Raw genomic sequence first — 478,065 nt, 5'->3', positions numbered from 1 at the left:
TAAACAAAAGGCACTTAGACTAAAACTGACATAGCTACATTTATCCTACCATAAAACAATAAGAGAAGGTACGCCCTCTCCCATGCTCCCAGGATGTGTGTGTGAATGTCAGAACACTCTGGAATGCACACAAAGCCTTTGCAGACTATTAAGGATCACACATCCTATCACTACACAATCGATTATACACCTCTAAGCATATATGGTTAAATATTTCTAAGCATAAATGAACATAAACAATACAAATCTAACATTTAGTCATTTTATATTTCTTCTATTTTAGAATAATCATATTGACAGTTGTCACCTTGTCCCTGACTTCCTTTGACAGCCCTTTGGTCTTGCCTACGGTGGTGAAGAGGTTGGAATGGAAGAAATTGATTCTGTGGATGGGTGCGCTTTATTCACATAACAAACTGAGATCATGAGTATCTGATATTGATTGACTGACTGATTGTTTAATTGGCTGTAAGCTGTTTGCCCCATGAGCAAACCGCCAGTCTGTGGGAGCCAGAATTCTGGCCGGGTTGTCGGTGATCAAATAAAACACCTTTGGGATGTGGTGGAGTAGAAGATTCACATTATGGATGTGCAATTGACAAATCCACTGCATCTGTTAGTACATTCCCTGTATAAGACAGTGCAGACAGTTCACTGTTGTGCAGTCATGGCTGCTGCCCCCTAAAAACCTCCGTTGCAGCTGCCACTGCCACATGCTGCCACTGCTGCTGTTCACATAACATTTCCTAAACCTCACCTTTACCACAGTCTTATTCTCTTTTCTGCTGGCTAGTTGGAGCTTAATAGCGATGAAATAGTATAGTCATAAAGTTAATAGAATTGTTATCTGCGTCCTGTTGTGTCTGCTTTGTGTATATTGTGCATTCATGAAACAATCCATTGCATGTGATTTGGCTGGGAGAACTGTGCGATAAGGTTTTGTGTGGTTTTTTTTTTTTTCAATTAAATTGAATAAATAAATGAGGATATTGTTAAAAGCCTAAATGAATTAAATTAAATCAAGTAAAAAATGCAATTACACTTAGATTTTAATGCATATAATTGTAAACAGTGGTGTGGTGGTTATCACCGTTTACGGAAAGAAGGTCCTTGATTTGAATAGAGTCTGGGACCTTTCTGTGTTGATTTTGCATGTTTTTCCTGTCTCTGCAAATCAAATCAAATCACTTTTATTGTCACATCACATGTGCAGGTACACTGGTACAGTACATGCGAGTGAAATTCTTGTGTGCGAGCTTCACAAGCAACAGAGTTGTGCAAAAATACAATAACATAAAACAAGCAAAATATAAGAATGGCTAAATCTGAGACTAATAAATATATGTACAATATATAATAGTATATGCATCACTGGATGTGTATACTAAATATGTTTTTCTACGTGTGTGTGTGTATACATATTTTACAAATTAAATAGAGTAAGCAATAAAATAAAATATATAAAAATATACAGAGGTTTGTAGTTGGATATTGTGCAAAACAGTGGCATTAATGTACAGTCTGGAGTGCATAACGTTGAAGTTCCAGTAGTGGAGGTGAGGTGTCTATGACGTGTTCAGCAGTTGATGGCGTGGTGGAAAAAGCTGTCTCTCAGTCTGCTGGTTCGGGACCGGATGCTGCAGAACCTCCTTCCTGATGGAAGTAGTCTGAACAGTTTATGGCTGGGGTGACTGGAGTCCTTGATGATCCTCCCCGCTTTCCTCAGGCACCGCTTCCTGTAGATGCATATGCCATCGTTGAGTGCCAGGCCTCCCATCTACAGTCCAAAGACATGCATGGGGTTAGAATAATTAGTGATTTTAAATTGACAGTAGGTGGGAGTGTGAGCATGAATGGTTGTTTGTCTCTGTGTATTAGCCCTGCAGCAGACTGGCATCCTGTCACGAGTGTGCCCTGTCTCTTACCCGTTGACAGCTGGTAAATGCTCCAGCACCCCCTCGTGCCCCTGAATTGGATAAGTGGAATAAAATGGCTGAGTGGATGGAAGCTGCTTTTTTCATTACTCCCAGATTTCACCACAGTTATCACATTCACTGATGTTCTTCATTGATAACCTTTTATATGTCCATTTATCAATCCTAATGCAATGCAAGCTGCTCACCAGCAGGAGGTGCTGTTATAAAAGCAGCAAAACGAACTCAGCCTCCTCTTTAAATTGAAATCATTCCCAGTTGGGTTTGATTATAATGCGAGCAGCATCTAAACAGTTATTTCATCCAGCAAAATCCTGCACCAAACTCGTTGAAATTAAATCATTCGCAATTATGCGGTAAATTGAAGTCTCTCGTTAGGCCATGAATTATTCATCACATTGAGTTTTAGTCTAGTGGCTCAGTAGGAGTCTACAACGAGTAGTGGTTTTAGACCCACGGGGGCCTTCTACTTTATCTTAGTGCAGCACAGCTGAAGAAAATCTGTTGACTGAGATGTATTTCACAGTTTTTAGGTAAACATTTTAGATTGACTACTCCTGCGCAATAATATACCCTGCTGTATCAAATCAGATGTAACAAATTATCCCAAGAACCCCTGGCTGATTCTCCTTAAACTGTAGCACCAGCTGTTGACATTCAACAAGCTCAGTCTCACTGCCTGTGACTTTAAAAATAATAAAAACTTCACTACATTGTGTCGAGGTGATCCAGTGTATGGCAAAGACAGCGTATGACACTGCTGAAAACAGATTAGGTTTCATTAGATGTGTGAGAAATCATGCTTCATCTCCTGGCGTTTAATGTCCTCAGTTTGCCTGCAGCGATATATACACTCCAAACTTTCCCAGACTCCAAGCAGCTTCTTCTTGTCCTTGCTATTGAATTTCTTGTCTTTGCCTCCATCATGCGCCGTCACTTTCAAAGCGCTCCGGTGAGTGTGTAAATTGAGTCACTGCTGGGCCCCACAGTGGAATAAAAAGACACCAGTTTGTCATGTTAGCTTCCCCTTTCTCACCACAGCATCATTTGCCAACATACAGTTATTGCACAGGGCGTTGGGACCGGGGGGTGTCTGTTGTGGGTGATATCTGTCTCAGGCTGCTCCAGTAATGGAGAGGAATCTAATCACCTCACTACAGCCTCCTCTTCCTCCTCCAGCCTGTGTTTAGAAATAGAACTGTGGCAGAGAAAATAAGGCCACATCAATCATAAAAGGATTCTCCAGGGAGCCACTTGATGCTCAGAACTCTGGCAGAACAACATCCAGCTTACTGGTGTTACCTCGTTTTACCTCTGATGCACGCAGTCTAATTTATAGTTTTCCTTTGCTCTTTTGTCCTTCGCTTTCTTTCGGCACGACTCGAACATTCTCGCTCCTCTTTCCCTTTCTTCTCACAATCAAGTTGCATCGTTCTCATCCTTACATCTCTCCTTCCTTCCCAGCTCCCAGCGCTCCCTCTCCTTTCTTCCCCTTGCTTCCAAATTTGCTTCACACACACCTTCTGCCTAAGACTGATAACATCCCTGATGGAGTTCCTTTATTAGCCACCCACAGGCAGATTAACCAGAGCAATAATACACCAATCAACAGCAATTACGCACTGATAAGCCCAGGGAGATCTCTGCTGGGTGTGGGAAAGGATGTGGCATTTGTAGAGTGATCGCATGTGTTTTAGTGCAGGATTAAAGGTTGTGTGTCTGTGCATACATTTACACGTGTTTTACAAGTATATTTAATTGAGCGCGCTTTGTTTTTTGCCTGCGGTTTTAATCCCTTCATAGGGCATATTATTATGATCAGATGTGAAATCAGTCCTAGTCTCAAGGTTCTTCTCAGGTGCTAATTGAAGCCATGACTAGGCAAGCTGTATTCTCATCTGTGCAGTTGCAAAGTTATTAATGAAAGCACGAGTGCAGCAAACCAGGGGCTTAGAATCAATACGGTATATCATTTATTCTCCAAGTATACCATTATGATTGAAGACATCCTTTCTCCCATCATTACACATTAAAACACTTCATTTGCAACGTTGGCACTTGTTAGTTTTTGGACATCACAGCTTAAACAGCAGGCTGGCATTGTTATAGAGCACCTAAATGATGATGAAAACGAGTGGAAGCATAGATATGAGTTTTCCCCCTGCAGGCATTCACACACCAGCCAAGTCTGACTTCAACAACAGCTGCATGAATTTAACCTGCCCCCCTTGCAGTCTGTTTTTCTGTGCATGTGCAAAGACGCTTTCACGTGCATGCATGTACACACCTGCATGTGCACAAACTCACGCGTTTGCGAGCACGGTCTTCCTTTTAATGCCAAACCAGAGACCTTGGAATCTGTTTACTGCTGTGCTGCTGGAAAGCCCACCAATCTTTCAGTTCCAGATTTGCTATAAGTGAACTTGGCGAACTGTGTGTGGATACAGCAGATTAGTCCTCCTTCAGAAACAGTGATCCAGCGGACCTCTGGTTAATTTTTTTTTTTAAATTTGCTGTTTTATTCGGTCAGAGGGCAGCAGATATTGATTAACTATGGTGTTTCGTGTCTGAATGTTTGCCATGTTGGTCTTCTGTAACTGTGAGGCAGCTCCGGCTTGTGACCTCAGAAAGTTATTCCGAGAACACAAAATAAAAGACATTCAATTTAGATTTCAAGCCTGAAACTGAATACATTTCCCGTCGCTCTCCAATCTCTAATTATTTCGTAGGACTTACGACTGTGCCGCCGTTTAAAGACAGCGTGCGCGCATGCATGGTAGACCGCAGCAGGTAGCCTCACATTCTTTTATATGTCACTGGAGATGCTATGTGAAGCTTCTGCCTCCCAGTCCGGTGACCTTAACACCTGTGATTGATATTGGAGGGGAGATGTATGTGTGCAGGCACGGTCTAGGTGGTGTGTGTGCAAGTGTGCGCGCTTGCGTGCATGAATGGTTAAGGTTAATTGAAGTTGTTAGAGTGAAAATGATTCCCTCAGGGGGGACGTAGCAGGTGGAGGCAATGGGTGGGTGCAGCAGCCGGTGACGGAGAGAGGGGTGAGATGGAGGAATAAAGAGAAGGGGGGGTGGGGTGGGGTCAAAGGGATTGCTCGTCCCCTCCAGTGCTAAGAGGCAGTGATACATGAGGACGGAGAGATGATGTGATTCATCTAAAGGTCAAGTTTGTCTGTCCGTCCCTCCATCTGACCCCTCCACCCATCACTGTTTCTTGCCTCAGAGCTCCTTGTGTTTCTCCTTACTTATCTTGAGTAAACCGGGTCCAAGTGAGTCTTTTTCACATAGTCATTCACACCAGAGCATCTGCTAAAGCACCCTCATCCTGTCTCACGCATCCTTCTATATCTCTTGCTCTGTCTGTCTGTCCCCCCCTGTGGCCTTTCCCCTCTCCTCCCATACTAGCCTTCATTTCACAGATGACAGGTTGGCTGACTGTAATCCAACAGATGCTGGGGCGGGAAGGCCTGACCAACTGTTTTAACTCCAATCAGCTTTTATTGCTCTCCAGAGGAGCCCCACACAACCCCCTGCCAGCATGACATTTTAGAGAGCAGGAGAGTAAAGGCGAAAGTAGGAGAGAGCAGTAGCTATACTCTGCGTATCTGCATGCACATGTGTGACTATGCGTGTGTGATGATAAAGGTAGGGGGCTGATGGAGAAAAAGGGTGACAGTCATTACCCTCTGTGCCTGGTGTGGAGCCAAACTGCTGGCCTCAATCAACTTAGACACATGTGTTTGTGTGTGCGCGAGACAGCGAGAGTCCAGCGTCAGCAGGGATGGAGATGTCGCTGGTAATACATCTGCCACCGTTGCCCGCTCCCGACAGCCCGAGCCACCCCTGCATCGCCCACGTCTGTCGCCTCCTTCCCGCTCTCCATCCATCTCTGCAGCCCACCTCCGTTCCACAGCCTCTCAGCCACAGCCTCCCACAAAGACAAAGGAAGCGGCAACTTACAGTAGTGTGACTTTGACGCTATAGTTGCTTGTGTCATACGTATAATCTATGATCCAAAGCCATGTATTTGAAGGCGTACTAAATGTTACTGTATGCACAGTTACTATCAAAGGTGCTGCAGGTTTAGCAGTCTTCCTGAAGTAGCAACAGTATGTTTTTGTGTTTTTGTATTAGTAAAACAATAATAGTCTTTCAGATATTATGCAGGCAATTTTATGTTATCGACATATAAATCCAGTGAAAATTAAAAAACAATTACTTGGTGATGGCGTAAGTGTAGAACAAAGCATCGAGGCTAAGCAGCTTAGCTTTGACTGGTGATTAATGCACTGATTTACCCTCTGGTAATTTAAACTAGTTATGCTAACTGCAAATGGGGTACCTCAATGTTTGTGACGTTGTGACGGAGTACCTACAGTGACAAAAATTCGGCACTATATACCCACTTCAGCAGCTCAGTTATTTATGCATTCTATGATATTTTCGCATTTTTCATATTGTATGACAGTTTGGACCCAAGCAGCACCATCTACAATTCAGCCTGTGGTGTCCTTATGTAATCAAACCTTAAAAATAATGGATAAAAAATCGGTTCGGTGGCATCATTGTCACATTTTACAGAAGTATAACTTACTTAGTTTTAAGAGTTTTAATCATTGGTGTTATCTTAAATTAGTTTTTAAATGTATAAATAGGATGGCCCCAGAGTGTCTCAATAGATACATTCAGAGACAAGACAGTAATCGTGTTACTAGGAGTAAGGTGAACGGCAACTGCAAGATATTATATCGCAGATCTACATTCGGTCAGTCAGCTTTTTCTATAAAAACTTGCCATCTGTGGAACACACTTCCAACCGATATCAAACTGATCACAGACATTAGATCCTTTACATTGAAGGTTAAAGTGTGGTTAAAGGGAAACCATAGTTGTAGACATTTTATCTGATGATTTTAATTTTATTTTAAATTATTGTCTATCAATTGTAATTGTATTTATGATATAATTTGGTTTTATGAAAATGTATGTTTTATTGTAATATGTATTTATTTAGATTGTAAGCCCAACAAGGGACAATTGTTGAAAATTAGCAGTAGCTATAAACCTATGTGCGGTACGTCAGTCTCATGTCTTGCACCTGAACTATGTTTAACTGCACTGTCCCTTTTAAATAAAAAAAAAAAATTCAAATTCAAAAAATAATAGAAAAAAAGAGTGTTTTACTGAAGCACAAACATTTAAATGGCACATCTACAAATTCTCACTGGGTTCTGCGAAGTAGCACAATAGCAGACACCAAGAAGCAATTGAGTATTTGATATAACAGCACCTCTGTTTATCAGATGATTAGTAGGGTTTTACTGCTCTCTGTAGAAGCGTGGGCCACTTGAACTCTGCAGCCTGACCTGCAGGCAATTAAAAGCAGTGAAAGCTGGAGAAAGATTTATTGGGGTGCAGGAGAAGCTTAGCTCTTCTAATCACTTTTACTGGCGCTGCCACAAAGAGGTCATGTGACCTTGCCCAGGAAGGTGTTGTTCAACAGGACATTATGCTGTCACACCTCCACCGAGACACACGTGCCTACTGTACATTCTTTGAAGCACGGTCCTGTTCATGTTCCTCTGAATACTTCTTCACATGAACATGTACTGTACGTTCTAGCTGTCATTTTCGGATTAACTTCTCTGCCCTTTTTATCATAGACATAATGATGGTAGTAGAAGTGGTTATACACGTGACAATTCCTATTACTTTCTTTGTAAAACTACTTAGTATTGGACATGTTTATAGAGAGCTTGCTAGTTTTGGATAAGCTGACTATTATTTTTAGAGTCAACCATTCAAGATGTGCTTAAAGTGCACATTTTTCCTCTTAAATTCAAGGGATTTAACTAAAGTATTTCATTAGTCCAGATTTTCTGAGCTTCCAAAGTAATTAGACAAACTAATATAATGTTAAATATACTGTAAGTATTACTGCAGAACGCATGGACCACCATCACCTGCATTTCCTCCCTGCCTGCTCTGCTAGACCTGTATCTTAGTTTCCTTTATCGGCTGCTTGTTTGTGGGTCTCTGCCTTCATTTTTGTCTTCAGTAATGGAAAAACATGCTCTATTGGGTGAGATCAGGTGACTGACTTGGCCCTTGAAGATTATCCAATTTCTTTGCCTCGATAAAGTCTTGGGTTGTTTTTGCAGTATGTGTTGGGTCATTAGCCATTTGCCCTGTGAAATGCCATGTGATCAGTTTTGCTACATTAGGCTGAATCTGAGCAGAGAATATAGCTCTGTACACTTCAGAATTCCCCCTACTTCCTCCAGCAGCAGTCACATCATCAATAAACACTAGTGACCCATTTCCACTGGCCCTGCCGTAACATTGCCTCAACAATGTTTGACAGATGATGTGCTATGCTTTGGATTATGAATTGCATCTCTCCTTCTCCATATTTTTCTATTTCCATTATTCTGGTAAGAGTTAATCTTGGTTGCATCTGTTCAAAGTTGTTTTTCAGAGCTGTGCACAGGCGTTTAGATGTTTTCTGGCAAAATCTAATCTGGTGTTCATGTTCTTGAGTATAAACAAGGACCAGCCTTCCACTTCAGTTGTCCACCATGATCTTTCAGACATTTGTTGTTGAACTGGCTAGAGCTTTCCCTTTTTTGAGAATGCACTGTTGTTGATTTTTCATACCCAAAGATATATTTAAATTTGTTTTATTTTATTATTTAAGTCTAATGATGCCTTCTCCACTTGCAACATTGTCTTTTGGAATATGGAGAGTGCCCGGTATAATCTACTAAATTCAAGTTCAATCAACTCCAGGTCTTTTGTATTCTTAACATGTCATTGAATAACAAGGGGACCGGCCTTGCTTGGTCAAAGTGTTCAGTGTTTTGACCCTCGGAAAATAAGGGAATATGTATGAAAAGGCCTTATTCTTAAACAGTTAATACAGTCAGTGTTGGGGAGTAACGGAATACATGTACCGCCGTTACGTATTTAAAATACAAAATATGAGTAACTGTATTCCGTTACAGTTACCGTTTAAAAAGGTGGTATTTAGAATACAGTTACTTTGTTGAAATAAATGGATTACATGGCGGTACTTCCCTGTTTCATATTGTGGCGGGTCAGGACTGTTTGGGTTTTGTTTGACAGCTACGTTCTGTTGTTCCAGGCGGCAGCGTTACGATTGCCATGGTTACAGGGTAACGCTCTCTCTCTGCGTGTTTTCTGGGTGAGAGAGCGCCTGTTGTTGTTGTGCTAAGCTAATAGGCAGAATGCTACAGGTATAGCTCTAAAGAATGTAGCATCATAGGCAGTGTAGTCCGTGCTGCAGGGAGAATGGACTGCCATACCCGTTATGTGTCTGTGAGCGAGGGAGGGAGAAAAAGGAAAAGTACGAGCTGTCATCGAGCAAAAACGGGAGCTGGAAGCATGTAAATATAATAATAACCACTGCAGCCAAGAAGAGTGCCTGACGAGCCCAGTTGTAAGTAAGCTATTAAGACTCGACTGTACGCCGTGTTCGTGTTTTCCTCCAAAAACAATAAGTTCAGTTGGAGCAGCCTTTCAACGCCTCTCTCTGTCTCTCGCAAGCAAAGTTGACCCAGACAACAAAGTAAAGCTATTTTTCGGCTACAAGCCCAACACGGAACCCGACGTATTAGCCAGAGGTCCCTTTACTACGGAGTCGCGGACCTTCAGTAACAGTAATAAATCACAGCAATAGTACATTCACGTAGTTGTAAACAGCATGATAATATATTACGTAATCCAAAGTATTCGTTACTCTCATTGAGTAACATAACGGAATACGTTACAGAATACATTTTGGGGCATGTATTCTGTATTCTGTAATGGAGTACATTTTAAAAGTAACCTTCCCAACACTGAATACAGTATATTTTCCAAACCTCTTGAATTAAAGCTAAAAGGCTTCACTCCAATCACATGTTTAAAATCCACCCTGGTGGTGCACAGAGACAAAATTGCATAAACTTTTGGTCTTACTGTAGTTGCCTTGGTCCAAATACATGAATATGTGATGTTCGTAGGGATAAAATTGTATCACCACTGCCAGCGCAGCGATCTGTTAGATATAACTACCAGATGAAGCTGCCTTCACAGACACGGCATCTTGAATTAAATCTGCCACTGTTGGAAAAAGAGGTACAAAAAAGCCTCATCTCTCTGTAAGTTTTTGCCTATATTATTCTTTCAATAATTCTACGACAGGCAACATGTTAACATAAGATGATTCCTTAAATGTCTCCTCCTAAAATTTGTTTGGAGGAGACACGTCACCGTTTAATGCTCCACTCTGTTCGATGTACCACAAGAATAGGACACAAAATTGTGTCGTATTGAGTGCAATCGAGTTGACTGTGAAAAGATCAGTAGTCAGGCTCAAGGAGTGATGAATAATGAGGCTGTATTCAATGTACATGATACATGAGGTTACAGTTTGTTTTTATTTTAAGTAAGACCATTAGATCATGTAACTGGCACACGTAGCCAGGTTCACAAGGCTAGCGAGAATGACATTGCCAGAAGCAGATTTCAAATTGGCTAGAGAGTGAAGCTTGCTTCAGTACGTGTGTGTGAGTCATTTTCAAGGTTACACAGCTAACAGAGAAAGGTCACCCGTGTTGCCAGCTCCACATGCGGCTGCTTTAAGTCCAGACTAAATAATATTGGCACATGTTCAAGAATTTAAAAGTGTCTGTTTTCCTTTTTTTTGATAAGAACTTTATAAAAAGGTGAAACAGCATGTAAGAGGACTTTCTAAAGGGTTAAGTAACTATCTGCACTTCATACGGACACTCTAACATCTCCAACACAGGCACTGAAAACTGTGGAGAAACAGTGTTAACTTGTAACCATTGCTTCCAATATCTTAATTGCTGATGAAAACATTCCTGTACTTATATGTGTTTGTACTTTAAACTCAAACTGACAGTGTGGAAGAGAGTTTGTGCACGCTAAATCAATGATCAGTAAATTTATTACGGCTAGATGTAGTTGTTTTAGTCCTTCACCCCACGCTTCCATTAAATGTCCCTGTGATTAGCGAGGCACACACAGCCAACCTAATTATCCAACGGCACAGCCAAACCCTCTACATGATTACTAACAGTTTGCATCTAATACTGCAATTACGTTCTTCGTAATGGCAGAAAGCTATGATTAAAGAGGAAATGCCTGCTTTGTGTCTGAGCATGTTTGTAAAGGCACAAGTAGCTAGCTGCATGCAGTTGTGTGCTTAAAACGAAGGTATTTCTCCATGCCTTCATAGATAACCCCATTGGTCGCAGCCCCAGCTTAAATTTTCTTAAGCTTAAAAAATAGGGCTTGATTGAAGGTTTCTTTTCTGTTTGATATTGAAAATGTAATCATCTCTCTCATGAGTCACAATAGGAAAGAGCAGCACACCTTAATTCTAGCATATTTCTCTGTTAACTGAAGTGTTGAGGGCTTAAAGGCTGCAGCACCACAGAGCAGAAACAGAAGCAAACTGGGTCAGATGAGTGTGGTTGTGATTTCATGATGTCAGTAAAGAAAGATGAGATGTGTGAGACTGTGTGAGAGCCGAGAAAATCTGAGACAGAGCGTCACTTTATTCTGCCAAGATTTTGTCTGGAAATGTTTAAAAAATTGTATAAATGTGTCTATTGTCATAACTAAAACGGGGCGATCAGCATTTCCTTATCCTATTATTAGAACATTGTGAAGATGGATGTTAAAGAGGTGCTGCTAGTGGTAGAATGTAAATTATTGTTATTATTTTTAACCAGCAGGGGGCAGTGGAGCTGCAGAGGTGTGACAGTGAAACGCAGAGACAGAGAGGCTTATTCCCTGTGGAGAATATTCCCTCCACGGCTCCACTCCCGGGCATGTCAGTGTACAACTAACATACTGTGGTGACATTTGAAATGAACACCAGCTGACCACTGATCATGGTACATGAACATGCTGGATGGTGGAGCATATGTCTGTGTGTGTCTTGTGTATGGGTGCGTTTTTCAATCAATGTGTGTGATACCAGTCATTTGCATATATATATATATATATATATATATAAGTGGCTCATGTGTCCCACATTTTAAAGTCCTCTTACACCCTCTGAGATGTGGACAAATCTCCTCTAGCCTCTTGATAATTATGATATTTTATCCCCAGATATGTACATGTGACCGTGCAATGTGATCCTGCTGCGAACATGTAACCAGCCTTTTTGTGTTATTCTCAAAGCTATCAGCCTTTCTTGAGTATATAGTTACGCTGCTTCTGTTAACTTTTATCCTTTTATTCACCTTTTTTTGTGTGAACCTCAGCAGACAAAAGCACGTATATACCCACAAACCTGCACGCAAGGTGTGGAAATGAAAACCCGACTATAGAAGTCCTTGGGTGGAGATCTGCTTCAGACGTGGAGAGAGTATTCTGTATTATTTCCCCTTTGGGTGCTTGGTTTACGGTTCACCTTCACTGCCCTTTCATTAATCTCTCTTCTCCCCAGTTTTGTAATGTTTGCAGATGATCGCTAATAGTCTCTGTATGTGGATGACACTCTAATTAATCAAGCACTCTATGCTGGCCAGTCCAGTAGCAACCAACAGCTTCTGACATGCAGCTAGCTGGCAATAACCAGTTTGTACAACCCTGAAGGGCTGCAAGTTCACACGTATGTGTTTGTGCGTGTGTGGCAGTTGTTCCTGGCTGGAAATGCTACACTACAACAAGAGAGTGAATTTGTGTGTTGGCGAGGGATTTCCTATGTGCACACATTCGGTATGAGTTAATGTGTTTATGGCCCCCTCTTGATTTGGTCAGACTCTCCTATAAAGCTATTCATTACATGGTAGTATGGTGAAGTAATTATGCAGTCTGGGCTTCCTGTCACGTCCAGAGGTTATTGGACTCTTGCCGCACATCAAATATGTTGCACTTTTTAGTAAACCTCTCTCTCTATATCCATCTCTCTCCCTCCCTCTGTGTTTTACTCTCTGGCACACCTCGTCTTTCATCACATTTCTGCAAAGCAGACAGAGAGAGAGAGAGAGAGAGATGTATCAAACATCAAACCTGATCATTTCTGTTAAAGAGATCTTACACCTTTATTGGGCATTTTTATATCTTAATTTCAAAATTGTTTACTTGTTTGGCAACACACTATTAGTATGCTCATGCTGTGGAGTGTCGGAGGCTCCAGTTGCAGCCGATTGCTTTTTGGCCGTCGGTAAATTTGTGTTATCTAACACAACTCTTTGATAATTCTTGCTCCACTGAATATTCAGCAAACATCCAGAAGACAAGAAGCTCTTTCTGAATTGTGTTTATCCTTCTGATTGGATTTTGCAGCTTGGTGGCTCTGTGTGTGTGTTAACGCATGTAAATAATGCACATAAACACATTCGCACACGAACTAAGAAGGCTCCTCGTTAATTTGTGTGCAGAAAAAGGGGGTTGGGCGTGGGGGTGTGGGCTGCGAAGGAGTGGAGATGGATTGATAGGAAGCAGGGAGGTACAGGCAAGGTGATTAAAAACTCAGGCTACAGATGTTTCTGGAACACTTCAAAGTGTTGCGCACTGCCAGTGCTGGGCATGATGCATTATTGAAACGGAGCCCACCTGGCGCTGACATCACATAGCCTGTCCACCTGGTGCCGCGCGGTCACGTGGGTGACACTCTGGGTCACACCTCCTCACACAAACCTAGCTCCCAGTGCGTTGAAGGGCATCAGGGGATACAGCACACATTCTCAACATAGACCTCAAAGGCACTAAACTGGGGCATGTGCAGACTGTAAACTTGGCCTCATGAATTGAAAGTGAGGAGGAATAATTTGCCAGTTGCAAAACTTTATATGTGGAATTGATAACATGAAAAATATTATTTCCTTATTTGGCTTGTACCTGCTTTTAAAGTTTTTTTTACTACTAAAGTAGCTTTGCATGATTTACAGTTTAAAATAATGCTTGTTTGTCTTGCACTGGGTTTCGGTGCAGTTGCAACCTTTCCCCTCCATTTAAGTCAACTTTTCTCTGACTGGCTCGTCCTTCCAAACAGAGAGTCTGAACAGCAGCGGAGGGGTTCCTGAGCTGTGTACCTAACGTGACCATATTAAGGATGCAACCTACAACTGACATAATGCAAAACAAGAAAAAAATAACTGAAACTGAGTGGTTGCAGCAGTCCGAGGCCTGAGCTTTTTACTCAGAGAGTTACTTGCAGATCTGCTGACCTCACTGTTTGAAATTTTGCCTATGTTTAATACAAGCATCCATCTGGTAAGAGGATATAAAAATACAGCATAAAAGGTCTGTTTTATGGTCAAATTCATGCAAACATGCACAAAGATGCAGCAGCGTAACAGTTTAATTTCTTATGGAGTCAATAATTGAAATGCAGTGACCATGATTCAGTAGAGTGTGCATTATTGAGCATATTCAGAGGAAAGCCTGTGAATCTTTCTGGAATATCCTCATCTTTGAAGTAACCTCAAGTGTGGTGTTGATGCAATTCTCGCTGCTTAATATTTCAGCAGCCTCCTCAACCTTGTTTTGTTCGGAAAAAAAAAAAAAAAGGAAAAGGAGAAAAAAAAGTAACTAGAGGTCACGGTTGTGTTTGTGCGTGTGCACGTGCATGAATATATGTGCGTGTGTTTCCCCTGCATGTGTCCCCTGACACCTGTACTCTCTCAGGGTGTGAGGAACAGACAGAGGCCAGAGCCACAGTCACAGGTCTCAGACCAGTGGGGTGTGAAATGAATCACAGGGCCAACACACTCTCCCACTGCTGCACACACTCGACTCGCTGTGTGGGTGTGTGTTGCGTGGCGTGTACGCGCGCTTGCGAGAGACAGAGGAGCATAAAAGGAGAGAAAGGACACTGAAAGAAAGGGAAGAAGGGGAGGTGGAGACAAGAAACTCCTACACTGTGGTTTTAGCTGCATTAATAGGTCCTCGGTTAATAAAGTCAGTATAAATATTTATCAGCGCTGTAACGCTTTCTCATGAGAGATGCCGTTCGGACTAATTGCGGTGTAGCTTTGGCATTTCATTTTCCTTCAGTCTTTATTGTCGACAAGACTGGGAAAGGCAAATGTGTAACAGTCTCAGGACTTCAGACCCTGCAAGAACCAGAGTCACTGCGTGACAACTGCTTTTGTTATTTTTGATTAATTTCAGTGTCATTAGGAAATTAGAACCTCATAAGTCAGCCCTAAAATCTTGTTTTATAGATTTTTTCCCCCACATTATGCTCACATGGTGCACATTCATAAATAAATTTGTGTTTGAATGACCCCAAATGAATTTAAGTCTAGCTTTAATATAACACCGGTGTACTGCTTGCACGGGTTTGCCTGTGAGAAACCATAAAACACAACAGACGTAGAAATCAGGGTACAATTCTTTCACTTAATTTTTATTTCACTTGGATATTTCAGCTTCGTTTTGTAGATAGCAAAAATGATCTCATTCATCTGCCTAAGGTGAAAAGCTCCTCAGTGCTTACCATAAATCTGAATTTAAGATGTGAGGGTGCAAGTGACCTTTTGTGACCTGTAAGGAGAAAACTTGAAAGCAGTTTTTTAAGCTTTTCTTTTCAGCATATTTTCATACTTGAGTGGAGTATTTGAATGAAAGTGAGACATGTTTGAATAATCATGGATAAAGGGTTTTTATTGCACGACAGAGAGTAAACATACAAATATTTGTAGAATTTCAAATGAATTTGATCAGAGGAGCTCCTTAACAGTAGATGTAAATCTTGGGCTTAAGTTGAAGATTTACATTATATTTCTTATTTTTTTAAAAAGGCTTCAGTTGATGGGCACATTCACGGGAGCATTTAAATTTTGCGGCTTATGCTTTAAATGTTATTAGGCACTTACCTTGCTTTTAATGAACTGTTCATTCGGGATTAAACTCTTTAAGATCACAACCTGCAGCTCTTCTGGAAAAAGCAAAAATGCTCCAGCAACAAGAAACGGGGCGGCAGAGGAGGGGATCCGGTGCTCTGGTTGGTTGCATCGGCTGTCAATCATCCACGAGTACTCGGCAGCACCTCCCACAGACGCACAGCGGCAGCGCAGCTTTCACCCACAATGATATTCAAGGCACTTGCGGCTCGTCTGCAGCGATAGGAGAAAAGAGGACAGAAAAGAGAGCCTCACCTCCTCTAACAGCGAGTGAGGTAGGGAAAAGAGTCAGAGAGCGAGAGGAAGACGAGAGGCTGTGGAGTTAAAAGAAAGACAACGGCGGCTTGGACCTCCTGCCAGGACTCTTTAATTGTCTGCGCTTTATTATAAAGTGTCTAATTTTCACACAGATTCGACATGTCATCATCCGGTAAAGACAACAGCGGTGCCCAACACGCCAATTACGTGGGACCTTACCGTTTGGAGAAGACGCTCGGAAAAGGACAGACAGGTTAGTTGGGACAGCTTGCTCGCGGCATCCTCTCTAATTGCACAATTTATTTTCGGAGCGCTCCGCAGCGAGTTGAAATTTGGCCGGCTGGGTGTCTGCAGGTGATAAATAACTAACCGCTTAGTTACAAACACCTGCCCAGCCTTGTGGGGAATTTGGAGGGTTGTTCTCATCGGTCTGACATAATCATTGTTCACACAGGATGTTGCTTTACATTGTTTTATTGGCTGTGCGTTGGCGTTGGACTGTGTGTGTGTGTGAATTAAGGAGCAGCAGCGTGGAAGCCGTTCAGCAGCAGAAATGATGACAGTGTGATGGGCAATGAAAATGAACTTTTTGTGTTTTGGCTCCCCTGTTTGTGTGTGTGTGTGTGTGTGCTCTGTGATTGGAGCACAACGCCCGTTAATCCCGATTTGCCTGATACATTGATCTATTCTTAGTCCGCAGGCACGCAAGGGGGAGGCAGGCGTTTCTCCTATAGGCTCTGGCTGCAATACGTGGGTTTCCTCCGTTACAGAGTAACATGTCCCACCTTGACAGATGAGCTGTTCACAGAGCTGGGAAATAAGAGCCACGCTGATGTATATTCATACACCCCCAGCCAGGAGATGCGGCTGGGCTTCCTATAAGAGTCACATGCTTTATCTGAACCTAGACAGCAATGACACTGCAGTTTCTAAAGTTGCATGGCACATGCTCTCTCCAATCAGCAGGTCTCGATTCCATAATATTTCACGCTAGGTGATGAGTAGCCCACAAGGCAGCAGCACATCACTGTCCAGTACGTCCCCCTGAACGGTGAGAATCCTCTGCGATCAAGTACATGCAGCCAGTGGAGCCATGTGAAAGGAGAGGCAGGCACAGCCCTGTGTAGGCAGAAATAGCAGGAGTGATGCAGCATGCTCTGTAAGCTCAGCAGCACTTAGAATGAGAGAAGGAGTGGGACTTTTTCTTCTGCTCTTTTACTATCTCTCTGTAGATTTTTCTTCCCATCTGTTGTCTAAAATGGCTACAACAGGCGTCAGTTCCCCTAGTCCGTCCAGCTGGTCATGCTGAGCAACCCTGTGTGTATGTGCAAATGTTTGTGCGCGCTCTCAGACAGTATGCTTTCTTAAAATGACCACTTAGTCACCTGATCAGCGCTCACTGTTCATTAGTGGGTCTGAGGGGGGAGGGAGCACGTCTTCGTAATCCCTCTTTAACTGCAGAAGATATTTGAACGAGTCATGTTTCGCACCCTGACGCCCACAGGTGGATTCAATAAAAGTTTGCTAACCAGCACAGTGCGATGCATAATGATTTCCATGTGATCTATTAGTCGGAGTTAAAGTTTATGCAGCAGTTGATTTTTAAAACAACCGAATAATAAACGCAGTATTCACATCTTCCTGACACCTATGTATTTTATCATTTGTGTTTACAGGAACCCCTCACTCACTTTTAAATAGCTCTCAGGAGTCCCTAATGTGTGTTTATGATGGTACAGAGCTGGTTCCATGGCTGGATATTTAATCATATGTTGTCTCTGTAATCCTCTATGGCACAGTGTGTATTTATGTGAATGCTGGGGCAGATTTCGATGAACGTTTCGTACTCTCCTCTGAAGTCTAGTATGGAGTACGCAAGCTACAGGTCAGCTTGCAGAATAGTAACTTTTATCAAACTTATTTGGGCTGAATTTATCAAAAGGTTTTTACTTTTTAAAACATTTTTTCAGTCTTTTTCTAATTGAATAACAGTCATTTAGTTCGAATGCTTTTGCTCTGGTTTTTCAATTACATCTCGGGGCTCATATGCACTGAAATAACCAGGCCCAGCGTTATGTGTTTGTCCATGTTCTCTGTTAGAAAATTCATTTGGTTATTGGCATCTGTGGTGCTGGTCCACGCCAAACCTATTCAGATTAATGACACTGCCTAATATCCCATTCTCCCATTTACCATTTGTTAATCTGTCAGATCTTTTTCCCAGGCCCCACGGAAAGGGTTGGCCTGGCAACCGAGTGCACCCAATGGGCTGGTCTTAACTGCAAGTGGCAGCTGAGACTGTCCAATGAGCAAAGTCCTCTGTGAGCTTTCCCAGGCTATGGTTGGCTGGTATTATTGGAGGGGAGAAAGCGGAAGCCCTCTGGTAGATCTGGCGATCCTGCTCAGAGGAGTTGTGCTTTTCCATGTTCATTAAGTGATTAGGCCCTGTCCTGACATATACACATAAACACACACACATGGCCACCCCAGTAATTCTGGTTGGCTTTCTGATCTAATCCTCTACACAGCCAAAGCCCCGTCAGCTCTTACTCACACGTTCACGTGGCCCAAAGGTAGCATTCTAACTCCTGTCCCACTCTGGCTTTCAAACTCCACCTTCACGTTACTGTGCAGCTTGCATACAACAAGTCACATATACTCTTTTGCAGTGACGCAGTACAAATAGTGGAATGCATATTCTATATATTCCCTTGTCACAGAAGAGCAAGCGTGTTTACTCAGCACTTGTAGACCACGTGCATGACAATTTCTTTGTCAGGTGTAAGATGGGGCCTGAAGCAGTCTTGAAGTATTGAGTGTTCTTATCGGGGCTGAAGCATCAAAAGTATGGAATCCAGGTTGTGGCCCAACCTGCCCAGTGCACAGTGTCTACGGTTCTATGCAATCAATGATCATAATTTGTTTTGATTTCACCATGATTTGATCATGACAGACAGACAAACCCCGTTATCCTGATGCAACTCTAGTTCACGCTTTACATGAAGAATATTTAAACACCACAGTGCTCACCGGATTAACATCCTTAACACCTCCACATGGCTAATTAGCATGAACAACATGGACACATGGCTAATGATTGGACACATGGCTGGAAAAACTTATCCACGCTTTTGTGACCTCCAGGTTAGATTATTGTAATTCTCTCTACTGTGGTCTTCAAGCCTTCTCTCTTCGAAGGCTGCAACTCGCGGCTCGCCTTCTTACTGGCACTAGAAAATTTGGCCCTATTACTCCGGCTCTTGTTGATCTACACTGGTTACCAATCAAATATCGCATTGAGTTTAAAATCTTGCTACTCACTTTTAAAATCCCGAATAACATTGCGCCCAGCTACCTCACTGACCTCCTTAATTTGTACACTCCTTGTCGTGCATTAAGATCATCAGGTCAATTACTCCTGGCCCAACCTAAGTTTAGACTGAAGACCAGAGGCGATCGTGCCTTTGCTTCAGCTGCACCCGACCTTTGGAATAGCCTCCCTGCTTCTATTCGAGCCTTGGACTCTATCCAGTCCTTTAAATCAAGATTAAAAGCATATCTATTTGACTTGGCTTTCCCGACCAGTTAATACCCTTTTAAATCTTTTAATTTTTAAACTTTTAAATCTTTTATTAGATTTTATTAAATTAATTATTTTTTTATTAATTTTACTGCTGTTTTTGTCTTCTGCGCCTCTATCCTGTCTGTGCTTGTGCCCGATTTGTACCCTGTTATTGACTTATGTTGACTCTCCATATTACTGTGAAGCACTTTGGCGTGCCTTCGGGTTTTTAAATGTGCTATATAAATAAAATTGTATTGTATTGTAATGATTGTATCATTATGCATGATATAAACCTGACTGAAGCTACTTCTCAGTTGGACTTTCTCAGCCTTGTGTGTTGTTTACCTCAACACAAAACGTGCTCTTAATGGCTAAAAGTTTTGGCTAACACGGTGGTGTATGCAGTTAGCTACAGGGCTGAACCGGTCTCATTTTAGCGTCTATGGAGGATCTGAGAAGCTGTGTTTCACAACTTTCACTAGATTTCTTCCCTAAAACATCCTATGAACAGCTCTGGTAGCCGTGGGATGACAGGATGAGGGCAAGCATACAATAGATGCAGAAGGTGGAACATTTGCATTGTGGATTCTGGATTTGTATTTGGTGTATGTGTGCATTTACTCTCTCAGAATTCCCATTCAGCTTTACTTTCTGTCAAACACTGAGTTGAACTCCATGCACTGTTAGGCTGCATTATATCCTATATTAGCTTCACGAGCCTCTAATCTGTGTCACGATGGCCTAGAGACTGAGGTAACACTTATTAAAACCCTTATTAAAATGTAGAACTTGAATGTCTCCATCACGCTGGGATTTGCAGTCGCAGCCTTCTTGCATTTCAAAATCGTGTAGCTTTGTTTGACAAAGCTGAATATGTTTAATTTGTGTTTTTGCCAGTGCACTGACTTAACACAGGCTGAATCACCGCTCTGTTCCCCTAATGCTTTGGAAAACACTGCCTTGCTTTGCCTTTACTTTGTTCCTGAAGGCTGTTGATTAGTGAAATAGAGGCCTATTGTCTGGAAAACACTGCATGCTAATCCAGCGTAAATCCCAGTTTTGTTTTGTTTTTTATGCTAGACTTGGATATTGACAGGCTAAGCGATGAAGGTTGATGTGTAGGCTCCTTGATTCTTTGGTTGACGTTTAGAGAGTGAAATCATTTGTGCTTCAGTGACTTTCATATTGACTGCTCAGCTGACAAAAAGCTCTGCGTGATGTTGTGTCTTGCGTTCTCTTTCTCTAGCTCTCTCTGCTTTTATCTATCTGCTGGAGAGTTCTTGTTTTGGGTTCCCTGTGCTTACCAGGCATTGGAGCCAGCATCTAGCTGGTTTCGCTGTTTTAGAGTCAGCGAAGGGCCGGCTGGTTTCTAACTCCAACTGCCGATTTCACTATTTGCAGTATTGGGTTGTGTTTGTGCATCTTTGTGTATGAACGATGGAGGAGAATCCATCCATGTATACATTACCCAGATTGTTCTTGGAGCCCGGTGCAATTGTGATGCACGACCGTTAATTCTGCATTGATTGATAGCTAGTAAGCCGGTGATTTAGTTCATCGGCCGCTCCCAAAGATTTCCTGTCAGGTGGAATAGATCCATACTGTTTCGCAACACATGATATTCCTGATGATGACAAGTGACTAGGACATGTTCGTTCAATGCTGTCAATGAAAAGCCACTTGGCAAATCCACAAAAGTGAAATGCATTTGGGTGCTTACACGTGTGCGTCTTGTGAATCGAACAGGTGATCGTACTACAGGTGATCTATAGCCTCCTTGCCATTTAAAAAAATAAGGAGAAGAAATGAAACACAAAAAGCTCTCTTGCTCTCCCGTGTTCACAAGATTACCCAGAAAAAGTTGCCAGATTTGACCTAAAATTGGTGAGTGAGGGGAAATAAATGAAAGGCTGCGATGATAGGCCCATGTTTCAAGGGGCCTGTTCAAAGATTCAGGTCAGAGAAGCCCTGACCCAAAAGCTGTACTCTGTTGCTCCCAGCTGGATAGCACCTCATGTTAGGAGGCTGGATCAGAGCTGTAGAGCAGGAAGGCAAGCTTCCTCGGTCTCAGCCGTTTGGCTGTCTGGCTAAAGCTGAAGCCCTGATCCCTCTGTATTGAAATGTATCTGAAATAATGGGAGATGTGTGCGTGTCTCACCTAGGTTGTTATATTTTGGATAAAAATATATATTTAATGTGTGTTTAGGCTGTTGCTTCAATGTTCTGGTCATTTTTATGGGTTCTTTAAGTAACTCAAACCAAGAATGTAGTCTTTTCACAGTCTGCGTCGTTGGCTGAGGTTATATAATGATGATGGTCTCTGTCATTTAATGTCCCTCTCTTCTCATCTCCCTCGCTCCATCTCGTTCCCTCTCTGTCCCTCTTCCCCATGGCCAGTCAAGATTCATACAGGGATTCAGCCATGTGGTAAATCAGACAAGACCTCAGTGGAATTGCATCGATTGGGAGGAATGTATGTAGCCAACGATTTTCAGAGATTAATGACGAGGAAAGAGGTGGAGAACTGGTGCAGGGGGGGCAAAGGGAAGGAGGAACCTTGAACCGAGAGAGCATGAAGCTGTGGTGAATGTTCTGACTGAAGTGGAGGTTATTAATTAAGGCAAAGTATCGATCATTCTCTTCATTATTCTCCCCTCCTCCCTGATTTTCATCTCTCTATTGCTGACCTCCAGGCCAGGAAAGGGTCCAGTCTTTAAATGGGAGGACAGTGAATAAAGAGCGGGAGTGCTGGAATAGTCTCTGTGGCTGATCATGAATGAGGGTGTTTATTTATCATGTGTATTTTTTGGACAGGCCCCATCACATCCTATTTGGTTTTCAACCTAACTCAGTGCAAGTGCTGTCGCTACATCTCTGTTACGTTACATAGCATGGAGAATCAGGTTAGGGCGACGTGATGCTACGGTCTGTTTTCCCCGAGTTACAGCGGGCCACATACACACCCACGCAAACGATATCTGTTCACTCTGTCCATATCTCTCTCTCTCTCTATCACCGAGGTCCCCACTTCTGCTCAGCTTCTGTGTTTCGTGTAATGTGTTATCGTCTCGCACTATTTAAAATTTCACACTGCTAGTTTTGCAACGCAGCACTGAGAATGCGAGCAGAAACGTACCGTTTTTTCTTTTCACGGTGCGAAAAATTGTTACATTTATACTTGATTTTGTTTGCACTGTTCAAACAAAGTCACTGTTCAGTAAAACATGCCTCTTGTTCGGCTTTTAAACATCCTTGCACCAGCCGCAGTCTCTGTGAATGTTTGATGCTGCCAGTCAGCTTTTCAGTCAGTCAAGTCAGCTGCCACATCTTTTGTTCTGTGTTAACTTGGAGCATTTAGGAGACACTATAATGTATTAAACGTCTGTGCGCACAGCAGTTGGCTTAATCAGCCAGCCTCTCTTTCTTTCGCGCTCTCTCTCTCTCCTCTCCCAGTTCAGATTAACCCTTGCTGAGCTGCCTGTCTGGCTCTGACTGTGAGAACACCGGGTTGGTTGCCAAGGTTGGCTGTCTGGTTGTCATGGTTTCCCTGCTTCTTGCTGGTTCCCAGTCTTCCCTGATGAAGAAATAAAGGGAATACTCTCTCTCTAACTCTCTCCTCTTACTGTCTCTCATGCTGTCTCTGTTGCTCTCATTCCTCTCGCTTTCTAGCTCTGTAAGTGGCTGCAATCTGAAGTTAGCATCGTAACAGTCACGCTTGCAAAGTCCTCCGCTGCTTTTCGCAAGCTTGTCTTTGTTTCTGTTTCCCTGCCTCGCTGCTACATGCCTCTGGAAAAAGAGTCTGTGAACGACTGTTTTGAAGAAATGCCGCGTGTGTGTGTTGGCCGTGTGCTCGCGCGTGCGCTCAGACATACGGTCATGGATCAGACCGGCTTGCCCTGCTCTGTGCTCTGCGCTGTGTGCTGTGTTCCCATTTAAATCTGGGAGATTAGCACATGTGGGGAGCCTCGGCTTTAGTTGCTGTCAGCTCAGTTAGCCTTGGCACGCTGTCCTCAGATCAGGGGGGAATCTCTGCGCTCATCCCCCCTCCAATGCTGTCTGTCGCGCTGTACCTTATCCATTAAAAAGTAGAGGAGTGGGCCACTGACCTTGACTTTTGCAGCGTTTTTAAAAACACACACATCACATTAATGCAGGATGTGAATTTAAAGATTTTTTTTTATTAAATTTTATAAGATTCCAAATGTTAAGTAGCGTTATTTAAAATGCTTAAACTGTGGCAAGCTTTAAGTGGTATATTTAATTTTGTGAATCTTCCTGTTTCTTTTTAACTAACTAACAAATATCAGCAGATGCACACTAAAAGCCTTTGTGTACTAAACGAATACATTGGAAATCAAGTGTGCAGATAAATGAAAGAGTCGTGCTTGTCATTTTAGGATTCTTTTTAGCCAAGTTGGCTAATTCACCTGGGGTGCTTTGCCATTAAGAAAGTCAGCTAGCCTGGAAAGTTTTGCTTATTGAAGTATAATTGAATTTCCAGTATGAATACACTGAATGAATGACTATTAAATTGCACGAACTGGTGCCTTTGCTTTTGCAGACCTGCTGGCAACTCCCTTTGGACTGCATTCCAAGAAAAAAAAAAAAATACATGAATGAAAATGTGCGCTCATTTGGTGACTGAAGCGCATCCCAGATGGCAGGGACAGGGTAATTGTGATGCATTCAGAGTTTCCACTGCCACGCGCTCTGTTGTCAGCTCTTTAGGATATGGAGCACAATGTCATCCACGAAACACCTGAGACGTGGCTCGGCATGTGAAGTGAAGCAGACAGGCCTCAATAAGATTAGGTTAGATGAGCATGACTGGTCACAAACCGGGAACCTGCACTGGCTTCTTGTCTCTTTGACACTGACTTCTAACACTTGGCCGGACTTAAGAGACTTATCACAATGTTTGCGAGCTCAACTCATTTTATCCCAGCGTGAAAGATGAAGGTGACTGTTATTTATCGAGAGAGGGAAGAGGACAGCTTTGGTTTGATAATGGGCCTGGATCACAGGTGTACCACAGTTGTCCGGCCAAAACAAACCGTTTCTTTTGTGTTGCCACTCGATCAGAGACGGGGTCAGCGCTTTGAGCCTGCTGCCAGGTCACATCCTCTGTCGTGACTACAAATTAGGATGAAAACTGATCTGAGATGACAGTGAGTCTAGTACAGTGTAACTAATTATTGGGAAAATTCAGAAACTGTATTATTCTCATACATTTTAGGTATAAAAAAAAAAAAAAAAATACCAATCTGCTTTCAGGATTTCAGAGTTCAGCTTTTTCACTTGTCTTAAGCACAAATTTCAGTTTCTTTACCTCATTTCACAACAAAGTAGTTCTTCCTCTTCACCTCTTTTCTGCTAATTTAAGCTTCTGCTCCACAGTGCACATTTTTCCTCTTATCATATCTTTGTTTGTGACCAGAACTCATTTGGCTCAGAGGGTTGAGCAGCTGCCGTGAGACCCGGTGGCAGAGGTTCGAATCCTACCTGTGACAGTTGCCGCACATGTTCCCTGCTTGCATGCGCTCTGCTTTCTGGACACTCTTCAATGTACTCTTACACATACAGCCATCTTCAGCAAGCACTTTTGCTTCTACACCTCTTTTCAGCAGATAATTCTGCTTTTTCAGTTGTTTTCAGCAGATTCCAATACGAGGCATTCACACTGCATTTTCGCAGGAAATGCAACTATTTCTAGTTCTCATACATTTTAGGTAAAAAAAATACCAATCTGCTTCATATTTTTGCACAATCTTTGCTTTGCCTTGCTCAAAGATTCGGTTAAATTATTACTTTAGAAGTATAGGGTTGTTTATTTCAGTTATTTTGTGTGTAGGCTTTGATTGTTGTTTGTTGTGTTTTCCGGTGTTCAGGTGGAAATGTAGATTACAGTAGCTATGCTGTGAAATAACAGTTCAGTGACAGCTAAATGTCAGTACTTTACTACTGTAGTTAATGTGTGTTTTGAATGTGTTTTTTCCCTCTTTTGGCCTAAATTGTTGGTTCATCCAGTGCTACTTTCCTCAGTACTGTGCTAGTTTGTAAAAGTATTTCAGCATAAATCTTTTAATACCACCAAAAAGCTTTCCTATTTGGACATTGCGCCAACCAGAATTTAGCTTTCTCCCTGTAATATTATTATTTAACACCAATTAATAGGGGACAGCAGACTAAAGATTAGGTGCTATTTATTATGCATCATTACCACTGCACAGCTTGTTCCTTTGTTAACGTTCTCATATGAACTGACTGGAAATATTAAATTAATTCTCATATAATTAGATTATTAACTCTAAAACTCACATTTATGTTGCAGTTGAAAATGAATAGCTGTATTTTTCTTTCAACAGGCTTGAAATCTGAGTCAGACGAAGTAAATAGAAGCCCTATAGAATCTATTCAATACTGATGAAAAAAGATCTTCAAAGGAGCCCGACTTTTGTTGGTGTCAGCTCTTTATCTTTTTTTAAAGTTTTGCAATTTTGCTTTCTTACCTTACTTCTCACTTCCCTTTTCACACTTTTTTTTTTTTAAAACAAATTAGACAGTTTGTGGGGTAATTGTTAAAATAAAAAAGCAATGAAGTCAGTGGTTGTTTCATCTTTCGATCCCAGCTAGTTGGCTTTGTTTATTCATTGCTGAGAGCGGCTTACTTCTGCGGTGGCTGTTGCTGTGTGTTATGCCACCGTGTGCGTATGTGAGAGTGTGTAGACTGGTCTGACTGCTGGAGCTTTAGTGTGCACCGCGTGTTCCCATTTCACAAGCTCTCTGTCGATACATAACAGCATCTGAGAGCTGTAACTCATGGGACAGGGGTGAACATGAGAGAGGCAGAGAGGAAGGGGGGTACAGCCTTGCCAAAGGAGAGAGTTTCTGAGTGAGGAAAAAGAGTCGCAGCAGTAAAGCGTCTCTCAGGGTCAGTGCCTCTATTATCATTCAAATCCAGCATGCACACCAACCACGTCGATGCACAGTTGCACATGGTGCACAAACACGAGCACACACACAGAGACTGGAATGTGCTGTGTGGCAGTACTGTGGTGGATTTTTTTTTTTAGTTTTACAGGAGTGGCTGCAGCAGAGCTTCTACGGCATCAGCGGTGGAAATGCATCCACAGCAGGAAGGATTGCTCTCGGTACAGAGCCTGAAGACGCACAAACATGTACACACACTTCTTCATGCCCGTAGGATATTTAGGAGGCTTGTTCCTCTACTCGTCAATCCCATCCTCCGTTTCACCTCACATGAACTTAACTGTCAGCGAAGACGCGTTGGAAAGTCTTTCATACGGTCTGTATATTTGTAAGTTGCACATGTATCTTCTCACTGCTATGATGTGATGAGTCAGTAGCCATAGCAACACAGACGCACACTCTTCATGTGTAATTTCACATGCCGGGGGTACGATTGTGGCCAAGCCCAAATAAGTTGTTTTGATTGGTCAGCTGTGTTTTCTATCCTCGGTGCTGTTTTGATGCATTATAGGGTGTGGAATGAGAGCACGATTGTGAGTCAACAGTGTGTTCGTGTCCATTTGGCTCTGCAGACACTGCTGCGTGTTGTAGAGAAGCTGCAGGTTGGCGTGTGGCACCGCATGACTCACGGGTACATTATTATAATCATTATGACAGTTACTGTCCGTATATGATACTCTTTCAACCCGTCTGCTGTGGCGCAGACAGTACAAGTTTACCTTGAGTTTATATAATATCGCTTTTGGGAAACATTTAAATGACAGTACTTGGACCAAACCACTGAAGGAAAGGCTTTGGTGAAGCTTTCATTTAAAATATTTAAAATGACTACCGAGGATTTCAACGGATAAATAATAAAGCTGAACTCATCCTTCTTACACTTGTAATCTCCAAATTCATTTCACCTGTAACCTCAGAATTCACTCCCGTTCTCTTGTATTTCTGTGTCCATTCCACTCTGTCCGTACATGTCTCGCCACAGTCTCCCTTTCTGACCCTTCCTCTTCCTCCTCCCTCGTTTCCTCGCTTTGTGCCTAATGGAGGTATTCCCCTGCAGCCTTCAGACCTCGCACTGCCATTCTGCTCAGGTAGGGCTCATTTCATGCAGCATGATTAGATCTCACTGGCTGCAATTCAGGGCTGGATAAGCCAGAGTGCTGTGGGCCTGCATAGTAGCAGAAGGAATTCAATTAAATCTTTACATATACTCCCCTTGCAGTATATACCTGCCAATCTGCACATAATATGCACATAAATTTTAACCCACACAAGCAAGCATGAATGTAAAAATTCTCATACATTACATCAGGCTTTCTTTTTTGCACACTATAGTGGCCGTGACTTAATATACAATGAAATTTGATCTATGTATATATGATTAACCTTGCATAATGCATTAACTCTTATACGATTACCACCTCTCCTTCTTTTCCAGCTCAGTTTCCACATCTTTCTCACTGTAACACACCAAAGACCCCATTTGTAACATTAAAAATAGTAAATCACACACACACACAGCCATTCATGGGTGTGTGCGTAAATGGGTTAATTTGATGTGAACCGAGGCTATCACAGTGCATCTAATGAAAGACGCATACCCTGTGTTGGCTTTATGGGCCAGTGCTGGTAATTGCTTGTAAAGACTGATCTGAGCTGAACGTATCCTCATACTTCATGTAACAAACCACAAGGGAAGACACTAATAGTAATTGGACAATGATATAAGACTAAAGTGTGTGCGTGTAATTTTAATGTGGCCTCTTCTCACATTTTATTATCTGTCATTAAAGTTTTTTTTTTATGTATCTGAGATTTTGTAATGCGTGGCGTTTCATATGTTTGTCAGCATAAAACAGAAGTGAGAACTGCACTGCATTATTACTTGATGTTGTTCACTCACGCTTCTGATGCCCTAAAGCTTGTGACTGTGTCTGTACAACTTGAGCTGATTAGCCTTGCAAGGGACCTGAATTTATTACTCTGTCTTCACCAGTGTCATTATACCTCAGCCTCTTATATTCACTCCGTAATGAGACTTTATGAAATATTCTAACCTTTACCTGGAGGTGCTCATTGTATGTGTGTTTCTGTGTATCGGCGCTGACGGATACAGCGAAACGAGAGACAGACAGACTCGTGAATACATTTCCACGCACCTGCACGCGGACATAATTCGAGCCCGTGTAATGATTTGTTATTCCGGAGTTTATCGTAGCAGCCGATGAAGGGGTCCAGGCTAGATCAGGCTCATTAAACCCGAGCGAGAGATGTGCCTGTTGGCTGGGTGTGTGTGTTTGCTTTGCTCTGCGTCTCCTCTCTTCTTACACTTCATCCCCGATCACCCTCTCCTTCTCTTTCTATCGCTGTCTCTAACGGAGTACAACACTAAATCAGCCTGGCCTTTTAATTAAAAGTCACATTTTCTGTGCTCTAAGCGCACTATAAACAGGCCGAGCTGCACATGGACGCCTCTAAAACATGTACAGTAGACTGTACGTCAGACCAGCGTCGTGAGAGGAATGTTGATCTTTAAGAAAAACCTCTTCATTCGTCATGTACTTAATTTTCTCGCTCGTCTAAAAGAAGTAGTTAATTTACCCCCCCTCTGTCTTGTTTGACTTTAGGAGTAGACCCTCTCTGCTGCCCTTGCCCCATTTGAAGATCGCTTTAATGAAGTGCTCTTGCTCCCTGTGAATTATACTGCAGCAGTTTTTATGTCACGTATGAGAAGTCCCATGTATGAGGGCACGGAGGTGAGAGATGAGTACAGAGAGCTCACCGAGGCCCTCTCCCAGGGCCCGAAGTTATGTGTCCGGACTACGGAGCGATTCATTAACCGATTCCCAACATCAGGCCTTTTCGGGTTCACACAGGCTCTCAGCCTGATGTTGATCTTGCCTTTACATGCCCCTCACACACAAGGCAGCCTCTGAAGTCTTATGGAGAGGCTAAGCATGGTTGCTGGAGATTGGGGATGAGGGTCCTCCATCTAGTTGGTGTTATGTACACACAGAGTGATTAGTGGTCTCCCTGTGGGTGTCGTCTTGGTTTAATGGCTAGAGCCTCATGTCAAACACGGCTACTATTCAGTTTTAAGTGGATTTTATCCATTTCTGTTTATGTGGACGCATGTGTAAAATTTCATTTCTGCAACACCAAATCGCATGCAGGGAGCGTTCATCATGTATGAACCGCATTGTTACTCTGAGAGCAAGCATATGCATAGATATAACAGCGATAGCTTGTATGTGATTAATCTCTGAGGCCCTGAGGTGATGGGGTCAGAGTGGAGTTGCCTGTGGTGCTAATGACAGTGATTAAAGTGGGGGTCGTTGGGGCTTAACCTTCATCAGATTCTTCTCCTCAATATGCTGTCCCCATGGGACATGGCTAACCTTATTACTGCTGAGGAGACCCAGTTTTACTCTTCATAGTCAGCGTGATGAGTAAATTGATGTTTTTCTTTCTTCTTTCACTTTATTATTTTTTACACAATGCCACATCATAACCTTAAACTTTTCGCTTTAGAAATTACATTCAGTAGATGTACAATTGTTAGCATTGTAAAGCACTCTACCAAGGCTAGCCCTTATTCTTTCTATCATCTAGTTATTCAAGCAGTTACATATTTGGCAAATTATTCAGTGATATATTACCTCATTTAGCTGTGGAGTGTATTGCAGGGAAAGTTTAAAGCCTCTATTAGCTGTTCACCCTGTAATCTGAAACAACCCCATTTGATTTCGTCAATTTATCATATAATATATAAGCCTTTATCACATTGCAGTCCATTTGGCATATTAAATCTTGTAACCCACATTATCCCTTGTGGCACAACCCAACATCCACAATGGCAAAGCAGAAGCTGATGACAAGACAATATTTAACTTCAAAAGTTCTTTGAATGTTAATAATCTGGATGAGTGATTAGCCCAATTATAATAATACAAATAATGGCCTACATTTATATTGGTTCAGCCAGTTAGCAAAACAAGTTAATTAAGCCACGCCACATTAGTCTATGATTATTTTATTTGGACATGTAATAGCTTCAGAATGCCTCAGTGCTCACATGTTTCCAACCAAACATTGCAAATGATCCCCATCATATTAAAACCACTGGCCGCTTTGCCTCAATAGGGGTTTCCCATATTCCCCAAGCTTGCAGAAATATCTGAGTTGGATCCACATTCTCAGCCCAGCACACTGGCGAGACTGAACTAAGAGCTGAAGTCTTTTTAATGGGTTTGATCAACCATTTTCAAAGGTGCTTTTTCCTGCACCACTTGCTTTGGTTTTTTCCATCAACTTCTTCCTCGCTCTCTCCACCCCCTCCCTCATTTCCATCCGCTTCTCCAATTCCTCCTTCCTGTCCTCAAACTCCCTCACCATTTTCTCTGCAGCTCTCAGCGTCACCCTGCTGTTTCTCTCCTCCTCCATCTCTCTGTATTACCCCTTTTCAGCCTAATGGGATCATCGGTTAACATGTCTCCCTCTCTAGCCCAGGTCTCTACTATATCCTCGCTTATCGCTGTGAAGTTAATGAAATGGAGTTCAAGAATGACCCCTTCCCTCCATCACTCCCTCCCCACTTTCTCACCTATAGTATCTTCATCCCCTCATAGCAGCCTCCTTCTCTAAGTATCTTTATTCTTATAACCTTATTATTTCTTTCCTCTGCCTTTAAATCTAAAGTCCAAAGTGAGCAACCCTCAGTTTTTTTCCCTTACTCGCCTCTCTCCTATCTTTAATTCCTAATCCTAGTCTTTGCACACAATCGATGAGGCTGTAAATGAATTTCTTCCCTTCCATCAGTATTATTATCTCCCCCAAATCCTTTTTAAATGTCTGTATTCTGTAGCTCTGCCTAATGCTGAAATAGAAAGGCCTGGTTGCACATAATGTTGTGTGCTCAGTAAGTACAAACACCACCTGCCTACTCCCTTGGCCTCCTTTAAAGCTTTCTTTCCTCTAACTGCCAATGTTGCGCTTCCATCAGTGACCCTGAGTCTTTTTGTATAAGTTGTAAAGCAGAGAGGAGGAGGAATTCTGCATGTGTTGGTGTATATGTCTTGTGCATGCACGAGTGCTGTCATCTCAAGCCTCCCTAACTGTCAGAAGTGTCACATAAGGGTTGCCCACACAGATGGCATTGTTGGTGGGCTGTGTACGTATAATGCTGTCACCGTGTGCGTGCGTGCGTGTGTGTGTTAGAGAGAGAGAGTCTGGCTGGCCTGTCAGACTAATGCACAAATATACTGCCTGTAGCTTGGCTCATGGGTTAGTCAATGAGGAAAATGCATATGTGGATGAATGCAAAGGATTATCTGTCACAGAGTCCCTGAATATAATCACGCACGCACACGCACACGCATCCACACACACACACAAAGCAGCAAACCGAGCAGGGAGCGTGTGCCGGCACACCTGGTGAGTTCAGACAGCATGTCAGCATCTCACAGCAAGAGGTTCCAATCAAGTCAGCGATGCTGACGTCCCCACCAGCCCCACCCCCACCTGGCTTGTATTCAGTCACCCTCCTTTTACCCCACCTACCCATCCATGCATGCATTCCCCCACGCATGAACACTGATATATCTTTACACCACACTTGAGTGCAAAAAGATGCAGCTTTTTTTTTTTGTTTGAGTTGCTTTATTCAGAAGTACACGCGGGTGAGTGAGTGGGAGTGCCGGTTATTTTTATACTGTGCGTGCGCCTGTTTGTGTGTTAGTGTGCGCGCATGTGTGCATACTGTTTTCTTCTATACCTGGTTACCCTCATTGCTGGACATCATTATAGTCATATGGTCACCATGGTAACTAGCATAGTTTGTGTGTGTGTGTGTGTGTGTGTGTGTGTGTGAGAGAGAGAAGGAGAGTGAGTGTTGTTGCTGGCTTTGATGACGCACCTCATTCATTCATTCATTCATTCATTCTTATAACTGTTACTGGTGCTTTGAAACTCCAGGCCACATTACACTTGGGGGTTAGCTATAATTGATAGGACGGTTATGTCATCAAAGGCCCATCTGATCTCTGAGATGTCACAGAAATTGTCAGCAATCGCAGTTTATTGCTGATATGTTTTTAAAATTTTGCTGTCACTCTGCTGTCGCCTCATTATTAACAGCTACCTCATTGGTAAGGCACTCATAAACTCTCTTATGCTAGTTGTTCTTTATGCAACGACAATAAATTAATATTTTAAATTCTCAATAAACATATCAGTAACTGATTTGATTAAGTTATAAATAGTTTGGTATGTAGCCCCCAACACCCAAAAACCTTTGCCAAAAATACAACACTTAAATGTCTTGGTCCAAGGGTCTGTCTTCACATTACTTCCTTAGACAACCTTAGATTTTTGTCCTTCCACAAAAATCCCCAAATAAACTAGATCTAAACCAGAGAAAAGAAGCTATTTCTTACATTTGACATGTTGACAATACAAATATTCAGAGAAAACCACTCTAATATATGAAGAAAACAGACCATTAATGGGGATTCAGATCAGTGCAGAATAAGAACAGAATATCATCATGGATATAACACTTAGGAAAAGTGAAAGGTAAACTATTTGGAGGAAAAAGAAGAAAACCATCTTTACAAGAAAGAAAATAGATGGATAAGGCCTGAGAGAAAAGGAGATGGTGGCTAGCTGCAAGGATTAAATCTCACTCAGGCCCAGCCCTGTGGGATTACCAGCTATCCACTCGAGTGCTATGAAAACACCGGCAGATTAGGCGTACACACATGCACATGCAGGCACACCCACACGCGCACCCTTATGCATGCACGTAAATACACAAACAATGTAGTGGATTAGGTCCCGTTGCTAACCCAGGGGCCAGGGTGAAGCAGATGGCTGCCCTTTGTATTGTTATGCAACCTTACTGAGAAGCACTCCACATTCATGACTCCACAATTCATTTTCCTGACGCATAGCACCCATAAAAGTATAATTACGTTATATTATTTTATGCATACTTTGTGCAAACAGTTTGTAATCTTCTCTCACTAATCAGACCTCTATTAAAAGCTGTGAAAAGATGAATTGAGTAACAGAAGAAATAGAGGAAGAAGACAGGCGGCCCAGGTAGAGCGAGGGTAGTTGTGGCACAGCGCCACAAGGTTTGGAAAAGTGCCAGATAAGCATCCTCGCGCACACACACACACACATACGCATTAAACACTCGCAAAACACTCCCGGTAGGGTGCTCGGGTGAGCCAAGGTGACCTGACTTGGTGATGGAAGGGTCACCATGCCAACAGGCTGACTGATGTCACCATGGCAGCCTATGTCTGAAGGAAAGGGGGGAATTGAGTGCAGAGGTCTGTGTGTGTGTGTGTGTGTGTATGCCTTGTGGTGGCAGGCCCTGTGTGTGTCAGGAGTCAGATGGAGTCAGGCCCTCAGAGTATTCACTGACAAGCTGACATTGAGAAAGTCTGTGTGGTACAATATGGAATGGTTGTAGGGCAAGGAACCGATTAACTGTGTAAGTGTGTTCAGCTTGCTCTGAACACACTTACAGCATATACATTCACTGGCCACTTTATTAGGTATTCTTTGCTATTATCTGTTTTGTTTTGTTTTTTTACCCCTTTTTGCCTTCACAGGTGCCTTAATTTTTGTGGCACAGGTTAAACAAGGTGCTAGAAGCACCGCTCAGAGGCTTTGCATTGCCTTCCATGTTGACATGATAGGGTGACGTGTTAGGCCATTTGATGTGTTATCGTGCTAGAAACAGCCATCAGATGATGGGTACACTGTGGTCATAAAGTGACGGGCACGGTCAGCAACAGTACTCAGGCAGGCTGTGGTGTTTAAATGATGTCGCAGCAGAAATTGAGACCGATCAGACCAGGCAACATTTTTCCAATCTTCGGTGTGAATTTTAGCCTCGGGCACTAAGCTGACAGGAGTGGCTGCAAGTGTGGTGTTCTGCTGCTGTAGCCCATCTACTTCACTATTCGAAGTGCTTTGCATTCAGAGATGCTCTTCTGCATGCCTTGGTTGTAATGAGTGGTTATTTGGTTTACTCGCCATCCTGTCATTGCGAAGCAGTCTGGCCATTTTCCTCTGGCCTCTGGCATCAACAAGATATTTTTACCTAGAGAACTGTCACTTACTGGATATTTTCAGACCATTCTCTCTAAACCCTAGAGGTAGGTTTGTGGGGAAAATCCCAGTAGATCAGCAGTTTCTGAAATACTCAGACCAGCCCTGGCCACTCTAACACCCACAATAATGCCACATATAAAGTCACTTAAATCACCCTTCTTTCCCATCCTGTTGCTCGGTTTGAACTTCATCCATTTCTGTTGACTATATCTACATACCTATGATTAGCTCATTAGAGACTTGTGTTTGCAGGCAGTTGAACGTGTGTACCTAATAAAGCGGACAGTGCTGTTTAAGTGTGTAAATATATATTATTTGCTGTTACCCTGCTGTCGACTCATAATAACAGCTACCTCATTGGTAAGGCGCTCATAAACTCGCCTCTTTCTTCTCTTTCTGTTCCCTCAGTGATGAGTCTTTAGATGAACACAGGACACTAACTCCCCGCAGTGATTCACTGGTTTCAATTACAGATTATAGAAACACAGACGGCTGGGCGATCTGACCGAGCTCTCTGTGTCTGCGATGCCTCGCTTTTTATATATTCTCACCAACGCACGTAACACAAAGGAACTAAAATATCTGTGACTAAGATGATCATTGCCTATTTCCAGTCATTTCACACAAAATAGTCACTTGCTGCTCATTTCTCAAAGCCTGTGGTCTGTCATAGCAACACAGCATATTATGCCACGTTTGAAGGATAATAAGAAATGATAAAATACAGTATGTCCTTTACTCTTTTTTTTTTTTTTACATTTGTTGTACTCGAGTACCAATTTCACATTGGGACACATATTTCTAAGTGCAGTATTTTAATCTGCCGTGAGGTATGATAGGAAATTTCAATCATGCTGGGACACAGTGAATGGTGTCTAGGGGGGGGGGAAAGAAAGATATGTGGCGATAAAGAAGGTTTAAATAGCATTACTGTCAGAATAAACCATGAAGTAGTGTTTGAATAAAACCCAGAAGTTAGAAGCTTTCTATTGATTTTTAACTAACCACTAGAAGGCCTTTAATAGCTCTTTGGGGAATAGACTATTTATGTGGGGTGTTTATTTGAACACACCGAGTAGAACTTTTACATGTCATAATGTTACATTGTTTGTTGCCCGGCATTATTCTTTAACAGCTGAAGTGTTTAAGTATATGGACTAAACCCAGTGTTTTATAGTACTGAGAGCTGGCTGGCCTTACTCTGTTGATGCCAGAGTTTACTCAAAGGTCAGGTCAAAATCACGAGCATGTCTCTGTGTTTCAGTGATTCTCTTGGGAAACGAGTATTCAGCTACTTTTCTCTACCACCGTTTCGCTCACTCTGCTTCTCGCTCTTTAGTCTCTGGTTTTACATCATCTTTTATTTATGCCTACATATCTACAAATGCATATTCAGGCTGTTTCCGAGCCTGCCATTGCTTACTACGAGGAGAGAGGCTGGATTTATACCTTGGTCTGAGTCTGAAAATTGGGTGTCAGTGTCACGGTCACATGCGTTGCTCATATGTGCATGCACGTGTGCACGTTAAAACTCTGTTGGTGCAGGCACAGCAATAATAATAGTCTGGCATCCATTAATTTTTTTGGGTTAGAACAGTCATTACTGTCATCACTGTTCCTCTCTGAATCACTTACTGTCAGAAGATGTGCACACACAAAGACACTCTCACTCACTTTGAATGTTGCCTATACCCTTTCAACCTCTGCTTCTGTATTTCTGTTTTTCTCCCACCCCCCTCAGAGCTGGTGAATCCCCAGGATGACAACCCCCCCCTCCCATAGCTGCCTGTCAGCCAGGAAACAATAGGGACTGGGGCACATTTGCCTTTAAAAAGAGGCAACACTGACTTACCCTTCCTTCCTGCCGCACTGGGTGTCTTTCTCCCTAGCTTCTTCTTGACTCTGTCTTCCACCTCGCTTTCTATCAACTGTGATAACTCATTAATGTCACAGACCTGTGTGTATGTGCTACAGTTGGCCTGTTGGTGCAAGAGAGCCAGTGAACTATGTGATCAGGTTAAACACAATGAAATGGAAAGAGGTAAAGGCCAACCATGCCCTATCATATGAACAGGTTCATTGCAGTGTACATGTCAGACAACAAAGAAAGGTTAGCAAAATGCAACGTGAGCACTAACACATTTGATTTGTTTATTTATTTAGGATAAATAAAAAATGTGTATGGTATGTTGAAGTAGACTGATGGAAAAAAAATGAATTAAATTAATGATTTAACCTGTAAAAACAACATTTTTGAGTGGCACCTGTTTATCAATTGTTTTATCATCAGTATAACTTAAAGTAAATTGTTTACTATGAGGAAGGGCATGCTATTAATTACGCTAAATCTGTTTTGTTTTTTTTTGCTTTTGTAACTGTAAGAATACAAGAAGAGATAATAAAGGTTAAAACATACAAAGACGGAGACGGATCGAGCTCTTCTAGCACCATCACCCCTGCCCCCCCCCTCCCAAAGGAAGACAGATTTATGTTTAAAACATCACTCTGACTGAGCCAGGTTCAGCTAGAGTTAAATGCTTTGATCAGCATGCTGATTATGCTATGTTCCGGACACCCCTGTGTGTGTTAACCTGTCCCTTTTTTTTTTCCAAAGATGGATGCTGCTTAGCATGGGGACTCTGTAGTCCTACAAACCAAGCTGTGCTGCACTTTAGGCTGGAGTGTATGTGTTTTTGCGTGTGTGTGCCCCGGGCGCTTCTTCCTGAGTGGTCCCTTGGTGCTCCTCAAACTGACATAACAATCATGCACAGACACACACTCAAGCAGTTAGACAAGCACACCTAGGGCCTGGCATATGAATGCCCATGCCACACACATACAGATATATATATATATATATCCGTAAGGTAGAGACACACACGCGCAAACTAACAGACAGTCATGCACAGTATAGCCGCAGGCTATATGGATCAGTGAGGTGCTTAGGAAGGCTAAGATAAGGGTGAAGACAGGGTGAATACAACTAAGTACTGCAGAGTATCGTTTCAGGTCATGGCTCCAAATACTGTAAACTCACCACAGTGAATTGCAGGTCTACACTTAGCATCAGATGAGCTAAGCAACCATGAGAATCCTGCACATTCGCCAATATGTAAGATTTTTAGACTTCTTCTAACACCAGGCTGATTTTAAAATGTTCTTTTTTGTTGTTATTGTTGTTCCTCATCGCCATTGATTGACAAGCCAGCCTATCAATGCACTTGAAGGATCGCTATTTTCACGATTATACCGCAGCCTAATGGAGGTGAATCATCTGGTTGCAGATTGTTTTCTGTCAGCGCTGTGGGGAGGTGGTGGGAGTTGGTAGTGGCAGCTGCGTATGTGTGTGTGTTGCTGAACTGTAGAGCCCTGTAGTTGATTCCTGTCAAGCCCATAGCACCACACTCAGATAGAGCTTGACCAAGCGTTTAAACGCTGCTCCAGGATTTCCCGCTGGTATGGGCTGAGTGGAAGTGTCAGTCACTGAGAGGTGTGTTTGCGTAGAACTGGCAGCACTGAGGGATGCTGGCAGTTTAGAGAGGTCGAGAAGGTTCAGGAGGCTTGCTTTTGGCATTAAATATGAAAAGCAAGAGAAAAGATGGGTTTGATTAAAATACAGAGGGCGATTTTAGGAGCATGGAGTGTGAATGACCATGTATGAGAAAGTGGGTCATTGAATACCTCAGGCTTGGGAAAATCTCATAGCAGATACCGAAAGGGGAAGTACTCTGTGTGTGTGTGTGTGTGTGTGTGGTATACACACAAACCCTTGTTTATATGCCCTTAAAAGTGCATAGGCATCAAACTTTTACAATGCTTTATAATGTAATTTTGTTTATTAGAACCACGGGTAATGTTGAGCCTTCAAAGATGCTTTAATAGTTGAGTAACTTTACTTTTTTACCAGCATAACCTTGGTAAGCTCAGTTTATATTAACAAGAAGTATCTATGACCCTGGCAAACAGATATTAGTGACAAGGAGCAGCACTATATTAATATATATATATTTTTTAATGAACCAAGAAAAGTCTGTCAGTCTTTAAACTGAAAGCACTCATTGATAGCCAAATTCTGCCATAGCACTTCCCTTCAATCCTAAATGAGAGTTGTTGAGAGTTATTATGAAGTGCTTTGCAGACACTTGAAACTTACAAAGTTTTCTAAGGAGTCAATCCAAGCAAACGCAGTTACATTCCAGCCCCCATTTGTAAGTGATTCATGTTGCTGTTTTTACATTGATGGTGCACTTTAACCATCTGTTGGTAGTAAAACAGAATTAAAATCAATGCCAGGGAATGTAAATAATGTCGATCATCTTAGGGCTGGGCGATATGACCCAAAATTCATCTCGATATTTTTTACCTGGACGGCGATATAAGATATATATCTCGATTTTTGACATAAAGTAAGAACAAAAAGAGAGTTCTTAGTCAAAGCTGTGTCCCAGATGTCACACAGGCACTTTTATTAACATAGAGCATAGATGTACATAAAATTTACTCAAAAATAAATTGAGCATTTATTAAATAATAATGCTCCATAAATAAAAGAAAACAATGTTGTTTTTGTGCATAACAAAAAGCTCACAATTGTGCAGTCAAAATGTAAACTAAAAGACGCAGAGCATAGTAACAATGACAGATTTCTTCTTCTACTCAACTTCTACTGCGTGACTGACAGCATTGAGTTTGAAATCCTCTTCATAACCACGTCTCGTAACAGGTGCCATTTATGGTCCTTATACACAGTAGGGTAATATTACGTTGAAGCACGGTACGTATCACTCCGCGAGGCTCCTCGGTAGCCGTAATGCTCTGACAATCCATCAACCGGTGCAGCACCGTAGCTTACCAAAGTCGTACTAAAACATTTTTTGACAGATTGCTGAGCGCTGTGTACCACATAAAATCGGTTCGCGGCCATCAAGCACAACCAGAATTCATACATAAGGCGCGCTGTCAACTTTTGAGAAAATGAAAGGATTTTAGGCTGTGCAGCGTCTCTGGGCTGCATGGCGTTAGCGTGGTTAGCTCGTTAGCGTGGTTAGCTAGCTAACACGTTGACGGCAGTGTTGCCAACTCCTCAGTAAGGAAAATCGCTATTGGTTGTCCTAAAAGTCGCTAGAAGTCGCTAAATGACGTCATCACCTAATTTGCATAATTGGTCATGCTAATGTAATTGTAACCTACGCTGCTGGAGAGAGAAATAACATCGTGGACGAGACATAAAGTGAGCAAAAAACGTCCTAAATGCATTTAGAATTTATTTAGAACTACGAATTAAATTTCTTTTAGCAATTATTGTTTTTTGTAATGTCACAATTCCAACCCTGCTCCTTAATCCGGGCTTGGACCGGCAAAGTGACCCGAAATAGGCACTCTGGTGGAGTTATTTTGTGTGTGTGTGTGTTTATAAGTAGTTTTAAACCTGATCCACAAAACAGCATAAGAGTAAAAGAAGAACTGACTGCGTTACAGCACCCGCTGCTTGTTGAGAGTAAAAGCGATATGCGCATTCACGTCTTTTTTTTTAGCGACTTTTCTTGGAAAAAAGTCGCTAGGGGGTCTGAAAACTCGCTAAATATAGCGACAAAGTCGCTAAGTTGGCAACACTGGTTGACGGCGTCCAGCCCCACGCACGGGGCAATGCGCAGTAACTCGTTAACGGAGATTTGCCGTGTCCATCTTGTCGCTTCCTGCAGGTGAAGCGATGGGGGAGGAGGGGGAGTTGTGTTCAGTGAAGGAGGGGCGAGGCCGAGTAACGTTGCTTAAAGACAAAAGTGGACGAAAGAGAGACAAACTTGCGGCTCCACAAGTATAGTTATAACGTAACATAGACTATATCGATATAAAGGATATTGTCACATCTTATATCTCGTATAAAAATATATCGATATTTTTTAAAAACTCGATATATCGCCCAGCTCTAGATCATCTTATTGACTATGTGCACGTTAGCATATGCTACTTCCGGTGCGGAAACTCCTGTGGGGACCTTGTTTCCGGTGTCCTATTCACGCCCTGTTTACGGTCCAAAACAAGTTAAGCAAATGAATGAATCAAGCGGCGATTTACATTTCTATAGATGTCTCGGGCATTTACCCAATATATCTGTAAATGATGTTCATCGACTTGTTGATATTTTTTCCCCGCGCCTCAGAGCAAAAGAGAAAATGGATTCAAATGTTATATTTCTCAGCTGTCCCTCGTTTATCGCAGGTGTTATGTTCTAAAAATAACCAGTGATAGGTGAAATCAAGTAGCCAATTTTATTTTTTGACGGTGCAAAATGTTTCGTGGACATACAGCACTGCACTTCAGAGTCACACTGCTAGCGATAGATGCAGCGATTCTGTGCTGTACAGGAGAGACGTCACGGAGGAGATCGTTTGCAGCGATGAGGACGCAGGACACAATGTGATGTAAAAAAAAAAAAAGCATGCAAACTTGCACTAAAAAATCTGCGAAACAGCGAGGTGAAAGGTGAACCGCGTTATTAGCGAGGGACCACTGTAATTTTGAAGGTAAGTCACAACATACCCTTCGTAAATACTAATGTATAGAAACCCTTACCAGCAATCGTTCATTTTTTGTGTGGCTTTTTTTCACGGTTTGTTAACATGCTGTGTAGGTGTGTACTTGACTAGCTGATCTCGACATAATGGGGGAAACATCTGGTTTGACTATTCTTCACCTGTAGTTTGAATGCTGAACATTTGCCTGTTTAAATCATAAGACCAGTCACTATACAGAGATGTGCTTCTGAATGTGGACGATGTGTCTTCTGCTGCAGTTCTACTTGTGTTGAGTGATGTAAACAACTGATCATCTAAACTCTTTAAACGTCAAAATTGATCATTAGATTTTTTATGACACAACAGTGGTGAGTGTTCCCACCTTCTGCTCTTTGTAACTTAACGCGATCTTTCCGTTTTCGAGTTTTGGACACGATTTTGGAGTATATCTTCGCAGTAGCGATTGACCGCAAAGTAAAGCTACCGGAAATGTACAACCCTACATCCGGTCTCAAACCAGGAAGTTAGCATTTTCTCGTGCACAGGGTCAATTACAAAGACACCGAAAAAATGATGGCATCTATTAGGCTGCAGGAAGGACACAGATAAAAGTAGCTGACTGCTGTAGCAGGTGCTTTGACAAACACTGTGACTGTAACATCAGTTAGGCGCCACTTGGAAAGACATGCTGGTCTACTATTTGGTCTTATTTCAGTTAATTGCTGAAAAGAGAGACTGCTGCTGAGATGGTAGGAAAGAAAGCCCCTAGTGTGTGGATGCTCTGACATTTGTTTGGACCTCGTACCAAAACACTGTTGAAAACAGCTTTATGATGTCTGATGTCTTTGGCCATTTTCAGATGGTTAGGCACAATGCCACACTGCCGATTTCTTCATGAATTGTTGAAGATTATGAGAACAAGAGTTCAAGTTATTGATCTCCAATTTCCTAACATCTCAGATGATCGAGCAGCTGTGGTTGATAGAAGCCACACGTCTGCAGACTGAAAAGATCTGCAGCTAAGAACTCTGTGCCTGACACCACAGAACACCTTGGTAGATTAAAATCCTTATTTTGCTGGGAAATACTTGGAGCCACCACCTGTGGCTCTATTTTACATGCTATATAGGTAGATGTAATGCCGCCATCTCTAGTTGAGGTGATGCTTCTGTCCACAACAAACCAGAGATGACCTGAAACCAGAGAGAAGGAATGACTAGGGCAGCCAAAGAGTGTGTTTTGAAGGTTAGCCCGACCTCTCTGACTGGGCTGGTGTGGCTTAGAGATTTGAAGGCATCGTATGTATGTGTGAGCCTTTTGTGCCCCTGCGGCATTAAAGTCGCTTTAAAGCAGGAGGTGGGCGGTGGTTGGAGTTCTCACTTCAGAGAGGCAGCTGTGATGCGGCGGTGGTGAACGGGGGGGGACTGACTCTGTGAATTGGCCTTGAGGGAGCCGAAAGCTTGGGAGCGTCAGTCATCCACTGCAACAAAGGAGACTTTCTACGTGTTCATGTATACGTGTGTGAAAAAGTTAAGAGCCTGAGCAATTCTTTTTTAAATTAATTGTTTGTTTGTTTTTGTAAATGTGACTCTGTGTTAATGGGAATAAAAAAAAAAGTGCTGCCACTGCAAGATTTAAATCATAATGAATCTACTGACCCTGAGAAATGCTGCATTTGCGAGTGTTCGGTACGGTGACTGTGTTGGCGTGGGGTGGGGGCAGCTAATGAAAGCGCAGCTTTTATTTGTGAGGGTTTCTACGGTGACCTGCTTTGTCCTTTATACATTTTAAAAGCACTGAATCAGGAGGTGGTGGCGCTATTATTGTGGATGTGTTTTATTGGGTGAAATGTGTTTTCCTGTTTTGATTGTGTGAGGGCTTAAGAAGGTGCCACGAGAGGCACTCACACTCACTTGGCTTTTATTGGAGCAGACAAAGCACACAGTCAAACAGCTGGCAGCCCGACGGCCACGATAACATTAACGAAACATCTATCCAAATATATTAGTAAGCATTTTAAAATAGTGTGTTTGACGGTGTCCTTGTGTGCGTTTCTGCTGCTGTCGAGATGTATGTCTGTTTGTGGAAGCGCAGAATCTTAAAGTCCAAGGTCAAAGTGTTTTTTTACAGTCTTTCTAGCAATCTGCCAATTTCTCTGGTACAAGTACCCTCTCCCTCTCATCCCTTCTCTCATTTGTCCTCTCACTTTTTCCATTTCTTTTCCTATTGTCGCTTTATCTCCTCTTTCATCCGGCTTTTCCCGAGTTTGGCTTTCCGCGTGCTTCTGGCTAGAGGACAGCCATTTCTGCGTGTGTTTCTTTACCCTCTAATTCATCCACTTCCTTTTATTATCACTGTATTCATCCTTCTGTGTCCTACTCTTTGTTTCTCCCCCTCTCCTGTTTTTTTTTCTCTTCCTGTCACTCCTCTCTATTGTCCCGCTTAATCTGGCCTGCTCTCCGGCTGTGCCTTGTGTGTCCAAATGATGCATTAATCCAGGTTACCCTGACCGATTGTTCATGCTGAATATGCCACACAACACCCACAAAGGCTCCCCACATCATGCAGACCTAACGCATGTTGCTTGGAACATAGCTGAATGTAATCTGTGATCCTTAAACAAAAGGTATCACTGACAATAAATGAAGCCATCATTTCAGCTGAAATCACCCTGATAAATACATGAACTGGTCGCCTGTGATGTATCACCCTGGACTATTTGAGTTGCAAGTTAAGTGCTTCTCAGCGCATACATCTGACTGTTATCACATTGAAATACTCATTGTCTCCAAGTAGCTTTGATTCTATTAATTGTGCATGCTTCGTGTGGGCTGTATCAAATTGTAGTTTCTTGTTTTCTTCTTTAATTATTTATTTTATTACAAACATAAATGTGATATAGATCAGAAACTCTGGGCTTTTCTGTTTGATCAGTCATAAACTCCCCTTTCCCTAATATTAATTTAGTCCTTGTGGCATTTAGAAATGTATTTAACTTATATTATTTCCAGCTGTGATTAATTTCCCTATGAGGTAGATCTGAGATGGTGAATGCTGTGTGTGAAAAGTGTGTATGTGTGTAAAAGACGTGGTGTCCTTGAACGGGCTTATTGCTGCAGCTGGAACACACTCTCTCGCTCTCTCTCTCACACACACACACTTACAAACCAACACTGCATGCCTACCACCTACCGGAGCTGTTCTCCCTCTTTTTCTCCCCATTTGTCCCAGCTCGACTGAAGATGTGAAAGTTGTGAGATGGAGGAGATGGTAACAGAGGGTCATTAAAGTGGCTGGCGTTTTTACAGGGCAACATAAATCAGAGAAGCACAGCAGAAGTTTTTGGTCAATGATTTTCTCTTTCGCACTGAAGGGATAAAGAGGCAGATAGCGAGAGCGATTAAGCTTTGAAGAGACTACCCGAATCTCATAGGGGGAACTGATCCTGCCTATTTAAGCCAACACGATTTTGCAATAGGTCCAAAACCAAACCAAGTGCTTTAGTTCGTTTTAGCAGAACACAAACTAGGGTTATATTTTTTTTAAATGTCAGCTGTTACAAACGGATATTTCTCAAAAAACTAAGCTGAAGGCACAAAAGCACAAAACTAGTGTTAATCAATACATACAGAGTTCAGACTTTATTGGATGTCCTCATACGCACAGGGAAAGAAGCCCGAGGCTGCAGGAACTCTTCCTCTCGATCACGTACGTGCACACAAACACACACACTCACACACACTTCCTTCAGGCCTCTTTGCATTTTAGCTGCAGGTCAATCCTTATGAAATGCTCTGAAATAATTTCTCAGCTTCATCCTCTTTTACCATTAGAGCACAGATTTATAATGCAAATGAGTGTGACCTAAGAGCTTAAGCAAGTTTTAGTAAATGGGGCAACTTTTTTAGCCTTGGTGTAGTCATCCCAGGGCGCCCCGCCACCCCCACCGCTTTCTGTATTTGAAGCTGTCATGAACGCGTCTCTAAATGCGATTGGTCTCAAAAACATATTTTTAACACGAGCGTTTACACCGACTCCCTGGCCCCACAGATCTGCGCTTGTACCTTCAGCCTCCGTGTCCAATGGTGTGATTTCACTGTGTTCAAATATTTGGTGCATGCTCAGGTTTTCTTTCTTTTCTTTTTTCTGCAAGCGCAGTATGTTCCCATGATTCCATTTTGCAAACAGATCATTTCATGGGTGTCAGTACAAGTTGTGTTTTCTGCTTGAGTAACGATATTGAAACCTCTTCCACTACACCCATTTGTGGATTATTGTCCAATCTGTTTGATGTCAGTCTCTATTCCAGTCTCTCTCTAGCACCTCTCCTTCCTGTCTTGCTCTCTTCCTCGCTCCCTGATGCCTTTGCTTTACTTCTGTGCTCGTGATTTCCACTCTGCATACCTTAACAATTCCCTCACTTCATTAGCTGGTGACAGAGAGGAAAATATCCCCCCTTCCTTTTTTTTCCCCTTTAAATTCACACCTCACGGTGGCACAAACCAAGTGATATAAGGAAAGGAAAAGAATTCAAGCTCTGGTAAGCACATAAGGACTTCTAATAATTTTATATCTATCCTCAGCAGTTTCCCCAGAGGCACTGTCCTTGGTCTGGCGTGGCAATGGCTTGGATGGACTGACAGTATTAGCAGGAATTCTTGGTAGAGCCCTGGTTTAACTTTGGCTTTGATAGCACGGTAGCTTACCTTGAGTCTTTTAGCTTGATGGGTTTTACAGTCGCTTACCATTCTTTTACTTTGCGAAAGGACTGTCGTATAGCAGCAAGTGAAACATTTTTAAGTAAGAGTAAGACATTGCTATTTCTGCTTTGTCCAGGCCTAAAAAAATCAATAAAAATCTTACAGAAAAAGCTGCAGTGTGTCCCCGAGTAGCTGCTAAACCTCTGTACCCAAATGCAGTCTTATCTGCTTCTCCCAGCTGGGCTTCTGTTTGTGGAGTGTTATAAAGCATGTGTGCATGTGCTGTGTATGTGTGCACAGGTATGTGTTTTTATGAAGCATTCTTGTTTTAAATAGTGTGTGTGTGTGTGTGTTTTCACTGTATTTGTGTGGTCATAAACACGTCAGTGGCACTCAGAAATTGAAGGTGTGATGCTCTCTGTTAGATGCTGGTAAGGCAGCTGTCAGAGTCACACACACCCTGCATCTGGACCATGATGCATCAGTTCTGAAGCGTGTAGTCTTTGACAGTTCATAAGTAGGGATGGAGAAGGACAATTTGTCACAGAGAAATACCAGATATTCAATAACCTAGTGGCTTTTGCAATACAGGAGGCCATTCTTTCTCTCACTCTCACAGTCTGTCTTGGTCTCTGTCTGCTTCTGAAATGAAATGCTTGTCGCTATCGCAGATTTTTCTCAAAGAGAATTGTCACAAATGAAAAAATCAACCTGGATTATTGTCATACACCTGGAAATATTCACATTACAGACACAGTTTCCTGCCTAGTGTCTGACTAAACAGGCCTTCGAGTGGGAAATGACTTGTTTCAATAGAGGTCCCAGAAACAGCACAGCAGGTCTTTGTGAGGATGAAGCACTTCTTTGATCATTACTTAAGAGGTAAAAAAGACCTTCTCTCTGTTTTTAATTTCTTCCCAGCTTACCTGGGACCGGAGGCTAGAGCACAGACAGCAGAAGAAAAGCACGCTCACTTTGAAGTTATTGAAACAAGAGGAGGGAGGAGTGGGAAATACCAGGGAAGGGTAGAAAGTTGTTGGGCTGCTGGAGAGGTCGACCCGAACTGTCAGCTTCAGCTTTCTCTCTTTGGAGTTGAAAGTGAGAGCATTTGATAGAGGTTAGCTTTGTGTCTCGCGTCGAGTCGAGCTGAGGTGGTACTTGTGGGAAAAATAGTAAATATTTTGGACCTTTTTCCCCACAATGCATCAAGTCACATATCTGCACTGGATGAAAAACCACCAGTTGCTGTCTGCATTGTCTGTAATGAGAGATGCCTCCGCGTGCTTGGCTGTTTGCACTCAGTGTGGTGCTGTTTAGTCAACATGGCGAGAAGCCAGTGAGATTCCATTGATTCCATGGACAACAAATCCCACAAAAACCCTTCATCTTGAAAAGCATTTTTCACGGCTCTTAACCCTTTAGAAAACGCTTGTTTCTGACAGGGTCAGTGTGATGTCATTTGAAAGCGATGAGGACCTGACACCAGTGACAGGCGTAGAGAAACCTCTGAATGGAGCCATATGCATTACTGGCGTTAAGCCTGTCAGGCCGTGGCAGAGCGTAGAATGTTCTGGAACAGCGTCTTCAAAGAAACGAGAAGACAAGTTTCTTTATTTGAATACGACATCGGGGTTGGCGTGAGTCAATCATAACTGAAGTCTGGGGATGCATAAAGAACACGAGAGGAGGAAAATACATCATGACTAACCTCCATCTGTCCAGCAGATAAGAATATTCTTAAGAGTCAATTTTTTTTTTTCCCATTTCTGTTGCATTTTTATTGCGAATTTAAATTGAGCTTGAGATGAACATATCATTGCAGGTATGCATAGTAGCGTGGTGCACAGGTGGCATAGACGCCGGGCTTATTTTTGTGTGGGCAGATGGACCTCATACTATTTTGTGCAGGTAACATGAATGATCCAATTACCATGTTCCAGGCTGCAAGACAAAACCTGCCTCTGCCTTAACACAGAAAACCGCAGCTTATGATTCCAAGAGAGCTGATTTTTGTGATCGTAGGTAACTTTCTCCTTTCCGCCACGACTGAAAGCAAAGTGGACTAAATGCCTTCGAAACTTCAAATTGAATAAAAGATGTCATTTTTTTGCGCATTACACGTGGGAAGAAATGTAATCCTTCTCTCTGTCTGCCTTCAGGGACACAAACAATTTGTTTACTCAAATTCAGCAGATTTGTGACATTCAAAAACACACACGCAGATGCGACTAAGACTTGACTTTTTAATTCTCTATAAATTAGAGTGTAGATGTTTGTGCACCTCACCCAGATTGCTTCACGGCTTAATGCGAGCCTCAGATCTGATAAGTGCTCTCCAATTTCTCCACTAGTCCCTCCTTAATAATAATTTTGTGTGTGTAATGTGTTTATAGTAGCCATGAATAACGCACCATGCAGAGAACGATTTTTTTTTTTTTTTGATAATCATAATGAGGCAAAATAGCAGCTTTGATGCATGCAGCTTTCAGATAAATTGTTGCGATCTAACCATTCTACTACAAATATTGGCTCTATCCAACAAAATGAACTGCTAACATATTTTTAACCCTTTCCCTGTATTTTTCTAAGCTGTGCTGACAGATGTGAGTGGCATCAGCAATGTACTATGGGCTGGACTTGCAGAACTAAAGAGTGCTGTTTGCTGAATGATACATGTACGTGGTTATTATGCTGTTGACAGTGTTGGGGAGTAACGGAATACATGTACCGCCGTTACATATTTAAAATACAAAATATGAGTAACTGTATTCCGTTACAGTTACCGTTTAAAAAGGTGGTATTTAGAATACAGTTACTTTGTTGAAATAAATGGATTACACGCGGTACTTTCCTGTTTCATATTGTGGCGGGTCAGGACTGTTTGGGTTTTGTTTGACAGCTACGTTCTGTTGTTCCAGGCGGCAGCGTTACGGTTGCCATGGTTACAGGGTGACGCTCTCTCTCTGCGTGTTTCCTGGGTGAGAGAGCGCCTTTTTGTTGTTGTTGTGCTAAGCTAATAGGCAGAATGCTACAGGTATAGCTCTAAAGAATGTAGCATCATAGGCAGCGCAGTCCGTGCTGCAGGGAGAATGGACTGCCATACACGTTATGTGTCTGTGAGCGAGGGAGGGAGAAAAAGGAAAAGTACGAGGAAAAGAAAAAAACGGGAGCTGGAAGCATGTAAATATAATAATAACCACTGCAGCCAAGAAGAGAGCCTGACGAGCCCAGTTGTAAGTAAGCTATTAAGACTCGACTGTACACCGTGTTCGTGTTTTCCTCCAAAAACAATAAGTTCCGTTGGAGCAGCCTTTCAACTCCTCTCTCTGTCTCTCGCTAGCAAAGTTGACCCAGACAACAAAGTAAAGCTAGTTTTCCGCTACGAGCCCGACACGGAACCCACCGTATTAGCCAGAGGTCCCTTTACTACGGTTCGGAGCCGCGGACCTTCAGTAACAGTAATAAATCACAGCAATAGTACATTCATGTAGTTGTAAACAGCATGATAATATATTAAGTAATCCAAAGTATTCAGAATACGTTACTCTCATTGAGTAACGTAACGGAATACGTTACAGAATACATTTTGGGACATGTATTCTGTATTCTGTAATGGAATACATTTTAAAAGTAACCTTCCCAACACTGGCTGTTGAAAGCTGCACACGGCATCTGTGATCATGCATGAATCTGCGCGTGCCTGTAAAAGTTGTATTGCGTTGGCATTGATGTTAATTAGTCCTGATGTGTTTCCCGTTTCATCCACAGCAAGAGCGTTCCCTGTTCACAAACCTCGAACAACTCTCATTCTTTTGAGCCCATTACTCCCCCATCCGCCGCCCATCTTTCTCTCTCACCCTCTCCGACTGCCTCTGTCTGCGTCAGCTTGTAGATAAGTTGGCCATTAACCCTGCTAATTTACACTGCAATAGGGAGAGAGGGAAATGAGCGAAGGGAGGTGAGTAGAACACAGTGCCCCGGTGCTGTTCTTCCTAATAACCAAATGTTTTCTCGAGCTTTTTCATGTGACACCAGCTTGGAAGGCCTTCACTGACAAAGAGGTTTTAGGATGAAAAATAGCCAATTAAGTATTTAAATTTGCCTTCTTGAGGAAAATGTAGACGTTGATGATGACAGATGATGGGTAGATGGGGGAGCCTACCACCACATTTTCTGGCAAAATTGATCAAAGTTAAAGAGCCCAGGTGTGCACTGACTATGACTTATTCAGCTATGCTGACAATTGCTGGTTGGAAATCTGTCTATTCAGACTTTATTCCCATCACGATTTTTTTTTTTTTTTTTTTTTTTTTAACAGGCCTTTCTGCTGTCAGTTGTTTTCTGTGTGTTTGTGTGTCACGCTGATATTATTATAATGCATAATATTAAAGACGGTCACGCTTTCTGCTGGTGCGGCAGACAAATTGAAAGTCTGCACACTGGTGCAATGGTTAGCAATGTTGCCCCACAGCAATAAGGTGCTGGGTTCAAATGCACCAGCTGTGATTTGAACCGAGCGCAGTTGCATGCTCTCGTTGTGCCTCTGTGGGTTCTCTCCAGGTACTCTGGCTTCCTTCCACAATCCGAAGAAAGCATGTTAGTTAAACCGGTGATTCTAATGGGTGTAAATATGAGTGAGTTTGTCTGCCTCCGTGACAGGCTGGCAGCCATCGCGTACCCCATCTCTCGCCACATGATGAAATAATGAAACAACGAAAATTTGGCAAGTTAGAAAAGTCTTTAAGAAAAGGATGAATGAATTTTAACAGGAAAATAAGATTTTTTTTTAGATCTTCCATATGTGGAGACCTGTGTGCATTGTAATGCATCATGCTGTTTTGACCTTAGACCTTGTAAATCATTCAGTTATTATTCACCAACAGAAAGTAGGCCATGATCCTATACCGTAGATGTAGGACCACACTGTGCTACACATGCACACGTTGCTGTTACAGCCGTTCTCAAGGTCACGGTCCTCCCATCCTCCTCTGCGTTTGTCCCCATTTATCCCATGTATAATGGGAATTGCTGACTGGTTTAGGACATGCATTTTCCACCCCCGTACTTGCTCCCTATACAGGCTTTCGTAGATGCACGACAACTACATTGACACATGCAGGCTTTTGTGTTCAAAGGTTTGCTTCTATGTAATAGTTGTTTGTCAATTATAATCAGTCCCACTCTGCATAAACGTAATGACATCAGTATCACAGTACCTTGTGCTGTAATGCTCCACTGTGTTAAAATACCTCCCGGTTAGACATCCGTGCTTTGATTTAAAGCCTTCAAAACATAGATGTCAACAGTAGCGACTAGTATACCTCTTCCTTCTCTGTGTTCTCCCCTTTCTTATTAACCGTGCACATTTTTATTAGGACACTCACAGTGAAGAAAGAAATTAAAAAACGGGTCGGGGCAGAGCCTGACACATTGTTTTATTGTGCCTTTCTGGACTGAAATGCTCTTGCTCTTGCTCTGGGTGTGTGCTGGGGGGAAGGGGTGTGTTGGAGGGTAATATAGGGTTAACGACTCCCAATGCCTGAGGTCTAGCTGCTGTAACCTTGTCAGTTAGTGAGGCCAGGTAATTACCTTAGAATGACAGGTCTGGAGGGCAGTGTGTGCGTGTGCGCGTAGACAAGGTATACAATCGGTGTACACAGATATGTGTACACATGGAGGTTTGCGCGTGTATGTGTGTGTTATTTGGGAGGTTGGAAGAGATAGGAGATGGATGGTAGGAGGCAGCATTTCTTATCCTATTCAATTAGGCAAGATAAATTGACATGTGCCGAGGAGCTCCTCATTGTATATGCAAAACACTCAGCAAATGGTTTCACTTGAGAGCTACATCCAAATGCAAACCTCACCTAAGATAAATTAATGTTATTGTGTAGACATTTTGCTCTAACAGGCCTTTCGTTTCCTTTCCTTTCCTTTCCTTTCCTTTCCTTTCCTTTCCTTTCCTTTCCTCTCCTCTGTCTGGTTGCTAGTACCTGAAAGACATCTATGTGTTTATCCCAGATTTTTCCATAATAACAGCTGCAGTTACAGACATAAAGCGACTTGGAGGAAGTTTTGATACCATGTCTGTGCTAGTGATCACAGACATTTTTTAACAACCTTTCCACTTATCTCTCCCCAAGCTGTTAGTTTCTCCCCTGATGCTACACACTCATTTCATTTCTCGCCTCCTCGTGTGTATCAGTACAGGTAGGGGTACGCCTAGGCTTGTTGATCATTCGGGTTTGTGTCCCTGGTGATTTAAGCTACTCAGCTCCCGTCATGGTCCCTACAATGCGGTAGGATTTATCCAAGGATGTGTTTAAAATGACGCCTCCAGCACAGTATGTTAGAACACCTTAATCCATAGTGGGTATACAGGAGGAGGAGAGAAAAGGAGAGAGATTGCGGTCAAACAGGACAAGAATAAAGGCAAAGAGTACAAGGAAAAGGAAAACAAGGAGAAAGAGCGCAGAGAGAATGACTTTGAAAGTGAAAATGGATTACATGCTGCGTGTAAATGTTGTCATCAAATACTCTATTAATACACGCTTGTGGCATTATTGCAGCACTGCTGCTCCAGAGGAGGAAGTTTCTGTAAACTGTAAATGTGAAGGGTTTAAAGTAGATATTTATGGCACAGAAAATGAGTGATTATTAACAGGGATGCAACACTGAATTTTTTCCCAGTGCCACTACCAATGTGGAAAACTCTGCTTTCCTGATACTGAATACTAATCTGAAACCATTTTTAAATTATAACCTGTATTCCTGTGATAATTTCTCTTGCGTTCAAGGCTATACCAGGCTTGACTTAAACATTGATTTCTCTACTTTTTAAAGGGAATTGCAAGAAATTCACATTAAAAAATGTACCAAGTGTTATTTTTTTATACATAACATTAGAGCGTCTCTCTGCCGTTTGCTTTCACACTCTTCTTGTTGCTTACACTGTGTGCAGGTGTCTAGCCCTTCAGAGGAAGGTGTAGTGAAACTAATATTACTGTATTTGATGACAACTTATTACATTACTACAACCTTTCAAATTAGTTTTTGTTTTAAAACAGAAATAAAGGAATGAAAAATGTAATGAATGAACAGGGAAAAGTCTCACCGGCAATCACAGTAGGTTTGGTGTTAAATCAAATTATACTAAACTCGTGTAAGCAAATAAACGTAACTCCTTGGAGTAATGGTCATTGTCACAGGTAACTAATGCAGTCTCAGTATCAGCAGTGAATTGATGCATCTCTAATTATTAGGCTAAAGATAAGCAGCGTCCTCCAGGGTTTAAAAATTAAGCCACACAGACTGAATCAAAAAATGGTTTTGCCCTCTATAGCTTGTTTACCCCTCCATGACTACATTATGATGGATGTTTTATTTATTTATTTGTTTAGACAACTAACTCCTTTACACTTTATTGAGATTTAAAGGTGCTTGGAGTGATGAGGTGGAGGTAGCCAGTAGCTATCTGCTTGCCCACACCACAAGTGTGTTTATGCTGCTGGTAGGGCTGCCACGATTAGTCGACTAGTCACGATTACGTCGACTATCAAAATCGTCGACGACTGATTTAATAGTCGACGCGTCGTTTGAAGCTTTGTAAGATCCCAAAAGACGCAGGAATAAGTAGTAGGATTTAAGAGTGTAATAACGGACTGAAACAGAAGATGGCAGCACTGCATGTACAAGGATGCCAGCTGCCGTTAAACCCCGAAGAAGCTGTGTCCCAGAATTCATAGGGCAGCCCAGCTTAGTTTCCAACAATGGCGGCAGCTAGTTAGTTTTAATAATACACTTATTATTCTTTCTGGGTCACAAAATAAACGTTTAACATATTTTCAGGCGACAATGTAGCTGTGTAAACCTCAAATATCTGCTCAGTTTATCAAGACACCACATATTTTCAAAAGCACTCCCACGTTTTCGGAGATGTCTGTTACCCACTAGCTCGATAGCTAGCCGGGGGCTAGGCTCACTAGAGCTCGTGAGAACACCGGACTCCCGGCAAATCGTTTTCAAACCCACCGCCGTCTTTTGCTACTCAGTTTAAATATATATAACTCACTTAGATAACTTAAAACTGTTATTGTTTGGATTTTTGTAGTATTTTATTTGTTCCTGAGTAAATCGGTTTGGCTGAGATTAAAGTTATAGTTTTTACACAGCTGAATAAACATCAAGCAGACAGCTGATTATCAGAAGTGTGAGATGCTCTAGAATATACTCCGGCGTCCCGTTATATTTTAGACAGCAAGGAGTTTATTAAACTTCACCGAAACAATCTGCAAATTTCATTAGAATTTAATAAACTATCATCTTGTCTTTATTTTTAGTTAGCACATACCTTAAACACTTAAAGCTGTAAGCTAATGATAGTTATATAAGATCAGGTGCATGCTGGTGCAGTAAGCTGTACGTTTTAAGTCCAATGGATGATGATCTGATTAGTGACTAGTCGACTATCAAAATAATCGTTTGTGGCAGCCCTAGCTGCTGGCACCTTTTGGTTCATTTTAAACTTGGTCCTGCAGTTTTGCCACACTGGCAAAATTTGGTTTGGTTCAGTAAATCTGAGATTAGTGTCAATGATATTTTTAACATTTAGATCCACTGGTTATTTAGTACTTTTAAATGATCAGAACCAAATCTGCGCGTGCCAGTGGATGTAAAATTGTGTTGCACAGTTCAGAAAATGACTCCAGAGTGATGCTAGAATTTCTCCTCTCAATCCTACTCTCACCTCCTGCTGCCCTCTCCCCCAGCCTCTCCCCACTTCATCCAGCCTCTTTTCTGCCTGTTGAGTTCTTAAGGAAAATATCTCTCCTGACCACACATCACGCTTTAATCTCATTTGTGCTCCTTTTTTCACAGCAACTCCAGAGTTGGCAGTGACTGGTTCAGAGTATTTGCACTACTTTCGCAATTCCCCGTGGGGTCCAACTTTTTTTTGAACACTAATTCTGTGTTTGTGGACCGCCTTTAGTCCCATGATCACAATAAGGAAACTAATTTAAAAAGCTTCCAAGTGTAATCTTTTAAGCTACACCTCTCATCCATAATACCTCTCCTGTGACTGCCTGTAAAGGGCTATTTAAGATGCTTGTTTCTGAGACTTAGACATTTCTTGATCACTCTGATCTTATTTAGAGGGGCTAAGCTGTCTTTCATTCAGCAAGATCTTAGCAGGGTGATTAATATATACAGTTAGGTCCTGAAGTGTTTGGACAATGACACAATTTTGTAGTTTTGCTTTTGCACACCAACACAGAGGAGTTTAGATCAACCAAGATATGAGTGAAGACTTTCAGCTTTATTTCCAGAGGTTTAATAAAAGCACTGCATGCATTAAGTCTTTAGGAGCTACAGCAATTGTTATTCATAGTTGCCCATTGTCAGAAGCCTAAATATAATTGAACCAGCGACTGACAGTCTGTTTTGTGGCCAGGTGAGGCTTGTCCCCTTATTATTTCACAACAGTTTAAGCAGAGAAAAGATCTGGACTTGATTTCAAACAATAAATTTACATTTTTTTTATAGCTTTTCATTAGAACTGGAGCCCAAAGAGATGTTGCTGCAAGTGAAGCAGGTTGTTATTAGAGGAAAACATCTAAATAAATGTATCAGAGAGATTGCAAAAATGGACAAATCCATAATTCGGTAGATTCTTAAAGAAAGAATGCGCTGGGCAGCTTTGCTGTGGACAGGTGGACTAATATCCTCTTTCTGCTTCACCTAAGAAGGACAAAAATGGGAAACAGATGGCTGGAAATGTTTTTGATTCTGTTGGTCCTCAAAATATTAAAGGTTAGTGCTGAACCTGTTATATTCTGGAATCCATTTCATGTAATTGCCACCAGTACTGCACATTAGATCATAAAATAAAATATTATTCATAGACTGAATGTGGTAACTGTGGAATTGTTCGATTTTTGCCATCTTTTTGTTCTTAGCTACTAAAAGCGCAAGCATACATGTAACCCCTATGGAAATACGGGGCATGTTTAAGCTAACCACTTTCGATTCGGGAAATTACTCCCAGCAAAATGAGTCGCATTCTGTCCTGTGGAAAATGTAGGACCGAAGCGAGGCAAAGAGAGAAAACGAGAAAGGAAGGGAGTGTTATTTTGGGAGAAAAGAGAGGGGATCTAATCCACAGCTATTCTCCCTCTTCTCAGTCATTGCTGCCTCCCCAGACAGATTACTGGGCTTTGAAGGCACCCTCCAAAGAGGCAGATTTTTAAAATGGGGGCCATTGGTGAAATAGAGAGGAGGGCTGGGGGTGGAGAGGGGATAGGATATATCTCAGAGAGGAAGATTAGTATTGCTCCCCAGTATTGTGTGTCTGTGTGTGTGTGTGTGTTTGTGTGTAGGGAGGGGCTGTTGTCAGACAGAGAGTGACAGAATGAGTCTTTATCAGTGTATGTTTGTGCACTTCTTGTTTCATGTGCAGGTACTTATTCCAAGTGTTATATGTTTGAAAGGTCTGACAGCCTCTCCAATCCATCCATTTCTTCCTACTTTCCGTCTTTACCCTCCTGCTTCTTCTTTCCTTCCTTCCTTCCTTCTTTCCTCCCCTCCGTCCTCCCACACCATTCCCCTGTGACGTGGTATAGTTATAATCCACTCAGACATGTTCTGATGTTTTTTTTTTTCTTTTTCTGCTTTCTGTTGAGTGTTGGTACTCACCCACACACTCTCTTTCACTCCATCTCTCTAAATCCCTCACTCCGTCTATTTCGACTTTCCCTAGAGAGAGAAAGCGAGCAAAAGACAGAGCGAGAGAGAGAGAGCGCTACTGTATGGTCTGGTATTTTTGTGGCAGCCATTATGTGAATCTGCTGTTTGTTTGTCTTTGTTTGTTCACTGTGTAGCCAGTAAAGATGTCACGATAATGTGTCTGTGTGCTTTGCTTGTGTGCACATTCATCTGCAGTACAGTGCATCTATTTTGTCAGATGAAGAGTAAATATTGTATCTCTATGTATCTTTGAATGTAACAATTTGTACGCGTGGGTGTGTGTCGCTGTGTGTCCGCTGGCCGCTGTGTGGTCCACAGTGGGTGTTCCTTGTGCAGTGCAGGCCAGGTGTTTCTCTTCTCTCCTTCTTTGCCTCCTAGTGCTCGGCAGACTGTTTGATCTCAGGACAAGCTGTGAGCCTGTTTATTCTGATGGGTGGTGGGTTTTTTGTTGGTTTTTTTGCCTGCCCAATAAATGGAAAGGTCAGTTTAATATGTTTAATTGATACAGCTTTCTATATATCGCATAATTTCTTTGCAAAGTAATAACATAAATGTGCGGTTTTAGCTGCAGACATCACCTCCTGACAGTGATGTGATCACTTGCTAACAGAAGATTATGTGAATCAAAGTCTGTCCATGAAAACAGTTGTCATGCATGACATAATTTAAGTTTATGGTCTCAGTTATTAAATTCTACTCATCAATATAGCATAAAAATTTAGAGGAAAGCAGACAATAGTAGTATTAATACTCCTAATACTGAGAACTAACTGCTTTGCTGGTTTTCAAGCAGATCCACTCTCATGTGCCACCTGTGGCTCCAGAAACTCAAGATGGCAACAGGGGACAGAGGAATTGATCTTCTCATCTGTCTTTTGTCAGGTTAATTTCCCCCAGTGTCTGACGAATATGAATATGTGCTTGCTGGTGGTGCATATTCTCTGTTTTCATGTTTCCTGTTATTTAAGCCTCTGTGCACATTTTTTGGCTGCATGTCTTTCGCTTTGGATGCTAAATTAGATTCAGCCTGGAGTCGCACAAAAGATTAGACACATGGTGTGGGCACTGACGCCATGCATCTCTCCTATTGCAAATGTTTTTCATTTATTGTGGCGTGATCTATGACTACCAATGAATGGATGAGAGATTCAGGTCACACTCACATGTCTGTCGTTTTCTGCTTCGTTCTTGTTGGTTATCTATTCGTTGTTGCAGAGTAAAACCTTAGTGAGTGAGCCATAGTTTTCTGCTCGAGGATACCCACAATGCAACAGTCTCCATGGTTAATCCTATTGGCTACTGACGAATCATCAACATTCTGCAGTATGCGTCACTGCTGAGCAGAGTGCCAGAACAAGGCGAGACCAAATGCCTAACTACACCTTAAGCTTGTCATATATGAATGAGCTGGAGAATGTAGAATAGAGCTGGGCCTTAATGTCTGGCTTTTTGTTAGTTTGCATGCATGGTTTTCTTTGCAGAAGAGTATGTATGTCTACATTAAGTTATCAGAGACTGCGTGGGTGATGTTTTAGGGGGTGAACCTCCCCTCTCTTCCAGTGAAGTTGAATTAGCAGAGCTTATGGAACGATTTCATGTTAATGCTGCCAAATACAGTTCCTTAATCTGCCACGATTCCCTGTGCAGCACGGTCTTACTGCTTAAGAATACCCTGATTACTCTTCTATCGCATACATTAACTTTTACTTCTCCCTGAGTTAAAAGCAAAAGTGGCGAAATGTTTTGGAGAGCTGGAAGACCCAAAGGGAAGATAAGGTACTGGAGATGCTGTATGACAAAAAAGATGAGAAAGGTGTATTAGAAAACAAAAGGAATAGAAGGAAAACACAAAGACTGCTTTTGTCAAAATGACCTTGACATTACAGGTTGTTCATATTTTTTCAGTCATGGGAGTGGTGTAGAAACCTGGAGAGCAAAACGAGTTTCAACAAGCCAACAAGAAACACTGTAAAGCTGAAGCACAGGCCAATTTCAATTTGAAAAAACAAAGCTATATAAAATGTGAACGCATTCCCATCACCAAAACAGGCCCTGCCTTAATATCACTTTGGCAACATCCATGTAGATCTCATCCTGTATCCCTCCCATTACACTATTGCCCTAATAAAAGCATGCAAAAATTACATTTATAGTTATCTGCCGATCATAGTGCTGCTGTTTTGTGGGTGAAGGACAAGAAATGCTTCAATCAGACCAGGGTGGCTTCTGGTTAGCTAGCGTTAGCTAGCGTTAGCTAGCGTTAGCTAGCGTTAGCTAGCGTTAGCTAGCGTTAGCTAGCGTTAGCTAGCGTTAGCTAGCTACCTGGGTTTTTAGTTTTGTCAGGATTCTTGTGATGAGGGTGTTCTAACCAATAAATGTTTAGATTTGGTTTAAGTCCGTGCAATATTATATGATATAAATGTAATCAAAACTAATACAAAATGTCAGTTTGCAATAACTCATCACTGATAGTGTGGTTGGAGTGCCCTAATAAAAGCATGCAAAAATTACATTTATAGTTATTTGCCGATCATAGTGCTGCTGTTTTGTGGGGGAAGGCAGGGCTGGACTGGGACAAAAAATCGGCCCGGGCATTTTGACTAGAGACCGGCCCACCAAAAATGTGACGTCATTCAGGGGTAAAAAGGATTCTGGGAACTTGTGGCAAGCGGTACTAGCGCATGCAGGCTTTCAATTGAACTCAGTTACACAGCGATAAAAAGAAACACAAAAAAAGGCAAGAAACTGTTGTATTATTAACTGCAATAGCCGGGTGTTGTGCCAAAAAGTGATTGTCTGCCAAAAACTGATTTTCGGTATTTGCCAAAAACTGATTGCTCGTATTTAAATTGCTATAAGTAACTTGTTGGGCTATAATATGTGAAACATATGTCAAATGCATCCCTCATGGATGACATAAAGTCATATTGAGCTACAAACAACATTAGTGTAACAAGGTAGAAGCCGCAATCAGTCTTTGGCAGTGACTTTTATATAACCTTTATTTATGCCGTTAAAAAAAAGTCAAATTAACATTAAAAATGTATTTTGTAAGAAGTAGTTGGACAGCAGAAATGGCTCAAATGTTACAATAGTTCTGTAAAAATATTTAAAGTGGGGATAAAGGACCGGATTGGTTATAATGTAAGTACAATAACACAGAGTTGTAAAGATACTTGAAAAAACTGATAATTTTTTAATTCCATATATAGCCCCTTTGTAAACGCTGTTCACCGAAGTCTATTTACCAACATAGATATTACACATAAAAAATACACGCAAACATTGGAAATCAGTTTTTGGCAGGCAATCACTTTTTGGCACAACACCTGTTGCATGACAGCCACGGGAAGCCGACGGGTAAAGAGATCGGTTGTTATCGGATTACGTCGTGGAAATTGTTTAAGCCATGTTTCTGAAGTAACAAAGAGCCGATGGATGGTCTATAAGATTGCTAAACAAGGGGGAGGGTGCGTCCGACCTCCTCGGCTGTAATTGGTCCAGCCCAGAGTCGATCATGACCAATTGGCCAATCCAACACCTTTCATTATTTATACCCTTCCAAAAAAAAATAAAAAAATCGATCGGCCCATAAAAACAAAAAATCGCCAGCGGCTCACCGGGCAAATGCCTGGTATGCCCAATGGCCAGTCCAGCTATGGGGGAAGGACAAGAAATGCTTCAATCAGACCAGTGTGGCTTCTGATTAGCTAGCGTTAGCTAGCTAGCTACCTGGGTTTTTAGTTTTGTCAGGATTCTTGTGATGACCGTGTTCTAACCAATAAATGTTTAGATTTGGTTTAAGTCCGTGCAATATTATATGATATAAATGTAATCAAAACTAATACAAAATGTCAGTTTGCAATAACTCATCACTGATAGTGTGGTTGGAGTGCAGAAGGAGAAAGATGTGCACATTAATAGACATAACCTACCCTACACTTGACTAGCAGCTGTGAACAAAATGAGCAGCAAATAAACCTGTCAAAAACAGCTGAAAAGAGCCCTTTTTGCACTCCAGGTGTGCGTTCCCGTGAGTATGTGACATCGGGGAAAAACCCTGAGTCGGCTGCATTTCCACAATGATAAGCACTTCTGATTAGCTGTTTATTTCAAACTACAGAACCATCAGAAAGCAGCTATGCATTATGATTTCTAATTAGTAACAAACACAGCAACAATGCCACACACACAACATAAGCATAATTTACCGTCGCTGACTTGGTTACATGGATAGGCAAGAGGGGGGTAAGGAACAGAAAAGGGGCAGAGGCAACAGAGGGGGTTCAGGGCTCAGGATTTAATTTCCGCTTTGCACTGTGAGATAAGTCAAGCTTAATGAGCTGACAGAGAGAGATGGGGGGGATCGGAGGAGCTATGAGAGCTCGGGCCTCAGAGAACAAGGGAGTGAAGAGGAAGAGCGAGGAAGGCCAAGAATAGAGGAGGAGGGTAAATGATTGTGGAACTTGGGGGTATCTTGCCAATTCTTTCAGGCCTGATATGTGATGAGAAGAAGTGATGAAGAAGACAGAGGTAGAAATCTTTTCTCTTTGTGCCCTTGTGTGTATATGTACTTGTATTACTCGACAGTATGGAGACAAAATAGCAACTCTAAATATCATAAATTTGAAAATTTTAGTGCTAATACTGGGTTCGGGTAAAGGCTAAGCTTAGGAAAGTAGGGGCAGGTTTTAAGATATTTCTCCAGATAATGAACGTGTCAGTGTAATGTCCCCCGAAGTGACGGAAGCCCAAATAAGTGAGCTCATGCAGGTGAGCGTAGAAAGCCGTGTTTTTAAGGAGGTATTGAATGATTTAAACGTTTGGTATTCTCCTGTGTATGTGTGAGTGCCCGTCTGTGTCTGTGTGTGTGTGTTTGTGTGTCCATAGAGACTCTGAGATGAACACTACTGATTCATCTTGTGCTGACAGTAGCTTCAGGACTTTTTGCTGAAAGCAGCTTATTTTACTGACTCTGTGTGTGTGTGTGTGTTTTCCTTTTTGTGAATATGTTTACTTGTGTTTTAGAGGTTCTAGAGTTATTTTATTGTAGATAATTCGATTTGTACTATCAATTGAACTTCATATACTAATTTTACACCGGAGAGAATGCTATAGAGAAATGCTCGATGTGAAGTAAGTGAATTAAAACCAAACGCAACAACTAACTTGGGACGCTTTGTTTTTCCTGTTTTCTTAATGAATGTGTCTGTTTGTGTGGCTGTTTCCACTCAGCTGCCTGTTCCAAGCAATCCTGGCCTGGGGCTAAATTAGTTGTTCCTTCTCTGCAATTACAACTTTCCTGCATTTTATTAAAAAACGACTGACTGCGGTGCTGGTTGGAAATCATAGCGATGTGAATTTAACAGGTCTTTAGGCGAGAGGTTGACAGCTGCATGGAATAATAGAATAGTGTTGCCTTGAAAGCGGCTGAAAGCACTCTTAGGCTCGAAAAAGCTGTCCCAGTGCCGTTTGTGTGCGCTGACACTAGGAGCTCTCCTTGGTACTGAAGGCGCCGTGCGCTCCATTTGCTTCCACTCGCAGCCCTTTTCTTTTTTTAAGACAACTCCTGAGCCGTATTGACATCGCCTCACATTATTGCAAGGTGCCAATAAATCCTCCCTTTATTAGACCTCGTGTATTGATCCATGTTTTTTCCTCTTTTTCAGATCTCTAACTCTCTCTGCCCATTTCGGTTTAATCCTTGCAATTTTTTTCCCCCCTGCTTTTGCCTTCTTCATCATTTGGAGCGAAATGTCAAGCTCTATATCTGTCGCAACTCTGGGAGCTGCGTAGAAGGAGAAGGGGCTGTCCGATGGAGGAGGGGGAGGGGAGACATGCCATGACCTGCTTTTCTGGGGCTTAACGTGAGAGATTTGCTTAAATGCCAGCAAGGCTTTGATGCTGGTATATATGGGACGGAGGCAAAGGGAATGATTTTTACGTTTTTATCAAAGTCCGAAAAATATTCACATAATTATTGCTGAGCATGCATCGACAGTACTTTGAACCCCTTTGAAAGCATATGCATGAGAGTTGATGCTTTCCTTTGTGTTGCTTGATGCTGATATGCTGTTGCATGCACACATGGGCACATATCTAAAACTGCTAAAACAGGTGGGAGATAAGCTTGAATGATTTGCTGTGTGGCTCTGTGAATATGTGTGTGTGTGTGTGTGTGTGTGTGTGTGTGTGTGTGTGTATGATGCACCTGTTCCCTCGAGATGTGGCTCATGGATGTATGATGTGTATGTGCATCTGTGTGAGACTGCGAGTGTGATGTTAATCAGACTGTGACAGTAAGACAGAGTCCTGCAGGGAAAAGCTTGTTGTGTCTGGAGTTCTCCACAGGACACCCCTTCACAAACCTAAAGCGCACGCAGACACAAAGACTTGCGCACACACACGTGCATAACACACAGTGTTTTTGTCTTTGTTTTCCCATTTTCTCCTCAAGCCTGTGTACTTAACTGATGAAAAACTTTGGCGTCTTATAGCAATTCAAACTCACATCACTTAAACTGACAAACAGAAAGTGTCTGCTAAGTCTTAACGCATATGCATCTTTTCCCTCTTTCCACTGCTTCTTTTTCTTCTTGTTCGCTTTAGGGGGGAATCAGTGAATCATCGCCTTCCCTCTCACACTATCCCCTGCATCCTCTTCTGCCGTAAAAACCTGCATGTCCTCTTTCACCGCGTCCATGAATCTTCTAGCGGTCTTCCGCTTTTCTTCTTGCCAAACGGCTCCATACTCAGCATCCTTTGTCCAGCATATCCACGATCCCTCTTGGCTCCTATGTCTTTCGCTTCTTCTTTTTCCTCTTTCCACTGCTTCTCCTCGTTGTTGTTCGCTTTAGGGATCAACAGTGAATCATATGCCTCCCTCTCACACCATCCCAAGCATCCTCTTCTGCCACAAAAACCTGGATGTCCTCCTTCACTGCATCCATGAATCTTCAAGCGGTCTTCCTCTTTTCTTCATTCCAAACAACGCCAATATTCAACTTCCGTCGTATATCCACGATCCCTTTGTGTACATATCCAAACCATCTCAGCCTTGGCTCTCTATATTTGTCTCCATACCACTATTGAGCTATCCCTCTGATATACTCGTTTCTAATTATGTCCATTCTGGTCACTTCAACAAACTCCTGTGTACGTAAATTAAAGTGGGAAAGCAGAGGAGTAAGCGGGATGCAGCACAGCATGTTATAGGAGAGCAGCATCATTCGCCACCTTTCCTCACATGAACCACAGCTGTCTGTGGTTTCACACAGTTATACACACTCACACACCCTCACAAAGCCCAGAAGGGCTTTTGTCAAATCGTCACCTCGACTTACACATGTTCTAACTGGTAAAGTCACTCGCACACTAACGCCCGATTCTAACACTTGCACATCATACATTTTTCTTCACGCTCACACAAGCATGAATGCATTGACAATACTCCAGCTGTACAAATACAGATGAACACACACACTTTGGCCTCTGGGCTGTAATTTGTCTTCCGTTATCCATTAGAGCAGTTGGATGGAGCAGTGGGGAGAGACTGGAAAATGGCAAACAACCGTGAGGAAGTTGTAAAGAGATATAGTTTCTTGCGGCATGGAAAATGTGGCACATAAAGAAAATATCAGTGGGATATCTGTGTGAAGGATATTTACGATCTTCAGCATAACTTTAAAAAACAAAACAAAACTGTGTAATCCTCTGTGTAAACGCGAGTGGTAACAGACAGCATATCCTAAGGCTGCAAAGGCCAGTGAACTCTTGGCATTTGCATTATTAGATGTCTGCTTGTATCTTCTTTGCAGCTGTCGGGTCATGGCTATAGAGGTTACTGACATTTCTGGCTGTCCAGTTAGCCTCGACCTCGCATGCTTTTTATTTTTTTTCCCTTTTCTCTCTCTTTCTTTTTCCACATAAGCACACACGCATGGTAGGGGATGATTTTGTATTCCAGATAAGATATCTGTTTAATGGAGATAATCCGCTTTTGAACTGCTGGACATCTCTTTGATTTCCGTCTTTAACACAAATGTTACGCACGTGATGCACGTTACCGGATCAATTACCAAAGCGAGCACATATACAGTTGCTTTTAAGGAGTCAAAGTACCAGGCATACTCACATCATCAACAGCTGACATCGTTGTCATCAAAGCCACTACCAGCATGGATTCTCACTCTGGAGAGCAGTGCATGGCGGGATAAGGTCACCGTGTTCTGAGAACTGGCTGCTTCATTTCCCAGAGTGCTGCTTGAGTGACTGCTTCAATGGTTGTGTGTGTGTGTGCGTGTGTGTCTGTGTGTGTTAGAAGTAGAGTGAGTGATGTCAGGGCCCTGAGCGGACAGCCTTTTTTCAGCTGCTGTTAATCACACTCATCTCTGACAGAAGCCCAGTGTTCAGGCCTTTACTCTGCTCTCTGTCTTCTTCATATACTTCTTCATGTCCTCTTTCTCGATTCCAGAACGTAAAGAGTTTCTCTTCTAAATGTAAAAAGATACTGTGCTGCTTCTTCCTAAGGAACTACTACTTGTTGACTTGACAGACTCATAGAGCATCTGCCCAAACAACATGTGGCACTGGAACAAAGACGAACAGCTACAGTTATCACATATGTTAAAGGAGACTCTGTAACAGTGAGCACGAGCAAAAATATAACGTTTCATAGGCTCACTGTAGCACAGCGATTCTCTCACAGCAATGGGCAGCGGCACAAGTAAAGCTGATAAAATGCGATGGCTGACCTTCTCAATAGTTAGTGCATTTTAGACACACATTCATCCACAGGCAGTTAATACGCCCACAGTCTCCAAATAGCTACATGCCTAAATTTAATTTCTCTTGCGCACTCATTCCTGAGAGGGAAATGAACATCGTCTACTTCTGATAGAATGGAAAGGTCACAGTAGCATCTGGTCTCCAAATAGTTTTCAGATATTTTGTCCCTTTCCTAACAAAGTTGTCCAGATTACTTTGGGGGCTAACAAAACACTTTCTGTAAACTTCACCATCACCCCTCCTGCCTCCTTATTCAGCTCCAGCCTCCAGCCTCTCTTCTGTGCCAGATGGTATAGACCATCACTGTTAACAGGCAGAGATGGGAAGAAGAGAAGAATAGTGAGAAGGGGGATAGCCTGCCGGGCTATCCATTTATTATTAATTTTGAGTAATAGAGGCTTGTATGGCTGCATACATTATTGAGGCCGGGTCCTTCTGAGGGCAGTTAAACTGAAGTGATGCTCGGCTTAATGGATTGGGACGCAGTCAGGCTGAAAGCACATTTACAAAGTAGCTGATGTAAAGTTAACACCTGTTTACACTTGGCTGCAGATGAGGAGAATTTAAAAACTTTTCAATTACTTTGCAGTGGTAGAGTTCAAAGACATGATGAAACAAGCTGGCTGTTTAGGGTTTGATACTGTTCACTTACTAAAGCTGTGGAGGGATTAAACGATGACGCGAGGTAACTTTAAGTAAATTCTCTTTTCAAGGTTCGTCAACATTATTACTTATGTCAGGCTTATACCTTTTGGTAGTTGTGATGAGAATGTGCATGAGTCAGAGTGATGTCAATTTCTTTTTTTTTTTTAAAGCTATGCAAACGTCTGGCTGGTCACTATATCGCAATAGTGCTAGCTGTAAAATTCAAATTCAAATTTTATTTGTCACATACACAGTCATACACAGTACGATATGCAGTGAAATGCTTAGACAACTGCTCGTGACCTAAAGAAAAAAGAAAAGGCTATGAATAAGATAGGAAATAAATATGAAAATTAAAAAGGGTAAATTTAACCAGGAAGGAATAAAATAAAATATAAAAATTTAGTTAAGAATGAGATAACTGTACAACACAAATTAGAATGAAGGGTAAATTTAACTGGGGAAGAATAAGATAAAATATATAAATTAAAGTTGAAAATAAAATAACTGTACAACAAAATACACAATACACAGTATAGAAATATATAAGAATGTATGAGGAAATATAAATATATATATATATATACACAATAACAGCAGCTGTACAAGTATTAACTGGAAATGAGGAATATATGAATATCTGTATAGACTTCCTTCATGCAAACTCCAACCAGATATGTGTGCATTGGGTGCTTCTGCAAGAGTGGACAATCCCTGCCCCTGACATTGAATTAAATATTTCTTGGACTGCACTGAAAAGGATCCATGTTTGGCAATCGGCACTTAACTTTAACCACTCAAACTCCTACTCCAGCATAACATATGAAGTACTTATTTCTGCGAGTGCATTCTAAACCTTTCTTGTACACGAGGCTATAAGAAATATCTGCCGTACTTACAGTGTGATAAAATCTGTCTACTGCTTATATTGTGTGGTCTTAATATTGCTGCAGATATCTGCCTACCTTTCACCGAGGGATCTAATCTGATATTAGTATTGTTTTCTGGCCTGCATTAGCATGCACTGTCGGCTTCCCCTGTGCTTGTTGTGTAGGTGTGTAAAAACATGACACTGATAAAGAGAATCTGATATGAAGGATGTCGAGAATCTTAAATGTGTTTGCTGTTGCATAAGTAATCTCAGATTTCATCTGTATTGGCTGACTTCTCATGGGCACGCACATTTACAGTGCATACATGCACAGCTGTTGTAGAGTGGAGAAGCCTGGATGTGGGTTTGAGTGGGAGGAGAGTCGGGTGATCCTCTCAGCTCTGTGGCAGGTCCTGTCATTGGAAAGAACAGTATCATTCTGCATTTACATTGATCCTTATTAGGCCTGGAGATTAAACTCTCAGCAAGTGTGAACTAGCTCGGGCTGCAGCGCCTTGAAGTTTTCACTGTACCACTCTTACATAGACCTCAGCTCCCACACACACGCACACGCACTTTCTCAGTCACTCAACACTCTTGCTGTCATGCTTTGGCGTTAATCTGGGACACAGTCACCAGGAGATGTTTCTCTATAAATTTTCTAATAAAATTTTCTAATTCACGCTCCTTGTGATAAATGTGGCAGACAGGAGTTGTTTCTCTTTAATTCAGTTTTTAAAAATAATTAGTTTTTAATCAGCAGAGGTTGCCTTTAGAAAATTATTTTTTTGTGTTACGCACACATTTTTTTTTTCAGTTAAAGCCAGAATTGCTACTGTTACGATTCATTTCATCGTTACTTATATCCTACAGCACCGCAGCCTCCAATCAAAAGTCTTTGTTTCAGAGGGGAGGCGGGTAGATCTGAGTATGGTGAGATAGAAGGAGGTCTCCCGGGTAACAGGACAGGTCATGCCATGTTGTCATGTTGTACAGTTTCCAATTAGATTATGGGCTGTTTGTTTGCCAATCCTGAGTTGCTGGTGTCACCCTGGCAACTAGCCAGTGATGCAAAGCGCAGGACCGCAACATCCAAGGCACCTGTTTGTGTGTGTGACATGTGTTTCTGTGAGAGTCACAAGAAGACTAACATGAAAGCAAAACACAGTGAAGGTGGAGAAAGGATACAATCACATATAACCTTAGCCTCAGTAGAAACTACATCTTTTCTTGACCTTTCAAAAATATCTTTGGCAGGGATTGACTTTCCCCCCCACTTGGAGTAATCCAAACCTTCATATCAGCATACATATCTTTTTACATATGAGCTCATATCATATTGAATGTAACCTTTTCCAGCATATGAATTGACCTGTGCTGTGTAAGCACAGAGACACATTCACACATGTGCCTTTAATGTTTGTGTGTTTATTATAATGTCTTATCTGTTCCTGTCTCTCAGAAAGCCTCTTCTGTACCAGTGATGTGGGCTTTATATATTTTCCTCCCCAGGGGGGACAAGAAACTGCGATCGCACGGTAGACGTATACGCACGTCGACTTACATCACATGAAGAGGCATAAAGAGAAGGGGGAAAAAAGGATAAAGAGAGATATCGAATATCCTTTTCTGGGCGTCTCATGTTGTGTATTCTTCAGAGAGCAGAGATAGGTATCAGGGTGTGTTTCTCCTCTGACATGGACGAAGAGCCGCAGAGCACAGACCAGAGCATAGATAGGAAGGAAGGACTTAGAGAGGGAGGGAGAATTATGAGGGCAGGGAAGGAGGGTAGGAAAAGAGGGAGCAAGGCGAGGGAGAGTGTTCAGGAGATACAGATCAGGACCTGGAAGCAGTTCTCCTGTGTCCTGTCATAGATGAAACGCGAGGTGATAAGAAGAAAAAGGACAGAGGACAGAGAGACGAGGGCATGAAAATGGAGGGGTGAGGAAAGGGCAACACAAGGCATTTTACTACTTGTTCTCAAATGGAGCAGCAGGTGAAGAGATCAGTTCAGGAGAAAAATGTCAGAGAGTCACTGCAGTATATTATGCAGAACAAGAAAGTTCAGCAGGAACTCAAATGGTTCAAATGTTCTCTTTCTGCATCATGAAACTCCCAAGTGCTCTGTAGCTCTACATTTTAGAGCAACTTATATGTGAACGCAATGTGAAAGCACAAGTGCCTCATTTAGTACAACATTAGCGCATGCAGGGTATATACAGTATACAATTAACTTTGTTAGGTATACCAGTTTCACTGCCTGTTAATGCAAATATCTAATCAGCCAATCATATGGAAGCAACTCAGTGCATTTAGGCCTCTAGTAGGGCTGGGCAATATGGCCTAAAATTCATATCGCGATATAATTTGAAGCATGTTTGGTAACGATATATATCACAATATATTCTTTTCTTCTGTATAATGTATTTTCTACACTATAAGGCGCACTTAAAATCCTTTAATTTTCTCAAAAATCGAGAGCGTGCCTTATGTATGAATTCTGGTTGTGCTTACTGACCTCCAACCGATTTCTGCGTGCAGAAATCTGTTAAAAATGTTTTAGTACAACTTTGGTAAGCTGCACTGCTTGATGGATTGTCAGAGCATTACGGCTGCCGTGGTGAGGAGCTTCACAGAGTAATCTGGGTCCAAAACTCCGTCAACTTCAGGTCCCAAAGTCAAACGAACACTAAGAGTTAAAAACGGTCTAAATTCTTTCATCTTTAATTAAATCATCAGCGTTGCTGCTTTACCAGGTGTAACAATTAAGTTTAACATCCAGGCATCCATGAAAACAGAAGTTATTAAATTTAACAGAGTTAGAAGTTAACAGGAAGTTAGCTCGCTAGTTTCCACCTAAACATGACATACCATGTTCTGACTGAGAGATTTTTGAAACTAATTAAAACGTACAGCTCTGCTACCACTTCCAACATAAATAAAGACAGAAAACTAAACAGCAGTGGCGTTTGAGGGGTTACTGAAGTTGGACTACCTGGTATATAATGTTGTGCTACGTGATTGCCAGCGACACAGCTATGTTAGCATAACATTAGCACAGTGAAGCTGGAGGATGAACACCAACTTTTTTTCCACTCGATAAAAGTTAACGTGAGGGATTCTGGTGGTCAGGGACAAATGCAATCGCATAGCAGGATGCTATACACGGGGCAAACTTCAGTCAGGAGAACAACTGAGATTATTCATCCACAATACGAGGTTAGTTATTAATATACTGCAACAACATGGGAATAGAGAGAGAATTCAACATTAATGAATCAATGTTACGGAAGTGGAGGAAGCGCAGTTTTTGGCTTTCCCCATATTTCAACAGTGCTTCATCTCTTTGCTATGTCTGTCGCCCGCCATAATTTGCAGATGATAATGGTTTTAGCCGCTGTGATGCTTTCGACCAAAACAGGGGCAGCTTGATGACATCATCAACATGCGCTATCGCGATAGAGCGATATAGTCAAAATCTCTATCATTGGCCAAATTTATATCGTTTCTATCGTATATCGTTTATATCGCCCACCCCTAGCCTCTAGATAGGAGATGATGTTCAAACCAAGCACCAGAATGAGGAAGAATGGTGATTTACATTGCTTTGAATGTGACATGTCTGGCCTGAGTATTTCAGAAAATGCTGATCTGCTGAAATTCTTTCACACGAGCATTTCTGGGGTTTACAGAGGCTGATCCGAAAAAGAGAAAATATTCTTTGTCACATATGCTTCCATGTGACAAAGTGAGAAAAATAATTAAGACAGTTCTGAAACTTAACACTACCAAGGTATACAAGTGGGTTTGGGTTTATTTACACTTACCTGAAACATTGGACATTTGGGATTCCACCTTTCCATGCATCCGATTCTGTTACGGCAGTAGCGTTAGGTAAGTGTATGAGTAGAAACAACTTCTGAATTAAAAATGTTAGTGGCAGTAGAATTTAGACAAAAGAGGTTTAAATATAATCAAGTCAATGTAAAATCACTAAACCCTGACAAATACTTTCTAAGTCCTTGTAAGGTTCTTATAGAAATATTACACCCAGCTTTAAATGATACTCTAAATGAACACCGTGCAGTGGATTCTTTTCTTTTACCGTTTCAGTAATGGCATTTCCACCCAGCATGTTGCTTGTCTTTAACACGTAGTCAGCCAAAAACCTTTCAAGTTTACTCAAGTGTATCCTGTTTATTTTGTTGATGCAAAAACCTCTTTATAACCTTGATGGATAAATCAAGTAGCTTTAATAGCTTGTTTCTGTTGTTTGGCAATTTGTCTGTTGAGTTTATTGGGCTCTAAAATTAAATTTGTGCTGTTTTTGTAACACACAGTCTATAACAACATTTGCCCTTAATTATCACTTCTCATACAAAGGACAATGTGATTAGTTCTTTTCGGGACACACTGCACTTTAACACTGAGGTAATTTGCAGAGTGCAGAAGAGACACACAATTCCTGAAGTCCCCTTTGGTTTCCATGCTGATAACAGGCATTTTGGAGTTTGCAGCTTTCAGTCAAAAAATAGTCCGGCACAAAACACATCGTAAAACAAATGTTTTCACCATACTTTAGGATTTTGTATCATTTTTAGGTGATCGCTTTGTGTAGAGTTGGGCTACCTGTCTGCTTGTTCCCTGTGCATTCATAGGAAGAGTATTAATCAAAGAATGGGAATAGTTGCTCCCAAAACGATTCTGCTTTTCCTTTATTCCATTGTCCGGGTGAGGATTTCTTTCCTGAAGTGGTTTAATCCTTTGTGTCCAGAGGCCAATATGTCTCTTTGTTAACTGAAACTTTACCTTTCTGAAAAGAGCTAAACGTGAAATGTATTGCAGAGCAGTATACTGCTTTACTGGCTTTGGCTTTCAAAGCACTTTAATTTAATAGTGGCCACAGACTATCCCAGCATTACAAAGAGTCTATATTTGGTGAGCTTTGAGCTCCTTAAATGTGTTACTGTGTCAGTTTCCCTTCACACAGAATGCGGATGTATATTCAACTCCTATTATTAGAAGAGGACATTCTCAGCTGGCTGTATTTACAATAGAGGTGTTGAATATTGAATTTCACTTTAAACAAGGAGCTTGAAAATACTGCTTCACCCTGCATGGAAACACATGCTCACACGAAGAATCAGCAATGCTGGGTATCACCCTGACTTCTCATTGCTGTTATTCCCATCCTGTTGCCCAGGAGACCAGTGGCATGTAGCTGCAGGTGGGTGTCGATGCCTTCCTGCCTCCCACTGGAGTTCAAGGTCTGCAGATCACATGCTGACATCAAACAAAGGATTTGTTCTTAAGACCGTGCGTCTTTCTTGGCTAATCTCTACATTAATCTTTAACATGAAGTCTTTTTTTTACAGTATGACATTGTTTGTCTCTCTCACCTTTTTTCTCTGTCTTCCCCTCCGTCGCTCCCCTCTGTGAGTACCATTATGTTACTAAGCAAAAGTCTCGTATCAGTATGTTCATTGGCGGAGCTCCTCTTTGGCTGGTATTACATAACTGCTCTCATCTCAGTGCAGATCGTAAGATAAATAGCAGTTAAGCAGAAGCAGAAAACTTTTCACTGAGTTCACCACTCTTATTTGCTTACATCTCCTCTAGCACATCGGTATGCTGCTTGAAAAGGGCAGTAGATAAAGAAGCAGCAGGGAAAAAAAATACATCTAAATTCACTCACTGCTCTAAGCAGATCTTTTTTTAAATGGAGCTCAGATATGTCAAAGGGATTTGCTTAGTGAATGCATAAGCTTCTACTTCCTTTTAATGCCCTTTATTCCTAATGTTGGATAATTATGCATTTTACATAGTGGACTAGATAGAGATAAAGTTCAGAAGGGGGGGTGGTGAAAACATTCTTGGACCGCAATGGTTGTCAAGGTACTTTAGTTTGCAGGAACTTCCCTCGTCTACCTATGGAGGGAACAGTTGCTGTTGCATGCACTGTGACACTGCTGATTCATAGGTTTTTTGTTGTTGCCAGGATGTAGAGGATGTCCCATCTGTCAGATTGTGATCTGTCTCTGGTTTTGCTCACATAGAGAGGGACAGAGAGGGTACAGAAAAGCAGTAAAAACGAGTAAGGAGACAATTTAAAAAAAAAAAAAAATAATAAAAAAAAATATATATATATATATATATAAATATATATATAAATATAAATATATATATATATATATATATATATATATATAAATATATATATATAAATATAAATAATATGGACACACCTTCTCATTTAATAGTTTTTCTTTTTTTCATGGCTATTTACACTCCTGGCATTCTCTCAATGAGCTTTGCAAGGTAGTCACCTGAAGTTTTTTTTCAACAGTCTTGAAGAAATTCCCAGAGATGCTGAGCACTTGTTGGTCCTTTTGCCTTCAATCTGCAGCCCATCTCATCCCAAACCATCTCGATTGGGTTTAGGTCAGGTGACTGTGGAGGCCAGGCCGTCTGGCGCAGCACTCCATCACTCTCCTTCTTGGTCAAATAGGCCTTACACAGCCTGGAGGTGTGTTTTGGGTCCTTGCACTGTTGAAAAATAAATTATAGTCCAACTAAACGCAAACCAGATGGGATGGCATGTCGCTGTAGGATGCTGTGGTAGTCATCTTGGTTCAGTGTACCAACAGTGTCACCAGCAAAGCACCCCCACACCATCACACCACCTCCTCCATGCTTCGTGGTGGAAACCATGCATATAAAGACTATCCGTTCACCTTTAGAGGCGGATAGAACGAAAGATCTTAAATTTGGACAAAGCACGAATTTCCACTGGTCTAATGTCCATTCTTTGTGTTTCTTGGCCCAAACAAATCTCTTCTGCTTGTTTCTTTTCCTTAGCAGTGGTTTCTTAGCAGCTATTTGACCAACTGATGGTCCCAACCCCATTAAGAAGGCAAGAAATTCCACAAATGAACCCTGACAAGGCACAACGCAGTCAACAAAGCAAAGGTTGGCTACTTTTAGGAATCTAAAATTAAAGACACATTTAGTATTTTATACATTTTTTTCTTTGCTACATAATGGGGCAGGGATAGCTCAGTAGGTAGAGTGGTGGCCCCATGATCGGAAAGGTCGGGGGTTTAATTCCCCTGAACCGCTACCCTGAGGTAACCCTGAGCAAGGTACCGTCCCTACACACTGTTCAGCGGGCGCCCAATGGCTGCCCACTGCTTCACTGAGTAAATGGGTTAAATGCAGAGAGGAATTTCTCTTTCTTTCTTTCTTCTTTATTCCAGATATCTTGCTTTGTATATTTGATTTCTTCAGTATGTATCTACAATGTAAAAAGTAGTAAAAATAAAGAAAACCCATTAAATGAGAAGGTGTGTCCAAATTTTGACTGTTTATATCTATCTATCTATCTAGATATATAGAAATAGATATACATACATACATACATACATACATACATTTTAGTGTTCTGATTTTAGGTTGTTTGATCTGCTGTGTGCAGCAAGCTTTTGTCTGGTAGCTGCTTCTTACCTGTAAAACCATAATTTTGCTAATCTGTTGTGTCTTTCCCTGTGCTGCAGAACATGCATACATTCGCACCCTCCTCCATCCTTCTTTCCCCCTCCTTTTCCCGTCCTTGCAGGAGCCTTTGAAAAGTAATGGGTGTACACAGAGTGCACTATTGATTTAGTCTTGCTGTGCTCAGGGAAAAAGTGAGCTTTATTTTCTCCAAAATACAAACCAAAGAGGAAAACATTGGCCATGTTATAGAGGGCTTTTCACATTCAATTTCTGTCTGTTTTCTTTTTCTTCCCCTTTTGCTGTTTTGTCCTTCTCTTTGTTCCGCCTGTCTTTCTTGTCAGTCTTCCTTTTGTTTATGAATTTTCTTTCTCAATTCACGCCTCTCTCTCGCTGAGCTTCAGCTGTCTATTTACTGCGCGTTTTGTATGTTAGACACCAGGTAGTGCCCAACACTGACCTAACACACCCACATACTGCATGCTACTCCTGCATCTGTAGCTGCCTTTGTGACCTGAGTGAAACACACGTCTGCACAGAATGGAAACACAGGCACATACACTACACATGTAGCAGGGCTGCGTTGTGGTGTGGTGTGGTGTGCGCCTTGGGCAGTCCTTCAAGCTACTGATAGAGGTTTAAGACAAGTGGCTGCTCTTTCATGTTACAGAGACAGTGTGCAACCACCCATACTAAACGTTTGGATACAGAAGGGGTGGATGCATGGTCAGGTTGAAATCGAATGGATAAACCGATCAATAAATTGATCTGCAGGCATACACAGGCTTGAACACAAAAAGAAAGCCTTACCAACTTTATAAATAAATCACTTGTTGCTGTGGGACTAAACACAAAACCACGGTGATCAAATAAACAACATTATTTCAAATTAATGGATCTGATCTGAAGAGATACTGAGACCGGTTTTTACATATCTTGGTGTCATCTGTTATGTGGTCTTTCTCTTTACTCCAGGGACGGGATGATGATGAAGTGTGCCGCTCTTAGAATTGAACTCGCTTTCACTACAACGTGTCATCAATAAATTGTTTGTGAATAAATAAATGAATAAATATAAACCACAATATGTTGTGCAAGAGGTATTCTTTGTTAAGAATTTCCTCCTCCTTTATCAGCAGCCACCAGCGTCATCACCCTGATTAAGTTGCGTAAGAGAAAAGAGAAAATTCGGCCTCATTTACATCCCCTGGGAAAGAACAAGTGCGGAGAGGGAGCTGAGGGAGGGAACGAGGAGAGAGCGAGGGAGCGATGTAGAAAACAAGGTGTCCTTGCGATCACATTGCAGTTTTTCTTTAAGTGTTTGTCATTTGATTGCTCAGCGGTAGAAAGGATGGAGCATATGAGGAGCAAATTAAGAAAAAGGGAAGAAGCTGGAGAACTAGAGCTCTATAAATAGTGTTTGTGTTTGCGTGTGTTATCCCTGCAGCCTCATTGCAGCAATATCGAGTTTGAACCTCAGATTATGCAAAAGGGATTTAACCTGTAACATCAGCCCAGGGTGCAGCTTATACATAAGGTGGTAGTCCACACGGCTGGTGTTTTTGCATATTTGTTATTTTTACCTTGGTTATGTGTCAATTTTAAAAAGTAAGAGTTTGCATTCTTTTGGGATGTGCAAAAAAATACAGAGTTGTGTATTATTTGAAATGTATTCTTATCCCTTTAGGAGGTATGACTTGTCACCCTCTCCATTGGTGTTGTTTACTCCCCCCTACTTGGCTATATGGAGGAGAAGTGTTGCCCTGTCACTGTGTCCCTGCAGACACCAGCAGCTTAGCTGTCATGGAAGTTTCTTAGCTACTTGAAGCTGTGGACCCATTCACACAAATGGGGAACAAGCCAAAGAAGAAACTTGAATTGAATATAAGAAATATTTCTTGAATATGAAATAAGGACACCGTGTTAGAGTTTATATTTACGCATATGCACCTTTCATGTTAATCCTTTAATTACTTAACACTGCTCAGAACTCGTTCTGCCTTTTAGTTTTGTAGCTGTGACTGCTCATGTTAACACAATACCCTGTGTTCTTGTTGCAATAAGTGTAAAGTGTATAACTTTATTGTGTCAGTGGATTGTAAAGGGTGTGCTGAGGCTACTCCAGCAATAACAACATTCTTATGTTTACTGTCTAAGAGAATAAGCCAGATAAAATCAACAGGGGTATCTCAATATCTGCTTGAAAGCTTGAAATTTAGCACAAAATAACCCCCCAACCGCCCCATCCCACAATCTGGTACATGAAGTCAGAGAGTGTTAACTATTAACCAGGCAGGGGAATGAAGGCTACGGTTGACTTTCATTAAAGGGAAATGTAGGATTCAGCATTTTTGGATCTCCACCAGTGCTCGGTAGCAACACAGTGTTATATTTTCCACATACGTGAGTATGCAAGGGCCTATATGCAAGTCTACCTAAACAAAGGTGAATGCAGACGTCTGCATTTTGTCCAGTGTGTTGTTGTAACACTGCATTATAAGTCACAAACTCTCCATGTTTTCTCCATGTAGACTCAAAATGGACTATAAAATATTATAAGAAGAACTGCTCATCTGTTGTGTCTGCAGCTGTCAGAATAACTAAGCCTGTACCTTTTTTTTTTAATGTTCACCAACATCCCGGGATTCTAGTTACAGTGAGTGATGCTGTGTTTTCTCGGTATTTAGGGATATCTGACAGTCACATTCCAGACCAGTATCTAAAATGACAACACTAAACTATATCAAATAAATTAAACAGGATAAGAATGAAGAATCGGTTTCGGAGAGAATTCCCTAAAGGCATGTAAGTTGAAGCAGAACAAGCCAATTGCCTTAAGTTACATTTAATATTCACTAAATCTATTTAATATCCCCATATTGTGCAGCTTGCACTTGTGTTGCGTTTATTGGTTATATAGTTTCTTGAGCAAATAAAGATGAAATGTAGTACATTCGACTATAACCCACCCCACTACATTTATGGAATGACGCTATCTAAGTTGATGGGAGAGAGTTAGTCTGGCTGCATTAGGTATGAGTGCATTAATGTCATGGAAATACTTAAACACACTAAAATATAAACACTAAACATGTGCTTATATTTTATACCCATGCAGAAATACTAAAGAGTCAGGATGCATTTCTTTCCTTTACATGTATGGACATGTCCACAGCTTAAAGACTGCTGCAGCCAAGTGTAATTTTCTAATCACCTCATTGTCTAATGAGATGCTGATGGAAGCGGGCATGCTGAGTATATTAAGAGACCGTAAGAATTCCAAGCTGCAGTTAACGTCAGAGGGTGCAAGTGTGTTGGCTTATGCTGGCTTGACTTGCAGTACCACACTATTTTATGCTACTGCTTTGATTAACAATGGATGACTCTGCTTTGTTCTTTTCTATCTCTCGCTGTCACTCTATCGCTCATCCTTCTTGTTTTTGAGTAAACTCAGTGTAGATATGCGAGAGGAAGAAAGATGGGAGCTGAGACTGAAAATATAGAAATATCGAGAGGGAAAGATGATGAGGAGAAGGAGAAAGTTGGGTGGCAGAGTAACAGGTGAGTGACAGGAATGATGGGGACAGGAAATGGGGTGGTGGGGGGGACAGGTGGATAAAAGAATTCGGTCCATTTCTTGCTTGTATAAATGTTTGAATTTCAAAGGTGCTACTGCTGATGTGGTGAACACTACACCCCCACCCCTGCTCCTTCTCTTAGCCAATCATCGCACCACACTGCTGTATTTGGGTCATGGCAACGTGTTGCTACTGTCTCCACTGGCAGATACAATGTGCTGTAATCTCCAAAAAATAGGTTGGGAGAAGAGTGAGGAAACTGGAAGAAGAGAAGAGCCTTCTTAAAAAATTGAACCTCCTCTCCTATGATTTTCTTGTAAACACAGTATCATTTTTTGCTGTTATTCCCCTTTTCTTTCTTTATCTGAGAAAATAAAGTTTTCCCAGTTTGCCACAGGATTCCCATTCTCCCATCCCATCTCTGGCCTTTGCTCACTTTTATTCACAAGATGTGAATAAAGTGTCATCAATGAAATCTTCACAAAAACCACATGTTTAAAATGAATCTAAAAATCGCTGGTGTTTAACGGAGACTGAGCCATTGATTTTTCCTGCTGCTCAAAAACCCTGCTGATATTTAATGGATGGTCCATCGGGAGAAAGAATTAGAGATGGAGGCAGTGAGAAAGATCAAGTAGAGGGGAAAAAGGCAGACGAGAAAGAAAGACAGAGTTCACAACACACCTAGATAGAATTTCATGTCCCTGTGTGACTAAATTGATTGTTGCTGCTCGTACATCCTTAAATTAATCAAGATTGTTGTAGTTTGGTGACGGTGGCCACTGTGCTCCTTCATCTGCACCTTCCCTTGTAATTATTTTGGTCCTAGGAATGCTTGCACTTCTGAGCTGACCCCAAAACACATTAGTGTACCCTGTATGATTTATTTGTGTTTATTCATCTTGTCCTTTAAATTACTACCTACTGTATGGTTGGTGTTTTAGGGCTCTTCTTCCTGTGGATGTCAGTTGATAGGGTAGATGGTGTTCATGTAGTTAATGCAAGCTTGCAAATCTGTAGCAGAAAAGCAAACAGCTATGTAGCCACACAAGAGCTAAATGTAAAGACTGACTGAGCAGTCATAACCAGAGATGGGCAGTAACGCAAGTAACGCGTTACTGTAATCCGATTACTTTTTTCAAGTAACGAGTAAAGTAAGGGATTACTATTGCAAAAACAGTAATTAGATTACCGTTACTTTCCTGTGGGAACGCTGCGTTACTGCGTTACTAAAACCGTGATTTTTTTGCGAGAGTGTCTCATGACAGTGACGTAAGCGAGTGCGACATTAGTGACAACAGCTGTGTGCAGATCAACAATGGATAATATATCGAGTGCGGGAGAGAGTATGAGCGTGCAGCGTTTAAAGCGTGGAAGTACTGACCTTACTTTGAGTTTGATTCCATAAAAAGTGACAAAAACATTAGTGTCCGTTGTGCGTGGGAAGAAAACTTCTTTTACAGCGAAAAAACCCCCCTAAACTTACGAGCAAGCACCGAGTAGCTACGACGTAATGGGAAACTCACAGAGAAACTCGCGGATTCTTCCACTGACCACTGCGGCACACCTGCACCAGGGTAAACCTCCGCCTACCCCACTCCTGCTTTACAGGTAAAAATAGAGCAAAAGGACCGCTGAGTCTTTGACTTTATTTATTTTCTGCTGTGTTTTACTTGCATCTATTTAAAAGAGTGAGTGTAAACACACAAAAAAATATTTTATTTTATGTGCTGGAATGTGCAGAAAATAGGTTTAAATATTAAACAAATTTCTTCCAGTCAGAGAATGTTGCACATAATTAAATTTTTGCTTGATGCATAAAGTTAAAAGATTAAAACTAATAAAACAAGTTTTTAAAAGAGACTTTTCCATTTGATTACATTTTGTATGATGCATTATGTAGAAAAAATAGAATTGAGCTGAAAGATCTATCGCTTTATCACCTATTCAGGTTGTAAATCGTGTTTTTAAAAAGTAACTAAGTAACTAAGTAATTAATTACTTTTGAAAAATAAGTAATCAGTAAAGTAACGTGATTACTTTTTTGGGGAAGTAATCAGTAATTAGTTACTGATTACTTTTTTCAAGTAACTTGACCAACACTGGTCATAACTAACACAGTAGAAGTGATCATGTGTTTGTTAAACAAATGCACATAGACACAGTCTGCATAATTGTGTTTCTGAGACTAAAACGAACGCTGTATTTTCAAAATAAAAGTACAGAGCAAAACTTCCAAGATTCATGCATAGAGACATGAATTTTATTTTATTTTGAGTTCTGAAACTTGATTATGTAACAAAGGTTTTTATTCTTTTCGTATCAATAAAATGCTGGTGTGGTTTGTGTGGTTTAAGCTAACAAGATAAAATCAGTTATTTTGGGTTTGTTTTCACAGCCGCTGTGAGTGGTATGCATTTTTGCCAAATCTTAAGGGAGCAAATTCACAATTCATTTCTGCATGTTAACTGGCAGTGCCACATTTTGCAACCTTTTGCAACACAAAAATCATGAATCAACCAGATTGACACAATGTAAAACTCCACCAAACTTTTCGTTATCTGTGCACACTGGTGTTTAGATACTCATAAATATGAATAAGGTTATGAGTCACACGGAGTTCAGACTTGTACACGTGTGTGTGCGCGTGCGTGCGTGTGTGTGCACGTGTGTGTGTGTGTTCTTCCTGGGGATGTTGTGTGTTGAGGTAGAAAATAATGTTTCCCTAAAGGCTCCTTCATGCAGTTTATTACACATCAGTCCCATAACAACTATAATCTCTCTTCCTCTCTCTCTGTCTGTCTGTCAGTCCGTCTATCCTTCTCCCTTCCCTCTTCACTACATCTCCTTCTGTTCACTAGTTCTTGTTGCCTCCTTACTCTCAGCACTCACAATCCCTCTCCTCTCTGTATGTTGATTTTCTCTGAGCATCCTCCCTCACCACCCGTCTTGCTCTCTCTCTGGTAGCGGATGTGGGATGTTGGGACCGCTCCACAATTTTCCCTGCATCATTGCTATCTGGTGGCAGCGATAATGATGGCTGGAGCGAGGGATGGAGGGGTAGAGAGAGGGAAGAGGTGAGATGGAGTGCTCATCCACAACAGCTGCCAGTGACTGCATTAAGCAGCCCATGTATGTTGCAAAGGGTCTGAGGAGGGACATTGTCATCTACCCTCTGTTGCTTTGCTCTTCCCTACACACATCGAGTATAGATGAGAGTTTGCGAATGTGTTTTTACACGCTTGTGTAGAAAAGTACCCTGGACTCAATGCTGCACACAAGAATGTGTAAAGGTGTCGTCATTCAAATGGAGGTTTTGTGCAATGAAAAATGCTAATATGAAAACCGTCAAGCTAAATTTATCTAAGGCTCCAACCAAGAGGCTGAAAAGGACTGAAAAATAAAGCCAGTGTGGGAAGCGGCAAAAAAGAGCAGGTCTTTGAATGGCCACTTTAGACTGGCTCTAAGAATGAGTCAGTCTCCATAGACTCCCATGATAAAATGCAAATATACAGCAAAAATAAAGATGTTCACAGCCTGGCACCGACAATAGATTTCAGCTAAATTCCCCATTCTTTATAACTGTGTAGTGGTAAGTTGTTTTATAGCTCAACTATTTTAATTCTTATGCCTTAAGGTTATCATTATTGGGGTTGTGGCTGTTTTGATTGACAAGTAAAAGCCAAGGAGGCTTCTGTAACCAATAGCGATCTGCTATGCCTCATCTCACCTAATCTGACTCACTGAATCACTTGTGGTGTTGCTGCTTTTTCAAGCGTCTCTAATGGAATTATTGAGCAAATTATTTTGATTGCTGTGCAACGAGTGTACTAACAGCCAAACCAAGGTGATTGTGCTTATATTTGGGTGAGTGAATTTCTAGTAATTTTTATATTCTTGGCACTAATTAGTAGGTAAGCCTGTAGGTATGCAGCTTGGTAACACAGTGAGGTACCTGATAGTAGGGCTGCTCGATTATGGCAAAAATGATAATCACGATTATTTTCACTGAAATTGAGATCTCGATTATTCGACGATATTTATTTAACAATAACAATATTGAATAATGACTTTAAAGATTGTCAAAAAATAATATAAAATAGTGTGCAAATACTGATAACAGTGCAAATGTTTGCAATATAAAAAATAAATGAAAAATGTAAACATCTATGTTTAGTGAACTTTGCAGTGTTGCTCTGTGGTGCAGCTACGACACCGTAGCAAAGTTTACACACTATGTCTACTTGATCCACGTCTGACTCCACGAACCCATAATGTTTCCACACCACTGAAGTTTTTTTTACCTCTCTTTTCAACCAACGGCAGTCACTCTCCTCTCCAAATAACTTCTGCTTAGCTTTCCGAGCTTCCCTCGGGTCCTTTAATTGTTGTGACACGTGTGGAAATGCAGAGAGGTGCGCTCGATTTGCCACACGGAGCAGCGCGAGAGTAAAGCACGAGGGAGGGGCTAATAATCGGCTCAGTCATTTTTAATGATCGTTGAAAGCCCGGATCGTAATCGAGATTAAAATTCGATTAATTGAGCAGCCCTACCTGATAGCTGTATTTTCTTGTCCAAATATGGCTTCTTCTGAATTCAAAACAGCAACACAACTTCACAAATAAATTGAAGAGGCCAACATATACTAAGAGTGGATAATTATTCTCAAGATTACATCAAGTTTTCAGATTATTTCAGTATCTCAAGAAAATTTGCTATAAAATGGGGGTTATGTTACATCCTTATGTGAGCACAAAATTAACCTTCATAGTATTCACCATTGAAATATTAAGTAAAAGCATAACATAATTGCTTAACACAACAACAACTAAAGTAACCTAACCCTTTAACTTGACAACAGTACGTTATTGTCACGTAATCAAACTGAAAAATATTTTCTACCTGGGATTTTGTATTTCGCTTAAAGCCCTCCTTTTTCCATTATATAACCTCATTAGTAATTTTCATCCACCGATTGCATTTCCTGTTATATGGATTCTAACGAGCCAGTGTTCCAGTGATGCTCGGTTGACTCATTTATTTACATTTGGGTCGCACATCACATCTGCTAGTATCTCCTCCTTGCTTGCCTTCCTAGCCTGGTTGTACTCAGTGGTGTATTTTTGCCTCAAGTGGTGACACAAGTTTGTTATTTCCACCTTCAGCAGGAACAGATTTCTTGCATATTTTGCAAAGTACTGTGGTTTGCTGGAGGTTGCTGAAGTAGCTCCCTTTTTCGGTACTAAATCATACTTCGGTACTTGGAAGCGTATCTGTAACCGGAAGGTCGCCGGTTCGATTCCCGGACTCTCTGTCCTGGTCGTTGTGTCCTTGGGCAAGACACTTTACTCTACCGCCTACTGGTGTTGGCCAGAGGGGCCGATGGTGCGATATGGCAGCCTCGCTTCTGTCAGTCTGCCCCAGGGCAGCTGTAGCTACAACTGTAGCTTGCCTCCACCAGTGTGTGAATGCGAGAGTGAATGAATAGTGGTATTGTAAAGCGCTTTGGGTGCCTTGAAAAGCGCTATATAAATATATATAAATCCAATCCATTATTATTATTATCATCGGAGTCTGGCACGTCACTCCCAGACATGTTTGGGTTTGTGTCATTGTTGTGCGCTCTAGGAAACATTAACACATGGTGCTTTTTACATGACCAGTTTTGGTCATGTAAAAAGGTATTCCTGTATTACTGGTGGATGGTTTGATATGACACAGCGCTAACGTTTATAACTTTTAATGTACAGTTCAAGCCTCCAACCTTTAATTTTAACAGAAGCTCTCCTATTAATGTCACTGGCATTTGTAATAATGTATCAACAAATATGGAAACAAAATCAGGGCATTGCGCAGGTTCGGCTTTATTGCAAACTGAATCGTGAAATTGTTGCCACACCATTGCAGTGTTTACTCCTCTTTATCCTTTGTGGTGCTCTCTGAATGGATTTGTTTTCTATCTAGCCAGCCTGAAATGTTACAGAGGTATTGTGAAGGTAGATGATCGACTGCAATCTCCTCCCCCTCTTCCCTTTTACGAGTTGGACCCCATGGAGTGATGTAGGTTAGAGTTATTTGTCTCCCTGTACAGAAGTGTGTTATAATTTTAGCAGAGGGTTCAGTCTTTAAAGGTTGTCAATAACCTCCTTTTCATGTGGAGGTATCATTGTAGAGTGTGATTTTTTTTTTTTTATTACATTTTTAAAAACTCTAATGTTTGCTCCCAATCTTTTTTCCATCCCCTCCATCTTTCTTACCTCTGCAGTGGCAAGCGAGGTGTTACAGCTGCTTGGAAATGTTAACAAGTCAATTCAATTCAATTTTATTTATATAGCGCCAAATCACAACAAAAGGCGCTTCAAGGCGCTTCATGGATACAGAGAAAAAACCAACAATCATATGACCCCCTATGAGCAAGCACTTTGGCGACAGTGGGAAGGAAAAACTCCCTTTTAACAGGAAGAAACCTCCGGCAGAACCAGGCTCAGGGAGGGGCGGGGCCATCTGCTGCGACCGGTTGGGGTGAGAGAAGGAAGACAGGATAAAAGACATGCTGTGGAAGAGAGACAGAGAAGGATCAAATTCTGCATCCCAGTAGTATGCTTGGATGTGGTTGTGCTTCCTTTTTCTGATTTGTAGGAAAGCACGAGCAGCACAAAAAGAAAATAAAAGTGTCACCTTAAGTCGGGTGACAGCGTCCTGGGTTTAATGTTTATTGTCACAGATTGACTAAAGCCACTTGTGAATCAGTTTGCTTGTTGTTTATGTTTTGTCTTTGGGGCATTATATCATATTATAACATCAACATTACACTAACTAAAGAAGAGGAAAAAACAAGATGTATGTAATTAATGAAGTCCACTGTGGTCTATGATTTTTATCTGCATTACTTATTATTCCTTCAAGCATTTAATAATTGATGGAAAAAAATGTTCCCCATCCTTTAAATGTTCTTTCTCTGCTTTCTTGCTCGCTCTCTCTCTGGGTCTCTTGATACCCCATTAGTTAAGTTTTTTGCTTCCTCTTCTCTTACGCCTCTTAGGCCCATAGCATAAGTACATCCATCCACACGTGGCATATGTACTTTACATCAAGTTAAACCGACCTCTAAATCTCTTTCAGTTTCCACATTTTCCAATTCTCTTTGAAGGATATGTTGCTTTTGGTGCAGTGCCATGCTGTTTGCTTATGGCATAAATATCTTCTCTTTTCTGACTCCTCTCCTCTTCTTGTCATTTGAAATTCTCAGATACTCACTTTTCCTCTCTAACCTCCTGCTAGGTAAACCCATTGACCTCAGCTTCCACCGTCTGCATCCTACTTGGAGAGCCGGTCCTCTTACTGGCTGACCTGGCTTTTGCTTTCACAGTGTTGTTGCATTTATGGAGCTGAGAGTTTGTTGCATAGCTCTGGTCTGTTGCTTGACCTAACTTTACAGGATCCGGTCTGTGTGTGTGGCTATGTGTGTGTCTGTATAGTCATGCATGTCTTCTCCTTCATCTATTTATGTGTTAGTGTGACAGTTCTGTTTCCCAGCACACTTTCTTTGCCCGTTGCCTTTCCATTCGAGTCAGAATAGAGAGCATCCTTCTCCTCCATGAGATGCAGGCCACAACTGGCCAGAATGTTTCGAGCCTGGGCAAGAGGACTAGTAAAGGTCCAGTCTCTAGTCAGAGCCCCCAGAAGGCTTTTTGAAGTGTGTTCAACAGCCGAACAGGGAAATAAACCATCATTTTCAAAAGTGAATTGGGTTATGGACCCAACAGCTCTCTTTCATACTCTCTTATTCTCATTATGTTCCCTCTTTCCTCGCTGTAGTTTCTATCTCTCTCCTTCTATAATATTCCCACCCTTCCAGCCTTTCTGCTCACATCCCCTGACTGCGGGAGCTGAATGGTGCTCATTACTGAGCCCTTTAGACCAGTACTGGTGGCTCTCTGCAAGCTGTGAACCAGCTAGCTGTCTTGTTCTGACTGGCTCTTTGTGTTGCTGCCTTGGAAGCAGGGAACACTCCTCTGCCTCTGCCCTCCAAGGAGGGTAAAGCTCAGACGTAGCCACTTTAAATCGGGTACAGGGAGCATGGTTCATTGAATGATGGCCGCTGAAAGAGAATAGAGGGGGTGAGGAAAAACATGGGAATAGTAAACAAAGATGACTGCACTGCAAGTTTTTCAAGAGGAGAGATTTTGCAGTGCTCTGCCTTAGAAGAGACACCGAAACAGCCACACACAGTCACTAATTCACACACTAGCTAAAACACACAGGTGCGCACACACCACAGATCATCAGTGTCACCAGTATGCGCTGTTTTAATCAATAATTTGGTTGCAAAACATACAAAAACACAAGATGAGTAATTAATTGTAGTAAGGGAATTGTCAAGTTCATTGGTTAACATTAACAGACACTATATGGATCACATCTGCCAGATGTTTTTGCAAAAATAAGGATGCAGTGAGTTCTATCAGTGTAGTGCTGTCGTAGAGTATAATACATTACTGCATAGATACGGTTTTGTTTGTACAGGGCAACACATTTATTAGGCCACCTGTCATGAAAACATAAATATTTTCAGAATCTGTCAAAAATATGTTTAAAACCATCAATTATGTCATTTATTAGGAAAATAACAAACTGATTTAACGTTTTTAAACCCAAATTTGAGCTGACACGTTGTATTTCTCTGGGAAGTTAGAAATTAATCAAGCTTAACATTCAACCACTAAAACTAATGTTTCGTATTTCAAGTAAATAACTGTAATTCTGCATCTTAATCAAAAAAATGATAATGTGCATTACTATTTTTTTCTTTTTCTATGTAAATCAGTAAATTTGAAAGTTTGCAGATGACAGCAGTAATTATATTTTAACGTTCAAAATATCATTTTAATTTCAAGAGCTTGGACATATTAAACTTTATAGAAATATAAAAATGATTTTGGTAGCAGTACTGTGAATTTCAGGGCAGCTGCAGTGTAAACCTTACACTGGGTGGTGGTATAATAAATTTGTGCAAAAGCACCCAAGTATTGCCTCTCTGCTGCACAACAGCAATTTTTTAACCTTCTGAGACTTTTCCTTAATGCATTGTTTGACTCTTTAAGTGTTATTATTTCATTTATTTCATCACATTGCTGGTGGGGCTACAACTGCTGTTTTATTATGGACTGGAAAGAATCGTTTGTTTTTATTGTTAGCCAACAACTTCAGTGGCTCAGGTTTCTTAACTTCAAAAATCATTAAATGAAAATAGTGAAAGATAAACGGTACAGCATAAAAACATTAAAAATGATGATCTGCACATTTTATGATCCACTATTGGCTATAAAACACCAGGCAATCTGATTATTAGTTAATATTTCATATGGAATGATTGTAATTCACCCACCCCCACCCCGACCCCCACCCATCCCCTCAGACATACAAAACTCTGAACCTCCACTTTCACTGATTCCCCCACCCAACTCGCACATGAACTCTTGCCCACAAACACTCAGATTGTGTTGGGCACTGTTGTTTTTATACGATTGTACTGTCTTTGTAACTTTATGCTGTTCTAGTGTAACTCTGAGGGCCGTTGGAGCACTGCAATTTCAAATTCCTGTGCATGATCTGTGCATATTGTTTTTGACAGTAAAGCTGACTTTGAGTCGCTACACAACTTTATATTTTGTTAATGTCAGCCATAGTGTTTTTCATCACATTCCTCAGATTTCTTCTTTTAATGCTCTATGTGGACATGATATCTCCTCTTTGTGTTTGTGTGGGCAATATGTCTGTGAGTGTTTACTCTAAGAGCAATCCACCAAGCTGTGTGGTAATGCCCGCAAAGAGAGGTCTACAACTCTTTAGCAGGGGGCAGGACTCCCTTTGGAGACACCAGTTATGTTGTGTGTTTGTGTACTTGCAAAAATGTGTGTCAATGCCGATATGTTTGTGGGGCATTAATGTTGTTGGTGGCAATCTACAAAGGATTTGTGGTTTGTGTGAGCTTGTGTGTAAGCACGTATGTTTGACAGCCTCACAAGTGGCCCACTCTTAATGAATTCCTGCAGGTTGGTTTTGCTCTGTGTAGAGCAGTGTTGGATTACATCCCAATGATTCCCACTTTACTACAATCTTCTTCACTGGAAAGCAGCCACAACATCACCAGCAGCCCTTTCGACTGAGAGCTGCCCAGAGCCAAATTAATACGCTGGCTGACCACTTCCTTAAAGATATGGAGGGAGACAATGAGACAGCTCAATTTAGCCTGAACTCCTCACAGTTTGGGGGGGGGGGGGAAAGAGAGAGAGAGAAAACACTGGAATCAGGCTGGTTGAATAGTGTTGTTTCTTACTCATTTATGTCTGTGAAGGTTCTCAGTCATCCAGGTCATCGTAGTCAAAGGAGCTTGCAAAGAAAAGCGTCTGGACTTCTTTAAGTTACTTGAAGACGTTTCACCTCTCATCCGAGAAGCTTCTTCAGTTCTAAGGGACAAAAGGACCCTTGGCCCACACCTTGGCTCAGGCGATTAGAGGATCATCAGGGGGTCCTTTTGTCCCTCTGTGGGGGGATACTCCCACTAGGTTTATATCTAGGACTCTCCACCATTTGACCTTAGAACTGAAGAAGCTTCTCGGATGAGAGGTGAAACGTCTTCACGTAACTTAAAGAAGTCCAGATGCTTTTCTTTGCAAGCTCCTTTGACTCTTACTAATTTACACTTTCTGTCCCACAGCTTGAATATTAAACGATGTCTGTATGTTATATTTTGTTATCTGGACTAGTTTATTTCACATCTTTGAGCAGCTATGTGGCATGCAAGATGCAGTATACAGGTTATGACTTGGTACCATAGAAGTGACTAAAGTTTTGAAAATCATATTAGTATCTAAAACTTCTTTCATCTGCTTCCTTTTGGAAGCTACAGCACGTCGTGTAGGTCATCCTGTAGCATCTGTCACACCGACTCTCTGCATGTTCTCCTTCACCGGGTACATGAATCTGCTCTGTGGTCTTCCTTTATCCAACATATTCACTGTCCCTCCACCGCGCATGTTCAGACCATCTCAGCCTTGCCTCTTTAAACTTGTCTCCAAACTGCTCAACCTGAGCTGTTCCGCTGATCTACTCATTTCTGATCTTGTCCGTCCTGGTCAGGGTGGGAATCATATTTGCAACACACTCTCACCTGTATCCACAAGCCTTAAAGCATTCTGCCGAGAGAAAGAAAATGACACAATATTTGGTTTTCTAGTTATTCGCTTAAACTAGTAAAAATGCAATTATAATGCTTATTCATGTTTCACTTCTGCTGCTGCTCCCCTACATGTTATGAGGGGGGTGACAAGAGAACAAGATTATGCACTACATTAATAATTTATGTAGGGATATTATTGTATTCTCTATGTTATTAGATTGTACTGATGCAAAGTACACACTATTTAATAGAGGATTTGTTGGGATACGGATTTGGTTTGCATCGTGTTTGCATGACTTAGAGTGTGTATGTTTTCGTTCTTTGTCAGTGTATACAGTCATTTGCATTGGACTCTCTTCTCATGTCTCTCCTTCCTCTGTGTATACATAATTTCCCTCATTGATTTCTGGCTGGACTATTTGTCACCCACTTACTCAAGTCAAATTAGTGAGCACCGTTCGTCGTATCCACAGTTCAATCTATTACCAGGGGTGGGATATGGGGGGCATTCCCACACTAAGCATAATAACATCATGCTTACTGGGGGAAAAAAGCCTTTGTGCATAGTGTATTTGGGTGGAATTAATGGGAAATTTCCAGCTTGACAAAGCATGAGTTATCCAGCATGTGCATGGATGGAATGAAACTGTGGCACAGAGCTGGTAGGTGTAATTTACATTAGTGCAAGTCACTGCTTCGGTGACCCTTCGCCACACACAAGCCCGGAAGGAACGCTTAGCTTCCCAGATGTGTATTACATTAAATACAAAACCAGTTCATTTGAAAGTAATGCATTAAATATACGGTATCGTCATCTCTTACATTTACTTCCTTGCCTCACTGCATAGAACCAGCTAGCTTTGTATAGCACAACAGCCAAGATATAATAGATTCCCATCATTAATAAAAGAAAATCAAAATTTTGTTATTGGGGAAAAAAAGGCTCACATACACTTACACATATACACACCTTTGTTTCTATGGGACAGTGAGAGAGTGAAAACTATTGTTAACCAGTCTGTTTTAAGTGGAGTGGTATTTGGAGAAACTGCCAAACACGAGTCCCATAGATCCCCACACCATTCCCCTCCCCCAGCACAAGAACCCATTACAGCCAATTAGCCCAGGTCCCAATGAACTGTGAATGAACTATCACTCCGTCTCTTTCTGTCTCTCTCGCACACAAACACACCTGTACGCATATAGAGTCGAATTCACGGGCCATTACTGTATGATTAGAAAAATAGCACCCTATTTTTCGTTTGAGAGCTGAAAAGCTGTGACTCAAGCACATGCACTGTGCTGCTGTGATTAAAATCCAGATTAGAGCACGCATGTTTTTGGTAGTGGATGAAGTGGCTGGCGAAACCTCAAGCAAAACCTGTCTGTGGTGCCTCTTTTCATGCTGCTCAGTTTTTATTTGAGCATGTTTGAAGTCATTTATCTGATAAAATCTTCACGATAAATGCTTGGATGCAAACATATATGTTCCAGCATTACTCTGAAAACAGAACAAACTGAGAAAATTTTCCACTTTTATATATAAGCACTGATGTGTTGTTTGTTTCTGCAAAGTCAAAAAAATCTTCACTTGCTTAGTGATGCGAGCGTGTCTGATCAAGCCACTTCATACTGAATCAGTGGAATGCCATAGCTATAGTTGAAGTTAAATAGAGAGTGGCATTTTCTGCTTGTGTCAAAAGCAAGATTTATTTTCAAAGGTTTGTCTGCCTCTGTGTTAGTTCTTCTAATCATATTTGAGGGGAAAAACTCGTCTCGGCTCACAGAAAACAAAAGAAACGCATCTATGAGAAGAAAGCGCGTAGCGTAAAGTCACAGAATAATAAGTGAAGATAATGTTGGTGGAACAACTCAGCTCACTATTAGGGCCATCAAACAATGACCCTGAATCCTGGCAGGGAGCATGATATGGTGTCTGAATTTGACGAGTGTGGCGTGTTTACAAATTTGGGTATCACGTTATCTGTGAAAAACGATTGTGCACACTTCCTTGGTTCAGTATGCCATGAAAGAAAACTTAAATGAGAGGTAGGCAGAGATAGCAGAAATAGGAGGAAAAGTAAGGATGAAGAGATACAGGAAAGGAGCAGAAAAGATAAGCTGGAAAAGGTCAATAAACTGGAGCTCAAGGAAATGAATCAAATCAGAGAAGAAAGGGGCGAAGAGTGAAAAAGTCTATTGTCTCACACGGTGGGACTGGTGCATAAGATAATAGAAATATTATTACACAGAAAGAATCGTTACGGATTCTAATGTGTGTGTTTTGGTGCAGTCTGGACTCAGAGCTGTGAATTGTCTCCATATGACCTTGACTATTTTGTAGGCAAGAATCAGTTGATAATAGCTTAAAAAGTGTGAGCAGAAAATGGTGAGAAAGGCGAAATTTAAGTTGAACAGCTGAAAGAAATGTGTTTGTTCTCCTCAAGTGATTTTTTTTTTTTGCCCTAACTGGCATTTAATTGTGGTAGCTTTTGCAGGTTGTCCAGTATGAGGTCTAAGTATGAGCTATTAGGAGCTGCAACTGATGATCATTGTCGTTAATATCCAGCCAATCAGAGTTCCTAGTCGCTTGCTTTGTCCCTTCAGCAGTCCAAAACCCAATTCAATTCCATTTCCAATCAAGCTTTGCTTGAGAAATTACTTTAATGATGGAAGTATTTAATTTGCTGCTGATTTTCAGTCAATCTCTTAATATATTAATCAACTTATCATTTCAGCACTTGAGCTGTTTTTCACTAAATAGATGGAGAAATGGAAATGTAGCGTTGTTCTCGGCTGCCCGTCTGGATTTGCACGCTTCCAAGGGGTACAGCTGGAGAAGGTACACAAGCTGGGTGCAGTTTTTGCAGGTGTATAGTTTGCCTGGGATTGATTTATACATAGCCCCCAAATGGTTTGCCTTCAGAATTTAAGTCACTTTCGTGTATGACTCTGTGTGTGTGTGTTCGTTTCTCTGTGTGGATGTGCGTGTATGCCTCTGTATGCGTCTGTTTGGCGGAGCAGGGAATCCCGGATCCCTGCAGTATTGTCCTCAGTTCAATGCGATGCACCTGAGCCCCACTCTCTCAAACCAATCGGGCGCTTGTGATTCGGATCAGGGGCTTCGCGTCAGGTGTCACAGCGGTAGACCTGGACACACACATGCAATCGGAAACATACACACACTCAAGCACCTGTTATTTGTTTTAGCGTCGGGTGCGCACAATGTCGTTCTTAAAATGCAATTTCTAATTTGGTTAAAAAAAATGTCAATGTTGACATTGTCTTTGTGTGCACTGACATAATAATAACACAAGCTAGGATGCAATGAAAATAAAAATGTATGCCACGGATTTTCAGTGAAAAAGAGGCTTCGGACCAGTCTTATTAATTTCAAAGAAAGTGATTTTATAATGTCGCCATGCACAATTAAAATGGGCTACCTAATTTTGCTGCATTTTTTAACATGACCGTGAATGTATCTGTTGATATGGCCGACTGAAGGACATTTCAGAGCTCTAGAGTGGTTCAGACAGCTGTTCTTTCCTCTGTAGTGTTTCTGTGGTATTATATACTCTTGTGATTCTACACCATGTGTTGTGTACATGTAAGAACGTCTGTTCGGGTCAGTGCAAACAGCATGTCTGATTGTATGTACTGGACATGTGCCAGCCGCTGACCTCCCGTCATGACAACAGACCACAGCATGCAACGTGGTTCAGAGGCAACGGGGCGATCAGATGGTCGAGGGAAGGAAGGGGGTTAGGTGATTGAAGTTAATTGGAGGAGAGAGGACAAGAGGAAGAGCCAGGTAGGAGAAAGTGGATACAGGAAAGGGGGACCTGAAGGGTGGAAAAACTAGCCTGATTGAGAAAGATGCAGTGAGCCTTTCAGAGTCAAAGCACCCAACAGTTTGGATTTCTTTGCATGAAGAAGCCTCATTATTTTCTCATGGGTGGTCGGACATGATTTCACCGAGAGAGAAAGATAAAAAAATGTAGAGAGGAAACGGAGAATTAGAGCTGCTTTTCCCCTTTGTGATTTCATCAATTTCTGTTACGGTTCCACATAATCAGCCAGTAACCATAGCTGAAAGGAGCCTTTCACTGCTTTGCACACGTACACTTCCATTTATTAACAAAGTAAAATTGGGATATTATTAATAAAAAGTTTGCATTTCTACCTTTATGTAACTAGCTTTATTCTACATTTGTTTAAAAATAAGTACATAGTGATTTAATCACTTAAAGATGTATTTAAAAGTTGTTATATTATCAAATATGATGTCTGAAGTCTTCAGTCACTAAATTAACTGAATAATCTGTTCAGTAAAGTTGCAGAAGCTTTGCATTTATGCACATTTTTCCCATATGCGTTTCCTCACAACACTGAGCAGAGACTATACGGCAAAAATAAACCGTTTTTCTGCCCACAAAAACGGTTACACTATGTGGGTGTGTCAGAAGTTCTAGGATTAACGTGGCATAGTTTGCAGGTGTTTGCTAAAATGTAATCTACGGGTTGTCGTAATGACTTGTTTTATGTTACTTTATATTAGTAATGTGGGTTTTTTTTTTTCATTTTAAAAGCTTTCCGGTGTTTTACCAACCTTCAGTTATATTTTGTAGAATTGTGAAAATTGTTAAACCATGAGTGCGGTGGATTGCTGGTTTGGTAATGACACCTGTGTTACCACTGACAGGTGTGTGCAGAGCGACGTTTTACTGTTTGTTTAAAGAGCTGTGAAATCAAAACATTTTTTTTTTTTACTAATGTCTTTGAATATTAAGTCAGTTTCCAGTTAAATTTCATGCATAAATTTCCTTACAGTGTCATTTGCATTTCAGTAATCACAATATTAAATTCTAAACTACTTATTACTGCAAGTTACACTTAATGCCACCTAAAGCTAGCATCATTCTGCTAACACTACATGTCAAGTAATATAAGTAATAAAATTTGCGTGCCGTTTATTAAGTGTTTTTTTTTTTTTTTTTTTTAAACGTTTCATATACACACCAAACCATTAACTATTATGATTGACTTTGATTCCATAGCTTCTTTCGTCTCCTTTGTTTGCAAAGGATCACCACAGTAGTCAGATCCAAATATTTGAATTAGCACAGGTTTTTGCAGCACATACTGATGCAACCCTCCCAGGATTTGTGTTCTCAAATATTTGAACCAGGGACCTTTCATGTGTCAGGTGAATGTGTTAACCATTACCATAGAACTGATTAAGGCTTATTGTCCATGAATTTCATTATTATCAATAAAAAAAAAGTTAGCGGTTTAATTTTTGCAGTCAGAAACTTGTTGTAGATGGGGTTGGATTATCTATAAAGATACTAGAGTCATTTAAAGCACTCATGGACACGTACATACTCCCCATATACCCTCACAGTACTTAGACATTGTTAACATGAGCTCACTGCCTCACAGTGACTCACATTTCAGTCATTCCTTCCACCCTTTTCCTGCCTTTTCTATTTTCTTTGCTTAAATTTTGTGTTTTCCTTCTGTTCAGTTGGGAAAAGCTTTACTTCTTTTAATTAGTAGTGGTGTTGTTCTCCTCTTCCTCCTCTGGTCTGGACCACTAATACTGCAATTAGCTCCTGTAGGAACATTTCAACCACAGCCTTTGTTCTTGTGCTGTACCATGGCACATTTTACTCCATAAAATGTTGTGTGTCTGATGCAGAGCTCCATTTTAATAGTGTAGAGAGGCATAATCAAAGCTGGCCTCATTTTACTCTGTCAGAATCACAGCACACAGAGCTCTTGTCGGGTTGGGTGGGGGGGCGTTGTAGGACTTTTTCTTTCTTGGCTGGAAAGGTTTCTTTTTATTCTCTTTGTCTTTTTTCCCCTCTGCTTCTTCCTCACATTTCTCAATCTCACCTTCCTCCACTTGCTGCATCTCTTACTCATCTTTTTTTGTTTCTTGTCGGATCTCTCGCAGCATTCTTTCAGTCTGTCCTTGGGGACAGATTGAGAAGGTCATAAAAAGCAATAGAATTTAATGGTGTGACACAGCACTGTTAACCTATGTGTGGCTCAACTTCCACACTACATTCCAAAGCACGACAGCTCGAGAGGCTGATGGTTGTTTAGGTCGTAAACTTCCTGACCCAGTCTCTCTTACTACCCTGCAGTCTGGCTTTTAAAGGCAAAGCTTCACGAGTGGAATGAATTTTATAAGAGAGAAGTACATATAATATAAAGTTGTTTGAGGTGGAGACAGGCGACCTACCTCTACCTTATACTCTTTAGCATGCATACAGTTCACTTTTAGTTCAGCTGCATCCTTTTGCTATCTTAGATAGGCTGTTTTTTCCATTAAATTAAGGATATTTTTATAAGTGCAGTTGGAAAAAAAAAACATTAATTACTTCAAGTAGTATTGTCAAATTTGCTATGGACCAAAAATTAAGTCAAGTCAAGTGGCTTTATTGTCATGCCAACCATGTCCAGTACACAGTGGAACGAAACAAGACCACGGTGCTACATATAGCATATAACAGACAATCAACACAGTACTACATGAAGTGCAAGTGTGCAAAAATTGCAAAAAAAAAAAAAAAACAATGATAGTGCAACACCAGACAGAACAGAACAATACAGTCACAAGACAATGCAGACACAATAATGCATTAGAAAAGTGCAACAATGACAGTGGGTTGTGCAAAGACTGAGTATTGTGCAAAAAGTAACCTGATGCGTGTGTCATGATTAAAATCACAACTGAATCACAAAGCTTTTTTTTTTTTTTTTTTTTTTTTAATTCCAAGCTGTCTCCATCTTTGGTAAAACTACCAACAGTTCAGGTGAAAGCTTGATTGTGAATTGCAAGCAGAAACTAATGAAGTCTTCAGCTGCTAAGGCTTAAGCGGAGATGAAGAGCATCCTTAGAAGATTGCTTCTTTGTAGAGCTCTTTTTTCAGTTTCTCTCTACATTCTGTTATTTATATATTGAAGTAAGCCTGTGGTAGAAAATGATCATTTACTAAATGACGTGTGGGGCAACTTTGGTTCAGTGTAGAAAACCTTAGATTGTGCTGTGAAAATGGGAATACGTGCAGCAATTGACTAAAACATATAGTCACATAACAAGTGGATGAAATACAGTTAATTAAAGCAAAACAGTGTTTAACAAGCTTGAAAGTCAGTATTTGGTGTCACCACCTTTATTTCTCAATGAAGCCTGAACTCGCTCAGGCAAGCTTTCTGGTAACGTCCTTAAGTAGCCCTCGGGAATAGTGTTCCGAGATCTTGAAGGATGTTCCAGAGCCCTTTTGGATGTTGGCTGATTTTTGCTATGATCTCTGTCTACATGATCCCACACTGCTTCAGTAATGTCTGCATGCGTAATTGCATCAAGATTGGCTGAAATACAGCTCCAAACCACCACAGAGCCTCTACCGTGTTTTACAAATGGCTTTAGATGCTCACCGTTGTGCATCTTTTCTGGCCTCCACCTTAGATACTGATAATCAAATTGGGATTTTCGTCTTCCATAAGACCTGTTGCACTGATTTTCCAACCAGTTATTGTGTAATTTGGCATACCTCACCCTTTTCTCCCCGTTTCCCTTCTTTAAGAATGGCTTCTTCACAGCAATCCTTCTGCTAAGATCCTTTCTGATGAGCTGTGAATAGGACATAGATCTACAAACACCCCCCCCCCCCCCCCCCGTGTCTTAACAACAGGACTTTCAGCGTCTGTTTATCTGCTGTGATCATTTTTTTACGCTTTCAGCAGCTTCTTTTGTCGTTCATGTGTTTAGATTTCCTCAATTTTTTAAGGACACATTCTACACCATGGTGAGATTGAAAGTTAATAGCTCTAATAGCTAATGGCTCTTTGTGACTCACCTTGTTGGTGTGAAAATACTGTTTTATGCTCGATAAACAGTGGTGTTACCTTTGCTTTTTTTTGTAGATTCAACAACTTGTTTTTTGCAGCAAGCTAATAGCATGGAAGCGCTTTTATTTTTAAAGCACTTCCAGGAACTCTGCAAGTGGTATGAGCTTGAATAATGCTATCTTCATGTGATTCCGCTCCTTGACTCCACAGATTGGTATTATGAAAGTGATACTTGTCTCTGAAGGATGTATTTTTTTTACCTGCCATAATACAGCAGTGGACTCCCTAAACATCTGTTAGCGTTAGCGTTCTCACTAAACATCTGACTTTCAGATTTAACCTCTGATCCCTTTTCTCTCCCTACTGCTGAGACTAACCCAGTAACTTTTTAAAACATGCTTCACTTCTGGATAAAACTTTCACCCTGTGATCATGGAGGAAAAGATGGAGGGACGGGGAAGGTTGACGGAAACTGAAAGAGTGTCACACTGTGCTGAGCAAGGTGGTGAAAAAAGCAAGGGAAAGCTCTCTTGCATGAAATAAAAATAATAAAAAAAAGGAAGACAGCAACATCTGTGCGGGAACTTCAAACACCCTTTGAAAGGCAAAAATGGGATTCCATTCGGGATTCTCAGGCTTGGTAAACAGCCGGGTTTTATTTTGGAAGTGAGTTAGAGTGTGTGTGCTTGTATGTTTGTTTGTGGTTAGAAGAGGAGTGCTTTGCAGGAGATGAGAAACTGTCAGAGATAGTGTCCGTGAGAGAGGGGAACACATTAAAAGAGGATGAGGACTTTTTTTTGAAAGATGAGTACAGTAATTGACATATATATGTAATCACTTTGTCGTCAATGGTGATTCCATTGGATCTGCTTAGTTGTAAATTTCAGGAAGTAGAAATGTATAAATTTTTCTGGTTTTGTCTGTATCGTGTTACTAACCTTGTTTCTCTCTCTCGCTCTCCTCCCCCCTCTCCCCCCCTCTTCTTGCCTCTCCGGGGTGTTTGGAACTACAACAATTTACCATGATGTACTTTCACTCACCTTCCAGGTAAGGCCAAGCCAACTGTTAAAAAAGTTGCTACTTATTCCTGAGCCAAACATGAGATCTGGAGAAGCCTTTACCACCTTTACCAGTGGAGTGCACTGAAAACTCTTCTTTTTCTTTTCTTTTGTTCAAAATGTATCTTTTTGAAACCCCACACTGTTGCCACGAGTACAGTTCAGCAGCAGTAGACAGCATCTCCATTTTCATGGTTTAGCGTTGAAGTGTGTGGTAGGACTCGACTTATGCGGTCAAAGAAGTGCAGGAGACTGATGCTGTCCAGTGTAGCAAGTGATTTATTCACCATTTTGTGACCCAAACAATATTTACAAAGAAACAAACAAGAAACTCAACTCTATAATTAACTCAGTTCAAATAAACATAACTGAACTTAAATCAACGGAAATTAAGGTCAAACTGCACACAGCTACACTGACCCGAACCTTTCCTTTGAAACACCTGAGTTTTTCTGCTTAAATAGTCCACTTAATCAAACAATTTCTCCTCTGGACTATTCCATTCAGTAGGTAGATACGATGAACATGATTATATTCAAACCTCTACTACTCCGCTTTACTGGCAACATGAACTCTGTGGTGTTATCAATACATATTATAACAATAAATCTACTTCTTCATAAACCCTCTAAAATCAACTTTATTAAATTATAAGAGTTCTTCCCCTTCTGCACTTGGTCTCTTCCTGTGACCTCAAATGAACCCAGAAGCTATAAAGCAGGAAGTAAAACTACATTTCCTCCTTTTGTTTCTGGAAGACGGGTAGGTAAGGTAAGTTCTAAACAATACAAATTAACAGTTGAAATAAAGAACATGTTAACTTAACAAACTTGTAGGGATTGATTTAAACCAAGATGTTATATTATATAATCTGTAAAAGTACAAAACATAAACAAACCCAGGATAGTAGATGTTTGCCTATTGCAGATTACCTGTGAAATATAGTTAAACCAAAACAAGAATGTTAACTAAGAATATGGACAAATGGTCTTCTCACCCACTTTGTCACAAAGTGTCTTTTCAAAAGACAGAAGCTAAAAGTTCTGGTCACAAAAGCTAATTCCTGCAGTATTTGAGAAAGAGAGGGTACAATTATAACACCTTTTTCTATAAAAGAAGAAATATTTTTGCAAAAAATGGTTAAGGCTGACACTACATCCTGTTTAGATAATATTACTTTTGCTTCTTCTACTGATAACTGTAGAGACACAAGGAAACAAGAAATATCAAATCTAATGAGTGATTTAATGGATGTTTTAAAAAGCCACCTCTGTAACACGACTTGCCAGGTGAGAGACAGTCTATTCTAGCGTAAAAGACTGGTGTGAAATAGTGACACAATGAATTAATAACGAGTTCTGCTAACTTTCAATACAGGCAATTTTTCACTTATCACTTTATTAAAAGACTCCGAAAGGGGAATTGGGTGCAATAAAATATCTTGAACTGATTGTCTAAGAGGTCTTTCATGCATTAGCAAGGCTTCTGTAATGATGAGGTGCTGTTCATCAAGTGATACGGGCTTCCTGGAGGACTAAGATGATCTATAAATAGAGACAGAGCTGAAATAGGGAAAACATCAATATGGGCTCGTAGGCTTGTCACTACTACATTGTTATAGGATATGTATTTTACTTTTCTTATATTTCTCCTTTGGATGCCATTAACTTGTAAATTTCTCACTGTGGGTTTGAACCATTCTTTTTCCCAGCAACTACTTGTAACTGTTGGGGAATATTAATTTTTCCCTCTTGACTTCTGGTTGTCAGATGATTGCAGACCTTTCTGTAGGCCTTAGTGATGGGATGCACGGTTCTTATCATGATTGTCACATGTCCAAAATGTCATAAAAATGAATGTCTTCTGGTTAGTGGCTACGTGTCTGCAAAACCTCAGTGTAGGTGTTCAGTGCGTGCGTACATAGGTGTCTGTGATACAGCGGAGTGGAGCGCTGAAGTACGGTGATATGCATAAGTGGAGTAGTGTAAGTCGTGGCATTCCCACTACACTGCTGTCCTTTAATAGACAGGGGGCACCAACTATATATCACATCCTTTCTAAGTAACATTTTCCTCTATCTCTCTGTTGAGCTGTGTAACAATTTGCTTTTCACTTCAGTCAATTTGTCTCCCTCTACTTCTGCTCTTCACACCTCACACCACTCCTGGTCGTATCACTGCTGTCTTCTCATGGGGTCCCTGTGACTCTGTGAACTGGCCGGTTACACTGTGTGTTTCACTGTTTCTGCTGTGGTTTATACACTGAAGAAACCAAACAACCTCTGGCTAAGCGGATGGCACAATACAGAAAAGTTAACTTCTCAGGCCAGTCTGTTGCACCTACAGGCCTGTGGATACACTTTCAATGATGAGGATGTGCACATCCTGGACAGGGAGGAACGCTGGTTTGAGCGCGGAGTCAAAGAGCCCGCTTATGTGAAAAGGAAAAGACCATGTCTAAATTGAGGAGGGGGCCTAAGGGTATATCTTTCACCCTCTTACAATGCTGTCATTCCCCAACTATTTGTGAATGGTACTCATGGCCATTGATAAATGGTCATGACAATTTGCATATTAATGATCCAGAAACTGACCTCACAGTCCATTGTTAGTCAGTGGTACTGGTTTCAGTCTTTATGCAAATGTACTGTTTACAAGGTTGGGAAAACCTTCAGTCAGCTGAGAAGAAGTCACTTGGATGAGTCACAAAACTGAAAACGCTACGTCCAGATTAACAGAATCAACTTTTTGGAAAAGGTAGAAAGACAGAATGGGGTGAGATTGAAAGTAATTGGGGAAACAAGGGCAGGTAGAAAACTTCCAGAAGACCATGAAAATACAAGAAGTTGAAAGCCATCAAATGCAAAGAAAGTTGCAAAGAACCCTGTGGCAGAAATGGGAAGAGAGTGTGATTAAAAACTGGCAAGAAAAACAGGAGTGCAAGATACATGTGAGGAAAAAGTGCATGCAAAAGGGAGCCCCCATCTGGCTGGAGCTAGTACTGATGCCTCTCACCCCATGTCACCCCCACACACTCCTTTACTACCATCTTCCTCTTTCCTCTTCACTCGCTTAGTCCAACCCATCCGTGTGACACTAAGAAACTAATCACTTTATTGGGTTACAGATGATATGCTCATACAGATTAGCGGTAATCACTTTCCCTGATGAACGTGGCCACCGTGTGTGTGTGTGTGTGTGTGTGTGTGTGTGTGTGTGTGTGTTGGTTATGCTTAAATGAAAGTTTGCATTCCACTTATAGAAGCAACTAAAACTCTTCTGTTCCTGCATCTCCTCTTTCATTCTACACCCTTCTTTTCCTCCTGTCCCTCCCTATTTACACTTGAGCGCTGCACCAAGACAGAGCTATAAGGCTATTTGCGTCATCAGCTTCAGGCAGAGCGTGTCTCGTGTGTGTGTGTGTGTATTTGACCTGAGCTCTCCACACACAGCGTTTGGGCTCTGGCGACATGCCCTGCTGCTCCAGAGAAGCACAAACAAGGGAGATAGAAGTGACTGAGTACTGTGTAATGTTTGCATGTATGCAAATTCTGTAATTTATTTTCAGGTCTGCGCCTCACATCAGTATCCTCAGTAACCACCTCTGCCTTCGTCTTGTCTCTATAAAAGCGCTGTAGCAACCCCCCTCTGACCCAGCTAGATACAAGCAAAGCCCTTGACATGAACTCACCTCTCTCAAACCTCTCCATCTGTCATGAGTGCCTGAGAGGATTCTTGATCAGTCGTTCTGACGCCTTGATTGGCAGTTGCTGCACGACATGTAAAGTGAAATAGTGTTCTTTATTTTAATAAATGCTTTTTCCACCCAATTTGAAAATAGATGGCACAGCGTAACAACAGACAATCAACTTGATGCAAAAAAACTCACCTGGTGTAACTTTTCACAACTAATTAGACAAATTGGTAACAAGTCATCAGCTTAATTAGGTGTAAAAAGAGCATCCCAGAGATGACTGAGTCTTTTAGAAGGATGCCATATGCCCATGTAGGCTCTCATTCACTGTTTCTCAATTTAAATTTGCAAAGAATTTCATCATCTATGATACATAATATTACTAAAAGATTAATAGAGTCCAAAAAAAGCAACGGGGCCCTCGTGCAGCTCTGCATTTTAAAACATTATTCTGCGGTTGAAATCACTGCAGGGCAGAATAATAAGAATTCAGTGTTTTTTATTTTGTTTTTATTTTTAATTTTCTTTAATATTAATAAATTCGTTTTGTTCTCAGTTGACTTTCGTTTCCAGGCTATGTTTACTCATTTCAGTTGATTTTTTTTCTTGTGTGAAAATATTGAAATTCGGTTTAATTTTTATTAGCTTCATTATTATTTTTAGTATATTTATATTTTTATTATCGGCAATTATTTGTCAAGGGGGAAATTTATAAAGTCCTGAGTAAATATTACAACATGAACACAACACTTAAAATTAATTTGAGTTAAACATATGACTAAAACATTGCCTGTTCATTTTTTTTTGTAGCGCACAACAGTGTTTGGTTGTTTTTGCTTTTTTATGTTTGGTTTTTCAGTTAACTAAAATGTTTTGGGGTTTTTGACTTTGCTATGGTGGCGTAGTAAAGTTAAGAATAGGAAAACCTTTCTATATGGACTCTATATGGACCACTGTTAGGACAGACAGTTTGTTGGCAAAGTTAGAAATGCAAAGAAAGAAATATACATAAAAAAGTAAAGTAAAAATCTCGTGACCCATCCCTCATTCCTTTGTTTCGCTTCCAAGGGGCCAGATTTACTTGTAATTTTTAAAACAGTCTTGAGTAAAGTTCTTCTGACTTTCTAAAGGGCCTTCTAAGTTTTTCTTTGGACATTGGCTGCTTTTAAACACCTTTTCAGTTCAGTCCTTGTACAGACCATTTTCCAAGGAAATGTTTTATGTCTTTTTTTAAGTTACTTACTCAAGGGATAGACCAGTGTTGTGTCTATACATAATAGACAAAATGTCAAAAATACAAGTTGCCAGGCATTAAAGTGTATTTTTGGGCCAACAAGATGATTCCCAAAGAGTTATTATCTCAGCACAGTGTGCAGTGCATCCTTCAAAAATCGCAGGAAACCAGACAAGTCGAGGACAAAAGACTTGACAGGCCTGAAAATTATCTACAGCAGATGAACGGTATCTGAAAGTCATGCCCTTAAAAATAGGAACAAAAAATCCAGTAAAAACCTGACAGAGAACCTGAGAGATGCATCTGGTTCTTCAGTTGCTGCTGCTCACTGAAGCATCATAAATGGTCTCAGTGGAAGAGTGGCTGTCAAGAAGCCATTCTCGAGGAAGGGAAACGGTGAGAAAAGGCTGAGGTATTTGTCAACTTGCACAAGAACTGGACTGAAAATCAGCAATAACGGGTCTTATGGAGTAATAATCCACGTTTGAAAGTGTCAAAATGTGTCTGCAGCCACCTGTAAAACATGGTGGAGGCTCTGTCATGGTTTGGAGAGAGATTTCAGCAAGTGGTGTTGGGGATCTTGTTAAAATTGATGGAATTACGAATGCAGAAAAGTACTGTCTGATTTTGATCCATCATGCAACAGCTCAATTTTTCAGTATGACAATGATCCCAAACACACTGCCAATGCCCAGAGTCCAGACCTCAGCATCACTGAAACATTGTAGGGTCATCTTGAGAGACAGCACAACAAAAGGCAGGCAACATTCAAAGAAGAGCTTTCAATGTCTTTCAAGACACCCAGAGAACTATTCTTGAAGACTACTACTATTTCCCATTTCCCCTGCAAAATATCAAGAAATGCAGGGTAGCTATAGACTTTTGCACAGTACTGTAAACGGTATCCAGAGACATTTACAACTCGTGTTTGAGGCCTAACCTGGCAAGCCTACAGCCCAACCCTGTCATCTATTAATAAATTAGCATTAGCATCCCAGAGAGGATGAAAAATGTGCACAACAGGGGGCTTCAATCTGTTGAGCAGCTAAAATATTGTCTAAAGCAAGAAATGGAAAAGGTTTTTCTTTCAGAATTCTTACAGCAATTAGTCTCCATAGTTTGCAAAAGCTTACAGAGTGTTGTTGAAAGAAAAGGTGATGCAACACAGTGGTAAACATGCCTCTGTCCCAGCTTTTTTTAAACATGTTGCTAGAATTAAATTCAAAATGAAAAGATTTTTTTTTCTAAACCACGATAGAATTCAACTGACCTTAAGTTTCCCTTTTTTGAATTTTTTTTTCAGTCAAATAGATTTGATTCTTGAATGATGAAATGACACCATGTCCCCACCTGAGTCATGAGTGTGACACTGGTGAAAGGAATCCTTTTCCGATAAAGAATGACTGGGTAGCGGTTTGAATGGTCACATTTTTGTCTTTGACCATCAAATGATGTTGTATGCCCAGACTGGCCTATAAATATCCATCATGCTTTGGTGACAGGTTCATTTATTGCAGGACACACACTTTCAGTAACAGTTTTTTGCACAGCAAACATGACTCTTATTTTGAAACCATCCATACAGTGATTTGATCATTTCATTGTACAAATTAACAGTGAGTTCTTGTATTAACCACACATAAAAATTGATTACCGTATTTCCCGGACTACAAAGCGCACCTGAATATTAGCCGCACAAGCTAAAATCAGGGGAAAATCCTGTTTTGTACATACATTAGCTGCACCTGACTAAAAGCCGCAGGTGTTTCAATGTTGACTTATCATATGTAAGAGAATATGCACAAAGCGAATTGTCAGGAAAGAGATGGCTGTTTGGAGACACACCCCTTTTATTAATATTTTGAAAAACAAGTTATGGGTACATATTTGCATAACTTTTTAGGTATATGTACAAGTAGCGGTAATTACAAGTATGAAACATGTACTGTGCTTCATAAATGAGTAACAAATGTAGTACATAACAATAACCTACAGCACACCAGAAAAATAGATTCGGACTACCTTTTAGGCTCAGGTGCAGTGACACGGCTTTAACAAGAAGAAAAGTCAGTCATTCACCACCATCTTTCTCTTCTTCCTGCGCACTAAAACCACCAAAGTCCTCTTCTCCAGTGTCGGATACGAACAGGCTCAGGATGGCTTCGTCATCCACTCTCCGCTTCTCTCCTTCGTCAGTGTCAGAGTCGAACACCCTCTGAAGGGCAGTGGCGGTGTCCTCCTCTCCATCATGCAGCAGTCCAGCCCTTCGAAATCCGTTGGTGATCATGGATGTTTCCACACTTTTCCACGCTGTCAGATTCCACCGGTGGAGTTGAGCATAACTTGCTTTTTGCAAGTTTATCGCCGCTCATCATCCACGCCTCCCGCTGAACGCGTGGCGCTACTTTGAAGTTTGTTTTTTGCTCTACTTGTACGGCGCTATGTTGCCTGGCGGATGGACATGTGACCAACATACCACTCTTGAACCCCGATACTGTGTGTCTGATCACATGCCCTTCCGCCAGGCAACGTAGTGCCGTACAACAGCGGAACAAACAAAACAAATCGTCTTACGATATGACAAAAATCATGGACAATCCATAGAAAAGCCGCACCTGACTAAAAGCCGCAGGGTTCAAAGCTTGTGCAAAAAGTAGCGGCTTATAGCCCGACAATTACGGTGTATATAAATACAGGACAAGGTTGGAACCCCTTTTGCCTTCAGAACAACCTTAATTCTTCGTTTCATTTATGACATGAAGAATTAAGGTGCTGGAAACCTTCCTCAGAGGTTCTGGTTCATATTGTCACACAGTTCATTCCTAGCCCTCTCAACCCAACACATTGTACATACACGCCAAAAAAAAAAAATTCTCAAGGCAGGATGGACCTGTGCTTTCATATTAATTATGCCAAATTCTGACCCCAACCATCTGAATATCAGAACAGAAGTTGATGCTCAGCAGACAAGGCAATGTTTTTCTAAACTTCTGATGTTCAATTTTGGTCACCCTATTCAAATCTCTAGCCTTAGTTTCCTGTTCTTAGCTGACAGGATGGCACTGTGTGGTCTTCTGCTGTTGTGGCCCATCTGCTTCAACGTTTGACATGTTTTCCATTCACAGAGATGTTCTTCTGCATACCTGAGTTATAAAACAGGTTATTTATATTGCCGTTATTGACCTCGAGCATTAGGAGATAATTATGTGGGAAAACCCTACCAACAATCATGCCACATTCAGTTAAACTGCTTTTCTTTCCCGTTTTGATGCTTAACTTTTTCAGGTCATGTTGACTGAAATTGGCTGATTAAATATTTGTGTGCAATTAATGAGCACTTAAACAGTTATACCCAAGAAAGTGCCTTTTAAATTTGTATAGGCGGTTAAACAGCCATGTAGTAACCATCCTCATTATATGGGTCTGTTATCAGTGTGAAGCACCACAGATAGGGGAGGTCTAATCAATACATCATCAGTCTCTCTGACTGTACCATTATAGTTTTAATGACTGCAGTATTTTCCCTACTGATGGCTTTCTAGGGGAAAACAGTTATCAGAGATCTCTAAAAGTTCACCGCTGCCATAGTGAGCGAAATGAGCCAGAGGCTCCAGTCAAGTGTCACGTAGGCGGTGGTGACATTTTGAAAAGAGAACGCAACTAATGAAAATAATACAAAGATCATCGATTAATGTTAGTTTAATAAAAGGCTGATTTTTATCTTGTTTGTGAATTCTTTCCTGTCCAAGTGCTTCTTAAATATAATCTTTTTTTTAACTATGCATTACATATTTTTACTGTGATAATTAATGAGCTACCTGTGGGTGAAGTCCAGATTTGTAGCCACACTGAATGAATAGTGGCATTGTAAAGTGCTTTGAGTGCCTTGAAAAGCGCTATGTAAATCCAATCCATTATTATTATTATTATTATTATTATTAATAATGTTAATCTTGCTTAGCTGCAGCAGCGAACCAGACTCTCACATTCACACACCGGTGGAGGCAAGCTACAGTTGTAGCCACAGCTGCCCTGGGGCAGACTGACAGAGGCGAGGCTGCCATATCGCGCCATCGGCCCCTATGGCCAACACCAGTAGGCGGTAGGTGAAGTGTCTTGCCCAAGGACACAACGACCAGGACAGAGAACCCGGGAATCGAACCGGCGACCTTCCGGTTACAGATGCGCTTCCCAACCCCCCATTTGTTTATTGATTAAACATGTTGATTTTAAGATTACAGAAAATGTGAGAACCGTCCAAAAACATATGTATTTGTATTGTTATAAAAAGGAAAGTAAAGCTCACAGGTATATTATCTGAAGCTGGCTACGTCTTATCATGTTTGCTTTATCAATTACATAACATTTAATTACTTATCAGAAGCACTGCTGATTAGTTTTCTGTTTCAAATGCACTCTGGGAAATTAGTATACGAAGTGATAACCCCATCCACCCACACCCTGCAAAAAACAAAAACCCTTATTAAAAGCACTTATCGCTCGCTCACTAGTTTTAGGAAGTTTTCAAAAACTTGCATAAAATTTGTGAGAGGTTTTGAGGATAAAGCACCGTGATGCTTTACTTTCTTTAGGATTTGGTTTCACTGGGTTTAGCTGTGATTTCATCCATAGCTGTGTGAGAGAGAGAGAGGGAGATGGAAATGAAGGGAGACAGTGCTTGCTATAGATCGTGCACCTGTGTGTGTGGCTCATGTTCTTCAGGCTCTCAGCATGCATCTACTCCTGCGGTCCTGTATGTAGTGACAGGCTGACATCAGAGTAAAAGCCCCCTGAAGTTGTGTTGAACAGATGTCTCTCTCTGCTCTCTGTTTCCCCGATGGTGGTACCTGGCATGCTAACTTCTCTCTCTCTCTTCATATGTCTGTCCTTCTGTCTCTTCCGATAAACTTCTGGTAAAGTTTGCTGCTCAAACTGGACATACTTTTCAAACTTTCTCCTTTTTTTTAAAAAACGATCTCTTTTTGATATTCAGGCAGAGGTTTCTTACAGCTCTGTTAAACATCTCACTCCCTTTGTTCAATAAAAAGGCCAGGTGAAATGGAGTCTTGGTGAAGTGCCCCTGGTGTTCCACTTTGTGTACTTTAATTTGTGTGAGTGTGTGTGTGTTTCTGGCCTGAGTGTATCTATACTTTTTGTACAAGGCAGCGTTCCAAGTTCTGTGACGCGAGCGCAGACTCTGAGCAAGCAGGCAATCTGGGAGTTGGATTGTCTCCAGAATCACTTTCATTTTCATTCACAGGAGAACATGTGTGCTCTTGTGCGCGCGCACACAAACACACACGCACACAAACAAACACAGAGTGATAATTACAGAGAAGCCGGAGAGTGTTCAAGCAGGGTCAGTGCCCAGCTTTCTTTGTCTCAGTAATATTTTATCTTTTTGTCTATTGTCTTTTGGAGTTGGTTATTTTTTTGCTTTGTTTTTTCCTGTTTGCTCATATACACAGACACGAATGCACAGAAACCACCGGAACACATGATGCAGCAGAGCAGAGCCATCCCTCTTTACAATGTGTCTCTTAAGAAAATGAGAGATGAGAGACAATATCTACTGATCAAAAAAGGAGAGTAAGGTGAGGACGAGGGGACTGATAGACGGGGTAAAGGGAATATGCGAAGCAGTGACAATGAGACACTCAATCTACAGGGGTCAAAGACCAACGCAGAGACAAAGAGTTTCAGCTCGATGGTTGTTAGAAATTCCCTTGTCGCTCTGTTGAGATACAAAGGTTGCTCGGGCATTGAGTTTGCGGCTGCTGATGCATTGATTTAGTGAGAAGAGTTGCTTAATTTATCCCGCTTCTTGACAGAGATGTCAACAGCTTCACCAATGGCTGCTGGCTACCATTACTTCCTCCCACCATGAAATCTCCCATAACTCATTATGTATTCTGTTCTTCTACACGGTGATCTCCAACTCTGTCTTCATCTTCAGTATGTCCCCCTTGAATGTGGAAAACAGCCAGCACATTAAATGTTAGGAGTACATGATTTAGACCAAAATGATAATCACAATTAATTTGATCAGTATTGAGATCACAATTATTTCCCATGGTTATTCATTGATTTAAATAAGGAAAAATATTTTTATTACACTTTCATGCAAACAGAATACTGCTCTTAGATCTTTATAAATCTTTGCATTGAGATCAAATATAAGTAAAATCATTGTGTGAAAACATAACAGAAAATTAAACTGACAGTTAACTGCTTTCACCTTTACATTGTGCTACATTGCAATGTTATAATTAACAGTACCTCACCTAAATGCACCTTCTAAAGCAAAATATGAATACTTTCACTCCATTGTATGCATAATACAATACCTACACGATGGATGTGACTAAAGTTGGCAGGCAGCTGTGAGATCCTGCTCTACTTCCCCTGTAATGTTTTGTGTACGACACAGATATTGCCATCTTGGAAAAGATGTAAGAGGATAATGTAACTTTTTCCCATTAAGTTGACCGTTTCCTGAAGGCTTCTTTACTCACTGACTTTACTGGACAAATAGAATGGGATTGGTGAGATATTTAACTGTGTCTCTGTTAGCTGGATGGATACTCTGATGCTTTTAAAGATGTCTGAGCTGATGCTGGACGATTCTTATCAACAACTGTTGCTCTCCATGGATGTCATGGATGGATGCATGGATGTCATGCTTTCTCCAAGCATGACATCCCGGTGCATTTCAGACCCAGCAACACGCTCAGACAAAAACTGGTTCACCCGAAAGACAAAACGCCAAAACACAAACTTAACAATGTGGTGTATGCTGTACAGTCCAGCGAGGAATGCCCAGACCTCTACATTGGAGAGACCAAACAGCCACTTCACAAGCGCATGGCACAACACAGAAGAGCCACCTCCACAGGACAAGACTCAGCTGTCCATCTGCATCTTAAGGTCAAAGGTCACTCTTTCGAGGATGCCAATGTTCACATTTTGGACAGAGAGGACAGATGGTTTGAAAGAGGAGTGAAAGAAGCCATCTATGTCCACTGTGAGCGACCATCTTTGAACAGAGGCGGTGGTTTACGACACCAACTCTCTGCCATCTATAATCCAGTTTTGAGTTCCCTCCCCAGACGCCTTAACACCCACTCACATCCTGGGCCATCTGACCTCAGGAATTCGCATGATAAGGTGGGGCCAGGTTTCACAATGAACTCACCTGAAACTCTGGCTGATTGGGACCCACACCCAGTTTCACACCTTGGCTCAGGCGATTAGAGGATCATCAGGGGGTCCTTTTGTCCCTCTGTGGGGGGACACTCCCACTAGGTTTATATCTGGGACTCTCCACCATTTGACCTTAGAACTGAAGAAGCTTCTTGGATGAGAGGTGAAACATCTTCAAGTAACTTAAAGAAGTCCAGACGCTTTTCTTTGCAAGCTCCTTTGACAACTGTTGCTCTGATTTTCTTGGCATTCATTGTACTGTTGTGGTGTGTTTTGAGGTGGTTGAATAAGTTCTGTTGCTTTGTGGTGTAGAAAACTCCACAACACTGTTTGCAAATGATTTCTCCTTGATTAACATCACTGGCCCAAATATTTCAATATTATTGGATATCTGACTTTTAATGTAGCATGACCTACCTACACTAGTGTGATGAGATGGTCATTTAGTGACAAATTGTGATCAAGATTAAGATTTGATTAATTGTGCAGCCATATTAGGCGTTATGTAAGAAAGGATTGCTGTGAAAGCATACGGCTTAATGAGGTTTTAGTGAAAGCAATGATATACAACCGTGGATCATGGAACAGCAGCTGAAATGAAAAAGGAGAAGTAAAGTGAGAGGAAAATGAAAGTATAATTGGGTGAGAAATGGCAAAAGGAGAAGCTGTAAAACGGCAAAAAAAGTTCCTTTAAGATACAGTAATATGCAAATGACCCCGTGTGACTATGTGTGATTGTGTTCTGGATGGATGGATTATTCATAGATGCAAAAATAGAGAAAACAGGGAAATGTTCCAGATCAGATGAGTCATGTTTACTCATCCCAGTGCTTGCGCTGGTGGTAAAAATACGTGTTTGTAAACGTGTAGTTATGCGAGACATTTTGTTACCTATTGAATGTCGCGACTCCTATTAACTTGAGATATGATGTCATAACTGTTTTACTTGCGTATCACTGTAGAGCAGGTATATTTAAAATGTCAAATTAAAGTACAGGTGCAACCATTTTCAACCTCGAAAGCATGTAAAGAATTAAGATGATTGAAAATCACATGATTCATAGTGAATAAATGAAATGATTCAAATGATTAAAAGCTTAATTAAAGCCTTTTTTTAAAAAAAAATATGAGCAAAAATGTAACAGAGCTGAGAAGCCGCTTGTACTCTATATGTGTGTCTGTGTGTGATAGCCTGTGTCACTCTACTTATATAGTTTTTACTCCCAGCATGGATATTTTCAGGATTCTGTATATTGTTGTCATTACAGTAATATAGTTGCTTAGTTGCTTTTTGCATGTGTTTGTGAGACAGTTCTTACACAAAGGCACACACACACACACACACACACACACACACACACACACACACATAAATCCTGTCCTGCCCTTGTTTCCATGCCTTGAGGTGTTTCTGATTGGGTCTTGCACTAATGGTGGCTTTGACACTTTGACCTTTTCTCTTGGGCAGCGCTAGTTGAAAACAAAGGCACTACAAAGATGTCAGAAGCATTAAGAAAAAGCTATGAGAGGATTCCTCTTCCCAGTATTGGTTTTTTTTTGCACCTGCTGACTTTTTATCAGGAAAAGTGTGTCTGTGTGTATCAAAGTCGCACACCAGGGGGTAGCCCGCTACCTCAAGTGCACACACTGAAGCTCTATAGATCGTTCTGTCCACACACTGGTATGTAATGTGTAATAACAACACGTTGGCCATAATAGTGGGGTGTATACTCACCTTGAACAGGCTATCCTGCTGTTACTTTCTTATTCCGCTGCTTGTTTATGAAAAGACTGCATGTCAGAAAGTCATACTTTTAAATTTCACAAACAAGGTAAACATTTGTCTGCTAGCCATCTTTGTATGACCAGTTTTACTTCAGTTGTGCGAAACAGAGTTTGCAGTTTGTGTGGGTGCCGTCGACCCCCTGCAAGCCCCAAAGTGAGAACGCAGTACCCTCATTGCCAATTAAACTCCAATCACCAAGCGAAGATGTACTGAGACATCAAATTACATCCAATATCCTCTTCCATACTCAAGCCTGTCTTTGCCAGCCACAAATTAGCTTACAAATTAAGACTCTGAAGATGGGAGAATTCGAGTTGCCAGATAACAACCGAATAACATCCTGCCGTTTTCTTGATGCGTCGTTCCAACTTGGATCCAACTTCCTCCTTTCTCTTTGTGTGTGCAGACAATCTAGTTGTGTTTTTCCTGTTTGAGCTTCGACCATCCATTTCAGTTTTAATTGAGACGAAAGGTAGTTAATATGACGGGCTGACGAGAACTCATTCTCGGCGAAGTCTATTCCGGTTTGACCCATGTTTAATAATGAAGATGTTGCAGGGAAAACCCAAACACTTTTAATTAATGAAATAACTCAAGCTGAATTGTGGTGGCGGAAGGTTTGATTTATTGCTTCTTCTCTTTTTTTCTTTCGAGCCCACACAATTGGCCTGGCTGCATGGCTTGTTTGCCAGCAATGTTTTTTCCCATGTTTCTTTGCATTCAGTGTGCATGTGAGTGGAAAAATACAGAAAACCACACTTGTGCTGCCAGGATGTTTTCTATGGTTACAGTGAGGTTTCGTAATATTATCCAGTCAGATATTTAATAATTCATGCTTTCATATTGGGGTTATCTAACAAACGACAGTCACACAGCGTGCAGCTCTTTGAGTAGTGTCTAGAGGCTGTGAAGCCTATCAGAAAGTCATAATCAAGGCATCAACTGACACTCTCCAGGGGTTAAAGGATGAGCTAACACACAAATGTTCCAAACATGGCACATGTGGTGAGATTTTTTTTTTTTTTTGATTGGGCACCTCATTATTATATGCAGTTATGTATTTACTAGCCTGATGTCAGGCACTCGTTAGACCTAGTCTCCATCTTCAATCTGCCATTGCTTTGATTGGTTGGCTGCCATCCATCCATCCATTGCTTTCATTCTAACTAGGTTCTGGGGTGATGACATCATTCACTGATGTCATCACTGGTGCATACTCAGGCCTACATCTTGACTTTGCTCTTGACTTTTAAGACAGGGTTTTAAGAATAGAGTGAATTCCCCAGCACTGACGAGCAGCTTGACAACAGCTTGACATCAGGGAGGGTCCCCCCATAACACTGATTGGCTAGTAGTTGATCCTCCTGTAGTTTCCCTTGTTTCGACTGGTTTTTTTTATTCGAGAAAGTGCTGTTTCATGATGAATCAGTCGACGCATGGGGTGGACGTAACCAAAGGTCTGGACCCAAACACTGTAACACTGCAGATGAGTGTGTGTGGGTGTACATGTGTATGTACATGTGCACATGTTTGTCCTGTCTGCTGCGGTTGCTGCATTTAGGTCTGGTGTGGCTAATTAAAAGAATCCTGCTTGCATTATTCATGAGGCTGTAATTATACATTCCTTTTGCTGATCCCCAGTCAGACATTAAAAATAGATCTGAGTCTCTCTGCACCGCCCTCCTAGGCCCCACTTTCTCTGTGTTTTGACTGTCTCTCCACGCATCTCTCGATTTAGCTATCCTTATCAGTATTTCTCAGTCTCCCTGTCACTGTCCTCATTGTCACAGCCTTTTTTTGTATTTGTTCTTTCTATTTATCCTCTCATCTCCTCTGCAGTGTCTTCATTCATGCTTGCGCTGATGTCCCTGTTCAGGATTCAGGCAGAACATTCCTCTGACATTGTCACTCTCGCTTGGCTCTGTGGCCTGACCTCCAGTCACATCAGTCCAGAATTCTGACTCAAATATTTTGAATCTGCAATGACATGTCCACAGCGAGATTCGAAAGAAATAAGATATCACTGCCTGTGATCAGCTTAATGGGGAGACAGCCTCCTGAACAATGGACAAAATCACTGCCAAAAAGTTGGGCCTGACTTTTTATTGTATATATTTGATCTAAAAAAAAACAGCTGTAGCAGAATTCAGTGTTTCATATGGAAGTGTAATACGAACCCTTTACAAATACCATAGCAAAGGGCTGAGCAATTAGTTTTCCAAAGGAGTCACATGAGAAACTGGGACTGTTGTGGAGGGCCGAAACAACAAGCTGAACTCATTTCTGCTTAATATTCAATCTATCTCATTATGTGGTCCTGCACAACATTCCCAGTTTCTTTTGTGGCTCTTTGGGAAAATTCTTTACCCACCTTAGTTTGTGAAAATGTGGGGAAATGTGTAAAATGCACAACATGTCTAAGCTATAAACCAGGAACCCCTTTTCTGGAGTCAAATATTCATAAGACAGAATGCACCTACCTCAATGACAATGAAGCTTATTTGCCTTGTAGGCAAATAAGAAGCAACGGTGTGAAGTGATGAGCTTTTCCATTCCTATATTTACATTCTGATAAGGCTAATGTGTAAAGAGTGGGGATTTTGCAAGATATGCCAATCAGAAAGACTGTTACCAACTAAATGGATTGCACTGTTCTTACTGCCCTTGGGCGACGCTCACAATTGTTCTCTTACTTGTATCAGAATGTGTAAAATAGATTACCACCTTGAAGCCATCTACAACTTCCATCACCTCGCTACATTTCATTCTGTGATTGTTGGGGCAATGTTATGCAAATCACAGTTGTATACATGAAATTGGGTTTTCACAGCTTTAGTACCTCCCTCGCTCTACAAACAAACATGCTTGCTCTCTGAAATACTCGGCCTACACCTGTGAACACATAGAGAAGAATAGAAAGTGTGACTTTTTGTGTGTGTGTGCATGTAATTTGTGTTTAATATTGTAATTTTAGTTGTATGAAAATGTTTCAAAGTATCAAAGGTAAACTCAGACCACTTTGTCTGGAGGCTATTAGTATGGAGTATTAATAAAATACTAAGTTGGGAGTTAACTTATATTGGCGCTGCTGAGCAAACGTCTTATTTTACACAGGCCAAATAAACAGTTTCTGTATTCATGCGTCAGTGTGCCTCCCTTCTCGCTCCATCACTCCAGGGCTAAACTGCTCTTCCTGCTTTTGAAGCTGTTCTGTTGGTCTGGGCCGCTGGTGTTACTGATGTTGTTGCTGTTGCTTTGGTTGGTAGGGCTTAGAGGGTTGCAGGGGAATTCAGGCTGGGTAGACTAACGTCACGGCTGACTGAAAATGCAAAAGGAGTGAAGGAAGAGGCGGAGGAATGGAGAAGATACAGATTTAGTGAATGGGGAGAGGCGAGAAATGATGTGTGCGAGAAGCAGAGAGAGGGAGAGAAACTGAATTGAGTAGCGAAGTGAAAATTGTTTGATCGTCAACAATCCTCCTCCCGCACAATATGACTCAACAGCTTTGTGCTGGTGTATACTTTTTCCTTTTCTGTCTTTCTTTTTGTACATAGGTAAGATGATGAATAGAAATGTGGAGATAAATAAGTCAGAAAACAATGAGAGGTGAAGAAGAAATGAGGGGGAAATGGCAGGGAAAAAACAAAGCAAAGAAAAGGATGTGGAGTAACTGTATAAGCAGAGAGAAAAAGCAGAAACTTATTGGAATAGAAAGCTGGGCCAGGCCAAAAGGTAAATCTTTAAACCAGGTTGGGTGTTTTCTTCTCTGCAAATATGACTTTTCACAAATAGCGTTGCAAACATGATGAGTAGGGATGGGTATCGTTTAGGTTTTATCCGATACCGGTGCCAGGACTCTACTCTTCGGGTTTTTGGGGGATGTTGCTAACTCCGGATCCGATAACAGGCACCACACCCGCAGTAGATGTGCACGGTGTGAGGTCTCGCAGCAAGCGATCAAATACGGCGCATTTCTCGGCTTTAAAAAAAACGCTATGCGTCGCCAGGTGTTTCATCGGATTTGAGGTGTTACCTCCTTTGACAGTATCACAGTATCAGCTTAAAGCACTTGTTGCAGGCTGCTGAGTTTGCATATTTTGCTGTGAAGTACAGCCAGACTTTTGACCGCTTCGCCTTGGGTGTTTTTAATCTGTAGCTCTGCTCTAAAAGAACGTACATACCTGGGCCCGCCTACTATCCCTGGAAACGTAAAATGATTGGCTAGAATCTAAAGTGTATCATTCCATACCAGTTGGTGGCGGTAATGCACCTTTCAGTTGTTTGCCAACCGCCAATACAAATGTAAGGAAGAAGAAAGTGTACGACATCTCAGGAAAAAAAGCACCGAAATAAAGCACCGAAATGTGCGCTGCTTTTCGATCTGGTTACTACCGTTTATGTCAAAACCGGTGCCATCATGGCACCGGATACCGGTACCCATCCCTAATGATGAGTATAGATACATAGTTGGCACATAGTAATATTCTGTGGGAGGGATTCACTGCCTTTCCTTTCTATAAATGCAAGCAAACAATACGGTGACATTATTTTAATAATAATAATAATGATGATAATATTTCTGTATCTGTCACTTTGTCACACCCAAGAATATACAGTGAAAATGTGTGCTTCTGTTGAAGCCACCATCGACTGATGTTTGACATTGCAGACGTTCAATGTAGAGATATTTATTCAGCAAACAAGACTGAAGACAGCATAATTTAGTCAGTTTCTATCCTTGTGCTGGAAAGTCAAAAAATGGTACAAAGGTGTGAAGATGTGGGCGTGAAAGTGTCTTCTACCCTTTGCCCTCGTGGAGGGAATTCCCACGCCCTGCTGCAAGGGCTTTCCACATGGTCAGAAAAGGCTCTCGGAAGCCCTAGTACCACATTGTTTCCTTTCAAACACTGATCCTAGGGCAGGGCTGTGGCCCTGATGTAGAGCAGTCAGGGTTAGAGAGCAGAAGTGGAAAGAGGCTCACAGATCTGTGCCTAAGGGCAATGAGCTTCTCACAGCCAGCGCCTCAGGGAGAGAAAGCTAAGCCAGCATAAGCTACTACCATCTGCCTGCATTGCTTTAGCACTTCTGAAAGATCAAGATTTAAAAGTGAGAGAGGTGTGCTAGTGGGAACATCTCTTTTTCATCTTTTGCTCTCCTTGCCTTGTAGTTGCTTCCAGATGGAAATTAATCCAGTAATGATCTTTAACTGCTTGGTTGCCAGGGCTGTGAGGAGGATAAAGCAGAAAACACTGACTCCGTGTGTGGCTCTTGTACCTGTGTGCAGTTAGCAGGTGGAGATCATAAAGCTCTTCTTCTTCTAGGCTCAGGAGAGTACAGGGTGCTCATGTACGCTCTCTCCCTCCTTTGTTTCCTTCTTTTGTCGTTGATTGATAGCATTGGAAATCAGCTTCACAGTCAGGGTCCCACTCCTCTCCTATCTGCTCTTCCCCAGATACCCACTTATAAATCAGCCACTGATCAGACTACTTTGAAAGCTGGAGCGCTCTCAAGTTAACACCGAAGAAGCGAGTTTCTCTCCTCGTGTGTTGGGGGTTTCCCGTCTTTGCCAGGTTAAACAACTTGAAGGGAAGGGAGAAAAAGGCGAACATAAACATGCCAACAAGGACCTATTGGGAAAACCTGAGGGTAAAAAAAAATAATAATAATGGGGGTGGGGTCAGATAAACTGACACCTCTGCAAAATCTTTCTCCTTCTCATGTCTTTCAGCTTGATTCTGGTACATATTCAGTTAAGGCTGGACCCTAAGCCAAGTTTTGACTCCCCATGTTGTTTATATACCACTATAGCAGCGGTCCCCAACCCCCGGGCCTCGGACCCGGGGGTTGGGGACCGGGTCCGAGGGTCCGAGGTTTAGTACCGGGCCGCGAGAGTTGAGGCTCAGGTGTGAAATTTATGGTTTTCACGGTTTCTATCGGTTTTCAGCATTACTTTGTTATCGTTTTTTATCGTTAACTCGGTTTTCCTGGGTCTTTTCACGTGTGTTATGAATAAATCTTATTTTTTTCGGTACCGGTACTAGTTTTATTTTGTTGTATTTATCCGCGACACCTTAAAGGCCGGTCCGTGAAAATATTGTCGGGCATAAACGGGTCCGTGGCGCAAAAAAGGTTGGGGACCGCTGCACTACAGCATGTCATTAACATTTTTTGTTTTTTCCTTTCCTTTAGTTTGTATTTTGTCTGGTCTTGCTATGCTATGCTATGCTATGCTATGCTCAGGGCACCTCCCTGAGCCTGGTTCTGCTGGAGGTTTCTTCCTGTTAACAGGGGGTTTTTTCCTTCCCACTGTTGCAAACTGCTTGCTCATAGGGGGCAGTTTGATTGTTGGGGTTTTCTCCAGAATCCTATGGAGTCTTTAGCTTCCAGTGTAAAGTGTCTATAGGCAACTGCTGTTGTGATTTAGTGCTTTATAAAAACCAGAATTGAACTGTTCTGAAATCATTAACAATAACTAACAGCATCAAATAGAGACGAGCTAAAGTTTGTCAGGGAAATGTGTTGCACACATAAATTGTTGCGTGGGCTGAATGTATGTGTCAAATTGGTAAAAACATTTTTTCTTCAGGCCAGCGGTCTCATGTCAATTAGACCTTTTCCAGAAAAGTTGCTTAATTCAAAATGTTCCAACTACATGCTGTCATAATGAATACACTCTAGGACCCATTAGAGAGATTTCTTGGGACAGCAAGTTCAGCAGCAATATCTTGAAACAGTGACTTATGAAGTTAGACCAGAGGTTCATTACCAAATCAGAGCTGATACATGGCTCAGTGATATAGAGAAGCAGATGCACTGCCAGATTTTTATTTTTTTTTAGTTTTTGAAAAGTAGCTGATTAGAGGGATTTTTACAACTGTGCACATTCTGCAGTTAATTAAGTTGTCCCATTGGCGATAAAGAGGCACTGTACAGCGGATGCTCTATGTGCATGTTCTTTGCTTTTTGCGACCTATTGCTTGCTTCGTGCTTTCTTATTTAAACCTTTTCTTTCAACCCTTGTTTACACCTTTTGTCTTGCTCACTCGGCACAGTTTGCTCAGCTTTTATTTTAAAACTAAAATTTCTCAGCCGAGATTTGTGACATCCAGCAAGCTTCCAGCACAGTGCACTTAAACAATGCTCAACTCACGATGCTCACCGAGCAGTCGGCCAAAGTTCTCACTCTGCGTCTTCCTCCGGCAGTCCCTCCACATTAGGCCATTAATCACAAGGGTGCATGAAAAATAAAGATTGTGTAGCTGGGGTACAGGCTAGAGTGGGGGGAGGGGGGTCAGTCAAGTGGTCTCTTCTGCCCATGAGTCCCCGGTCAGTGCCATTATTCTTCTACTGTTGTGAAGGCGAGAGTTTTGATGCTATTGATTTGGGAGGAGGGCAAAGAAGAGGAGACATCAATATACTTGCTGATGCAGTAGCATCGCAACCTTCACTGCACAGCCTGCTTTTGTCCGTATATTGCATGCGTCAGTGAAAAGCACGTGCGTGTCTTGTTTGGTTCATAAACCACTCATATGTGATACTAAATCACAATACGGTTCTTCTGTAGTGAGAATCTAAAGAATGCTACACACCAGCTTCAAGCTCGCACAGATACTGGCTTCACATTCGCACACAGAGCCGTGCGCTGGCAAATGCAGCCCTCATGTGGACCAAGCCTTTGTGCTTTCAGTTGAAGCCTTACATTTGAACCTATGTTCAAAGACAGCCTACCTACTCAGCACAGCATGAGCCAGACAAAATCCTGGTGTCTTCCTCTTCCCTCGCTTGCCACTCCAGCTTTCATTTTTTTTCTGTTTGTCCAAGGGTGCTGTTATAGACAGGTGAAAGGGGCACTGGCAGTAGGTGAGCTCTTAAATTACGGCACACTCGAGAGCAGAGGAGGGGAGTTTATTTTGGGTCACGGAGAAACTGAAGTTAGCTATCGCAGCAAATAAGTGAATCATAGTGCAGTTAATTTGAGGGGTTATTCTTAAATCTGTTTGATGTTGGGAGAAGGATGTTGGGGTCGTGTATGGGACGTACCGTAATATCATCAGCTTTGTCATAGATGTAAGAGCCAGGGAATTTATTTTGAAGGTACAAAATTGCAGAGAGATCTCAACCACATGCCACCAGTCTACAGCTTGTCCTGTGAACAAAAGCCAATTCACTGACAGAAATCCAAAAGAAAAGAACAGAAATGCTTTACTTATTGCATTTGTTGTCTGGTGTGTTGTGGTAGGATTGACAACTTTTTCAGGGTTTCTTACTTTGCTCTGTGTTGTAGTTTGGCAAATACGACTTTGAGTTTATAGGGCACACTTTGACATTATGTCCAAATGTTTTTTACTTGACAAATGTTTTTTTGGTTTTTTTTTTTGGAATGTCTGAAAGTAAGACCCACACATAATGACATGCTTTAGCTTGTTTTAAGCTCTCTGTGCCTCATTTTCATATAAAATACAAGCCGTGCTACCAGCCTAGCTTCAGGGATAGCAGTGATTTACATCATTTTGATTCTGACACATTTCAACAACCTTTTATGCAGACATGGACAAGTTGACATTTCTGGCCTTTAGAAATATCCTGACAACGACTGGATGGATTGCTGTAAAGTTTAGTACAACAATTCATGTTCAGCTGAGTATTTAATTGACACGTTTGGCATTGTTCAGAAAGGACAATCTGACTTTCGTCTGTTGTTGGCTTCAGCTAGTAATTTGAACGTGTTTTTCCACGAGCATTAGTTTTATTCGCTTCTTGTTGCGAGTCATAATTTTGAGATATTTTGCATAAGAGGGGCTAATGCCTTGTGTCTTATGTACCGAACTTCCTTGTAACAGTTCATTTCAATCCATAAGCAAAGTGGTTGTAAAATCCTAATGCGTTGTCTTCTCGGTGCACATTTTCTCTTGCTAATGTGCCCCCTGCTCAAGAAAACAAAGGCATTGGAGGAAGATGGATAGTGAGGCGAATAATCCAGTTAGATTTTCATGTGTTTGCGGGCAGATATTTTCTCTTTAATGTGTTTATCATGACTTATGAGCTTCTCTATAGCAGTCATTAACATATGATTACCATCACAAGTCTAATGGGTTTGTCTGTTGTTCCCCCTTCTGCTCAACTGCCTCATCCCCTTTCCAAAATGTTTTCTTTCTAAATCTTTTATCTTCCTCTTTTTAACATTTGCTTCCTATCTCTCACACTTCCTTTCCACGTGTTTCCACTTTCGGCCCCTGCGGCCTCTCAACTTCCCAAGATAGAGGCTCACACCCACACACTCCCCATTATTGCGTAATTATCTGTGGCCTGTCATTTGAATAATGTTGTGTCCTTTACTTTCAATCTATTTAAACTTTTTGGTTTCATCTTTCACTTGATCTTTATTCACTTTTTCACTCCTCCTTCGCTATATCCCACAATTGGCCCTCCCCCCACCTTCATCTCTGTTGCGTTTCTGTGGCGTCGGAATACTTCTGCTTCCCTGTTTTTCAACACCTCCTCAAAGCTCATTGACTCTCCTCTTCTACTGGGTTATACAGAAATAAATCTATGAGAAAGACATAGCTGAGGATCCTAAAAGCCCACATTGGTCTGCTTCACACCAGCAAACTCTTTCTGTAGGATATTCTTTAATCTTTCATTGACTGATCACACCTCATATTAAAATATAGGGTGTGATAAAAAAAATTATGACTCCATCCATTAAAAAAACAAACAAAAACACCTGTACTTGATTGTATTTTGGCCATTATTAACTTCAAGGATGTTTTACTGTACACCTCCGGACCACTGTCATTATTCTTGCTATTTTTAGATTGCTCCCTGGAAGTTCCATTCACACCACTTGCACTCGTGCAGCTGCAGCAGCAGGCTTAATCTTCTGCTCTGTGTCAAATCAGCAATCCTTTCACTTGAATTTCAGTTTGAAGAAGAAGATGCAGTCACAGGAAGCTGACACTTGCAAGTAGGGCAAGGAATCTGTCACTGTAGAGCTCCCATGCTGACTGTGATCCTGGGGAATTAATTTATAGTGCACAATGTTGGGGAAAAAAGGCAAGCATGCTCCTTACTGTACTTCTCACCTGATGTGATGTGAGCCACATTTGGGCTCAGGAGAGATTCTTCCACTGAATACTGCTGTCTTCTGTAATGATTATTAATGTGAATGTCGAGTCAGTTTGACACAGACATTTATGTTTGCTGTCTGTGCAAGTCCGAAGTTCTCTGGTGAAACTGAGTTTTCATCAGGAAGGTGTTTCTAGGGAAAATTCTAAATGTGTGTGGAGGCACCGAAAGACGTCCTCAAAGTTTAAAGAGGCTAAATTAAATCAGGTTCACTTTTGCTTTTCAGCTGTTAAATTGCTGAAGTCTTTTTTTTTTCTAGATATAGTTTGCAGTTTATATCTGCCAAATCATGAGAAATTCCCATGAAAGAGAACCAAAATTTGTTTTTCTTGTAGTTTACAGTGCTGGTCCTGTTGGATCTCAGCTCTGCTTTTGACACTGTAGATCACAGTATCATGATAAACAGACTCGAGAACTTGTTTGGGATTACTGGTGTTGTTTTAAAATGGTTTATATCATATCTGTCTGAGAGATCTTTTACTGTTTGCATGAATCATGTCACATCAGAATCAACAGTTTTGCCGTGTGGGGTACCTCAAGGATCTGTCCTGGGTCCAATTCTCTTTTTACTTTATGTATTTCCCCTAGGCCAAATTATTAAGCGCTATAAATATATCTCCTATCATCTCTATGCTGACGACATCCAACTATACTTTTCCTTCAAAAAGTCTGAGTTTTATAAATTGTCTAATTTAAGTAATTGCCTGACAGAAATCAACAAATGGTTATATGACAATTTTCTCCAACTAAACTCTGCTAAAACAGAAACTCTAATTATTGCTCCAGACCACATGGTCCCAGAAATTAGACAGCATATCAGCTTCTTAGACCCTTATGTAAAATCATGCCTTAGAAATCTCGGTGTCATATTTGACAGCTCGATGTCGCTCGAGCAACATTCTAAGCAGCTGGTCTGAAACTGTTTTTATCATTTACGGAATATCTCTAAACTCAGACTAATGGTATCAAAGCTTGAACTTGAGATGATTATTCATGCTTTTATTTCTTCTCGTTTAGACTATTGTAATGGCCTTTTTACTTGTTTTAACAAATCAGCCTTAAATCGTCTTCAGACTGTGCAGAATGCTGCAGCACGTCTCTTAACAGGCACCAAGAGAAGATCACATATCACTCCAGTCTTGGCCTCCCTTCACTGGTTGCCTGTAAATTTTAGGTTTCATTTTAAAATTTTACTTCTAACCTTTAGGGCCCTACATGGTCAGGCTCCTCAATATTTATCTGACCTGCTGAAACCACATACATCTTCTCGGGCTTTAAGGTCATTAGATCAGAGACTGCTGGTGGTACCGCGCACTCGTTTTAAAACTCGTGGTGATCGGGCCTTTCAGACTGTGGCACCACGGTTGTGGAATTCTCTCCCACTGTCTCTTCGCTGCACGAACTCCATTGATTCTTTTAAGAAACAGCTGAAGACATTTTTATTTAGAAAAGCATTTGATTAATTTCTTCTTATGCTGTTTTATAGTTTTATTGTTTTACATTGTTTTATTTACTGTTATATTGTTTTTATATTCCCATTTCCTGTGTTGTAAAGCACTTTGTGATTTTTATCTGTGAAAAGCGCTATATAAATAAATTTTACTTACTTACTTACTTACTTACTTACCCCTAACAAACAAACATCTTTCTAATAAAAATGCAGCTCAAATGAAAATGTATTGGTGCTGTTGTCATGGCTTCCCTGTATCAAATGCACTCATCACTTTGTTCCACTGTAACATCTTTGTTGTTGTATCCCTGTCGGTTTTCTACACTTAAGTGAGGACACCTGGGGACATTTAGTAAGGCAAAGCAGAAGATGCTTTTTGGGTTGTGTGAGAAATCACAGGAATTATATGAGTTTTGACAGAGTCTTCGTGTGGGAGTCCCTATACAACTGACTGGCGCACTCAGATTTCTACCCATGAATCAGTGTGTTTGTCTTGTGAAGAAAATGGTAATGTTTTCTGCTGTGTTTTTGAAATATGCCACTCTACTTTGTGTTTCTCACTAAAGCTCTGTGCAGTTTTTCTTCGTTCATGTCATTTTGGATGCTGGTTGATAATTAGTTTTTTTATCCTGCAATTTTTTTTTTTATAATCCTATTGTTTGTTGCCATTTTAGATGAATTAACATTACTGCATTACAGTGGTTTAATACATTATCGGAATCAATAGAGCAAATGGCCTGCTCACTTACTGCCTTTATGACTCAAATAAACCCCACAGGGCAGTTAATTTAAGGCTCTGTGTACACTTCACAAGTCATTACATGCATTAGCAACATTTGGTCCTTAGCTGCTTTATATTATTCTTGTCAATGCACTTGACAATAGATTTTTTTTAAGTGTTTTTTAAGAATCACAGCCCATTTTAGGACTTTTCCTAATGTGTTCAGTGGAAATTCATATTCAGCAGAGTGTCTGACCTAATGAAATGTGTATTTCCTTTTTTTTCAGGGTTGGTCAAACTTGGAGTCCACTGTGTAACATGCCAGAAAGTCGCCATTAAGATTGTGAACCGTGAGAAACTCAGCGAGTCAGTACTAATGAAGGTATGTTTGCGGCTCTTAGTCTTCGGACTTTCTGATGAGGATGGTTAGTGCAAATGAAAAAATAATTTAGTTTTCTGTATTGTTTTTGCCTTACTATCTTACCATAAACTTTATTATTTGTCATGTTCCCACAGTTGATGGATGGATAGTATTCTAAGCTAGTGGACTTCCTCAGCAGAACCAAGGTTTCAAATAAATCAACAGCTGATCTTGCAAAAATTCTTAAATATTAGCAGTTTATATCACAGAGTGGAATCATATGCTGAGGTAGGCAGTGTTGGGGAGTAACGGAATACATGTACCGCCGTTACGTATTTAAAATACAAAATATGAGTAACTGTATTCCGTTACAGTTACCGTTTAAAAAGGTGGTATTTAGAATACAGTTACTTTGTGGAAATAAATGGATTACACGGCGGTACTTCCCTGTTTCATATTGTGGCGGGTCAGGACTGTTTGGGTTTTGTTTGACAGCTACGTTCTGTTGTTCCAGGCGGCAGCGTTACGGTTGCCATGGTTACAGGGTGACGCTCTCTCTCTGCGTGTTTCCTGGGTGAGAGAGGCCTTTTTGTTGTTGTTGTGCTAAGCTAATAGGCAGAATGCTACAGGTATAGCTCTAAAGAATGTAGCATCATGGGCAGTGTAGTCCGTGCTGCAGGGAGAATGGACTGCCATACACGTTATGTGTCTGTGAGCGAGGGAGGGAGAAAAAGGAAAAGTACGAGCTGTCATCGAGCAAAAACGGGAGCTGGAAGCATGTAAATATAATAATAACCACTGCAGCCAAGAAGAGTGCCTGACGAGCCCAGTTGTAAGTAGCTATTAAGACTCGACTGTACGCCGTGTTCGTGTTTTCCTCCAAAAACAATAAGTTCCGTTGGAGCAGCCTTTCAACGCCTCTCTCTGTCTGTCGCAAGCAAAGTTGACCCAGACAACAAAGTAAAGCTAGTTTTCGGCTACAAGCCTGACACAGAACCCACCGTATTAGCCAGAGGTCCCTTTACTACGGTTCGGAGCCGCGGACCTTCAGTAACAGTAATAAATCACAGCAATAGTACATTCATGTAGTTGTAAACAGCATGATAATATATTAAGTAATCCAAAGTATTCAGAATACGTTACTCTCATTGAGTAACGTAACGGAATACGTTACAGAATACATTTTGGGGCATGTATTCTGTATTCTGTAATGGAATACATTTTAAAAGTAACCTTCCCAACACTGGAGGTAGTGACGCATTGCAGACTCAAAGAGTTGCTTAGCTCCCCCATCAAGCAAGAGTCAGAGCTTCTAATGCACAACAGCAAAGCGGCTTTCTGTGACTATAATTAGTATGCTTTTACTAGTAAGTCTGCATTGTTTCTTTTTAAGGCATACAGTAGGATATAATTTTTTTTTTCCCGTTTTTTTGTCATTACATCATAGGACTCCTGCTGGGAAGTTCCATTCAGTGCAACATTGTCTCTTGTTTTGATGGAATAGTTGTAAAGAAACTAAAGAGAAGAAGAGCGAGGGCAACTCAGAGACGCTACAACCTGAAAATGGTAGTTATAGGATACACGCAGAGACAAGTGCTTGCTGTAATTGTTAGCTTATGAGCTGGAAAGCAGGAGGAGAATGGGTCTGCTCACAGTAAAGGTTATCTGAAAATGGAAAATCCCTCAGTTTTGGATCGCTTCACGTGGCATCATTATTCAACCACAGATGAAAAATTCAGTCCTTGGATATTGTTATTTGATAAACGATCTGTATTTATTAGCTTCTTGCTGTGTCAGAGTCTGTTTTGCTCTTTGCTTGCTGCTGATTTGCTCTTGAAGTCTCTCTCTGGTCTGCCTCTTATCCCATTCAACATGCAGTCTTAATGTTCTCATGAGAGACAGGCAGGTCATTTCTGTGAGAGCTTCAGCTCTGACAGACGTATTGTAGCAGAAGTAGTTGGAGGAACTATTGTAACACATGTCGGTGAGCTAGGTGACATCTTGCTGTCCTGCGAAGGAAAATGAGGGTAACAGATGCCAAATACTGACAGGTTTCCAACAGGACCGAGTCTTTTGCTGAAGCTGCAATTCAGAGCCAATTACTGACCTCAGCCATTGTCAGTCTTGTCTCAGCAGTGTAGACTGTTGGGTGTGTGTGTGGGTGTGTGTGTAACAGCAGGTGTGGTGTATGTGCCAGTGAGAACTGAATTACATCGGGGAGAATATGTATCTACAAAAATTCAAATTTATCAGCATTATTCTACATGTATAAAAAGAGATTCTAGGTTTTTTCCACTCATGCTGCAAGTCAGTATTTTTGGATCACATGCTAAAATGTCAGTGTGTTTGTGTCTACCTGTGCCTGTTGTTGCTAACCTGTAACACTGTTTACATGGAAATGGTGTGTGAGATTGTGTGCTTTGTCAGAGCCATCCCATATGGAAAAGAAATAGTAAAAACTTATATGATTTACTCATGAAAGTGGCCACTTTCTCATTACTTTCATATATTGTTTTAGTAAGTATCCAAAACATACAAGTTTAATTTATAGAATTTTTCAAGGGATCTTATATCTGTTTTCACTCTTGTATGCTTTTCATACAAGTTTCACACAAGACAGATACAAACTTTATAAGATTTATATCTTTTCCATATGTAACTCAAGTACAACTCTCGTTCTCACAGTCTGGAAATCTAATGGCATGACTCATTACCAAACTTACATGTTACATGTAAATTTCCTGCTAGTTTTGGAACACATTATGCTTATTTTAATGCCTGAGCAGGTATAGTTGAAGGCAGTCTGGTAGCAGTTATGGACTGCTCGTCGACCTGGAGAGAGTGTTTGTTGTCTGATGGCGGCGGTGTCAAAAAAACGTGGTACAACCAGTGCGTGAGCTACTCTCGCTTGTGCTGTTGTTGGTCCATCAGCCTGCTGTGGAGGAGAGCAAAGTTAGAACTTACAAAGAGCTGAAGTGAAACCAAGTGTTAAAAACAATGAAAAGCATCCACTGCGGTCAGTGTCTGTACTTTCCACATTGTATTCTTAATCTTTGATGATTTTTTTTTTTTGCCTCTTTTTTTCCTGGTGAATTCCACGATCGCTCAAGTGACCTTTTTCAGGTCACTTATCATCCAATCAGCATTTGATCAGCACATAAGTAATCACCATAGGTGGGATATTGGATGACTACACAGCAGCACACTCGCTGTGGGTGAAAACCTCTCTCTGTTTGCTATCCAAATAGTAATGCATACACAGATGGACACATTTGCGGGACCACAAATTACACCTAACACTGATCTCACAAATTAGATTACAAATTCATTGTCATGTTTTGGGGCTTCCTACTATGACTGGACAGGTGTTTTCCAGCTCAAATCTAGTCGAGGTTTTCCCATATTCCCATTGTGTCGCAACCCATACTCTCATGTGTCTGCTCTTCGGACTGCATATTTGGCTGTCAGACTGTCAGAATGATCGGGATGTAGCTTCCTGCATAGCTCAGGCTGTGAAATGTCACCTTTTAATATGCTAATGTCTTGGGTCCCCGTGGTGCCATTAGGGGAGAGTCTGACTCGCCCAGACAGGTGTGTTTGTGTGTGCGTCTGTGTGTGTATGTGTGTGTGCATGTGTGTTTGCAACACTCCTGATGACAGATATACTTTGTATGCATGCATACACTCATAGACAAATATAGGCCACACGCAAATGTGCAGACGAATGTGTGCACATGTGCCATAGCAACATCTGCACGTTCTTTAGTATGAGCGTGTGCACATCCTCCACGACCTATGTCATCCCTCTCCGTCTGTCCTTCTTATGACTGGCCTTGGGAGTCAGGGGTCTGTGGAGATGAGGAGATGGGTTGAATTAATTGTCTCGGAGTATCTGGCAGAGAGGTCTTTTCTACACTCTCAGTGTGTTGAACTTTATATAACTAATGCTGAACTCTTTATTCCATAACCCTACAGACTGTGACACTAAGGACCAGAAAGACATTGAATTGTCTTGGTTAATGCATGCGTCTATGAACTTTATGTCAGTTTGCAACCAGGGAATGAGCCTTGACTACTTCAAAGAGCAAGTGCGGCCCAATGTTTTTTCACTTCTAAGCAGAAAAGCTAACAATGGAGTTACTTGAATAATAATAAGAGTCTCCGTCAGCGGGAAGAGAGAAAAAGACAGAGAGAGAATACACAGTACGTGCACATATGACAGTATGTCAGCAGTCTTTCGCACTGAGGCCAAACTGAATGAAGTAAGGCAAACCGATACTAAGAGAGAACCAACATTTTGTGCATGAATCTGAGTGCTTGTGGGTATCTCAAGGGAATAGTTGATGTTTCTGAATCTCAGTCAGTTCTCTCGCTACCTCCCTCTACTTTGGACATGTCTCTATGAGATCAGGCCACGAGGTTGAGAGAAAGCAAAAGGGAACTGTAGTAAGAAGAGAGATGGACATGTTGGGAGAAACCCTGCTGGGAAAATATAACACAGATGTCTTTGTCGGGACACCACATCTCTGTGCATTTCCTGTCAGAAGTTCCTGTTTTCTTCTTGATCTATTAACTGTGACATTCCCACATATGGCATGGTCCTTTGTGTTCACTTCCAGCGTAAGCTTCCATTTCAACCATATCCCTACCGCACACACGCACGCACACGCACACACACACTCCCTGCCCTTAAAACTGCCTTAATTCTGTATGGCATAGATTCAACATGATCCATATTGACATGATGTGTTGGGTGCATATCCATGATGGGAATTACCCCTTCCACCACAAGATGCTGCACTGGTTTGACTTTTGAGGTCATTTCAGACCACTGAACCCATTGTCATGTTCAAGAAATCATTTTGAGATGAGCTTTGTGACACGGTGGGTAATCCTTCTGGGAGTAAATAGGTGCACTGTTGTCATGAAGGGATTGACATGGTCAGTAACGATACTGAGATAAGCTGTGGTGTTTGAATGTTCAAATTGGCCTAAATGTGGTAAGAATTACAGCATTATACCACCAGCAGCATCCTGAGCTGTTGATACAAGGAAAGTTGGATCTTTCCTTGTGTCATGGTGTTTTTATGCTATTTGGTGGTTGGGTTGGAATTTGTTGTAAACAGCACGGAAGCATAGATCTAGGGCTGCCACAAACGATTATTTTGATAGTCGACTAGTCACCGATTATTTTTGCGATTAGTTGACTAATCAGATCATCATCCATTGGATGTAAAACATACAGCTTATTGCACCAGCATGCATCTGCTCTTATATAACTATCATTAGCTTACAGCTTTAAGTGTTTAAGGTATGTGTTAACTAAAAATAAAGACAAGATGATAGTTTATTAAATTTTAATGAAATTTGCAGATTGTTTCAATGGAGTTTAATAAACTCCTTGCTATCTAAAATATAACAGGACACCGGAGTAAATTCTCCAGCATCTCACACTTCTGATAATCAGTTGTCTGCTTGACGTTTATTCAGCTGTGTAAAAACTATAACTTTAATCTCAGCCAAACCGATTTACTCAGGAACAAATAAAATACAAAAAAAAAAGCCAAACAATAACATTTTTAAGTTATCTAAGTGACTTATATATGTTTAACCTCAGTAGCGAAAGACGGCGGTGGGTTTTAAAAGATTTGCCAGGAGTCCGGTGTTCTCATGGGCTCTAGTGAGCCTAGCCCCCGGCTAGCTATCGAGCTAGTGGGTAACAGACGTCTCTGAAAACGTCGGAGCGCTTTTGAAAATATGTGGTGTCTTGATAAACTGAGCAGATATTTGAGGTTTACACAGCTACATTCTCGCCTGAAAACATGTTAAAAGTTTATTTTGTGACCCAGAAAGAATAATAAGAGTAATATTAAAACTAACTAGCTGCCGCTATTGTTGGAAACTAAGCTGGGCCACGCTATGAATTCTGGGACACAGCTTCTTCTTCTTCTTCGGGTTTAACGGCAGCTGGCATCCTTGTACATGCAGTGCTGCCATCTTCTGTTTCAGTCCGTTATTACACTCTTAAATCCTACTACTTATTCCTGCGTCTTTTGTGATCTTACAAAGCTTCAAACGACGCGTCGACTATTAAATCAGTCGTCGACGATTCTGATAGTCGACATAATCGTGACTAGTTGACTAATTGTGGCAGCCCTACATAGATCTAAGTCTTGCAGTAGATTCATCAGTGCAGACAGTGTTTTTTCCAGACAAATAGAGGACAGAAGTGTCAGGCATAAAAAAGAGCCAGAAAAAAACTGTCTAGGCAACAAAGAAGTGGTTAAAGAAGAAGCACATTAAGGTCATTGAATGGCCTAGCTAGTCTCCAGACCTCAACTCTACAGGAAATCTGTGCAGGGAGCTAAAGCTTCAAGTTGCCAAGGGGCCGCTAAGAAACCTAAAGTATTTAGAGAGTTTCTGTAAAGAGGAGTGGGCCAACATCCCTCCTGAGATGTGTGCAAATCTAGTGACCAATTAGTCTTGGTTGTGTTTTGCTTGGGGATCAAATACTATATTTCAATGACACGTAAATTAATTTATAGCTTTTGCATAAAGTGTCTTTTTTCTGGATTTTAGTTGATTAAAATGAAAACTACCATAACATTAGAGACATTATGTGATTTCATGTAATCACATAAAGATTTTGAAGTTTTCCCTGAAAAAAGAGGATTCACTGTAACACATTTCTACCACACTGCCTGTCATTATACTGTGTATGAAAAAAGCAACTCCGATAAATCTGCAGTTCAGTCTTAGGGTGAGTATTATTGTTACTAGCCGTTAGCAGAGGGATCAGGGTATCTTTAACATGCAGCAGTTGGTAGTTGCTGTTGATGCCTGCTCTGTTTTCTTCCTCTGAGCCAGCGAGCTGGTGGCTGCTGCTGCTGTTGGGATAAGGACAACTAATTAGCCAGAGTGACTCCCTCTCTCCTCCTGAAGCAGCACAACTTCAAAGTCACTCTACTGTCCCCAAGCTCAGAGAGCGAAAGGAAGAGAGGGAGAGGAGGGATGAAGTGCAGGATGAAGGAAGATAGGGAGGGAAGAGTGCGAGTGGGTTAGAGAGGGTGGTGAATATGAAGTTGGAACACTTTAGATGGATGTCTTATGATGTAGACATTGCTACATAGCCATGCTGATTTTGATGGCTTTTAAAGACCATGAGGTCAGTAAGGTGGTTTTCTAACTCCGTCCTTGATGTAAGTCAGCTCCGTTTAAATGTGAAATGTGCACCCGAGAAATTGAAAAGTAGTTTGGAGATGCAGCAGTGTGCACTATAATTGCCCCCTTAAGCAAATATTTGAAACACTGCGCTGAGGACTATAAGCCGGGAACAGCACGACAATGCCACAGCATTGGTGCGAGTAAAGGCAGAAATATTTCGAGTTAATTAACAAGATCAGGGCTGTTTGATTATGTGGATTTTCACAAATGAACATATTTCATCAGAAAATCTAGTATAATTTGTGAAGTCTACATGTCTTAGTACATAATACAGATGCCCTGAAATGAAAGAAAAACTCCTTTTAGACTGTCTATATGACACTATAGCATCTGAGTTTTAAAGGCGCAGAATGTAAAATAATAATTTCAAATAAAACAGTTGCAGAAAGACAAGGAATAAAGGTTCAGCACACCAACCGACAGAGATTGTGGTGGGCGGGTGAGGAGCAGAATGCCATGGCCACAGATGAATCACACAAGTTCTAATCTTGTTATCCCGACACCTCTGTGACAGCACTGTAGCTTTCTTTCTCTGCCATCTCTTCTTTTCCCTCCTAATGATTATAGATTGTCCCTTCTCTCCCATCTCTGTATTGCCGCAAGTGAGTTGGATATAGAAATGCCTCCAACGTACACACATCCTCTTTAACTTAATGTGTGTTTATCTGTTCGTGTGCATGGCCGTGCCTGTGAGTGTGCACAGACACCCTTTAAAATAAATGGGTTTCATATATTGTGCCTTGCCGTGTTGATCCATCAGCTTTGTCTGGTGCTGAGCCAGAAACTAGGACTTAACTTGGTTTGATTTTAACAGGTTGACTGCACAGAAAGACCGTAGAATTACCAACTTTGTTTCTCAGCTGTGCTTCCGCTCAATTCTGCTGTTGATGTAGAGTATGCTTAGGCTGGGTGCTTGCATGACATGCATATGCATGCTACTGGACACGCTGTAAATGTTGGAAAGAAAAATTCTTCTGAATTGGACTGCAACAGTGAAGATTTCGTACAACTGGGAGTACTTTTACCAACACGGAGCAACACAAAGTGGCGCTGTCCAAAATAGAAAGAAAAGTGGGGGATCCTGTGGCCCTATCGAGCATGGAGTATACGAGCATCAGTGTCTGTGTTTGAAAAATAGATGCCTCGCAGGTCCTCAGCTTGCAGTATTGAAGAAGCCACTAAGCAGAGTTTCAAAGAAAAGCCGCATCTAGGGCTGTCCAAAGTTAAAAACAACAAAGACTTTGGACAGAAACTCTCACAGACACAGGTAGGGATGGGTATCGTTTAGGTTTTATCCGATACCGGTGCCGGTGCTTAAACGGTGCTCAAACCGGTGCTTAAAGAATGGAGAACACAAAATTGGTCCAAAAACTTCTCATGTTCAGCTGTTTTTTTTTGTAAAAAGATAACAATGTTAGCCTTTTCTGCAGCTATGGGGCATATATGGTATCACTCTTGGCTGGAAGCAGTGCTTAAACAATGGAAAAAACACAAACTTTGTCCAAAAACCTCTCGTTTAGCTGTTTCCCACTTTTTCTTTGGTCATTTTAGCCTTTTTGGCCAGGGAGAAGGGAGTATCTGCCATCAAACAAGAAGACAGCCGCATGTAGCTATGATGATGTTTGCTAGTTCACCTTACATGCATTAATGTAATAACGTGGTTAGCCTACTCAACGTAAATTACACACGAACAACATTAAGCTACTCACGCAGAGAAGAACGGCTGCTGCTGCCATCATCATCATCATCATTTCTGCTACACTGGCAGGGCTAGGGGCCAGGACTCTCCTCTTGGGGTTTTTGGGGGATGTTGCTAACTCCGGGTCCCATAACAGGCACCACACCCGCAGTAGTTGTGCTCGGTGTGAGGTCTCGTAGCAAGCTATCAAATACGGCGCATTTTTCGGCTTTAAAAAAAACGCTATGCGACGCCAGGTGTTTCATCGGATTTGAGGTGTTACCTCCTTTGACAGTATCACAGTATCAGCTTGAAGCACTTGTTGCAGGTTGCTGAGTTTGCATATTTTGCTGTGAAGTACAGCCAGACTTTTGACCGCTTCGCCTTGGGCATTTTTAATCTGTAGCTCTGCTCTAAAAGAACGTACGTACCTGGACCCGCCTACTATCCTCGGAAACGTAAAATGATTGGCTAGAATCTAAAGTGTATCACAGCTTAGGAAAATAAAGCACCGAAATGTGCGCTGCGTTTCGGTCTGGTTACTACCGCTTATGTCAGAACCGGTGCCATCATGGCACTGGATACCGGTACCCATCCCTAGACACAGGTTTGAGATCTTTGCATTAAATATTTTTGAGACATAAAGCAAATAAACGATTTTATAGGAGTGCATGACATCTGTGAAGCATGTGGAAGAAATATGATGGTACTGATAAATTGGAGGATTTTACAGGATAAAAGATTGCTCCATTTTGCTACATGCCATACTCTATGGGCACAGCTTGACTGGAGACATTTTTCTCTATCAACAGGGCAGTGACCCAAAGCTCCAAACTGTGCAAGAAATATAAGAGAAGAAGCGGTCAGCTGGCTTTCTGCTATTAATGAAGCAGTCACCAGATCTCAACCTGGCCGAGCTGTTGTGAGAACAGCTTGATTCTAAAGTTCTTATCAAAAATATGAGAAAAGTGCCCCGTTTCTTTTTTGTCTCCCAGTTTCCTCACAGCATCCTGTAGGGACCTAAAAAAGAGCATTTTTTCTCTTGTTCTTTGTCCGCTATCAGTCACGATGAAGGACACTCCATATTTTACATTGTAAATTGCTTTCTAATCATCCAAATCAGTTTTTTCACAGTCTGTACTGAGTGGCAAAGACGCTCTGGTGAAACGGAGAATAGATTTTACCTCCAGTGCCCGAAGACTGGTTTTGAAGTTGAAAGAAAGTTTTAGCCTTGCTTGTGCGACTGTATAACTCATGGGTCAATATCACTGACTGAAGACACCAGACACTGAGGTTTACACACTTCTGACTGGTACTTGGAATATTAAGCATCCGGCACGTAAAACTGTGCGGCTCTCGACTGCTGCTCTGCTGCTGCTCACTGTGGCGACAAAGCTCATCAAACACATGCAGTGTTGTTTGAGTGATTTTACCTTTCATATGCCTTATCCTGATAAAACAGAGATGGAGTGCAGACTCGAAATAATGAAATGCAGGATAGCAGAACAGAAGATATAGCAGGAGCCCCCATTGAGCTCGACAGGAGACAGACAGACAGACGTCTGAATCGATGGCATTTGTTTCCCCTCTTCAAAGGCGACAGCTGCTGTGTTGTCAGATAGATGAGAAAGCTTTATTTGCGTTTTTGTTTGTTGTTGCTTTTTCTTTTTCTTTTTTTCTTTTACTTTGTGAGCAAAGGGCATATTCTTTCCCCCTTAAGTAGGGAGATGATTTCATTGAAGAGATCAGCTGAGTTCCCCTCCACAGTACAGATAGCTTTTCATGGCTATTTATTTATGCTTTTCTACCTGTCGAGCGTGAATTTGTCTTCCTTTTCAACCACTGAATGTTGGTAGAATCCTTTATCCACCTGTTTAAGTAGGTACATCGTGTTCCTTTTAGAGGAAAATACTCCAACCTCTATCTTTACTTTCATCTTTTACGTCCAATGTGCTGCATAGAATTCTCAATGTGTTCCCTATATAAATATGCTTTCGGCCGATGGCCCAATGGCCTGTGATTGGGCTTACTGCAAGATATCAACCTCCAACACGATGCAGTTGTCTTCATTATTGTGAATAAATTCACTACTATTTGTACAGCGTGGTGGAAATTTAGAAAAGAGCAAACATTAGCATGATTCCCATTTAGTGTTGTTTATATAATTCAGCGTGTGTGTGTGTGTTTGTTTTTTGACCACTGAAGTGAGGACATCAATTGGTAAAGTATCTTCCGGGCTAATTTGCATATATTTACTCGCTTTTATTCACGTTTAGCTGTTGCAAATAAACACGTTCATTTGCTCCAAATATGTTAATGACTGGTCAGTGTGTCGAACATCAAAAGCAGAACACTTTTAACTTCATCAGCTCCTGCATCTACATTTCTGAGGGGGATTGTTAGCTAATGACCCCGTTGTGCTAACACTTTCTCAAGGACGTTCTTTCCTCCATCCTTTTCTCAGTCACATACTATACATGACTACAAGGCATAAGTGCAGGCGTGTACTGTAAATTAGTTTTGACACTATATATTATTGCATATGCCATTTATATAATAAAGTGGTAATAATGTGCAGTACTAACAGAGAACTTGCGCCTGTTGTGTTTCTTTATATATGTCTAATCCTAACTGTATCGCCTAATTAACAAGTGTGAATGCTAAAACAACTCCCTAATTACAATGTGAGATTCATTCTGAACTTATTTGCAAAGTTTTGAGCTAATTTAAGTTGTTTCAGCTGACCACTCTTGCTTATTGACTTCTTCTGTATACAGTATTGACTTCTCTGTCTGTCTGCAGTTTATGTGTCAGTAAATAAGTCACGTATTCATACGTGAAGTTAATTAGTTGGTAAGTAAATCACGTCAGCTCATCACCTGTCTGCTTGAATTACCGCACCGAATTATCCCTGTCAATTTTTCATTATCTACTTTCTGTAAGTTGTTGTTTTTGCACATCACTTTACAAACCAGTGCAAACCAGAATGACCACTAGCTTACTGTGACAAAACTAAACATTAACGTTTGTGTGTGCAGCTTTTTCTTCTAAGAATTTAATGTAAATAAGGCATTTAATGCAAATCTGTCAGAATAGTTAGATAATCCACTTTCCTGAACAGCAGCAGCAACTATTTTATTAGCCTCAAATATAGACAACTGTAAGTTATTAGCTTTACTCTAGTGTAAGTGATACTGTACAGGCGACCTTCAGATCTAATCATTACATTCTGTTCTGAGCTCTACCCTCAGTGTCTATGAAAGCCACTTCTTTAAACATTTCACATCTCTCCACAATCCAAGGTCACCGTACCGGTCCCGTCTTGTGAAATGAGTGAGTGACATAAACGAATGAATTGACAATAACCAAAAAAACCCCAAAACAAAAAAACTTTGCTGCCAAAGCGAACCACTGCCTGCCTGTCACTGTTAAATTGTTCGTTCTGCAGGTGGCTTTTGCAGAAAAAACATGCATAGTCATTAGGGCTGCCACAAACGATTATTTTGATAGTCGACTAGTCACCGATTATTTGACTAATCAGATCATCATCCATTGAACGTAAAACTTACAGCTTATTGCACCAGCAGCATCTGCTCTTATATAACTATCATTAGCTTACAGCTTTAAGTGTTTAAGGTATGCGCTAACTAAAAATAAAGACAAGATGATAGTTTATTAAATTTTGCAGATTGTTTAGGTGGAGTTTAATAAACTCAGCCATCTGCTCCTTGCTATCTAAAATATAACAGGACACCGGAGTATATTCTCGAGCATTTCACACTTCTGATAATCAGCTGTCTGCTTGACATTTATTCAGCTGTGTAAAAATAATAACTTTAATCTCAGCCAAACCGATTTACTCAGGAACAAATAAAATATTGAAAAAAGCCAAACAATAACATTTTTAAGTTATCTAAATGACTTGTATATCATGTTTAACCTGAGTAGCAAAAGACGGCGGTGGGTTTGAAATCGATTTGCCAGGAGTCCGGTGTTCTCACGGCTCTAGTGAGCCTTGCCCCCGGCTAACTATCGAGCTAGTGGGTAACAGACGTCTCCGAAAACGTCGGAGAGCTTTTGAAAATATGTCTTGATAAACTGAGCAGATATTTGAAGTTTACACAGCTACATTCTCGTCTGAAAATATGTTAAACGTTTATTTTGTGACTCAGAAAGAATAATAAGAGTATTATTAAAACTAACTAGCTGCCGCCATTGTTGAAAACTAAGCAGGGCCGCGCTATGAATTCTGGGACACAGCTGCTTCTTCTTCTTCGGGGTTTAACAGCAGCTGGCATCCTTGTACATGCAGTGCTGCCATCTCCTGTTTCAGTCCGTTATTACACTCTTAAATCCTACTACTTATTCCTGCGTCTTTTGGGATCTTAGAAAGCTTCAAACGACGCGTCGACTATTAAATCAGTCGTCGACAATTTTAATAGTCGACGTAATCGTGACTAGTAGACTAATCGTGGCAGCCCTAATAGTCATTCACTATGCATAAGCAATCACTCGTCGTCTCTGTGACTCTTTAGCATGTGTCCTTCTAGCGCATCCATAAGCCCATGCAGTGGATTTGAAGAGGTTTTCATGATTAGACCCAGTGTCCACAGGGTCTAAAGGACCTCTGCTATTAGGCATTATTAGGACCAAGGTTATCCAGGGACATGTCTGTTAGGGTGAAATGATATGGCCTGCCACTGGTCTAAGTGCCAGGCTGATGAATCTGTCAACAGCACAGGAACACATCACAGATATGATTAGAGAGATAAAATGAGAGAAACTGAGAATAAATGAGGGCCAGCAGAAGAAGATGAAGAGGAGTAATACCAGAATTGGTCTTGGGTGGGAAGGGGTAATGAGCACAATTTCAAAGGTTGGAAGATGGATAAAGGATAAGGACTAGCCAGCTAGCAGAGACTATGTCCAGATCGATTTACATGTCTCTGGCATTGATCAAACTCCCCCGTGTAGGGAATTTACCTCCGCTTCACAAAGGATGACTGATAAAGTGATTATCAGAGAAAAACCTGCTGCACTGACTGACTGCGTACGTATCAGTGTATTTTACATTCGTGTATTTGTGTGGTCCACAAGGACGGAGAAGCGATAAACAGAAAAAAGATGAAAGTAGAGAGAGATTACATTTTTCAGTTCAAAAACTTTCACTGAAACGGGATCATACAAATAAATGATTTTATTTTGTGTTTGTTTTGCTCCCAGTGCGACCAGCTCAGCTGTGAGAGATAACGCAGCTACCTAACGCGCACACGCCTCACCTCAACAAACACTGTTAAATCCACTGCCCCGAGCCTGTCTTTGTAAATTTCCAAACCAATTTTGGATAAGCAGGTTCCCCCGGAAGCACACGTTAATATCATCTCAAAGTTAGTGATTATGCCCTGCACAAGAAGTCGATTTGGGACATATTACAGACTGATTCCCTCTGCGATGTTGTAACGACTAGATAGACTGTGTTTGTCCTTGAAACAGATGTCCTTATATGCTGGTTACCAAGACTGACATGCAGCAGTCTTCAGCGAATCAACTCCTTCCAACTAACATGCATGTGCAAGAACACACACACACACACACACATGCTTGCATGCACACCAGCTTGGCTACCTCCTGTCCCTTATTCTGCCCTACTGGCTCACTGACCGACATATGGATGGATGGAGGTGGCTCTTGGCTTGCCATGATCAGTGGAGTGTATGCGTACAGTGTGTGTGCAGCATAGAGTAAAGTATCCACATGTCACAAGTATGAATGCTGACAAGCTGACTGGTTTTGTCTGTGAGCCAGTAGCCAAGCTGTGTTGTCTCCTCCCCTTCTGCTCCCTAACAGTTAGACCAGGTCTCCTTCTCTACAGCCGTTACCCCATCCAGATCTTACGCCTCTTTTCCCCATATGTTAACTGTTCATTCTATCATTACCCTAAAATAGTAACTATATATATAAATATCATAATATAGTGTGAAACATGATATCTACTTGTATAATGTTGAAGACTGGTAGATTAAGAGTAAAAACTGCTTTGTTTAAAAAAAAAGTAATCTTTGAATTATAAAGCTGAGCTGTATGAAAATACATATTCGGGGGAAAAAAGACGTTATGCTGTAAAGATAACGATCTCTGGCACAAAGCTGTTAGAAAACAATATAATAGATTAATGTTAAACAGTGACTCATGCCATCATAATCCTGTATTTTACACATCTTTCAAAACGCTGAGAAATATGGAAACGTAAAAAAAATCGTCGTTGTCAGTTAATGTTGATATTTGGTTTGTTCCGCAAAGTAAAGCTATTAAAGCGGAGAGGTCTCTCGCGTCTTTTGATGCTTGTAACTCGTTACGTTGCTGCCTTGTGTTATCATTCACACTCTGCTTGGTGCATGGCGATGTTAAACAGGTTGTCCTTTCCCCGTGTTGTGTTAATTAACAATAAAAGACCCAGGAGATGGGGTGGTGATGTGCAGGGAGGATGGCTCAAGCTGCCACCACTGCTCCTCCCCCCATTTCATAACACTTTTCTTTTGCCGTTCTCCGTTGGAGAGAATTACGTGGCTTTTCCTTTATCCCTTCCACATCCACACACCCTCCCCTGTCTCTCCTTTGTTTTTTCTTTTAATCCACCCAGCAGCTTTTGCACGCACTACGGCCTCACTGTTAGCATAGCCACCCTTTTTTTTATCTGACACACATGGCTGCCCTGCTGACTTTGATCCTTAGATCTCAGTATCAAGGGGCCATTCACTCACTTGCCTGGGGAGGTGACAGAAATGTCTGTGTTTTCCTTCTGTGGGGTGAGAGAGGCCGGCTGGGAAAAATGGTGTGAGGTGCAATAAGTGGAGAGCGAGAGATGACAGAGCCTGTGATCCAGCATTTCACCCTTTGAGATTTTGGGCTGGCTTCTGTGTTTGGTCATTCTGTCACATGCGACATGAATCTAATTTCTTTGCGTCTTTGTTGTCGTCTGCATGCCTGTAATCCCCTGGCCTCTATCACTGGCCGTGGCGATAAAACTATTGATGTTGCCACTCATTTGTTTGCTCATCCATTCGGTCATTTAGATCCAGAGCTGTAATTTAACAAATCAATAGCGAGCTGATGGAACTATGCTAAACTGGCTGTCATCCTCTGAATTTGGAGTGACACCACTTACTCCTTTTGTCTTATTTTTCCAAGTAGCTACAGCCTCCTCAGCCTTTCTCCCTCACATATGCGTATTATTCTATTGCATCTACACTTTGCGTGCAAATTGAAGTAAAGGTAATAAATCATATAAGCTGTACTTTTAGACCAAACAGCATCAAGACCATTAGGACCATGAGACTTTTTCTTTCAGCATACAGCTTGCTTTTTTATTACAGCTTAACTGTAGTTGCAGTTGTTGTCTTAGTTAACATCTTTAAAAAAAAAAAATCACTGTTGCTGTTCCTTCCTATTGATTCATCTATTGTGGCAGGATGTGACACTGATGGGAAAGCCTGTGGGTCGAAGTGTGCCAATCAGCTCTTTCACTAACAAGCTCCTGTTCTGATGTCTTCTGCTAATGATGTCCACTTCACAACAATAACCACACTGCTTTACATTCGACCCCTTTTTTCTGGCGAGGCGTCATTTTTCCTGCCTCGCAGACGCGTTTTGTTATCGAGAAATTGACCAGAAATTGCTGTAATTTGAACTGCCAAACAAAAAAAAGAACACAAGACAAGATAAAAAGAGTGTCTTCATCTAACCTCTGTTTAGGTGCATGTGTGTGCATCTTGGTGAACATGTCCAAGTGCCTGCTAATAAAGGCCTAATGAAGTCCTGTGGAGAAATGGCAACTGGAGAGAAGTGTCCACACTCACAGATGTGAAATTTAATGAGAGACTGTGGCATGCACAGGAGCCAGGCCAAGATGGGGAATGGCCACCTGGTATTGTTTATTACTAGCATGAAGTTACAGAGTGTGTGTATTTGAGTGAGTGGGCAGTTAGTGGCTGTGTGGATAAATGCAGAAACCGTTGGTGTTCCTCCTTTGTGTGCCTTTCATGCATTAGGTATGCATGAATCCACTGCATGAACAGAACACATACTGTGTGACCCCTTTTCCAGAAGAAAGCAAATGAGGAATAACCGTATTTTTCCAGTCACCTTTTGATAACTGTAGGATACTTAAAGAAAAAAGGCATTACTAGAAAGAGCAAAGGTTGCTTCACAGATTTCTAATAGTATGTTAATCAACACCAAATCTTGCAATAAGCAGACTGTTGTTCAGTTAAGTCTTCACATTAAGCCTCATTTCTCTCTTTTTTTTCAATTAACTAAAAGGAGGTGTTAAAAGAAGCTTAGGATGTCGGCCCTGTAGGATTTCGACAGCTCATCTCGAGTCCTGGTTAGCATTAGTCTCCTTGCAGGGAGCCTACTGCCAGCTAGCGAGCTAGCCACCACGGGCTCATTCTTAACAACGCACCTTAGCCTCAGGTGAGAAAGTGGCATAGTGCAGTGCTGCTGATAGCACTCATTAGTGTCTGGATTAACCCTGATTAGCCTAGCTTTTTCTCATGCTGCTTCTTCATGCCAGTGGTAATTATCCCTTTATACCCTTTTCAGACTCAGACGTGTGCCTAGTTTTTCTAATATATTTTACATAGCTTTTTATTCTCTTGTGGGGTTTTTTGTTTTTGTTAGGCCCAGCTTGAATAATAAAACGCTGCACCGCATTTTCTTTGGAGAGACTGAATGTATTTAAGCAGTTTTTTAATTGTGTTTTTGCCAGATACAAAATTATTTGCCCGAAAAATATTAATTGTGTGTAAAGGTATACCACAATCACAGACTGAGCAGAGACCACTAACAAAACCTGTCTTGAAATTAAAGCATTGTGAGTATATGAGTCAATAAGAGCATATCACTTATTGAACAAACAGCTTTGGAGTATTTAATGAGAACATAGTTAGCTGGCAGATCACAGTTTTGACTTCAGTCCACACGAGTGTTCATAAAGCCAAGCCACGCTGAGTATGACATTAAAGCGACGCGAAGGCTGTCACAGTCAAATGACATAGTGAAATTGATTTTGATGAGATTGAGAGAGGAGCCTTTAACTCGCGCTGTTCTTTCATCTTCATCCTTGTCAGTCAAAGTTAGATGCTGAAGGTGGAAGGGAAGATGGGCAAGAACTGTGGAAGGGTGAGCTGATGGCCGAGAGGAGACCAGGAGGACAGGGTGCTGAAGAGCAGTGGTGGAGTCTGTCGAAGCGGGTTGCATGCTGATTTTCAGTGGCAGCTGTACATGCTGACAAAGACCTCTGGAGATGGTGATACAAATCCAGAGTGATCAGCTGGATTTTGGTGAAATTTTGCTTTGTACAGTGTACATGTCACCTAGTAGCTCTGTACACAAAATAAAACAAAACGTAGGGACTTTAGTTGTCTCAGCTGTCTGTTTCTTCTGGACACAGTAGTGTTTATATTTACAGTACAGTCAATAACTTCAGTGTAAAGAAGCCTCTTGTGGGCAATGTTCATGTACCTGAGTGCACATTTTGACCCATATTGACCTATGCTTTGTGTTGTTAACTGTGGGTAAGAGTCAGTCCGTGGACAGTGTTCAAATGTGGAATTCTTCCTCACATTTCTTATCGAAACAAACCGACTTGTGTTCACGTCAGGAAAACCAACGGATTATGAAATGTTACAGTATTTTCAAGGCTTGTTTTGGGAGAGAATGTGTAAGATAAGGCGAATGCAACCTGTTTTCCATCTGTTTTTGAAGCAAACATGAGATAGCAGTTATTACTGGCTGGGAAGCTAACCAGCTCAGAGTCTGATCAAAGCTTATCTTTGTCCGTTCTCTCACTAGAAAGTAACAGCCAGGTCCTTTCCTTAGTTTACTTATTCCAAAAAGTTAGTACGCTGTGTAAAATGGAAAAGAATGTAATGATTTACAAATCGCATAAACCCATTTTTATTCACAATATAAAAAACATATCAGATGTTTCAAGAACCAGCGGAAAGAACCAATACTGAAAATCACTATTGGATGTTTGTGATCTTTGGGCACTCAAATGACACTGCATTAAAAGCAGATGTGATTCTGTCATGGAAATCACTAAATTGGCTCTGGAACACTTAGAGACGAAGCTTAAAACAGACTGAAGCAAAGTGGAAGGAAGTTCTGTGGTCAACAAGCAATATTTCAAAACTATTTTTGGAAAAAAATGGACTCTGACAATTCGGTTGCCTATGGAATTGTTGGCTTACACATCTGGAAAAGCACCATCAGTGCTCAAATGCTGAAAAGACTATGCCAAAAGATGTATTTGCATCTATTACAGCAGCTTGACTTCATAGTAGAAGACTCCAGGTGCTAAACTGTTTTGCCTGCAGTTGGTTTGTACAACTGTTACAGACTGGTGGAAACCCTTTCAGCAGTGCCTCATCAGGGGATGCTTTTGGGGTTATTAAGTGCTTTGCACCTAAACCAAAGTACTACACTACTTTGGTACTAAGGTTTAAAAAAGACAAAGAAGGGAATATTTATTTTTTAATAGGCCTGATTATATTCTTGGTGTGGAGTCTTTTTAGGAATGTAGCGACATTGATGATGCAGTAATCAAAACTCTTTTTACTAATTTCTTCTTCCTTCTTTTTCTTTCTTACAGGTGGAGCGAGAAATAGCTATTCTGAAGCTCATAGAACACCCACATGTTTTAAAGCTACACGATGTCTACGAAAATAAAAAATACTTGTAAGTATCACCAGCTGATTTTGCTCCACTTTTGATGTGTGACTATGAGATATTCTTACAGTCAGCTGCTGTTTTGGACACCAGAACAGTCGTTAAAATGCCACAAATCATTGTGGTGGTCTGCAGAGCAGTTGTGATTGGTGTGTTATGATTGCAGGCCAACAACTACAGCCTTAGAGGGATAGATGCTCCATTAGTATTGGCATGAAGCATTTAATTTAGTTGTGCACGCTAGGGGACTGCTAATAGGGCGAGGAAGCCTTCGTAATGTAAACACCATGACGTGCTTATCAGAGGCAACACCATGGCATTAAGAAACATTAGCCATGAAGAGCCTGCTGCAGCAGCTGCACATACACACACAAACACATACACGCACACTCATGCAGACACTCATACATTTATCAGCTTGCTTTAGCAGTGGTGAGTGACAGCCCCATCAGTTGTTCATAGTAGACCTCTTGATCTATAGTGGACTGTTTGCCAACTAAATTCAATTAGTTTTCATTTTTAGCTTACAAAGCAAATAGGATTGGACATGCAGTGCTGTACATGTCATCTTTTAAGATGATAGGAACTGCAAAATATTATGATTCATCCCATAATTGGATTATTAAAATCACATTTTGTGCACATTGCTTCATGACTTCTGACAGACGGTCACTTGTAGTGTCGCAAAAGACAAATTGATTTACATTTGCACCACGAGTGACTTGAATACACTCTGAGCTTTGCACAAGTGATGTAATTTTTCTCTTAATATGTTTCTGATTCGTAGTGCGATATCTCCACCTGAAAGCCAGTAATTGATAGACATGCAGCATGTTTGCAGCTTGCAGGCCCAGAGCTTGAAATACTTATTATTCTGCTGGCACAATCTGTTTAAACTGGTGTTTACAAGAGGTGATAGAGAATTTAAAGGAGCCTGAGAGGAATTTTGGTAAAAGAAACAAACTATATCGGAGAAATTCTTCAAGTAGCCTCAACTAGGAAATGCAAAATTTCTTACAAATCAGATAGTGTATGATTTATTTTTTTTTAGCCTAAGATGTATTGATCTTATTAAGTTTGTTGTTGTGAATCCTTAAGCAATAAATCAAGGAGTGCAAGATCTACTGTTGTTGTAAGAAATTTACATACACTTATCATGGGCATGAATGTCATGGTAATATCATTTTCAGTGATTTCTTTGAGCTGTTGTGGAATGATTGCACAGCATAGATTTTTAATGACTTTAAAAAAACAAGAATTTGGTCCACAAGTTAGAAAATATTTATTCTCTCCACACAGGGACAAAATTATAAATACAGGTCAAATATTTGCATACACCCCCACTAAGGTTTGGTTAAAAGGCCCTTAGCAAATTGCACCTTAATCAGATGTTTTTGGTAGTCATCAACAAGCTTGTAGCATAATTCTGGCTGGATATTTGACCACTCTTCTAGATAGAACTGGTAGAGTTCATTTAAAGTGCTTGGTTTCCTGGCACAGACCTGCCTTTTAAGAACAGTCCATAAATTTTCGATGAAGTTGAAGTCTGGGCTTTGAGAAAGCTATTCCAGAAGCTTGCTAGCTTGCTTTATTTATTCCAAAACCAGTTTTGATGTGTCTTTGAGTTTCCACCATCTAGCTCTCAAACTCCAATTTATTTATAAGGTAAAAACAAAAAAAACCTAACTTATATTGACCAAAGTGCTGTACCACAGATTTGATAGAAGTAAATAGGCAAAGAGAACAGAAATAAGTAAACGTATGCTAGCAGGTGCTAAACATATACAGTCATGGCTGGAAAAAAGTATAGGCGACACAATGAGTAAATCAGACAAACTCAAATTCCAATGAATAATAATAAGTTTTTGGTTTAGTTTTAAAATACTCAGTGGAAGGAGCAGACATCACTGTGAGGGAAATGCTGTTCTACGTTGCTAAGACTCTGATTTAAAATCCAGAGTAGCAGACAGTCAGAAGCATGCGATCAGCTGACTGGAGGAAACAAGAAGTCAAGTAGCTGTGTAAGAAGTTGGACATGTAAAAAGGAGGCAGGTCAAGAAGAGCTTTACAGACAACTTTACAGAGCAAGATCAGAGGATCTTGAAATCACTTCTAAACTTCACTGGCAATAAGTGGAGAATAGCTTAAACAGATTAATATGATTTCTTTTTGAGGTGCCTTTGAGCAGCCGAGCAGCAGTATTTTGGGCTGAGCTGAATCAGAGAAGGAAAAACCTATTTTTAACCATTGAGTTAATTTGCTTATCTTAAAGCCAGATTCAAATATCACACCAAGATTTCTGACCAAAGAAGAAGTTGTAAGAACAGGTTAGGACCTAAGACGGAACCCTGAGGTACCCCACAATAAAGTGTAGCTGTGGAAGAAGAATTGTTTCCAAAGCTGACACAGAATGGTCTATTTTTGAACCAGTGTAGTGCCAGCACAGAAGTGCAGGCATTGTAGGGGATGTTGTAAGCAATGGCATCGCTGAGATTAAAAATTGTTCTATCAATTTTGAGCAATCTACAAGTATCACTCATAGCAAAACAGCCCCATAACATGATGATACCACTACCATGCTTGACAGCTGATATAGTTTTGTTAGGTTTGAAGGCCCCACCTTTACTCCTCTAAACATACTGCTTGTCATTGTGGTCAAACAGCTCGTTTTTTTTGTTTTGTTTGACAATAAAATTTAGATTTAGAACTTTTATATAGTTCTAGAAATTTAGAACTTTAGAATTGGAGAAGCTTCTTGGATAAGAGCTAAAACATCTTCAAGAAACTTCAAGAAAAAGTTCAGTCGCTTTCTTTCCAAGCTCCTTAGACTTACACAGCCATATCTGATAATAAATCTTTTTTCTTGAAGACATTTTGCTTATATGGGCAGCACGGTGGCACGGTGGTTAGCACTGTTGCCGCACAGCAAGAAGGTCCTGAGTTCAATTCCACCATCAGGCCGGGGTCTTTCTGTGTGGAGTTTGCATGTTCTCCCCGTGTTTGCGTGGGTTCCCTCCGGGTACTCCGGCTTCCTCCCACCGTCCAAAGACATGCAACTTGTGGGGATAGGTTAATTGGATAATCCAAATTGCCACTAGGTGTGAATGTGCGAGTGAATGAGAGTGCGAATGGTTGTCTGTCCCTGTGTGTTGGCCCTGCGACAGACTGGCGACCTGTCCAGGATGTACCCCGCCTCTCGCCCTATGACAGCTGAGATAGGCTCCAGCGCCCCCCGCGACCCTGAAAAGGATAAGCGGAAGCGAATGGATAGATGGATGGACATTTTGCTTATACATGTGGGCAGCTGCTAATATTGGTCGAGCCCAGAGGTGTGGATTTTGGGACATCTTGGTTAGCACCCTCACAGTCTATGGCTATGTAAAACTCTGTTCACCGTGTGACACTGTTGTTTCCAGTTCTTGGCAGGCTTGAGCCTTGGGGGTTCCTCGGCTGTTTCTGAACATCCTAACCAGTTTCCTCTCATCTGAGGTTGACAGTTTAGGGCTTCCAGACAAGCACAAGTTATTCAGTTGTGACACTTCTGAATAACTTGTACTTGCATACAATTGTTTGAACTGTTGATCTTGGAATCTACAGTTGTTTCCAAATAGCTCCAAGAGACCTTCCAAAGAGGTCTTCGCTGAAAGCTTCTGACTACAACTGTATGTCTATAAGAGTTAATAGTAGTAGTAGAATTTTCCTAAACCTTGAATACTTTAGCTTAGATATAATATTAAATCTGAAAGGGAAATCCTGATTCTTGCATCATAATAAAGCTATTTTTTCAGAGACAAATACAAATTTAAAACAGAATAATCGGAGGAATTACAGCAGTAACAAAAATGTATCTTTTTTTAGGGTAAACTCAGTGAAGTATCCTGCCTAAACGCCAGTATTTTAAGTCACAGACCAGAAAACTTACCTCACAGGGAAATTATATTTGTAGCCATCCTTATTCTGCATGCAAAATGTATGTGTTTTTGTAATTTGTGTTCACTCACTTGTGTTTGGACTGGTTGTTATTTTTGCCAAAGCTGCCGAGGCTTTTCCAACAAAGGTTTTGCCTTTGGACTGAGGGCTGTTTGATTAGCACGTGCGCTGTCACTAGTTACAGTTTGAGACGCCATATGTTAATAAAATGAAAGAGACCCATGTGCACCCTAATATCCAGAAGGGGAGAGACAGAATATTTTACTACCAGTCTGGATTTCACTTTGTCCTAGTGAAGATGGAGTGAGTTTGAGTACAGGATATATGAGCAGTTGAGATCGGAGCAGGGCCGGGGCGCTCCTTGCTTTCAATCCACAGACGCAGCTGCAGGCATGGGTCAGTGAAGATTCATCTCCTCCCTCTCCCCTTGGGAGCTGCAGAGCATGGCCACACAGTCAGGATGACAGAATGCTTGGCCACACAGACTCAAAGGCCACCTGACGAAGGGCTGCATGAAATGATGAAGTGATGGCAAGGAGGTTTTGTGTGTGTGTGTGTGTGCGTGTGTGTTTGTGTGCTATAAAACTAAGTAGATGGACAATAGATCGCCAAAGAATTATAAAAAAGATTAATCAGCATGATATATTTTTTCAAAGATATAGATTTGAAAGCTTGTTAGTCTTTAATCTATGTGCTTCGAGGGAACTATCATCCTGCCATTGCTCCATTTCTCAGAAACCTTAGAGGTCCAAGGTTTTTCTTTTCTTTAGGGCTTTGTAGAGAGGGCAGGTATTTGTTCTGGCAGGTATTTCTTTTCTTTCTGGGTGCTTGTATGAGAGTTTTTCCTCATGTACTCTCTTGATTTCGTTCTTATTTCTTTGTCTCCTCTCTGTTTCTCAGGTACCTCGTGCTAGAACACGTGTCTGGTGGTGAACTGTTCGACTACTTGGTGAAGAAAGGCAGGTTAACACCTAAAGAGGCCAGGAAATTTTTCAGACAAATCATGTCTGCCTTGGATTTTTGCCACAGTCATTCCATATGGTAAGTGACATCCTCATGAAAAACATCCTGTCATAGCTGCTGCTACTGTGGAGGGTGTAAAGAGTTGGATTGCACTTATGGAAAAGGAGCTAATAAAGATACTGAGTGAAACAGTCCAATCTTTTTTTTCATTGATGCTCATCAGTGTTTTTGACATTTGGAAAACAGATATAGTTTTGATAGTATAGAAAACTCATATTCTCAAATATACATTGATAAAATAAATGCTTCAATATTTGAGATGTAAGAAAAAATATTGAATTTAAAATTGTAATAAGACTAGCTGTCCTCTGCATACATACAAATAGGACTGTAATACAAGAACTTTGTGAAAACCACAGACTAGATGTAATATTTGAGATACTTGGAGTTAAAACCATAAGACGCACATTCATTATGTGTAATCCATAAAAAACATCAGTTACATTTAAAAAATGTCTAAAACTATCATACCCAGGAGGCGTAACAAAGTCAATTTGGTTATCATACAACATTGAACAAATAATGAGTTCCCCAGTAATGACTTCTGGAAAGATGCAGACTTTTCCTAAAGTGAATCTATAATGTTTATTCAGATCTTTGGAGTGCTGTTTAGTTTTCATACCAATCATTCATTATGGAGATTACAGAATGGAAAAAAACCCTTAATATTGCTTATTCTGCAACATGTTCATGAGTATCGCTGACATGTAGCAAAGAGAATCTCAGACACATATCTGAATCTATATGCATTCTTTTCAAACAAAATCAAAAGGAAATACCATACCATACCACCTTTATTTATAAAGCACTTTAACATAAAACCAGAGTTCACAAAGTGCTGTACATGCTAATTGCATAAGTAAAAAAAAAATTAAGATAAAATAAATAACTAAAACACTAAAATAAATTGAAACATGTTAAAACAAATTGAGTCAACCCCTCTAATCAATGCCAAAGGCTTCAGCAAATAAATATGTTTTAAGAAGACTTTTAAATTCAGAAAGAGAAGAGGCCTGCCTAACATGCAAGGGTAGATCATTCCACAACTTTGGAGCAACTACAGCAAAAGCACGATCACCTTTAAATTTATACTTAGTTTTCGGTACCTTAAGGAGCTGCTGATTGGCGGACCTAAGGGAACGGGCAGGTGTATATGGTTGTAGTAGCTCCGAGAGGTAGGGGGGGGCCAGGCCATTAAGAGATTTAAAAGCAAATAAGAGAATTTTAAAAACAATCCTAAAATGTACAGGTAGCCAGTGGAGTGAAATTAAAATTGGGGTAATGTGCTCAGACTTTTTTGTTCCAGTTAAAAGACGTGCTGCAGCATTTTGTACAACCTGCAGGCGCCTAATGGACGCATCACTAACCCCAAAATAAAGTGCGTTACAATAATCCAGCCTAGAAGTAACAAAGGCATGGATTACTGTCTCAAAATGCTGTTTCGAAATATGAGTTTGTTTATCGTGAAGCAGATAAGCCATGACAAATCAGTGAAAAAGATGTGGTGATAACTTGAAAAGTTGAAAATACGATTCAGTGAGAAGCAGAAGGGATATTTTTTCTCAGTAACATGATAAATTAGGCCTGTGCAAAGGTCTCAGATCACTTTTCAGGTGTCTCTATTTATTTCTGCAAACCTGCGAGGTTAGGCAGAGTGAAGGCAAGAGTAGAAATCCTCTTATCAGGAAGGAGGACAAACAGAGTAGTAGTAGTAGAATAGTAAAAGCAAACATCAGAAGTGGACGACCGTACCTGCTGTAGTGTGTGTGCTCATTTCTCTTCTTCTTGATATGAAATGTTTTCATAGTGAACCCATCTATATTTTATATTCTGTGTCTTTTGGAAGATTATTTTTGCACCACTGTAAACCTGATCTAAACATAATTCCCATAACATGCTCCAACGTGACACATTTTGTTTGATTTCGGGGGGTAATTTAACTGTTTACCAGCTCATAGGCTAGAGGCAATCATATAGACCTCAGAAGTCAAACATGTCAGCAGGAGACTGATTTAGGAACCTCGTTTGTTTGTATGTGTTTGTTTCTTGCTTTCTATGTGTGTGTGTATAGGGTGTGTCATGTGGAGATTATACTTAGTGAACATTTGTTTTTCTAAACAAGGCAGTGTGTTTGTTTCTGTGTTTCAAAGTGTATTCTTTTATTCTGTGTCTTATCAGCGTCTTCTTACATGGCAGAGCACCAGGACCATCGAGCTGAATAATATCAAATTCATTTATTTTTACCTTCTTGAGGAATAAAAACTGGAAATCTTCAGCTACTTGCCAAAAGCTGCAAAAGGAAATTGCAAGATTCAACATATAGACAAAATATAGTCCAACATTCAGCTACTTGAAATTTATAAATACTTTGTGTATTATTTCCTAAATCAAATAACAGCTGGGTTTGTTAATGTAAAGCAAAAATTAACAGGATGAGTTTAATTACATAATCTAGTAACATAACACACATAACAGTAAATTCAAGTGAAAAATGTTACAAATTCTTAATGACAGGTGAATTTGGTGAGACGTGGAGAATTGGAGAAGGAACCCAAATGCAGGACGTCCGAGGCAGACAGATTACACAGAAAGGGAGCAGCTTATTTAGGCTTAACTAAAAGTCCAAAAAACACAAAAGTCTACAAGGAAAAATCAAACGCTATCCATATACTGGCAGGGAACACACAGGGGATATAACCAGAGCTCCACAAAGAACCAAAGAAAGGCAGGTGAAGAACAGAGTTTATGCACAGAGAAGGTTGATTAGGGAGGAGACACAGGAAGGTAACAATTAGGAAATCGAGGGAAGACAGACAGGAAGTAAAACTGACATACGACTTGTCAGAAAACAAGTCTTCTTATACCTAAATACTAAAAACTTCAGTGCAATTATGAGACAGGGAAATACAAAGGGATTAGAGGAGACAGAGGGAGGACTAAGACAACAATCTGTGCCAGAAAACCTATAAAATTAACTTGTCCCTAGAAAAACAAATTCAACACACAGTAGAATAAGAAGGAATTAAAATGAAAAAATGAAATAAATAAAATGAATGAATTAAAATCTAAACTCCAAGTACTAGCACAGAAAACCTAAGCAAGAAGTCAGACTTGAACATGTTCAATCAAAGTTTGAAACAAAAATAAAGAAAAAGAGCGCTTCACACTGAATAAAGATGAAGATAGAAAGTCTAACCAGTCAGCTAGAAAGTCAAAAAAGAGAGAATGGAAAAGGAGAAAAAGAGAATAGCCACACCATAAACCACAATGCAAAACTCAGAGAGCAGACTAAAACACAATACAAAAGGACAAATGGGAAGGAAAATAGTGCAAAAATACAAGGGAGCAAATCCCTCTATTCAGTCTTTAAGTGAGTAGAATTCAAAAGTTATGAGAACAAAACTCAAAACAAAACTGTGGCAAAAGACCATCACATTCATATTATTAAATTATTGATGCACCGTGTACCTGAGGCCAATCATGAAGTACAGTAGACAAACCTGCTGCTACACAACAGAACTAAAAAATAATAGAACTGGAGTCATATTTGTCAAAGGAGCTTGCAAAGAAAAGCGTCTGGACTTCTTTAAGTTGCTTGAAGACGTTTCACCTCTCATCCAAGAAGCTTCTTCAGTTCTAAGGTCAAATGGTGGAGAGTCCCAGATTTAAACCTAGTGGGAGTTTCCCCCCACAGAGGGACAAAAGGACCCCCTGATGATCCTCTAATCGCCTGAGCCAAGGTGTGAAACTGGGTGTGGGTCCCAATCAGCCATAGTTTCGGGTGAGTTCATTGTGAAACCTGGCCCCACCTTATCATGCGAATTCCTGAGGTCAGATGGCCCAGGGTGTGAGTGGGCGTTAAGGCGTCTGGGAAGGGAACTCAAAACTGGATTATAGATGGCAGACAGTTGGTGTCGTAAACCACCGCCTCTGTTCAAAGATGGTCGCTCACAGTGGACATAGATGGCTTCTTTCACTCCTCTTTCAAACCATCTGTCCTCTCTGTCCAAAATGTGAACATCCAGACGCTTTTCTTTGCAAGCTCCTTTGACTACGATGACCTGGATGACTGAGAACCTTCACAGACATGGAGTCATGTTTGTTTTAGTAAATGTGCTGATTGTTAAAAATTCCTGCATATTTCTCTACCTGCATATTTGCCAAAGTATGCATATAAAAGTTGTTTGTAACCAAAACTATTCACTCTGCTTTTGTTGTTTGTGTCAACTGAGTCAACATGGCGAGTCAGATTTCACTTCAGCAAAATGATTGTTTGAATAAACAGTCAAGCGTAGCTAAGGTGCTGTACACAACGTAGGGCAAAGACTAAACCAGGGTCCGTGTTTACTTGCAGAAGTAACAATCAAAATGTGCTCATTATCCAGCACATTATGATTTTGTTTCCTTGCTGATCACACTGTGATAGTCATCACTGGCAGAGGCTTGAGATTTAAACTAGGAGATCATCATAAAACCCTAGCGCAGCCATGGCCAGGCCATGGCCATTGCATTTTTCATTGGCACTATAACCGTTTCCAGTTATAGCCAGTCAACTCATGATGATAATGTATGCCCATCATAACTTTTGTGCCAAGGCTATGTGGCTGAAAGTGCTACAAAGAGACGCAGAGGCTTTTCTATTTCTCCGTGCACAGTAGAGTATTATACTGATGAAAGAGACGACTCTAAGCCAGTGAAAAACAGCATTCAATGCTCCTTTTAACCTGGAGCGTAGTTGTGAATGGCTCCAATGTAGATTAGTATAATGTTGCACAGTTAATTAAGAGGAAAAATTAAGGTAATTTGTCATGGAATTATACAGTGCAATTCTTATGATCAGATATTATTTGTATTTTACTGCATAGTTTATAAACGACCCTCTTCCAGTATGGTTGTTGTTATTTACTTATTTGTTTGTTTTTTTAAAATGAGAGCTGAACTATCTTTAGATGATGCAGTCACCTTTATTTTATTGTCTGAACCATCAAATGATGCTGGTGCATTTAAACTGCAACACTTGGAGGGGTGAACCCTCCCCCCACAATATAATTGTTGCACAAGCAAAAATAGAACAAAACTGTTCCACATTAGGAAGGAATAAAAATTAGAAGTCTCTTATCATTCCATGTAAATACATTTCTGATAATGGCTGTGAGAACAGATTAGATCAATTAGGAGGAAGCATCTGGAGCTGATGTTAAGTGCATGCACATAGATGGATTATCAGAGCTCCTTTGGGCAGTTATACCTCTCCTTCCCTATTTTACTTTGTTGCTGTCTCACTGTCTTAGCTCCTCAAATCCCCTCACTAACACTCTCAGAAAATGATGCCTTGTAAATCTGTCATGAGGAGGATTATTTGGGAGTGTTGCTACACCGACTCGCCCTCCTCCCAACCTCAATTAGGGCCAAACAGACAGGCAGACGCAGCCCTTCTCATCTCCCCTCCATTCTCACTAGTGAGATCCCAGCATCCCCTCAATAAAAAAGCGTTTCTGCAATCATTCCTTCCATTTTGACTTGTCTGCACAGGAGACCTACGCAGGCCATTAGAAGTACCCCTTTTTTCTCTGTGACTCACTGTGCAGAGTGGGGGTAAACACATGCTCCTCAACCTTTCTTTTCTCCCCTTTTTACTTCTTCACATTTCCTCATGCTTCCGTTTCCCGCCCACGTCTTATCCCCAAATAAGATCTCTTCAGCTTGATGGATGTAAGGCTTGAAATAAATGAAATAATGTAGGGGGAAACGAGGGTTTTATGACTCAGTGTTTTCTCTCCCTGATTCAGATTAGTCTCTGATTCAGAGTAGTCTTTTTTTTTTTAGGGAGAGAAGGGGACAAAGTGAAGCACACGGGGATAGCTGCCAAGGGAGATGAGGCAAAGATAGGTACAGCTGGGGTAAAAACCGATGTGCGAAAATAATCTTCATTGGAAGAAATGCATAATAGATGCTGCAGCAGTGAGAGAAAAGCATAAATATAGATCTAGTGTCAAACTAGCTGCCTATCCCCCCCTTTCCTTCTCATTAAGACGTGCCTTGTATTTGTTATTGTTATTTTGAAGTCTTCCGATGTGAGATGTGCAAACCTGTGACTCACACAGAGACGGACTGACTGGCAGACTGGTTAGAGCACAGATCAGAGCACAGCGCGCCTATGATAATATGACATTTTACTGATCTTTGTAAAAAAAATGTGTCTTTCACTTCCTCCTGTAGGGACATTAGAGGTCAACTAGAGAGCAGCACTTCTAGAGTTGCAGTTTGTTGCTCAAGGTCACAGCAACAGTGTAACAATGTTTCAAAGATGTCATAAAATCTTTCAGAAATGTACTTACGAGTCACAGTAACATGATTTTGTCAGTCTTCAACAAAACGCACAGTATAATCTATTTGTTTTTTCTACGGTTTTTATACAAACACATATTAATGCATTTAATTGTAGTGTCATAATTGGATGCACTTTTTAAAATTACAGTTTAGCTTTCTATGATGAACCCAGTTCACAATGTCTCTATTCTTATATTCGCAGCTTTATCTGCATGGACACATTCAAAGCTGTCTACAGATGAGAATAAAAGACTATTTCACCCTAACCAATAGAGGTGGGAATCACCATACATCCCACGATACGATATTATCACAATACTTAACGCACGATATGATATTATTGCAATTTTTTAAAATATTTTGCGATATTCAGATTCTGTACATGAAGGTAAACTTTATCAATATTCATTTTATCTAATATCAAAGTCTCACACTCAGTCTTTCTCTCATTTCAGTTTTATTGTTGACAAAAATGGTTTGTATTACAGTCTAGTCCAACTTAACTGAATGCAACCATCTGGTACAATTATAGCTATTCTGAACTATGCAGTTTATGAAAACTATGCAGCCCCTTCAGCAACTGAAGAATTTGAAAGTAAATTAAAACAAAATATAATTTTACATTAAATAAAAAAGTTTAAACTTAATTAAAATAAAACATGTCTCAAATTAAAATAAACTGTCATGTTTATTGCTGCCAAAAAAAAAGTTAAACACAATTGGACAGTGTCAGGCTTCTTGCTCAGAAAAAGGATCAACATGCTCTGAAGTCAGAGCATGTTCCAGTCCACAAAAACTTTTTTTGTAACAAAATATCGATTTCTGCTGTCTCTGTATCGATACATTATTAGCAAACGAAATATCACAATACTACACAGTATCGATTTTTTCCCCCACCCCTACTAACCAAAGTAGTCTTTCCACCTGTGGGAACTCTAACCATTTCACCAAGGAAGCTTCCGTTTATGTGCTCACACATATTACCGCAGTCTTTCCTTTTCCTATTCCTGATAATATGATGTGCACATTATCGCTGCCACCTACATGACAAACAAATGCTTGGTCCAGAAGTCACATTAAACCCACGCTGTAGCATAATCCCGCATATCATCCACATCCACCTTTTCCCCTCACTTTGTCTCTCCCACACTTTGTCATTAGCCACACTTTACATATCTCCCTTCCGGAGGGAGAACCAACCACATGCATGAATGGAGATGTATTTGGAGCGCATATCTCAAGCCCCGCTGATAACATAGTGGAAAAACAGTGGTAGATATATGGACTGTTAATTATTGCTCCAATTCATTTGTGAAGTATAGAATGGGTCATTCTGAAAGTGCATCCATGCCCAATGCCCTTTTGCAGTAAAACAAATGCATCTGTTCCACAATTCAGAAGACTGATTCCTTTAACAGTGTTCCACTGCTTCACCAAGTTTCTTGAAACATGTCTTGGTAGTTTTTGCAGACTCAGTGTGAAGACAAACAAAGGCAAAAATGATCACATACCTCTATAAGCTCTCATCAGTGCACAAACGTGCATGGCTCATGCATGATTTTACACCATTTGAAGCCTGGCTAGCTTTTACTTATGTTAATTAATTATGTTCAACAAGTAGGGCCATCAATATCTCAATTTCTTTGCTGTTTGTGGGTTTGCCAATATTTGTTGGAGAGTTGTCCATGATGATAGTCTGGCTGCCTGCTTACCTGCCTGTAGAAAGCCTGTGCCATATAGCCTATCATTGCAGCTGATGGCTCCTACAAACACAGACCTTTTTTTTCCCTCTTTCTCTTCTTGTCTTTGTATTTGTCTGATATGTTCTTCTCCTGCAGTGCCACTTACTGTTGAAGTGTAACTTTGTGAGAGGAGAGAAATTGATGTTGAGAGGAGGTGGAATGGAAAAATGGAAATGGGATGGGTGAAATGGTTATGGAAAATCAAGCAGGAAGAAGGAAAATGAAAGTAGTGGGTTGGTTTATGGTCCTCGATTTAGGGGGAATGGGCTAGTGGTAGTGAGGGGATGATTGATCAAAGAAAGGTAAAATAAATTAGGCTGTGAAATGGGAAAACAAAATAAGATCAAGTGCAGGAAAACAAAAACAACAGTTCAAAGACATGACATGCTGTTAGATGACCAGATAAGAGATGATGTTGAAGCCTCCCGAGCAGTCGAATTTCGTACAAGGCATGGATAAACACTTTAAAGGAATTTTACACTTGCATGGCACCATGGATTAGATGGCTGGTGTTACTCTAGGTTTTTAAATATCTATGCCACTCTTTCACTCCACTGCTTTTCTGGCAGCTTGTCTGTTTATTCTGCCTTGAAGGTCCGTTGCTCATCCTATCATCCCTAGTCAAACTCCTCTGGATTAAGAGCAAACGCTGAGTTGCACACACAGATTTGGCACAACAAGCAAACAGTTTGTTTATTGCTGTTCTGGCTGTCATTGTAATCCCACTTTTAGTAACTAGATTATATGCAACAATGCATTAATGCCCCTTTGTTGCTCAAACCCCCCATAGGACTAAGTAGAACTGGAGGAGATGACACAAGGGGTGCACTGGGGGACGTTCACAGGCAGGTCTTGCTTCTTGATACTGATCCAGTTTAAATGCAAGTCTTGTGACGGGTAATTACTTAAATGTGTACGTCATCTGTGTAAAGATTTTGGCAGCTGCACTAGTGAACTTTTTAATGTCACTCAAATAGAAGATCAAATGAGTCTTAAAGCAATGTGTGGGCTTCAAATCTGGCACTTAAATGTATGTATCATGTGGACTTTTACTTTAAAATTATGTCAACATTACTTCAGTCCTTATATTTCTGTCCTGATTGAGTTTTGAAAGCATGTGAAAATGGTTCATGACAAAAAAATATATTTTCAAACAGTATTCAAATCATATGAAATGAATTGTGTTCAGCTGAGAAATGTGGACAACACTGTAATATATATGCAGTGGGGGGGGGAATAACTATTTGATCCCCTGCAGAATTTGGAAGTTTGCTCACTTACAAAGAAATGACCACGCTCTCATTTATATTGTAGTTTAATTTTAATGGAGAGAGAGAACGTCAGCCAAAAATCCAGAAAAACAAATTTGATGTAAATTGATTTACCTTGAGTGAAATAAGCATTTGATCCCCAATCGTAACATGCCTTAGTTCGTTAGACGTTTCTTGTTTGCCAGATTTTTACCCACTCCTCTTTACAGAATCCTTTAGGTTTCTTGGCTGTGCATACTTAGCAACTTAAAAGTTCAGCTCCCTCAACAGAGTTTCTGTAGGACTGAGGTCAACAAAGTTTTTTGCAGCTGTTTACCTAAAAATGCAGCCAAGGTGTTTTTTTTAAAACAAACATTTCAAACTATTTACAGAACAATCAGCTGTTCTGCATCAAATTTGATGCCCCACAAAGTATTTGTGCCACTCCAAAAATAATTTCTGTCCACTATGAGATGAAGGAGAACAACAGCCTGATACCTCTTGAGGGCGATTGTGGCTCAAGAGTTGGGAGTTCGCCTTGTAATCGGAAGGTTGCTGATTCGACCCCGGCTCGGACAGTCTCGGTCGTTGTGTCCTTGGGCAAGACACTTCATCCGTTGCCTACTGGTCTTGGTCAGAGGGGCCGGTGGCACCAGTCCTTAGGGACTCCAAAGCGACTGCTGAATGTTACAGCGACTGCTGTAACATTCAGCAGTCGCCTCATTATTCAGACACACACAACAAAACTATTGACTACACTACACACTAACTACACAAGATTTGCGCTAAACTTTGCAAATCTCTCACATCTTAAAACACCGCTGTCACTCCTAAAACCTCCCCCTTTCCTAAACAACTAAATGCCATGTTGCCATATCATTTTTTGATTGGTCGACATGGTAAATTTTTCAACCAATAGGAAAGGGTGGGTTTTTTTTGGGGGGGGGTTGCTCACAGGCGGAGAGCGTTTTCCTTATAAAACGCCGTTTTTACCGTTTCTTCCCGCAGTAAATATAAACGACGATAGTATTCAGGAAGAAAACCAAACATTGCAGATATTTTTATCATAACTCTGGCTTTACGTGGCCGATCAACACAATTTAAAAACTGGTATAAAGTCCACACTTTTTCCGTCAATTGCTCCGTCTGTCCTGCTCACATCTTCAATGGTTGTTCACGTTGTCATTAACGTGTCTTCACTCCACATCAGCCACGCTGCTTTGCTCGCTAAAACACCGGTGTCTGCACATAAGGACGCTGTCATAGTCTGTCAACGACGTTGATTGGCTGCATATATACGAATGTGAATCGCATTATTGGCTGAACTATGGGATAAGGTGGCATCGTTCTAATCCCGTAGGGGAGCAGCCAGTCACTGACTAACACTGCAAAACAGAATTGTTGAAGATTTAATTTTAATTTCAATTCAGGTTAGATTTTATGTGCGCACAGACCGTGCCAGCAGTGCGCAATTGCGCACGCGCGCAGCTTAGAGGGAACATTGCTCAGCGGTATGTTTTGGGTCCTTGTCATGCTGAAAGACCCATCCACAACCTAGCTTCAGTGTTCTGGCTCGATATAAGTAACATAAAGATTAGAGACTGTTCATTTATTTGTAGGTGCTCAATATCACAAATTCAGCAGGGGATCAAATAATTAATTCCCCCGTCTACTGTCATTCACTGGACAGATAGCGCATTTTGCTATAAAAGCATCACCTCTTTTTTATCTTTATCAAATAAATTTTAAAATATTTAAATACTTTGACTTTGATGAAGGCTCTAAATGAATTCTTGTGCTATTAAGCAGTGTGTAGCTGATGCAAACGTAACTATTTTTTCACTTGTTTAAACTGCAACGCAACTACATTACTGAAAGAAATTTAAAAATGCATTTTTATCTTTCTCATCCCTCATTGCTCTGAATACATAATTAACTCCACTGGCTAATGAAGGATTTTGCTTAGCACATTCAAGTCAGCAGTCAGAGTTGTCCTCTTTTTCTAATTCCATACAATATTAGCCTAAAGCTTTCTCTAAGTGAATGTGCGTGGTCTCTCTCTAATTGGGTCACCAGAAACCAGAAAAGAAAACAGAAAGGTAGAAAGAGAAGAACGACACCAGGGTGCGCCGAAGGCTGAATGGGCGCATTTTGATTCTCAACAGTGGTTTTAAACCCCACTCTGTGCACTGTATTGCACCAGGATAACTGTAGTACCTCATGAAAATTCAAAAACAGGTGAGTCATTTTCCTGGCATGTTAATAGGTCAAAAAGATGCATTTGATCCATTAGTGTTAGTTGTAAGTGTTCTCGTGGCTCCAATTAGAGCCACATTTCTTGGTGTGAGCAGACCTAATGAAAAGCGACATTAAAACATGGTATATGTCAAATGTGTCAGCATGAGAAAAGTATATTTTCATTGAGCTCCAAACTAGTCATAAAACTGCTCATCACCATAAACGTGTCTGAGAAATTATAGTGATGTGAGCCCCAAGAGGACAGAGCCATTACAACCTCTTGTAAAACACAACATATCAGCAAAATATGTGCAAATGATCACAGGCAATTAGGCGTACGCTGTTTGGTTACAAGAATCATGTCCAACAGCTCCTTGGGGTAAAATCCTCGCTCGGATAACACGTAGAATCTGTAGACAAACACATATCACCTTTGAATTACAAGGAATCGTCATCAGAGCATAGTGCATAGTGAACTGACAGGCTTGTGTTAAAGACAAAGGCAAGACTGCATGGAAATGATGGATGACAGTACTAAACTTTAAATTATGCACCCCCCCTTTGGCATTTTCATTTTTCTATTCTGTTCTTTTCAAATGATCCATTTAAAGCAAGCATAGCAGCATTTAGACAATTCTCATAGACCTTTGCAAAAACTATATGCATCAATGGCATCTAGTGTATTATTTCTTTCTGTCTTTGATTCCTCAAGCAAGCCAGTGGTATGCAACTCTTATTCTTTTTAAGAAAAACTACTCAATGCCATTGCAATTGTTGAATTTGTTTAACAGCCTCCACCCTTGCTTGACATACACAATATCCCTACTGGTGTGCTGTGCGAGCAGGATTACAGTAGCAAAGTGCAGTCTAATGTGACAGAGAGGCAGTTTAATGTCCCATTATAGATACCAGGGTCTTGACAACCAATAAAGCATTTAGATGCAATTTGGTCCTCTGGTGCGTTCACTGCATAAATGTGCTGTTGCCTTTTTTTGTGGAACAACCTCTTGAGTGTCGACTGTTTGTTTTACGTGTGACGGGCCTGTGACAACGCACTTTCTTTATGCCGTGTTTAGTGCTCTTTAAGAGACAAACTTAATTTTTGTTGTTGCATCCGATGAAGACGGTTCAGGGAGGGAATACTTGCTTTGGTCAGGATTTCTGTTACAGTGATGAGTGATTTAACGGTCATAAAAGGCGTAAAGTTCAAGATTAAACATAATTTCTTAAGCAAGATTTGTCTTTTTTTTTTTAACTTATTATCAGTGTTGGGAAGGTTACTTTTAAAATGTATTCCATTACAGATTACAGAATACATGCCCCAAAATGTATTCTGTAACGTATTCCGTTACGTTACTCAATGAGAGTAACGTATTCTGAATACTTTGGATTACTTAATATATTATCATGCTGTTTACAACTACATCAATGTACTATTGCTGTGATTTATTACTGTTACTGAAGGTCCGCGGCTCCGAACCGTAGTAAAGGGACCTCTGGCCAATACGTCGGGTTCGTGTCGGCTCGTAGCTGAAAACTAGCTTTACTTTGTTGTCTGGGTCAACTTTGCTTGCTAGAGACAGAGAGAGGCGTTGAAAGGCTGCTCCAACAGAACTTATTGTTTTTGGAGGAAAACACGAACACGGTGTACAGTCGAGTCTTAATAGCTTACTTACAACTGGGCTCGTCAGGCACTCTTCTTGGCTGCAGTGGTTATTATTATATTTACATGCTTCCAGCTCCCGTTTTTGCTCGATGACAGCTCGTACTTTTCCTTTTTCTCCCTCCCTCGCTCACAGACACATAACGTGTATTGCAGTCCATTCTCCCTGCAGCACGGACTACACTGCCTATGATGCTACATTCTTTAGAGCTATACCTGTAGCATTCTGCCTATTAGCTTAGCACAACAACAAAAAGGCCTCTCTTACCCAGGAAACACGCAGAGAGAGAGCATCACCCTGTAACCATGGCAACCGTAACGCTGCCGCCTGGAACAACAGAACGTAGCTGTCAAACAAAACCCAAACAGTCCTGACCCGCCACAATATGAAACAGGGAAGTACCGCCGTGTAATCCATTTATTTCAACAAAGTAACTGTATTCTAAATACCACCTTTTTAAACGGTACCTGTAACGGAATACAGTTACTCATATTTTGTATTTTAAATACGTAACGGCGGTACATGTATTCCGTTACTCCCCAACACTGCTTATTATATCAAAATAACAAAAAAGTTAAGGGCCAGAAGCAAAAATGAAAGCACCCTGCATAGTCTGTGCTTACACCTTTTGAAAAGTATCACAGCTTATAAAGACTTTTTTGGAGCCGCTTCACATGCTATCCGTTTTTATTTGTTAGGTGTGTAGGTGTGGCTCTTTGATGTTCCTGGGTTGTTTTGCATGCACTGGTCTTTTTAATGTGCATCCAAAGATTTTCAGTGATTTTAGGGAATGTGTGGGCTGTAGCTGAAACTTGAGCTTGCACCTCTAGGGGCTGTGGATTTTGGGGTGTATTTAGGATCACCATGCTGTCTTACAAGTCATTCACTTTTCATCTTTAGTGTTTTTCATGATTGTGTGATGTTAGGTTTCAGAACTGGTATTCCTTTTGCTCTCGGCTCTCGGCTCTACCATTCTCGTGCTTTGTGAGCTGGTAGGTGGGTAAAGGAACCCTCGATGGATGATTTTTTGGGAAATATGCGATGAGTTTTTGTAAACTCAGCCTTAGCACCCACAGGCTACTTAAGGTCTGAGATCTGATACCTTACTTTTAAAAAATGTATAAGCTAATTAATTAATAATCTGACAGCTGAAATCTTTGGTGCACAAATCTTTTAGGCTTCTCCTTTTTTTTGTTCCACTCAAAAATAATAATACAAAAACAACTAATATGACATTAATCTCCCTTAAAATTTACAGTGTTTCCTCCTGGTCTTTTAGCTAGGAGACCTTATCCATTATTTCAATATTAATGACTCTTTTAACACATTCATAAATATCACTCTGATCATTTTAACAATCAACAGCCACTCTGAACACTTTACAATAATGATCTGACCTGTTGGGACAGATGCATGCACCTTGGAGATGCACTGTTCAGACACTCTCATATCGGTGCCCCTGGAGCAGTTTTGTAAATGTTTGTTCCTTCCCCGTGACAGTGCTAGTTAAAACTCTCAGGCTACTTGCATCACAGTCAAATGATGGTTGTGTGAATTGATGAAAGATTTAGCCTGGGGAGAACTGTTTTAGATGCTATCTATGTTTTATTTCAATTATAGCTGAGATCACAGAGACTGCCAGGATGATGATAACAAGCCAGCTGACAGTTAATCCCTCAGGACAGGAAACGAGTTTTACAGCAACTGATGTCATCTAAGGTTAAATGTCCATTGTGATGAGGCACTCTTCAAAGGCAGCCAGACATCCAGCTATTGTTCTATCTCCCCTTTCTATCATTAGAGTAGCAGGAAGATGAAAGTCCAGATAACTCTGGGGCTCTCCAATACCCAAGACCTCCTATTAAAGCAAAATGGAAACTAAGGAAGTTCATAAAGATTGTAGAAAAGATAGCCAAGTAAGTGTCAGCGAATACACATACATATACATATACATGTCTGTGCTACCCTCTTCAGCATTGGCAGACATCACAAGAACTGTACAGGATGATGCAATAGAACCCTCAACCCGGGAAGAGATGTTAAACATCCAATAAAACGCTAACGCCACTCCTCTTTGAAGAGCCACTCATCAAAATTGAGGTCTTAACCTCCGAGTCAGCATCAGAAAGTTATTTCTCTCAACGGGTCCTTTTAAGTAGGGAGATTATGTCTGCTGGATATTATCCCCCTTGCTGTGTTTAGTGGTACTGAATGGCATCTAATGAACACCACCTCTGCGGTTGCCTCCCCTTGATGCCCTTTGCTCAGCCAGTTTGCTGGTGGCTGTCTGGGAGATGAGAGGAAGGAGCTGAGGGACAAAGAGAAGGAAACAGAAGGAGAAAAGGACACAGCAGGGGGCTCTCACACCTTTTACCAGTGCAGTCACAAGGTGGGAGCCCTTAGTTTTAGCTTGGACAGATCAAAGGAGAGAGGTGTTGCCAAGAGCACGACGGTAGCAGCAATAGCTGGTTACTGTTATGTCTTGTTCATGCATGGATCCAAGTGTGGTGCACAGGTGTTCAGGGCCCCTTTTGTTTCTCCTCAGTATCACTTGCTTTTATTAAATATGATGAGCTTTTTCACGTCTCATTAACTGCTGCATGTTTCTATCTCATTTTCTTTCAGTCACAGGGATCTAAAGCCAGAGAACCTCTTGCTAGATGAAAAGAACAACATCAGGATAGCAGACTTTGGCATGGCTTCCCTTCAGGTTGGCGATAGTTTGTTGGAAACCAGCTGTGGGTGAGTAGAATCACAAATGTAATGTCTGTATGTACTGAATGATGTTAGATATCAGATGTCCCGAGGGAGTAATTAAAAGGTCATAGTGGAGGTGGAAATGCTGCAATGGAAGAGGAAAACGGGGAGAAGTCAGAGAGACTAAGTGGAGTGAGTGGAGGCTCTCAGCTAGGTGCAGCGTTGTCAAAGTGCCCATAAACGTGCTGTGCTGATATCTTCAGGAGACACTTTCAGTGTCTATCACCGACTGTGGTATCTGGCGATGAGCGTGGCCAGGGCCATGGCCACACATTACTGCTCCCGTCTTCTAATATTTCACACTGGGTTTATGATCGAATAGTCACAACCGCACCAGGCACATCAATCCCATGACATTAATGAATTTGCTTGCAGGAAGAGTCACTTTTAAAGTGGGACTGCACTCGAAAAAGGACCGAGGTCTCTTTTATTGTGGGAGTGATTTTCTTCAACCCTAAGGTGTTGGCGGTCATTGTGCAGGGTCATATTTATCAATAAAAGGCAACACACTTTATGGTGACTTTTAAGCGCTGGGTTCATAAACACCATGGATTAACAGAAACACTTCACTGCTGCACTGTAGTCCTCTAAAGAAAAAATTTCACTCTTCCATTAAATTCAAAAAGATTTGAATATTTAAGCACAGCCCAATATGATAGAAGTGCATTGTTATTTTTACTCTCTTTATCACTAGCTGGGCCCACGTCCTCATTTAAGTTTGACAGCGTTTTAGTAGGTAAAGGTGAATGGCTTTGACGTGAATTGAGCTGCGGTTTGGCGAAGGCCTCGAAGGGAACTGGCAGATCCCCATGTACTAAACAGAAGTGAAGAAGTTGAAGAATGGAGAAGAAGGAGGGAGGGAGGGTGGGGCACGTAAACGAGAATGATCAGCTTGCAGAACTGGGGGAACCTATATAGGTGACAGCCGGAAGGAGCGTGTTTGGAGGCGTGGTCCTGCTCCTGAAATTCCGATACATAATCTCCAATTATTTTCCCAAGATAATGAAGTCTTATTGTCTAGTGATGGAGTAAAATAACATAGTTTTGATAAGTAGGTATAGTTCTCCTATTAAAACATATATAGAACACAAGCAGGCACTCGATAGGGAAGTAATGATGAGTCCATGTTTTGATGTCACAGAGCTGGCTCAATTCAATTCAATTCAATTTTATTTATATAGCGCCAAATCACAACAAAAGTCGCCTCAAGGCGCTTCATAGATACAGAGAAAAACCCAACAATCATATGACCCCCTATGAGCAAGCACTTTGGCGACAGTGGGAAGGAAAAACTCCCTTTTAACAGGAAGAAACCTCCGGCAGAACCAGGCTCAGGGAGGGGCGGGGCCATCTGCTGCGACTGGTTGGGGTGAGAGAAGGAAGACAGGATAAAGACATGCTGTGGAAGAGAGACAGAGGTTAATAACAGATATGATTCAATGCAGAGAGGTCTGTTAATACATAGTGAGTGAGAAAGGTGACTGGAAAGGAAAAACTCAATGCATCATGGGAATCCCCCGGCAGCCTACGTCTATTGCAGCATAACTAAGGGAGGATTCAGGGTCACCTGGTCCAGCCCTAACTATATGCTTTAGCAAAAAGGAAAGTTTTAAGCCTAATCTTAAAAGTAGAGATAGTCTTGCACACACTTGTGACAGACATCCATAATACTCTAGAAATGGTTCCACAATTTTGCTCAAACTGAGTGGTCTAAGTTGTTATCTTGCTCATAAAGTGGATGTCTTGGGAAAATATTTCCTCTGCATTTGCACATGACACTCTGTGCACGGCTGGATATATGCTCTGTGACAGCTGTCCCCAGCTCAGATTGATTCTGTCCAGATTAAGCCTCCAAATCAGCTGAAACTGAAGTTACACACACTTTACACATGCAATACAGCGACACACATGCGCACACAGCGCAGCACAGGCTTAGTTCATCCCTCACCTCTAAGTCCCTATGTCCTCTGCTTGTTTGGGTGCCTCTCTGTCTCTGACTCCCTCCCTTTATATAACACACACGCGCGTTCATTGTGCATGTGCATGCAAACACATGCATCCGGTTGAAACTGTTGCATAATTTTTTTTTCCAGCAGTCGCACAATGCCTAAGCTCTCATGACTCATCGGTAGAGATCAGGCCAACTCAAAGCAGTGCGCATAGCAATCTGCAAGTCAGATGTGTCCACCGTTTAGTCATTGTTCAGCTTTGACGACCACATTAAAGTTTTCTATTTTCCTAGAAAGCCTATGTGCAGCAGCTCTTACTCAGCAGTATCTTTTGACCAACTTGATCTATATTTGATTGCATTCTGCTGCCACTCACTCGGAGCAAGCCTTAATTTGATAGAGGTGGAATGAATATTCTTTGCCCTTTTAAATTTATAAAGTACTAAAAGTACCCCGTTGGAAGCATGAACACAGAGCTGTCCATGAAACAAATGCATGCACGCAGTTTGGATGGGGCCCACATCTGTTCACGATTTTTTGTTTTTACAGATTAACACTTGATTGCGCTCCTAATAACATAAGTCGTCATCAAGTCATTTGACATTGCGTGCCCTGCATCTGTCTCTCCTCCACTCTGACTCCACATCTGTGAGGAGGGAATATATTGGAGAGAAGAGTGAAGATAAAAGCAACCCCTTACATTAAATTGTTTCCCTGACACAAACACAGAACCTACCACCTTCAGGAAATGAGAAGACAATTGAGAGAAATACTGTTTTCTTTCCAATCAATAAATGTAGCCACTTCCCATCTGCATATTAATTTCAAAGTTTGCACATGTGTCCATGTTTGTGTGTGGATATGTATTGACATGCTTTTGTATTGTGTATGCATATGGCTTCCCATGTGTGTTGGAGTTGCAAATGATGGCTTGCAAATTAAATTAGTTCTACATTATTACTAACGATAATAATTTGATACAGTAACGAGAAAACAAGCAAATAGCATCTTGATTGGCAATCACTTTGAGCATTGTCATTTACAGAGAGATCAGGTCTGGACAACCCTACGGCAGCAAAAACACGAGCCCTACAGTCTTGATTAGATCTTGTCTGTTTGCATGTACGTCTCCTAGCAGAATGTTGGCGCCATTAACGTTTTCGCGTCTTCGTGCCGTTTCCTAATATGTGTGTATGTGTGTTGTTATTGATTATTCATGCCCCTCTGACTGTCCCGTCTCTAAGTGTAGATATGACACTTTTTAATTAAACACATTTATCTGGCCCCTTCTCATCATGCAGCAGTCTGACACAAATGTATTCCATTTGCTGTGGGTAATGGAGCTGAGTGAAGATGAAACTTGCCCCAGGTAGAGTAGTGGGAGCCTCGGAGCACATACATAAATACGTGCAGACATGCAGATGTATAGCAGATGCATTGGCGAGCATATTCAAATATGGATTCTGGGATGCAAATACAACCTCTTCCTCTCTCTGTACAAACCCAGCTGGGAGTTCATCACTGCTTACTGTTTATTTACTATAATTCCATGGCACAGATTGATGAAAGGAAATTATCTTATATGCAATGAGGAAGTGCACGGATTTAGTCCAAAATGATGAATTTTCATGAAGATCAGCTTTATGTCTCAGTGTCTCAGCGCTTCTTTCAATGCTTCTGTGGTAATTCACATCTCTTAAGATCACGATACATCCCTTCATACATATGTGTCCAGTATACTGTGTATTGTAGAAGTCCAGAAATCCCTCTCTAGACAGTTACGACTGATGAGCTCTATACATGAGATAAAGCCAACTTTTTATGCATCAATTTTGTGCTATTTGTTGCCCTCTGAAAATAGAAGACAGGTGTTAGTTTGAGAAAGACAGAGAAAAGACTGATGTAATGCCAAACCCACGTTGAACTGTTTTTCTAAAAACTACATTTTTCTGGTCAGTGGGAAGTGGCTCTCACGGTTTTCTATTTATCTTTAGTGTCCCACCATATAACCTGGACCTGGTATGAGCAGCATGGACGTTTCTGCAATATCACCCATACTTGATCCGCAATCAAATGTGAAAGGAACTTTGCAGCATTGACCCCGTTAACTGGCTTGTTCACTGAAGCGTACTCGGATGGATTTTATCGTGTCATTGAATGGTTGTTAACTTAATGAAACACTGTATACCTGGTGTAGTTAGTAAGTAATTTGCTGGCAGCAAATTACTCACTAAATAGAGCTGTGATAGTGGGAAACTGCAGCTGAACTAGGTTAGCCTTTCAAAAGTCAGATATCAGTTATCATAATAGCAGAAGAGGCTTTCTAAACATAAAATAATGAGTGGACTGAGTGTTTCAAAGTGAGCACTACAAAGCTCATCCTAGACCCGGTGTTCCTAAGGCATACCAAAAGTGGCCGCACCTTTAGAGGATGAATACATTAAACGTTTTCGTTAGATGAAAGAGTAATACTTTTATTTTAAAAATTTTTGATCAAAAAATCCTAATAACATGAAGCATTTTACTGACTTACCTCTTTTTTTCTTTATAAAAGAACTACATGGATCCTTTTTTGTAGCAACCACCAGTGGAACTGCACTTTAAAGTACTGATGCATTGGCTTCAGTTTTTTGACCTATTGGCTACTTCCACCTCTTATATGTGGGTCAGTTTATCTGAACCCATCTGAATTCATGAAATGTAACACAAAAGAAACAGTACAGAAAACAAACAAAAAACTCCCACCTCACTCTCACAAATTTACCTGAAGAAATGCTAAAATTTCACGTTTCTGTTGGTTTGGTTTTTTTGATTTAAGTGTCCCAATGGATGAAGGTTAGGTATGTTTTTACACATGAAGTTCCATATTTTTTTTCTGTGTCAATATCTGCTACTATGGCTCTGTGAATATAGGCTGTCAAGAGTGTGGCATGAATGGTGGATGCTTGAAGAAAGAAAATATTATTGCATTGCATTCCCAGTCTTTGACAGTAGATTTGAAGTCCCGTCAAAACCAAAACTGTAGGGGAACGTGTGGCATTTGATGAACTGACAAGGAATGACCTAAATAGGACAAAGCTATAGGTTTTGCATGTCTTGTGGCCTTCATGAAGTAAAATGAGTGCAGAGCTGATGGTTTTTTTTCTTTGAAGAAAAGTCATCAAGTACTTATTTGCACAGGCACTTGGAGATCCCGAGTTGGCACGGTAGCCGTGTTTGTTTTTGGCCAGTATTTTGACAGTCTGAATAAGCTGGGCTGTCAGAGCTGGTATTCTTGAGTGCACAAGAAAACAGCCAATCTAAAGGCTGTTTACAAACTACGTAGTCCCTCAGTCGACCCAAATGCTATGCCATTAAACAGAGTGATTTGTTTTGAGGAGCAAAGAAATTAAGTTTTTTTTATCTGATTTCCAGAGAATCCCTTAAAAATATAGGAATGTCAAACAGTGAGAAGAATTAATATATAGAGTAACAAGTCACCCATATACTGCACTCATCCATAGACCTGGGCTTATGGAGGGGTCTTTGCAAGGTAGCTCCATAAATCTTCATATGATATTGATATGTCAATCTAGTCATTGGCTTTACTGTCAGTCTATCCAGGGGCTGTAAAGATTAGTGGGTCTGTTCACCGTCTGCTGTGAGAGGATGCCCTTGACTGAGCAAGGCAGAGGACATCCAAACACTCTCAGGACCCCTAAACTCCTAAAACACATCTTGATCTACGTTCGCCGGAGACTTTTACTGTCTGCATAAATTGTTGTCTTCATATTTTCAGACAGTGACTTATGCTTGTTTGTTTTCTCTGTTGTGAACTTTTATTTACTCTGCAGCACAACTGGAAAAAAAGTCCTTAGATAACCTGAACCTTCTGTATCTGTTTGCTCCTTTTCCAACAGATCTCCACACTACGCATGTCCAGAGGTCATCAGGGTAAGTGACTTCTCACAGAATCGCAATATTCATTCCTCCTGTGCTAACTTATTTTTAGTCATCCTCCGTCTTGTTTCAGTTGGCCTTAACGTTCAGTCTAAACTTGTCTAACACAATGTTTTGCCCTTAGGGAGAGAAGTATGACGGGAGGAAAGCAGACGTCTGGAGCTGCGGGGTCATTCTTTTTGCTCTGTTGGTGGTGAGTGTCAGCTTGTTCTTCAGTAAACTGATGTTAATATTATACTGACACCCAGTTTAACATCTCTAGAGGCATATTGCGTAATACAATTTTGCCATGAAGTGTTGCTTTTGTGTCATATCCAGCAGTAAGTCTAGCCTTTGCATCGTGGTGAATAAATAAAGAACGGAAGTGAAGCTTGAGAAATAAAAAGAGAGTGCTAGCCTAAACTCACCACGGAGCCTCTGACATAAACTCAGGTGTTAAGGAGTTAAATTCAAATTCTGTCGTTTAAATGAAAGAAAAAAAACCTCTAAATGTTGCAGAAACACCCTCTAGCTGATATAGATGTGCTACAGAAGATCAGAGAAAAGAAGCATCTTTTTATTCATTATCCTGTACCCACAGACGACGCTGTATCCATAATCAGGTCTATTCTCTAGCTGCATTATGTCTGTGGTTCCCCAGCCATGCAGCCCCGAAGCTTTGTTTCATCAACAGCTGTACTGTAGTTCCTACACACTCCAGCTCATGAATAATTCATACAGCCAAACTGAAAGACAAGAGCCTAAAATAAATACCAATGCTGACAGGGCAGCTTTTGGCCACAGGCCCTGTGTATCTGTCTGTTTTTGCCGCTCTCTCCCTCCACTCTGTCTGTCTTATATGTGTGTGTGCACTTGTTTTAATGATAGTATACTTAGTACTGTTGTGTTGCATAAAACTGATGTTGCTTACCATTATCTCCATCATGACCACGCTTTTCTCGCTCCAAACAAAACTTTTTTTTTTCCGCCTCTGCTGCTCGACTGCAGAAAAAATGCTGTCTCTCTTCAGTTTCGTCCTGCTGACTAGCCGCGAGATAACCATTTGTCTGATTGTGGGAGACGCGCATACTCCGCAGGAGTTAGGCTGCACTCAGATCATTCGTTACACAAGTCTACCTTCCTTTTTCCTGCCTCTTTATTTCTCGGCAGCTCTTTCTGTATTTTCCTCGCCCTTTCCATCTTTCTCCACCCCTCCATCTTCACTTGTGATTGAGGTTGCCATTCATCAAATTGCTACATCTGTGAGGTGTCAGCACCCTCTGATAAATGACTCTTATGAAAGAATTCTAAATGAATGAGGTAAATGAGAAATCTGGGTAATTATTAGCGAAGCCCTGTTTTCAGCTCACTGCTGTTTATTATTTATTTAGCGTTGCTGTTTAGGGCAAAACGCTCCAACTGGAGAGTTGAATGAGTTGCGAAAGCAAGCTGAATTTTTAAGTCGTGCAGGATTAAGATTCGAAATGTGTTTTTGTTTCTTCTAGCGAGTCTTGTTAGTCATTAATAATCTTTTTTTTTCTTTTGTGACTTCAGTCAGTTAAAATCATTTTCTCTGTCATAACGCTGCTGTTGTATTAACCGCAAATTCTTTCTTCTCCACTTAGTTCCCTGCTCCTACTTGTCACGTCTGCCAACTATCATTTCAGTCTCGTTTCTTTTCTCTTCTCTCTGCCTTTATGTTTCTTCAGGGCGCCCTACCGTTTGATGATGACAACTTAAGGAATCTTTTGGAGAAGGTGAAGCTGGGTGTGTTTCACATGCCACACTTCATCCCTCCAGATTGTCAGAACCTTCTCCGTGGCATGATTGAAGTGGATGCCTCCAAAAGATTAACGGTCAGTTCAGTAAAGAGACTCAGTGTTAACTCAGAATTGTGTGTGTTTGTGCATATCTTTTATGCACATAAAAGTACTCGGTACGCTTTGCAACCTTACCTCTTTATGCATAGGGAATAAAAGGGATATGAAATCTAATATGGTGCAGAGGTTTTAGAGGCATTTTAGAAGTTAAGATTGTTAGCATTGCAGCAAGCCCAGACATACAGACAGAATCATAAAGAGCAATCTTCAATAAGAAGAGGGACTTCTGCAACAGATAACATGGCCTTGCAGAGTCCTCAGCATCAACATAATGTCCTATTATCACGTCAACATCACCGAGTCTGCCAAGGACTACATTAAAAGACAGATGCAAATGAGACACCATATTTCCACTGAACAGCTTTTGAAAGTTCTCCAAGATGGGTGCAATAACCTGCCTCACAAATGGAGTGAAGAAGGTTCTACTTTTATCTAGTTTATTTCAGTATTCGTATAGTACCTAGAACTTAAACAGTATAGTCTATCAGCAAAAAATATTTCGTAGTTCATATTTACTACCAACAGTGTTAACTAATTACATTTTAGAAGCCACAAATTAATTTTATACGTAATTCAAGAAACTATTCCTGGAAAATATTGGGACAGATGTGGAGTAAGAGTAGGGATGGGTATCGTTTAGGTTTTATCCGATACCGGTGCCAAACCGGTACTTTTGAAACGGTGCCGGTGCTTAAACGGTGCTCAAACCGGTGCTTAAAGAATGGAGAACACAAAATTGGTCCAAAAACCTCTCATGTTCAGTTGGGTTTTTTTTGTAAAAAGATAACAATGTTAGCCTTTTCTGCAGCTATAGGGCATATATGGTATCACTCTTGGCTGGAAGCAGTGCTTAAACAATGGAAAAAACACAAACTTTGTCCAAAAACCTCTCGTTTAGCTGTTTCCCACTTTTTCTTTGGTCATTTTAGCATTTTTAGCCAGGGAGAAGGGAGTATCTGCTATCAAACAAGAAGACAGCCACATGTAACTATGATGGTGTTTGCTAGTTCACCTTACATGCATTAATGTAATAACGTGGTTAGCCTACTCAACGTAAATTACACACGAACAACATTAAGCTACCGATGTTGCTAACTCCAGGTCCGATAACAGGCACCACACCCGCAGTAGATGTGCACGGTGTGAGGTCTCGCAGCAAGCTATCAAATACGGCGCATTTCTCGGCTTTAAAAAAAAACCCGCTATGCGTCGCCAGGTGTTTCATCTGATTCGAGGTGTTACCTCCTTTGCACAGTATCACAGTATCAGCTTAAAGCACTTGTTGCAGGCTGCTGAGTTTGCATCTTTTGCTGTGAAGTACAGCCAGACTTTTGACCGCTTCGCCTTGGGCATTTTTAATCTGTAGCTCTGCTCTAAAAGAACGTACGTACCTGGACCCGCCTACTATCCTCGGAAACTAAAATTATTGGCTGGAATCCAAAGCGTATCATTCCATATCAGTTGGTGGCGGTAATGCACCTTTCAGTTGTTTGCCAACCGCCAATACAAATGTAAGGAAGAAGAAAGTGTATCACAGCTTTTATTTCGCAAAAAAAAGCACCGAAATGTGCGCTGCTTTTCGGTCTGGTTACTACGGTTTATGTCAGAACCGGTGCCATCATGGCACCGGATACTGGTACCCATCCCTAAGTAAGAGTAAGATCAGCTAACTTAAACTAAAATATATAGTATCAGTTTGGTGCTGTTGTTCTTTCTTGATACAAATGTTTGTTTGTATCATTCCCAGTTCTGTGTAAGTTCAAGTACATTGTGTGGATTCAGGAGAGGAGCGTTGCTCGTGTACCACACACTTCACGGTGACAATAACTGATCACCTTGGCAAGGTAACCGGATTAGCGAGCAAGAACAGAGATATAAAGGACGGAGTGTCGGGTTGAGAGAGATGGACAAAGGCGAATGTAAGAGACAGTGGAGCCCGTCTTTGTTATCCTGCATTTCGCATTCAGAGCAGTGCACAAAGCTACACCCAGTCTGCAAGTTACTGTATTTGATCACGTCCTCATTTTTACTGTATGCACGCGGCTTCTCCAGGTATCTCTGTGAATCAGTGCATCAAACAAAACTATTTTCATGCACTTGCCTGTAAGCAAATGTGATGACGCCACCCTTGGCGAATGTTGCTGCTCCATTTCTTTATGCCTGAAATCATCTCAAACCGTGTCAGAATGAGTAAGAGTAAAGTAACAGGAATGTGAAAAACAGCGGCAGGAGTAGCAGCAGAAAAAGTTTAGAAACCGACATGAAAAGAGATGTTCATATGCAGGATGCTCATTTGTATTGAAACAAGAAACAGAAAGATCAAACCTTTTTATTATGCACTATGCACACTATATTATTTATTTTTCTGGTCCCTCTGTCTGATGAGGACAGGTCACCCTGAGATTCCCTAGATATGTCCACCAGCCTCCAGCAATGTCCTAGTCAAAGGGTTACATGCAGACCATGCTGCTGGGAGAGAATATGCTACCTGTCTGCTCCTCTTTTGCATCAGGACTCCACACAGAGCTCAGGGGATGTGTTGTAACCTCGAGGAATGTCAAATATCCTCGTTAGATCGAGCATTTGTGGAGTTTATAGTGACCGCTAGTCAGACTGAGGGGCAAAAATGACATCATAATGGAATATGACATTCACTTATGTGGGATTATTTCCATAATAATGTTTGCTGAATCAAATCAACGGGGTAATCAGACTCTAAATACAGGCTGTGTTTCAGTAGGTCTATTGTCACCTTCTGTTAATTAGGTTTGTAAGTAGACGCACACAAGTAAACACACAAAGTCGAGGCTTCCTCAGAGTTTGAGTGGGAGGGCACGTACCTGGGATTAAGGGGTTTAGGCCAATAAAAGCCTTTCTCTCCATTTCCTGTCTGTGCAGTCAGGGCCCCAGAGGCAACTAAGCCAACCACCTCAGCGCAATCATCTCATCTTCAGTATTCAAATGATAAAAGACACCGTGGAAAGATCGGCCTCCTCATGGGCCCTGAGTAATAAAGAGGATTGACTAGATTACTATATTAAAGAGCAGTTCATCACAGACAGATAATACCTTCATGGGCATGGTGTCGATCAAATACCAAAGTTGCTAGATGGAAATAAAGAAGGTGTTTTGTTTTTTGTAAGAGACACCAGAACCTTTTTAGAAGTGGACTGAAACACTTTGTTTTGATGATGACAATTGTTTTTAGGCCAATGTAATCTTTTAAAGACTTGCCAAAATTGGCAAGTGTTATCTCGGAATCTGAAATACTTACGGATCCTTCTGTTACTGCTCTCTCAGCAATTACAAAGACTGCAACGACTACAGTAAGAGTAAAGCTGAAGAAAATGTGGAGGAAAAGAGCATCTCTTCTTCTTAAGCCTAATGTCCAGCTGCTTTTTAATATGAACAGCTATGTTAAGAGATATATTCTAAAACACTTCTTCAGCAGAGAATCAGAGAGGAGAAACACAGATTTTCTTACTAGCAAGGGCAGCCTCCTGAGCTCACACACCAAGAGTGAGGCTCCAAGATTCGCAAATGAGAGACTGCCCTGGTCTTTATTTATACTTCAGTGTGTGTGTGTGTGTGTGTCAGAGTGTGACCCCATAAATGACTTCCCTAAACTTGCTGGACCAGCAGTTCATCTAAACAAAAGCACTTAGACTAAAACAGATATAACTACGTTAATCCTACCGTAAAACAATAAAACAAGGTACGACCTTTTCCCATGCTCCTAGGATGTGGGGGTGAACGCCAGAACACCCTGGAATGTTACAGACTTCTTAGGATGAGACATTCCTTCATTATGCCACCAACTATATACTTCTAAACACAAGTGATTACATGCAGTATTCTACCATATGCAAACTTATATCATTAAAAGATTATACTGACTACTAAGTACAATTTTCCATTGACAAGCTACTTAGCCAATCACATGACAGCAGAAATGGTCAAGACAACCTGCTAAAGTAGGGGGGAAAAAAGGCATCAGAATGGGAAGAAAGGTGATTTCACACACTGTTGAAATGCTGGGATAACCACTTGTTAAAACCACAACACGTCAGATCTTTGCAACAGCAGCTGAAGAACAGACCAGGGACTGCTCCTGTCAGCTAAGAACAGAGAAACCAAGGCTACAATTAGCATTAGCTCACCAAAATTGGAAAATTAAATATTTTTATAATATATTAGTCTCCATTTCTAATGCAATATTTGGATGAAAAACATGAAAGCATAAATAGACCCCCTACTTTGTATCAACAGTTCATGCAGTTGGCGCACTTCGGACTGTTTAGCACCAAGTGAGCTTATCTAAAACGGCGCAGCCTACCTGAATATTGATGTTGACCATATCTGTCCCTTCATGACCAGGATAATGTGCCTCGTCAGAGAGCTAATCATCGTCTAAAATCATCTCAAACTGGTTACTTGAACATGGCATAATTCTTTCTTTTTACATTCATCAGGTCCCAGTCGCCCCAAATAGCAAAGAGAAATTAAAAATGCACGCCATGAAAGAGTTTGGGTCTTAGGAGGTTAATTCAATGTTTGTTCATTGTGTAAAAGCTGTTCTTAACTGTATATTTAATTGAATAAAGTCTGCAAGTATTTAAGCAGTGACACAACCTTGGTAATTTTGTTGCTAAAAACATTCAGCTGGAATTCTTTGATTCATGGCCGTAACACGACTGCTTATCATTAAATTATGCAATTAGTTTGGAGCCTGTGAAACTAGGAGGATTAAATTTTTTGTTAAATCCCTTGAATCACAGCTGAAAGTTTTAACTTCGAGCACATCTTTCAGTCACACACTTTCCAAATATCTTTATGTGTTTCTGTATATTATGACTTGAAACAACAGAGTAAGTCTCTACTGTAAACACGGATTGTGGTCCTTCCTCCACTGAACAGCCATGTGACTGTTCTCTTTCTGCTTACAGACCTACAAACACAAGTAAGCTGAGAATTACATATGCAGCACCTTGATAAATATACACCTGGATGTGGACAGAACATTCTCAGCCAGTATTATACAGCATCTCTTCTGCCTGAAAGCAGCTGGAATCAGTAGTGACACATTTAGAAACTGATTGATGTGATTCTACGTTTCAAACCACATCACTTTCAACCCTGTGTGCGATACCAGACTCTTGCCTCCAGGCCTTCAATAAAAGTCGGACAGAGTAGGTCACCCACTACTCTCTATCTGACTGGCAGGGTGTCCTTGTCAATATCACGACCTCTGTGGTAGACTCACCTATAGTCAGTAACCACAGTCTTCTCGGCTCTGTGATTGCACTAACATCTCAGGAAGGCATGCATCGGTGCCGAAGCACAGAGGTAAATTCTCTAGGGAAGTGGTAACATCAAGACATTGATGGAGACACTGACACGAGAACTATGCGTCTGAATAAGTGACAATAATTAGAGCTGTCATGTGTATCTCCTGTGGTTCCACAACAACAGCTTGAGCAAATTAAAAAGTCCCAGCAGTGACATTGATCCGCTTTCCTTCTGTGGGCAGTTGAAACACCGTGGAGTCATTCTAGCAGACATCTTCCTTTGTTGCTATTTTGCCCGCTGTTCCTCTCTTTCTGCTTTTCCTTTTTTGACAAAAGACTACGTTGACAGGGTTGGTGACAAAGTGGCCACTCTAGACGTGCGATGACAAGGGTAGTATTAAAAAAAAGGGAGTGTGTGAGTCAGTGAAATGGGAAGAGGATGAGAATAGGAGATTCCCTTCAGACCAGAGGGCTTGGCAGGGTCAGCTGCATGTGTGAGGGAGATAATATTCTCTGTGTTTAGCTCAGTTGTATCACCTTCCTCTTTTTGCCTTTGCTGAACCTTTCTCTCCTTTTCCTCAATATGTTTTTTTTCCATTGGCAGTATTAACATTTGAAGGTCTCATTTTTTACTTCCACACCTTAACCTGCCTGTATTGTCTCTATTTTATTTCCTTGAAACTTCATAAGCTCAATACTTACTGGCGTTGTAATGTACCAACAATTTTTATAGCTTCGTTGATCTTTTTATTCTCCTGTCAACAACATGATGCTATTTTCCAGTGAATTGCATTTTGTGAACTGATCTTCATTTTTTCTTTTCTCATTACTTCTCCAGTTAGAACAGATCCAGAAGCACACATGGTACATGTAAGTAGTCCTCTGTTTTTTTTTCCTTTATGTTTACACTCCTGTCCTCCCTTTCAGCTATTCTGCAGGGCTCGTAAACCTGAAGGGAGCTGGCACATGAAAAATGACTTTGAGTTCCAGCTCTGTACACAAGAGTACATTTAAGCAGGGCACGACTCCACTCTCGAGGCTGTGGGGGTAAATTGGTAGTGCGTGAAAGAGGATGTGAGGCATATGGTCAGCTGAACAGAGAGCAGGGCAGCAGGAACCGAGATGATGAAGACTAGACTGAACCCAGCTAACCTCAGTGTACCCAGCGTTTGACACGTCGAAAGGGGTGTACCCACCTTTTTAGGCTAACAAATCTTTTAAGATAATTTATAGTACACTTGTAAATAAACAGGTTTATTAACTGGGAAAACAAATTAATAAATGCTAGAGATATGAATACACAAATAGAGTATGCATGAGAGTATGCTCCAGTTGGGTCTCTATCTTATAGCTTTCCATCCAGAGCACATTATTCAAAAAGGGGTCTAGTCGTTACCGGTTTGGCCATTATCGATCCATAGATTTGCTATGATTTGACAACATTGGCTTTTCCTGGAACATCATTCAAACAACTGTCTCTGTTTCACTGTAGTTCCACAAATTTTGGGTTCTAGATGCCTTTTTTTGTGTGCGCTCAGTCTTTTTTGAAAATTACACTGTTTTTAAATTTACACTACTTGATTAAATATGTCTGTGAAGGTTCTCAGTCATCCATCGTAGTCAAAGGAGCTTGCAAAGAAAAGCGTCTGGACTTCTTTAAGTTACTTGAAGACGTTTCACCTCTCATCCGAGAAGCTTCTTCAGTTCTAAGGTCAAATGGTGGAGAGTCCCAGATTTAAACCTAGTGGGAGTGTCCCCCCACAGAGGGACAAAAGGACCCCCTGATGATCCTCTAATCGCCTGAGCCAAGGTGTGAAACTGGGTGTGGGTCCCAATCAGCCAGAGTTTCGGGTGAGTTCATTGTGAAATCTGGCCCCACCTTATCATGCGAATTCCTGAGGTCAGATGGCCCAGGATGTGAGTGGGCGTTAAGGCGTCTGGGAAGGGATCTCAAAACTGGATTATAGATGGCAGAGAGTTGGTGTCGTAAACCACCGCCTCTGTTCAAAGATGGTCGCTCACAGTGGACATAGATGGCTTCTTTCACTCCTCTTTCAAACCATCTGTCCTCTCTGTCCAAAATGTGAACATTGGCATCCTCGAAAGAGTGACCTTTGACCTTAAGATGCAGATGGACAGCTGAGTCTTGTCCTGTGGAGGTGGCTCTTCTGTGTTGTGTTGTTCTGTCACAAGCGCATGGCACAACACAAAAGAGCCACCTCACCACACCCAGTTTCACACCTTGGCTCAGGCGATTAGAGGATGATCAGGGGGTCCTTTTGTCCCTCTGTGGGGGGGATACTCCCACTAGGTTTATATCTGGGACTCTCCACCATTTGACCTTAGAACTGAAGAAGCTTCTCGGATGAGAGGTGAAACGTCTTCAAGTAACTTAAAGAAGTCCAGACGCTTTTCTTTGCAAGCTCCTTTGACTACTTGATTAAAGTGAAAAGTGATCAAGTGGAAGAATTTACTTAACCTCCTTGTCATCCACGATCTTAATTCGTGAAGGTGTATAAAGCCCTGTAGGTCTCGACTGAATAACAACACCATTCAATAGAAGAGAAAATCAGTTTTTAAGGGGGTGTCTTTGAGCATCCTACTTATCTGTTTCCACAATTTAAAGTGTTTACGTCTTCAAATATGCTCGCCATTATCATGAGATTTATTTGTTTTTCTCACAACAGTGTCCTTATAATAGATTTTAATAATTTACAAGTGTTTTGTTAAGTATTAAAAACATTTACCAGTAGGTTTGAGGATTGCTTTTGGCAATGCAATACCAACGATGAATCATCAGAGGAGAGTCTGCATCTTGGAAGGGGCTGAGTTATGGTTTCTGTCCTGTACTGAAAGATCATGTAAACACGGGAAGACTGATATAAGAAACAGGAGGAGACAAGAGCTAGGCAAGAAGACTAATGTAGTATGAGTTTTGTCAGTGAGGAAGTTGCCATGCTATCTGTCTCTGCACGGCAGGCTGGCTTGTCAAGTGACTGGCTGAATGAATGAACGTATAAATGAATGAATGAGAGGTGACATTTGTCTGACAAATGTGGTCATTTCCCACAGGCAACTCATCTGTGATGTAAAAACATAATAAAATAAAATAAAAAAACAACAAAAAGAAAAACCTTTGACACAAAATTGAATAAAGCCATCAACCCTGTATTTTTAGATGCTGATTGTTCCAACAATCTTTCAGCACACTCGCCTGGAGCTGTGACGATGAAGAACGCAGTGCCAGGCCAAACAGATAGTTTATTTAACTTTCTGAAACTAAGTGTCCCACAAAAACAGTAAGTCCTATATAAGCAAGGCTGTAAAACTGATTGTTTATATAAATGGTTGCAGAAACATTCGTATAATTCAACCTCGGCAAACTACAGCCACAAAAAATTGCCATGAAGTAGAAACTGTGAAAAGCTGGCAAAGTCAAAAATCATCTTATTCTCTCTGATATTAAGAATTTTTCACTTTTTTCAATTTCTTATTGAAAACATATTCCTGTTTACTGAACCAAAGGTTAGTGTCCTTAAGATCTTTATTGAATCAGTCACTCTTTTAGCAATAAATGAAACAATTTTCACCTAAATAAATACGATTTGCTGTTCTCTTATATTCAAACACTGACTCACTGAAACATATTCTAACTGTAATGACATTTGACTGTGATGCACCGTGTTCTTGTTCAAAGAATGAAAATTAGGCAAGACAGACAAAATGTGAAAGCCGGTGATCATGCATGTAGCTCATGTATGGTTTCATGGCTGAATGCATGTGCTTCTTATGTTCCAACTCATATTGTTGACATTATCCTTGATAGAAATGCACTGAAATGCAGAAAAACAGAATTGGAGACAATGCCAACTTTGATAGAATCAACAATTCCAACCTTTCCGCCACTGACCACGGCCCCAAACTCTGCCGAGTAAGCATACACAGTACCATTTCAGAAGGAATCTAAGGTCATGTCAGAGCCTGTGTGCTGGGTACAGACAGGCAAATGAGGCTAATGAGAAGGAACCTCAGAATCACACATGAAGGTAGGAGGCATTAAGATGCTGGCGAGGGTGATGGTGCACAGTGAGCAAATGGCTGGTAGAGATTTGCCCGCGACAACCTGGATGAGGTAAAGATATGGTGGAGGGGGAGGACTGCATGACATACACAGTACTTGCAGTATGCAGTAGCAACACTGAAGGTTGCGTGGCGGTGCAGTGGTTAGCATTGCTGTCTCACAGCATGAAGATTTCAGATTTTTCTAGGATAATTGGTGCGCTTGTGAAAGTGTGCGATTGTCTGTGTTAGCCCAGTGAAGGACTGGTCACTTGTTCATGGTGTACTCTCTTTGAACCCAAATTGGACAAGCAGTTAAAATGGAAAAAGGGTAAATGGACTATTTAAATCACGTTCCTTAGTTGTGGATGATTTGTTTTTTCTGGAGCCATATGCTATGACCAGTGTTGGTCAAGTTACTTGAAAAAAGTAATCAGTAACTAATTACTGATTACTTCCCCAAAAAAGTAATCCCATTACTTTACTTATTACTTATTTTCAAAAGTAATTAATTACTTAGTTACTTAGTTACTTAGTTACCTTTTAAAAACACCATTTACAACCTGAATAGGTGATAAAGTGATAGATCTTTCAGCCCAATTCTACTTTTTCTACATAATCCATCATACAAAATGTAATCAAATGGAAAAGTCCCTTTTTAAAACTTGTTTTATTAGTTTTAATCTTTTAACTTTATGCATCAAGCAAAAATTTAATTATATGCAACATTCTCTGACTGGAAGAAATTAGTTTAATATTTAAACCTATTTTCTGCACATTCCAGCACATAAAATAAAATATTTTTTGTGTTTACACTCAGTCTTTCAAATAGATGCAAGTAAAACACAGCAGAAAATAAATAACATCAAAGACTAGCGGTCCTTTTGCTCTATTTTCACCTGTTTGCAATAGTAATCCCTTACTTTACTCGTTACTTGAAAAAAGTAATCGTCTCTGGCTATGACCACGGTTTTTCATGTTTTGACGCCTGTCTAAAGTATGCTTAGCGGCGCTTTCATTTTACTAACTGTGGGGTGTTAAAAAGAAAGAAATGTTTGGTTTTTGAGCACAGATAAACCTGTTTTGAGTGTTTATTTTGCCAGAAGAGTCAGCCAGCTGGTGATAATAAAACATTGAACAGCAGGGAGAATGTGGCGAATTATGACCTCACCGGCTTTCCATATAAATCAAAACCTAAGTAACAGTTTCACCCGTGGGTCGACATTCTAAGTCCTCATGAAGACTTGATTTATTGAAGTTGGACTGTTATATATTTAGATTTCTTTTTCATTACCCTTACCACCCGGATTTATATGCACATACTGAAACAGGAGTGTTGGTGGTTATGTGGGGTGAACAATCAATGTAGGCCTGGTTCACAAGTTCACAGCATATAGAAAAGTGGAGGTCTGTGTCATTTCAATAGCTGCCAGTGAGGTTTATGCTTCACCGGGTTCACTGAAGGAAAAATAATAGATTCAGGGATAGAGGTAAAAAGGGGAAGTGTGTGAGTTCAAATCTGTCTCTGTAATAACTTCTATGCATTGACGCATTTGCAGAAGTAGTAAATTTGTGTGTGAAAGAAACATCTAGAATATTATAGAAATCTTTGTGAAAATGGACTGTGCAGTATAACCTTTTGTTTCAGTCCTAAAGAATATAAATGTGTGTGTGCATGTAAAAAAAAAAACAGCAGAAAAAGGTGACATAAATTAATCTAATAATAATAATGATGAAGAAACTACATTTAGAAATCACGCCAGAGTAGAAGAGGCAGGTTGCTGAATATAACAGCATGACTAAGTCATCTGCCTGAATCCTGCTGACACAATCACCCTCTGGAACATGCGAAAGTGCCTACACCTGAGGAAAACCTGTGACTTTAAAAGTCTCTTAATATAAACTAAAGTCATACTGACACAAAAGGTCATATTAAAGTTTGTACATCTACGATTTTACACAATTGTGTTCCAAATGCAAGTTTCTATATGAAAAAACCAAATTAAATTACTGAAAATTAGCAGTAGTAGCAACCAAACCCACTAATTTTGTCCTTATTTGTGTTTGAATGTCTTTTATTAACAGAGGAGGCAAAAATGAACCAGAGCCAGAGCAGCCAGTTCCCAGGAAGGTGACCATCCGCAGCCTGCCCTCTGCAGAAGATATCGACCCCGACGTACTGGACAGCATGCACTCTTTGGGCTGCTTCAGAGACAAAAACAAATTACTGAAAGACCTGCTCTCAGATGAGTGAGTAAATGGCTGTACAGCAAACAGTAGTGCGAAGGAGAAAAAAGAGAATGGGGATCGGTGGTTGTTTTGATAAAAGCAGAGAGCACTGCAATGAAAGGATAGGCGTGTTGTGTCTGTGTGCTCACTCAGCCTTGGTTTTCCCCAGCTCCTGTAAAATCCTGCGAGGCTGTCGCTTTAGATGTCAGAAGCCATAGATCACTTAATTGTTATCACACAGCGCTTACACCGTTTGCCACCAGATACATTCCCTTTAAACTGATCCTGGTTTCCACTGTGAACATGCTCATGGGTCAAATTGTTGTTGTTCTGCTTTTAATATTTGTGTCTCAGTTGCAGCTTCTAATATTTTTCTCTACTGTGTGTGTGCGTCTAAATGCCGTCCTTGACTTTCACACAGTTGTTTGTTATCAATGCAGATGTTGCAGTTTTTCTTTGTTTCCTTTTCCTCCTTTACCACTATTTTACATTTGCCTATCCTCTCCACTTTAATGCTAAGCAAGCATTACTCCATCACCGTGCCCTCTACCCATCCCTTCCATTTTCTTCCTTTCTCCTGGGAGGATCTCGTAATAGTGCTGGTCTGGAGGAAAATCTGTGGTCTCTATCTCCCTTCCCCTGTTTCATTTTAGCTGAAGTTGCAGGTCCTTGTCTCTTTGCCTCCTACTGCTTTCCAATCTGTCTCTATTATAGAGGGCCAGTCCCTGGGAATTTTGCATAGAGAATATTGGCCTAGAGGCTAAAGATATTAGGCTTCCTGATTTACTGAGAAAGAAAAGGTTGAACTCGTAATGTTTTGAGACTTTCATAAACTTATCAGTCGACTCTGCACATAGAGATGTGCCGCGTCTTAAAAAATGCATGCATATTATTACACGACGGCTTAATGATCTGTAAAACTAAACTTTTGTTTTAATGATGTGGGATATTTATTGGTGCTTCACGAAGAATCTCAAAAGATTATAGAACATTAATCATAGTGAGGGATTTTACAGTTTGATATGGTATGAGTACTTTTTTTCCCCTACACACCCTAGGTATCTAATTATACGCATGGCTGTGTGGGAATTAATTAAGTATTTTTACTTTTCCTGACATTTCAGTAGTCTTTTTACTGCCACCTTTTTTTGCAGTGACAACCAAGAGAAGATGATCTACTTCTTGCTATTGGATCGAAAGGAGAGGTACCCTAGTCAGGAGGACCAGAATCTTCCCCCTCGCAATGAGATTGGTGAGCCCTGGAACAACGAGACAATTGTTCATAAAGAGTGTAACATTAGAAAACGATATTCTTTTAAAAAAGACACACACACAGTGACACACAGTACGTACGAACTGCACCACCATGTAAGAATCGTGCCTGTTTTTTAATGATTTTTTTAAACTAGTCATGGATTTGACTACTGTTTACACAAACAAAACCATCCAATTTGCACAATCCTAAGCACTACAAAAAGGTAACTCATGAATGCTCCCAGTTTCTGAACGATCCTGCAGTGTTTTCCTCTGTTAAGAAGAAATTGGATCGGCTCCAGTAGCGGTGGATTGGCTCTGCAGTAGAAAAAGCATTCTGCTTATTGAAAATAAATAAGCTTTTCAATGAAATGTAGTAGCAGAAATAGACGGTGTCAATAGGGCAGAGAAGTTTTTTTTTTATTTTTTAAAAAACTGTCACCCCCTCAACTGCTTTGGCTCAGATATTAACTCTTCAAAAAAGAGAAAAGATATTCTATCAGCCGTACACCGCAACCAAGCACAGATTTCCACCCACAGAAGTCTGAGTAGAGACGGAGATGCTCTGCTTAGACGTCTGCCAGGGTTATTTTCTGACAAGAACACTGAAATAGGAGTTTTACGTGCAAATGTGTGTGTGTGAGTAACTGCTCTGAGATACCGACATCTTGATGAATAGACTCCCTCTTCAGTGAATGTGATACAGTCAATACAGTGGCCATTAGTTCAAGGTCTGGGAGGAAACCATTACTTATTCACTATTAGTTAAAATGTCATTGTGATCAGCCCTAAGCATCACTCAAACCCTCACATATACACAAAACTGAGCAGCACATAGATATACTCGCAGTAACATGGCGAGTGTCTGGTGCTTTGCATTTATTCCAAATCACCATGTCTTTTTCTGTCACACACAGATCCTCCGAGGAAGAGAGTGGACTCTCCCATGTTGAATCGTCACGGCAAGAGGAGACCAGAGAGGAAGTCCATGGAGGTCCTCAGTGTCACGGACGGAGGCTCACCTGTCCCAGCCAGGAGGGCTATCGATATGACACAGCATGGACAAAGGTACGCGCAGAAGTGAGGAGAAAAACTCTTTCTTTTTTCTTTTAAATCAATACCTTTTTAAATGAACCAGTAAAGACAGACCTTGTCCTGCGTTTGTGTGTGAGGAGGATCTAGCAGCCCTGTGGTGTTTTTACAGCTCTGACAGCGAGTCTGGATCCAGTGTCAGCAGGCTGCGTTGTAGACAAACATAAACAGAGACTGACTCTCTGCTCACTTTATCTCCTGTCTCACTGTAGTAAATCAGTTTACAGTAAAAGCTTGGATATTCCTGACGCCAGTACAAAATGCAGCAAAGAAGAAAGGTACTCATTTGCCACTCACCTCTCACGCTTTTACCTCTCCCCTCTCTGTCTCACTTATTCAGGCAAAAGAAAGATGCAGCACGGCTTTTTCTACTGAGTCAAATCTTTGTTTTTAAATGATTCAATTCAATTCAATTTTATTTATATAGCGCCAAATCACAAGAAAGGTCGCCTCAAGGCGCTTCATAGATACAGAGAAAAACCCAACAATCATATGACCCCCTATGAGCAAGCACTTTGGCGACAGTGGGAAGGAAAAACTCCCTTTTAACAGGAAGAAACCTCCGGCAGAACCAGGCTCAGGGAGGGGCGGGGCCATCTGCTGCGACCGGTTGGGGTGAGAGAAGGAAGACAGGATAAAAGACATGCTGTGGAAGAGAGACAGAGGTTAATAACAGATATGATTCAATGCAGAGAGGTCTGTTAATACATAGTGAGTGAGAAAGGTGACTGGAAAGGAAAAACTCAATGCATCATGGGAATCCCCCGGCAGCCTACGTCTGTTGCAGCATAACTAAGGGAGGATTCAGGGTCACCTGGTCCAGCCCTAACTATATGCTTTAGCAAAAAGGAAAGTTTTAAGCCTAATCTTAAAAGTAGAGATAGTGTCTGTCTCCTGAATCCAAACTGGAAGCTGGTTCCACAGAAGAGGGGCCTGAAAACTGAAGGCTCTCCCTGCCATTCTACTTTTAAATACTCTAGGAACAACAAGTAGTTCTGCAGAGCGAGAGCGAAGTGCATATGTTGCTTGTTGTGGTTGCTTCACATGTCTTGTAGTTTAGTAGCAGTTTAGATAGTTATTTAATCCACAGTATGCATGGCTCCTTGCACATAGGTGCAAAAACAGAGGCAGTTACGAGATATGAGACTGAAAGCATAGGCTGCGTTTAGCCTGTTTACAGCAGCCTAAATAGCACACCCTGTATGAGATTTGCTAATTGCATGTGTAGGTAGGCGAGCTGAGCTATCAGCTGATGTCAACTGGTATTGAGCCCAGCTGAACCGTAATCGTCTGAGCTTGACTCTATAGACGCTTTTCTTCTGAAGTTTAACTTAACTCTTTTAATTAAGTTTCATCTCAAACCAGGGAAATCTTCATTTGCAATTCAGAGGCTAAATATTTCTACCCCCACCCCTTCATTCTGCCGTTAGCTCAATTATCTCTTCGTTCGGTAATCTGAATGCACTGATAATCACTTCTCCTATACTGTGTCCCACTTTCTCTAGTTGCGGAACAATTTTCCATTTCTCTATTTTAGAAATGCTCAAGTCAAGCCGGAACCACACCCCCACAAGGCACAGCGGCCTGATTTAAAATCCTTCTCTTCATCTTATTTGAACAACCAATATATCGCCACACCGCACATTTGTGCTCAGAGGCAGTGACATTTGTGACAGCGGGGAAGATTGAATCTGAGGGGATGATAACCTGATCTGCCTAATGATAGTCAGATTGGCAGAGTGCTGGAAAAAGCTTTCAGAGATACAGAGCATAAATGGAGAGGTGGGGAGTGCATTTATTATATAGAATAAAAAATGCAGTCCTAAAGTTAAGTTCTTCAAATGTCAGGTGCATTAATAACTTTTCTCCATAATGCTTTGCCGACAACAAAATATCGAGAATGTGATTCGTACCATTTCACCGAGGGAAGCCACTTTAGACGTTTTGAATCCGTTTCAAGAGCTCCCACCTCTAAACATGCGTGCTTTTGTTCCTTCTGTCTGCTGGTGCCTTCAAATTCTAGTTTAAGATTCATCCTCTTTTGTTTCTTCACTTCTGCTGTGCCTCTTCATCCCTTCAGGCGGTCCATGTCTTATCTCTTCTTTATTTAAAGGTTGTCTTAGTTTAGTAGCTGCCTTTTTCTGCCCTTCACTCTGACTCATCTCATTTCAAGTCATAACTAGAATCCCAAAAAAGGCCAGTTTGCACTGACTGGATAAACCATTAATAATAGCCTGCTAGCATTAATTCAATTGATGATGACACACATCTTAGAAAGGGGCTCTAAAAGTCGATTTTATGAGGACAACGTTTGCGTCTCAAACTTGCATATCAGCAGCTCCAGTCAACAAAAACAGCTCTGCTGCATCTTTCTTCAATATAGCTTCAGATCAGTTTGTTTGCTCTTTTCCCTATACCCAAATTTCTTCCAGGGCACCGCGCCACTCTTGTATATCGCCACTGTCTCTATCTTTCCTGTGGGTCCCTTGTGTGCTGCTGACCTTCAATCCCAAACACCCCCCTCTGTTAGTATGGAATTGCTATGCTAATGAGGACATGCTGCTAGTTTTTCTCTGTCTGCCTTCCTATCGGCTGTGGTAGATTGTAGGTATGCCACAGGCCCTCTGCCTCCAAATCAAATCAAATCTTGCTCTCCTGCTATACATGTCTTTCCCCCCTATTGCAATCCATAACTATCCATCTGATCAGTAGGGGGAAAAGAAGTTAGTAACAAAGTCTGTGTGAATCTTGATTTTGGTGTGTGCGCTTGTGTGTGTTTTTCAAACTTTTCTGGCTTTTATCGCGTCCTTGTGCACACTGTGTTTGATCATGTGCTTGCTTGCATGTGCGTGGTTAGACGATGGCGCTGGGGAAGCGCGTACGTAGCAGAATAACGTCCAAAGATTTAAGTGACTTTGTCTGAACCTAACCTTATCTTTCCTCAACAGCAAACTTTTGTCGACAGCGCAGAAGATTCATAGAACTTCAGATCAGAGAGCCTCAGAGAGCGGACTGACTTTGAAACATGTGTTTTGACAGGATACGTTTCCACCAGCGTAAATAGTGAAAGAGAGGGGGAAACGGCTTGATCTGAAATTGCATAACAAAAATGTCTGAATTCCCGTCCTTTATCAGGCATTTTGCCTGCAGAGTATCAGCCCTCACTTTATTTTCATACAAATGATTGTTAATTCGACTGCTCATATGAAGTACGGATGAATAGAGCTGGAATAAAGGTGCGGTAGCTATGTTGTGCAGTAATGCACATGGAGACGTTCTCATGTGAATGTCCGTTTCAATCTTTCTATGCAAAAATGTCACTTAAAAAGACATTTAAAGCTTAACTCAAAGCATAAGAAATCCACTGATTTAATTTTAAATCTTAACAACACGCCAGGAGAAATGAAGGGAGGTTAATGATATGTAAATGAAATATGGAAAAGTGCTGCAGCGAGGAGGAGAGAATATCAATTGATTTTTTTTCTTTATTAGAGATTTGCTCTAGTTGCTTCACGCAGTTTGAATGTGGAGTAGTCAGAGCAGTCGTAAGAAGTCAGCTCGCCTGCTAATTACTGACATTAATTTATTTAAGAGACTACAATAAGCACAAATAAAACACCTTAAACTGTGATCTTTACTACAGAAACTGCAGAGGTCTTGCTATATTTAGACATTTAAGGAACTGAGCTGTAAATATTAATGCACTGAGTCTGCGGGGACTTGTTGAGGTTCAAAGAAGCAAATGATTTTAAACAGTTTGTGGATTTATATGAATGCTTACTATGTGTAAAAAGAGGCCCATTGGTAAGAAGCAGCCAATATAGAGGTGCTAGAAAGGGAATATGGATCTCAGTCGTATTGTGCTTTGGCTTTGGCAGTGTTGTTCATTTTCTGTTTGGCTCTTGGCACCATCCATTTTATTTTTCTTGCATTTTGTTTTATTTCAGTCCATGCCTTCAACCCAGAATCTGTTATACTTGTTCCACCCCCCCGCAGCCACACGTTAGTTCCCCAGGCGCTTTGGATGGGTTTCTGACAACTGGCGGTCACATACTGAGGACATGGGTCCTGTTTGAAAATAGACTTATGGGAATTAATGACTACTAGATAAGAGAACTACCATAATAGGTATCAAAATTGTATCAACAACAATCAAAAAAGAAAGAAAAACATAGTTCAGTACATGCGCCGTATTATTGTCCACAAATAGCAATGGGTATTTCCAGAGACCATGGCTGTATCCCAATTCAGGGTCTGCAGCCTTAAAGTACGCAGCCTCAACGATCCTCAAGGGCCGCGTACTTAAAGACCGCTAAGGCCGGAAGTGCGAGGCTTGTGAAATGGGACGGTCTAGCCTCCGTTGCGCTGCCCAGGTTGCCTAGCAACCATGATACTAACAGCTGGAAACGTTTCATACAGCTTTGTTTGACAGAAATGAAGGAGAAACTCTTTTGTTCATTTGTTTGTTTGTTTCTACATGAGCTTTGATCATTCTCTGTCAGATTAAGCTCAGCTATTGAACGGCGTATATTTTAAAGTAAAGGCTGTAAAACCAAGTTAGTACAAACGTCACTATTGTCACATAACTTTGCCGACATGTGGCCAACAGTAATGTTTTAATGTTCTTCGTTATTAAACATTCGCACATAAATAAGTGACATAATATTCAGTACTTACTTAAAGTTTACTCTTCCGGCGCTCCTCATCCACATTTTTTTTTTTCGGCAAAATTATCCACACCCACCGCCGCGCTATGCATTCTGGGATATGTTGGGCCACGAAGTCTACACCGCCACGTCCTTATAATTCAGGGAAATTAAGGACGCATTTGAGGGCCACATTTCGAACAGCCTTCGAATTGGGACAGCCTTCGTCGCGTCACTGTGACGTAATCGGCCTTAAAATGCGGCCTTTAAGGATGCAGACCCTGAATTGGGATACAGCCCATGTCTCTGTTAAACACTGCATGCACCAATATTCTTACACAGACATAAAAGTCTGGGTATTAAGTCTTCACATTCCGCATTTATCAAGTTTGTATCTGAGCAGAAAAGAGTAACATCAGTTATGACTCTAACTCTTGATGTACGGGTCCATTGATAGTCATGACAGTGAACGTGCACTTTACTGGGAACGATGCCATCAGCTTTCTGTACTCAAGACAAAGTCAGAGATCCATAGTTGTAGTTACAACTTCTGATTGCAGACACAGCGGGAAGCTTAGTTGGTTGTTGTCAGCATTGGAAAGATGACTCTCTTCTCTCGCCTTGTCACCCAGCAGCTAAGAACAGAATGGCAGAATATAAGAGAGGCCAAGCTCACCCAGTAAATCTAGAGAATTTACTGTGCTACTGGATATATTGCTGAAAAGGAACCCCTTTATCAGTGATCTTGGCCCTGGAATATTTAGCGGTAAGATTTCTTAGAATTGGTACGTTCAGCATCAGGCTGGTCAGTATTCCTCCCTTGATAAGAAGGTAACCTGTCAGGGGAGGAGTCCTTTGAGTCAGTGTTGCCAACTTAGCGACTTTGTCGCTATATTTAGCAAGTTTTCAGACCCCCTAGACCCTAAAAAGACGTGAAAGACATTACAAAAAACAATAATTGCTAAAAGAAATTTAATTTGTAGTTCTAAATAAATTCTAAATGCATTTAGGACGTTTTTTGCTCACTTTATGTCTCGTCCACGATGTTATTTCTCTCTCCAGCAGCATAGGTTACAATTCCATTAGCATGACCAATTATGCAAATTATGTGATGACGTCATTTAGCGACTTCTAGCGACTTTTAGGACAACCAATAGCGATTTTCCTTACTGAGGAGTTGGCAACACTGCTTTGAGTGACTTGGCAATGATGAGGCTCATGTAGTATCAGGATAAATTTGCCATGTTCACAGCTACAGTAAAGCAAGCTAAGCTAAATGAAATTCACGTGATAACACCCACAGTATACATGTTATAGCAAAGAGGGGAAACCAATCAGTAGCTAGCTTACTGCAAATGATGTCCAAGGGCAACGCAAAAAGCGCTAAAAATGATTTAAAAGAATAATTATAATAACAGTCAATTGGGAGGGTTCAAGATTTGTTGCAGCATGGCCTTTACACGTGCGCTACATAGCCAGAATATTCCAAAAATAAATCCAGGACACTGTATGTGCATGTAAACATAGTGAGCACACAAGCACAGAGTAGCTCGAGAGTAGCTAGCTTGCTACGATGTTGTCTCCAGTGCAGGTTTAATAATGTGGGCTTGTGGTTTCTGTGATACATGATAAATGACTCTCTCCTTGTGTATGCTGTTCCCTATAAATAAAGCACTGAACAACATTTTATCCTCTCTCTGAAGCAAGGGTGAGCCTCTGACAGCCTATTACTGTACAGCATAACCATCTGCAACATTAGCTTTATAAGCCTGCTGGTCCAACACTAACAGATGCAGAGTGCTCCTAACAATATGCTCATAATGGCCGGAGGACGTCGTGTTTTGGCCATGTTTAAATGAAGTTCAGTTGGCTACATGGTCACAAGCGCTGCAGTGAGCAACTGTGGCCATGTCTCAGTGGATTGTAGGACTTAAATGTAAATGATACCAACTGTCTGGTCAGTTGTTCCATGAAACAGGAAATCCTTGCCAGCATGGTCTCGGCATGCCTACTCGTGTGTAAAAGGATGTGTGCACTAAAAAAATTTGTAGAAGGGGAGCGGTAAACTTATAAAAATAGCTCGCCAGTGGGTGTTTCTAAATTTCCCTCACTTTCTTGGTAGCTTTTAATGTTCCTTATTCTGCTTTGTTTACTCTCAGGAGTATGATTATGGCTGTAGCAGTTGTTATAACAGTATTATCATTTTTTTAGGCTGATAGCCATAATCATTTTTAGTTTTTGCCTCCTCGAATGCCGTGTGGTCTTGTGGGAATACTTCCAGCATTAGAAGTGAGCATATGTCCCTGTTACTCCACACACTCTTTATTTTCCCATCCATCCTTCCTTTTTACTTTTAAACGATCTCCGTCTCTTAAGTTTGTTCATTAGATCTTCTTCAACCAGGTAGTTTAAAAAGAAAAAGTAGTCACTGCTTTTTTATCTCTTCCTTTATTCAAGCAGAGACAAAAGATCTATAGCTACAGACATACATTAATAAATGCACCCATGCTGACATAAAAAGAGAAAGTGGGGGGGGGGGAGAAGGAAGAGGGGTATGATTAGATTGAATGACAAAAAAGAACAGTGTTGTGACAGTGAGCAGCTGGTGTTTCCAAGTGTTGACAGGCGTTGTTTTTGGGTGTGCGCGTGTGTCTGTGTGCGTACATGTGTGCGCGCGTGCTTGATGAAGACAGATTGTGCTGTGATTGTTCATTTCTGAACAGGACTCCGCTCATAGGGGTTATTGACGGCATCTGCGAGGGAAAAGACAAACATGACAAATGGCGCTCAACCAAATGTCTCTCTTCATTCTCCCTCTCGAGATAGTTTCGTGGCCTAAAGGCTTAAGAAGTCAGAATGATTGGTTTATTATCAAACTTTAAATGTGGCTTAAAGCTAGATGGAGTCCCGGTGTGTGGGAAGTTTAGATTTGTCAAATCAATATCTGTTAAACTGACTTTTGAGTGAGATTAATTGCTGGTAGTAGTTTTTACCTCAGTGCTCTTACTGTGTTGTGATACGTGTACCCTATTTGTGTGGTAGGTGTTGGTGTTTGCAGGGGGCTTGATAGTAACCCGTGTGCTTAAACGTGTAACAAGTAACCAAGCGTTCATTCAAACACATAGCAGGTCATGTGTTGATACCACAAATTACTGTTCTCCTGTGTGTTTGTACCACAGGTCGCGGTCTATTAGTGGAGCCTCCTCTGGTCTCTCCACCAGCCCGCTCAGCAGCCCACGGGTGAGTCGTAATCCTCAGTTCACATCCAAACACGCGCGCACATAAAACACACACCTCTTGACCCAGTTCTTAAACAACTAGTTGTTAACCTTCTGGGATAATGGCCAACCAACTACTGCTGATCACATTTTATTGATGTCGTATTATGTCAGCAATAGAAAATAAAGCAATACTCTTTTTTCTGACCATGAAAGAAACACACACACATACACAGAAAACAATATTTCTCTGCACAGCAATATTTTTCCACCAATCTGTTTTACCGTTATATAAACATTTATCAGCCTTGAAGGATCTACCTTTGTGTTTTGTGAAAGTATAGGTCCATTTTGATTACCTTTTCATATCCTGTATCATATCAGGGCTTCCTGTGTGTCCATATAGCTTAGATGTTTCTGTTAATGCCAAGTAAAACCCACTGCTGAATGCACACAGGAGGCATGACAGCACAGAAAACTTTCTCCACCCCACAAAGCCTCTCCTCTCTCTCCATCCTCTGCACTTATTATCCTTCTCTCTGTTTTCTATGGCCTGAGCTCTTTGGAAATCCAGCTCAGGGAATGCTTCAGAAAATCCCACTTTCCTTTGCTCAAAGCTGGGGAGCTTGTAGTAAACTTTTCCAGCTGACTAACCTGAGAAGGCTCCAGATTAGCCAGGATCCTAAGACGAGCTCCTCACCACACAGGTTCTTGCAGGCTTATCTGAAAGGGAAATTGATTTCTCAAACCCACCCAAAGCCTGGATTGTGTTCTCAGCAAGAAGCTCTGTGTGGGGTTATTTTCTCAGACTTAGCTTCTGGAAGACAGGAATGTGTTGAAGGCAAATATTGAACCGGTGCGAGTGCAAATGAACCATGCAAAATCAGTACATCAATAAATAATCAGGAAATTTGACTGCAGAGTTGCCACCTTCCACTTGTTTTTGAGACCAATCGGCCTTTTGTCTCTCTCGTGTGTTTGTGTTTGCTTGCTTGTCTCTGCTGGGAATGCCTTGTATGTTTTATGCAAATAAAGTCTCTTTTTTTGTGTTTTGTTTGGATTTTTTTAAAGTGTGCACATTGTTTGCTGGTATTGTTATTCCCATTTCATTTTTGTTTTGTTTTGCTTTGACATGAGTCACTGAATGGTCTTTATCATGTTTTCTTTCTCTCTTGTTTGTTGTTGCAATTCCTCCATCTTTCCTATGTGTGTGCACCTCCAAAATTCTTTGGCTACTTCTTCCTTTCCCTGTGTGGTGGTTTGCCCTTCCTTTCCTTTCCTTTGCTTTGTGTGTTTGTGTACTTGCATGCATTTGTTTTACACCTCTTCTTCCTCTTGGCTGTGTTATTCTTTTAATCTAGCCTGTCAGAAAGTTCGGTGTACCACCTCAGTCCCCAGACTTGTCCCAGTCCCCTAACACCAGTCCCTGTCCGTCCCCTGAGCCCGTTCCAAATCGCGCAGGCCAGCGTATCTCCACCCCCAATTCGCTCGCTCCAAACAGCGAGCCCCTGGCAGAAGCACTCAACAAGACACAGACGCTCCCTGCCAAGTCCAAAAGTGTCCCAAAGCCCCTCCAAGCCACACGATCAAACCCACTCCCTGAAACCACCCTTGATCCAGAACCTGCAGCCAAATCAGAATCCTCCACTCCCTGCCAGCTTCCATCACAGCCACCCTCTGCCTCTGTGCCTCCCACCCCCACTTCTCCATCTTCCCCATCCTCCCCGTTTTCCTCATCCTCCATCGCCAGTGCTACCATCTTAAACAGCCCCCAAGTACGACGAGCTCATTATGCTGCCAACCCCCAACTCTCTGTGCCCTTTAGCCCCGTGTTGCCCCTGTCACCAATCAGGCTGCACCATTTTCACCCTGTAGCACCAGCCCCTTCTCCATTTACTGACCACCCACCCAAATCTATCCCCCTCATACAGGTTACCCCTCACCCTTCCCCTCGAGGCAGCCCCCTCCCCACCCCAAAGGGCACCCCAGTGCACACTCCCAAGGACAGCCCAGCTGGGACACCTACTCCAACACCGCCCCCAAGCCCCTCTATTGGAGGCATGCCTTGGAGGACGCGCCTCAACTCCATCAAGAACAGCTTCCTGGGCTCACCACGTTTCCATCGCAGGAAACTCCAAGGTAGATTTCAGCCAATTTACATGAAAAATTGCTGATTAATGCTACAATCTTGGTTTTTCCCCAAAAGTTTTACTGTACATTGTACCGTAATATACTTTTTGACAGTTTTAAGTCTTTCTCAATCGTCTGGGATCTAACTCTGCTTCCACAGTTCCCACACAAGAGGAGATGTCCAGCCTCACACCAGAGTCTTCCCCAGAGTAAGCAGACGCTGTCCATTTTGAAAGCACCACTGCTATCATAACTATGCATAACCTCTCAGCCCCTTAGCCACTGGCTCAAACAGGCTCACTCTCGATAGGATGATGTTTTGGAAAGTGTAACATCTATGAATGTTTGATTTTCGCCTGCTGAGCTGCCTTGTAATGACCTCCGGTCTGGTCTGAGTTGGAAAGAGGACAGTAGCAGGAGGTAGTGAGTGGGTTATGAGGGAGGGAGGACGAGCCTGCGTGATGCTTTTGAGTTCCCATGGGCCTGATAACTCAAGGTTGGCCTAGATATGCCTGTTTGGTTGGCTGGTTGCTGTCTGGGTTGGTCATTTCCACCTGGCTAGATAGGAATTTCCCAACTGAAAGAAGTTGGAAAATTGATAAGAGAGAGACCCTGTTTTAGCTCGGCCAGAAGTATACAGTCACGTGAGCTGCAGTCAGGCTCTTACTGCAGAACAGTGCATCTCTTTAGGTTAATCTACATTTGTTTCCATATTTTACTAGGTATTTATATTGATTTAAATGTAATGCTAAATATTATAAATTGTATATCTAATATTAATGCCAGAAAACAGGAGTCCATATGGCTTACTAGTGGTTGGAAGTGCACCTGGGCTGAGGCCAATAGTAAATTCATCTACCTCTGCTCCTTCTGTTCACAGAGACACTCAGTTATCTCACCCCACCCCCTTCAAATCCATTCATACACAATGCACTGGAATATCCTCTGCTCCTTTGAATCCCTACAGAACTGTGGGGAGTTTCTCAGAATCAATAGACTGATAGGGAACTAAAACAAGGTTGCAAAAATGGTCAGCTGAATAAAGATGTATGTGTACAACATTGGGCTTATATTCTGCTAAATGACTTTGTCTTTTCTTTCCTCGCAGACTTGCCAAAAAATCCTGGTTTGGTAACTTCATCAACCTGGAAAAAGAGGAGCAGATCTTCATCGTCATCAAAGACAAACCTCTCAGCTCGATCAAGGCAGACATCGTTCAAGCCTTTCTCTCGGTAGACACACCACGCTTTTGCTAATTTCTTCCTTCGTCCCTTCTGCTGAACCCCTGACCCTTTTCCCATCTGCTGCGTGCCCCACCTCTCTCTGACACTGTATCTGTTTGTGCACGAATGCAGCCGTATCACCTGGGTATTTGCTCTCTAATGCGGGATGTTGGCTCTGCTACGAGGCAGGCACGCTCTGAGTGTTTGCTAACATGGTGCTGATTTATGTAGCAATCCAGTAAACTGCTTGTATTCACCGCTTCTATTTTCTCTTTGACTGTGGACCCACTTGAGGTCAATAGAAAATCAACACTGAGCTTTGGTCATTAGCATATAGATGCCCTCAATACAGTGCTCTGAGCATGTGTGTTTGTATATTTAGATGTGCAGGGTGAGAAAAAGCGTAGATTGCGTGTCTGTGTTGTGTTTTATGATTGCGTGGTTCTACAAATACATGCAGAAATCAGCACCAAGAAACAGTAAGCAGTGGTCGTTGATATTCAGAGTACATAATTGAACAGAACCCATCCTCACCCCAGTTAGATTTAACAAAGTCTAAGTGTACAAACTCTGCCGGTGCGGGTCAATGTCAAATCTGTTTCCTCATCCCTGGAGGAAACATTTTCCTTTGGGTTATGCTAGCTGGTATTCCAGACAGGAGATTGGCACCTGCATCAGTGGAATTATAGCACTCTCAGCACTCTGGCATTAATGGAATGTCAAACCCTCTCTAGCACTATGGCAAAACGTGACAATTTCAGGGCTCACCTGTTCATTGGGCATACAAATTCATTTTAGGCGGGAGAGTGCAATGTTGTTGGATGACTCAAGATTACATTAGCTTAAGTCTCTCTGGCATGCATGGCTACTCCCCGAGGCATTAATCTCCTTAGAGTTTCAAATGTGGCTCGTACTATGTGGAGGGTATTTTAATGAGGGTTTATTCACCTTGTCATTTGCAAGGTGTGGGAGAAAAATTTAACATCAGTGCTTCCTATGCATAATCCCATTACTCGTGTCTTTGTGCTACCTATTTTTATTCCTGTTTTTTTTTCCCTCTTTCTGACATTTTCTTTTCATGATTCCTTTTTTGCCCCCACAGATTCCCAGCCTGAGCCACAGTGTCATCTCTCAGACCTCTTTTCGAGCAGAGTACAAGTCAACAGCCGGCCCCACAGTCTTCCAGAAGCCGGTGAAATTTCAGGTGGATATCACCTACACAGAGAGCACAGCTGCCACTAAGGAGAATGGCATCTACTCTGTAACCTTCACCCTGCTCTCAGGTTAGGATTTTTCAGCAATCATCAAAACATCTCAACATTTTCACCTGCTTCTACGCTTTTTTTTTTTTATAAAGGCTGTCCCTGTTCAGGAAATTACAGTCGTGGCCTTTAGAATCAAAAGCAGAATGTTCACCAGCGCTATATTTGGTGGTACGGCTCTGGTATCCACACTTCTGTGGAAAAGCAGAAGCAGGAAAAGCATCCGTGACAACAGATATGATGCTGATTAAGTCGGGTACCGGATTAAAAATGAGAAGATCTTGAGTGGGGTTGCAGATGTGTATCAACTGTAGGCAGGCTAAAGCAACTTAAATAATCAGCCTTGTTTGAGATTTGCAAGCAAAATACACGAATGACTGTCATGTGAACAATCAGCCGACGGTGGGCTGGAACTGATACGAGCTGACCTGTCAGAATTGCAGACGAGGTTTAACTTTGCGGCTCGTGTGAACTAACACTTGTCTCGGTTTACATCATCTGTGGGCACTTGAAGTTTGGCCTACATGTGTCTTCACTGTTTGAGATTCGAGTAGATGCAAACGGTGTAACAGTGGAACTGAAAATCAATGGAGAAGGTGTTGTAACAGTATTGAAAGACACTGTGTTGCATACAAGGGAGGAATTAGTTCTCTAAAAATTCAATACACCAAGTCTTCCTTCTGTACTTGAAGCTGGAATCCAAGAAAGAAAGAAAGAAAGGGTCAAGTTCAAACCAAGGATCTCAACCGATCACAGAGGACAGACATGCATGTATTATTATGGCATTTGAGCAGCTGGCTCTCCATCTCATTAGACTTAAATTCAAGCTCACAAATGACAAGTGAAACACTTTGAATGTCACACTTTAAACTAATGGAGTCATGTATATTCAACAAACAAACAAGCCTGAAGTCATTTTCCCCCCGAAAGCATGTTGGTGTGTTAAACTTAATGAAAAAAATATTTTTTTAAAATCCTGAATTCTTGATAAGATTTAGCAAACTGAAGTCAAGCTATGCACAATTCCACATATTCTGCACAAACACCTGCATACTCTCTTTTACTCTCCTCTTTCTGTTTCACATAAATGGGGGCACGGCTGAGCTGAATGGGGTGTAATAGAAGCCAGTTCTTCATGTCACTGACCGTATACTGTACACAACAGGTAGACAGCAGGAGCTCTCAGCAGCACTCATCTCTAGCCCCCATTTATAATCTCAGGCTTTCTGCAGTTTTCCACCTCACATTTTGCACCACGTCCATATCCCTGTTTGCTTTGCCTTCAAAAACCAGTACCTTTAAATCTATTTGGTTATTGCAATATATTTGTACAAGTTCTGCTGTGTGCCTTCATGCTGCTGATACTCTACTATACTAGACTTTTTAGGGGTTTTTCAGTATAATAACATGCCCCCTCCCTCCATCATGTGTCTTAGGTCTTCTCAGTAAGTATGCACAAGACACATGCAGTATGGGACACATGCAAGTATCATCAGTTGCATTTGATGTGTTTGTGTATATATCACACCAAAAATGAATATTAATCCTTTCCAGAAACTTCCTTGTTTCTTGTCTCATTGTGGTGCATGTAAGGGGCGATGATTTTCAAGTCACTGGAGGAGAGTTGGAGGCAAGGAAGCAAAAGTTAGCATCGTGAAAAGCACCCCATGACTTGTCACAGAAGAGAATAGATCTATTGATGGCAGCATTGAACTCGTAGAAGTGCCGCTTTCGTGCATTCTGGTTTGCTGTCATGGTTTGCTCACACACTTAATGGAATAGAGACGTCATTTATGCTACTTTTGCTTTACCTACCAAGACAACTGTAAGTGTTTTCCATGACAACTATGTCAGCATTCGTGTGTTTATCTATGTCTCTGTGAAGGACCCAGCCGACGCTTTAAACGAGTAGTGGAGACGATTCAGAGCCAGTTGTTAAGCACACACGATCAGCCTGGGGTCCAACAGCTTTCCGGTGAGTAAGAATTCCTTATCAAAAAAATATTTAAAAAAAAGAAATTCCAAACCTTTACCAAAACCTCTTCACCCATTCCCCTACCGCCTCATCTGCCCATCCCGCCCCTTGATGAGCTACACTCGCCGCTATAGCTAAGCTAAATCCAACCCGTCTTCTCAGTATGCTTGAAATCCTCAAGCCACTCTCTGCTTCTCCAATCGGCTTCCTTTGCATGCCCGTGCCTCACTGCTATGAAAGGGTGGGAGCTGCTCTCAAGCACCGACTGCGGGTCAAATGTTGTCTCTCTGCCCACTGGCAGCGAAGATTAGAGTAGAGGTAGGGTGAGCCGATTCGCATTCTGTTACTCCTACTTTCAAGACTGATCACTGGAGCCTGTCACCATGGCAACACCTCTGCCCCTTAACGCACTCCCACATTGCACTGCGCCAAATAGCGACACCACACCTGATAAGTGCGCTCTCAAGGCATCCCGTGCGCTTTCACTCTCTGTATGTTCACCAGTCCACCGCTAAAAGCACGGTACAAACACCTCTGAGGTCAACAATCATCATCACCCAGCCATTCACACGTGAACTTGATGATATTAGTCTCTCTTTCTTCTCTCATCTTTTCAGTAGTTTCAGAGGTGACAGTTTCAGCAGATGTAAGCACGTTTTTTGTGCCGTTGTGGCTCGACACTGTTTCATAAAAGTGAAGTCAGGATGATGAAGAGTCATAGGGCTCCAACTCACCCCTTTCTGCTCTTAATATGTTGACTCTTTTGAATCATTGTGAGCTGTATGCATCTCACTTGCCATCCAAGAGCTCCATCTGCTGGCCAGACAAGGAAACAACATCAGGAGGAAACGTTACCAGTTGTGAACCGTGTCTGCGTCTTTCTCTCTCCTCTTAAACTCATTTCCAGTTCCATGCCAGGTCTTGGTAGCATGTCCCACTACAGTTTTTTTAAGTGTGAGCTGTGTCTTTGCTCTGTGTCTTTTACGCAAAATTACTCTCAGTGGCACTCAGAAATGAACAGCAGTCATGACAGCTGTTATGATATTTAACAGTCTGTTATCATTGCTGTGCCTCAGTAAGTTTACCAATTATTTTTGATCTTTTTATATCGCGCAGCTCATTACCGGGCTGAGGTGTGGGAAGGGTAAAATTACAATAAGTTATATTAGATTAGGTTTTAATGGTGGTGGGGGTTTTGACGTAGTGGGCCGTCTCTGTAGGAGAGATGACATTGTTGGAGTATAATATGAGAACCGCTTAAAGCAATAGATGGATAGATACTGAAAAGTACCCTACTTTTAGTTTGTGTTGTCCGAGCTGATACAGTTAGTATTAAAAGTCAGAGTAAGTTATTTTTGACAAAGGCGAGTTGAATGAATTAATGTCTTTACGGCATCACGCTGAGAATCGGCATGAAAACAATCCTATTGTCCTCCTCTCTATTTACTTTGACCCACTTAAACACCTCTAGTAGTACCTGAACAAAAGGGATTTAAAAATAAAAGTCAGTGACTGTAATTAAGAATAGAAATTGATTTGCATAACAGTGTGTCAAAGGGCTTTGTCAAACCTGGTCCATTAATGCCCCGAATCACTAGTGATGACAGCATTTCTGAGACCTGTACTTATGAAGATTTAAGTATGGAGGAATGCAGGAAGTATATTCATTCAGATAAAGATGCTTTTGAGAAAAGGCAATATTATGTGGTCTGTTGTAGTCTTTTCAAAACACGGATTCCTAATCCGGATTGGGAAAGAGTTAATTGACTAATGTGGAATTAGAAGTATAAACATGGGGAAGAAGTTAGCTACAGCCACATTCCTGCAGGATAATGGATCAGTAGAAACTACTACTGGCCTTCTCACATGTGCGCTTGCATGCAATTGCTCATTAATTAATATGACAAATTTTCTAATTTACGCAATACTGCAGGCAGTCGTCATACTGGAAGTACATACAGACTGATAACAGAACGTTTTACCTGAAGAAAAGAAATTCTATTTTATAATCTACATTTTGCTGATGGGTAGACGCAGCATGTTTGTGCGCTTTATTGTCCGTGTAGCTCCTCAGTTTGTTTTTGGTTTTTTTACTGATGCTGTAACTGTTTGCTTGGACTCTGCAAAGAAGTCAGAAACAGTCTTGTTTTTGACGCTTATGCGGACCATTAACAAAAGGATCATCACCTCTTTTTTTTTTTTTGCTTCATTTCTTATGTTTGGTGTACTTAATGCTTATCTGCAATGGGATAATTGTATAATTTGCATGTGTACTGTTGTCCATACGTACACACACTGCACGCGTTTCCTCTTTCTGAGGTCCATTCAGGTCTCTTACTGTGTTATGTACATCAGCAGTCCCCAACCCCCGGGCCTCGGACCGGTACCGGTCCGTGAGTCGTTTGGTACCGGGCCGCGAGAGTTGAGGCTCAGGTGTGAAATGTATAGTTTTCAGGGTTTTTATCGGTTTTCAGCGTTATTTTATTATCGTTTTTATCGTTAACTTTTCCTGGGTCTTTTCACGTGTGTTATGAATTAATTTTTTTTTTGGTACCGGTACTACTTTTATTTTGTTGTATTTATCTGCGACACCTTAAAGGCCGGTCCGTGAAAATAATATCGGGCATAAACCGGTCCGTGATGCAAAAAAGGTTGGAGACCGCTGATGTACATCACTATGAACAATTACCACAAGGTAGACAGCCTCACTAATGAGTCTATGTGCTATGGTTATGATATCAAAACACAGTAAAATTGTGTATTAGAGAATGCAGCATAAATAGTTCACAATGAAGTAAAATTTGAGGAGTGATTTAAAAGTAGACACTTCCAAATCTAATTTTCTCTGGTAAGGAGTTCCATGGATACAGAACTCTATATAATTCGGGAGGCTCTTTCATGAGGAGTGGGAAGGATCATAAGGTGTGTGTATGTCTGTAATGGAGAAGGGACTGAGGTTGTGTAAGTATTTAAAAATAAAATGAATGAAATTTAAGTTTAAGGCCAATTCTGTGTATAACAGGTGGCTTGTGTGGTGTAGCATGGATAGAAGTAACTTCTCTGAATCTGTTAGAAATCTGCCAGCTAAGTTGAAACAATCAGAGATGTTTTTTTGGATGTGGTCCCTGTAGAGGGAATTACAGTAGTCGAGAAGTGATGCTGTTTCCTTGAGGTTGAAGGAAAAATAAAAAGCGTGCCAGCTTCTAGCTGGCAAAAACACGACTCATGATTAGTATGTCAAACCCGACGTCTGACACACCTACATTGAGGATGTGTCAGAGGTTTGATGCTGGAGGACAGGTTTCCAAGACTTTTTATGTTTCAGGTGGAGCAGTAATGCTTCTTTGACAGGAAGCGTTTTCTTGAATTTCCACGCTTTCTCATTTTTCGCTTCTATCATCTTGTCTGTCCTGCTTCTGGCCAGCCAAACTCGTTCAGACACGCTGGACACTATATCGACTTAATGGGCACTTGTGTTTTTTTCCGTGGATTGCGCTGAAACGTATGCATGATTCGCCGGGGCTAATGCATTATGTGGTCTAAACACAGCTGCTTCGGCAGTTCTCATCCCTTGCACGATGTACGTGGGTCTCCTCACCTCCTCACCTCTGCTCGCTCTGCCTTACATGTAGCCATCTCTCTATCCTGTGAACCCCATTGTTCATTAGTTTGTTTCTTCTGTCTTCTCTCTTTCCCCCCTTTTTTGTCCTCTTTTTCTTCCCATCTGTGTACCTAGGCAGCCCATTGAGTAACTTCTTTGACGTAATTAAACAACTTTTTTCAGACGAGAAGAATGGACAGGTGCCCTACCCCCATGGCACGCCCTCCAAGCACTGCCCCTCACCCATGCACGTCCGGAGGCATGACCCAGAAAATAATGACACCAAATTCCCCGCTGCAGGCCGAGACAGAGCCCACTTGTCGGTGGCATCTGTGGGGACACCAGAGGAATCTTAGACCGTGGCGCTTTGTAGCCATCCCAGTATCACTTTAAGCCAGAGACACAGAGAGAATATGCTATCTGTACATAGCTAGATATATATACAAATCATTTATGGACATCTTTTCTATAAAACGACTTTATATAGATAGAAATATATTAAAAGAATCAAAGTGATATTTTGCAAACAACATGTTGCACCGACACAACAGACACACACCCTTGCCATTCCACTCCCCTTTCCATTACCCCTCAGCGTCCACCATCATTACCACCCCTGTACCCTAACCATCTAATCACCTGTGGGCCTCAGTTGTTTGCTCCCATGCTGCTGCTAACCTGTGTGATGACCTGACTTGTTTCTGATACCAGGAATTATCCAGAAAACCTATTAAAGTCCATCCTCCTGCTCCCTGCTCCATTCGCCCTCCCTCGACCACCCCTCCACACCCCTCCAGCGTGCCAAGAGAGACGGACAATTGTTGACGGAGGACTCTTCTTATAGCGGTGTGCTGGGGGAGGGGTTACCATGGAAACAGACCCTTCATGCAGACTTCTACCTTCATCTTCCTCTGCACCCCGACTCCACCCCTGGCAGCCATCAGTAGAAGTAGACAAAAAAAAAAAATCCCGTAGTGTTCTCGTTCTTAGAAACACACAAGCACACACGTCCCAATAAAAACGAGACCACTCGCCTCCCCTCACCAGCTATCCCCGTTCTCTGACCTCAAGGAGCATTTGCTAATTGGAAAACGAGCATTATTCAAAAACACTACAGACGCCACATACACGCGCATACACGCACAGATCCAGTATGCACAAAAACTCTGGGATGTATCAACAATGATGAACAACATTTAAAAAAAAGAAGACAACATGCAGAAACACGAGGAGGAGAGAAGGGAGAGGAGTTTTGTGGAAAGCCCAAACAGCCGACACGGATGCTTGCTGGATTGTATTTGTTTGCTTTTTATTATAATGTACTTTCTTTGTGAAGAACTGGGTTTGAAATACTAACTGACTTTATTAGACTTAATACTATTGCTGCAAAACAGACTGGAATTGTGTTTTCAGAGAGGAGTTGGGTGCGAGCAGAACAGGGCAGCGGGAGATATTAAATGATAGTATAGGGTTGGGGGAGGGAAGTGGGTGGATATTCGGGTATTTAAAATGAATGATCTATTCTGTTGTACAGACTGATATCATTTCTTATGTAAAAAAAAAAAAGAAAGAAAAAGAAATGTCTAGTTGTGACACTGTTTAGATACCATAGGAACAGGTTGGTAAACCTGAGCCTGCCACTTACTGTCATTTTAAATTCTGTGTATTTTTGTTACACGATCATGTACGTCTTTGTTTGATTGACCCAATAATGATCCAAACATTCCTGTTTCCTATTATCTGCAGCGTTTTTTCCTTTGGTTTTCATTTATACCTCTCTCTAGTCTCACTTACCAGCAGTAGGAGTAGAGAAACAAACGAGAAAAAAAAATGACGTGATAAATGCAACTGTGGATATTTTTGTATTGTTGTCCTTATTTATTCATGTTTGTTCATCTCACTGTTTGATTTCCTAATTTATTATATCTTGGCTATTTATATGAACAAAGCTGTTAGGTCAGTTGAATGTTATTTATTACCCTCTTGTGTGTTCGTAAATGGGACATTTAAAGAAAAGAGAAAAAAAAGAACTTTTATTTCCTTTGCTTTGGTCTGACTTTAACTGAATTATGTGAACTTTGACAAGTCATAAATTCTCTTTTCCGTGCTCTCTCTGCAGAGGGAAAGAGAACTTGTGGGAACTCTTGGAAAAAAAAATGATTTACCAGTAATTTAAGAATGTAGACTTAGCCTCTTTTTGGAGAGGGAATATGCTCTTCTATTGATATTTGTCAGTTTCATATTATTGTGCGTGTAGGCCAGGCTGGAGGAGAAGAACACCACAGATCCTGATCTGCTTCTTCTCTTTGTAAATAGACAGACAAGCCAAGTGGGGGTTGATTGTCTTCTCAACAATGCTGGGGATTCCTGCTCTGTGCTTTTAGCTTGTATTGCTGTGTGCATGTCAAAACATGAGCTTTTCTTTGCATGGCTTTGGTGTTAATGTTCCATGCCAAACTCACTCCTTCTCTCAGCCTTCATCACTTCTCTTTCCACAAAACTACCTTTTAAAATTTCAATTCCCCTTCTGTCCCTTACTTTCCCGCCCTTTCTGCTTTTATTTCTGGCTCTTTTTTTTTCTTTTAAATTGTTCCCTTGGTCCTGCTGATCTTTCCCTTCGTCCTCCTCCTCCTCCTTATCTTGTGCACAAAGTTTTTGAAGGATGCTTCCTCAACTCTGTACCTCTCTCTGGAAGGCTCTGAGGTCTGGGCTCTCTCTACCCGTTAGTAGTTGAGGCACAGGGAGGGGATACCAGTACTACAAACACAAAGCAATACCCTGATATGCGCCCTCCTTTCTGTTTTCTACAATGGGAAGCTAGCAGCACTAAGGATATCCAACGATTCAGAGGCCTACATGGGTCTTTTGACAGAGCAGGAGCAAAACTGACTGTAATCCCCATAAAACATAACTGTGAGCATCTTCAGTGCTGAAACAAATAAACTCATTCAGTTATGGTGTGTTTGTTATCCTTATTTCTACCGGTGCAAGCAAGGGTAAGTGTAGCGCAGAGAGGGAAAAGGTTTCATAAACAAAGTTAAGATCGATGCAGTAGATTTTTTCCCCCCCCCTCATTATGTCACATGTGATTTGTGGTAAGACTGTATTTCATATGTAATTATTTCCATTTTGTAGGCTTCCTCATTTGTAAATCTGCCGTTTTCCCCGATTCCAGGTGAGTCCAAAACAATCCACACATGAAATGATTTGTTTACCAGGTTTAATAATGTATCCAGCACAAAAACAGACTCTTGTCGTCCAAATCCCACGTTAGCCTCCGCAGCTGTACCTGTGTCGAAGCATTAAACCTCAGCATACACAAGCTTAATAAACTGTTAGAGCGTACCTGGTAAAACAGCAGAAGCATTTTTTTTCCATACTAATAATCTGCTTTGATTAAAATAAAAATAAAAAATGGGGACACCCCGTTAAATACTCTCACATCTTTTTCCTCATTAAATAGAAAATGTCCATCCCACTCTTCTGAAATGTTTCATTACTCTCATCGTACTTAAAAAAAAAACAAACAGAAAATAAAAGCTTTTACATTAAAAAAGTAGATTTGTTAATCCGAAGCTTACATTGATGCAGGGAGTTTAAGGCTGCAGCCTTGCTCCCACTATGCAGTACTATAGAACAGAAAGTTTAAAGTCCAGCATCAAAAGGCCACCTCACTCAATTCTTCAATAAAGGCTTCAGTCTGTAATCACTTTACATTGCTTCAGTCAAAACTGTGAGGCTGCCACTGATCCCAATCCTCCAGGGCAATTATTTATGTTGCAAGCTTTGTCCATTAGAGGGCAGCGTTGTCTTATTATTCAGACTTTCAACTTGTTGCTCGTCCAGTAAAGCCTCGTGAGCCCTGGAGAAAAGGCATCATATTTTCTTCTTCGGAAGGCCGTACGTCACAAAAAACATTTTCATGGAGTGCTCGGCCCAAAGTATGAAATGCCGAGTTGCCCACAGAGTAAATCACTGCCAGGCATCTCACCAATCTGTGCCCGTGTCAAAATATTGCTCCTTAACACACAAAAATCAGATTTTACCAAGAAAACTTCTGTATTTGAAACACTTCAGATCTGATTCTGTATCAGTGAAAAGGTGAGACTTCTTAATTGCCACATTTATCCACTTATTTCTGTCCTCTCTCAACAGCATCTGCCATGTTGTCTTCAGACACGGGAAGTGACGTAGAGAGAGCGAAGTCGTTGAGCCAGGGTGGTCTCCAGCTCCTCCGCAAGCGAGTCACCCCGGCTGTGCGTCAGCGTCGAAGTGGAGTTGTTTCCTTGTCGGGCCCCCGGGGGTCCCAACAGCAGGCTCCTAAAACTCTCTCTTTCCAGCAGGGCAGGCATCTGCTGCAAGAAGTAACCTTCACACAACGAGCTCAGCTCCACCGAACCATTAACCTGACAGAAGAAAGGACAGTGAAATGACCAAATTTTATAAACCTAATTTATGTAAACCTAAATGATCAAAACAACTTTTATATCAACGTCACATTTTCATGCCTGAAATAGCACTGATGTATACATATGTACTGCACTCACAGTGGTGCAATCCAAGTGTATCAGTAATTGTTACCTTAGCAGTTTTGTAGATGCTGACTGCATTATCTAGGCTGATATGTTGAGAGCAGATGAGTTCACAATGTCTCTGTAGCGCCCCCAACTGGAACAAACTAGCAGCTGACAACAGCTGCAGGAGAAAACATGAACATTTTAATGGAGGAAAAATAATGTCATGCATCCTTTCGTTCTGTTTGCATACAAGCAATATTTAACTTTGTGTAACATTAGTGGTGTAACATGTATTTGGAATTTTCTTTTGTTTTCAGTTCAAGAAGCTACGAATTGTCGATAAAAACTAATGAAAAAACAAAGAGAAAACGATTTTTAAATTGATAAATGCACAAAAACACAGGACATATTTGAAAGCCCAGCTGGTGCACTTGTGATAAGGGAACTATATTTCAAAATCAAAGTAACAGCTTCATGCTTAGAAAGGATTGGCCAGACGGGACGATTGAGCTCAATTGTTGCTATGAACACAAACTTATGTCAAGCTTGTAGCTAAACTTAAATTAAAAAAACAAAAAAAGAACAATCTCCACTGTCAGCAAGAATGAGTAATTCATGCGAAGATGTAGAACTAAAGCTGGGATTTCTAAGATACCGCCCCGGGGACAGATTAATGCGATTAACAATTCTTACCTCTAGTAAGTCAGACACCTTCTTTTTCAGTGACTCAGTTCCTCCACAATACAGGTATGACATCATCATCTGTACAGAGGTTAGAGGTTTCTTTATGAGCAATTTCATCTAAATAATGTCTGTTTTGTCATATGCAACACATCTAAACAGGGAATGTGTTTCTTACCTGAAATATGTTGTACTTGACGTCGTTGATCTCAATCTCCTTATCGGAGCTTCCATCTGATCCACATGATGCCAGCAAAGACTTGAATCTAGAGCAAAATAAAACCCTTTAAGTAAGGTCTTATCCAAAAGCATTAAAATGCACTCTTGTACCTTTCTGCACTCACCGGTCAGAGGCAGTAACCAGAAGCACTCTGTGTGCGTAGAATGGTTTTCCCTCAACCACAAATGTCACATCTGACATCTCTTGGTTATTCAAAAAGTGTGGGTCTGTAGAAAAACATCAGCACGTGCATAAAACCCATAATGTTCTAGTAACAGCAGAGTCCTTCTGTACACATTGCTGCTGATAAGATTACCAAAACAAAAATATCAGACTAGGGATGGGTACCGGCACCGGTTCGGACATAAACGGTAGTAACCAGACCGAAAAGCAGCGCACATTTCGGTGCTTTATTTCGGTGCTTTTTTTTTTCCTGAGCTGTGATACACTTTAGATTCTAGCCAATCATTTTACGTTTCCGAGGATAGTAGGCGGGTCCAGGTACGTACGTTCTTTTAGAGCAGAGCTACAGATTGAAAATGCCCAAGGCGAAGCGGTCAAAAGTCTGGCTGTACTTCACAGCAAAATATGCAAACTCAGCAGCCTGCAACAAGTGCTTTAAGCTGATACTGTGATACTGTCAAAGGAGGTAACACCTCAAATCCGATGAAACACCTGGCGACGCATAGCGGTTTTGTTTAGCCGAGAAATGCGCCGTATTTGATAGCTTGCTGCGAGACCTCACACCGTGCACATCTACTGCGGGTGTGGTGGCTGTTATCGGACCCGGAGCCCTGCTAGTGTAGCAGAAATGATGACGGATGATGATGGCAGCAGCAGCCGTTCTTCTCTGCGTGAGTAGCTTCATGTTGTTCGTGTGTAATTTACGTTGAGTAGGCTAACCACGTTATTACATTAATGCATGTAAGGTGAACTAGCAAACAGCATCATAGCTACATGTGGCTGTCTTCTTGTTTGATGGCAGATACTCCCTTCACTCTGGCCAAAAAGGCTAAAATGACCAAAGATAAAGTGGAAAACAGTTCAACATGAGAGGTTTTTGGACAAAGTTTGTGTTTTTTCCATTGTTTAAGCACTGCTTCCAGCCAAGAGTGATACCATATGTGCCCCATAGCTGCAGAAAAGGCTAACATTGTTATCTTTTTACAAAAAAACAGCTGAACATGAGAGGTTTTTGGACCAATTTTGTGTTCTCCATTCTTTAAGCACCGGTTTAAGCACCGGCACCGTTTCAAAAGTACCGGTTTGGCACCGGTTTCGGATAAAACCTAAACGATACCCATCCCTATATCAGACACTCTTTTACTAATATTCATGAAAAAAAAATCGAATTTACAGCCCAAGTGTTACATTTGTGTTGTTTTAGGGTTTGTATCACTGTATAAGGAATCTGTTGACGGTGACTTTAGGCTTAAGAAAACTGTATTTAAGCATTTGCTGGTGTTTTAGATGTCAAAATGACTAATTATCACGAGCCAATACTGAAATCGGTGCCAGTAAAAGGCTAGCCTCTTGGAGCTCTGAGCATGTATATCCATATACTCTAAAGGATCATAGTTTCCTTACCCAACTGTGCTGAAAGAGTTGCCTTCATCTCAGGGATGGCTGGGAGGGGTGCTGGGCCAAAACAGTGACTAAAAATAGCTGCCAACTGCTGTGTAATGGCGTCACTCTGAAGGAAAGTAATAGAACGAGAAGAAGAGAAATGTATAATTAAATCTGTTTAACACTGAAAAAGTGTGAAAATCATACTCATTATCGCTTTTGACTGTACCTTTGTGGTGCGCAAAATATTGAACATAAGGGGCAGGCCTGTGGTGACCAGTTCCTCACAGTAGTCCTCCTCTTTGATTGTGGTAAAGTCTTTGAGGAGGGAGAGGGTGACCCCTGTCCTGGACTGCTGCTGGGCGCAGCGAAGAGATTCCAGCCACACGTGTAGTTTCCATGGCACGCCTGGTTAAATAGAAAGGATTTATTATTCGTTTCTATAAACTGGAAAAGTAGGCACATCCTCTTCTTGCCATTTGAAAAGTACCCATAGCATGCAGCTCCATGGTGACGTCCAGGTAGCCATGCTCGGCGCTGTAGTAGCTGGCCTCTTGGAGAGCCTTCATCCTGGCTTTGCAGAGCCTTGGTATGCCCACTTCTGGCATCGGCAGGGGACCGTTGGAAGAGTTGGGAAGAGGGGAAAGATGGACGAAAGGGCAGATCCCGGCCGTCTCATCTTCAACCCCCTCAGCCAGGATCTCCTCCAGAGACAGGACGTCCTCTTTGACTTGCTGCGGCTGAGTCAGTAGCTTTCTCAGCACGTTCCTGACAAGATAAATAGGAAGTAGAACGAGGGCAGAAAGAGGGCACGCGAGGAAGGAAACAAGAAAAGAAAGTTAGAAGGTGGAGGATCATTAATATCTGCCAAAATGGCAACGTGTACTTCCAATTCTGCAACCCTGGAGTCTCCTCTCTCATTACGTAATCTATCACCCTCACTGAGCAATGTGAAGTGTTGAGTCTACATCGTGTTCACACAGACAGAGTGAACAGGTGGAGAGGTTTACACCACCAGCTGGTCTTCAGAAACAAATTGACTCTGAATAGAACGACACCTTAAACTTTCCTTTCACACTACAAAACTTTCAAGCTCTTCCTGAATCACACGATAAAACGTTTGAATCTATCCTCACAGCACAAACTCCAACTCTAGTCATGTGTAATAAAAAGCTGACAGATGCATTATTTCTGTGCTACGTGTGCAAATGTTTACAGTTGGTCTTCCAGTACTAGTTTTCAGCATATGTTCAGACTGGGGGCTGCATACCTGTGTCCATGTGCAGCAGCATGACTGAAGCAGTTCATGTCCTCATAGAGGGATGATGTAAGGGCGTTTCCACCATGGTTCTTTGATAAGGGGTCAGCGCCTCGTGCCAGTAGCAAACTCACCATCTCATAGTTGCCTGGGATGCACAAATAGATAAATATTTCCACTTTGTTCATAAACTTACAGATAATTTATTATCCCTGTGCTTATTTTCCCCACTTGTCCAGTGTACTTGATTTTCCACCATCATTCATCATTCCCAAAATTTCAACATTTTTGTTTGTTACTCGTTTATAGGTCCATTTTAAACGTTTATACACCACAAGCATAAATGAAAATTTATCACATTTCATTTGGCATATTTAAACAGCCAACGCATTCATTGCAGGCACTGTTTACACACTGTCACTGCTGCTATGAAGAGCGTGTGTTTTCTTTACTCGAGCTACATGTTGCTTTCAGATGATCCCACAGAGGAATGCAGGCCACAGACTACTAAACAACCACAAGCGGCACACTGCTGCTGTCACTGCCCCTTCATTTACTCTCTCATTTCCTCATTCCTCCTGCTGAGTCACAAGTTAATCCAAATGTTACTCTAGGTGGTCTTTGGACCTAACACTGTTAGTTACAAATAACCAATAAAGTTATTATTACTGCTTTTAACAAAGGTGCTAGACAAGCTAACCTTCAAACCTTCCTACTGACTTTTCGCCTCTATAATTATACATAAGTGGTAATTTAGTGGCCATAACAGACCCACTGTGAGATGGACACCACTCTAACATCAGCTGTTCCTTGTGTGTTTGCCCACCTGCTGCTGAAGCCAGCTGCAGTGGAGTGTCTGCTGTACTCTCCTGTCCATTGCGGACTGCGGCCCCCTCCACATTGGCTCCTGCATCCAAAAGAAGCTGCAAAGGCACATTATTTCTGTTATATTAAACAATATTTGACATCTTGTAAGGGTCATTGTGACATAAACAAGCAACATGTAGCTTGTTTACGCATGCGTTTCGGACCTGCACCACAGAAATGTGTCCATGCAACACTGCAAAGGTGAGGGCTGCCCAGTGTCGACTATCAGGATGCACAGAGGGGTGCTTGGGGGAGCAGGGTGGTACCTGGCAACACAGATTAAATCAGTATTACGCACCAAGATCGCAAACACACGCACGCAGAGAAAACATAACGTTCATAAGAGCCTCTTACATGCTTTAATAATGGAAACCTTTCCTGTTTATAGATGTAAAGGGATACAAAATGTGCTTAAATTAAGACAGATTTGACCACATTGGAAATATTTAAGCATATTTACCGCCACGTCAAGGTTGGCCCCAGCATCAATCAGCATCTGGACGAGGGCTTCGTCTCCAGCTGCGCAGGCGTACATCAGAGGGGTCATACCCTGTAATGAAAACAAGAGTAGAAGCAAATGCATGAAGCTTTGAACAAGTTATAACACAAAGCTATGTTTCCATCACTTCTAAGGATATTTCATGGACTTACAGCAATTTGCTTGAGATTTATCGTATTGTATAAGGGGCCTGCTTTGTGTCCCCAAATGAGAGGTGGTTTGCTCGAGCTAACGGCTTACATTTATATCTCCACAACATCAATTAAGTAAAATTTAAATACCTGGTCATCCATACTGTTCACCCCATCTGGTCCCAGTAGATCAATTGCTTGGCCAATAAGATCTGTGCGACCGCAGTTGAGCATCCGAAAACCCAAATCAAGGTGGAACTTATCAGAGGCAGCTTTGGAGTCGAGACGCTTGAAGGAGCTGAAGCAACACTCGGGCCTGAAAAAAAATTAAAAGTGAATAAAAAACCAGTTACCAATTAATTTCTGAGAGCTCTCTGGCTGATTGCTAATTAGGATCTACTCGGTCGCTTTTCTAAGATGCTTGTTTTATGCACCTTGTGGCTTACATATGTTAATGATGCTTTCTATAGAAAGAAGTAAAGTTAATGAGCCACACAATAGTTAACAAACATTAATTTACCGCATGCAATCATTTGCTAAATACAAATGATTAAACGACAGACGACAGTTCAAATAAAACATCAGTCTTAGTTTTTCTTTTCCTGAAATTATTAGTAAGGTTCGCATTTATATTTTAAGCACTTTCATCCCAGCAGAGCGAGCGAGGTGAATGAGTGTTCTCACTTACTTCAGTTGTCTCGGCTCACAGTCCAATCCTGGAAGGAGAAGCCTCGCCGTCTGTCTGACATCATCGCTGTCCACTAATAAACTCCTGCGATGCTCGGCATGAACTATGGCCACCCTCATCCACTCCATTAAAGGTGGCAGCAACAGAAAAGGCCTATGAGCAAAAACAGAGAAATCACTCACCTTCTGTTTGCTTTGGTCCAATTATTACTGGTTATGATCATGAGTACCGCTCACTGCTAGATAACAGACATTAGTATTTCCCTGTATGTACACAGAAAGTGATCTTGTAAACCTGTAAATTCAAATCTTTATTGAACTGAGCCAGTAAAAGATGAGGCTCTGTGAAAGACTAGATCACTTTAGTGGGGAGTGTAAACTTAAACACTCATAATTCAGTCACTTTGGGAATTAACTCATAGACTGTCTTCAGCCAGATGACTTACAACATCACCAACCCACATTCATTTCACAGCACGAGTCATCTTTCCTAATCTCAGCTGGTATTCCCGCTGATGTCATCCCTCTAAGGCTCAAGAAACAGATGTTTCTATATGACTAGATTGCCAGAGTTGGGAGTTCGCCTTGTAATCTGAAGGTTGCCGGTTCGAGCCCCGGCTTGGACAGTCTCGGTCGTTGTGTCCTTGGGTAAGACACTTCACCCGTTGCCTACTGGTGGTGGTCAGAGGGCCCGGTGGCGCCAGTGTCCGGCAGCCTCGCCTCTGTCAGTGCGCCCCAGGGTGGCTGTGGCTACAATGTAGCTGCCATCACCAGTGTGTGAATGGGTGGATGACTGGCTGCGTAAAGCGCCTTGGGGTCCTTAGGGACTAGTAAAGCGCTATATAAATACAGGCCATTTACCATTTAATCTATATTAGAAATATCCTGTCTCAGAGTGACGCTGAAAAACTAGTTCATGCATTTATTACTTCCAGGCTGGACGACTGCAATTCATTATTATCAGGATGTCCAAAAAACTCACTGAAAAGCCTTCAGCTAATCCAAAATGCTGCAGCAAGAGTCCTGACAGGGACTAGAAAGAGAGAGCATATTTCTCCTGTTTTGGCTTCCCTTCATTGGCTTCCTGTTAAATCCAGAATTGAATTCAAAATCCTGCTCCTCACATACAAGGTCTTAAATAATCAGGCCCCATCTTATCTTAATGACCTTGTAGTACCATATCACCCTATTAGAGCACTTCGCTCCCGCTCTGCAGGCTTACTTGTTGTTCCTAGAGTATTTAAAAGTAGAATGGGAGGGAGAGCCTTCAGTTTTCAGGCCCCTCTTCTGTGGAACCAGCTTCCAGTTTGGATTCGGGAGACAGACACTATCTCTACTTTCAAGATTAGGCTTAAAACTTTCCTTTTTGCTAAAGCATATAGTTAGGGCTGGACCAGGTGACCCTGAATCCTCCCTTAGTTATGCTGCAATAGATGTAGGCTGCCGGGGGATTCCCATGATGCACTGAGTTTTTCCTTTCCAGTCACCTTTTTCACTCACTATGTATTAACAGACCTCTCTGTATTGAATCATATCTGTTATTAATCTCTGTCTCTCTTCCACAGCATGTCTTTTATCCTGTCTTCCTTCTCTCACCCCAACCGGTCACAGCAGATGGCCCCGCCCCTCCCTGAGCCTGGTTCTGCCGGAGGTTTCTTCCTGTTAAAAGGGAGTTTTTCCTTCCCACTGTCGCCAAAGTGCTTGCTCATAGGGGGTCATATGATTGTTGGGTTTTTCTCTGTATCTATGAAGCGCCTTGAGGCGACTTTTGTTGTGATTTGGCGCTATATAAATAAAATTGAATTGAATTGAAATTGAATATTCACACATTTCATGTCTTTGCGGTCATGTAAAAATACAAGGTAACGGCTACTTATGTTTAACCAAGATCTTCAACAAAAACAAAGAATCACCTGAAATTAAAAATTGTGACCTAAAGCTGAAGTAACAGGGCAAGTGTTGTTATTCCTGAAGAAGTATATGTGGGGGAAAAAAACCACGAGGACACAACATTTGGTCTGCTGTCATGTTTGCGAACGCGGCACGTTGAAAGTCATTGTTTGATTGCCGTCTTTGCATTTGTCCTTTTATAGTCTAGCTTGTTATCTGTTATCAGTCGCTTCTCGTCTGCGCCTCTCTCCCACCATATGTGAATAGAATGTGTTTGTGAACAATGACAAATTAGCATGAATGTGACTGCTGTTTGCTTTTGATCATATGAAGCCTCATTTAAGAGCCGTTAATGATTGTTTGAACAACGTCTCTGTGTTATTAGACTGCCTTTCTCAGGCTGAGACATTGTTTCTTATCAGTGGCCATTCCTTTGTTCTTGGAAAAGGAAAGACTTACATAATGAATATCCATGGTGGCAAAAGCATGGGCAGTATACAAAAACACAGCAATGTATTTTGGGATTATAGTTACTGTCAGTAGCGCTGCTGTGCCATTTACTCTCCTTACTGTGCTTACTTTAAAAAGCAGTAGGAGGCTTCCTATAGCAAAGAACCTTCTGCACAAGAGCACTCATTCATCACGGGTTTGTTAATAATGCATATTGCAAAATGGCTCTCCTCCTCACAATTGATGTGGAGCTTTTAAAACATGAACCTGATATAACATAAATTGAACAAACAGCTGCATCCCAACTTACATAAATAATAAAGCTTTTCTTAGCTAGACTGTATGAAATTAGTAGTTAATAATGAAGCCATGCTTGTTTGATAATTAACACTGTTCTGCAGAGTCTAATCTTTAATAACTTTTTTTTTTGCTGACATTTGAGGCCTTAACTGAATTTTGGGTATCTGCAGCTCCTCTGCTGTCAGCTCTTCAAGTCTTTTTCTCGAGCTATTCTCTCAGATGTTGCCTCAGTACTTTATCAGTAGCTAGTCAGTCGAAGGGAGGAGCTTCTGCTGTCACCCAGGCGTGACAGTTAACAAGCAGACAAGGGGATCAAGGGGAGGAGGGATGATTAAGTGTGACTGGTAGGTGCATATAATGAAGGTTTTAAGTGTTTGGGAGATAGCAGGTGGGGTATGTCGAAATGAAGACGGGGGCTGGGCGGTAGTCTGTGGGTAGTTCAGAGGGTGCGGAGTGATAAGAATGTCACGTTTCTGAGGATGGGCTCAATGGGCTTGGGAATCAATGTTTATTTCTCCCTTAATGGCCTCCACTCAACACAAATTGGGCTGTGTGAGTGTGTCTGTTCATTTGTGTGTGGCTTCCTGAATGTCATAGGTATCCACCCTACTACTTGACTGCACGCCTGCAATCAGACACTAACTAGAGCCAACTTTGCTACAGTTATTATCCATATTTATCCAGATTTTCCCCCTTTTGTCAATCAGCCAACAATAAAGGTAGAGTTTTTCTATTAATAATGGACAATAGTCAGCTGCAATCAAGATTTATGCTCCCCTCTGCTCATTTATTTAGATACTTACAAATTAGGAATTTTGTTAAACACTCTTTTACCCATCTGGATAAGCCCCCTGCTCATAGTGACATCTATGATTATTTGATTAAAAATCCCACTTCCAAACACCTAATCAGCCAATTTACTACACTTTTTACACTTATACCACCTACTAACCACATCAAGGATGCTTGGGTTAAGGACTTGGAAGTAGACATATCGGATGCTTTGTGGGCCAATGGGTTGAAGAAGATTAAAGAATGCTCTGTTAATGCCAGACTGCAACTTATACAGTTCAAGGTCCTTCATCGTTTGCATTTTTCTAAAACAAAGCTAGGCACCATTTTTCCGTCTATTTTGTCTTTGTGTGACAGATGCAAAGCAATGGATGGAACCCTTGGTCACCTTTTCTGGTCTTGCCCCACACTCAGGAGTTTCTGGGCAGAGATATTTAATATATATAACCGGATTTATGACTTAAAATTAGAGCCAGATGGTGTACTTGCAGTGCTAGGCTGCTCCCTAACCTCATTGGCACTCAGACGTCCTCTTCAGAAAGCCTTAATGTTTGGCCTGATTGTAGCTAAAAGACTTATTCTTAGAGCCTGGAAATCACCATCTCCTCCACTGTTCAGGGTTTGGCTACGTGAGATGATTGCTTGTTTGTATATTGAAGAGGTTCGTTATCATTTGGCTGACACCCATTTTAAGTTTGTCGGAATCTGGGGCCCTTTTCTCAATCATATTAATGGGAATTTAACATAAACTTTAACCCATTTGACTGCACTTTGTGTTTGTGTGAAACTGCACCTCTGCCGGACCCTGATTCCTTCCTGGACATGTTTCCCACATCTTCTGGTCTTGGTGAACTCTCTGTTACCCTGTCTAAACTCACACAGAAGATCATCTTCTTTGGACAGTGGTGTTTCTTTTGAACTTTTGATTTGTACTGGCTAACTGGTGTATTTTTATTTATTTATTTATTTTATTTTTTTCCTTTTCTTTCCTGTTTGTTTTTTTTTTTTTGTTGTTGTGTGTTTGGTTTCTGTTTTTTCTTTTTTTTTCTGTGCTTAAATGTTATTGTTTTTGAATCTTATGTCCTTTGTCTGGTGTGACGTTATGTAATTTTGAACTTAAAATCTTATAAATAAACATAACAAAAAATAAATAAATAAATAATGGACAATAGTGTTTGACAAGATATTTAGCTGCATTCTTATACCAATTAGCCAGACATGTACTGCTGACAGATGCACACTTATAATGTCCCATCCTATCTCTCCTATAGGACCAATCTCCTTTTTTTAACATACGCCTTCCTTTTGACCCTCGTATGTGTCCGGGTTATGCCCCTCAGCCTGAAACGCAAACTTTAGCTTCATCAGTGTCTCTGCAACATCAAAAGCCACAGAGCCTGTTAAGACCGAAACCAGATAGTGCCTCTGGCTAGCTTACTGACCTCACATACTAAGGCTTCATACAGAGAACAGCAGGATATAGAAGCACCGACATACACAAACTCTCCAACACGTGAGCATGTAAACGTTAGCTTTGATTCATGGTGCGTCGCTTACCACCATCTGGTAGGTCATAAAGACCGTGAGCTCAAATCATGGTCAGGTGTGTTCGAACGCTGACCTGTCCAAAATGAAAAGCAAAGGCTTTTCTACCTAGGATGCAAAAATCACACATGCTACACTGACCCCATAAAACCTATAACCAGAAAGGAACTTAAATCAACTTTTAAAGCGGACCTCATCACAATTTGCCAAAGGGTCATGGTTAACCACTGATCTTGTTTCAGATTGCAATCGTAAAGGCTCAGATATGAATGGAGACATAACCATATCTGATGTAAATGCAGTTAGAAGTAAGCTCCAGTGTTAAAAACATCTCTTTTCCTTTAGGAGGCAGAGGAGCAGGGGGTCTGTTTAGAAGTAAAGATAGTAAAAAACAAAAAAAGTTAATAGTTTTTGATCAACTTTTCTCTGTATGTTTAAATAGTGGAGTGTGAAAATAAGACAATAATATCTGCCGTCCCACGCTTTAAGCGCCCTCTTACTCCAAAACAAGATTATTACTCACAACTAAGCACCAGCTTTAAAAGGATCAAAACAAAGAGGGTTTCTCTTGTACTCTCAAGGATTCGGCAATAAGGCTCTCACCAGGCTCCCTCTAATGTCTGACGATGTGGCCCACACAGATCTGGTGGTTTTGGGTTTCCACCAAAGGTTTTACACAGCTCTTAATAGAGGCTGAGCCAGATAGAGGGAGAGGCCCACTGGAGGAGAGAAGCCTGTATCATTGCCAGGCACTCGTATTGTAATCACTACCAGGTTTTCACACCACCTGAGTGTGTTCTCTAACATTCACAGACACGCAGTCACAAAGAGATAGGAATATGAACATGCAGAAAGGCAAACCTGTGTGCAGCAGCTGTCAAGAAAGAAAAAAAAAAGCATCAAGTATAAATATACATCCAGCATTAAAAAACATCTGAGGATTTATAACAACAGCCAGGTGAAAGAAAAGGGTGTATATTTGCTGTTGTGTTCACTTTGCAGCTAACGGGGACTTTGTCTCACATGCACTTTGTCTGCTTTTTATTAAATGCACTGGAGGCAGCTGGGTTTATTTCCATACAAACGTGTAATAAAGGGAAGACAAGGTGGATATTTTTGGTGATTTCACCGTGAAAACATTCATGTAACTATGATCACCTGACAGATGCTATGCCTTCATCATAAACCTAACATGTGTTTTTCATTATCAGCATTAAAGGGCAAAATCTTGTCAACAACATTAACTGATTTACTGCTACTCACACCTTAGTGGGAGCGCCAGCACGTTTATATATGCGTATGTTACCTTTAGACATGCCTGTATAAATCAGTACAAACAAATGTAATTAAGCTGCGAACACCTATTGCTGCCAGTTTTTACATTTCTGGCACGAAAACATAATTGAAGACTTCTTTCTGAGAGCAGACCTCATGTGTGTTGGCAGGCACAACTACTTTTGTCATGTTACCTTAACCGAAGGCACATAATCCATCACATTTATCTGAAGTGCTGAATATCACAGTATCAGAACTGCAAACCACTGTGAACAACAGTGATTAGAGATGCAACGATACCAATTTTTTCAAACCGATACGATACCGATACTTGGATCTGAGTACTTGCCGATACAGAGTACAAAAACGATACTTCTACCACACACACACACAAATACAATTAATTGGAAGACAGGTTTTATTTTATTCCCTGCCGATAAAAAATAAAATCTTAATAAAAATGACCACAAAAAAATTTCAAATGAAAAATAAGCACTTCTGTTAAATTATTGCAGAGTCTCCACATTGTAATTTAACAAAATATCACTGAACTATTGGCACTGTCTCGAGCTTTCAGAATAATAAATAAACACTTCTGTTTGGAATAAAATAAATACAAATTAGGTTTGCGAATAAAATAAACTTTTAAATTATTGCAGTTATTGCGGTCCACACTGCTGACATTTTGTTTAGCCTAGCTACAGCAGCCTCCAGTTTCTCTTTTTTATCTGGAGTCGCCAGTCTCACTCGCCTAACCCTGTGCCTGTTTAGCACGGGATGTCCCCCTAGTGGCCAATCTTAAAAACTACAACAGAAATGACAAGCCACCCTCTGATTAATGAAATAAGTTGGTATCGGTTCATGGTATCGGTTAACTTTTACGAGTATGAGTACACACACATTTTACAGTATCGGCCCCGATACCCGATACCAGTATCGGTATCGATACCAGTATCGGTATCGGTGCATACCCGATACCAGTATCGTATCGGTGCAACCCTAACAGTGATGTAATGCAATGTTTTTGAATGTTTTATCACATTTTTTGAGAATAGAGACGTGACTCGGTTGAGTGTTACTCAACAGTTACTTCTGTAGAAAGCAAAAAAAAAGCAAGAAACGTAATTTCCCAGAGACACCTCCAAGCATACGGAAGGGGTTGGTATGGAAGGTTTGTAGATAAAGCCACAACTTTTAAATAAAAACGAGTGGAATGTGCTGCAAACATTTTCATTCCAAGAAACAACAGGAAATAAAGGGAACACAAAAACTGCCAGACTTTCTCAATGCAACTAAGGAAGATTGAGCAGATCCTAACAAAATTACAGACCGTTTCCACCTCTTAAAATTCTTTTAATCACCAGTCTTCAGCTTAATTTACACTCTAAAGGTGCAAGTCACCCTTCTATCGCACTACTGCTGACACCTAGAAGCCTTTTCTTGCTTGTAATTCAACAACAGAAAGTTAACACTTAAATGAACAAAGGCTAACGGGATTAGGAAAAGGATGAAAGTGAAGTGTTGCCTGCAAAAAGCTTTTCACTTCATCGAGAACCCATTTGTTCATTTTTGAAGTCAAAGGTTTCAATTTGGGTTTGTTTATTTGCAGTGGCTGCACTTCTGGTATTGCCCGTATTTTGGTCAGCTTCATGAATCAAACCAAATCATTTGAAATTACAAATGCATTTAGGGAGATAAGCATCAAATGTATGAAAGGGAAAATCAGGAGTACCACTAATTTTCTGTGAAAGGGGAGGGGGGTTTGAACACAAAATAGAACAAGGTCAATGATTAAGATTAAGATCTGCAATTTCACTGCCTATTTTGCACTCAGAGAGGGAGCATCTAAACTGCTTGTGTCCAGTCATGCATAATTCCCACCTCTCTTTGCTAAGTGCCATGCGTGGGGGATCCAGATTGGGATTCTCCATGGACTCCATTTGTGGGCAACGCAGGAAGTAGTAAAGGGTGTGGAGGGCGTCAGGCGACCAGGACACAGGCTGTTGAGGACGGGCGTGGCGGGCAGGGCTCAGCCCTGGACGTACTGAGCTCAGGCGCTGCATGTGGTGCATTGCACGGGACACCAAGTCACCTGGAACCACAGAAACGTTGACAGTTAACAAGTCATATGCAATTTAAAAAACTGAAGGTTAAAAAGGATTTTCCTGATTCTGTAGTATGAAAAATCAGTTTATGGACATAAGTGAGTGGCATATTAAAAGCTGTTTACATTAAAAGCCCCATGGGCTCTCAGTCAAACTGGATTCCCCCCTCCAACCATGTCTCTAGTGGTATTTGTCATTAGCAAAGCCAGACGACCAGTCGAAATAGCCATTCACCCATGATCAAGGCTCTACTGAACTGTTTATGTAGTAGCAGAGTAGTTATAAACCCTCTACCTCGAAAGTTATGTGTCAGTCACATGATAATAGCAAAACTAACATTAAGTCTTTTCAGAAAGTAGAATATAGCGATTTGACAATGAACACTTAAATGAAAGCTGTTTGTATAATGGTGCTCATCAGATGATTCATCAGTTTATACTCTAGCATATACTCTAAAGTATGTTCAGTTCAAGAAAAGAGAGAGAGAGAGAGCCAGACCGACAGGAAAAGAGATCTTAGGCATTAAAGAAAGTGTAAAGTGGACAGTCGTCACAGGGAAATGGAGGAGGGGCAGGGAGAGGCGGTGTGAACGAGGGAGCCCAGGATGAACTTGGGATCTTGTAACACTCATTTAGCATAATTACCCCCGGGTAAAAAAAAAAGACAGCACATCAGCTAAGGGTGAAGAATTCAACAGTGCGAGTGTGTTTGTGTGTCAGCATTAAGAGGTTTGGGGTACTTCTAGGGGATTAGGCTGGGTAACCCTCCCAAAACAGACCCCACTTAAAGCTGAAGGGCCCCCTTTGTGATAACCACCACCAGCAGTTGCTCCAGGAGGTCTCGTAGGAATTATTGGCCATGATGGAGAGCCTCTCCTTTCCAGAATATATTGTGCCTTGAAGCAAAACTGAGCTCCGGGGGTCAGATGCCTATGAATAACCCCACTCTTAGATTACAGATATATTGGAGTCTTTGTGAAAGCTGCATTTTCCCATAGCCAGTGTGTTTATTATGCTGCTTCCCCTACAATTTTGGCCATATAGTTGAAATGCGCTGTAGCCTACTATCAGTTATCCACCATGTTTGGGTATGGTGTGTGTTTGTGTGTCTGGCCAAGTCCAGTTGAGTGATCAAGTAAAGCCGGGCAGCTCGGTACAGATGCTCCTGTGTCTGCCTGGTGTCTTGGGCTAGGATCAGAGTGCCAAACCCACCGTGTTTTTGCTGCGTGTATGCGAATTAGCGAACACAAGCCTGTGTGTGTTTCTAGGTGTGAACTGGTCTGGATATCAGCCCTGCCCAGAACAGCACAAATTCACCCCACCAGCGAGATGTTGCACAAAGAGACTACTGAGAGAAAGAGTGTGTCTTTGTCTGAGTGCATGTGTGTACTTTTTTAATGCCTCACTAACTTCAGCGGTGTATGAACCGTGGCCTTGTGCTTTAGGAACAAACAGCAAAGTGTTAGCTCATTTAGAGAAGGAAATGTATCCCTGCTCCGTCCCACTCTAATATCCACGTTTCCTCTGTGCATGCCCCAAAACTCTCAATCTTCACCTCTCTACCTCTCCATCATTTCCTCCTGACTCTCCACACCTCTAAACCCACTCGCTCCTTAAATTGAATCCTCTGCCTTACAAACTTCCATCTCTCAAACTAACTCTATTCCTGTTTTTTATCTTACTTGTTATTCCTACCCCTCATTGCCGCCAACTCCCTCGCAGCCTGCAGTTTGAACAGACCACACGTACTGTAGAGTACAGTAAAGCTGTGTGCCTGCATGACTCTGTGTTTACCATCCACGATGCGTATGAATGTCTAGAGCTGTCTATGTTTAAACAAAGAATCCGTCCAATCATTCAAGGTCTAATACCTAATGGACAAATAAGTACCAGGCTTTTCAGCGGCTTTATACTTTCTATTACTACATCAATCCAGAGGAAAACATCAGAAGAAAAGACGGATGCAATTGTATTCAGACTGACAGCAGGCTGTAATAAAGTCAATAAAGTCTGAGGCATGCTGACACAGTCCAAGTGTTGCATTGTGGACCAACTTCACTAAAAAAAAGACTGTGTACTGCTTTGCAAATAAATTACAGATGACAAATGTACAATCTGAGGCACTGTGATTTTATTCTCCAGAGCTCCATGTGTAGATAAACTGATCCGCTGTTTATTTTTAGAAGAGCCGGCATTAGATGACTTGCAGATTCAGGCACACAATGAGACTCGGGACAGAAAGTGATAATTATGTTATCTTTGCTTTCTACTTTGCTGTCTGAACTATTATTTTCTGTTGAATTAAAAAATAAAAGGTGATGTGTTTAAGAGAAGAGCAAGAAAAAAAGCATTTGTGGTCAAGCACCAACATTTTTTTAAAGTCAGGACATTTTATTATTTCTGGGAACTGGTACTTGTCTTTTCTGGCAAGGATACTGTGTAGCTTCACAGCTCAGAGGTGTTTAATCAATTAAAACATAATGTGAAAAAATGCTTCTAATCAGGACCACACACACTATTTACATTAAGTATACTCACTGAGTTCAGAGATGCTGCCTACACAGGTAGCCAGCAGTGACTGTTCCAGTGTCCTCAGCTCCAGCTGGGCATAAGCATCCTCCCTGCTGTCCACAGACGACTGTTGGTTCTCTGTGTAGGGACTGAAATGGGCTGGGAGGGACAAAACACCTACAGGCACAAAAGCAAAAAGGAACAGATATTTAGATATGATATGAATCATTTAAATCAACGTCCATAACTTCTGAAATATCCATCAGGACTGCTGTTGTAGAAATCCCTACACGACTGGTATTTGCTCACTGCAGCCGTCGTAATCCTTATAACATGTAATCCACACCACTGAGGGCAACCAAACACACAAGGGAATCTGAGCCTTGCTCTCAGCACATTCAGGAAAGTAAACAGAGCACGTAGTGACATGAGGCTAATGCAAACAAAACTGTATTAGATACATGTTGAGTAAAACCAAAACAAAGTTTTGTGTTATTCCAAATACTTGCCTTTAACATTACTAACATGTGACTATTTTACAACACAGAAAAGACACATGTTGTATGTCTGCAAAAGAATAAGGGTTGCAAAGTTAGTAGATGCATGATGTTGAGGCTGATTTGACTGATGTATGAAGGAACAGTAAGTGAGACAGAGGTATACTGGTAGATAAGGATAAAAAATGATGGTAGCACAGACAGCAACCTTCATTATAACCCAGGGGTAGGCAACTCCAGGCCTCGAGTGCTGGTGTCCTGCAGGTTTTAGATCGCACCCTGGGTTAACACACCTGAATCAAATGATTAGTTCATTACCAGGCCTCTGGAGAACTTCACAAATGCTGAGGAGTCATTTAGCCTTTTAAATCAGCTGTGATGGATCATGGACACATCTAAAACCTGCAGGACATCGGCACTCGAGGCCTGGAGTTGCCTACCCCTGTACACAGCGGACGTGCTTAGCAGCACTTGTTAAATACGTCCTTTATAGTTTTAGATTTTATCATGCAAAAAGAGGAAGTGAAAAAAACACAACTAATCGGGAAACATCTTAATTGAAATACATAAGCAAACATTACAACATGGTTGTTTCCAGCACATTAAAATAATACAATTTCACGAGTTGTGAGACAAAATTCCTAATTGTACTAAATTATGAGGCACAGCTACTGATGAAACTATGGCCAATCATGAACACATTTGGCATTTCCTCTTTGAATAAACACCCAGTTAGTCCAACCCAACCATCTCCAACAGTTTGAATATGTAATGTTACAAAAAAAAACCTGGTTGTCAGATGAGCAGGCAAGGAGATACAATCATTTCTTGCATAACAACATAATGTCCTGTTCTTTCACTGCTCTAATTGCTGTGTTCCAACTAAAATGGACAACAGTAGCGACCAGTCAAAGTAAGAACACAGAGTGGCCTTTTCTGTCTTTCAGAAAACATCTCCTGGGTAAAGCTCCCAGCTTAATTAGTTTTGCCTGGTTTGTTTTTAGTTTTTTTGGTTGAAAGCCGAAGTAGCTACTGTGCATCTAATTGATCTGAATACAGTTAGCTGCCCGAAAGTTAACCTTTATTTTGGCTTCTGAATATGAAGCGAGCTTTCTGCCAAGCCAGAGGAAATAAGGGGGGATGGCCGAGGATGAAAAAGAGAAATGGAAAAGAGGAAAGACGATCAGAGCAGGTTTGTGATTTATTTATGAAGCCAGAGGAAAAAAAGCTGCATCATCTTAAACTCTCCCTTCTCTCCCAAAAGGGAAAACATGGGCTACCGTCCCTAAAATGACATTCCCATGTGCTTCCGGCAAGTTCTGTGTTCTCACTGGAATCAGAGGGGGGATGTTGAAAAAAAAATCCCATCATTTTACACTACAGCCTCTTCCTTTTAGTGATACAAGCCAGCAAGAGATAACGATACTTTTACTGCTGACAGAATCAAGGAAGACAAAGGAGGAATGTTGAAAGAACAACGAGGGAAACCACACACACATTTTTGGATATATACTTTTGTTTTAAAGCCTTCAGATACACCAAAATGTCTGGATATAATATATTCAGTATATTTCATATTTTCGAAATGATGTAAACACATATGAAAAATATGGCTTCATACTTACAATCTTGTTTCTGGTCTTTCATATAAGTATAGACAAGAGGCAACAGAGGCCTTTGAAAGTGACACAACTACCACAAGCCATTTTCGGAGGTAAACTGTTAGAAGAATAAGATAGGGGCATTGTCTCAAGATGTCCTTTCTCTCATATAGCACCTAACTGAAGATAATCCACTTCAAAGGGCTTCGCACTACAGGAAACACTTTGTTTGGTTTAAGTGATGGTTCTGCCTGGATGGAGCGTGCAAGAGAAACAAGAAACGCTCTCTGTGAATTCACTGGACAATTACTTGTGTCTCACATATCAACACAATTAAAGATTACAGGGTGTTCAGTGTCTGATCTGACTGCATCTGACTTTTGCTTTTCCATCAACTAATGTCTAGAAATGTTGAAGGGGTGCAGTGAATGTAGGTGTCAGCACCAATGGGTGGAGTTCATCAAAGACTAAATAACTTTGACATGTGATCATGACTGATTCGAAATATGCTGCCTCATTGAAATAAATCTGTGCCAGAGTCACAGTGTGTTTCAGTAAGTACTGTATTGCACTGAGTCTCTGCCCGAACAGGTTAGCAGGATTTGTTCTTATTATGCTGCATGATTTATGACTGAGACGAGTCCCCCGCCCAGACAGTAGCAGTCACCTCAGTGCAATTTGTAATCAGGGGAACCTGACAGCTTGAATATCTAAAGGTGTTAGCACTGGATTACTCAACACAGGCTACATGATACACTGACTTCTGCCAAAGGGGAAATCTAGTCTCTCTCTCTCGTACTTTCTCTGCACCATCTGACTCGTATTATATGTGCTGACTCCCCATTCCAACACAATAGAAACGGCTGGCTGTGGCAGACTACTACTGCTACATGCCACACAAACAAATTATACACAAGCTTCAATTCATTCCTAATCCCGGATGAGCACAAACACACCAATACACTGTCATCTGTCCAGATAAAAGAGTGCAAATGTGCATTATGTGCAACTTCAGCTGTAATTTTATATAGAAAGGCCTCATGGGATTTTGGGGGGGTTTCTACAGTATTCTACAAAGGCCTTTGGCAATCTTTCCAAGGAAAGTTGAGGGAAGTTTGTTAAAACACATGCTGCATACATGTGAGACAGGAGTCTGATGATTGCAGTTTCTCTTCCTCTGTAGATGGAAAACAGCTCAGGTGCTTTACTGTGTGTACACAGTCATGCTTTGTGGACACTATAGCCACAGTGGCCTCAGTGTCAGAGTAGTATGCTGTTTGTCATGTGCAATCAGAAGAACTCATTAAAATATAGCTTAGTTCAAGCTGTAAAAGCAATTTTGAAAGATCTGCCTTGTTACTGTGGGTGATTAAAAATATGAATATGAAGGTGCAAGACTTGTCTTTAGAAATGAGCAGTGCTATAAAAGTTAAGTTATTTTGACTCCCTGTAGTTGGATTTATTAACAAAAAAGTCAAATTGATGTTATTTCTTTCCTCAAAATCTTAACTTAAAAAGAGAAACCCATTACTAACATCGACCTCGTTTCAGTTGTGAAGCGTACCAGCCTCAAACTGAAAAACCGAAGCTCTTTAAACACGATGCTTGTTGACCTTTCAAGAATATTAAGCCTATATTAGCATGTTGCAAGAAGATCTGAAGCAGAATCTTTAAAAACGTTAACACAGCTTCAATTTATTCTGTAATATTTCAAAGCTGTGGCAAATGGTTAAAACCACTTAGTGTTTCTCACAGTCCCACCCCGTTGCTTGCCTCACCCTGAACCCGAGCCTGCGTCATTTGGGCCTGATGTAGGTCTGAAAGCCAACCAGGGCCTGTCTCCACCACCACTAAATAATATGAGTACCAGCAGCTCCAGTACTATGTGAATTATTTTTCTCTGGGAGAAGCAGAGGATAAGATGACAGGATGAGGGGAGGGACTTGGGTCGCAGAGCTTTATAGGAAGACAAATGAGTCATGCAGAAAAAAAAAAGAATATAACTGAAGAGGAACTGGGGGGAAAGGCAGGAATATCTGAGACTATGAAGAGAGTGAGGCACGGGAAGAGAAGTGACACAAGGGATTCATTCTTTTGTGGTCATTATGGTTCCATTTCTGAGGCTGACCTTGCAAATGTCATGTGGGGAATCTCGGCAACAAATCAAAGCTGAAACTTACCACAAAGCCTATGGCAGTTCCCAGCCCATCTCAACCATCTCTCAGGAGCGTTACTGCTGCTCCTAGCTTAGCCAAGCTATCACTCACGACTATGTTTGACATGCTGTCGAAAGAAGGTCAGAACAATCCAACAACGAACTCTTTGGTGTGCAGAAAGTTTTTTGAATGTAGTCCAAGGAGCCTGTCACTCCATGTGTCTTTATAAGTGGTGTTACATGGTTTCAGTTTCAAAATTGACAAACTAAAGTATAAACTGCAATCTGCAAGGACAATATGCCAAAAACTCTGATGGAAGAGCTGCTGCATCCTCGCCTTCCTTCTTGTGCCTTGACCCTCACTCTGTTACTCTTGTGTTATCTCTCAGTGCAACAGTTTGTTCTACTTGAATAACTTGTTTTCAGCAGAAATCCTTTGTAGCAATATTAATAGGTTGGATATCTAAACTCTGGAGGACATTACTGCTTCTCATATCACCGTCCTTGGGAACTTACCTATTCAGAGCATGTTAGGCATGCCAGGCTTTCGCAAGACTGCATTTTAAACTCTCAGAAAATAACTGTCATACATAACAAAGCAAGAACATCTGTGTGATTTTTAGATTTTTGGTTTAACTTCTTCTTCCCACTGGCAAAAAATACATTCTTTGACCATAATTGGTCTGTGTGTGTTAATCTGTTTTGTCTACTGTAAAGAGAGCGTGTGAAAGACACAATAAATTGCTGTATATTCTCACTGAGCTGATAGAAAACTTGAGACTTCTCTCTCACACACACACACACGTAAACACCTGCCTCTCCTCCTTTAACAGCCTCTTCATTCATTACAGGGTGGATGGATCAGAGAGTCAAGGAAAGGGGGCTTCAAAGACACTTCCCCTGGCAAAGAAGGAGCTCTGACTCTGGTTTAGGAGGCTATAGACTTGTCCCTTTGTGGAGACTGGAATGTGGACAATCACACAATAGTACAGTGTTTGAAAGAGCTGTCTTTGGGCGTATATCACTCCCACCGTCTCTTGCCTTTGACACCACAAACGACCACACTCGTGCTTCATTCCTCTCCAGTGGAATCCATATGCCAGATGTGATCCTTCACTCATAGACCTGACCTCTTGTTTTCCACATGTAAAGGCTCCAAAACACCTGTTTTTCACACTTCCAACGTCACCCGCACAGCCCCATTCTTTTGTTTCAAGGCATTCTGTCTTTAACACGGCATTGACCGGGATTTGAGAGAGAGAATAACTGTAAAACTGATGACACAATTTTATTACTGTATATATTAGGGATGCACCGATACCGATACTGGTATCGGGTATCGGGGCCGATACTGTAAAATGTGTGTACTCATACTCGTAAAAGTTAACCGATACCATGAACCGATACCAACTTATTTCATTAATCAGAGGGTGGCTTGTCATTTCTGTTGTAGTTTTTTAGATTGGTCACTAGGGGGACATCCCACGCTAAACAGGCACAGGGTTTAGGCGAGTGAGACTGGCGGCTCCAGATAAAAAAGAGAAACTGGAGGCTGCTGTAGGTAGGCTAAGCAAAATGTCAGCAGTGTGGACCGGAACAGCCAACTTTAACTCAGGTTTTGGAAAAGCGAAGAAAAATGTCAAAAGAAAATCCACAGGCAGTTAAAATAACAGAGGCTCTGACTCATTTTATCGCTCTGGAAAACATAGGATTGCACAGTCTTCTCAGCATACTCGTGCTGCGATATGAAATATAATAAATAAACAGAAGTGTTTATTTATTATTATTCTGAAAGCTCGAGACAGTGCCAGTAGTTCAGTGATATTTTGTTGTTAAATTACAATGTGGGGACTCCGCAATAATTTAACAGAAGTGCTTATTTTTCACTTGAAATTTTTTTGTGGTCATTTTTATTAAGATATTATTTATTATCAGCAGAGAATAAAATAAAATCTGTCTTCCAATTCATTGCATTTGTGTGTGTGGGTGTGGTAGAAGTATAGGTTTTTGTACTCTGTATCAGCAAGTACTCAGATCCAAGTATCGGTATCGTATCGGTTTGAAAAAATTGGTATCGTTGCATCCCTAGTGTATATATATATATATATATATATATATATATATATATATATATATATATATATATATATATATATCTGTTGAATCACCACGATTAGTTGTGGTCAGCTCCACTGACTACAGTACACAGTGTTAAAAATATACATGGATTTTCTAGCCCTGGCAAACCCTCCTAATGATCTTATCTAAACAGATTTTTTTTGTAGGACAGAGAAGCATTCAGAAACTTGAAGTAGGTATTAATATTTGGGCTTAAAATAATCTAGCATTTGACAAGTTAGCATACAAGTTCATGCTACCTATGTGGAGCATGGACAGAGAAGCATTCATAAGCCGAAGCTGCTGACAGTTAAAATCTCAGTATTGACTAAAGTGGCCATACACTGCAGCATTTGTGTTCAAATCGTTATGGTTCTGAATTAAAAGGCAACAGAAGCTAAGCCTCTCTTTCATAAGCAGTCATGCACACACCCAGTCACACACCTTTCAAAGCCTGAAAAATCACAGACCTTGGTAGACAAGTGAAGTGAGGTCTGGCCAACATCCCTCTGACACCTTTGGCAACCCCTGGCTTTAGGGGGGCACAGGTCAGAGGTGGTCTTCAGCTGGGGCTATAAAGGGAAGTAACCTTATCAGCTGTGTAAATGTAGCGTCCTGAAGTCGCTGACTGAGAACAATTACAGAACACACTAAGATACAAAGTTACGTGAGAAACTATTTTCTTTACTAGAAAGATATGTAGATATGTAGGGTAATAATGCGCTACTCCTGTCCTCCAACTGCTCCCTTAGAACTGGCTTAAAAGTAAGTGAGTAAAACAAGCATTTAAAAGTGTGACATGTAATTGCAATGCCTGTGCTGAAAGTCTCATTTCTGCATTGTTCCACTGTCAGAAGTCAAGCCAAAAACCCAGAATGGAAAGCCACAAAGATTAGATCTGAACCTCCGTGTAAGGACGACTAATGTGAACAGAATGTCTGAACTTAAGGTTTTAGGTCTTACTATTTGAACATCAAGTGTTACTTCAACCATGAACTGTGCTGCTCATTTGTAAACTCCAACAAGATGGATAAAAGATCTAACATCTAGACATGCTCGAAGCCATGCTGACAAGCCCAATGAAGTGGTTCCATCAGAGCAACAATATGACCATTGAGCTGTAAATATGCTCTGCGGTAGCATACCTACAACCACCCCCAACACACTTTCACTCATATTAGGAGTGGCAGGATTCAGCAGGGCTGGCTTCGGTTTCCCACAGACTTGAAAATATCACATTAAGCTCCACACAACCAGCCCTAATCCTAAACATGACTTCAGCTTTCTCCCTTTATCCTCTGCCTTCCTCTGCTCTCTCTCTAATCATGTTTTATATTTTACACTCCAGGCTGACTGTGGTGCCTGGGGTGAGCTCGTTTTATTCAGAACTCCCCTTTTCCATATGCTTCATATAGTGTGCAGGAAAGGGACACTATAGCTCTATTATTGGATGACTTGTTTTATAGGGTTTGCTGGCTTATTGTACAGTACTCAGGCTGTAACTGAGCACAGGGAAGCTGGTCTTGTTTCTCTAATGACACAGGATGATTGTCATTACGCACACATATAAACATAACCTCAAATCCACCCTCTTGTAATCAATGCCCACAAGGTGAAGCCCTTAAACAAAAATACAAAAACAAAACAGGAAAAATAGAGGAGTGCAAGTATAATAGGAGCAGTGTAACTGTGCTTAGGTTTATAGACAAGTTCTCATTATTGTCCTTTTTAAACATCAGATCCATCCGCTGAGTGTTTATCTTATGGTCTTAATAAGAGTGGACATTATTGCCTGTAACAGATCAAGGGCTGGCCTTTTAAAAAGAGAAACAGTTAACCTCCTCATGGGCTGTAGGCTGGGCAAACGCGTACAAATTGTGTACGTGTTTGCATGTGAGTGTGTGTTTGCGCTAATTGCTCCCTTTCTGTCTCTGTGATCAGCTCATTTTCTCTCAGCTGGAACTTGAGAGTAGGAACAAAGAGCCAGTCAGTTTGGATGGCAGACAACATGATGATTGAGCAACGGTCTGAACCTGAACTCGACACTGACTCAACTCTCAGGAGCACATGCTAACAAAAATGAAACAATATTACAACAATCACAATCCTCAAGAGAGTGTGTGTGTGTGTGTGTGCGACCAGTGGATGATCTGATATCCTCGTGTTGGTGTTGTTCCCAGATCATCATGAAAATGTTCCAGGATCAACATTGCAAGTGACCAATCAGAATGTTGTGACGTTATTCTTTTGCGCACCAACCCATTCGTGCATTTATGAAATTCCAATGTTGCAAGGACAATATCAGTTCTGCTTAGCGTTTATTAAAGGGTTAGGGTCCGTTGATCGGCGGACAAAGGCGGTTTCTCGCAGCTTAAGTACAGTTTTTTGTTTTACGCCAGTTTTTCCCGAAGTCGCAAAAGTATGACATCACAACATTCTGATTGGTCACTTGCAATGTTGATCCTGGAACAACCTTTAGTATGATGATCTGGGAACAACACCAACACGAGGATATCAGATCGTGCGCGACGAGTGATGGATGCTTAAAGCCAGAACTTTGAAGGTTAAACGCGATTTTTAGCTGGCAGGACCAATTCACAGCTTCACTGATGATGTGCATGAATCCACTACCTTAGTTTGAATTTGATTGACATAAACGCAGTACTTCTGCCACCATTAAATTATCACACTACCCCCAAAATAAACATGAAGATGACGACAGAAATAACCCCCAGCAGCACGAGGCGGTTCGATGCACATGGAACTGTTTAATTATCACTTCAATCCCTCTCTATGTCTAACGCCTTTAAAAAACATTTTGTGACTCACCATTTATTAGACTGAGCTTCTAATTTCTCTCAGCTCCCTGATTTATTGTTTCTTTAAAACACACTAAATTTAGCATTCACAAATTAGTCTGGGCAATAATTAACACAATTTCAAGAGTGGCGTCCACAGACAGTCACACTTTCAAAAGCTTGAGGAGATAAGTTCACACACCGTATCCCTCTGAATGTCTGTGTTCAGATAGAAACTTTTTTCTACTGCAGCATGGTTCTCATAATCCAAGTAGTGGTTTTGATAGTTAGGCTTTGGAGTCTGATGTTTTCAAAGAATCGGATCCAAATTCCCCCTTGTAAATCTAAAGCAGTTTTCTGCTGATTAACATTCCGGGTTTGCCCAGGCAGCGAGCAAAATCATGATGCAGTGAGTCAAACTGGGGGCTGGAAACAAGGCTGGTGGGGTGGTGGGTAGATTACGATAAGTACTGTAGGTCCTCTCACTCTTTCAATCACTGCTTTGCTTCCTTATCTTTGTCACTTCTAAGCTAAATCTGTTTCCCCCTCACTGAAACAAACTGATACAGAGGGCGGCAATCAATCAGATCCTGTTTTAAGCAACACAACATCCAAAAATAGTGAACAAAAAATCAAGATAAGTGAAACAGTAGAAACAAACCTTTTGTCATTCAGCATTATCAAGAAGAGCTCCACGTTTTGCATACTGCTCGTATATTCTAGTTGTATACAACTGCATCATAAAATATTCTGTGATTACAACAACATAGTCTGTGTAACGTGTAGCACCCAAACAAAGTAAAGTAACTCGAGCAAAGACACTTTTAGTTTAAGTGATTAAAAACTCCGGAGTCAGCGCAATGAATGTGGAAGGCTATGATGTCTCTTAAAGACAATAAAGGATTTGTAGAGTAGTGCTGCATTAACCCTCTTCCTACTACACATTCCAATTAAACCTGCATTAAGAAAGGACGACCCACAGACATCCCATTATAGCCTGCCATTGGTGAGATAAATACAGAGGATGAATGTGCATCATTTCATGGACATTACAACTCATCAGCATTTCTCAGCAGCAGTGAGTGAACAAGGCTGAGCTTTGCTCAAAAGGCCAGCGGTTCTTTGTGTGGCGTAATTAGCAGGGCCGCGTCCATTTACATCTGTCTGCCTTTACAGGCCACTGATGACAACAACAACTGTCCTCAGTACAAAAAGACAGGAGATAGTTCGATACTGGGAGGGGATGCACAGTTGTAACGTTGTACTTTGAAAGTGGACAGAGCACCTCATGCAATTAGTCAGGAAATCGATGTCAGTGATGGAACATCTGCAATATTGTAAATCAATGGGCCACCCCAACCTCAGGCACAAATGATGACATTGTGATAAATGTGCTTGCTCCAGTCTGGCCACACACATAAACACAGAAATTGTATGCACCAATCACTGACATGTCATAAAGAGCACAAATGATGGGGTCATGTGTCAGTCTCGCAGATGATCAGAGCACTAAATGTCCTCCGTCTGTGCGACCTGGGTGCGTTAGGGACCGGCAGGGTGTGTCAAGATGTCGACCTCTTTAGCAAGACGTAGTAAAATAGCTTTAACCGGACCAGTCGCTTTATTCAATATGCTCTATGACCCATCTGACGCCCACTGAGGTTTACAGCTCACCTATGACCCCAGCACACCCCTTATCCGCCCCTTCACACACACGGAACATAGAGGGAGTGTCCACACTTCCAAAACAAAGCCGACTAAAAGACCATTCTTGTATTCAGTTATGTAATCTCTTGACCCCAAACTCTTCACATACATAAAGCCACAACTGGACACACAAAGACACACATCCACCCTCTTTTGTGTTCATGAGGTAGCAAGTGTCCACGTGGTGGTCAGCAATACAGGAGACACGTAAAAGCTAAACAAAGCGTCATTGTGTCTTTACTCGACTTACAAACATGCCGATGGCATAGTGGTGGTGGTGGGCACGGAGTTTGGGAGTTCTTGTGTTATCTACTCTGTTTTCCTTAAATATGCTCAAAATGAGAAACTGAGAAAAGAACTTACTAACTTTGTGGTAATCTGCATATATGTGAAACCACAATGCCCTTCTGTACTAAAACTGAAAATACAGATACAGTGTCCACTCCAGCGTTTCTCCGCTTCCTGTAGAAACGATGACTGTGCTTCTCTGCATTTCTGAACTTGAGTTCCCATTTTGTGTCATGAGCAGTGTTGGTCAAGTTACTTGAAAAAAGTAATCAGTAACTAATTACTGATTACTTCCCCAAAAAAGTAATCATGTTACTTTACTGATTACTTATTTTCAAAAGTAATTAATTACTTAGTTACTTTTTAAAAACACGATTTACAACCTGAATAGGTGATAAAGCGATAGATCTTTCAGCCCAATTCTACTTTTTCTACATAATCCATCATACAAAATGTAATCAGATGGAAAAGTCTCTTTTTAAAACTTGTTTTATTAGTTTTAATCTTTTAACTTTATGCATCAAGCAAAAATAAAATTATATGCAACATTCTCTGACTGGAAGAAATTTGTTCAACATTTAAACCTATTTTCTGCACATTCCAGCACATGAAATAATTTTTTTGTGTGTGTGTGTGTGTTTACACTCACTCTTTCAAATAGATGCAAGTAAAACACAGCAGAAAATAAATAAAGTCAAAGACTCAGCGGTCCTTTTGCTCTATTTTCACCTGTAAAGCAGGAGTAGGGTGGGCGAAGGTTTACCCTGGTGCAGGTGTGCTGCAGCGGTCAGTGGAAGAATCCGCGAGTTTCTCTGTGAATTTCCCATTACGTCGTAGCGCACTTGGCGTTTGCTCGGAAGTTTAGGGGGTTTTTTTCGCTGTAAAAAGAAGTTTTCTTCCCACACACAGCGGACACTAATGTTTTTGCGACTTTTTATGGAATCAAACTCAAAGTAAGGTCAGTACTTCCACGCTTTAAACGCTGCACGCTCATACTCTCTCCGCACTCGATATATTATCCATTGTTGCTCTGCACACAGCTGTTTTCACAAACGTCGCACTTGCGTATGTCACTGTCATGAGACATTCTCGCAAAAAAATCAAGGTTTTAGTAACGCAGTAACGCAGTAACGCAGCGTTCCTACGGGAAAGTAACGGTAATCTAATTACCATTTTTGCAATAGTAATCCCTTACTTTACTCGTTACTTGAAAAAAGTAATCGGATTACAGTAACGCTTTACAAGTAACGCGTTACTGCCCATCTCTGGTCATGAGTGTGAGAAAAAGAAAGAATGAATAGAAAGAAATAGAAATAACGAACAAAGAAAGAAAATTAAAGCACCGGGCTGTGTGAATCTGGTCACTCGGTTTATTTTTGTGCACCTCAAGATATAACAAGACATGAAAAAGCATAAATCTCTGTCTGGTGTTCCCCATTTATTTCTTATTTCTGTACTTCTGACTAACTGCAAGCCGGCCAAATATCACAAAAAGCAGTCAGTGTTAATATTTCTGGTTAAATAAGAAAATGACTCCACTAAGAAACACAAATACTGCAGCAATTATGTTAAGTCAGCATTATTTTGTAGCACAGAGTAACCAAACAGTGATGTGTGTCCAGCACAAATATTTCAGAAGTCTATGATGAGTTTGTGTTGCTTCTTCTCTATAGGGGGCACCTGCTCACACATTCCACAGCGGCAATCACGGGAGCTACACAAATAAAGTTGTGGGAGGTGAGCATGTGTGTATACAGGGGGTTATGTTTGTTACTGCGTTCCCAGCTGTTGCTTCTGCAAGTGCTATAGACAAGCTTCGCTCATTCAGTCTCCTTTAAATGTTACTAGGAGTTCATTTTAGCAACTTAACGTGAGATTTACCTCTGAGGTATGTTTTGTGGGGCTTTCCGCTATTGTAGCTCTGTGAGTATGAATGTGTGTGTCAATACGTAGGTCAAGATGAGTCTCTTCCACGGGTCTCTGTGGACCACCCACTGAAGCCCCGTGCTCTAAGCAGCAGATGGGGAAAAAGGCAAGCATCCCAGACAAGATATCACAAGAGACTGTTGCCTTTCTCAATCTCTGCTTCTTACAACTGCAAAACCAGAATACTTTAACAAACGGAGGATTGTAAGAAGTACAAAGCATGCAATGGATGAAGCCAATTTGCCTTTAAAGAGATTAATAGCTTTGGCAACTAGTGTGTGTGTGTGTGTGTGTATACACATTTCTTCCTGAGCATAGCAGAAGACCCGGTCACTTTACTTCAGCTGACTTTCCCACACTGCTACCCAAAGCCACAATGGCTAAATAATAACTGACAGTCTGTTAGCCCTTCCTAACACAAACACGCAAAAACTCACGCCCTGGCACACATGTGAATTTTAAATTACCGACTGTATCCTTTACAGAAATTAATATAACCTGGCAGGAAACAAATGATAAATCATCGTGACTGACACTGCTTGAAACATATTCGCAATCTTAACAAAATCAGAGGGTATAGCGAGCGGAGAAAAGTTTCCAAATTGCTGTACAGTAAACCCACTCAGACCTGTAATATGTGCTGAGTGTTGGGCTCAAACCACCATGGGTATTGTTAGTAAATCATGACTATTGAGAGGTGCTAGCCACATCCTGACCACACACAATAAAACACACACACACACCCCTCTACCCTTCCCAGAGAGAAATAACTGCCCAACAGCCAGAGACGCTTTAAACAGGGTGGTGTGCGCGTGGGTGTGTGAGTCTTGTAGAGGAATGTTTATGTGTAACAAATTTGGGGAGAGGACTGTTATTGCGTGCACACATGCACACATCCAATACGAATGAACAACCTATTTTCAGTCTCCCGTTCTATATGCTGCTATAGTCTGACTGCGTGTGATGATGACAGCTGAGCATATGCACGGGTCTCGCCATCTTTATTCACAACCCCTGCGATTCTTTCTTGACAGGCGTTCACTGGGCAAAATCTCTACTTTCTGCCCCATAATTCAACAGTTTTTAAAACTCTCTCTAACTTTTAGTTCTTGCACTTCCTGTCCCATTCCAAGACAAACAATAATGCTTGCTTTGCCCACACGGGAAACCCCATAACCACATATGGCTAGACAGACAGAAGGAAAGGTTCATGGGATATTTCATTCAACTGCTTGCCAAGTGTTCAGAGTTGGGTCTTGGAATACCTAACCTCATAGGTTTAACACACACGCACGGGCACACACGCACACACACACAGTGTTTCCTTACCCTTGAACAATTCCCAGGCTCCAATTTCAGCCCCCATGCAATCTCAGAAGGGTGTTCAGAAACAGCAGAGTGATAACAAGCAACATTTTTACCTTCAACCACTTGAATGAAACATGAAGAAAACAGAACATAAGATAATAATGATGAGATCTAGTGTACAGAAGGAATTCTACATAAAGACAGTGATATATATTTGTATATATTTATATATATATAAAAAAAGAAAGATTTTTCTGGTCCACTGCTGAAAGCCAGGGTTAACCTAGCAGTCAAGATCTATACAATATGATACCCAGAGATCGCTAAATATATTTAAAATAAGACCTCTTGGGTGTGTTTTCATGTGAACATAATTATGCTTTCCCCAGTCATCCTCTCTGGGTAGCAGGAGTCTGCAGGAGTGTGCGATACAGATTTGCGTGGGAAGTCTCTGGCTGACCTTTGGCCAGGGGTACTTGGCAAGACAGAACTAGAGATGAGAAAAGAAAGAAAAAGAAGGCAAAACGGGGAGGAAAAGGGTTTGGAAGGTAGAAGACGAGGAGGAGTGATTCCTTGATTTTGGTTTTACACTGTGGTGACACACAAACCATCTTGCAGAAATGCAAATGAACTCATACATAACAAAGGCAACCACAGAAAAAAAGCCAGAGAGTGTTAAACGGAAAGTTGCATGCAGTGTATGAGCCCGGGCATGAATAGCACTTGACCTGTCAGCTAACTGCTGACCTCACGACTCTGTAGCTACTAACACAAGTTGGCCAGAGGGTAATTATGGGCTACAGAGCAGCAGTCCACAAGAGCCAAGAACCACTAGGCAGGTTCAGCTGGGTTTTTGTCCCTCAGGCCTGCTTTTCTCACTGTGCAATTCACTACTTTTGAGTAAGTCCATAATTTATTCCTCAGTATGGACACGTTAAATTATTTTAAAACACACATTCATAACCATCTCTCTTCCTGTCTGCTGGCAAATTGTCCCGAAATCAAAGCTCAATACAAATCTATCATTCAATCACTGTCTCACACATACAAAACACTATGTCACTGGTTTCCTTGTAATTAGATGATGAAGACTCTCGCAGTAACGCAGAGTAGCAAGCGTGACTGATAGATGGAGCCTTTGGGAAGCTTGCAGGGGTCAGGGCGAGCAGAAGCTTAAATCAAGTTGTTCTTTCCCAGCATGGCGCTGGAGATTACAGCTATCCATTCAGATATGATGGATGTAAAGAATGTGTGTTTTCTTTTCCACTTTCCTTTCCTGAAAAGCAACAGATATCACATAGAGATCCCCAATGAGGTTAAGAGGTACTTGCTATCACAGCTCCATTCAGAAAACAAATAAACCCGCTCCATGCTGATAGTGTCGATTCCTTTCTATCTGTGTCTGCCCATTTGCTACTTATCAGACTGTGCTTATATCTCTGGTGTTTTTGATTTGTTTTGTCTTAGCGTGCAAGTGTGTTCTGTTTGAGTTATCTTTGTATTTTCAGACAGCAAGATAGAGCCACAATGTTATCAGAGTCAGAGAAGCACCAAGACTTCTCCTTCCTCAGTCTCCACATTTCTTCTCAGGCCTCTGTCGTATGTACATTCTCCCTCGTTCCCCTGACATCAGGCTGGCTGGACTGTGGAGCCTGCCTGCAGACCTCATGTCAAAACAAAGCCTTTCAGCAAAGCAAATTAAGGCAGTTATGTTGAAATGTTTGCATGGCACCACCTGAAAGAGTAAAAGCTGTTCTTTTTGGCTGGGGCTCGGCTAACTGGCTGGGTGTTGGCGTTGCAATATTTATGACTTGCTAACCCTCGGGCTGACTCCCTCCCCACTGCAAGCCTTAAACTCGCAACACATACGCCCCCTGCATCTCCATCACGCAGACAGACACACCCTTTCTTAGCACCTGACTGGAGTACTGAAAGGCTCCTTCTGTGGTCGAGGCATTTCCTGCCAGGCTATAGACAAGTATGTAATTGCTCGGGCATTTGTCTAATGGAAAGTCATGTTGACCACCTCCACAACCTTATTTTTTCACCTCTGTTAACTGGGTAGGTTTTAGATTTTAATTTATTTGAATGAGCTTTTGAGAATTCCTTTATAAGACTTATTAACCGAAGCGCCACAAGGCTATATGCGGTGCGTGGTCTAATATCTAATGCAAAGCGTGTGGAAATAAGAATGGGCTATAATTAGTCACACTTGTATTTACAGGCCACGCTGGTGGAAGAAATGTCTAATCCTAACACGTTTAAAAATCCCATTGGGCTCGTGGAGAGTTAAACCAAATTAGGTTTGATGAGCTGATGAATGTGTTGGCATTGAGGCTGTTTTCTGAGGCTGTAATTTGCTCCTAGAAGTCTAAAAGAGGGGAAAATATTGAGTATTTGAGTTTAACTCGTGCTCTGTTTAACTCCTGTCTGACTCACTTCCTCTACAGCCGCTCCATGCATAGACAAAAGCAATACAAACTCACTTCAGATCACTGAAGATACTAATAGACCAATTCACATTCAGAGAGAATGCAAGCTAGACTGCAGAATTAATCAATGCCAATAAATAAATGAAAAAAACAATAAAACTGGATCACTGTCCACCCTTTTTCTTAAGCCCTTAACTATTAGATTTTTTTTTAAAGGTTACATTTCTCTGAACACGTTCAACAAAGCATCCTTTCACTGGTATAAAATTCCTACCACATAACACGCTTTCCCCTCCGCAGCTCAGATTATATCGGTCCTGGAGAGGAAATAGTGCTGGTGTCCAGCACTGTCTGTGACCCAGCAGTGACACACAGATGGCCAACACAACACAGAAACAGAGAGAGCAGATGTGGCTAAAAACACAGAGGCCATCAATTCGCAGACCACATGCAGTCAAACACACACTTCCATGGACATGGGCCCACATATGTACACAGTTAAATACAGATGTAGCCCAAATAAGCGGGATCGTGCCCAAGGAACAAATCCAGTGCAGACACATTGTAACAGAGTGTTAGGTCAGAATTTTCTTAACAGCAATAGCATTTAAGTCCTACAAACACAACAGAGACAAAACCTATGTATAATGGCTTTCAAAGGAAATGCATGGTGATTATGTATAACTAGGAGTCTTTAAAGTCTGGAACTTGATGATGATGTCCCCACAAACTAATCTAACCGTTCATGTCCAAAAACATACCTCTTAAATCAAATTGTATGTCAGATATTCTTAAAGTCATACTTTTATTTCATCAAATGCATTTCATTGTCGGCTCTTCCTAATAGTCAACATCCTCTTTTGGTTACCTGTGAGATTTGATCTGTTTATTTCAGTTTCAGGAAGGAGTACACATGTGGTGGATGTGCTGTACAGATCTTATCGACAGAAAGAGGCTTAAGTCTGGAGCAGAGGGTGTCCTGTCTTGACAGAGTCTGCTTTCCCGTGCCCACATGTGTACTCCATATGGCTCCTTCCCTGCACTAACCACAAGGGAATTCCAGGAAACCTAACTGTACATGGTTTTGGTCTAAATATGCTGTGTGCTGCGGTGGCTCTTTTAATCACCACATATCCATGTGGATGACCGTGACCCAACAGGTGATGTTTTTAGAAGATGGCACTGCTTGTTAGAAGGTTTCAGATGCAAAAAAAAAAAAGAAAGAGAGAAGATATACAGCAGTAGGATTGGATAGAGAAAAATAACATAAATGTGCCAGAAAAGACTGGAATATGACTACCTGATATGCTGTTACAGAGGTAAGTAAGTAAGTAGGTAAGTAAATAAATAAACAGAGATGGGCAGCGTTACTGTAACGCAGTAACGCACGCGTTACTGTAATCCGATTACTCTTTCAAGTAACGAGTAAAGTAAGGGATTACTATTGCAAAAACGGTAATTAGATTACCGTTACTTTCCCGTAGGAACGCTGCGTTACTGCGTTACTAAAACCGTGATTTTCTTGCGAGAATGTCTCATGACAGTGACGTGAGCGAGTGCGACGTTGGTGACAACAGCTGTGTGCAGATCAACAATGGATCATATATCGAGTGCGGGAGAGAGTATGAGCGTGCAGCGTTTAAAGCGTGGAAGTACTGACCTTACTTTGAGTTTGATTCCGTAAAAAGTGACAAAAACATTAGTGTCCGTTGTGCGTGGGAAGAAAACTTCTTTTTACAGCGAAAAAAAACCCCTAAACTTCCAAGCAAGCACCGAGTAGCTACGACGTAATGAGAAACTCACAGAGAAACTGCCGTATCCTTCCACTGACCGCTGCGGCACACCTGCACCAGGATAAACCTCCGCCTACTCTACTCCTGCTTTACAGGTGAAAATAGAGCAAAAGGACCGCTAGTCTTTGACTTTATTTATTTTCTGCTGTGTTTTACTTGCATCTGAAAGAGTGAGTGTAAACACAAATATATATACAAATATATATATATATATATATATATATATATATATATATATATATATATATATATATATATATTTATTATGTGCTGGAATGTGCAGAAAATAGGTTTAAATGTTAAACTAATTTCTTCCAGTCAGAGAATGGTGCATATAATTAAAATTTTGCTTCATGCATAAAGTTAAAAGATTAAAACTAACAAAACAAGTTTAAAAAAGAGACTTTTCCATTTGATTACATTTTGTATGATGGATTATGTAGAAAAAGTAGAATTGGGCTGAAAGATCTATCGCTTTATCACCTATTCAGGTTGTAAATCATGTTTTTAAAAAGTAACTAAGTAACTAAGTAATTAATTACTTTTGAAAATAAGTAATCAGTAAAGTAATGGGATTACTTTTTTGGGGAAGTAATCAGTAATTAATTACTGATTACTTTTTTCAAGTAACTTGACCAACACTGTAAATAAATAACCAGATTTGATAGGCCATACCAAGAGAAACATTTCAGATGAAGCCAAAGAAGTCTGCAAATCAGCACAACTTGGGAAAGGCTTGATATATCCTGTGATGTGGGCAAAATCTGCTGAGCCTCAGAGTTTATATACGTGTTGTTGTTGATGAAGCTGCAGGCTCGACATGCAAACAAACACATTCCAGTGTCTGGTGAAGAAAGATTAGACAGTTCAGGGAAGGGAAGACTAAACAAGTAGTACCCTTACTCACGATGGCAATGATAACCAACAGCCATACTCTGCATCCATTTCTGTCACATCTTCTTGAATTCGGTGAAACAGAAGTAGACAGTCTCCACTCATCACTGTGTTTTAATGCCTTTGTTAGCTGTCACTCTGTCAGCCCTTAATCAACCATGTTGACAGATAAGGACTGCACACAGTCCTAGTATGCACACTGCAGTCCCTCTTAAAAGCACAGATACCATCAGAATCGGACTAGAGGCAGAAATGGATGAGAGTGCACGACATCAAAGCAGAGACAAGCGCAAGAAATTTCAAAGGCTGCAATGACCTACTTCTGGCATGTATGCACACAACTCCTTTAACCTGTCAAAATGGGCACTGTGCTCACTGAGCCTGACACACTTACCAAAAAGCTTGTCATAAATGCTGTTCTTGCAGTGTGCTTGCTTTTTATTTTCCATTGCTTCCATCCTATTCTCTCTATCCAACTTCTCCCTCTGGAAAATTGGCTCGTTGTTCAGGGAGTTAGAGAAACTACTCCCATCGTTAATGCAAACTATGAACCAACCTGCGAGTGATGTACTGCGAGTTGGGCCTTGGTTTGTCCCTGTGAGGAAGAAGCTGGTATGTAGAGTATAACAGCTTGTTCTAGCCATGCAATGGCAACTATTAAGCTAGCGTACTTGTGCAATTTTGTTCATCTTTTTTGTACTGTCAACTACACTGATGGGAATAGTGATACAAAGACAACAAACTACAATAAATAGTGTATTTGGATCCCGAAGGACTAAGGTGAAATACTCTACTTGTGTAAATTTGCAAATACTCGTGTGCACAGTAGTGTATGTGCATATGTAAATGAATATCAGTATGAACTCAAGTGTGACTATCTCGAGGGGATAAATCTGTGTGCACAACGGTGAGGCTGTGTTTGCTTTTCCAGTGCAATATATCTGAGATCTGCAGTCTCCACACACTGCTTCTCTGACTCTGGTGGACAAAGAGGTCACTGACAGAGTCACAAAAAGCTCCCTCTTTCAGCTTGTTTACAAAAACAACAGTTTAGACTTTAAAGGAAAGAAGAAGAAAAAAAATACTTTCCAAGCTCGGCTGAAGAACATCCAAAAGAAGCTGTGCCCTCATTCAGCACAGGCTGGAGTGATCACAGCCTTTACTTTGGCTCCCAGGCTGCATGTACACACTGGAGCAAGCCTGCACACAGACTCTAACTCTTCCTCAGCTGCAGACATTTGGCTTGGATCTACCTGGCTATATCAAGTCGACTCCAACAGATTTCACCAGAGAATGCAGCACGGAGTAATTAAATCCAATCCCTGCTCACAAAAATGTGTTTCCTCTTAAACTGCACACTTCCCGACCCTTCTCCATGCAGTCCTCCCATCTGATCTATTTGTGTGTAATTAAAACATTACAACCCAATCACCCACAAAATGGTTCTATATTGACTACAATGGCTGGCTTTAGTTTTGCTGGGGGATACAAGCTGCCGAAAGGGTGCATTCCAGCTAATGCCTATTAGCAATTACAACCATGATGCCTGGCACTGATTTTTTCAGAGTAAGAAGCAGGAAAGCTGATTATTTTAGTAGGGGTTTGTGGTTTGACGCAGACTTAGGGAGTTATTCAGAGTTTACTCTTTGGGATATCTGTGAATGGAACGAATGTTTAAAGGCAAGGCGGAACTGATCTGCACTGGCCCAGAAACAACCAAATAAAGGATTGAATGAAATATGAATAAAGAGTTTGTGTGCATCTGTGTATAGAGATATTTTTTTCTCTTGTACTTCAGCTAGAATGAATTGGTTGTGTTATTATCTTAGGTTAGGTCCTTTATAGCCACTTGATTGGGCAGATCTGACAAAAAAAAAAGTAAAAGAAACATAAGCACAGAAAGGCTACTGTAGTATAACCTCCTTAAAGGTTTCAGAAATTGGTGACCTTCTGGCTCACACCCAATCATAAATGTACATCAACAGTGGCTTTCTGATGACATGCAAATCTACACTGAACACAAAACAAACAAACATAAAAGAGGTAAAGTGCATTCTCCTGCTGAAATAGACCACTAGTATCAGGAAATACCATTGTGTTGTCGATGATCTCTAAAGATATCAAGTTAGGTGGTGCTTTGTGTCAATGTAACATCCATGTGAACATGATTTCTAAGCTGAGCTCTGCCTACAGTGTCGCACTCTCGGGTTAGGCAAATAAGTCACACTGTTTTAACTGTGGCTCCTACCTCAAAGCACACTGTGCTGTCGATCTTACGTGCTGCACAATAATGTTTAATATTTAGTATTTACTGTCATATTCATATATATCATTGTGATGTTGTTTATTCTATTACTCTCGTTTTCTTCTGCTTGTTTTCTTTTTTCTTTCTCAACAGGTGATCCAGGTGATCGATATATGTATTTTTTTTTCTGCTTATTCTGTTGGTTTTTGTTTTTTGCCCTTCTCCCCCGTCCCTCTTCTCAGCTGTTTTTTTTTCCCTTTTTCTTTCTCCCTTTTCTTTCCCCCAGTCAAGTCTGTCCCGTATTCAGCAAGTGAAAATAAAATAAACAATAAAAGGTGAATCAAATGGACCATTACGGCAAAGCTGGGATGGTCAATTTGGTAAAGTAAATCCGTTGGGCATCTTTCTTCGCCTTTAGACAATAATTCTGATGGCAAAAGAGCCAAACGGGACAGGCAAAACAAAAACAAAAAAAACAAAACACTGTTTTAACTGTTTACCATTCAGTGATGAAGCGTTTACACTTAAACACCAAAGTATAAATGGTCTCACGCAAGCGCTAAACTGCAGAGACGCGGGCAGGAGTATAAATAAAGCTGTGTCAGCCCTTACACTGAGATGATGCAATGCACTGTTGCTCCTCTTAGATATTGCTGACATTCAGGCAATGCTCCAAGATGCCTGGTTAAAGATTGCAACCATTTGCCAGCCTGTCATCCTGCTTCCCTCATTAGCTTCCCGAGCTGTAATCCCAGCCCTATGGACAGAGGAATGTGACTCTCCCATTGCACATTTTTCAGTGTAAACTAGGGGTGGGGGAAAAAAATCGATACTGTGTAGTATCGTGATATTTTGTTTGCTAATAATGTATCGATACAGGGACAGCAGAATTCGATAGTTTGTTACAAAAAAGGTTTTTGTGCTCTGACTTCAGAGCATGTTGATCCTTTGTCTGAGCAAGAATCCTGACATTCCTTCACTGTCCAAATGTGACAGTTTACTTATTTTAATTTAAGACACGTTTTATTTTAATTAAGTTTAAAACTTTTTTATTTAATGTAAAATTATATTTTGTTTTAATTTACTTTCAAATTCTTCAGTTGCTGAAGGGGCTGCATAGTTTTCATAAACTGCATAGTTCAGAATAGCTATAATTGTACCAGATGGTTGCGTTCAGTTAAGTTGGACTAGACTGTAATACAAACCGTTCAGTTTGTCAACAATAAAACTGAAATGAGAGAAAGACTGAGTGTGAGACTTTGATATTAGATAAAATGAATATTGATAAAGTTTACCTTTATGTACAGAATCTGAATATCGCAAAATATTTTTAAAAAATTGCAATAATATTGTATCGTGCATTAAGTATTGTGATAATATCGTATCGTGGGATGTATTGTGATTCCCACCTCTAGTGTAAACAGGTCAAAGAATTTTTATAAACATAACTTCCCCAGTTTGCTGACAGAATAATGGCTCATTTACCGATTTCCAATATTGAGATTAGAACTCTGAATCTAGACACAAAGGAACAGCTGCTTTCAACTTTGCAATCACTATTTGTATGTCACTTGACCTCTTTCCCATGAATATCTGCCATGCCCATCTCTTTGGTTCCACTCCCTTCAGCGATTTACTGTAAACAGTGTTAAGAAAAAACGTGACTCATGCTGCTGTAATATGATAGGAGGTACATTGCCAGAAGGCAAAATAATGTTAATACAGTTTTATTAAAAGAGAGAGGAGTTATACCTGAGGTGGTTCACAATATGAACTCCAAGATTATTGTTTGACTTTATTTTCATTAATTTAACAGACACAATCACCTGCATGAGAGGATAGGAAGTCAGTGATAGTGTCCTGGTTCAGTGCTATTGGCTTTTTACTAGTCAGACAAACCATTCGTGCCGTCATATCTGTGAAAGCATCACTCATGGTTTGCCAACAAGGGTCAGTATCCGCAAAGCCAAGTATAAGAAACCACATTTAAGTACAGTGAAACACAGCACTCTAAAGGGTTACTGTTTTTACAGCTGGGACAACACAAGCAACCACTGCAATCAGTGACACTGACCATTAGTGTGAATGCAGCCTGGTACACGCAATCACAAATAAAGCTTTAACACTAAAGCACGAGAGTCTAGTGAAGCATTAACCCCATCTACTAAAGCTGTAACACTTAGTTTTGTTGGCCCTTCAAACAAATGTCTGCCGGCAGTTTTCAAACAGGTCACCTAAATGAATCCGTGTGGATATTTAGGAAAACGGGTTTGTTGTTAATGCTTGTCTCCAACATACCCAACACTCTTGCGAGCCCTTAATATTATTAAAATTTTTAGGTTTTTTCTCCCAAAACTCAGTTTGATCCTCACCAGATTTGTGCAACAGGGGAGTGTATTTTCAGAGTGCTGGTTTCTCCATCTGTGTGACCACAGCACTGGGCTCCTCTCCCTGCATCTCTCTGCCCACTGTTCCCACGCCTCTTTATGGGCTAAATACATATTTAGGGAAACACTGAGTAGCAAATCATATGCTCTGACAGTACACCCCAAACCCAATACTAGCAGTCTTTTTACTATCTTCATGGATTTAAAGAAAGAAGAGAGAAGAAAAAAATGTTAGTACTGGACTAAGTTTATCTATCCATGTATGATAGTTTGAGCATGAAAGCTCTCTTTCACTGAGCCCCTGCTTCAGACTATACAAGTATTCACATTCAAGTTTTAGAACAGCAACCCAAATATCAAACTACTGCCCAGTGCAAAGCGTGAATGGGGCTGGTGATTGAATTTAAAGTCATGGCCCAAAATAAATGACCCTCTAGTCAACTGTTTGCAAATCTAACTACTGGACTGCTGTTACAAGCCCCTTGAGAAAACAACCATAAAGTCAGAGAAAAGCGGGAAAAAAGTCCTCCAAACACTTGAATGGTGCTCACTTGGAAATTGTCCTATTAGCCAGACCAAAGCTTAACACACATCTGTGCGCTAGACATAACGATCAATGATTTCATAGCCACTTCTACTGTCCATTAGTAAAGCTACCACTCTGCACTTTAACATGCTCCACTGTACTGTCAATACAAATTATACCAGGAAGTGCTCGCTCACGCCATTTCCTTGTGAGGAGAAATAAATGACAAATGGATTCTTCTGTATAGTCACATTGTGTATAGCGTTCAACCAGTGCTGCAGATCCATTTATATGCAAGCAAAGAAGACTAAATTGGTTTCAGGGTCTGTGTGCATGGGTGAGTCTGCAAGTGTAATGAATAAGATCCTGGCACATCACAACTGGGTTTCTCTAATGCACTCCCTGTAGACCAGAAGAAATAAACAGATAAAGATGAAGTGGATGTGTATGTGAACGCAATGGCAAAAAAAAAGGGGAGAAAGAGGGAGAGAGAGAGCCAAAAGTTAGACTAAGCATGAGAGGGCAAGAGGAAAGGAGGGAGGGAGGGAGTTTTCAGTTTTGTTATTGGAGCCGTACAAGTCATTTCTAACTTAAAGAGTTCCAGATGTGGGTCGGCCTCTGAGAAAGAGGCAGAAAGATGAAGTGAGATCAAGTGAGAGGGAGGAGTTTTAATAGAATGTGCCATGCATTCTATGTGATCAATAATCTACCCTCCCATACTGGTTTGTAAGAAGGAAATGGATATTTGTTTTTTGTTTGGGTGGTAGGCAAAAGAGGGGATGTTGCTCAGCAGTAGGGTTGCCGTTTAGGGTGTAGGGTGTCAGGTGGAAAGATGGTAGAGGGGTATGTGGCTTCCATATCCCAGATTTAGCCCTATAAAAAGCTACGGTGGTCAGAATAATAGTCTGTTGTTATTATATGCACACACACACATCACACGATGGTCTTTCTCAAGACCAGTGACTAAACTCACCAAAATAGGCCAAACCTAAGCGAAAGACATCTGGTGAAGTAATGTGACAAAAGCTGCTTTTTAACTTTTTTATGAAATAGCACCCCAGTTCAAATGTAAAACCAAACAACAGGCCTGTCTAGTGTACAGCAATGTACTGTTTATAGCACTTGCAGGCTTAAATGGAGCAGATAAATAATGATGAAGCCACTGGAAGCTGTACAGACTTTGAAATGGAAGGTAGCAGTTAATATGTGAGTGCATGCGTGTGGGAAAGTACTATCTATTACAAGCACATTGATCTCAGATCAAAAGTTGGCTGTGTTACATTAGCGTCTTCTCCACATGCACGGCACACTTGCACATAATTGTGCAAGTGTGCCTCATAATTGTATTTAATATTGACTATCTATAGTTATTTTTTCTTTCTCTCTCCCTCTGAGTTGTGTATATTGTTCCTTGGTGCGTGCATGCATCCTCAGCATTTGCTTTGACTCCCTCTGTGTTTGACTAAGCTGCACGATCACACAACAAAAGGCCATTGTGCTGCAGTAAAATAGCTCTGCTCCAGGGAGCTGGTAGTGGGCCACAAACAAAGGCTGGTTACACTGTCCCAACACAAGCTCATGCATCAACTCAACACTGGGCTGCCAAAACAGTCATGGAAAGAGCACTGTGAGTGTACTAGGGCTTAACAGAGAAGGCGGAGAAAGGGACTCGATTCAGAAGGGATGTGAGGGTGGAGGAAACAAATGGGCAGGGAGCAGGATGCACAGCTGTAGCTGGAGGAGAGAGGAGGGAGAGATGTAAGATACAGTATGCGGGGATGGTGGTGGGTGAAAGAGATCTGTCTACCAGGAGCACAGGATGAGGAAATGGAAGAAAGGGAGGATTTTAAAGGAGTGTGGCCAACACAGCGAGAGGCTGAGAGGTGAAGTCAGCGCAAACAGAGAGCTATGTCAACAGACAAGCCTCCTGCCTAGACTCTGAAGGCTCTCTGCACTCCAAACCACAACAGTAGAACACCAGAGTGACATGTGAGGACTCAATCTGGCTGGTTGAGGTTTTTTTCTCAGCAATTTGTTGTTTTGTGACTTTGGTTGAACAGAAAATGCCTTCTTTGCCCACATTAGAGGCAATTTTCTTACTCTGACAAGTCAAATAGGCAACAAATACATCAAATTCTCACGCACTAAAAGCTGCTGTTGTAATCAGCACCAGGCCACAATTAACCTTTTTCCACACATGGACTCGGAGGAAGTGGAAAGTTGTGATCAACACTCAGCAAGACCAATATGTGATACAAAAAAATAGTATGCAACAAAACATTCACTGAAGGTCCTCGCTCTATGCTATGCACTGTTAACTTAAATGCACTTTTATATACATCATTTATATTTACCATTAGCGTTCTTCCCGCAGATGAGGTGCTCATAGTGTTGCAGGACTCCCCACAGCTCCGCGTCATTGTTGACCACCCCCTCCATGGCCTCTGCACTCACCGTGGTGCACCCTGACCCCAAATCAGGCCCTGAATGACCCCTCTCGGCCATCAGCACCCGGGCACCTATCTCCTCCACCAAGGCTTCCATGCATGCAGTTAGGCATATGGCCGCATACTCGTGGATGCGCACGGAGATGCGGGTGTCCACCATCCAGCGGAAGAAGCGTCCCACAGAGAAGGAGAGGCCGCAGCGGGCGGACTTGCCTTTCCTCAATAGTTCACCGGCACTCATGCTGTACAAGGAGATGGCCTTAACTGTAGCAGAGACGCAGTAGTCGGCGAGGGCCCAGCTGAGCACCAACTTCATGGCACTCTGCACTTCGAAGCGTGTGCAACGGCAGTGCATGACGCTGAGACGTTGAGCCTCTCTGGAAATGCGGATCAGAGCCCTGCGGAGAAGGGTGGACAGCCGCCTCACAGCCTCCGGTGAGAACACAGGTGTAGTCCCCCATTTCATGCTCCCACTTTCGGCCACTTTACGCAGTATTTTGGCCACCTCCTCCTCAGTCCATGGAAACTCTTCCAGTTCAGGTAAGCGTGGACACTTGGAGAAGATGTCCTCTGGGTCTTCTGGAAGGACAGTGTTGACCGTGTCCCAGCTGTTGTTTCTGCTATTCATGGAGCCGGAGTAGTACCACCAGTTCCCCCGGTGAGGGGCCGTCATGAATGCCTGGGAGTTTGACTTTGAGGAGGACAGGCTGAGGGATTTGCAAGAGTCCCCCGCCCCGTAGCCCGAGTCCAGAGTTAGGTCCTCCAGGGTTTTCATGTGGGCATTGCTCAAGCCAGCCATTGTCGTCCAACGGCCTTCACAGAGACCTTCTGGAAGAGAGGCGAACCTCCTCAGCGGCTTACCTGCAAAGTCAGAGAAGCAGCTGACGAAACTCCTCGGCGAGCTGGACGAACCGGTTACACAGCGCAACACTTGTCAGACATGCTGTGGAGTTCAGCGTGGGACGGCGAAATACGACAACTCCTTCAGCAGACAAAGTCCTGATTGTTAGAAAGAGCAGACTGAATCAAAACTCTATTTCATTTACAAAAAGGACGGCCAGGATGATTCAAGTCGCACCCGGCTCACCTTCCCCCTGATCTCACCGGGATTTAAACTTTCCTCCGGTAACCTGTCTTTTAAGAGATGAAAACAGTCCTTCCGCGATTTCAATACAGCCAGAGTCGAGTTTACTTATAAAATAGCTCCATGTAGCCGCTCAACAGACGGAAAGTCTTTGTTTTTTTGCGTAGATAATTGTGGAAAAGTTTGAATATATATCTCTGCTCTCCTCTCACAGCTCGTCGTCACGTACAGTGAACCGGAGAGACTCGGCTGCAGATGTGCGCGAGGAGGGACTGCTGCTGAATGACAACGCGGAAGCAGCTCAAACACCAATCAGAAGACGCCCGACTCTCACCTCAGCCAATCAGAGCACACTTAAAAGCTCTCCTAAGTTGGAAAAACAAAAGTAAACTTAATTTCCCCTGAAAGAGGGATACCGTAACACTGACGTGTATGACCTACTACTGCATTTGCCCATTATCCAAGTATCACACAATGTTTCAGATATTTTGTGAGAACATTATTTTATAAATATATTATTTTGTCAAATCGAGAGCTCAAAAATACTATTAAATATGATTAAATTATTAAATACTATTCATTGTAACAGTAACAGATACATGGCACATCATCCGGTCCCTAGTTGGTTCCTCACGTTCACTCAGAAGTACACGGCTTGTTCACTGCATATTAGTCAACTGCACTGTAAGTGAAACAGATACTCTGAGCGCCTAGTAATGGTGTAAGACTTACACCATATGAGGTGAAGTTTACTTTTGACTGTACAAGGTTTAGGGTTTTCACCGAAAACTGCATTTTAAGCTTATTTAGAACAGGAAGGAAGACAGAAATACTGCAACAGCTCGAATAATGAGAGATTTTGTAGTGGTTAAGTAGTAGTGCACTGTAAATTGTGCTCATTCAGCACCAGTTCAGCAGAACTAATAAAAATAGGCTTGTTACTACCTGCTTCTCATTAGTCTGCGCTTACATAGGCAGGGTGTGTCTCGATTACTTAAGGGGTTTAAAGCACAAGACTCACTCTACGTACCTGCTGGACCGCAACAGTGGCTGCAATAAATGTTATCTTGTATATACAGACTCACATGTTACAGGACATATCGTCCGTGTGCTTGAAGTGGAAAAACCCAGTCCTGATATGTACACGCACTCGTATCATGCTGTATTAGTCAGTCATAGAAACTGAAAAAAGTAAAGTACATGTAAACTCCCCGAATTTCTTGCTGTTAGTCAGAGCTAACAGAAGACACACGGGACACGGGAGAGGAGATCACAAGGGGTCAACGCTTGCCTCATCTAGACCTTGTTTAGCTGTGGTGTGGACAGCGCTTACCTCATGGTCTAGAGAGGAAAGCCACAACCGTGTCAATGATTAAATGTCACTTCTGCTGGGAAGTTTTTTTTTTTTTTTATGTTAGCGTCATGACGTTTTACTTCTCACATATCACTCATGTGTGATCAATACACAATAAGTTCTCTGGATGTATTAGAAACCATTTTTCCTCGGAGGAAGCGTCATTACCTGTCTGACGTCATCGAATGTAGTGTTTCCCAGAACAAATTCATGTGTAATACTCTGGCTGTTTTGTTCATGTAGCTTTCCCGAAAACAAATGTGTAGCATATAAATAATAACAAAAAGCTATAATTTGCAAATTCTTCGAACGCTATAGTTTACAGAAAATATAGCAACGGGAAAATGTTATTTATCCTTTATATTGACAAATAGATGTTCATTTAAAAAAAATGAAAACTGGAAAAGTCAGCTGTAGTAAGCTTTATTTCTCTGGCAATGAGTCACCCTACCTCTGCTCAAAATATGTTGAGCAATGTTATTTCCATGTCTCCATTTTACCACGTCACGGCCCGTGTGGGACGAGCACCACCGTGTGGTCAGAAAAACAAATAACATTTTTATTTGACTTTTGTGTCACTTTTTCTGTATTGAAACCAGGGTTCCAAAAACATAAATAAACGCACAACAAAAAAAAAACTAAAATATTATCCAGATGTAAGGATAAAAGTTTATTTGCAAAAACAAAAAACAAACAAACAAACAACAAATGAAAATAAAAGTACAATACATTCTTAAAACCTTTTCTCTACAAAACAATTTCACAGAAATTACCTCGGAATGTATACTTATTTTTCATTTTGTAAATGTTTCATATATATATATATCTATATATATATATATATTCTTATATTAATGTGTTTCCTTTATTTTAAATAGTCCCATGTGAATGCAAAATGATGTACAGTGTAGACCTTTTTTTTCTGTAGAGGCAAAAAAGGTCTAGAGGGCATTTTGACAATCATATAGTCAATAACAGATCGTTAGTGTTCATCCATATACATGTCCAGCCAAGAGCCCTCCAGCCACTCTTCCTCAATATAAGTGCCATGTTGCATAAACAGAAGGCATTAGGAGCCCGGCCTCCAGCCAAAATAATGGGAGCAGGTGGGGTCCTACTGGACTGCAGCTGCCAGTGACTCTTTATCACACCCTCTGTTCCCACTCAGTAGTCATTCTTAACGATTCTCCTTCTATCTCACCAGTGAACACTTCGTATCACTAAAACCTCAATCAAACCTGTCCTTTCTTTTGAGATAATACAATAAACGGTGACACTTCTATGATCCTTTAAAGAGAACATTAATTTCCTCTTTTTACAGTATATCTGAATTTACACTGACATTACAGCCCGCTGATAAATACCGTCGTATTTCCGTTTGTCCCGGCCCTCGTCAGTCATTAAAGTAGCTTAAAAACTGCCTGCAGCCAAACCCTGATAAAGGCACACATTTGTGAAACAGCCATGCCTTGCACCACCGTGTCCCACACATGAACTGGTCTCCCTTCTGTTAGCGCTTAAAACAAACTCAAACAGAAGAGTATCTGTATTTTCGACAGCCAAGCATTCCCCGTCTCCGTGGGATTTTAATACGAGAAATGAAGTTTACAAACAAAAAAAAAATCCTGTCAGTAGATCTGAAATGCTCACAAATTCAGTGTTATTGAACAGGAATAGCATGCCAAATGTAAGCACATGCTTAGTCCAGATAAATAAAAGTCCCTTGTTAAAAAAAAATAAGAAAAAGCCCCTCATCACTTAAAACAACCAATAGCTTGCATTATTACAAATGCTCTATTTTAAAATTGACATTATAAAATAATATTACAAACAGATACAAACACACAAATTAGCATGACAAGCAAAAGGATAAAGAAAGGAATAAAATAAAGGTGATACAGAGGGAGAAAGAGGGGCAGAAAGGGAGGTATCTGTTTGAGAAAGGGCTTTTTCTGAACGGAAAACTTTCTGTGGTTTATAATATCAGATACAAAGAGGAGTTCAGCACCTCAGTCGTTCTAGTCAATGATATTTAACAGGTAGAAGTTGATGTACTGCTTTATCAAACAAAGTGTTCCCCTACTTGAGCTACAACCCTGCGTCTGAATCGTCCGATGAACACGTTGACACACATTCTATTAGGCTCCCGCGTGAGAGCGTGTTAGCAAAAAGATCTTAGGTTGTCTTCACATCTCCGTGTTAGAAAAAAAAAAAGGGTGCTTTCCGTCATGGCAACGCACCCACACACCTATATATACATACCCACACATACAAACACGCACGCGCTCTCTGCTTTCCAGTCTGTCTGAAAACATTGCACCAAAAAGGACAGAGAAAAGGAGAATAAAAATAACTCTTCTCTCTGTACAGTAGTTCAGTCAGCGAGGCAAAGTGATGACTCGGGTCCGTCTGCGTAAAAAGCACGCCTCCAAATTTTCAAATTTGGAATCAGTTTCTTCGTACAGACAAATACACGACAGGGTCCGAGGAGTCCCTGAAAGGAGCCTGTTTCGAAAAGGCAGAATTCAGGCAGTGAGCGAGCTCCGACGGGTCTCTCTCTCACACACACAGTGGGTCTGCAGGCAGGTTTAGGATCCTCTGACCAACAGGCTGCGCTATCCCTTGGGAGTTTTTTTGTTTTGGGCATTCCACATGCCTCTCTTGGAGTGGTAGTAGTGAAAGAAGTTCCTCAAGCGTAGTCTTTCTACTTCCAAACCGTTCTGCAGGACCCTAACGAACGAGACAGACAGAGAGAAGTTTCTTTTGTTGTCTCAGATCATGCAAATACACTAAAAGATAACCCTGATTTTCATGTTTCATGTACTTCTAAATGAGAATTTGGACATGAACAACATGAACATTAGAATAAAGGTACGCTGTATTTTATTACCTTGAGCGTTCAAACAACACGTTGATAGCTGTGTCCTTGCTTTAAATTACTTCTTTTAAGTCAGGTAAGATCTTTTTTTTTCCAAGTCAGAAAATTGTGTTATTCTGATACCGCATGAATACATAATAATCTTCGGTTTCTTTAGCTCAAGTTTTGAAATTGCTACAGCTATAATTTCCTCTGCCACAACACAGATTAAAGGACTAACATTGAAAAATGACAATTTAAAAGATAATTTCCTGATCGCTATAAACATAAATGTTCAGCTTTTTAAAGCTTCTTTTGATCTTCCCTTCCTGAGCTGCACTTTTACTAATAATATAAACTTTTACATAACGCAGGGACATTTTTTTACAACATGCACTGCTTTTACGTAGCTTTTGAGGTTAAATTAGATGTTCACTAGTTTGTTCACTCTGTCATACATGCTTTGAGAGTGTTTATGTTGCAGAGCTACCTGTCCAACAGTTCCCAATCCTCTCCACCCCAGCGGTCTTTGAATTCTTCCGTGTTCATCCCTCCAATTTTATCAAAATCAGATTTATAAATTCCAAACAGGCCAAAGCCGTTTACCTCCCAGTAACCTTAGAGACAAAAGAAAAGCACTGAGTCATACAGTTTGATGGTGCAGCAACAGGAAAATCTGATGCCTACACATGATTGTGCTTCAAAAAGTATATTTACTACACATATAAAATAAAAATCACATATATCACCGTAACTGGGGAATGATTTTCAGTGCTTCTTCAAACTAAGCCTTTGTTAATATGTAACACGTGTATTTTTTGTGTGTTACCATCGGGCTCCTGTGGTGAACTACCACAGCTGAGTCTCATGACAATGGGAGCAAAAGCAAGGCGTCCCTCCACGCAGTGCTTCCTGATGCTTTCCAAGATGTTGAGAGGGAAATGGATGTGCAGGTCACACAGGAATACGATGCTGTGACTGTCCTGTGGGAGAAAATGCAAAGAAGCGCTCAAGTATGTTTGCTACATCCAAATGATATCAAAATCCTTCCTTCAACTGGGCAAAAGAAGCGTCTGATTTGTGTGCGTAAGCTGGTGCAAGACAAGCGGATGTTCACATGCGCTTTACCGCTTTTTACACGGGCTTTTAGGATTAACGAGAGCAGAAGCTCTCTTTAGGTCTGTGCTCGGCATGAGTGGGTTGTCGTCACGTCAACAGCCCATAGGTCATTTAGATATGAGTGACAGTCCTGTCATCCCACCATGACAGCACTGACAGTCAACTGACGGATCAACGTCTGTCCAGACTTCCAGCTGCTCCATTCTCCCATGGGTGGGTTATGCATGCGTGCGAGACAGAGACAGCCACAGAATGGTGTAAGGGCACATGCACACAAATAACCTGTGAGAGGGAGTGGATGTGACAGCTATGGCATACATATGACAGAGGATATGCGGCTATTTGTCTAAGGAATTCCCTGTCAGCCACAGCTGGACTCTGTGCGAGAGCGCCAAGGAAGGCAGTAGGAGGCTTGGAGATAAGGGCGAGATCCACAGTCCATGACAGACCAACCTCACTGTGATGCATTCATTATGCATGAGTGTTCTTTCTGCCTGTCCATCAGCCAGTAAAGGTCATGCGGTCCGTGCAAGCGTCTGACCTTCAGTGAGTGGCTTTTGCCTGCCAGCTCACATATTGTCGTCTTCTCTATGTGCGCTTGTTTCACTGACCTCAATAGTGTCCACTCCCATCTGCAGTCCTGCCGAGCGCTCAAAGTTGCCTTCTCTCCTAAGATACTCATATCTGCCAAAACACAAATATATATAAAGCGCGGCAGCCTTTAAAATATTACAAGTCACAGCACACAGCTCCTCGTGTCGCATGCACACACCTTGGCACGCTGCTCTCTCGAAGTGCCTGCTCCACGTCCATATCTTCGCTCTCAAAATCCACAATGATGATGCTGAAATTGTCATCCTTTGTCTGCCGGTGCAGATTCTCCATGTCAGAGATGAACTGCTGCACCCAGCGAGCCTGGTTTTTTACTGAAGAACAGCAATACCAAAGGCAAAAGGACAGCGAGTTGAGAAAACAAAGAAAGTATAGGCAAATAAATTATTCATCTGAAGGATGCTGAATCTGACCTGGATTAATTTTTGACTCACCTGGGACCACAAAGTGTACCATGACATCTTTCCTCCATTGGAGCATGACCGGCTGGCATAGCAGGGGCTTAGCATATGCAGTGCTCCAGGGTGTTGCTGCTGCTCGGCCAGACGACTTGGTGGGAGGAGGAGGCGGCGGTGGGGTGGTGAGGCTGGGAGTGGCAGTGGAAAGGGCCGAAGCCGGTGCTGAGGCAGGGGCAGAGTCTGTGTTCTCTAAACTTTCCTCCCCCTGCTTGCTGCGGTGTAGCAGCAGGTAAATGTATTCTGAAAGGCGTACCACGCTACGTCCTCTCTCCATAAGCTCCAGCTCCACGAGGTACCGGTTCCCTCTTGCCGAGTCGCGCCGCTTTTCAACGTTGATAATTCGCAACAGGGTGTAGATCCTAGAGCGGACAGACAGAAAATATTGAAAATACACAGAGAGGTTGCACATATAGAACACAACGTTTTACATCATTGGCACAAGTGGATTAATTATTGTTTGTGTGTACAAACCACTTCAAAAAGCTGATTCTCATTATCTGCGGCGCATTGAATTTAGCACGGATGATGAAAATAACAACAGAGAAGCTACTTCACACAAATAACATCGAGGTTTGCACTATTGAAGAAAATTGTAATCAGCATACTGAAGACTGAGAGCAAGACTTCAAAGCACCAGGACATGAGCAATATGTTGCAGCAAAATTACCTTTTGCTTAATATAACGATTTGCATAAGCACCGCGCCTAAACTAACAAGGACGCAGGGAAACATAGACCTTCTCTGTTTTATTTCATTTCGCCATGCTTACCCCCCATTGCGCTCATTGAGTTTCTCCATGTACTGCGCCAGCACGTCCACCACCTCGCTCTCTGCTAGCTGCAGGTTCCCAGACACATTACAGCGCAAGTCATTCCAGTCAGAGCGCAGAAGCTCAAAGTCCATCGGATTGACTGAGAAAGTCCTCTGCCAGTTAATGCTCTCCTCTGCCCAACCCGGCCGAGCCTCCACCTCCTCGTAGCTGTAATCGGACATTTCACCCTCCTCTGGCTCTGGCTCGGGGTCGGGATCAGGATTAGAGTGGTTTGCATCTTGGTCGATATCTGGAGGGTTGGGGTCTGGCTGCTGCTGGGACTCTGTAATCTCTGAGGTTCGCAGGTAAGAAGTAACCCGTGATTGACCTTGGATTGTGTTGTCTGTAAAGTTTAATCTTGGTGGGGCAACAGAGGGATGAGGGGGACCGCGGTGAGAGGACGGTTCGATTAGGTGGTGTTCTTTACTGGGTGGGTCGGCCATGATAGTAGTCTTTAAATCCCGGTGCTCTCCTTTGCTTTTGCTTTTCTCTGGCTGTTTTGCCCCTGCTGCCTTGTTAGAAGACTTTACCACACTTTCATTGTGTGTGTTGGTGCTTCCATTGTGAGGAGAAGCCTTACCTTCTTTTATAGGGGGGTTAGGCCAGAGCTGAGGCGCACTAATCAGACTCCTACTTCCTGTTACGCCTCCCCCACCACGTCTCCTGGCACCCAGGTTTACCAGCCTGGTGGTCTTTCCAGTCTGATACAAAAAGACTCCTGGGAAAACCTCTCTAGGGTGGCGAGATGCCCTCTCGTCCCGCCTCTCTCGCCGCTGCTCCCTCTCCTTCTCTCTCTCCCTTGCAGGCTTGGGCCTGGTTATGTAGATCTTGTTCTCCTCCCTCTTCTCTTTTTTGCTCCCGGGAAGCCTATCGTGGAGGTTGTTGCCATGTGCAGAGTTGCTGAGGATCTGCCTGGCTCGGCTAGCAAGGGCGGAGAGGGACGACTTTTGGGGAAAGAGAAGAGAAGACTTGCTGAGTTTAGTCCGTGTGTCAACTCCCCTGTCTTCTCCGCCACCTGTTCCTCCGCCTTTCCTGGCAGGGTCTAGTTCTGCAGAATCAGTGTGGACCCAGGACAGAGAGCGACCCCCAACCACGCTTTCGATATCAGGCTGAAGAACCCTCGCTTCGATGTTTTCAAGTCTCTTCCCCGTGTCCTTTCTCATATTCTCCCTTGTATGATCTCTCCCCCAGTCTCTGTCCAAATCCCTATCCATCTGTCTGTCTCTGCGAGGAAAACGCCTCCTTTCTCTGTGCTGTATGATACTGTTGACTGGGCCCTCATCTTCTTCATCATTAGGATCCTCCTTCTCTTTCTCCTTGTCTCGACCAGCTGGTGTGGGCTCAGACTTTGATTGCCGATAGGAGGGATTTGAAGTATGGCTGGTCTGGCTTGGATAGGAGGGCTTCTTGGGTGACTGTGTGCCAACAATCTCTGCCTCATCCTCTGTATCTACCACCTCCTCCTCCTCTAGGAAATCTGGGGACACGAAAGAGACTTAAAGTTGAATGAGAGTCTATACGTGTGCGGGTGGGTGCACGTGTTTGCTCATTATTAGTTACCATCTGGGTTCGGGAAGAAGAACGGCCTGTCATCTTCTTCCTCATCCATCTTCATATATTTGTAGAAACCAAACCTGGCAGACAAAACAAGAGGCAGCACAGGCGCACACACACACACGGCCACACGCATTAACAGAAGGTTGAAGTTTCAATGTGCCTTGCAGCATAATACACTTAATCTCTTAGTGAGGGGTCACATGAATCACTGCCATCAGATTCACAGACACTTGAACACTTATTCTGCATAATCAGTGTACGCGCTCATATATACAAGACAAAGACAAATGTTCCCATACCTCCTTAAGAGATAAAAGTAATAATGCCCTTACTTCTCCAAGTAGATAGGGGACTCTCTGTAGAAACACTTGTTTTCTCGCTCCATGTGGGTGAGGCGCGTGAAGTCATTAGGGTAGACGAAAGACAGATAGACCTGATAAACAGAGACATGTCAATCAGAAATGCAATCACCTCAGAAAACAGTGATAGGAAGAAAAGTAGGGCTGCACGATTAATCGTTAGAAAATCGCGATCTCGATTCATACTTATGTGCGATCTCATTTCTAAATAACAACAATTAAAAAAAAAAAAAAAAACCCGCATTGTACCGCATTTTGATCCGGGACGTAATCTGCATAAAAACAAGCGCTCACTCTTCCTGCTCAACAAATGACAAGGGCGGAGCCTTGTACCACGTGATACAGAAGCTGCGCCGTGTGATGCTAAAATTAGCAGGGAAAAACAACGGAGAGCACGCAGTGTTGCCAACTTAGCGACTTTGTCGCTATATTTAGCGAGTTTTCAGACCCCCTAGCAACTTTTTTTTTTAGAAAAAAAGACGTGAAAGCGCATATCGCTTTTACTCTCAACGAGCAGCGGGTGCTGTAACGCAGTCAGTTCTTCTTTTACTCTTATGCTGTTTTGTGGATCACAAGGTTTAAAACTACTTATAAACACACACACACAAAGTAACTCCACCAGAGTGCCTATTTCGGGTCACTTTTGCCGGTCGAAGCCCGGATAAAGGAGCAGGGTTGGAATTGTGACATTAAAAAAAACAATAATTGCTAAAGGAAATTTAATTTGTAGTTCTAAATAAATTCTAAATGCATTTAGGACGTTTTTTACTCACTTTATGTCTCTTCCACGATGTTATTTCTCTCTCCAACAACATAGGTTATAGTTACATTAGCATTACCAATTATGCAAATTAGGCGATGACGTCATTTAGCGACTTTTAGGACAGCCAATAGCGATTTTCCTTACTGAGGAGTTGGCAACACTGAGAGCACGTCAGGGATGACGAGAAAGTGACTGGAGAAAATCCGTCCCGGTCAACCACCCAAACATCAATAACGGGAACCTTATACAGCGCTTCCCTATACCCGTCAAACTCCCGCAGGCACAAAGAAATTACGGAGGCTATTACTTATCACCTGACCAAAGATATGGCTCCATCAACACTGTGCAAAACGAGGGATTTAGGAAAATGATCAACACCCTAGACAAACGCTACACAGTGCCGTCCCGCAACTATTTTCCTATTGTTGCACTACCTGCTCTATACACGCAGTGTCGAGCAATGGTGGAGACGGAATTTCAAGCAGTACAACATTTTTCGGCAACAACCAAAGACATTTGTTGTTTTTATGTTTATTTATTGTTTTTATGTTCAGTCTCAACTGTTACGAAGTTGATGTGCAGTTAATAAGCGCAATAAATATTTATACTGGAAAAGAAAATCGTGAGAGAATCGTGATCTCAATTCTAAGCCAAAAAATCGTGCAGCCCTAAGGAAAAGTTTAAACTATGTGCACTTTGTGACAGTGTTTAATTACAACCAGTCACTTTATGTAATGCTGCATTTTGATAAGGTCATTCTTGTCTAATCTGAAATGGATTTGCTGTGTAACTTGCATCTCTCTCTCATACCAGTTATCGTTCATTTTTGCAGATGTTGCAGTAACCTGTGCTGCCCTAAAGGGGGGAGCAGTGCTCAACACTGTCCTCCACTTTGTTCATGCTGTGCCTGACACAAAGGGAGAGATGCAGTGGCGATATCCAAATCAGCACAGATGTAGCTTCTCTGTTTCTCTGTTTCCTGCGCAATTGATCGGGATGTTACACTGGGAATACTTTTTAAGGGCCACTACCATATCTGGTCACATTTCTGATGACCCCGCTAGTCTACTTTTAGCAACAGCTGACTGTCGAAAAATAAAAGCTGATTCGAACAAAAGCATCACTCTTTTTGTGACCCAGATGGAAAGTGACTTACGAACTGCAGGCCCTGGTATCTGGCAATGGGGAAATCTTTGACTACATAGGTTGGAGAGTAAAGACAGGCCGGAAGAACGTTTTCCAGTCGAGAGGGATCAATCATAGGGGCTGAGAAGAGAGAGAGTGACAGAAAGAGGAAGAGGCAGGCAGTTATTCAACAACTAGGCCAAACCAACGTGTGTATAGAACACTTTAATAAATAAATAAATGAATAAATAAAAATCTAAGAGTCAGATAGGTGAGTGACGAAAAAAAAGCAGGAAAATCCAGAAAAAATGGAACACAGCCTACTGGATGAAATTACAGTCTGAATACAGCTAAGATGACAGCTGCAGACAATCGAGCCAGACAATCAGGCATTTAGAGAAAACGACAGGCCAGAAAATCAGGATGAAGACAGAGAAAGAGCCTGAAATGATGAATGGCAGATTTACTGCTATAGAAGGTGTCCCTGGGATCCGGCTTCAGCATATCAGCTCCATGCAGGATGGTACGGCCTCCCTCCAGACCCTGAGGCTGTGTCTCCACTGGGAGACGGATGTGACTGGCCAAGGTCTGAGGGATGTGGTCCACACTGTTCATCTTCAGATTGGACTCATCTGGAAAGAAAAGCAGTGAAGAGACATTAAGTTAGAGTCAGCGGAAAAGAGGAAGATTCTTTATCTCATTTCCTTTTTTATGCTCCTCACAATGGACAAATTTCATATTTAATGTTTAAAAGAAGATACGATTCGAGTCACAATTACAGCAAAATCGCTACCATCTATGACGAGGTGGCGACTGAGGAAGGAAGAGACAGAAGGAGAAGCAGAGGGGAGATGGCACAAAGGAAGCAGAGGAAGAGGAGGAGAACACTAACAAAAGCTGAAGTGAAGGATCGGAAAAAAGTTGAAGCAAACAAAAGCAGAACAGAGCCGAGTCATAATTATACCGATCGATAACAGGGTAGGAGGAGAGCGCACGCGTGATTAATGGCACGTCAGTGGCAATGCCTGATGGGAGAAGTGCTTTATAATTAGCAGGGTGGTCAGCATAATTTTTATCCTCAGGAGGGTGAATTGTGTCCACCATCTTTCTCTCTTTTTTCCCCAAACAATAAGATATCTGTTGATCACATTGCTGGTTTTTACTACACACAAGTCTCGCAAATGTTGACTAATGGGCTCGTTGATCAGCAAAACAATGGAACCTCTTTTTCTTCCTGTGAAAAATTTGCATCATTTTTCATATATTTGTATTATTATCAAAACCACAGCATTCATTTATGTGCAGCAGAGATACTGAGATGGATCTTTGCGACAAAAACAAAGGAAACCAAAGAAAAAATGCTTGTTTAACTTTACACATTTATAGCAACATAGACACAGACCTCCAACGGAGCTCTAACACCTCTGCGGTCTTAAAGAAGGCCCAACAGCGTCTCCACTTTCTGAGAATCCTCAGAAAAATGGACCTGAAGAAGGAGCTGCTGACCGTCTTCTACCGCTGCTCCATTGAAAGTGTGCTGACATATTGCATTGGTGTGTGGTTCTCCAGCTGCACCACAGCACACAGAAAGGCACTCCAGAGGGTCATCAATATGGCCCAAAAAAATCATTGGACATCCTCTTCCCTCCCTGAAGGATCTGTACAGCACTCGCTGTCTCAGGAGGGCACGCAGCATCCTACAGGACTGCACACACCCAGGACACCGGGTGTTTAAGCTGCTGCCGTCTGGCAGGAGGTTCAGGCTGCTGAGGTCCTGAACAAATAGACTCAAGGACAGCTTTTACAACAGGGCAACAGCCCTGATCAATGCAAATAGCTGACCTGATTGGCTACCTCCCTGGACTTTTTTAGGGGGGAGGTAACAATGTTTAAAACAATAGCAATAATAATTAATGTGCAATACACATACACTTCTTCTTTTTTATTACTAAGTTAATATCAACTTGTACTTACATTTTCTTAAATATAGTTAAAAAAGATGAGCAATTTAAGATAGAATTCAGATGTTAACAGGGAATTTACAAAACAGGTTGTACACTGTAGTAATCAGTAGTTTATACTGGGTTTTTTGTTTTGTTTTGTTTTTAAAGTGTGCAGCTGACTGACACTGCTTGTGTTTTAGACTATAAGGAGTTATCAAACCAAACTCCTAGTGCCTTAATGGGATTTAATTTCATTATAAAAATGCTGTAAAGGGTGTAAACTTGTCATAATTAACGTGATAAAGTTCACAAAACCACCTCATTTTGAGGCAACAAAAGTTTCAGTTCATTCTGTAGGACTTGCCCTGTGTGCATTTTATTTTTAACTTACCAAAACAATTTCAATCCTAAGTTAATATACTGTGTTGTGTTGTTTGTGTTGCGTTGTGATGTGTCATATCGTGTCGTGTTGTGTTATATGTAGTGCCGACGTAGGACAGTTTTCCAATTTCATCGTACTACTGTACTATGTATGACTGTGCAATGACAATAAAGAGTTATCTTATCTTAACTAAGTTGACTGCATCTTCGATGTTTTTTCACTTAAATTATAAAACATAATCTGTGGCATTATTACACAAATGGAGCTTCCAATTCGGGTTGTGCCAGTAAAAAATTATTTTGATACTATAGACAGAAAAACACTCGCATGAGCAGAGAGAAGCGTGGCACAATGAAAGACATAAAAATAGCTTGAAAATATCTCTAAATATATTCAAGTATTCCACTTATACAATGCAACAAGTCCTACAACTTTAACTGGTGTCCCAGAGCAAAGAGATGCATGTTTTTGCTCAAACAGGAAGGATCATTAAATAATTTCCAGAGTGAGTGAATGGAAAAAACAACTGAGGGAGGCAGAGTGACATGAGGGAGGAGAAGGGATGGGTGGGAGACAGATGAGGAGATGGTAATGCTCGAATCCAGCAGGTGACCTCATATATGGTACGAGGCTTCATTCCTCTCTGTCACAGCTTGTCATAAACAAGAAGACAGGATTTGGCATGCATCCACATAACACTGCAGCTTTGCCCAAGATGACAACTCCACACATCGTTTTCTGTGCAGCTGGCATTTCCCCCCTGTTAACGATGCCGAAGCTTTGTGACACATTACTATTCTTGGAGCTATAAAGGTTAGACATCTACTCTGGAGATAGTGTTCTCATTTCTGCTAAGAATGACACCTATGGAAGAAAATAGATCATCTATTAGATCCTGAAACTTCTCTTTAGCCGCACGTAGGGAATACATGCTGTGTTCTCAAACTGACATCTGCAGTGAACCCACAGAAGAACATTTTGGTTTAAATAGGTTGTTTCTATGGCATGATTGAGCCTTTCCTTTTGGCAAGCTCTCAGCTGAGCATTTTCAGCAGATTTTCTATTAACAAAGTCCAGTGTGTAAATGCCAATAAATACAAAAAATTAATCATGAAATGATTAGATTCCACGACAAGATGACACGAATTTGATGAATTGCTCTTACCTGTGTAGAGGGAGATGTAGGCCGAGTCTATCACTTCATATTTCAGACCAGGCAGGAACGGACGCCACTGCGTGTGAGAGCAGAGAGTGAGAGAAAAGGGACTGAGCGAGAAAAGTAAATGCCAACATGTTCAAAGTATACGGCGAGCAGAAATCGTCCATCACTCTTTGCTGCCTGAGCTGTGACACTCTGTGTTATTGATCTCAACAACATCACAGGATCGATCTGAAGCGGGGGTTTTGTATAAACACACATAGTTGGAGACAGAAGAGGAAACAGAATAAAGAATGTAGGACATATACATCCTTACAAAAGGTGTAAGCAAGGAAAGGAAACGAGAGGAGAACAACAAACAAAGAAAATAGACCACGAACAAAGAGACAACATGGCTGTATGGATAAGACGGGGATGAGTAGGTGTAGAAAAACGATGTAGTAATGACCTGAAAACAGCAGCGAGAGAGAGAAATAAAAAGGGGATGAGAAAGAGACAGAGAGGCAAGCTACAATTCTTTTAAATAGATTTCACAATTACCTCGTCACTTCTAGTTACCAAGGATATAATCACAGGAGACAGGTCATTTTCCAACCCTCAGCTTGAGAATACAAATATAAACACCCTCCTCGGGCTTATGCAAATGCCCCCAGTGTATGCACGGCATAAATAAATGCACACTGTTTTGGATTTTAGGGCATTTTATCACAAATGAAGCGCTGAGTGTAGCACCAACTTCTGAAATTTGAAAGGCATTTACAACGTCTACAGTGTTTCTCCCTCTACCATATTTGTTCCTTTTTTTCTGGTTATTTGTCACATATTTGGCAAAATTAACCCAGATAAATAAAAACTCAGCTTTTAAATAAAGTTGGCTCCTAGAACCTGGATGTTGACGTATCCTCGGGCAGGATGCAGAACCCCAAGTTGAAAGTTAAAAGTGCTTAGGCCTAGAAAAAAAAGCATTCGTGTGAATGAGATTTGGAGTAAGAAAGCACTTCGAGTGGTCAAATTGAGTAGAAAAGTGCATATAAGTACCAGTCCATTTACCACTTATTACTTTATGGGGCGACTGTGGCTCAGGGGGTTGGGAAGCGTATTTGTAACCGGAAGGTCGCCGGTTCGATCCCTGTGCTCTCTGTCCTGGTCGTTGTGTCCTTGGGCAAGACACTTACCCTACCGCCTACTAGTGTTGGCCAGAGGGGCCGATGGCGCGACATGGCAGCCTCGCTTCTGTCAGTCTGCCCCAGGGCAGCTGTGGCTATAACCGTAGCTTGCTTCCACCAGTGTGTGAGAGTGAATGAATAGTGGCATTGTAAAGCGCTTTGGGTGCCTTGAAAAGCACTATATAAATCCAATCCACTATTATTATTATTTAACCTAATAACTGGTTCTGCCACCTTTGGCAGCAAGAACTGCAAGCGTCAAGCATTTCCGATAACTACCAATGAGTCTTTGACAAGGCTGTGGAGAAGTTTTCGGCCCACTCTCCTTTGCAGAAGTGTTTTAATTCAGACACACTAGAGGGTTGAATATTTTTTTCCCTTAAAACATAAAATCACCATTTAAAAACAGCACTTTGTATTTCTTCGGGTTATATTTATCTATTATTAAAATATATTGTGGATCTAAAACTTTTAAATGTGACATATATACAAAAAGTACAAAATCAGAAAGGCAGCAAATGCTTTTTCACAGCACTGTTTACTGTATGCAAGTGATACACGCCAATAAAGCATTGTTTCAGAAACACACATAACTGCAGACGTGCATGTAGTGCATTGAAGAACAATAAATAAGGACACAGGGTAACATCATGCAGAAAAGCACCAGGGGGTGGCCCAGCAGGCCAGCAAAGGCTTCACTATCTTGCTGTCATTTCAGGGTGATCGTCTTCAAGGTCAAGCCAGAAGGCTCCACAACCCAACTCCAGGAGGGACAAAAAAAAAAGCGGACACCACATATTCAGTGTAAAATGCAGCCAACCTTTGTTATTCTTACATGCCAGAACACACAGCAAAGCTCGAGTGATCATCCATTCAACACTAAAAAATACATAAATCAATCCTATTTCAAGGTTTACTTCCTTTTTCACATTACTTTTAATCACATGTCACAGTCTTATTTTGGAGCTCCTTTTCTGCGTCTCGCCACTTTGTTTCACTGTAGGCTGTAACTGCGTAGCTGCATAATGAAAAACAACAAAAAAAACAACAGACACGTTTGTTTTTCGCCAAAGAAATGCAATTCAAAATGGCTCAGCTTTACAGGTCAAAGCTGCAAGCGAAAGATGTTGTGAAATTTAAAATGAGAGACAATGACAGTTGATGCTTTGACTCGTGGCTCGGAGCGCGTTTCAGCAGCGCGTTTAGGAAGAATGTCAACACAACCCTTTCCAGAGCTCAGTGGAGCACAGCGCCGCTGATGTGTCATCAGCCTTAAGTGATGATGAGGCACACAACACTTGTGCCCCTGCAGGGCCCGTTTTCTAAATATGTGAACTTCTGTTCATCGGCTGACCTCATATATTTGCTAATGAATTCCTCCAACCCAGCGAGTGTGCGTGTGCATGTGCGGAGACACACAGCATCTTTTATGAAAGCGTAAATGTAGTGTGTCTTGTGTGTACAGGTGTGTTTACTTTAAAACACCTTTGACGGGAAACAGCAGGAAAAAGCAGAGGTGCGCTCACTAGCTCTGCAAGTTCAAAGGAAAGGGGGAGGAAAAAAATCAATATCCAAGGGGAAATAATAAAAAGTACCAAGAGTGGAAACAAAATGACAATGAACAACAGGCAGTGTTGTTTCACACAGGCTAGACCACCGACTGATATATAAAGGTTTGCTTCTGTTTTCAATCTGATGATCAAAAGAGGGTTTTAATCCTTCTTAGTGTGTGGTTTGATACCAAACCGAATAACACACACAGCTTTTGCTATTTGTTTTTATCATTCAATGATTAGGAGTTTATTGCTTCTGAGAAGACTGACTGCTGGCTGCTGTATTTGTTACCTTAATTCAATCAGTTGCACCAGAGCTCAACGCTCTATCGATTAAAAAGTTGTTTTGTTAATGTGACACATAAGTAGAAACGACATAATGAAAATAACTGACCGCTTCAAGTTTACATACAAACCACTTGAGATTTGCGGTCAAATAAAATGAACAGAAATTAATCACTTTATTTGTTTGATTTATTCTCGCGAATAATGACTTTTATGTTAGTACTAGCTCACCTTGGTACATTTAAAAGGTTGTCAATTTCCATTTGTTCGACTGAGGACAGAGAGGTTCATTGTGTTCTTTGTATAGCTCATCTCTCGTTTCCTCCATGTCGTACACAGCAGAACAAGACAGATGTTAACAAGCCTGATGAAGCCTGCCTTAGGGGAAAAGGCAAGAAGAGAGCGGGACTACTCTGATGTTATTTGCAACCCCAATTCCAAAAAAGTTGGGATGATGTGTAAAATAAACACAGAACGTAATGATTTGCAAATCTTATGAACCACAGGAAGCATATGAAATTTGTAAATTAAAAAAATATTAGCTCACTTAAATTTGATGGTGGCAACATATCTAAAAAAAAAAGATTACTATTATGTTTAATCCTCTTTTCTGTTAACAACAGTTTGTAACCATCTGGGAACTTAGCAGACCAGTTTGCTGGACTGTTGGAGGATGAATGTTATCCCATTCTTTTCGCTGCTCAACAGTCCTGGGTCTTCTTTGTCATAATTTTTCATTTCATGATGTATTCTTGAATGCATGCAAAGCCAGTTCGGCACTCATCTACTACAAAGCCATTCTCTTGTAACAGTTGGACTATTCAGTTTAGCAGCGTCTTGCTGAAATATGCAAGGACTTCCCTAAAGAAAAACGCACTCTTGATTGGAGTATATGCTGCTCTAAAACCTGTATATAACTTTCAGCACTGATGGTGCCTTAACCAGATGTGCAAGTTGCCAATTCCATAGGCACTAATACACAGGCTTTTGAAGTGACTGCTGATAACAACTCTTCTTTAGTCAAGGAAGATGTGACGATCATGTTTTCAAAAAAGAATTTCAAATTTCAATTCATTTGACATTTTAAGCGAGCTTTACATGATGGAGCTTTAACCAGCATTGGTGGATGGCACAGTGAATTTGCTCATAGACAGCGATTTCTGGAAGTGACCCTGAGCCCACGCAGTGATTTCCACAACAGGATCATGGCTGTTTTTAATGCAGTGCTGCCTGATGGCCTGAAGATCACAGGATCTGTTGTCCCATATTGATTTTCGGCCTTGTCCCTTGTGCAGAGAGATTTTTCAGTTTCTCCTTATCTTTTGATGTTATTATGTACTGCAGAAGATGAGACATTCAACGTCTTTGCAATTTTATGTCAAGGAACATTATCCTGAAGTTGGCACACAATTAGTAGACACAGTGTTTTGCAGACTGGTGATCCTCAGACCCATCTATAGTACTAACTCTGCCTCTCTAAGATACTATTTTATACTCTAACATGTTGCTGACCTGTTGCCAGTTAACCTAATCCTCTGCAAAATGTTCCTCCAGCTGTTTCTTTTGAGCACAGTTTCCTATTCCAGCTTTCCGTTGCCCCGTGTTCCAGAGTTGGGTGTGTGTAGACATGTTTCTGTCATCAAACTCCAAATGAGCTAACATTTTTCATGAAGTAGTAAAATGTAGCAGTTTAAACATGTGATATGTTTTCTATATTCTATTGTAAATTAAATATTGGTTTATGAGATTTGCAAATCTTAGCTCCACCAAGGATTTAATGTTTTTGGTAGAATTTGTATTCATAGGCATCATTCTGCCTATAAATACATTAGCTCGAAAAGTTTTACATGTATTCTGATAAAACTTTGTAGAGGTGTAGAATGGAGTCACATAAACAATCCATGAAAATTTGGTTTACATCTAACGAGGTCTTCAAGATTAACTCAATGATTTATTGGTTGAAAATTGATTAAAAACCTAACTGTGGTGTGTACTGTCAACATATAAAAAGCACCGTCATGCCACATTTAACCTCTGACCTCTTCTTTGAGTTCAAAAGATTGATCTGAAGGTCAAAGTGATATTAATGCTATTTAAAACTAAGTTTCTTATAATTATTCTGATATAATATAATAGGCTAAAGTTACTCATATCCAGTTATTTACAGATCAATGCCTATTAAACATTACTACTTCTACATAATACTTGTGTAATTAAAGTAAACACCTGTCATCCCACCATGTAATTTTTGTCATTCAATTTTAAATAATTACTTGTTTAAATATGCAAATGACCTAATATGATGTAACATGAGTGGTTACAATAACATACATTGATTGTTGTCCAAGTCGAACTGTCAGACAGAAAGCACTGAGAAATGGGTCAAGGCTCGAACAGAGATGGAGGATGGTAAATAATATATTATCTTAGGAAGGCTTGTTTGTTTTTATGTGTCCTTTGTTAACTGCCCAGGGTTATAATTTAATCATAAATGGATGGAGACGAAAGCAGCTCAAGAAAAAGGCTGTGGTAAGCAGGCCCTATTATATGCATTAGGAAAATAGCTCTGAAATCACGCTGTGCATTCTTTTCAGGTCCTTATATAGTACGAGACAGCTTGGTTTTTATTACTGACGTAAAAGAAACAGACGTAATTCTTCCTATTAGGACGATAATTAATAAACCTGACAAACCATTTGTTACAAGTTTGAATGAAAGCCAGAACAAAGCACAGGTGCTTTCATTGACCTGACTGTGTTTCTGTTGCCAGACAACCGTTTGCCCGTAGCAACTACGACTGCACTGAGACTGACAGGTTGCTAACAAGCCAAAAAGGATAATATTAATACGAATACGAGTCTCATGGAAATGTATTAAATAGTGCAGGTTTCATTTTTTGTTACACATAACATGACTTTTAAACAAATGTATTTAATTTTTAAACATATTTTGTGTCTACACCACATGTTTTAGTTTTCCTGGAGTAGCCTTCATAATTTCCTGTAAATGTTTTAAATGCTAACAATGAAAGATCTAATTTTAATAATGACACGAGTGCGTTGGAAGCAGAGCGATCATATGTGAGGTGAAAGGAAAGGAAATATTGCCTATACTGATGAGATGCAAGAAAAGTTGCTTTGGTCGGAAGAGAGAAAGCGTGAATTTTAACACTGGCAGTAATTGAAAGTACTGTGGAGCTGTGGCGCTGCCCATTGACAAGCGCCTGGCAGCAGAGCATCAAGGAGAGACTCCTGACAGGCTCTGAACAAATATCTCCCCAGCAGAGCACAGCAGAAACAAAGGACTGCTGGTATGTTGATGCTTTGCTGATACTGTTGCACAAACTTCATAAAATGAAAGCTGACCAGGATGCAGACAGCCAAAAAACTAAGTAAAACACTAAAAACCATGAAAACAAAGATTTAAGCCCATGAATGATTATACTCTTATTTCAATTGACAAGTAAACAGAGCTAAACATTTACATTCTAGAGGATAAATGCCACTTTCCATTCCCAGTCAGTGACACGAAAACAGTGGCTTGTTTCTCCACGTCATATCATCTTGTTTTGCCTGGGGATGAAGGGACAACATTCAAAGGGAGATGAAGAGGTGGATACAGAGACGGGGTGTTTAATTTTCTCAGTTGAATTATACATTAACCAAAGTCTCTTAGACCAGACATTTCCAATAGACAAATGAGTCCAATATCCATAGCAATTACGGGGATGTTGTAGTGATTGTGTCTACAGCGATTCAATGTGTGCTCTGAGGGGAAACTAGTTTGTCACACTAAAAATCACACAGGTATCAAATCAAGGCAAATGTGCATGACAAAAAACCCAGCCCCTTGTTCACACTGCAGCTACATAAAGAAAAATGAATAAAAATGGGTGTGCAGGTAATTTGGATTTACTAGAAAAGACCAAAGCAATGAAGTACCAGACATGAATGACTCAGTGAGCGCAACAAGTGTGAAAACTCTGAACTAATCAAATAGTTACATACAAATTAAAAACAATCTGTTTCTAAACAGAATTCTAATACATGAAATGGAATATACATATACAGTTTTATTCAGCTTGCACAATTGTTTGTTTAAAGGGAACAGGCAGAAAGAAGTTTAAAATTTTTCTCAGTGTACTCAGTGTTGATCATTTTGTCACTGTTTAGTTTCCATGCCTGTTTCCCGTTTTATATGTCCACATGTACCCGGGTATTTTTGAAAACAATTTTTCTATGCGTTTGCACCTTTCGTCCACACGTAAACGGCGTTTTCGGTCACTGAAAACTGAGATTTCTAAAAACTCCGGCCAGGGTGGATATTTTCTAAAACTCCGTTTTTGCATTTACATGTGGACGAGAAAAACCGCAGCGTCAAACGTGTGCGCCTTTTTCTGACGTCACACTATGCGCCACGTTATTGTTTCGGTGAAATGAATTTCTACAATACTGTTACTGTTAATTGTTCTCTCTGCAGTGTTTAAATGCTTACAAATACACACACAGTTACTGTCCCTCCACACATACCACTTGGTTCTGCTTCTATGCCCCAGCTTTGTTTACTATTTCCCACCGAGGCTTCTAGACTTCTGATTGGCCAACATTTCTACACGGTTAGGAATATAGCGCCACCTGCTGCTTTGGCATGTTCCTAGCAGCGTTTTCCTTCATTTCTGCCTTTACGTGTGGACAGGGGCGATTTTAGCCCATTTTTGGGGGTGCTTCAGCACCCCCAAAATGAATCAAAGCACCCCCAAAGATTTCTTACTTTTTTTTTTGACAATATTTGCTGTTTGTGTGACACACTACTAAAAATATAAAAAGCATACAGTACTGTACTTGTTTGAGACGTAACATTTTAACAACAAAAGTATAGATAACCCCCCCTCCCAAAATGGTTTGTTCCAGCTCGCCTCTCCCCTGCTCTGGCTCTAGCGCCGTTGCTGCCAGAGCGATGGTGGCTGAGACGCAGCGGAGCGGAGGTGTAAGTGCCTGGCTTAAAACAGGACATATTAGCTGCATTTAACTTTCAGTTACTCTTTATATAGTTAGGTAGGAGTCAGACCATGATTCTTTTTAGCTGAAAAGCATTACACCAGGTAACCTGCAGTGTTGAAAACGTGTTTTCCGACAATGTTTGCTACCCTACAATCCGTCCTGCTCTGTAGTAAAATCAGCTACATTTGAAATGTATACAGCCTATTTAAAATCTAAAACTTAATTGTCCGCAGCCTACTGTTGGTTACCACTGTCCTGTTTGAAATGGATACTAACTAGCTAACTGACTGGATGTCCATTAACCTTATAACTCCTGTTGTATGTGTGTGTGTGTGTGTGTGTGTGTGTGTGTGTGTACAGAGAGACAGCCAGGTTCATAATGGATATAAGGAAGTTTTTTTCAAAAAAAGGAGCCACATTCAGGTAAAAGTGTAAAATCAAATGATCTGTCAATCAAGAATAATGTTGGATCAGTGTTTAAATGTTTATATCTTTTATTAGATGTTCATGTGGTTTGGTTATTTGCCTTTTGGTTGAAAGTAGACTGAGAGAGGACTTTTAGTTAGTGATCTTAATAGAATTTCTTTTCATATTAATGTAATTTTTCACCTAATTGAATCTATTTGTGTATGATTGTCAGTCCAAAGAGGGAGAGAGGAAAGAGGGGAACGTGAGGAGAAAGTACAAGGTCAGGAAGAAGCAGGTAAGAAAACACACAGGGAACAGTGACAGGCACAACAGAAACTGTTAAACTGACAAAGAGAAAAAAAAAACTAATTTTACTCGCACAATCAGGAAGTTGTGTTCTCCCTATATTAAAGCTGCTAAACAGAATCTACAAAACAAACTGGGTTGAAACGTTTTTACCCTCTTTAACAACATTCCAACATAACATTATAATTGATTGGAGAGATTAAAATTAATGATATATTTTTATGTGGTTCAGCCACAACTCTACTAAAACCTCAGCCAGTAATAGGCAGGCCAACTTTTGGACTGTCCAGTTGTCTGTATGACTGCCGCAGTACGTACACCACATTTGCACACTATCAGAAAGTGCCAAACAGCCCTGGTGGAGTGAGGAGCTGTAAAGAGAAGCAGATGCTCTGTTTATATTCTAAAAATATTTTAAGCTTTCAAAGATTCTGTACAGCAGCTTTAAATGTTTTCCGAAAGCACACATACACTTATCAGTGTTTCTCAAACTTTTTACAGTGTGTACCACCTGATTAAAAATGTCAAGCTGTCCTAAGTACCACTATGAAAGCATGAAAGCGAAATTTATTGTTTTGGGAGTATTTTTTATGTATCTGTATTATATTATACATACACATTAAAAGTGAATCTCTGTCCAAAAAATGCACTCAGTTTACTTTTTACTCACTATGAGCATCATTCATTATTCTCCCCCAGTAATTAAGGTTAGGATATGTATTTTTTCTATTCCAATTCATTCTTCTTTTGCAGCATTTAAATAACCTTGATCAGATTTGATGGTTTTGTTACAGACTTCTTTCACAAATGTGGGATTAAATTGTGTTAAAATGTACAAAACAGTGATGTCATGTTTTGTGACGAGGACCCAGGCACAGAGGGACTTGATGAATTTAAGAATCTTATGATTTAATAAAGAAATTTGCAGACTTGCACAGAGAGGGTAAAATTATGATGACTGATAACGGAGATGAGGACAGGGAGGAACAGGGGTTTAAATGCACCAAAGTGACAGTCAGAGAGAACTCGGGACAACATTTAAGGATGCAGGGACTGTCAGAGACAGGTTTATCTTGCCTGGCTGGGCAGCTCTCTGGGTGCTCAGCACCCCCAAAGCTCTGATCCTAGAATCGCCCCTGCGTGTGGATGGGATTATTTTTTAAAACGAAAACGGAAAGTCTCCATTTTCAAAAATACCCGTGTACGTGTGGACATAGTGTGTGTCAGTCATCTGTCTGTGTACATTAGCTTTAGTTCTACTTCCTCTGTTTCATTAGTTAAATTTATCCCAGCTGTGTTCTCACCTGTTTCCAGTCATCCCCATTATCCAGTCTATTTAAGCCCTCAGTTTCTCTCAGCCCTCATCATTGTCTCCTGTCTAGTTCAGTCATTCATGTTAAGTTCATCCAGTCTTATAATAAACACTGTGCACTTTCTCGGTCTATCTGCGAGTCCTGCGTTCGGGTCCTCTGTCTCCATTTTCTACACAGCCGAATGTGACACTTTATCAACAACCAGCTAAAAATGAGGGGTTCACACCCCACACAAATTATTAATAGTTTAATAATTTCAGCTCAGTGTGAAAATCTATGTCTTGTTGTCAATTATGGCTCCATTACTCTGTCTCCTTTACTCTCCATTTCACTGTGTGTAAGCCCCTCCCACCACAGACTGGAGCTGTAATAAAAAGACAACTTTTACCCAAAATGTGTGAATTCTTCACTCTAATGCCCACAAACTTAATGTCCTTGCAAGTGTAAAATTGACTAGGTTGATGGTTGTCAAGAAAAGCAAAGAACAAACACATACAGAGATTTCTTCCTTCATCTTTTGATAAAGGACAAAAATTCTAAAGATACAGTTTGTTGACTTTCCCACATAAAACAGTGTTTTCACAAGACGTAGAGGGACAGAGAAGCAGTTGGTAAGCGAGTATAAAGGTAGCATAAGCTAATGAAATTAAACATGAATGTGGGTGACAAAGCGCTACATGTTAGCTTTTTTTTATCATCAACAATTTTTATTTATTTCATTTTAAACTTCAATAACGGAAATTAAGGATAACTACATAAATAAATAGTTTAAAAAACAAACAAACAAAACAACAACAACAAAAAACAACAACAAAACAAAACAAAAACCAAAACAAAGGGAAGTTATCCTATCCTTTCTTCGCACACCAATCCCCACACCACCACTCTGTCATTACTCCTCTGTTCTTCAAGTTACAGAAAGCCAGCTTGTAAAGTGGGACCAAATACAATCATATTGATGCAATTTGTCTAATAAACCATAAGTCACTTTTTCGTAAGACGCCAACTTAGCCATTGTCTTTAGCCACTCTTCATAGGGAGGGGGGTTCTTTTTCCTACATATTAGCTTTTTTAATGTTGAAACTGTGTGTCTTGTGTGGGATGGTGCTCTTTGGGATGTGTCTGATGGAATCTGCGTGATGGCAAGATGAAAGTCAACATACGAGACGGGAAAAGAGATACGAAGATTAGCTCTGCTAACAGCTTTAATTCCCACTGAGCTTACCCCATGTAAGTGACTGTCCAGAGGTTTTAGTAATGAGACTGACAGTGAGAATAATAATTGGTCATACAGTTTGATTTTCCCAATCATGAGAAAGATAAACGATTCCCACAGAGGAATGTACATCGTGCAATTTTAATCCTCGTAAGGAGCAAGAATCACCCTGCAATCATTTAAGTTGTACTTACAAGAATTCATACTGTCCTCTTGAGAATAAGACAAATACCATGGGAGTGTTATGATCCCAAGCAATTAAAGACTGTCAGTGTGGTAAATATTATATTGATGTTCTCAATTTTTCCATAAATTCATATGCACTAAATGATGTCTTGGAGTGAAGATGCCAAAAGCTGAAATGTGTTCTGATTGCAATATGGTGGCTTGCACAATGAGGCAAATAACAATTATAGAGTACCGAATTTGTAAACTAAATTTGCTGGAAAAACACAAAACAAGAAATTAATTTGATATACATCCATTAAATTAAGTAATTTACGAGTGTTTGTTGAGGAGTGCCGACCTTTTGTGAAACCAGTTTGGTCAGGATGAATTAAGAGGGGGGTTATTTTCTCTAATCTCTTTGAGAGAGCTTTGCAGATTATTTTAAGGTCTACATTTATAAGGGATATTGGACGATAACTTGAGGGAAATAAAGGGTCGTTTCCTGGTTTTAGCAGGAGACTAATGTTGGCAGAATTCATATTTGGTGGTAGTCTGCCATTTTTCTCGATTTCCTGCAACATTCCATGGAATACTGGTGCCAAAATTGTCCAGAATTCTTTGTAGAATTCTGCAGGAAAGCCGTCTGGACCTGGAGCCTTATTATTGGGCATACTCATCAGGGCTTCCTGGAGTTCACCTGGTGTCAGTGGCAAATCCAGTGCCATTGCTTGACTGTCTAGTAATTTTGGAAGACTTACGTTGTCAAGAAACACATCAATTTCATTTTTAGACGGGTTTATTTGTGGTGAATATAAAGTTTCATAGAAATCCCTAAAAATGTTGTTTATTCTTCCAGGGTCATATATTGTGTTCCCCGATAAATCTTTAGTAGCACATATAGTTGTTTTTTCTTTCTTTATTTTTAACTGGTTTGCTAGAAATTGACCTGATTTGTTACTGTGTTCAAAATTCTGCAAGCGAAGTCTTTGTACAAGGAATTGTGTTCTGATTGCAATATGGTGGCTTGCACAATGAGGCAAATAACAATTATAGAGTACCGAATTTGTAAACTAAATTTGCTGGAAAAACACAAAACAAGAAATTAATTTGATATACATCCAGAATCTCAAAATAAATGTCCTATTTAAAAAGAGAAATGTAAATATACACATGGGACAAAAAGGATGTAAGAAAAAGCTTTAAAATGTATTTGAAATGGTAAAAAGGAGTGAAAGCTGCAAACCAAACTCCAATAAGAAATTGTCAGAAAAGACACATGCAGCAACAGTTTGCTTGAACTGCAGATTTATATGGCGAAGAGAAGTCATAAGCCAGACATTGAGAGGCCTGCATGTGCTTGTGTGATGGTTGTGCCTCTGAATAAATGCAGAATGTGCAGAGTTTGGGTTGACGGGCGTGTGCAGACATGGGCGTGTGTGTTAACTGGTGGGCACTAAATTCCTGCATTGAAATGCCTCACCCCAGCCTGAACATAAACTTGCCATTGCTAATTAAGGCGTGACTTTCTTCTCTTCCTTTCCCTGCGACTCTTTCTCTCAATTATTGCATTTAATGACCAAAGCTTTCCTTCATTCTGTCACAGTGCTAGCAATAGATGTTTTCCATTAGGCGAGTGGAAAGGTTCTGTGTTTTACTGACAAAGATCCAGATGGTAATTAGGAAAGTTAATGAAACTGCTGCTCACTAAATCATCTGTCATATCGCACGTTCCATTTAAAAAAAATCCATCACTTTAAAAAACATTTATCTGAAGGAAAACACAGAGGCAGGTACGCACAGACTGCAGAGGAAATAGTCACTTGAAATGTGGGTTGGTAATGTGTCTACTTACTCTAACTAGTTAACAGTCGCTTGAGATATTGTCCTGCTCTTCCTAAACACAAAGTTGTTTCCACCCCCTTGAGGAACGAATAGTGAATTCTGAACCTGTCTCTTCCTGTCTCTAATGCTGTTTATGTTCCACCTCCCTGCAGCTATTTTCCCTAAATCGTACCCACAATGAAATGGAAGGATGCCAACGCAGGCAAAACAAGGATTTTCTCTCTTATTTTCCAACCAAAACAGAACGTTCAGATTGTGCTTGTGTATTATTCACTATTTACTCCACCTCATTTCTTCAGAGGAATCGCTACTAGAGAAATAAATTCCCCAGAGCAACGAGTCCACCTTTGGCCATACAATCGCCGCTTCCCACAGAACATAGAGCTGTGAATCCACACTATCTGTTGTTTAACAAATGAGCGCCTGGGTTCCAGTGGATTTATGTGAGTCCTGGGCTTATGCTGTTCTAGGATGGTCACGGTAAATCTGCTATTTTTGTCAAGGTGTGAAATGTATTCCACTGTTAAATCACACACAGGGGCTTTCCTAAGACAGTGTACCCGGCACACCACGCATACACACAACTACACATACATTCCTCCACACAATCTTGAGCTCCTGCAGAACTTTTACGTGCTTCATTAAATTGTTTCTACTAGTAGAAACCCACATTGACGGCCTCATGGGATGTTTGGCTAACAGGCAGAAAAAGAAAGAACAGGAAATGGAAAGAGAGAGAGATGGATTTCCATGTGGCCTTGATTCATTAGTAGATACAGTCTACCTGTATGTGGATGACTGGCAAAGTCTGTTAAGAAAGAATACCATAAAGCAGCGGTCCCCAACCTTTTTTGCGCCACGGACCGGTTTATGCCCAACAATATTTTCACGGACCGGCCTTTAAGGTGTCGTGGATAAATACAACAAAATAAAACTAGTACCGGTACCGAAAAAAGAAGATTTATTCATAACACATGTGAAAAGACCCAGGAAAACCGAGTAAACGATAAAAACGATAACAAAATAACACTGAAAACAGATAAAAACCCTGAAAACGATACATTTCACACCTGACCCTCATCTCTCGCGGCCTGGTACCAAACGACTCACGGACCGGTACCGGTCCGAGGCCCGGGGGTTGGGGACCGCTGCCATAAAGTATAGAAATAGTTCAGATAAGGGCTTTTAGCACATACCGTTTATACATTCTTCTTACTTTTTCTTCATATTTCAGGTCAAATTTATTTCTCCTCATCTTTCATTTTACTTTCATTTTACATCATCTACATCTACCATCTAATACCTAATTCTATTACCATTTTGTTCCCCTTCTTCCACTTTGCAGTAGACTGATCTCCAAGTAATTACTTAATCTCTTCTAATACATGAAATCAAGAAAGAAATAACCTTGTCTCTGTTGTCGTTTGTATGCTGCTAGAGGTAACCACAACTAGACATAGCCACAAAATTCAGCAGATTAGCTTTAAATCATATACTATACATGTTTTGAAGATGGTGTAATTAACATTTCATATAAAACAAAAAAAAGTAAAAAATGTGTAATGCCCTAGAGAACACTCTGTGAGAAACTAATAGGATTTTCTTTATAGCTCCTTGCAAATAGCTATGATATAGTTGCTTGGATAGGGTATTCTCTTTTTAATCTTGTGCTAGAGTCTGTCTGCTGCTGGAGTTACCTCAACTTTTTGATCTACGCCAGGTATGAGGGTAACATATTGTTGATTCCTGCAGTCGCTGGGCGGCAATGACAGTCCTCCCTCTAGGGATTATTTGGTGCTCTGCGAGGGTTGGCTAACTGTTGCAGGCATAAATAAAGGTCCATTAAAGTGTTTAACAGTCCACTTTTTGTTTTACATTTCCCATTTTCTTTAAAGCAGTGGATTAGTGCGGTATATTTACAGTTCACATAAGTTTGGCCACAGGTGGAAAAAAAACCGACTGTGAAAATCAAATTAAAGCCAAGTGGAGAAACAGTTCTGCATCAGGCGATACCCAATTTAAGTTAGAACCCCTGGCAGCAATGGCACGGCGGCCTGCATGCCACCATCGTCTGACACAAAATGACAGCACAGTGAGGAGATGCAACTCATGCTATCTAAACAACACCCCCGCCTGATGCCTGGAAATAGCAATTAATTACTCAGCTAATTTAAAGCAGCACCATGCTTGTCCTAAACGGCGGAATAATAGGACTAAACACATTAGAAGAATGAGCAAGCTTAAAATATCTTCACAATGCATACATAACACTATACACTGATGGATCCCTTTGCAGAGGCACACGTTTCTTCAATTTACGAGTAGCAGTCAGTAGCCTAATAAAATGGACAACACTGTATTTCTGCAGATTTAACTCAAATATACTCCACTATTCTCACTGTCAACTCAGTGGCAGCATATTCATAACACACTCACATCAATGACCCGAAACATCATAACTTAACAAACTGCTTGTGTGAAACTCAGGGAAAATATTGCCAGTAGACTGAAAAAAGGAGAGATCAGAGTACGATACTGTACTTTATGAGCACCATTCGGTAACATTGGTGTACTAGTGTTCGCCATTGCTAGCAAATGTGGTAATGATTAGCAAAATGGGAAGTGATTACCTTTTTTCTTTAAATAGAAACTAAAAATATGACAGGACAGTAAAGTATACAATCATGCAGAAAGTAACAAAATTGATTTAGAGGAAAGCAACCAGAGGCTACAGAAAGAAAGAAGCGCAAAAAACATAAAACAAATTGTTAACCTTGAGGGTAAAAAAAAAAACAACTTCTATTTAAGAAGAGTTCAACTCCAAGAGTACAGCTGCTGTTCTTCCTCTTATAATGGTCACCGTGATGAAGATAACCTGAGGCTTATTAAAAGATTCATTCCATACGCACACAGCAGTGATCTCTTTTTATCATCCGCCTTCCTACTCAAAGTACAAGCTCACACGAGGCGTACGGGCTCTCGTTTGAAACTTCATCTCGAAATTAAGCCTCACTCATCTCTTCGCTTCGCCTGAGGTGCGAAAAACCAGTGAGTGAGAAATGGTGCAGAGCAGAATCAAAGTGAAAGAAGCACAGTGTAAAGATGCAAAGAAAGAAAAAGCTGAAGAGTGATGACAGATGGAGGACTGGAAAGAGAACAGTTAGAGAGATTTTAAGTGAGCCTTTTAGGAAAAGCCAGTGCACCAACAAGCTGGGCATGTGTTGGATAAAGTTGTAGTTAAAGTGGACAGATGAATACACTGAAAGACTAAGAAATGCAAAGTAATACACAGTAAAGGAGGTGAAGGTTAGCTTTCGCCTTCAAACGTTTCCTTTCATTCTTTATCTATTCAGTCACTACTCTGACACTGTTAAACGCAGGGTACAAGTTAAAACTATATGGAAATTTTCCTGTCAAAGGGCAAGGTTTTCACCAGACAGCCGAAGCAATTTTCATACACAGACACTCAGACTGCTGAAGTCGAAATAATTGTGAGGAAAAAGATGTACTCAGAGAGGCAAAACCACAGAAGTGGGGTAGGTACACTTACCCCAACCTCTACGTGATCCGAGCCCTTGTCATCCTGCTTGTGGAGAATCTCAAAGTAGTATCGTCTGGATGAGATCAGACTAGAGGGGAAACAAGGAAAGAGCAATTATTATTATTAGATATTGAACATTACCATATATGTGTGTGTGTGTGTGTGTGTGTGTGTGTGTGTGTGTGTATATATATATATATATATATATATATATATATATATATATATATATATATATATATATATGTGTGTGTGTGTAGGGTTAATCTAAGATAGATAGATAGATGATAGATAGATAGATGATAGATAGATAGATGATAGATAGATGATAGATAGATAGATGATAGATAGATGATAGATAGATAGATGATAGATAGATAGATAGAAAGATAGATAGATGATAGATAGATGATAGATAGATAGATGATAGATAGATAGATAGATGATAGATAGATAGATGATAGATAGATAGATGATAGATAGATGATAGATAGATAGATGATAGATAGAATGATAGATAGATAGAAAGATAGATGATAGATAGATGATAGATAGATAGATGATAGATAGATAGATGATAGATAGATAGATAATAGATAGATAGATGATAGATAGATAGATGATAGATAGATAGATAGATACAGTGGGGCAAAAAAGTATTTAGTCAGCCACCGATTGTGAAAGTTCCCCCACTTAAAATGATGACAGAGGTCAGTAATTTGCACCAGAGGTACACTTCAACTGTGAGAGACAGAATGTGGAAAAAAAAAAATCCATGAATTCACATGGTAGGATTTGTAAAGAATTTATTCGTAAATCAGGGTGGAAAATAAGTATTTGGTCACCTCAAACAAGGAAAATCCCTGGCTCTCACAGACCTGTAACGTCTTCTGTAAGAAGCTTTTCTGTCCCCCACTCGTTACCTGTATGAATGGCACCTGTTTGACCTCATCATCTGTATAAAAGACACCTGTCCACAGCCTCAACCAGTCAGACTCCAAACTCCGCCATGGCCAAGACCAAAGAGCTTTCGAAGGACACCAGGAAAAGAATTGTAGACCTGCACCAGACTGGGAAGAGTGAATCTACAATAGGCAAGCAGCTTGGTGTAAAAAAAATCAACTGTGGGAGCAATCATCAGAAAATGGAAGACATACAAGACCACTGATAATCTCCCTCGATCTGGGGCTCCACGCAAGATCTCATCCCGTGGGGTCAAAATGATCATGAGAACGGTGAGCAAAGATCCCAGAACCACACGGGGGGACCTGGTGAATGACCTGCAGAGAGCTTGGACCAAAGTAACAAAGGTCACCATCAGTAACACACTACAACGGCAGGGAATCAAATCCCGCAGTGCCAGACGTGTTCCGCTGCTGAAGCCAGTGCATGTCCAGGCCCGTCTGAAGTTTGCCAGAGAGCACATGGATGATACAGCAGAGGATTGGGAGAATGTCATGTGGTCAGATGAAACCAAAGTAGAACTTTTTGGTATAAACTCAACTCGTCGTGTTTGGAGGAAGAAGAATACTGAGTTGCATCCCAAGAACACCATACCTACTGTGAAGCATGGGGGTGGAAACATCATGCTATGGGGCTGTTTTTCTGCCAAGGGGACAGGACGACTGATCCGTGTTAAGGACAGAATGAATGGGGCCAAGTATCGTGAGATTTTGAGCCAAAACCTCCTTCCATCAGTGAGAACTTTGAAGATGAAACGAGGCTGGGTCTTCCAACATGACAATGATCGAAAACACACCGCCCGGGCAACAAAGGAGTGGCTCCGTAAGAAGCATTTGAAAGTCCTGAAGTGGCCTAGCCAGTCTCCAGACCTCAACCCCATAGAAAATCTGTGGCGGGAGTTGAAAGTCCGTGTTGCTCGGCGACAGCCCCAAAACATCACTGCTCTTGAGAAGATCTGCATGGAGGAATGGGCCAAAATACCAGCTACTGTGTGTGCAAACCTGGTAAAGACCTATAGTAAACGTTTGACCTCTGTTATTGCCAACAAAGGTTATGTTACAAAGTATTGAGTTGTATTTTTGTTATTGACCAAATACTTATTTTCCACCCTGATTTACGAATAAATTCTTTACAAATCCTACCATGTGAATTCATGGATTTTTTTTTCACATTCTGTCTCTCACAGTTGAAGTGTACCTCTGGTGCAAATTACTGACCTCTGTCATCATTTTAAGTGGGGGAACTTGCACAATCGGTGGCTGACTAAATACTTTTTTGCCCCACTGTAGATGATAGATAGATAGATAGATGATAGATAGATGATAGATAGATAGATGATAGATAGAAAGATAGATGATAGATAGATGATAGATAGAATGATAGATGAATGATAGATAGATGATAGATAGATAGATAGATGATAGATAGAAAGATAGATGATAGATAGATGATAGATAGATGATAGATAGAATGATAGATGAATGATAGATAGATGATAGATAGATAGATAGATGATAGATAGATAGATGATAGATAGATGATAGATAGAATGATAGATGAATGATAGATAGATGATAGATAGATAGATAGATGATAGATAGAAAGATAGATGATAGATAGATGATAAATAGATAGATGATAGATAGATAGATGATAGATAGATAGATGATAGATAGATGATAGATAGATGATAGATAGATAGATGATAGATAGATAGATGATAGATAGAATGATAGATAGATAGATGATAGATAGATAGATGATAGATAGATAGATGATGATAGATAGATGATAGATAGATAGATATAATTTTATTTCGAATATGCAAATATAATTGAAATAACAACAGAACCCCCCCCCCCCCCCCAAAAAACCCCAAAACTTAAAAATCATCAAGTTTTCATGTATATATCTATGTCTACAGAATGCGTGTGCTCGAAAAAGAGTAGGATGAAGTTTACACTTTTCTTGTTCCTACCCCCTTATTTCAAATTTCATTGCTTACAAATCCATATCCAGGATTCAACATTATTTGATCACACATGGTTAACTATGTACAAGTCTAACACATTGAACATACACAAATAAAAACCATTTTCAGCACGTAAACCAGAACAACAACAAACTACATTTTTACATAAACTAATCACCCTGTCTATGACACCCGCTTAATCTCTGAGCTTGTTTTATATCTATGTGACAAACACCTTAATAAACACACAATGAGACAACTCAGTCACTGAGAGGAAGATTTCCTATATTCGTGCAATTTATTTTTTTTGAACAATCGTGTGAATTTTTGTATTGATGTACTTGTCTTGATTTCATCTGTACAGGTGTTCCACACACTAACTCCTCTGACTGTAATGCTCTGATATTTTACATTTGTCCTTACTACTGGCTTGCTGAACATAAGGATTCCTCTCAGGTCATGAGTATTTGGTCTTATTTGGAACAAGTTCTGAATGTTGTGGGGCAAAGATTTATTTGCTGCTTTGTACATTGTTTGCACAGTTCTGAGGTCAACCAAATCTTTAAATCTGAGAATATTTCATTTGATAAAAAGTGGATTTATGCTGTCCTACAGGCAAGAAGGCAAAAAAAAAAAAATGGCAGTAAGCCACAATATAAAAATCCTCATTTCCTGAATTAATCACGATCGATGCTGTGCATTAATTAATATTTTGCTCTTATGCAGGCTCCAGTATTTCTCTGAAACTCCTGGCTAGGCTAAGTAGAGGACTGATTTAAAGTTTTACTGGGTATATTTTTTCTTACAATGTGACGATGCAATATTTCAGTTTTAAAAACACTTCATGGATAACAGGCCTCCAACTGTTACTGCGTGGGAGACACCAAAACACTGCTGAACACACCATTACCCCTCAAAACACACATGTACATGAGTGTCATCATGCATATGTATCCATGCGTGGACTGTGATAAGTATTTCCTCCTATGATTTCTGGCGTTATCTGCAGTCATCTCCACCATTTTTGTGTCGTCTGATTTGCTCAGATCTTTCTTTGTTTCTGTTTCCTGTGACTATTTTCTTTGATGTTTTCCCTTCCTTTTCTTCTGTCTCCCGTTTGTCTCCTAACACAAATACAAACTGATTTTCTTTGATGAAGTATTTGTTTTGAATTGAAAATAGCCTGACAAAAGCAGGACGGATGTGATTTTAAAAAAATATAAGGGAAAAGCAAGCAAACAGAAATAATTGTGTTATATGTGATCCTTGACACTATACCCAAGAGGAATCATGATAAGGATGCACAGATACCTCCGAGGAGGTAAGACAGGTTCTTAGAAGCCAGCTGAATGGCTGGAATAAGATCCAAGCCATCAATACACATGACCCACTGGTCAGCAGATACACAACTGAAATACAAAAATAAGAATAAGAATAAGAAAATGGTCACAGGAGGAGACAGATGCCACTGACATAAAGACACGAATACTCCTCACAATGCACCGAGATCTCCACCTAAAGTCCAACACCCTGAGGCTCTATGAACAATGGAAAGAGGGAGAGCGAGGATTAGTGAGTGTCAGAGCCACTATTCAGGATGAAATATGGATGCATCCATAAATACATCACGAAGATAGTCCCCTGAGATGAGCTGCTCCAAGAGTGTCTCAAGCAGCTGAAGACAGAACAGGAAGAGGAATGGCTTTGTGGACAACCAAACTGCATGGGGTGTACCAATGACAGACAGAGGAAGTGACTGACATAAAGAAATCCTACCACTCGCTAGAGGAAGCCTGCCTAATGGACAGCACAGAGTATGTGATCATGCGAGTAGAAGAACAAACGAAGGATCAGATCCATGGAGGCTTCAGTAGCCATAGCCGACAGAACCAAGGTTGCAGATTGTGCAAAGGTACCCCGGAGATTATCCAACACATTGTAGCAGGGTGTAAGATGCAAGCTGGGACAGTGTACAGGAATATCTGTGCCTCATATGAACTAAAAGTCCTAAAGCGTCCATGGGAGACACTGACAGAAGTGGTTGAGAAGAACAGGGTTAAGATCCTATGGACATGCTGCTCAACCAACCAGACCAGAGGCCTATACTTGTGATAGATCTCTGCAGACTAAATCTCCAAAAAGTTGATTCTGTTCATCTGGACGTTTTGTGGGAGAAACGTTTCGTCACTCATCCAAGTGACTTCTTCAGTCTCAGCTGACTGCAGGTTTCAATCTTATAAACAGTACATTTGCATAATGACTGAAACCAGCCCACTGAAGTCAAAGGAGCTTGCAAAGAAAAGCGTCTGGACTTCTTTAAGTTGCTTGAAGACGTTTCACCTCTCATCCGAGAAGCTTCTTCAGTTCTAAGGTCAAATGGTGGAGAGTCCCAGATATAAACCTGGTGGGAGTATCCCCCCACAGAGGGACAAAAGGACCCCCTGATGATCCTCTAATCGCCTGAGCCAAGGTGTGAAACTGGGTGTGGGTCCCAATTAGCCAGAGTTTCGGGTGAGTTCATTGTGAAACCTGGCCCCACCTTATCATGCGAATTCCTGAGGTCAGATGGCCCAGGATGTGAGTGGGCGTTAAGGCGTCTGGGAAGGGAACTCAAAACTGGATTATAGATGGCAGAGAGTTGGTGTCGTAAACCACCGCCTCTGTTCAAAGATGGTCGCTCACAGTGGACATAGATGGCTTCTTTCACTCCTCTTTCAAACCATCTGTCCTCTCTGTCCAAAATGTGAACATTGGCATCCTCGAAAGAGTGACCTTTATCCTTAAGATGCAGATGGACAGCTGAGTCTTGTCCTGTGGAGGTGGCTCTTGGGGCCCACTGAAGGAACAATGGGCTGGGAGGTCAGTTCCTTAATCATAATTATGCATGATCAACAACCACTGACCAAGACCCTGCAGACTAAAGTGGTCCCAGTGGTAACAGCAGCATTAGGAGCTGTGACCACCCCCAAACTGGAAGACTGGCTCCAGCACAACATCAGAAGGCAAGAATTTGATGCACAGTATCCAAAGTCTCATCAGTGTATCAGTTCTTGTCCAGGTATCTGGACAAGAACTGATACACATATGTTTAATTTTGATCTAAACGTTGCCCTACTGTAGAGCTATAATTGAAACAACATGTCTTGGTTGAATTTAGGTGAAATTGAGCATATATTTTACCATTTAAAACACCCCTTAACAGTTAGACTGTGTGTGTGTTTTCATTTCTGATGTTGTTGACCGAGTTGAAAGAAAAGGACAAAAGCTGAAGGAGGATGGTCACGTGTTCCCCCCCCCTCCCCATGCATAAACGCCGCTGCATCATCCGGCTGCCCAGCTTTCTGTAACCAATAAATCATTGCAGGTGCACGGGAGCAGTGACAGTGTGCTAAGGTCACTCTCTCATGAATAGGGAATATCTCTCTGTGCAGCTGCTAAAATGGCACTCAGAAAAGTAAGTGCCACTTTCAGCTTTTGGAAGCCTGCTTGGCCTCTCCCAAACGATTCAAACATCACCCCATTCATAACCCCGTAATTTACGCTGAGCTGCGATTAAAATCCAAAGACAAATCTTATATTCAACTCAGCGCTGTAAAAACACAGTGAAAAAACCCATCATGGTTAATGTTAGATATGCAGCAGGATTGAGTAATTGAGACTTGAGACCAGTAGGCAATAAACAGTGAAGGATATCACATGAAACTATTACAATCAGACACCAGTTTTAAAAAGGGGAATTTATTAGAGAAACTAATCTCGCTGTCCTAATTCTACCAAATTTCATTTTCGGTTAACACATGCCATCTTTTTTTCCCCCTGACCAACCTGGCTTACTAATCAATTTTTTTTGACTTTTAGCATATCCACTTCACATCCGTGCCCAAACAACTTGAGATCATTTTAGAGAATATGATCCTATTTCCTGAACCTTCATTAGATTGTCTACTTAAGCCTATAATCTGACTCGATATGGGGGATAATTTAATATGAGAGCTGAGAGGATGCAGCCTGCCGCCACAATATTTCTGTGTTACATTGATTAAAGATATGAAGGACAATCACATTGAAATAAAAGCTGAATACAACATACTACTGCCTGTCAACGTTTGACATCTCTTTCCTTTAGCTCCACTCTTACAGATGCAAGCCTATTTACGGCCAGTGTTGGGGAGTAACGGAATACATGTACTGCCGTTACGTATTTAAAATACAAAATATGAGTAACTGTATTCCGTTACAGTTACCGTTTAAAAAGGTGGTATTTAGAATACAGTTACTTTGTTGAAATAAATGGATTACACGGCGGTACTTTCCTGTTTCATACTGTCGCGGGTCAGGACTGTTTGGGTTTTGTTTGACAGCTACGTTCTGTTGTTCCAAGCAGCAGCGTTACGGTTGCCATGGTTACAGGGTGACGCTCTCTCTCTGCGTGTTTCCTGGGTGAGAGAGGCCTTTTTGTTGTTGTGCTAAGCTAATAGGCAGAATGCTACAGGTATAGCTCTAAAGAATGTAGCGTCATAGGCAGTGTAGTCCGTGCTGCAGGGAGAATGGACTGCCATACACGTTATGTGTCTGTGAGCGAGGGAGGGAGAAAAAGGAAAAGTACGAGCTGTCATCGAGCAAAAACGGGAGCTGGAAGCATGTAAATATAATAATAACCACTGCAGCCAAGAAGAGAGCCTGACGAGCCCAGTTGTAAGTAAGCTATTAACACTTACCTAATGTCCACCTACTGTTACTCATTTTATATTAAGATTTAAGAATCTAGTTGCTATTGGTATGGCGAGAAACACTGTGTTCGTGTTTTCCTCTGAAACAATAAGTTGTAATAATAATGGAATACATTTTAAAAGTAACCTTCCCAACACTGTTCACGGCACACTTGTCCGGCACAGGTTTGCTTACCTTACTAGTTAAAAGAAGCCAGAAAAACCAAACGCACAGAGAGACAGCAGATAAAACTATAACTGAAACAAAGGCAAAGTAAGACAAAGAAAAAAAACGTATCACACAGAGAAGCAAATAATGGAAAAATATGAAGAGAGCGGAACATTAAGTTTTATTCACGTACTTTTCTGTCTTTTGTTTATCTATTCCCTTTATAACTTCACAGTCATTTTGTAGGCCATTTCACGTTTGATTTGTGTAATTTTGTTCCACTGTTCATATATTTGTTTACCCATGAGAGAATAACTGTTGGCACTTTTCGGCTTATAGCTATTTCCTGTTTTAAAACTTTACATAAATTTGTGTCTTTGCCTTGTTTCTGTTTTCAGTCTGGTGTGAAAAATATGAAGATTTTTTTTGGGGGGGGAAATAAAGAACCGGAAAAAGATTTGAATCAAGAATGAATATGACAAATTATGATGGAGAGAATTTGAGATACTTCAAAGTGTTTTATAAAACTGAAAGAACGCAGCAAAAGATGGAGAATGAGAAAGACAAACAAAAGAGCATAGAGGAACAGTGTAGGAGGACTGAGCACACCAATCGTGATGGATGATGAGGCAGGCTCCGGACGAAGGAGATGAAGTGACAAAGACACAGACGGAAAGAAAGATGAAGGAGAAGCGATAAATAGCAAATGAACTGAAAGAAAAAAAAAAAACACAGGGAATTATAAATAATTTCTTTCTTGAAGGAAAAAAATACATTACAGTGAATACCACTGATCACTGATCACGTCCTGCCAGAAAAGAAAAGGGGAAAAAAACATTAAAGAACAAGTGAAGGGCAAATGAGAGATTTAAGAGGAAATAATAACTATTAGTGTGTGACTCAGAGGATGAGTAGAGGACACAAAACAGCAGTCTAATTGCCTGACTAATTGGAGTCTTTGTTTCCAGTTTCCCTTCATTGGGCTGAATGGATAGCGAGACAAAGAAACTTGACTTGGCTGGATAACAGAAGAACAGACTGTTGAAGATAAATACAGAGAATATCACGAGTGCCTGCCGGGTATCTGCTACCTTTAAAGTATAAAATATTTATTTGCCATGAAACGTACAGAAAATCCTCTCACAGAATCGTCCAGAAAAGTGTTGGACCAAAGAAATACTCTCACTCCAGCAGACTGACAAACACACACTCAGAATTACTGATGTGGTTTGCAGTGAGCAGAAGTGAAGTGAAATAAAGGCAGTATACTGTCCTCCCCTGGTTAATACCCGTCCTTCTTCTCCTATTGTGAAATCACGACACACTCTCCAATCTGCCAATGGCCACAGCAATTTCCTGATTCGACTTTTTCAATATCGCTTCTCTTTTTCTAACTCAATTTCTCATTACGCTATCTGACTGTCACCCCGTCCCCATCTCTCTCCCTTGCCCGATTCCTCCCTCTCTAATACCCACAGGTGGCCTTTAAAAAAAAGACCCTTCTCGGTGAGTACACTTCTTTAAACTACATTAATGATACCAGTGTTTAGAGCTGCCCCGAGGAGGCCCACAAACTTCACTTTTCTCCCCTTGCGCTTTCTCCCCTCTTCGTTCCATTTCTCATACATTCCTCTAATCCATCAGAGAGCTATCACGCTGCTCTTCCCTGCAGCCTCAATAAATCCTCTTTCTTCCATCCCCTCCCTTCGCTCTGCCCCTCTCCGTTCTCCTTCATCCCCATCCTCTTTCCCCATCTCTCGCTCCCTCGCTTTTTCGTGTCCGTCACTTCTTTCTGGCTCTTCTCACAGAGTCTCCTTTTCCTTTATCTACCACATCCAATTCCCCCATATGTAATTATCTAATACAACATTATAGCGTTACTTTCTCCAGTGCCTTCCTCCCCCCTCGTCCATGTGAAGAACAAAAAAAAACTACACTCGGTGGGTGTATTTGTGCTGCGCTAAAGCAGATGCTCTTTTGATCACAGTGAAGTGCAACTACAATTATTACACTGCATCAAGGTAAATCTAAAGAACATGTACAAGTGACTGAAAATGTATCTGCAGCTAAAAGATATACACGGATAATTCGTGTGATATTTTATGCCTTTTTTTTGTAAAGTCACAGTACCCACTATTTTAGTGCCATAAACACTCATTAACCCTTTAAGACCTACCATAGAACCAAGTCCGCCAGAGCTTATATTATATTTTTACATGCTGTGGAGCCATTTTTGGGAGCATTTCAAGTTGCTATACATCAATACAACCCTTACAGCCTAGATTTTAATAATATGTATGCATTAAGTGCATAGTAATTACATAAATTGCAAAAAAGTGGAATAAACTAAAAAAAAATTGAAAATCGTTTTTGTTTTTTTAACATATATGTCTAGTTAGAGAAATTTAAGAGGCTTATCCCTCAAAACTGTGAATACAAAAAAGTTGCACAAAATATTTTCCCACCACAGGAAATTTATTTTGAGTGTCTTCATAGTTTTATTTTTGAAATACACCAATTTTTATATACTGCAGGAAAAACGAAAATAAATATTATAATGCAAATTTGCAAAATAACAGCATATGCATCAAAATAAACTATTTCCAGCAGTGCAATATGAGTCCTAAGCATCCCAGAAACGACACAGAAAGTCATAAAGTCAAAGATAACTTTTAAAAACACCAGTACAGGCTCATTGAGGCCCGGACGGTAAAAAACTACATTTCTGCGAAATGACGTCACTTCCGGTTTCGGGCAGGTCATGGCGGACATGCGATAGTTCGCGCTGACGTCTATTCCAATGTAGGAAGTGTTATGAACAGCTGATCGGATCGGCAAAGCGTGTTTCTGGAATATTATGTTTTTGTTGCTGCAAGCGCTTTTTATGCAGTTTTTGCAAAGCTATATGTGGAAGGAAACTGTGACCGAGGACAAGCTGATGGCATAAGATGTAAGTACAACTCCTCCGGTTTCATATGCAAAAAAAATTATTGCGCTAGCTCACGTGGTTGCAGCGCTACCGGGATTTAAAAATAGTTATGCAAAACAGAGCGTGCCCGCTCCGACCGGCTTTAAAGGGTTAATACACCAAACATGCTTTAATCCACACATTAAAAAAAAACTACTTTAAAAAAAATCTACCATTTGTTGAGCAGTGCAGCAGCCTGGCTGTTTCAGAGATGCTGTGATCTAGTGTCCCGGCCACACTGACTTGGATCTCATCAAAACCGTCGAGGTCTTTAAACTGACACACATTGCCTGAACCCAACTGAGTGTTCTCTTTATGTCTAATAAATGCCAGATATTTCTCATCTGTTTTAATATTCATGAACGACTTTCACAGAGTTTCACATACTCAAAAAAAGAGTGCAAGAAGATCAAACACCGATTCCTGCCTCGCCTTGACACACCTGGCCAACTGTTAACCTGTTAAAAGTGTCAAGTTTTTAGTTTCCAGTGTAGAAACCATCTGACAAGCACTCTATATAGAGCTGACACCTTTAAGCACAGTTGGATTCAGTTTATTAACAGGATTTCATAGCAAAACAAAAAAATATATATATTTAAAAAAACGAATGTGCTAATGATGTGTCAGACTTCTTTTCTAAATACTGATCTCTTCTTATCACATGCTGAAAGATCCCGGATATTCCGCGAGTCAATTTCCAAACAGCTTACATATCACTTTGCTGGCTGCTCAGTATGTAAAGTTAGACTAACCTCACCCTTCATCAACATGACTGTCGGTCGCACTCATTACTGCCAATCAGATGTTAGTTTCTGCAGTTTTACACAGCTCAAAGTACACCAACACCCGAAATTCACTCTGATCAAACCTAAGCCACTGCACACTTGAACTCTCTCAAGCATAGATTTGCGCCTCAGCAGGCTCCCGTCACTCATAGAAACAGATGGTGGAGTAAAGGCCCGAGGGAGGAAAGCAGGACAGAGAAGTCACGGCAGTTTGCTGGCAAACAGCTTCATTCTAGTTCAACTGTTACAGGGTATCAGCCAATTAATATTAGCAGGAAGAGGTTAGAAGGTCCTCACGTGCAACCAGGGCCATGTGTGCACACAAGGAAACAAATCAAATCAAATCAAATCACTTTTATTGTCACATCACATGTGCAGGTACACTGGTACAGTACATGCGAGTGAAATTCTTGTGTGCGAGCTTCACAAGCAACAGAGTTGTGCAAACATACAATAACATAAAACAAGCAAAATATAAGAATGGCTAAATCTGAGACTAATAAATATATGTACAATATATAATAGTATATGCATCACTGGATGAGTATACTAAATATGTTTTTCTACGTGTGTGTGTGTGTATACATATTTTACAAATTAAATAGAGTAAGCAATAAAATAAAATATATAAAAATATACAGAGGTTGGCAGTTGGACATGTGCAAAACAGTGGCATTAATGTACAGTCTGGAGTGCATAACGTTGAAGTTCCAGTAGTGGAGGTGAGGTGTCTATGAAGTGTTCAGCAGTCTGACAGAGGTCACTTACATAAAAAAAATAAAACAAAAATACTGAGAGATCCCAATTGGAATCAACACAGAGTGTCTTAACGAGGCAGCGATTTTGGAGTGATATAGCAGCAATTTATAGTTTTGATTGCTGCCGTACTTCCTAATATGAAATTGAAATTGAACAAAGGTTCAATTTGGCTGAAATCTGGTGACCATGAAGATCAGAGCATATCATTCAAATCTTTTTTATACTTATCAAACCATTCAGGAACTCAGCTTCAGCCATCCTGGATAATACCATTCCCATCAGGTTAAAAATGCTTCACAGGAAAATGGTAATCGCTCATAACATTCTTTTATTGATTTTCAGTAATACGTCCCTCGATGGGCAAAAATGGATCAAAACCACGCCTGAAAAAAGTCTTTCAGAGCATATCATGAAAGCCAGAAGATGCAATGCTCAGCTCGTGTGCGTGCTAAATCTGTATTCCTATGATGTCACGTGCAAAAACCTCTACACTTTCCTCTCTCAAAGTACTAAAGTCTCTTCACCAGCTAATAGCCAGCAGTGCTTAAATGATTCAATTATAGATACTGAGAGATCCCACGGAGAAATAACTGGTCATTCTCCACTAGGTTTCACTCAGTGTTGCTGCAAAAGGTGCAGTGGACTCTCTCCTCCCAGTTACTATCAGTCCTTGAGGTTCTTTACCAAGTCACGCATATAAACAAAACAAAACAAAACTATTGAAATAGAAGTAAAAAAAAATGCAAAGGAAGAAGAAAAAAGGTGGTAAAGAAGAAGTAAAAACAAAAAATCCATCACATGTCACATGTGTACTCACACAAACTGAAGAACACACCCATGTGTCTTTGGAAGATTTGAGTGTGAATGGCATTTGGAGCTTATGAATTGAATACTGCTCCTTCTAAATGCCAAATGTGGTATCACAGACAACCTTAGAATCATTTTCGACCTTTGCTTCTCATCACATCACTGCCAAAGTTCAGAAACAACCATTTCTGATTCGCGGCATTACAGACCGAAGGAAACGATTCTCAGCATTCTGCATTCAACAGAAGGTTCACACTAAAAGTTAAGGAAACAGTCAGTGTGCCAGGGGCTGGTTCTGTGACCCAGCATTTTCTGCTATTTTTTATTGTTGATTTCTTATGTTAATATTATGTTAAAATCATGTGCTGTTCTTAAGTTAAGGGTAGAGTTGAGTTGTTTTAGTTATTTCATAACTTTAAGTTCTATTATTATTATTATTAGTTTGTCTTTGTTAAGTTTTAGTCTGGTTTATGTTTTTTCTATGTTCCCCTTGTGTCTCTCTCCTCTGTCTCTTGTGTCAAGCTTGCGTGTCCCAGTTCATGTCTCTCCATGTTTCCTGTTTTATTTTGAAAGTATTGTGTTTCTATGGCTGTATCCCAATTCAGGGTCTGCAGCCTTAAAGGCCACATTTTAAGGCCGATTACGTCACAGCGACGCGACGAAGGCTGTCCCAATTCGAAGGCTGCTCGAAATGCGGCCCTCAAATGCGTCCTTCATTTCCCTGAATTTTAAGGACGTGGCGGTGTAGACTTCGTGGCCCAATATATCCCAGAATGCATAGCGTGGTGGTGGGTGTGGATAATTTTTCCAGAAAAAAACGGCAGATGAGGGGCGCCCGAAGAGTAACTTAGTAAACTAAGTACTGAATATGATGTCACTTATTTATGTGCGAATGTTTAATAACAAAGAACATTAAAACATTACTGTTGGCCACATGTCGGCAAAGTTATGTGACATTAGTGACGTTTGTACTAACTTGGTTTTACAGCCTTTACTTTAAAATATACGCCGTTCAATAGCTGACCTTAATCTTACAGAGAATGATCAAAGCTCATGTAGAAACAAACAAACAAATGAACAAAAGAGTTTCTCCTTCATTTCTGTCAAACAAAGCTGTATGAAACGTTTCCAGCTGTTAGTATCATGGTTGCTAGGCAACCTGGGCAGCGCAACGGAGGCTAGACCGTCCCATTTCACAAGCCTCGCACTTCCGGCCTTAGCGGTCTTTAAGTACGCGGCCCTTGAGGGTCGTTGAGGCTGCGTACTTTAAGCCTGCAGACCCTGAATTGGGATACAGCCTATGTTCAGTGTGCTTAGTTATACTCTTCCCCTGTGCATCATAATGTTCGTTTGTGTTAGCCGTGTCTCCCCACGTGTTTCCACTTTCCTCATTACCCTTATGTGTGTTTAATCTGTGTTTTTTCATTCAGTCTTTGTCAGGTCGTTTGTTTGGTTTCATGTCTAGCCACGCCATGTCTCAGAGTTCTTCTTACTGATCACGTTCATGTTCAGTTTATTTCATAGTTCCATAGTCGCATGTAGCTGTTTAGTTCCACGTCCATGTCTCTCATCACAGTTTTCATAGTTTATTAGTTATTACTCAGTTTAGGTTTTCAGGGTTTTCAGCCAAATAAACGGCTCGCCTTTTGTTTAAACCATAGTTTGTTTCTCCAGTATCTGCATTTGGCTCCTCTTTCTCACTCCCACACAGACTGTGACACAGTGTTTGATTAAATTTTTGCAATGGAACTTTTACTTTAACTGAAAAATTCCAAACTGAAAAAATGTAAATACTTTAACAAAATTAAATAAAAATACAAATCACAAAAAGCAAAAACTAAATGCACCAAAAATTAAGTGAAACTTTTTTTCACATCAAAACCACATTTCCAACCAAACAACATTTTCAGCGCACAACTACCTCTTCAAACTGTTGTATTTGTATTGCAATACCTGTTCTGACCTTCTTAAATTTTGTCCCTGAAACTAATAAAAACTGAACTTTTTCAAAGAAATACCCTGAAATACCCCAAATATGCAAATCTACTCTGGAAACTAATAAACTAACTGAAAAGCAAAATTCGAATTCAATGAAAAAAAAAAAATCAAAGCAATAATAACTTGTAGCGCTGGCAAGATTTTTTTCAGCAATTAAAAATGATATTCCGATTCAGCAATACTGCCACATACAGATTTACAAAAGCAAAGAAATGGATGAGCCAGACTAGCAGCACAATAGCAGCTCCCAATAAAAAGGAACACAATAAGGCACCATGTTTTGTATATGTGCAAATGCAAATGCAAATGCAAGTACATGTCTGAAAATAGGATAATAAACTCATGTGACTAAAGATTCATTTATAGTGTTTTCCAGGCAGGGAGTTCTTACAGGTCATGAACAGGTTTCAGTTAGGGTGGCGAGTATTTTTTATGATCCATTGGGTTTGGGCAGTGCATCAAAGCTTGTGTATCTCCTGGAGGGCAGGAAAATCACCTCCGAAGAGCGTTGCATTCCTCTACGGTGCAGTTTTTGTACCAGATGATACAGCAGCACAGCAGGATGCTTTCAATGGAACTGAGAATGCTGGAGCTCACGCTAAATTTCTCCAGGTGCCAGAGGTTGTACAGGGGTTGTTGAGCCTTCCTCATCATATTATTGGTGTGCATGTGGACCGTTTGGGATCCTCTGTGATGGTCATCTGAGGTTCTGTTAATGTAAATGGGGTCATGCTCTCTCCTTGTCTGCTTGAAATCCACAATTTAAGCACTGAAATCAGCTACTTGGTCTTTTTAACACTGAGGGCAAAGTTTTCTTGGTTATCATGAAACATTGTCAGATGGCTGATCTCGATCATCCATGGTTATACCCATCATATTACTTCTAATCTTCAACTAACTGCCAATCACATTCCAATTTGAGAGCCAAAATCTGTTCTAAAATCGAGCAGAGCAGCAGCCCAGCTCGGATGGTTCAACTTATAGAATTTTAGTAAATGTCAATCACGCCCTGGTGTTGTGTGTGCAGCCTGAGGCTCTGTTAGCTGTTTCAGAGAGACAAGATAGTGTTGACAGGGTTATCCGAGTTCCTTATCTGACTACTTCACTGTCACTCATCAAGCTGTTGTGACAGCACCTAGCAGGCACTGCCAAACTATCAATTCACAGCAGAGGCGGAGACAGATAAAAAAATTATCTCAAATTGACACTGTTATTCGATTAAAAGTCAAAACAACATATTCTGCTGGCATCAGAAAAAAAAATGTTTTTTGTGCTTCTTACTTTGATTTTATGTTTTTAAAGTTTGATTTGTAAATGCACAGAAATGTAACAACAAAATATGTTCTGTGTTTAGTGTCATTTGATTAAACGCAGTAGACTCATAGACTCACTGCTGACTCATATTCTGGTGTTGAAACTCCCCGAGTGTATACCAGGAGGAGGAAAACACCCTGGATGGATCACCATCACAGGCAGAAAACAAGAGAACCCGCGGAAAATCCACAAAGACTCTGCAAGAACATGCAAACTTGACACAGAAAGAGCCTATGTTGTGGCGAATCCACTTAGCCAAAAAAATGGATCGGACATCAATTGTAGAAACGATAGTCTTTATATAAGGCGTCAAAAAGGGGAATGTACAACCAGTGTTGGGGAGTAACAGAATACATGTACCGCCGTTACGTATTTAAAATACAAAATATGAGTAACTGTATTCCGTTACAGTTACCGTTTAAAAAGGTGGTATTTAGAATACAGTTACTTTGTTGAAATAAATGGATTACACAGCGGTACTTTCCTGTTTCATATTGTGGCGGGTCAGGACTGTTTGTGTTTGTTTGACAGCTACGTTCTGTTGTTCCAGGTGGCAGCGTTACGGTTGCCATGGTTACAGGGTGACGCGCGCTCTCTCTGCGTGTTTCCTGGGTGAGAGAGGCCTTTTTGTTATTGTTGTTCTAAGCTAATAGGCAGAATGCTACCGGTATAGCTCTAAAGAATGTAGCATCATAGGCAGTGTAGTCCGTGCTGCAGGGAGAATGGACTGCCATACCCGTTATGTGTCTGTGAGCGAGGGAGGGAGAAAAAGGAAAAGTATGAGCTGTCATCGAGCAAAAACTGCTGGAAGCATGTAAATATAATAATAACCACTGCAGCCAAGAAGAGTGCCTGACGAGCCCAGTTGTAAGTAAGCTATTAAGACTCGACTGTACACCGTGTTCGTGTTTTCCTCCAAAAACAATAAGTTCCGTTGGAGCAGCCTTTCAACGCCTCTCTCTGTCTCTGCTAGCAAAGTTGACCCAGACAACAAAGTAAAGCTAGTTTTCAGCTACGAGCCCAACACGAACCCACCGTATTAGCCAGAGGTCCCTTTACTACGGTTCGGAGCCGCGGACCTTCAGTAACAGTAATAAATCACAGCAATAGTACATTCATGTAGTTGTAAACAGCATGATAATATATTAAGTAATCCAAAGTATTCAGAATACATTACTCTCATTGAGTAACGTAACGGAATACGTTACAGAATACATTTTGGGGCATGTATTCTGTAATCTGTGATGGAATACATTTTAAAAGTAACCTTCCCAATACTGTGTACAACAAATAAACTTCTCGACATCAGAGCAACATATAATGGCTTCCCGAAACTTTCTTTGCTAGCTAAAACCCAGAGTAACTTTCGTCTACCACAAAGGATTCTGGGAAACGCAGTTTTCTAATAAAAATACCCGTTAAATGCTCCCCTTTAGCAGAAAATTAAATCTATAATTAACAGCTCTCACTAAACATGTGACTAACACTTAAATCACTTACAAAATAACCAAAATGCTGTTATCAAACAATAAACTGCAATAAAGTTACAACAGCCTAAACAGCAGAACCTTCTTTCTGTAAGGCCAAAAATGGACGTGGGGACATATTAAAGAAACTGGAGCTGTCAAATGTTTTCTATTGTTCTTCACAAATAAAAGAGTAGCTGTCAAATGATGATCAAATATTATTTATATTGTGTTCCAAACAAACAAGCATGTCACCAGAAATCTAAAAATTGGTTTTAGTGGTGGTACTATAATTCATTTGATGATATGCTTACACAAATCCTTACTTGGATCTATTTTAATGAGGAACTAAAAAGTGCTTTGAAAGAAGAAGAAAGAGAATATCAACACCCTCTATTTTCAAATTTTAATAAGCTTAATCATATTATACACAAATACACCCGCTCACTAATAGCATGAGTCATCACCTCCAGGAGTTGATAGCCAGGTGGTGTAGATGACTGTGGATGACATCCATTAAAACTGCCACCTAGGATGAACTTCCACACTTCATGGCAACAGGAAGGCCAACATGTGAGAAAACCCATCATTCCAGCTGGTCTTTGAACTGCGTGCACACAGAGAAAGCATTCCTACTTCTTCCCCTTTTACTGCTTTTAATTCAGTGTTGCACTGTTATTGTCACTATGACACGAGGTTCAGCAAGAGAGAAAGAGTGGACCACAAAAAACGAAGGGAAAGATGTGGCAGATGAAAGCGCGTTATCCAAGATGACTACATGTTTGATTTGATCTGTTTTATGTGTGCCTGTCCATCTATTTGAATATACTTAAGTCTGCGGATGTTTTCTAGTTGCAGTTGCCTCTGATTGCATTGTACGGAGACCTCCAACAGCCAAGTGAAGTGTTTAAAGTGAACCTCTCAACAACAATATGTTTCATTCCCTGACAATATGATTCAGCCCTGCAGCAGCCATTAGTCACTGTTCACTCAACTCTACTACAATCTGCTGTACAGGTCCAATGAACCAAGACATATAAATAACCACAGTCCACAGTGTGAAAAAAACGAAACAACCTTGCTAACGTAGGAGTGTCTGTGTTTCACTCTGCTCTCCTCTGTTCAATTACATTTCTGACGGCTGCTCTCTGTTTGGCTCCGTTCTGCTCTGTACTGTTTGACTCTTTTAGGCTCCATTTTAATATAGCTCTGTCTCATTCCATCTACTTCTGAGCCCACTATGAATAAAACCAAGAACAGCAGCACAGTGTGAGAGCTGTTTTAAATTGCAGTTTTGATTAAGGCTTTGTGCAGAACTTAGCTATGGCAGAATGAAATCTGTAAATAGGCTCAAATGGCCCTGAACTTATTCTCCAATAACAAATTGTACAAGAAGATCAGGCTGACAAGGGCCTCGTGTGTAATGACTTGTAATTTTCGCAGTGCCCATCTACAAAATTGAGTGTAATAAAAACCCGGGAACACTGAAATCATTTCGTTTTGTTGGATTATTCCTTGATTTTATCAGGTTTACAGATCTTTGAAATTACCAGGTTATAAAATCTAATGAGCGATAATAACAGCTGCTCACGTCGTCTCTTTTTTTAAAATAAAAAATAGACGGAAAGTGATATGTTATTCGCTTCTGCACTGCTAATTTGCTCATTTCAATTCCATCCCATCTAATTTGAAGAATACCTTTTTATGAAGGCATGGCAATTAATCCTTCTGCACAGATTTGCCACGTTTGGGAGGATATCCTGCCACAAACAGATCGAGTGCAATGGTGTGTGAGGGATGCAAGTTGCACGGGGGCAGCACAGGGAACATGCGGAAAATGACAAATTCATTTTTTTTTGCTTTGAGGTCCCACAATAAAGCCATTAGCTGCAGAGCAGACTTTCAAATGGTGCAGTGTTTAACAAGCACATTCACATTAATGCAGACGGGCCTGTGTTTTTTTTTTTGCATGCAAAAGTATGAACATGTTCTCTGATGTACACCCACACATGAAATAGCAAAACCGATTTTGTATAATTATATTGAAACTGACTTTCATGTCCTCTTTGACATGGCTCCTCTAAAGCAAGTGAAAGTGAGCAGCTATAAAATCAAAATAGATTTGACTTCAGTTATCGAGCTTAAAAGCGCACAATTTTCAATTTGCTTCGTGTCTGGGGAGAACAAAATAAATAAATAAATAACGACATGACAGAGAAATCATAAATCACTTTACACATCAAGGCCAGGAAACATTAAACGCTTTCGGAGAGGTAGATGAAGGCAACAACTGCTGTGTGTTAATCATCGTTATATCATATTTCAGTGGGATAGACAACGCGCAGTCCAGCCTTGTTCTCTTGAACACTTCCCCTTGACTGGCATAACTTAAAACAAATAACGACAACACACCTAAAATACTTTTAAGCAGATGCAAAATACATTCACACGCAGAAACACAGTAACAGGTCACAAAACTTGAAGTGTCACACTCAAATTCCTCTGCTGCACAACCTTTTTAATGTTCCTGTCATAATCTGCCTCCACGCTTGGTTGCTTTGTTGTTGTCTTGTTATTGTGGGAGACTGCAATATACTTGTCAGACAGGAAAAGAAAATAGAAAAACTTTCAACCGCATCCTTCTGTCTCTTCTTCTATTTCATTTTTGTCACCTCTTTGCTCTCCCTTGTAGGCTGGTGAGCTTTCCGTGCTAACCAGACCCAGTTAATCCTACGCACAGAGATAAAGTAACACTTGCACATACAGCATTCATGAAAAAAAAGGACTTCAGCATTATGATTTGGTTTTATCCCGGCACAAAAACAACCTACACATAACAAACCTGCCAAAAAAACAAAAGCACGTAGGCACAAACCGTGACGATAACCTACCGAAACCTCCAAAGCAAACACAATTTAAAAGCACACACGCTGAGGTGTTACGTATGTGTAACTACCAGCCAAGAACCACACTACCACTTTTTTTGTCATGAAGACCTGGAATAAGAACAGACTGTACAAACACACAAGAGACTAAACTGTGTGCGTGGGTATAGCTTTACAAAAAACAAGAAAAAAATTCAGCACCAGTAACGATGAGAATTCAATATATGATTAGACGCTGGTGCGATGGAGAGTCAGCCTGTATAAACTGTAATGTAAAATCAATATAAAGAACGTAAAGTTCGTTGTGAATGTGTGCCATCTGATTGGGGTTCCTTTTGATAATGGAACCATCACACCGGGATATAAAATGGCAAGCAGGCATGACTGATTTTCATAGTACCATTATTATTTTTAATCATAATATAGAGCTGCGTTTGGAAGTATCATGTTCAGTATATTTTATTTTAAAACTGAATTTCAAAAACAGCTGTATAGTGTTTTTATGCATTGTATGCATCTATGATTTCAAACTTCCACTAGATCCAGTGAGACATTTGTCAGTGTTAACTGAACACCTACACTGACTTAGAGCGTCACCTTAGAGGTCCATTTACACATCCAATCAACACTTCTGATGTTATCACACTATATGTTCTGTCACTTTCTTCTTTTTTTGCTGGTCTGGAACATTCAGGTGTGTGTTAAAACAATACCAAAGAGTACAGACAACAGAAGTGCTCTTGAAGAAGCAATTGTTTCTGCCAATTAGTTGGTGAAGGGTTATATGGTAATTTCCAAACAATTTCAAATCCAGGTGTGGACATTCTTGCAAATTCATCCCAAGGTCAGACCGAGCAATGTTCAGAGAAATGTTAGAGTCTGAAGGCCTCAGTTAGCATGTTAAATGTTAAAGTTCATGACAGTACAATTAAAAGAAGACTGAAAATATATAATTTGTTGTTGGGGGCGATCGTGGCTCAAGAGTTGAGAGTTTGCCTTGTAATCGGAAGGTTGCCGGTTCGAGCCCCGGCTTGGACAGTCTCGGTCGTTGTGTCCTTGGGCAAGACACTTGACCTACCGCCTACTGGTATTGGCCGTATTGGCCAGAAGGGCTTCTGTCAGTCTGCCCCAGGGCAGCTGTGGCTACAACTGTAGCTTGCCTCCACCAGTGTGTGAATGGGTGTGTGAATGGGTGGATGACTGGGTGTGTAAAGCGCTTTGGGGTCCCTAGGGGGGACTAGTAAAAGCGCTATACAAATACAGGCCATTTACCATTTTGTTTGGCTTTCTAGGAGAAAGCTTCTTCTCTCTAAAAAGAGCATGGCAGCATGGTTTAAATTTGCCAGGTTTTATCTGAACAAATAGTTTTTACAGCGTCGTTTGGACAGATGAGAGCAAAGTGGAGATGCTGCATCTCCATAATGCACAGTACCAGTTTTGGTGAAAACCAAACACAGCACAACAGCACAAACACTTTATACCAACTGTCAGGACTGTGGTGGAGGGATCATTATTTTGGTTTTTGGTTTCTTTGCAGCCACAGGAACTGGACACCTTGCAGTCATTGAGTCGACAATGAACTCCTTCTCCACTGTCCACAGTTCTATAGTTAAATGTGGGGTTGTCTATCTGACAGCTAAAGCCTTGGGCAAACTGGGTCATGCAAGAAGACAATGATCCCAAGCACAGCAGCAAATCTACAACAGAACGGCTGTAAAATAAAAGAACTAAAGTGTTGCAGTGGCCCAGACAAAGGCCAGACTTCAACCCGACTGAAAGGCTGTGTTGGGACCTTAGGAAAGCTGTGCATAAATGAATTGTCACACACTTGAATAAACCGAAGCAATGTTGTAAAGAAGAGTGGGCCAAAATTCCTCCAGAATGACATAAGAGATGGATTAAAAAAAAGATTACTTTAAGTTGCTTCAAGTCGTTGCTGCTCAAAGCAGCTATAAAAGCTAACAATCATGGAGAGTATTTATTTTTTGCACTCACCGCTTCTGCATTTTGGCTTATTTTTGTTAAACAAATAATTACACAGTGTAATACATCATGTATTGTTGTTCATCTCTAATTTTATGCCCTGGTAAGAACTAAGACAACCCACACAGAATGTGAGCTTTCTTTCTACGCTGTATGTAGTTGTTATAATTGTTCATAACCTAATTTGTTACATTTAAAAGATCCAAGTATCCCTTAACTTCACCCCAAACACCAGTGATTTGAATAATTTAGGCCAACACTTGTGCTTCATTCAGTCGGGCAAATGAGGCAACCCAAAGGAACAAGAGCTTTTAGAATCGGTTCTCCTGCACAATCATATAAACTTAACAATGACTTCAGAAGCAAAGTGGATGCGGATAAGTGCTTACAATCACAATGCGGCAGATATTGTGTTCACTTTGTGAATCTGTGGCTGTCTGTATGTCTCTGTTGTCATAAAAATTGGGTTCTGGAGACAGGTAGTGTAGTAAGAACTACGACAAAAGAAGCAGCTTTAAGTACTTTGTCAGCTGTCTATTTGCTTGTCAACCTGAGTCTCACAACCAGTCTGAAAACTTAAAGATCAATATTAAAGGAGAGTTTGAAGATGGGTGTGGCCCAAGAACTCACTGAGTCGTCATGTAAACATTAGGGAGAAAGATGTGTCGAGGACTGGCTAGTTTAATGCCTCTCCATCTTACATTTACTGAGAAAGAGAGTACTTTCAGGATTAAGACTGTCGACACTTGAGAGCACTTCTTATACAGTATGGTAATTCATCTATAGATAAAGGTACTAGCGTGCATACAAAACATGCATAGAAGATCTGCTCTTCAGTCTCCAGGGAACAGTCAAAGGAGCTTGCAAAGAAAAGCGTCTGGACTTCTTTAAGTTACTTGAAGACGTTTCACCTCTCATCCAAGAAGCTTCTTCAGCCCAGGATGTGAGTGGGCGTTAAGGTGTCTGGGGAGGGAACTCAAACGTCTTAACTCCCACTCACATCCTGGGCCATCTGACCTCAGGAATTCGCATGATAAGGTGGGGCCAGGTTTCACAATGAACTCACCCGAAACTCTGGCTGATTGGGACCCACACCCAGTTTCACACCTTGGCTCAGGCGATTAGAGGATCATCAGGGGGTCCTTTTGTCCCTCTGTGGGCGGATACTCCCACTAGGTTTATAACTGGGACTCTCCACCATTTGACCTTAGAACTGAAGAAGCTTCTCGGATGAGAGGTGAAACGTCTTCAAGTAACTTCAAGAAGTCCAGACGCTTTTCTTTGCAAGCTCCTTTGACTACGATGACCTGGATGACTGAGAACCTTCACAGACATCTCTAGGGAACACTTTCTTCTTATATGTGAGAGAGAAAAAAAGCCTCCTGTTGCAGGACCAAGGCTTCCTGTTCTATGTGCCAATTATTGTTTATAAATGTAATCTTGTCAGATATTGGCTGATGGTTTCAAGTTTGCATTTTGGTAAATGTGTTCCTTCCTTTGCTCTCCATAGGAAGCAAAACCTATACTAGGGGTGGGGAAGTCCAGGCCTCAAGGGCCGGTGTCCTGCAGGTTTTAGATCTCACCCTGGGTCAACACACCTGAGTCAAATTATTAGTTCATTACCAGGCCTCTGGAGAACTTCAAGACATGTTGAGGATGTAATTTATCCATATAAATCAGCTGTGTTGGTTCAAGGACACAGCTAAAACCAGCAGGACCCGGGGCTCTTGAGGCCTGGAGTTCCCCCACGCCTGACCTATACAAACACAACTGTTCTGTACTAGTCAGACTGCAAACAGAAACCAGTACCAAAAATCATGTTCCTTGATAATATCTGCATCTACCTAGAGATTATCTTTATTGCTACAAATTAGGTTGTAGAGTAATATTAATGTGCAAATACAGCAATTGCTGCAGACTGCTGCTTAACAGGTAAAGACACTATTTAACAGAAACAACCATGGAAGACTAGATGTTGACATCCTGACTCTTAGTACACATATGGTCTTGCTAACAGCTTTCAAGTATTCCGAATTGTGTTTAGGTACTTCCCCCTACAGTGTATACAGACTGCATTTTGCTATGATGGCACAAATACAAACACACTGACAGGTTTACAAGGTGAAACTAACAAAACATCCTGCGAAACCCTTTCCTGGGAGATCCTCCATCAGATTCTTGTGCCCTTTTGGTCTCTCTACTGCTGAGAAAGTAAAATCATTTTGCCATCCTGATACGTGCGTGGTTGTCAGAGGTACTTACTGCACAGACTTCGAAGACTGGGACCTGAACTTGCTAAACTCGCCTGGAGCGGTCCACTCTGTCCCCAGCTGCAATACAGAAGAGACAAGACACAGGTCAGAGAGAAGTCTACGACAAGCTGGGGAAGAGAAAGGGGCTCCACAAGCCTCAGAGCAGTATGAAAAATTCAGTTTGGTTTGCAAATCTTTTTAGAAATCAGCTGTGTGCTAAATAAAATACCAACTTTATCTTCATTGGGTACCAGTGTTGGTCGAGTTACTTGAAAAAAGTAATCAGTAACTAATTACTGATTACTTCCTCAAAAAAGTAATCATGTTACTTTACTGATTACTTATTTTCAAAAGTAATTAATTACTTAGTTACTTAGTTACTTTTTAAAAACACGATTTACAACCTGAATAGGTGATAAAGCGATAGATCTTTCAGCCCAATTCTACTTTTTCTGCATGATCCATCATAGAAAATGTAATCAAATGGAAAAGTCTCTTTTTTAAACTTGTTTTATTAGTTTTAATCTTTTAACTTTATGCATCAAGCAAAAATTAAATTATATACACCATTCTCTGACTTGAAGAAATTAGTTTAACATTTAAACTTAATTTCTGCACATTCCAGCACATAAAAAAAAAAATTTTGTGTCTGTGTTTACACTCAGTCTTTCAAATAGATGCAAGTAAAACACAGCAGAAAATAAATAAAGTCAAAGACTCAGCGGTCCTGTTGCTCTATTTTCACCTGTAAAGCAGGAGTGGCGTAGGCGGAGGTTTACCCTGGTGCAGGTGTGCCGCAGCGGTCAGTGGAAGAATCCGCGAGTTTCTCTGTGAATTTCCCATTCCCATAGCGCACTCGGTGCTTGTTTAGGGGTTTTTTTCGGTGTAAAAAGAAGTTTTCTTCCCACGCACAACGGACACTAATGTTTTTGTCACTTTTTATGGAGTCAAACTCAAAGTAAGGTCAGTACTTCCACGCTTTAAACGCTGCACGCTCACACTCTCTCCGCACTCGATATATTATCCATTGTTGATCTGCACACAGCTGTGGTCACGAACATCGCACTCGCTTACGTCACTGTCATGAGACATTCTTGCAAAAAAAATCACGGTTTTAGTAACGCAGCGTTCCTACGGGAAAGTAACGGTAATCTAATTACCGTTTTTGCAATAGTAATCCCTTACTTTACTCGTTACTTGAAAAAAGTAATCAGATTACAGTAACGCGTTACAAGTAACGCGTTCCTGCCCATCTCTGTTGGGTACTGACAGAGACTGGTGTCTCAGTTAGCAGGTGGATGTCCTAAACTTATTTTTAAGTCAGAAATTGGATTGGTGGATCGCAAAGGACACCAAAAGATCCTGACTGCCTCCCTGGTTAGCAACATAAATGAAAAGAAAATGGGAAAACAAGCTAATACATCCCAAAACAACAGGAAGAGTCAATCAGAAGGAAAGTTTGGAAAGGCAAAGTGAGCTAACAAATGAGAACTAATGACAATAAACAGACAGAAATAGAGGAAGTCAGATTCCCTGCCAATGTTGACTCTGAGAAGCCAGCTCATCTACACCCCTGGGGTTCCTGTTTTGGCCCTGTGGTTGAGTCGGTGCCCATTCATTCTCTCAGCAAGCCAACACAAGTAATTAGGGCCCCTGCTGTTGCTGATCCATAATGAAAGAATGAAACTAAGATCACAGTGGGCATGTCTTTAATTGTTTGTGTTGGCCACACAACTGAGTTTGAGACTGGTCAAAAGACATTGTTGTGAGTGGTGCTAACAAATCAAAAGAGACAGTAAATAGCTGTTGATCCTCAATCTGTGTTACACAATACATGTTCACAGAGAAAAACATATAGTGATGCACATGCATACACAAACGAATCAATATGGCAATTGTACAGTGGCATATCTGAATGTGTTTGCTGGCATGAAAGGAGAGTCCCTATGATAATAAACCTTAAGATCATGCAGCCTGTCCAAAGCCAATCAGGCCCCTGGCAATGCTGACGCCTCTGAGAGTCTTTGTGAGGCTACTGAGTAGAGAGGAGGAGGACACAATGTGTGCTACTGTGCTTTCAACTCTGAAGCCCACAGCATCTTGCTGCCACAGTGCATATTCACACCAACATTCCCTTCAAATATTCCTCCGGGTAGGAGTTAGGTCACTGAAAGTGAATATCAGGGAAGCTAGCTAACCGAGCACTAAGCAAAGTACTCCAGTACCTTTGCATTAAAGATGAAGATACGTGAGCATTTACTGGAAACAACTGTAATAAACTTTGTCCTCATATTTTTTGTGCAAACTTGTTACCGTACTCGAATGTTGTGTGTCGGCTGTTTTTGTATGTTATTTAAAAAAGATAGACTCACTTCTTATGCTGATAAGCTAAAATCTGCCATGTGGATATGACAGCCTACAGAGTGAATGTCTGTTAACTGTAAAATTGTGCCGCTGGATACCAGATGTTCCGGCTAACCGTTTGATCTGTTACACCTATTACTTACAGTTTTATCAGTCACAACAATTCCACACATGCTTCTATTACTTTCGACAGTTAGTAACCGAACTCCATGACAGTTAAAATAACTCACAAGTTTCATAAGACTACACGAGGCATTTCTGTAGAAGTGTAAAATCTTTTAAAGCAGAGGAAATTGGTGAGAAATGCAGCACTAAATTGAAATAGTCAACCTATGAGAAGACATTATTGAAAATGCCCCTATTACTGTACTGTACTTGCACGGTTTATGTTATACTCTCCCTTCTTTCAGGGTAAAGGTAAAATAGAAAGCTATCACACAGCAGAGACAGCACAAAAATATCAATCTCACCAAGTCACATCATCTAGTGCTGACTCTACATGCAGGAAACCTTCTGAGGGCGCATACAGGAAATCATTAAATTATATCTCTACAGACATTCGATTGATTTCCAAAGTAAATAGAATTTTTGGAGTGAAACTTGGTTTTATATAACTGGGATTATATTTACTCCATCCTTTGAGCTCTAAACCTTTATGTGCCACGAGACGACTTACCTATTTATGCTCTGCAAAAATAGTTGATGATTTAGATTATTTTCTGAGCAGCTCAACAAAATATAAGATTCATAAAAACAAAAAGTCAGGGTGAACATAATTCAAACTTAAAGCCTTTTTATTTTTCATTTAATTGTCTTTTTGTCTTTTTTATGGTAACAAAGACATCAATCAACGGTGCGCATTGTGGTTACAAGGACAAAAGCTCTCCAATGAAAGGAGCAGATGTTCTTTAAGGTGCACATGCAGACGTGCATAACACACACACACGTGCACGCGCGCACAAAGAAATGTTTTCTCACTGAAGGATGAGTCATTGCTTAGTGAAGGCAGCATCTCCTCACCAAAGTCGGGAAGAGGTAAATCAGAAAGCAAGCAGCCAGAGATTGATGATGGGTTACTCACTCACAGGCACACACACTCCTCATATTACACCTTAAAACACAACTTCTCACTTGCATTTTGTCATATTGTACTTCTACTTCTGAAGTCCCCTATAAAAAAAATATAAGCCGGCAAACTTGGCAATCCAATTTCTTAAACTTAAATTGATCGAAGAAGCCAGAGAGATAGGACGCTCATGTACACTCTTTTTTTTTTTTTTTTGCATCTGTAAAGCAGACACAAACACCCACATCTGTGTGTGAACCTCACCCACATATATGGGTACCTTAAGAAATCTAATTTCAGATGGCCACTGGCCCTGAAACACTGAAAAGCGAAACACAAAACAGGGTCGAGAGATAAAAGAAATATGAGTGTGCAGTGGAGCTATGGAGACATTACTCCTCTTTCTATCAGCTCCTTTTCTCCGCTGCCCAAATAAGACGAGAAAAGTAATAGAAAAACAGCTGACCTGTGATATAATGTAAGTGCTGCTTTCTTTCTCTTATTCTGTCTTGCCTTCAATGTGTTTTTTCAATTGAATCCAAACTGCGAAATTTTAATGACTAAAAGCTCCTCAGCACGCTTTAACCTTTTACCAGCACTGCTGAAGAGGTGGACACAAGGACATACCGGGATTGGTCTGTGCGTACTGTTTATGTCGGCTTTTATTCAATTTAAGTACACTGTCAATAAAAGAAAATAAGGGACAAACTTTAAATGAAAATTGTGCCAGTGCAACGATCCTGACATTCTACATGTATTGGCTATAAAAATATTTAAATTTAACAGACACCTTATCTATGTTTTTGGATACAGCTGCATTTTCTTTGAATGTATGGCAAAGCAGAGATATAACCTTAGAATGATACAATAAAGCACCTATGGTTATTAACAGGGGATTTAGCTTTATCCTGTTACTGCTCAGGCATCACTCCTCTCTCACACTCAGCTTGAGCAATTTCCTGCCTATCACTAATCAGTCTGTTTGCACACACTACAGACATTTTGGCATGCTGCGAAGCGTCACAACAGGAAAGCATAGTTCTAACTAATATTAATTATAGCCACATTCCATTTAGGACTCTCAGTTCAGTGGCCGTCATCATTAAAGTCATTAATTCATAGTGTGAATGAAAAAAGCTATTACATAGCAGAGAATGTAGAAGACTTTTGAAAATGCTTCATGCTGAACCACACTGATGGTGAAGAAGTTCAAGCCTCACGTTTTGCCAGCTGGTTGAATCAAGATGAAATGAAAACAAAAACATTTACAATTCTACCTGTAATAAGAAAAACCGACCCTATTTAAATTGGATCAATCTTCTTTTCCAGCTCGTCTCCCTGCTCACCTCTGGAGAACCTCCAGCAACGCTGCTGTTCTTGGCTGCTGTCAAGGCTGCATTTGACTACTTATATGTTTTGCTTTTGAGATGCCCCCTGGATCTGCTCCAGCGTTTCAAGGTAGTGACCATTATAGTTAATTTTAGAGAACACGAGAAAACCACAGAAACACATTTGGCCAGCAGTTTAGTGACAATGCAGAGGCTGTTCTCCCTCATAACCCTCATCTGATCCAGGGGGGTGAAAAAGGACAAGCATACTTGTGGTCACACTTCTAACCTGATATACCATCTTTCAGTTTAGTTATTGCATACCCTTCATGCAATCTGTAAACCCAGCAGCTGAGAGATAGCAGTTTCGGCTGTCATCATGAATGAAGGCCCTCAACAGGTCAGTTTGACAGAGAAGTTGTTCTCTGCTCAAGTGTGAGGTTCATGATGAAATTACAGAGCATAGGCTCTGTCACAGGATTTCTGGGGAAAAATTTAAATGGAGCAGTAGCCCTTAAAGCAATTCATAGACATGGAAGAAGATGATATTGAAGGGAAAATCAGGTAAATTTAGATTCAGTACAGCCCATTTGTGCTGTCGTAGTTGTGCTGGACCCTATTCCAGCTGTCATACGGCGAGAGGGTCACCGATCCATTGTAGGGCTATAAAAAAAAGAACATTAAAGTATAGATTTCGGTTTTTTTTTAATGGTTGGAGCTGCAAAATTTCTTGATTGCACCATTTGTAATAAAAAGAAATAAGTGCACTTGGAGCCAAAGACCATGAAAGTTTTTGTTTACATATTTTGGTATCATTAAGGATGAAGTTGGTTGCTTTAAAATTTGAATTTGAATTGACCAGTTTTCACACATTGCAATCTACCATAAAATCAACCTTCAGATACTTTAAATGGATGTGGACCATCAAACCTACTTTCATGCCTGAATTAATTTTTTTCAGTCATTTTCGAACTGCAGGTGTTACAGTCATTCGGATGGGCTTGTATGCACACATGTATCTAACTATAACACGAATAACAGCAGACACAGACGTGCTGTGTACTGTGATAGATTGCCTGTCTCAAGCAATGTTAAAATTTAAAACCTGGCTGTATCTGTTTTCTTCCCTGTCAAAATGCTTTTTCTACAAGGCTAAAGAATAAAATGTATCATATGCGCGTTGTCGCTTTGAATCCAAAATCCTATTCAGTGTCTTTGATCAGGTGCTTTTACCTGGTAAAACGATGGGGCATTTGAAACTCATTAACCACTGTTGTTGCAGACATTTTTATTCACTGTGGCAGGAAAACCACAAATGTTAGTAAAATTAATGATGGCATTGTTCCAATTTAGGTGTTCCAGTAAGCTGTGCCACAGCTAAGTATACGTCAAACATCTTTTATTTTTAACGTTTATATGATTAGGTGAGATTGTGTGTGATTTTAAGTCAAAGAAGCTGACTTAATTCCATCCCTCCTTACAATCGATACGGCCAAGTGGTAGAAAAAAGAAAAAAAATTTCAATCTTATCTGCTTATCAGCTGTTCTACAAATTGAGTTTCTTGTTTCTTTGTAGAGTGGGGCAAAGTTGTGAATTGGTGCATGCTCCTACAACAGTGACAATGTCTCGTCTGTCAGGGAATGAGAAGCTACTGGTGCTGTTGAGTCCCATATTGATCGCAGTTCCCTGACCCAGTTTCTCGTACGCCTGTGTATTTTTGTCTCTGCTTTTTGAACCAGACAGATTAGACGTCATAGCATCCACCTTTCATCTCAAAAGCTGGAAAAAAAACTGCTCAGGAATGGCTCGAGAAACAACACAAAAATTCGAAGACATTTACTCAGCCTCCAAACTCCTCAAATCTCAATCCGATTGAACATCCTGCAGATAAACAGCAAGCAGCCAGATCTATGGTGGGCCAACATCGCGCCCCATTGTGGAAGGGGGATCTACAACCAGCTTCCAGTTTGGATTCGGGAGACAGACACTATCTCTACTTTTAAGATTAGGCTTAAAACTTTCCTTTTTGCTAAAGCATATAGTTAGGGCTGGACCAGGTGACCCTGAATCCTCCCTTAGTTATGCTGCAATAGACGTAGGCTGCCGGGGGATTCCCATGATGCATTGAGTTTTTCCTTTCCAGTCACCTTTCTCACTCACTATGTATTAATAGACCTCTCTGCATTGAATCATATCTGTTATTAACCTCTGTCTCTCTTCCACAGCATGTCTTTTATCCTGTCTTCCTTCTCTCACCCCAACCGGTCGCAGCAGATAGCCCCGCCCCTCCCTGAGCCTGGTTCTGCCGGATGTTTCTTCCTGTTAAAAGGGAGTTTTTCCTTCCCACTGTCGCCAAAGTGCTTGCTCATAGGGGGTCATATGATTGTTGGGTTTTTCTCTGTATCTATGAAGCGCCTTGAGGCGACTTTTGTTGTGATTTGGCGCTATATAAATAAAATTGAATTGAAAATTGAATTGAATTACACAATATAAGATGTTTATTAAAACCTGCTGACTTTACATTAACCTTTTATTACAGGTACAGCTAAGACCATTTTATATACATTGCATTTTGTGCTAAGTAAAGAGTTAAAGCTCAGTCAATTGAAGGTCTCAAGCTTTGTTTGGCGCGATGTTCAGACAATCTATTGTAGGTGACTTAGAGCAACAGAAGGTTAAAACTGCATACAGGCTTACAAAACACATCTAGTACATATAATCTAGAAACAGGCTTGAGTGAAGGCCTGAATGTATTCAGCTTCTTGTTGTAACCTGTGGCATTTGAGTTTGCTTAGCAACAGATGACAGAAGATGGGTCAAAAAGAAGAAAAGTCCACGGGTATCTCCAGGGCCTGAAATCATCGCCATATTTGGGAAAAATGTTAGAAAGAGGAACTTCGGTGTCTGACCTTAGCTCTCAAAATTGTCTCATTGTCTGTACAAGATGCAAATGATGTTCTTAGAAATACAAAAATATGTTATAGAATGTGAGAAAAGGCGTTTAACCCTGATGATATATAAACCATTCTCTGTGTATTTTTGGCAGAAGAAGTCCGCAGATGTGATGCTGTGTACTTCTTCCACACGTGTGTTCTTAATAAACTCTTCATCTGATTGCACTCTACTGGGCCTCCATTGGTTTGTTTTTGTGCCACTTGTCGAATTCGGGACAACAGGTGTTTTAAACATTGTGGTTGATTTGCCATTTGCGCCAAGTGCCTGTGCAACCAGACATGAACTACACTAAGGCATTAGCGCACACACAGCCTCGCACACATGTGCCGTTTCCTGCTCATAAGGGCCTTTTAATATCAGACAAGACTGGGCTGGTTCTGTGGGAAGCTCTGCGGGAGCTGTCTGGACATTCTGATTGAAGGAAAATCTCATTACAGATTAGCTGTAGGCAAAAATATGATTAACGGCAAGGCGGGACAATGGATAATCCTCATTCACATTAAGTTCATTCGTATGCGTACAGATAATGTCCCAGCAGGAACATGGAAAGTGTTCTAATAAGAATAGTGTACCCAACCAATCGCACTTCAACAAATTGAGAAGAGGGAGCTGGTACATGTAAGGGACCGAGCAGCAGAACCAATCATGACGCAAGATCGATTTTGTTCTCTCACTTGGGTTCGTATATATTTCGTTTTTAAGTAGAGCACCTAAAAATATGAATATTTTAAAGATTTTTTTTAATATTCTATATTGATAAAGTCATAAAGTGAAATATTTCTGTTTTTATGTTTTCATTTGGATGATTGTTGGCTGATTATTTAGTGTGCAGTATTTTAAATGATTAGAATATTTTATTTTGAGTTTGAGTAAATTACCACTCAAACAATACAAATACTGTGTATGTGTTGGTCTGGTTCAGAACAGGTAAATACGATCAGGGCCAAACCCGACAGACTTGACAGTCCAGATAACAAACATTGCCAAGGTCTACTGGGGAAAAGGCCAGCTGTTCACAAAGTGCTGTATGAAAGCATGTTAATGCTAAGATGACAGGTAGGGGAAAGTGTTTCTGGAAAAGGTGCACAAGCAACGGGGATGACCACTTGACATGATTGTCAAGGGAAGTCTATTTGAGCAATCTGGGAAAATTCAGAAGGATTGGACTGAGGCTGGTGACGGTGCAATAAGAGGATAAAACTGTTGCATTCTTAATATCAAGCTACTTCTGATCCAGAGATGTCAGAAGCATTCTTATCTGGGCTAAGGAGAAAAAGAACAGGACTGCTGCTCGGTGATCCACAGTCCTGTGATCCACATATGAAAGCAATTTTTTTCATATTATTTGGAAACAAACATCTTAGAGTCTGGAGGAATAATGGAGACAGAATCCAAGGTCTTTTATGTCCAGTGTGAAGTTTCTGCAGTCTGTGATGATTTGGAGTGCCATGTCATCTGCACGCAGCTATCTACCAGAAGATTTTAGAGCACTTCCTTCCATCTGCTAACAAGCTTCATGGAAATGCCAATTTCCTTTTCCAGCAGGATTCTGCCCACAGTGCCACACTCTACATAATGATTTGCTGAATGTGTTATTATGGTGGTTGATGGGGCAGCTGACTCACCTGACCTGAAACCCACAGAGAATCTCGGGTTTGTTGTCAAGAGGAAGATGAGAAGCCGACCCAAAAATACAAACGAGCTGCTGTCATCAAAGCAACCTGAGCTTCAGTAACACCTCAGCAGGACCGCAAACTAATCGCTTCCATGCTACGCTGTACTGATGCAGTAATTTGTGGTAAAGCAACCCCAGCCAGGTACTGAGTGTATAAATGAACACTTTTTAGAAGCTGGAGATTTCTGTATTGTAAATGCTTTTTTTAAATCATGGAAATATTACAATCATGTTTAGATGTGTGATTAATATAAAAGTTACATTATGAAAAAAGTCAGAATATTCTAATTTTTTGGAGATCCACTGGTACTGTATGCATTTGTGTGGATTTGGGATGACCTACACAGGAACTAGGACTCAAGCTTACCTTTTGAATGTTTTATACACGTTTGAGAATAACAGAAATACACATCTCGAGATTAAATCATTATCTTCTTTGATGTAATATTTGGAAGACAAGAAAATACTGACAGGGGTCACCATGGAAACAGCACAGAAACACTTCAGCTCCCTATTTTTCATCACATCACTGTTAAATGCCTCGTGGGAGCACATTCGAATTATACTTTTAAAGACATATTTGCTAGTCATTGGCGTTTTCATTTGAAAGCACTAGCCTCAAACAGCGCACACTAGGAAGCTTATTCAAATAAAAAAGAGCTGGGCTTGCTGGATCCCTCACACACTTGTCTGTCAGTCAGTGGATTTTTTTTTACTGGTGTGCAATCCATTTGGACAGAGGTTTACAGGGAGTGCTAACTGGGGTTATTGGGGTTCCTCCGATCTCTGGGCAAGACACAACCCCACAAACAAAAAGGAGAAAAAGTGCCTTGGTGTGTCCAACGGTGTGTGTATTTGGGATTGGAAAAATGTGGTATGAACAGAATAAAACTGTAGTATATAGTAAGTGAATGGGTGAATTTAGAATTCAGTGTAATGTCCTTCGCATGCACAGGAAGATAATAAAAAACAACCTTTTTTCACTGCCGTAAATGTGACACACAGAACACAGAAGTGGCTGAAGAATAACCCCTGCCTTTAATCTTTATTTAATCTTCAGAAAATAAAAAACAAGCTAAAATTTAGTTATTTTACTCAACAGTTACTTTGGTATACCGCTGTTTTTTTTTAATTTTAAATAAAGATTGTTGTTGTTGTTGTTGATTTTATTATTATCTGGTTTGAAATAACTTAAAAAACCCATAAATTAATTGTGTATTAGAGCAGCGGTCCCCAACCTTTTTTACGCCACAGACCGGTTTGTGCCCGACAATATTTTCACGGACCAGCCTTTAAGGTGTCGCGTATAAATACAACAAAATAAAACTAGTACCGGTACCGAAAAAAAGAAGATTTATTCATAACACACGTGAAAAGACCCAGGAAAACTGAGTCAACGAAAAAAAACGATAACAAAATAACGCTAAAAACCGATAAAAACCCTGAAAACCACACATTTTACACCCGAGTCTCACTCTCGCGGCCCGGGGGTTGGGGCCCGCTGTATTAGAGCTCTTAAAAGTCTTAAGGGCAGGCTTTGTAGCAAGCAAAGATCAGCAGCACATGTCTCCTCAGGGTGAAAAGTGTATGTGCTATATGAAACACAAACTCTTAAAAGTTGGGGAAAATCTGACTACTTCAAAATCCTCTTTCAAAAAAAAACCTTACAGTAAGAGAAAATCTAAATAAACTCTTTTCCCACCTAAGTTCATGCAGATGGTTTGAACGGAGCAACGATTTAGATTTTTATCCGTGAAACACAAAGTGCCTCTCGAGACTGGGAAGGCAGTGAGACCTGTCTGTCAGCCGGTGGCAGGATGAATGATCCTTCGCCATAATGCTGCTCCTCTGCCATTACCTAGATGATATTTCTCCACTGCTAAATGTCACATCAATATTCTCACGCAGCCAATTAATCTCAGCTCCCATGAAACCTGGTGACATCTCGCATCCTGTTGGAATACAGATGGCACCATCGCTGGACCTTTGCTCTTAACACACATTTGCTGAGAGCACTCATATGGTGCAGTTCAAATATTGTGCAACCTCGTGCATCCTTCCCTTCTTAAATCTTTCAGAGGGTTTCACAGAGAAAACTTTATTAGCAGAGGCAGCGGCAGCACCACAGCTTGACTTTTATTCAATTGCGGGCAGAGGGTACTTCAAGGATAGATGGGAAAGGAAAACGATTTTTCACAGGATGTTCTACAGGAGGATTTAAGTCTACTGTATTTTGAGGCGCGCGTTGGGGGAGGTGAGTGATAGCCTCGGTGTTAGGATGGTGACATGCGGGGAGCGGGTGATTACTAAAGACGAACAAGGTCAAATCGCTCATTGTCCCTGCTGTTGCTGTATCGCTGAACTCTGGCAGAATTAAAGGCTTATGTCGAGGTGTGGTCAGAGCTGGGTGCTCTTAGTCACATCTCGGCAACGATTTTAGATGGCATCATTTCAGAGTAATAGCTTCGACCCTTTAAAGTCTCAACAGTAACTATGATTCCACAAGAATTGCAGTTAATCATAGTTATACTTGCCTGATCTGTCATAGTGTGCATAGCCATATATGAGAGAAATAAAATCCATTAGAAGCCATTTAAAGATATGAGTCACCGTCACCTGAATATCCTATCAGATAATAAAGTCACTATGTAGTCTAATGATTAAGGTTTGGCTTCCCTGCGCAAACTGTACTATGGATGAACTTCCCTAGAGGTATATATTATACTAAGTGTTTTACTATTTAGGTCATGACATTAAGAGGTTGAATTTAGGCCCCAGAAGATTCAGGCTCTTCCTACAGTAACAGCTTGTTGCTAAGCAATACCATTTAAAAACAGGAGAGTACTGAAAAATGGGTTGTACTAAATAGCTTTCCTTTGACTCGTAAACTATAAAGAATATAGGGACCCTGCTGATTTTAAATGGAGTGACCCTCTGTGTGTTTCAGATAATATTCAGAACACAGTTTGTTGCTTACCTGTCCTACATAGACCAGCAGTCTGGCATTAAGAGGAGTCTCATCAGGGCTCAGCCAGAACTCAGAGTTATCGTCTGATGATACTGAGAACTGGAAATCACCTGGAAGGGAGAAAATATGATCAAAGTGTGTGTCAGCGGAAGTAGATATGCATGATCTAAGAGAGTATAATCACGAAGGGCAGAATTTCATAAGAAATGTGAAAAAGAAAACGCACCAAAAAACATGGTGCCCCGCCGGGAGCGGTAGTCATGGATGACATGCATGGTTACGGTGATATGAAGATTTACCTCGCATGAATTTCTAATCTGTATGTAACAACTATATGAATGGAAATAAACACTTGAGCACAGACGCAAAACAGTGAGAACATGGGGTGCAGTAAGTGGAGCATTCAGTTTATAGGTAATCTCAGGATAGTGACAAATTGTATTTATTTGTCATCTTTCCTCATAAATGTTTACACGTTCATGGGTAATCAGTGATCTGAGAGACAGTGATCTCAGTTTTAAAATGTGGAGTCATCATAAGAGCAGAATAAAATCGAAATAGTATCCACACCGTCAGAGTATCTATCATTTCTTCTTGTGGATTGGCATGCAAATTCATATATACTATTGTATATAAAAAAGCGTAACACAGGTGGACATACCTGTGAATACAGATTTCTTTTTTTTTTGGCCTTTTCCACCTTTATTTGATAGACACAGTGAAAGCAGGGGCAGAAAGAGAAGGGGAAGACATGCGACAAAGGGCCACGGGTCAGACTCAAACCCGGGCTGGCCGCTCTCAGCCATATGGCATGTGGTCGACTGCTCAACGCACCCCAGTGAATACAGATTTCTAATAATGTTGCAGCACTGACTATTATTTATCTAACTAAAATAAGCTAAAATGCAGCATTGCTATTAGAAAAACAAGGTATAATCTCACTATTTCCACAGTGATTAAGAGGGTGAGTAGCTGCCATGTGCTGCTAATTAAAAGCCCTTGATTAACTGATCAAGTGTGGCCATCCTTATAAAAGCAGAAGTTTTGGTTTGGTGTCTTTTTGTGTGTGTTTTTCTGGTCTGGAGCGCTATTGTGTGTGTTAACACACTCCAAAGACTCAATGCCACTTCGGCAATGATTTTAGAGAAGCAATTGTTAGTACCCATCAATCTGGGAAGGGTTATAAGGCCATTTCCAAACAATTTAAAGTCCATCATTCTGAAGTGAAAAACATTATTCACATGTGGACAGCGTTCAAGCCAGCTGCCAATCTTCCCAAGAGTGGACGCCTCAGAAAATTCACCCCAAGGTCAAATCATATAATGGTTATAGAAATTGCAAAATTGCACCTGAACAAACCACAAGGCTTCTGAAGCCCTTGGACAGACAAGACCAGAGTGAAATTGTTTGGCCATAATGCGCAGCACTACATTTGGTGACAACCAAAGCGTACAGCAAATCAGCATGAACATAGCATACTAAGTGGGGAGCAGAGGAATGGATAGGGTACAGCTAAAGGTTGGCTGACATTGGGACATTGGCACAGCGGCAAATCTAAAACTGAATGGCAGAAAAAAAAGGATCAAGGTGTTGCACTGACTCAGTCAAAGTTCAGACCTCAACCTGACTCAAATGCTGTGGCAGGATCTTAAGAGAGCTGTCCCTGGAAACCCAAATAAACACTGTAAATAAGAGTGGGCCTAAATACCTCCACACCAATGTGAGTTGTTGCTGTTAAAGGTGGTTCTGGAAGCTGTTCAGTTACACTCTGCCTAGCCTTTGACACAGTGTAATATGCCGCGTGTTACTGCTTATCCGAGGTTGTATTCAAATACTTTTAGAAACTGTCAAGCAGACTCTTTGTTTCATTATTCATTTCATAAAACGACAGAATTAAAAACAAAGAGCACACTTTCTTTTTCACATTTGGGAAATCACGTCTGCTGTGTAAAATGATGAATGATGAACACTCGTGAACGCAGAAGGAAATGTAATAGTGCTAATGTATTGACTCTTTTCTCCTCTTGAGCACAGACTCTTTCGCTACTGCCGCTGCTGGATTCTTGAAGATAATTGTACAACGGCACCCGTTAACTTTTCTATCTCCGGTGGATTAAAAACCTTTGCTCTTTATTTAGTTATTGTCATGGCGAATTGAGATATTGGTGCTCGACTGATGCTGCCCTTTTTCATTCACCACATAAGCACTAACCTCAGACTTGACTTAACTGTGTGATCAGCTGTTTCTAAATAGAGCTTCCCATTTGGGGGTTGCTGCAAACCCAGGTCAGTACGGTGAGACACTCTAATATTTTGCAGGTGGTAGTGTTCACTATAATAAAACTAATTTGTTACTACACTATTGCAATATTTAGGAATTCTCAAACTACGTGTTAAATTGCCACATTATTCATATTTTAAATTTGGTTGCAAAACATAATTGAGAAACGACGCGCACGCTGTCACCGAGAAGATAATATGACCTTTAAGCCATCAGCAACGGAGAGTGATACCCCAAGTGAAAGCTACATGAGGGGCTGAAATGAATGGTAATCTAATTAATAACTTCATATTCTGCAATTTGTGCAAGGGCACTTGGGCTTTAGAGCTTTCAGTTCCCATAGCAACTGGGCTTGAGGGTAAGGCCATGAGGGGACTGCAATGAGATTTAGCTGTGAGACTTCTGGCAATCAGCCCTAATAAAAATGTGAATATCCACTACATTAGTGGCTCCGAAGTGCTTGGATTAAGAGGGCTGTGGAAAATGTCTACTCTTTCAAATGTGCAAATGCTTCCTCAGATTGGTGAAAAGCTAGTTACCATCTCTGTAAGGGTGAAGGTAGCCAAATATTCTCAAGCCATAGTTCTTCCACTTTGGAGCCACTGCCAGTTTCTTCACTGTTGTCCTGGCCTGTAGTAAGAAAGAGGGAAAAAATATTGCAACTTTAATAGCAGCAAGTTAAACACTTTACGTCACAGTGAAACATTCAGTTCAAAAACACACAGTGAGGCATAAAGCAAACCTCTGACCCACTTGTTCAAGTCTGCCACTTGATATAAGAAGACTAACAGACGAGATACTGTAATAAAAGAGCCTGCTTTAATTAAACATAAAGCTAGCATGCTCACAGATCATAGTGAGCATGCTAGCTTTTTGCCTAGCATGAAATTGCTGCCATACAGTATCAGTCCAATCATACAATTTTATGCATGTAGCCATTTCTTGCCATTTTGGATCTTTTTGAGACATCTGAACCTGCTGTGAGTTTAGCCAGTGATGCTGTTAAACTAAATAGGTTAGCAATTAATTATTGAGAATGATATTATCAGATTAATGTTGCTGAGCCCTTGCAGACGGCTCAGAAGGATGTAAAACACAGTGATTTCAGCTACCAGTGAGGCGCGCTCCACTGCTAAAAGCTACTGATTTTATGACAATGATGATTCACTGTTTCACAGGTTGATTTGCACATGCACTAAACACCTCAGCTAGGAGCAGCTGATGAAATGTGCTTGTGGCAGTTGTCAATTTCAGTCAGCAAATCAATAGGTACAAATGAAAAGCCTGCTGTCTGAGACTAAGAGTCATTTTCCAAAATAAATAAAGGAATAAAAATTCTGCTGGTAAATATGACACAGACACAGCTAGCTGCATATGTGACTTGTGCTAGCAGGGAGGCATGCACAACCAGTCAGTACAATGTGCCTTTAGTGTTAATGCATGAAAATACGCACTGCTGTACTTACATGAGGATAGAGAGGGAAGTGCAAGTTCTTTCTCAGCTGGGCTATAGAGGAGCCGCACCAGTCCTCAAACACGTGAAGGTTAGCCTGGCCCTTATACTGTCAACACACAATCACACACGCACAGAGGACACAGGTCAATGCACACACTAACAGCGACATCATACGTGCTGTTAAACAGGAGATACGCTTCGGTGCTTCAGAGCTGCCGTCCTGCCTAGAACGTGCTGGAATATGTGCAATTTCCTCCATGTTGCAGGAAAAATCAAATCTCTTTGCAACACGCGACTGCGGAGTGAGGTTAGAAATGTTGTGAATAACAGAAGAACTCAACAGGAGTATCGGGGGAGTGTGAACTGAGAATGTCTGGAGCAGTTTGTCAAAGCTCATCCCTTGCCCATAGTATGACATTTGTCTGAATTACACAGGGAAATCACAGGACACAGCAAGGACAGATGGTGAAACCAGTCTGCTTTGGGGCACAGTCTCCTCTCTCGTGCGCTCTCTCTCGTTCATCACACACACACACAAAAGTCTGCTCGTATTGGAGTGGGGATGACTCTCCATAGACTTGTGTGTCAAACTTGCAGTGCTATGGAAATTATGTGCTTTGGGTCACGCAATGTTTAAAAAGAGAGAAAAACAATGAAGAGTGCGATTCTTAATATCTTCGCTACACACTGTGATGCTGTTGCACATTAGCACATAACCTCAACTCAGTTTAACGTCAAGCTCTAGGAGCACAGTGGAAAAAAAATGTTTATACTTGATGGTCTCGAACCGTACCAATATACTATACCACATACTGTACACACATATGGTATCCTTTCAACGTGTGACAGCAGTCTCAGCAGGTTGCCACTGTAATGCTGCCACAGATATTTACAACATCACAGAGTACTTGAGCAGCAAGCTGACTCTCTCCAATTGACTATGAAAAACGGCACAGCGAGGTTCCCCCGGTTGGATCAAAGGGAAAGATTGCTTCAATACTTTGGCCCCATTTCATTCGTTAAAGGTAACCTTTTTGTGCGTGGAGTAGGTGCTGGCTGTGCAGTCAACAAGAAGCGAGCTGTCAAATCAAGAAACCAGAGGAGTGGCAGTGACCTCGTGTAAATAAAACACAATCCTCTCATTAGAGAGATTAGAGGAATGGGATATGGAAGGTGAGCAAATGTCTCTCTGACTGCTACTCTAAAGCAGTGGTCCCCAACCCCCGGGCCTCGGACCGGTACCGGTCCGTGAGTTGTTTGGTACCGGGCCGCGAGAGTAGAGGCTCAGGTGTGAAATGTATAGTTTTCATGTCTGTGAAGGTTCTCAGTCATCCAGGTCATCGTAGTCAAAGGAGCTTGCAAAGAAAAGCGTCTGGACTTCTTTAAGTTACTTGAAGACGTTTCACCTCTCATCCGAGAAGCTTCTTCAGTTCTAAGGTCAAATGGTGGAGAGTCCCAGATATAAACCTGGTGGGAGTTTCCCCCCACAGAGGGACAAAAGGACCCCCTGATGATCCTCTAATCGCCTGAGCCAAGGTGTGGAACTGGGTGTGGGTCCCAATCAGCCAGAGTTTCGGGTGAGTTCATTGTGAAACCTGGCCCCACCTTATCATGCGAATTTCTGAGGTCAGGAATTTGGCCAGGTTTCACAATGAACTCACCCGAAACTCTGGCTGATTGGGACCCACACCCAGTTCCACACCTTGGCTCAGGCGATTAGAGGATCATCAGGGGGTCCTTTTGTCCCTCTGTGGGGGGATACTCCCACCAGGTTTATATCTGGGACTCTCCACCATTTGACCTTAGAACTGAAGAAGCCTCTCTGATGAGAGGTGAAACGTCTTCAAGTAACTTAAAGAAGTCCAGACGCTTTTCTTTGCAAGCTCCTTTGACTATATTTTTCATGGTTTTTATTGGTTTTCAGCGTTATTTTGTTATCGTTTTTATCGTTAACTCGGTTTTCCTGGGTCTTTTCACGTGTGTTATGAATAAATCTTCTTTTTTTTCGGTACCGGTGCTAGTTTTATTTTGTTGTATTTATCTATTTAACCATTTATTTATTTTACACCTTAAAGGCCGGTCCGTGAAAATATTGTCGGGCATAAACCGGACCGTGGCGCAAAAAACGTTGGGGACCGCTACTCTAAAGGACAAACATGTTGACGGAGGGTGTTGTGCTCCTTCAGTATGACACAGGCATTCGAACAGATGGCATGACCTGCGTGGTCCCCGTTTCTCTCCACACTCTGCACGGTCAACTAAACGTCCGGGACAATGACAGCAACATGGCAATTACAGTTCATGAATAAACCATGGGATGACTTTGTTTTGAAAACATGTCATTCCCAAACAGTGGGACGCCTGATTTAAGCTCACATATTTTTTTTTTTTGGTAAATGTTCCTTTTAAAATTAAAGCAGAAAGAGACAGCTGAAAGGCTGACAGATTTAAATCTGAAAAAAGAAATGAATGAAGAAAATGGATGAGACTGCCTGATGTTTAAAAAAAAGGGGGTGGGGGGTGGGGGAGTGACAGATAGAGATGGGGAGGCACAGTGAGGTTAGAAGGATTTAGCAGATGGGGACTAGTCCCTGTGTAAATATGCCTTATATAAAGCTTTTAATAGATTTCCTGTGGGTTTTAAAAGACCTTTTTAGGCCTGACTGCTCCCCCCTCTCTGTCCTTGTCAAATAGCAATAAGTGGGCAGCTTTAAAAGTCTCTAATTATTCACACAAACATATCCCTGTGTGGCCCTGGAGAGGCCGTGGGCTGTGAAGTAAAGGCTTTTTACTGTGGGGGGGGGTCACTTGTGTATAACTGGCTCTGTTTTGTGGGTGACAGGGAAGCAAGAGCTCTGTCTGTGCTCTGGCCTTAACATGATGCTGGACACGGAGTCAGGGAAAAGGGCAGTTGTCTTTCTCCAACGACTCTAACTTAAACTCAATCATTTTTCTCTGAGTGTTGCTTCAGCCCCCCCCCCTCCCTCTCTCAGGCTTCAGTCCCACTATCCCTAAAGTTGTTTCTTCTTCCCTCTGACCTCTCCATGTCTGCCTCTCCACCCTTCTATCTCCGTCTTTGTTCTGCCAAACGCTGTCAGTGTCTCGACTCTCATTCTTTAGTTTCCCCGAGCTCAGCTGTTGGCTGTCACTCCACCGCACTGTCTCGCTCCATCTTCTTTTTGCCTCTCTTCTCGTTCCTCGTTCTGCAGCGAGCGATAAAATCATACTCACATTATTTGTTGGTGTATTGACAATGATACTGCCTGTCTGCGTTTTTCTTGTTTTGTGTTTTTTTTACACGACGGGTATAATATAGGAACGTAGAGATTGTGTCATTTCAGATGACAGCTAACTTTCTTTTATAGCTAACATTTATATTCAGTAACTGGCTAAAGAAGAGACAGAATGGCTGCTGCTCTTTCTTACTTTGCTGTTTTACTTCCATTTATGCAGCTGTTATTGTTGAATCCAAAATCACACTTTTAGCAATCAAGTAAACAGGCGTGGGCACTCTCAGGAAGGATTGTTTTTTCTACTTAAATTACCTCTGTCCATCACAATCATTCTTTTGCATCTGTATTTTATCAGAAGTAAATCCAAAGTGGCTATGTGCTGGGCTACTTGTTAGGACTTATAGACTTCATATATTTAGTAGTAGGTTTGGCTTCTGCTTAAATTGCTACATACACTATCTATCTATCCATCCACTTCCTCTTATCCTTTTTCAGGGTCGCGGGGGTGCTGGAGCCTATCCCAGCTGTCTTGGGGCGAGAGGCGGGGTACACCCTGGACAGGTCGCCAGTCTGTGGCAGAGCTAACACATAGACAGAGACAACCATTCGTGCTCACATTCACTCCTGCACTCACAACTATGGGCAATTTAGGGTTCCCAATTAACCTATCCTCACTAACTGCATGTCTTTGGACTGTGGGAGGAAGCCGAAGTACCCGGGGAGAACCCACGCAAACACAGGGAGAACATGCAAACTCCACACAGGAAGACGCTGCCCTGATGGTGGAATTGAACTCAGGACTTTCTTGCTGTTTACACTAGAAAATATATTCATATTCTTAGAAAAAACAAACTATTATTAGCGACTTGTGTTTATACACTGCTCTCAAGACAAAGCTGCGTTTAGTTCATTTTAAGATAAATTTCTCTTTTATCTTTTATCCTATTACCTGTCCAATTCAATTCAATTTTATTTATATAGCGCCAAATCACAACAAATGTCGCCTCAAGGCGCTTCATAGATACAGAGAAAAGCCCAACAATCATATGACCCCCTATGAGCAAGCACTTTGGCGACAGTGGGAAGGAAAAACTCCCTTTTAACAGGAAGAAACCTCCGGCAGAACCAGGCTCAGGGAGGGGCGGGGCCATCTGCTGCGACCGGTTGGGGTGAGAGAAGGAAGACAGGATAAAAGACATGCTGTGGAAGAGAGACAGAGATTAATAACAGATATGATTCAATACAGAGAGGTCTGTTAACACATAGTGAGTGAGAAAGGTGACTGGAAAGGAAAAACTCAATGCATCATGGGAATCCCCCAGCAGCCTACGTCTATTGCAGCATAACTAAGGGAGGATTCAGGGTCACCTGGTCCAGCCCTAACTATATGCTTTAGCAAAAAGGAAAGTTTTAAGCCTAATCTTTAAAGTAGAGATAGTGTCTGTCTCCCGAATCCAAACTGGAAGCTGGTTCCACAGAAGAGGGGCCTGAAAACTGAAGGCTCTCCCTCCCATTCTACTTTTAAATACTCTAGGAACAACAAGTAGGCCTGCAGAGCGAGAGCGAAGTGCTCTAATAGGGTAATATGGTACTACAAGGTCATTAAGATAAGATGATTATTGATTACTGATTATTTAAGACCTTGTATGTGAGGAGCAGGATTTTGAATTCAATTCTGGATTTAACAGGAAGCCAATGAAGGGAAGCCAAAACAGAAGAAATATGCTCTCTCTTTCTAGTCCCTGTCAGTACTCTTGCTGCAGCATTTTGGATTAGCTGAAGGCTTTTCAGTGAGTTTTTTGGACATCCTGATAATAATGAATTGCAGTAGTCCAGCCTGGAAGTAATAAATGCATGAACTAGTTTTTCAGCTTCACTCTGAGACAGGATATTTCTAATTTTAGAGATGTTGCGCAAATGGAAGAACGCAGTCTTACATATTTGTTTAATATGTGCGTTGAAGGACATATCCTGGTCAAAAATGACTCCAAGGTTCCTCACAGTGTTACTGGAGGCCAAGGTAATGCCATCCAGAGTAAGAATCTGGTTAGATACCATATTTCTAAGCTTTTCAGCGCCGAGTACAATGACCTCAGTTTTATCTGAGTTAAGAAGCAGAAAGTTAGTGGCCATCCAAGTCTTTATGTCTTTAAGACATTCCTGCAGTTTAACTAATTGGCGTGTGTTATCTGGCTTCATGGACAGATAGAGCTGGGTGTCATCTGCATAGCAGTGAAAATGTATGCTATGTCTTCTAATGATGCTGCCTAGGGGAAGCATGTATAATGTAAACAGAATTGGTCCTAGCACTGAACCCTGTGGAACTCCATAATTAACCTCAGTGTGTGAAGAGGACTCTCCATTTACATGCACAAATTGGAGTCTATTAGATAGATATGATACAAACCACTGCAGTGCAATACCTGTAATACCTACAGCATGTTCTAATCGCTCTAATAGGATATTATGGTCAACAGTATCGAATGCTGCACTAAGGTCAAGAAGGACGAGCACAGAGATGAGTCCACTGTCAGAGGCCATAAGAAGATCATTTGTAACCTTCACTAAAGCTGTTTCTGTGCTGTGATGAACTCTGAAACCTGACTGAAACTCTTCAAATAAACCATTCCTCTGCAGATGATCTGTTAGCTGTTTGACAACTACTCTTTCAAGGATTTTTGATATGAAAGGAAGGTTGGAGATTGGCCTATAATTAGCTAAGACTGCTGGGTCTAGAGATGGCTTTTTGAGTAAAGGTTTAACTGCAGCCACCTTGAAGGCCTGTGGTACATAGCCGATTATTAGAGATAGGTTGATCATATATAAGATCGAAGAATTAATCAATGGCAGGACTTCTTTGAGCAGTTTTGTAGGAATGGGGTCTAAAAGACACGTTGATGGTTTGGAGGAAGTAATTATTGAAGTTAACTCAGAAAGATCGATTGGAGAAAAAGAGTCTAACTTAACATCAATGGTACTAAGAGTAACTGTAGATAATATTACATCTGTGGGATGATTATTGGTAATTTTTTCTCTAATGATAAAAATTTTATTTGTGAAGAAGTTCATGAAGTCATCACTAGTTAACGTTAAAGGGATGGTTGGCTCAAAAGAGCTCTGACTTTTTGTCAGCCTGGCTACAGTGCTGAAGAGAAACCTGGGGTTGTTCTTATTTTCTTCAATCAGTGATGAGTAGTAAGCTGTTCTGGCTTTGCGGAGGGCTTTCTTATAAAGCAACAAACTATTTCTCCAGGCTAAATGATGATCCTCTAAATTTGTGACACGCCATTTCCTCTCCAGATTACGAGTCATCTGCTTTAGGGTACGTGTTTGAGAATTATACCACGGGGTCAGGTACTTCTGATTAGAGACCTTAGTTTTCACTGGAGCTACAGTATCCAGAGTCGTACGTAGTGAGGAGGTGAAATTATTAACAAGATAATCGACCTCTGTTGGGGTAGCGTTCAGATAGCTGCTCTGCTCTGTGTTGGTACAGGGCATTGACGATGATAACAGTGGCTGGATTATATTCTTAAACTTAGTTACAGCGCTTTCAGAAAGACATCTACTTTGATAAAGTCCACTCTCCACTGCTGCGTAATCAATTATTGTAAATGTAAATGTTATCAAGAAATGATCAGACAGGAGAGGGTTTTCAGGAAACACTGTTAAATGTTCAGTTTCTATGCCATATGTTAAAACAAGATCTAGAGTGTGATTAAAGTGGTGGGTGGGTTCTTTTACATTTTGAGAGAAACCAATTGAGTCTAACAACAGATTAAATGCCATGTTGAGGATGTCATTTTTAGCATCAACATGGATGTTAAAATCACCCACAATAATTATTTTATCTGAGCTCAGAACTAAATCAGATATAAAGTCTGAGAAATCAGACAGAAACTCTGTGTAAGGCCCAGGTGGACGATAGATGATAACAAGTAAGACTGGTTTCTGAGTTCCACAGCTGGGGTGGACAATGTTAAGCATCAGGCTTTCAAATGAATTAAAAGTCTGTCTTGGTCTTTCATTAATTAATAGACTGATGTGAAAAATTGCTGCCACACCGCCCCCTCGACCTGTGCATCGAGATTTCTGGTAGTTAGAATGACTCGGGGGTGCTGATTCATTTAAACTAACATAATCATCCTGCTGCAACCAGGTTTCTGTAAGGCAGAGTAAATCAATTTGTTGATCAATTATTAAGTCATGTACTAACAGAGACTTGGAGGAGAGAGACCTAATATTTAATAATCCACACTTCACTGTTTTACTCTTTGGTTCAGATGTGGATACTGTATTATTCTTTCTTTGTAAATGTTTAAGTTGTTTGTTGCTGGTTTTCAGTTTGTTTTTTGTCTTTTTGGAAGCAGACACAGTCTCTATGGAGTCCCCTGTGACTGTAAGTTCAACATAAATGCAACATGTGCAACATGTTGACATGGAAAACAACATGTAAATATGAACAACCTACAAATCTGCTCTCCTCTACTATCATGTTATACCAATGAACTGATATAGTGTACATATTTCAGACACTATCTCTACTTTTAAGATTAGGCTTAAAACTTTCCTTTTTGCTAAAGCATATAGTTAGGGCTGGACCAGGTGACCCTGAATCCTCCCTTAGTTATGCTGCAATAGACGTAGGCTGCTGGGGGATTCCCATGATGCATTGAGTTTTTTCCTTTCCAGTCACCTTTCTCACTCACTATGTATTAACAGACCTCTCTGCATTGAATCATATCTGTTATTAACCTCTGTCTCTCTTCCACAGCATGTCTTTTATCCTGTCTTCCTTCTCTCACCCCAACCAATCACAGCAGATGGCCGCCCCTCCCTGAGCCTGGTTCTGCTGGAGGTTTCTTCCTGTTAAAAGGGAGTTTTTCCTTCCCACTGTCGCCAAAGTGCTTGCTCATAGGGGATCATATGATTGTTGGGTTTTTCTCTGTATCTATGAAGCGCCTTGAGGCGACTTTTGTTGTGATTTGGCGCTATATAAATAAAATTGAATTGAATTGAATTTCAACTGTCTACGTTATATGAAAAATATGGCAAAACATATAGCATATAAACAGCAGTAATACACTGAAAGCATACGTCCGTAATTCTTAAAGTTTTAACAGTCAGTTGTGTTTAAACGCAACCTGCGCCCAGTCATCCTCTTAAATGTAAATGTAGGTATAATCTTGTCCATTAGTTTCTCTTGTTTGAATTCATTTCTTCTTCCCTGTTCATCCACACGCTGCTAAATCTCAAACTAATCCAGATATTGTTCAAACACCTGGCCCACCATATGTGACACAAAAAAAACCCAAAACAAAAACAAACCTCTTTTGCAATGATCTGCAATTATATTCAACTTCTTTTCTCCTCATCAAGTTCCAACTATGAACAAACAAAATCTACTTTAATTGTCCATAATGACTACATCATTCAGATATAGAAGTGTGGCACAGAGCTACTTCAACTTACTTACAAAAGTGTCCGCTGATGATAAAGAGCGCTTTGCAAAAACACTTGTGTTAGAGAACTGCATTAAGCTGGAAAGCGTTACAAAGTAATCAGAGAGTTAAGATATTTAATCACTTCACACTGATGATTGTCTAGAAATTGTGGACAATTAAAAGGAGACAATTTTGTTCTGTTATTACTCTCCTTAAGTGGGCACCCAGCTAGGATGGTACCAAAGGCACAATGCAGAATGCTCAATGAGGCGAAGAAAAATCCCAGAGTAACAGCTAAAGGCTCAGAGAAATCGCTACAGATGGTAACGTTATGCTCATGAGAATGGAGATGTGGAGAAAGAGTTGGTGTGCTGGTGCCTTTGGGCCTAGACAGCTTGCCGTCATCGGGTTTATCAAAGGGTCTTACAGTGGAGCAGCTAAAACTAAGTAGGAGATGGAGCAAGCGAATGACCCTTTTAAACATTAAAGTAAATGTATTACAGAGCGGCTCAAACAAATAATAATAACAATAATCTAGAGTGGCCCAGCCCTAAAAGAGACTCCAAACATCCATATATGACCTGCATTTGTTGGAAATGCTTCTCCAAAGTAATTTATGGCATCTGTCAAACATGAGGAGCAAACTAAAAGTACAAGAAAAAGTAAATGGTAAATGGACTGATTCTTATATAGCGCTTTTCTACTCTCCTGGAGTACTCAAAGCGCTGTATACAAATAATAATAATAATAATAATAATAATAATAATAATAATAATAATGGATTGCATTTATATAGCGCTTTTCAAGGCACCCAAAGTGCTTTTCAATGCCACTATTCATTCACTCTCGCATTCACACACTGGTGGAGGCAGCTACAGTTGTAGCCACAGCTGCCCTGGGGCAGACTGACAGAAGCGAGGCTGCCATATCGCGCCATCGGCCCCTCTGGCCAGCACCAGTAGGCGGTAGGGTAAAGTGTCTTTCCCAAGGACACAACGACCAGGACAGAGAGCCGGGGGATCGAACGGACGACCTTCCGGTTACAGATACGCTTCCCAACCCCCTGAGCCACAGTCGCCCACAAGTACAAGAAAAGCTACCCGATTAAGAAGGGCATTTAATCTAAAGCATCAAATACTGTATAGTACACTACTCTTATCACACCACACATTTCCCCCAGAAAGCCACATACATTCTGCGAGCGTGTCTTTCACCATATCTCCTCTCTCTCATCCATCTGGCTGAACCATCAACCCAGCAAACAAATAAAACTTTCTCTTTTTTCCATCTCTCTTCTCAGCGAGGCTCTCCCTTTCTCAAAATCTGGTGCAGCCTTCTGCGCTTCCCACTGGCAGCAAAGCACTGACAAATGGCTGCTCAGTGTACCCACTGACGAGCTTTCACACCAACTGACACTATTAATCCCTATTGGGTAAGAAAAGTGAGACATGATGTTCCTATCAAGGGCAGATTGGGGTATATACAATGCCGCTTTGCTTGCTCGCATGGGACATGCAGGACAGAAGGCATTACAACTCAGTGTTGATACATTATAACACTGTACTATATGTAAGTGTTGAATAAATAGGGAATAATTGAACATGCACGATAATTCTATGAACATTTAGTCTCACCTTCCTCTTTCTATTAGTAATTTAGGAAAGAAAAGAAAGTGGGATAAGAACGAAGGTACAGTGAGGGGAAGAAGCACTATATGGACACAGATAATGAGAACTCATTTCACACAGTGAGAGCAACAAAAAAATGGGAGACAGGGTTTATATGATCTAGATCCCAGCCACATCAACTACTGTAATGAGGGTTTGTATAATCTGCCATCTGTCCTACAATTACATATCTCCAGTAATGCCAAAGATGTAACATGAGGGGGATGGATAGGCTGCAGTAGATATGTCAAACTGAGGAACATGAGACAGGGTACGAGGAACGAGCAGCATTTTTTTTCTTATCTCAAACCCTTACAAGTAAACAGCAGATGAGAGAAATCACCAGTTGGCATTTTGAATAGACTGAAAAACAGACAAAATCAATAGTGAGAAGGAGACAAATATCAGATGTCTTCTCCTGCATCTTCACCTCATATTACCGAGGTATGAGGAGAGCAGAAAAAGATCTGATTTGTCCTGCAGTCTTGTCACTCCATGTGTTTCTGTGCGAAGAGACAGCTGTGATGACTGCTTCCATATGAATCATGTGTCTGTGTTGTGCCACAATATCTTCCTCACTTCCCTCGAGTGGTAAATAATAGGCTGTCAAAATCTGTTTCACCAAAAAGTACAGACATAAAGATACTTTCAGCTCCACCAAGAGCCAAAAGGCCAGACGCTTTAGTCAGTCAGTCAACTTGGAGACTTGTCATCCTCCACCTGTCCTCCTCAGTGCACTAGAATTGAAACCAGGCTTAATGCTTTAATACGACGAAGTTAAATCTCAGCTCCCCTGTGGCTTTTAAAATATCAGTGACATGTAAAAAAACATGAAAGTTCCTCTGATATCAACGTCTACAATGGCTTAGCAGACTATTAATCCTTCTTACCATCACTTTCTTTCTGAGTGTGACTAAATAAAATTGTTTAAGAAGCTCAAATTCTCCCTAGATACATGTCAGCTTTGCTGCAAATGACTGTTTATCCATTCTTGTCTGGCTAGTGCTTGACTGCTGAAAAGTGGGGCAATTTACTTTCTTATCTATGTCTCATGTCAGTGCATTTAAAGTGCCGATGTCACCTTTGAATGAGCGAGCACGCTCGGCCAAAGATCCTCATCAAGTCAGCAGCATTTACCTGTTGCAAGCCACACAGTTTTAAATGTATTGAAAGTGATTAAAGTGCCTTTTTTTCTGTCTAAGTTGATGTTTTTTTCCATTTTGCAACTGAATTTATGTGCATGTGGTTTAGGACTGCTTCTGAATGTCCATGTGACCTCTGCCAATCTGTGACGGCAGGCATATGGCACCACTCTACCTCTGCCAGTACGAGTCTACGCCTTTGACAGTGCCAGCTCGGTGGCCCCACAGACCTCTACCATTTTGGCTGTGCACCAAGAAAACAAGTTAATGCTGGTAATTAGGACAGAACGCTAGTGAGGAGAGCGGAGGAAGAGCTGCCGCGCTGCATGGTTTCTGACAAACTTGGCTTAGGCCTGACATAGCAGAGATAAGAAAGGATTTTTGAGTGTTGAACTTCCAAGAAATTCTTGAAATATTTGATAGAATTATGCAGGATTTCCAGAAAACTCACTGATACTAAATGACAGGGTGCTTTAAGAGTAGGCTGGAAATCAGTCAAAGAAATGCCATGTCGACGTTTAAAAGGGAGCTTTGACGCTAGTCATGCCTAATGTAAGATGTTGTGGGTGTGGATGCTGCAAAATTTATTTTCCTTCTGCGGCTGCTTTGCTTTTTCATTCCACACCATGAATAAGAAAATATGTTTGGTCAATGAAATCCCTTACATGTTTGTTTGAGAATGCAAAAACATATCCTGTGATCTGCAAAATGATAAAACACAAGGCACAGGAGGGAAAAAAAATAAACATAATAAAGCTTCTTGCTATGATCAACCCTTGAAATCTATTTAGATTTGTGCAATTAGTCTACACGGTCCAGTATCAGACTGCCTACTTGGCTGTGGTCCTAGCTTGGCTGTTTCATATCAATGTGACTCCTCATTTTCTAAGTAGCACCGTTTTAAATTATGCCAAAACCATCACCACATTTAGATGCAGCCCCTCGCTATTCAGACAACAGATGTTTGCAGGGCATATTAAATCAGAAAAGCAGACATCATCCACATATGACTGCTTTAAAAGCCAAATGAGAGTGTTTGGCTGTTTTGTTGCTGAGAGAAGTCGTGACGGCAAAGATAAGCTGCTGACCAGCTCAGGAGAGTCTGCTGAAATAATGCAGTTACTATAACAATATTAGGCCCATACTGCACTCAGCACTCCTCTAATCTTGCCTTGGACAAAAGATTACATGCATAAAGCTTTATGGAAGCAGCAAGAAGTCAGAGTAAAAGGCTCTGCCTTTTACTCTGACTTCTTGCTACGTGAACTGTCCACTGTGTGCTGGATCATGCTGGTTTGAAGCAAAGACTTTGTAGTTAAACTTTACCCCACGTGGAAAATGACTAATTCATCACATGTCCCAGGCTACAGACACACATACATACATGCACAAAGCTATAATTAAACCCTGCTGAACAGATTACACTTCCACAGCTGCTTTCTCTATCAATAATCCACTGCTTAATACGCCTGTCTGCTGCTCCTGTTGTTACAGCAGGTGTGTCAACTACACACAAAAGACAGCAAAATCACATCACTTCAGTCATGCATGGCTTGAAATGTAATCATTATTTTGGATCTAATATTTTCATCCTGACACAATAATTTATCCTAATAATGATAAATTGCAGTTTGATGTTTCAATAATGCCGCCAGAAATTGGCTGGATCTCTGTTTGACCTCAAATACCAACTGCAGTTGAAAGGACAACTGATAGAAAATGAGGAGAAGATATCCACACTAAGTGGCCTTGCCAAATTGAGTGGATTAATTACACAAACAGCAAAACAACCGAGGAATCACAATAGCTCTGTCTGCGAGATGCAAGAAAGGCTTTAAATGGAAGATGAATGAGTGATATACGCATCAGGAGAAATCACATCAAGTAAAAAGGACGGCAAATTATTTGTACTACCTCTGGTTTCCAGGGTAATTTCTTGGTGTGCTGGCTGAGGAACTTCCGAATACGGGTGTGATCTCTGCCATCAGCCCCTGCTGTCATTGGCTCGTCATCCTTGAAAAACATACGAAAGAAAAAACAGCACTTTTAGAAATCAGTTAGCATAAACCAACACCGATAAAAGGAGTCGACTAATGGCGGTCATGGATCTCAGTGGTTAGACTAAGGCCTTACATTCATGAAAGCACAAATCCATCCATCCATCGATTACTGAGGTAATCTGACTCTCCAGAGGCTGCATATAACTGATATAGGAAATGAAAACACATACTGTACATCGTGAAATAACAGGAAACAGCTTTATTTCCCTACTGTTAAAACCTTGTGCAAATGCCTCCGTACTATTCACGCCTAATCCAGCATTTTGAATTGCCAAAGCCCTAATGTCCAACATACTCCAGTTATTCACCCTGCGGCCAAGATCTTTCCTCCAGGGGGACTAAGCCTCGTGCTCCAGCCAGAGCACTGCAGGGCTCTTTCTCTGTGGTCTGCTAAGAGGCATGTACTTGCTAATGCTGTGCTGTGACGGGTGGGACAGAGCAGAGAGGAGAGCAAGTTCTCAGCCAGCTATGAGGAGATAAAAGGCTGTGTGCCTCCCAGAGGAGGAACAAAGTCGCAGAGCTGTTAAATGAGTGGCAAAGCATCCTCCATTTAGCAGAGATGTCAAAAGAGGCACACCTCCACTGAGAAAAGCTGGAGAGGTTTTCAGCACCCCTGAAATGAGGGGCTTTTGAGGAGAAGGCGCTAGTGTTTGCAAAAGATTCAGGGGAGGAGAAAAAAAAAGATTTTTTTTTTTTAGAGTGGAGGAAGCAAAGAGCCAGAGCTGTCAGATGCCAAGCCTTTGATTACTTTTTTAACTTCCAAGGGAGAGAGATGAAGGAGGGCAGGGAAAATAATGATGAAGAAATGTGACAACAGGCTCCCCTCCTGTCTGTCACCAGAGGAGCTTAAAGTACCTGATGTTTGTGGGTACCAAAAGACTCACAAACAGACTAGTTTTGTTGCACACACACACACACACACACACACACACATACACATGGATCAACTCAACTAAAACATTTATATTGCATCAGCTGGTGTCTCATATAAATCAAAAACAACAGGAACACAAAAAGTATGAGAAAGGACTCAGCGGTCAGTCTGATGAATCAAGAGCTGTTTGAACACTAGCAAACTAAATCCCAGTGCCTGAAGCAAAAATATTTTTTGACACATTTCCTGGAAAGCTTACATGAAGCTGAATCTCAAATATTTTTGCTGTTTCACAGCCTTCAACAGCAGATTAAGTTTTGTTAGTAGAACTTTAGCTATGAACCAATAACTGAAAACCTCGCTAATTAAAAGCCCCTCGCTCAGTCTTTAATGAATCCACAGTTAGACTTTTTAAACAGGCTCATCTTTAAATATTAATTTCCACAAAGCTCCATACTTTGACCAGTGTTCTTTCTAATATTACTAGGCGTTTATTATGATTATTATTGAGATCCACTCATCCTTCTTTATGTTTGAGGTGTTGTTTATCTCAGCATAAAAGCTGCAAATCTTGGTAGCCAAATGTCTTATAGTAAAGTTTAGACCTCGGGCCGTCTCGGTGACATTGCTTATTATATGCAAACCAAGAGTCTCTTGTTCCTGACAAGTCAGCTTTAACTGTTTACAGGTGGGAGTGATGTTTGAATGATGATTCGTGTACAACACATTAGCAGTGTTGGGAAGGTTACTTTTAAAATGTATTCCATTACAGAATACAGAATACATGCCCCAAAATGTATTCTGTAACGTATTCCGTTACGTTACTCAATGAGAGTAACGTATTCTGAATACTTTGGATTACTTAATATATTATCATGCTGTTTACAACTACATGAATGTACTATTGCTGTGATTTATTACTGTTACTGAAGGTCCGCGGCTCCGAACCGTAGGAAAGGGACCTCTGGATAATACGGTGGGTTCGTGTCGGGCTCGTAGCCGAAAACTAGCTTTACTTTGTTGTCTGGGTCAACTTTGCTAGCGAGAGACAGAGAGAGGCGTTGAAAGGCTGCTCCAACGGAACTTATTGTTTTCGGAGGTGAACACGAACACGGTGTACAGTCGAGTCTTAATAGCTTACTTACAACTGGGCTCGTCAGGCACTCTTCTTGGCTGCAGTGGTTATTATTATACTTACATGCTTCCAGCTCCCGTTTTTGCTCGATGACAGCTCGTACTTTTCCTTTTTCTCCCTCCCTCGCTCACAGACACATAACGGGTATGGCAGTCCATTCTCCCTGCAGCACGGACGACACTGCCTATGATGCTACATTCTTTAGAGCTATACCTGTAGCATTCTGCCTATTAGCTTAGCACAACAACAACAGGCGCTCTCTCACCCAGGAAACACGCAGAGAGAGAGCGTCACACTGTAACCATGGCAACCGTAACGCTGCCGCCTGGAACAACAGAACGTAGCTGTCAAACAAAACCCAAACAGTCCTGACCCGCCACAATATGAAACAGGGAAGTACCGCCGTGTAATCCATTTATTTCAACAAAGTAACTGTATTCTAAATACCACCTTTTTAAACGGTAACTGTAACGGAATACAGTTACTCATATTTTGTATTTTAAATACGTAACGGCGGTACATGTATTCCATTACTCCCCAACACTGCACATTAGAGATTTTGTAGTGCATGGTTACTGATTCTAATTTAAAGAGCTTATGTTTTAGAAATAACTTAGAAAGAACAGACTTTACTTCTTCACTGTGGACAGTAATTCACAGAGACACAACTCAGTAAACTGCTGCCTCAGTGTGATCTAACTCAAAGTCTGCTTATCGATGCAATACTAAAAGGTAGCGTTAACTCATTGACCCGAGGCTGCGCTACATTCTTCATGAGCTGTATCTCCTTTTTTTCCACTATAGTGTGTATTGACTTTCCACTTTGACAAGTTGTTGCTATTACTTACAATGCACAAATACTCACAAAGACTCATTATTTCAGACTTACAAATCTCATTGTTCGCTGGCACAGGGCCCAGAACCATGTTAACATGTTTTACTGATAATTAATGTTGATACTAACTGGGGCCTGTCAGATGACATTATATATTAGAAGTTGCATCAAGGCAAAACAGGAAATATCAATCACACTGAGGAGGCTGCCTATTTATCATATGTTTACAACACTATTTACCTTTTTGATTTTTACTCAAATGGAATAACAAATGATCTATTACACAGCACGCACAGATCTGCTGTGGGTGGAATGAATCGGAGACATAAGGAGTTGAGTGATAGAACCGATCAGAGAGATTTTATCACTGAGATCCATCCATCTCGACTGTCGCTTTTGTGGGTGCTTGCCTCCCAGCTGTTTTCTTCCAGGCTCCACATGTTCAGAGAGCGAAATTCAAATGGATGACCTTGCTGATCCTAGACTTGGAAAACAGCTGGGACCAGTGTCCTGGAATACCAATGAGCTTAATTAATTTGCTTTGCTAAACACAAACAAGCACCAGCATCTGCAAAAATCGGTATCGCAGAGAACGGGAAAGAGGGGCAGGGAAGTGGGGCTCATCTCACAAATCGTTTTTTCCCCCTCCGCCATCTATTACCCGCCAACTAAGACAAATTCCACAAGTCCACAAATCCTAATTTCCAGCCACGTGAGACTTGATAACCACAGTGGACTAATTGCAATAAATTAACTTCTTTATTCATATTAACTGCCCCACAGGTATACAGTATGTTAATTAGCCCTAACATAATAGTAATAATTCTTCCGATTTTGCATGTTGTAGTTTCAGTGAATCAGCAGTGGCTCCTGGTAACTGATTGATCCATTTAAATATGGAAATAGATGCAAAGACACCGGGATATGACAAGTGACTAATCACAAATTATTCATCATTTATAATAATGACAAAAAATATTTTGGGGGAATAAGAGAAAAGTAAGAGAAGTGAAGTAAGTAATGAGAAAATGAGAATCAATAAGCAAGATAACACGGGACAAATGAAAGGTGATGAACACAAAAGAGGTCAAATGTTATCAGTGGCACAATAAAGAGGAACAGGAACAACTGAGAGAAGTTTGATAACAGTGCACGGTATGTTTAGGAAGTCTAGTCCTCAGAAATCACTCCGGCACAGCCAATGTGTGAAGTGAATGTAGACTGCCAGAATCCCATCTGTCTTTACTGAACAGACCAAACAGACCACTGTCTGCTTCGTTTCTGAGCAGTACCAGATAGCTCTGTGCAGCATCACACACTCACCAGCATCGGTGATCTGTATGTGATGTGACTACAGCTGAGGAGATGGATTTTCAGTTCGCAACCAGGACACACCGGGATCCATAAATTTACCGTTTCTTTCTAGCACAGTTAAACAGTAAGAGGGGAAAAAATAACATCAATTTATTTTATTGAAAAAAAGAATAAAAAAAACTGTGCTAGCTTAATTTAAATTAACAGGGACAAAGGCAAGCTCTCAGGCCTACAGCTAGACTTTCCTCACTGCAGTAGTAACAAAATAAAAAAAGCACAGCACATTTTCTTATCCTTACCCAAGGCTAACTTCAACATCCAAATGATAATCTAACTTAAAAAAAAGGAAATGAAGCGCCATGGGTTGGCTTGATTTTAATCTTATTCTTGTCAGTTTGTTGCTTTTCACTACTTTACATCATCGCGAAGAAAAATAAAGGACAACTGGGTCTGTGATAAACAAAGAAAGCAGCACAGGGAACAATAAGAAACCTTTGATTTTCGAAATGCTCCGCTTGACGGCTGAGGGAGATGAGTCAGATAAAAACATTATTATGTGGCTCACTTTTTCCGCTTCTTTATGCCTTAAAGGGCAATTATGCCAGCTTAACAGAGATATGTATTAGAGAAAATTACTGAATTATCACCACAAGAGTCTTTTGGGGATCCAAAAACATGTTTATGCAAGTCCTTGGACATTTTTCAAGGAGCACAACAAGGTCATTATTTGAAAGGGCCCATACATTGCGCTTCACTAACCACCAACACGCTCACTATGGCAACACGGGGGTTTTCAGCAGCAGCTGGTATGAGCTAGCGCCTGGGTTTATACATTTTTCCTTGTTTGTTCTGTGCATTACAATATATTCTGTAATATTCTATAATACAGGTACAAGTACAGCAAATGAGATGTGATGGGTAAGTCTGTCACTCACCTTTGATCCACACACAAAGGTGAATTTCTCGTGGGTGGTCATTGCTTCTCATGACAATATATCGGCAGAGAACATTGCATTTATTGTTGTAACTGCAATGCTATTTAGCTGTAAATAAAAAGAGTCAGGGACATAATTATATCTTTCTACCTATAGACAGTATATTGAGCAGTGTTGGGGAGTAACGGAATACATGTACCGCCGTTACGTATTTAAAATACAAAATATGAGTAACTGTATTCCGTTACAGTTACTGTTTAAAAAGGTGGTATTTAGAATACAGTTACTTTGTTGAAATAAATGGATTACACGGCGGTACTTCCCTGTTTCATATTGTCGCGGGTCAGGACTGTTTGGGTTTTGTTTGACAGCTACGTTCTGCTGTTCCAGGCGGCAGCGTTACGGTTGCCATGGTTACAGGGTGACGCTCTCTCTCTGCGTGTTTCCTGGGTAAGAGAGGCCTTTTTGTTGTTGTTGTGCTAAGCTAATAGGCAGAATGCTACAGGTACAGCTCTAAAGAATGTAGCATCATAGGCAGTGTAGTCCGTGCTGCAGGGAGAATGGACTGCCATACCCGTTATGTGTCTGTGAGCGAGGGAGGGAGAAAAAGGAAAAGTACGAGCTGTCATCGAGCAAAAACGGGAGCTGGAAGCATGTAAATATAATAATTACCACTGCAGCCAAGAAGAGTGCCTGACGAGCCCAGTTGTAAGTAAGCTATTAAGACTCGACTGTACACTGTGTTTGTGTTTTCCTCCGAAAACAATAAGTTCCGTTGGAGCAGCCTTTCAACGCCTCTCTCTGTCTCTTGCTAGCAAAGTGACCCAGACAACAAAGTAAAGCTAGTTTTCAGCTACGAGCCCGACACAAAACCCACCGTATTAGCCAGAGGTCCCTTTACTACGGTTCGGAGCCGCGGACCTTCAGTAACAGTAATAGATCACAGCAATAGTACATTCATGTAGTTGTAAACAGCATGATAATATATTAAGTAATCCAAAGTATTCAGAATACGTTACTCTCATTGAGTAACGTAACGGAATACATTACAGAATACATTTTAGGGCATGTATTCTGTATTCTGTAATGGAATACATTTTAAAAGTAACCTTCCCAACACTGATATTGAGGAAACAATGCCCCGAAAGCATGTTCATGTTCATGTTCATCAAAGAGTTAATCTTAAACTGTGAAAGCTGCCTGACCAACCCTGGCCATTTTTTATAAAAAGTGTGTCTATCACTAGCACATCAGCGCTGCTGGAAACTGAAATTTAATTTTGCCTGCAAACTGTCATATGCTGGCGTGGCCGCTCGGAGTGTTGGCTAATGAATAGAATTGTCCTGGGAACCACCTCGGTGATCCTGGATCAGTACTCGAGTGTGCTGAGAGGTTGAATAAATCTGCACCCTGATCTCACAATCAGCTGTTCAAGTCTATTTCAGTAAGAATACAGCTTTTGGAGTCCCAATACCCTTACAACCAAAATCCCCATTTCATTTAACAAAGTAGCTGGCACTGCTGAATAGAAATCAGCTCAACCAAATGCATTCAGTTAAATGATTGCAGAACAAATCCCAACCAAGAGGAACCGAGGAATGCAACTATTTTTGTCTCACTGCTTGCATTATTCATGTAAGAAATTACATGCTGGTCAATGGAACAACAGTAGCGAGGCTGAGTGAGGAGGAGAAGGAGAAAAATGGAACATAAATCGGCTGCGGCCGATAATAAGAGCGATAGAGTCAGGAGCTCCAATTCATTGGCTGGAAGATTAATGGCGCAGAGATGAGTACAGCAGGGAGACAATGAGACGCAAAAGGGGAAGAAGGAGGAGAGAGAGGGAGGCAAGAGAGGAGATGGACAGATGGGGAGATGAAAAACTGCAGACAGTCGAGGCAGAAAAGTTAGAGGGTGACCTGTTTGGTATTTACAGAGCACAGATTTTCATGTGATGATGTGTGTAGTGTGTGCACGCATTCATTTTTAGTAGAGTGCTGAAAACGTGTGTCTGCATTCATGCATCTAAATGTACAGCCAGCACAAACTGAGTAAGTCGACATCGATTTAATTTAATTTTGGTGGCTGCGTCAGAACTGTATGGAAATATTTAATTCGTTTTTACAACGTAACTTGTACATTTATAGTTGTTTATACTGTTATACGTACCTTTCGGTACTGCATTAGGAAAATACTCTGTGAAATGACTGGCTTTTGACAAAATCCCCCAAGTACTCACATGTGACACCGTTATTATCTCAGTTACACTGGCTTCCTGTTAAATTTAGAGTTGATTTTAAGATCCTGGTCTTGACCTACAGAGCTGTGCACGGACTGGCACCAGCCTACATCTTTGATCTGCTACAGCCCTATGTCCCTAGCAGGTCTTTGAGGTCATCTGATCAGGGCTTACTTGCTATAAAAAATACTAAGAGGAGGACTAAGGGTGACAGAGCTTTTGCCACTGTGGCCCCTAGACTGTGGAACTCTCTCCCAAGCATTAAGAACTGTGGACTCAGTAGCTGTTTTTAAAAAACTACTCAAAACTCACCTTTTTAAAACTGCTCTTGGTTAATTTTATGCCTGTTTTATTTTCTCTTTTTTAAATCTTTTTATGACTTGTAATCTTATGTGCAGCACTTTGTGATTCTGTCTTGAAAGGTGCTATATACATAAAAATGTATTTATTTATTTATTATTATGACAGTTCAAAGTGTCTTAGATCTTTATCATTTCTGTGTGAATAGTAGTTGATTAGGACAGGGGTCTTATTTAGTGAAAAAGGAGAGATCACGTGAAAGCAGTGTTGGTCAAGTTACTTGAAAAAAGTAATCAGTAATTAATTACTGATTACTTCCCCAAAAAAGTAATCCCGTTACTTATTTTCAAAAGTAATTAATTACTTAGTTACTTAGTTACTTTTTAAAAACATGATTTACAACCTGAATAGGTGATAAAGCGATAGATCTTTCAGCCCAATTCTACTTTTTCTACATAATCCATCATACAAAATGTAATCAAATGGAAAAGCCTCTTTTTAAAACTTGTTTTGTTAGTTTTAATCTTTTAACTTTATGCATGAAGCAAAATTTTAATTATATGCACCATTCTCTGACTTGAAGAAATTAGTTTAACATTTAAACCTATTTTCTGCACATTCCAGCACATAATAAATAAATATATATATATATATATATATATATATATATATATATATAATTTTTTTTTTTTTTTTTGTGTTTACACTCACTCTTTCAGATGCAAGTAAAACACAGCAGAAAATAAATAAAGTCAAAGACTAGTGGTCCTTTTGCTCTATTTTCACCTGTAAAGCAGGAGTAGAGTAGGCGGAGGTTTACCCTGGTGCAGGTGTGCCGCAGCGGTCAGTGGAAGGATACCGCAGTTTCTCTGTGAGTTTCCCATTACGTCGTAGCTACTCGGTGCTTGCTTGGAAGTTTAGGGGTTTTTTTTCGCTGTAAAAAGAAGTTTTCTTCCCACGCACAGCGGACACTAATGTTTTTGTCACTTTTTACGGAATCAAACTCAAAGTAAGGTCAGTACTTCCACGCTTTAAACGCTGCACGCTCATACTCTCTCCGCACTCGATATATTATCCATTGTTGATCTGCACACAGCTGTTGTCACGAACATCACACTTGCTTACGTCACTGTCATGAGACATTCTCGCAAGAAAATCACGGTTTTAGTAACGCAGTAACGCAGCGTTCCTACGGGAAAGTAACGGTAATCTAATTACCGTTTTTGCAATAGTAATCCCTTACTTTACTCGTTACTTGAAAAAAGTAATCTGATTACAGTAACGCGTTACAAGTAACGCGTTACTGCCCATCTCTGCGTGAAAGTAATCGAGAACAAACGCAGAGAGTAGAAAGAGAGAGCTAGAATCTGAGCAGGAATCCAGCCTGATGCCAAACACACTATAAGTTGGAACAGCATGTCAGTATTTTGCTGCCCGGGCAATGAAATGTTTTACTCTTCTACCATCGAGCAATTGGGAGGAAAGAGAGAAATAAAGCCACATTAGGCCTGACTTTTATGTCCAGGCTGATTACTATTGACGGGGTGTGACACGGGGCAGCTGGCAAACAGAACAGGCAAACACTCAACTGCCAATCATCGCTGACCTGCCGGGGCTCAGTCTGACCTAATCAACACACAGCCTCCTTCAGAGGTGGCCTCACGCAGTGATGGATATTCACAAACAATTTTGCAGTGCCATAAGGCTACAGTGATGTTGAAAGTACTGGTAAAAACAGGTTTCTTATCAAACATAAGCAGAAGGACAAAAATGTCAAAAGTGTGGATGAATAGTATTTTCCTATATATTCAAAACATGAACCTGTTGCTACATTACTTGTTCATAAAATAGAGTATTTTATCAAAAAGCACCTGGTTCCTTTCTTTGAAAGAGCACTGTTCTGCCAAGAAATTGAAAATACATGAATCACTTTCTTACAATGACACAAATGCTGAAGAAAAGGCTTTTTGTGGGACGTCGTTTGCTTGTTCCAACAACGACTGAAAAATATAGCAGAGGAGGAGAGTTTCAAATGTCACAGAAAAGTTTATGGAGTGACAGTACTTGTTGGGTGGTGTAGATTTGCTGCCAGGGTTTTGGACATATTAAGCCTTTCCCGTACTTTGGTGGGTAATCTATTTAGGATCCTGTTACAGTAAATCCAGATGAGACGGAACAAATAGACGAAGGGTTTGTGCAAGCGGGTCTGATCGACCTTCTGCTGTCTTTGTTGCAGCTTCTGTTTGTGAATTCGCTTTTTGTCTTTTTGTCTTACAATATGTGCATGTCTACATCTGAAATTCTCTGCTGGTGTTATTTGGTTTTCTTACAGGGGGTAGAGTGTGATAGGCACACAATGATGAAACATGCTGGTTTCCCGGGGCGAATAGCATCTAAAATGCAACGCCTGACCTGAAAACAAAAGCACTTTTCTCTCTCCATCGCTTCACCTGTTCATGCGTGTTTGTGTGCTTAAGAATGTGAACTCCGCTATGAACTATGTGCGCATCACATGCACGGCATCCAAATCTCAGCACATCTGCTAGATGGACATCAAAGCATAACGATTTTAAAATGCTCTCTCCTCCCGCTTCACACAGCAAATTCAGAATGGGGTGACTTTTCATCCACGCAGCACACAGATGTATACCACATAACTAATTAGTAAAGGAAGCGCATCAAAAAGCTCAAGTGTATTATGAATGACAGATGCATCTGTGAAAAGTTTAATAATTGGATAGGGAATGTTCCAGAGTCTCTAATCTGAAAATGGCCATTTTTAAGCTCAACCACATCATCACATGGAAACAGTGAGTACAGCCCTCCGTTTACACTCTCAACTCATTACACTTGGAATTAAGGGCTCCAGATTAGGTGCCAGTGATCTGAACCTCTTTAAACTGCTTAAAACTTTAACAGCTATAGAGTTTTCTCTCAGAAGGGTGGCTGTGGCTCAGCCAACCAGTGTGGCGAGTGGTTCCTGAGCTCCTTACTGTCACTGGGTGAAATCTCATGCAAAGAGGGTTCTCAGCTTGCTAGCACATGTGGTCTCCTGTATTTTGCATGGACGACAACCATGTGTCTGTAAATACTTTCAAAATCACTACTAAATGGCCGGCAGTCAAACTTGAAGAAGTGCGACCAGAAATATCGAAGTAAAAGTTTTGCTTTTATTTTGACAAACAGCCTTCATTTCCTGTTTGTGTCACACTTTTCACAGTTTCCTCACTGATCACAGAGCTCCTCGAGAGCGTTTGCAAGCAAGCACTCCATGGTGCTACAGGCAACTGTGGTAATCTGCTAGTGCAGCGGTCCCCAACCTTTTTTGCGCTACGGACCGGTTTATGCCCGACAATATTTTCATGGACCGGCCTTTAAGGTGTCGCGGATAAATACAACAAAATAAAACTAGTACCGGTACCGAAAAGAAGAAGATTTATTCATAACACACGTGAAAAGACCAAGGAAAACCAAGTTAACGATAAAAACGATAACAAAACAACGCTGAAAACCGATAAAAACCCTGAAAACCATACATTTCACACCTGAGCCTCAACTCTCGCGGCCCGGTACCAAACAACTCACGGTCCGAGGCCCGGGGGTTGGGGACCACTGTGCTAGTATCCATAGCAATGGCAGGGAACAAAGCATCTAGGAATTATTAAGTTTTCCGTAGCCTTTAGAAGACATTCAAGGTGAAAAGGGAGAAAACACTGATAAAACTATTTCAGTGTGCTTATGAAAAGCCAAAAAGACATTCAATCGATCCAACTTTGTCACATTCAAAATGGCAGACAAGTTAATGTCACATGGTTAGCAGTCACATGACCTCAATAATCAGATTTTCTACTTGCTATTTAACTGTGTGGCCCTTTGAGGCTTAGAGTTAAAGCTCTGTAAGACCTCCAGGAAAAAACAGAAGAAGAAAGAAAGTCTAGCAAAATAACCAAATTATACAAAATAAACGATCCAACTGCAAGTAGTATATTCTATTAAGTGGTTTAGCTTTAACATGACTGCCTTGCTTGGGTTCAAACCTATAATTTAGTCCACTAGATGCAGTGGACCAACTTCTCTGGCATCATGACAGGACAAAGGCAGTTTTGTGTTAGAAGGACAACCTTCTTAGCTAAGTGCTCTGGAAGATTAATGATTAGCCAGTTGGGGCCATGAAAGGGACCTGAGCTATTCTGAACTCATTGTAAAGTCTTGTCATATTTTTAATGGCCAGTGCTCTCTCATTTCCAGCATCTCTGAGACATTGCGACTATATAAGAAAAGGGGAAACTTGCTGAAAAATTTAGACAATTTTATCTCTAAGGTGACCAGTCGATGCGAAAACAAAGTTTTCAAGGACCTCAAAATTTAATCAAAAGACATGCAGGTAACTCATTAATGTAGGTGTCTAAATGAACTTTCAGAGAGAGATGAAATAGCAAAAAACTCACTTGCATGGAAGTTGCCCCAGAAAAAGAAAAGTTTCAAACAAGAAGATCCGAGTATAATTATAGCCTTCCAGTGACACGGGTGTGAACTAGTCATGTGCTATGGGTCTGAACCGGGGATACGGTTGTTTAGCCACAGTAACAGTGGACATTTGTGCAAACCAAAATGCTTTAAGGAAAATAACTTCTTACCAAATCTGAAACATGATGGTGGAAATGACTCAGGGGCTGAACAGTTGACTGCTATTAGTTTTAAATCACATCAAAGACTGCTTAACCTCAGACCCGAACTCTTCCACGGCATGCATTTTTAATTTCTCTTTGATATTTGGGCATAATGGGACCTGATGAATGTAAAAACAAAGAATTACCAGATTTTTTTTTTTTTTTTACCAGAATTTTGTTTCTAAGAAAAATTAGAGCCACATATGAGGATATTTGTTTAAAATTTTGATAGAACAGTAGCAGTATAATGTCCTCGTAAGTGGATATCAGGCCCTTGTAGAGCAAAATTAAGTATTTTGGTCTAAATAACCCAAAATGTGATGTCCACATATGTGGACGCCAGGTCCTAGGAGGTTAAAGATAACGTGAAGCCAGATGAAAATGAAACACAAGCAGAGCTATCAACGGGATTCAGAGGTTCCCTTCAATACAGATTAGCACATCCACCAAGGAATGGTTAAAAGAATAAAATTAGGGCTAATCAAGGAAATTGCCAAAGGCTGAATTTCATTCAAAAAACTTTTTGGTAAAAGATTTAAAGAACTCACAACCCTTTCAACTAAATACACACAGCATGAGACTTTCAATCAATTTTTTCAAAGCCAGAGACACGTAGACAATTATGAAAAATGCATACACAAAGTTATTTCTACTAAAGAGGAAATAGCTTCTGACACCACAGAAATACTTTCTTTTTTGCACAGAAAAAAATGCTATCTGATATTTAATGTTTTTGTTCAATAAACTGTGCAAAAAGCTAAATTTCTCTTGCTCTTGCATAAGCATAGGTCCTATATCGGTAGGAACTACTTCAAATAGGCTATTCAAATAAGTCAGAAATCCAATTCTTATTATTTTTTTATCATTACTTAATAATTTTTTATTATCTGTGATTATAAGTTAAGATGTCACATACACAGGACCTCAACTCCTATTGTGAAGATTTTGCCCAAAATCAACACGTATAATTCTAGAATGTATATATTTATTTTATTTTATTTTATCCTGCTTTGAATACATTAAGCATACTGACAAGGGATAACAGATGCGCCAGTCATCACAGCATAATCAGAAGAAACTGACTGGCTCAAAATTTGATTGCTAATGCTGAATACAAACCATTACAAAGTAAATGTATTTAAATTGCAAAAAAACCCCAAATGCGACGGTGCAAAAATATGCAAAACCCTTTGTTATAACAACTTATTGTTTTTAACTATAAGAAGCACATTTGTAACTAGCTTCCCTACTGATAACTGATTTCCCAGTGTCCCGGTTAACAAGTCCAGCGAGTAAACACTCACAGTAACCACCGTACTACACCGGAACACCTAACGGCATCTGAATAAAATGGGGCCATTAGTTACACCTGTATTTGACAAGTTGGAATGTTTTTTATGGGCTAAATGTGAGCTGAGCAGTGTTCTGCGTCGAGCAGCCATTTCAGCTGCAAGTTGAATTTTACCACTCACAGCTTTGTCGCCACTGTGGTGAGAAAACAGCACATTTCTGGGACTTTGGAGCAAACCTTGAAAAATAACTTTCTCCCTAATACATAAAATATTAAAGGGAGTTTGAACTCCAAATTATATTTTTCATATTTTTTAAAGACCAAAAGAAGTCTAAGGATTTATGTACGAGAGTGTGCAATAAATACTCAGCACAGCTGTGCAATTACACATATCTCTGTATTTAAGAGCATCCCAGTAGACAAGACGACAATTACTGTACATCTGAAGGTCGAGCTAACAAGACATACTAACTGTGTAATTTGTGCTGGAGAACCTTTGGCATGCTGTATCTGTAATATGTGCAGCAGATTCTTTACTGCCCGGCCAATTTCTGTAACTGACATTTGTGCAGTCCAGCTTCCTCTGTCCTCCTTTAGTAGTTTCTCCCCTCTATCCATCTTCCTTGGGTCATTTTCCAGTTCTTTTCCATCTACTTTTTACTTTATTTTTAATCTAATTTAACTGATTTCCCTCCAAGTACAGAGAAAGCGAAATTAATTGTAATACAAAACCAACCCATCCCTGATTTGATATATAAGAAACCACTTATTACGTAAGCTCTTTACATGTAGTTTATGTTTGCCAACCACTCAGCATCAAATTTGCACTACAAAAAGCCCCAAACTTTCTCTCTGCTCTCTATCTCTATCTGAGAAAGACTAATTATTTTTTCTCTCATACTCAGTGTTGCCTCTTAAAGAAAGCTGAGTCTATGGTAAGTAGCTCTGCATCCTCTCGTGGTTTGCAGACATGCGTCTGTTTCGCATGTCAGGCATCTTTAACCTCAGCGACGTATTTTGAGAACCTGCTTTAGCCTTTCTCTTTCTTCCTGAAGCCTCTCTTCCTGAGAGCAAGTCAAACTGACAAAATAGATATGGGCGTGTTTGAGTAGGAGGCTTCCAGATAATAAACTGCGTCAAAACTAATGTCTCTTCAGCTTTCGCCTCCACAGCCCACTTCATCAACTGCACACCTGTTTGGAGATCTCAGATCCACGTGTCGGTCTCATCTATTACCATCTCAGTCCAATAAATAAATAAATAAATAAGAAATCTCCAACTCGCTTCCCTTCATTTGCCTCTAAGAGGTTTTATGCAGCATAGTCATCTGTAAACATGCCTCATTCCCGTTTGTCACCAAGACAACAAGACAGACAAAGAGTAATTAAAATTGCCCCTGCTGCTTTGTGCTTAATGTCCCTGTCAACCCAATATAGCCTCAGAGCCACTTCACAGCAATGTGCTGCCTACATTTGACCCAGGAGCTCTTTTACATTGCCAAGTCACACTGCAAAGTACTGAGCTGAGGTGCAATTCATAAAATTATTCCGCTCACCTGACAGCGAAAATGTACAAAATGGGGAAGCTTTTATTTTTCACAGTGAAGTGCATCACTATTTGGAGGAGTTACAAGCTCAAGTTGTAGAATCACTTGGGCTAAGCCTTTAAAAGTTTGACAAAATTACTGCCACACCAAAGAAGAACATGTCGAAGTACATGACAAGGCAACAGCGACAGAGAGAACACTCTGAACACTTTATAAGTTAAGATTTATTGTATTTGTAATAAGTGCAGACTGCTTCATGCAGACAGCAGATTGGTGCAGTCTTTTAATAAGCTCAACTGGAGGTTTTTCAAAGAGCATATGCTGTGTGAACCATGCTTTTTGTACATATCTGAAAAACACTGAATAGAGAATTATAGTTTTGATATGAATGACACCTGACTGGCTTTCAGATGTCATCATTCAGCCTGTAACTTCTTTGAAATCTGCTCTATTTCAGCACCCATGTAGCAAACTATCAAGCAACTTAGTGGCTGGGCTATTCACTGGTGTCTGCACAAGTTAGTGGAGATGGATAGTAGAGAAAAGCGCAATGAATCTTCATCATAGCCAGTCACTGCTCGTCTCTCGCCCATATACACCCACAGTCCCAAGCTGTTCATTTGTCTTAAAGCTATGATTGTACATCTCAGACCTCATGCTCATTCAGTCCCTTTCCCTGTCCCCCTCCGTGCTTCCATCCATGCTTCTGTCCGTCCATCCAGTCTCTAGACACTCAGAGGGGGGGTGGAAAGGTAATTTATAGCTTATCCCAAGACACGGCATCTACCTCTATTTACAGCACACCCACATTGTTCTGGAGACCCCATCAATATCAGTCAGGTGCGTGGGTTGTAATATCATCTATCTGCAAGTGTCTTGTCAGATCAGAGATGACACGTACCATGGAAAGACACACCAACACCTCTAGTACTGTATACAGAGACATCAAGAATCCCACACACTATAGGATTCCACTCGCTCATACCCTACACACAAAAAGAGAAAAATGGTCTTTGATATACTCTATGATTAAAATTTCACTGTCTGCATGCAATTTATGTCGTGTTCTATGCTGTAAATGATAAAGACTGAAATAACAAAACCTATAAGAAATTCTCCAACATATATAGACGCAATAGGGATACAGAGGAGTATAAATTGGCAAACCCAATAGCTAACAGGTTTGAATCTGATGGCAGGAGAAGGAGATGACTGGCTGCGACAAAGCGGTTGCTCTGGGTCAAGGGTTGTTCTTTCAGTCTTACTCTGTACATCTGTCTCGTCACCTCTGCTTCTTTTACCCTGACATGACGTCTTTCGTCAGATTTTTCTTCTTCTCTCTGTCAGTCACACCAACAGCTAGAGAAAAAAGTGCAAATCCTCTGAACTTACAAGCGTTTCTGCATTGATTTTGCCTAAAATGTAATTTGATTTTCATGTAAGCTTCAATCACACGGAAACATCTGACTAAACTTATAAAACCCAAGAACTTTTTATGTCTTTTTTCGAGCACATTAAGTAATCAGAAGGCTGTCTGGGAAAAGTAAGTGAACTCTAAAAACACATAAAAGCTCCTTTAGCAGCAGCAAAGCTTTTTTTCTAGTCTTTTATGAGACTTGAATAATGATAAGACATTCTGGACCATTCCTTTCACGAAAAAATGTTTCAATTTCAATTTTATTTTGGCTGATGTCTTGATTGAACAGCTCTGTTTGGGTTAAGCCAAACCCTGTCAGTTGGGCTAAGGTTAGTTCATTTCCTTGGCCATTTAAGAAACCTATTATACTGATTTACTTTTGTCTTTTCTTTGCACCTCATAAAACCTCTCCCAAACCTCTGGTTATGGACGGCCGCTCCAGCAGCCTCCAGTAAACTGTTTTTGCTACAATTCCCAACACTAGATGTTGAGGTCCTTAGGCAAGTCGCTCAGGACCAGGATGGTCTGTTGCTTCGCAATTTAGATGTGGTTTTGATATAGGTATGCAATGCTACGACTTTTCAGTTTAATAATGCATTGTACATTCTTGATCGATAGAAAGATAGTATACTATATATTTATTTATTTATGATCACACCTGTTGGATTTGCTGCGAACTCTGCAGGATGCCCACTCTCAAGGAGAGTAGCAACTTTACACCTCCCCCATTGGTCTATTTGAGGACTAGAAGTAATTTTTTCCCCTCACTTTCTCTGTTATGCATCTCTATAATACTAAGGTTTCTATACAGTGCTCTAATTTCCAGTGAAAGTTGTGGCTGAGGCAACGCACCGACAAATCTTCTGGGAAGAGCCGACTTTATCAGTAACAGGGCTCGACAACGCAGTACATTGCACGTATTCCCTTAAATTTAACAGCTGACTTAGCAGAGAGGTTTAGTGACATTTTCCAGCCTGGACTAAACACTTACTTGTTCAATAAACACATGAAAACCGTGTGTCATTACTTCAGTGAGAATGTGCCTATAATTGCAACTTAAGCCCGATTCACATAAAAGCAGCATCACCTCATTTTGTAATAATTACAGAAATGGTCTGTGATCTGAGCCCCATGCAAATCTGCCTTGCCCATAATTTCTAAAGAAAAAAATACAACAACCTCATATTATCCAACATTTTCCCAAACACTGAGGTAATAGTATTTGTCCTATTTAAATTGGCACTCGTGATTTTCATTATTTTGCTTTCCTCCCTCTGTTCTGCTTCATTCTCTCATCACAACACAACTATGGAGGCTGTGTGAGTACATATGAGGTCTCCTGGTAATACCAACCACACACAAGTAGGACTTTAGATGAAGGCTACATCACATTTCATGTGTAATCAATGCAGAAATTCTGGTAAACATAAAGGGTTTACTCACTTTTGTGCAAGTCTACTTGCTCTTTGCCTAGATAAAATGTAGGAGCACAATTTTGCACACAGTATAATGGGTCTTTTACCACATACAGTTGCTTCATTATGGCTCCAGGTGAGCACGAATTCCCCATCTTTTCTGACAAAAAAAAATAAAGTTTTTCTACATGAATAAGTCAGGATATTCAGTGCTTTCACATTTTCATGCTACATTTCACAAAATAGGCATGCGAAATGATTCAAACACTTCAACATGCCTTCTTTCATGTGCTAGCCGCGACTGTACTTTTGTTGTTCTTTGCTATTGCAGCTAAAGATGTTTGGCTTTTGTGTCTTCATGAGTTGACTGCCAAGTTCCAGTTTAATCTCTAAATAACCTATAAACTCTTACATATATCTCATCTGTAAATCAGGCACATGCATTCAGATTAATTACAGTAATATAAAATACTACCTACCTACTGCATGAATCATCTTGACCCAGAGAGTCACTTGCTGCATACAAGCAGCTCTAAACACTCAGATGGAGGGAGGTGAAAAAAGAGATCAGTATAGCAGAATAACCTGAGTTGGCCTCTTCAAACTTTTAATAACTGCCACCTGTGCGTTCTTATATGTTCAAAAAAGAGAACAAAGTAAACAGCAAAGAGTGTTCTTGCCAACAAAATGTGTGAAAAATATTTGTGAAAAGTCTTCTCAATAGGAAGAAATGCACACGACTCAATTCTGCTCCAGAAATATGAACAAAATTGCATTTTTCAAGCAGATTGGTTGATTTCTGGCGAGTCCGTGTGATGGCAGAGAAAAAAGTGGAAAGCAGATGTGACACGTTTGACCTCTGCTCCATTAGTTTCCAGCAGTCAGCCATCTGACAAAAAAGTACAGACTCTCCCTGTGTGGAAGTTTTGGTTTTGTGTCATATGTCCCTGGCTAGTTAGTGTTCGTATCGGGAAGACGCTTAACGATTCTGTCTGTGATATGTGCTAATTAATGTCTGGTGCAAGCTACACTGTTTGCCTTAAAACTCAGTTCACTAGTTTATGACGAGACCTTATCCAGGACTGAGACAACACGGAGAGGGGAAAAGAAGAGATCGCTTTTATATAAAATTTTGGAAGTACAACCACTGCTTGTTAAAGCATACTTGGTGTTTCTTCGCTCAAAAATTGCCCCCACATGTGCCAAAACACTCCTCATCCAACAATTAGTCACTAAACAGTACACGTCTCAGCTTTAATGCATGTTTAGTGTAACAATGATGAGCATTAAATTGACCTTGAATAGAAAATAGGTCTCAAAGGGTCATCTAGCTAATTTAGTTAAACAAATCTTTACCTCTTACACACTGGCATCTAGTCATTTGTTTTCAGTTCTGAACAAGAGTGAGCAAAAGATATGCACTTGTGCTACACCATTGACTCACTGGTTACAATTAACATAGTGCTTCTCCAGACTGGTCAGATGCAAATTGAAAAAGCCAATAAAAATTGGTTTTCTCCCACAAGCTGCCATCTCACAGGAGTCTGAATGGCTACTCTGGATCCATCCCTGCCTCCCAGCCAGCAGCATTGACCCACGTGTCGATATACCTGTAAATTTCTTCTGGCTAAAGTGAGAAAAATCAAGGCAGCAGGTTGTTTAATGACAGAATAAATCCAGGAGGATGTTCAAAGCAATTGACATCCTGACAATACCAGCAGACTCCAACAAAGCACTTCTGTCCACTATTGTAGCGAGATTAATAGCCTGTTTGGTTGTCCCGCTTAAGCCTTTAACTCAGGATAAGACGAAAAACCACCATCTTGTCTTTTGATGGTTTGATGACAGTGCAAGGCATCATAGGAGCATGTGAAATGCAAAATATCTGAAGTACAGCACGACTGAAACTGAACTGATCATTTACCAGCGTGGCAGAGGTCAAATTTGATCTGGGTTTTTAAAGATAATCAAAGCAGTGTGGACAGTAACTGTAGCAGGTTATACTGACAACGGGGCAGTGTCATAATATCACAAAAATAATACTATAATAAAACAAAGAAGTGGTGTTTTAAAGTAAAAGCAGATCGTTTTCTTAAACCTGAAGAATGAGGTGAGGCTGAGACAAAAGGAAATATTATTTAGGCTTAAGAGACTTAGGGATGGGTTATCATATGTGCATGCCTTCCTATAGTCCATCAAAGTAAACATGAAGGCAGCAGGTGGGCAGCAGGTGCATCAATATATTAACTTGCACAAAAAAAAAGGTCTTTGTCAGCTGTGATAACTGCTGAGACTATTTTCTAAGACTAGTTTATCAGACAGACAGAGAAAATAGGGAAATAAAACAAATCCCTCCTTATCAACGTGTCTTTATTTCTTTTGAACAAACGTAATTTTAAATGTTCATAAACACATTTTGTGGATTCTTTGTACATCAGCATAAACAGTGCAACTGAACAGTGGAATTGCTAATCCGGAATCACATATCAAATATGAATGAAGCTTTGTTACACAGTGTCAAAAATCATTTAATAATTATTATCGTTGACAAATAAAATAACAGCCTGTCTTGATTATAATACAGTGTTTATATACCGCTCATAAATACTAAATATGAGTGTGAATATCTCCACTTACACTAAACGCTGATCCCCAATATTCTCTTTATTGTTGAAGATCAGAGACAAAAATTGGTAGGAGTAGAGACAAAGGTGACAAAGAAGTGATGATGAGGCAAATAAAGATCTTTAAAAGAAGAGAAGAAGAAAGTGTGTGACCGTGGATGATGAATCAGACAAAAATCCTGAGAGATCAATCAACAGGCTCCGAGTGTCAGGTTTCTGCCTGGACAGCATGGGGACAGCAGAGATCAATAAGGAGCAAGGCCTCCTGGCTGGTGGCTGGTTCAGCACGGGTGGAAATAGATTATAAACTGAAACACATACTCCAGTTTTCTATTTCAATAAGCAGAGAAATATTAGAGTTAAGGAAGGGAAAATAACAAAACAAACAAAAATGGATATATAATTTCATTTTGATGATGATGACTTATAGCTCATCAGGACTGTCGAGAGAAGCTGATTCAGGAACTTGTGAGATCCCAGCCATCTACGAGAGGAGCGCTCTGTGCTTCCGTCTGATTTATAGAGATGACAATTTCCTTTTCCAGCAGGACTTTGTATTTGTTCAAAAAACTCCTGCATTATTATTACTGAGTTAGCCAACTCATATGATCTGAATCCCACAGAGATGCTATGGTGTATTGTCAAGAGGAAGATGAGAAACACCCGACCCAAAATCACTGCTATGAAAGCAACCTGGGCTTCAGTAACACCTCAGCAGTGTCACAAGACTGACTGTCTTCATCCCACGCTGTACAGATGCAGTAATGTGTACGAATATACATCCTATTCAGAAGCTGGGCATTTTTGCATTTTAAATCTTGTTTGGATTGGATTGGTATTAGAATGTTGTGATCATTTGAGATACTGGATTCCAGATTAGCCATGACTGTCAGTAGGGCTGTGCGATATGACCAAAGTCTCATATCCCGATATAAGACATCTATCGTCCCGATAACGATATAAATCACAAAAATGTAACATTTTCTGTAAATTCTGTGAATCTCGGGCAGCTCGACTTGCGGGAAGTGTTTCCAGCTGCGCGTCATGTAGCTGGAGTCGAGTGTTTTAACAGACGTATGAAACGATACATTTTTAGACATAAGTTGTAACAGCCGCTGTTTTCTTTGTGAGTATTTATTACACGGCGTGCTGCGGGGAAAAGCCTGTTCTAACGTTTGAGTCTAAAGGTTTATTTTTTAGCACCTGGCGACTCTTTTTTTACTTCTCATCCGTAAATAATCTGCTCTTTCACGTGATTCAGTTTATTTTGAAAAGTCACAACAGGATCCTGAGCTTTATTGTGAAAGGCTTATGTGGAACATAAACAAGCGGGCATGCGATGCTGCTACCGTCGTTGTTGCTAACGACAACGCATAAAAACAGGCGCTTGTCCGTCTGTAGTGTGGTTATATTAAATATAAGAGAAAAAGAGAACTTTAAGAAATTAATATAGCCACTACAGCGACCATCAAAACGATGAAAAAATATTGCCGTAAACAGTTTATTTTGCGACGCCACAAAACAAACGATAGCGTAAAATGAAACGATAGACTTTTTTATATCGTCATCTGATATATATGTTATATCGAACAGCCCTAACTGTCAGAAATAATACAAAAAAGGCTTGGAATATTTCACATTGCATTTAATGAATGTCTCTTTGAGTGTATGTCTAGTATATAAACAGAAAATGACCTTGAGTGTCGGTGGTATTAAATGGTACCTGCAAATAAAAGAAACATTGCTAACCTGAACAGCATTTGGTTGCTTGTTCACGGCTTCTCAAGCTTTAAAACTGTGATATTAGCATTTTTGTAAGCTTTACATAATCTGTAGGACTCTACATGAGGGTACATCATTAAGTTAATACATCTTCCCGCATACTGGTGAATGTTTTAAAGGCACTCTTAGATAAAAGAGTGTGGATTCAACGAAAAAGGGGAGAGACACAAGCCGACACCTATGGAAAACTCCTGAAGGGAAAGCTGAAAAGTAAATCAAAACACAAAATCCCCTCCAACTCTTCTGGGATATGGCACTCGCTCTAAATCTGGCAAACAGGGAGTACTGATGAAAGCAGGAACTGTTCCCACAGGGATGCAAATGAATCTTCTCCACCTCTTCCTTAGACCCATAGCAACACAACATGCCCACACCAACAATTTTATTTCAATTACTCACATCGCTCTCTCCCTCCATCCATCCATTCAGCCATCCACCCATCCATGCTACTCTGCTAAGTCTTCTTATCTGCCTCTTGTCAAATAAATTCATGAGCAGTAGGGGATTTGTCAAGAAAGATGAAGAGACGGGTGAATGCTTTGCTTCTGTTGTTTAGCGTTTTTCCAGTGCGGCTCTTATCCCGGCCTTGTTTCTATTGTTAACAGATTCCTTGAGTCTTTATGGGACAGAAAATGGAGGTGTGTGCAGTTTTTGTTTCCCTTCATCAAGTGGCAACAGGAGCAGCACCTGCCTGTTTAATCTAGCAGACACGAACACTGTCTGAGTATAAACCACTATACTAATGACTTCCACTGTGAAGCCATTTACTGTCATCCAGTCATCTAAAAGCACTTAAAACATTAAGCACTTAAACACATTGATGCATTTCCCATCGAAGCCCTTTGACCAGCAGATCGTTCTCTTCTCATACAGCATTATCTGCTAATGCTGGTGTATGACAAGGTTATTATCGTTAACGAAAACTAACGAAATAACGAAAACTAGAAGTGAAAAAACATTTTTGTTAACGGAAATAAAAATAAAAACAAAAACAGGAAAACTAACTAAAACTGGAATGAGTGTTCACAAAACTAACTAAAATTAACTGAATTTATAGCAAAAATGTGTTTAGTTTTCATTGATGTGTGCGTGTCATACAATAGTCAAGGGTGAAAATGAAGTTTAGTTTCCAGGTTTTTTTCTTGCTGTGTCTCATTATGCCAGCAGGTGGCAGCACGTTAGTCGAGTCGTCTGTGTTGCTGCTCCGTCCACGCGCAGAATCATGTCAGGAAAAGTCGGAAGAAAGCGCCAGAGTCCAATTCGGATTACTTTGAATATGACTGTGTTTTGGATAAAGCAAGTGTCTTGTAGTGGAAACAGACAAATTATGAGGGACATTTCTAAAGGAAAAAAATCCCACAAACCTTAAAGTGCACTTGAAAAGCTCACACAAGAAGGCTAACCTAGCTTACCTTGAGAAGGTAAGGGAGCACACTCAACCCTCATCCCCAGAAACAGAAGCTAACCCCAGGCAAGGCAGCGTGATGCATCCCGAGACAACAGGACGGGGATATCTACGTAACTGTGTGAGTCAATTACCTTCAAAAAGTTTATCAATTCACTTGAACCAAAATTACGAACACCCGGTGCTGCAAGAGTTAATAGTCTCATTGGGGCCAAGATATACGTTTTATAGTTGCCTGGTATCAATGGTTGTTCATCTGCCTTTATTTATTTATTTAAAGAACCCATAGGTGGGAATGTGAGTAGTCTGTCTCTGCTTGTTAGCCCTGCGACAGACAGGCGACCTGTCCAGGGTGCAGTATGGTAGCTAGAATAGCAACATACCCAAGGATAAGCAGAAGAGAATGACTGATATGATGAAACTGGGATTTTTGTTACACTTAATTATTGCAAACACGACTAAAACTATAACTGAAACTAATCAAAACTAAACTGAAACTAAGGATTTTCAAAAAATTAAAACTAAACTAAACTAGCAAACAACTGGTAAAAACTAATTAAAACTGATATAAAATTGAAAATCTGAAGTCAAAACTAAATAAAAATAAAAACTAATGAAAATTGCAAAACTATTAAAACCCTGGTGTATGATTAGCTCTGCATCTTATAATACATCAAATTTTTATCTATTGATGGTTGTGGCGGCAGCAGCGTAAACCGAGATACCCAAGCTTGTATCCCCACGGCCTCGTCCTCCGACTTGTGGGACGACACAGAGGCTCGCCAAAGCTCGCCAAGAGAAATAATCTCTCCACCGGCTTGGTTCTACCTGAAGGTCTCCTCCCAGTAGGACATACCCAAGACACCTGACCTCTTTTTACTCAGAAGGAATTGTAGCTAGATGCCCAAACCACCCCAAGTGGCTCCTCCTGAGAGGACTAAAAACTCTTCTAAAATGACCCGTAAGCTGAGCCCATGCAACCATCGGAGAAAACTCAGTTCTGCTGCTTGTTTGGGTTTTTTTTTACGTGTTTAATAAATATTTTTAAATTGGTTATTTAACACCAACATACTATGAAAATTCCATTCAAATCCCAATTTACAGGACTGCTGAAACTATGCTAAACTATGCCTCCTAACTAAAAACTATGCTTTTATACATGGGGATAACTATCTTGTGATGTAGATATTTTATAGAGTGCAAAAACATAAAATAAACAAAGGTTTGCCTCATTGTCAAGCTTGACCAGACTTTTATTGCTGTTGCTTTTTACCTTAATGCTCTTTATAGTCTATGCAAAGCACTTTGAATGGCCTTGTTTTTACTTTATTTGTCTTTAACAGACACTTAACTTCACCTGCCTTTAATATAACCTACCCCACTGAGGAAGACAGGTGGGGATTAGAAGCAGAAACAGAGATAAAGACCAGTCTTATGTCTTATGATCTAATGACCCTCACCCAGCATGGCCCCAGCGTGAAACTGAGCTGTAACAGCAAACAGACAGCCCGAAACAGATTAACACTGACCACTGGTGAAACAAAGCAAGCTGGTGGGAAGTGGAGCGAGTGCAGGAAGAGCGGGAACCTTCTAAAAGGATTGTAGCCAATACCACAGAGTAATTCTTCTCCTCCTCTCTAACTGGGATACAGCAAATGGCAATAAAGCTAAATGCTTTCAAAGCCTAAAAAGGAAGGGGAAAAAACCCCAAAAAACAAAAAGAAGGAAAAGTGATAAATTATTTACATCAGTCTGGGAATGTGGGTATCATACTGAGCTGTCCATTTTGAGATTTTTCCTAAAGCACGAATGCATGTTTGCATGTATATTTCAGTGCATGTGTCCACACATACAGCTGCTGATCTTGACAAACAGGCTTCTACTTTGCTGGCATCTGGTTGTGACAGTGCAGGCCTCGCTGCTGGAGTCCTGCTTTGGAGTTTACTGCAGGCCCACAGCTTGGATTTCAAGCTTCTGTGAACCAACACCAGGCTGACAAATGCCTCAGTCGTAATAGTAAGAATGAGCAAAGGCACTGAAACACCCGCAGGAAAAACAATTCTGGACTGAATCTTTAAATAGCCTCCTATAACGGAGCTGTCAACACTCAGAAATGTGAAAAATGACAGAGAACAATTCATTGTCTGTAGGGTTGCAATCAGTTATGAGAGGCATTATCAGAGGCTTATGGCTACATTAGGGATATGCACTGCTGCATACGGATCGCAACTTTAAAGAGCATCAAATGAAACATCAGTAGAACTATGCTCAGATTTTTTCTGGAATAAATATGTTTTAGTCCTTTAATTGGGATCGATCAAAGAATATACTGAAGGAACAACGTAGTCGCCTTAATCACACATGTTACCATTACATTACATGCAAGCCATGAGATCAGAAATCCAACATCCTCATACAATTTCAGGAAAACATTTTTGTTTTGTTCTCCTCTCTGATTTGTTCCACATTCGATCCGTTGTGTAAGACGGTTGCAGTTATTGTGTTTTGTGACTCATTGTTTCTGTGTCATTCTTATAGAGTTATGATTTAAAAACAAAATACATCTTTTCAGTTTTAAGGTTTTACAGATAAGTGAAAAAAGCAAGTTTATTTACCTAATTTTAAGAGGTATTAAGGACCTGATTATTTTATTATTATGTCCTGATATTTAAAACCTCACGACTGACAGAGGGTGTACTTTTCTTTTACCATGGCCGTATAGAAATCCTCTCTATCTTAGTTTGTTTCTCTTAACCTTCTGCTGCTCAGGCTATCAAGTCCCATTCGTCTTAAGTGCCTTATGAAGTTGCGGGTTCAATAAAAGTTTATACTTTACAGTTTGCTTCCTAGCTCATGTAGTGATAGAAAGGATTTTGCTGTAATAATTCTATTATCTCTCTGTCTCCCATTTGTCTCATTTAGACTGTCAACCTGTAGCTTAACCCCAGAGACTCTGAGTCCTTGATTAAAAAACAAAAATGCAATTAAAGTATTTTGGCGACCGGAGTGACAGCACGCTGGAAAATTGGACGGAAAACAAAGTATGTCAATGTGAGGTCAGGCATCCTTGAGAAGGGTGCTCAAGCTGATGCACCAAATGTCTCATGGGAGATCCATTTCCACTTGGCTAGCTGCAGATTCAATCAGTTGGCAGGAGAGAACTCTTTCAACCAAATGTCAGCGATGATGTCACTGGGTTGCTGCGAATTCATCATCCTGAATCACTGAATCACATCAACTATCCTTTTTAGCATGTGACAACATTTGAAATGCTAAATGTAATGGGTACTTGGGAAAAATAATGGTCATGTGTCACTTTTCAAATGTAAATGTAAAACCGAGCAGTTATGACGCTAATCTCAACGGGTCCATTTACAGATTAAGTGATTAAGTCTAATACCCAGCCAGCACACACAGCCTCGCTTCATCAACGACAAGTTTGTGTCGTGCAGCCGAGTGTGCTGAGTGTCACTGATGATCGAATATGTTTATTTACTAGTCAGTCTATGCTCTCTGCTCCTCATTATTCTCCGGGAAGTCTCCAACTGCCATCACCACCTCCATCCCGTCTCCCATAAACCATCGGCAAGGCCAGAGCAATGTAAGGCAGCCGTATTTACAGCCCCGAAAGCAATTGGAGGTTAACAATGAGGCCTGGCTGCTGCAGTTTATGGGCCGCTGTAAAATTGCCACTATGATTAAAATCTCCGTCAGGTGAAAGACAATGGTGCAGCCCTTTATCTCAACACTCCCATGAAATATCTACTCGCACTCATCCTCCCTTTCTTTCCTCCATGACCTCATTTGCAGGCCCTTACCTTGGCTAACTGGCCTTTTACGGCTCACTGTCTTATTAAAATCTGGGGGAGCGTTCTATAAGTTGTTGGCCTGCCCTTTGTGAAAGTGTGTGTGTTTGACAGTGCATTGTTTGCATAGCAAGAGTGCATGATATTTTTACAGACCTGATATTTTGTGGTGTCTTTCTGATTTACCATTTAAACCTTAACTGTTACAAAAAAGTAACTTTTGACAGTCTTGACTTCCAGCTTGTGACTACCAAACTGTCTCTGCTTTGACAGGCAGAGCAGGTTACACTCAATACAGTGTCATTGAGCTGAATTACGTTTGTCACCTTGCTGTCTCTTTAGTCATCAAATAAAGGGAAAGGGTGAATGAATCCATCATCACACAGTTTGTTTAAAGTGAACTTTTTGTTTGTTAACTTAATGATCAGCATTCTTGAGAAAAAGCTATAAAGCAAAAATCAAAGTGTGGGTTAAACCACCTGGTGGATGGACTTTGGCCATATTACACAAGCAGTGTAAATTCAAAAACCTTCATGTGCACTCAGATAAGACACCACCAGCTGTTTATTGATTCAGAGGTTCCAACCAGAGATGTTCATCCAATTCAGGAGTATGAAACATGAGGCCAAAGGGCCAGAATCGGCCTGGCAAAGACTCCAATCCAGCTAACCGGACAACTTCGGAAAATGTTTAGGTGCATAGATTTTGATGTTTTAACTGTATTATGATAAGAACCACATGCTTACCAATTGATAAAGGATGGCCCACTCCATTCCCCATTACTATTACATTCTACACCAAAGTAATTAAGTAATAATTAAACAACTAAGTGACATCTGTCTGTATGTGGCCAACTGTAAAGTGCAAGCAATATACAATGAGTGAATTGCTTCCAGTATTAATGCCATTCATTCCCCCCCGGACTATGAAAGGCAATTTTGAGTTCTGTTTTGTAACTTTTCATGAGCACTTGGTGGTTGAAAAGATAATACATAGCCAATATAATCTAACTGTAAGCTATATTTACTTGTTGGAAGTGAACTTTCTCACAACAGAGACAGCGGGAAAGTTGTGTTTGTTTTTAGACACGATGTGGGTGTTGTATGTAAAGGATGGCCTACTCCATTCCCCATTACTATTACATTCTACACTATTCTACACATTCATTCTACAAGTACAGCACCAAGCAGGACAGACGAGATCTGCAAAGACTGGTGCGCTCAGCCGAACGCATCATTCAATCAGAGCTCCCTGACCTGCTGTCCATCTACACCAAGCGGTGCAAGTCCAAAGCTAGGAAGATTATGATGGACCTCTCCCATCCCAACAATGGACTCTTCTCACTGTTGAGGTCTGGGAAGCGCTTCCGCTCCCTTAAGGCCAAAACAGAGAGAATGAGGAGGAGCTTCTTCCCCCAGGCTATTCGGGCCCTGAACCAGGTGTAGGACTGGACTCTCACACACATCACATCACCACACGCACCACCACACATTTCCTATAATTTATAATCTTTATAATCTCTTTCTGCTATTTGCACATTTTTTACTGTAAATTTCTAAGTTAATTTGTACATTTTGTAGTAAACCTGTAAATTGTAAATACTGTAAAACTTTTTTCTGTCATTTAATGGTCGGGCATTGCACAGCTACAAGCATTTCACCCCCATGTCATACTGTGTATGGTTGTGTGTGTGTGACAAATAAAATTTGAATTTGAAAGTAATTAAGTAATAATTAAACAACTAAGAGACATCTGGTTGTGACAGAGCAGGTACATACAGTGTTGAATGTTCTGTTTCGCAACTTTTCATGAGCAATTGGTGGTTGAAAAGATAATACATAGCCAATATAATCTAACTGTAAGCCATATTTACTTTACTTGTATGGCTATATTTACTTGTTGGAAGTGAACTTTCTCCCAACAGAGACAGCGGGAAAGTTGTGTTTGTTTTTAGACACGATGTGGGTGTTGTATGTAATCAATACATTATTACAGTATAATAAAATATTGGTATCATCACAGAAATCATTCAGTACAATCCTAGAACGTATAGATAGGGAGTACGATAACATATAATATCTGTATTTCACATATTTACATAATGGCTACTGTATGTGCAGCAGCAACAACAGAAACGAAATTAAAGCGACTCCACGGGAGGAGCTCTCCCAGGTTTCTGCTGTTATATTGCATTTTGCGTGTATGTCATACCATCAGAAACACCATTACTGCAAAAATAAATTTCAGTATTGTGGTATTCTGTATCTCACATCAGTGGCAAGCATGTGACTCAAATATTCATTTACTTTCATACCAATCCAATCTGCTCATCGCTAATGCGTCTCTTTTTTCTCCTTTAGTCTCTTAATTTCTTATGAAGCCTCAGCACTTCCCTTCTTATCAGGTACAAGAGATGAAGGGGTGGGCCCATAAAAGCAATCTGCCAGTGACAGGAATAGCAGGAGGCAGGGCACCGAATCTATATCTTGTTCATTTTAACAACATACACATTCATACACACCCACATGTCCATATACTCTACATTGGAATATGTACGCACCAAGTGGCAAAGAGGAAAAAAATAAAACATCCTTTATGTAACCTCATTCTCATTCTAAAAAGAAAAAGCAAGGCAACCACCTGGAGGCTGCAAATATACAACTACAGGCAGTTTGTGACAGTGGATACATTCATTATAGGTAAAAGCAGGTGGCTGGGAAGATATTATATCTTTTTTTTTTTTTTTTTTTAAAAACACCCTGACTTAGTTTCTATAATTTCCAACCATGACAGACAACTATTGAAACAGATTTTTCATTATTATTAGGGATGCAACGATACCAATTTTTTCAAACCGATACGATACCGATACTTGGATCTGAGTACTTGCCGATACAGAGTACAAAAAACGATACTTCTACCACACACACACACACAAATACAATTAATTGGAAGACACATTTTATTATATTCCCTGTCGATAAAAAATAAAATCTTAATAAAAATGACCACAAAAAAATTTCAAGTGAAAAATAAGCACTTCTGTTTGGAATAAAATAAATACAAATTAGGTTTGCGAATAAAATAAACTTTTAAATTATTGCAGAGTGTCCATATTGTAAACAAACAAACAAAATAATTATTATTAAATAAATAATAAATAAAATAATAATTGGCCCCCTAGTGGCCAATCTAAAAAACTACAACAGAAATGACAAGCCACCCTCTGATTAATGAAATAAGTTGGTATCGGTTCATGGTATCGGTTAACTTTTACGAGTATGAGTACATACACATTTTACAGTATCGGCCCCGATACCCGATACCAGTATCGGTATCGGTGCATCCCTAATTTATTTACAGGGAAGAATATAGTTTTTAAAAAAAGGTGCAAACATTTGCTTCTCAGATCAGATGGTACTTTGACACTCCTCATCTTTACACGTCTCTAGACTCACGTCCTCTTCTTCAGCGTATTCTTCACCCCATCCCTATATACTTGCCCTTAAAAAGTCCAGATAAACACTTTCTGTTTCCTCCGTGCCACCACTCTCTCGATGCATCTGACAGCAACCAAGAGAAACATGAAGCTCATTTACAAGGCCCGTGTGAGGACTGCAGCTTCCTTTTTACTTACACTAACATTCACTAATATCTACGATGCCACTGAGCTCCATCTATCTATCTCTTATCCGGTTGAAAAAAAAACTACACTTCTATATGGCTCTGCTGTGAGAACCTGCAACTAAAACACTGCCCAATTGCAATAAGGTCATTCTATTTTGGTTTAGCTTGTCTATTAATCTTGAGTGCACAAAGCCTTAAGGGATTTTCTCTGTTTTCATCCAAGCCGTTTCATTTTATTGTTTGAAACTTCTGAAATGGCAGCTTTAGTGAGCTATTAGTGCAGCACTAAGCATTAGAAAAGCTGAACAGGAGAGGTAAACAAAAGAGAAAAGACCCATATGCCCATGACCCATATTACAGTTTTTTTTTGTTTTTCTTTTTTAAACACACTACACCTTCTTCTCTCGCACCAACACACACACAGACACACAGACACACTCAGCTTTGACTACCAGGCCTTGAAACACGAACTACAGGTTTGACCTTTGGCAGTGACATTATCTAAATAGGGAAGCGTCCACAGTGGAGCAGCGTAACATGAACTGAAGGTGTCAGTTATGCTGCTTTAGATATTCCTCAAAGATGCCAGTGCTGAATAAGAAGCAAAGACCACACACACACACACACACACACACACACACACACACACACACACACGCACACACACACAGAGGTCAAGCACTGCTGGAACAAAGAGCGGCTAAATGGTCATGTAAATTAATAATGAAGAGAAATGCGGTTATAGAGCCCAACAGGAAAGTCGTACAGGTGAGCCATGTTAACATGCACACACACAAACACAGGTGCACAAACACAAACACTCGAAAGGAGAAAATAATGCTTGCTACAAACAAAGTGGTGTTATAGATAACCATAAATGGAGCTCGTGTACGGCACAGATCGTAAATCCAAATAAGCACCTCCAGCAGCGGGCCATTCCTATCTCTTATATTGCAGTTGTGATGATTTAGTGCATGTTTACAGTCAAAGTATGAACACCGTTCAATTTAAGTAATCATTATTTGAAGCAAACCAAATCTATCAGCTGTCAGTTAGGGGACTTATGACAAAGTGGCGCTATTAAAATTCATGAAGAGCGTGCCATAAACTTTCTTAAACATTTCGGCGACTTCGGCAAAACGCTTACAGTGCAGCTGAATTTTTGAGCTTCAGCGGACAAGACTGACTCACTCTGAGAGCTGCTTTCATTTAACTATTATAAAAGAGGAACCCTAACACCATCAGGAAGGTTTAGAGTTTAGAGGAAGGCGGTTCAGAAAAAGCCCGCCGGCTTCCCTTCACTACTCTTATCGGTGCAAGCACATTTTCTAAAGTCTTCCCTTAAATCGATTTTGAAGACGACTGCATTTTACAGAGCGAGATACATCGTCCTGTTCTTGTGGCCGGGCCTCTCAGCTAGTCGACAGTTGCACAGCAATGTTTTAACAATGTGGATTTTAACTTGAAGTTTAATATTTTTAATATGTCTGAAACTCCTTCTGCAACAATAACCTAAAATCAGCATTTCTGGTAACTACAGAGCACACTGGCATAACATGTGGGAGAAATTTAGATTACAGAGCTGCTTTAGCTCTGACATATTCATATGACATCAGTGTCAATCCACAGAGTGCACAGTGTTTCTATTCTACTACAGTTTCCCAGCTCCTGAACCAATATCATCCTTTATTATTAACCCAAATTCTACTTTCTATTCCATAATTACGTATAGCTTTATTGATTTGTTCCCTTATTTCATCTGTCTGCCTTTATTATTATGGTTTCTTCTTCTTCTTCTTGTTATTATCATGTATTATTTATGTATCTATATCTTTGTAGAGCCTCACAAGTCCAGATAATTCACATCCACATAACCACACACACACACACACACAGGTTTTAATGAAATATGGAGAAATGCATTAATATTTCATATTTTTACCTCCACACTTCGATATGTTGTATATTTGCTGTAACATTTTACAAAATCTGGTGATTTCATTTCAAGCAGTTAAAAGTTAGTACATCAGATTAAGCTACATATGTCTTTATCATCTGCTTTTCAAGGGTTTATACCTCTTCTGGCATAAAACATTCAACACAGTCAGTGAGTATTTAATTACTGCGTATCCGCCTTCAAAGAGTGAGCTGATCCTTTAGCACTTCCGGTAGTTTTATAGATATCTGAGCCTCAGGCAAGATACTGCTTCAGTGGCAAGTGATGGTGTGCAAACCTGGTCAGCTGAGATTTTGAGAGAAGATATTAATAATAAATCGCCTGCCTTAAGGCTAGATGACGAACGGTGACTCCTCTGAGTATTAAATGTCCGTTTTTACAGCTAAAAAAGTTTTGAGTCACCTCCCATTTCTGATTATTTTGTTTCTACTATAAGGAGCCAGACTTTCCTGTCATTTTTTAAGGTGATCTTTAGTAACAGTTTGTCAGGCTTTCTGAAAGTCCTTCAGAGGAGTGATTTACTTTTTGGAGGGAGATGTTAAGCCACTTTATACTGATCTGCTTATTCAAACACAAAAAGGCAACTAACTCAAGTTCTGAACCACTGTTGTGTCTCCACATAACAGAGAAATTACCAATTTTAAATAGTATCTGAGGCACTTTGTTACTGTTGCAGCAACATGTTAATTGCTCTAGTTTCTTTGACATTCCAACAAAGAAACCCCAGTTTGTGTTTTTGCACCAACGAGGTACTAATAGCTAACTGCTTTTAGCAAAAATAGTAAAAAAATTGGCATATCTCAACATGATGTGTAGTGCGTCCTTAAAAAAACATAAGGAAACTGGATAAGTGGTAGAGGTGGGAATCACCATACATCCCACGATACGATATTATCACAATACTTAACGCACGATACGATATTATTGCAATTTTTTAAAATATTTTGCGATATTCAGATTCTGTACATAAAGGTAACTTTTATCAATATTCATTTTATCTAATATCAAAGTCTCACACTCAGTCTTTCTCTCATTTCAGTTTTATTGTTGACAAACTGAACGGTTTGTATTATAGTCTAGTCCAACTTAACTGAACGCAACCATCTGGTACAATTATAGCTATTCTGAACTATGCAATTTATGAAAACTATGCAGCCCCTTCAGCAACTGAAGAATTTGAAAGTAAATTAAAACAAAATATAATTTTACATTAAATAAAAAAGTTTTAAACTTAATTAAAATAAAACATGTCTTAAATTAAAATAAGTAAACTGTCACATTTGGACAGTGAAGGAATGTCAGGATTCTTGCTCAGAAAAAGGATCAACATGCTCTGAAGTCAGAGCACAAAAACCTTTTTTGTAACAAAATATCGATTTCTGCTGTCCCTGTATCGATACATTATTAGCAAACAAAATATCACGATACTACACAGTATCGATTTTTTCTCCCACCCCTAATAAGTGGATATGCCACGATTAAGGGAGGGTAACACGGAGAAAAGCTTGAGGTATGCCGAATTACACGAAAAAAATTGCAAGAAAGTTTCACAAGACTTTGTTGAAGTATTGACTAATATTGACTTTGACCTTGTAAAAACTTTATTTGATCCTTATATACCATTTTTCAATTTGTGTTTGCGTCTCAATAAATCACTGCACCTATTTCCCATGTTCCAAGCAAACCATAAAGAAAGGGCGGGTCGAGACTTCTGCACAGTACTGCTAAAACAAACAAACACAACCTTGTTGCAGTTGCCTGTGAGAAAAGAGAAACTATTACATGGTAGTTTTATGACTCCATAAATGTTCTCAATTCTGTAAGTCCCCAGATGGCTTTCAATCTCTAAAGACCAAATCACCCAAAGTAAGCAGCAGAAAGTACAACGCAAAAGCTGCTTAAAGCCATTTATCCCTTTCCATGGAGAAATTATCGAAATATTTTTTCTTTGTAATCACTCTGCAAAGACTTCAATTCACATTGTAAATAGTACCGCAATGGGTACATATTTGGAGACAACAGTTTATCACATTTATTTTCACAGCAAGAGTTTTTTAAGAGGATTTTTGATAATAGTCCTCATTTGGACCGCGCATGGGGAAAAAAAAAACTGGTTTGTCATTTCAGCAAACAGCTGGAGGAAGTCTACCCCGGAGGTCCCGTACAACTGAAAATTATCTAAAATAAATGAAATTGTCTAAAATTGCTCTACTTTCCTCTAAATAAGACTAGAAGTAAAGAAAAAAAAAGACTAAATATGAGCTTAAGTGTCAGATTATCTCTGCGGCTTACTGCTGCATGTACCAAGTGCTAATGATTCCTGGCTGCGGTCCAACTCTGTCTTATATTTTGCCATTGAAAATAACTCCGACTAATTTCACATCTCTCTGCGTGAAAACTATCAGAGAAATAAATGCTCGAAGAGGAGGTTAGATTGCATAATGTATTCACAATCTAATTTGAGCTGTGGCCTCCCAGAGCTGGAAACATTATTAAAATTCACTGCAGTGGGTGGGGTCAGGAGGCTAAGCTGGAGATGGGCTGGAGTGAAAAAAGAAAACTTTCTAAACAATAAAATCTGATGACAGACGCCTTTATTATTTCGTCTTCAACATCAGCCAGTTTCATGGACGTCTTTACCTGTAAGCGTATTGTCCTGTTTAATTATGTTTAATGTTTTTAATTATAGTAGGAGGGCTTTGTAGCACTGGACTCTTGCAGAATAAAACATGTAATAAGCAGTAGGTGCATAGCAGTCCCCCTGCACATAAGCAACAATCCACATTGCTGCTTAGTCAAAAATGATGTGGGCCGGGTAGGGAGCATGTGATTAGTCATGGGCAACAAATTAATATTCACTCTTGAGTGGTAACACAGAAAATAGGAAAGGCATTAAGAAAGAAACACTCACTCCCGCATCGTCCTCCCTGCTGTCGCTGGTGTCCTCGCTCTTGTGGTGTCCGGCTGAGGAGCGAGTGTCCCTCTTTCGGCTGGCGTCGGTCCCCTCCGTCTGTCTCTCTCCATCTGGACCAAGGGGAAACATGGATATTGCTTAGAAAGACAACGACCGCTATTATCCCAATTTTCAGGTTATTGTCATCCACATTTCCACTTTAATCATCATTAATGGCATCATTGTCATTCAGATTTCTCTCATTATCATCACCGTCATCATCACTGTCGTCAACAATAATTTGAAGCTATCACCCTTTTTTTCTTCCAACTCAGCCTCTCCACTGTCATCAACCCCAGATAAAAGTTCCCAGAGAAAGGCAGATTAAGTGTGAAAAAAAATCGTAATTGGAAAAGCGAAAGGAGACAAGAGGGAAGAATAAAACAGAGTCCAGAGGGGAAATGTGAAGCAGGGGGAATGAAAATGGAGGGGGGGGAGATGGGAAAAAAAGCAAGAGATCGACAAATGGAGAGACAGAGAGAATAGCTTTTGCTGGGAAAGCTAGACTGCGGTCATGCCACCGATGGATTATGGGAGTTTTGCTGCACAATGATGACAGTTGCCTTGGCCAGGAGCGAACAACTGGAACTTAAAACTACTCATTACACATGTGTGTCAGCTTTTGTGTGTCTGTCACAGAGCATATGTTCAAAATTGCCATTTCTCTGCACTGCCAGTAACACGTGCACATGCATGCACACGCGTTGTCACGGATGATCGCACCGCACGACTCAATACAGAGAAGTTACAAGATATTTAGCACTTTATGAGAGCCTGGTTATTTGGAGTTACGAGGACCGAATGGATACTGTAAGGTTTCCTCTGAGGGTTTTCACCTCTATGAGGACTTCATATAAAATAAAAATAAAAAAAAGAGAATCCATACCCAATTCAGTCCAATCTCATTTTATTTGTATTGCCCTGGACTTGATCCCATTTGGCTGACATGGTACATGAATGCACAACACTTCTGCAGCCTGGATGGGCCGCCATAAAAGGTGGCGCCACTGCAATTGACTTGCCAATAAAATGGGAGAAGGAGGGGCCTCGATTGCATTACAGCGAAAGTGGTTCATTACTGTCCGCCTGGCCGGTGTAGCTGCGGCGTATACACGCGCATACATTCACACACACACAAGAATGTGCGCACATGCACACAAGGGATGGAAAGTGATTAAAAGACAGAATGGGGAGAGCGGGTGGTCATAAAGCATAATGAGAGCTAATAGTTTTCCAATATGTCCCCTTAACAATGAGTCTGAGTGGGCTGAACTGGATGCGGGTGGTTGAGGGGTGGTGGGGGGGCTGAGCTGTGGGATGATTGATGCAGTCGAGGAGAAAGGGAAAAGCAGAGAGGTATACTTGTGCTCATACTCCTCATTCATGTACAGAAACGGAAGGGAACAACTGAACTACTACCGAAAAGCAATCCAGGCCGAAAACAGACAGAATAAATAAAAATGTCGCAAAAGTAAAAGTTTTCATCTCTCTAATTCAGCTTGTCCTGCATCCTATCAAAGTCTCGAGCAAACTCCGCAGACTCATTTGGGAGATAATAATAAAAATCAAATCACGTCATTCAACTTCAAAAGCAAAAATGTTCTTTGAAATGTACACAAAAGTAATTCTTTAACTAAAACTATGTGCTGTTATTCAAAGTTGACAGTCACAGAGAGCTGTTTGTGACTGAATTTGTCTGGAAATCATCCTGCCCGTCTCTCTTCATTCCCTCCGCAATCTCACCGATTCTACAGAACTGTAATAAAAATACACTTTGATCTGAAAAATTATCATCTTTTTGTGGAACAAATGAAGCACTGGAGAAAATTACCATGTTCACAATGACTTTCCTTAAATAAACTCTTTTCCCGTCTTTCTCTCCGTGATTGTGTTCCCCTCTAGAATGAAGTGTGCCGAAAACGATTTTTATAACTAATAAATAAATAAAAGAGACACTTCCACAAAATGGACAATAACACAATGACAACTAGTGGAAGCGGAGGAACCTGTAAGTGCCATTTTCATGTCAAACACAGCCACTTGAGCCACAGGAATTGTGCTACGAAAGCCATCACCCCGCAGCAGAACTCGATATGGACAGCCTAAGTACAGCCTCCGGGGTCTATCAAAGCTCCGCCAGATCAAAGAGCAAAGAGCAGCTACGCTAAACCTCATCTCACTTCGAGGCCTACACTGTGGAGTCAAAAATAGAAGGACACTTCAACTTCCAACACTATAACTTGTCAGATGTTGTGAATGCGCATTTCCCTGGTGGGGAGAATGATTTAGAAGGCTGCGATATTAAAATGCCAAGACGTCATGCGGCATTGTAAATAAAAGTATAGCAAGTTACTCAAAAATCACTCCAATGAAAAAACAAAATATCATTTCTTGATCATTTATCCAGCTCTTCATTTTGAAATGTATTTTCGTTCCTCTTCTGAGTAAACAGTGTGTGAGTCACTGCATGAGTCAACTGGCAGCATATCTTTCTGTAACCATTTATCCGAGACTATTAAGAGTAGGCACTGCACCAAGACACTTTTTTCCTTGTCTTGCATCATTTATGTAAGTGATCACCTTAAATGTGAATGTGAATACAGAAATTATTATAAACATTAAACAACAACAACAACAAAAATCATCTTTGAAGCTGAGTGACATAGTTTCAAACCTCACAACGAAGAGCCACCAGAAAGGGAAAAAACATCTAAAGCTGATTTCAATAAATCGTGATTTGCATGCAAAACAAATATCAAAGCAGTACAGTCAAACAGACGGCCAAATCCATTACAGCTTTTCTGAATGCCAACGATAAACAGAGAAAAGATTAACGGCATTAGAGTTACAAAGAAAGAAAATGGAAAGCAGGTGTCAGAAAGCAGGTGACCAACATGAGAAAGCAAACTTCCTCATGAAAAATTATTCATCTTCCAGCCTCTGAAGCAATGCCTTTTAAAATTTGAGAAGAATAATTATCTAAAAAAAAATAGTGTATCTTCACAATAATGTCCATATCTCTATAAGAACTGCCCTATCAAATGAAAAGGAACGTGGAAATTAAGTTTATGCTGATATTTATTACATTATAATTACACTGGGCAGCACGGTGGCACGGTGGTTAGCACTGTTGCCGCACAGCAAGAAGGTCCTGAGTTCAATTCCAACATCTGTGTGGAGTTTGCATGTTCTCCCCGTGTTTGTGTGGGTTCCCTCCGGGTACTCCGGCTTCCTCCCACCGTCCAAAGACATGCAGCTTGTGGGGATAGGTTAATTGGATAATCCAAATTGCCACTAGGTGTGAATGTGAGCGCGAATGGTTGTCTGTCCCTGTGTGTTGGCCCTGCGACAGACTGGCGACCTGTCCAGGGTGTACCCCGCCTCTCGCCCTATGACAGCTGGGATAGGCTCCAGCGCCCCCCGCGACCCTGAAAAGGATAAGCGGAAGCGAATGGATGGATGGATAATTACACTTAAATCCTTTGGGGTCATTTCTAAGATTGAAATGATTGGAAATACTGAAAAAAAGGAGAAGATAGTTTTTAAACGAATTAATTCAATCAACTCTTCAACAATACAAAAAAATGAAGATAATGAGAACAGCAAGTACTTTTCTGTGTGTGTGTTTTAGTTAGTGTGCACGTGCGTGTGTGTTTTTGAACATTTGTGGACAAATGTTCGAACATTCATTACCAACAAGTCCCTCAGCACGCTTTAATACTCTAAAAATGGAGACAGTAATGCAAATGTAACGCTGCATGGGTGCGAGTTCCTTTCTTAGCATATAAACCAAGTGACGACATGTGGTTCTGCACGGCTCTGGAGAATGACTCATAAATAATAGTCTGGAAATCACTGGAAAGAAGTGATTTGATGACCAAATCAAATGGCACTGTAGTAAACTGGGACACGTATTCTCCTATGTAACCAGCCTGCATTCCTTCAGTGGTTGTGCACCAACTACAAGTTTAAAAAGACCGAAAGAACAGGATGTGCAGACGGACAGCACAAGCAGACCACGATGAAACGTGCAAAAGCCACAGTATGGCGCTGCGAGCAAGTGGCTGAACTGTGACGGGACTTCAAGCCTCAATGCCGCCTCTAATGAAGTAATGAAGAGCCGACTGGCAGGTTAATGGAAGCCAATTGACTGTGCGCTCTGCCACCAGCAGGAGACCAAGCAGAATACTAATCCTCGAGGAGCCACCTCTCTTTTGTTTCTCGTGTTCTGCCTAATCGGTTCATTTCCCCCCCCACTTCTAAAACACCAGCACTATTTACTGTGAAGATAAGATGGTGCAGAGCAACTTCTTCAACCTCCAGAGGACACAGATAGTGAATAGCTTTTGGAGCACTTTGCAGATTAGATCTTTAGCGGGGTATATTGAAAATCACAATAAACAGAAGTGTTATCCGAAGGTTGACGTGGGCACAATCTGTGGATAGAGACAAGGAAGTGTGTGTGTTAGGGGAGGGGGGGGTGTTCTTCGAGCATCTTCTTCTTTTGAGAAGTGAGTAATAAATTCACCTTGCCTGGCTGCCCTTTTAAAAGTAAAGCTATTCTAAACTCTATGCCTTTTTAGTGAACTGCAGCTGTCAGAGCTCTCATCAAGGCTGTACGTGTGCCAATTTAAATGTACGCCTGTACTTTACTGTGTTTGTGCATATATGCATGCATTTGCATGTGTGTGTGTGTGTGCAAACGCGCAAGCATTGTCTGCATCTCCTTTCATCTTCTAACAGGACTGACTACACTGGGTTTCACTTCGAGGTGGTGCTCCACTGTATGTTAAGTGATAGACAGAATGGTGATACAGCAGAATGCTAATCGCAGAATCAGAGGAGCGAGTGTAGCAGGAGCTACAGGCTACGCAATGAAGTGAGGAAAAAAATCCAACATTATGGAGAAGAAAAATAAAACAGAGCTGGTTAAGTAGGACAAGTTTTGCTTAAACAGATATGAAAAAGCCAAGTCAAAACAAATTAACTAATAATCTATGTGGGAGCCCCCCAGGATCTGTTCTATGCTCAAGTCCCTCTGGTAAACAGGAAGAAATAATAGCAAATAACAGCGCGCAGTCAAACATGCCAGCTCACAGTGGTTCACAACGCCAAGCGTCATTATCACAATTTATTTGCCAGCGTCATCTCTAGAGCGGCTCCTACATCGTCTCCTTTCAACTTGCGCAGTCAAGCATACTCGGTGTTAACACGGGGCTGGCAACAGAGCCCAAGCAGGAAAGGAATATATTAAATGCCTTATGGTTACAAATGGAAATTACAGTGTCAAAAAGGGGGTTAAAAATAACTGTAGTTCATTACTGCTGCAATATTTTTCTGTACAATGTCAGATAATAGTAAAAGTATTTAGTGATAAGTAGGGATGCAACGATACCAATTTTTTCAAACCGATACTTAGATCTGAGTACTTGCCGATACAGAGTACAAAAAACGATACTTCTACCACACACACAAATACAATTAATTGGAAGACAGGTTTTATCATATTCCCTGTCGATAAAAAATAAAATCTTAATAAAAATGACCACAAAAAAATTTCAAGTGAAAAATAAGCACTTCTGTTAAATTATTGCAGAGTCTCCACATTGTAATTTTACAAAATATCACTGAACTATTGGCACTGTCTCGAGCTTTCAGAATAATAAATAAACACTTCTGTTTGGAATAAAATAAATACAAATTAGGTTTGCGAATAAAATAAACTTTTAAATTATTGCAGAGTGTCCATACTGTAAACAAACAAACAAAATAATTATCATTAAATAAATAATAAATAAAATAATAATTGCCCCCCTAGTGGCCAATCTAAAAAACTACAACAGAAATGACAAGCCACCCTCTGATTAATGAAATAAGTTGGTATCAGTTCATGGTATCGGTTAACTTTTACGAGTATGAGTACACACACGTTTTACAGTATCGGCCCCGATACCCAATACCAGTATCTGTATCGGTGCATCCCTAGTGATAAGTACTAAAATTTTGAACATAAAAAAATTGTTCAATGAAGAACAAGTTTTATAGTTTTATTGGTGCTATTATCATATTAGAAAGTGGTCTGTCATTCAGAGCACAAAACACTGAACAACAACACAGCAACAATTACAAAATATTCAGTTTGGGTACAAATATGCCAGATTTGTACATTTCAGCTACTGAGGTCCAAATATTGTTTATTATTTAAGAACACATTAAACAATTTAGCTTTAATGACGACAACAAGGAATCTGTAACTGTACAGCGACAGATGCAAGCTGAGGAATAAATCTATCACCACCTCGCCTGATCTCAAGGTAATAGCAAGGGAGTGATTGTGCAGGGCCGAGACGGGATCCTCCCAGCAAACACTTTGACGTTGAATTATCACCAGCCGGCATCTTGTCATGGCTGAAAGATAGTTCCAAGATGAAAGTTGAACACTTGTTGTGGATATTAGTGCAACATTGGTTCGAGCTACATCTTCAATGTCGTCTAGAGGTCCATGTTAGACTTTCTAGTACTGGAAAGTTTGTGTTCGAGGATTGTTTTCCTACTATCTCTTTATTGATTAGAAAAAACTAAATAAAGAAAATTAAAAACATTCCTCAATAGAAAGAACTGAGAAGAACATATTCCCTTGCTGACATTGTGGACAGCAAGGACATAACTGTATGAACTTGACACGATACGGTCCGCACACCAATAAAATGCTAAACTGTAAATAGCTTAATAAAACAAAAACAGCCTCAGGTGATACTAGTCTGTATACGTGGAGACGACTTTCTCTGGATGTCTGTTCACAGCCATGTGCCAACCAAGTCAGTTGCTTTTACTTTTAAATGCAATAATTCCTTCTTTCTAATAATTTGATCTATAATTCTCACTTTGTAAGAGACAGCCTGCTGTCATACAGCAACCAGGGAGATGATATCAGGGTTTCAACCATTTTTCTGGGTTATTGAGTTCCATTATACAGCAGTAAGTGTTCATGTCATACTGAAAATAAGGAATAAAGAAGAGGCCAAAACCAAAGTTGTAGAGTGAGTCACTCAGTTTTTCTACTGGACACTCGTCTTTGCCCCAACCATCCTCATACTGTAGGTGCCAAACTGGCAGATATGTTTGAGTTTATATATGATTAATCATCTTGTATTTCTTCTACTCTATACCAGACATCTGTAGTTTTGTTATGATGACCATGAAGAATATCATAAACCCACACATGTTGCTGGATTTTAAAATTCTAGAGTGGGATGACTGTAGGATGGAAATGATAAATGGACTTGTTTTTCAAAGCACTTTATTCTACAAACCTCATTCACGCAAACACTCCTTCCCCACTATTTGCTTTATATGTGCTTTATATGTAACATTAAAACTCTGGGAGCATCAGGAGGAGTTTTGGCACACAGACTGGAGCAGCCATCCACCAATCTTCCAATTTCCTCCTTAACCAAAGTATGTTAAACATTCTGAGAAAAAAAAAATCATAAATGACCCTGGTTTGAAAAATTGAGCGAGAAATTTAAAATACAGGATCGCTTTGAAACAAGTGTGGCGTGAAATACGAGCTATGTAGCAGCGCTGCTTTTTCTAGCATAGATGGTGTCTCATAGTTTCTGGGTCACATCCAGAATCATTACCCTTCTGCTGGTGTCACTAAACAGGCACTCTGCTGCTTTGAGCTTTTGTCAGAATTATATTTTAATTACCTTTTTTAATGACCTTTAATTTTTTAAAGCCTTGTTATCACAATATTGTAATTCTCTATAGTGCACCACAGCATTGAGGCTTGCTCGGGAGGTAAATTAAAAAATAGTTTGTTATTTCTAATATTATGAAGGCACATTATAATCACTCGAACTAACAACTACTATACAACAGGTCCACATATTAACCTCCTAGGACCTGGCGTCCACATATGTGGACATCACATTTTGGGTTATTTAGACCAAAATACTCAATTTTGCTCTACAAGGGCCTGATATCCACTTACGAGGACATTATTACTGCTACTGTTTTATCAAAATTTTAAACGAATGTGGCTCTGATTTTTCGTAAAAACAAAATTAAGGTTAAAAAAACTTTGTTTTTACATTCATCGGGCCCCAATATGCTCAAATATCAAAGAGAAATTAAAAATGCATGTCGTGGAAGAGTTCAGGTCTTAGGAGGTTAATGTAGTTGTCTTAAGAGGCCTTTTCTTTCTCTGTAGCATCTTCAGCTCCTTTAGCTTTATACTACAGACTTACCATGTGAAATCATCCCAAGGTCTCTCTATCGTATTAAGTCATAAGGACTGTGCATCTCAGTGGAGCACTCCAAGGTCACCGTCATGTTTCTGTAAACATTCTGGGTTTATGAAAAGGGTAGCCGTGGCATTATTTTGCTAGAGGCGGCCATGTGAAAAAGAAAAAAAATCTGGTCAGCAACAATCCTTGAGTAGATGCTGGCATTCAAATGAAGCCTAACACCTGGTATCAAGGGGACTAATTTGTGCAAGAAAATACGCCCACCCATTTACCACTAGCGTGTTCTTTGCAACACAAGGCAGGACTGATGGATGACTTCATGCTGTTTACTTCAATTTCTAACCCTGCTGTTAGTGTATCACAACAGGAATTTAAATGTAAAAGTTGCAGTAGAGCATTTTAAACAGTTTGATTAACAAAGTTTGATGATTGTGAAACCACAGTATAGTCGTCTGCTGCTTCAAAGTTTGATGAACTGAATTTAGAGATGGTTGAGTTGCTAACGGGCATATTTATCTGCCTGTTCGCTTAAATACGTTTAGTCATCTGGCCCTGACCTTCCTCGCTGTCAAGGTGGTTTTGCATGCTCAACTGTAGCAAACTATGTTTTGTTTTTCTTTATTGCAGTCAAATCCCAGCAGGCCAGCTGGTTCTGAGATGCTGAAACAACAATGTCAGGAGCAGCAGCAGCAACAACAGTTACCTTGCTTATGCATCGTGCCTCTTCTATTGTTAGCGTGATCATTTCTGCAGTCACATCCTTTAACTTACTTGTTGAGTACTAATGAATATGTGCTTCGATTTTGGAGGGACATTAAGCAAAAATGAAACCACGAACGTGAAGAAAGCCAACACATGGTATAAGGGTGTTTGGACATCGAAGCAGACGGTGATTTTATAGGAGGTCGGGACAGCAGACACGCACAGTAACAGCATGCGCCGGGTAAATTATTGACGAGTTGATCTCGTCTACTCCACGAGTACACTGTAACTCCATCTCAATGACGTAGGCTGTAGTCCCCTTGAGCTTGCACCGCCATTGTGTGGGAACACTAAATACACCCCTCGCCTCTCTCTATTGGGGAGAAGATTAAAATTGCATAGGAAGATGAAACAAAGGACTGCAGCTTTTAAGAGCATGAGAATGGGAGAAAGAAAGGAAGATCAAGTGAGAGGGGGACAGGTTGCAAAAGTGGAGAGAGAAAGAGGGTAAGAGGGAGGGGATTATATAGAAAGTCAAGTAGAAGACAGGCACAATGGTGAAGACTAGGGCTGCCACGTTTAGTCGACTAGTCACGATTACGATTTAATAGTCGACGCGTCGTTTGAAGCTTTGTAAGATCCCAAAAGACGCAGGAATAAGTAGTAGGATTTAAGAGTGTAATAACGGACTGAAACAGTAGATGGCAGCACTGCATGTACAAGGATGCCAGCTGCTGTTAAACCCTGAAGAAGAAGAAGTAGCTCTGTCCCAGAATTCATAGCGCAGCCCAGCTCAGTTTCCAACAATGGCAGCAGCTAGTTAGTTTTAATATTACTCTTATTATTCTTTCTGGGTCACAAAATAAACGTTTAACATATTTTCAGGCGAGAATGTAGCTGTGGAAACCTCAAATATCTGCTCAGTTTATCAAGACACCACATATTTTCAAAAGCACTCCGACGTTTTTGGAGACGTGTGTTACCCACTAGCTTGATAGCTAGCCGGGGGCAAGGCTCACTAACCCGTGAGAACACCGGACTCCCGGCAAATCGTTTTCAAACCCACCGCCGCCTTTCGATACTCAGGTTAAACATGATATATAAGTCACTTAGATAACTTAAAACTGTTATTGTTTGGCCTTTTTTAGTATTTTATTTGTTCCTGAGTAAATCGGTTTGGCTGAGATTAAAGTTATAGTTTTTACACAGCTGAATAAACGTCAAGCAGACAACTGATTATCAGAAGTGTGAGATGCTCGAGAATATACTCCGGTGTCCTGTTATATTTTAGATAGCAAGGAGTTTATTAAACTTCACTGAAACAATCTGCAAATTTCATTAAAATTTAACAAACTATCATCTTGTCTTTATTTTTAGTTAGCACATACCTTAAACACTTAAAGCTGTAAGCTAATGATAGTTGCATAAGAGCAGATGCTGCTGGTGCAATAAGCTGTACGTTTTACGTCCAATGGATGATGATCTGATTAGTCGACTAATCGCAAAAATAATCGGTGACTAGTCGACTATCAAAATAATCGTTTGTGGCAGCCCTGGTGAAGACTATGGGCAACTTGAGCGGGATGCAAAGAGACTGTAAGAGAGAAAAGAGGTGTGTAACCACAAGGCTAGGAGCCAAAGCTCTCCCAGCTGCTCACACGTTCGCTAATTTAATCACTCGTTTCTCAAACAACCATTCATTGACTGATTTAGTCACTTACTTGTTCCCTCTTTATCTCTCCTCCCCTCTCTCTGTAATGCATTTCCAATACACTGCGCTATTTTTTATACGAGGAGAGCTTGTAAACTTTTACAAAGCACGGCTTTTAACTCCGCAATCAGGCATTACAGTATAAGACATGGTTGGTGTAAGCCAGTGAAAGATGTCAAACTGTTGCGCCAGAATAGTTTCTTAATGATTCTTTAAGGACCAACAAACATCCATGCATACACACACACATATAGATACACACAGGATAGCATGGCAGGGGGTAACCTAAGTGTAGCAGGCTTCACTGGGGCTCTGCTGGCCAAATGGAGCTAGCTAATTATAGCAAATAAACTGCACTGATCTGTGCTATTAGCTGGTCAGTAATGAAGCAGAGTGGAGGGCTCCATTGACACTGATGAATGGGCCTGGCTCTGAGTGCTGCACTCCCTGGCCTTTAGTTCAGCTCTACTAACACAGCGTTCTGAGCAAAGTGAGGGTGCATTAAGGCAAGGAGCATAACAAAGCTTTGCAGATGAGATAAATAGAGACAAAAGGATTGTGACAGAGAGGAGCGAGAAACAACAAAGAACAGATAGAGAGAACTTGATTGGAGGAAAGATGAAAAAATAAAACACAGCAGGAAAGTGTGCTTGTAGGCCGTTGGGTGTGTAGGGCAGAAACAAAAGACTGCACAGAGATGCATAATGTGCTGTAATATGGGTCAGGGGCAAAGATGTCCCACAATCTCTCTTTTAGCCTTTCCTCTAGCATCTGTAATGTTTTGCACTTCATTAAGAGCCATCTAAAGCCAATTAGGAAAACTCAAATAACAAAAAACAAAATGCCTGGATGGAGACAAATCAGAGCCGCAACACCCGGCACACGCTCAAAGATTAACAGACACCCTGAAAGAAACTAGAATGACCTTATTGCAGTGTCAGGGTAAAAAATACTCACGCGTCTACGAGCACACACGTGCACACACACTAATACTTAACAGGGTGTTGTTGCAGAAAATCTAATGAATAGAATCAATTAAGCATTTGCATTTCAGAGCAGATGATTTTGGCAATTTACAACAACGGGGATCAGTGTGAGGTCTTTTGGCTTCACAATGAAAGTCAGTGCGTAAGAACTTTGCTCATTAATATAACATCTACTTTAGTACATGCATAAATACTAAAGGCAAGCTTTGGCCTTTCATTTCTCCATATTTGCATTACTTAGCATAGCGTGGCAGTGCAGAGAGTAGCATTAAGTTGTCAGTTTACATCCACAATTAGGATATGCCAGGAAGCGCTTAGAGTTTGTCTTGAAACCATCTGGACTGTAATGAAGTTTTCAGCTGAATCTACTTAAAAATTTAATGCAAATATTATCTGCTCTTAAAGTTTTCAAAGCTTCTGCAATCATCTTTTTCTTAGCTCACTAGGGCCGAGGAAACAAAGAATCAACTTGTTAAAATTTCAAGATACATTTTTTCCCAAGGGAGACAGAAAAGCGTAATCTGATCTAATCTAATCAGTGCATGCAATCTGGCGATTAAAGACAATGGTATAAATGTAAATATGTGTAGTTATAAATATATAGTTTGAATTGCTTCTGTGAATCAGGAAGTTGGTGGTTGGGTCTAGTTCACATGGACTGCAACCCCACAGAGTCCCAGGTCAAATTACTGACCTTCAGGTTATTTCCTTCAGTGTGTAAGTTTGTGGCTCAAGCCTCGCAAAATTTCAAAATCTCTGGTAGCCCTTTGGGCAGGCATTCTTCAGTTTTTGGTAGCCCGAAATAAATTTTAGTAGCCCGAATAAAAAAGAAAGCTATTTTTTTTTATGTTTTGTTTCCTTTACAATATTATACATTAAAGTATAATATTGTAACGGAAACAAAAATTAATCAAAAAAATTGTTAAAATACAAATCACAGCAACTGTATAAAAATTACAACCATCAACTCAAATACTTGGTTCAAATTGAACAGAAATTTCTATGAACTCGTAAGAACTGTGTAGGACATGAATCAGTCTGTGTCAGATCCTGAATCTGAAATTTCCACTGAAGTAAGAGGCAAGTGGAACCAAGATCTAGGCCATTTGCTTTTTGAAGTTTGCAAAGACTGCTAAATTTTGCCAATATAGTTCACTCTTTGCAATATAGCACGCTGTTCTAAACAGCTTTTTCAGGAGTTCTTGTTGTGCTTGGTTTATTTTTAGTATGTTTTTTTGCAATTGCTGTTTGTTCTGGGAAAGATACTGCAGACTGGGCAATAATGCATTTCTGATGGGGTCTTTCTTAAAATGACTAGTCCCAGTAACAAAGGCGCTTGTCGACTCAGAAATCAAATGAAACTCACAACACACCTGGCAGAACATCATGTTATTTAGCTCGTCATATTCCAGCCACAGAAATTCTTTTGTCCATGAAACCAAAAAACCTGCGCTTTCTTTTTGCCTCATAGTCTGATTTGTCATAACTTTTCCGTTTTGTGGTAAGCTTTTCTTTGGCTGCCCCTTCTTCACCCTGACCTGTCTTATTTGGCTGAGCAGAACTAAAATACCAGCGTAAATCCTGCTGCTTTAACACAGGCACTTACAGAACGGTCAGCGATTCTTTGCGCACTCAACCTCTCACATGTCTAAGCTTGCAGCGAGAGATTTCACTTGTCGCATTTGAATAGTAAGCCAATGAGTGATAAGACGATGTCAGAGGAATTGGTGCGCAATTAATCGTCACTCACCAATCAGTGCTGCTGCTCTCTACACAGCGTTCGCGCGATCGCAAAATGAAAGTGAAAGCAAAAAGCAAGTGCAAATTCAAACGCGATTTCAATATGTCACATATTGACAGTGGCTCATCGATGCCAATGACATAATTACTCAGCTACATTGGCGAAAGAATGCAAAAGCATAGACATATATTTTCCTTCCTACGATAGCCCGACGGGCAGGGTTGAGTTAGATTTTGGTAGCCCGACTGGAAAAATCGCTAGCCCCGGGACGTCGGGCTAGCGATTTTGCGAGCCCTGTGGCTAGACATAAAAGAGCTTTATATGGGATAAAGCATTTAAATGTGTGTGTGAATGATTGAATGTTGTTTGCATAAGATGCATTTGAGTGGTCAGTCTAGCTTTCTATTTTGAATCGCATGCAAGTTTGTGCCCATCTAGATGGATGGATCCTGGATATGGGCTGCTGAATATAACAGTCGGATTCCTCTGCTACCTGCCAGTAACACTCTCCCCGGTAACCCTCAGATGGCTTTCTACCTGCTTCCATCTCCTCCTGCTGCTCAGTGCCCACGGCCACCCTGAACTTCACTGGCCATCTCGAGCCCTCTAAGGTCAGCTTTGGCCTTATGCAGGGTTACCATGGAGACAGGAGTGTATAATAAAACATTTTCATCAATGACAAAATCCACCAAAAAGAGAGAAAGTAGAGCCAGAGGGCGGGAAAAGGAAGATGTTAAGAAGCTGCAGCAACCACTCACAGACAGACACATGATTGCGGCCAGAGCAGATGGAAGTACACACACACACACACACACACACACACACGACATTGCAAAATGCCTTGACGCACCTGTGTGCGTTGTATCAGTGCAAATAACTGCTCAAAGTGTGCAGACCTCTGGATAATGATGGTTTTAATTACAGCGCTATGAGCAAAGTGTAGAAAGATATATATGCATATGCGCACACACACCACTATTTAATCCTCACTGTTGCCAGTGACACCCAGAGGCCCCTGCTCCAATCATAGTACAGAAGATAAGGAGGCAACTCTGAGCCAATGCAGAACCACAACCGTCAAAGCTGATGTGTCACCGGGGAAGGAATTAAAGCGAACACACAGGGGTCGCCCGCTTCCTTGAGTCCCCTTCGCTCATTAGCATACATTTGTAAACAAAGAAATGAAGGCAACGAGGGCCTTGGTGCTAGTGCGGTGTCATGCTGTTAGCAAGAGTCAGAGCTAAACAGAGCATCTAAATGAGGTGAGAGCTTTGGAGGAGACCTTTCTATGATAATGCATCCATCTTCTGTGCTCCTGACAGCTGAGCAGCTACACTGGAAGACAATGAGAGAGAAACGTTTTGTGTCTGTACCACGCCTGCATCTCTCCCAAAACAAACTTCAGAAGACAATCTCACGAGTCGAGGCCCAGGCTTCAACTTGGTTAGTACCGAGCGATGTAAGCCAGACATATTTTTCTGAAGACACTTTTCTTTAAGAGAAGGAAGAAAAGACAACGTAAATGAAAAAGGAAGGTTAAGGAAGAAGAAAAATGGGAACTTAGCTATACCACAGTAGGTTTGACCTAGAGCTTTTCAGACATCTCAGACACTAACCTCTAAATAACCTGTTTACTATCTCTCCATCTTTTTGTCTCCCTCGCAGGCATCCTTCTCCACTTCCCTTTTATCTTCACTACCTCATTCTGTGCCATCTCACTTGCAATTACTCTCCCTACACACTTTGTATTTATTATCCCCCTTCTTCTCCGCTTTCTCTCTTCATCTCAGTCACTCATTTCTTCCATTTGATGTATTTGTAGCAAAACAATACTTGAATATGGTTTCCGTGTGGAAACCCCGATGCGGTCATTATCTTCCACCAAGTGTCTGATTATCATCATTCCAAGGAGTCATTACTCTGCTGATCATATCACCTTTGTGCTAAGAGAAAGGAAGATGCTATATAAGGGTGGTGATGGGGAGAGGACAGATATAACAGATAAAGCAGGAGTCTAAAAAAGTATGTCTTGACATGGTGAGAGAAGAACAAAAGAAGAGGACAGGAGAGAAGGAGGAAAGAGGATAAGGGAGTATCTAGGAAAAAGGAAGTGGTGATATGTTACATTCAAGGAGAAGGGGAGGAAAGGGAGAGGAGAAGGAGGAGGACAGAAACAATAATAGCCTTGTCTTATCACTGTACAGTGATAAATTTCCTTCTCAGCAGGGAGTCGGTGCCCAGGCTGGGGCCTGATGACAAACCACTTCCACCCTGCACTGCAGTACTGGCTATTTATGATCAGGCAACATATACGAGCTAGCCACGAAACCAGCAGGGCCCCAATTCATCTTGGGCCGTTGTTGCCACTCTTGGGCCCCAGTGACAACCTGAAATGGGCCTACTCCGTCACATCCCCCAACTCTGCCCTCGACTGTGACAGACACTTCAGCACATCATCCTCTGGTAATGATTCAATGTTACGAGCAGTTTTTCACCCATGTGGACTGTTACCTAACCACATGTGACATCTGACTTACAGTAGTTTTAAGGTGATGGGTAAGCAAATGTTTTATAGTGTTTAAACAGAACGCTTATATTAATGTCCTTGTTGGTATGGATAGCACGGGTTGCCTAGTCAGCATTTCTGTAATGAAGAACAGTCGGATTAAGAGGCAAATTTAAAATTGCTGCGGTGGTGGGGGAAAAAAGTGTAAAACAGTGAAGTTTCCTTTTAAAACGTGACGCAAGAGCATAAAACTGCAAGGCAATTATTACCCCTCATCAACAAGCCCAATTTCACTTAGTTGTTCTGTAGAAAAATCCCCCAGGACCGCCGACCCCAACTTAGTCACTAAGGACAGAGAGCACCAATAAGCAGAACACAGGGCACTCCCTAGTAATTAAATCATGCAAGCTGCTGTGATTGTTTGCATTTTGTTTCTTGTGTCTGTTTACCTCTTTACAGATTCCTGCTTTGCATAAATTATTCATTGGTGTTCCTTTTCGTATCCTCCAGAAACAGCAGAGGCTGGTCGCGCTGCAAATATGGAGGCAAAAACACAATCCACTGATAGACATCTCTGACAGCGGCTTGGAACTGAATAGGAAGGAAGGAAGTACTGCTGTTAAGCTTTGGCACAAAGCACATAGAGATCAGCCAAATTCTCTATTCTTTCCATGTCAATCCAAATATAAAGCTCCTATTAAGAAGTGTCAGACATTTGCAGACATTTATAGCGCAGAAAATGACAATTTGCCATGCATTCCCATCTTGTGAACATACTTTGTTCAAGTAGATCTAAATTGTTTAATGGAACATATGGAATCTACAGCAAAATGACTATTGAAAATCATTGTAATTGAGGCAAATCACCAGCAGGAATGGAATATATTCAAAAGGGAAAAGAAGTGTTTCTTGGCACCCCTGAGCCATATTATGGCAATAACACACCCTATTATTACAATATGGAATAAAAACAAGAGATTGTCTTTTTATGTGAAAATTAGGGAAGATTTTTGCAACCACATCACTTCCAACAGAAACCAAATTATAGCTTACTGAAAAGTATATTATCAGATGGCAGAGCCGTGTAACAACTGATGAATTCTGAATGTTGTGTATACAGCTCCTTTTGGAGGGCTGCTCGATTATGGCAAAAATGATAATCACGATTATTTTCACTGAAATTGAGATCTCGATTATTTGACGATATTTATTTAACAATAACAATGTATTGAATAATGACTTTAAAGATAGTCAAAAAATAATATAAAATAGTGTGCAAATACTGATAACAGTGCAAATGTTTGCAATATAAAAAATAAATGAAAAATGTAAACATCTATGTTTAGTGAACTTTGCAGTGTTGCTCTGTGGTGCAGCTACGACACTGTAGCAAAGTTTACACACTATGTCTACTTGATCCACGTCTGACTCCACGAACCCATAATGTTTCCACACCACTAAAGTTTTTTTTTTTTACCTCTCTTTTCAACCAACAGTCACTCTTCTCTACAAATAACTTCTGATTAGCTTTCCGAGCTTCCCTCTGGTCCTCTTAATCAGCGGTCCCCAACCCCCGGGCCTCGGACCGGTACCAGTCCGTGAGTCGTTTGGTACCGGGCCGCGAGAGTTGAGGCTCAGGTGCGAAATGTATAGTTTTCAGGGTTTTCAGCGTTATTTTGTTATCGTTTTTGTCATTTACTCGGTTTTCCTTGGTCTTTTCACGTGTGTTATGAATACATTTTCTTTTTTTTCGGTACCGGTACTAGTTTTATTTTGTTGTATTTATCCGCGACACCTTAAAGGCCGGCCCATGAAAATATTGTCGGGCATAAACCGGTCCGTGGCGCAAAAAAGGTTGGGGACCGCTGCTCTTAATTGTTGTGACACGTGTTCGAAATGCAGAGAGGTGCGCTCGATTTGCCACACGGAGCAGCGCGAGAGTAAAGCTCGAGGGAGGGGCTAATAATCGGCTCAGTCATTTTTAATGATCGTTGAAAGCCCAGATCGTAATCGTGATTAAAATTTGATTAATTAAGCAGACCTATGTCTTTGTGTGTATATCTCTGTCACATGACATGGTTGTGTTTTTGTTGACTTTACAGCAGTAAAACAACAAAACATCTTTAATGGAATTTTATATTTACACACTCAGGATTCTCTGCAGCTTTGCAGCTTTCAGCGTTACATGTTCACGGTTTGCATCAGTATCAACAGCAGAATTTGGAAAATAAAGATCGAACCAAAATGGTTGCAGATTTTAAAAAAAATAACATAGCAAACTAATGATGCATGTTGCTGTGTGTGTAATTGAGAAAGCTAACTGACAGCTCCACTTCCAATTTTAAGGTATCGTCAAGGGAGATGGCATTACTAGGGTGAGAAGAGTGTGCTACAAAATCATTTTAATGTGCCTAATTGAACAGATGCCTAGCTTGCTCAGTGTTTGAGCACAGGCAGAGCTTCAATCAATGTGTTGTTTCCTCTAATTTGCAAAGCCAGATCACAACATGTCCAAGCACAGTGTGAGAATATCTCCGGCATTTCAGAGACGTAAGACATGATAATAGCTATTTTACAAAAACTGTCTGGTTTAATATGGACGTAAAGAGCAGTTAAAAAAAACTGTGACTACTAAGCAAGGTGACATCTATAACTAATTTATTTGAATACGTGCAACATAGGACACAGCTAGCATTTGAATGCAATAAGTAATGTAATGAAACAGAACAATACAAATTAGCGAGTTTCATTAAGACAGTCGCTAATTTTGATAAACTGCATATGTTGTGGTATGGAAAAATGAATGTTTCTTAATGAAGTACATTACTCATACATATACGAATAGATATTCATTTCCTTTAGAAACTAATGCGGTATCATGACTTCGTAGTCATTGCCGAGGTCTTTGATAGTTGCAGTACAGACGTAGGTGAACTTTCAGATGCATGTTTATATAAAATTATGCGAATAATCTAGAACAAAAACATTGCAAGTCAAAGTCATTCTTAAAAATATATCTACAGTTTCTTCACAGGCTGGCAGTGTTGGGGAGTAACGGAATACATGTGCCGCCGTTACGTATTTAAAATACAAAATATGAGTAACTGTATTCCGTTACAGTTACCGTTTAAAAAGGTGGTATTTAGAATACAGTTACTTTGTTGAAATAAATGGATTACACGGCGGTACTTCCCTGTTTCATATTGTCGCGGGTCAGGACTGTTTGGGTTTTGTTTGACAGCTACGTTCTGTTGTTCCAGGTGGCAGCGTTGCGGTTGCCATGGTTACAGGGTGACGCTCTCGCTCTGCGTGTTTCCTGGGTGAGAGAGGCCTTTTTGCTGTTGTTGTGCTAAGCTAATAGGCAGAATGCTACCGGTATAGCTCTAAAGAATGTAGCATCATAGGCAGTGTAGTCCGTGCTGCAGGGAGAATGGACTGCCATACACGTTATGTGTCTGTGAGCGAGGGAGGGAGAAAAAGGAGAGTCGAAAAGTACGAGCAGTCATCGAGCAAAAACGGGAGCTGGAAGCATGTAAATATAATAATAACCACTGCAGCCAAGAAGAGAGCCTGACGAGCCCAGTTGTAAGTAAGCTATTAAAATTCGACTGTACGCTGTGTTCGTGTTTTCCTCCAAAAACAATAAGTTCCGTTGGAGCAGCCTTTCAACGCCTCTCTCTGTCTCTCGCAAGCAGAGTTGACCCAGACAACAAAGTAAAGCTAGTTTTCAGCTACGAGCCCGACACAGAACCCACCGTATTAGCCAGAGGTCCCTTTACTACGGTTCGGAGCCGCCGACCTTCAGTAACAGTAATAAATCACAGCAATAGTACATTCATGTAGTTGTAAACAGCATGATAATATATTAAGTAATCCAAAGTATTCAGAATACGTTACTCTCATTGAGTAACGTAACGGAATACGTTACAGAATACATTTTAGGGCATGTATTCTGTAATCTGTAATGGAATACATTTTAAAAGTAACCTTCCCAACACTGCAGGCTGGTGATTGTCTGGAGACAGGTTGCATCCCACTTGGCAGCCTGTGGAATCACGTTGTGATTGAAAGTGGCTCACCTGTGAGCAACCAGTTGGTCACCACAACTACTTGCAATCAGTAGCCAATTGCAAAAAAAAAAAAAAATTGCAATTACTAGACAAGCATCAATTTTTCATAGTCACAGGGATGTTGTCGTCCTGTTTTTGTACTAAGCCATTATAAGCACATTTGAAACAATTACAAATCACTTTTGTCTTTTGTTTTAAATAACTGCTACACTTTTCTCCGTACAGGTTTTATCTCAGATATTGTCTACATTGTCTTTTTATGCCCCACAGTCTGTCTCTGCCAAGCAGTCAAATCACAGTTTCAATCCATATCTGTCCAGACTTGTCATTGCTTTTTCATTGTTATGACATTAGACATTTTTGCGAAATGTTGTCATAGTTGTCGTGTCAGTTTTAGACAATAGCAAAGCATTTTGTGGTAGCAGTCTGAAAACAGGAAGAGGTGACGAGGGGAGGAGAGGAGCCGAGCGTCGAGGAGCTGTCTTGATTTATTCACCTGTGACTGATGTGGAACGTACTGTCACCCATATTTAAACTTACTCTGCAGCCATTTATGACCTACTGAGTCAAGTGATGCATACCTGATTGAAACCTTAGCTAAACGCATAAGTTGCACAGCACTGTATAAACACAAGATTTTTCATTCTGTTTAACCTCAGCTAATGAGAATCTGATAGGAGGGGCACTAACAGCTAATGCTTGAGATGTAAACCGACTTTCACTGTCTCTATGGACCTTTGTAGTTATCTCTCTGGGAAACCAGGCATTCACCCTGTAGGAGGATTTAATCTTGAAAACCATCGCCTTGGGCAACAATGCTGACCCAAACATGAGCTAGAGGCAGAAAAGCAGATTTCGATCGGTTACCATTCACAATACTAACGTTATTATCCTGCTTTCGATGTATACACCGGCAGGAAAGGAAAAGCAAGACTTCCCTCGAGTCGTGAGCTAGTATTAACCTGACACAATCGTTCCTTCCTCTCTCCTTCGATTGCAGCAGCGTACTTACTGTCTCGCTGTCTTCTGGTTGCACCCTTCTTCCATCTCTGAACTTCTTTTTTCAATTGGTGTTTTATTTTGCAATTCCCCTTTCTGCTCCCAATACAATCTTTAGATTTTAGTTACTACATAAACAGACAAGCGATGAAGCAAATGGACTGACAATCAGCGCTTCAATACAAAGTTGTGCAATAGCGTGTAAACTCCTAATGATTCTAACAACATATTGAGGGAAAAAGCTCACTAAAACATTACCTTATAAAGAGAAAGTCAACACCAGCTTTTCAATTGGATAAAGTTTAAATCTACCACAGAGGGATTTGGGTTGTCTGAGTCTAAAGACCACTACAGATCATGTGACGTGGCAATAACTGCAGACATGCATCCAGCTATTCAGTAGATGTTATCCTACAGCTTATATGTATCCAAAATGAACAGCTTATTAGAACTGCAGTATGTATGCCCAGTGATGGGGAGTAACGGAATACATGTACCGCCGTTACGTATTTAAAATACAAAATATGAGTAACTGTATTCCGTTACAGTTACCGTTTAAAAAGGTGGTATTTAGAATACAGTTACTTTGTTGAAATAAATGGATTACACGGCGGTACTTCCCTGTTTCATATTGTGGCGGGTCAGGACTGTTTGGGTTTTGTTTGACAGCTACGTTCTGTTGTTCCAGGCGGCAGCGTTACGGTTGCCATGATTACAGGGTGACGCTCTCTCTCTGCGTGTTTCCTGGGTGAGAGAGGCCTTTTTGTTGTTGTTGTGCTAAGCTAATAAGCCGAATGCTACAGGTATAGCTCTAAAGAATGTAGCATCATAGGCAGTGTAGTCCGTGCTGCAGGGAGAATGGACTGCCATACCCGTTATGTGTCTGTGAGCGAGGGAGGGAGAAAAAGGAAAAGTACGAGCTGTCATCGAGCAAAAACAGGAGCTGGAAGCATGTAAATATAATAATAACCACTGCAGCCAAGAAGAGAGCCTGACGAGCCCAGTTGTAAGTAAGCTATTAAGACTCGACTGTACACCGTGTTCGTGTTTTCCTCCAAAACCAATAAGTTCCGTTGGAGCAGCCTTTCAACGCCTCTCTCTGTCTCTGGCTAGCAAAGTTGACCCAGACAACAAAGTAAAGCTATTTTTCGGCTACGAGCCCGACACAGAACCCACCGTATTAGTCAGAGGTCCCTTTACTACGGTTCGGAGCCGCGGACCTTCAGTAACAGTAATAAATCACAGCAATAGTACATTCACGTAGTTGTAAACAGCATGATAATATATTAAGTAATCCAAAGTATTCAGAATACGTTACTCTCATTGAGTAACGTAACGGAATACGTTACAGAATACATTTTGGGGCATGTATTCTGTATTCTGTAATGGAATACATTTTAAAAGTAACCTTCCCAACACTGTGTATGCCACACACACAATGTTTGCTTGTAGCAAACTTCTAAAACGTATAGAATGACTGCAATCTCACAGTGTGCAGGTATCTTAACAGGAATTACCTTATCTTTGGGTCTCATCCCCTATTCAATGCAGGCTCCTGAAGAGTGATCAGTGCATGCCAAAAGGGTGTGAAAGTGAAAGAAGTCTGTCGATTGTGCAGGACTGCAGAAAAGAGGGCTGTTAGGGGAAGTCTGTCTCTGCTAAAGACAAAAGCTCATTCTGCTTACAGTGGACTTGTGAAAGCAATGCTTCTGCAACAAGTTATGCAAAGACTGAGGACATTCAACAAATAGGCCAGACAACACAGCCGTGTAACAAACAAGAGGGGGCCCAGACTGTCACTCTGCTATTGTTGCTAAACACATCTACTATGCACGTTGAACAGTAGAAAACAGAGGAAACGGGCCACAGTGTCGGGCGAGGGGATGTGGGTTGATAAGTATGGCAAGGACTCAAAAGACAGACAAATTACACGCAGGCCGTATCCACTTGCGTTCTATAAACTTACAGTTTAATCAGACATACTTCTTTATAACCAGGACACACAGAGAGACAGGAACAGAGATAAATAGTAAGAGAGAAGTAATAGGAAGAGGCAAATGAGAATGACAGAAAGAGAGAAAAGGACAGCGGCAAAAATAATGAGATGAGACAGAGGGTGACCTTAATCAGCCACTTGTCAGGATGTACATGTGCATGCACAAGCGCACACACGTATACACCGACACACACACCAAAACACCTATAAATCTGGTTGGTGTGTGTTTGCACAGCAGTACTCTGTTTCATTACAGGACCATTTCGCCCAACTAATACCCAGACAGGAGCCGGTGATAAGGAATGTACACACTCTCCTCAGTACACAACATCTCATTTGAGCAGAGGAAATTGGAACGAAGAGGAGAAAGGAGAAGTGCACAGAGAGGTGAGGAGGACAGCAGATGAGGAGTAAAAAGAGTGGACGGAAGAGTGCAGGATAGCAACGGTGAATGAATGTTTGCAGGAGCAGAGATAAGCCCGGTCCACCTCACGCAGAGGCAAAGCTGTGAGTCCGAGATTGGGGAGGATGGAGGAGAAAAGGGAAGAGGGCGCAGACATAGTGGGAGACTGAGGTAAAAGGACATGCTGAGGGATGCAAAAGAACAGAGAAAATTATTTTATTCTTTACTTTTTTAATATTAACCACCAGAGGGATTAAAAAAATATGGGGAGAACCGCAGCTAAAAGAAAGTGTGATGGTTTGCTGGAAAACGCGACTACATAAAAGGAGGGACAGGAGAACAGAGAGAGGTGCAGTACATCCCGATTTCTTTAATTGCAAGAACATTTTTCTTACACAGCGTCTCCCACTGAAGATGTAAGGAAGAGGACAGACGAAAATAGTTTTGAAAGAAGGAATACGTTCTTTCTTCTTAAATGGCTTCTGAAGTCCCATCTATCTCTAATGACGGCGGCACAGCAAGTTCAGCTGTCAGTCAGATGTTAAAAGTTCTGTGTTCCCTTTTCTTGGTTTTCAGTTTGTATTTGTCCCCAAATATTCAATTTCAAATTCTAATAAAGATTCACACTGCTGTTTATTTTTCCATTAACTCACAAACAACTTCAAATTTGCTAAAAACCCTGGTCATGCTCAGATGAGTCCAATTTGCTCATTGCTGAATGCAAACAAGTAACATGTTTTTTAAATTGAGTGAAACCTTCTCATGTCAAGTCTATAAATTCACTATTTAATTATACATTTTACCATTACAACGTTTGGAAAAAATACTTTCAATCTCACATGTTACTGAACAGAAATGACAGACAATTACAATACTTTACTGTAAGGCTTCATCAGTTAGCATGAATATATTCATGACTTCATGTGTGGAAAAGCACCATGTAAAACCACATGAACTATCGGGAACATACATAAATTAAAAGCATTTCATGCATGCCTTGATCCACAAACAATTGACTAGTGCAACAACTAAAGTGTTTTCAATCAAGATTCATGTTTTATTAATAATGTCCATGTCTTCATTGTCAACTCTGCAGGTCATGGAATGGGCTAGAAAACTGAGCAGTGATGACTGATGATTGATGACGAGGGTGACAAGAAATCGTCCATCTATCCGTGCTTCACCTATCCCAGCTGTCATGGAGAAAACGTGGGGTGCACACTGGAAGAAAGTAACTTTCTTTCCCTTTTTGTATACAGCCTCTGTGCTGGTGCTCCAATTCAGCCTGATGTTGATGTGGAAGCGAAGATGCCCAATTACTTGTGCTGCTCCACCACATCAACATTCTGGATAGAAACAAGTGTTGCAGACCTCTCACTCTCAGGTTGATCGCCATCTCTCCAGTCTTACACACATTTACAAGAAGCAGATTTCTCCCAGACCACTCCACTAAAAAAACCCACTAGTGCTCTCCACTCCTCCTCCTGCCCATCACCAATACATCCGACCACTGCAGAATCATCAGACTATTTCTGTAGGTGGCATGACTCAGAGTTGTGCTGAAAGTCTGAGGTGTACAGGGTGAACAGGAATGGAGATAGCACAGTTCCCTGTAGAGTTCCTGTACCATACATCACCAAATCAGACAGAGCACTGCCCAGTCTCACACATTGCAGCCCGTCTGTCGGTTAGTCAGCACTCTGAGATGGTGGACATCATTACTGACCTTTTCTCTCTCAGAAGCAGGCAGTGGTAGTAAGGGAATATAGTGATGCATAAGTCTTCATGACTTCAGAGACTTTCGTAAATAGTGTCGCTCACAGAAATGAAGTCAAAATCTTGGATTAGTTCTACTATTTGGCCACTAGGTGTGGGGAAAAAATTGATACTGTGTAATATCGTGATATTTTGTTTGCTAATAATGTATCGATACAGGGACAGCAGAAATCGATATTTTGTTACAAAAAACGTTTTTGTGGCCTGGAACATGCTCTGACTTCAGAGCATGTTGATCCTTTTTCTGAGCAAGAATCCTGACATTCCTTCACTGTCCAAATGTGTTTAACTTTTTTTTTTGGCAGCAATAAACATGACAGTTTACTTATTTTAATTTAAGACATGTTTTATTTTAATTAAGTGTAAAACTTTTTTATTTAATGCAAAATTATATTTTGTTTTAATTTACTTTAAATTCTTCAGTTGCTGAAGGGGCTGCATAGTTTTCATAAATTGCATATTTCAGAATAGCTATAATTGTACCAGATGGTTGCATTCAGTTAAGTTGGACTAGACTGTCAACAATAAAACTGAAATGAGAGAAAGACTGAGTGCGAGACTTTGATATTACATAAAATAAATATTGATAAAGTTTACCTTTATGTACAGAATCTGAATATTGCAAAATATTTTAAAAAATTGCAATAATATCGTATCGTGCGTTAAGTATTGTGATAATATCGTATCGTGGGATGTATGGTGATTCCCACCTCTATTGGCCACTGTATAATGTTAGAGTGATGATGATGTAGTCAGACAAATACGCTGCACAAATCACTAACAGAACCCCAGAAAACGAGGGCATGTGTCCTCCTGCTGGCTGTTTTTTGTTTTTTTCACCCAAGGGTTCCCCTCTCACCTCTTGTTTCTCAGAGCAGGAAAAAAAAAAAAAATCACACTAGAACAGGTTTTGCTCGAGTGAAACACTTTCTGGTTCCTGCAAAGAGCGAGGACAATCGGTTAAGGGAAAGGGATGCAACACCAATGCCAGCAAAAGTACTTAAGGCGAAATTTAAGGGTCAAAGGAAACAAAAACAAGTAGCATGACACATATAGAACAGCAAAAATGCACATGATGTTGATTGCTCAAGACAATAGGCCAGGAGCGCTCACACTATGGCCTGCACTGAGGGTCACAAGAAAATACAGAGGGCGTGACAATATTACTTGTAACACAAAGTAAAATGACTATGGGCTGTGTCAAGGGACATGGGTAACACCAAACTTCTGCCAGGAGCTGACTAATGTCTGTGTTAACAGATCACAAAATAGGGAGTGAGGGGATAAAAATCTTACTCACTATGGCGAATCTAGCCATAAGGAATGCTGCCCGATTTGTATTCAGCCGTACAAACAGGGGCAAACAACTAGGGAGGACAGCAAACACTCATGCATACACTGCAGGGTCCTGGCTATGGGTATGCAAACACACATCAGGGATACAGTAAGCACTGAGGAAAAATAAGCAGAGGAACAGAGACACACACTAGCGTTGTGTATCACATCAAAAAGCAAATTGATATAGTATAGTTAGTAGCATGTTTCCCATCCCTTCATCCGTACAATCTTCTGTAGTCTGCCAGTGAAGCTTGCAAAAGATTAATCTGCTGTAGCGTTCGCAGGATGTAAACTGTAGAAAATGAAATGTGAATGAATGCTGTTTTTCTTACGAACTATACCGTAGGATGAATGAATGTCTGCAGTACATCTATGAACAAATTCCATTTCCATTCTTAGCAGCCTCTGCCCATCTGTTCTTGCTCTGTGCAGCATCCATCACAGAGTCTAATGGTGGACCAATACTGTCAAATGTCTACTGCTCAGGATGAATTGAGCACCTACTCACCACCCTTGACCACGCCAGCGTTTGACATCAGAAACCAGCTCAACAGAAGATGAAAAAGGCTGCTGACCAAGCATGCACGCTGACTATCTCCCAACAAGTGCACAGACAAATGCGCACATATGGTCCAGTTGTGTATTCATTTATAACCTATAGCAAGTTTGAGATGGATACAAGGTAGAAAGCAATTGCTAAATCTAAAATCAAAGGCAAAGAAAAGGCGATTTTTCCTAGTTATTTTTTCTTCATGCACAACAGGCCCTTTGGTGAGGCTCCCCCCTTCCACATTTCCTTCACTGTAAAAATGAGTAAGGGAGAAAAAAAGATAACATCTCACTGAAATGCCTTTAGACAATCAGGGAGAAGAGATGCACTATTATTATCAGGAAGCCCTGAGGCATGATTACTGGCTGAGGCAGCCAATTACATTGAAGCCATGATTGCCATGATTCGTTGATTCCCTCTGTGTTTCAGCAGCTAGCTGAAAAGAGAAATACTGGCAAAGATGCTCTTGGCCAACTGAATTGCCCAATTAGAGAGGTAAGGACAAGAGAAAGGTGCAGACTGTTCTGTAAATACATGTATGTTGAGATACATCAGTGTCCTGTAACTTTAAGGACAGCACATAGCTCATTATTCAATTTGCATTAGAGAACAATTAGGCACAAAAAAAGCATACAGAGGTTTTGTCTTTGCAAATTGGGCTCTTCAAAGCAATCACCACATAAGCATATAGTCAAAAGCAAACATTGATTGGAGCTTATGTTAAACAAAGAAAAAAAAAAAAAAACCCAGATGGTGTGTGAGAGGCAGGCAAGCAATTTCAACAATTCCACAAACACGCACAATAAAAAAACACTGGAAAGAGCCCTTAGAGGGGTTAGGTGTAATCCTGCTCCAACTCTCACGATGCCACTCTGTTCAATCATGATAAACACGAGCAATCTCCATAGACTGGTGTAGAATTCGCAGAGGTCTGCGTTGTGTGTTGTGTGCATCTGTGTGGGCAAACATGTGATGCAAGATCAACATTGTTATGAGCAATCATGCTTAGGCTCCGTTGCATTATTTTCATGGTTGTACACACTGGGGGATTGCATGTTAACACACATGTGTGCTCCAAATGACACCAAGAAGAAAATGGGTATTACCTCATGCAAATAGATATGTGGGCCTGTCCTTCTACTGGCGCACATGCTAGAATCAATACACGGACATCATCATTCAAACACCGTTCGATGCTGGCACTAGATGTCAAAAGCTTCACATGGAAAATTTAATGCTACATCAATATTCCTTCACATGGATATTTCTGTACATGAAAGTAAAGTAAAACTTTATTTATATAGCACCTTTCAAGATAAAAATCACAAAGTGCTTCACAGAAGCTAAAACCTAAAAATAAAAATCAACCAAAAGCAAGTTTAAAAAGATGAGTGTTTAGCTGTTTTTTAAAAGCGACCACTGAGTCCACAGATCTCAGGCTCAAAGGGAGAGAGTTCCACAATCTGGGGGCCACAGTTACAAAAGCTCTGTCGCCTTTTGTTTTCAGCCTCGTGTGTTGGACAGCAAGCAAGCCCTGGTCACATGACCTCAGGGACCTGCTGGGAATGTATGGATGTAAAAGTTCACTTATATATGTTGGTGCTTGTCCATGCAGAGCCCTGAAGGTCAAGGTCAACACCTTAAACTGGATTCTGAATTTAACGGGGAGCCAGTGCAGCTGAATCAGCAGGGGTGTGACATGGGAAAATTTGGAGGACTTGGTTAGAAGCTTTGCAGCAGCGTTCTGAACGACTTGCAGACGCTCCAAAGAGGCTTTACATAAACAAGTAAACAAAGAATTACAATAGTCCAGACGAGATGAAACAAATGCATGAATAACAATTTCTAATTCGGAGCGCGATACAATGGGACTCAGCTTAGCAATGTTTCTCAAGTGATAAAAACAGGAGCGAACCAGAGATTTTACATGGGCATCCAAAGTCAGAGCTGAGTCAATACTAACACCAAGGCTCCTGATAGATGGTTTTGCAAATGTAGCAAGTGGACCCAAGATTTCCATAACACTAGGTACAAACAAGAACTTCAGTCTTCTCCTCATTTAGTTGAAGAAAGTTTCCAGCCATCCAACATCTAATGGAGTCTATGCACTTATGCAAAATCTGTAGCTTGGAAACATCATGGGGCTTAAAGGAGATATATAACTGAATATCATCTGCATAGCAGTGATACGAAATGTCCTTAAAAGTGCTCAATAAGTGTTGAAGAGGAAGTAAATACAGTAAGAACAATAAAGGGCCCCAAAACTGAACCTTGTGGCACACCATAAGCAAGAAAAGTAGAAGAGGAACTGTACTTAGAGGTAGCCACAGAAAAGGATCATTCATGCAAATAGGATTCAAACCAGTTAAAAATAAAAATCAACCAAAAGCAAGTTTAAAAAGATGAGTTTTTAGCTGTTTTTTTAAAAGCGACCACTGAGTCCACAGATCTCAGGCTCAAAGGGAGAGAGTTCCACAATGTGGGGGCCACAGTTACAAAAGCTTTGTCGCCTTTTGTTTTCAGCCTTGTGTGTTGGACAGCAAGCAAGCCCTGGTCACATGACCTCAGGGACCTGCTGGGAATGCATGGATGTAAAAGTTCACTTATATATGTTGGTGCTTGTCCATGCAGAGCGCTGAAAGTCAAGGTCAACACCTTAAACTGGATTCTGAATTTAACGAAAGAGGGAACTCACAATGGCATGCTCGAAGAGTTTACGCGTGACGTTTCAGCATCTGTTACTTTCTACAGCGTTCTGTACGGTTTAGTGTCATTGGTCTGAGAAAGACGTTTTCAAATTAAAGATGTTTAGTCACGTAATAAAAAGCTTTAAGATAAAAATCAAGAAAGAACAATGATATACATTTAGCAACAATTTGCAGTTTAAGGTGGGGAACAAAAACAAACAAAAAAAAGAGGAAAAAAAAGGTCCAACAATATTGGTGTTATTTAAAAAGATAATGGTACTACACTCTCCTCAGCATGTGCTTATATGCCTATGCTTTGAAGGGTAATAACCATTAAAAACCGATAAACAAGATGGATGGTCCCTCTCCTCTTTGGTCTGATGACATGGCGTCATGGCATGTTTTCTCCCAAAAAATGTAAAATTTAGATTTGTCTGGCCACAGAACAGTTTTCCACTTTGCCTGAGTGTTTTTTAACTTTGGTCCAGAGAAAATTGCAGCATTTGTTGATCATGATACATGCCTTCTTCATTGCATGATAGAGCTTTAACCTGTATTGAGTTATGTGGTTGCTCAGCCACCATGGGGGCCATGCTTCTGCCATGCCACGATGCTGGGTTTCGGCACCACTGTGACAGAACGACGGACCCGACCATATAGTTTGCACTTTACAACATTTTATTTGGTTGTTGTTTCCTCTAATACTCCATCACAGCTTTTCAGATGCCACCCACACACTCACAGCAACACCTCAGGTCCTTGCACATCCTTTACAGGGGAGACGTAATTGGTTGATGGAGCTCCGGTGTGTCTCAGCCTCCCCTGCAGCTGAGCCCCAAGCCACACCCTGCCACAAGATTATGTACCATAGATGATAAAATACTCACAGTCGTTACAATCTTACATTAAGAAACATCCTAAAATTCTTTCACAGTTTTATAAATGCAGATTGGTGAGCATCTGCTTATCTTGACTAGAAATTCTGCCTCTATAAGATGCTCTTTTTATATGCAGTCATGTTTCTGCCAGTGTTTTGTACCACTTACTTTTCCAGCCTTTTGTTGACCTCATCCTAATTTTGACACGTTTCTGCTCTTAAATTTAAAATGAGCTAATATTTTTAAGGAAATAGTAAAAAATAAGTAAATGTAAAAATGTGACATGTTTTATTGTAAATAAAGTTTAGGTGTATGAGATTTGTTTTTTACATTTTACACACTGTCTCATCTTTTGGGAACTGGAATTGTACAATTTCACAATTGCAGTTGACTCACCTTCTGCTACAGTCTAAATACACGTTTACTAGATTAAATAGTGGTTTTAAATCTAACAGGCTGTGTGTCATATATGTGGTTGCCTGTTTCCCTATTCTAGGTTAACCTGTCCTGGTGTCCACTTGCTTAATGAGAGCTGGGAAAAGCTCCAACCACACTGCAGAAGTTGGATAAGGGTTAAAAAAAATGAGTGGATGGCTTTATCCTCATTACTTAATAAAAATATCGATGTAAAATATGCAAGACCAGTACTATTTTCTAGCTTTTCAATTCACGGAGGAAGAAAGCATGGGGTATTTTCCATTGTTTTGGCACTCAGGCATATTGTGAGTTCTAAAATACAAGCTGAAAAGACTCATAAAACTTAAAGAGTATCCCCATTAGGTTGGACATGGCCTCCGAGGTTTTTCTTGTGAAAGGTGAATACGAATGGATGTCTCTGGGGCATCCCGCTCCTCTCAGTAAATTACAAAGAGATGCTATCGGCCCTCATGACAATAAGTTTGTAAAAAAGTACATGTGATAAAGGTTGAAAAAAGAGAAATACAGAGACAGAATGAAGTCCCTGAGGCTTCAAGTCTAGACTTTAGACCCTGTAATCATATTATCAGTGTTTCATTGTGTGTGGCTGGGCTTTTTTGTCCCAGCAGTATACATTCAATAGTGCCTGCATTTTCTGCCGCTTCCTTCCAGTTTCAGCTTGGAGCCCAGGGTGCTTCCAGCTCCCACATTAGAGCTGGATCACTGCTTTCTTTCAAAACTACATATAGCCACTATGTCCAGAGCTTCTCTGATTCCTTGTCACCCTGGGTCAGGGTTAAGTAATTGGCTTGGCACAGACTCATCGCCTATAGATAGCTATACGTTGACACAAACTGGGAAACAGTTCAACTTGCTACAATGTCACAACGAATCCTACCAAAGGTAATGCACTTATGGGATACCCATAGTTGGTGGGTATGATTAAAAATATGCATCTGGAAGATCTACTTCTTAAAGATCACACATTTTTGTGCATCAGACAAATTGGGCGAGTGTGTCTCTGGTGGGCAGGATTTCATTAAACGCTTGGCTCCCATCTGAATTGCTGTTCGTCTGAGTTAAAAGCCATCGATTTCCACACCACCTCCACACAAAACGAAGAAAGAAAAAAACATGCCACATGCAGAAACAAGTCCCCATTGATTCCTCAATGGCATGAAAGAAACCTTGGCACATATAGTCTGACACTAGGACAGTTAGCTCCTTCCTCTCATGATGGGGGTTACTAATTGACTTGACAAGTCAGTGAAACAGCACCAGAACCACAAGATGCAGCCTTCTCAGCTTGGATGTAGAAAATACTGAAGCTGCTGAAGTGCTAGAATTTTAAAGACTTTATCCTTTTTCTAGCATGGCACTGGCAGATTATGCTTCAATTCCTCAAAGTGGACCAGAAGTCTACTGGCAAAGACTACACAACAAGCTGGACGTCATATAAGTATATATATTAGGGGTGCAACGATACACAAAATTCACGGTTCGGTTCGATACTTTGTCACAGTTTGATATTTTTTCGATACAAAAAAAAAAAATAATAATAATGTTCATGCCTTTTTAATTTGTCATTTATTAAAATTATAAATATATATTTTAACTCAAAAACTCAAACATTAAATTTAATGTTGCTGAAACAACAAAGTAATAAAAAAATAAATATATCTGATCAAGAAATCACTCATCTTTGGAAAAGAGAGTTTATTACAGAGAAACGGCTCTTTCCAAAATAAAAGCTATACTATACGCTTCTTCTGGGCTATACTCTCAGCAGCATATTAAACATATCAGGTCCCCATAAGGAGAATCATGTGCTAACGGCTGTCTAAATGACTCGGGTAAAGTTTGTAGCATGCGTGCTTGTTGTTTTTGTCTGCTTCCACTTGTCTTTGCACTAAGATGATGTCAGAGTAAATGTGCAGTCATATTCGTTGTGTTCCCACTAGTGCTGTCAGCGTTAATCTCGTTGAAATGACGTTAACGCCACAACACGGCAAATCTCCGTTAATGAGCTACCGCGGGTTAACGAGCTAACTGCGCTAACACACTAGTTCCCACCAATATTGAGCATTGCACAGCACATCCAACATACTGTTTTACTTTTGTCCATGACGCGCTTACCTTCAGGATCACACATCACATGAAAACCAAAATAGTTCCAAACGCCAGATCTGAATGAGGGTGGGGGAGGTTCAATTTGCCATGTTGCAAGGAGAGCTTAACTTCTGTCTCGCTAGCTTGCCCTGCACTCAGTGAATCTGCGTTCGACTACTCCGCCTAGGCTGCACTGTCGAGCGCAGATCCACTGAGCACTCAACACAGACAGCATCCTCAGAAGGAAAGTTGATAAAAGAAATTTAAAATTTTGTATTGTTCGATACATATGCGTACCGAACCGAAAGCACTGTATCGAACTGCTCAATATTGATACGAGTATCGTTGCACCCCTAATATTTATGGATAAAATATATGGAAACACGTCTTCGGAAAATATCATAGCTTTTGTTACTTTTCGATCAATAACCTAGATGATGCTACACATGAAACAAAAGCAGGTCAGTTTGTCACCCAGAATGCACACCACTACATGCCAATCAATGGGTCAGCCTGCTAATTAGTCCCATACTGGGATAATATGGTGGAAGTATTGACTGGTAAGCATTTGTCTACAATGCTACATAACTTTCAACTGGGATATTCAAACAGCATCTTCTTATTTTTGGAAACTGAAAGCTACAATTAATCTTTCCATCTATTAAAGTCTACAGCATTATGATGACTTATCAAACCTTACTGAAAAAAAAATATATCGATGCTTTAATATTAAATAAAAGCACGGCTAGCTTGAGATCAAACCAAGTGTGGTATTCAGCTCTCATTCTGATATCAACTACACACCACTGAAGTGTTGTTATTCATGCTGGGTGGTATAAACAGGACTTGACATAAGCTTAAAGTGGCTTATTGTACAGTCAGGAGGATCTGTGATATATATATATAAAAAAAGAAATATGGTTAAATATTTTCTCAGTATAAAACAAAATATTAAAATGACATCACACAAAAAAAAGTGAATAAAAGCTCCACTAGTAAAAACTGCCCTTAAATAAATAAAAACCAAACATTTGGCACAAGATTCAGGTCATGAAAAAATTAAAGCCAGAACACTGAAGTGGTAAATTGACCTGCAGTGTGGCAACATCCTGCAAAGTTGGGATGCTATTATCGAGACAGAATCTGTCTACAGATGGACAGATGGATAAATACCATCTACTCAGAACCCACTGGCTATGCTGTTGTGGGTGGCAATAAAACCCCTATGAGAGAATTATTGTGTCATCGCGCCGCCCATGGTTCTCCATTACATCATCAGAGTTTCCATCTTCTGGCCATGCCGTGTTTCGCTGCCACCCAATGTGCTGGGGGAGGGGTGGCGACAAGGGGCCACAGAGGGCAGACCCTGCAGGGAAATCAGAGCCCGCTCTCTCTTTGTGTGATTCAATATCACGCTTGTGTACCCATGAACGGACGCCAAGACATTTAAGTTCAGAGCCAAAGAACAAGCCATGGCCACATATGGATTTAGCAAGGGCCAGGCTGGTTGCAAGAGCTGTAACACTTACAAATGCACATGCTTTCACACACACGGTAATAATGAGATAAAGTCGCTTGCAAACGCAGGTGAGAGCGGGTGAGAGAATTTGCAAGAATCAGGTTAACTTTTAGAAATCCTATCCATGCAGTAAGAGTGTACACATTCTTTCACGCCATTCAAAGCAGCAGGTGAATAAAGAATAAAGAGGACTGCCTACACCGCTGCCAGAGGCTGAAAACCTTTTTCACGTACAGAAAGTGAAAAAGACTTTCAACCGGTCACTTCGGAATTTTCGGAAGTGAAGATAAGGGACGTCCAATTACCAGAACGTCACCTGAAGACAACATTTTTTTTCCTTTGCACTGCAGTTTACGCCACAGTCAGAGCTGCTGTACAAACCTCTGACTCTTCTGCTCACAGTCACTGACGTTCCACACGTCAGTGCGCATGCCCCTCTGTGCTTCTGCTGCTCTCGCCTTGGCAAGCGGGTAGGAAAGGGGAATTGTGAATTATGAAATTGGATTATGAGTTCGGGAATTCACTGAGCCCCATATTGTCTCTCAGATGCTCGAGAGAATATTGGGAAGGGAGAATTTTAATATTTTTGAAATAAAAAATGAAATAGAACGGCTGTTGCACTAACATGCTGGTAAAAAAAGAATAAATGGATGCTTTATGGGGTGGTGAAGAAAAGGCGATTTGATATGTCTCAGTAAAAAGCAGCTTAACACACTTTAAAAAAAACATTAAAATAAATAACATATGTGTACAAACTAAAGCACTGAAAAGCAAAATGAAAAATTATAATGAATAATAATTTTAATTTTGAGAAAAATATGATTTTACAGTGAAAGAAATGTGTGGTATGTCTATTGTATGCTATGCTATTATTGTTTAGCCTTCTCTGTTTATTTAAAAACAAAAATCATGCTTTTATAGGCTAGTTAAGCTTATCAAGCAGCAAATTCACTGAACTTTTATTCATTCAACTACATGTACAAACACAGTGATAGCTGGGATTCATATTTTTAAATTATCTAAAACTTTAATTTAATTTTCAATTCAATTTTATTTATATAGTGCCAAATCACAACAACAATTGCTTCAAGGCACATTATATTGTAAGGCAAACACCCTACAATAATACAAAGAAAACAATCCCCAACAATCATATGACCCCCTATGAGCAAGCACTTTGGCGACAGTGGGGAGGAAAAACTCCCTTTTAACAGGAAGAAACCTCCAGCAGAACTAGGCTCAGGGAGGGGCGGGGCCATCTGCCACGACTGGTTGGGGATGGGCGGATAAAGACAGGAGAAAGACATACTGTGGAAGAGAGCCAGAGATTAATAATAACAGATAATTAAATGCAGAAAGGTGTATAAACACATAGCAGGTGAAAAAGGTGAAGAAGAAACACTCAGTGCATCATGGGAATCCCCCAGCAGCCTAAAGCTATTGCTTGTCGCATAGGGGGATATCATATCCCAATTAAGTCCAAATCTCATGTTTTCCATATGCACACTATTCATTTGAGCCCAGATTTAGACCCTAATAAAGCATTTTCTCTGCATTAGTTTTCATCTCTTCCTTACTCCTGACCCACAGTGAGAACTTATGAGTGAGTGGGGCTCACACATGTAAATACAAACTTAAAAAATAGATACGGTGCTTTGAGAAAGTAGTTATCTCTTCCTTACACTTACATGTTTCAGATCATTAAACAAATTCTAATATCAAACAGATACTCAGTAAATACAAAGGTAAGTTTTCAAGAGGATATTTCATTTAAGAAAAAAAAGGCATTCAAATCAACCTGACCTATGTGAAAAAATGACCCCCACCCCCTCTTGAATTCATGAATTAACCATGAGTAACCACATATTTTGGAACACTGAGTTCAAAGAAAACTCATTGACATATGTCAGCCAAGAAAGGGTTACAAAGCCATTTCTACATCTTTGAGAATCCAGTGAATCACAGTAAGAGCCATTATCCACAGATGGAGAAAACCTGTAACAGTGCTGAATCTTCCCTGGAGTGCCCAGCCCACCAAAATCACTCCAAAAGTGCATAAAGGACTCGGGCCTTAAAAGAACTGAGAACAACATCTAAAGAACTTAGTTAAGGTCAGTTTATGCTTCAAAAATTTTTAAAAAAGGAAAGAGTGGGCAAAAACGGCATCCATGAGTTCCACAGAGAAAACCACTGCTGACCGAAAAGAACACAATGATCTCACATTTGCCAGAAAACATCTTGATGACTTTGAAGTCTTCAAAGTACGAAGAACGAGCCATGGCCACATTCGGATTTGAAGTTTTCAAAGTCATCTATGCACCAATGAGACAAAAGTTAAACTTCTGGAAGGTTTGTGTCCCGTTACATCAGGTCTAAAACCAAGCATATACCATCCACCAATACTCCAATGTGGTGGTGGTAGTGTGGTGGTCTGCAGCTCCTTTGCTGCTTCAGGACCTGGACAATTTGCCGTGAGTTATGAACAATTAATTTTGCTCTCTGCCAAAAATAAAATAAAAAATCCTAAAGGTGAATGTTCAGCCATCAGTTGCCCTGAAGCTGAAGCATACTTGGGTTTATGGAGCAGAACAATGATTGCAAAAACACAGGCGAAGTCCACCTTGAACAGCTCAAATTATTATTTTTTTTAAAAGCAGACCACTTTGGATGGCTTAGCAAAGTCAAAGTCCAATTGAGATACTTTGGCATGACCTTAAACAGGCCCTTCATGCTTGAAAATCCTTAGGCTACTTTCACACTGCAGGCGAAAGTGCATCAAATCCAATTTTTTTGACCCTATGCAACCCATATCCGATCATGGTGTGACAGTGTGAACGGCACAAATCCGATATTTTCAAATCCGATCTGGGTCACTTTCGTATGTGGTACTGAATCCGATACATATCCGATGTTTCAGAAAGCGACTGCTGTGTGAACGGTCATGTCGCATTAAATACGTCTTTTACGTCACTGACACAAGACAGACAACAATTATCAGCGCCAGAGAAGACATCGCGAACGCTTCCTGGCCATCCAGTGTAGATGTCAGTGAAACTGTTGGGAAGACAACGTTGGAGAAATGTTAACATTTTATATGTACTGTATAATCTGCAGATTCTGACAGAAATCTGCAACTATCCTTTGAAGCACCGCTCCTCTAAAACAGCAATAAGGATCATTATTAGGTTATTTACATTATTATGTAAATAACAAAATAACTTAAAGCAAAAATTGGGGAACGTAAAGTCCGAAGTCTTTATATTAAGGCCATCAGTCAAACAATACTGTTTGCTCTGGGTCTAAACAGAGCGCGTTGTGTGTGACATCTTCTTTTGCGCATGCGGGCCGCTTTGAGCGTTCACACTAGAGCGCGTTTGCTGTCGCATTTTATTTGTAGTGTGAACGAGCAGACAAAAAAAATCGGATTTGATTAAAAAATCGGAATTGAGCATTAAGACCTGCAGTGTGAACGTAGCCTTAGTGTGGCTGAATTAAAGCAATTCTGCAAAGAAGAGTTGGCAAAAATTCCTCCTCATTGATGTGAAAGACTTGCTGTTAGTTATTGCAACTGCAGTCATCACAGCAGTTCTTGCTGCCAAGGATGGCACAGCAGTTATCGGGTTTTTCACATCGAGTCAGGTAGGTTTGGATGGCTTTTTCCCCCCATTAATAAATGAAATCACCATTTGAAAACTGCAAATTTCTCATTACTCAGACTATCTTTGTCAAATATTAAAAAGTGTTTGATGAGCATTGCAAATATCCAGAAAAAAAACCCCCAGAAAGAGTGCAAATACGTCCTCACAGCACTTTAATTTTTATAGTCAATCATAAATGTTAGGGGGATTTATTAATGCCAGGAGATTCCTGCAATCCATGAGAAATTTGTGACTTTTCTTCATGATTGAATGCCGTATATGTAGGCTGTATATGAACAGCCTGTTTTACTGTTAAGCAATAACAAAGCATAGTGGCAGAGCTCCCCTTTTTATTTTGTTGCCTGCGTTGTTGTTTGCGATTTTGTTGTTGCCTTTGATGTGCACCAAAGTAACTATGCAAAAGGAAATTTGTAGATGGGAATGCAAAAAAAATGTAGTCATTAAAACCGGCTCTTTTAACCCCAGAAACATTCGTAGGCACACGCAGACACAGCTGTCTAATTATGTGGACTACAAACACATCCTGACATCTCAGCTCTCAGACAGACGCGAAAGAAATGTTAGTTACCACATGATTGCATGCGTGCACACCCATTCAGCATCAGCAAAGCGCCGTAGGCTAGATGTGTCTGTGTGGTCCTAAAGCCTTCTGACACCCCAATCAGCCTAACTCTCAATTAGCAAATCTTAAGACACTTAAAGAGAAAACACTACAGAAATGCCGGGAGAGATCAAACAGAAACGGAAAGACGAGGAAAAAAGCAACTGAAAGGAAATTTTGCAGGTGCCGGCAAACATCCGACTGCATATCAGTTTCTTATTTATTTTGTTTTGTTTTTACCATCCTGTTCCAGGAATTATGATATTACACATTGACCAGCTTAAGCTTACATATTCTTGCCAATAGAGAGTTAATCCTACAAGTGTGTGGCTCTTGTGTCATTAGAAACTGTGCTTTACTTTTCTCCTGTCTCACAAATAAGCGGTCAACAGAGCATGACAAGAAAATCGCACAGCCTATCTGTGTGGAGAACAAGATGACATAATGAGAAGATGTCTTTATGTGTCATAATGCAACGTAACCAGAACCTTTTATTTTATAAGACGCTTCCCTTCCTGCAGTCGCTTTTCTCAACTAGCAAAAGCATAAAAATAAACTGGAGTTGGTTTCACCGGGACATTAAAGCATTTTTAAGAGTCTCTGCTGGGAGGGTAACGCAGAAAGGAAGTAAAATTTTCCCAGGGTACCGGCTGGATTTTTCAGACACCTCAGGTTTACATCCAGATTATTGCTTCATATTCTTCAGAGGTGAAATTGTACATTGAGCCCATATACTCGCTGTCACTTCAAAGGCTTTGTTGTCAGCTGAGGGGCAGCAGGCAGAGACTACTCCGGCTTCCCCAGAGCTCTTAAAAATTCAGGGAGAATAGCAAGTTAAACAGACTCTGGCTCTGATTGTTCACTGGTCACAGGCGGGTAGTAATCCAGGTCTTAAATAGCTATAAAGATTTTTTGAGTGGAAAATAGACTCACCTAATACTGACCTGCTACTTACTCTTCTCACCCTCTTTTCTCGCTCTCCTAGTATTGACGCTCTGTTCTCTCAATCCCCGAAACAATCTTCTACTCTACTCCACAGCCCTACGGAGCAGAAACCTCGGTTTCTCTTCAAGTTGCTGAAAGTAATTTTGGAAAATGAAGATGATGACTACCCGAGGCAGGGCGAAGGAAAAGTTGACTCCGCAGAATGAGTGACGCGAAAAATCACAAGCTGACATGTTTCCCTTAACAAGTGAAGTTCACGAGTTTACAAGTTGGACTAAATGAAAGTTTCACCCCAATGATTGACTCCTTGCTCCCTATTCACATTTGACCTTTTAGCCCCGGGGCTGCAAAACAGACTTGTGCAAACAGAGAGAAGCAGGGGGTGTCTGTCTTTTTATTCTTTTTCTTGCACAAGGGTTGACAAGGAATAAAAATAAAAAAAGAAATTTCTATTATTCTGAAAACAGATTTAACTCCATAGTGATGTATTCATAAGTGTCTTTATTTACACCAACAACTGACGGTGTGATTTCCCAGGCACAATTCAGCTGCCTGACCATAATTTACACGTTTCTGTTTTTCTTACATAATAAAAAAAATAAGTAATTCTTACAAATAACTGGGGTGCTTAAATCTGAGAGGGGAGAGGTTTGTGTTTTGCTCTGACCTGAATACGGCACTGAAGTTGCTGAGGGCTGCAAGCTTGTCTGAGCTAACAGGATGAGGTTGTGAGGCCAGACTCCCAGAGATGCTCAGTCAAGTATAAACAACCACATAGTGTTAGTAGGATGGTGGACAGAGAGAGGAACGATGATTTCATTTTTAGGTTGACTTTTAAACTAATGTCCAGTTCATTCATCTTCCAAGGGTGGCTGGGCTACTGCCACTGCCGTGTGTGGATGCGAGGACGGTATTTTGTGCGCGAGTGTGTATTGTTCACTGGGGTGAGGTGTCAGCTGACTCACATGTAGCTGTGTGAGTCAAGCTGCTGACAGGAAAATGCAGCAGTGGAAAGCTGATACAAGCTTTGGCTTTACTGTCATTTAGATAATACCGTGAGCACACAGAAACACTTGCTCACCTCTTCTATATGCCAATTTCAGCACATTTTAAGCCAACATGCCTTTTTCCCCCACATGTTCAGCGCTTTTTTCAGTTTTCTCCACTGATGTCCACAGATCCCACTACCCATTTATGACAACCTTAACAGTACAAAGCATGCAAAGCTTCGCTGTATGGCGGCGAACAATTTTATTCCCTTTGATATGGAATAAAACCTCAGTTTGACGTAGCTTAACAAGTCTGTAGGTTTGTAAAATATGCAGAGTTCACATCGATCCTCTTTCAAAAGAAATCTCTTGGCAACTCGAGTCTGATAATATTCTCTTTTTTCTACTTGTCACGTTGCCTGCTCCACAGCTCGTGCACCTATTTTCCTCGCAGCTGGAACTGAGAGGGCAAATGTGAATGTTTCCAGAGTTAGGTTCCCTGCAGTTTAAATAGGAGGCATGCAAGCAAATTCTACCCACAAATGTCTGTGTGTGTGTGTGTTTGTGTGTGTGTAGTACCCCACAGGTGCGGACTCCCACAACCCCGGAAGGAATAGAATCAAGGCAGCAAAATAGGAATCCCCCGCAGCATATGAATGAGCACAGAGTGCTTGAATAAAGGGGACGGATATAGCGGAGGACACGAGTGCGGCTGGATGTGTGGGTACCAACAAGGATAATATCAAATCCAGAGGGAAAGCAGCCTGCAGCAGGACACAGGTGCTACTTTCTGTGGAAGCATCGCACACAGGCAGCATTCTCTCACCGTAGCACAGACGGCGAGAGGTGAAGGGTGAGAGAGACAGAGAGAGAGCTGCATGTCTTGGCACATTGAAATGATGGAAGGCCACCACCTGCAGAAAGACCAACCCGAAGTGGAAAACCCACACTCTGGGAAACTGAAAGAGACACACAGGCTTCACATCTCAGATTTAAAGTTAAAAGAAACCTTTTTGTTAACCAGGCTTTAGTTTTTAAAGGTACAGTTTGGAAGACCTCACCCATGTCAGTCGACTGCAGCGAACCGAATTCTGTTTTCTGTTTTCTTACTCCTCCCAAATCAAAAGCTTTATACTTTTGTGGCCGCTACAGAACAAAAAGATCAAAGATGCTACAAATCTACCCGTCGAGCAGAAGCAAGCATCTGCTGAATCACCTTTAAAATCCACCCCTCTCTCTCTCTGCAGCTACTTTCATCTGGGAAAGACTACGGTGCCAATATTTACCCTCATTTTATCCCGACGCCGATCACGTCGTCTCTTTCCTGCGTTTTCTCTTAACTCTGATCTTTTATATCTTGAGTCTGAAGGTGCAGACACAAATTAAAATTTGCCTCCACGGCAACCGAACACCTATGAGTTACCCGCCCATCTGCCTCTCAGTGGTCTCTAGCTGCATACACAAAACGGGATTAGGTGGAGCGGTGATGTCAATCTCCAAGACTGTATGACGACTGATTGCAGGGCAACATGACCTCTTCCACAAGCCAGTGCTACATAAACTTAGTTTGCATTTCTGAGAATATGTCAGTTTGTTGGAAGACAAAATTACACATTAATTAATGTACATTTATGAGTACGACGTTATTTCTTTCCTGTTAAATAAATTCAAAAAAGAAATGATTGCACCTCTAAGCATAACAAACTGAATACGGTGCAAGTCTATTTGCAGGGTTACCACTGAGAGACAGACAGCCATTCATGCTCACATTCACACCGATTACCCTAAAATATATGAGTGCGAGAGGAAACTGGAGTACCTACCCAGAGAGATCCCACACATGCAAATTCCACACCGAAAAGGCCCCAGCTAGTCGTGGATTCAAATCCAGATCCCTCTTTTTGTGCCAATCTTTGTGTTTGCCACCAAAGCAGCAGTGCAGTCCAACACTGGCACAGAATGATGAAGAGGACACAAGAATCATCCTTTTCAGTGGTATACCTCTTTGGGACAAGTGGCAGCTTACGAAAGATTATCATATAGACTGCTAAATAGACTGGACGACTATAATGATAAGTGGGCTAACTTCTTTTTACATACAGGTCAGTGACGTATCCGGCTAAAGTAGTTAAGGTCGGACTAAATAGGATAGCTGTAATCCGGTCTATGTGAAATATTGGCATCATTGTGTATTTATGGGTTTGTTTGTTTTTTGGATGGAAATATGCATCGATTCTCAATTTGTTCTGTTGTTACTGGGAATGTCCATTCTGCTATTTTTTGGGTGTTTTTTTTTTCTTCTTTTTTTGTATATTAAAATCTAATAAAGTTTGAGTCTTGGAAGAATCATCCTTTTTACCTTCTGATCATTGCATCTAAGCATAATACATCAAACCCCCTTAAAACATCACAACGTGGACCATGAAGTAAATTATACACAACACACAGCAGCAGAGAGCTGCCTGCTTGAACTCAGACATACAAAAGAGCAACGTGTACAGCAAACACGCGTAAAGACGACCGAACTGAGGGTCCAAACTGTGCGATTCCCACAAGTACAAACAGCTCTGGGAGTGTAAAAAACTATTTAACGTTTCAATAACCTAATAAAGCTGAGCGAAGCCTTCACCTGAATGAGCATGTCTGTCTGATCAGGGTAACAAGCAGAGTCCACTTCAATCTGTGACGACTCGGCTTAACATCAAGGACGCTCTGCTGATTGGATGATTTTTTTTTCTCTCCCCCCTAGAGCACCAGCTAGTTTTAAGGGCGCTCAAGGAAAACAAATTACCCTTCTTTGCGTGCAGATTCAATACACGTATGTGAGAGTGTGTGCTTCACCTTACAAACGTGCGACCTGAAAGCAGATTAGTGTGGAGAGGCAATATAATCAGCAATCCTCCAATTCTAAGCAAAGAAGAAAATAAATGAGAGGGCGATAGAGAGGAGAATACAAGGTCTGTGTGTGTTATCCTGCTGCATTGACCCTATTTGCAGAAGGGTCAAATCCCACACTCAATTTTTCCATCACTAACATGAGCTTTTTAAGTGCATAGGTATGGAAAACTGGTGCAAACAAAAAGTCTCCTAGATTTACCCTCAGGCGTGCGCATACAAAAACGATCCACGGAGGTACAAAACTGCAAAACGTTATGCATAAAAACATCGACACTAAGCTGGGAATTGAGTTCCTGACAAGGACACTGGCTCTGGAAGAGGCGTTGACACAGTTTTTACCTGCAGCTTAGCAGTTTTAACAAAAAAATTTTAAAAAATAACAAAAAGTCTGATAAAAGCTTTTGTTCATGTGCGACAAGCTGCAAAATGACTCGGCAAACACAACTAACAGTCGACGTAATAGTAATTATTTTGCCGTTTAAAAATTCTTTTTTCAAAAGAAATATCCGCGAGTTACACGAGTACGCTTTGTTGTCACTCGTGATTATACTGGATTCTATTAAAGCTGGAAACAACAGAGATGTCTGGAGATTGCGCCGGGAATATTCTTCCAGCTGCAAACTGGTTTATTTCTAAAGCAGAACGCTGACATCCACACTCTGGTCTGAGGGAGACAAAAGCAGTTAGTCACGCTTTGCTGCCGAGTGCACAACGATATTATATTATAAGAGGGCAACCCCTGAAGAGTGTGACAACAGTCATCATGACAGCGGGCTCGTTTATTTATTTTCGTCTTCGCCGGCCACATTTACTGAGCTTTTGAACAGGACGTGATTGTTATTGCTCAGATTTAAAGTGTGACATTTATTAAGTCACACAGCCTTTTTTTTAAATGAAAATTTAATCATATATCCTGATGTATAGGCCACGCTCTAACATGACAAAGTGCATATATTAACATCTACTGCATATTTTAATGTCACTGCTGTTTTTACTTTAAATGCCCTTTTAGCAGTTTTATACATGCATATAATTTCTCTTGCTAGTTACTATTGCTTTTATTTTGGAGAGGTGAGCCAGGAGCCACGCATTTATTTGTATGGACTGAATGATTTCTAATGCACAGCGCAATAAAGCGTGAACTCTGCATCACTCTGAGCAAAATGCCAAATAATTCCACAAACAAAGACACAACCTGCTTTGAATTAAGAAACCATCCGTCTTGTTATATGCAAGTGTACAAGTGTATACACACACACACACACACAATATGCAAACAGATCTATCCATCTACTTGCCAGACCCACATTAAATGCAGCACATTAGAAATATTGCTATATGTCCTCCAGCACTATATACAAGGCGTTGGCTGCTTTCTCCTTCTTCTTTGTGATCTAGAACAAGATCACGTGATCTGAAGAAGGGGAAAAAAAGTGCTAGACCAATGCATTATACCCATCGGCTCATTGCCAGTTCTCCTGTCCTCCCCAACAAATGTAAAAATACCTCATTTCCACCGGCGGGGCAGGTAGCAGCAGCCTCTTTGACAGAGAGATAATAGAGTTGAATCATTCTGCTCTGCTGAAGAAGATGAATCTCCATGTCAAATGCACCTGGATGGAAAGCTAGCATTTGTCCCACGTCTCATTTGCAAATGTAAAAACGGATGTAAAAACAGGTAGTGGAGATGCATGTGTCTTTTTTTTTTTTTTTTTTTGCTTTCCCACAGAGGACAGAAGTGAAAGAGAAGCAAGAAGAAAATGAAGAGTAAAAGCAGGAGGGAAATAAATGGCAGATAAGAGGGTGGAGGAGGAGGTGGAAGAAAGCGTGGTGACATAAGATGTACAAGGATGTCCAGTGGGCACCGTCCTACGAGTGAGCGATAACACTAAGAGAAGAAATGTTTTGTTCAGACGCGTGCTTTGATAAAAAATTGTTTTAAGCTAATTAGCGCTCGAGTTCTCTTTCTTTTATATGCTTTCGCTAGCCTTTGATTTCATTTGTCTTTTTGCTGTTGCTTTTATACTGTTAGAGCTAGCAGAGGGAAAATCCCGGATGACAAGCCAGACGGCTCTTAGCATTGATATTCCGCCGAGTTAGATATTGAAGGCTCGGCGTGACGTTTTGTCCTGGAGGAAGGAATTTATAGCAGCGCCTTCAGCTGCAGCCTTCACCGTGTTGGATACTGTGGGTGCTGAAATTTAAGAGTGAGTGAGTTTCTCATTCGGTATCTAATGGAAAAGAAAACTTGGCCCAAACTCGGTCAGGTAATTCACATCGGTTGAAGCCGTAGGCGAGAGAAGTGACCTATTAAGGATGCAGTTCCACGGTGGAGAAAATCTAGCTTTGACAGTTAAATGTTACCTCCCTGATTTAGTTTTTTTGAGTTGGGGGGAGGGTTAAATTTTGTATTACACTACAAAACATCCAAGTAAGATATGTTGAGTAAGTTATTTTAAGCTATAAATGCATAAAGATTCACTCGTGAAAGGTTTTTGTGTGGAGAACAATATGAAAAAAGTATACTGGTGAGTATTGCACTGGCTTACTTTAAAAAAGAATGTAATCCTCTAAAACTCTGACACATTCTTACTTCACGAAAGATCATTTTTATAACTGTTTAAAAAAATTACGGCTATAAACGGTCGAGTGTGCGCAGAAAACGTCTAGCTGCTCAGCTTGTTTACCGTGTTCTTACTTCTCTGCTTTCAGCATGACAGCGTGCTTTATATCTTCTTGTATAATCCTTGTATGATCCTCAAATGGACATCTTCAATAAAAAACTTTAATGCAATATCAATACTGTGAGAAATATTATTAGATGAAATAATGCTGTAAAGAATGTTATCAACGCAATTATAATGATGCAGATTATATGGCAGCAATAAAAGAATTTCTGTATCTCCACAACAGCTAGAAGAAGAGCAGCTCTTGAAAATCAAAAGTTGTCAATAAAAGAATAAAAACAAAGATTTGAAAAGGAATCTCGCAACATAAGTTAACGTCCACTTCCGCGGCTTTGAGCCGTATCCTCTTATACAGCTGAATCAGCAGGATTAGTGTAACTGAGGCTCAGAAAAGAGGGAAAAACTCAAACAAATTTTGGCCACTACATGATAGCAAATTAAAAAGCTCGGTTAGTGAAGGGTTGTTAAAATTCAGTGCACACTGCCGGATCTCCGCTCAAAGCAAGCATGCGCAGTTATGCAAACACAAACAGAGCCCCAGAGTAAACTGGAAACTTTCCTTTGCTCTTGAATACCTTTCCTCATGACCGGCCACAATAGGAAAATGGGAACAGTGTTTAACAGGCCTCGGGGAGCGATGCCGCGCTCCTTCACAAAGCCGCTCACATCAAGCTGCTTTGTGAATCAAGCTGGGCAGCAGGCCGTCGAGACAAAAGACAAAAGAATGACAAAGTGCGGCCCTCGTCCTCTCTCTTTTTCTTGCTCTCATGTCCTGCCTCCTTTGGCACTCCAACACGTAACCAAAAAAAAATTATACATAGAGGGAGACGGATATAAAATATATAAAAATGTAAAAACCTTAAGAGGAACCTTTATAATTCAGCTTAACTAAGCAAAAAGTTACAAAACTACAAAAGCGTCATATTTGAAAGCTGTCAGCAGGGAAGCTCCATCAGACCAACTGTGGAGCAGTGAGGAACCTTATCGTAACCACCACATTTTTTTTATCCTTTTAAATATATAGCCACACATAAAATGTGGGATTTATAGTAATCTAAACGGTGGGAAAAGTCCTTAAATGTCAGAGTGAAGCAAACCTCAGACTCTCCCCCTCACTTCACCCGAGAAGCTTTCATGAATTTGATGAATTCCTAGCCCACCTCCAGATCTTCCCCACACTTGTAAATATTCATAAGTTTATGATGAATAGTAAAAATGTGCATGGCAGTGCTTTCAAAGGAAAACAGGGAATACAAGCGAAAACTACAAAGAGAGTTGCACACAGGGACAGTCAAGCTTCAGACAATTTACTCTTTCATATCAAGTGTTTCCACTTTCTGGAATTTTCTGCAGGGCTTTAAAAAAAAATTGCATTCAAAGATGGTTACAATGCAACAAACACCTTTGTCTCCATAAAGTCAGTCTATTCCATCTCCAAGGTTTATCCATCTCTCTCCTCTGATCCCTTCCCTGCCTTTGTTGCAAGTCGTCACAGCCTCCGGGAGAGGTGACCTTTTCCATTAACCACCGCCACAGAAAGCTCATTCTGAGCAGCAGGGAGCGCACAGACACACACTCTTTGATGATTGATTGAAATCCTGCAAGGTCCGGATCGCTTACAGTAAGGCAACACCAGAGCTGATACAGCCCCTAACACGGCACAGAAACCCCATGAAAGAAAATACTTTTTTGCAGAGGTGGGGAGTAAAAAGCGGAACCAAACCTGAGCACGGAGGAAACTGACAAATCCCATCACGACAGGGATCACGATCGTCTACAGTCGATACTCCCACCTGACATCTGTCTTTCTGGCTCTCGCTCTTTTCTCTCTCTCTCCGTTTCTCACTTCCTAAACTCACCGATTCATTCTGACTCAAACTCACCTCCCCTGTGTCTCACAGCTGTGTCCTATTAAATTGTCCAAATTGTGTGGGTTTTTACGAGTCTCTGCTGAGGAAATTGGTCTTAATTAAATCTTAATGGCGTTGTTTAACAATGTGATTGGAGAATTATTAGATACCCCCGCTGTATAATCTAGCTACACCTGAATAGGTTTCTATATATTACAGGAAAAGCCTTTCTTTAAGAAGGTAGCCTGACTGGCAATGTATTTCTGGCATAGGTGCAATGTTTTCTTTTGTATTTGTGGTTATGTATGTGTTGATGAATGAGTTAGCGTGAGCGGTAGGTAGTCTGATCTCTCTGTGAGAGCACACTGATAAAAGCAGTTGGTAAATGGCCTGTATTTGTATGGCGCTTTACACATTCAGTCATCCACCCATTCACACACACATTCACACACTTGTGATGGCAGCTACCAGTGTTGGGGAGTAACGGAATACATGTACCGCCGTTACGTATTTAAAATACAAAATATGAGTAACTGTATTCCGTTACAGTTACCGTTTAAAAAGGTGGTATTTAGAATACAGTTACTTTGTTGAAATAAATGGATTACACGGCGGTACTTTCCTGTTTCATATTGTGGCGGGTCAGGACTGTTTGGGTTTTGTTTGACAGCTACGTTCTGTTGTTCCAGGCGGCGGCGTTACGGTTGCCATGGTTACAGGGTGACGCTCTCTCTCTGCGTGTTTCCTGGGTTAGAGAGCGCCTTGTTGTTGTTGTTGTGCTAAGCTAATAGGCAGAATGCTACAGGTATAGCTCTAAAGAATGTAGCATCATAGGCAGTGTAGTCCGTGCTGCAGGGAGAATGGACTGCCATACACGTTATGTGTCTGTGAGCGAGGGAGGGAGAAAAAGGAAAAGTACGAGCTGTCATCGAGCATGTACTTTACTACGAACCGTAGCTTTACTACGGTTCGGAGCCGCGGACCTTCAGTAACAGTAATAAATCACAGCAATAGTACATTCACGTAGTTGTAAACAGCATGATAATATATTAAGTAATCCAAAGTATTCAGAATACGTTACTCTCATTGAGTAACGTAACGGAATACGTTACAGAATACATTTTGGGGCATGTATTCTGTATTCTGTAATGGAATACATTTTAAAAGTAACCTTCCCAACACTGGCAGCTACATTGTAGCCACAGCCACCCTGGGGTGCACTGACAGAGGCGAGGCTGCCGGACACTGGCGCCACCAGTAGGCGGTGGGTGAAGTGTCTTGCCCAAGGACACAACGACCGAGACTGTCCAAGCCGGGGCTCGAACTGGCAACCTTCCGATTACAAGGCGAACTCCCAACTCTTGAGCCACGATCGCCCCATAAAAAAGTAGCTACAGCAGCTACTTTTTTGTGTGTCTAAGCAGCCCGGTATGAGTAAACTGTTAGCATCCAGCTGTACGCTGTGCTCGCTACCTCCTAAAGGAATAAAGCGATGCTGGTGAAGCTTTCCGATGCCTTTCTGTAGCTCTCCACTGTGCTGAGTTGACCCAGAGAGAAAGCTAGTTACCAGCTTTGAGCCAGACTAATGGTAGGAGCCACAAATCTGATGTATATACAGAGCTCCACGGACAGCACACGCTGATTATTATGAATGTGCACCATAAGCACTAAATGGCTTCGGTCATGAGTCATAGCCACATCCTCCCACGATGCATCTGCTGCATGTCCCACCTGTTGCATGAGAAGGGTGTCCTTCTTCTGCCCAGTCGCTCCTCCCCAATTTACCCCACCCCAACCGGCTCCCCACCTCGCCCCAATCATAGCAAGCGTGCCAGTGAGCAGACAGTGCCATCATTCAGCTGCTTCCTCTTCTGCTCGGCTAAACACTGGGCCTAAAGTGCAGACGGCAGCGAGAGCGGGGAGGTGTGCACTCACAGACACATGCAAAAACACACACGCGAAAAGAAAAAAAACAGACTACATCACACATACACACTTGCTCCCTTTTGCACAAAATCTCTCCGTTTCACTCGCTTACTCTTGCACATACACAGACAAAATCTCCTGCGGCAAAGCTGTGGCAGCGGGCCAGAGATCTCATCTGCATGGGGCAAAGCTGGTACCTTGATGGTGGCTCGTTAGGCAGGCCAACACAAATTTCATTAACCCTGAGGTTAACACACTCTGGACTCGTGTTTTTTCCAGTGCGTTTTTACTGACCTATCAACCCGGCCTCTTTCATTTCTCAATTCTATATCCGCATCTGTTAAATCTTACATGCAACACTTAGGAGTCATGAAATGCACTGTGGGCATGTGAATGCAACACATGCTGAGTGTGAAATATCTTTGAGCTGTTTTACATTCTGTCCAGCAGCACTGTGCAATTGCTTTAGCATTAGAAAGAAAATGCGAAATGAATTGCAAGAGGAAGCCAAAAGTGTTACACAGGAAATACACAAATTCTGACTGTGTGTGCAAAAGGAAATGTAATCAAATTCATGTACTGAACGTATCAAAGGTGTAGGGTATCATTTCTTTCTCTTAATCCTTCTCTTGTCTCCACCTTTAACAGGCAGATCCCACCGCGTCCGAAGCACATCGAGGATGCAGTCTGAGCTGTTACAGAAACAGTTTATCTGGCTGCATAATAAGCCAAAGAAAGAGAGATTTACTGGGTTGGACAAATAAGCTGTGGGGCAGATTCATGGTCGAGCCTGTGGCAGTTACCCCAGCTCCCAAGACGCAATCTAACCGATGCCACACGGGTATACTTTTATGACTCAGCCGCTGAAATGGAATAAGATGTCAAATTAAATGACAGTTTCATGCATAATGTTAATTGTTACATTTAATTATCTCTCAATAACGGTGAACGGAGGCAGGAACATTTTGAGATTCCATTTTCAATTTTCAGATCACAGCAAACGTCCACCTGGAAATTGAATCATGTGCTTGTATACCTTCAGAAACAGTTCTGTGTAGGACTGCGAGAATATAAATTGCAACGGTAGTCCGGCTGCAATTTCATAACTCAGTGCTTTCAGATTTTACTTTGATGAAAAGTGCCCGAGCTCTTTCGCAAAGAAACAAGATACCAAAGTGGAAGCAATCTCTAAAATCCCAACTACCCAGCTGGGTTCACACCTGTCCCTCACTTCAACATGCTCAAACCATTCACCTGATGCAGACCTGCACACTGCGCTCTCGCTGGGCTCGACTAAATAAAAAAAAAATACACCTAAGATATAAAACTATAAAAAGCTCCATAACTGCTTTTTACTAAGCAGGGGGTGTATATCTCTGTTTGTTTGGTTCTTTACCAACAACTATCAAAGTGCAAGTGGGCGCTGTGGGTAACTGCATTATTTAGAAAGCTGAAAAGGAAGATATATTATTATATCCACCACTACATGAATAAATGATGAATAAAAAACTGCTATCTATGTGTTTAAGATTTTAAATCCCGATAGATCACAAAGTCTCTATAAAGTGCAGATATATTTATTAACTTACTAATTTTTTATACATTTACATATTTTTACCTCATTATACAAATGAAGACGCTGTCATTCCTTTTGTGTTAAGGTGTCGACTACTGCTTGATTGAGCCGAGGCTCTCAACTAGGGCTGCCACGATTACGTCGACTATCAAAATCGTCAACGACTAATTTAATAGTCGACACGTCGTTTGAAGCTTTCTAAGATCCCAAAAGACGCAGGAATAAGTAGTAGGATTTAAGAGTGTAATAACGGACTGAAACAGAAGATGGCAGCACTGCATGTACAAGGATGCCAGCTGCTGTTAAACCCCGAAGAAGAAGAAGTAGCTCTGTCCCAGAATTCATAGCGCGGCCCTGCTCAATTTTCAACAATGGCGGCAGCTAGTTAGTTTTAATATTACTCTTATTATTCTTTCTGGGTCACAAAATAAACGTTTAAGATATTTTCAGGCGAGGATGTAGCTGTGTAAACCTCAAATATCTGCTCAGTTTATCAAGACATATTTTCAAAAGCGCTCCGACGTTTTCGGAGACGTCTGTTACCCACTAGCTCAATAGCTAGCCTTGAACCCCGGACTCCCGGCAAATCGTTTTCAAACCCACCACCATCTTTCGCTACTCAGGTTAAACATGATATGTGAGTCACTTAGATAACTTAAAAATTATATTGTTTGGCTTTTTTTTAGTATTTTATTTGTTCCTGAGTAAATCGGTTTGGCTGAGATTAAAGTTATAGTTTTTACACAGCTGAATAAACGTCAAGCAGACAGCTGATTGTCAGAAGTGTGAGATGCTGGATAATATACTCCGGTGTCCTGTTATATTTTGGATAGCAAGGAGTTTGTTAAACTTCACTGAAACAATCTGCAAATTTCATTAAAATTTAATAAACTATTATCTCGTCTTTATTTTTAGTTAGCACATACCTTAAACACTTAAAGCTGTAAGCTAATGATAGTTATATTAAGAGCAGATGCATGCTGGTGCAATAAGCTGTACCTTTTATGTGGATGCTGATCTGATTAGTCGACTAATCGCAAAAATAATCTGTGACTAGTCGACTATCAAAATAATCGTTTGTGGCAGCCCTACTCTCAACAGAGATGACAGCATTCAGTCAGAATCTTGTACAGAGAAGTGAAACCCCACTACAGTTTCAAATAATACTGTTCCAAAAGACCATTTACATTTTAAATTACTGATAAATGCCTATGTTTACTTTAATGTTTTAATTGGATATATTTTTATCTAGTCACTTCTTTATTTTTTTGTTTTCGGTAATTTCAGGCCTTCGTGTAAAAGCAGTGTCTGTCACCAGTTTGGTGCAAGAGTGACCAACCATAAGAACCTCAAGAGCTAAAATTAGGAAAAGTGACACCGGAGGGCATGGTTACCATGACAGCGAGCCAACCTGAGCCTGCCGCTGCCGAGATACAACAACAACAAGCTAAATCAAACTTTATGTCCAACTGCAACTACATCCGAATGCTTGAATGTGATTATGTATGTGACTTGGTTCGCTTTTTCCCCCCTCAAGATTTATTACATTTTTATGAAACGCATCTATAATATGTTTTAATTTCAAATTCCATCTAGATATTTAATAGATTCATGCTTCCTGGAAACCTATGAATGCACTTGTCTTCATAAAATTAGCTCCAAGCACCACATGCGCCTTTCCCATATGTTGTCTCCATGGGCAACCAAGCAGTCAAGCTGTTGAAAATCCTGAGATTTCCTCCTCTTCGACTTCCTCTTTATCCACGGTGATGCAAGGAAAGGTATGTTTGGATTATGTGCCGTTCGACAAACACGGGCACCACATCTGTGTTTATATGAGGGGTGGCTGCGTGTATGCACATGCATGAACCGCCACGTGTGTAATCGCAGTTAATCAATAGAGGGCTGTATGCAGCAGCAAGCTTTCCCCCTCTGCCTTCTCGCCCATTCCAGTGGACCTGTTGAAGCTGGAAAACAGGGGGGCTGCTGTACGACTGGGTGGCTAGGTAAATGTGGCACTCATCTAATATGCACTGCTGATTTACCTGCCAAAAGACATCCTCATTAAAATTCAGATTAAATAAAGGCCAGTCTGGCCAGTGTGCCGTCATAAAACTATTTAATTATACCTTTTGGCTTTCGTCATAATCATAGGTGCAACAGCTAGCATGGCTTTCAAGAAAATATCATTAAATGCCCTAAGTAACGCTCATATATTTACAAATATCTCATTAAAATAAAATTATATTTCTTTGACTGGTCTATTCAGTCTATCATAGTCAATCATCTTATTATAAGCATAGAAAATAAAGATTGTTGGGTTTGTAGATTCCCTAATGGGATATGAGAAAAAACCTCTTGGCCAACAGTTCCTTTTTCAAAGAGAGTCCAAAGGGTCAGAAAAAAGCTACAAAGAGTCTACTCATGTTTTATCCCTCACTTCACAAGCTACATGTGCTTATAGTGACAGAATCAATAGTTCACTTCATGCTTCCACCTTACAAGCTTTAAAAATCACAAAAAACTAAGTGGACTGCCCATCGCCCTGTTGCCACTGGTCTATCACACAGATCCTGTATTTAATCATTTAGTGGTATAATAATGTAGCACAGCTGTGGCTGACTTAGTGCTCTGAATGACGACAATCCTGAACCAAAGAGGCCTAATGACGCTTCTAATGCAGATGCGGTCAGGTTGAACATGAGCTGGTCTTTAACATGCCAGCACTCCTGCGCAAGGTCCTGCGCCCATGTGTGAATAGCACAGTTAATACTCCAGTGAATTCCCAGTGAGCAGGTGGGCGTCACATGTCCTACCTCCTGCCTTCAGCACGAAAACAACACTTTTTCCACAAGTGACAATGCATCTCACTCCAAGTAGACCGGTGAAAAACCGCTCAGATAAAATATCCAAACGTTCGAATAATTTGGTTTACATGTGCCACGCGAAAGGTAAGTCGCTGGGTAAAACCAAAACAGAATCTTGCTCAAGGCCATCAGCAACCACTGAGAGCACTTTTCTTTCTCTGCAACACAAAGGCTCTCATCAGACAGAGTTCATCCGTTGTTTCCATGTTCAAACTGGATTCTCACTTTTCTGCTTTTTTGAGAAACTATCGTGATACAGCTTCTCACAACATTAGTCACAATTAAGCTGGAATGGCCTCCGCTGGGCTCTTCACGCTTCTGTTTCTCAAAGCCCCGCTGGTCAAAAGGCAGTAACACTTCATCTAGTGGATGATGAAGAACGAACAAGAAAAAAAAGAAGAAGATTGGGTCAAGATAAATCTAATTTCCTCCAAAATACAGACGACCAGAATGGAAATTTGACAGCGTCACTTCGTATTGAAATAATGTCGTAATCAGGCCAAAAATGAAATTACATTATTTCTACCTGCCCCACCTCACTGCTAAGCATCAATTGAAGATTGTGTGGGAAAAAAAAGAAAAAAGCTGGCAGCCCAATATGAATATTTACACACTTCATAGAGCCCCATTTCCAGTAATGGCTACATCTCACTTAGAAACCCTTAGTGCGAGAAGGGACATGTTATTCATAAGAGGTTAAGTAAGTTGACCTGCTCAGATGCCTACTAAAAAGGAAGACAGTCAATTAGACACATAGACCGGCACTGCAAGCATAACAGCTTCCTTCCTCACCAGACAGCCGCAGCAGACACGTCACAAAGGCAGTTTATTAAAGGAACCCTTAAAAAGACGAGCATAAGTATATTGAAAATATCCGTGTGTGCTGAGGTCCATGATTTCACTCAATGAAAGGAACTGTCATGCTCTTGGGCTAATTAACGCAAAATCGGGAAAGATACTGCAGCAATAGCAAAAATAAATAAATAAATCGCAGGTAGTGAAGAGCTTTCATATATGTGAACACAGGTTATGGATGCATGAATGGATGGATGAGTATTTTCAATGTAACCTTTGTGAAAACAGCAGTTTAATATGCATTTTTTAGTCCTCGAGTGATCTGCAGTATACCTGCAGGGAACAATAATATTTGCTTCATAAAAGAGTCTGTGTAGGAATACTTTGCTGAGCATTTACACTCAAAGCCCTGACACAACTTTACAACTAACTTAGCAGCAGTAAATAAATGATATTGGGCAGTCTCCAGCCCTCCATATGATTCAGGATTCTCATGATCACAAAACTATATCTGGTCTGTCACTGGGGAAACCCCAGCACTGAGATCAGACACAATGGAATGATCCTTGTATGTCAGTCAGCCATGTGTGCATGTGCACGGACGGTGCCCACAGTTTCAAGGACATCCTAATTATTGCATATCACTTTACACAGACAGCTGCAAGAGATACAGGCTCACCAGCACCCAGCGTTAAATCTGAAGTAGGCTCGCCGGTGGTGTATTAGTTCCAGTACTTTTTATCATCAGCCATTCCTGTAATGCTCAGCATCATCTACTGTTACAGCCGGCCGCTACTGCTGTGCACAGTGGATAAACGCAATCAAGCCTCGGTAATAAGAAGCACAACAGCAGCAGGTGGAAATGTGCCTCTCGCAGCACTGCCCACCTTCTAATATTTTTCAGCCGTTGCTGTGACCTCTGAAGCCACCTTCACAAGCACCGCTTTGATTATTGATGTTGAAGGTGAGGGCCTGACTTTGGACCTGGACACATACACAGGTGCTTTTTTCTTAGCCTAGAGAAAGAAAAAAAAAGCTCTGGCTAATTTATAAGACATGCTCTCACGCTCTCTGTGAGAGTGTTACTTGTTGTAGTATATCAGGTTCTGCCGATCACAGCAAACAAAGGAGAGCAATGTGTCAAAGCCAAAAGAGCGTTTGTTTCATGAAAACATCTGAGCTACAACTATGTGACTGTTTAGAGACTGTAAAATCCTACCCACCCTACAGGAGCTCGCTATTCTAGGTGTTAACTTTATAGCAGTGTTACTTTAGTTAATGATTAAAACAGTTTTCATAAAATGATTGTTAAATGTTTGTTTCCGGAAAACTTTGACGCATGAAACGAACAAACAGGTTTCTCTTAACAAAATCTACCTTTTCCGTAGTTGAAGTGTAGTTTGATAGTCTTGCCCTGGTTGATGTGCAGGTAAGTGAACCAAACCGCCGAGGTGAGCAGTACCAGCAGCAGCAGGAGCTTGAACTGCTTCCGGATCTTCTTCACGGGGAAGCGCAGCATCCTCGCTGAAACATCCTCCGGTAGGCGCCCGGTAGATGGTTAAAACGAGTCCAGACGGCTGCTGACTGTTCGGGCGCTGCTGTGTTGTGTTTCTGGGCTGTTCGCGGCTCTGCTGAAGGACTACTTCTCCCAGTCACAGCGACGGCATCCCTGCGAGTGTTAACTACAGCCCCAATGCGCGTCTCGTCCTCCCACATCCACGGGGTGCCAGCAGCGCCAAACTCGTTGTATCCTCAGATCTGGTAGCAAACACCTCCGTGGCAGTCATCGTTTATGAATGCAGTCCGTTGTCTCCCCTCCCCTACACGAAAACCGCGGGTTCAGGCTTCCCTGCTGGAGTTTTATAGGCGTCCGAGGGGAAGCGGAGGAAAAAGGGACTGCGGATCAAAAGCCGCTGAGTTCTGCGACCGTGGGAATAAAATAGCAGTCCAACGATAATCTACGCAAATCCCCTAAAGCTCAAGCTCATGCTGACACCACGACGGTTTTATCGGCTACTCGAGGATCATCCACGACCACGGCTTTAGCGCAAAGTATCAAAGAGTAAGAGGAGAAGTGTAGTTTCCGTGAAGAGATGTGGTCGCACTTAGCATTTCTGCAGGTGGGTCATTTAATCGTTTTACCGCCGAGCACAAATGAAGTGAAGTGGCCGTCAGTGAAACGCGGGCTACTGCCAGAGAAACCTGGAGGTAACTGGACTAGGAAGGGGGGGAAAGGTCAGGGTGGCAATCGGCCAAATGTCACAACCCTCCGCGCTCCATCTATTGTTAAACACAGCGCACACAGAGCCTGGCTTCCAATCGATGGCAGCGCGTTCAGCTGGAGCGCGTTTTTATTGAAGTCCGGGGAGAGGAGGGGCGATCAGCTGTCATCCTCGTACTCGGGTGGGTTTAAAGCCCAGCGACGAGTAAATATTACGAGATGCAGATAAAAAACTGCTCCATGGCGGCGTAACAAAGGTGGGTTACTCAAAAGCGACTGTGCAATAATTTGAGGTCCGGGGAAGAGATGCCCATGTGCTCTGGTTTCTCCGTTGTCTTCACGGCAGGTGCATTTTTTTTTTTTTACCTCATTCTCCCAAAGTAGGCTAGCAGCACTGTCCGACTGCACAATTAACACAAGAAAGACCACAAGCAAGCGAGCACCTCTCCAGGATTAAACAAATAAGCACAATACGTGGCACTGCTGGGATGCACTACCTTGTGTTGTTTTTTCTCTCATGAGCTTTTTTTCCCCATTAAAACGCCGCAACAGCATCATCAGACCTGCGTGTCAACGAGCACTGGGAGTAAAAAAATAAAAAAATAAAAACCAGCTGAGGTCCAGGAAGGGTGTCGCGGAGAGCCCAGCAACAAGCTGAGGAAGAACCGGGAGAGAACATGGTTTTGTTTTGCTACAATGAAGGAGGGTATCTCCAGTCCCTGCACAGCTCAGTACGCCCATCAATTGAGCATCTTACGGTGCAGAGCAACCTAACGCGAGAGGACGAGGAATGACGAGTCCGTCGTCCAATTACAAACACGCCATGGGCTCAGAGGAGGCGGGTCTACTTGTTTGCCTTCGCCGTTGCTTGGCACTCACACGATCCAACATCCAATAGCTACACGCACGTCCTGAAACTTGTTCACCGTTCTTGTTTTACCATATCCCCCCCGAATTCAAGGACCCATGTTAATTAGATGAGCAATGATTAGTCGCTTTTCAGGAAATGAAGAAATAACTCGACAAATGAAACCGCTCAAATGGCCTTTGGAAGATTAATTAAACCTCTGTACACCGAAAAAGGGAAGAAAATCACATTTTATTCTAATTTTGGTGTTGGGTTTGTTAATTCCTTCAAAAATGTATTTCTAAATCAATTAGTTTCAGTAACACTCATTGCACATTTTTTCTGATTACAGCACATTTTAGTTCCTCGACTGGAGATAAATTGCATTTGTTTGCCAAACTAAATTGAAACAACGTCCCAGTTGTTTCAAAGAAAAATGATTTAAAACATTAATCGTAAGCCCAATATTTGAAGCGGAAGTGAGAAAATTACTAAATACTTCAGTCATGCCATTACGAGGCTGGAAACCTTGTGAGCCATCTTTACAAATTATCTAGACAGCCTTTGTGTGTGAGCTGTGTGGCGACACCCTGTAGACCAGTCAGGACGCACGCTTGACTGCCCCCCAGTGGTCAGCGATAAAAAGAAACTATAATGAACGTAACACTAATTTAAGAAATAAAAATAAAAGAAACGATTGCATATGTGTGAAAAAGTTTCATGACTTGTTGTTGCTGTGAGGGGCTGCTAGTTATTTATATCTTATGAGTCCATAGTGCATGCTTTTGTGTGTTGTATTTAATAGTTTAGTTACAGATGTTCTTAATAAAAGTGCTCAGAGGTTCTTTTATTACAGCAGGCCCTGCCCAATGAATTCAAATTTCAAGTTTTAATCATTGTGGTAGAATTTGTCAGCATAACCTGCTCCAGGGAGGCTTTGGTGTACATTAAAAACTGTTGTGTTTGCATTGTAATGCATATTGTGACTTCCCTAAATCTTCCCTCTGACAAATACCCTCCATATAATAACATTTAAAAAGACTCAAACTAATCCTGAAACTAATAAAAACTTAACTAAATCTAAACAGTTACACACAAAGACACTCTGGAGAAACCTAAAGTGAACTAAAAACAAAATGCTGAAATGAAATAAAAGGTAAGTAAAGAAAAATACAAAGTTTTATAAATGTTTTCACAATAAACTAATTGGAGACAGGAATATTTTTGCAGTTAAGCTAAAAATAAAAAGAAGAAGAATTCTATAGCAGTCAAAACGAATTTTACACCGTGGGGCACATACAGCCCACACTGTTCTTAAGTGGGACAAATGAGTACATTTCCCCTTTATGTCAGCATAAAGATGTTTAACTACACATTACGTCCCTTAAGTGTTTTAAAATAAGACACAGAAGTGCAACTTCAACAGCATGTTTCAGGTTTTCTGGATGATAAGTGTGTAAAATTACAGAAAAGTTCTGGTAGCTCGACGCCCAGACTCTCTGTATTTATAAAATATTTATGTTAATTCTCACAAAATGTTTTTTTTTAAACCAAACTTTCTGTAGGTGGTGAAAAACAGGAACGTGTTTGTCATTTAATTGTTTATCTGTTACTTAATTCCTTTGGTTTAGCCTGAATGGCCATTGGATCTTTATCAGCAGGAAATGAAACGTTAAACGTCCAAATATTTATGTCCTCCTTCACATTTTTCAGCTTTCCAGTGGATCGGAGTCTTTGCTGGGCCGATTCTAGACGCTGGCCTTACCTTTGACACCCCCGCTCTATAGTTTTGGTCTTTGTCAGTTTCAGAGATGGACGTTACTGTAATCCGATTACTTTTTTCAAGTAACGAGTAACGTAAGGGATTACTATTGCAAAAACGGTAATTAGATTACCGTTACTCTCCCGTAGGAACGCTGCGTTACTGCATTACTAAAACCGTGATTTTTTTGCGAGAGTGTCTCATGACAGTGACATAAGCAAGTGCGACGTTTGTGGCAACAGCTGAGTGCAGATCAACAATGGATAATATATCAATTCAATTCAATTCAATTTTATTTATATAGCGCCAAATCACAACAAAAGTCGCCTCAAGGCGCTTCATAGATACAGAGAAAAACCCAACAATCATATGACCCCCTATGAGCAAGCACTTTGGCGACAGTGGGAAGGAAAAACTCCCTTTTAACAGGAAGAAACTTCCGGCAGAACCAGGCTCAGGGAGGGGCGGGGCCATCTGCTGTGATTGGTTGGGGTGAGAGAAGGAAGAGAGGATAAAAGACATGCTGTGGAAGAGAGACAGAGGTTAATAACAGATATGATTCAATACAGAGAGGTCTGTTAACACATAGTGAGTGAGAAAGGTGACTGGAAAGGAAAAACTCAATGCATCATGGGAATCCCCCGGCAGCCTACACATGATGATATCGAGTGCAGGAGAGAGTATGAGCGTGCAGCGTTTAAAGCGTGGAAGTACTGACCTTTGAGTTTGATTCCATAAAAAGTGACAAAAACATTAGTGTCCGCTGTGCGTGGGAAGAAAACTTATTTTTACAGCGAAAAAAAACCCCTAAACTTCCAAGCAAGCACCGAGTAGCTACGACGTAATGGGAAACTCACAGAGAATTCATTCCTGCTTTACAGGTGAAAATAGAGCAACAGGACCGCTAGTCTGTGACTTTATTTATTTTCTGCTGTGTTTTACTCGCATCTATTTGAAAGACTGAGTGTAAACACACACAAAAAAAATATTTTATGTGCTGGAATGTGCAGAAAATAAGTTTAAATGTTAAACAAATTTCTGCCAGTCAGTGAATGTTGCTGCTGTTCTGCATATAATTAAATTTTTGCTTGATGCATAAAGTTAAAAGATTAAAACTAATAAAACAAGTTTTAAAAAGAGACTTTTCCATTTGATTACATTTTGTATGATGGATTATGTAGAAAAAGTAGAATTGGGCTGAAAGATCTATCGCTTTATCACCTATTCAGGTTGTAAATCGTGTTTTTAAAAAGTAACTAAGTAATTAATTACTTTTGAAAATAAGTAATCAGTAAAGTAACGGGATTACTTTTTTGGGGAAGTAATCAGTAATTAGTTACTGATTACTTTTTTTCTTGTAACTTGACCAAATTGACTCAATTTGGTCAACACAACTGTCATGAGGAGGCTTTGGCGTCTATACGTACTGGTGGCTGGGACTCAGCTGCCTTCAGAAAGATGTTTTTGTCTTTTAATACCTCAGAAATTTTAAAATACTGCTCTTGTGGTTTTTTTTTAAACAAATAAAAATGAAAACATCCATTAAATCAAAACTATAACTCATAAATGAAAAGAAAATCTAAACTGCAATAACAAAACTCTTTCTGGAAACTAAACCAAACTGAAAACGAAGCATCTTGCTGTCTTTTTGGATCCACTGCTAGACTTAAACACAATACTGTGTTCATTATTTAGTGGCTCTAGTGTAGTGAGTTACACATATACCTATCAAGCAAAAGATCCCCAGTTCATCTGTGGAAGTAGACACAAATCCCTTGGGGGTTGTTTCAGAAAGGATGTAAAAAAAAAAAATCTGGCAAATCAAATATGTGGACCTACCTGCTGTGACAAACCCTTGTGAATAAGGCAGCAGCTAAAAGTAGCTTCTTCTGCTATAGTGATTATTTCCTACAGTACATACCATGTTGAGTTAGCCTGGCACTGGGATGGTGGGAATGATAAAAAGGTATAAAATCGTCTCAGTCTGGCAGGTGGTATCAAAGAAAGGGTTGGGGGAGCTGTCGGTCTGCTCACACCCACACAGCCTGCAGAAGATGTCTAAGTGACAATATCTGTGGGTGTGAAAGAACAAGGCGTGTACACATGTGATATATGAAATAAAAGGAGCCTCGCATAAACCTCTAGAGAACAAGTCGCCCTTTTGAATGACAAAATACATTAAACGTGTTGTTTATTCCCAGCAAGATATAGTTCCAGTCAAACAGCTGCAGCTATAGTAAGACACTGATGCCGTTATGAATCTAGATAGAGATCAAAGGACACAAAATCTGTCCTATCATATTATGACCTCAATTTAGTTTGTCCCGACTGTCCCTTCTGAATCGGTTGGATCACAAACCATAATCCCCTCTCTCTGTGGATTAATAATGTAATCTTCAGAGCAAACACTGAGCGTAAATGAAATGTTTAGGTATTCACCTGGGCCGTATTGAAATGAGCGAATGACCCCAGTCAGACATCACTCACGCTGAAACAAAAACTTCACAGCGTTCACCTTGCTTGGACTGTTGCAGTGAACATTGAAGGTATTTCATCACACGCACACACGGGGTTTGAAAGTCACCCGAAGTATGTAATCAAGTAGTTTCCTGTACTTCTTTTTTTTCCTTTCCTTTTCCCATTTGGATGCAGGAGATTATCATAGGCCTTCTGAGGGACATTCTTCATTACATTTGATCATCTGACTCATTTTTGTGAGGCTTGAAGTAAAAGCCGGCCTCTTTTGTGCTATAATCCCCTGTTTGTCTGTTCTTCCGTTCTTTCTTTGTCATCCAAGATCAGGCAAGCATCCAATGAGCAGCAAGGGACCTTCACTTTTTTTAACACGTATTACAAGTGAACAAATTGTCACACAGCCCATGCAGCTTCGTTTAGTGACGACTAACACAAAGAAGAAGGTGTAGACTGGCTTAGTAAACGGTTTAAAATAATCTGAAACATGCAGTGGGTCAGGTTTCACGTTTGTGATTTCTGTTTTGAATTTAACTCGCAGTGATTTTACTTCTGCAGGAGCATTTGGCACCCAGTCCCACCCTGCAGGCATCTCCATGAATCCTGGAGGCAGATGAGCTGGTGTGCGGTGCAATGATATGGACAGAGAGGGTATGTTCAAGGTGGGGACAGATAGAGGTAGGTATGCTGCTGTTTTGTACGGTATTGCAGAAACCATGCCCATGGGGAAGAGTCAAGGCCCAGTAGGCTGTGAGGCACTAATTTAGCACTGAAGTTAGAGAAAACTGAACCACAGGGTACAACATCACCAGGAGCTTAGTATGCAGAGGGCATTATCTCAGAATATGATGATGTTTGCAATTTGAACAAAGAAAACGTGGCGCAGACGAGCAAATGAGGAGAAACCAGCCTCTTTGTCAAGGGTGCCATCGTTTTAATCAGCAATTCTACTAAACCAGGAAGTGCAGCTTTTTAGGAATTTCTTTCCTCGCACTCACCCAACATCTGCTTGTCTATCTTTGACTGTCTCTGCACATCTGTCGGCCTGTCTGTCTGTCTGTCCACCCGTCCTTCAACCTTCATCTCCTTCAGTCTCTCACAAACACCCCGCCTTGTTGTCCTCCAACCTTGGTTTTTTTCCTGGGCAGCACAGCAGCCCACAGGCTTTGATCAGAGGTCTAAGCTAAAATGTCACAGGGATTAACAGGTTTTGCCTCCTGCATCCCTCCGGATCAGTTCTGGCTGCCCTCTGTGCCTCAGCTTCTTCCCCCCCCCAAAACAGGTGCGGATTGGCATTTCTTTCTGCTCCTCTGTGTCCTATTGAATTTATTTCCGGAGAGGGAGGTGGAGGGGATAACATTCTTCCATGTTTATAGATGAGTAAAAGAGGAAACAGGGTATGAGGAGAGGTCAAGTGAAAGGATGAGGAAACAGGAGCTCAAAATCCTTTGAGCAAAATATTTGAGTGAAAATTTGTTTTCTATATTTCAGTTCAGCTTTGATTATTCGCTTATTTATATCCTTTTGATAAATATTGAATCTTCCTTTACAACAGATGCACAGAAACAGATGTGTGACCTCAGAATATAAATGCAAAATAATGGAAAAGCTGTCATTTAAAACGTTTAAAACTCGACTTTAATTTTGCGTCCATCTTCGCTGCACAGAAGATGGACGCGAGCACTCTGCAGCTGTCTTCTGCAGCCATCCAAATACCGTTGTCTCCAAATGAGTTGTCTCCAGAGATGTGCGGCTCAGAGGGGCCTTCACAGAGATAGAGCTGTCGCCATATTAAGCAGCAACAGCAGTGTTCTCTCTGATTGCTTCTGCAAAAAGTTAAATAGACCTAAACGCCCACATGAGTCCACCCTCTATCTTTCCACAAAGATTTTTGTCAGTTGTGGAGCACTGCTGCAGTGAATTAAAGAGCAAGCTACAATCCCATGTGAACAAGTGAAGAATCTAAATACAGAAACTGTAAAAATAGCTCTGCTGTGTTACGTTAGCGGTGAATGTATCAAAGTGTGGATTCTTCAGTGTTCTTAGTTGTGAACTGTTTATCTGAGGAGAGGGCACGCAATATCAAAGTACACCATCAATGTGATCTTTGATGTGCTGAATATTGTACCAACTGCTTTCATTATGTAGCCACTGAAGAAGCTCCGACAGCTGAAACCGGAGTGACTTTTTTAGTCTTAGCGTCCATCGTTTATCAAGAGTGAATGTGTATCTTGGTGCTTTCTGGGAATTCAGTGCTGACAGAAAATCCCACAAAATAAAATTCAACCAACTGAATCATCCTGTTTTTGTGTTTTTGAGTATGAATGTGCTTAGAAAGAAATCTAGGTCATTTCGCCATCATTAATATGCCAGCCAGGTGTAGCACAAAGAGGATTAGAGGGAAATAATGCCAATAGGGCTCTCTATGTCTGCCTCTCCTTCATTCTATCTCTTTCTCTCAAACCAAACAATCACACTTAAGTGCTCCCCGCTGTACCTCAAAGAGCATTTCCAAGACAAGCAGTCAAACTTTGCAATAAAATATTTCTGTATTATACCAAGCTTCAAGGATGAGCTTGTTTAAAACCCATTAAACAACTTCTGACATTGCATAAAATCATTAAAGTAAATGTCAGCACAGACACTGTATAGTTTCCCTGCTCCTAAAACTCACAGGTGGGAGTTTTAAGCAGCAAGCTTCGCCTGAAAGACAATCGTGAGCCAAACTGTGCCATTCACAAATGTGAATCACTGTATATCTCTGTAAGTTTTCAATATAATTTTGGCCCGTCTAGTTGTTGCTCTGCACTCCATTCTAATGCCAAACACACCAGCGCACCACTGCAGCTGAAAGTTAACAAGTTAACACAGATGGGCGCAAATACAAAGCTTGATGCAGGAGGCAGAAATTGCATCCGTCTTCGCCGAGTGTAAAAATAGGCTTGCGTCATTTGCCGAGAGACAACTTCTGTTTTGAAAGAACATACTCTCTGGCATTATTATGATCTTTGAATAAACACACCAGTAGACATATGGAGCCATAGACAGAAACACACGTTTGCAAAGCCACAAACAAACATGAATCTACAGCAAAATTTGTGTTCAAGCCTGGTTCCAAAGGATAGCTCTGTAAAGTGGGAAGGCGCTGGTTTGTGTCACGTTTTCTAGTGAGTCTACATGCTCAATTCAATTCAATTCAATTCAATTCAATTCAATTCAATTTTATTTATATAGCGCCAAATTACAACAAAAGTCGCCTCAAGGCGCTTCATAGATACAGAGAAAAACCCAACAATCACATGACACCCTATGAGCAAGCACTTTGGCGACAGTGGGAAGGAAAAACTCCCTTTTAACAGGAAGAAACCTCCGGCAGAACCAGGCTCAGGTAGGGGCGGCCATCTGCTGCAACCGGTTGGGGTGAGAGAAGGAAGAGAGGATAAAAGACATGCTGTGGAAGAGAGACAGAGGTTAATAACAGATGTGATTCAATGCAGAGAGGTCTGTTAATACATAGTGAGTGAGAAAGGTGACTGGAAAGGAAAAACTCAATGCATCATGGGAATCCCCCGGCAGCCTACGTCTATTGCAGCATAACTAAGGGAGGATTCAGGGTCACCTGGTCCAGCCCTAACTATATGCTTTAGCAAAAAGGAAAGTTTTAAGCCTAATCTTAAAAGTAGAGATAGTGTCTGTCTCCCGAATCCAAACTGGAAGCTGGTTCCACAGAAGAGGGGCCTGAAAACTGAAGGCTCTGCCTCCCATTCTACTTTTAAATACTCTAGGAACAACAAGTAGGCCTGCAGAGCGAGAGCGAAGTGCTCTAATAGGATGAAATGGTACTACAAGGTCATTAAGATAAGATGGGGCCTCAACATAGCTATAGTTTTATTCATTTGTATATATCTTTTTAAATGTAACTCTAATTCCAGCATCTGTCACATTCTGGCAGGTTAAGAAGTGTCTGTGTTGTAGTCTTCTTGTAAAACTAATCCATTTATAGTTTGTGCTTTATTTTTGACTCCTGTCATTTTCTTGCATGAGTCAGTAAACAAAACAAACACAGCTCTTCAAAGGTGCACCCAAATGTCTCCGTCCAACATGTCATGGTCCCTTTGTCTCTGACCCGGTTGTTTTAGTTTTTTGTGAGCTCAAAGGTCGTTTGACCATCTGTGTTTGTGTTCTTTACGAGTTCTTTATTCTTTGTTAGCACCCAAAGTTGATCTATATTAAGTTGATCTCTATATTGCTTTGTATGTTGAGTCTTTAGTTCTTGTTAGTTTTTGGTTACTGAAGATTTTGTGGAGTTTGTTTTCCGTTAGTTTCCTTTCAGTTAGTGATTCCCTTGTTTAATTGTGTCTTACTTCCTGTTTTATTTTGATATCTGCTGGTCTTTTGTGTCTTGTGTCCACTTTTACTTCCTTCCTGTCATTTTCTAAGTAAACTTCAGCTGTGTCTTTTTACTCCAGGTGTTTCCAGGAGATTATGGTTTGTGATCCCTAATTACGTCTTGTGTACATGTAGTTTGAGTCTCCTCTTCAGCCCCAGTGTGGTTTATGATTCTATTTGCAGACTTTGTGTTATGTAATTTGGTTTCCTGCCAAATAAAGGTTGGTTTTAGTTTGTTCTTGCCTGTCTGTGAGTCCTGTGTTTAGGTGCTATTTCTGCAAACCTCGACACACTGATCATCTGCCAGATAGAGAGGAAGATCTGTCATAAGTTGAATTTGTACCTTCCTCAGAAATGTAAAAAAAAAAAGAATATATTTTGGACATAAATGATTATCTGTAGCTTATTTAGTTTAGTCATAACATAAGAAATCTAAAGTGTTGGTCTTGTAACAATATTAAATATTACAATTAAATAAGAATGGTCTCATATTCTCAGTGTGTTCTTCCTGAGGTCGTGTTTTGTTTTTAGCAGTTTTACAAGAAGCACTTTTTACTGTATTTTTCTTATCTAGCAGGAAGACAAAATCTCTAAAGATTCACTCTCAGAAAATTGAAGTCAGTAACTATCATCAGTGAAGCAGATGTCTGAGTTCTCAGCGGGCCCCGTCTCTAGAGATGAGAGGAAGATCTACTCTGCCGACCACTCAGACCAGTCCACCTCCCTGGATTTATTTCATAAGAGGCAAAGGAAGTGAAAACAAAAGGGAGACGCCTTCAAAAAGCAAAAACATAGGACGAACAAAAGAAATTAGCCAGGCAGGATAAAAAGCACAGACCATCCTTAGAGGGAATCCAATGAAAAATCAGGTGGACTTTAATGATCTTGTGCTTCTGATAAATTAAGCAAAAAAGAAGGTGGGGGGGATCACTAGGAATGCAAAACTGGGTGGATGAATTGATGCATTGATGCATGACCTCTACATGGTGCCATGGTTGTTACTGCTGTCTCACAGCAGAGATGATCTAAGTTCAAATCCCCTCATTAGCTGGCGTCTTTCTGTGTGGAGTTTACATGCTCTCCCTGCACCTATGTGCTTTCCTCCAACTACCTTTCATAGTTTAATTACAGAATCTAAACTGGCCATAGGTACGGACAGTGTTGGGGAGTAACGGAATACATGTACCGCCGTTACGTATTTAAAATACAAAATATGAGTAACTGTATTCCGTTACAGTTACCGTTTAAAAAGGTGGTATTTAGAATACAGTTACTTTGTTGAAATAAATGGATTACACAGCGGTACTTCCCTGTTTCATATTGTGGCGGGTCAGGACTGTTTGGGTTTTGTTTGACAGCTACGTTCTGTTGTTCCAGGTGGCAGCGTTATGGTTGCCATGGTTACAGGGTGACGCTCTTTCTGCGTGTTTCCTGGGTGAGAGAGGCCTTTTTGTCGTTGTTGTGCTAAGCTAATAGGCAGAATGCTACAGGTATAGCTCTAAAGAATGTAGCATCATAGGCAGTGTAGTCCGTGCTGCAGGGAGAATGGACTGCCATACCCGTTATGTGTCTGTGAGCGAGGGAGGGAGAAAAAGGAAAAGTACGAGCTGTCATCGAGCAAAAACGGGAGCTGGAAGCATGTAAATATAATAATAACCACTGCAGCCAAGAAGAGTGCCTGACGAGCCCAGTTGTAAGTAAGCTATTAAGACTCGACTGTACACCGTGTTCGTGTTTTCCTCCAAAAACAATAAGTTCTGTTGGAGCAGCCTTTCAACGCCTCTCTCTGTCTCTCGCTAGCAAAGTTGACCCAGACAACAAAGTAAAGCTAGTTTTCGGCTACGAGCCCGACACAGAACCCACCGTATTAGCCAGAGGTCCCTTTACTACGGTTCGGAGCCGCGGACCTTCAGTAACAGTAATAAATCACAGCAATAGTACATTCATGTAGTTGTAAACAGCATGATAATATATTAAGTAATCCAAAGTATTCAGAATACCTTACTCAATGAGAGTAACGTAACGGAATACGTTACAGAATACATTTTGGGGCATGTATTCTGTAATGGAATACATTTTAAAAGTAACCTTCCCAACACTGGGTACGGATGTAGTGTAGAATCAATATAGATGTGAAATCAAGGTCTTGTTGTGTAGAGCATTTTGGTCATTGTACCAGAAAAGTGCTGTAATCAATGCAAATCCATTCAATAATAAAAGATCACTGAAACCGATGAGCAGGAGGAGGCCGCCAGTGTTACACAAGTAAGATCATCGCGACAACAAACTTTCTCACCTTATTTCTCATACCACCATTCTTGTTTGTTTTTTTTAACTCACTCTTCAACGTTCAGCCAATATGAGTAGGATTGCAACTAAAGAACATTTTCTCAGTTAACTTATTCAGCATCTTTCTGAACATTTCAGTCATCAGAATTAAATCCAAAAAATGTCATGTTGTCTAGCTTTGCTGACATTTTCTAGGAAACTTAAATAACACAATTAAGCACCAGTGTTTACATAGAAATGGCATGAAGGTGTGAGTTGAAGTAAATTGCATTTTACTTCAACTGCATGACTTACAACCCCGTCCTGCATACGATTATTCAGCGCACATATTCTCATCTTCATCAAGACTGGATCATTCGGCTGAAATCGGCTCTGTTTTTTCACCAATGCCTTCCCACCAGTGCTTCTGTTTTCATAACAGACGAGTTCTTTTTTACCCTGAACTCACACTGCACCAACGCTATCTGTGCCCACCTGCTGCCTTTTGGACTGGTTTGGATATTTAAATATTCTCGTCTCTGTTAGACTCTCCAGACTCCCACTGCTTTCTGGACTTCTAATTTTCTTCCAACTTTCTTTAACTTTTGTAGCAACATTTTCACATTTGCTTTTTTTTTTCTCTTTTGAGTTACTCTCATCTCATTGTGCAATCCCCTCACTTTTTCATGTGCTACTTTCTAAACTACTTTTTAACTAAGTAATCATCAGCAGTGATTTTTTTTCAGATCCTTTATAGCAATAGCAGAATTAGCATGAAAATGTAAAAAATGTCCCAAAAACACAGTGTATCCAGAATAGCTAATTATATGGTAGCAACTAAATGCATTTAGCGATGTAGACATGATCAAGATGACCTGCTGAACTTTAACTGATTATCAGAATGGGGAAGAAAGATCATTTAAATACCTCTAAGGGTGGCATGGTTGTTGGTGACGGGAAGGCTGGCCTGAGTATTTCAGAAACTGCTGATCAGCTAATCTTACCCCACAATTATCTCGAGGGTTTACAATGAATCCTCCAAAAAGAGAAACTTTCAAGTGACTGACTGGTCTCTGTCTCTGAACAAATCAAATCAAACTCAAACTGCTTCTCTGAACATGACAGTGAGTTCGCTTTACTGAGATGGCCTCCACAGTAACCACATCTCAGTTCAATGATTGGGCATGAGCATGATTGGGATTTGGTTGAAAGGGACAGTTTGCATCATTGATGTGAAACAGAAAAATCTGCATCAACTGTGAGGTGTTAGTATCTCGATATAGACTAAAATTTCTAATGAATGAGGGTTGGTTTTTTTTAGCAACTTTTTGAATCTATGCTGCAAAGAATGATTTAGTTCTGAAGACAAAAGTGGTACCTGGTAAAATCAATGAGCTGTAAATGGGCCTTTGCTCAGTATCTGTTTTTTAGGAACTAGGACAGACAGAGAAGAAAAGGACAAACAATGAAGAGGAAAAAGTAAAAAGAAAGAGGAAAAAAGAAAAAAACATGCATATGACATTTTAAAGTTTTTATTAATGTAATGATGTGTTCAGATATTATTATTTCTATCAGTAATTTTCCTTATCTGCCATACTGGAATCGACAAATACATTTTTTTGCCCACACGTTATCTTCTTGAAAAGTGTAAAGTGTGATTTTCTTTCTTTTTGCAAATTTGCAGAAAAACATCAAGGGTGTGACCTCAGTGGAATTCATACAGCCTTCTTCTTTTTCCTCTGTTAAATGCCGCAGGCATTGCCCCAATTGGAAAAAAGAAGGGGGGATGGGGGTGCTGTGCCGTTTCTCTTCATTATATTATATTATATTGTATTATATTCAGTGTTGGGAAGGTTACTTTTAAAATGTATTCCATTACAGAATACAGAATACATGCCCCAAAATGTATTCTGTAACGTATTCCATTACGTTACTCAATGAGAGTAACGTATTCTGAATACTTTGGATTACTTAATATATTATCATGCTGTTTACAACTACATGAATGTACTATTGCTGTGATTTATTACTGTTACTGAAGGTCCGCGGGTCCGAACTGTAGTAAAGGGACCTCTGGCTAATACGTCGGGTTCTGTGTCGGGCTCATAGCCGAAAACTAGCTTTACTTTGTTGTCTGGATCAACTTTGCTAGCGAGAGACAGAGAGAGGCGTTGAAAGGCTGCTCCAACGGAACTTATTGTTTTTGGAGGAAAACACGAACACGGTGTACAGTCGAGTCTTAATAGCTTACTTACAACTGGGCTCGTCAGGCACTCTTCTTGGCTGCAGTGGTTATTATTATACTTACATGCTTCCAGCTCCCGTTTTTGCTCGATGACAGCTCGTACTTTTCCTTTTTCTCCCTCCCTCGCTCACAGACACATAACGGGTATGGCGGTCCATTCTCCCTGCAGCACGGACTACACTGCCCATCAGGCTACATTCTTTAGAGCTATACCTGTAGCATTCTGCCTATTAGCTTAGCACAACAACAACAAAAAGGCCTCTCTCACCCAGGAAACACGCAGAGAGAGAGCGTCACCCTGTAACCATGGCAACCGTAACGCTGCCACCTGGAACAACATAACGTAGCTGTCAAACAAAACCCAAACAGTCCTGACCCGCGACAATATGAAACAGGGAAGTACCGCCGTGTAATCCATTTATTTCAACAAAGTAACTGTATTCTAAATACCACCTTTTTAAACGGTAACTGTAACGGAATACAGTTACTCATATTTTGTATTTTAAATACGTAACGGCGGTACATGTATTCCGTTACTCCCCAACACTGATTATATTATTACAGTCTATAGTTTAGCAGTTTATCCTGTGTTGGAGTGATAGACACACTGCAGCTCTCGGCACATGGTACAGCCAAGCTTTTTAACATCCTGAAGAGCACACAAGGACACGCACGGTCTGAGAGCAGAGGATGATAATGTATTGGTTAATGGATGTATCGTTGCTAGATGTACATACATTTTCCACTTGTAATGATATACTGAGACCTCTGACACCCAAGCAGAAAGGAAAATGTTCATCAGAAATGGAGGCTGCTAGAAACTCTCTGTCAGCACAAGCTCTTTGGAGAACATTAATGCCTGCAATAGCCCACAGAGTACCATCAAACAAAGTGACCTGTGGGAAATATTAGCATTATGGCCCAACTGAGTGTAGCCTCAGCAATCATAACCCAGAACAGATCACAGCCTTATTTGTCCAGAGACAGGACACAGCAGGGGTTCGAGCTGAGTGCCCTATCATGGCTCATTCACCAAAAAAGACTTGAGAAAAATGTGGAGACCAAACTGGCAGGATCCCACAGAGCGTGGAGCATTGTGTGGATTAAGAACATCATAAGAGGAGACGTTTGGGCTGGAAGCAGTATAACCAGAAACCTTGGGCACAGACTAAATCTATGAAAAACTAAAAGCTTTGTAACAAGTAAGTTTGGTTGGCTGTGTCTCTTTTTTTTTCTGAAATAATCGAGCCAAGGGGGGAATAAAAATCCTTTTGCAATTTGCTATGCTGGCTGCTGAGAGAGAGAGAGAGAGATCAAGGACACTGAACAAAGAGGCAGAGAAGTAGGCAGGGAGAAAAGACGTTCTTGTGTTCCACTTGCAGTGAGACAGCAACCTGTTCAGCACTTTGTAGCTTGCAGTCACTTGCTACTCGGTTAGACTGTAGAGTTATACCATCAAAGAGTTTGCTGGGGCTGCTTAAAAACGACTCTCTATGGCAGGTATCAAAGCTTACAGCGCTAATTAGCTCTCAATGTGTAGTTATTTGCTGCAGGAGGCAAAACTTACATAAACCTCTTGGATTTACATTTTTTATCACTCATGTTGAGGTTAATTGCTCATTTCTTTGGCTTTTAAAGTCAAATTTACATGCAAAACTCAGGGTGAGGAAAAATGGTTGGATTTGTACACTAGCTCACAAGTAAACATGCTCACGTGTAGTGAAATGCATGTTCGGTTCTTTTCTTTTGTTAAAAAACAATCCTATCTATTAGGTAACAGTATACAGAGCTTGACATTTGCTCATACTTTCACGGAGGTTTTATATGTCCAGTATTGTTCCTTCGGCTTCTCATAGTGTGTATTCATTATGTCCACACAAAGAAGTAGATACACAGCTACACATGTGAAAAGAAATGAGGGCTGGGCATGAGGGAGAAATCCAAATTCAAAGTAAGAAAGAAGGAGCACAGTTCATCAGTGATACAAACACAATGCTTTATCTCACACAGCAGGTGTGTGGATTACCTTTTTAATTGGATCTTGGTGTGAGACTGGAAAAGGCAAAGGCCTATTGTAGTCGCTGTTGAAAGGGGGATGACAAAGCAAGAAAAGGACAGGGAATGAGCAGAGGAAGGGAAGTGAGTTACAATCTTGCGTGCTTTTGGGAACACACACACAATCACCACAGGAAGAGTGTTTTAAATGCAACCGGCGCACTTTTATATAGACCTAAACACATTCAGGTATATAAGCATGAGCACAGGGCTAGCGGTTCTTCTGCTTGTCCTATTAAGTCACAATATAGGATATTAGCTGTATCGCTGTATCAGTTGGCAAGGATGTGCCTTTGTCCCCTCTTATCCACTAGAGTTAAATGATGTTGCGCCTAACCCCACGGAGGTGGGAGCCCAATATCGTAATTACCGTCTGCTATTTGCAAAACTATACTTTCACATCTCTATCGGTGCTGTTCACCTCACCTTTACATCACCATCATCATAGTATCAGAGCTCCTCCAGACCTCCGGGGTCAAAGCAACGTGAGAGAGGCAGATGACCTCTTCCTGCAGCTCGTCCACCTTCACCTCCTCCATGAGCTCCAACCAAGTATCCTAAGGTGGCTCAGGGCTTGGCAAGGAGCGCAGAGGGTAGGGATCTTGCATGCAAGGAGATCCTCCTTCATTCTGGCATTCTTAGCGCTAAATCTTTGGTATTATGAGACAGGCAAGGAAGGACTATCTAAAAGAGCTGTCTTTGCTATAAGCAAAAGCAGCATAATTAACTAACATCAATGATTAGCTTCAACAACCATGTCGAATCCCCTAATGTAGAGAGCAAAAATAAAGTTTATTACCTACTGCAGACTTCTCAGCACTGAGTCAGGCCTCAGTTCTTTTTTCTCTTCTCCTTTCTAAAAAAAAGGAAAAAGAAACAATTGTGCACTTAGGTTGCCTGTTTGTACAATATTCTGATAGTCTTACTGGGGATGTACTTGACTCACCTTTAGAGCACTCTGGGGTTCAATGTAAGACCTCCGCTGCGGTGGAGTCCTTCAACCAGGTAGAAAAATCCCCCCAAATCCCAGAGGGAGAGTCTGTCCCAGATTTTGAAGTGAAGCTACGCCCCATCACTGCCCAAGAGGGTGAGGTGAACCATTCTTTTCATCCCACACTAGCTTGAAATTTCTCAAAATGCCCTTTGCCTCTTGCAGAATCTCTCCTCACATTATATTGCAAACAAGTGCCCTTGAGACTATAAGAAAAGCGTGCATCAGCCAAATTTAGACACTTGCCCATGATTTGCCTGGAAACACTGGATGACACAAACAAAACTCTACTGGAAAACAAAAGTTTCATGTGATGTGAAAACTTTAGGTAAACATTTTTTCTTACTGAGCGAAGGTACTGCGGGCTGCATCTGATAAAAGTCCTAACAAAGACCTCACCAAGGACAGAAATACTGTGATAAAGACTTTATGGTTCTCATCACCTCTATTGAAGAAAGCATTTGCTGCTTATGCTGAATACTAGTGCCGTTTTAGCATAAAATCTACGTTTTTAATCTGATTCACTCTACCTCTACCTGTAAATTATAGATTAAGAGACCTGCAGAAGCTCGCCCATCGCAATATGCAGAATACTGCAGAGTAGCCAGGCTATTATCATTCATGGGATGACCCTACAGCTACTTGTCTCAAAAGGAAAGCAGAAAATGATGATCCTAAATCATTTAATGTTATGGCAACTGTTATAGCAAAATATAAATCTTAACCTGATCTTTTTTTTGTCATTCATAGGTGACAATGCTGCATTCAAGGCGAATGTGACTGGGAATCCACAGCCCAGTGTGAGCTGGGAGCGAGCTAGTGGGTTCCCACTGTCTGTGGCAACAAAATCTTCCCATGGCAACATCGACAAGCAGCATATACTGAAGGTTTGACACTGTAAAACTACATGACTTATCCTTGGCCTAATTGGAAATTTGATCTACAAAATACTAGTTAGACCTGCCATGATGTATGAAAAAAAAGGACCGGAGGCAGATCTGGAGGTCGCAGAGGTAAAGATGTTAAGATTTTCATTAAGAGTGACTAGGATGGACAAGATTAGAAATGAATACGTCAGAGGTTCAGCTCAGGCTGAATGGTTTGGAGTAGGGATGCACGATACTGATACTGGTATCGGGTATCGGGACCGATACTGTAAAATGTGTGTGTACTCATACTCATAAAAGTTAACCGATACCATGAACGGATACCAACTTATTTCATTAATCAGAGGGTGGCTTGTCATTTCTGTTGTAGTTTTTTAGATTGGCCACTAGGGGGACATCCCGCGCTAAACAGGCACAGGGTTAGACGAGTGAGACTGGCGGCTCCAGATAAAAAGGAGAAACTGGAGGCTGCTGTAGCTAGGCTAAACAAAATGTCAGCAGTGTGGACTGGAACAGCCAACTTTAACTCAGGTTTTGGAAAAGCGATGAAAAATGTCAAGAGAAAATCCACGGGCAGTTAAAATAACAGAGGCTCTGACTCATTTTATCGCTCTGGATGACCAGCCAATGCCGGTCGTGGAAAACATAGGATTGAACCGTCTTCTCAGCATACTCGAGCCGAGATATGAAATTGGACACTCTGCAATAATTTAAAAGTTTATTTTATTCTCAAACCTAATTTGTATTTATTTTATTCCAAACAGAAGTGTTTATTTATTATTCTGAAAGCTCGAGACAGTGCCAATAGTTCAGTGATATTTTGTTAAATTACAATGTGGAGACTCTGCAATAATTTAACAGAAGTGCTTATTTTTCACTTGAAATTTTTTTTGTGGTCATTTTTATTACGATTCTATTTTTTACCGGCAGAGAATAAAATAAAACCTGTCTTCCAATTCATTGCATTTGTGTGTGTGTGTGTGGTAGAAGTATCGGTTTTTGTACTCAGTATCGGCAAGTACTCAGATCCAAGTATCGGTATCGTATCGGTTTGAAAAAATTGGTATCGTCGCATCCCTAGTTTGGAGACAAAGTTAGAGAAGTGTGGCTGAGATGGTTTGGACATGAGCGGAGGAGGGATTGTGATATATTTGACCAGGATGTTACCAGGCAGGAGGAAAAGAGGAAGATCACAGAGAAGATTCGTGGATGTAGTGAAGAGGGACGTGCAGACTGTTGGTGTGACAGAGGAGAATGCCCTAGAGACAGGGTAAGATGGAGGCAGATGATGGGCTGTGACAACTCCTGAAGTAAGCAGCTGAAAGTAGAAGAAGAAGAAGATAAAATTTTTATGTGATATTTTAAAACATTAAGGGATTTTGTTCACTGTCATTGTGTTGCTGCTGACTAATGTTAAGCTTGTGTTATATCTGATGAGCATCCCTGTTTAATTTTAGTCATCTAACACTATACATGTAAGTAGTATTTACTGTAGCTTTGCATGTACTTGTGTACTCTCAAGTTTTTCACTGAATGTTACTCTATTGACAAATAAATCATGCCATTATTTTTTTTAAGTTAAGACTGTAATTTCAGCATCATTATCTGGAAGTGTGAATTCAGGGTTTAGGGTAAAATGTGTTGCTTTAAAAGGTGAACTCTCTTTCTGGGCGTGGTATCTCTGTACGGCCTATCATTAAGCTGAACAGCTTCCCCGTTTTGGTGCTGTCAAGTGAGATGACACACCATGCATCATGAGGAAAAGTAGATAGGACGGGGAAAAAAACTCTCACTGAACCTTTTATCTATAACCACTCCACAGTGGATTTAGTGCTTTCTCTGTACCAGCCGGGGAGCTTAACTGAAGCTTAAATAGCTATTATAAAGCAATTAACTTGTGGGTGCTGACATATGCATCTCCCCTTGCCATCTGTTTCTCTGGTAAGGGATGACTGTTAAGTTCCAATACTGTGTGTTGAGGAGTTATTCCTAGCATGCCACTGCCTCCTACTGCTTAAAATGAGTACTGCAGTGGGATAAAAATGACCTGAATGACAGTGTGACAGTTCGAAACGTCTCACTGTAATTAGACACGTTGCTTTTTCCTTCATTAGTCATTTACCTAATGTCTAATACCTCCTCTCCAAATTAGATCAAAAATCTGACCTTGGAGGATGCCGATGCCTGCAAGTGCACTGCCTCCAACAAGCACAGAGATGCCGCCTTCTCCATATCACTCCGTGTTACAGAAAGTAAGCCAGCCATATCGTACAGCATGGGTTGTTTGGAAGCCATCAGCACAGTTTGCCTCAGGTGAAAGTTGCTTTCTCTTTGTTTCCAGATCCACCAATGGACTTCAAAAAGATGCTGGAGAAGCAGCAGGAGCACACGCATGTTGTCTAATACTAGCTGTGACACCCCTAGAACCTGTCAAATTGTGATGGAGCACTCTCTGATCAATTGCCAGATATATGTGTTTGCATGTATCCAGAAATACCCACAGGACAAGATCTAAAGAGTTGCTGGTGGAACTGAGGAAGATTCTTTTCAGCTACTATCGCACATATTCATATTCTATGTCATGCATGCAAACAAGCATAGTATATACCTGTATAACTGCTTCCTGTGTGATATTTCTTCTTTTGCAGAGGTATGGAGAAGAGAGGGGAGAAGAAGAAGCCACCTACAGAGGAGGAGATGTTAAAGATCCTGGCTGGAGCTGACAAGAAGGACTGGGGGGGATCTGTGCCAAGTATGGCTTCAGCAACATCAGAGGCATTCTCGAGAAGTTCAAGGAGATGAAGAAGAAAGTGGAGGTGGAGGTAGACCTGTGACGCAGAGAGCTTGTACACATGTCACAGGATCAAATAAAGATGAACAGGTTTGGGATATGATATTTTTTTAAAAAACAGCTTAAAATAGAGCAAGGGAGAACTGAGAAAAGTTTACACAACTTGGCGACAAAGTTAAGTTAGAAAGCAAAAGTCAGCTGATGTGAAGATGGGAAATAATTCAAAATGTCATTATTTAAGTATTTCTACATTTGATATGTTTTACAAGATGGTGCGTGTCTTGAAGCCCCTGGAAGACATCACTGCCAAAGTTGACATCGTGTTCGACACTGTCTTGGAACTGAAGGATCCAAACATCAGGATCAGTAGTGGTTTTTGGTAAAGCACATCAGTTTTCTGGTTCAGTGTCAAAGTCTGCTTATTTATGAATGTTACCATGACATAAACCACTTGTGATTTCTCCCCTCATCTCAGCGTTGTGCTTGCAATTCAGGGCGCAGAGCTGCAGTGGGTCCAGTGCTCTCGTGGGAAATATGAAGTGAAACTGATGGGAACTAAGCACATGCTATGCATTTCTATTGTGTGCACCTGAGTGACACGGGCACCTACACTCTGCAGGCTGGAGACAAGAGACTTTCGGCATGTGCAGAGTGGAACTTGGGACTCCTTCTCACTGCTCATAATACAGATTTTATTGTATTTACTGTCCCCATTTACATACTCCTTTTTACATGCTTTCTTTACATTTGTCATTACTTAACCATCCATCCATCCATTCACTTCCGCTTCTCCTTTCAGGGTCGCGAGGGGCGCTGGAGCCAGTGTTGCCAACTCCTCAGTAAGGAAAATCGCTATTGGTTGTCCTAAAAGTCGCTAGAAGTCGCTAAATGCCGTCATCACCTAATTTGCATAATTGGTCATGCTAATGTAATTGTAACCTACGTTGTTAGAGAGAGAAATAACATCGTGGAAGAGACATGAAGTGAGTAAAAAACGTCCTAAATGCATTTAGAATTTATTTAGAACTACAAATTAAATTTCTTTTAGCAATTATTGTTTTTTTTAATGTCACAATTCCAACCCTGCTCCTTTATCCGGGCTTGGACCGGCAAAAGTGACCCGAAATAGGCACTCTGGTGGAGTTACTTTGTGTGTGTGTGTTTATAAGTAGTTTTAAACCTTGTGATCCACAAAACAGCATAAGAGTAAAAGAAGAACTGACTGCGTTACAGCACCCGCTGCTCGTTGAGAGTAAAAGCCATACGCGCTTTCACGTCTTTTTTTAGGGGGTCTGAAAACTCGCTAAATATAGCGACAAAGTCGCTAAGTTGGCAACACTGGCTGGAGCCTATCCCAGCTGTCATAGGGCGAGAGGCGGGGTACACCCTGGACAGGTCGCCAGTCTGTCACAGGGCCAACACACAGGGACAGACAACCATTCGCGCTCACATTCACACCTAGTGACAATTTGGATTTTCCAATGAACCTATCCCCACAAACTGCATCTCTTTGGACGGTGGGAGGAAGCCGGAGTACTCCAAAAAAAAAAAAAAAGGAACCCACAGATACAGTATACTGCCATTGTTTGAGGAAATATAAAACACTGGAATGTGGAAATAGTTTTCCCAGAAGTGTTTTTTGTTTTTGCAGGTAAAGGAAAAGGGGAGGGAAAGAGATGAAAAGTCTGATGTCTCTCTGTATGAGGATGGTCTGACCTACACCTTAAAGATTAAGGATATGAAAGCCACTGACACTGGAAACTATACAATCAGCACTGGAGACCTCACTGCCACCTTGCTGCTTTTTATTTACCAACACAAAAAAACTAGTTTGTCTTGTTTTTGTTGTTTTGCTTTTCCCAACAGAGCTGTCTTGTTGGAGCTAATATTTCTAGGGAAACAAACCTTCACAGTTGAGATATGAGCTGCCACTGCCTTGTTTTCCTCCCCTGAGATTAGAAGCTTCGCTCCTTCGTAGCTATGCAAAACAACATCATCTTCCCTGTTTTTCAAATGAAGATGTATGGGGAGTGCAATAAATCCTCCCTCCTAGTGCTCAGTTGAAAGTAATCCAACCAAATCCCTGCTCACAACAAGCTCATTTATTACCGCTCTGCCTAACAAGACATTTACTTGCCCAAGGTGCAAGTTGGGGCATGTAAATATCTTTACAAGGACATGTGGCTGTCCTCTGGGTTTGCACCAAGAGAAGCATAGCAATTGAGGTTGTGTTAATTATAGTTATTCATGAATATGAGTACGCTCTATCTTTTTTTTTTCTGGGGCTGAATATAAAGAACAAGCCTAATAAGTGCAAGAGCATTTAAATTCTGTTCATACGTTCACCTTGTAATCATCAGTGTCTGTGCTTCTACTTCTAAAATTACTAAAACTTTGTAAGTGTAGTATGCTAATAAAGTCCACATTAGCGCTAAAGTGTCTCTCTTATTTTCATTCTTCCTCTGTTTTAATTCTATATAGGCATTCCCATCAAGTTTACCAGAATGTCTGTGTGCATGAGAGAAGCACAGCCCGCCTGGAGTGTGAGATGAGCTCCAAGGACGTGCACATTCACAGGCTGAAGGATGGGTGTGAAATCACAGCAAGCGGGCGCTACATCTTCATGAGTGAGGGGAAAAGGGCCGAGGTTATTATAGAAGAGTGTCAGCTGGCTGATGAGGGAGAGTACTCTGTTGTCTGCACTCAGGACAACGATACACGCGAATATGTCAAGTCTGCTAAAGTCACTGTGGCTGGTAAGAATTCTGCTCTGAACACTTAAATTTTCTTGGACTATGAGGTGAAAGTGCATGTGTTCCTCCACCGATCAAACAATGCAGTAAACTGCAGTTACAGCAACAGAGAAATAGAAAAATAGCACAGTGCTGTTCAGAACAAAACAGAGTGTCAGTGCCAAAAAAGATGCTTTGCGGAAACAAAACACAGGCCTATTGTGTGTATTATTATAGTACTGCACAGCAACAGAGTAGTGGTGAGAGTAAGTGCTCCAACTGTTGAACTGTTAGCCACAGATTCCTATCAGGCATGCACCCAGTGCTCTCCCTTGCAACACTGCAGCGGAAAGACTTGCAAGTATGGCGATCTATCTTCTTCACTCTTCTGTAACTTCCCATATTCTTTTGTCTCTCCCTTGTTGCACTCCCACACATCCTTCCTCCTCTTTCAGGCTGTTACCCCTGCAGAATTTTTATCTGAGCAGACTCCACCATGTTCACAAATTGCTTACTGCTCTCAAGTTCTGTAAATATGCTTTACAATAGTCATGCTCGTGACTTCCACCCTTCAGCTTCTGACAATAAGATGATCATTTTGGATGTAAAATACTACTAGCATATTTAAGAGAGTAAAACATATGTTTCTTTTGCAGATTTCAGCTAACGTTTTTGAATCAGCCAAAGCCAAGGCAATGGAAAAAACTGTAAAAATCTAACAACACGGCATAACTGATTAATAATTAATTCTATGAATGTTAATTCTCTCTAAGTTCTTTTTCTCTGTGTGTTGCCAGAACGTTTTGCCTCACTGAAGAGTGGTATGTCAGATGTTCAGTGTTCGACAGGCTCCCCTGCAGAGCCGAGTGTTGTTCTTGCTGATGAGAAGGTGGATGGAGTATGGCTGAAGGATGGGGTGGAGGTAAGAGATAACGCAGAACTGGATAAAAGACTCGTTAGCTGTTAATATTGAAATGTAAATTTGACAATTTTTTTGGTCTTTTTCATCCATCCTTTTGTGTTAAATTCAACAGATTTCGAAGCTGATGGAGTTCAGGTGGTAAAACAGGGAGCTGTGCACAAACTAATTTTCTCTGGTGTGAATGAGTCCCATGAGAGCAAGTACACATTCAGAGCTAAAGGGGCTGAAAGTGAGGCTGTGCCCAGTATTGCAGGTTAGTGCAGTGGTTCCCAAACTGTTTTGCTAGGTCCCCTTTTGTTTTACATGAAAAATCCCCCCCCACGAAACCTCCGTGCACAAACATCCTCCAAACACACACGCCCATATTTTTTTTCAAACTCCATTGTGGTTTATTTCTATGGGGAACAGCTGGGACAAATCAGACCTAACGAGACAAGGGGAAACAAAACTAGGCACACTGCACAGGGACTTTCACAATAAAACAGGAAACAAGATTCTTTATTTGTCACATGCATAGTTATACAAGTACAATACTCAGTGAAATGTATCTAAGCTTACAGCACCTGGTATTCCAAGGCAGTCTCCCATCCAAGTACTAACCAACCCCAACCCTGCTTAGCTTCCAAGATCAGGCGAGATCGGATGTGCTCAGGGTGGTATAGCTGTAAGAGCGTAAACATGACAACACAAGCTTGACAATTAGAACATGGAACATGCAGACATGAAATACCTGAGGAGACATGGAAGATAGGGAGAGACTAAAGCACTGGCATTACAGAAAGTAAAACAATGAGGACAAGACAGACTATATAGAGGACAAGAAAAGACTCATAAATCATGGAGACATGGATGAAACGAAACCCTAACTAAGTAATACCACAAGAACTTTATATTATGGAAAACTAACATAATAAAAATCAAAAACACAAAATAAACTCAAAACAGTGGGTCACAGACCTAGCCCCTGACACATTGTCAATATGAACTAAAAATGCTTATTATTAGTTTGTAGTCATCTTTGCTACTCTTTTGGATACCAGAGCTTTTCTCAAAGCTTTGAAAAACCGTACTAAAAAATAAAGACTGCAGAGAATCAATCCCATTTATATATGATCTCATTTTCCTAGACCCTCCAGAAATTGATTTGTCTGACCACTGGACTTGTTGGGGCCTCAGCCTGTGACTGTAAAGGCAGGCCACACAGCCACCATTAGATCTCTTCAAAGGCAAACCAGATCCTAAGCTTACCTGGTATAAGGATGGTGTGAAGGTTATGGAGGATGAGAGGACCAAGGTGGAGCAGACAGACAATAGCACCTCATTGGTGCTTAGCAGGTGGATTAAAATAAAGGGTGTCATCCTGTATCATATGCAGATACAGTTGTTTTTTTATTCACTTTGGATGTTTACTTGATGCGTGAGAGAAGATTAGTGGCACATTTATGCGCTGTCTCAAGAGCGACTGTGGTGCTGCTGTTACTGACGTGCAACTCATTGTGATTGGTGGATGAAATCACACAATCATATCAATTTAAAGCACTTTTTCAAATGGAGGTTTGTATTTAACTAACACATCACTTTCTTCAGACCGCCCAAAGCCTCCTCAAGGGAAAGTTGAGTTCCTTGAGCCGTAAGAGAAGTGTATCAAGATATAATGGAAGGCTCGGAGTGACAACGGGGGTAAGCAGGTCACCAGTTTTGTGATCGATTGCTGTATGGTAGGCAAGAGGTCCTGGAACAGGGTTGGAGAAGTGGATAGCAGCATTAATGCCTTCACTGATGACAAAGTGGAGGAGGGCCATGCATACTAGCATGCATCAGAGCCATCAATGAAGAGGGAATGAGTGACCCTCTGGAGACAGAGGAGGTCCGTGGTGGAGAGCCCATAGGTGAGCACTAATCATGATCAAAATCAGCCCAAATAGGTCCAACTGGAGGTGAAAGGTAAAGGGAAATGCTTTATGGTTTACAGTTCACTGCAGTTCCACTTCATTGCCATGCTAAAAGTTTCATATCCTGGATTTGAGATGTCTATTGACACCTGTTTAAAATCCACTTATCCAGAGCCTCCAGGTACAGCATCGCAGCATCATGTGTCTAATTTAACTAAGAACACCATGACAGTGAGTTGGAGTCCTCCAGCCAGTGATGGAGGAGCTTCCGTTCACGGCTACATCTGTGAACTGAGGAGAAATAAAGGCTGCAAATCCATAAGGAGCTACTCACTGGTCAGGCTTGGAGCAGCGTGCCAAGCCAAGCTATCTCATGCGTCACTGCAAATTTTTTATTGAAATCAGTGGTACTGTTACAAGCCGAAGTGCCCATTTTAGCATTTTATCTAAAAACTTCTGACTCCAAGGTTCCTTACTGATGCTACATTCACATCTATCACATTCAAGCCTTTATTACTGTTTCTAGAAACCAACTTCATGGTGTATGAATCGGTGGAAGATATGGGGTATGAGTGACTAGTGTAAACAGGGCTGCTGCAGGCACTCCCAGCAACGTTTCTAATCTCATGCTGGCTAAAAGTCCAGCACGTACGTCTTCCCCTCACAGTGTGTTGTTTATTTTCTTTCCTGAATCAGCAGGATGGAGCCCGTCGGTGTGTAGGCTCCCATATTGAAGCTTTGAGTTTTGAATTTGTGTCTTAACCACTTAGTCATTTGCTTTATCACCTATTTTACTCTAAATGAATACCATGCTGTATTAAAAAAAAAACTTGAAATTAGCAACTTATCCAGTGATTTGGAAAATGTTTACTCAGATCAAAAATTAAGTGTAAAGTTTTGCCATTTCTAATGTATGGTTTCGCTTTTTTTATGCCCCTGTTGGCCATTTAAAAAAACAGAGTAATTCACTTTATGTGGAGTTTATGTTCAGCTTTTATTTCTGTACCTAAATATTTGATTTATTCAACAGTATACAAATTTAATTTTCCCCTGAAGCAGCTCCCGGCCTAGTGAGGAACCTGAATGTATCTGATTCCACAAACTCCTCCATTTCTCTAAAGTGGACTCCTCCATGCCAAGGAGACGAGCCCATCAAGGAAATGCTAAGACGTGGAGGAAAGCCACTAAGATTCCCGTCTCCTGTACTGCCTTCACAGTGGTGGGACTTCAGGAGCAGATGAGGTACCACTTCCGTGTCCGAGCTGTCAATGAAATAGGGGTTGGGGAGCCCACTGAGCTAGCGAAAGGTGTATTGGCCATAATCGTGTGGTTTTCCAAGCTGGAAAGGCAATTTGCCTTGACTTCAGCTTCACTGTAAGACTTCATCAGTGAAATAAAGTGGCTAATATTTAACAGTTGTCTTTCTCTTCAGGAGGATGTAATAACTGTACCTCGAAACACAAACCACAAACATCCAGTCAGACACATTTATATCCAAGATGGCATTCTCACCACAGGAAGACAGGTCATCACAAACACCAAGAATCACTCCCAGTCATTCATTTCTTCCACTCAGCAACTTGACTCTGGCATCTGTTCTCCTGAAGAATAACTATGGAGAGGCTCACTATGAAGTCCATGTCAAGGTTATAGGTAAGTGACGAATGCTTCGTTATTTACTCCCCACTTTGTCCTTCTTTAATGATTGTATTCTGTAACAAAAAGTCACTTCAGATCCATTTTTGCTGTTTTTATAGCTTTATACAAACTTCCAGATCTGTCAAGAGAAATTTACAGTAATTTCTTCCTCTTGTTCTCACAATATGTACACATTATGTACAGCTTCCTGGTTTACTGTGACCGAGTGTGTTTTCATTAGCAAGTACACTGTTACTGGACTGCTTCCAGGAAGGAAGTACTATTTTTAGGGTCACTGCACAGAATTCAGTCGGTGACAGAATCCCTTTGATTCAAAGCAACCTTTCATCATCGCCAAGGAGAAAGGTAAAAGTCTCAGTCACGCTCTTTACTCAGATTTATTTATGTCTGCTGTGTGTTTCCAAGACAGCATCAACAGCCTTCAGGGGAAGGAATATGCATTACCTCAAAGTCATGTTAAACTTACTTTCCTGCTGCCGCTGAAGGACTAAGCCGTTCTCAGAGGACATGACTGCACCATGAGCTGTGCCTAACAGGGGCTGCCAACTCCACTGGTATGAAAGACATGGCTACTGATGTCAGCAACCATAATATATGTGAAGCAAAATTTAAAACATCTGTGCGTACAATCTTTGTACACACAGATGTTCACTTCTGTTGCCCACAAGGCTTGCTGGTATCAAGGGGAATCCATGATCTCTGATTCCACTCACTTTTGGCACAGTTAATGGAGTGTGTACTCTAGTCATCCCCACTTGTGGTGCTCAAGACAATGTAGAATACACTCTGGTGCTGGAAAACCCTCTGGGGATGGTCAAGTGTACCTGTAACCTAGTAGTGTATGGTAGGTTCTACAATGAGAGAGGGTGGAGAGTGAAATAATTAATAATTTATAATGATATTACCTGATCTATATGTTGTGACTTTCAGATAAAGATGACAAGGGTCTGCTGGAGAGCTTCCTGACTAATCAGAAAAACAAAGAGATGCTTATTTTGTAAGGAGTCTTCTATAGTTACCCTTTTCTGTTTTCATTTTTTTCAATTCTGGTAATACCTTTAACAAACACTAGAGGTCAGACTCTCACTCTTCCTTCAGGAGTGGCTAAATGTTTGGTATGTTTGGGGGTTGCTCCTCATTAGTCAGCTCATTCAGCCAGAGAGATTGTCTTTTATCTTTAGCTCACAAATGCTTTTCTGTCTTAAAAATAAGAAAGAAAGAAAAGAATAGAAAAAAAAAAATTTTTCCCCTCCTTATAGGTGTCAAGTTCTTCCAGAATAGCTTGTTTCACAGGACTCTGCATCAGGCCACCTATTAAAAAAACTCCAGTTTGTTGCTCTAGTTTTTGTGTGACCTTAAGATTCAAACTAAACCAAGTTAATTCACGGTACACGTTGCACCACATCCACAACAGACAATAGTATGAAAATAGTTTTCTGCCAATTATGCAAAAGGCCACAATTTAAAGCTCACTTATCCCCATAGCTTACTTTGCGGATCTGTATCGTGTAATTACAATGACCTGTGCTTGAAGGCAGGCTGGAGCCGTCGTCAGATATCTTTCTTTTCTTGCACACCCAGCATTGCTTGGTGTATTGGACTGTGCTTTAAAAAAACATAAAAATCAAAGTTGCCTCAAGATGTATTTCAAACAAAAACTTGTTTACCTCAAAGTGCTACAGGGCCTCAGGTACAACTACGTTTTTAGGACAATCTGCACGGATCCGTTTTCACTTCTTCGTTTTTGGTTGTCTTTTGTTTTGAGGTTTGTTTGTTTTTTGTGTCTTTTGGCCACTGACACTAATCTGCAGCCAATTTGAGGTCAGGTGATCAACTTTGCATGCCAGCTGCTTGCATGGTTTTTATGTGTAGGACTGCTAACTTACTGTATTGCCTTACAATGCAATGCCTGTATAAAGGGTGTGTATGAATCCAACAGTAATTATACAGATTCTACTTTCAACCATAACGTCCACTTAACCACAGCGTTATCCATTCCTTTTAAATCCAGTGCTTTAAAAAATACCAGATTACTTTTAATCTGCATATCTGACAGTCTCTTTAAAAGACATTGCTTCAGAGCGGACCGCTGCTGCTTGAGACTGAGTGTGGTCTGGTAAGGAGCTGCCAGCCTGACAGAGAGGGGTTACAACCCCTCTCTGTCCTTGCGTCACTGTTGCTGGCGCCCACAACTCCATTTGTATAGACCCACCAGAGGACTGGCAGTCAGACTGCCAGGTTCAAATCAATTAAGCACCAAAAGGCACTATACTGACGTCACAGGTACCTTCCGCTTCTCCCCTATTCAGCTAAGCCACAATAAAGTTGAAATACCGTGGAGTGAAACTTTGAATGGTTAGTCTCGGCATTTCAAAGAAACTAAAGGCTGCTGCGCTCAAACGGAACTTGATTCTTGTGCATTTCTAATGGATTTCTTTGATGTTTTATTGTATCACATTTTCATTAATGTGATTATGTTGTTTTGTTTTTTTAAAAAGAACTTTCTTCACTCTTCAGGAGTGACATTATTTCATCAGTTTCATGTATATTTCGTGTCGCACCAAGTCTGTTTTTATAAGGGCCATAAAAGAGATACTTTATTTCTTAGAAGACTGGACTTCTTTGATGGCAAGACTTTGGCTGCAAATGAATGGGACACATTTGAAGAGAACTGGCACGGATTCAGCAGGACAAAATTCTTAAGATGTCTGTGTGCATGTTGAGGAAGAAAATACAGACAAGGTAAGGTAACAGGAAGCTGAAATGGAAGAGAAACAGAGAGCCTTGTCGGTCGAACTCTGAGTGAGTTTTCACAGGGTTAACTGCTGTTGAAAGCACATTTCCCTCGGCCAGACAATACTGCACAGCAGCTACTAGAACAGAGCTCTCTGTTGTCCTCCAGTTCATTCTGTCTGTAATGGCACTTTAGCTGCAGAGGACCATCAGCTTCAGTAGAAACACAAAAAACCAAAGAGTTATAAACATCTGCTGACATTTTCAATGCAGTGATCCTAGGAAACACAAAAACAACAACAAAGAAGAAAAAAAAAGAGACATTTTGCTGAACTTGCATTGTAATTGCATTTATTTCTCCAATAGTTATTCACATTCATAGCAGTTTCACTACAGGAAAGAAACTATTTCATCTCTACAGTCATGAAAGAAAGAAATCACAATAAAGTGAAAAGCTCAAGGACAACAAGGTAAAGCATGTCATCGAATTAAAAGAAAAGTGAAACATTCTTTCAATAAACGGAATTCAAATTCTGCGTTGCGATGGACCTTAAAACAAGAATTAAATAATCTGTGGGAAACAAATTTGGCTTTTCCCACATTGACAGGCAAAACATTTTGGGTTTTCATTTTCTGCAAATGAAAGGATAACACTTTAAAAAAAAGATTTATACATCAAGGTAAGTAACACTTTAATTAAAATGAATGTCTTTTAAAGAAAACACATGATTCTCACATGCTGATTTGTCACTTTCAAAACACGAACTTTTCGAGAAAAAAATGAAAGGAAAAATGAGCATATACTTTAGAGGATACAGTGCACAATAATCCTTTGTTAATAACACTTTCACTGCTAGGTTTAAGGAGAGATCGACTGGCCTTACTTTGGGTACAGAAAAGTGCAGAACATGGTGAGGGGGAGGGGGGTGATTTTACAAAGATGTTTATTTCCACATTTCTCTTAAGCTCATACTGATGTTGCAGGGCTGTCAGTTGTAGTAAAAAAAAAAACAACACATTGGTGTTGATGTGGAGGAGTCACATCAACCCACTAGTCATGCATGATAAATACACAAACTTTACAGCTATCTGTTTTGAATGCAACCCACTTCAGAATCATGAGCACAGTGCATTAGCAGCAAAGTCTTCAAATCAACAATCACAAGAAACAACAGCAAAAAGAATTCAGCAAGAAAACTTCTAATCAAAGAAAAGTGCTAACCTATTCAGAGGACCAAGTGGAACCACAGGAGACCTCTGACAGCTCTCTCTGGTCCCTTTTACATGCGCACACAAAGCTTTGAACAACGGGCCGTTGACAGACTAAGGTAAACTGATGCGCCTGCTGGCCTGCCATCTGTGGGGGAACAGGGTGGTAGCTAACAGCTTCCCCTCTGTGTCATATTTCACCTTCTAATCTAATTCAAGCTACAATATCACCCAATAATAACCTCCGTCCTCAATGAAAAAGCTAAAAGCAATCCTGCACCAGTGAGGGGGGGGGGGGGGGGGGGGATTTCTGTCACCTGTGAAACAACAGCTGGTTTGACACATGAGAAACCTCCAATGTTGACATGTTCCACTCAGTCAAATGAGTTCAGTTTTGAATTATAATTAATTTAAGCTTGGTTTCTGGAGCCCAAATCAAATAAAAGCAGATACTTTAGAGAAGAAACGGTTTGGCCAAGAAAAAATATCTCAAAAATAAATGCTCTGTACTGTAGGAACAACAGTCAGGAGGCTTTGTGTAGCAAAGGACAAAGAAGGAGGTGCCCACAGAAATTGCCCACATAGTAAGGATGAGTAAGACTGCTTGACTAAGTCCTGCCATCCCTGCATGGTTTTACTTGAGGCCATGTACTAGAGTCTGTGTTGGCTAGCATCTCTACTTGCACTCCACTTTCTTTTAAGACTGCTATCAAGCTTCAGTGGACGGCTTTCAGCACAAAGGCGGCCGATATTAATTGTTGACAGAACGTGCTCCATCGGTGATGAAAACAGGGAGAGAACTGCAGAGTCAAAGTCTGCAGTGCTGGGAGGACAAATTAAAACACGCAACAGAAGTGGTCACACGGCCAGACTGATGGAACATTTCTGACTGACAAAGCAGAAACATTGTGCTGACAAGCACAGTGACAGACTGAAAGAATATTGAGGAACTTTCTGGCAAAGCAGTAGTCAAGAATAGCCACTTGTGCCAAGTGTCTTTCTCGGTCAAAGCAAAACTGTGATACTGATTTTGATAAAAACCTTGATGACAGTCAACACCATTGTCTGCCTGCAGATCTGTCATGGTGGCTAAGGTGATGCCTAAACACCTTTTGAAGTGTTTGAATGTGTGTGGGGTTTTTTGTGGTATGGTTTTTCTTTTTGTGCGCATGTAGCTGCTGACTGCTGTTGGGGTCAATGACCCAGCAGAAGAAACCCATAACATGGGCTTGTAATTTTCCACGGTTGCTTCATAAACAACATATATACAGCATCACATCTGAGAGTTTCATTATTAAACTATTGCGCTAAATATGTTCCACTGTCATGTTTAACAGTGATTAATAATTTAAATTTTTCTCCACCAGCATATAAACAGGAGGCATGTCCAGCAATGGAAATTGTCACTATTAAAACACTTGCCTAAAGTTCTTAACTGACAGTAGATCTGCAGTCTGTTACAAAGCTGCAGTTCTGAAGAGGCGACGGGCATGAAGATGGTTTTAAGAGCATTGTGATAATACAATAAAAATATCCAGTAGTGTGTGTACTTCATAGAAACTCTGTTGGTTCACAGCATGTCGGGCCTTGAGTTGGTTCTGATTTGCCACAAGAACACACAGACGTTCAAGCAACAGCTAAGAAGAAAAAAAAAAGCAGTGTACGCACTCTCACACATATGCAGACGCTCAAAAACACGCGCAAGTGTAGACATCTGAAGAAAAAGTTGCAGTGTAATTCTTAAATATTCAGTAAGACACTTAGTTTTAAAATAAAAAAAATTTGCAGGGGACAAAACAAACGAGAGGTGAGAAGCAGAAATATGCAAGAGATGAAAGACAAAATAGGAGCCAGCCTGTTAGGGATTAGCTGTGGTGGATTTTGCAGGATTAAAGCTGATGAAGTGTCCTGTGAGAGGGAATTATTGGGAATAATGGGATAACTGTTTCCTCACATGACATGCCAGTTCCCTTGTCTTCCCCATTTTTTTTCCATTTTGGTTTTTCAGTTCGTTTTGGCTGCCTTAAGGACAAAGCGCACACTTTTGTGCATGTATGTGTGCATTTCATTATGAGTGAGCGAGCCCTTTCCCAGGGCCCTGACAGACACACACAGAGTTGATAAACAAAAAGATTCCATCCTGTAACATAGCCCTTCTTTTCAGTCATCATAACATTGCTATTAGGCCAAATAAGCGCATGTCAGCTGATCCATTCTAGTAATAAGAGCCCCATGAACTTTTTCCAATAACTAACACGGCAGGAGCTGTGGGTGTCAGATGTGTGTACGTGGTAACATTTGCACCTGCGCTTCTTAAAAAGCTGCTGGTGGGGAAAACAAATTCCTGGTGGACTTAACACCAAAAGGAGAAGCAGGTGCACACTACACAGCAAGTAATAATGTGCAGTAGTCTGCTGTGTCTATGGTATTTAGTGTGTTCTCCTTGTGACAGCGGGACACTGACAGCAGTGTGAATCTCAGGAGAAAGCTAAACTTCTTCCCCATCCAACATAAATGTTCAGTCATGAAACTTCCAGTACACACTGGTTTGTTGACACCCAAATTTCCCTCCCTGAATTTCAGCCTTATTGGTTTACTTTTTATAATTTTTTAAGCTGTGCGTCTAGTTATTCGAGGACATCGTAGAAGAAAAAATACTTTAAAAAATACGTCGATGATGACTTATGAAAGTGTAGAGGAGCAGGATTGTTATAAATAATATCAAGGGGATCGCAGATAACGAAAACAGGTTTGGACAAGCTTTTAGAATAGCACCCTTAATTAAGGGGAACACAGAGCAACAGAGAATGGAAAAAAAATATGTATACGTCGGTATTAAAAAAACTCCCTTTTTAACAACAACAAATAACAAACTAAATGTTAAATAGTAATGCTGGACAACATAAAGCATACGTCTGTGCAGGGAGTGTGAGGTGTGTGAAAGGACTGTGTGCCAAGCGAGGTAAAAATCAAATACATCAACGCACACAGACCCCATTGCTCTCCCATACACACTCCTTGAAGGTGCCCAGTGACATGCTTCCATTAGTCAGTTAAAAGTATGTAATACTCTCTACATAGCAGGTTAATATTACTGCACTTATCACCTTTGTAACTAGGTTGAAAGCCGTTCTATCTTTAGAGGAGGCAGGTAGGACTGTTGTCGGGTGAGGCAGAAGATAATACTACTGTATCTTCTTGGTTAGAGGACACATGTGAGATTACAACGCTAATGGGGCAGAAGGGTGATGCAAAGGCTGTAGTGGCCCAGCGGTGTTTGAGCACCACACTGAGATGAAGGCTGGGGGCTGGGAACCTGGCAGTGAGATGTGTCCATAATCACATGGTTTGGAGATTTCTGCAACTCATGTTCTCTTCCTGGCCACCTCCACGTCCTGGCACTCAACAGCTGACAGTGCTATGAGCATCTGCGCAGCGTAGTAGGTGGCCATGATGATGGCTCGCGAATGGGGCACCGGGAAGCAGAACTTGTTGACTGCAATGGTGAGGTCGGAGACCATGAAGAGCACGGCACCCAGGCAGGCAGACAACTTGGTCCAGGTCCACAGGTCATTCGCCAGCTGCAAACCTGCGATGGCCCTCCAGCCCATGAAACCGATTAGGGCGATGTAGACGGCCACCAAGTAGGTGAAGGGGCCAGAGAGGTAGGGGTACAGCAGGATATAGCACAGAAAGGATACAGCAGTGATCACCAGCCCAGCACGCACATTAATGGGCTTCATCCCAAAAGCAGAAGAGTAGAGTATATGGGTAATGGCAAACATCAGAAGGCCTGTAGAATATTAAATAATACATGAAACCATAATTAGGTTTTAATACAAGTTGTTTCCATTGAGTTTTATTTAGTCTTTCTAATGGTTCTGATTAATGTTTTCAATGGGCTCAAAAGGCCAAGAAGGAGGAGGAGTCAGGTGATAAAACCTGAACCAGGGGTTATGTCTGTTAATATTTGATGGCTGTTTACAACAGACTTTTTTTTTTTTTAAATGGACACACCTAGACATTTATTGTTATATGGTTGAATTACATCTGATGAGATAATTGTTAAAATGCAGAGCTTTTCCTCACCATGGACAAAGTAGCCCTGCTCCTGCCAGATGAGAAAGGCATCACCCAGAGCAGAAAAGATTAGGCCAGCCAAGATCTTGCGGGCACTGGAGTGAGCACAGAGAAAGGTGAAGCCATGAGCCAGCAAAAACACCCACAGGCAGAAGATGGGCAGGCATTTGATCAAGGCGCTGAACCAAGATGGGCTTGAGGTGGGCAGCCACAGGACAAAGTATACACAGGTCGCTTTGAAGAATGGCACCAATTTAGGGCCTTCACTCTTGACCTGAAAGTAAAATGAATAGTTACATTAATAACTGAAATATAGTTGCAAATACACGTGATGCTCTTATAATCATCGACTTAACCTCTTAAGCCCCAAGCCTACCTGATCTCCTGCCTTTTGCCCCCGTGTCAGGTGGCGTTGGGGCTTATTTTCTGTTTGAGCTGCATAGTGTTATATTCAGTGTTGGGAAGGTTACTTTTAAAATGTATTCCATTACAGAATACAGAATACATGCCCCAAAATGTATTCTGTAACGTATTCCGTTACGTTACTCAATGAGAGTAACGTATTCTGAATACTTTGGATTACTTAATATATTATCATGCTGTCTACAACTACATGAATGTACTATTGCTGTGATTTATTACTGTTACTGAAGGTCCGCGGCTCCGAACCGTAGTAAAGGGACCTCTGGCTAATACGGTGGGTTCTGTGTCGGGCTCGTAGCCGAAAACTAGCTTTACTTTGTTGTCTGGGTCAACCTTGCTTGCGAGAGACAGAGAGAGGCGTTGAAAGGCTGCTCCAACGGAACTTATTGTTTTTGGAGGAAAACACGAACACGGTGTACAGTCGAGTCTTAATAGCTTACTTACAACTGGGCTCGTCAGGCTCTCTTCTTGGCTGCAGTGGTTATTATTATATTTACATGCTTCCAGCTCCCGTTTTTGCTCGATGACAGCTCGTACTTTTCCTTTTTCTCCCTCCCTCGCTCACAGACACATAACGTGTATGGCAGTCCATTCTCCCTGCAGCACGGACTACACTGCCTATGATGCTACATTCTTTAGAGCTATACCTGTAGCATTCTGCCTATTAGCTTAGCACAACAACAACAAAAAGGCCTCTCTCACCCAGGAAACACGCAGAGAGAGAGCGTCACCCTGTAACCATGGCAACCGTAACGCTTCCACCTGGAACAACAGAACGTAGCTGTCAAACAAACCCAAACAGTCCTGACCCGCCACAATATGAAACAGGGAAGTACCGCCGTGTAATCCATTTATTTCAACAAAGTAACTGTATTCTAAATACCACCTTTTTAAACGGTAACTGTAACTGAATACAGTTACTCATATTTTGTATTTTAAATACGTAACCGCGGTACATGTATTCCGTTACTCCCCAACACTGATTATATTTGTGAATAAAGGAGGGAAAAAAACAAGTAGTGAGATTTAAAACTGCTGACTTTGTGTGGCCATTCGTTTCTCGCCATCAGCCATACGTCACTGAAACCAAACTTTGTGGGAAAAGGCTGTCGAAGGAAATGAGAATACTCCCAAACTGTGACTCCTAGTAACCTTTAAATTTCTCCTTTTTGCAACTAATTTTATTATGTTGTAAAAAGAGAATTATGATTCTCGTCTGGTTTACCTTCTTCCTCGTATATGAAATTACTGAGAACTGTGAAGTGTAATCATCACTCAAGTTCCTCTTTCCAACTGTGTTACCAGTCATATTTATTTTTGTCCAAATAGATGAGGCACACAACACACATACAAATTCAGAGTATGAAAAAGTTTCACAAAACCCCTGGAATGATGAGCCACCGGTGATTCTGAGAATCACTTTTGAGGCAGGCCCGTGGGATCAAAAGGCAAAAGAAAAAAGAAAGTGGGTGAGGTGGAAGGAAAAGGCACCGAGTGTGGGTTCACTAGAGGTGAGATTGCTGGAGGAGAGAAGAAGAGTATATGAATAAGGCGGGAAGAAGAGGAGGAACAATGGGTCATAGTGCAGCAAGGAAAAGTTTCAAAAGACTGGGCAAGAACTGCTGGTTTGATGTCCCAAAGGGCTATTTTACATCCTACCCTGATATATTCGGTGGTAAGCAAAATGATGTAAAAAAACAAACAAACAAAAAAAGCCCTGGCATGGTTGCAAAGTTCAAAAGAGAAAAAAAAAGGAAAGAAAAGGCAACTAGGACAAAGAGAAAGGAAAATAAGAAGAAGCACAAATAAAGAAGCCTTAGGGGAAGAAAACAGTGAATGAGCTGGTGTACCACCATTCAGATGGCAGCTGGATGTAGTAGCAGAGGAGGAGTAGGATAGAGAGACTGAAAGGAACAGACCAGAATTGCACAATTCTTCAAAAAACTAACAGATCAAATGACAGTACAGGATCAACTGTGTTCAGTTTATTTTAATTCAATTTTATTTGTATAGTGCCAATTTGCAATAACAGTAGAATGAATGTGACTTATATAGCAAGGTAAACTCCTGCAATATTAACTGGAAAACCCTAATGATCAGACGATTCCCTGTGCTCAAGGACGTGGAAACATGGAGAAGGAAGAAGAGGGTGAGGTTTAAGTGACCGAGTTTAGGTGACCCCAAACCTACTCTAGAGTACCTGATAGACTACCAGCAGGAAAACAACAGGGATCTGACGCATAAGTTCATACAGTCACGACCATATTGAGCTAAAAGTAGGACAGCAAAGTAACTATTGCCTGGGTTCTCCAGTATTAAAAGCAGGATGCTGAGAAGATCATTTGCATGTTCCCTGAAAGCATGCCAGACTAGGAAGGCACTTTTGACCATTTTTCTAAATGTATTCAATAGTCTGCTTCAGGGAGGATGTAACAAACACATTACTTCCAAGGGCTTGTGTGGTGCAAGGACATCCATTGAGAACGAGACAATAGAGGAAAAAGGCAGTAATGTATCTGTCTAAATTTCCTGAATTATATGGTCTCCAGGAAAGCCCTTGCTTGGAAACAGGTTTCCATCAGGTAGATATGCCAGGAGTGTGTTTTAGCACTCAGGTAGTTTGACGTAGGTTAGCTATATGTTTATCCACTGCTTACATGTGTTATATGATCCTCCCAGGAGCTCTACAGACCTACTAAAGCAGGGGTGTTGAACTCCAGGCCTCGAGGGCCGGTGTCCTGCAGGTTTTAGATATCACCCTGGGTCAACACACCTGAATCAAATGATTAGTTCATTACCAGGCCTCAGGAGAACTTCAAAACATGTTGAGGAGATAATTTAGCGATTTAAATCAGCTGTGTTGGATCAAGGACACATCTAAAACTTGCAGGACACCAGCCCTCGAGGCCTGGAGTTCGACACCTGTGTACTAAAGCTTCATACACAACATTATTTGATATTGTTCCATAGTCACAATATAAGTTTTAGCTAATTATATATATCCTTAAGATGTGATTGCAGAGTGTATGAAGATACCTAGCACACAGAGCTTCTGGATACCTAGTGGTCTGTGTGCCAAGATTGGACATTTACTTTTAAACTCACCTCTTAAGCCGCTTCAGCATCTGGATTACAATACTAAAATTACCGATCGTGACTCAAGAGTTGGGAGTTCGCCTTGTAATCGAAAGGTTGCCGGTTCGAGCCCCGGCTTGGACAGTTTGTGTCCTTGGGCAAGACACTTCACCTACTGCCTACTGGTGTGGGCCAGAAGGGCCGATGGCGCGATATGGCAGCCTCGCTTCTGTCAGTCAGCCCCAGGGCAGCTGTGGCTACAACTGTAGCTGCCTCCACCAGTATGTGAATGGGTGGATGACTGGGTGTGTAAAGCGCTTTGGGGTCCCTAGGGATGACTAGTAAAAGCGCTATACAAATACAGGCCATTTACCCCTGATTATTACTTCAAATTCTTGCGTTATAAAGTACTTTTAGTTAGATGTATCCTGTAAAAACAAAAGTTGTTTCAGTCATTTTTCTTTGAATATTTAGGCTTCCTACCAAAATGGCAAAAAGAGAAGTAACAATACTTGCTCTGCCACTTTTTCACTCTGACAAGATTAAGATAAATTTCAGCAGTTTTGTTTTCTGCTTTCACAATACATTTAAGATTAATATCAGTCTCCTCTAGGTACAAGTATAATGCTGTTTTCCACTGCCATCAAACCAGGGTTAGGTATATAATGGGAACTAATGCACTCCTTTCCATTATCCACTTTGCTGTACTTGTACAGTGAACCTATCTATCACATTAAGGCCACATAGGTGGCGAGGCAAGGAGACGGCCCTGGCAACACTCCCAGACTAACCGATATAAAAATTCTGCTTAAAAAGCCAGGGTTGTCTTACTTTAAGACAGAGCACAAGAAAACACCACATATCTGTTACACTCCTGGGACGCAAGGATGACTTTAAGTATTCTCATTACACATATAGCGGTTAGATCTTATTAAATAAGGTCCAGTGAAACAGTTTACTAGGCTCAATAAGGCAGTGTCAGTTTGATTTCTATCTACAGAAAAGACTAATGATTGGTTTGGCACTTAAGAAAGGAAAGGAAGTTGGGAGGAAGTCAGTGATTCCTATAACCTTTAGTCTGTTCTATGCTGGGTTTGAGATACTTTTCAGCTTTGTTTTTCATTCTTTGTCATCCAATCATGGCATGTACACGCTAAACAAAATCCTTTAAGGAGAAAGGCATAACTAAAATTGGATTTGAAACATTTATAACATAATCCTTCAAGTCTTCTAATACAATTATGCTTCAATTTTGTTACAGTGTTCTATAAAAGAAGTTTCATTTTGCTGACTTAGATATGAATCCAGATTATGATCGTATCAGGAGTTCAAGTATTAATTTCTGTCATATCCTAAACAATTACTGCTGTAATATTCCCCCACCCCATTAAAATGTGATTGCACAAATTTCTCCATCAGGAAAGCATAATCGCTTGTGGGAATCCATAAACTGCTTTATACCAGTTTTAATGGGTTTCTTGCTCAGATGATCAGCATTTTTCTCCTGTTCAGTTTCTTGTACTTGACTGAAATTGGTGGAGTTATGTAGCACACTATCATCTCAACTGTAAACCAGTCCACTCTTATTCGTGGAGGCGTCAGTTTGTCTGTGGGAGCACTGAAGACAGGGACATTAGTGATGCCTGTTAGTCCTGTATTAGCCGGCTGTCGCCAGGAAAAAAAAAGGAGAACATAATACCTCACTTAAGAAGCAAAGAAAATGAATCATTTCGTCATCATTTATCTGTCTAAATGATCACATTATAAATAAAGGATGTTTGCAAAAGTGCAGGACCATATAAAGCTGAACAGCTACACACACCTGCTCCTGTCCTCTGTTAAACAATAATACTGTTAATGATTGACTATATTTGCATGATTAGTCAATACAGATCGACTGACCTTTAAAAGGCACCTCGTATCCTAAACCATAGAAAAGGCAATTTGTTCTTTCTTTTATTGCGTCCTTTTGAAGTACAGATATATGGCGCCTCTAAAGTCTGCACAGCTGGCATGTGAGTCTTATGACGATGTTATTTCTACGAAGCCTCACACAACTCTGTTTTTTCCACCTTTGAGCTGCTTTAGCTCAACAAAGATGACTTGAAGACATTTGGGGATGCAGACTAGAAAGGAATACAACCTTACTGCTGCACTGTATGACGTCTTGAGTTCCTGACGTAAGAGTAAAAACTTCAGTTTCTGATAAAAAACAAAACAAAACAAAAAAACCCCACTGTGGGCACTGGATGTGCTGATGCCTCTACAGATGATCAATATAGCCAAAAATAAGCAAATCAAGTTAAGGCAAGCAACGTGAGTCAAAGTCTTTGGGCAGTACAGATTGGCTTCAGGCTGCATGTGCTCTGCCTGTTTGAATGGTTCCTTGACATATCTAGATTTAAAAATGTTCATAGAGTCCCTTATAAGGACAACATTCTGCTCACTGTTGTAAAACTGAGTGTAGTACTGTGTTTAAAAAAACATACCAAAGAATCAAGCAGGAACTATTGAACTGCATCTAAGTAATAACTGAATAATAGCAGCCTCCAGTGGGACAATAATCACGTTTACTTCTGAACATGTACTGGCAATTATCAGACACTAACACACCAATATCGCCTGTTTACTTTTTTCAGCATCAGAAAAACGACCCTGAATAAAAGCATACATCTTTTTCTCAGCAATGCTGGGACCCTAATAGAAATAAAGGAAAACCAGGACCTGCACAGTATCTTCATCACTAAGGAAACTAGTCTGTATGGCAGGCATTCCTCCACACAGGCTTACACACCCGGGTTTTCTACAGGCCAACTTACAATGAACCGTCCTTCATGGCCCCAGCAAAGGGGGTAAAATTTCATAGCAGCTCTGCTAGAGCAAGATGATGCTCCACCTGCTTAAATTATTCATGTAGTTATCAGCTTTTTTTGTCAAAATGGACGATTTCCAGGTGAGGTCCATTATTGAGTCAATAGATACGCCAAACAATAAACTATATAAAGCACAGCTACAACAAGGGAGATGAAAAGAAAGCCAGAATCGACCACAGCTCGGCGCATGCGTTACTGGAGGGTAAGGAACGGGAAAAAAAGACAAAAAAGGTCGTGGCATGACAGCTTTTTCTTTTTTGTCAGAGATAGCCTTTCGAAATTTGTGTACGTTCAATACCGAGAAGGAACAGCGAGCAGCGTCGCTGCTGTGCCAAAAAAAGGAAACGGCTAGACGGAAACAAGAAAGTTTCTGCCTTGTGTCTGCACAAACATACAGATGGACACTATTTAATGACGAGAAAATGAGATAGCTGCGTGAGTTACCGCGAGCACCTGAGCGAACGGTTTTTCATTTAGCAGACGCGCTTATTTACTGGCAATTAAATAATGAACCAGAGAGCATGCGCTGGCCTTCCAAGATAAAGTATGACAAGATATGAATAACAACGAAAATGCCCCAGTAAATGCTTGAATAGCAGCTCGAGGCAGTCGACAATGCACACAGTAAGGATGTTATCTTCGGAAGTCTCGTTATTGTATCACTAGCTTAACTAGCCGCTGTTTATTCCTGAATGTTTTAAATGGCCATTTGAAACTGGTACTTACCACTGTTACTGGAGAAACCATTTCTCCCTCGGTGCTGTCCGTGCCGCTTAAAAAGGATACACTGATTCGTTTGAGTCTTCTTGTTTATGTTTTATGAGGACGGCGAGATGCCGATTGTTTTTGTCCTCGATCCTGTGGGCGGTCCGACATCAGAGAGGCAGTGACAGGCCTTTCAGTGTTGACCAATAGGTGCAGAGACTGGTCTTAGAGGGCGGGATGAGGCGTCAGGCGACGCCCTGATAGGAGGAGTCGGGGTCCCTATTACATACCGGAGCAGATGGCCTTTATTTACATTCTACGGAAATGGAGCTTGATTTGTCGAGCTTGGTTTTTGATTGCACATTGACAGTTCAGCGTTAATTGATCATATTGAGCGTTAGAGATGAGAAAACATTATTGCTGTATGAATGATGAATTGAAAGCTATTAAGCTATTAATAACCACTTTTCTGCCAGAGCATTTGCTCCTCTTTTTTTTGTTTTATTTCAATTAAATTCAGTTTTATTTAGTGCCAAATCACAGTAACCGCTGCTTCAATTTGCTTTAAGGTCATTGTCTCCAAACCATACGCCATGACAGGCCTCACTACTTTCTTGTCAACCTTCACTGTTGCTTGCTCCCTGCTCTCACTACAGATCACAATCTCACCCACACTTTGAACTCATCTATCACCCCTACCACCTCACTTAAGTCTGGCTTCATACACCACCT

General features: G+C 40.9%; 4 protein-coding genes and 3 pseudogenes across 6 annotated transcripts; 3 read left to right on the top strand and 4 right to left on the bottom strand.

Moving 5' to 3' along the window:
* The first annotated feature begins 16,031 nt into the window (after positions 1–16,031).
* brsk2a (BR serine/threonine kinase 2a) lies at positions 16,032–208,590 on the top strand. Of its 3 annotated transcripts, none has more exons than XM_087842944.1 (20): positions 16,032–16,354; positions 124,714–124,808; positions 144,344–144,429; positions 149,251–149,391; positions 165,223–165,339; positions 171,203–171,236; positions 171,367–171,435; positions 172,931–173,077; positions 179,228–179,259; positions 184,534–184,698; positions 185,832–185,929; positions 186,849–186,999; positions 187,236–187,301; positions 194,849–194,909; positions 196,819–197,026; positions 197,178–197,226; positions 198,126–198,249; positions 199,343–199,523; positions 201,388–201,477; positions 205,262–208,590. In XM_087842944.1, exons 1-20 carry the CDS (start codon positions 16,261–16,263, stop codon positions 205,432–205,434), a joined length of 2,181 nt encoding a protein of 726 aa, XP_087699070.1. In that variant the 5' UTR covers positions 16,032–16,260; the 3' UTR covers positions 205,435–208,590. The 3 variants fall into 3 exon arrangements, with proteins under 3 accessions (XP_087699070.1, XP_087699068.1, XP_087699069.1); XM_087842942.1 differs by having other exon boundaries at positions 196,249–197,026; positions 205,214–208,590; XM_087842943.1 differs by lacking the exon at positions 187,236–187,301 and having other exon boundaries at positions 205,214–208,590.
* On the bottom strand, positions 208,298–254,812 carry LOC102778975 (ankyrin repeat and BTB domain containing 2b). The gene is made up of 17 exons (XM_087842940.1): positions 253,401–254,812; positions 226,399–226,548; positions 223,638–223,848; positions 215,506–215,658; positions 214,968–215,133; positions 214,648–214,737; positions 214,352–214,453; positions 214,147–214,243; positions 213,333–213,468; positions 212,553–212,830; positions 212,292–212,470; positions 212,084–212,189; positions 210,621–210,723; positions 210,455–210,542; positions 210,289–210,357; positions 209,660–209,773; positions 208,298–209,484 (listed from the first exon to the last, which is right to left on the bottom strand). Exons 1-17 carry the CDS (start codon positions 254,290–254,292, stop codon positions 209,251–209,253), a joined length of 3,168 nt encoding a protein of 1,055 aa, XP_087699066.1. The 5' UTR covers positions 254,293–254,812; the 3' UTR covers positions 208,298–209,250.
* Positions 254,813–256,586: 1,774 nt separating this feature from the next.
* Positions 256,587–435,050, bottom strand: b4galnt4a (beta-1,4-N-acetyl-galactosaminyltransferase 4a). Its single transcript, XM_087842937.1, has 20 exons — positions 433,480–435,050; positions 376,628–376,740; positions 340,399–340,497; positions 327,009–327,104; positions 326,082–326,172; positions 323,271–323,371; positions 310,915–310,982; positions 285,884–285,962; positions 269,083–269,149; positions 266,060–266,224; positions 265,624–265,733; positions 263,678–263,778; positions 263,349–263,422; positions 261,747–263,265; positions 260,954–261,336; positions 260,680–260,833; positions 260,519–260,591; positions 259,618–259,771; positions 259,279–259,405; positions 256,587–258,661 (listed from the first exon to the last, which is right to left on the bottom strand). The coding sequence occupies exons 1-20, from the start codon at positions 433,619–433,621 to the stop codon at positions 258,547–258,549; spliced, it is 3,831 nt and encodes a 1,276-aa protein (XP_087699063.1). The 5' UTR covers positions 433,622–435,050; the 3' UTR covers positions 256,587–258,546.
* A 20,249-nt stretch (positions 435,051–455,299) lies between these two features.
* Positions 455,300–460,195, top strand: LOC102779837 (immunoglobulin superfamily member 22-like; annotated as a pseudogene).
* On the bottom strand, positions 459,236–459,354 carry LOC148101907 (5S ribosomal RNA; annotated as a pseudogene).
* A 329-nt stretch (positions 460,196–460,524) lies between the features above and the next one.
* On the top strand, positions 460,525–462,504 carry LOC148101906 (immunoglobulin-like and fibronectin type III domain-containing protein 1; annotated as a pseudogene).
* Positions 462,505–465,303: 2,799 nt separating this feature from the next.
* On the bottom strand, positions 465,304–477,491 carry tmem86a (transmembrane protein 86A). The gene is made up of 3 exons (XM_006789576.2): positions 477,355–477,491; positions 470,267–470,531; positions 465,304–469,970 (listed from the first exon to the last, which is right to left on the bottom strand). The coding sequence occupies exons 1-3, from the start codon at positions 477,373–477,375 to the stop codon at positions 469,543–469,545; spliced, it is 714 nt and encodes a 237-aa protein (XP_006789639.1). The 5' UTR covers positions 477,376–477,491; the 3' UTR covers positions 465,304–469,542.
* Between the last annotated feature and the right edge of the window lie 574 nt (positions 477,492–478,065).

This window comes from Neolamprologus brichardi, chromosome 7 (genome assembly GCF_056152115.1).
Source record: "Neolamprologus brichardi isolate AB-2024 chromosome 7, ASM5615211v1, whole genome shotgun sequence".
Classification (NCBI taxonomy): domain Eukaryota; kingdom Metazoa; phylum Chordata; class Actinopteri; order Cichliformes; family Cichlidae; genus Neolamprologus; species Neolamprologus brichardi.
This window is presented reverse-complemented; position numbering and strand designations above follow the sequence as displayed.

Coding starts and splice junctions, on each gene's coding strand:
- brsk2a (XM_087842942.1), top strand. CDS start 16,261: ATGTCATCATCCGGTAAAGACAACAGCGGTGCCCAACACGCCAATTAC. Junction 187,302..194,848: donor AAATGCAGCAAAGAAGAAAG/GTACTCATTTGC, acceptor TTTGTACCACAG/GTCGCGGTCTATTAGTGGAG. Junction 201,478..205,213: donor TGGGGTCCAACAGCTTTCCG/GTGAGTAAGAAT, acceptor CTGTGTACCTAG/GCAGCCCATTGAGTAACTTC.
- LOC102778975 (XM_087842940.1), bottom strand. CDS start 254,292: ATGGCTGGCTTGAGCAATGCCCACATGAAAACCCTGGAGGACCTAACT. Junction 213,469..214,146: donor GCAGCTGGCTTCAGCAGCAG/GTGGGCAAACAC, acceptor TGTGCATCCCAG/GCAACTATGAGATGGTGAGT. Junction 212,190..212,291: donor ATATTTTGCGCACCACAAAG/GTACAGTCAAAA, acceptor ACTTTCCTTCAG/AGTGACGCCATTACACAGCA.
- b4galnt4a (XM_087842937.1), bottom strand. CDS start 433,621: ATGCTGCGCTTCCCCGTGAAGAAGATCCGGAAGCAGTTCAAGCTCCTG. Junction 340,498..376,627: donor GCAGGGAGGACGATGCGGGA/GTGAGTGTTTCT, acceptor ATGTTTTTCAAG/GATGACGAGCCAATGACAGC. Junction 327,105..340,398: donor AATTACCCTGGAAACCAGAG/GTAGTACAAATA, acceptor GTGTGTTGACAG/TATAAGGGCCAGGCTAACCT.
- tmem86a (XM_006789576.2), bottom strand. CDS start 477,375: ATGGTTTCTCCAGTAACAGTG. Junction 470,532..477,354: donor TGGTTTCTCCAGTAACAGTG/GTAAGTACCAGT, acceptor TTTTACTTTCAG/GTCAAGAGTGAAGGCCCTAA. Junction 469,971..470,266: donor GCAGGGCTACTTTGTCCATG/GTGAGGAAAAGC, acceptor AATATTCTACAG/GCCTTCTGATGTTTGCCATT.